Source organism: Fistularia commersonii, chromosome 25 (genome assembly GCF_037954325.1).
Source record: "Fistularia commersonii isolate RoL2024-O1a breed Wild chromosome 25, RoL_Fcom_v1.0, whole genome shotgun sequence".
NCBI lineage: Eukaryota > Metazoa > Chordata > Actinopteri > Syngnathiformes > Fistulariidae > Fistularia > Fistularia commersonii.
This window is the reverse complement of record NC_141308.1, coordinates 5,791,982-6,348,985: the sequence shown is the minus strand read 5'-3', so window position 1 is coordinate 6,348,985 and position 557,004 is coordinate 5,791,982. Positions and strand designations below refer to the sequence as shown.

At 40.2% G+C, this 557,004-nt stretch overlaps 32 protein-coding genes and 1 long non-coding RNA gene across 70 annotated transcripts; 16 read left to right on the top strand and 17 right to left on the bottom strand.

Annotated features, from left to right (window-relative positions):
- Window positions 1-6,052: 6,052 nt before the first annotated feature.
- On the bottom strand, window positions 6,053-13,550 carry LOC147218984 (solute carrier family 22 member 4-like). The gene is made up of 10 exons (XM_086172975.1): window positions 12,948-13,550; window positions 12,434-12,537; window positions 10,233-10,387; window positions 9,794-9,965; window positions 8,593-8,734; window positions 8,379-8,473; window positions 7,975-8,189; window positions 7,716-7,898; window positions 7,086-7,227; window positions 6,053-6,574 (listed from the first exon to the last, which is right to left on the bottom strand). Exons 1-10 carry the CDS (start codon window positions 13,311-13,313, stop codon window positions 6,493-6,495), a joined length of 1,656 nt encoding a protein of 551 aa, XP_086029101.1. The 5' UTR covers window positions 13,314-13,550; the 3' UTR covers window positions 6,053-6,492.
- Window positions 13,551-22,908: 9,358 nt separating this feature from the next.
- onecut3b (one cut homeobox 3b) lies at window positions 22,909-32,241 on the top strand. Its single transcript, XM_086172062.1, has 2 exons — window positions 22,909-23,998; window positions 31,877-32,241. Exons 1-2 carry the CDS (start codon window positions 22,909-22,911, stop codon window positions 32,239-32,241), a joined length of 1,455 nt encoding a protein of 484 aa, XP_086028188.1.
- A 6,855-nt stretch (window positions 32,242-39,096) lies between these two features.
- lingo3b (leucine rich repeat and Ig domain containing 3b) lies at window positions 39,097-83,319 on the bottom strand. Its single transcript, XM_086172060.1, has 4 exons — window positions 82,907-83,319; window positions 52,320-52,923; window positions 47,441-48,184; window positions 39,097-47,316 (listed from the first exon to the last, which is right to left on the bottom strand). The coding sequence occupies exons 2-4, from the start codon at window positions 52,872-52,874 to the stop codon at window positions 46,747-46,749; spliced, it is 1,869 nt and encodes a 622-aa protein (XP_086028186.1). The 5' UTR covers window positions 52,875-52,923; window positions 82,907-83,319; the 3' UTR covers window positions 39,097-46,746.
- Window positions 83,320-117,233: 33,914 nt separating this feature from the next.
- On the top strand, window positions 117,234-120,671 carry LOC147218981 (uncharacterized). 2 transcript variants are annotated; one of them, XM_086172838.1, is made up of 7 exons: window positions 117,234-117,424; window positions 117,888-117,988; window positions 118,953-118,981; window positions 119,077-119,143; window positions 119,235-119,373; window positions 119,974-120,068; window positions 120,154-120,300. In XM_086172838.1, the coding sequence occupies exons 2-7, from the start codon at window positions 117,895-117,897 to the stop codon at window positions 120,156-120,158; spliced, it is 429 nt and encodes a 142-aa protein (XP_086028964.1). In that variant the 5' UTR covers window positions 117,234-117,424; window positions 117,888-117,894; the 3' UTR covers window positions 120,159-120,300. The 2 variants fall into 2 exon arrangements, with proteins under 2 accessions (XP_086028964.1, XP_086028963.1); XM_086172837.1 differs by having other exon boundaries at window positions 117,238-117,424; window positions 119,235-119,369; window positions 120,154-120,671.
- Window positions 120,672-121,293: 622 nt separating this feature from the next.
- sf3a2 (splicing factor 3a, subunit 2) lies at window positions 121,294-124,624 on the bottom strand. Its single transcript, XM_086172333.1, has 8 exons — window positions 124,531-124,624; window positions 123,751-124,034; window positions 123,588-123,634; window positions 123,122-123,231; window positions 122,972-123,021; window positions 122,660-122,800; window positions 121,921-121,989; window positions 121,294-121,822 (listed from the first exon to the last, which is right to left on the bottom strand). The coding sequence occupies exons 2-8, from the start codon at window positions 123,946-123,948 to the stop codon at window positions 121,556-121,558; spliced, it is 882 nt and encodes a 293-aa protein (XP_086028459.1). The 5' UTR covers window positions 123,949-124,034; window positions 124,531-124,624; the 3' UTR covers window positions 121,294-121,555.
- Window positions 124,625-124,742: 118 nt separating this feature from the next.
- On the top strand, window positions 124,743-129,305 carry plekhj1 (pleckstrin homology domain containing J1). Of its 2 annotated transcripts, XM_086172745.1 has the most exons (6): window positions 125,147-125,258; window positions 125,412-125,479; window positions 125,925-125,991; window positions 126,278-126,368; window positions 127,073-127,136; window positions 127,848-129,302. In XM_086172745.1, the coding sequence occupies exons 1-6, from the start codon at window positions 125,165-125,167 to the stop codon at window positions 127,938-127,940; spliced, it is 477 nt and encodes a 158-aa protein (XP_086028871.1). In that variant the 5' UTR covers window positions 125,147-125,164; the 3' UTR covers window positions 127,941-129,302. The 2 variants fall into 2 exon arrangements, with proteins under 2 accessions (XP_086028869.1, XP_086028871.1); XM_086172743.1 differs by lacking the exon at window positions 127,073-127,136 and having other exon boundaries at window positions 124,743-125,258; window positions 127,848-129,305.
- A 197-nt stretch (window positions 129,306-129,502) lies between these two features.
- Window positions 129,503-137,651, top strand: LOC147218978 (fizzy-related protein homolog). 3 transcript variants are annotated; one of them, XM_086172839.1, is made up of 14 exons: window positions 129,503-129,646; window positions 130,636-130,709; window positions 131,465-131,593; window positions 131,774-131,837; window positions 132,715-132,845; window positions 132,942-133,027; window positions 133,112-133,295; window positions 133,677-133,742; window positions 134,633-134,735; window positions 134,830-135,014; window positions 135,130-135,363; window positions 135,769-135,873; window positions 136,070-136,162; window positions 136,242-137,651. In XM_086172839.1, the coding sequence occupies exons 2-14, from the start codon at window positions 130,641-130,643 to the stop codon at window positions 136,281-136,283; spliced, it is 1,491 nt and encodes a 496-aa protein (XP_086028965.1). In that variant the 5' UTR covers window positions 129,503-129,646; window positions 130,636-130,640; the 3' UTR covers window positions 136,284-137,651. The 3 variants fall into 3 exon arrangements, with proteins under 3 accessions (XP_086028965.1, XP_086028967.1, XP_086028966.1); XM_086172841.1 differs by having other exon boundaries at window positions 129,508-129,646; window positions 132,718-132,845; XM_086172840.1 differs by having other exon boundaries at window positions 129,529-129,656.
- Window positions 137,652-150,524: 12,873 nt separating this feature from the next.
- Window positions 150,525-157,753, bottom strand: LOC147218977 (spindlin-Z-like). The gene is made up of 5 exons (XM_086173000.1): window positions 157,661-157,753; window positions 156,988-157,029; window positions 154,549-154,808; window positions 153,912-154,145; window positions 150,525-152,455 (listed from the first exon to the last, which is right to left on the bottom strand). The coding sequence occupies exons 2-5, from the start codon at window positions 157,005-157,007 to the stop codon at window positions 152,250-152,252; spliced, it is 720 nt and encodes a 239-aa protein (XP_086029126.1). The 5' UTR covers window positions 157,008-157,029; window positions 157,661-157,753; the 3' UTR covers window positions 150,525-152,249.
- Window positions 157,754-178,293: 20,540 nt separating this feature from the next.
- LOC147218976 (potassium/sodium hyperpolarization-activated cyclic nucleotide-gated channel 2) lies at window positions 178,294-207,539 on the bottom strand. Its single transcript, XM_086172539.1, has 8 exons — window positions 206,368-207,539; window positions 203,932-204,355; window positions 201,940-202,101; window positions 193,494-193,712; window positions 180,575-180,721; window positions 180,037-180,277; window positions 179,784-179,948; window positions 178,294-179,329 (listed from the first exon to the last, which is right to left on the bottom strand). Exons 1-8 carry the CDS (start codon window positions 207,537-207,539, stop codon window positions 178,380-178,382), a joined length of 3,480 nt encoding a protein of 1,159 aa, XP_086028665.1. The 3' UTR covers window positions 178,294-178,379.
- A 2,749-nt stretch (window positions 207,540-210,288) lies between these two features.
- On the bottom strand, window positions 210,289-216,397 carry rnf126 (ring finger protein 126). Its single transcript, XM_086172540.1, has 9 exons — window positions 216,282-216,397; window positions 215,160-215,218; window positions 215,012-215,069; window positions 214,693-214,931; window positions 213,683-213,751; window positions 213,526-213,595; window positions 212,896-212,989; window positions 212,414-212,529; window positions 210,289-211,340 (listed from the first exon to the last, which is right to left on the bottom strand). The coding sequence occupies exons 1-9, from the start codon at window positions 216,354-216,356 to the stop codon at window positions 211,188-211,190; spliced, it is 933 nt and encodes a 310-aa protein (XP_086028666.1). The 5' UTR covers window positions 216,357-216,397; the 3' UTR covers window positions 210,289-211,187.
- Window positions 216,398-219,233: 2,836 nt separating this feature from the next.
- sugp1 (SURP and G patch domain containing 1) lies at window positions 219,234-230,485 on the top strand. The gene is made up of 14 exons (XM_086171928.1): window positions 219,234-219,363; window positions 219,951-220,083; window positions 220,312-220,415; window positions 221,730-221,969; window positions 222,116-222,239; window positions 222,323-222,423; window positions 223,353-223,476; window positions 224,348-224,637; window positions 224,782-224,888; window positions 225,546-225,723; window positions 225,831-225,937; window positions 229,052-229,197; window positions 229,684-229,813; window positions 229,941-230,485. Exons 1-14 carry the CDS (start codon window positions 219,345-219,347, stop codon window positions 229,965-229,967), a joined length of 1,830 nt encoding a protein of 609 aa, XP_086028054.1. The 5' UTR covers window positions 219,234-219,344; the 3' UTR covers window positions 229,968-230,485.
- Window positions 230,486-231,332: 847 nt separating this feature from the next.
- stk11 (serine/threonine kinase 11) lies at window positions 231,333-249,548 on the top strand. Its single transcript, XM_086171929.1, has 11 exons — window positions 231,333-231,514; window positions 232,314-233,271; window positions 237,782-237,865; window positions 238,096-238,185; window positions 238,430-238,562; window positions 238,950-239,086; window positions 239,382-239,509; window positions 240,971-241,028; window positions 241,124-241,317; window positions 245,446-245,683; window positions 246,393-249,548. The coding sequence occupies exons 2-10, from the start codon at window positions 232,988-232,990 to the stop codon at window positions 245,646-245,648; spliced, it is 1,311 nt and encodes a 436-aa protein (XP_086028055.1). The 5' UTR covers window positions 231,333-231,514; window positions 232,314-232,987; the 3' UTR covers window positions 245,649-245,683; window positions 246,393-249,548.
- On the bottom strand, window positions 247,026-260,021 carry cbarpa (CACN subunit beta associated regulatory protein a). The gene is made up of 11 exons (XM_086171926.1): window positions 259,907-260,021; window positions 259,533-259,739; window positions 256,437-256,508; window positions 254,261-254,406; window positions 254,061-254,122; window positions 253,504-253,666; window positions 253,243-253,423; window positions 253,027-253,164; window positions 252,121-252,301; window positions 251,812-252,013; window positions 247,026-251,731 (listed from the first exon to the last, which is right to left on the bottom strand). Exons 3-11 carry the CDS (start codon window positions 256,482-256,484, stop codon window positions 249,862-249,864), a joined length of 2,991 nt encoding a protein of 996 aa, XP_086028052.1. The 5' UTR covers window positions 256,485-256,508; window positions 259,533-259,739; window positions 259,907-260,021; the 3' UTR covers window positions 247,026-249,861.
- A 5,133-nt stretch (window positions 260,022-265,154) lies between these two features.
- Window positions 265,155-269,861, top strand: LOC147218971 (midnolin). The gene is made up of 7 exons (XM_086171958.1): window positions 265,155-265,552; window positions 265,633-265,720; window positions 265,798-265,860; window positions 266,505-267,008; window positions 267,133-267,235; window positions 268,146-268,355; window positions 269,276-269,861. The coding sequence occupies exons 1-7, from the start codon at window positions 265,410-265,412 to the stop codon at window positions 269,446-269,448; spliced, it is 1,284 nt and encodes a 427-aa protein (XP_086028084.1). The 5' UTR covers window positions 265,155-265,409; the 3' UTR covers window positions 269,449-269,861.
- A 793-nt stretch (window positions 269,862-270,654) lies between these two features.
- Window positions 270,655-275,318, top strand: cirbpa (cold inducible RNA binding protein a). Of its 5 annotated transcripts, XR_015108671.1 has the most exons (8): window positions 270,656-270,816; window positions 271,465-271,564; window positions 271,682-271,788; window positions 271,921-272,044; window positions 272,134-272,269; window positions 272,361-272,419; window positions 274,829-274,917; window positions 274,993-275,318. XR_015108671.1 is itself a non-coding variant. In XM_086171961.1 (7 exons), the coding sequence occupies exons 2-7, from the start codon at window positions 271,465-271,467 to the stop codon at window positions 273,543-273,545; spliced, it is 534 nt and encodes a 177-aa protein (XP_086028087.1). In that variant the 5' UTR covers window positions 270,656-270,816; the 3' UTR covers window positions 273,546-273,826. The 5 variants fall into 5 exon arrangements, 4 of the variants coding, with proteins under 4 accessions (XP_086028086.1, XP_086028087.1, XP_086028085.1 ...); XM_086171961.1 differs by lacking the exons at window positions 274,829-274,917; window positions 274,993-275,318 and adding an exon at window positions 273,538-273,826; XM_086171959.1 differs by lacking the exons at window positions 274,829-274,917; window positions 274,993-275,318 and adding an exon at window positions 272,902-273,826 and having other exon boundaries at window positions 270,658-270,816.
- A 1,712-nt stretch (window positions 275,319-277,030) lies between these two features.
- Window positions 277,031-281,150, bottom strand: ndufa13 (NADH:ubiquinone oxidoreductase subunit A13). The gene is made up of 5 exons (XM_086172541.1): window positions 281,000-281,150; window positions 280,018-280,096; window positions 279,766-279,837; window positions 279,612-279,681; window positions 277,031-277,263 (listed from the first exon to the last, which is right to left on the bottom strand). Exons 1-5 carry the CDS (start codon window positions 281,091-281,093, stop codon window positions 277,144-277,146), a joined length of 435 nt encoding a protein of 144 aa, XP_086028667.1. The 5' UTR covers window positions 281,094-281,150; the 3' UTR covers window positions 277,031-277,143.
- A 925-nt stretch (window positions 281,151-282,075) lies between these two features.
- LOC147218968 (transcriptional repressor p66-alpha) lies at window positions 282,076-302,815 on the bottom strand. Of its 8 annotated transcripts, none has more exons than XM_086171939.1 (11): window positions 302,655-302,815; window positions 294,642-295,162; window positions 291,412-291,541; window positions 289,067-289,195; window positions 288,878-288,955; window positions 288,620-288,739; window positions 288,121-288,294; window positions 286,222-286,483; window positions 285,584-286,005; window positions 285,233-285,494; window positions 282,076-284,480 (listed from the first exon to the last, which is right to left on the bottom strand). In XM_086171939.1, exons 2-11 carry the CDS (start codon window positions 295,157-295,159, stop codon window positions 284,341-284,343), a joined length of 2,235 nt encoding a protein of 744 aa, XP_086028065.1. In that variant the 5' UTR covers window positions 295,160-295,162; window positions 302,655-302,815; the 3' UTR covers window positions 282,076-284,340. The 8 variants fall into 8 exon arrangements, with proteins under 8 accessions (XP_086028065.1, XP_086028064.1, XP_086028068.1 ...); XM_086171938.1 differs by having other exon boundaries at window positions 288,121-288,315; window positions 302,655-302,798; XM_086171942.1 differs by lacking the exon at window positions 302,655-302,815 and adding an exon at window positions 302,277-302,595 and having other exon boundaries at window positions 285,368-285,494; window positions 288,121-288,315.
- Window positions 302,816-308,575: 5,760 nt separating this feature from the next.
- On the bottom strand, window positions 308,576-317,442 carry mau2 (MAU2 sister chromatid cohesion factor). Its single transcript, XM_086172984.1, has 19 exons — window positions 316,826-317,442; window positions 316,705-316,722; window positions 316,530-316,595; window positions 316,243-316,338; window positions 316,056-316,150; window positions 315,926-315,953; window positions 315,681-315,836; window positions 314,821-314,967; window positions 314,616-314,706; window positions 314,423-314,526; window positions 314,223-314,300; window positions 313,683-313,748; window positions 313,441-313,524; window positions 313,292-313,341; window positions 313,129-313,206; window positions 312,490-312,601; window positions 312,302-312,392; window positions 310,585-310,712; window positions 308,576-310,499 (listed from the first exon to the last, which is right to left on the bottom strand). The coding sequence occupies exons 1-19, from the start codon at window positions 317,057-317,059 to the stop codon at window positions 310,425-310,427; spliced, it is 1,797 nt and encodes a 598-aa protein (XP_086029110.1). The 5' UTR covers window positions 317,060-317,442; the 3' UTR covers window positions 308,576-310,424.
- On the top strand, window positions 316,882-322,146 carry armc6 (armadillo repeat containing 6). Of its 2 annotated transcripts, XM_086172986.1 has the most exons (8): window positions 316,882-316,897; window positions 318,499-318,634; window positions 319,166-319,248; window positions 319,321-319,891; window positions 319,973-320,118; window positions 320,206-320,337; window positions 320,459-320,596; window positions 320,684-322,146. In XM_086172986.1, the coding sequence occupies exons 2-8, from the start codon at window positions 318,514-318,516 to the stop codon at window positions 320,894-320,896; spliced, it is 1,404 nt and encodes a 467-aa protein (XP_086029112.1). In that variant the 5' UTR covers window positions 316,882-316,897; window positions 318,499-318,513; the 3' UTR covers window positions 320,897-322,146. The 2 variants fall into 2 exon arrangements, with proteins under 2 accessions (XP_086029112.1, XP_086029111.1); XM_086172985.1 differs by lacking the exon at window positions 316,882-316,897 and having other exon boundaries at window positions 318,251-318,634.
- Window positions 322,147-322,592: 446 nt separating this feature from the next.
- Window positions 322,593-335,234, top strand: LOC147218965 (mitochondrial coenzyme A transporter SLC25A42). The gene is made up of 8 exons (XM_086171930.1): window positions 322,593-322,958; window positions 325,211-325,380; window positions 327,039-327,150; window positions 327,274-327,299; window positions 327,520-327,686; window positions 327,779-327,895; window positions 328,069-328,220; window positions 328,852-335,234. The coding sequence occupies exons 2-8, from the start codon at window positions 325,303-325,305 to the stop codon at window positions 329,175-329,177; spliced, it is 978 nt and encodes a 325-aa protein (XP_086028056.1). The 5' UTR covers window positions 322,593-322,958; window positions 325,211-325,302; the 3' UTR covers window positions 329,178-335,234.
- Window positions 335,235-337,115: 1,881 nt separating this feature from the next.
- On the bottom strand, window positions 337,116-366,588 carry LOC147218964 (uncharacterized). 5 transcript variants are annotated; one of them, XR_015108668.1, is made up of 4 exons: window positions 366,442-366,588; window positions 357,058-357,143; window positions 347,508-348,365; window positions 337,116-337,992 (listed from the first exon to the last, which is right to left on the bottom strand). XR_015108668.1 is itself a non-coding variant. In XM_086171933.1 (3 exons), exons 1-3 carry the CDS (start codon window positions 359,410-359,412, stop codon window positions 348,155-348,157), a joined length of 339 nt encoding a protein of 112 aa, XP_086028059.1. In that variant the 5' UTR covers window positions 359,413-359,613; the 3' UTR covers window positions 346,539-348,154. The 5 variants fall into 5 exon arrangements, 2 of the variants coding, with proteins under 2 accessions (XP_086028059.1, XP_086028058.1); XR_015108669.1 differs by lacking the exons at window positions 337,116-337,992; window positions 366,442-366,588 and adding an exon at window positions 358,110-358,295 and having other exon boundaries at window positions 346,539-348,365; window positions 357,054-357,143; XM_086171933.1 differs by lacking the exons at window positions 337,116-337,992; window positions 366,442-366,588 and adding an exon at window positions 359,375-359,613 and having other exon boundaries at window positions 346,539-348,365; window positions 357,054-357,143.
- A 19,062-nt stretch (window positions 366,589-385,650) lies between these two features.
- LOC147218963 (neurocan core protein-like) lies at window positions 385,651-428,561 on the top strand. 3 transcript variants are annotated; one of them, XM_086172698.1, is made up of 21 exons: window positions 385,651-385,819; window positions 385,997-386,079; window positions 398,886-398,965; window positions 402,888-403,088; window positions 403,434-403,616; window positions 404,205-404,379; window positions 405,534-405,661; window positions 406,057-406,341; window positions 406,912-407,055; window positions 407,169-407,255; window positions 407,327-407,484; window positions 407,579-407,738; window positions 410,145-411,140; window positions 415,436-415,552; window positions 421,356-421,469; window positions 423,257-423,308; window positions 423,510-423,616; window positions 424,160-424,242; window positions 424,442-424,586; window positions 426,074-426,256; window positions 427,291-428,561. In XM_086172698.1, exons 3-21 carry the CDS (start codon window positions 398,893-398,895, stop codon window positions 427,407-427,409), a joined length of 3,510 nt encoding a protein of 1,169 aa, XP_086028824.1. In that variant the 5' UTR covers window positions 385,651-385,819; window positions 385,997-386,079; window positions 398,886-398,892; the 3' UTR covers window positions 427,410-428,561. The 3 variants fall into 3 exon arrangements, with proteins under 3 accessions (XP_086028824.1, XP_086028823.1, XP_086028822.1); XM_086172697.1 differs by having other exon boundaries at window positions 410,145-411,149; XM_086172696.1 differs by lacking the exon at window positions 385,651-385,819 and having other exon boundaries at window positions 385,937-386,079; window positions 410,145-411,149.
- A 1,956-nt stretch (window positions 428,562-430,517) lies between these two features.
- Window positions 430,518-434,286, bottom strand: tm6sf2a (transmembrane 6 superfamily member 2a). The gene is made up of 10 exons (XM_086172610.1): window positions 434,023-434,286; window positions 433,499-433,602; window positions 433,322-433,419; window positions 433,072-433,175; window positions 432,894-432,976; window positions 432,686-432,810; window positions 432,175-432,276; window positions 431,996-432,088; window positions 431,635-431,754; window positions 430,518-431,502 (listed from the first exon to the last, which is right to left on the bottom strand). Exons 1-10 carry the CDS (start codon window positions 434,112-434,114, stop codon window positions 431,293-431,295), a joined length of 1,131 nt encoding a protein of 376 aa, XP_086028736.1. The 5' UTR covers window positions 434,115-434,286; the 3' UTR covers window positions 430,518-431,292.
- Window positions 434,287-435,247: 961 nt separating this feature from the next.
- On the top strand, window positions 435,248-438,920 carry LOC147218961 (uncharacterized). Of its 4 annotated transcripts, XR_015108750.1 has the most exons (5): window positions 435,248-435,761; window positions 435,843-435,894; window positions 436,332-436,464; window positions 436,578-436,661; window positions 438,479-438,554. XR_015108750.1 is itself a non-coding variant. In XM_086173191.1 (2 exons), the coding sequence occupies exons 1-2, from the start codon at window positions 437,478-437,480 to the stop codon at window positions 438,766-438,768; spliced, it is 555 nt and encodes a 184-aa protein (XP_086029317.1). In that variant the 5' UTR covers window positions 436,673-437,477; the 3' UTR covers window positions 438,769-438,920. The 4 variants fall into 4 exon arrangements, 1 of the variants encoding a protein (XP_086029317.1); XR_015108751.1 differs by lacking the exon at window positions 436,332-436,464 and having other exon boundaries at window positions 435,251-435,761; XR_015108752.1 differs by lacking the exon at window positions 435,248-435,761 and having other exon boundaries at window positions 435,883-436,022.
- A 544-nt stretch (window positions 438,921-439,464) lies between these two features.
- LOC147218960 (uncharacterized) lies at window positions 439,465-443,120 on the top strand. Of its 2 annotated transcripts, none has more exons than XM_086172763.1 (3): window positions 439,465-439,782; window positions 439,985-440,214; window positions 440,664-443,120. In XM_086172763.1, the coding sequence occupies exons 2-3, from the start codon at window positions 440,010-440,012 to the stop codon at window positions 440,894-440,896; spliced, it is 438 nt and encodes a 145-aa protein (XP_086028889.1). In that variant the 5' UTR covers window positions 439,465-439,782; window positions 439,985-440,009; the 3' UTR covers window positions 440,897-443,120. The 2 variants fall into 2 exon arrangements, with proteins under 2 accessions (XP_086028889.1, XP_086028890.1); XM_086172764.1 differs by having other exon boundaries at window positions 439,466-439,676.
- Window positions 443,121-443,739: 619 nt separating this feature from the next.
- Window positions 443,740-485,238, top strand: LOC147218958 (myomegalin). Of its 7 annotated transcripts, XM_086173296.1 has the most exons (49): window positions 443,740-443,903; window positions 444,916-444,962; window positions 445,056-445,123; window positions 449,213-449,323; window positions 454,338-454,414; window positions 456,361-456,484; window positions 456,579-456,736; window positions 456,846-457,002; window positions 457,718-457,771; window positions 464,636-464,773; window positions 464,863-464,982; window positions 465,079-465,171; window positions 465,259-465,483; window positions 465,583-465,741; window positions 465,821-465,922; window positions 466,511-466,648; window positions 466,815-466,994; window positions 467,222-467,416; window positions 467,562-467,744; window positions 467,831-467,947; window positions 468,040-468,120; window positions 468,221-468,327; window positions 468,417-468,559; window positions 471,106-471,236; window positions 471,335-471,498; window positions 471,603-471,873; window positions 472,305-472,509; window positions 472,644-472,760; window positions 472,858-473,120; window positions 473,198-473,412; window positions 473,804-473,921; window positions 474,055-474,172; window positions 474,268-474,322; window positions 475,575-475,822; window positions 475,911-476,012; window positions 476,106-476,267; window positions 476,410-476,655; window positions 476,827-476,958; window positions 477,039-477,155; window positions 477,239-477,428; window positions 477,522-477,637; window positions 478,237-478,473; window positions 478,589-478,690; window positions 478,859-479,070; window positions 479,708-479,851; window positions 479,939-480,077; window positions 480,732-480,778; window positions 481,020-481,068; window positions 482,273-485,238. In XM_086173296.1, exons 1-49 carry the CDS (start codon window positions 443,854-443,856, stop codon window positions 482,410-482,412), a joined length of 6,867 nt encoding a protein of 2,288 aa, XP_086029422.1. In that variant the 5' UTR covers window positions 443,740-443,853; the 3' UTR covers window positions 482,413-485,238. The 7 variants fall into 7 exon arrangements, with proteins under 7 accessions (XP_086029422.1, XP_086029421.1, XP_086029418.1 ...); XM_086173292.1 differs by lacking the exons at window positions 443,740-443,903; window positions 444,916-444,962; window positions 445,056-445,123; ... (4 more) ...; window positions 456,846-457,002; window positions 457,718-457,771 and adding an exon at window positions 461,896-463,301 and having other exon boundaries at window positions 476,106-476,252; XM_086173291.1 differs by lacking the exons at window positions 443,740-443,903; window positions 444,916-444,962; window positions 445,056-445,123; ... (4 more) ...; window positions 456,846-457,002; window positions 457,718-457,771 and adding an exon at window positions 461,897-463,301 and having other exon boundaries at window positions 468,420-468,559.
- On the bottom strand, window positions 458,701-459,096 carry LOC147218959 (uncharacterized). The gene is made up of 3 exons (XR_015108755.1): window positions 459,060-459,096; window positions 458,923-458,974; window positions 458,701-458,835 (listed from the first exon to the last, which is right to left on the bottom strand). It is a non-coding gene; the product is annotated as an uncharacterized LOC147218959 (long non-coding RNA).
- Window positions 485,239-486,434: 1,196 nt separating the features above from the next.
- On the bottom strand, window positions 486,435-491,329 carry prkab2 (protein kinase, AMP-activated, beta 2 non-catalytic subunit). Of its 3 annotated transcripts, none has more exons than XM_086173297.1 (8): window positions 491,228-491,329; window positions 490,027-490,203; window positions 489,774-489,931; window positions 489,573-489,666; window positions 488,816-488,930; window positions 488,032-488,165; window positions 487,835-487,903; window positions 486,435-487,310 (listed from the first exon to the last, which is right to left on the bottom strand). In XM_086173297.1, exons 2-8 carry the CDS (start codon window positions 490,183-490,185, stop codon window positions 487,233-487,235), a joined length of 807 nt encoding a protein of 268 aa, XP_086029423.1. In that variant the 5' UTR covers window positions 490,186-490,203; window positions 491,228-491,329; the 3' UTR covers window positions 486,435-487,232. The 3 variants fall into 3 exon arrangements, with proteins under 3 accessions (XP_086029423.1, XP_086029424.1, XP_086029425.1); XM_086173298.1 differs by having other exon boundaries at window positions 491,197-491,314; XM_086173299.1 differs by having other exon boundaries at window positions 490,027-490,194; window positions 491,228-491,303.
- Window positions 491,330-493,799: 2,470 nt separating this feature from the next.
- Window positions 493,800-499,556, bottom strand: LOC147218956 (mitochondrial adenyl nucleotide antiporter SLC25A24-like). The gene is made up of 10 exons (XM_086172998.1): window positions 499,010-499,556; window positions 498,750-498,876; window positions 498,520-498,607; window positions 498,311-498,422; window positions 496,680-496,838; window positions 496,443-496,595; window positions 496,246-496,350; window positions 495,528-495,695; window positions 495,213-495,363; window positions 493,800-494,806 (listed from the first exon to the last, which is right to left on the bottom strand). The coding sequence occupies exons 1-10, from the start codon at window positions 499,199-499,201 to the stop codon at window positions 494,625-494,627; spliced, it is 1,437 nt and encodes a 478-aa protein (XP_086029124.1). The 5' UTR covers window positions 499,202-499,556; the 3' UTR covers window positions 493,800-494,624.
- A 2,528-nt stretch (window positions 499,557-502,084) lies between these two features.
- On the top strand, window positions 502,085-510,135 carry eeig2a (EEIG family member 2a). The gene is made up of 11 exons (XM_086172607.1): window positions 502,085-502,302; window positions 504,142-504,262; window positions 504,497-504,526; window positions 504,997-505,113; window positions 505,468-505,514; window positions 506,893-506,999; window positions 507,785-507,880; window positions 507,989-508,196; window positions 508,459-508,595; window positions 509,213-509,276; window positions 509,491-510,135. Exons 1-11 carry the CDS (start codon window positions 502,088-502,090, stop codon window positions 509,531-509,533), a joined length of 1,185 nt encoding a protein of 394 aa, XP_086028733.1. The 5' UTR covers window positions 502,085-502,087; the 3' UTR covers window positions 509,534-510,135.
- A 1,352-nt stretch (window positions 510,136-511,487) lies between these two features.
- prpf38b (pre-mRNA processing factor 38B) lies at window positions 511,488-516,249 on the top strand. 2 transcript variants are annotated; one of them, XM_086173153.1, is made up of 8 exons: window positions 511,488-511,902; window positions 512,394-512,462; window positions 512,688-512,839; window positions 513,107-513,181; window positions 513,586-513,629; window positions 513,683-513,741; window positions 514,359-514,594; window positions 514,872-516,249. In XM_086173153.1, exons 1-8 carry the CDS (start codon window positions 511,693-511,695, stop codon window positions 515,545-515,547), a joined length of 1,521 nt encoding a protein of 506 aa, XP_086029279.1. In that variant the 5' UTR covers window positions 511,488-511,692; the 3' UTR covers window positions 515,548-516,249. The 2 variants fall into 2 exon arrangements, with proteins under 2 accessions (XP_086029279.1, XP_086029278.1); XM_086173152.1 differs by lacking the exons at window positions 513,586-513,629; window positions 513,683-513,741 and having other exon boundaries at window positions 511,489-511,902; window positions 513,107-513,167.
- A 241-nt stretch (window positions 516,250-516,490) lies between these two features.
- Window positions 516,491-539,992, bottom strand: LOC147218953 (uncharacterized). The gene is made up of 46 exons (XM_086173117.1): window positions 539,951-539,992; window positions 539,847-539,868; window positions 539,053-539,313; window positions 538,784-538,954; window positions 538,272-538,541; window positions 537,367-537,627; window positions 536,442-536,702; window positions 536,063-536,323; window positions 535,687-535,947; window positions 535,210-535,470; window positions 534,484-534,744; window positions 534,125-534,385; window positions 533,738-533,995; window positions 532,699-532,962; window positions 532,349-532,606; window positions 531,983-532,246; window positions 531,620-531,880; window positions 531,269-531,526; window positions 530,839-531,093; window positions 530,477-530,734; window positions 530,119-530,391; window positions 529,752-530,009; window positions 529,045-529,305; window positions 528,704-528,961; window positions 528,278-528,538; window positions 527,797-528,051; window positions 527,455-527,721; window positions 526,490-526,750; window positions 526,118-526,375; window positions 525,762-526,028; window positions 525,404-525,661; window positions 525,064-525,327; window positions 523,660-523,917; window positions 523,312-523,572; window positions 522,913-523,170; window positions 522,527-522,787; window positions 521,753-522,010; window positions 521,401-521,670; window positions 521,044-521,307; window positions 520,648-520,914; window positions 519,775-520,035; window positions 519,238-519,498; window positions 518,865-519,155; window positions 517,990-518,226; window positions 517,803-517,856; window positions 516,491-517,066 (listed from the first exon to the last, which is right to left on the bottom strand). Exons 1-46 carry the CDS (start codon window positions 539,990-539,992, stop codon window positions 516,786-516,788), a joined length of 11,292 nt encoding a protein of 3,763 aa, XP_086029243.1. The 3' UTR covers window positions 516,491-516,785.
- A 2,215-nt stretch (window positions 539,993-542,207) lies between these two features.
- Window positions 542,208-550,293, bottom strand: fndc7a (fibronectin type III domain containing 7a). Of its 3 annotated transcripts, none has more exons than XM_086172817.1 (14): window positions 550,199-550,293; window positions 549,718-549,736; window positions 549,325-549,582; window positions 548,926-549,186; window positions 548,125-548,382; window positions 547,778-548,032; window positions 546,562-546,816; window positions 545,614-545,871; window positions 545,267-545,524; window positions 544,547-544,801; window positions 543,700-543,963; window positions 543,582-543,611; window positions 543,440-543,476; window positions 542,208-542,813 (listed from the first exon to the last, which is right to left on the bottom strand). In XM_086172817.1, exons 1-13 carry the CDS (start codon window positions 550,253-550,255, stop codon window positions 543,445-543,447), a joined length of 2,460 nt encoding a protein of 819 aa, XP_086028943.1. In that variant the 5' UTR covers window positions 550,256-550,293; the 3' UTR covers window positions 542,208-542,813; window positions 543,440-543,444. The 3 variants fall into 3 exon arrangements, with proteins under 3 accessions (XP_086028943.1, XP_086028941.1, XP_086028942.1); XM_086172815.1 differs by having other exon boundaries at window positions 542,208-542,789; XM_086172816.1 differs by having other exon boundaries at window positions 542,208-542,418.
- Between the last annotated feature and the right edge of the window lie 6,711 nt (window positions 550,294-557,004).

Below are 557,004 nucleotides of genomic sequence, written 5' to 3'. Positions count from 1 at the left end.
GGGTTGTAGACGTGTCCACTGTGACGCAGCGAGGATTTAGAATAACGCAAATATATCAGCGGTTCGAGTCTGCACGCCAAAGCAAATTGTTGAGAGCGCTAAATAGCAGGGATCTATGTCGAGGGGCGGAGGAGGAAAAGCGTCGAGCCTAACAGACTGGACCAAAAGAAGATGGAATGATAATATCTCAGCGCGGACCAATTGAATTGGATGAATATTTGATTGACAAGTGTTCTATCCAAATATCTTTCGAGATTAGCTTTTAGGGGCGGACCCCGTTCCGCCCCCGGCTTGCCTCGCGCTGTAACTCGGCTCCCCGCCGGTGCCAGGACCACGGGGCCGTGCGCGCGCGTGCACGCGTCCACATGCAAAGCGCGGATGAGAAGTTTTTTTTGTTGTTTTTCTCTCAACAACTTCGAAATGAAAATACCATCGCGATTTTCGCATTTTCACAACGTTAGGACAGGGAGGTTGAAAATATTTTAACGTTTAGCCCAATTTCATAGAGAACTAATAAACTAATATTTGTGGTTAAACGTTCATCTGTTGTGCCCCCCCTCGACACACACACATATCATCACAGTGGCTAACATTCTGATTCCTCTTTGCATAAACATAATCAATAATATAAATTCGAAGGGCTTTCATTTACTAATGTCACCAAGGTTTTTTTTATTGTGCATGCAGAGAATAGCATAAATTCATATTTTGTTGAGATAGATAGATAGAAATGTGTAAAAAAATAAATATATAAACGTGTGTGTGTGTGTGGTGTGTGTGTGTGTGTGGTGTGTGTGTGTGTGTGTGTGTGTGTGTGTGTGTGTGTGTGTGTGTGTGTGTGTGTGTGTGTGTGTGTGTGTTTTATAAATGGTACGTACCCTTGTTTTAAAATTCCCCTGTGGCTTACTTTCATTTCAGCAAACAAAAGATGCAAATCACCCCCCCTCACCATAAAACACATGTCAAACAGTTATAGACTGCATGTCTTCCATGACCTCATGACATTGTAGTTTGGAAAGGCAAAATAATTACTTATCCTATAGTTTAATGTTTACTGTTTAATGTTTATTGTGCACTTTACTGTTAATGTGCACTTCTTTATTATTGTCATTATATTGTTAATTTCATGTCACCATGGGAAAGCGAAAAATGTATTCTCATTTCCTCTGTATGTCTTGTGCATTTGGAGACATTTACAGTGAAGCTGACTTTGACTTTTGCCTTTTATTTGAAACATCAAAAATCTTTTTTCTAAAGTGATTTAGCAGACCTGTAGTCTAATTTCCGGCCAACTGGACACAGAAAAACAACATCTTTTGATGAATCAAAATCTGTGCTCTCGAAAGGGCCAATAATCGTAAAGTCTTTCACAAAAGGGGAGGAGGGTGGGTCCGTAACAACAATAATTTATGCGGCATTCGGCACAACAAATTTGGTGTTTTTTTAAGCACATCAGTAATGCATTTACTTATTTTAACATTTCTCTAATCCTATGATATAAATCAGCCTGAGTCTTGCCTGTATTTCATGAGGTCAAGTAAACCAGACTGCTGTTATCATTGCTGTCTGACTTTCTAGAGAGAACATTAACGGGTTTTGAGGGGAAATAACCCATCTAACATCTGTGCTGGCCTTTACGAGAAAACCCAGTCATCCACATTGTGGTTAAAAGATGCATGCACGCACACATACTAACATAACACAGACATGGACAGACACACAGACATATACACACACATGCGCACACGGACACACAGACACACAGACAGACACAAACACACATTCTCTCTCATACACACACACACACACACACACACACACACACACACACACACACACACACACACACATTCTTTGCACCTGTATGTCATTACCAGTTGGAACAGTTATCTTGTTATCCCTAGTTATAGCTTGTATGACTAAGGATATCTTAGTTATAACTGAATAAATGTAAAATGGTTGGATTATACTTTACCACATGCTCAGAATTGCATTATTCAATCGGGTAAATGAGTAAAAGCTGTAAGAGAACATAGTTCAGCGATGTTTTCATTTGGGAATGTTAATTTAGTTTGCAATCAACTGCATTATGACAAAATTTACTTTATTTCACAAGGTCACTGTGAAGCTCCTGCAGTGCACCTGGGGAAAGATGGCACATTCGTCATGGAGATGATCATGTCACTGCTTTGCATGCAACACCGAACTGTTTGTTTTGCCCCTTTTTCAAAACTAGGACAAGTGGCATGGAGGTACCGACATCAAGGCTGTATAATGTTTGAAGTACTTGAAATGCAAGGCAAGGCAAGATGCATAAAAAGCTATATTTAGAATGGAACTACACTTTCCTAAACCCACACTCCACCCACACATGCAGTATATCTCTTTTTCATACTCTAGACAAGAGCTATAACTTTGTAAATGGGTTACCCCAAGCAGCCACCCATGCATCAGGTACAGTATGAAAACCTGGGGCATCCTGTTATGACTTCTGGTTTCCTGCTTCCTGTGAAAAACACAGCCCCTCTCTTACAGTCGTCATACACAAAACAGAACAAGGCTGTGATCAGCTGATAATACACCAAAATCACATACATGTTTGAGTGTTTGTCCTCGCAGTTCTTGCCTCAGTGTTTCAGCATGACATCAGTATCAATACCATGATGACAAATTAGCTATTTTGGTCTTTTCAACTTGTTTGTCAGTGAACTCACACTATATTCTATAGGGGTCCATAGTTGAAAAGATGAAAAAGATAATCATCTATCAGTCCAGTGATTTGGGAGTGCACAGAATCTATTATTCTGTTGTTACAGCCCTCACGGTTGTTGTGTTTCAGGATATCTGCTAAGTCACGGAAAATCATAAATGCATTAATGTGAATCTAGCATAATGAACTGTAGGCACTGTCGTTTTTAGAAATGCTCATGATGGGCTGAAATCAGAAGCCTTTCGCAAGCATGTAAATAAGAATAATCTGCAATAGCATTGCTGATTTTAACTTCAAAAATGTGTGGTTTTAGTCGCTTCTAGCAGCTAATTGATAAAGGATGTTTCTGTCCTATCTTTAAATTATTATAACAGTTTTTTTTGTGATGCTTCATGATGTGAAAGCTGTAGTCAAGGGTACCACAAAGCTGCTCCAAGCAGCAGCCCCTCCCCTCTCTGTTCTTCATGTTTAATTTGTTTTTATTTCATGAATACACCCTCACACTTCACATGCCAGGTCAGAAAACATAGCTGTCAAGACACCAGTATACCTGTAATAACAGCAGGACGGACTAATGTGAAAACTATGGGCTGCCTTTTACCAAAATAAGATAATAATACTGCTTGAGATAAACAACATGGTGTTTTGGCCAAGATACCTGAGCATCCGTCACCTCAAGGGCCAGCAGCTTCAGATCTACTTTCCAATGGTGATGGTAGACGTTTCTGTGCTCAGAAGTGTGTGCATACTTAATTGTTTTGGCACTCACTCAAAGCCTTGTTTTCTTCATAGTTGATGTAGGAACATCATTTCACATTTCTTTTTCAACATATCCAAATCTATACCACGCATCCCCCTATACCTCCCTCAACCTTTTCTTATTTTTGGAGAGAAAATTAACAATATCGTCTTCTTGTTTTAGGTAATTTTTTTTAAGCAAATCATCCCCTCCCCCTTTCTCTCAGTTTTGAATTAATTAGCAATCAGAAAGAGCCACTGACAAACACCCAATCTTAATTACCCTCTCATTTGCATATTTGCATATTAATGACTGCAGACTTTGCTGTTTTTCTGCTGCAGTAGTCCCCCTCCCATCAACATTGCTCAGACGTAGCCACATCGTTTACTGCAACACTATGTCTTTGTTGCAGCTCAAGGCCTTTTACGTTCAGCCTGGAGTTAAGACATTCAAAAGAGGGGCATTTTCGTCCTACTAAACCGCATTCTCTTTAACAGATACATTTTTGCATTTGAGAAATGATGTTGTTTTCCATCTGTATTATGTTGTACTATTTATTTTTGGGGGGACACGTGAGTTATTGTCTCCGGTGTTGGGATCTGCACTTCCCCTTTCTGGTGAAACCACCATGAAAGAAGATGTCACATACAGGCAATGAAAAGAATTTTGCAACAATCAAAGCTTAAAAAATGAAAAGTTTACAGTATTGTATTGTGAACAAAATAAATCTTGCCTACAAACATACACACTCTGAACAGAAACCAAGAACAACTGTCTTGATTGCACCATGAAACAGGATGCACCTCCATTGAAAATTCATGTCCTGTTGTTTTTCAGTGTAGAGGCCACAAAAACAGTGTTGTATGTAGTAATTTTTCAAATACAGGTCCTGTGTCAGGGCAGGAGTAGCAGTAAAAAACACTTAGAAAATCCCAAGAATACATATACATCGTGCTTCACCTCTGGTCACAAAACTCCTGATATTTTACATATACATACATTGCCAATTTGTTTATCAAATAAACATCATCCGTCACAAAAACAGCCCAAGTCTTAGACAATGACAATAATGAATTAATAATAAAACGTATTGCTCAAGAACCAATTACCAGTAAAAAGCTTACAGTAAAAAGCTTTTGACCAAACTATGATCAGAACTTTAACCTCCAAAGGATGGATGAGATGTTTTTTTTCTCCTAATTTCCTGATGTTGTAAAAACTAAATAATCAATTAGTAAAACTGCCATACATCTTGAGCAATTAATAGTGGATAGCCACATAAAGTCTGTCAATGGAGGATTTAGGAACAAAGAGTGGGCTTTTGTCTGTGTGAATATGAGCCTCTCCATGTGTTTGTACATATTTTTGTGTATGCTGTTCATTTGAACTACTAAATAATGGTGGGGTTCTACAACTTGTAAAAACAAATACAACACATTTTCGGAGACTGATAAATTGATTTTTTATGTCTAAAAAATTGACCAAATGTTCATAATGTCCTATTAATTGCAGTCCAGTTTGAGAACAAGTTTAATATTTTCTTACACAATTTATGCTACATAAGTTTGGGTATAACATCCCTAACCTCAAAATGTGTCTGAGGTGCACCGTAACGCTGTGATTTTGTCTGAAAACCAAATTTACAGTGCTGTATTTTGAGGCTTTAAGATCATGTAGGAATGAAGACAACAAATCTTTTTCTTTCAGCTGTACCTGTGACTATTCATCCCTTTATTTGAGGACGAAAGAAGCACCAGCAATGAAGAAAGTAATGAGTAGATATTCATACATTTACAGATGCATATTAATATTGTCCTAAAGTAAATGCATTTTGGACCAAATTCAGGTCATGTATTGTACCTGTAATGTGTGACAGTACTTAAAATAAATATTACTCTGTAACTGCTTATACTTAAAGGACTCTCTTGATGACGGAGGTCTCGGTCCAAGTGACAGAAATATTACAGCAATGATTTGTTTTTTGATGGATTTGATAATTTCACTGTGCTGCCCTCCAAAGGCTACCTGCTGTCACTACATGTCTGGGGAGAAACTGTAGGGAAAATTAATGTTTTGATGTTAATCCTTAATTTACTTTTTTTGGTGTGATATCAGTTTTCCACCTCATGCACATTTAGCTCATGAAATAAATGTTGAAAACCAAGTTTGAAAAACATTGGGTGTGGGGGGTTTGGCGGTGAGTTATACAAAAGATTATCTACAGGAATTAATAATAGGATTACAAAACTGCCTAATGATAACAAGAGGGTAAGATCACCAGTGCTCTCTGATATTGCTGCTGAATAGCTTTTAACTGTCATTATGTGGTTGATTCTCCAACAGGAAGTCATTCTGAAGGATGTGTGGGAAAAATATTGCTGTACATCATGGCACAGGACCTGAACTCCAATAAATAGAAAAGACGAATTCTCCAAAATTGATAAAAAAGATGTGATGATATGAACAAGAGAAAAGAAACTCCCACTTCCCGTGATGAGATGCCCTAACATGCTTCCTTTTTAAAATTTTCCCATTAATGCTCACTGTAGTTTACATTCAGATTTTGAAAAATGTATCATGATCAATATTGGGCACCCAGAAGTCCAGTTACTCTCCATGTTGACAGAAGCAGAGGGGATTAGAATTTGATAGATCTATTAAACATATTTTAGCATTTATGTGAATAATGTTTCAGTTGACATTGTGGCCACTTTCATCTCATTGTTCTCAAATGTGCAGAATAATTGGTATTAAGAATAAGTGGATTCATGAATGAATGACAACATACATTCAACAAGCACAATAACAACAGAACTGAACAGGTGAGTGATCACTGCGCTTCCAGGCCAGATGCTATGACCAGATTTTACAAAAAAGACACACGTCTGAATTTTCTGTTTACAGACAGGATGGATAAATCTAGCTCAGCCACATTATTGTGGACATAACATTGTTGGTACAAGTCTTATCATGATTAACATGATTTATTTAAAAACAGAAATCCCCCTCTTCTGTCAGTCACTGCATGCACTGCGACCTCTCATCAGCAGATGACGCTCTTGCTATTTCCTTCACATCCTCCAGTTGTCTGTTGGGACTCAAGGTTCTCCCTTTGAGAGCGGCATCTATAAAGGAAATGAATAACAAATTAAATGAAACAGTAATAATAGGTTACAGTACATGCATGTGTATTTATATACATACATACATATATACACAAAAAAAAATGTGTGATTATAAAATCATAAATATAATCATGAATAACAAAATGAATAAAGTTAAAATTGAACAATTGTTTGAAAACATTAAGATATTTTGAGTTAAAAAATTATCATTTACCTTTTTAAAAAATATTTTTGATTATCATTAACACTAAAACTGTCAGACTGTTTTACGTAGAGTACAGCAATTGCAGGAGATATAGAGTATCAACTAAAGGAACAGCAATATGCAACATCTACTTTGTTAAGTTTGTGTGCACGCGCACTGTTTGACATGTGTTTTATGGTGGTTTGGGGGGGGGGGGTGATTTGTATCTTGTGTTTGCTGAAATGAAAATAAGCCACAGGGGAATTTTAAAACAAGGGTACAAACCACTTATAATAAACACACACACACACACACACACATATGCACCTCCAAATGCGAATGGGCTTGGCTTGGCTGATAAGATCGGGGAGTTTACAATCTCTGGTGTCTGGAAGCAGCAAGCTCCAAATGGAAGCCATGATGCTGAATACACCAAAAATAATGTAGGGGAGAATCTTGCTGTAAATTCCTGCAAGAATGAATATATGATTAATATTAATAAAGACACATTGCCAGCACTTAAACAAATGTATTTTTACTATAATCAACCCAATGATGAATAGAGCAAGTTTATCATAAGAACTAAGAGCCAAATTAACAAAATAACAGAAGAACTAGTAGAATGATTGTTATCTTAATAAAAGACAAATTTTGGTGTACCTTTTTCAAGCATAAATTTTGACAGTTCAAGCAAACATGAAACTGGCAGCATCGGTAATTGTACAGTCACAGTCACAGTCACTGCCACTGCTACAGGCACAAAGTGTTGACTATAAAAACAAAAAAGTCTTTTCATTGGTGTGCTGGCTGGCTTTTTTTTCTGCTTAACATGCTGTCCAGATCCTCTTGGAAAAAAAGCCCTTATTTAAATGTCCTTTAGATTTGTTTTGTATATATTTCATCAGTATGCATTTTACATGTTTCCCGATGTAACCCAAGGACTAAAGAACATCTTACCTATGTGGATGATATAGGGACAAATAACGGTGCCAACGCGACCAGCTGTTGAGAAAACTCCCAGGCCCATGGTCCTGACCACAGTAGGGACAAGCTCAGCGAAAAATACAAAAATGAATGAGTAGGAAACAGACACCCCAATTTTTCCAATTAAGGCAAACACTTGGAACATAACTGGCATGTCTGGAAAAAAAAAGAGAAAAGAGACAGTGATGATGCTTATTGATTCACAGCTACAAACGTAGCGTATCATACAGACCTTCAGGAACCAGTTTTATGATAAGAAGCATGATGCCCGAGAATGTCAGTGAAGAGAAGAGGAGAATGGGTCGCGGCATGCTCCCAGCCATGAACCAAGTTGCTGCAAATGCCAAGATATCAATAGCGGCTGAAATGAAGCAGTTGAGGTAAATGTCTCCTTTCAGGTTGCTGATACTAAGAGAGAGACCGTAGTACACCATGGTGTTGACCATCCTGCAAAATCATAAATTCTAGAATGAATGAAAATGAAAGAGAGAGCAAATGAATGATTTTATGATAAAAGGTACCATATTCTATAATTAGTTTTCCTTAAAAATGTAATTCACCCAACATATACGTGGGAATTGCCTTTGTCTATTAAATCCATACAAAAGATGAACATTGAGAAAAACCGCACATAACCATATGAGAAGTCCCAGGAGTGTAATGTTCCTCATGTTAGGTGTTCGTATCAGGTCCATTAGAGAATATGTCTGCCCAGCTTCATCTTTATTTGGCTGAAATAGACGTATGTGAAAAGACAGACCAGCCACTTTACAGTGTACCTTTTTGGTACTCAGAATTATTTAGAAGCCAATAACTTTCACAGTATTAAGAATGAAAATACAATAACTACCATGAGTTCAGAGCAGGCACCATCCATAAATATGACTTCAGGGGCAGGGACTCTGTTCTTTTTGGCAACAAGGCGAATGATATGCTCAGCCTCCTCAACTCGACCTTTCTGAATGAGCCAGCGTGGGGATTCAGGAATCACCCTGGACAGCAAGAGGATGACTGAGGATATGAAAGATATACTTTTACATGATGAGAACTCTATTGCATCAAACTGTCCAGATTTCAGACACATCATTGGTATGGCTTGTTTGAACAATAAGCGCACGTTCGATGCAGTGGTTTAATGTCTGTTTACCGATGAAACCTCAACAAGGGGAGAAGTTACATTAGTGGTGACTACTAAACAATGTTTAAATATCTACCTTTAATTACATGAATAGGGAATGAAAGGTTGCATGTCTCAACATGTGGTCCTGTGATCGGCTTGCAACCGGTGCAGAATGTAATCCGACTCTCTGCTATAGACAACTAGGATTGGCTCAGGCTCCACCACAGCTCTGAGTGCGGTAAAAGCATATTAGAGATTGACCAAATGAATGTTCATGTTGAATAGTATTAAATAATTCATAGCATATATATAGTAACATTGTAATTTGAATTCTTATGTAAAGCTTGCGGAAAAAAACAAATCATGCAAGCAACAATCTCCACTGGAATCTGCAGTGGTTTAGTTCCTTTGTTTTATTATGAATTAGATTATTTTTGTTTACCTTAATATGCTTTTTCTATTGTACCACAAGGTTATTCCAAGATTAAAATGTAAATTTGGAAAAGTTCTTGTCATTACACATGAAGTGATATGAAAATTAAACATACAATTAGCATGCTAAATGTTTACATGTGAATTAAATGTTCGATATGTGCTCCCATTAAGCATCTGTGAAAAGTAAGGAAAAAAAGGTCATCGTGATTTTCACCCGAAAGAGAGGATTGATGAGCAAATGTAAGTGCAATGCCAAACCCTTTTTACAATTAAACATCACCTTTGAAAAATCACTTTTTAATAGAACAATGAATTGATAATGATGAACATTATGACTAAAAACAATGAAATGATCATTAGAGAAATTAAAAAGAAGAAAAAAACATTATATTGATTATTTTTCATTGGAACTTTAATAGATGAAACACACACACACACACACACACACACACACACACACACACACACACACACACACACTCCTCTCAACACTTACCACCAAGTCGGAATAAGCAAGAAGGCAGGGATCGCCGTAGCAACCAGCAGCATCCTCCAGCCACGTATGACATAGGCAAAGGCAGGTAGCAATGCACAACCAATGCCAAAGCCCATGCTGTTGCCAAGTAAAGTGAAGGTCACTCTGCTGGAGGGGCTCAGAATCTCAGACCCTGAATGACAGGGTGATCACATTTCGGTGAAACACCTAATAATAATCCTGAATAAACCACGTATCTACTATGTGGCTAAGCAGCCCAAATCAAGTGGGGAATTAAGATTTTGTTGCCTCTTACATCAGCGTAACCTTGAATTAAGATGAAGGCAAAAATTCAGTAGTATAGTGGAACATATTTGAAGTATATTGCTATGCTCAAGATGGTCACATGCACAGTTCTGTGAAGGGATAGAGGCCAGGACGCATTGCAGTTATAGCTCACCCAGTACCAGTCCTACAATGTAACTGGAAACTTGGCCCAGTCCTCTCAAACAGTTGAGGACACAGAATATAATCCAGTTGTTGGAGGTGGCTTGGATCAAGGCGGTGGCTGATAACAGGGCCATTGTGAAAAACAACACTGGCTTTCTTCCAAACCTAGACAGTATACAGAAATATAAAGAGTCGAGTGTCACTCCGGGAATGATTTAAAGCCAAATTTTAATTTCCTCTTTATTTTTTGTTTAAAAAGAATAAAATAACATTTCAATTTTTTGTTAATTAAATTGTGAATTGTATTATTCTGAAATTGTTATAGTAAATCAATTATAATGGCACTTTGAAGGTTTAGGAATCGTTTCCAGGTTTTTGTTGTCAAGTGATGATATCTTATAGTCAATATTCAATTTTGTATCTCATGAAGCACATGGTAATATTTCATAATTATTAGTTTTAGTTTAGAGAATAGTTTCAATTATTTATTCTGTGATATGTGTGGACACATGGTGTTTCGTTGCTCCTTCTGCACAGTCACAAAAGCAAATTCAAATTCCTGTATGAAATACTACCCAGTAGCACTACCAAGTAGCACCTCCTGCACGCTGTGCAGCCGTGTAAGTGAGCACACTATAGCCTCCAGCATGCTATTCGACTGTGGATCAAATGATTAATTATATCTACGGTATTGATGATATATGTTGTTATGCTGCCACTTTTTAAAATGTTATTCTCAATTTGAATTTAAAGCCTGGCCCTTTCAGTGCAAAGCTTGTTCACACCGCCTTGATGTGTAGTTGCACATTTCTCTTATAGATTTCTGCAGATCCTTTTCTGACTTGCAGTACTTGTCTCTGATCAGCTGTCAGTCTCATCCAACCTCCTTACCAACATCATTACAGAACCAGTTCAAATGATTTTTATCAGAAAAAATAAATTCCCTGGCATGGGAGGGATTAATGACTTCAATTCTCAGCAGCCACTGAGGTTGGGGATTGGTTATTTCTCTTTCCCCATTATTTTAGATCAAATTTAGACTTAAGAAGATTATGTATTTTATTATTAATTACATTAGAGAATGAATTCCCTATCTCTGACAGGCTATCCTAGTCCAGGAGAGCTTTAATTTCTCTGTGTAAACAAAGGTAACCAGCTACCAGGGAACAGACTATTTACAGTTTTTGAGGTGCTGGTAATTTATTGTTTTGCACTGCAAGATTAAATGGTCAAATATGGATTTTCTACTGAAACTCATTTGACAGCTGTGAGATCTTTATCTCTATTTCAACTTAACACTTTTGCATTTGAAACTTTACATTTTGATGATGATAAAACTGTATTTATAATTAAGTCTAATTTTCTAATAATGAAAAATATGTTAAAATGATCGGTATGCTATGGCTAGAATATGAATACAATGAGACTAAAGTGGTTTTATTTTAAAACTTATAATCACATGATAATAGTACTGATAATAATAATCATCTCAAAAAATATTTTGAATTTTCAGACTTGCTAATATTCATGGACGGCTTATTCACAATCTTAGATAACCAAATTAATTTGGCTATCTAAAAGAACCAAATTGATTTGGTTATCTAAAATTGCTAAATTTAGTTAAATGTTGTCAAATAATAAAATAAAGTCGCCTGCGTAAAATATATAGTACATGTCTATACATGTGATATACAATCTAACAGCGAAACGGTAAGTAAACTGCTGCTATAAAGAAGTATCTATGACGAAATAAACAAGAAATGAAAAAATAAAACTTCATTAAAGTACCTCGGAATTGTTCCTGTACACAACGTAAGTACATGTACTTTCCATGATGGTGTATGAAATAATTAAAACTGGCCTTGAGTAATGATATTTCAATAAAAGAATAAATACATTTTTTCCTGAGAAAAAGTATAACAGTGACAAAACATTGTTATTAAAAGTAACAAAAAGATATGATTTCAAATCCTGTTTGCCTCTCATGATCTGTGATATGCCAACAAAGAACATTTCATTACCAGCAAATCCAGTCAGTCCTCTGTTTTAACTTGCAAACTTAAATGATTAAGCAGCTGTAACTGAGCTCATTTTTTTTTGGTTGGATTTTTTAATTTTCTTGAAATGAAAACATAACTTTGATAAAAGTCTAACTTCTTTGTCACTTAAAGATAACACAATTATTAACCAAACAACAACAGCTTAATTTACCGGTCTGAGAGATGACCACAGATGAATGATCCAAACAGAACGCCTACGAAGAACAGTGAGTTGGAAAAGGGGACTTTCCATGCATTGTCACACACCAGATCCCACTGCAATTAACATGCCAGACATTTGTTAATATGCTTATTAGTGCGACATCTGTATGACTACACACACATATACTTACACTCACTCAATGCAACTAGACATTCCAACACACACACCTGCATGCACACATGCACGCATGCATGCATGCACACACACACACACACACACTCACACTAATACAAACATGCAGTTAACTTAATGTAACCAAAATCAAAAAATTATAGTTGTTCTAATTTAACCAATTTATTAACAGTGGTACAGTCTGAGAAAGGATTTTGATACAAGATACATTCTACCTCAGATACAATGGTGTATCTTTCTGGACAATAGCTGTTCTGATTTAACCAATGAATTGACAGTGGCACACTCTGAGCAAGGATTTTGATAAAAAATGTGGATGGATATATTCTACCTCAGATACAATGGTGTATCTTTCTGGACTGAAGAACCATCCATCCAGGCATTGCTCTGTGTCATTGCTCAGTCTTATCCCTTCAGTCCAGTTGCCTTGCAGTTTGTAGCGAGAGCAGCTGTCGGGTCCAACCAAGCTGCTCCTTTCCCATAAGGGTCCCTCTGCATCACCACTGCTATTTGAGAACTTGATCCCCACTTTGCATTGGTGGCTGGGTGTATCCGATAGGAAAATCATGAGCACTGCCATGTATCCACTTGGAACTGCACATAAACTCAGTAAAACTATTAGTAGTATCTGAAAGCGTCCATAATTACCCAAAAAAGATATAATTTCGTCAAAATCTTTAATTTTTTCACTCTCCATGATCACTAACAGCAAACTCAAGGTGCGCTGAAAGCCATAAACAAGTGATAGTAGCTGACAAAAACAAGTTGCGACCCATCCCAGAAAGGAACATTTTCATACGCCATTAGACATTCAGACAACTCCTTCCAAGTCTATAAAACTGGTTTGTTTAGCGCTGCTTGTATGAATTTGCATGAAAAATAAAAGTGCTCTTTTATCACCAGCTTGTTGTAGTTCATAGTTGTCAGACATTGCCCTTCTGCTTTGCCCAGATAAGCTGTTGGACTTAGTACACAATAAACCAGATCTTACCTGAGTTCAACGTCAAGAGAGGGCTTTTAAGGAACAATACATGAATGAAGAACTCATAAATAAATGCAATCTTATTTTTTGACATAAAAAAAAAAAATGCTTCAGACAGAATTATTTCAAGCACTGTCTATTACTTACACATGTAGTGTATCCATCTCCTGCTATGTCATATCATTAGCACTCTGCTTTACATTGATAAATCAATGTATGTATGTATGTATGTATGTATGCATGTATGTATGTTTGGATGGATGGATATATGTATGTATTTGTGTACACACATATATACCTACCAACGTATCTACCTAAATACATGCATACATATATACAAACTCTGAACCATGAACAAAAACGCCATCAATCATGTTGGAGTTGCAGACAACTACCACTAGGTAGAGCACTTTCACAGAGAGTTGTTCCATTGTGTGTTTTATGCAGTGTACTGGTTACTTCTCTCTTCTTGCTGTCTCTGTTGCTCCTCACATCTCCTCTTCCAAAATAGTCAAAATAGAGGAGGACATGGATAAGCTGATGGATGGATGTGACCTGTTAAGTTTGCATAGGATCCATTGTGCTATCTTTGATATTTTGTTTGTTTTGCTTCCTGATCAAAAATAAAACCTATAGGCATCACCGCCAATAGCACAGCCATGCCTGGGATCAATTAAATGCTTATATAGAACATTATGACATTAGAACAAATGTGCATTGATGGAAACATTACAACAATGAGTCAGTGCAAGTTTTTCATGTGTGCATCCATCTATGCACTTTGCACAACACACTGTATCGTTTATGCTGTATAAGCATACATTCAGTGCATATTTCAATTCGAATTAATACATATGCAGTTAATATATATAGTTATACACATACACACATACGCATGCACATACACATACACATGCACATACACATTCACATACACATACACATACACATACACATACACATACACATACACATTCACATACACATTCACATACACATTCACATACACATACACATACACATACACATACACATACACATACACATACGCATACACATTCACATTCACATACACATACAATGGTGCATAAAGAGCTCTTAAATGCCTTGTAGGTGAAGTAAGTCCGCAACACCACATTACTGGTCAGTGCATCAGCACTGACCCCTCTCTCACTGATCACACACGTTACAATCCTTTCGTTGGAGTCGTAACCATGGCAACACCTCTCTGACCAATCCATGGCAATGCCCTCAGACCTCTGGTGAGGTGACCTTTGGCCCGAGGGTCATACAATGGGGTCAGGGGTCAACTCTTGCTAGAAGACAGTAAAAGCACTCCACTGATTGGCTATCATTTGCCCTTTCCATACCCTCATCTAGGTAATTGGCGTATTGACCAACTGGCCCTTTGCACATTGTTAGCAGCACCTTGTCCAGGTTATACCCGATGAGAAGTGATGTAAAGGCTGCTTAGTGTGATATTTATGTGCCTTTTAATTCATTCAAATGGTGTGGGTTTGTCTGTAAAGCAATGATTAATTTAATGATGAAGCCTCATCTCTGATCCTTTATAAATTACAGACGAGAAGCAAAATCAGCTGATAAAAGGCACAGGAGTTAATGTTCAAGATTTTTGCCATTTGAACCACAGGGTAAAGAAAGACCTCCATTCATGAAGTGTACTTTAGCCATCTCTACTCCCCTTTCTTTTCTCTCTCCAGATGATTTGAGCCTCCCAGGCCTATCACTTGTCAATATCTACATTAATTTGAGGGACTGCAAGGCTGTGGAGACAATGGGTGGGGGCAGGGATCTCCAAACAGAGCAGGTAGAGGGGGTTCTGTGACACATGAGAGAAAAGGACACCAGAAGGAGAAAGCCCAGAGAAGGAGAAATGAGTGGAAAATGGGGGAAATGGACACATGATGAAGAATGGTGGTGCCCGTCGTGAAGCAGAGGACCATTTCAGTCATTCACCATGTCATACATGGCTTCCCTCAATCATCAAACTATATTCAGAGAGCCCATCGGTTGTTCAAACAAGGCCTGTGGTCGGCAGCGTCCCTCGCAAAATAGCTGTTTAAGCACCAAATGGTAAGAAGAATCCATCATTTGCTGCCATCAGGCTTCTGCAAAGTGTAGTACAAGTACTATTAAATGACCGAAAAGTATTACGGTTGTCTTAATTCTGTCCCCATTTTGGATTCTTGAACCCTGGCCGTTCTATTAAAACACTTCCGACACAGAAGAGAACAATAAAAATGATGGGTTGTTCAATAACAATCCCCCTGTCAATTATCCTGACATCAATTCTTTGGGGTCCTGTGGTATTTTCAAGCATCGCATGACCCTTCAACTCTCGCCCCACCGCTCTGATCCTATCCGCCACTGTCCAGATTACACTTGGGAGCAACAAACCTTATAACATCTTGACCTTCTTACCAGTAGAAACACAGCAACACTATCAACTGCACATGGTGTCATCTTACATTGTCATCTTCAATTTGTTCAGCCCCGTTAGCCATTTTTATGGAAGAATTTTATGTCCGTATTAACTTCTCAGAATCCATCTTTTTATTGGCGGTGAGAATAAGATAAGACAATTCTTCCCAGTGCAATCAGCGAGGCGTCTGTCTCTTCTCTCTCAAACAAAATGTATATGTATTGTATTAAATAAAAGATGAAGCAGTAACACAGATTTGTTAATTTCGCATTAGTGAATGCATTCAGAATTTTCACTGCCCTCTGATGGACTTATTGCTGAACATTTCAAAAGGCTTCGGGGTGAGTATCGAGTGAGACTTGCCTCAGTGAATATTTCAGCCTACAGGAATTCTTTGAAGTAATGGTCTGCTAAGTAACTTCACTGCATTGAGCTCGATAGTTTCTCCCGACTACTTACAGAAATGATTTTTTTTGCAGCAATAAGTTGGAAAATGGTTTTCACAGTTCAATTCAAACAGAAATTCAAGTGTGTGTGTGTGTGTGTGTGTGTGTGTGTGTGTGTGTGTGTGTGTGTGTTCAAGTAGGATTTCCAGATTTTCCAGCTCTCCTGCAATCTAATGGGTTATTTGTCATCCGCAGAGTAAAGGATTTTTAAAAGTCAAGCCAGGACCGACTCCCTCCCTATCCTTTCTCTCACCCTCCCTCTCTTTCCCACTACCCCCCTGACACTCGCAATGGGAGATCGATAGGTTATTGATCAACTCTCTCTATCGCCAACCCACCAGACTAATCACCTTAACACCAGCCCAACTCTCTCTCTTCCCTCTTCTTCCCTGTTGCTCTCTGTTTCCATCTTTCGCTCTGCTGCCCTGTGTCTCATTCACGGAGCAAGCAGTGCTTTTTCCGAATTTGCCTGCTCGATATTGCTTGATGAATGTTTTCTCCTCTGCTGTTAACGCACAAACACAAAACTTTTAGAGCTATCCCAAAATAAAATGAACATTTTGGTGTGTGTCCCCCGTCAATAATTTCTCAGCTGCACCTATGTGTTTGGGCGTTGATAAAACAAGAAAGTGTTGGCAAGTGCTCTTTATCTATTTCTCATTTCTCTCACTCCTCCTCTTCCCGCTCCCTGCTTCCATCTCTCTCTGTCTGTCTTTGTTCAAGGGCAAAATCGATGGAGTGTATGAAACCTGCATATTTTTCTCCCTCCTGCTGTAAGAGACCTGGGGGAAACTGTAGTGAAAGGAGCAGATGTGTGGAACCCAGTTGACAGTATTTCCATGTCTCTCCTGGTAAATATGGTAAAGCATCTGCAAGCACAGTTGAAATGTGTTACATTTATAAATATGTGTTTTTCTTTTTAATTCCCTCTTCACCCTACAGTGTTGCTTCTTTCACCTTTATTTGTTATCGCACTCTCACTTTGACAGCAAAGAACACCATGGAGGGTGCCAACTTGTTCATCATGACCAATTAGGGAACGTGCATTTTGCTCAAGGACACTTTGACACACTCTGGAGGGATCAGAGGGATCAAATCAGTAACTTTCAAATTACTGGGAGCCCACTCCACCGCCTGAGCCGCTGCTTTTCATATTTATTTTACATCTAAGAAAGAAAAGGACAGGCGCAACTGTTTGGTGCAAAACAACACACTCCATGCACACACACACACACACACACACACACTCACACATGGAAGATTGCCCTCTAACAGTTGCAAAAAAAAAAGAAAAATTAATTCATTAAGGGAGAGATATTTGATAAAACAAGTCATTTGTAATTCAATTAGATCGTTTCATCCTTAATTATAACAGCGCAGTAGCTCATGCTCCTGCATTGACAATAAAATCGGACAAGGAAAAAATGAATACAAGAAAACAAAGAAGCAAACAAAAAGTTTTATATCTGGTTAGAATGTCTGAAGAGGTCAGGGGTTTATTTCCGAGCTTGTTTCGATCTGAGGAGGGCTAAGGATGTCCGATGCATCCCTTTTGGGTACAGCAGCAGGAGGTTTTCCAGGGGCCTTGCTGACGAATAATCTGTTGCCTTTCCTCTGCATTGTGAAGATAAGAGTTTCCCTTATAAGCTCTCTACCTGCCATAGATAAAAAAACAGATAATCCCTGGAGTAGAATTGGCCTGACCTGTGACCTCTCTATATGAAACGATTAATGGTTGTTTATGAGCGGTAACTTAAACACATACTTTTTCAACTCACCAGCAGAAACAATATGGCTGTGCGGCCGCGCAATACTTGAACAAAAAACCCCACCCACACACACACACACACACACACACACACACACACACACACACAGATGTACAAACACATGCACACGCATGTACCCACCTCATAGGAGAATTGATTGACTATTCTGTCTCAATGCATCTCTCCTTCTGTTACTTAGCAACCATGTTCAAGAGGATATGGATGCTGGAGAAGTTTTATTCCTGAGCACAGCCAGTTGATTAAAAGAGACGCAGTTAATGAAAATATCTACGTAACCAAATGATGAAAAAGACCCAGAAGTGCAGAAATAAAAAATTTTTTAGACCTTGTCCAGGGCACTCGGCCTGACTTAGAGGATTTAGAAGATTGTCAACTGTAGATTGTTGCTAATAAACCAGAATGTTTTATTTTCAAGTATGAGATGATTGTTTTTTTCTTCCATACAATCAGCTTGTCGTTTTTCTTTATCTGTTAAAAGTCAACAAATGTATCAGTATGAAATAAAGAAAACTTTCATATCTGTTTTTCAAGTTTGATAATTTCAGAATCACTCAAAAGAATCTAGAAAGTTTTATTTGAATTTCCCATCCATGTCATGTCAAATCAGATTCTGTGGGCTGATATGTTATTATCTTCACACTTAAAATAACTGTGACACACTGATTCTATTGTATATTCGAAAAATATCCTTGCTGCTTTTCTTTTAATTCGTTTTTTGCATTGTTCTGTTCCCTCCGTTGAAAAAGGTGCCGCGACATGAGAACCTATGCATCCTCCTCGCTGGCTCAATCTGAAATGGTGATACGGAATGCAAATGTTCCTAATAAATCCATAACAGCTCATCAATCAAATGTTACATGAAAGCCTGAAAATTTTAATTACCTAATAATGATTCGCCTCCCGCAGGAAAATGCTTCATGCAGGTTGATGGGTCTTAAGTGAAATATGACATGTACAGTGAAGAGTCAGTGCAGTAAATGTCAACTTTGTAATATTTCTCATATGCATGAAAATAATCTCATATTGATCTAAGATGCTTGTTAGTAGTAGTTTAAATTACACATAGACGCCAACGGGTGTGTGAGACTTTGCAGAAAAAAACAGCTCCCTTATGATTGATCCAGATACTTATATTGATCTGTGATATTTTTGACATCATACAAGATATTTCAATTTGAGTTTTGTCATTTTCCCTGAAAGGAAAAATATATTTGTATCATAAAGAAAATGCCGGGTTTATGATTTTCCACTTCGCAGATAATTCTATTCTTCTTTGAGAAGGAAAAAAGCAGAATTTCCACCATTTTCAACCAAGCAGCTGAAACTCCAGAGCTTTGAGAGAATTAATAAATATATAATTATCAATGAAAACTATAAATATATTTAACTTCCATATACATAAAATAACTCTTCCTTGTTGACAGATTTCTTTTTCAAAATTACATAACTGTCTCTGCTGTAAGACGAACCTTGTCTTTCAACAAATTACTGAGAATTGTGAGGGAAATTATTGACAAATTCATGATAATAATGAACGTTGCGCACGCATACGCACACGCACCCACGACACACACAACACACACACACACACACACACACACACACACACACACAGTAGAACCAGCAAAAAAGACACCAAAATACCAATTGTCCATTCTAGTTTCAATTGCTACTCCTAAAATGATCAGGGACCATTTTTTCTCTGGTTTTCTTCTAATCTGAAATAGGATTTTCTCCCCAGTTGATCCACAGACCAGAAACCACATAAATATATAAATATTTATATATGTTTAAATATGTGAAATTAAGTAAATGTTCCGTTTCAGTACACATTTACAAAACATCATTTCTCCCCCGTCTCGTCGATGCACTGAGTTAAATTAGAGGCCAAAGCGAGTATCAATATTAACTTTATTGAACAGGGGAAGATCCATTTTTCAACGAGGTTGCCATCCTGGCCTTCGCTCTCTCTCTCTCTCTCTCTCTCTCTCCATGGATAATAAAGCGATCTAAATGACATTTGTTTATTTTCTTATTTATTTTTTCATGAATAGCTTCCGGCGTCGCCAGCCCAGGTGCGACAGGTCAGAGACGCCTATGAAAAAGACCTCACACAAAAGCCGTTTCCACATTTAGGAGAAAACACAGCGAGGGGGACCGATGATCGATAGATCGAACCACGCGATCAATTTCGGACCAGAAGAGAGAGAGAAAAAAAAAATCATCTTCAGCTGGAAGGCTCATGATATCCAGAAATAACAGAGATCCTGCAGAGACTTATTCAACTTAAACCTAGGTTAGAAACAGTACTTTGAGAGATGAGAACTACAAAATTATTGATGATAATTATAATAATAGAATAAATCAGTGTCGTCCAATTAAACAACAAATTAGTATTATCTTGGTCTTGGATTTTCTCTTTGCTGTGATTTTTGGGACGATTTTAGGCCTGTAGAGAGGAGGAATAAGGGCGGCAAAAAGAGATGAAATTAGGTTATACGTCTCCTTCTCGTTCTCTATTTATTTATCAATATACCGGAAGTAACTGTTACTTTATGTTCATTCCGCTGAAGATTTAAATTCCAAAACGTTACTTTCAACCTCCACATCCAATTGCATACGATTGAGTTATTTCATTTATTTATCGAGCTTTATTTTTTCACTCCCTCAGCACGGCGATACACTATATTATTGAATGTGTTAATCTATTATTATTATTATTATTATCATTATTATTATTACTAAGCTGTTACCGTTTATTATACTGAAACATCAACGAAGTATTTTATCTCTTGAACTAAAATGCAGAATCCGATCGATTTGTTTGATATTGAATTATAAAAGTGCGCGAATAGGGATCGAAGTAACCACCATCTCACATTTTATCCGCTAACTAGAATTAATAAAACATAAAAGATTAAATAAATTACGCATCAGAAGGGGGTGGGGGTGTAAACGTGCAGAGACATAGACACACCCGCGTAGGCACTCGTGAACATTCACGCACACACACACACACACACACACACACACACACACACACACACACACACACACACACACACACACACACACGCCGTGCTTGTAAGAAAGTCGGACGGTACAGACGTCAGCCTCCGCACCCAAGGTTCTCCACTCGTTTCTTTTCGCTGCTTTACTTCCACCGAATGTCTCAATATATTTAAAATTAATCATAGATTAATATATAATTCATCACAAGGAAATATCCGTCATTATTGTCCGTATTCGTCACCGTGACCCCATTAAATTACAGATTTATTTACGTCCACTTTGGTCGCCATTTACGATTAAAACTATAATTCGGGTTATTCAGACAACTCAGAGGAATAAAACGTTTTACTAAATTGGTTTGATTTATTTTACTGATCATTTATAAGTGTTGTCGGCCATCCGAGGCCTGTGGGGAAGGGGTTCTCAGTATTTTGGTCACGCAGATTTAGGAGAAAAGTAGTAAAAAATGCAAAGAGGAGGAGGAAAAACTAATTTTCTTCCTCTCGTCGGTCACCAAATCTCCAAAATCAGAGACCCAAATACTGACAAAAGTAAATCAGGAATATAACTAAGGGTCTCAGGATGGGATAGAATTTAACACGGTGACGCCTTTATGACTTGAATATTAAATTGTATAAATTAAAACGTGTGTGTGTGTGTGTGTGTGTGTGTGTGTGTGTCACCGCATAGTATGAACCTCTGTATGAACATGGAACCAAACCTGCGGGGAATCTGTCATTTCTCTGCGGCGTCGCGACACTAACTTTGTGACCTCCTCTAACGACCCCCAGCCCAACCGACCCTCCACCCCCCCACTCCCACCCCCACCAGCGACCTGGGCCACGTCATTAATCTCTGTCAATCAATACTTCGATCGGGTTTATCACTAAGCGTATAAATGCAAAACCATACAGTCCGTGAGAAAACAAAGTTTCTCTGCAGGAACTCCTGCTTCTCGCCCGAAGTCTATATTTAATTATATTTTTTCCATTTTTTTTTTTTTTTTTACTCTCAACGCTTGATTGACAACAAACGCGCGCTTTTTACGCACGTCAAATGTGCTTTGCTTACATGTATCATTTATTGCAATGAAATACCTGTGTAATAACAATGTTAGACAGCCATTTCTATCCGGTTTGAAAAAAAACTGTGTGTGTTTTTTTTTCTCCTCTCACCAGACGGGAGGGAAGGAAGAGTAATAAGCAAACCCTGCTCGTACCCGCCCCACATTTTAAATACACAGAGGCGCGCTCCCATCTCTCTGACAAGCGGTTGCAGTCCCATCTCAGACCGGAGACGCTGTAGAGCCCCGGAGAGCGGCGAGACGCGCGGACGCTCGGAGCGGACGCGCACGATTTCCGGCCAGCCTGCACCGGTAACCGAGAACTTCTCCGTACCTCCCGGAATCGATCGGAGATTTTGAATCGATGGATCGGCGTTCGAATGGTTTTGTAATTTTATCGGGCTAGGGGAAGGGGGAGGAGGGAAGGGGGAAGCGGGGGGAGGGGGGGGAAGGAAGGGGGAGTGGGGGCGGCGAGTCCGTCGACGCGCGTCCCTGAGCGGGAGACAGGGGAGAGGGTGGGGAGGGCGGTGGGACAGGGGAACATATATCTTCAGATATGGAGCTCACCATGGAGAATCTACACAGCATCTCCTCACACTCCCAAGTGGGGGACCTGATGAGCTCCCCGCACGGGCGGCCGTCGCCCTCGCCCAGCTCCACCCCGCGGAATCTGGTCCCGCACGCTCCCGGTGCGCGATCGGCCATGGTCTCCGGCATGACCTCCATCCTGGAGGGCTCCGGCGGGGATTACCGGACCGACCCGTCCGCGCTGTCCGGACACCTCCATCCGTCCATCAGCATGTGCGACACCGGGATGAGCCTTAGCAGCAACTACACCACCCTCACCCCCTTGCAGCACCTACCTCCGATCTCCACCGTCTCGGACAAGTTCCACCACCCGCACTCGCACCACCACACCGCCGCACACCAGCGGCTCTCCGCCGGGAACGTCAGCGGCAGCTTCACGCTGATGCGGGACGACCACCGCGGGCTCGCCTCCATGGGCAACCTTTACAATCACTACCCCAAGGAGATGTCGGTGTCAGGCATGGGCCACGGATCCCTGTCCCCGCTCTCCAGCGGGCTGGGCTCTTTGCACAACCCGCAGCAGCCGCTGTCCGGCTACGGCCCCGGCGCACACCTGCCCGCCGACGCCAAGATGCTGTCCCCGGTGTCGGGGTTCGAATCCCACGCCTCCATGCTGTCCCGGAGTGACCAGGAGCACCTGGCGCGGAGTTTGGGAGGACACGGCCACGGTATGATCTCCAACCTGAGCAACAGCATGCACCACCCGCACCACCCGCACACTCACCTCCACTCCCAGCCGAGCGGCGCGGTGATGCTGGGGGACCGGGAGCGGCACGGCCACGGCGTCGGCCAGGGAGTAACCGGGTCGGGCATCCAGGCGGAGGAAATCAACACGAAGGAGGTGGCCCAGCGGATAACGGCCGAACTGAAGCGCTACTCCATCCCGCAGGCCATATTCGCCCAGAGGATCTTAAGCCGGTCACAGGGAACCCTCTCCGACCTTCTACGGAACCCCAAACCCTGGAGTAAGCTCAAGTCGGGCCGGGAGACTTTTAGAAGAATGTGGAAGTGGCTGCAGGAGCCGGAGTTTCAGCGGATGTCTGCACTAAGGCTGGCCGGTAAGATTCAGTCCTTACTGTATTGTTACTACATACTTAATAAGCATTTGAAAGCACCGACCGGCCACCTTTCTTTTTTTTTTTGCCGTGATCGAAGTTACACACACACACACACACACACACACACACACACACACACACACACACACACGGAGTGTAACACTTCAGCACCATGGATAGTTCATGTGTAGGTCAATGACCCTGACCATCTGTATTAATTGTGCTTGATTCTGAAGGTTATCATTACTTTTTTGGTAGGAAAAACGTACATTTACACCGGCTTTTCTAGAACACATCTGGACTTCTGTGTGTGTGTGCGTTTGTACTTTAAAAGGGGACTTGCCATTGATTCACAATAAACTTGGAAATAGTGGCCCTCCCCCAGACACTTGGCTTCCCCTCCCACTTCGCTGGACTCCAAACACGCCGTGGGGCTCCAGGGCCAACTAGTTGCGCGGCAGAAGCGGGGTGACCCCAGGCTGCCTGATCAATACACCAGTTCCCACTCTCCCTTTTAAATGTGGCACATGGATCAATACACGTATTGGAGCTGAAAGACGCAATAACCACACTCTCTCTCTGGCTTTTCATTAAGCAGACTGTAGTAAAAGCTCTAAATTTAGAACATATGACAGGTATGATGGTTCTGGCTCAGCTAAGGCTTTAGCTTTTCCTTCCCATGAAGTCACTCCCTGACTGTGCAATGGATTTCACTTGGTGTGAGAAAAATACTCCGATTCCTTTTAAAAACATTAGAAATGTGACAAAAAATGATTATGTTGCTCCGGATCCGAGCCTACATGTGATCCCTGGATCTATATCCCAGAAATTTTGATCCCCTGTGATGAAATATTGATTCTGGATGGGATTGGGGTAAAGGTATAGGGAACAATAAGCATTATACTTTGTCCATAAAGGTCCACAAAGGAAGTGGTGAATTAATTCAACCAGAACCAGCCGTCCCTGTTGTTTTCATTTTGGAGTTTTTAGAGGAAAAGAAATAAATATCGCACTCTCTGACTCTTTTCGGAACCAGAGGGTGGACGAGTCATTGGAAGACACTTTGAACATGACTAACGCCGATAGATTGATAGATAGATAGATAGATAGATAGATAGATAGATAGATAGATAGATAGATAGATAGATAGATAGATAGATAGATAGATAGATAGATAGATAGATAGATAGATAGATAGATAGATAGATAGATAGATAGATAGATAGGGATTAGTAGCTGAGGCTGTGAGTGTCATTAATAGTGTAGCTCTGTCCTTTCAGTGTTTGCCTGGCTTTGCACATACGAGATCAATAAGGCCGTTTCCCCTTCCCAACCCCCTTCCTTCTCTCCCACTCCCCGGTGCTCTTTCTTTCTTTTTCTCTCTCTATTTTTTTCTTTCTCTCTCTGCAGCACAACAGTAATATCACTTAACCTGACAACAGGCGGGCAGGGTGTTCGGAGACGAAAAAACAATCGTTGACTAGCCAATGGGTTGAATGAGAGCCAAAGGCAGTTTCATAAAGTCAAACAATACACGCGTCCATTTTCCACCCTTCCCACTTTCGGAGAGGAATCATCTTTTAATGCCCATCAAATTTACTTAACCCATTAAAGATTCATATCAACTCGCCGTCTCTTACATTCTCTGAACGAACCCAATTTGAGAAATTTGGGATGTACAAAACTTCGGTTGGCCGAGTTTAGGTGCAAGAGAGAAAAAAGCAAAACTGACATGGGGAATAAGAGCTGGGAGATGCCATTGATTGACTGAGGGCGGGCAGGTTTGGGCTTTGTGCGAACAACCAGATAGAGGCAGGGTAGTGAAAGGATCAATACCGACCTTAATAATTGATAAGTATAAGGGAGACAGAAGGGAAGGGAAGAAAGGGGGAGGCCGAGAGTGTCGGTGTAAGCGCTTGTAGCAGCATCTTCTAGGTAAGCAAAGTCAAATCTGTGGTTAACTGCCGAAGACCACACGCCAGCTCACCGGCTGAACACGAGAAAAGGGACATGCAAGCGGTTTTCCAGACGACTGTCGGTAATCAAAACACCAGCGTGAGATATCAAAAGCACAAATGGACACTGTCGAGCACCGTATCGAAATCACGAAGTCGGAACACCTTTATGACGCTCCCAAAGATGTGCAATCTGTGACAAAAGAGTTACTCCTTTTTCGCGTGAAATCAGAGGACGAGAGCTGATATTTGATTAAACAACATCAAAAGATCAGCGTTTACCAGCTTCCAAGAGTAGACAAAGAGCATCCGAGCGTACAGTTGTCTATTGAGTTGTTGTAATGAGTGGTTTCTGCTCATGTCAGCGATTCCTCAAACTAACCCAAGGTTGTGATGTCATTTGATTTTAAAGGTTGCAATGCTTTATGGGGTTTGTAATACATCTTTATGGAGGCATGCATGCACATTTCATTGTTTGTGTGTGCGTATTTCTGTCCGTGTGAGTGTGTGTGTGCGTGTCTGTGTGTGTGCGCGTCTCAACATGCACATGTGTGTGTGTGACTGGGTTATAGAGTGTGTCTGCACTATACATTGTTCAGGCTTATCTGACTTGCTCTGAATCGGTATTGATTTCCTCTCTTCTGCTCTCTTCGGCTCTCTCCCTCTCCTTCCCTCCATTCCTCCCCCTTCTTTTCCCTCCTGGCTCTGTACCAGCATCAGCAAAGCAGATCCTTTCTTTGCCTTCCACCCTTATTTCATCTCCCCGGTCATCTGTCTCTGCAACAGACAGAACTCATTTTGCATACTACACACCAGAATTGGAATATTTGTGTGAGAGCGTATGAGGCGAGGCTGATGCGGATGTCTGCGACAAGAACAGACGTTACTTCTCATACTTTAAATTTTAAACATATCATCAGGGCAGTGGCCCTTGGAGAAGAGGGTCCATTTTATAAGAGAACTGTGGAAAAAGTAGCTTTGCCCTCTTTTATATTTTAACTGTTTGGTTGATAGCGAACTGGCATAACAGGTCATATCCTGTGTGTACTGCCTCATCGACAACACCACCAGTTCCAATAGGCCTGTGTGGTAAAACAGTCCCTTAAATAATGTACAGTGTGTATCATTGTTAATTTTTTCTCTCTAATTATAAAACTAAAATCAGGTTGAATATGAATTTTCATTTTGTATATAGGATGCAGCCTGTGGTGGTCCTCAAAGAAAAACACCAGCCGGCCCCTTACATCGTTCCAGTCCGGATGTATTAACTGACACAAAAGTATGAAAGTTGTTGTTCCGGTGCATTTTTAAATCCACGATTTCCATAACTCTTCATGCGGAGCCATACTTTATGACAGATTAACAGCATGGCATGGATTAAGTCATATATTTCCTTTAAATGTTGAAAAAGTGAGCCTGGAAAACACCCAAAGGAAATGTTTTTGCAAAGTTTGCGTGTGTGATATTACCACTAGTGATATTCCTCACACCTTACTCTATAACAGCTAGTAGGAATATCCAAGCAGACTGCCTGTATTGTGATATTTATAGCTAGTTTATTTTTTTTTGGAGAAAAAAACAAAAAACGGCAGTGATAGTTGACATAGTTGGCAAGGTCTTTTTTTATTTTTATAGTTTGAGGTAAATCAAATAACTTTCCTGAGTTTGATAAAAAAGTAACAAAAATAAAGGAAAAAAACTCGAAATATTCACTTTTTGTCTTGCTTGTTTTAAAATGTCCGTTGAAAATGGCGAGGAGTAAATTGTACTGCATTTCGTTTTTCAATCGCAAGGCCTGTTCAAGCCCAAAATACACTTCTCTGAGCGTTTTAACGTGAATATGAAAAGATGTGTATATAAAAGGAAGACAAGGAGAGGAACGCAAAACAAAACAAAACAAAAACAAGAGGAAACGGTCAATAACAAGACTGTTGATAGACTGCGATCCGATTTCTGATAGGCTGACGGAGCTGCTCATCACGTGTCGGGGACAAGACAACACGGAAGTTCAATTGAAAAATCAACGAAAGCTTTCAAATAATCCGATGCGAATCACTGAGGTTGGGAAGGGTGGCGGGGCGCCGGGCTGGATTTAAACCCTTTGGGTTGATGATACGAGGGTCGGCCGTTTCACTTCCCGGCAATGAATAGGCCTATAATATGATCAATACAATCAATAACCGTACATCTGAGAGGTGTGACAGAGAGTGATTGACTGTTTCTCGCCTGCAGTCGTCCGTCCAGGACGGGAGAGGGCCCGTCTCACCGCACACAAAGCCCGATCTCATCCTTCCGTCCAGGCGTCGGCTAACAGCAGCACGGTGCGGTTAGTTCACCGTCTGCCCCCCCAACCCTACCCCTTATCTGCACGCACGCACGCACGCACACGCACACACACACATACACACACACATAAATTGACAAGGAGGCCTGCTTTTTGAGGCTCTTTCGTTCATATCATCACCACATATATGGATCATTTGTTTTTCAGATGTTCAGTCTCATGACATTTTATGGACATTCATCTCTGTTTTCTCTTTCCCTCTCAGTCAACAGCCGACTTAAATATTAATTTAGCCGTAGGGGGTGGGGGTCAGAGTAATTCAGTCGGTGAAACAGCAAAAAATATCAACTCTTTCGGTGAATTAAAAAAAAAAAAGAAAAAAGGAAAATGATTTTGTGTCCTCTTTTTTTTCCTCATTTCACTGATGATTGATGTTTTTGGTCTTTCATCCGACCGATGGAGGAGCAGACTCCCTCCCAGATTCTGCTCTAAATCCGAAAATGCGAGAGCTGACTTTTACTTTGTGTCGGAAAAAAAACATTGATATACCCATTTTTTGACAGACGTCATTAACGCATTTCCCATCGCTTGCTCTGGCCCGCACATTCTTATCACAGTGACGGACAGAAGTCCGCATCCTCGACGCTATGTGCACGAGAAGCAAACAGCAGCCACTTTAAAATAAAGAGCAGAAGCTGAGGAGATAATCTCAGAATCAGTCACGGTGGACTAAGTAGCCGTTGTCTAATACCTTCCAGTGCCATTGACACTGGGACATATGAATGAAACGACACGCAAGTGCCACTTGAGACCTCTGAGAGTCGTCGCCTGTCCGTTTAGAAAAACCCATTTGATAATGAGGCAACCAAGGAACAGCCTGCAACTGTTTCTTGTCTCAAGAGAGGGCGGTTAAATGAGCAGCTCCCTGGTTTACTTCCCCGTGCATCACTATGGAGGGAAATCAGATGGACCAATTGATTATCTGAAATATGTATCGACCGAGAGCGGGCCTCAGCTGAAAACCCGTGGTCTCTTTTGGTTAGGGTGGTGGTTTCGCTCTTCCCACTCCAGGCCTCTGAGTGCCAAGTTGGAGCGCATGGAAGAGAACCGGAGTGGTGTTGGCATTGTAAAATGGCTGGTAGCACAAGTTGTTCGAAAACAGGCATTACATATTAAATTATCACTATATTAGCACTAGCATTCAGTCATTACATTAGGGAGTATTGAGTTGAGTTTGAGACAGCATGCACTTAAAGCGCCGCAAGGAGATTCTGGCATGGCTGGGCCTGAACCAATTGAATAAACGTTCCATGAAATGGTTCTGAAGTGCAGATCAATCAATATGGGGGCAATCAATCTGAGGGCAAATTAAAACAATTGAGAAAAACAGCAAGAGGAAAACAGTTGAAGAAGTATTGGAGGGATGGAGTGATGTATCTGTGGAGATGTGTATGGACCAAAGTGAGCGGCACAGTAACAACATGTAATTTGCGGCGGCGGCGGTGGTGGGGTATCTCGTAATTATGCTGCGCTTGCAGTAAGAAAACATGAACAATGGGCACACACACGCATGCACGCTCACACACAGGCATGCATACACATGTGCACGTTCATATTGATCCCTCCTCACAGTCAAATCTGTTTACTGCTGTTGTCTAAACCTGCTGTAAAGTCATCAATCATTTGCATACACCACCTCCACACTGCAGTCAGCCTTTTCCCCTCTCCCCCTCTGCTCCTCTTGGACTCCCTCCCTGCATGAGCACCAACACAGAGGATGAATATGACTTTGTTGCTTTTTTTTCTCCACATTAAGCTTTTAAAATACATTCGGAGGTTTATAATGGGTGATATTTGCGTGGTGGACCTCCGTTTGCTTCCAGACGGTCTTTCCTGACACATCTCCTTTGTTCTTCCACTGATAAACAATTTCTTCTCCATTTGTCGGTCACAAAGCGCGCTCCCGAGTAACCCCCCCCCCAGCCCTTTGCGCGCACACACACACACACACACACACACACACACACACACACACACACACACACACACACACACACACACACACACACACACACACACACCTCGGTCTCGGGGATCGATGCCGATCGATCGGGTGGGGAAGGGAGCCCTGATTACTGGACCACGTGTTCGGGAGAAAACCGCGGAAAATCGATCATTGCAGCTTTTTAGGGCAGCAGAACAGAACAGACTCCCTCCAGTCTCCACAGTCGGAGCCCAGCCTGCACTGACGGTGCATCCAGGCACGGCACACCGCTGCTTGTCAGCATTTCAAATCACGCTTCTCCTGTTTCAACAAATAGACCCACAATTCGAGACCTTGTGTGCCACAAGTCCGCTTTTGATAAGGATAATTTCAACAACAGGCATCTAGTGGGGGCCCCAACCCCCCACCTTCCCATACACATCGCACATATCTAAAATAATCCCTATTTGCCTTAAAAACAAACACACAACAAATACATTAATTTTTTTTTTTATTAATTAATCGATTATTTTATTTTATTTCATTTTATTTTATTTCATTTTATTTTATTTAGTTAGTTAATTTTAAAATGAACAAGGGCAAGTACATTCTGGATATTTTTCTTTCTTTCTTTTTTTTTTTTTATACTTTACATCATGGTTTGAATGTGAGACCTGAAACCGGTTTTAGCTATAATTAGTCTGGTGGTATTGACAATAGGAGTTTGTTAAAATTATTATTTGTGAAGTGTTAAGTTGCTCCTCAAAATCAAAAACACTGATAGAAGTGTGGTGAAAATTCAGATTCTCGAATATCATTTTCACAAACAATCCAAATAACTGAACATACGGAAATGGGTTACTGTATGTTAGCAGATGAGGGCTGACTCTGGGTTTTCTAGGTCACACCAACAGAAAGAGCTCTTGTCCTCAAAACAGCTCTCTCAACTTTGACCAGAAAGTAAAGGTAAAGGATAATGGAGTGGAAAACATACAGCAGATGTGTGACATTTCAGAAAATTGTCAAGTGTAATTTAAAATCTGATTGTGAATGGCTGTCTTTTAAATTCATTTATTCATTAATTTATGTACATCGTTGCATCTAAGTATACAGAAAGTATAGCAGTCTGACTACCAGCTTTAGAATAGTATCATAAAGGGACATCTCAGCTTTAACTGTAATTTGATCATGAACAACAAGGTTCATTTAAGCCTTTTTCATGAGCCGTCATGAGCCTTCGTGAGCCTTTTTCACTATCCATTCCTGGTTTTCCTAGATCCCTGTTGTAACCCGCATTTCCATGTAAAGCATGCTATGCGCACGTTACTGTCTTTTGGGTTTTAAATCGCTAAATGTGTGACCTTTTCTGTAAAACATTCCTGATGCATATTCATGGGAGCACATTCAACCAAGATGTTAACAGTGTCATAAACAAAAATGCATGTATTGCAGTCTTTATCTTTGGCATGTCCCTTTAAGGAATTCCATCTTGACAATATTGTTGTCAATGTTACGTTCTTTGTTTCCTCCCACTTAATCCACTGGTTCGTAAATATTCGAATACTAATCATTTGAATGGCTCTAGAATTAATCTTGTGATTTGTTTTTTTCTGCCTCTCCACATGATTCATGTCCCTACACCCTCCTCTCTTCAGCATGCAAACGTAAGGAGGAGGACCGAGGGCGAGAGCGCAACCAGGTGCCAAAGAAGCAGCGATTGGTCTTCACAGACCTGCAGCGTCGTACCTTGGTAGCCATCTTCAGAGAGAACCGCCGGCCCTCCAAGGAGATGCAGCTGACCATCTCCCAGCAGCTTGGATTGGAGCTCTCCACCGTCTCCAACTTCTTTATGAACTCACGTCGCCGATGTCCTGACCGCTGGGACACGGAGGAGCACAGTCATGGGGTGCATGGCCATGTACCGCCTCCTCACAGAAACAGCAACAACAACAACAACAACGCCAATGCCTCACCTATCCATCCCGGTACCTCTTCTGTCACCACATTCTCCAAGGCCTGACGGTGGCAGGATGGATGGTTGAACAGATGCATGAAAGGTGGAGAGAGGAGGGTGGGCGAAGGGGGATTTTCAACCAGAGCACTGAGCTCAAACTCCAGTTCTGCAGCTACAGGGTGTGTAGCTTCAGAACATCTTTTTCATCTGCCCAAAAATTTTGTGCAGATGAATTGGATCTTTTCAATGCTTTCTTTGAATCTGAATGTTGCTGTCGGCAGCCAGCTTTAAAACTGTGGCTCTTCAAACCAAAGATCTGGTATCTTTAAGAAAATTGTTTCACTGAAAAAAAAAACAAAAAAAAAAACAACCCACAAAAGTTACTTAGCAAAACCGTGTGTCCTTGTGTAATAGAAAAGAATGATCAGACCGAGACAGGAAGTTTTTTTTTTTTTTTATTTTTTATTTTTTAAAGAAACAAAGCCTGTTTGCTTGTTTTCAGGGTGTAAAAAAATGGCAAAACAAGACAAAACCTGCCACAAGTTGTAATTCACAATCAGAGAGCAGATGTGCCTGCTGGATCTACGCAGCTCCTCCACCTCATTTCACCAACAAGCAAAAGTGATAGGCAGCACTTGCATAAGTTTGTATGGTGTCTGTGAAATGTTTGAGGCAGGAGCTTTGAACCGCTTACCACATTCCGCCTCACAGCTCTGCAGGTGTGAATCTGTGTGTGCGTGCGTGTGTGTCTGTATGATTGTGTGCAATGGCCACATGCTGTGTGATGTCAAGGAGTGATTCCTCTGCAGTGAAGCGGTTGATCCATGTCTGAGTACCAGTGCCACCTGCTGTCCATCCCAACTATCAGCACATGTTCTGAGCATGTTGGTGTCCCATGTAGTTATAGCTCATATCTTCCACAGGCTACACTTAAACTGTAGATTTCCGTTAGGATACCGATACCAATAATCGATATTAGCATAAGCATGAGTGTAGCTCTGCACCGACGAAACACGCCGAGACAAGACAATAAAACGTGATTATCACAGACCCTTTGATACGCATTTGAATGTTTGTCTCTTCAGCTTTGTTCTACGGCTCGGCATGGCCACGATTCCCGGAGCCCCTCGAGAGGTTATTTTCAGGTTACATAAGGAGAACAATCAGAAAGGGACGTTACACCCCATGTTTTAAAGTGTAGTTTTTGGCGTCGGGCCCGAGTGAGGGAGGTCTGCTCTGTTCTTGTGGCCAAACACAGAGGTCAAATGTCACAATATAGGATCCTGAGTGCCAATGATGTTTGCCTCTTTATGATAATCAGTGAACAGGCGCAGCACGCTCCGTCACCGTTTGCCCTGCGTTGTCCGGCCCGTGTCCTATCAACCTTCACACTGCGAGCACCTCGGGGCGATGCCTCTTCCATACCTCAGAAGAAACATGACTTTATTGATGTGATCCACCTAAAACACTATAGAAATGACTGTAAATATTCTTTAATTTTCATCTCTTTTGTCCCTCCTCCTATCTAATCTCCATTTATCTATTTTATCTCTTGCTATTCCCCCTGTTTTGTCTTTCTTTCTCTTTCCCTCCTTAATATTGATGCGGGTAATAATAGTACCATAGACACATGGTTTCCTTTCTCATGACTATTGTGCTATGTTGTGCTGAAACTAAATGTAATGAAGCACCTTGTCAAAATGTAAATGTAAAAAAGAATCAAGACGTCATAGACTGACCCTATGCACAGACAAGGAAGGGATACCATAAGTGACTAACTGTGCATTTTTGTGAATAATGATGTGATGGAATTCTATGTGGACACAAAGGACCTCTTCCTTGATCTCTGGATTTTGACCTCTTTGAACCTGGACTGTCGCTGCATTCCTCCACTGATGACGTTTTTTTTTTTGTTTCTTTTTTTGTGTGTGTTACCACTTCATTTGATTGTGTGTTTCTTATTTCTGATTTCTTATTTATTTGTTTGTGGGCAAAGCCACTTGTGTAGCATCTTCTAGCGGGAGATAATCATACTAGAGACGAGACGCAGGCAGGCGGATGAAGAATGCAGTGGGGAAGGAAGGAACACTGGCGGCCCATCATCAGAGAGGAAGGATAAAAAAAGTGAACTTCTTCCATTTACCGAGTTCTGGTTGCTATGTAGTGCACTATGACATGCTCCCTGTTGGAGGTGCTGAATGAGACTTCGTCAAAAGTCCAGAGGGGAAACAATTTGTAGGTTTTTGGTGCAGATAGTTGAAAATATCCTTAAACACAAAGCTGAGAGTCAGTGGGAACAGTTGTGCATGTGGCTACCTCACAGAATAGAGTGGACTGTGACACAGCCATCAATACCAAAGATACTTCAAGCCTGCCGTGTTCACACTGGACCAGGGACGTACACATGCGCACCCTCTCTCTCTCACACACACACACACACACACACACACACACACACACACAGTATTGCATGCATGCATACAAAAATACCGTGAGCAGTTGTGCTGCATGGCAAACACAGAGGTGTTGTTGTCATGTGGGAAGTGTTAGGTGCCTTTTCCTTCAACCAGGGGTTGAACTGCTCTGAAAACACACTCACACACACACACACACACACACATACACACACACACGCACAAACACGCACACACACACACGCACACACACGCACACACTCACAGTGTTGAACGCGAAGGGGGGCACACTCTGGGTGAAAGCGGAGCAAAAATAACCTTTTTGTTAAAAATCAGAGAGCACTTTTCAATCAAATGGGAGAAAAAAAATCTACCAAACATTTTGAGTATATTTTCCACATTATTTGACATTGCATAATTGCATAATTTCACTCTAGATACAAACATGCACAGACACTCCTGTCAGAGATATTTTTGTGTAATTTGTAATCTGAGTGTAGGTGTTTGTATGTATCTGACTGTTTACAACATCCCATTCCAAACCCTTACATGGATTAAAAAAAAACAACCACCAATTAAAACATAAATGATAAAGTTTTCCTTTCCTAAAGATAAAATGCCCATCGGTGACCCCGCCCATCCAAACCCTCTTCGCTGGTCCCTGTGTCCATGGCAACATCACACCAACGCAGGCTTGTGTAGACAATTCATCTTGATATACCTCAAATCTTTATTGTAAAGGTTATGTAGTGAAACAATAATGACAATGTTTAGCAATGAGAGTGACAACAGTCACGTCAAGCAGATTCTGTTTTTTTATTTCTGACAAAGCGTGTGAAGTGAAAGCAGTTTTGATGGTTTGACATTTTTGAGTTGTCTTAACTTTTTTTTTATTTATTGGTTTGCTTATTGTACCTGGAAAATGAGCAGAACTTAAGAGAAGAGAGAACAGATTTGCCAGAAAAGAATGTAATATGTGACACGAAAGACAAGCGAAAAGACGTTACTGACAAAGGACTTAAAAAAAAAGAACACGACGGGGAAATTGTTGAAAAAAAGACACATCAAGGACACTACTTTCTCTTTTGCATTTCTTTTTGTTAAATTTGTGTTTGAAAATGGTCTCCGATGTGTGTTAAAATGATTCCCATATTAAAACAACAGAGAACCAAACAAAACACCTCTATCATTAGGTGTTGGATGAGCAATTATTTTATGCATGGATACAATATATGTGTATGTATCAACCGCAGGATTAACTGTACCTCTATAGGTGGAGGAGAGGGGGAGAGACTGAAAAACAACTGGGCTTGGTTTCCAGGTAATCTATACATTCCTTTTTGCGTCTTTCATGTGACGTTTATGAATTTGTATAAAATATGTGTATTTTCATCTGCATCAGCTTCATTTCTGTGTCCTTTCCTGATGTTTGCCTCATCGCGACCACTACCTTTGTTTGTGAATGATGTTTCATCGCATGGCTGTGAGTGTGACTTGGTGTTGTGTGCCGGTATGCGTGTGTGTTTGTGTGTGTGTGTATGCGTGTGTGTGTGTGTGTGTGTGTGTGTGTGTGTGTGTGTGTTCCCTTGTTTTATTCCTGTATTTCACCTCATCTGTATTTAATCTCTTGCTAAATTCGATTGGCCAGGGTGTTTGTCTATTTGAGGAGCTCGCTGGAGCCTAAACAAACAGCGAGGCCGGGCTGCTGAAATACGGAAATCTTCCAGTGCATCAAAATGGCGTCGTTTGTTTTCCGTTCAGACAGACCTCAGAGCTCTGGAAGCCCCAGTGTCGATGTTCTCTCCCTCTTCCCTTACCGATCAATCAATCAGAACCAAGTGTCTTTGTGATGTTAGAAGACAATCAATTTCAAATAGAGGCAGAGACAAAAAAAAAAAAAAAAAGAAGGAGGGTTGGAGACAGAGTGATGGAGTAGGGCAGTGACAATGACTGGACTGACGAGATCTAAGGGAAAGAGGAAGGGTGGCTCTTTGAGGTGTGTATATATATGTTTGTGTATGTGTGTGTGTGAGAGTGTGTGTTGTCAACTTTGACCCTTGAGAGTGACCTTTAACTGGGGAACCAACCAGGACCCTTTCTGATTACTTGCTGGTGGGGGTGTGGGTGTTGCTAACTGGACATCTAATCGAAGGAGTTGATCAAATGCCCGTGCACACATGCACACAGACACACAAGGTCGTCATCCAGAGAGCCATTCTTCCGACGTCGATCTCCCAGTAATTCAGCATGTCTGTAAGTCATCTTTGTCAGCCTTCATAGCGTTGAAAGGGAATCAAGTAATAACTGCAACAAATATACACCAGTGAAAAACCGACAAGGGTGAAGTGTGTGTTTAGACAAAAAAAAAAAAATAAAGAAACCTAGATGACTGATGTTTCATTATCTGTGTGATGGTGTCTTACTGTGGTGCTCTATTGCCATCTGGTGGTACAGAAAAATACATTATCAGGAAGCCAGAAGGACGTGTGGATCATAAAGCCCTCGTGTTTGTGCTCACTTGTTAATAAAAAAGTAAATGACCCTACTTGTTTGGTATCCTAGTATTACTGATTTTGGTGAAAACAAGACCCACATTATCCATCTAGATCAAAACAGATAGTCCTGAAGGATTTTACGGTAAGGCATGAAGCGTCAAGTGGACAGACATATTCCAAATAAAATTTTGGTAGTTATTGTCTGTCTGTTTGGAGTTATTTGCATGAGGTGAAGAGGAGGGGGGCATCTGATGAAGAGTGTATCAAGATTGGCTGCAATATCTCACATAGGTGGCAAAGAGGAAGCTTTTTTTTTTTTAACCTTCCATCTTTAGTTTGTGCCAGGATATGATCCCTGTGTGTGTGTGTGTGTGTGTGTGTGTGTCCTCATGCTTGCCCCGACTTTACATTAGTAGTAATTATTGAATATCACATTTGAGTTCTTTCTTGAGTTTTGGTTCTTTCTTTTTTTTAGTATCATTTTGTACAAATAGTTGCACATAAAATTAAATCACAACCACAGGTAATGTAGGTTTGGTATTTAAGTTCCTTTTCGCTGTTAACATGTTAACATTGGATTCAACAGCTGACGTCTCAGATGTAAAAGTGGTCATTTAAATTCTGATGGATTCATTAGCTGTATCGCGCAGCCAAAGATTAAGAGAAGAAGATGCAGTGAATAGGTTTTGACGGAGAAGGATGATTCACTGCGGAATCCCCTGAAGGGAACAGTTTAAAAGGATAAAAATAAGAAGACTATGTGGCCATAAATTGAAGGACATCTTGTTGGCAAAAAAAGTCAAGACTAAACATTATAAAAAGAAAGACTGGTTGGGCGTCCTGGCTAAATCCCAGGTATTTGTCGTCCATTATTTGGCCTCCACCTAGATACCCTATCCTGTGCAGGGTAAATACAATTGGAGGAGACCAGCTTTCCGTGAGCTGTTGGCAAAGTCTCAACTTCAAGCTGCTCTTCTTTGGAGCTGTTGTACAAGTCTGGGTCTTGGAAGCCTTCAGGCCCGAGTCTTTGCAGTTACCCCGGGTGAACCAGAGGGTTTAGTGCTCTCTCTTAGTCAGGTTGTCTCTTGGACTGTTATGCCTGGTCACATCACCGACCTGAGGTCTTCACTCCTGCTGATCCCAAATATAAAACTTTTGGAGTCATAATATCATTGAGAGGAAATAACATTGATGAATGATAAGCATAATGATGACCTGAGTTACACATTATTTTTCATAATTCTATCTAATCTTTGTCTATGTAATCTTTAATCTTTATTAAATCTTTGTACTTTTTAAGACCTTAAAACACTTTAAAGCCTTGACTTTGACACTTAATAGTTTTTTTGTATTTCTTATTCTCCCTTGGTTTGTTTTACCCTCCGCTTTAACCGGTTGGACACTATTCTTGGGGGAATTTTGTTGTTATTTCTCAGGTTACTTAGAATTTTGTTTGATATTCCAGACTGTGTAATTGACCTGCTATAATTTATGTATTCTTCCTTTTCCATGTACACCTTTTCCTTTCTGGTTGTTCAGACAAATTTAGCTCTTGCATATTATGATATTTGTTACTTTAGCCACAAATTGGTCATTTTTTTTAAATACCATTCAGGTTTTGTTTTCTTTGTTCTGTAGCTCTTGGTGCCTCCAGAATCCTTGTCGTATTTATTGGTTATCTGTTTGCTATTTCAATTACAGCCCGAGTCCATCTTCTTCTTTTTACTTTGCCTTCCACATACATCATCAAAATGTGGTGATACATTAAAAATGTCTTCATATATTACGCATTTCAGAATCCATTCCATTAAGTTTGCAACTTCTGTGATTGTATGCAAATGCCAACTGAAAGATCACAAAATCTTTTAGAAAGACTTTCAGAAAATACGGGAACAGAGCAAATGTGATATATTCACATACTGTACTGTATATGCTGTGTGTTAGTGCTTTGTGTAACTTTTGCACATCATGTGACAAATACAGGTAACAAGGAGAGACGCAGCACACACTTCTGACAGAATCACGACATGCTTTTATGACGAAAATGACATATTTTTACAAGACAGACGGTATATAAAACATATATTCAAATAAAAAAGGTAACACATGTGTTTGTATAGACAAATACATTATCTTTTCCTTATTTTTGAGACCAAGCAGCCATGGGACTGAGCAAAACATGGATGATCTTGGAGAAAAGGAGCAGCATTTAAATCCTATATTACTATACCTACAATATTTACAATTCAACAGTCATTTTCCTCTGTCAGACATGGCAACAAGGTCTACAGATATGATGAAATGATATGGCTAATAAATCTAATATGTACAAAGTCTGCTCTTCTCATCCGAGGATCCATGAATTGCATCATATATATCAGGCAAATGCTGTTGCAGCCAAAGGAAGAAAAGCTAAATTTGGCGATCTCTGTATAACAGTCTCTGCTATGAGCTATTAATATGCTGTTATGATCGATCATTTCCCATAGTTCAATTCGATAAGCTCAACTATTTGTCTTTATTGGCTCTGCATTTAGTTGGAGTCCTCAGCACCCATTCCTAGGTTTCAGAAGTCAGTAATGACAACGGCAGAGATTAGTAAATATGCATTAGTGCAAAAATTAAGACGGATCAATGAAAAATGTTCCCAACTGTTTAACGAGGTTGGTGCCATGCAGGAAGACAGAGCGAGAGAAAGATGAGAAAGAAAGAGGATGAAGGGAAGAGAGAGAAAGAAACAAAACTGAAAATATTCAGTGTTGTGTATTCGAGGCCTTCAACTAATACAGACCTATGTCAAAAACTGGTTCCTCTAAAGAGAGGAAGAGGCAAGATATTGTTACATCGCCTTTGACCTGGACAAAAATTAAAGTCTGGCACCGTCTCGTTCTCAAACAGTAAAAGTTAATTATTGTAAAAGGAAACCTAGGAATGAGTGCCAACCAGGTCTAAGAGCTCTGCATGCCTCCTCCTACTCCAGAGGAATTCTGCGAGTGACAAGGTTCAAGAGAGATCAATGAAAATATGCCATTAATAATCCCATCCCCATACAGCATTGATCAGTCCCAACATCCTGCTTGGAATATCAATCATTTTATCTACAGCTTATACATCAGATTCTCTGTGCACATAGATATGTGTGGAAATACAATCATCCCGAGTAAACAACTGGTTCTTTGTCAGATATTTGTGGACAGAGGTGCAGGCGAATATTTGCTCCTGGCTTTTCTCGGTGCCTAATCAATTTTCATGGTCTAACTTCCTTACGAGTTGGATCGACTGGTTCGTTTCAGCCAGTCCCATGGCCAGCAACATTAGCGCGGAAAGCTCTCCTCACAAATGAATGTGAGGGGTTTTGCGAGACCAATCACTTTGTACAAAAAGCATGCATAGATTAAACCTGTTCGGACCAAGAGAAAAAAAATCTTTTTCCTTGGAAACGGAAGTGACCGCTTATGGATCGGCTCTCTGTCACAGAAGATGGTGTGAGATATTATCGTTTCTTACTTGCAATTTTGGTAGTGAGACTGGTGAGGCATCACGCAGTGTGAATAAGTGTGTTATCAAGCGGCAGTCCCTGCAAACCAGGTCAAAGCTGAGGCCTTTGAACAAATGCAGGCCTCTCCTGCTTATGTTTCCCAAAGGTGAAAGCAAATGACATTCCAGACACCCAGAGTGAAGAGGTCACACTATGGCTGTAGGAAAATTGGCAGATCACTGAATTAGTAATTGCTAACAGTCAATACTTTCTCTAAATCGTTTTATTATCATAACAACTAATATAATAATATAACCAGTGCTCTTTAAAAATCATCTGTTGACTGTTGTTGTTATTTCTCACAATGACCACAAGGGGTCACTATTGCATTTGAAAGGGGGAATGTGAGGTCATGTGATCAAGGTTAAGAAAAATCTTTTCTATTTTCAACGTCCCCGGTCCATCAGCATTGCTCCATTAAACGTCGAATCACATTTTCATATCCATCAGCATTACTTTGTGTATCAGCGTCTCTCGTTCAGTTGGAATCAACATTGATTAGGTTTTTTATCTGGAGCATTTGTAAAAAATCTGAACTGATGAGAAAAAAAACAACCCGGTCAGTATATTTACATGACACTGTGTTCTTCGAGTTCTGTTTCGTTAATGTGACTAATATGCCAAGTAATCACTGAGCAAGCTGCTCCATCATCCTATTACTGCTCCTCTCGGCTCTGGTAATTCAACTCAAGTCTAATCCAATCAAAATAGCAGCTGGGGGATCTGAAGTAGGAGATGGATTCATTAAAAAGCAATATGGAGTCGGCATGACAGAAGAGCAAGGACACATTATAGCTCACTTTTAAACATGATTGTTGAAATCTTGCTTTCTCAGCCATAATAGTGAAAGAGGCACAGAGCTAATCTAAATGACAAATTGAAATAGAATGACATCATTCAGGTTGAACTACGAGTGACTCCATAATATTTAGTTTGCGTGGATTACTTTGGTCTGCGTCTTTGAAGAGTTCCCCCACGGAAGATATCCTTAAAGTGACGCTGGTGCCACAGCAAATGGAGCGCAACCCGAGGCAAGGATGAACCAGAGGACGGCGTTGGGGGGTGAGAGGGGCCGGGGGGGTCGAAGCCTACTTTCTCAGGAATCACGGAAGGAATGGTACAAGCTCAGCTCTACTGGTGCGAACACTGAATACCTGGTAGCCAGACCAAGGCAATAGCTTGTTGCTAAATGTTTGTCTATTTACTGATATTGTGAGGCATTGTAGAAAACTCATTTTGCGAAATTGCATATTCAAATGTTTATAAAGCACCTTAACCCTCGTAAAATTGACGCGTGGCAGGAGCTATATGTTGGGAGGGACGCAGAATTTTTAAGAGCATTTCCTTGGGAGTCAAAAATGAGTTTCTCCAGCCTCTTAGGACTCATGAAACTGCGTAGACAGAAGTGCTTATCAACCATGACCAACACGAAAATGTCCGATGGATGAGTGGCTTCCTCCCTCGACAAAAATGACTCAGTGCGCAGCAGCAGGCGAACTGAGTGTAGGCTCATATTCATGGCATCACGACAACCCAACTGCTTTGTACATCAGTGTAAATTAGCGTGACAAGATATGTGTAGAGAAAATACATACAGTCTTTGTGGTCTGATATCCAGAGAAATATCCCAGAGCGACTCTGTGCAGAGCAGGACAGTTTCAGGGGAGTTTTTTTTTTTTTTGTTTCCTCAGGAATGGGCAGGGAATGAGAGGGCAAATAATGTTTCTAGGGAACCTGGGTCACCCCTTTCAACTTTTATCTTCAAATCTTCAACATTCCAATCACTGCTCCATTTCCGATGGCATCATGAGGAGCAACAAATCATTACACAATGACACTGATTCAACAACCACACAGAACACGTGTCTACTACCACACAACCATATTCCAGCCTACTACTGTGAATAGGTACAATGGGGGTTGTAAATGTTACAAGGACATGGGAGGAAAAGGGAAGGGAATTGGTAAGACTGGGGGAAAGGAGAAGAGGATAATGAAATTAACACATCCTCATCTATGCTTACGTTGTGATTGATGTTTACACTATAACACCATCAACAATCACTACAGACATTCTCACTGTCTTCTAAAACTAGTTTCCATTGAGAAATACCAGGGAATGAAAATACAAAAGGGTTGGCCGAGGGAGAGGAAACATCCATGAAGGCAAAGTTCTGTTCTCAATGGTTTGAAAGGCAAAATAGGTTTTGAAAGTTTTAATAGCTGTGTTAAAAAAAACAGACCAATTGTTCACTCTTCTCATTTGGCAACATGAATATTTAAGAAACACTCAAGTATTCACTCTCATACAGAAGCTGTGGTTTCATCATTTCTCACGGGATGAAAACGGAATTTTTGAAATATGGTCTATCCAAATAGCTAAGCCTAGTTATCTCTGTTGACGTTTTGTACGGAGCTGAGTTTTTAACAAAGATGCCCGATATTAGATATTTCTAATATCTGTTTTTACATTTGTATGATTAAAAAAATGACCTATTCCCCAGTCTTTTATATAGGTCCAGGTGACTGTAGCAAACAACTTGACATAACACAGACCACCTCCTGAGGGACCCAAAGTGCTTCCAGGCCAAATGAGTGATATCGTCCCTCCAGTGTGTTCTTGTTCTGCCATAGGGATTTCTGGTGTAATATTTATAGATGTACATTTGCTCAGTGTATTCACAATCTGTTTGGAAAATGTTGTGCTAAGACTGCTTGTTCATTCCCCCAGTGGAAAACAGCTCTCTGGATGGTGTGTGGCATTACATAGCAGTCTTCCCATTCATTTTGATTACTCCACCGCGTATTTACTCACAGAGAGCGGGTGGAACAATATCAGAACCCCTCACAAAGCTCTGGAGTTCATCTATATCACTGGGTCACCTTTGATATTTTCTTGCTAAGAAGCAACCCATAGCTTTAAGATTAATATTGACATTCACCTTCTTCTTTTTTCAGTCACTGCTTAAAGCTTGATACCAAAGATGAGGTATGGAATGAGTAGTAATTGCTGAACTTGCCCTTCTGGCTCAGCAAATTCTCCAGTACAATACCTCAGCACAGCATGCACATTATGTCTAAGATGAAAGATAAGACGATTCCTCCTACTTATCTCCACTTGGGAACAAGCTATGAATGCATTTGAAATCCTTTTATTTGGGGAATCATGGTGGGAAGCACCAAGAGCCTTTGAATGATGGATCAAATGAGGGCAACAACATTTCATCACATGTTTAAACATTGAAATGATCATCCCCAAAAAAAGACACTATCTCTCCTTCCTGTTTGAATCCTGCTTATGACTATGACAAGCAGAGCTAGTGACAGAGGACAGCCTTGATAGACCCCAAAAACCATTGGAAATGTGCTTAGCTTTCTGCCAAGTAATAGGAAAGTCAGCACTATTATTGTGATTATATAAATAAGACTTTAACACTTTGAGGGACATCATTAACAAGTACCTTCTCAAAGTCCACCAAACATACTGTTTAGATGTGTTGTGAGATTCAGGGCTTGTCACAGCGCCACAGCTAGGCTTAACACTTCCCGATAAATCTAAAATGGTAAAATAGTAAATTGTGTCCCCCCCCTTTCTGAATGAAGAGTGGTTAGTGTTATACGTTTCCCTCAGCTCGTACAAAATATCACCAGAGTTATGACAGCCATTCACAGGTAAGAAAAGCAATTTTTTTTAACTCGACTGACATCACCATTAGTCTGGATAAAAAGATCGAATAATAATGGAATACTTTTAGCTTAAACAGAATTGTGTAATATTTTCTCAAAAGTTTATTTGAAGATGTTTCCTTTAATGTTACTGTTAAATTGTATTTAAAACACAAAGTAAATACACTGCCCTTATTGCTTGAAATATAAATATCTAAACGTCATATATTCGCAAACTGATATTAAGTATTTCACTTATTGGCCATTTGCTAGTTTGTTTACCATCACAAGTGGGTTTATTTTGCAAACTTGAGAGGGAACCACTCAAACCCTGGTAAAAAATCTACTGAAGAGATTGGTTATAACTACACATTATCTGAAAATGTTTTTGCGGCATCTCCAATCTACCTTATATCGTATCACCGATGACGCTTTGCAATTTGGGTCATTATTCAGAGTTATTGCTCCAGTTTATTTTACTTCTCGTGCACACTCAGACGTGCACACACCTCCAGCGATCGGACCTTTATTGCATGTTGAGAACAGAACAGTCCCACATGGAGCACAAGAAGCATTAAAAGGGTAAACAGCCAGAATGTCACAGAGATTAACAACCGAGGAAATCAAAAAAGGAGGACAAATAAGAAGCAAACAAATGCTTGAAATAATCTTTTTTGTTTTTTTGTTTTGATGTTTTTAAACCACAGTAACTCTCCACTGTACGATGCAGATGGTGTGGGTAGGGTTAACACGACTTCATTTACATTTTAATCCGCGGTCTCCAGCCAGGGACCCCTCCCAAAGGAGGACCCAGTGAGGGTGTGATGGAGGGGTTGGGGTAAGGGGGGGGGAGCACTGGGCTAGGGGGGCATAGCATTTGCACACTGGCCATCTCAGAGACAGAGAAAGAACAGTTGGTGTCACACATCTTAATCGCTGTTACTTTGGGTTATACACATCAATCCAAATAACTCCGATGTGTTTTCATTTGTGTGTGTGTGTGTGTTGTGTGATGTGTAAGTGCTATGATGTGCAAATATATGCATGCCAGGTTATGGCAGATGGTGTTATGATCATCATGACAGCTTGTAAGATGGCAGTGACAATAATTCTTATATAGCTGAATCATGCATACACTACAATATAAAAACAAATAATTTCACTATGGCTTTGTTTCTTCTCACTAATTTTGGCTACATGGCTCTACACGTTATTGCTGGAATGTCATAGTTTGTATATGTAGTCATACTCACACGATGGGCTAGTTACTTAACGTTTCCTGAGACAATGTGTTTATGAGTTTATGTGTGTTTCACAAATACTCATAGCCTGTGCAAGGATGAGTGTGTGTTTATGTTTATGTGAAAACCTCTGTGTGTCCTCTGTCTGCCTCCGAGTTTATGCCAACCATCCAGGCTGCTCCCCCCCGGGCAACACTGGGAAGGTCAGACGTTCACTGACACAGCAGAGGGCAGGGAGACAGTCCGAAGGCCAGAGGGCTGTCCCATTCTTATTAATGAATGGCCATCGAAGTGGCGATCGATGAGAAATAGAAGAGGATTTGTTTCTCTATCTCCCTTCAGTTTCACCAAGAAAACCTCCTTGTGGCCAACAGCCATCTCACCCACTCTCTCTTGTGTCACTGTCTATGGTTACCGTAACACCCCGTGTCGAGTGGACTTGACTTCCTAACCAAACCCACAAGGCCACGGGCAGCCACAGCAACGGATGGCCAGTGTGCTCGTCCCAAACACACACAGCTCACGTTGTCGCAAAATGTCAATAAGGCTGAATCTTTGTGCTCCTCTCTGATCTTTTTTAAATAATCATAATTTTTTGCTTCTTATTAGAAAACACTATAAAAGTATATTCATGAAGCTTTATTTATCGAATAAATGACATATGGACATATAAATGACGGCACTCTCTAGACTACTTGACCATGAATAAGTCTTCAGATTTAAAAAAAAAAAAAAAATTTAAACTGTCTTTCTTCGATGAACTTATAATTTGTCTCCATTCATAATTATAAACAAGAATTTTTTTAGATAAGCATCAAAAATGGAATAGAGCCAGTTCCCTTGGCATTTCATTTCATAAAAATTCATAACTGCTTGGAAACGTTAATTAGAAATTTTGATCGAAATCTTTCTAAAATTCTTATTCATGCAACCAAGGGACGGGACATATTATTTTTGAACAATATCAACAATATCATCCAAATTTTGGTTGTGGATTTATCCACAAACTGATTTTAACCACCAAATGTCTGAGTGATCAGGGTCACTCTCTTTTCTAATATTGATCCAATTTAGCCATTAGCCCAGTTTACATTGGTCACTCTGGAGCTACACAAGTCTTTGCGAGTCAGTGGCTGTGTGTGTTTGTGTGTGTGTGTGTCACACACATTTTTGGGACGTGCTCATGCCTCCCCCGAAGGACCCCTGGCTGCGTTGTTTCATATCATTTTCATATTAAATTTCCTGGTCCCTCCTGAAGAGCTTCCAGTAGCGGGTTCAGATTTCCGGAAAGAGTACTCCACTGTGAAGTTGTTCTTGCGTTGGCCTCGTCCCCGGCTCCACACGAACAACAGCAGGAAACAGAAGAGAACAACCCCCAGGAAGGTGATGCAACCCATTGCCGTGGAGACCAAGATGGTTGTCAGGTCTAAGGTGAACTTCAGGAAAACACGTGTGCTGTTTAGATTTGTGTCGTTGAAAAACTCACCACTGTACAGTGAGCGGTTGAGAAAGAAGGCAGAAGCAGCATCTAATGGCTGACCACGGACCGTGAGTGTGGCAAAGTAGGTGTCATTGCCTCCAGCATTACTGGCAATGCAGATGTATGTTCCGCTATCTGTAAGCTGGGCATAGCGGATCTCCAGGGTGCCACTTGGGAGAACAGTGATACGGCCTGAAGTCTTTGCTGTGATCCGTCTGCGCTGTGGGGAAATCCAGACAATTGCAGGTGTGGGCTCTCCTTCAGCTCGACAAAGGAAATTGACCGGCTGGCCCTCACGAGCAATCACCTGTGATATGGTGGATAAAGGAGGGCATTGACTAATAAATGAAGGAGAAAGCAAAAGATACACACACAAAATCTACCAATGGAAAAAAAAACAATTGGAAAAAATGTTTATTCATTTTCATTACCTGCTGTAGCTTACGGTTTCGTATTTTAGGTTTCTGGCATGTAAAGTGATCGAAGAGTGCAGAATCTGTGAAGGTACTCAGGCTGACCCCTTGCACCTCCACCGGCCCGGCACAGACTGGCACTCTGCCGTCAAAGTTGAGGGTCTTGCGTCTTTGCAGGATCCACAACAGACGGCAGTCACACATTAGGGGGTTCCCATCCACTCTGAGTGTCTCCAGACTGTTGACAGAGTGGAAGGAGCCCTCTTCCAAAGTCTGAAGGTCATTGGAGGAGAAGTTGAGGACCCGTATCTGTCGTAGGCCTCCGAGTGCATGGGGTTCCACTGTCATCAAACCTGTGCTTACCATGATGAGCTCCTTCAGCCTCAGCAGGTCTTTAAACGCCCACGGCTCGAGTGTTGTGATGGGATTGTATGAGAGATTGAGATGGGTCAGATGCACCATGTTTTTGAAGGAAGCGGAGGGGACAGATGTGATGTTGGTGTTGGTGATGGAGAGCCAATGGAGATCCAGACCATGGAAACAAAGAGGGGAGATGTACTCAAGGTATGGCCAGTGATCAATATCCAGACCTCGCAAGTTGGACAGCTTGCGGAAATTCTGGTCCTCCAGGGCGGTAATGCTGAGGTGATGGAGGCGAAGGGTGACCAGCCTGCGGAGGTAGGACAGCGTCTGGCCTGAGATGGATGTCAGGTTGCAACGCGCTATTGTGAGATCTTCTAGTCCCAAAAGCCCTGAGAATGCCTGAGAATCAGAGGACAAACATAAAACAGGAATATATTCCTTCATTTCAAATAGTCAGCAATTAATGCCTGCCATTTGCAGTTTGATGCTTTGATACTTGTATAAAGCTATGGGGAAACAACAAGTTAATTAAATTAAAAAAACAAAACAATCAAAAGGATCATTATAAGAGATAATAATTAAAGGATTTATGCTCATTAGGAAACATGTTGAACATAAGTTTTATATTCAAGGATAATTCTGGTGTCAAAACAGACGCTGTTGTCCTGATTTTATAGTTGGTACATGTACCTTTTGTACAGATTGTACATCATGGCTCACATCCTAGTTTATTGAGGGTTTTTTCCCTTATCTCTTGTTTTGCTGCAGACTGATGAAGAGTCAAAACAACATTCACCTGATAACCATGTCTTATAACATCCATTTGTTCATGTAATCAAAATGTGAAATACGATGTGTTAAAATGTCACATTTATAGTCGCTTTTATAGTCGCTTTGGATAAAAGTGTCTGCCAAATGCAATGTAATGTAATGTAATGTGTAAATTCAATAAGATAGGGCATTCTGTAATGCTCTGTGGCTAAAAGACAACTTTCAACAATATTTAAAAAAGACTATCTCTGGATATTAATCTCTGAGGGAGATATAGGACGGACAAATTAGGGTTGAAGCCTTATGAGCTCAGTGAACAACTGACAAATTATCATTAACTCTTTTGATTACCTGTGTGGGACCACTATCAGGTGTCACTATTATCAAATGTTAGTTGTCTACTTGTTACATGTCCTTAGACCATTTCTAAATTATCTCCCAAATAACCATGTACAGACCTATATATACTGTAGGTATACCAGTTATTTGAATTACTAATGATATATACATAAATAAAAAATGGTCTTGAAGCATTTGTGACTGAGCTATAACAATGGTAGAGAAGCAAAAAATAAAAACTAGTTTCAGATCTGCTTAACATTTCTGAACCACTCATAAGCAAGCGAGCACCCAGGATCTGTTTGGTGACATCTGCACTACACTGTGTGTTTTCAGAGACATTATATTGAGTTTTAGAACATTTTCAAAGACGGTTTGATGGAAATTATCTAAAAATATAGCTTCATGACATGAGAGGAGATGCCCGGTGAATGGGAAACTGACAGTCAGCAATTTGCACATGAATCCTGAAAAAACGTTCATGAACAAGTGCGTGTAGATGTCAGTGTCACAAAGAAAATCATCACCTGGGCCATAAAAACCTTTGATGACTGATGAAGAATGCAAAAGCTATAGGCGGTACTCAGCCACAAAGTCTGGTGATGAGAAGCCTCTGAGAAATGCCATGAGAATAGCAACGAGTGCTCACAGTTAAAACAAAAGCAAAAAAAATACAGGACTTTTCCCATTATGCCGCTAATACCAGAAATATGTGACAAGCCATCTGGGATATCACAGACCACAGGATGGCTGCCCCTGTTTGTGATGGAGACATGGACTTTGTCAATGAACTTTGGACTTTCCATTATGGGGATCTATAAATTATCATCTAATCTCATATCTTAACTTCTTTGGGAGGTTTGAGGCAGTAAATAGCACTCTTGCCGAGAAAGCTGATCCCTGTCCAGGTGGGAGGCATTCTGTCAGACACAGCTGATATGTGGAGGACTTTGAGGAGAGTCATCCTTGGAAGGTCCTAGGCCCCGATAACATACTAATGTGCTCAGGGACTGTACAAATCAACTAGATTTTGTTCTAATGGACATCTTTAACAATATTACTGGATCAAGTCCAAGTTGCATTGTGTTTCAGGGCTGCCACCATCATCCCAGTGTCAAGAAAAACTCAAATCGCATCAAACAATATCCTCCAGCCCATTGCACTCACTCGCATTATGATGAAGTGCTACGAGAGACTGGTAAAAGAGCACATAATCTCCCGAATCCCTCCCATGTTTGACCCCTTCCAGTTTGCCAAACTGCTCAACTAAGGAAACTATCTCATCCGCTCTTCATCTGAGCCTTTCACACTGAGATAGACCAAGTGCGGGATGGACACAGCAGCTCCAGTGACATCACCCTCAGCACAGGCTTGCCCTAGGGCTGTAGCCTGAGCCCTCTGCTGTTCACCATGATGACACATGACTGTGTCCACAGGGCTGTCACCAACCACACTGTGAAGTTTGCGAACCATACAACAGTGATGGGCATCATTAGGAATGACAACAACCTGGTCTACGTAGAGGAGATGGGCCAGTGCAAAGGCAACAACTTGATCCTGAATGTGAGGGGAAAAAAAACAAAGAGATCATTGTCGTCTTCAGGAAGAACCAGCTCAGCCATACTGCATTTCTCAGTGAATCACTGGTCATGAAGGCACAGGAGTGTATGCACTTCCTGCGCAAGAAGAGGCGATCCCACCTGAGCCCGTCTGTCCTCACTGTATTTTACAGTAGCACCATACAGACATTTTTGACCAGCTGCATCTCTATGTGGTATGGGGCATGGAGTTTGCAACATCATCAATGGGAACTCTACGCCTTCCATTCAGGACAGCAACTAAGCACTGTATGTCCCAAGACAGGAACATCATCAGTGACTCCCCAAATCCCACCACGGACCTTTCTACCTGCTGTACTCTGGTAAGAAGTTCTCCAGCATTTAAGAACCACCAGGATCTTAAATAGAATTTTTCTTACAGGACATTAGACTGCTGAACCCAAAATGAAATACACTGCCAATAGTGGATACCATGGTCTAGCATTGCAGATCATCTATCTTGTACTGAATATTGTGTGTCTGTGCGATTTAACATACCTTTTCAATTACATTCCTTTCTGCCCTTTTTAACTTCAGACGTCACTTTTTTCTATTGTACTTAAAAACCTTTGCTGGCATATATTTTGATATCTTCTTCTTTTCCTTTTAATATTGCCTTCAAAGGTTGCCACAGCAAATCATCTGCTTCCACCTAACCCTACCCTATGGATCCTCTACTATCATACCATTTAACTTAATCTCTTCATCTTCTTTCACTCTATCCATAAATCTTCTCTGTGGTCTTTATTGTAGTCTCCTGCCTTGCAGTTCCAATCTCAGGCTACTGAAGTTGGAACCCCAGCCGGGTGGTGACACAAGTGGAGCACCTTGATGGTCCGATCCGCAGCCGCAGAAGCTGGCTCTAGGAACATGGAATGTTACCACTCTGATGTGGAAGGAACCTGAGCTGGTGTGTGAGGCTGAGAGGTTCCAGCAAGATATGGTCGGACCCACCTTGATGCACGGCTCAGGCTCTGGAACCAGGTCTCTTGATAGGGGTTTGACTCGTTTTCTACTCTGGAGTTGCTCCCATTGAGAGGTGCTGGGCAGGTTTGGGCATACTGATTGCCCAAACTAGAGAGAAATCCTGGCCGGGACTCCCTCGTCCAACTGGGGGGACTTCAATGCTTCAACCTGGAAAGGCGAGGAACGCCCCCCTGATCTGAACCGAGCAATGTTTTGTTATTGGATTTCTGTGCTTGTCATGGATTGTCTATAACAAACACCATGTTCAGGCCTAAAGGTGTCCATATGTGCACCTGGCACCCATACTCCTTAGGCTGAAGTTCAAGTTCAATGATCGACTTTGTGGTTGTGTCATCTTACTCACTCCATGTTTTGGACACTCGTGAAGAGAGGGGCGGAATTGTCAACTGAATACCAACTGGTGGTGAGCTTGCTCTGGTGGTGGGAGGAGGATGCCAGTCAGACCTAGAAGACCCAAATATATTGTGAGGGTCTGTTGGGCATGTCTGGCAGAGTTTGGGGTGGACTCTCTTATTTCTGGGACTGAAGTTGCCGAGGTAGTCAAAAAGCTCCTCTGTGGCAGGTGGGTGGGTGGATAAGATCCGAATGGATGAGGATGGAAGAGACCCAATAACAACATATCCTGTGAAAGTCATTGTTGGCTAAGCATGGTTTGTTTTCGGATTTGGATTCATTCATTCGTTTTATTAAAGCATAAACAGCTATTTTTCCTAATATTTTGGAACTAGATAAATAAGAACATTAAATCTAGAGTTAGATTTGAACATAAAATTGATTTAAAATAAAGAAAATGATTCTTGACCCAAACTATTGCACCAGTAAAATGCAGGAATGTATACCTTGTGGGAAATATAAACCAGGTCATTGTCTCCAACTTCCAGATGTTTCAGACTCTTCAGATCTTGGAAGGTGTAGTCCAATAATATTACTATCTTGTTCTCACTCAAGTCCAAGCTGGTCAGATTGCCCAGCTTGGCAAAGGCCCCCATGGGTACCAACTTCAGCTGGTTTCCCCTTAACTTCAGCACTTTAAGACTCTGGAGGCTGGCAAAGGCATTAGCCTCTAATGTGGCAATGAGGTTTTCGCTAAGGTCCACTTCCTCCAGCCGGGGATACGGAGACAGATCACCTGCTTGCACCCAGCGAAGTCTGTTTCTACTGAGGTCAAGGAGCTGCGTCTCTGTAGGAATGCCCTCTGGGATGTTGGTAAGCCGCCGCCGCTGGCACGACACCGACCTCAGCTGTGCCGAGCACTCGCAGCGTGGTGGACAGGCCTGGCTACTACCTGGCAGTGTCAAAGTCAGAACAGCAACCAGAGAAGCAGCCAGGACCCATCGCCACATCTTAGTCCATGGCACTAAGGCACGCCCACCAGGGCCAGGCGAGCCAATCATGGCCCTGGTTTTTTGACCCCTGGCCTGTCACAGGCAGGGTCACTTGCACCTGCATGAGGAAGTACAGGGAAGTCGACAGAAGAGGAGGGGGAAAAAAAGAAGAAAAAAAAAAGGTTTAGACAGTTAATAAATATACTCTCGAAGGAAAGTGGCTGTAAAAAAAGAAAGATGGAGCCTATCACCAGTTATCTAGCAGGCTCATAAAATTTACATTCAAGCCGGTGTAAATTATCCATGCTTCCTCATGTTTAAGCCATATTATACTATAACCCCAGAAGATTGGAGACATATCATGATGAAGCTTTAAAATATAACTAACAAGATCCCACCAGTAGCATGGATCACTTTTGAGATATTTTGGATAATTTGTCTTTTCATTAATTTATCTATGATTTTAGTTAGAACTGGGACAGTGGGAGCCATGTGATCGAGCTTCTTGCTTCAGCTGAATTTATGCATGTTGCATCTCCTCTGCTTTCCTTGCAGCACCGAGACCGTCTGCTCCATTTTGACAAACACAATGAATTTCTCATCACCATGCATAAACACAGACTGAGCTCCTCAGCAATCACTTTCTGCCTGGAAGCCAAGCACTCTGTGCCTGTGAAATGAGAGAAGAAATTGTTTGAACCAGTGACTCAAGTTATGTTATGCTTTTGATCAGGTATGTGTTGAGCCATCTGTGTGTAGGATGTGGCATTTTTCCTGGTATGAAATACAAAATCATTCTAGTCCTCTTTGCATGGAGATGGCATGAATCACTTGTGCTTTAGCATTCCTTCAGGCAACCAGTCCTCTCTCCCACTCACTGATTCCCACTGGGGGACAATTAAAGGGCACCTGGCATTAGAAGTCAAATGTCCATCCAGTAAGAAGGAAGTGGTTGTGAGAAAAAAAGAAAAAAAAAACCTCTTTAAACTCAGTGGTGTAGGATTTTCTCTCAGGTGAAGAGAAAATGGGAAATATATTCTGTACATTGGGGTGGATCATGGTAAAATGCACTCTGATGCTGGCAGCGGAGGGAGGCAGAACCAAACGGATTAATAATATATAAGCTGGCTCCTGCTTGGTGGGCAGTGTTCACAAACGTGTCACTTAGTATAAGAGACAAAAGTCACTGCAGGCTTCACCTCTCACTTTTGTGCATTTAGAATTTTCGGATTTAGAAACAGCCTCTTGGCTGTTTAGCTAATCACATCCAACTGTTTCAATACAATTTGGCATCCACCAGGATAAGGGAGGATTTAAGCTAAATTTAAATGATCAGAAGTATAAATCTTTAGCAAACATGTATAGCTCTGGCATGTTCTCACACATACACAAATTGCAGTGGAACAGCTCGAGATTGTGCCATCCTTTTAGCTTGAGGGTGGATAAGTTCCATTTTTAGGAGTGCCTGGAAAACACAATATACAGTATCTGAGGGATCTGATTGATATCTGGCATAATTTTATCTTTTTCGCTGGGAGACAAAATGCGAGGCAGCTCTGCCGACTGCCGCACAAACTGACCCAGTTCTCAGCAACGACTCAGCCTTGCTCTGTCAACCAGCAACAGCTCACCATGACCACAACAATGGAGCAGCAAACCTCTGCTTCTCTGTGGAACGGAACCCAGGAGAGGAACAGAGAGCTGAAAAACAAACACGCGTATACAGATGATCTGAAATAACAAGATATTTATAAGGCAGATTCCAACACAATTAGCGTCAGTCTGCATCCGCCACCTGGACACGTTATGGGGCAGTAACATGAGAATATTTCTTATCTTCAAGTTTGACTCACTAAATCTATTTCGGATTTTAGTGTACGATAATACGCTGTGTGTCTTTGAACATCATCCTGGCTGTTAGGCTGTGTGATGGATGCAACCTGTCTTCAAACCTCCTCGGAGAATCATCCCATGGGTCAGCGGCGTGCTCATATCATGAATCAGTGAGCTGACATTGTTGAGGCCGACAAGGTCCTCACTGCTAGAGTCAAGGACAAGTAGGGATTTTTCAGGCACACACACTTCATCAGGCACATGAGCTGGAGTACAAAGATCCCCTACTGATAAAAATACAGGTTTTCTTTCAACGCCTTGACAAACACTGAGTTTAACTTGCTGGATATTATTGCAGTAGCTGGTTGTATTCACACTATCCCGTGTTCCTGTACTGTCCAGTATTTACAACTGCTCTTTTTTTCTTCTTCAATATTAAAAACACAGGGTGATCCTTACAGCTTTCCTCGCATTTATACAACCAACACTCGTAAAACCTCACCAGGAGCTCTCAGCTTCACAAAACAAACTGTGAGTTAACAGCCAGATGTTGATGCCATAGAGGTGGTAAATCCCACAGACAGTGAAGAAAGCAGGTTCTGCTGCAAGCCAGCTGTTCAGGAAGGGGAGATAATGGAATAATGGATGTATAATAAGGCCAGAGGCTGGACATTACCAATTTTCAGACAACTGACCTAATGAGCAGATGTTTAGAAATAACATCTTTGCCCAGTCACACATAAATCATTGGCCTCTAGGGTTTAAATACTGATGATCAGAGCCAGTGCACAGGTCATCAACCCCATGATGTCAGATTAGTCAAGCCAAGACGAAATCCTGTCCTTACACTAAGAGAGAGAAAACAGTCAACAGCATTGAGTATATTTGTGTCTTACACCATAAATAGGTCATCCACATTTTGCATTAGGTGTTACAGACATTTGCAGTACATTTGGTCAGCGGAGCATGGAAAGCTGGACGTTTGTACTTTTCATTGCTGAGTTCCTGTAAGTCCAGAGAGTTGGGGTTGAAAAGGAACATGTGTATAGAATTGTTCAGTTGTTGCAGAAAAAAAACTCTTTGTCTAAATTACAATGGAAGTTAAATCTTGTTTGAAAAAGTGAATCTAGCTCACTTGTTTGGCTCTTCATCAAAGATAATGTCTCATAACGATGCATAAAGTATAATGCCTAAATTTAAACCCTTTGTGATAACACAGCAAAACAACATTGCAAGATCATTAAGAGAGAAAAATAAAGGGGGCTCTGGGTGGATGCTCACAGTTGAGGATCAAAAAATGAAACAGAAGAATGAAAATATAAATTGTAAATATGAACTGAAACAAAAAATAGATAACGAAGAATTGCATGACAGTCATGGGACTTCTCACTATGACCACAAAAGCAATACCCTTTAATGACCATGGTCCTCGCTTCCCTGAGCACAAAGTGAAGGAAACCCTTGCTTATTTTCACATTGAGGAAATGTTTAAGGTTTATCACTGTAAGTGCTTTTTCAAAGTGATCATGATTTCCTGCTTTTGAGTTTATTATCATATTCACAGCAAGGTTTATGAAAATCGTACTTGCTTCGAAGAAATGGCTAAAGCCAAAACACTACGACTAAATGTTGCACATTACCCGTACTTGAAATTGCTGGAATATATCAATTTGAAGAAACACCAGAAATATGCTGAACATTTTTAATGCAAGATGAACTAAAAATCTCGAAAGCCTCAGACATTGCATGCATGATGAGGGCCAATGTTTCCAACTAAACAAATGCAAATGCTATTATGCAGACTTCCTGAGTAAAATCATTTAGTGCAGCCTGCTAACTGCAGTAAGTGCACTTCCTTTCCATATTATTTCAGACACACCATTGTTATAATGAAAGTGTAACAAAGAAACCCTGTCAAGACAATTCCCTGGAAGATTTTATTATAGAGCAATTAGTTCACTAATTGTCAGAATAAATAACAGGATAGATAATAATTAAGGCACATTATTTCTTATCACATATTGTTTCCTATGGCTTATCATGACAGGGCCATGTAGCAATTACAATGTCTTCTTTTAGAAACTCTGCATCATGAAAGCAGGGAGTGTGAGCTGATGGAGACTGACATGCTGGTGTGACCTTTAGCTGATTGGAGCCAAAAATACCAACCTTTGACTTGACTGACACGGATGCGTTCACTCCACAGCATATTGTAATGTGTTGATCATATCATTATTTAAAAAAATACTCTTGCTATTTTGACACATATCAAAGATACATTCTGAGAGTAATTCTGCATTTAGTTGAATCAGTTTTAGTGATTTTCTGGGTCCAATTTAACACACCATGTCCACTATGTAGCCCAAGGTACTTCATTCCATTCTCTTAGTTGCTCACTTTTGTTAAGATAGAAATATCTCATTGACTGTCGAATGGATTGACATGTAATCTTTAACAAACATTCCTATTTGGAGAGATGGTATTGTTTGATTTTTCCTTTTTTTCGATTAAATCCAGTCCTATTTCCTGATGTCTTTGTGTGGAAATGATTGACGGGGACCAAATGGCCACAGTGGAATAGTGTTGACATTTTTACACTCAAAGACTGTCTGAAGAGCTAGGTTTTTCTGCTGACAGGCTTCATCATCAGAGTCTGACAAGAGCATGTGAGCTCTTTGATTGCTGGGCTCTTCTGTGAAATTTACAATTTATACTCTACAGTAAATCATCATGGAGAACATCATGGAGAAGCTTTGTGTTTGCATATTTTCAAATTGTGTTTACATTTGTGACCAAAGAATGACGGGATACAAATATCTTCACATCTCCGTAATAAGAGACACACGATAAAGATCTAGCAGACAGACTAATCGGATAAAAATACTGTTCAGATGCTTTTTTGCGCAGGACCAGTGCATATTTTACAGATTTTTTTGAGCATACAAGGAAGAGAGACTGCTGCAGGTGGCTAACATAGTTAGCCAAAGGCAATTTTGCTGAGTCTTTACATTTTCAGACACAGCCAAAGAATGATCAATGTGAGAGAGGAGTTTAGCGAGATACTTGCTAACAAAGAATTATCCCAGTTGTACATTTAGCTTTAAAACAAATGTGTGTGCCAGAATATCCTCATTTATCGACAAAACTGCGGATTTGTGATACGGGACTTTGGAAAAAGCTAATTTTCTATAAGATCAATCAGGCTTTGTTGGCAGTAGTTTACGGAAAAGATTGCTCGTCTATTATGTTACCAGGTTTGTGACATAAAAACTCATAAAAAAAACTCTAGTTTGCATTATGGCTGATCAAATCCAGATTCCAGACACACAGATAATAATATCCATTGCTTGTCAGAGACAACCTAATAGTTTTCATGGATAACCTTTGCTGTGTATGAATGCCCCCTGGTAATTACCTCCACTTCATGTTTCATGTAGCCAACAAATAGTTCTGACGCAGTATTGACTGCAATGTTTTAGTCCCTATCAATCACTACCATGTCCATATATGGGGCAAATGACAGCGGGTTGTAAGGTACCAGGAGGAAAAGTGGTTTTGAGAGGAAACTCTCACATGCTATGGAATGGTTTTTCATGAAACATATAAAACAAAATGTGTCAGTTGTGTAATATGGAGCAGGTATAAGTGCTATCATTACTTCACAATGTTTAATACATTCATTATTTGCTTGCAAAGCCAAAAAGAGAGATTGCTTTGAGATGAGATGTATTTTATTGATCCCAGGATTGGGAAGTGACATAAAGTCAACTCCAATTGTCCTCTTCTCTATCAATTGAGATGTCAAAGGTGTATTAAGTGCATGTTTGAGTTTCCTACAACAACTGTGCCGTGGCTCACCCAATTGGACATCATGCATGTAGTGCATCACATAAGTTCAAATACAGTTGACATAGCTGCCATCTGACACCCCATATCACCTCAGGGATTTTTCAGTCATCATCACAAGTTATTGTGCAGCCCTACAAAATAACCAACCAGCCAGCCAGCCAAACGGACAACCAAAAAATATCAAACAAAAAAGCAGCTGTACACTATCATTTCATCCCTAACATTATCGTTAAATAAAACTGGTCAGATTTTATACATTTAGGTTTTTAACAGTTCAATTTCAATAGTATCAGATTTACGATGCTGAATTGCAATTAGCTGCTGGCAGACCAAAAAGTAATGTGAGGGTCTGCTGGGGACATCTGGCAGAGTCCCCTGTCAGAGGGAGTTTCAACTCCCACCTCCGGCAGAGCTACAACCCAACTCGAGGGAGGCAGGGGACATGAGTCCGAATGGGCCATGTTCCTTGCTTCCATTGTCCAGGTGGCAGAATGGAGCTGTGGCCGTGAGGCGGTCGGCGCCTGTCGGGGCGGCAACCCTGGAATCCGCTGGTGGACCCCAGCGGTGAGGGATGGGGTCAAACTGAAGAAGGAGTCCTATTAGACCTTTCTGGCCTGTGGGGCTCCGGAGACAGCTGATAGGTACCGGCAGGCCAAGTGGCATGCGACTTTGGTGGTTGCCGAGGCAAAAACTCAGGCGTGGGTGGAGTTTGGGGAGACTATGGGAAATGGCTTCCGGTGGGCGCCGAGGAGATTCTGGTCCACCATCAAGCTGCTCAGGCAATGCTCCGTCTGTGTACAGTGCGAGTGGGGGCACTGCTGATCTCAACTCAAGACATTGTTGATCAGTGGCAGGAATACACCTGAGACCTCCTCAATCCTGTTGAAACGCCTTCCAATGAGGAAGCAGAGCTGGAGGACTCTGGAGCAGACACACCTACTTCCACAGCAAGGAACATTTAAACAACAAGGATAACTCATTTACTTTAAAAGACTCCACCAAAACACAATTAGAAGTGTCGCTGTGGAAAATTGTTTGCTCAACTTTCAACTGTATTTGGTAAACAGCATGTGGTTCATTAAGATGTGTCTTGTCACACAAGATGGTTGTTTGGTCACATGTTCCATCATTGTGATTGTTTGTTGCCACCTACAGTTATCATCTTTGAGAGGAATGTGTCATCCCTTGCCATTTTTTATTCCTCCAGGAAATTTGAAATGAGCTGAGGTAGATCAGAAAAAACTGCTTTGCAGATTCAGTCTGCTGATGCCAGGCTGCTGGCAACAATTCTGCTTGGTGCATCATGTGGCCTGGGTGCAGACTGGGGCTTATATTTCTGCTTCTGCAGCCTCTTTGCACATGTGTGGCATTCAGGCATTCACGCAGTGAACCAATTTAGGAAAAGATATACCCACTCATTGCTTCTCAGTATGCAGCTCATATCAAGTACATACATGGCTACATGTACACCCCGTAGATTGTTGGAGATTCATCACGACAGATCCATAATCCAAAATGTCAATTTCCCTCCATTTCTGGTTTGTTGTGACATGAAGAGCAGTACAGCAAAAGGTTTACACTCCACTTCATCATCCTCTCGGAAAGCATCTCCCCTCTCCTGACGACCGTCCTCTCATGCAGGCAGATGCTTCATGAAAAAAGATTTCACTTTCTGACTCATGCAGTATCTTGCTGTACTGCTTCCCCTGTAACCTGGTGATCCCCCAGATACTTCACTGAGTGCTTTAATTTCTCCTCACATGTTTTTGCATTTTTTGGCAAAGTAAGACATAATCAATGCACATAGTTAGTTAGCAAAACAAGAGAAAAGCTGAGAAAGACAATCACACGCCCCAATCCTCCAAACTGCATCAAAGTCTGCCATGATTGCATCAAGCTGAACGTCAGCGGAGGACGCGGAATGCATCAATAACAATGTTTGACAGTCACAGAGGAACAACAGCAAAATAAACAAAGCTAAATCAACCTAAGATATAAGTTCACTGGAAACACACCACAAAAATGCAAAAATTCACCCAAACATGCGCACGCACACACACACACACACACACACACACACACACACACACACACACACACACACACACACACAATGTACTGTTTGTTCATTAAGACAGTCCTCAGGTGTATCTAAATATATATATATATATATATATATATACACACCAAAGAAAAAAGAAAACAATTTATTTCCAACAAACAGCAGCAGTAAGCTTCAAACTTTTGAACCATATCCTTTCCCTCTGTGTAGGTATTCAGATGGCAGCTGTCTGCATTGATGTGGGGGCTGAAGTTAGACAGCACAGGGTGGATTTGAACGCGGATGAGCCAAAAAAGGTCATTTTATCCCAGAGTGTTTGTCTGCCATCTTTTCACTTTGAACTTTGCCAGCTACCAATACCTCAGTGAGGGCATCAGCAAGTCTGATGCAAAAATCTCATTGAGGGGCGCTGAAAGTACATTACAGTGAAAAATGTGTATTTCTATTTATTGCAGTACGCAGAGTTTTGTCAATATATGATTCAAATAATTACTTACCCTTTAAGTGCTCAGTGAAAATCAATCTGTCTGTGTACATACATTCATACCATTTTCTTCAGAGGGGTTGACATAAAAACTTGAAGTCTTATGAATTTGTAATGTGTTGATATTTCTAACCTAATTAGTACATTGCATATTTATCATCAATTATCTATCACAATTAATCCCCCTAGGGAGACCGGATAATTTGGTATTAATTCTATAGCACATCGCTATGTGATGTCTTTTTGGGAAAATGACATGTCACATTTTAAGGAAAAATTTGGTATTTTAAAGTAGCTGGCAACGGTTTAGATTCTAACCTTTAAACCAGGACATACTAACTACTGTTAATGTACCTAATGTTTAATTCAACTCTTAAAACCTGGTATCTTTTAGCTTTGGGAGACAGATTAAACCTGCTCATGGGCCTGATCTGGCCTGTGGGCTTTGAGTTTGACACCCCTGCTTTACACCATCAATAAAGGAGAATCCAAAATTACCTGATTAAATCTGAACCAAGTTGACTCTCATGAGTTTGAATTATTTATTTGCTATTTATTGCTGCATTTGTGTTTTCCAGACTGTACCTAATTTCTAGGTGGATTATGAACTATTCCGGCTAAAAGAGATTCAAATGTGTCAGAGAGAGCATTCATATTCAGAAGAATATATTCCCCCCTATCTCTCCAGTGTCTCCTGCTTGTTTGAGTCTACCTTTGTATTTCTTCATTTTTGTGAAGAGTGACAGTGTTGAGCAGTATGCAACACCTTGACAAACACTGATGAAAGTGTGTGTGTGTATATTCATGTGTGTGAGTGACAGAGATAGATTATGTGGTCATTTTTCAGACCTATGGAGTGATTGTATCTATATGTCATCATTCTGCTCAGCTGCATCAATTCAATATTCTGAAGTCCCGTTCCTTCGTCCTCACTTGTATTTTAATGGTAAATAACGATGTGAAAACAGCCAAAAGGTATTTCGTTGATTTGTTTTCATACTCGATAGTTAATTTGCTCACGTTGCATTGACTTGGTGAGTTTGCTTTCACACTGGTTTTGGTTTGACATAAATAAAAATTAGACCGCACCAAAATAAAAGTCATGTTGGCCTATTTTTATTCTGCTCATTGCCACATCTGCTGGATGAGAAGGAGACGGTAAAAACAGAGGAGGGCCCCGTCATGTAAAATAGTTCATCCTTATATTTTTTTGCACTTTCTATTCTGCGATGATGTCTATTACGTATGCTGCCACAGTTGCTCTGCCTCTGAGAGGAGAAGCAAAGCTGGATCAATCACAGGAGCTGTTTAGCTCAAATTTCCTGAGTTCATACGGTTGTTAGGTCAAGTTGGGGTTGGCTCATGTTCATACCACAAATGAACTGTACTGGACTGCATTTGTAAACAGACTTAAACCATCTTTACAACAATAGCTTGATCAAGTTTGTTTGGTTCACACTGTGTGACGGATGGAAAAAGTATGGGATTAAAATCAATGACGTGTTATACAGAATTATTACATTACCAGAAATAAGATAAATCGCAACCCTCCATATATTAGTTCCATACACATTCCCTGTACAAAAAAGCCATCTTCTTTTGTGTTTTTGTTTTCTGTTTTTTTTTTTTTCGAGGATGGGGATCTAATCTGACACATGACGAGAGACTCTGCGTTTGACAAGCCTGAAAAATATACGGTGGGGAAATAGTAGGATGAAAGGATAATACAGAAAGCCAGGACTAAAACACTACAAAATCATATAAATATATAATTTTTTTTTTTTTTTTTTTCAAAAACAGAACACAGGCTTTGATATAATATGTGACTTTGCTTTGTCTGTTGCCAGACAAAGAACAAAATCAAGCCTGATAAACATTTCATACCTCAACATATAGCAGTGCTTTGGTAAGACCTTTGGGCCCTCAGGCTACGGGGTGGTTCAGTGCTCTCCTTTCGCTTAGCAAAGGCATGACTTTAGAACAGGAGGAGGTGCTTTCTCTACAACTTGCTTTACTTAGCTAAGACTGAATATGACTGGCTCTCTGCTTGCATTGGTGATGGAATGTATGGCAAAGGTCTGCAGCTACAGGGATTTTTGACAGCTCTGTCCTCTGTATTTGAGCTCATGTGATACATGAGTATGTCAGTGCGGTGTCCTTAAGTGTTGAGTAAGGCACCTTTAGTAAAATATATTATTATCAGCTCTGAGGACACTTGTTAGGTCTTGGATCTTAGACAACTGAAAACCTAGTTTTACTTTGGAGTGGTACTTTCTAAACCTACATGTGGCTGGTGACAACCAATTTCCTTTTTGGATTCTAAAGATAATAGGAGAAGAGAGACACTCTGATGCTTTTTCCCATAATCCGCTCTCCCCATCTTCTCTATTTTTTTTAAAGAATCAAAAGTGGTGTTTGGTTACCAAAACTGGTCCCCCCAGCTAATTGATCAGGAATGAATGGTTAAAAATTTCTAGTAAGAGTCAATCCCTAAATGCATTTATTTTGTGTAAAACCAAATATTAAATACATCCAGAAACTTTTCTAACCAAGTAATACATACCAGAGAAATTTCTTATTTTAAACCAAAGGTTTGCAAAAAATATCCCAGTCTCTCCCTCTTGGTAATACGCAAAAAACACAGGACTTAATCCAAAATGTAGAATGATTCAAATCAATGTCTCTATGGACAGTTAAAATAACTAAAATTGTATTATAATCAGCCTTTTGTTATTTCAACTTGATCAAATAACTTCAAATTAGGGACGATATAATTCATTTTTTGTGTCAAAGGACATGTTTAGTGATACTCCACATTAAAATGTTATGATGTTGATATTCTGGTGATGGCATATATTCTTTTTACTTGTTTGCAACTACACATTAATAATGCAAGACGCATACGAGGCTCAACAGACTGCTCTCCCCAAAGGGACCAACAGAACGGCTGCTGGTCTCATTCACTGACTGCTCTATTATTTCTATGCTGATATTGGGTCTGTCTTTTGGATGCTAAAGTGATTTTGTTTAATAATGAAGGGGGAAAAAATAATCAAATTAGCGAGATGTCTTCAATGGCTGTAGCCCCCTTCAGCCAAAACACAGAGACAAATGAAAATTAGGAATTGTGCTTTCTTTTAAATGACTTATGTCAGAAGTCACTCCACTCTTTTCCATAGTATATTTTCAGAGTTGTGTGAAACAATTGAATAGCCAAGTAAAAGTAATTTAGAGGTCCAGACGAGTTATCCCAGACAACAGGATCCCAGGAAAACATGTTCATTTCAAATGTTAAAAAAGGGTCCCTGATTCTATTCTCTGACAATGAATAAATAAGAAACACAACGAACTCTAGGAATTGCTGAATAAACAGTTTGGTACACTTTTTGAAAAAGGAAGAAGAGGAACGCACCAGCCACAGAAGACGGCAGAATTTGACAACTGAAGGATTATTTTGGTGACTGAGAGAAACCCTTTACAACATGCAGCCAAATCCATTTTGGGAAAACATTTTGGGAAAGGACGAGGTATCGTTGTGAATACCCAAGATTCAGAGAAACCTCTAACCCTAACCCAATTAAAAAGATTTACTGGGGAGTGCAAACAACTGAGAAAACCCAGAAATCCAGATTAGACTTAGAAGGAAAAAAAAGACTCCAATACTAGAATAAACTGTTTTGCTAAAGTCAAAAAAACAATCTGCCTCAGGGAAGATTCAAGTAAGGAGCAACTCATGACCCAAAGCATTAGATGTCACTTGTTAAATAGGATGAAAAGGAGTAATACGCGGACATTAACAACGATTTTGCTATTCTTTTAATTAATAAGAAGACTCGAGTCTTCCTGTTACTCATATTTAACACATTTTTTGAAAAGCTGGGGATTGAGCTTCATAGTAAGAATGAATAATGCCGTTAAAATATATCACAAATGTAACTAAAAGATCTTCAGAGGCCAAACACCGGACACGTTTCAGAGGTAGGATTCTACACCTGATCTCCAGCCAATAAATGAAGCTAAAGGCATAAAAATCAAAAACAAGCAGTTACTTAAGCTGTCTGCATTAAAGGCTTTACAAAGTATCTCGAGTTGCAGGAGAATCCAAGACATGATGAGGTTGGGTTCCAGATTGCAGGCATTTTCTCCTGAATTACTTCAAAGTAAATAAACTGATATACAATCACGTTATTTTATTTTTTCCAATTACTTTTGCAAGACATTGACATTTTTCAGATAACAAGACAGTTTTCACTTTGTTGTCATCACAATTAATGAACGGGGATCCTACATTTTACTAGAAGGCCTGGCTTATTTAATTATCCAGAGCTATTTTGATGATACTCGCACCTTGTGGTGTTCTGACCTGTTTTCTTCTGGCATAAACCTGAGCACATGTCTGCACATACTGAGAGCGTGCACACACTTACTCTCTCTCTGTCTGTCTCTCTCTCGCACACACACACACGCAGTGCTGCAGACAAACAACAGAGGGCTGCCCGGGAATCTAGCTTACTAGATAGATAACCGTGCCCGACACTATGTGAACCATATGGTCTCTGCTCAGGTGTTCTTCAAATTTTGAGTTGATCTTGTTTGACAATACATCTCCCACTTGTATGTAAATCCATATACACTATTTTTACCATCTGACATCCCTTTTTCCCATCCTTGCTCTGATGAAGTCATGTGATCTGAAGGTTCATGGGTCACGGAGTTATGATAAATCTCCTGCACTGCGGTCGTTCGTTGGCAGACATTAGTGAGATGCCATGGCTAAAAGAGGAACAGATTGGTTTACATCCCCTTCCCATTGCATTTGAACCAAGGGCTGTTTCAACCTTACACAAGCTGTCGTGATGGCCAGCCAAATCTTATGGAGTAAAAATTACAATCTCAGAAACATCCTTGATGATGACAATTATGAGAAACGGGTCTAACCAAGGAGGTTGATGGGAAAGAACATTCCCAGAACAGACAAATTTCATATGCCGGAAGGAGTGGTTGAAGTGAGATGTGAGGTTCTGTTATACAGAATTTGCCTCATTACCAAGCAGAATGAAGCCCAAGTCCTCATAATGGAACTCGTACAGAATCACACTTCTATATTCAGTTCAGCTTAGTGCAGAGTTTCTGTGATGTGATGAGGTGCCGTGTGTGGTGGTCTGGCTTATGAGGTGCATATGCATATTTGCTAGAGAATATATGCAGAAATGATAAAGAAGTCATTCTGTAGATCTAACATTTGGCTTCATGCCAGCTGGTAGGCAGATAGAGGGCTTAGAAGTCATTAAGTCTGGTACGTGCACTTGAAGCCACACAAAGCTGTGCAAACGGTGCCCGAGCAAGCACATGCATAAGCCTGTGTTTACATGGCTTTTTATAAGTGTATTGTCGCGAGGCATTCAGCATAGCAACTGTTTATCTTGGGCTGTAATTAACCAGCAAGTAGAGAGATTATAACACTATTAGCGAGAGTTGAAGCTAAAGAGAAAGAGTTTATAATAGCACAGAGATACAATCAAATTATTTTATTCATAAATTACCTTTATCTTTTGCTAAATCAAACTTAACCTGTTTCAGAGAGAGTGAGGAAAAAAAAAAGAAACACACACCAATCATTTTAACTGACATCCACTACATCATGTGACTCAAAGCCTTGAATTAGTCTTACCCTTTGGGGAGCCATGGCCACATGACCATGTGGATTGAAATGACTCTAAAAAAATTGGTCAGTACTATTAACTGAATTCAATGGTATTGTCTCATAGACGCAGCTCACAAAATGTCTCGTCCCTTTTGACAGGCAAAAGCGTTTGCAAACCATTCTGACCACAGAGGTTTCAAATGGTTGCAAAGACCTCCTGGGGCAAACAGGTGACTCTGTCATCACAGTTGCGATTACAGAGCTCAAGACAGGATGCAAAGGGACTTCATTTCTGGTGTTGTTTCCTTTCTTGGGGCTAGTGACTTTCTAGATTAAAAAATGGTGGGGCTATCCCAGCATTTCATCAGTTAGAAGTTAAATCATGTTCTCTTCTCAGGGCAGACACAGATTGTGATGATAAGCAAACACTATCTGCTTCCCCTGGAGACGTCACACCTGAGAGTCAATGGGTGGGTTGACATCCCTGCATGAAAGTGTTTCTGCATGCTTGCACATGTGTATATAATGTGGGATTTGATTTTCATATCATTTAAATAACACAGGAAAATATTTTTCCTAGCCCCTAGCTTTAAAGAAGAGTATAAACCAAACATCAGTACATTAACATAAATAAGATGGGGAGTAAGAAGAAACGTGATGGTATGAAATGAAATGGGGGAATACAGAAAAGACATGAGCAGAGCTGCATAATATGACCACAATCTTGGTAATGGATAGAATTTGTACCAGGGGAGAGATGATGGACAGGAAGGACAGCGGAGTAGAGAGTGTGATGGATGACAACAAGAGGAAAAGAGCAAGTGTGGGGGACACTCTGTCTCACTCTGTCACTAATGATGGAGGAAGGTCAAAGCTATTCCACAGTTGAGAGAATTTAATGATGCAAATTAGGCGGGATGCTCAGCCAGATGCCACAGGAGAGGTCCAAGAATCCTTATGGTGCTCGATAAACATCGGACCTTACAATGGCAATTCCAATTAATCGGAAATCTGATTTCCTTTAATGAGGAGTTTGTTACACAAAATGTAAGACAGAGAGAAAAGGCTGAGAGAAAAGGCTGCATTTGTCATCAGAAGAAAGGAGAAAAACTTTGCACAGCTGCATTATGTCTTTGACTGGTACATGGCATGAATACATCACTGGTTGTGTTGTCAACAAAAAGATAAAAAATGAGTTGGAGGGAAAACAAAGGGGGAGGGGAAGTATGACAGCTTTCCATCCCGAGTCTTTGATGAGCAGGATAATTCCAGATTCACATGGCAAGAATTTATGTACATAGCTTTGACCTGAATACATAAAAGAATTTCACTCAGTCAGTCTCTATTAAAAAAATTTGCAACTTCCTAAGAATGAATAACAGTAAAGAAAACAACAAACAAAAAAGGAGCAAGTATTTGACATACAGATAGTCAAGCTCCTGTAAATGCAATGTATATCCAAAGACATGATTAGTGTACAGTGGAAAATGTGTGGTAGAGGTGCACAGCACAGATGCATACATGGCAGGGAGGCAGAATAATTGCAATGGCTTCATGGATGACAGTGACCCTGTTAGCCCGAAAGCTTATTGGCTGCTTGCTTCACAGATTCTGCCTGAGGAACCAATAGGAGCTTTAGCTACCATTTCAGACGCGGGGATGAAGGGGCAGACGGAGGAGAATTTCAGCAAAATAGAGGTATTTGGAAAAAAAAATGGAGAGTGACAAGGATGGAGATGTGGAGTGAAAGAAAGCAAGGGATAGAGGAGGAAGAGAGATGCATCATTTGTATTGAGAAAACAAAAGTGTCGGTCCCTGAAGAGTGATACAATGTTCTACACACTGTGTGTGTGTGTGTGTGTGTGTGTGTGTGTGTGTGCTCTGCAGCTTTGTGTGCATCAGAATCTTCTCCTTCACTGGGCACAAGGTGAGGATCATCCTTCTGGGAGCCCTTTCTCACCAGAGATCCCAGAGGAGGATATCTAACTGTCTTCACTGATGCACACACGTACACACACGACATACAAGTGCAACATACATTCAGGCCTGTGAAGGCTTGTAAACACAGCCAGATGCTTTAAATAAACAGATCATAAAGAGAATGAGAAGGGGGAATAAGGCAGTCACAATGTAGGGAGTTCTTGGAAAGGTCAGAAAATCTGTTGAAAAAAGTAAAGGATGCTGCAGGGAATGTTAGAAGGGTAAAATAAATGAAACATGAGGAGCTGATTAAAGAGGGCGCGGAAACAGCCTCAGACCAAAAAAAAGATCAACAATGGTAAATTCTGTGTTTTCGATTGACAGCTGACTGACATGGTCAGGAACCATAGTTAGATTACTCCTGACAACTCACTGATGTTTTCATCTCCTTGGAAGGTAATCTGCCCTGAGATTTCTGAACAATTAATTTTTGCGGACATCTCATTGGTTTCAACATAATTTCACAGTGCTACCCACAAATGGTATCAACTTGTTTGTTTACTTGTCATTTTTATTCCCTCCCATTTGGTTGTTCTCTTTGTAATTTTTTTGCAAGAGGTTTTATGAGGGGAGGTGATTTCCGAGAACAAAGCTTGATTAGCTTTTTCAAGTTTGCTTCATGACAAATGGCAACAGCAATTTCTGACAAAATAGTTTTATCACCTTCTAGTTCATTTGTACTGATTACATAGCCATTGGGAAAATGCTGGCTCTGCTGTTTGAAGACCACAAGCCAAGGAGACAAACTGCAGGCAACAGGGCCAATCTTGTCTACAGGACGGGGAAAGGGAGCTCATGGCTCACTTTTTAGAACAGACAAAAGCACTTTGCTGCTGGAGACACCAGCTGTAAGCACTGCTAGGTCTGCAGCGACTCCCGGCCTGAGCTGTGCAGCCGTCTCACTCCTTCTGCTAGGACATTATGGCACTATTAATTGCTGAAACATCGATCAAAACAGAAAATCCCTAGAATGGTGACATTTTATCAGACTCTGGACATCAGATTTGAGATGATGCAATAAATGAAAAGATGTTGACGTAATAATCAAAGAAGTAATCACCTTCAACTAATATTAAGATTTTACTACCTAACCATGCCCAAGATTTGGTACATTTCAGTGGAAGGAGTGCTGATAAACATACTGTAGCGTTTTAGTCAGAGAAAACACACAGTTGACGGTAAAATGTCAGTTTAATAAGCAATAGCTTTTGTTGGCCATGCCATGCCACACAAGCCTGTCATACAACTCTGTTCCCGCTCAATTCCAGGTGAAAAAAAACAACTAAATTCCTTGCACCCCAAACCACACCCACAAAATTCCCAGCAACCCCAAAATCACACAGAAAAAAAACATGAACATAAACCCCAACATTCGTGACTCGCTACAATACTAAGGCAAGCCAAGTGGTTGATCAGCTATCATGTATGTAAATATGCTTATTCTTGAGACATTATAATAATGGCTAGCCACATATTTTAGAGGAGAAAGCTATCATGACATGTGTATTTATTTAACCACAGGTAATAATGTCCTCATTCATTACAGTTAAAAGACCTGTGCCATCTGACAGCCTTTTAAACATCAAGGAGCTTTTTTTCCAACATACTTGCAGATGCAGACATCAAGGAAGAAACAAAATGTGTCAATTTGACGAGGGAAGCAAGGGTAAATGTCTTATGCTATATTAAACAGATGATCACATTGAATAAATTTTTCCTTACTCACATCCATATTGCGGATAAAACAATTATTTATCAGAACAAGAACAACAGCAAACATGACTAATGAACTGAACCCTGACTGCGTGGGGATTCTCTGTTCGATAGTCTATGTAATTCATCATCTGTGGATGTAGCTGTTCATCAATGGTCAAGCAGATGCAGCAGAAAAAAAAAGGATTGAATTTTTGTTGCAAGAGATCATCTGCACTATACACTTTCTGTATTTAGTACCCAACTGTTGTAACTGAGGTTTTAAGTTAGATTTTAAATGGCAATTGATATTTGCAGCTGCAGTAATTTGCCCATATTGACAAACCAGCATGTAACATGCCCTTTCCCTGTTGACAAGTAACAAATTGGGTCCTTTTTTCAACCTTTTCAAACGCAACTGTGCAGCGATTGTGGCTTTTAATCAGCAATACCACTGTTTGAAACAGCTGGAGGTCCTGAAATGTTGATGAGGAGAGACCTGGCATAGAAGACCCTAAACTCCATCTCTATTATCTGTCTGTAAATCTGCTTCACTTGTGCTCCAAAAATGATATCGAACAGTGTCTTGAATAAATAAGACATTTTGCACGTTGCATCACATTATGAAATGTTTTGTTTTGGAAGCCTGAGCCAATGCCTGACAGAGCCATATCCTGCATGTGACATATCCTGCAATTGACAAAGTACTTGGCAGAAAACAAGTGATAATATCCTCTTTCACACTACAAGTAGATACATTCACTCATTCATACGCTGTGCCTACATAATTGTTAAATTGGGTAGAAGTCCTATTATATATGTCAATACGGTAGATAGATATGGTGGCAAGGGAAGTGGTGCTGCAGAACTGCAGCTAAACTCACAAGGGCTCAGGTAGGATCTGCATTCCACTGAGGGTACTTTTCATGTAGCTGCGAGGCTTCATCAATGTCCCTTTATGCTGCTACAAACAATACAACTGCTTTCCAAAACAAAGCAGCAAAAAAAAAAAAAAAAAAAAAGCAAGAAAAAAAGCTGCAATAGGAGTTTTCTTTTCACGCTATCAAAGGAGGTAATGTGACAGCATCTCCGATCACATTACTGATAAGTGATTATGACATTTATCCTCTGGTACGTCCACTGATCTGAAAGAATCTGAGATATCTTCCAGAATGTCATTATCCAGCCGTAAAACCAGATACTGATTTCTCAAATGATATTCTCCTCAAAAGTTGTGCAGAGGTGATTGATGGCATGCTTCCCTTAGAGAATATTGGAGAAGCAAGGGTTTCTTGAGCTCCTAAAGGCACTGAAGGCGCACAGAGATGATGGGAGCTCTCCCTGGGGAACATCCGGTTAAAATTCAAGGACTCTCTCAGTTTCTTATTTTCGTTCCAGCTAATGCTCCTCTCGCACACTCTCTCCCTCTTAGCGAGGTCACTGCTTAAAAGTTTCAATGATGCCCCAGGAGGCCTGAGAATAATCACTCAAGTGTGCATCTTCATCTATGTGTGTGTGTATCCGAGCAGATGATTGACCTCATGTGCAGATGGCTCCTGTATGTCTATTTGTCTGCATGGATCACACAAGTATTTGGCCACTCAGTAATGCTCCCTTGCGTTATCAGATTAATTTCCAGATTCCCTGCCAGTTGTTTGCTACAACGTTTACACCTCAATAGGTTTTCTGATGTGAAGCTAAAACCACTTTAGCCTCTTCTCTCTGGTTTCCTTTTTCTTTAAGTAGCATAAAAACACTGACTGAGAGCCCGAGGAACTCATCTCAGGGCATTCAATAACTGTCACTTCATGTTGAAAATAACAAACAACCAAAGCAAGTGAGGCAGATTGAGACGAGATCTGCAAAGATCAATGCTTGCCTCTCAGAAAGAAAGCGGTGAAATAAGCGGTCTGTTGCATGTTATGCCATCAAAACCGTTCAGCAGAAATCGGCAAAACAGCAATCATAATCACCATGACAACCTTGGGGACTGGTACTGGTAAAAATATATAATATATATAGGGAGAAGACAGCAGATGTTTGTGTGTACACACAAACGAACAAACCTCAAATGTATAGATGACAAAAAAAAAAAAAAGAATGGGGGCGATTTTATTTGACATTGCTTCTGTCCTTTCAGCTTACTACGCAATCCTTCTCAAGGACAGAGAAGCGAGAGAAACAGTTCTGTATTGTGAGTGAACTGTTTGGATGAATGTAAGGGAATGCAAGAAGAGATGGAAAAGAAAGAGCAAGTGCTTACAGTTCTGTTTGAAAATAGCCTGAATAGTGTAACTCATAATTTTTTTTTCCCCCCATGAACCTAATTTCAACCACGGCGATTGAATTATTCATTCAACACCGATGACATGCAGGGAAGGAGACAAAGAGTCATTGCTCTATTTTGATTCACATAATAAATTCATGATTCAATGTTTCAAAGGAACAAGAAATGTGGAGAGGAAGAGGGATGGGGCCAAGGAATAGTTCAGCTGAGTTTGTTAAGGCTAGAATGTGTTAAACAAATTGAAAAATGCAGACAATCAAGCTAGGAATAAAGAGTGTTTGGGAAAAAAGGGAGGGGTAAGAGCCGTATCCACAACAACAAAAATACACTGAGTGTAAGCCACAGCTGACACAGCAGGATAATTTTGTCATTTGGAAACCAGGGGTCTCTTTTCCTGTCTATATAGATCATAGTGATTGATAGAGGGCAAATATGACAGTCCAGAATTGAGGAAGAGAGTGTTTTAAAATAAATTTTGAATGGAAAAAAGAGAATATGAAATGGACATTAGACTATCTGGAATGGCACAATGAGCTGGTAACTTTTTTGGATGGTTCTGGAGAAGATCCCCATTTCAAACAAAATAGCCTTTAGCACTTTGCTCAACACCAGGCATTGGCAAACTGTGGCCCGTGGGCCATATGCGGCCCGCCGGGCTTTTTAATCCGGCCCGCCGAACTTAAAATTTTAAGTTAAATCTCATTTATTTTCTCTGAAATTCCCGCGTTCCTCATACACATTGACATTTGGCGGTGTGTTACTCTTTATGACACTTTTTGCTTCTCCCTCTGAGTCCTCCTGTAAAAATGTGCGGACCAAAGAAGCGGAAAGCTGACAGCGGGTGCTGCGGCTGTCAAAGAGTACAATATCAGCCGACACGTTGCCACGAAGCAAGCTAACTATGCTAGAATGGGCGGCCACAGCTCAGAAATTAACGGTTAATTCACAAACTTAATGTTATCACAGACAGACAGCGAGTTAAAGAGTTGAATGCCGAAGCAAATTTTCCGCTGGCCTTCAAATTAGCGATTAGCCATGTTTGTACATCTCAGGAGAACAGCACACGTGTTTGGTTCGATATACAAACACCACAACAAAGCTAACTCCAGACCAATGTTCCCTCTAATTTTTCATGTCTGGGCATACGGACATCATCCCTGAGCACACTGAGAACCACTGTGAGCAACATTAGATGTGCACGCTGTGGCCACACACCAGTAACACACTTCATCATCGCTTCCATTTAGTCCATGTTTAGTCCATATTGTTCCATCAGAAAACTCGCTTACTGTTTTGCAGAGCAGACCTTTCTCACTCGAAAAAGAAAAAAAATCTCACCCATTTTCCCCGCTTGTTCTTCTATTTGCACAAACTCCGACAGCCGTTCCAACTTAGAAGAGTCACATTTCTTTTTTTCCATAGGTTTGGTGAGTTGGCGTATCACATCCAGTACCCGCTCGTTTCGCCATAAAAATGGGTTAACATGTTAGCATTAGCGCCACTTAACTCCGCCACACTGTTATTATTGTTGTATAGCGTGTATGGGCAAAGCACGTGCGCAAGTACTGTCAATGCCGTGATTGGCTATGTAGCGTAATTGCATCGTGTCGTATGATTGGCTTGACACCTGTCAATCACAGAGTTACACAGCATAACGATACAGAAAAATGTTACATATCGTCACCCACCCTCTTAAAATTATCGCCCAAGTTATTTTTTAAGATTTTTCAGGAAATACAAAAAACTGAACCATTAGACACAGTCTTGACATATGCAATTTCTATCAAAGGGGTATAATGGCACAATCCGTTTAATGGAGGATGTAGGCAATTTTGCCAGAGGTGGTCAGCATCATGAGGAGATGATTTAGGCAAAAAAAACATTTTTGTAAAAAAAAAAAGACGATTATTTGAAGAGGGTGACTATATCCAATTTATTTGCAGTGTGCTCAGTGCGCTGGATCGGTTTTCTTGTGCGCTGAGTGTGCAAGCAATGCACAGTTTCGCAGTTTAGAGGGAACATTACCCCTGACACTGACGCACTGGAAAAAATGTCCAAATCCTTTAACTCATTGGATTTTACATATTCTTCTATTCTATTTTATCCATGTCATTCATATATATTAGTTATATATTAGTCCACATAAATCCTCCTTTCATCTGTTCCCTGAACCCATTTTGGCCTGCGAGTCTAAAAGTTTGCCCGCCCCTGCTCTACATGGACAATGAAAGTTCTTGGTATTCTCTGTCAAAAATGTATCCACAAAAGAACTCATTTCATGCCATAGACAGACGAAGGGGTTCTACATTTGCATGTTCCCTCACTGAAATACAAAATTGTTGTCCAAAGACTGAACATTTTTGCTCATGGTTTTCAAATTGTAGCAAGAAAATTATATTTCATACATCTTTCACAGACTACATTTCAGAAACACTGTTCATCCCCACACACAAAACTGGGGCAGAATGATAATTTAGGAAACTTCCTCTATAAATCATTGAGCTACTTGTACTTGCTGGCTATTAATTATGACGTTCATTCTGCTTCTAGGCACCAGTACAAGTTCATTTGTCAAATTATTCACATGACAGATATTAATACCTACATATATACATATACAAGAACTAAAATCGACATGGAAATGTAGAAGCAAATGGGTGTCTGTTTGCCCTTCCTCATTTTTTTTTAAAAAAAAAAAGAAAGTTATCTGTGACCGCAACAATTCTGTTCTGGAGCCCCCTTGCTAAAGGGCAACAAGTCTCTGACCAATTTAAAATAGAGGTCAACACGAAATGGAGCACATCATTCATGCCCCTTTTGTTGTGTAAATGAGGAGAGAAGCCAAGCTAAGAATGAATTCATTTTTCGAAGCGGCTAACCTTTAGCTAGATGGGAACTTGAACAGGTACTGTACGCATTCACCCGGTGACTCAGCTATCGGCCCATGGATTATGTGACACATATAAAGGACAGAATGACATATACGTGCTGGCCTCCCCCAGCGACTTCCACATGGCTCGAGTCCTGCCGGGAGAGTAACACATGTGTGCTTGTGTGTGTGTGTGTGTGTGTGTGTGTGTGTATACAATTCATGCTTAACAGTCCCCAGGCCTTTGCTAGCCTGTTTGTGTAGCAGCGAGGCAGAAATAATATCTGAATCTGTGCTCCCTAAGAGAAAAATATGTGTGTGTGTGTGTGTGTGTGTGTGTGTGTGTGTGTGTGTGTGTGTGTGTGTGTGTGTGTGTGTGTGTGTGTGTTTACAGAATAGGGGGTCAGTGCTGAAGGACATCAGAAAAAAAATCTGTCCATCTACATTCACCCAAACATAATACTCTCACAACAGTGTGGAGAATTTTTAATGTAAAAAAAACATTGCCAGACACAAATTATACACACCACTTGCACTGAAAATCTTTGCATTTTAACTACTGTCAGCACAAAATAAACAGTTTTCCCCCGCAATAATATTCCCTGACCCCATTTTCTCCTGTCATGTATGGCAACATTTTTTTTTCATTTCAGAGAGCAGTGAGCGGTGTTGAAGAAATCTTATCTGAATCATTAAAAATCCAATTTGCAAGAAAAGGGCTCAACACACGCTTTCATCTGAGCCATTCTGTGCTGTGGTTTGTATTGGGCCTGAGATCAGAGAGAGAAATCAATAGCAAAATAGCATTCATTAACACAGTCCTTATGGATCAGAACTCTGTCCATCCACTGAGTCGCACATGAAACTGGCGGAAAGAGACAGACAAACAGTGAGGCGTACAAGTGAAAATGATTGAACTTATAGGTAAAAGGATCATGCACTGCATATACAATTACACACACACACGCATACATACACACACGTCAATAGCCCTTATTCCTCGGAGTCGTGTGGCTAGAATTAATGAATAATATCACCACCTGCCCCAAGGATCTGTTCTTCAGATGGCATTATAATGTAACACACACAGGGTTGCACGCAAATTAAGTGACTGAAGGCGACCCCATATTGACATCCATTTACATACATTAGCCCCAATCCATAACATTATAAATTCACAAATTGGTTTCAAACTACCCAAACCCCAATTGCAACCCCCGATAGCCATTTGAAAATTTCCGGAATTCAGCCCCAAGCATGACAGATCATAACAGCATATCCAGATTGCATTTTTTGATCCCAGCATTTTATTAAATGGGCACATCAGAATTCGACCTGTAGAACGTGACTAATCAAACTCGGCAATTTGTGTCAAACGTGATGATCAATAAAGTATATTCATTAAAAATAAGCTACATGGCAATATAAGATATGTGGGAGGGTGAAGTTTTCTCTCACCAGCACACAAGCATACACACATACACCCACACACCTACCGGATAATCTCTTTGACCTGCATTAACATTGTAGGGATGGGAAGCAAGAGTGAGCATGACCACAAATGACCCATATAAACATTTAATGAAGTCTGGGAAACACATGATCCTAATTCAAGCACAGCAGGTAATGAGAAGTCTGCCTTGCACGCGCACACCCACTCAAACATACACAAACATCACATGTTAAAACAGGAAAAGATCATTAACAGACAACTTTTCAATCAATTCAAACACAACTTTTCGGTTGATTCAAACTGAGGCGTATTGGCAGAAAGAACTCTGCCGAAGACAATACATTAATTTCAGAGATAGATGCTGAAAGAAAGTGTTTGAAAAATAATGAGTTCAATTAAAACTGCAACATACAGAACATAATGAATAGACCTTCTTCTATGTTTGATATAATAATCATTATTATTATAATAATGGGGGCAGTGTGGTGCAGGAGGCACTGCAATCGTCTTTGGAACCAAATTTTTTTTTTTTTGCTGAATAAAGTCCATGCGCCCCTTAAATCTAGTGAGCTGATGAGTTTGGCTGAATTGTTGAAACAGTCATCAAAACATGAGACAGACACAGGAAGAAAAGTTGCCATTATAGTTTTCATATTGAAAGAACAATTGTGCAAAGCCTGAGTGCGTGGTGTTGATTTTAAGGTTAATTACCACTTGGGATAACAGTGGGAGCTGTCAGTTCAATACCAAAAAAAGAAAAGAAAATGTATAAAGCTATGTAAGGTGGCATTGTACTGATCTGATCTAAATAATTAAATGTCATAGTCACCCATGGTACCATAATGTATCTGTTCTCTGTTCTAGAGACCTGAGTTTATGATATAATGGTAAAATCAAAGCATGATGGCATACGGACTGAATACATAACAGGATCTTTGTGGAACAGAAGCAGCATTTTTCACCACTAATTTACTTTTTCCTGTGATTTCTGCACTGAACATGCACTGTCTACCTCTTCCTACCTACACAGAGGGCAATGTGTAAGTGTTATAATCCAACCCTCACCTTGAAAGTGGTGCACTGAGGGGGTCTATGACAATGTTAATGGGCCAGACCATCATAATATCAAGGCTTGAACTGAAGGACTACGAACTATCGTAACTACTTGAAACAGTGGATGAGGTGGTTTTTCACAACTTGTTTAAGATTCTATACCTGCGGGGGAAAATGTGAAATTCGAAATTACATTTGATACATTACATTAAACATCTCTGCAAAAACATGCCACATGTGTTATGACATTGGCTGTTGCTTCACTAGAAAGAAACATTGTAACCTTCATCAATACTGGAAACTTTAAACAAATACACCTTGGAGGGTTGCATCTATCTGCAGGTATATTTTTTGTTATTCTGAGAGGGAGATCAAATCATTGCCAAATTTAATATGAGCATTTAGAGGTTGAGAATGACTCAAGGGACGGTCATGTCAAACTGGATAATGAAGCAAAGCTAAATGTTAATTCATTATGAGTGTTAGGCATGAGATATCAGGTGACCTTAAAACTTTCCTATCAGGCCTGAGCAGCCTGAGAGGGAGTGACAGAGAGGAAAACTGAAGCAGACAGACAGAAACAAATCATGAGCGAAGAAATGAACAACAGAAGATGAAGGCCCGAGGTCATGTTCGAAAAAAAAAAAATGCTGACAGGAAAGTAAATTAAAGAAAGCAAAATTGAAAGTTAAAGGTCATCGAGATGAAAATGGGGAGGTGCAACAGACAATAAACTATTATGAGGAAGTAAAAGAAATGAAAACCAGATAAACAGAAGGTTGGGAAGGGGTTTCAGAAGTGCATAGAAAAGGAAGATGAGACAGCAGCAGAATTGTAGTCTTCACCTGACTGTGATGCAGCGCTCACATTAACAATGTACATGCATGACAATAACTGCAGCACAAAAGCGTAATAGCCTTACACGAAGAATGCATATGCTCAGCAGGAATGAAACACATTCACAATTGTCTGTTATTGAACTGAGAGAGGGGTAATTACATTCATTTTTGTGAGCAACCGCTGTGGTAACCACAAAATTATGGAGTGTAATTTGGTTGTATTTTATTGTGTGTTGCACCCCCCATCATCATGCCACGATGTAACAGCAGCAATCTTACAATGCAGGGCATTCACGAGCTCCTTGGTGCACCTCTCAAGGTCACGCACACGTGCACGCTCACACACGCAGATCAAAGGCTCCTTGGACACGCCTACAACGCAGTCACCTTCCTATTCAAATCCTCTGGTTTGCACAGCCCATCATCCCGCTCAAGTATAAGCACGACTCTCACATTTCTGTTTCCCAGGAACTCCCAGGTTTCATGAAATCACTGCGTTGCTGAAAGCCTCTTAGGGAATCCATAACACACACACACCCACATATATGCATAGAGAAGTGTTGCTTCTAAGCGAGGGCCAATAAATACAGGCTTACATAACACATACTTTGATTCAGAGGTCACACAAAATATTTTTAGAAAAATGGCAAATGACAACTATGACTGGAAATATTTTATGGATGTCTCCAAGCTGTAAAAATCAGAGTTTACTCAAATTTGAGGAGTTAAAAATGTACCTATAATGTTTTTTTGGGGTAACCATTTTCACTAAATCTTAAATTTTTTTCCCCATAAACACACTATGAAATGATGTATTAATGATATTTTTTACAAGAAATGCCCCAGTTTGTGTGTATGTGTGTATCTCACAATATTTGTATGGGTCAAGTTTTAACAATCTAAAACATTCTCTCAAAATTTGCGAACAGGAGAAGATGTAGAAAAAAAAATTCTCAGCTGCAAAACCTGATGTTTTTGTCTTAAGAGCCAATGACAATATGATAATAGCAATGTGGAGTCTGGAAAACTGATTTTTTAATTTATTTCATTTTTATTTTTTACCAGTGGACAGATATCTCCGGACATGTGGAGAAGTATTGTGATCAGGCTCGAGGTGCCTTTGTCATCCGATGACACTCAGTGCAACAGATGAACAAATGAAGTCTGTTACCCTCATGTATAAGTATATATTTGGCACTAAACTCAGCTCAAAATAAGCACAAAGCAAGAGAAGCCTGATCTGCAGTCTGAAGTTGAAGAAAATATTTATGAGGGACTTGGCAAAGTTTTGAAATATTAAGCTCTTAGAGAAGGCTAATTGTTTGCTGGAGGTCGTCAGATCTGCGAGGATGGATACATGTGGACATGGTGGGGGTCGCTTAAAAGACAGAATTAATTCCTATAAATGTTCATTACTCAATGAATTGTCTGCTGATTGCAAATAATGGCACACAAAAGATAATGATGCCTCTATAGATGATAATGATTCATATCTAACACTTCTGCCAAATACCCCCATTGGCATTCAAACATTCAATTTTTACTTTTACCAAATGCTATGTACAGTAAATGTCTAGGGGATGGTGAGAGTGGACAGTAGGTGTACAGTATATGTTTCCATATTGTTAATAGCAAGGTTTGTCTTCTGAACAATTACGAAGCTTAATTTAGGGTACTGAAAAACTTTGTGGATTTCATCACATTTTGATATTTCAATTAGAAGCAGGAAACTGTGTGTCAAAGTGTTCTTGAGCAAGACACTGAACCCCTAATGGCTCTGCTGGCGCTGGACCTATGCTGCCTTCTGCTCATGGTTCATCCATGATGGGTTAGATGCAGTTGTCAAATTTTACTGATGTGCTCTATGTGTAATTGTATGTGACATTTCTTCTTCTAGATCTAAACACAGTTTTACACTGTGTCGTTTTACACATTGTATCGAAGCCCGCATTTGGGCTGGATGCATGAACAATTCATTCACGCGTCATCGTCAATTCTTTACTTCATCAGTTGCGGTACTTTCAACGCTGGAGTTAGTCATAAACAAAAAATGATCAAATTAAAATATAAATAGAGCGGCCTAAAACAAGAATTGTATCCTGAGTGTCCAATTTTCCCAGAGCTGTCACATGAACATGTGTTATTAAGGACATTGCAATAAATCTTGAAATAAACCAGATTAGTCCCTTACAGGGATGCTACTGGGGCTTTCATAAATAAATCAAGCATCCCGTCTTCACAGCGACTTGTGATTCTTCTACTGGCTGGTCTCTTTCTCTCGCTCTCGCTTTTCCCTTACTTTCCCTGGGGTGCCTTAAAACAATCACTCTGCTGCTACTGTATTATCAGTCACTGGAAAAAAGACATCAGCAATCAGCACCTGTAAACACTGAGCCCCTGTACTACACTCTCTCCTTTTTCCTCCTGTGTCTGAACTTTGTCCTTTTCACTGCGTCCTTTCACCTTCTTCCACAACCTTTTTCTTTATGATTCATTGTAATTATCACTCTCTTTTTGTTCATCTGGTCCCGTTTCAACAGTGGATCCCCCAAGCTTTGTCCCTGGTATTTTAAAGGGAGCAGAAAGGACAACGCTTTACATGTCACTCATGCAGCTGACTGCTAAATAGGTTATGCGGGTGATGGGAGTATGGGCACGTATTTTTGTAAGTGTTGTGTTTCAGAGTCAAACAGTTGCATTAAAGATGATACAGCAGGATCAATTAACTGCCGAAGGTAAGAGCATGGGGGGGGGGGGTATTATGATTGAGGGCGGCATATTTTTAGCCTGGTCACTCCCCTTCCAGGCGCCGATGGCGAGTGTGTTCCCATGCCGGGAGTGATGTGCCTACCAGCTTTGTCTATGTGCGGGTCTTTTTCTTTTCTGTTGTTTTGTCCTCCCTGAGAAAAGACTGCGAGCAAAGATAAAGTTAAAACACCAAACAAGTTAATGAGGAACAGGAAATAATGAGCTGATTGCATGATTACACTCACAATCCTTTTGTACTCTGTAAAGGCTCACAGCTATTTCTTATTTCCATATCTATTTTGGATCTACACAGCAGCAAAATATGAAGTGCCCCTGGAATGTTAACGTGTCAGTGAAATCACGTTTTTGCTCAGATTCTGGCGCCCTTTCAAAAATGGTCGTGAAATCACGGCCCCTTCTTCACTTTGAAGAAAGGGGACTGGAAACTGGCCGGTGATGTTGTCCCGAGAGACAGAGCCAGGTAAAGGTAATTGCTTAGCAAGAGAATGAATCAGAAGAGCAGATAGGGGGAAGAGGGAGAAAGGTGACAGCCTATAATTGGGCAGAGGGAACAGAGTGGAAAGCGAGGGTGCAAGGAGATTTGATGGGAAATAAGAAGCGCTTCCCCTCATGCAAACCTGCTGTCTGGAGCCATATGCACCCCGCCACAACGTGACACAACACATGGCCTCACATGTCATGTTACCACACATGGCATCCTGCAGTGTATCATTGCTGAGCAGAGCTGAACAAATATCTTAAACCGGAGTACGTAAACAAGTCCTGGCCGTGTGTCTTCTGCTTTTCCCAGCAGCCAAGTTGTCCCCTCAGATGATTTTTTTTTATTGAGCGTGATTTACGACGCCGTGCTCCTGGGCAGGACACATAACTCATGTAAAACTTAATGTCATTTGCAATTTGATATCCACATAACAAGTGTTGAGAAGAGAGTGATTTCTTAATTTGTCAAACAACATTCCATCAAGAAAGATTTATTTACATGCACCGATCTGGCAGCCGAGGAAAGCCATTATGAAATGCCTGCAGTGGTTTGCGATAATGTTGTAACAATATGTAGATGGCAAAACTGGGTAGACCCATGCACTTTCTCTCTCCTCCTCACCCTCATTCCTTTCCTACAAGTATTTGAGAGCAAGTAGGGAGACTTGTCAGGGTGAGTAGTCGTCAACCCAGAAGATCTGCAAAGACGCACAATTGCGTTTCTAGTGCTCTTGCGCTCTGCTGGCAAAAAAATTTACAAAGGTCAACTGTGCTGCGCTATGTGTGTCAGTGTGTAAGCATGCATACCCCGGATTGAGTTGTGGTCCCTGGTGCCTCCTCATCTGTCCAGCTGTGTGTGACCGTATTTTTCCTTCCTCCCGGATCTCTTGGCCCGCAGGTTGCGGAAAGTGCTCCACACGTGTTTACTCCCGACTCCAGCTCCCCTGGTCGCTCTCAGTCTCTGTCCGTCTCACTTTCAGAGGCTGGCATCAGCAGCTGTAAGGAACCTGCCTCTTACAACCTCCCCCTCTCTTTCTTCCTTCTCATTCACCCGATGTCTTCCTCCCTCCCCCTCCTCCCTCCCTCCAGCAGGCTTGTGTGTACACACCTCCTCTTACTCTTGGTTGGTTATTGTACCAAAAAATCCAGGACAAAAAATCCAGGTATGCACAAGAGGGGGTCTCATATGAGATTGCTCCTCAGCCAAGGTGCCCTCCAACTCCCCTAGCGTGGACGTGGGAGTGTTGGAGAGGAGGAGGAGGTCAGAACAGAGCCTGCTGTTGCTGTAGATGTTGCCTCTGCCTCCTTCAGAGTGAGCGCCCCTCTCTTTTTAAGCGTGCTTTTCATCGTTCTCTCTCTCTCTCTCGCTCTGTGCTGTCTCACTCTTAATCTCACCACCCACCCTCCCTCCCTCTCCCCTCTCAGTCGCTGCCTATCTGCTGCTGCTGCTCCGGCTGTTTGGATTCACCATTCACTGAGCTGCCGGGTTTGGGGTTTAGGGAGTCTCTCCAAACACGCTGCCAGGAAATAAAATGAAGACTGACAACGGGGACTGGGGCAAAGTAAGTGGGAGGGGTATAACTTTCTTTTTTTCCCAAGCAGAGTAACAAAGCAGAATATAGCTGCGGATGAAAAATGTGCATAGAAATATAAAATCCAGATTGGAAAGCAGATTAATACAAAACTGTAATAAATAAAAACATGCATTGCAAATGACACAAGAAGATGACATGTGATTCAAATGCTGAATATTCATGATTTGCTCTTCTCATATTAGGTCTGTCAGGTTTTTCAAAAAACTCGTTTCAATAGCATCCACCCATTATCTACTGCTTTTCCTGCACTTTGGGTTGCAGGATGCGGGAGCCTATCCCAGTTGTCATTGGATGAGAGGTGGGGTATGATTCTGAAAATTCAGAATTAACGCTAAAGATTCTTCTTATGAAACCCTGCCAGGTATTTATCTTTCACAAAACAGATGTTTACGCTCCAGTGCAACAATAACAGACGAGAGGCACTAATGGGGGCAAAATAAAAACAATGTCTGACTATTAAATTCAACATAACAAGCTTTTGCCTGATCTCCTCTAGGCATCCCAGACCAATGGGGTCATGACGGCAAAGGATGGCTCGCATGTAATTTTCCATCTTGACCAGTAGAGCACAATGTTAAATCTCTTGTATTCTGAAGACCTTAATCTGACATCTTCAGATGCATAATTTGAGTAAAAAGATTTTAACTGAGTGGTTAACTATACATGGTTGTCATCATGTCGTTGTGACTATAAAATAAAAAGGGGAATGTAAATTTTCCGGTGGGATTGTTATGATTAATCCCCTCCCCCGTTTGCTTGCGGCATTCAGAGAGAGGGAATGAATTAGAGAGGGGGAGAGAGAGAGCGAGATAGAGAGCAAGAGCGAAAGAGAGAGAGAGAGATTGAGAAAATAGACATTTTTATTGTTTGGTGCTGTTGCCTTGTCAGGGGAAATCAGATCAACGTGTACTGAGATTTAAACCCACTCACACATACACACAGACACCCATGGAGACACACTCTTGTAGCTCAACCAACTCCCTGAGGTCAGTTAACAGCTCATCGCAGGAAAGGAGAAGTCTGGCCTGTAACCCTGAGGCCAGAGGTTACGCATGTGATGAGACTTGGCGGAGGCAGAGTACAGCAAACACCTAACACTCAGCCCTCTGAGTTCAACCAACCAACCAACCAACCACCCTCCCACCCAAACACACACAGAGACTAGGTGTGCGACATTTACCCCTTCAGCTTGTGTCAAACAGAAAGACAGTGGTTTCATGGTTTTTCCACAATTTCTGTAGTTGACAGGGTGTTATTTTGCTGAATGCACCAAGTTTGTGAAACAGTTACAACAATCAAATGAACCCTCATGGGTTCTCATGCGTGTTGGATTTCAGATTAAAATCTGCATTTTGCTGTATTTGAGCCTGTTCGGAAAACTGCACTTGAACGGTATCAATATCCGCAGCCCTTCCATGGAATTAATGACCTGGAATGTCAATGGGCACTACAAGGCTTTAGCTCTTTTAATCATACACAAAGAATAATTATTCATTATCTATTTATATCCATTTATTAGGAGAGTAGAAAGGAATAAAGAAAGCATGATAATGAAGAGACAGTACCTTTTGAATGTACCAAAGTCATTTCTGGACTCCCATAAGTTTATGAAAATGTGAAACTAGAGTGATTATATGAATTGGTAGATATGTATAGAGGTTAATTTACAAACATGGGGCTGAACTAGAAAACATGAAGGTGTGAGACTGTCTCACTTTAAGTATGAGGAAAATGTCATGTGAACGACATTCATTTTTACACAACACATTGAAGTTAATTTGGAAAAGAACTGCTTTATAGCTGAGGACACCCGAATGTAGAAACCGCTGGCAAAAATAGTTGCAGAAGGAATAAACACGTTCTAAGAGGGTTGGATTTAAGGTCATCAACCATTAAGACTTCAAAATTCTACACTGGGACCCAATGGACAAGTAATAAGTATATAAAAATTCTGGCATGTTGTGCAATGAATTATGACATATGGTCCCATCTAAAAAGAATACTTATTAATAACCACTTACCATTAAAAGAAGTTTACATAAACCTTTTGAATTACTCAAAAGGGCAGTGGAATCCAGAACTGAGAGGCCGTACAAGTGAAAAGATGGGCTAAGGACTGAGAGGTATCCCATAGATTTACCCCAAGCCACTTGTGTGCACGCATTCGTGAGTCAAACCAGGGGTGCACAGAGGACAGCAATTAGGATGGACCAGTACCCACGGCACTTGCAGGCTCTGAAAGTGACACTGAGGGAAAATTAGCTGGATTACAGTCAAACAAAATAAGGTTGTGTTAAAATGTTGCACAGCTACCAATGTTTGCCCAGGCCTCTTAACATTAATATTATAAAAGTAAAAAAGGGGAAAAAAAAAAGTCTTACATCATACTTATTTTTATCCAAACTTATATTAGATCACTTTTCCCTTCTCCTGACCACAGCGAACGATCTGCCTTCATCTAACCTTAATCTGTACATCCTCTTCTCTCACACCAACTATCTTCATTTACTCTTTAACTGCATCCATCAATCTCATCTCAGGTTTTCCTCTTATATTATATCACGAAAAAATTTAACTTTACAGCCGCTAACGCATTACAGGGACTGAATAATGCAAAGCACTGAGGAATGCAGACAAAAGAGGAGCTCCTTATGTATTTAGGTAGGGTGCTGAAACAGCATCACCTTTAAACCTGTATATGGAATGACCTGGCCCAAACAACACATGTGTCCTTGCTTAAATTACTGAAGAGAGAATGTGTTACCATCCGCCTGCCATTTCTGCAAGAGCATCGGTTGTGAAAGGAGCATGGCCACAACATAAAATTTGCACCAGTTTGCACCAGGGCGGGCCTGAAATCGCAAAAGGATGGTCCTCAGGGAAGAGCGTGTTTGAGAACTTCCTACCTTTATATTCATAAAGTGATGTGCAAGGGAATGCTGACAAATCAAAGTATAAAAACACCTACACCTGCCAAGACCGGACTCGACTTTATGTAAATTCTACGGTGCATTACTTTGAACGATATTAAAAAGGTACGTGTGAAATATCATATCTTATTTCAGCAAAATAAAAACTGCAGGACACCAGGACGTGAAATAATTTTGAAAAGACAGAGTGATTCAGACAGGCTACAGACAAACAACTGAACATCTAATCTAACATTAAACCAGCACTGCAAAAAAGTGAAAAATAAATCAAAACCAACAGGTAACCAATTCCAAAATGGAAAGAGTAATATTCAAAATCTGTCCAGGGTCAGATGTACAAGAAGGCACACTTGAAGGAAAAAAATACAAAAAAAAAAACCAAACACACACATGGAAATGGCCAGATAGATGTAAAGCTGTTTTGAAAGCTGAGGGAAAGAATTTAGGACTATATTTACACAGACAAACAGCACACAACAGAGACACATAAGGACAGGGGCAGCCAACCATAAAGAGCATGAAACAAACAGGAATTAAAAGCATCAACTTGGGACTGAATGGCAAAATAAAAGAGGAAAGAGAGAAAAGTGAGTCCAACAAAGCCTCCAACCTACTAAATGTCAGTGTAGCACATCAGAAAACAGACATTCTATGTTTTATATATAGAGTACAAAAGATTGTAGAGCCATTTTACAGCAACTTTAATATGTGGTACATCCTATGCAATTTTAAAGGCATAAAAAGAGCCAGGTCTGAACAGCCACAAAACTTAGTGTAGATTTTCTTGTGAAAAAAGAGTTAGCTGCTTGCCTCAACAGTCATCTGAGCACTTGGTTAGTTTTAACATCACTGATAACATGTCACTCAACTGTAATATAGAAAAATCAAGAGCAGGTAACTTTTTTTTTAACCAATATAACCAAACATTTAATAGACTAACAGAAAACAAAACACTCTAAAAACAAATTCATTTATATGTATAGACACAACGTCCAGCATGACTGTTTGATGAATGTATGAATTTCCCAACTGCAGGACTAATAAAGGACAATTTTAAAACTTGATGTGAAGCAGGCAGGCAGTGGACTGCATTAAGTACCTCCCTGTGTTATTTTTCATTCCTCTCTAAATTTACAAAGACGCTTCAACTGTTTTAAGATTTCCCCTAAAAAAGGCGGCAGAGATACAATATGTCTGTGTGTGTCCACTTATATATTAAATCTGTTCATATGATGGAGACACTTTTTCAATGGTCCATTTTGGAAGTAGGATGACATTTAGGACAGAATAGGATGACATTTGAGTTGCCATGGATGTGGTCCGTAGGTCACAGATAAATGCATTAAATCAATGGACGTGACCCAACACAAACTAACTGTTGCAAATAGTAGATTTTCAAGAGGACGTACGGTGTGGAACTGCTCTGTCAATGTGAAGAATACTTTACGGAAATGAATGTATTAATCACTGACTCAAATACACAACATTACAAATGATGAATGGCTAGACTTTCATTATCTCTAAACTGCTCCAATACCATGCTGATTTATTCTCACGCTTATCTTTTCTTATCACCCTATGTTTAAGTACCTTGATATATGCAAATAGTTCCTGAATGCAAGCAAATGTCGCAGATGAAACAGGAAATTTGATTTCATTATTCAACATTTTTTTTCGGTCTGGGTGCATGCGTGCTATCAGCAGCAGTTTCATGACACTAATCGCAGCTTCGTTCATTTCTGTTGTGGTTGGCAACTTCACCGCATTTCAGCGTATTGAAACGGCAGACAGTTAAGAGCCAAGTGGAATTACATCAACTGCAGTCACACACACAAAAATACCACACACTGCTCATATGACCTCAGCTATGTCACACAAGTAACTCTACACTAACGATGTCACGGTCCGAAACCCAAGTATACCAGCACATAAGATCTACCTAATCTCTACATAGTTTTGTTAGACGAGAGCACGTAATTTTATCTTTATTTTAGATTTTTCCAGAACTCAATTCTACGTTGATGACCACAGAGGAAATTAGTAAATAATTCCCAAACTTCTCTGTGACATGGTTATTAAACACTTCTCATTAGTGTCCCAGACTATATTGGAATTTCAATTTTGAAGTCAGTAAAGGTGATTAGTTTTTTATGAATTAACCTGTTCCTTCAAGAAATGATAAATGGTAAACATCACCTTTCTGAGCTTTAACAACACCATCATTACGTAGCTGACTAACCCTAATAATATGTTAATGACACAGTTCAGGTGCTCTGTGAAGATTAAATTCAAATCTGAGCAACACACAGATGCACTATCATGCACTATTCATGAACATTAATTTCAAAGGCGAAAGGCAATGAAAGCAAAACAGAATCAGTTAATATACATGAAATCATAGATCCTGGATGTCGTGTTGGTCTCCCATCATGCTATTTGTGTGTGGACACAGAAACCAAACAGATGAAGGTGTTCATTCTCTGTGACTATGTTTAGGTCTGAGTGTTAACAGTCTCGGTTTTAGGATAGGATAGCACCGAGCTCATTAAATGAGGCAAATAATTGCAGTGATTCATTGAGTTCCCCACACAGTTCAACATAGTTACAAGTTCACCATAAAGAGTGAAGACTGAGGAGCATGTTTGTGTTTGCAGTTGACCAGCAAAGAATGACTGCATAAGTGACAGTAGGTGCAAACACAGAGTAGGTAGTAACATCTGAATTCAATTGTGCATGAGTTAATGATTGTACCGTGAAGATGAAAAGCAGGATGTCTAAAGTTGCTTTGTGAATTGTATGGTACTGTAGTAGAGGGATCTGTGGAAGAAGCAAGTTGAGAAATTTCAGTGCTTTAGCAAAGGCTTCTGAAAAGGGTGGTGGTGTGGCGTGGCGCGGCACAGGGGGTAGAGCAATCATCTTTGGAATATTCCTGGTTTCTCCTAGTGTGTCAAAGTGTTGTTGAGCAAGACAGTGAACCCGTAACTGCTTCCCTGGTGTTGATGGATGGCAGCCTACTGCTCATGGTTCATCCATGATGGGTTAATTGCAGAGGAAGAATTTCCCCATGAGGGATTAATGAGTTATAATTATTAAATTAGAAGAAAAAGCACCTGAGGGGTTTTTTAGAAGTACATTTTGCCAATGGTGACATAAACAGTCAATGGTTAAAACAGACAGGAAGATAAACAGCACCAAAAGTAGTAATTGTCAAAAAAAAGGGGGGGGGGGGGTGACATCTTTCAGTTTGCTTATGTCACCTCCTCACAACAGCAGAAATTTGTGCATAATTTATGTAGATTAGCACCTCCCTTATAAAAATTTGAACTGGGCGTTTACATTTACAGTAACTGCATAAGGCTTATGTGTAACGCTTTTCGTCAATGTATTCCGCAAACTAAGGTTAAACTAAGGCAAACCGAAAGGGCAAGGTACTCTATGTTATTTTTGACCTCATTCCATTATGTGGATTTTTTGTTTTTTTGTTTTAACCCACTGACATACTAACACTCTGCTTTTATGACAAACTTGTGAAAAAAGTTAAATGGGGATAGGATGTCATTGTTTACCCTGTTGTTGTACCCTTGGATTCACGGGAACACAAACTAAATTCCGTTGTAATAAAAGACACTTGCTAAAAACCAAAGCCGGATAAATAATTTCTCAAGACTTTGTATATCGTGAGATTTTGTTTCATATAGAGAAAATCACCATCTGTTTGTCATAATAAAAACTGATGGCTCACTGGCTCTGGCAGTGGCCTCAGATAGCGTATCAGGCTCAGCATTCTCTACCTGCACAGTTTTCTGAGCATCTCCCACACCAATCTGACAAATAAATACCTTCTGCCCATCTCTTTTCATCAGCTCTCCTTGTCTCCATGGTTCCCCCGCTTTTATTTCTTAAAGTGCCTGAGAAGAAAGATTAGTGAGGACATATTCCTTAACAACAATATTAGGAGAAGAGTGGAACTGCAGCTGGTTGTGATGCTATGCATAGAAGCATTGTGATTTTTTTTTTTTGTTGTTGTTGTTTTGTACCTGCATGTGTGTCTGAAGTGAGGGTCTTATCAGTGAAAACAGACCTGGACGTGAGCAGGATGGTGAGCAGGAGGATGAGATGTGGCTGGAAGGGTAGGATAGGAAAGCAAGAGTGAAATAGAAGGATAAGAGAAGAAATAGGAGACTGGAAGGGGAGATGGATGATAGACACATGGAGGATATCAAAAAGGGATAATGGGTTGTGAACGAGCAGCGCACAAGATAAAAGACAAAAAGGGGAAGAGTGGGAGGGAAATGGGGAGCAAATGGGACGTGATCTGAGTGGAAAGTGAGACAAGAGGGAGGGACTGTGGAAAAAGAGAACAGCTTGAGGGTGAAAATTATTACAAGGTGATAAAGAGGAGCAGACAGGTGAGCCAGAGATATCAGGAATTTGTTTTTTTTTTCTTTTATGGACTCGTCTCTATCGACAGGTGTCTGGAGGATGGACAGTGTATGGAAAACAATCAAAACAGACGGGGGATTTGGAATTACACTTCATCTATACTACAGGGAGGAGGACTAGCTTAGTCATTTAAAGTGATATTATGTTGACAGACACATCGCACAGCAACAGAAGGCAGAAATTGATACTGCCGTTGCTTTTGACTCACATAACAAGTGTTGAGAATGAACACATCAAATATATTGCATTGTGGGGCATGGCATGATAGCCTAATGCTCACCAAGGGGGCCAAACTCATAAAAGCAGATTCAATGTAAAGGGTCAAGCACCAATGCTAAGTTTATTTTTCACATACATTCACAACGAAAAGAAAGTGCCAATTTTCTTGTTAATGTAAGAGGGAATTAGTAGTCTGCTCCAGTATACATTTTTGTAACCGACCGTACCGTTAACTGCACTTGCAGGTGATTCTCCTGTAATTTGGATATTAACATTCATTCCTTCATTCAATATCTATATTCCTTATCCTGCACTCAGATTGCGGTGGGGGGGGGGCTGGAGCCTATCTCAGCTGTCTCTGGGCAAGAGACTGGGTGCACATCCCATGTCCACATATAGAGCTGTCCAACCATTCACTCACTTCAGTCACACACCCATGCAATTTAGGCTCTCCAATGAACATATGGCATGTTATTGGGCAGTGGAAGGAAGCCAGAGAACACGGACGAAACCCGCACAGACCCGGAGAGAACATGAAAACTTTACACAGAAGGACCCCTGATGGAATAGAACTGGGGATCTTCTTCCTGTGAGGCGGACGCACTAAGCATTACATCACCGTTCGGTCCAATTTTGTAACATGTACGCGTTTAGACGCGCGGTGACAAATCAGATTTGGCAGGAAAACATTGCCGAACATTCACAAAAGAACTACACATCTGTGAGGAAAACATGATTTTTGAGCATCGACCATATATCTTGGATTAGTGTTGACCAACTTGGAAATCCTTACACAGAATTTGGTTCATATTTGAATTAAATGTACACACTAGGTCACACGTAGCAGGCTTAGGGAGTAGTGTCAAATGTATTTTGGTGTAACTGACTGGTCTTCTATGTTTCATCTTTGTTTACTGATTCCAGTTGCTCAGAAGGCTGTCGCACACTTTTATGGGCCAGAGAATATATTGAGAATACTTTGATGCTGCCTTCAAAGCTGACCATTCTGCAGGCAGTTTGAAGGTCTCAGCTGACAGGAAGGTCTCAGATTTTATGTAAAGAACATAAGCACGTGTTATCTTTTATCTAGTCTAGGTGCCAAATGAATAAAGTTTGAGGTTTACTGCAGGATGCTGTCATCGCTTTGTTTTGTAAGATGCATATCAACATCTGCAGTCTGCTTCTGCCACAAGCCCCCTACCCCTCTATTTCCATAGTTTAAGCTCTTAATAGTTAATGAAAAGATTAAGATCCCCTCCTTACGTTTGGCAGGGCATAAAAAAATGCATATTACATTTTGAAAATGCCACCTGCTTTTGCTTCTTCCTTACAAATTTCACAACAAAGGAACATTTTATGACAGATCTTTGAATGCTTGAGACGACTTCACAATGAAGTTCCTACTCCGTCTTTTTTAAGGTTACACGCTTATGTTGGCTGAATAATGCACAAGGGAAGACACAAAAAGAAACATTTTTGTCCTTGTCTACAGTTTTTTTTTTGCTTAATTATGTGCCTTATATGTCTTAAATATAGTCAATAATTGATGTTTCTGCTTAAGGTGTTTCTTTCCTGGGGGGCAGCTTTACATCCATAGTAACACCATCCCTGCCACATCAACCCACAGCCATTAGCAATAAAAACTCACTTAACAGGATTCAAATCTTTACAATAGTGCTGACACAGGATATATATTTCTGAGCAAAACTACTCAAGAGAAGGAAGTCATCGGTGTGTTGCCGTACAAAACACTCTGTAGCGATGCAGTGCCCTTAAGGCTCTAAAAACACGAATTGCCTCGCTCCGAAGCCAGCAGCCAGCCAGACTGTCCAGCAGTAAATCACATCAAAAGTTAGGATTTAAGAGAAAGCCAAGGAGTGCAGAGATGAAAAGGATAGCCTAAAATGCCTTTAAAAAGTAAGTGAGACAGGAAAAAGGGGATCTGGATAGAGTGCACGAGGAGATTGATATAAATATAGAAAAAAAGATTAGTAATAATCATATCCAGAGGGGAAAGATAGATACAATGTGTGCCCCCCTACAGGGATAGCTTGAAATAGAAAAATGCTCACGATAATGGAGTGTCTGGATGTGACTGAGTGTCTACACGTGTGCACACACACGCACCCGCGCCCGCATTTGAAAATGAAAATAACACTGCAAGGTGGAGAGAGATAGAGTGAGTGTGAATTAAGAGATATGGAGATATGACAGCAGAGGTCCACAAAAATCAATACCGCTATGACTGGAGTGAGATAAAGTGGAATGAGGGGGAACTGGGGCAGCAGTGGGGGAGTGACTGGTGACAATAGAGCTGAAAGAAAGGCAAAGCAGGGAGAGGGAATGAGAGAGTGATGAGAGAGATGTTGTGACGAATATAAGAGAGAGCAAGTTGATATGAGAGGAGCTGTTGTTTGTCCTCAGGCTGCTCTCTTCGACGAAGGACAAGGATGTGGGGGTGGTAAGCAACATTTACCGACACAAACTGTGAGCTTGTGTGTGTGTGTGTATGTGTGTGTGTGTGTGTGAGAGAGAGAGTGTGTGTTCTTTTTTCATAGCAACCAGCCACCAATAACATTATATAAGAATGATCAAACCAGAAGAAACCATAGCAACTGTAATTCAACGTCCACTAGCTTCAGTTTGTCCAAACACACAAATCAGGTGTGACAATGCAATTACAGTTGCTAAATAGCGTTGCCGACCTTACGAAAAAAAAATCAATTTTTAATAATCCCTGCCTGATGCTATTTCTTAAGATGAGGAGCGAATAACTCACAACCTAACGGGGATGAGATGTTATGATGCCGCTGCAGGCTAGAGGGCTGTTAGTCAGAAAATTCCTGAGGGGAATCCAGACAGTGATGGGTACAGTCTCTGGGATATGAGCATATTTCAGGCCAAGAACAGAAGCATGACAGGCAGAAGATCTGGGGCATTTGGGTCACAGTCCCGAATGCCGCCTCCAAAACCTCTCTCGCCTCCAAAACCTAAGGCACATGCCTCAAGGTCTGTCTGGTATCCAGCTTAGGAGAGGATGAGGGGATAAATGAGGTAGCTCAAGAGAATGTCGCCTCACTAGCTACAGCTTAAAAGCTCATTTACATCTGTTTCACAATTGCGCCAAGCTAAACTGGACCTTGAATGGCCTGAATACCAGTAAGCCATCTGTCTTTATTCTACAACCCACAGACCAGCAGGCTCCTTGACCATCATGTCTGATAACTGTCTGAAGCTTGCCTTGCCAAAACATCGACATACATAAACATCCCTGTGATATGATATGAAGAGCGATGCATCCCCTTTAATGCTAAATCTACAATTTTACTGAGTATCTAATACACTAGCTATGTCTTATCTAACTGTGGTATTATAATGTCAAAATATTGTCCTTTTAATGTTTAAGCCTTACCTGTCCATTTAGTGATTTGTGCAAAACAACATTTCTCCTGTGTCTGATGGATGGGGATATAAACTTTAAAATTTAACAATTCTTGAGATCCAGCTAGAAGTCTCATTAGTTTAGGAGTAAATGAATCCAGTTATCCAGTGAAATTTATAGTTGGTTTCATCAAAAAAAAGTCACTCTTCATCATCACAGGAGTTTAATCTCTGATTTTGGACTCGACTGCTTCCACAATCTTTATACCCCTAAATTATACCTTTACAAGTTGCCGTGAGTAAGCAGTGGTCAAGTCGGTAAGTCCCTTACCGTATATTACCTAATCTGATAATTTAGTTGGGCTGCCCACGACTTTTACATGAATCAGTGTCTAAAATTTTGGAAATGCTTTGAATTTGCATAATTTATACCAATTTTATACAGTGTAGACTGGGATGATACCAGAAGTGAACAATAGTGTCCATTAATTCAATCCTTTACAAAGACTCAGCAAACAGTTGAACAGTAAGGAGTCACTGCGTGCACTAGCTCATCAGGGCTCTGGGTATTCACATAAAAGAAAAAATCTAAAATGGTAAAAAACCTTTTTTATCTTGCAGCAATTCAGAATAGTATAATACTATAATAGTCAATTATCTGAAACAAAAATGATTGGATGATTTTAATACTTCTTCTGCAGACTTCTGATTCTTTAAAACATAGCATTCACACTGCTTCAGAACATTGGCTCATTTATCATGATTACAACTCAACTTCAGGTACAGAAATAACCCTCCTTGTAAATCATATCACCGGTCAGATTTGACAATTAACTCAAATATATGTTTTCTCACACTTGCTCGGTTATTGTTGTCCCACAACTCAAGTAACCGCATGATGTAGTTTACCGACAATCTACTTGATTGTATACATATATCAGGCTGTCTGTGTGTGTGTGTGTGTGTGTGTGTGTGTGTGTCACACACCTATTGATAGAGCACCACTTGGTTGTATCCCCCAGAGCTTTAGGAGGATATACCAGTTGAGCTCCCCATTTCTGTGAAGATGGCTGAGGCAAAATAATGTCAACACGCCGTTTGCCTTCTTATTCACACACAGTGGTGTGAAGCCCCAGTGGGTCAACCAACGGATAGGTTGACCTTATCAGTCAAACGCCATTGTCTCTCTGGCCCATTGTTCTCTTCGTAACCTGTGTTATGTTTCAAACTGTTCTGACCCCTGACTTAAAGGCACGTCTGTTAACAGTTTGTCACAACTTCTTCTGGGTGATGTATCCAGTACTATTGCCACCTACAGTGGTTGTTGCCATGCAGTCTCCACATTGAACTGTTCTGCTTTGGAATTGGGTTCTAGCTGATTCAGTATTTCCAAGAAGGTGGGGAGGTGCAATACTCTGTGCTTGATGTTGTTGTTCCTGTCTTTGCATAAGAGACCAATACTGTTCTCCTCCTCTGAAATCTCAGAATACACTCAATTAATCTCAGTTTCTCAATGTTCATGTCAAAAACAAGTTTTTTTTTGTGCTGCCACAATGTTTGGAATCATTTTCTCCATTGGTAAAACATTGACTGACAAGAGCATATGTCTTTATCTCAAAAAAGCTATGTGTATCTAAATTAATTGACCCAGAACCAGGTATCTTTGGCTTACCAAAGAGGCTGTCATATGCAGGAATCACTTGGCGCTCAAGAGTTCCTCCACTTGTTTTGTTGATTGTTGGATAGAATTTTGAATTCTTCTTTTATTTGCTTTTGCCATTTCTGTTTTTTAATGTAACCTTTCACTATTCAATTTCAATTCCATCTTCTTCTTCTTTTCCTTTTGGCTTTTTCCTTCAGGGGTCCCCACAGCTAATCAACCTTCTCCATCTAACCCTGCTCTCTCTATCCTCCTCGCTCACACCAACTGAGTTCATATCCTCTCTCACTATATCCATAAATCTTCTCTTTGGTCTTCCTCGAGACCTCCTGCCTGGCAGCTCCAATTCCAGCATCTGTCTACTAATATATTCACTATCCCTCCTCTGCACATGACCGAACCATCTCAGTCTGGTTTCTCTGACCTTCTCTCTAAAACATCTAACATGTGCCATCCCTCTGATGGACTCATCCCTGATCCTATCCATCCTTGTCACTCCCAGAGAGAACCTCAACATCTTCATCTCTGTGACCTCCAGCTCTGTCTTTTCGTCATTGTCATTGTTTCTGGACCATACAGCATCACTGGTCTCACCACTGTCTTGTGCACCTTTCCTTTCATTCTGGCTAATAGTCTTCTATCACATAGTACCCCTGACACTTTTCTCCACCGTTTCCAACCTAACTCAACCCGTCTCTTTACCTCACCTCCACACTCTCCGTTGCTCTAAACTGTTGACCCTTCGTACTTGAAATTCTCAAACTTCTCGATCTCCCTCCCTGTAGCCTCACTGCTCCACCCGGGTTCCTCTCATTCACACAAATATATTCTGTTTTCCTGCAACTAACCGTCATTCCTCTCCTTTCCCTGGCATACCTCCACCGCTCAAGATTTTCTTCAACCTGTTCCCTGCTCTCACTACAGATCACAATGTCATCTGCAAACATCACAGACCATGGAGATTCCTGTCTAACCTCATCTGTCAGCCTGTCCATCACCACTGCAAACAAGAAGGGGCTCAGTGCTGATCCCTCCAACTTGAACTTCTCTGTTACACCTACAGCACACCTCACTACTGTCTCACAGCTAACATACATGTCCTGCACCAGTTTAACACACTTCTTTGCCACTCGAAACTCCCTCATACAATACCGGAGGTTCTCTCTCTGCACCCTGTCATATGCTTTTTTCTAGGTCTACAAAAGCGCAATGCGGCTCCCTCTGACCTTCTCTGAACTTCTTTATTAGCATTCTCAAAGCAAATATAGCACCTGTAGTACCCTTTCTAGGCATGATCACCGGTAGCATAACCACGTTGAGCATCACACCTTCAATATCCAATTTCAGACTCATAAGTCTATCTGACATTCTTTTCACCTCCAGAGCAGTCCTCACAAACTCATCCTTCAAGATAACTCGTACTCCATTTCTCTTCTTGTCAGTCCCATGATAGTGCAACTTGAAACCTGGTCCTGGACACACAGTATATTACCGTCCTTTCTCTGTATCATGTCAACCAGGTCTCTACCTTGTCCTGTCATCATCCCAATATTTAAAGTCCCTACTTTCAATCCCAGACTCTTTCCTTTCCTCTTCTCTCTCTGCTTCCAAACATGCCTTCCTCTTCTCCTTCTTCGACCCACAGTAGCCCAATTTCCACTGTATGACACTGGCCCGTGCCCCCCTGAGGCTAGCTCAGGGGCAGACTGGCCTGTGCCCTCCTGAGGCTGCATTGTCAATTCTGTACTATCAAAAAACACTGACACAATGATAAAAAGATAAGCAATCTGTTTTTAAACTAAAGGATAAACTCTTGAAAATGTCATTGATGAATTCATAGCTGATCTGGAGTCATTTGGAGACTTGGTATTCAAGGTCTTGGTGCAGTCCTAACGTCTGTCCATTTCCCCACAGTTTGTGTTTTACCCCGTACCATCTGCTCAATGTGTCTCACATCCTTGCTTAACAAGAGTAGTTACAATCAATCATGTACTGCTGACATGCTTCACAATATCTCTGATATGCCTTAAAAGACAGAGAGGCTTGTTTTGTTTGCCATCAATGGTCTTTCTCTTGTGCCGGATGTTTTTCCAGCAATTATACTTGGCCAGTGAGCTCTCTGATCATTGTGTTGCTGTGCTCCATTAGCGAGGTTTTTAGGTTGGTCTGCTCAGTGGAGCTGAGACTGGGGTTGAAGGAGAGTTATTTTCATCCTCATTTGCCTCCAGTAGCTCCAGAATGACTGTGTGTGACCTTAGTCCTTTGAGCTTTCCCTTTGTCATCATATTGAGTAATTTACAAGGGTTTGCAGGAGCAGATGAACAAGAATGGTCTCATTCTGCAGATATTGCCTCATCGCTGCTCTATCGTTTATAAAGGTAGTTGTGATCAACAAGAAATAATTAATCTGATCTAACCCATTGTCAGGTTTCTGGCCTGGTCATACTCAGGTGCACAAAAAGATCTTTTGGTTATTATTAAGTACAGGGGCAATGCTATGAGACATTTCAAGTCCCTGTGCAGCTTTTGTCAGTCATAGGTGCAATGCAGTTGCATAATTTTTGCATCATGATTTGTCTGATAGAGGTGATTTCCTGTCTAAATGGCACTTTAATTTTAATCCCAGCATCAGAGCCTCTATCAATTACTCATATCTTTGGTTTCAGGGCAGCCCTTTCTTAAACCACTTTCAATCTGGGGTTGAAAGCTGCTAAAGCTCAGAGTATCTCTGGAGTTCCACTTGATAGTGTGCCCCTTAATCCTGCACTATTTTCTTAAGCCACTGTAGGTAGAAGAACAGTGGCTGCCTGTGGAATCTCTGCACCTGTGTGAGGTCCCGCTGTCCAGCGCTGTCTCCCTTGCTGCATGAGATGATGGGAAAGGTGTACTGTCTCCATGTTAACTTTATGACTGTGGGTGCCAAAAGTGTTTTTGATCCTGTTTAGCTTGCCTCTAGCCAATGATTGTAAATGCTATATGTCTTCATCTCCGTGCTCCAGACCTCCTGGCACACTTGGAGCAGTACATTTCAGGGTAAAGCTCTATACAGGCAGGGGAACTGAAAGCACATATAATGTTGAGGAATTTTATGCCTCCAATATGATAGTAAAATTTAACTTTGCATTTGTTGTGTTTTAATGATTTTCCTCCAGATGTTCAACTGTACATATTTTCAGATATTACTACTTACTGACTATATGTGATTATACAGAATACCTGAGTTTTCCTAATGTCAGTGAGGGTGTTCTCTGGGTCCACAGGTTTTCTCCCATGATCAAATAACATGCAGGAGTTTAAAGGATTCTGAATTTGCATGGAGGTGTGAATGAGAGAGTTAATGTTTATATGTCTCTGCATGTTGCACTGTGATTGACATGTGTCAGGTCCAGGATGTACCGTGCCTTTCGCCCAATGACAGGCGGGATTGGCTTCAGCCCTACTGTGACCCAAAATACAGGATAAACTGTATAGACATCATCCCATCCTTGTCTTCCTTGCAGAAATATTTAAGCAACAAAAGTAAAGACATGAATTAATAAAAAAATAAGTGCTTCTCTGCTTCTTTAATCGCACCTGTAACTGTTGGAGCTGCAACGACTGGGGGGTCTTTACAGTAGGTAAAGATGATGGAAAGATTAAAATGGAGTAACCTGGCAATGAAGACTTTATATTGTCAATTAAACTTTACTATCAAAAGTATCTTGAGGCTCCCCCACAGGTGAATACAAAGGCGGGCCACCTCATTCATGTCATCAGCAAGACACATGGAGCAAAAGGAAAAGTAATCTGGGACAAACTTCTCGTTTTGGCTCTTTGTATTGCAAAGATGAAAGATACTGATGTGTTGGAATTTTGCAGTAAAATTGATTTATATGGTGCTCTGTCAAAGCATCTCACCTGCATGTATATACTTTGCCTGCAATGCCCTTGTCAGTTGATACATCTGCTTATATACATGCTGTTGTTACTCTAACAGCAATCTGCAATCGGATTTTTAAGGATACACTGTAAACAAACATAACTTACTAACTTACAAATTCACTGGCCTTGCAATAGAAATGCATTAGACTTTGCAGGGTTTTGGCCTGAAATTCCCTTTTTCAAAGTAACTGTTTTGATTTTGATTAAATTTTTTTGGTTCAGACCAAGGAAGGTTCTGCTAAAACCTCATGCCTGGGTGTTCATGCAGGGATTTGACCTATCTTTTGCTGCTGAATCTTTGATGATTTCTTGGTTTGGTTTTGTGCTTCAGAAACTTTTTCTTTTTTTTTTAAAGAACGTAGTATATATATATATACATATATATAGATATATGTATATATCTATATATTGGTAGTTTTCTGCCTTTGCACAGTAGTAAGTTAACGTACAATGTGGACTGGACAATTCCACTGTGACAGTTGTTAGTATAAAAAAAACAATGGCGGGAATAAATACAATGCACAATGTGTCATGTCAGTGATGCAACAGTTTCCATTTAGATTCAGCACAAAGGCATTTGTCTTGTCCTTTGCAAAATATTTGAGCATGAAAACAATATGGGCTACTGCAAGTTCTGGTTCTCTAGTCAGGTTTTTTATTACAATTTAACTTTTTTTTCTGTAACTGGACTAATCTTGCAGATTAGCTAATTGTACAGAGAAAATATCATCAGGATTTTTAAGCTTCTCAACATTTGCATGGGCGTATTTCCATTTATCAATTGCAGGATCACAGGTCAAGAGGTACACTACACAAGTAACATGTAGTTTTCAAAAAAGAGGCCGAGGTTCAAATATACACATTACACTTACCGGTACATCTCTATTAGAGCAGCTGGCTTTGAAAGGTATATTTAACAGTCTAAGCTCAAACAGGTGGGATATTAAAAACAAAGGAAAAAAAATCCTGCTGGAAAGGATAAAATAATAACCCCAAAAAGATGTCCAAGAATGTCATGAAAAAATAACTAAAAAACTTGACAGTGACGTCAATTAAAGAAGGGAAAAAGTGCAGGATATGAACAAAACAAAAAAATCCAATAACAATCCACACATACCTGCAGCAAGACAGAGTGGAGCAACACCTGCAAACAACTCGAACACAAGCTGAAACTCTTAAGACCTGATGGGATGAAAAGACAACAGACTTGACTGAAACATCAAACAAGATGGCTCAAGGAAAGAGTGAAGACCAAAAACTAAAAGTAAATGCAAACTAAAGATTGAGGTGAATTCAGATTTCTTAAAAAAGAATATATGTGTGTTACACTACAGTCTAGGCAAAATGAGATTAATGATGAATGAGTGTACTTCTCAAAGTTTACAAAAGGGGAGAAAACCATCACTGTTTTAAGCAGTTTTACTTTTATTTATTTTCCCTTTTTTCAATTTGCTTTTATTACTTTGGCAATATTACACTCCATTATCATCAATTATTTGCATTCATTTCGTTTCATGTTTGATTGTGCTATGTGATATTCTGTGGAAATCTCGATTTGTCGCCCATATTTTGTGTCTGGTCTTAAAGTGCTTTTTAAATATCACTATGCTGTGCAGCTAATTCTGATATTTAATGAAATCAATTGCACCGGAGGAAAAGACCCTGCCCTAAACACTTTGAGCTTCTCCCTATTCATAAAAGGGACAAATACAGCATCAAAATGTTCCAAGTAGATGGGGGCTGAGCCAATAGATGATTCACTGTACAGACTGGCATGCGATGAAATGAAAGAAAGATGAGTCAATTAAGGGAGAACCAACAGGAGCTGTGTTTTTTGAGAGGTTGAATCAAGTGAAAACCTGACATAGTCACCGCAGAAACAGGAACATAATGTTTCTACAGCGCATCCTACATCCAAAGGATGAAGTGCTGTATCATATGCCTAGCTCCACATTTAAGATTCTATTTTTTTTGTTTTGTTTTGTTTTCACTTGAAAAGTCAAATCTAAAAGTCTACCTGAGGCTGCATTCACTTGCTGATGTTGTAGAGTTTCATTTTATCACAGCAGTGAGTCGATTTGGACCAAAAACGTTTGATGAGGGAGTGAGAGCAAGCAAGAAGGAGACAACGTTGATTTTCTTTGAGTCTGAGCGCACAGAGGCATCATCTGCTTTTCAGAGGGTGTTGTTCAGATGCAATCAACTGGAACCTTGCCTGCTGCAGCCAATAAGAGTTGGGAGCTTGAGATCCCTGATTAAAAACCCAATGAAATCACACAAACACACACACAATTTGTGTCAGCTGTGAAAACACCAACTCTCTCTGAAATCTCTTAAAGGTTTATTTAGCCCCTTATTATGATTTGCTATGATAATATCAAAGTGATTTTTCATTTGTCCCTCCCTGCGATGACAAAGCTGGACAATGTGGAATATCTTCTGAAACATTCCCGGATTGTAAGTTTACAGAAACTTACACGATGTTATTGTCATCAACCAGACAAATTACCAAACCTGCAAGAGACAATGAGTGTCAGCTGAAGCCTCTGTGTTGGGAAGATTTAATTATCCAAATTCAGTTAGTCTGTCTTAATTATTTAGATTTTTCTACATTCACAAAATTGGTTTTGAAAATCATGTTGTATGGACCAGTCATTCTTTCAGAACACAAGGAAAATTGCAGAAATGATAAACATATTCCCCGACAAAGCTGAATGTTAAACCATTTTTTCAGGACAGTGTGTCAAATATATAGTAGTAAAGAAAGAATTCCCTTTCTACTCTGTTAAGGAACATCCACTGGATGAAACCCCCAGTTCCAATCCTCTGCTGCTGCTGTTGTGCATATGTTGATAGCCGTGGATATGACTCCATCCAGAAACCTGCTAGCAGAGAGGAAGTTATTAATCTTTAACCTTCATCAACCGACTACCTCCCTCTCTGTGCCTTTTTTTATCCCTTCTTTGCCTCTTTAACTTTTCATTGTTGGCCCACCTCCCTGTTTTGCAGCTCTCAACCCTGTAGTCATGAGGACCCAGTGGTTATGTGTGCATAAAATTGGGGAAGTAGAGGAAAGATTGAAATTAATTTTCTTCTCCGTATCACCATCCATCCACCTGCTCTATGGTCCTAAGTCAGTAGGGAGAGAGTTGGAGTTAGCCAATTATGTATTTAAATCCTTTGTCAGACTTCATTATACATTCAGTGGTATTTTGTTAATTTTTCCTCCCAATTCTCTTTTGTGTCAGTCTTGACCTGCTGTTTTCTGGACAGCTTGGGAAAACTTTACCTGGTTTATATTATGATCACCTCCTGTTTAATATCAGGTATTTGTTCATATCTGAATGCATAAAAAGCAACGTCCTATTTTGAAGTCCCTTGTGGAAACAGAATTATCTTTTATCTAATGCAAACTGAAAAGGAAGCCGGAAGCTGGTTTATGTTATGAAGAGTCGAGTCTACGGTGCATATGACCATCTTTGCTCCATGTCTCTATAATGTATAATTTTGTGAATTTTACAAGATTTAATAACAAATTATGAAAGCAATATTAAAAAATGCAAATGTTGACAACATTTTCATGAAATTCGGATTTTTGACTAAATCTAAAAGGAACACACATTCAGTAGTTTCCATTCCATTTTCTTCTAAGACTTGTAAAGAGTTATCTCTAGATTGTAGACATAGAAAGATAGATATTTTTTGACAGATCTTTTTATTTTCTCATCATGTTTCTTAATTGTTTAAACACTTTTTAACACTTATCCTTTTTCTGTTTTTCTAAAGTAACAATAGTAATAATGAAGTATCATGAACATCACAATGTCCTTCGTTATTCAGTTTGATTAGATGAACTGTTTTTGCCACCTCATAATAGCATCATCGGAAATAAGATAAATAAAATTTTGTTTTTGTCTGTCAACACTAATAACATAATGCTGTGAAGGTAGTGATATGTTGCTAAAACATGCAAAAATACGCCACACGCTGAAAAACCTTGTTCAAAGGTGCTGCAGTGGGGTATGTTTTCTTAATGTAGCACTTCCAACCACAATATCCAAACAATTCAAGGACTCTCGCCTTCCCGCCTGTGCTGATACACCATATGAAAATTAGTTGTTTGTGACAATCCGAATGGTGCACTATCCAGCAGTCGTGTTAAAAAAAATCTAAATTGAGGTCTTTCACTATGTGACTTCCTTTCTGCTGCTTCTCACCTTCCTGTCCTCATAGGTTACTGCTTTTTTTCCGTCACAGGCCGGATCTTCTTGAAGGGGGAAAAGCGTGCATGTTAATCAGCATTGGTATCTCTCCATTCCCCTGACAGACTTTGAAACGTGTGCATCCCACCCATCCATCTCCATACAAAAACACACCCACATGAATTAAAACACACACGCTTTCTCATCAGTCACAAAAGCATCAGTTCCATGCTGTTTCTGTTCTAAGAGCATTTCACACGGTTTTAAGAAGGAAGACTGTGCCCACTTTGGAAAAGGTCAAGTAGGTACCGGGTACTGAGGGAAATGAGCAGAGACAGGAAGATGCTGGAAAAGGAGAAATGTGAAAGGTGGGGATTGGGGAAGCAGAGGGAGAGATTAACAGGCCTGAAAGAGGGAGGTCTAAATGGGAATATAAAAAGCATGAAGTAGAGAAGGATTGACAAGTGAGTGGGTGATAGTGAAGGGAAAATGGAGGCTTTGGCAGAAATACAGTATGAAATTGTTGTATTTGGAGACATGCTAGCAGAGAGGCTGGAAATTAAAGGATTGTGCAAAGAGGATAAAGGGGAAGGAAGGTGGGAGACTGTCAAGGCTTTTGGTTGTTACCTCTCTTCACCCCAGTCTGAAAAATACATTTTCTGCTAAAGGCAAAACAACACACCCACGTGCGTGCTCTGGTTCCCACAGTACGATGCCAAGACCTGGACCCCTTGAATTCAGCATGAAGTCAAAAGAAAAAGTCATCATTTTTCTTTCACTTTTCTATCTCTGTCCTTCTACTGTGCAAGTGAAATCAGGCCTGAAACACACAGATTATTCCAGTACACTGAAGTTCATTATGGTGGAGCCACACTCTGATGCAGATGCAGTCATTGAAGAGCATGGGTGACACACTGCAAAGGAGCTTGTCCCCTGAACCACTGTTGTTTCCAATTTGGAAATTATTTTATACAGGGGTTTTAGAGTGAAGGTCAAATCATGGGAAGCAGTTGCCCTTAGCCGAGACCAAGTAAGCCCTTGGCCAGCATACCTTTCTATATCCAGGTAGTAACAGCTGACACAATGGGGATCTGACCACGCCGTGTAGTCAGACGCCATAATGTGATGTAATGCACATTATTGCATCTATGTATTTTAAATAGTTGCCTAGCTATGAAATACCAAAGCACCTGCATTAGCCCCCATGCCTATCCATAGTTATCCCATCATTGCATTTCAGATCTGGTATAGACAAATAAATCAGATATTTTTCCACACTGACAAACTAATTCTGAATTTAAAGCTTAATAAAGTTGACAGTCTTAAATCACTGGGGCCCACACTGGGAAAGATTAATGACATATGGCTCTAGTGGTGTAATCATGGCCACTGACTACTCGGGGGGCACAAGCTATTAAGACATTGCTTAAAACCTTGAAAATATAAATAATATTTTCAATGAGGAAAATTGCTTGAAGTGATGCAAACAAGTATTAATTAACAGTTGATCAGGCAGGGATTAGAAACATATTAAGCACCTGGGCACAAAATTGCAGAAATAAAAATGTTCATAGGAAAGCCGTGCAACTGCTTTATAAAAATAAAATACAATCACCATCAAATGGGGATAACAACAACAACAACAACAACAGCAATACTAATAATAATGATATCAATGTGCTATAGAAAAAGCAATATTAAAAGTAATCACCAATAAGAACAAATAAGAACCACGATCAGCAAAAATATATGTCAGACCCACCACATATATAATAAAATAGCTGAAAATTCCATCGGGGATACATTGAACTACTATAAATCAAAAAACCTTTCATCCGTCCCATTGCTTTGTTCTGATGTGTGTTCTCTTCTTCTGTTTTGTGTGTTGGAGGCTCATAAGCATTTGGATTTGGAAACAGTGATGTGTGTAGTGATGTGCTCAGTGATGCACAGCCGATTCTTCGTCTGTTCAGGACATCTGATAATAAGCCAATCACGGGTGCTGATGGAGGTGGAGAGTGATGAGTGCAATCTCCCTTTGGTGAAAGTGACTGAAAGGGATGGATGATGTATGCTGATGCAGCCTGAGCTGCTCTGCCTGGCATGATCACTGAACACCTGAGACCAGGAATGCACAGCAGGCAACAGCTGATGCATCATTGTTAAAAAGAGCACATACTTGGTGAATGAATTACTCAGTGTTTGTCCATTGCTGTTCCAGTTTTTCTTACGTTAAATTTGCAGGGGGGTTGATCTGTTTACATCCATTTGTGGTGTGCTACACTGTGATAAAAAGGTGCACAAAGGAAAAATTGATGCCTCCTTTGTCAATTATTGTATTTCTAGCATACAGAAGAGGAAGAACTGTTTGCATTAATTACTGGACCCCTAGCAGCAAGAGAATAGATTTCATTTTTTACCACTTCAGTTCCTGGGATGGGACCCAGCCTTGCTCAAACAAAAAACACTGCAGGACTATTACTGAAGCACATACATTGATCACCCCATTATCACTAGCTGCAGGTCCTCATAAAGAGAAAAATGTGAAAAGATATACTGTCAAGCAGGCATCACACCATAGGTAAACCTCTCATGCATCAGTGTTGTGAGGATTGCTCATATTATTGAATGCTAATGTTGATGTTGATACTTAGCTTTACCTCTGCTTTTCTTCTTTTTCTTGTTTGTGTGTATGTACACAGTGCATAGCCGGCTCTCTGGATTACTGTTAATGATAGATCCATGTATATTAATGTTCAATTCAATGCACTACAGAGGCAGAAACATATAATTGCTAACATTTCCAGCCGCTCTGCAAAGGCATTGTAGCGTTACAATCATGCAAATAGCCCCGGGGGATGAATCAAAGGAGCCCACAGAGAATTCCTCTCATTTCTGCAACCATTCATACATGCAAAAATATACTCAACAGGGGAATTATAATTTGTCTGAAAACATCCGCTCCCTGTTTTGTTAAAAAAAAAAAAAACAACCTCTGCTGTGACCAGTGTATTACAGGCAACTGATTATTAAATTCATATACTTATCCACATTCTGCCTATACTGTCAACAAGCAGCCTATAAGAAACCATTTTCAAGAGCCAGATAACCCAGAGTGAGCAGAACAATCATATATGTGAAACCGCATGTGGAATCGGAGTGCCTGCAGTAGTGAGATAAACAAACAACTAGGCATCCTATTTTACGGTGTGTGTACTTGTGTGTGTGTGTGTGTGTGTGTGTGTGTGTGTGTGTGTGTGTGTGTGTGTGTGTGTGTGTATGTGTGTGTGTGTGTGTGCGCGCACGCGAGCACCTGCACTTGCACATGAAACTCCATGTTACCTTGCAGGACAATGCAAGCTTGAAGGAGATCATCGGCAGTGCTCAGTTCAATTTTCTTATGCTTACTGCAATTTTCTCTCCTCCAGTTCCTCTATCAGCAGTTCTTTCTTTCCCCACCTCATTTCACAGCCCATTAATACATACTGAGAAGAAAGATAAAACAGCAAGATGGAAAAAGTGGGGTAATTGCCCATCATAAAAATTGTACCTGTTAGAGTCTTGTTTGCTTTCACAGAAGGTTTTCGGCACAAGGTAGGTGAAAGAAATCGGACAAGATCGATGTACATCTTCTCAGTGGGAGTCCAGGGTCTACCTATGCACACTGAAACTGTGTACTTGAGTCACTACAAAGGTGAAGAGAAAATGTTGAAGCTGGCTCTTGTCCTTATTCAGCAAAGCAGCTATATGTGGCCGTAATACACCAGTGCATCACTCAGTTTAACACAATATTGTAAAACATGCCCAAGCCTTAGCAGTTGCTGCTCTACAACTGTGAAACCATTTAATGACTGACCATCTATTTAATAATTTCAGGATAAAGTTTGAATATAATCTTGTTCTTTTTCTTGTGCAGTTGGTATTGCTTTTGAGTTATTTAGTGTTATTTAGTTCTCATTCTTGTACCTTTAGACTATATTACTCTTTATTGGTGGAGCAGAGAATGCTAGAATAGAGCTTTGATACCCCTAAGCATTAATTTGGTTCACAAATAAAAAACAGAATAATAATAATAATAAATAAATAAAAACAGAATAAAAACAGAATTCATCACAAGATATACATTCATAAAGTTGAAGTACTCTCCAGAGCCAACATTGTTCAGCAACTAAAACTGTCAATGCAAATACAGCAGCAGACGATAAAAGGGAATACATACGGGTATTTTAAGCCCAAAGTTAGCCCTTTTGATAAATATGGTCTTTTTTGTTATTTCTAAAGATGGGATGTAATCACACCTAACATAATGACATAATTTTTACTTTTGAGTACACCCTGAAGTCAGGTTTCAGTTTTATATGTGACAACTGAACAATCTCTTCTGTTGAATGTGCCCAATTTATGTATTGTAAAGCATGTTGGTCACAATTTTGATCCAAGAATACATTTCACTTGAGAGTTTGCGTAACATGTGCCAACATCCTGGTACATTGTTGATTATAACGTGCAGTTTAGCTGAATTAAAAGTAACACAATATTGTACCTTTTACCATCGACTTGTCACAATCCAAATTGCTATTTCTTTTAATCGAGTTTCATGCACTCCATGTTTCACATCTCCCCAAATTTAAAGATTGCAGACTTTCAGAACATTTTGGGTATTGTAATGCATAAAAAATCTTTTTACAATGTTCAGGCACTGTTCTTGTTTTCACCATGGTCTAACCCTGCTTCTCCACCTTCCAGCCCTGCCAGCCCTGCAACATCGGGTGGGCCAAATGTAACATAAGCAAAAAAAATCATTCTACAAATATACTTTACACATGCATAAACAAGATACTGCTTTGAACTTTTGGGCCCATTTGGAAAGAAACGTATCTCCTGTGTGGCAAGTCTGATTCAATACCCTAGTGTGTACACAGGAGCAAGCATGAGAAAAAACATTAATAATGTGTGTGTGTATGTGTGTGTGTGTGTGTGTGTGTGTGTGTGTGTGTGTGCGTGTACTATCCTTCTTTGCTTTGATCTGTCTTGTTACTACCCACTTGCCTGCGGTCAAGTGTGCATCTGTCATGGCTCCCAGTGAAACAAGTAGACAGACAGAAGGGGGTTCCTGTTGAGTGAAGGCCGTGATGCGTCCTCAAGCCTGCACTGTCGCTGCACACAATGCAGCTTACATAAGCAAGAAGGGGGGGGGGGCAAAGACTACAAGCAAAGGAGTAAAAGAAAGGGAAGGGGGAGACGTGTCAGACTGGTGGTGAAAGAAAAGACATGAGAGAAAGATGGGCAGAGCTACCATCAAAATGAGACTGACTCATTCCTACTGTTCTGGATATAGCACTGAGCTGAGCGACACGTGGCTAATGTACGCATCTCGAGCACATTCTTTCAAAGCAGGATTAGGCTCACGATTCGTGATGAAATGGGCTGGTCTCTTAAAACACAGAATGAAAGTGCACACAAAGGGTGCACACAAACTGTATCCGCTGGGACCTGTTTTGATGCTCATGATACATTTCTAAATATTCAAAATATTTTTGTTTATATGGAATTTATATGGTTAGCACTTCCGCCTCACAGCAAGAAGGTCTTTGGTTCAATCGGGGGGGCTTTCTGTGTCAATTTTTCATGTTCTCTGAAAGTCTGCATCGGTTTCCACCGGGTGCTCTGCTTTCTTCTACAGTCCAAAAACATGCAGTAAGTTCAGGCAGACACCCTAAATTGCCCAGATGTGAACCCCACCTCTTTCCCAATGGCAGCTGGGATGGGTTCCAAACCCCCATCTGTAAACCAGAGTGCAGGATAAACCATATAATTAATGAATGAATGAAACACGACATTTTGTTCTGATGTAGAATTTTTGCAGTCGATGTTAATATCCCCAAATAAAAAAAATACAATACTTATAAGATAAGTATTATTCAACTGGTGAAAAAGTAAATGATATAAACCGTAAAGCAAGGATTTTTTTTTCCAAAATGCCCTTATTCATGATTTACGAGGATGATATATTCTGACTTAATTGCCTCTCAAGATTATTTGAATGTCAAAGTTCATCACATGACCATAGACAGCCTATCACAACCACCTGCTCCCTTGCCATGGAAATCAATGTCAGAAAGGTGTCAGTTGTGCTTCGGAGCTTGGACAGTGGTATAACATATGATACATTCAATAAATGCATAAAATAATTAGAAATTTAAATCAAACTAACAATAAACTAAACGTGAAACTTTGAAGCCACAAAATAAAATATCACATTGTGTGAAAAACACGAGTTAAAAGCAGCACGGTATCTCTGTCAGCTGTCGTGGATATTTTGAATAAAATACTTGGTACATTATGTTCTGACATTGCTGTCTGAGAGCGCTTAAAAAAAAAAAAAAACAACGCCCACATATTGCTTATGTCCAGCTGGCTGCAAGGCATGTAGATAAAGTAAACCAAGAATGTATTTCAAAAGTAAAAATACTTATTCGTGAAGTTTCCATATAACAACAGAACATATTGTGCAGTTACCGATATTTGTGAAAGGCTTTCATTGGTTGAGCTTAAAGGTATGTTCTTTCTGCCTGAAAATGTATTGGATCCAAACAAATCGACTGCAACTGTGTGATCGAAATACTTGCTCCAAGACTTGAGGGTAACATTGAGCAGCAATATGCCTCCATCTGTATGAGTTCTTTACAAGCACTGACTTCTATACAAAAGAATCTGATAACAGTTGGATGGAAACATAGAATGTTAAGTTACAGAGCTTTTCTGTGGGCCTTGGATACTGTTTATTTGTAAGTACACTGTGGCAAATGCATTGGTCAGATATATGATTTATATTCACCCTCCCATTGTGTTTGTAACTGCAGAGGCAGCTAAGCACCTCTGCTTGTCGTGTTCTCCCTCTCTAAGTGCCTCCAGAAAGGACTGGCTGTGAAAGCTGCAGTCAAATAGCTGTAATTATCTTCAATCAGTTGACAACCAGAAGCTGGCTGAAAGGCTGCATACAAACACGGGTGAGCAATGCAAGCAGTTTGAGTGAAATATCTGTGGAGGAAAAATATTTTTTGTTACTTCGTTGCAAAAGGGGCCAGCCACTTTGTTTAAGACACTTCCTACTAATAATATCAAAAGGAGCTATAGCACATGTGACAATTGATCAGACCGGAAAATGATCCCCTTCACTGAAGGCCATTGCCAGATTTGCTAGAAGGAACGACATTGGTTTCACTTCTGTTTCTTCAATGACTTCATTTGGACTTCTGTTTCATTTGTTATCTTTGTATCTTATTTGTAATTTACATTTATGATATGTAAAGCAGGGGGGTTTATACATTGATAAAGCTCGATTTATGAAAGAGAACTGAAGAAGCCGAAAGATGATAGTCTTCAAAAAATTGAAAGAGTCTGGTCGTTACAACAAGATGACAATATGAGCCGACCTGGATGACTGAGAACTCTCACAGATACCTCAATATAAAGAATAAATAGGATGAGGCTGTTGATAAGAAGCAATAACTAATCCATATTTTTTCATAAAACATGCTTCATTTTGAGCCATATGTATGATAATATTATGAAATACTCAATGTTCACTATTGATTACTGCTGTTGCAACTTTGTGACTATAGGGATGCACCCTTTTTTGCTTTCAGTACCTTGTATAAAAAGTGGCCGAATATAAAAAACTTTGCATTGTACCATCAGTTACACATAAAGTGTAAAGGCTGCTATATTATATCTGAATATGAGTTGACTGACTGTCTTTCAGCCCTGTAATTGTCTGGCAACCTGTCCAGGGCAAATTCCAGCTGAGTGGTGCAATAGATAATGCATGGTTGAATTTCCCATCATTTATTATAGAAAATCTGTGGATGATATCTTCAAAAAAATTGCCTCACACCAAAATAACATAAAACATAAAATGTATGTCATGAAAAATTGAACGCCTTGAGTAAGGATAAAGTCAATAACTACTTGTGCACAATCCCCAAACATGCTTAGCAATTAGCAATTATGTGGCGAAATAATGAACAAAATGGCTCTTAAAACCAGTTGATGAAGTGGACTGAAGCACGGCATCTCAAGGATGCTAATATACATTTCAAAAAATACATAATCTGTGAAAGGAAAAGTTTGATCCCAAAACAAATCCGAGACACAATCTCGAGAAATTAGGATCATAAATTCAAGTGAGATATCTGAAACATGTGAAACAAATCTTTGGCTCAGCAATGTTTTTCAATAAATCATTTAACAAGAATACTACATGAATGGTGTTCTGTTTTTGTGAGGCAAAATATTTCCTGCAAAGCCATGTAAGGTTTAAATCTTTAAAGTCCAGCTGTGAGAACAGTCACAAATGGGGGTGACAGACGAGGAGAACTCTGGAGTGCATGTGCTTGGTGTCTTGATGAAGCTGAGGAGAAGATGCTGGATGAGTAATGGGGTTTAGGTTGTCATGCAGCACCCGGGCCTCTCAACAGGAATCACTTTAGAGCTTATTGAAAATTAAGGCGCGATGAAAATCAGAGCAGTTGCTGTAAAACTAAAGTCCGTCAGAGAGGATAAAGAAGAACCTGAGAAATTGATGGCTCGCACACAATTTCTGTTGCACAAGACCTTTTGTGTAGACAGGAGGGTGAGGCTGAGGGAGTCAGATTCCAAATTGCTTCTATCAGGGCTAAAATCAATTCACCAACTGAAAACGGAATCAAAGTTAACCAGTTACCGATGCTAAAATACTGCACTTGGTCTTCCTCATGAATTTCTGTAATTGTTTTATCAGCCCTCTCATCAAGAGCACCCCTTTTCATTTTCTCTCCTCCATCTCTCCCCTGACACTGTGTACAAATTAAAGCTTTATCTGAAATTGATTAGCAGTTTCGTTAATTCATAATGAGTTTAGGACACAGAATACGTTATTGATGAAATGCCAGAATGCACAAGGCCAAAATGCATCAAAGTACGGGGCGGTGTTGGAGACTCTTAAAGAAAAGAAGCATTTAAAATACACTCAACACATGGTCACACCTCAGTTTGGTGTGTGCAAGCTTATCCTATCTCATGCGTCATCCAGATGTCAACAGCATGGTCATTACTGATCAAGCGTTATAAATCAGATGCGCCCTCTGTGCATGAAGCTTCACATTTTTCATCACCCACGGGCACATGAGCCTCTGTCAGGGCATTAGGGCTGTGACAGAAGCTGTGAAGCATTGGCCTGGAACTGCGGCTCTGGAGCACATTGAAACGCTGGACAGCCTCAGATGAATAGATGGTAATTAATACACATAGCGCCCAGAGGACTGCAGCACAATCTCAGGGCAAATTACTGCATCAATAAAACGGCCTGGACACTATGAGAGCAGGAAGGAGGGAGTGGAAGAAGACTGTACATATTCACGACACGCAGCTCGCAGGTGTTAGCTTGGAACAGTGAAGTGATTCATTTCACGGAGAGAAACAAGACCTTCACTGAGACAAGCCTCCCAGGAGAAAATGATAAAGGAATAAAGGCTAAACTGGCCTTTAATTTGAAATATAGGAGGGGAGGAATTCAAATCAACAAGTGACAGAAAAGGCATGACTCCAGATCGAGCCAAAACATATATTATTGCCGTGATTATGTATGTGTACACGTAAAGATATCATACCTGCGTTATAGCATGGAATGTACAACACTACAGTAGCGCAATACTTTTGAGGCAACATCGAATATAAATTGCGTTTTCATTTACGAAATCCAATCTCTGAGCCCCTTGTCTTCATGTCGCCTCCTCCCGGGATGTTTCAGACTGTCGACCCATGATGATGAAATGCTTCAAGATATTGGGTTAAAAGATTAATGGGAGGAAATAAAAAGAGCCTGCCTATGATGAAAATCTTTCTCCAAATCTTTAACTCAAATCAGTCTACCCCCTGCACCCGAGTCACTTTCATCCGCCCGCGTGTTCCAGCATTCCTATGGGCCACGTCTCCAGCCGAGAGCCAAGATCTGCCCCGTCTCCTTCTTAAGATGTTACACCTCTGTTCTTCTCTTTGCGACTAGAAATTGAGAGACAGTTTATCACATTGTTTGGACATTTTAACATTTATCTGCCTTGGGGCACAGTCCGGATTACAACAGAGTTCTCGCTCATGAACCCAGCAGAATTCACACTCGTGCTCCGGTCAGTTACATGTCTTGGTTTTGCAAAGATCAAAAGCTCAGCAAGCTGCCTGAAGAGATCCAGCGTGGCAGAAAAACACAGGAGCCTCTGTGATTCCAAGAGAACATGAGGGCTTTGGTTTGAGATTCAAAGTGAAAGGCGAGCAGCACTGAGACATATGACTGAAACCTTGCGAATCCACCATCATTCCTTCTCAGCTGTAGGTTTAATGCTGTCAGAGTGTCCAAGAGGGACGATGTTTAACACACAGGCAGATATCAATGTCGGGAAACAGACAGGTCATCCCGTGTTGAAGTCGGGTATTTTCAAGTTCAATCAAGTTTACCTGAAAATATATCTGCTTATGTGTGTGCACTGATGATATCTTTTTACATAGTAATAAGGATCGGGAATGAGTTCACCAGAGGGAGAGCACATGTTAGATGTTTTGGAGATGAGGTCAGAGAGGCCAGACTGAGTTAGTTTGGTCATGTACAGCGGAGGGATGGTGAATACTGAACATATCGGTAGAAGGATGCTGAGGTTGTAACTATCAGGCAGGAGGACTAGAGGACGACCGCAGAGGGGATTTGTGGATGTAGTGAAAGAGGACATAAAGTTAGCTGATGTGAGAGAAGAGGATGAAGAGGAGAGGGTGAGATAGAGGAAGATGATTCACAGTGGCGACTGAAGGGAGCAGCCAAAAGGAAAAGAGCAAGAAGAAGAAGAAGAAGAAGAAGAAGAAGTCCAAGGATTAAATGATCCAGTAAAGATATCAGATATCAGACCACTGTAGACTAAAACAACTAGTATCACCAACAACAGAGGTAACATGAGGAAATCTGTAAAGTTTCCAAATAAGTTTTTTCAGACATCATCAGTGAACTATTTGTTACTTTTATTTTGAAGTACAAATTCCAATTCAGAATTTAAATGGGAAAAGTAAAGGGAGCAGCTCTCAGGGTGCTAGACACTTAGTCTGTCCTCTGAGCAAAGTCCCCATTATGTAAGGACAAAAGGAGGCAAGCTTCTCCTTACCCTCATCTCTCTGGAGCTGCAGATGTCCGCAAGAAATGTTTGCTCACTTTATTGGGCACGGTGTGTCCACAGGGGGTGTATGTACCGTCCTTGAAACATTCTTCAAGAAATGGACCCAAACCTAGCAATATCATGCTTATTTCACCCAGATAAATGCTGAGAAGACAGAGGCGGCATAGAGTATCTATCCAGTCAACCTTCAATTTCAGCTTTTGGTTTTGAAAGAATTTATTCCAATATATTTATTGGTGTGTGTTTTAATCAGGAGACATTAAAAGAGTTGATCAGACGGATGATGCACTCCAGCTGTGATACACAACTGTTTTTCAGTTTGTCTTTAAATAGCCCTATCATTGCTGCAAAATGCAATTTTGAACCAAACTGACTGATATACTGTCATGAAAATCTGTCAGAGATGTTACTTTCCAAGAGGGTTGATAAGTTGTTGATTTGGACTGTATAGGCTGTACTTATCTTGACATCCACCTATCTATAAAATACTGCCAATGCAGTATTCCTTTTTTTTTTCCTTGGTGTCTGTGAACATATGATCATGTATTTTGAAAGTTTGCAAGTTAGTTTGCTCTTTTTGGTGCTAATGGCCATAATATGAATACATCAGTTTTCATTTCAATCAGTTTATCGGGTTTTGCTTTGTACTTCCAGCCAATAACTCTAGTGAAGCTACACCACAGGGTGTTAAGTCACTCTTTCTAAGATATTCTCTCTTCCCCTTATTTTTTCTGCAGTTGTGTCATTTAAATAGCTCGTGTTATTTGAGGCTTTTCCGGGAAACATTCGAGATGACTTCCTGCGGCAAAGGTTCCAGAGCTTATGTCCAATCCAAAGTGATTACTGATGGGTACAGCTTGGTGTGTGATTCAGCTGGAGTCCCAGCAAAGTTATGACTCATCATCGCCACAAGTCTGTTTACAAACACTTCATCTTCTCCCCCCACATAAATGTGGCCTGCAACCACCTCACCCTAATGGAACCCAATCATCTTTACATGTGTTTACACAGATTCCTTTTAGCGTGTGCCGTATCTTGCAAATAAGAAAGACAAAGTCTGAAACGGAAGTCGAAACGTAAAGTCATCCTTCGTTTAAAAAATAAAGTATGATTATACATGCTTTGCACACATCGGTGAAAGAACGGACGCGGGATGATGTACAAAAGACTGCATCACGATTTGACACAAATGACAGACATTGTCTGATTGCTTGGTAGTTAGAGTTGGGCTTTTTGAAACGTGCCCTCATGGTTTTATGCAACATGTTGGTGTGTGTGAGACAGACCAGAGTGTTTTGATCTGTCAAGCACGACAATCCGCCTCATAAATACAGTGGCGCCCTCAAGTGGAAAACTGGTGGAAGACGACTACTTCAAGAGTTCCAGAGCATCAAACGTGTCATCAAGAATTCTGTTTATTTTCTCAATCAAACTTAAACACTGAAATGATACATTTTCTTATTAAATGTCTGAACTTGTACATTTTCAAACTGTGTTATAATCAAATGATAAATCAGTGGAGCCAGTGAACTATTACTCTGTGGCCTTGTCTCACCCCCTCCAGTCCTGTCTTTGGATTTGACAGCTGTGTGGCACTCGGTAATGTCAACCCTGCCACAGTGTGACACTTAGTTCTTTTTGTTTTTTTCATTCTCCAGCACCTGTGCTCTGCTGTCAGACAGTTCAGAGCCCGACTCTGCCGCTGTCTTTGCAGAGGAACAAGGGCTCCGTGACAAAGGCCCCCCTGACGCAGCGCAGGCACCCCAAATGCAAAAGGAGGTAGGTCTTTGTTTCACTCAGTGTTAGAGTTAAAGCTCCATTTTCAAAAAGTTCAGCTAGAGGTATAATGTAAAGATATTTTTTCAAAAATGTATATTTAAGTGTCTGTCTGGGGGATTTCTTAATGTACTTGTTGTAGTGCCAGGGCATTATCAGCTATTTCCATTTAGAAATGTCATGTAAGATATGAGACACTAGCGGCATTCATCTGTAAATTTGAAGGTCGTAAAACCACTTGGAATGCATCCCTAAAGGGAAGACGTTGACCTTCTTTTGACAATTTGGACAATATCAAACGAGACAGGAAAACATTTTTTCCAAGGCTAAAAATAGTAGAGCATGTAAATAGTTTAGCTGTTTTCTACAGACATTGTTTTGGGAGATAACTACTGTCAAAAAAAAAAAAGCCTTTCTGTCAATATAAACTTTCTCTTTCTCCATCCCGTACTTTGGCTGCCCTCAGGGAAGGGATGGAGGAAAGTTACGAAACATTTGAGGAGGAGTTAGGGCCCGCAAGAGCAGATCCTCCTCCGCAGAGGCCAGTTCGACAGATCCGCAGACCAGGTGGCGACATAAACACACACACGCATACAGAATCTGTAATGCTTTGTTTGGTCCATTGTACACAGTCGGTGCAGAGATATAAATACTTGGAGGACCAGCTGAAATATGATCCCTGGTCAACCACAGTGATAATGCACCTAGGGCTTGCAGCACAGACAGATGGCTGACATATGACTTCACTAGTCAGTGGGGTTTTGGAATAATATTTATTGATCAATTGATAAAGCCTGAATTCTTCCAAACAGACACGATGCTTGCCTGACAAACCCTGAAATGATTTACTGCGTGCATAACAAGCAGCCTGGCAACACTGGTCTGTTAGTTATTCTGGCACATGAAATACTTCAGCTAATACTCGATAGAATATTCATAGGCCTGATCCAAGGAAACTCAAGGACTCCCAAGATTTCCCAGTTGACAGTAGGTGACAAATTTCACATTCTATCCTGTGAACAAGGTGCCTGATATACTGACCCTTATGCGGGTATTTGCTGATATTCATGGCTCCTAAATCGTATACATCACTTGACTTTGTAAGCATCAGCTTACTAGTGCAGTCGCTTGACATTTTTCCCTTTTCAGCAAAATAAATCACTGCATATGAAAATAATGCAAAATATCAGTAACCCTATAACATTTCATCCCCAACATGTGATCATGATTGCCATCCATTCACTTGCGTGCTTTTCTCTATTCACATGTTTTATACAAGATTCTGAGTTTGTACTTTGTGTGCAAAAAGCTATGATAGGTAGATGAATCTGTTGAAGTGTATTGTAATGGATAGGGTTCAGAGTATTGCATTTTATCAAGTTTTACGTCAGATCAAAAAACAAGTGTAAGACAATACATTTCTACAAATGTTTCATTGAATTTATTTTATATATCAGGGATTTGTTGTTGTTGGCAAAGAATGTTGTGATTTCATTTAGTTTTGCATTTTATTATTTTTTTTCCATTACAGAGATTTACCCCTCCAGGAAAATCAAAGAGGTCAGTTGGAAAAGAACCGAGATGCAACACCATTAATTCAGTTGCAATACTTTTTTTTTCCATTATTTGAAACCCAAATCTCTAATTTGCTGTAGGACATGTCTGCAATTCCGCAGCTTTCAAAAGCAGAAGCTGAGACTTTGCCCCGCACCCCAACAATAAGTGAGTCTCTGTTTTTTTCTGTTTCCGGTCTTGTCCGCTTCACTCCTATTTGATTACAAGTAACCCCAATTGCGCTCTCCTCACCCCTCAGCAACCTTGACTAAAACCACATCCATCCAGAGTCCGACTCAGACAGAAACGCCTTGGGAGAGCGTCACTCTCAACCGTTGCTTGTTTGTTGCCATCACCATCCTGGTGCTCACCTCTGGCTTTCATAGGTTTCACGGCAAGTAAATGAACAATCACAACTGAAACATGACTTTAACAGGGCACATATGGGACTGAAACATTGATATGCTGAGAAAAAGCATTACATTCAGATGCTATTTTTAATATTGATCCAGTATGTTATCTTATCAACCTACAACATGTCATGTCAAACAGTGTACTAAGTTAAATTGAGGGTAGCTTAATTAGTTTTATTTGAAATGTTTCCTCATTAAAACATGTACCACCACACCAACTTTTTCTTCACATTTTATACTTTAATTTTTCATTATTATGGATTGAAATCACAATATCACTGTACTTATTCCTTTTTTCTACCTTTTAGACCATTGCTTTCAGCATTTCATGTGATGTGTTGATAGATGTTTTCTTGTTTATTTGAGGTGATTCATTTTCAGTTAACTTTTGACTTTTTCCTGTGACCTTGAAATCGATAAAACTAATTTACTGGGCAAAATAGAAGCTCTCAGTGTCAATGTTAAACTATGGACTGAGACTTTCTAATCAAGACAAAGAAGAGAAAATTTAGGGGTTTTTTTGGATATACTGCATTCCCGTAACTGAACATCAACTGAGATTGGATTGTATTTTTAAAACAACAGTAATGTTACGAGGTCAGGGGATTTCGGAAGAAGAAGAAATTGGGCTTACAGTGAAACGCTCAGGGATATTACGACACAGAGGACAAACTTCAGAGGTAAAAAACAAACTGTAGATTTGTTTACTTCTTGTTGATTTAATCCTGTAGCAACACTTTTGATATTATGTCTTATTTTGTGTAGCCTGAGACAAACCTGTGGGAAGTAATGTTTTGGTGGCTGCCAGATCTTGATGATGAAGATGATGAAGACGACGATGATGATGATGATGAACAATTCAAACAGCGGAAGATGCGGAGAGGAGATAAGGCAAAAGTCTCGAGGAGTCTCAGAAACAAACCACTGCCAGACAAAAAGCTCATGAAGCAGAGAGTTGGGAAATTACAGAGCAAAGCCAAGAAAATCCAGGGTAAAGAAACAAAAACGTGGAAGGAGAGAGAGATAGTGGTCAAAAATGAAGAAGAAACTCATGAGACAGATGAGCAAAATGAAGAACCAGAGCAAAAAGTGGATAGATTGGAAGACAACAAGAAAAAGACCACAAAAGGTTGACTTTTTCCTCTTTAGAAATTACATTTATTTTCTGGCTATTTTACTAATTGAATATTAAATGTCTTTGTGCCTCATCTGTTTAACTTGAACCCTGTCCAGAAAATTGTGGAAATCTAATAAATGTTTTTGGTGTATTACTTCTGTATATTTGTGGTGCTGAATTTGAACATAGATTATTACTCAGTGAAACCTACCACTGACCTAGTCATTTCTGCACCGTCACCATATTCTCCACTTTCTCCCAAGAGTGCTATCTGATATAAGTGTGATGAACTGTTAAGCTGTTCACAGGGATAACAGGAACCACCTGAAAATAGTTCAGTAGCGAATGCTCTTAAATAGCCAAATACTGTGTCCTGCTTATCTACAGTTGATTTTTTATTCTACAACAGAACTTCAAGTTACTTGTGAACTCATTTGCATTTTTATGAAATTTGAAAACACTGCTTTATTTGATCTTTCTATAGATGTAAGATTCATTTGAACAGTCATCAATGACACCATCTGACTTATCCAAGTTAACATCTTTAAACAAAGTGATTAAAGATCAAGCCCAAATTAAAACTGAACAAAAAATGATATATTACTGCTGACAGCTCCTTTCAACATAATTTAGGCTACTTTTGGACAAACGGCTTTGAAGGAAAATTAAGCTGCAGTGACAAATATATTAAAATCCTTTCCTTTCTGTATACCATTAACATCAGTGTTGATGGATGGATAATTATCATGTGACCATGTCTTCGCTTGAAAATTTACAGAGTCAATGCGTTTATTTTCAAAGAGCATTTAATCACAAAACCAGAAGATGACCTCTTGTCACAGAAAACCTTCTTATATGGAAACAAGAGGGTGGATACAAAAGAATGTGATCATGTTTATCCAGAGAAAACAGGCTGCCCTGCACATTTACAAAAAACATAAAAGGTGAAAGTCAACATAATTTTGACCTTGAACACCTATTTAAAAATACAAAAAGAAACTGACTTTTCGACATCATGTAGGAAAGTATTCATGATCTACTGTTCTGGGATCAGTTGGCCATTGCAAGCCCATCTGGAGGTGGTGGCCTCATTGGCATTGGTGGCATGGGCATTTGAGGGGGCATCTGAGGGGTGCCAGGAGCAGCAGGGGGGAGAGGTGGGACGGGCATTCCTCCCGGTGGGGGAGGGGGCATTGATTCATTTGGTGGACGAGGTGCACTCATGAGAGGAGGGGGTCGCTTCACACCTGCAGGAGGTGGTGGTCCGCTTGACTGTAGAACAGTTTTTTCCATTTTGAAGTGGAACTGAAGGAAGAACTGCAGGCAGAAATAACATATTAGAGGAGAGATCTCAACTTTTGACACTTATTTATCTGCATTCAAGTGAAAAAAAATACCCAATGGCTTATTAGTACCTGTTTTGTTTCTCTATTCCAGTGGGTCCAGAAGCGGTTTTCTGCTTTATCAATTTCTCTGCTGGGGACCTGAAAAATTTTCAGTTTACAATGCAGCAGAACTGTAAGATTATCATTATTTCCAGACTATTGAGTGTACCTGAATATAAGCCGCACTGGCTAAAAATAAAGAAATAAATATATGCGTACATATGTAGGCTGCACTTGTCTATAAGCCGCAAGTGTCCACGTTGTAACACAAGATATTTACACAGAAATGTTACTCAGAAATATACATTTTTTTATCTTTTAATTAAATATGTACCACTACCATCCCCAAATGCATATTGGAAGTGTTTTTTTATGAACAGTGCCCGTAACACAGCTGATGAAAAAGATTAATAATAAATAACACAAGAAAAAGTCCATCCATTCATCCATTTTCTCTCCCTCCTTTGTCCTACTCCAGCTAAGCGCTATCTTTGTCTTACTCCTGTGCACTAAAATCATTAGTCGTCTTCTTCAGTGTCAGAATTGAACAGCCTCAGAATTTCACTGTAATTTAATTGGTCCGATGTGTCTAGAGGCTAGATGTTTTGGTGGCATGAAGCTTGTTAGCCCCCCCCCAAAAAAAAAACATAAATTAGCCATGTTATTGTTTAAGCCACAGTGTTCAAAATGTGTGAAAAAAGTAGCAGCTTGTTGTTCTGAAATTACGGTATTTACAAAGGATCACAAGTTACATGCAACTCTCAATTACCTTGAAAGCAATAGTCTCATATGGTTCTGCAGCCAAAAGCAGGTACTGCCAACGACGATCTGGGGGCTCTATGCGCTGTTCATATGCAGACATAAAGCGGTGCCTGGGTCCAATACCTTCAGCAATTTCTGGGTAGTCGATCTGTCAATTGGAGAAAATAAAAAGGGGTCTTTACATTTTCCCTCTGTTATATTCCAATGACATTAACACTTTTAAACAGACTACAAATTGTTTTTTGTTGAAATATATATGGTGAAGCAAAAATTAAAAACATTTAAGTCAAAAGAATTTCATAATGATGTTTTCACCAACCTGGAAGAGTAAAGACTGCTGACCAGACTCTGGGTCCCTCTGTTTGGTAACTAGGAATTAATGGAAGAGGATAATGACCAAAATACTACACTAGGCCAATGACAAACTAAAAAAGATGAAGGTAATAAAAAAGCTATGGAGCTTATCTACCTTTGTATCCTGGCCGTCCAATTTTGACAAACTTCTTGACTTCAACCTTCACTTTTGCTGGTGCTGGCTGAGCAGGAGCCTCCTTTGCCTCTTTCGCTGCTCTCCTCGCTCTGAAGGAGACAGAATACATAGTTTGCAACGAGCTGCTCACATTGGCCTTTTGCTTAAAAAAATATATTCATTGTAAGAAAAACGATTCCCCTTGATGACTTTTTTGTCAGATTTCTGTATAATGTACAAATGTGTTTTGATAAGTTTGGCTATTATTGGCATATAAGGTCATCAACCAGTCACAGATGGTATATATGCAGATTGTAACACCATATCATAAAACATTAGAGTAAGCTTATCTTTGACAGAACCACTATTTGTTATATAATTAAAAGTACATACTCTGAAAACCATTTTCAGAATCAAAGCCTACCAGTTACCATAGCAATGTTATAGAGATAAGAAAGGGACTTACAAATTCGTCTGATGTTTCTTTCCTTGTGTGTGTGCTAAGTAGCTTCCCTGAAACAAAAGGAAGAGTAGTTGAAAAAAAAACATTTTTTAAAATATTGACACACTATATAGTCAAATCATGCACAAAGAAGCTAAGCTTTGTAAATCTCAGCGTAACTCCTCACCTCATTATTATGAAGAGTGAGGCAAAGTTTACACTCATATGATCCTAAATGATTCTTCATAAAATAGGGATCTTTGTTGATGTCAATGGTCTCCAAGGCCAGCTGCCGTAATCGCTCTCGCCTGTCACGATTACTCTCAGAGGCAGAGGCAACTCCTCCACTCCCTGTCTTTCCTCCAGCTCGGTGTTGGAAATCCATCTTTGCAAGGTGAGAAGTTCTAAACAACCGAGGAAACTCTCAGCGAAGAGCCCAGTCTACACTGGACAGTTACTCCACGTCACTATCTGAAATATTAAGAAGCAAAACAAACATGGTTAATCATTACTTGTTACTTTGTCGAGTATTTATTATGATCCAACACAGGTTTTGGGCGGATCAATTGATATCAGTACTGACTTGACTCCACATTTCCATATCCATCCTAAAACATAGGAGGCAAAAGCGGTAACAGTTTGCAAGGTAAATCCCCATTATCTTGATCTGAGACTGTTTCAAATAGTTCTCCCGTGCTATGCTACGGCAAAAATGCACACTACATATTAGTTGTAATGCGAATTTGTTACTTTAATTATCTCAATGACGTTTGGATCATATAATATTATCGGGGGCTAAGTTAATTCAGAGTATGCTAAGCTAACGTCGATAAATGAATGGCTTCCGACCAATACTAAATAAATATAACTAAAGGAGAATGTAAATAGTTGTACACGTATTTGATATTGTATATAGTTGTAGATAAACAGTTATAGATTTTAAAAAAGATAGTGTGAAATAATGTACCGTTTTGTTCTTTCAGCAGTTTCGCCGACACCACAACGTTAGGTTCACACGAGCCTAGCTTCGTGCAGGTCACTGCGCATGTCCATTTTCTTCTTCATTGCGAAACCAAAATATTTGAAAAGTCTTATACTGCCACCTTCTGGACCGTTGCATTTTTCTCCACTTCCGTGATAGGTCATTGATTATTATCGTAGATTGTGTGGCCGGGGGGGTTCTCGTTCGCAATTGTCATATAAACACTTGAATATTCGATGACTGGAAAAGTCAAATGCTTACCTTGAGTACGGCGGACCGTCGCTACACAAAGGCAAAGTTCGCCTCATTTGACCCTCACTGCCCACCGTACTTTAACCTACGGGTTGTCGGTGCTGGCAGTAGGTGTGTTTTATGTTCGCCCGGTGTGTAGCTCGTAAGATGTCCAGACTACGTCTTTCTTCGATTGCAGGAATGATCGAAAGTTCCTCTTAACGTCAGAATAAAATATTTGTATCGCGCGGTTGAAGCTCTTGGTAAAACTACAGCCACCAATTATTGCCAAGTTGTGGAGACGCCATCGTCATGGTTTCGGGAAGGGAATTCGCTTCGCGGTAGCCCAAGTCCGTGACGGTCGTCCTCTCGTCTTGCTCCTTCAGTGATGCGTTTCAACGAGAAGGAGATGATCTCTTTGAGCCGGCAGCCGTCAGATATGGCAGCCGAGCTGGGGATGCGAGGCCCCAAGAAAGGAGACGGTAATGGATCAGATGCTTTATTACTTTCGTTTGATATAACTCATCGCTGGCCTTTCCCGGCGGTGCATGTTGTTTCCGCTCATCGGGCTGCAGCTTCGTGTTAACGTGAATTAAACACGTGTAATGCAAGTTCCCTTTTTTGCTGTCAAACAGGAGTAAAGAGGAGACTGGTGAAGCTCGTAGTCAACTTCCTTTTCTACTTCCGGACCGATGAGGAAGAGGTTAGTTGGGACTGATGACCTCAGTAGTATTTATCAAAGAGATTATTGTCTTATGCACGGGAAGGAAATGTGTTTCCATTTCAGTACAAGGAAATTCTTAAATTGCTGTCAGCATTGACTGCCAGATACTATGAAGGTAAAAGGTGTTAGTAACACAGTAGAGGCATACTTAGCTCAATAGGACATAAATATGTAAAAGCACAATAAAGGGTGGTGACTGATAAAAGCATTGGAAATGCAAACTTTGCTATTAAGCATGTGCAAGTTAGAAGTACAAATACAGTGTGAGGTGACGAGCGAACAGTTATGCAGGAAAACCACGAATATTCAGAGGTTGTTCATGGCTGCTTGATAAATTTGACCACTGTTGTGCAATACTACAATATGACACATATGAAATCCTGATAATGGTACTCTATGGTCTGTCAAATAATGTATTTTGCAGCCAATTGGAGCTTTGCTGTTGGAGCAGTGTCGGGTGGAAAGAGAGGCAAGCCAGGCATTCTCTATTGGTGAGCTGCAGTTCTTGCTGGCTTTACTGGTTTGCACAGCCACAAAAGTGGCTCACATACTTTCTCCTCCACTAGCTGGCTTCAAATCTCGTAACTTAGTTGAAATCTTAAATGTTTGTGCTGATGGCAGACAATGAGAAATATAAAAGCACGTCCACAGATGTTATCTCTCTCTCTCTCTCTCTCTCTCTCTCTCTAAATATGTAATATTCGTGTGTGTGTGTGTGTGTGTGTGTGTGTGTGTGTGTGTGTGTGTGTGTGTGTGTGTGTGTGTTCATTCCTGTAGCTTTTCTGGATGAAGCTGAGAGGAAATATCATTTTGAGTGTGACTCAGAGGAGCAGTGTTTGAGGTGGATAGACTGTGTCACCAAGGCCAGGTAAGACTGCTTCTTCAGACCAAATGAAAATTGGTCATTAGCTACATCTTTTAATAGCAAACAATGTGGTGTCAGCTTCATCGTGATGTGATGTGTAATTTCTCAAAGACTTGAATGCAGACAAGGCAGCAAAGCTGCAGTGGTAAATGGAGGCATAATTGCTTAACTGTCTTGGCTGCATGGGTCTTATGACAGGCCATTCTGAAAAGCCCTTTTTGTAACTTGTGATATAAGTTTAGATTTGTCTGTCACAACAGCCAATGAACAATTTCTTAAAAAATGCAGAAAATTCAATTGGAATTTAGTTAAGATTATCAAGATATGTCTTTATTCAAAAATGAATTATCTAAAATGTAAAAAAGAAGTGACAAAATAGGCGGGAAAAATTAATAGGCGTGAACAACAAAGATACAATATGAAAACAAATAGAAAATCTTGAAACAGCTTTAAATATTCAGGGGCCAGGGGCCTTTTGCAAAATGTATGACAATCCTTGATATTTGAAAGAAAATTTTAGATAAAATATCGCGTTGTGAAAAAAATTTGAAGTACTGTCTAGTACTTTGTGTATTTATACTAAAATGATGCAAGAGCTTATGCCAACAGGTTTGTCTTATGATTTTTGTCATGCACTCAGTTTTATTAAAGAATATAAAAGCACATACCTGAGCTGTCTGATCTATATTTCATCTCATCCATCGCAGTTATGAGTTCATGAGGAGCAACCTGATATTCTACAGAACTGAAATCCACAGGCTAACTGGCAAGGTGAGACCAAAAAGCTCCGCATTGCCAGCATTTCTCATTCTCAGTAGTAGAATACTTGGCAGAGTCTGCTCTACTTGACCCAGTGAAGTGTTCACTGCACAATAAAGCGCATAAGCCTCCAAAAGAATCAGTCACAACATAACTGCCGGTTGTGGACTCGGCTGGTTGCTGATAGCCAATATACTCCTATTGCCTAGATGATAAGAACATTCTCCTCAGTCCACTGCTTGTAAAGCCATTTGAAGCTTTTTCTCAGCAGATAAGAAGCGCATCATTAACTCAATTCATTATTATTGTTTTCTGTGGAGTCCTGAAGTAGAGAAATCAAATAGTCACCCCAAAGGCAAGTTATCAATTTGAAGCAGTTGCAAGCATGGTAGGCCGTTGGAACTTTTATATGTCAATATTGTCCCTGTGAAGGTCATTAGTCATCCAGATCATGGTCTATCACAGTCAAATCTTATCGTGGCAACTGGACTTTGCTCAGTTTTGTGAAGTCATTTCTCCTCTCATTCAAGAGGCCTTTTCAGCTCTAACAGATTTTCATCTATAACTGTGTATATACAGTTGTATACAGTCACATCTTAGATGTAATACATAGTTATTGACCACAACTGGAGAAGATGATGGGATGAGGAGTAAGAGGAGTCTCCAGACATGAAGTTGATGCCTGCTCCAATAACCCCCTGAGCTTTTTGCTTTTCTCCACAGGACCCATTGGAGCAGTACGGTATATCAGATGAAACTCGCTTCCAAGTCAGCAGTGGCCTTCACTTGACACAGAGGGATGTCTCCTCCCTGTAGAAGTTATTTTCCTGTCTAGTTCATCCAGCCCCTTCAACACTGGCTTATCACTGGTTTTAGCACATTTTCCTGCATGTGAGGGTTAGATAAATAATTTCTGTTTTTAGCCACTTAAACCAAACAGGTCTTGTTTGTGTTCTATTGAAATGTAAAAGCCCACACAGTGTATGTTTTGTTTTAGTTTGTTTTTTTTTAACAGTGATGTGTTCCTTTATGTACATGGGATACTTCTATGAGAAATGGGTCGGGCTGGCAGTGAAGTTTCAGGGAAGCTGAAATCGAAACTTAAATGCGTTCAGGGCAGGGAAAAGCGGAGTTAATCACTTGAGATCACAGGCTGTGAAATGTCCTTAAATTGGTTATATCCACTATGTTTCTTCTATGCGGGACTTCCCGCTTTTTAATTACGGGATATTTACACTGCCAGTTGGCTGCCTTTTATGTTTATATTGTTTTTTTTTACTTGATATGCCACACTTGCTGACCATGGGATTTTTTCCTTGTTCTGGATCCACCAGAAGATTCTGTTTAGCTGAATAAAAACCAGTCCAGAATGTATTAACATCTAATGAAAACCATGCTCCAACAGTAAACGCACACTGTGCAGATGTTCACTATAGCTGATTATTTTTTGGCAGTACTTGTCTGAATTTCAACACCCTTTGATCTGCAGTGTTGAGCCACTTGTTGCTTTTAGTTGACCCAGTATGTATTTATTGTAGTCCTTTTTAGACTGCTTTGTTTTAGAATTAGCACTTTTGCACTTAGTACTTCACTGGGAGTTAAGCAATTGTCAAAATGGGATTTCAATAATTTACTTGAATGGAATTGCCTTTTCTGTGGCATTTTCAATCAGTTTCTCAGTCAAAACATTGGACCATACGGGATACCAGACTCTTCTTTTTATAATGTCATATTAGCTTTGTAAATATGGCTGAAGAGGTTTTTCACAAAATCCTCTGATAATATTTTGCTCCCCACCACATTTTACTGCAAGGCATCACTTTGTCTTGATTTGTGATAAAGTATCACGAGTCAACCCACAAACTGCAGAGGTCAATGAATGTTTATTTTGTTTTCTTGATTTCATCTCCATATGGAATGTTTTAGTTCTGGTTTCATTTCACAGTAGATTGTATTTGTTGTAGTATTTTTAAAAATCTTTTGTAGATCTTTTTTATTGTTGATGATAAAGACATTTGAAAGTTGAAAGTCCATAAAAATGTATAAATATGTGAATTAAATCATGGTCAGACATTAGAAATATGATGTAAAATATTTTCTCTTCAATTTCATGTAACCTGGAGAATAAAATCATTGAGTTATCAAGCTCCACTAAACTGCAATGCTTCATCTTGGAACTATTGGGACAATTAAGTTATTGACAGCTGTATAAGAGTCAGAAATAAAATTACTGATTTATGAATATGAAATAGTATCGTTTTAAACAAATGAGTGATGTAAAATGTGCGATAAACAAGGCGCTGATACGTTTCCCTAGCAACGGACAGCAATTGCGATTCAAAAGTCATGATGTCACATCCTTCCCGTGGTGCTTAGCGAAACCAAATTGAACGCTCGGCGAAAGAAAACATTATTTTGTAAACCCTATGTGTCAGATTTGGACGCCCCATAAACACATTTTGCAAGGAAGCTGAAGTCAACGAGGGAAACGAATCATCAGTGGGAAAAGTTTACCGGGTGCAGTAAGTTAAAGTAAAAGAACAGGTCGTGAACAAACAAGCAACCGGACAGCTATCGCTTCTTCGCCAGCTAGCAGGCTAGCAATAGCATTAGCATACCTCTAACAGATTATCATATTCGATTTTATCTATCAGTTTTGGTGATTGCGGTTTTAAATTATTGGTAATCATACCCGAATTCTATAAAACTCTTGATAAAAGTTAATGTGGATGGTAGTTAATTGAGTCGGCCGTATTAGTTGCTAATTATACGGGTTTCGACTAAAGGCGATAGCAGTTGACTGAGCCCACCCGCAACAGATCATTATCAGTATTCCACTAAGCTACTTTAATACCCACCTCGTTGTTACTGTCACTGATTTGTGTATGGGCATAGTCGCTCTCAAAAATGTTTAGTTGTGGAGTTTATCATTCGGTAATTCCAATTTGCATTGTCCTTCCTGATTATTCCCCATATTTATTGCTTAGAAATTACTGTTTAACGTTCGTCGTGTGTAGGGCATCTATACCATCTTTTTCCTCGTGATTTATGACTGCGTTATGTGTCGCTTTTTTCTTTTATTCAGTTATATCGTGGCAGTTGTCGAAAATGTCTAGCTGTCATAATAGGTTTCTGATAATAAACGGAGGACTGTCTGATCGTCTCCACTTCATTGTGGACACTGTTTTCAATCAATGATTAGTAAAAGACTTACTCGTTCATGTTTTGTATTCATTATTTTAGGTGACTCTTAATTTTTTTTTTACTTTAGTCCTGTTGGCTGAAATACAACATCTTTTAAATAACTGTCAGTAGACATCTGTTTTCTTCAGACGCACTTAAACAAGTGGTTAGTCAGTCAGTCAGTCAGTCAGTCAGAGTTACTTTTCCGGTTCTGCTCTAGACTTGAGAGTAAGAGCACAACACAAGTATTTTATTGACGTATCTGAGTTGAGATGTGCTGTCAAAAAACAAAACATTGATATGTTGATCAGTACAAACCTCTTTTCAGGCATCATGGATCAGGACTATGAGTGCAGGCTGCTGAGGCAAATCAACATCCAAAATGAAAATGCAAGTCCGATAGTAAGTAAAAAACAAAAATCCAGTATGTTTGTTGTCTGTTACAAATGGTTTAACGAAGATATTTCTGAATTAGGCCGGACATTCAAATACTTAATCACTCAGTTAAGAATATCACTTTACTGATATTTTGGTATCTTATGATATTCACAGTTGTTTATCTTTCACCATCTGCCAAAATTCCCTGAATCAAAATAATTAAAAATGTATCCAGGCGTATGATGAAGAAGTAAGTAGTTTCTAAACAATGACTCGGAAATTGTCAAAGAATTAAAAAATAAAATCTTGTGCTGTAAAAATTCTATTTGTGAATGCCCGGGAAAGGCTTCTGAAGCTGTTCATAAACATAAGACAGATTTGTGTCCTGCTCTGAATACTTCTCATTTGTACAGCACCTTGATGAATAGCTCAGTATATTCAAACTTATTTTTATCATTATTGGATATAGAATGAAACTATCAACCTGCACCAGTTTTCAAGTGGCACTTGTGTAACAAAGTGATAGTCTGAAATGAGCAGAAATTATGTGTTACTCACCATGTGTCCAAAGATTAAACACAGTTTCTTTCATTTGACTGTGTCACTCATGTTGAGTGAAAACACGTGACTTTTTTGGTGATTGTCGCCTCCTGTTGTTAACACCTCAAACAAAATCACCATCTGCCACTTGGCTCTCTTCTAAATTCAAGTAACTGTCTTCTAGCTTTTTTCTGTTGCTCCCTGTCAGGATGACTTCCCTCCTCTTCTGTCTCATGTAGAAAGCTTCAGGAGCTGTGCGAGCTCTGACACCAACCAGCTCCCCCCTATCCTCCCCTAGCAAGCATGGCGATCGCTTCATTCCCTCCCGGGCAGGAGCCAACTGGAGTGTCAACTTCCACCGTATCAATGTGAGTCTGCTACAGAAAAGTTCCAAATAATTGTCATACTTTTCTAAATGGCAATGTAATTTTTAAGGTTCATAGAGAATCTCAAGGTCATGTGTTCTTTTATTCAGTGATTGCTGCTGTAAAATTTGTTTCAAAGAGTTTGTTGAGATAATCATTTGTTCATGGTAATTTCTGATCCAGGAAATTGAAAAGTCCCACAATCAAAACAGGAAAACTAAAGACGGCACAACAGACAGCAACAAAGGTAATCACCTCAAAAATTCATTTTATGCTTTTGAGAGAGAACAAAAATACAAGTTGTATCCTGTTGGAAATGACACAAATTGAAAGGTCAGATTACGGTCATTGCTTTTTATATATCATTGATTTCTGTTATCAAATTCATTTCCCCATTTCAGTTTTTTTTTTTACATCCATAGCCTCTGTCCTACTGAACAGGGTGGCCCCACATTATATTTGTGTTTAGCCTTCAATATATTTTCCTTTTTATCAGTTCGATTCATACATTTACTCCGATTAGGTTCAAAGAAAGGTTCTATTGTTGTTTGTTTGCCTTCTCTTTTAAATTAATCTGTTGGATTTCATCCTCAGTGAAGCCATGATATTATGGTATTATCGTGTATATTTATGTTGTAAATTGTAAAGAAAAAATGGACTGTTTTAATTACATTCCTTCTAAAAACAATTGGAAGGCATTAGTGAGCTTTTAGAAGAAAATGACACAGAAAGTATTTGAAGGTTAGAAGCAAATTAACAATGTATCAAAATTGTTTTTCAAGTAAGAGATTGGTTCTGAGTTTTGTTATTTTGCTACCTGTGAGAAACAGGGTTTAAAGTGCTCTTAAATGTCCAAGGGTCACGCTGTGATTTATTCGTTCAAAATGTCTTAACAGGTTTTTTTTGAACTCAAGCAGGTATTTTGGAATACCGTTATGTCAAAAAACAGTCTTCTGATTTTTGCCAAGTCTTCACAGTCTCATAGAAACTGGTGGGAAGCCCAGTGAGAGCTTCACCCTGATCTTTTGAGATGTGGGAGAACAGAGCATTCTTAGTGAGAGAAAGGCCTTTTAACTTTGACGGCCCGGTTTTCTTTCTCATCTGTCTCTTCCTCTGCCCCTCAGCAGATGGTCTGGCTTATTCTGCGCTTCTGAAGAACGAGCTGCTTGGAGCTGGCATCGAAAAAGTTCAGGACCCTCAGTCGGAGGACCGCCGCTTGCAACCATCTACTCCAGCCAAGAGGAGCCTTTTTAATGTAAAAGAAAATAATTAACATTTTGAGATGTGTTAATGGATTAGTTCGTCGTTGGATTTTCATATGTTTACGTAATTATTTCCTTTGTTTTTGTAGTATTCTGTCAGCACGAAGAGAGCTTTGCCAGAAGAGGATGGGAACACTGTCTCTCCATACTCTCTATCACCCGTCAGTAGCAACAGGTAATAATTTCTTTCAGAGAGTTAGCTTTTTAACAGAAGAGACTTTGTACTAGTTTCCTCACTGTATGTCGTTGCACATTGCAGCCAGAAACTGCTTCGGTCGCCTCGGAAACCTACTCGCAAAATTTCCAAAATTCCATTCAAAGTTCTGGACGCTCCAGAGCTTCAGGACGACTTCTACCTCAACCTGGTGGACTGGTCCTCTCTGAATGTGCTCAGTGTGGGACTTGGCACCTGTGTGTACCTGTGGAGTGCCTGCACCAGCCAGGTGGGTGTAAAAGTAGTGTAGAGAACAAAGATGTCTAAAAAGTTAATTTTTTTTTAAAGAGATTAATTTTTAATACACATTCATGCAGGCATTAGAGTGCTTCAGAGTACTTTTCTTTGTCTATTCAATAATAACAAAATATCCTTGATTTGATGAGAAAATAATTTTTCCATTTAAATGTGGCAGTTCTCCAAAAATGTAAAAGATTGCCAAAATTGGAAATTGCCAAATAATCTGCAAGAATTCAAAAGTAGTTAAATGGTTATTTGTCATGCTGAAAGAGACTCATAAAATTTTATACCTGGTTTGAGGTTTTGCAGGAATTAATTGGCCTGCCAGTAAAAATGTGTTTTGTTTTATTTCCCTCTTGTCTGATTTTAGGTGACTCGTTTGTGTGACCTTTCTGTCGAAGGGGACTCTGTAACATCAGTGGGGTGGTCGGAAAGGGTGAGTTTTTCAGCTTAAAAATTCACATTAAAAATGCCATCTGTTGATTGCCATATGTGCAGTCTGGAAACATGTATCTCTGTACCATGAAATTTTCATTTTGCTGTCCACAGAGAAGCCAGATAGTAAGCAAAAAAAAAGCAAACAAACATAAATAATAAGCAATTTATTGACAGTATTCACTGTCATGTTTATCTCGAGCACAACTGATTGATCTTCAGCTTTGCCACTTCCCGTTGACCTCTGAAATAGACTCTGATCCTTGTATTGGCTCAACAATTTGCTGTTATTTCATGTTTTATATGTAAAATATCTGATTGAAACATATACGTCTAAAATAAACATTATTGTCCAAATATTGATATTTGGTAAAATCTAAGTTGCGTTGCTAGTGTCGGTATTTTATGTTTCGACTTAAAAACCAGCTGAGGTTGTTAAGTTCCTACATCATTTGACATTTATATATCATTTGATGTTGATACTTTAACATAACACAGTTTCATATCCAACTAAAATGTGATGAATGTCATACATCATGTAGATTGAATTGCTATCTTTCTGATTGAAAATATATTATTCTTCTGATTGTGAATTGAATTTTTTTGCACCTGGTTACACACTATTCAACAGAATCATTCGTAAAGCAGTTCAAGTATGTGCCTATTAAAATGTAATGGATAGCAAAAAATATTCGTATCAAAATATAAATAACATCTCAAAAGAAGTGAAGCCACCTGTGTCCATCTTTAAAACAGCCGCTCCTCTTTTCTTTGTTGAGTCCACCTGAAAATTCCAGGCATGATTTTATTTGTTTCTGTGGAGCATGTTGCACTTTGAGGGCATGTCTATTCCATAAATGCTCAGTTTTTGCTGTTGTGTTCCTATTTTAGGGTAACCTGGTAGCTGTGGGAACTCATAAAGGATATGTGCAGATCTGGGATGCAGCAGCAGGAAAGAAGCTCTCTGTTCTAGAAGGACATACAGCTCGAGTTGGTGAGTTGAGAGACTGAAGAACTGAAGTGGTTGCTATGGTTCATTCATGGTCAGTGCATCATCTTTCAACAATCCGCCTCTCCTGCCCTGCCAGGTGCGTTGGCTTGGAATGCTGACCAGCTCTCGTCTGGTAGTCGTGATAGAGTGATCCTGCAGCGGGACATAAGGGCCCCTCCTCTCCAGTCTGAGCGCCGTCTCCAAGGACACAGACAGGAAGTCTGTGGTCTTAAGTGGAGCACAGACCACCAGCTGTTAGCATCAGGTGGAAATGATAACAAGGTATAAAGACTTTCATCAGCCTATTCTTGTAGGAACTCTTTATTTTCATGCACGCAAGGAAAAAATAGCTCAAAACCCTTTTTCATTTTATGCTTTCCCCACATTCTGTCTGTAGTTGCTTGTGTGGAATCACTCAAGCGTGCTGCCAGTGCAGCAGTACACTGAGCACTTGGCTGCAGTAAAGGCCATCGCCTGGTCTCCCCACCAGCATGGCCTGCTGGCCTCAGGCGGCGGCACAGCTGACCGCTGTATCCGCTTCTGGAACACCCTGACAGGGCAGCCGCTGCAATGCACTGACACCGGCTCTCAGGTCTGCAACCTGGCCTGGTCCAAGCACACCAATGAACTGGTGAGTCACCTTGGACTATTTATTTTGACTGCGTAGTTTATAGTATAAGGAAATATACGTGTAGGGCATGTAACCATTGGAAAAAAAATCCACTGTTCCCTCTTTCAATATTTTCATACATCCTGATGTTTTCTTCTCAAATTATGCCAGATAACTGATTTCTTTTCTGCATTGTGAGAATGAATTAAGTAAAGCTGTCACTTTTACCAGATTATTATTTAGTGTGATTTTAAACTGCTTCCCACGTCAACTATGGCTTTTCCTGCCTCCAATCTTTCAGATTGTGCCGGCTAATCATCTTTCTGTTTTGTGAATACTGATCTTGTTCAACAAAAATAAAAGCAACATCAACCATGTTCCTCATATGTTAAACGTGTTGACAACACTGTGGGTTTTTTTCCGCAGGTCAGCACACATGGTTATTCCCAGAACCAGATTCTGGTGTGGAAGTATCCATCCCTCACTCAAGTGGCCAAACTTACTGGACATTCCTACAGGGTTCTCTATCTGGTCAGTGTGAACACAGTTTGTAACAACAGTGTATTTTCCTTGTAGTCCTCTAGATCATTTTTAGGTCACCTCAACTCGTAAAAGGGGCAAACTATTTTAACATGGCATCTGAGCATAGAGATCCTGAGAATCAAGTCCTTCAAGGGATGAAACTGTATTAGAATGTTTTCAGTGTGTAATCATGAGTTGTGTGCAGGCCATGTCCCCTGATGGAGAGGCCATTGTCACAGGGGCAGGAGATGAAACACTGCGCTTCTGGAATGTGTTTAGCAAAATGAGATCCACTAAGGTATGTGGTTAACTCAGAAGTTCTTGTTTATTGAAGTCCCTAGTGGTTTCTGTTTCACATCCCTGTCCTTCTTTCACAGGAGTCGGTGTCAGTGTTAAATCTCTTCACCAGGATTCGGTAGTGAGCATACCTCTGTGTTACTACACAATAAAGACTATAAGGAAGTCATCGTTGCATGCATAAGGTTTAAGCTGTAATGGGCCCGCTCTTTGATTAATAACTTCACTCGTCTACAAGGGGCCCCCTCCTCTGCCCTTAGTTGACTAGCCGAATTGTAGCAGGAAATGGATGGAACTAGAGGAAGTGTAAAAGGGTGGAGGGAAAACGGATGGAGGGAAAATGTTCATCCAGTATCCACTTTCCCATGAGTTGCAGAGCCACTGCAGTGATCTCTGAGGACAAGGAGAATTCTGGGACGATTTGTCCCACCCCATGTGATCGTTTTGTTTACAGACTGACCGACAAGTGTGCATACCTGCCAAATCTTGAGTTTGTCCATTTTAATTGTCTATTTATTTTAGTTTTTTTGTTTTAATCATGTCTTGTTTTTTTTAAATACATGTTTTAAAATGGTCTAATTTTGAGTGTTATGTTTATAAGCCTGAAGAATTGCTTGTGTAAGCGCAGGTCTTGGTATAATCTGTGGTATGACTTTGGCACTGCCTTTGGGTGTTTAGCATTTGCAAAAAAAAAAACAAATTGAAGTATCACAGAGGCAATAATGACAGATGGAGACAAAAAACAATCTTAGGCCAATATTCAATCATTAGTGGTTAATGTAGACTGGGTAATATGGCTTCATTGTGTAAAATCTTACATTAAGTACATGTTTGCATCAATAAGCAACATTACTCGGTATTTCCACGATTCTGAAATACAAGTCCAACAACCCAGCACATTTTAAGAAGGAAGACAATTTAAAGCTGTAAAACCGTAAGTGTTACAGCCAACAATGTGGTTGAATAATCCCCCCCAAATTATCAGGTATCCTCTCTGAAATGGCAAAGATCAGGCAAGATGTTAACACTTGCCACACGATGCAGTTTGTAACCTCAAATAAAGCACACAATCAAAACATCTTTGGTTCAGTCAATGGAATGTTGCTCCTGCTATTAGCGAAGATACTCAATGCCCATACACTTCAGCTTCATCGTAGGGTGATGTTTGTGTTGACTAGTTATGCCTTTTTTTTCAGTTTTGCTAAGAAAAAAAAAACAACTTCCATATCACCTGCAACATCATTTCTGTTTTATTTCCCTGTTTGAGCAAGTCAGTTAGTATGCCACATTTACTCTTATTTATTTGTGATGTATTGAAAGGTCTTGTGCAGTCATGGCATGTATGTTTACAAACTTAATTTGAGGGATTCCGATGAGCAGTTTGACACCACTTGGAAAAATCAAGACTTGCCAACTTGAATTACATAAAGAATGTTAAAAAGATTAATATTTCTGTACTAAGATTATCAATAATTAAAATGTCATATCTTGTATACTGTGTTAGTTCTCACGTTTTTTCTGTTGTGGGGGTGGGGGGGCGTCATATCTGGATTACTACTCATTAGAGCTCAGACATTCAGAATTCATCCCTGACAGAATAATTGAAATGGCACTCGATTAAAAATCAATTTGAAAACTAGCCTGAATTCAGACTGACCTTGTAGGATTTGGGGTCGTGCCTTCTACACAGTCTCTTGGAAAACTGGAAATTTATCGCTGGCAGAATCCTATTCTTAATATGAAGCTCTTGTCTTTTAAGAAACCATCTCAAATCCTGCACCTTCAGTCACTTTATAAAAATATTCCACTCATGTTTGATTTCCCCGAACCTCTCCCAACAGCCGTGAGTCACTGCATTGTCCCAATTCTAAGTGTACACCAGAGGGAGCCATCCCATGATCATCACTGATTCACTGCTGCTGCCACACCCATACAATCAACCATAACCAGGTTACCTTAAAGGTGAAAACCCGGTTAAACACTAACAAGACAATATCCTGCCAATAACGCTGGTTATCTTTATCGCAGGCTTGCCGGTTAAACATCCCATCAAAGAGCTGCGCACCAGTCTCACCGCATCTGCAACAGGGCAAGAAACTACAAAACATCCCGAGGCCTCAATTATTGTGAAATTACCAATCCATTGCAAACATATGACACAGAAACAGGACGTCAATATAATGGATATGCAATGCCTCGTAATTTCACACTCACTTTGTTAAAATGCAGTTAACTGATTTTTATCACTAAACAACTAAGGGGTACAATACACAGGATTTGGCCACCTATGTCTTTTTGTTTGTTTCTTTCTTTTTCTTTTTCTTTTTCCAGGGATGTGACAACAAACAAAAGCAAAATAACAGATACTTTCATTTTTGTTTTATTAGGATGATATATGCTGTCACATATGTTACATGAGTCCCATGTGACTCCCACCTCTATTAACAGCAGAGAGCCTGAGCCTTTTTTCTCCTGCAGGCTCTGTTATAATGTCATCTAAATAACATACATGGTCCATTATAGTGATCGGACAAATAATTTGAATGAAAGGCATTCAGATTGATCTTCCAGCTCATCTGTGGATCTTGGTGGGCAGATGTTAGAGAACAGAGAGAGATCACTAATATGCATAATCCTACCTCCTGATGTTTCTATCAAGAGGCACAGAGTGGGATGTTCGTTATACAACTAAAGCCTCACAACACAGTGTGCGGGCTCTTCCCCCAGGTTCCCTCCTAAGCCCAAAGCTTGAGGTGCATTGTTAACTAGCCTTCGGGGATATATCAAAAGGACAAGGGTTTTGTGATTTCTAATAGCCGCATCTACCTCGGCTTCTTTTTGGTCATTTTGTCGGAGGGAACAGAGCACACAGAGGGTCACTTGTGTGTCTTATTTACAAGTACTCAGATAAAAAAAAAAAAAAAAAAAACAGCAGCACTTTACATTCATAAAGAGGGGGATGGGAAGGATGTTTTCCCCACAGCCTGTAAACTGTGATGAGGTGACAAGTAACAGATGTCAAATAAGATACAACAGAACAAGAAGATCGCAGAAAAACAGGGAGTCGGCGGATGGTTATTCTGATTATTTTTTAATAAGTTGAAGATTTTAATACAATGTCACCCAGGGCCCTGAAAATAACAGACACCCTTTTTGTCTCAACAACCTGAATGCAACCTGTCCGATGCTCGGTTGCTCACGGCTCTCTCAGATGTCATGAAATGAGGAAAAAACTTGAAGTCACCTCAGTTAATTCAACAGGGACATATCTAATTAATTATGTATATTACCACATCTTCATTTCTGCAGATCCATGAAAGTTCTACAAGACAATGACATTTAATGGCAGTTCAAAAGTCTTAACAATGCAAAAAGAGTTTCTTTCTTTTTCTTTTACTTGAATTGCAAACAGTTGGATGTCCAAAACATCCCATTTTGGGTATCAATCTTTTCATAGAGTTTTGTCAGTTTTGCCCTTCGCTTTCCAAATATAGCTGGAACTTCCGTCAAAAACGCTGCTGAACACACTTCGGGCTTTTCAATGGCTTTTGCATAATAGCTCATTTCGCGTAGCATTAAAAAGCCTTAAAAGGACTTTAACACGCATCAAGTTGTCTGAACCATGTCTACATGAAAGACATGACTCTGGTTCATTTCTGGATACCAAAGCAATGATTTTAACGGACAAATAATTAAAATAAAAATCTAATTGATAGTCAGATGCCTAGTAAACCACGCAAACATTACAGACACAATCTAATCAACTTATCTGAGCAGCTGGGAGGCTTCATTTAGAGGTTACCATGGTGATACTCACAGCTTAAGGTCTGTGCAGTGAGACAGCGACTCAGCTGAGGGACCTTTGGAGAGACCTTACTACTTAAAAACCATTATTATAAAAAACTGCTATCATCTGAATTTTTCTTTAAACCAGGCACAATCAGACAGTGAAACTGAACACAGTGGTATGTTTTTATGCTTGCGCCATAAATGTAGGTTGAGTTTATATAGTCACATTTTTTTGTTCAAGCTGCATTTTAGTTCCCAAACTACAGTATGTCCTTTGCACTCAATGTATTCAGTGGTAAACATGAACAGCAGTACACAAGCATGTACTCCAGAAGAACTTAACACTGCAAACACAACAATGTGTCCATGTAAAATAAACTCGTGAGGAGTTAATTCAGGTGAGTGGAAAGCAAGATCTGCGATTGCCGTCCATCATTAGTAGAAGATCGATGCAGGAGGCAGTGCCTTGCTGCTGTATTGATCCCCCTTTAAATTCTATGTACATTGCATATGATGTTGCATATGATTGGTTTCATACGAAAAGTTTGGATTTCAGTTGTTTCATATACTATTCAGAAATTACTATCGATTAGCATGGGATTTTTGCCAAGTCATATATATATATAGCTAATTGAAACATCTTGGTTGGCATTGGGGTAAATAACCCCTGTCTTTGAACACATGATTTAAATGAGGGAGAAGTATTCCAATGAATCATTCTCACAAGAAAAATGGATGAATCTGCAGGAAGGGCCAAATGGAAGGGACCCCATTCCAAGAACGGACAGACACACGTTAGTAAACAATATATATTTTATTTCCAACAGCTTTTGCAGCAGCAGGAGGGTCCGAAGCAACAAGAATTTCAATCCGCGAGAGAGAAACAGCTTGGATATAAGAGGGGAAGGAAACCAAACAGAAAGTTAAAAGATGTCGTGCTCCTTGAAGAGATACACATGTAAACTGGACAAAACTCAGAGATACGTGCAGGGCAGGAAAGCACGATCCTGATCTGGACAGACAGTGAGCAGCTTCAGGTGCTGCTGGAGCAACGCAACCTCTCTTCGGCCACAGAGACGGACCGCACAAAGAAAAGAGGGCAAAGAAAGAGGGAGTTTGAAAAGAGGGGAATGAAAAACATAAAAAGTAGAAATGTGGGCACACAAACAGAACCAAGGGCGACAGAATTGTGGTGGTTAGTGAGAATTTCGTGTTATTCTCAACAGCAGAGAAAGAATTCACAGGGTTTTCAAAATACATAGAGACTGAAACTACACTTGGACTTAAATGAGGCCATGTATGATGTGATGATTTATGTGCACCTGCCACAGGTATGTGAGTTTAAACATGAATTATTCATTTCACTGTGAGGCAGGGCATTGTGTTACCGCAATATTCAGTGGCAAAAGGAAGAGACTTTGCACAGGAGCGCAGCAGGTGTTTGTTTGGGGGTCCGACCGAGCGCCAGAGATGCATGGGACAAATAATTTGAGATAAAATTGTAGAACTGCATTGAAAAAAAAAGCACGAACAGATTGAAGTTTTCTGCAAAACTAATTCATTCATTCACTTCCACCAGGACACACAAAAGCACACGCACACAAACACACATACCTCAAAGTTCATGCAGTGCCAGGCAGTGTCCAAATCAACGTTCTTCACAAATTGAGTTGTCCTTCCCTCTATGCAATCAAGTAGAAGCTATTTCTGGTCCAAGACACCCCAAAAGGACAACGTGGACCATGATTCCTCCATGAGGAGGAAACCAAAAACTCTCCAGGCCACTGGAAACGGATAACTGATGTGACTCGAGTTTACTAGGAATGCAACAACTATACGAATATTTAGCTATACCTGTGTAAATAATCATGAATTTGAAGTATTAATAATGATCATGGTCAAATGAGACATATTTTATTCAAGAGTTTAGTACTTGATTTTCTGAACATTTCTGCTCAACTGATAACTCATTTTTCCATGTTGTTGTTTTTTTCTTTTCTGGGAATTTGTGGTCAATTTTGAGCTTCTTTCTGAGGTGTGTGGGTGGAAGCAGCGCTGATTTTATTTACATCCTCAGGAGACCCCCCGGTGTTTTTTGAGAACAGAATTTTGGTTTATATGTTGGCGAATTTAGATCAGTGTCAGGGAGAACATTTTCTTTGATTTTTTTTTTTTGGCCATTTAGGTAGCGTGTTATGATTAGAAGGAACATGCTGGATCTTTTGGATATAAAGTCAGACTGCGATGGTTTGAATGTGTACAGAGGAGCCATGACGGATTATCGGGGTAGAAGGATGCTGAGGTTGAAACTACTAGGGCAGGAGGACCAGCGGAGGAGATTGATGGATGGAGTTAAAGAGGACATGAAATGCAGCCTCAGGGCGTCACAGGCCGGTGTCTCCCCGAGCCGGTCCCAAGCCCGGATAAATGCAGAGGGTCGTGTCAGGAAGGGCATCCGGCGTAAAACTTTTGCCAAAACCAAACATGCGAATCAATTATAATAACCAGAAGAAGATTTATGGACATCGTGATGAAGATTTATGGACATAGTGAGAAGATTTATGGGCGTAGTGAGAGAGGATATGAAGTTAGTTGGAGTGAGAGAGGAGGATACAGAGAACAGGGTTAGATGGAGAAGGTCGATTCGCCGTGACGACCCCTGAAGGAAAAAGCTGAAAGACAAAGAAGGAGAAGAAGAAGTGAAAGAGGACATGAAGTTAGTTGGTGTGAGAGAGGAGGATGCAGAGGATAGGATTAGATGGAAGCAGATGATTTGCTGTGGCGACTCCTGAGGGGGGAAAAAGAATAAGTTTGATTTTTGATTAGAATATGAGCTTTTTGCGCTGAGGTGGAAGGGCTAACCACTGCGCCACCATGCTGCCACCCGAGCTAAAATACATATCTTAATTTATTTATTTCTTAATAAATAAAAAAATAAAATAAAAAAGAAGAAGAAATGAATATCACGTGACTTGATCTTCCATGTGTCATTGACGTGGTCCGGCCTGAGTGACACTTCCTGCTCCATCTGGCTTCACGTCTCCAGCTTCCGTCAGTTTTATCCACAGCAACCCTTAACCTTCACACAACGTAATTTGACTGCCGCTTTTGGCCGCACCCTTAACGCTTCCAGAGAGGAAAAAAATAAATAAATAAATAAAATAGAAATAAATAAAAAAGGAATACACTTCAATTGGCCCCCTCTCGCAGTCGTCACCTCGGTAAACCCCGCCCACCCCTCGTCCTCCGGGGGCAGCGGGTGTATATAAACAAGCCGATCCATCTTCCCGCAGCCTTTACCCGGTAACATCACGACCGTCGCCACATCATGTCACCATCGATGAACGGCAAGTCCAATCTCGCTTTTCTGTATTATTATTATTATTCAAAAAAAATACACATTTGGCTCTTGATCTGCAGGTGATGAATGTGGTTGCTTTTGTTTGTTTGTTTGTTTGTTTTTCAAACAAACGATAACTGATAGCGATTAACCTTATCCGTGATCGAACCCGCTGGGGAAAGGGGAGCGGAAGCGAACCCCGGCCGCGTCCATGTGAGGCGGAGGAGCGCGACCCGGTCCTGCCTCGTCTGGAGGAAATGTTTATCGTGTCGTCACGATGCCGCTATTCGAGAAAAGAAAAAAAAAAAAAAAAAGAAAAACCTCCGTGATCAGACGGGCGTTGAAAAATCGGACGGGTTTCTTCGTTCCGTCGGACCGACCGCGGCTCCATCAGCCTCCGGAGAGAAAACTTCGGCGCAGCAACAGGTGGCGTCCCCCCCCCCTCCTCTCCCCTCCCCTCCTACGGGCCGACATCCGGGCGAGATGCCGAGGAGACGGACGTGGAGCCGAAGCAGGGCGTCATTCAGCACCGAGACGGTGGTCAGCTCCCACCCCGGAGCTCCCGCTCTCCTTTACCCGCGTAAAGCAGGGGGGGTTACGGCGCATCTATTACCCTGTAACACATCCTCAGGATAAATCCCCACCACGCCAGGGGCTCTGCTGCTGTTTGGAAAGTAAATAGTCGATATTTCGGTGTCTTTTAAAAAAAAAAAAAAAAAAAATCACAATTCTTTAATGCCTGGCTCTTGCAGCCATTTGGATTTTAGTAAGGGGGATATTTCCAACCCAAATCCCCACCACCACCCCCATCCCCTGCATTCGGCATTCCTCCTTTTCTGTCGTTTCCACTCATCTTCTCCCTTGTTTCCTTCCACCCTTCCTTCCTCTCAGTGAACTGTCCCCGTATTCCCATCCCCCTCTTCCACCGACTCCCAGTCTTGTTGCATAGCTACCAGCTCAGAAACATACTGGAGATGCAGGACAGTCTGTCTCTTTCGCTCTCCTTCTTCCTCCCCTTCTCTCCCTCTCTCCCAGTCCAAATGTAACTGGAAAAGGAAAGAGAAATCACCTAGTTGATGGTCTGTGATCAGATCACCATTTCCCACGTCGAACTGCAAAATGTGTACGTCCGACTGCATATTGTGCAAACCTTACAGTTCCCTCTGGCTGCATATGTTTAAGGGGGTTTATTGTAAGTGCCTTGATCCTGTCTCACCCTCCCCTCTCTCTCCATCTCTCCTTCTGTCTGTCTCTTCTCCTCCCCTCCTCCTCCTGTCTCCCTCTTTTGAGGGGAGCTGAAAGGTTGGCATTACAACAACAAAGGAAGGATGGAATGTCAACAGGCTTCAGAGAGAAATGAGTTGGGGGGGCACAGAGAAGAGGATTACATGTAGTGTTTCCGTCTCCAGCATCCAAAGTTCATAACCCCGAACCAGCGGTCAGACGCTCTGAGGTCTACATGTGTGATTCTTTAAATGAACATGGGGTATTTAACACCATTGCAACAAAGGGAACGTTCAAATGTGGGTCTGGTGATGTTACAAGGTTGTTTCCTTCTCTCTCTCTCTCTCTCTCTCTCTCTCTCTCTCCATCTCTTTTCCGCTTCTCCAGATGCTAGAAGTGGATGTGGATCTCCCATCAGGCCGGAGGGGAAGTGTTGGTAGTGCTGAGTGGAAGACTAGTGATTTTGTTGTGAAGCTGATCAAAGAACAACAAGTCCCAGTCTGCCTCTCAGCACAAGCAACGCTCTTCAGTCCACGTCAGCTTTGACCTGCAATGCTCTTAACTTCTGAGGCTGCTGGCTCAATTCATTCAGTAAATTCCAAACACTGAAATATATTTGAAAAAAAAAAAAATGCAAAAAAAACCAACAATTTAACTTACGGTTTATAACGGGCATAGTTGTAATACTCGATAGAGTTAATCGCTAGAAATCAAGTCATCAGAGACGTTCCTGAGAAAGAAACATCGCCATTTCATTTTATTATATTTCAATACACAGAAATGTACTGTAATGCTCATTTTGCACAAACAGACCATAATAACTAGTGTCACTTACTGATTTCAAATGATAATTGGTGCTATTATTTTCCACACTTTCCAATGATGCCACATATAGTGTTCAGGCATTTCAAAGCAATAAATTGCCCATGAATAAATGTGCACTTGAGCATATTTTTTGTTCTTAATTAAAAAAAAAAACAATTCTAAATTATGGAAGAATACTCCTGTGTTTCTCACACCAGCATCAATATGCATGTGTTGAGTTTAAACACAGTTACACTGCATCTATTGCTGATAATGAGACCCAAGGGAGATGATAAATACAATCTATTATGTTCTGTCCTGAATTCTTTAACTATGCTACATTTTCATATGATCTGAGGAGAGGAGGGTCGCTGCCCATAAGCCTTGTCCTTTTACACGGCAACACGGATTTTTAGGAGAATAAATACAAGTCATCCATCAGTTACAAAGATCCAAATCTCTTAATCTTGTGTTTTTAATGGCTCCCCAAGTCACTGTAATTGTCATTTTCTTGTAGTTTTGTTGTAGTGCATTGTCTTGTAGTCTCTCTGCCGTTGAATAGGGGTGTATATGTGTGTGTGTCTGTGTGTGTGTGTGTAAAGAAGGGAGGGGGTGCTGGGGGGGTCAGGGTTTTCATTATGATACCAGTTTTGGTGCTCCAGGAGGGGTCACTGTGTTAAAGATATATTTGACCTTAGTCTCAATGGATTGATTCTGTGACAGGTGTGAATTAAGAATGGAAAAAAATAAGTCAAAAACACACCGGATCCCTTCCTCTATGTACGGGGGCTGTCTTGTTTTTGCTGATGTTGTCTTTGTTGCATTTGAGTTCCAGTATTCGGTCTCCGCATGCGTTGGGTTCGTCCCGGCTCCTTTAGTTTTGACTGATATTAGCAAACAAACCTGAGTAAATATATGAAATCTAGAGTCCGTGATGAAAAATTATCTGTGGCAGATCTTTCTCCGCCACCCATGTAGAAGCTGATGCTGTATTCAGACAGATAAGGTAGTTTAAGAAAAAACATTAGAGGAGACGCACAAAAAAACACAACAATCTATCAACAATCTATTTTACATTATGTCGCTCTCAGGTTGTGTATTAATGAGGTAGACTTACTAAAATATAAAACAAAGGGATCAAAGACGATGTATACCCAGGATAAATGTTAAATATTTAAAAAGGCTGAGGCTTTAGAAATTAAAAACCAGGAATAAAACCCACCTCTTTTCTGTTGTTACCAGGATACCTGCATGAGTGAGCTGACAGGATCTTCTTTTTTTCTGCATGGCAAACAAGAAGCTGAGGACAAAAGTCAAGCCCACCTGATTAGAAATATAATGTACCTTTGCTTGATACAAAATACTACCAGGTCGACAAAAAGTGTGGCTATTTCAAATCGAACATTTGGAATTTGCAATCAAGGATGTCACCATTTTAGAGGGAGCAGCAACATGTCAGTTACATTTGAAAGACAAATCATCCGAGGGAAACCCATGGAGCATGAACGCGAAGCAAAAATCAATCACGTCGCCATCTTCTATTAATCCCGATGACAGCATTTCTCTCAGAAAGGCTCATAATGCTTTTAATTAAAATGCATCACTGCTGGTCTTATTCGCTCTCCAACCTGTAAGTTTCCAGATTGGCAGCATGCTGTTTTTTCATATATAAAACCAGGAATTGACTTGTGTTGCTAAGCAACACAAAAGAGTCAAGTGGATTTGTTCACTGGCCAATAGAAATAATGACAAACTTTCAAGGTTTTTGTAGAAGGTCCTGAAATAATGTCACTCGGAGGAGAAAATGAGGAATTTCTGATTTATCCTTTATATACACTCATGCACTCACATGCCTTTTCTAGATGAAAGTGAGCTGTCTAACAACACTGTCCTGCAACGAAAGCTCTCCGAATAAAGACAGTAATGTTCGGTTTTCAACGATTCCAATGGTGACAGAAAGCTGTAATTGCTCGTGTCATCATCTGCGCCGGATTACATCGAGGTGTTCTTGGTATTCAAAACATCCCATTTGTGTCAGTGAGGCTGGCCAAAATACTGTGAATATTTCTCATGCAAGAAAAAACTACAATCTCAAGGCAGGTGAAGTATATCATTGCCACTCTTAGTCTGGCATTGCCCTTAAACTGATTCAAGAAAGATTTAATTTAAGAGAATGCGGAATAGGTAGATGCCTTCAAATGTGGGGATCTGGTTATAGACGTTTGGACACCGGAGCGGAAAACGACTTGAATAAAAAATGTATACAATGTCTGCTCCTGTATACATTATCTCCAGGATACTCTGGAGTAAGTCAGTGACTACTGTAGTGTATTGTTTTTCACTCCTAACCTTTCCAGCTGTTTCAATAAAATAAAGTAAAAACTGCCATTTTGGGTGTCAGGGTGGCTGCTTTCACCAGAGCATCCCTCTTTTATTCCCGTCTTCTTTTTTGACAACTCTAAAGTCAATCATCAGGTGGTTGTCATGGGGCAAAAACTCATAAAATGAAATGTGTTTACTTGTCATGAGTCAAACCCCCTAAAACACAGAGTGCCTTCCGTAAAGTTTATAGGAATAGCTCACTATAAAGTAAAAGGTCAGTCATTGGGACTTTACTTCACAAAACACTCCTGGATTTTAAGCGGAAACCAGTTTACAGTCAAAAATGTGGAAAAAATAGAAAAAGAAAAACAGAATAAATGCATCTATTCTGCTTGTTCGACATTATCTCTTACCCCCAAAGTCCAGACGTGTGCAGTCAATGGGAAAGGAATGACAACATCATTTTTTACTGTAGTGTAGCCAGAGCTGTGAGCACGCGTGCAGATCTCCTTAGATCTCTTTGAGCGCCTCTGGCAATTGTTTCATTACTTTATTACTATTCATAGAATACCATTCTTCCCATTTTATAGGAATATGCTGCAGATTTCAATGAAATTCCAGGAGTGTTTTGAAAAACAAAAAAAAAAAATCCTCAGCATAGGGGTAAGTAGGTAATGACTGGTTTATTGTAATCCAGGGAACAAAATCAGGTATTCATTTCAGCAGAAATATTTGGATTTCGTCAGACAACCCCGGCTGCCGGTTTGAAATGTTGGATTTTTTGCGATTGTAAAGATTATCTTTTTAAATTAGAGTCAAGATTCATGTCAGATGCACAATGTCACATTGGTACTTACTTTTAACTTTGAAGAGTTTTAACATTCCAGATGACTGGATCTTTTTTTCACATGACGGTACAGTATAGCTATTAGATTTGAGATTTTGACTAATATTAAAAAAAAAGTCCTGAAACGTCACGTTGCATTTTAGTCCTCAATTAACAATCTCTATATGTCACTGTTGAGGTACAGGGAGTAAACTATGTATGCAAAACATAATCTGATTAAATACATTTCACACTGGACTGTCTACACGATATTAACACAGAGCATCATTCCAATGAGGGAAATGGTATTAACTGAATAATTTGTCAGTCAACCTTAAAGCTCATTTTGTCCCAGCAGCATTCATGACCTACCTGAGTATCCACCCACATATAATCAGCAAATGTGCCTTTTTTAGTATTTGATTATTCAAATCACATAAAATGCGTCGTCCACATTTTGAAGGGAATGGCTCCAAATGAATCACATAAGTATATTTGATGTGTCAAACAGGAAGGGAGAATTCCCTCGATGATCAGTTTTATACTTAATGTGTTTTCGATCACACCCTCAAACTGACCCCTTTGTTAAATTTCACCGCTGTTTTTTGGACTTTTGTTTGTTCCTCAAACTCAGCGGTCTTTGCCTCAATGCGGAAATTCGAAATTTAATTTAAGAAAAGATTTGCCCTTTGGTAGAAGCCACAGCTGCTACACACCACGATGTGCACGAAGGTGTTGGTTGTGTGGCTCGCGGGTTTGATTTACTGTCAGTCTACACACTCCCACACGAATCACAAACAGAACACCACAACTAAATGGTTTCTGCACTATTCGGATGGAGAGGAACAAAGCGTGGCCTTTTCCGAAGCCCAATAGAAGTTAACAGGTCTGCCGAACACTTCGACCGGCCGATGGACCCCTACACACCTTTGCACGCACCATGGCCGGGACTGCAGGGTCCTTATTTGACTGGTCCTGACTGATCTGAAAAGAGCCAAGCAGATGGTTTAATGAGGAAAATAAAACGGCAGAGCTCAGCGTCGGATGTGTAAAAGGAAATGCACAACAAGCGACAAAATAAATCAAACACATTCTCAAGGGCACAGGCCATGTGCAACACGTGTACTCCATTGTTAGTATCTGGGCACGCAGCCTGGTGTGAGGGTATGCCAACTGTTCAACTGTGCTTGTAATGGCACCTCGGAGTGACTCTGCAGGAGGGACGGGCAGTCAGCGCAGGTCCGCATGTGTGGTCAGGAAAAGGGGATCAGAGGAAGACATGTCGGCTCATCAAAGCTGCAGCTGACATTTGATGGCTTGCGGCCTTGTTAAGGATTTAAGGCAGAGCCTGCAACATGTGGCAGATTGTGCTTTTTGAAGAAATAATCACAAATATCATTGCAGGCTCGCCCCTGATGTTTAATGACATTGACCGAAAAAATAAAGTAGCAGTACAATTTAAAATCAAATCGGACTAATTAGTGAATCTCCGGTCCTTGATTGCTTCTCTCAAATTTACAAAAAAAAGCAAACCACTCTTTGCGTAAAAAGTAAGGATATATTCTTTTCACCTTTTGGTGCGCAAACACGAATATGTTAACATTATGCCTGCAAGAAGTTTGTTTTTCTGTGAAATGAAACCGATGTTCAGATCCTGAGCAGCCAATGCGTTAATAAACAGCTTATGTTCCTCTGATTTACTTGGCCTTTAAATACAGATGCTAATCAGGAGCCTGATTTAAATGGGTTTCAAGGAAAGGAAAGCGGACCAAGAGGGAAATGTTAAGTTACATTTTATGCTGGAAGTCACTTTCTTTTTGACCATGCCAGCCACTGACATGGCCCTGAGCATTGCTGTGATTTTGCTAGTCAGAACGGTTATGTAATTGTGTATGCCGGAGTTTTTCCTTAAGGGGCAAATACTTTGACCTGGTCTGACATGAAATTCGGCTTGAAGATCCACGAATCCCTGGGAAGAATTCCAATGACTTTGGTCATTCTGGCCTTATTAATAAGCTCCATTAGGCGGTTAAATGTTTGTGCTTTTTGAGTGAGATGTCTCAACAATGAATGACCTTTATTACATTCCTCACACACCATTAGTGGATAATATACACCATTAGTGGATAATATACATTTAACCTCATGCTTTGTTGTAGCGTTGGGGGAGGGGGGAGTAATTGCAATTGTTTGTATGCTATCATCAAAAGTTAACATGGTAAGCATGTTAACATTTTGGACATTATATACTCACATCAGTATTTAGCCGCAGGCACACACAAGGGTATATTTTTTGCTTTTGGTGAATTTGTTTTAAATGGATATTAGCATAAATATCTGAAATTGTAATTTCACAGCATAATTTAAAATATACTTCTTTTAAACGCTTACTCTTTGGAAAAGAAAATTGTACTGCATTGGAGAAATATTTGTCAACAAAACAACAAATGTTTCCAGTGGATCAGGAACCACAGTCCATTCTGAAAGCCAAAGGCTAAATAAATATTTATGATTTTAGCATTTAATATTCTGGGGCCTTCATAAAATTGTTCATGTTATGTCATTACTCAACTGCAAAAATCGTCATAATGCTACTATAATTAATATGTTTTTAGCCCATTTTGTTAAAATTTGTTTAACTAAACAGCAGGACCCAACTCCCCAAACTGCTTTAATATGAGTGCTCCAGTAGGCCGCTGTCATACCTCTTTGCTTAATTGTGCTTTATATTACCTGAAAATCCAATATATGTGCTGTACTTTTTGTACCAAATACAACCATAGCAAAGACAGTAAAAAAAAAAAAAGTGGAAATGAAAATAATGTTCAAACGTCTTTTGAGTTCTTAAAAATGATTTCAGATTATATTTACAGGAAAAAAAAACATTTAGGGTCACGATTAACAATATACTGAGGCCTGAATATATCATGTCACATCATTCAGTTTTGGCAAATGAGAAAGTCTTCGGTTTAAAGTACTAAACAAAGTTGGCCAATTTTAACGACATAAATAGTAAGTAGCACAAACATAGTTGAAACAACTTGACAAACATCATTATTGATATATTATAGAGTAGAAAACTTGCAGTTTACATAATGAAACAGAAATATGATACAATACTTTTTCATGTTCTATGGATGCAGTGAGACTCAAGTTAGGTCCCATCAACGCCTATTCACTTCGGCTGAAATCTAAGATTACCGTGATTGTAAAAATCAGCACATTGGTCAAATGAATATTACCTTTATATTCAACAAACTGAGGCCTACCCAGTGACACACATAAAGCACAAGAGACAAGTCTTTGCCAAAATGTTACCAGCAGCACAGCCAGATAATCCAGATGAAATAAATAGCACAGGCTTATAAAAGTGAAATGGCATAAAACACAGAGGTATCCATAAGAAACCTGATTCACCTACTTGTGTGTTGCTTACAAAAAGTATGAATTTGGAGTTGAAAGTTGGACTATACAAGTATCATTTAACATCTCGCTCTGTTTCATCTGGGCTATACAACTGGTCTCAGACCATCTTTTTTATTTACATTTGGAGAGGATCTTTTAGTCAAACACCAAGGTTAACTTACAGAAAAATCAAAAGCTTTGAGGTTTCATAACATGAGTGACAATAAAGCTCCTGAGGCCAGGAAAATAAAAAACGTAATGAGACAAGGCTCTTGGTCTCATTGAAGAACAAACAAAAAATTCTGTAACACTATGACGGGTAAAGACAGCTCGGACAAAGGCGAGCCATCAGCTGTGGACGAGGGCGGACAGTCAGTACTAGGTGGTCTTCACCAGGTCGTAGACGTGAATGTGGACATCATCGTCATATTTGATGTAGTACACCGTGGGCTTGGCCGGAACCTGGTAGATGACCAAGCCAGTCCTCTTCAGACCGTTGTCCGTGACATACTCCACCTGTTTACCCACAAGGCTCTCTGGCTCTTCTCCTGGCTTCCTGTCAGCTGGAAGCAGGTGTTTGTTCTCTGAATCAGATACAGACAGAAGGTAAGCAGAGACACATTTGTACAATAGTGGGTTAATTTTTAATCCAAACTTTAAAGAGCCACAAAAAACACTGAGCCTAAATATCGTCTACAACACTGTGAACTGTCTGCTTCATAAAGTAACACAAAGCAAATCAGAAATGCAAAAAAATAAGAATGGTAACTGATTTATCTTTCTTCACCTGTGCAGCGGATAAACAATAACAACCTATGGGGTCAAATCTCAGACTCTCTGCCGATCACTGGCAAGCTTTTTTTTTTCAGGGTTGTACAAATGGGGTTGTACAGCTTGGGCAACACATGAAGTTTAAACCTGGGAAGCCACCCGGTACTATTAATAATGTACATTTATCAGACAAATTCCATTCACCTTAAGTATATTGTCATTTTGTTGATTTGCTTTATATGTGGTATCTGTTGAGTCTGTCCATCCTGGGAGAGGTACCGCTCCTCTGACAGTCTTCACAAGTTATCTTCCTATTTTTTTTATCCATGTTGAAATGTTCTTAGGAGATTTTCCGCAATCAAATCATAGGTCTGGCAATAGGAGACTGCAAATGGCCTTTGAAGGAAACTGTGATTTTCAGCTATATAAATAAAAACTGACTTGACCAAGCAAGCTTGTGATCTGTGACACTGACCTCAGCCAAATAGTTTCCTTGTGATTTTCCTTAACAATCAGAAATGTCTGGAAGCTCATTTCCGTTATTGCAATTAACATTTACATTCATTTCCACTGTGTTCAGTCTCTCTTCGGGTTTATATGACCAACATGCTACTTTCAACAGTTCAGTGTTATAGTAAGCTGGTAAATTATGTGGCGAGAGAGCTGTGGGCTAAAACGCCAACACCACATTGACCGCACTTCCTACTTCGGAAGAGGAAACCCACTCTCACATATGAATACGTTTGATCAACCCTGCATGCATTTTGGGAAAGACTTGAGGGCATAAACACAGAACAGTTTGCCATCTGTTTCCCTATTTTATACAAATGCCAGTCATCATAAAATCAGTAAATCATTGAGCAGCAAGGTAATGAATGACAAGTCCTATCACTCTTCTTTCCACAGTGAAATTTTCATTCTTTTCTCTTTCTCCGTATTTAATTATAAAGTGCCTTATTTGCATACTTGTACATATAATTTGATAAAGCCTGTGATATGAACACTATCTTCAATATTAACACAAAGTTTCATAGATATGTTAATTTTTACCAGAGTCATTCGGAGACTCCTAGTGTTATTCTAGTCGAATCAAAATATAAAAAAATAAAAAAAACATTAAAAAAAAAAAAAAAAAAGAGGGTGAGGATAGACATTAGGGGCTTAAATGTTGAATATGTCTACTTATGTGGATTATTTCTTTCTTGCAGCATGATGTAGGAAGCAGTAGGGGTTTTACTGCAAAGGAACAATTAGCTTTGCAATCCCTACCTGACTCAGGCAGAACACGAAGATCTCCATCCTTATAATCATCCCACAGCTGGTACATGTATAGCACTGGGTCCTTCTCGTAGGTGATGTAATACCAATGGGTCATGATGGGGGCTCGGGACAGTACCATGCCTCGCCACTCATTTTTTTCACCATCCTCCTTCTCAAACAGATGCTCCACCGCCCGGCCTACTAGCTCCTCTGCCCCAGGAGGCACCTTGATCTTATTATTCACTGCATGAAGGACAAGACACTTTGATGGGCCTGTTAACCTGAATATTTTATAGATCCCAAGTGACGTAGTACATAAAGACATTAGCATATGATCTAAATATGCAAACAAAGCACCATGAGCTGGTATTTTATGCAGTGACCCTGGACATTTTGAGTTTCAGCCTAGTTCACATTAGCCTGAAAAATAACATGGGTTGAAAAATATAAAATGGAAAGACTAATTTCAGCTGCAAGTGATTTCTTTGACAACAATTACAACAAAGTTGCATGTAATGTTGCCCACACTGCACAAAGTGTTACTGGCAACAAGACAACAGTAAATCAACAAAGTTATCTGGCATCTGGCGAGTATTGTCATTTAACAATTGATGTAAAAATGTGACATGGATTTAATGACACTCACCAACTTTCTCCGCTAACACTTGGAGGTTGGATACACGGTTGTCTTTGAACAGCTCAATACCATAAACGCAGTCAAAGCCATCATATTTGACCATGTAGAGGGAGGTGTTGACAGTGAGTCGCTCCAAAACTGTGCCTTTCCACTTAGTCACATTACCCTTCTCCCTCCAGGTGTGCTGGATTCTGCGGCCCAGAAGGTTATCAGGGTCTGGGCTGAGGGTCGATGCTGAGCTTTCACTCAACTCTTCGCTGCTACGCTTCCTGTGAGGAAAATGTTGGGAGCACATGTTGGATACAGTTGGATAACACTTTTTGACATAATAAGCTTTTCAATCAATATTAGCTCTGGAAGGATCCTACAGCTCTCTGAACAGACTGGGTCAAATATCTTGATTACTCCTGAAGAGCTGATCAGCACCAAACATGCTGCCTTTTTGTGTTAATTCTACTCTACTATGGATAAAAGGATGTTATACATCTCATTTACAATTTTTTACCCTATGATATGGAAAAAAAAACGTGTAGCACTCTTTGCAAATATTTCTGATATCAAATTGTTTCTTTCCTTCTTGCAAATGAAAGCTTTCTCCTCCAGAAATGTCTCCTGTGCACCCAATGGTGTGAGCATGTGACACACATTAATATTCTCAACTGTCATGCTATCAGGAAATGAGTGTCTAAACTTGAAAGTGCTGCAGTTAATCTCCGACTTGTGTCATATCTTTTTATGAATGAATTGTTAGGGACTCCTAACACATTATCATAATTAACACAGAATAGATCATTCATAAATTCAGTCTAATTACATGTTGTAAAAAGGCAAACTAAAACCTGAGTGTGTCATTTATTCAGCCACGCCTGTTTGAAGCCTTCAATGTCAGTAGCATCAGGGAGGAGCCTCACTATATCATAAATCAATCACTGAAATTAAGACTGTCTGGAGATAGTGCTGGCTGAGGCAAAAAGGAAGGGGGTTGGTTCAATTGTTATCTTTAATTCCAATACAGCTGCACATTTTGTCTTATTCAAGGCACTATTTCCTTGTAACATTTGCCTCTGATGGAAAACCAGGGTGGTGGGATGAAGTGCTTCATGGTGGGAAAGTAAAACTGCATTTTTTTTTTGTATCCATGGAAACAACATCTTGACAGGGACTACATTTTGATTATCTTTGCTTTTCATTAAGTGTTTGTTACTGTTCTTGGTTCTTTTACCTTACTTGATTACCACTAACATCACTGAGCGCTTAAACTATGACTGTTTAGAGTTAATAAGTGCATCGCTAGCAAGTCTGACATTTGTAAGACCAGGATGACAGTGGTGTATAAAACTTAATGTAAACATAAATATAAACGAAATATAAAAATGAGAAGATACGCAACACATGCACACATGCATTACGCTGTTTGGCCATAAATAGGTTTTGGGTCGCACATCTCGTGACTTTTCTTTTTTTTTTTCTTTTTAATTCTTCAGTGTGACATATATTAATCTAAAGGGTTTTGTTCATCCCAGTAATGTGGCTTTGTACAATTTCATGGAAATACTATGAATACAAACAGCTTTTTATGGGGACATTGGAGACCATTCAACAATAAATCTGCCACTCTCTCAAAAGTGAGAATCAACAGAGGATACTAAGGTGAAACAGTGATTTTCAAACGACTGTCTTGTATGTTATTTATTCCCCCACAGCTGCAAAGTATGTCAAGGAAAAATATCAATTTCTACTTATGAAATTAAATAAAGTTGTGGGTTTGGAATTCCCGGTCTCTTTATTGCTGCAAAAAATGCAATTGTGAAGCAGACAGACTGACAAACCTAATAAAAGTGACGTTATAAATACTTCATCCAACTAGTGCCTGAAAGCTCAACTGGTATTTGCAACACACACACACACACACACACACACACACACACACATACACATACACACACGCACACACACACACACACAGATTTCAACGAACTGGCAAAATACTAAACAGCATTGAAGATGCAATTGATATTAAAATGCGTAGCCTTTAGCTATGGTATGGTAACACAATGTGATAATATCAAACAACAATGCAGTTTTATCTAATTCAGAATGATTAAAAAAACGTTACATTGAATTTGAGAAATTAACATTTACATGTTCTTTTCCTATATCAAAAATGCTTGCGTACACAAGACATAAAATATATACGTACAGCGATTCTGAACATTGTTAGCAACTCTTCAAACTTTAAACAGGAGAAGTTACTTTTTATTTCTCTTTAAAAAAAATTTTGAGAAACCTAACCCTTACTGAAAGGATGTACAATTGTTTGTTTTCCTGATTCTGGTCTGCAACAATTTGTTAACACAGCACAATACTGCTGTGCTGTGCTGTGCAGCTGGACCACACATGAAATCTTCTTAAGTGGGTTTCATCATAACATTTACTTGGATTTCTTACCTGCCCCGTTTCTTTGACATGTTTCCATAAATTCACACAGTCCTGCGTGACACATAGAAAATTCAAGTTAGTGATTATAACAAAACGATCTGACACATCACGCAATATTTCCATGACTTTTTCTGTTGAAACTCCAATTAATCTGCTGCCTTGAGCTCAATCAACCACTCATGCAAATTAGCCAACAGACCCCAAGTGCCGGATGTAAACATAACCCACACAAGCCAAATGCTAAAGCTAACCGTAATAGCTTAATGCTAAAGAGACTACACGTTTGATACATAAACATCTTTATAAATAGCTAACGCCGTGTGGCTAATAAATGTTAAACTTCAAAAAGCCTAGTGTTAGCTGAATAAATGTGAATGCTTTGTCTGAAATATATCACAAGAATATGTCTACAACTGGAACCAGTCAGCGTCAGTAGATTCCCCCACTCACTGTTTATGTGAAGTGACTAACAATTCGAAGAACCTGGCTGCTGCATTTCTACACATAAGCTAACTGAACAAAAGGAAATGCATCGCCATGTAAGCGCTGATTTTGCACCCGGGCTGTAGCTTTAATGTTTCCCAGTAAAATATAAAACTGACCCTTAGAAATCCATAGACTGTTTTAATGTTCACATCGAACTCTATAGGAAGGACCCGGGAGAATACGCTGTTTGCCCTACCTGATCAATAATTTCACATGCGTTTGTCTTTGCAAAGCAGATTCCACCACCTAACGTAGGCTAGATACACGGAAATGATCCCTATGTGCGGACTACAACTACCAGGAAGCGCGAAAAAGTATCAGTGCATTATGGGGCTTGTAGTCCGCATTTTAATGCACCTAAACATGATTTTACCACTCTAATACCACAGCACCCGAACAACTTAAGCATTATATATATGTATGTATTTACAAATATGAAAAATTATGATTATGTAACTCTTCTACGCATATATGCGTATACATTTACGTTGCAGTGATATGCACAGGAACATAAAAAATAGAATTGTGATAATAATTTTGGAAAATAATTAGTTTTAAATTTTTTTTTTTTCTTTAAATATGCATTTAATAAGGGGTTACTGTTACCAATAAATGTGGTATGAAATTTGAGGGGAAAAGTTTAAAGGTTAGGACAAGCCTCTGACGGTGGTTCCTGTGAATTTACCTGCGTCACAATTATACACGATTTTATTTGTTTGCAGTTCTGTGGCTCGGATTTCAAATCTGATCAACAAATTATATATTTTTGATAATCATCAAAACGTTAATGGACAGAAAACTGATATTCATGGAAGACACAGTGAAGCATACGTCTTTACGTATACATTCATGTCATATTGTGTGTGTGTGTGTGTGTGTGTGTGTGTGTGTGTGTGTGTGTGTGTGTGTGTGTGTGTGTGTGTGTGTGTGTGTGTGTGTGTGTGTGTCACCGAGGACACTGGGTGAACGTAGGAAGGTGGGCGATTCAAATTTCACATTTCACTTTTTCACCACAAGATGTCACACTACACACAAATTCACTGCCATTGACGTTGTGCGATTACAACTGACTGGCTGACACTGGGAGAGTAAAAGATGCAGTAACAAAAAGCATCTTTTTGGAAGACAAAGTGTTACTTTATTAATTACGGTTGTATGATTCACGAGTGTCATCGATTTAACTAATTTGGTTTGGAAATAGTCACCTGCTGTCAGTGGCTACAGAAAAAAAACGACTAAAATAATGTACAAATACTTTCTTCATCAACCCAGACATTCATATTAAGCTCAAATTTTAGCATGTGAAATTAATGAAACTTGTTATTTCACTGATACAACAGAGCAGGTGTATTCAACAGTTCCTGAACGACTGCTTGTCTTTTATCGTATGTATGTATGGTGATACACACACACACACACACACACACACACACACACACACAAACACACACACACACACACACATAGGGCAATAATGCTGATTGTAGCTGAATAAAAGTGTTACAATTCATTCATTCATTCATCCCCTTGCCCATACACTTACCTTGCTCTCAGGGGTTGTTGTGGGGCCGGAACCTACCCTATATGTCATTGGCCTGGTTGCCAGTCGATCACAGAATCACATATAGAGAAATGAAACCATCCATTCTTTCATTCAAACTTATGGACAACTTGGCATCCTGAAGTTACCTACCGCATGTTTTTGAATTGCGTGAAGTAAATGGAGAAACTGGAGAACTCAGGACTTCTAACCACTGCACCACCATGCAAGCCCCAATATTTATCATACATACAATATATTTATTTTTTATTTAGTTTGCAATATATTTCAATATGTTTAAATGCACATACATGGTCATACATTTGTAATGAATAAAGGGAGGTTTTTATATTCTGCATAATAATGTAAGAGTTGTTTGACAAATATTCTTGATCTTGATACCAAAGCCAGCACTGAGATCGTTGCTCGGTAACAACAAAATAAATATATTTGAGTTTGGTTAACCCCACTTCACTGTTTTCAGTCCATTACGGTTCAAGCAATATTTGAACTGTTTTCAGTTGACTCATATAATGAATAGACATGCATTTCAATAGCCGCTATAACTTATGATGGTCTGAATGGACACAGCTTAGGACGTTCCTTTCCAAAGATTAAATTGTAATTCTGGATTGCAACAGTTTGACCACAGATATTTCAGATTTGCTCTCGACAGAATTGCTGTAAGGTGTGAGTCATTCTTGAAGCACTGTAATGCTGTCATCTTTTGTTAGAATGCCAGTGTTCTATCGACACAAAGCTGTCCAGCATCCAAGGTTGCCTCCGCTTGTCCTTGTTGTCACAGCAACAGAAAAGGCCTGGATGTTCAAGAAACACTTGCATTTGAACCTTCAACTCAGCACACCACAAACCAACAGCTGTATCTCTACCAATCATGAATGTATTTTTCTTTTCTTTTGAGAAGGTGAAAAAGTAATCGCCAATCCCTGGGACTCCATGACCTCTTATCTCCAGAATTAGAGCTCTAAGCCTCTTCTTCCACAAACCTCTCTCAGATGTCTGTCTCCTCTATTTGCATCCTTGGATGAAGAAGACAGTAATAGATTTGCAACAATGAGGCAAATTCATAAATAATTTTGATAGATTACACACACAAACACAAACACAAACACAAACACAAACACAAACACACAAGACTTGTCATCGATTCACGATACATCGCTTTATAATACGAAGAAAGAATAGAAAAAAAACAGCATTTTGACTCATTCTGTCCAACATGTGGTCTCTATAGATGCATAGATAGATCAGTAATTTATTGATACAGGAGTTTCATTAGACACAATGAAGAATTATAATATGAAAGTAACCTGTAGTTAAGTAGAATGTACAATGTCTCCTGATTGGGAGTTGGTATATAGTAGTATTCATTTAACATTATTTATCAAAGTAAAGCTATCTCAAATTTGTGCATAACAACTAGTTTTAATAAGATATTCCTAGTTTCAGTCCACCACATTTTGTAATACATTTTCATCTTAATATTGTATTCTTTCATTCTTTTCAAAACGCAGTCATGGTGCACCATTACACCCTAAGTCAACACCATCCACATGCGAATACACATAAACTGTATACTCCCACTGTAGGATTTTCTCAAGTATTGCAGGGAGATTGCACAGCAGACTAAAAGTCAATCCAAGGTTAGTGTACAATGTGTGTACAATGTGTATGTGTGTGTGCGTGTGTGTGCATGTGTGTGTGTGTGTGTGTGTGTGTGTGTGTGTGTGTGTGTGTGTGTGTGTGTGTGTGTGTGTGTGTGTGTTTGTGTGTCCATTGATTCATTGTCTCTATTATTAGTAACATCCCTATGCAAACTGAACTATGATTGCTTTACGGGGATGGCGTGTAAGGACTTTATCATTGGATGTCTGGAGCTGAATCAAATGTGACTTTGTGAATTCACAAGAGAGCATAAAAAAAAAATGTATGTGGGTGGGTCTGTGTATGTGTGTATGTGAAAAACATATAGGCGAAAGAATATGTGCCCAAACACGGTTGCCTTCCTCAAATACGCTGACTCTTATTACTTGCTTAGTGAAGTTACTAGAACTGACTACTTGTATTAGGTACTACAAGCTGTTTAAGATAACTCACGCTATTTAATGCACATAGTATTGTAATAACTGTATGCATCATATAATGTGAAATTACATTATAATAAAATGCTATAATTGCAGACAATTCAGTAAACAGCATAAGTGAAACAATATCAAATATGACATCCCTTTACATTAGTTTATTTATTATAGTCTTAAGATGGAAATAATGTTTGTATTGTTGTCGGATAATTCATTATTAATAGTCGTCATATAATCATCAAGATGATCTGGTTTCCCAAGTGCTTAAAATGATCACAGATTACCAGATCAAAAAGAAAAATGATCAACGGTGTGTTTATTCACTTCGACCCATTCCAGATGGTCCGTGTTCAACATTGTCACAACATAAGATCCATGTGTTTGCATTATCATATTTTGAGATGAAGCGGGGTCAGGCTCTCATGAGGCCTTCTACTGCTCTATTCTGCAGCCGACAAGTGAGATAATGTTCAATAGATCTTTGCACTTGTAAAGATTTATTGGGCCATGTACTTCATGTACCTGGGAATTGGTTGCGTTTTTATACTTGACATCAATGATTCATGCATGTAAGTATAAATAAAGTGCCACAGAACTAGGACCAACTACACAATTAACAGCCCCAGCATTTGCCATGAGCCACTTAACCATAACACTAAATGTTTCTGTGTAATTATATCCTGTCAGTGCGATAATAAGCAAATCATCTCATTAATTGGGTTTTAGGATTGTGTAGCCCTTGCTGTCACACCTAATTGACCCCAAGAATTAGGTGGAGTACATCTGCCTTCAGTTAAGCACAACTCTAATTAACTCTTCCACTGAAATAAGAAAGGAATGCACGACAGTGTGTCGACATACGTTTGTGTGTGTTCTTTTGTTCCTGGGTGTGACATGGCATTGTTTGACCCCAATTTAACCAGCCAGAGTATATCATAAAACAAAGTGAAGCATATGTGAAATATAGCGACATGGGAGAGAAATACATTATTTTCATGGGCATATACAGTATATACTGTATGTATTTAAATAAACACATACATACATACATATAAAGACTCATATACATATATACAGATATATACACAGGATGTTGAACAAAAGTAATTGTCGTTTGAAAATGCAGAACTTAAATATGTTCTACCATTCACCTTACACTTTGTAAGTGGATCAGCTCAGGTACTGCACAAAGAAAAGAAATTATATTATTACTTTACAGTAGATTCCTTACACAATATGATTTCAACCTCAAAGCAGTTATTGGAATTTCTATTAATATTTTTAGTCACATGGTGACCTTGGTCAGACTCCAGTCAAAAATGTGGGGACTTTAGATTTAACTTGACACACCTGAGTTGCCTGTCACTTGCCTTTAAATCCAGTAAAGTGAATACAATTTGGTCTTGTTATTTTTGGAGACTTTTTGGATATATATACATATATATATATGATATATACCTTTATATATATATTTGAATCTATTTATTTATAAAACTCTTCAATCAAACCAATGACAGTATGAGACTTGATTCCTGCTTCCTCATGGCAAATTTATGACAAATAAAAAATCTGAAGATTGTCAAGGGATGTGAGTCTTAGAAAAACCTAGTTGGATTTATTCACTTCACAAATTTTTCAACCTGCTCGAGACTTTTCTTTAAATGATGTTTAAGTGTCGAGAGTTGAGATTTACCGAAGGAAATTCAGAACAATGACCTGCTTGCAGTATCTACAATATGAATCAACTGCTCCCCCTTATATGTTTATTCACATCTAAGTACTAGTATTTAAATGCTAACAAAGGTCTTATGCAGAGATCCCACGATCAATACAAAATCAATGTGATTGCAGCTAGAGATTCTAAAACTGTTTCCTGAAAAGATTTCAGGTGCCACACAAACACACACATGCAACCTACACCACTTTTCCAAACCAGATGGGCTTTGTGAGATTGTGAGGGGGCGCTAAGATTATTCAATAAAAGATTTTCCTCAGTGAACCTCTACTTGTTAGATGTACTGCCTGGAGGCCCAAAGCCTAATCCGAGTATTTGTAACTTATTCATACCAATGTCACAACGTTTAATTGACGTGAACTTAATATAACTCTGTTATGAACTGGCATGGAAACACCACAGAGCACCAGACTTGATGGCAATTGGCAGTTGCAATTTGACTGCCCGGATCATTAAAGTAGATGTTGACGAATTGCAAGAGACAGGGAGTCTCACTCATCTGTCAGTCGATTGAACATTTCCACATAGGTTCAGAACAAACCACTCAAGAGATCAGTCTTCAAGTTCTAACGCAGTTTCATGGGTGAAGCGTTAAAGCACTGGCAGCTTTACCACCTGCATTAACATGCAACTTTGTGCAAAGGAAAGAAGAGAGGTGAGAAGTTGAAGATGCAACCCTAGATGGAAATAACCCTATTTTGGTGGAGAAAGGAGACTGGAACAAAGACTCGAAAGATGGTAAAAAGCCTTAAACAGAGTGGCTTCTTTAGATAATATATTTCCAGGGGGTTGACACTGAGAGCTTCCCACACCTGTAAAAAGACTCCCAGAATATGAACTCAAATGAATGTATCATTCTCACCAGTAATGAAGATATTTCTTATTTCCAATGCATTATATGTGTCACATACTTTTCTTTATAGAATACATTTGGCATTGTTTTTGATGGATTTTGTTTGTGTGTGTGTACATTTCCAGCAACTTTAGTGCATTCTCAGTTAATTTGCCCTCTGAACCAATTACCTTTTGCTGTCATCCCAAGAGATTGGAGTGAATGGGAGACGTGCCGCTTCTTGCTCAAGGACACTTCAACAGGACTCTGCGTTATTGATGAGCAGATAGCTGTGGTGGAGATGCAATCTGACACCGTCTGCTTACGGGAGTTGCTGGCTGTGTGCCATCCACCTCAGAGGACACAGACATTTCTCTTTTTAATCCACATAAAACAACAATTTGAGATATTCAGCTGAGATAGTAACAGTGCTAAAAACAAATGGATCTTGGCGCCCTCGAGATACATAACGGCATCAAAAGTTGATTATGGTTTGTTTCCACAGGTAACAGCGCCGTGCCTGTAGTTTCCCCAGCAGGTTTCTAGCCTTTTAGTGGACTCTGTCTGTCTGCTTTTCTCTTCCTTGTTTCTCAATCCTTTAATCCCTACATAAACCAACTCAGACTTCATAGCACTGAGTCATACTGTATCACATCAGATTCTTCTCCTCTCCTCTCTCTTTTTTCTGTGTGGGTTCTTCTTGTCACTGCTGCACTGACAGCAGGAGGTGCTGCTCTCCCAATCGATTATTGATTGTGTTTGCTGATAGCATTGTTAGCCTATGGCTCCTGTGTGTATTAAGGCTACGTAATAGCTTCATGTGTGTGTTATTTTACCACAGCTATAAAAATGTGTTGGTAATGCTCAAAACCATATAAACATAGCACAGTACAAACTAGTGTGCTACTATCAATTTAGTTCTCCAATCAAATAAATGCTTTCTGCTCACTGAGCAGTGTAATAGATAGGATTATCAAGCTTTCTAATCACTGATTTGCAGACACTAATTTCTGCTCCGGAGGACTGTGGATTTCCAGTAAGTGGAGCATGTGAACTGGAATTTCAAACTAAGTCGTAGGTTTTTAGTAGTAGCACAACATATGGCTAGCTATATCCAGCAGGGCAATTTTCATAGCACGCCATCGCACATAGTGGAAGTAAAATGCAGATATGCACTGCTCAGAGCTACAAAATGCCATCTGTGTCAAGTGTCTAAACCTTCAACCTGTTTCATCTGAATTGATGCCTTCTATAGCAAGGGGTCTATTTGTGATGATGCTGTTCAGCAAAACAGGAACTGATGTCAAACACGTATGCAGATGTACGTCATTTGACTGCAAGGCTTACAATCTGTTACTTGAGATTTAAGGATATTGATTTTGTTACTGGTTCCTGCAATGTTTGTCATTTGTTGGTTTTAATGAGTCTACATGACAAAAACACGGCTGCAATAATAAGATAGGGTAGCTGTGGGGTCACAAAATGCTTCATCTTCTCTGCACTCATCTGTTTCATTTGTTTGTGTGTGTGTGTGTGTGTGTGTGTGTGTGTGTGTGTGTGTGTGTGTGTGTGTGTGTGTGTGTGTGTGTGTGTGTGTGCCCAGAGTGTGTGTGTGACAGTGGCAGTAGGGACAAGCTGTGAGGCTTGTGGTTGAGGAAGTGACTGGACAGAGAAAGAGAGCTGGCCTGCAGCTTTTCTCTTCCAGTGACTCAGCAATTTCAGAGATGAATTTCGTAAATAATCCCCTTTTCCCAGTGCTGCTCCCATCATTCCTTATCCACTTTGCCCTTTTCACACTCTGTCTCCACCTCTTCCTCTCTCTCCCAATCATCATTTATGTCTCATTACTTAATTGCTTTTGCACACATAAATAACATCTCATCATAATAATGACTCTCAATTAGCAAAAAGGGGACAGAAATGTGAAAACTCATCACACAAACGATTGTCTTGTTTTTGCTTTCTTTAAGTGATTGAGGCGAGAGGAGGCATTATTTAAATTCTGTTGGTTCGTGGTTGTATCTTCGGCTGAATAACCATCTCTGACAGCCGTCATCTGTTTAGTGCATAGAGAGAGACGTCAGAGGCACTTTGCTGAAAGCAGAGAGACACAGGGATAGAAATAGACTATATTGGGATATCTGAGGAGAGGAGGAGAAGGAGAGGCCCAGAGTATTCTTCCATCTAAGATAACACCAACTCTACCTTGGTGGAGAATTAACAGCAAAAGAGACAATGGGGAGCATGAGTGTGCATGGGGTCATGCACTTATGTTTGTGTCTGCTTGAGTCAGTAAGACCTATAGGGACAATAAAAGACATTTGAATCACAAGAGCAAATGTATGTGATATGATAAATGAATTTCTTTCTGTATTTCTCTGTGCTATGTACAAATGAGTCCCACATATTTTCTTTTTTCAAAAGATGAGTCAGAAACTCAGTCCATGTCACAGTACTTTTTATCTCATTATATAGTATATGAACATGTTTCCATCTGTGACAGGAGTGACAGACAACTGTCAGCTAGATGTTGTTTTCAGTTGACACAGTTATGGTAACAGTCTGGCTGTTGTGATGATTTTTAAAAACACCAAGAAAAAACTATCTGCAAGCAAGTTCCTAACAAATATTAAATATAAATTTCACATTGTATACAAATACTTTTCATCAGGTCGGCACAGGTGGCCGAGAGGAGAAATTCATTCATTTGTATCAGTTGGCACGGAAATGGTCACACATAGTAAAGTGGAATACAAAATCCAAATGAAGCCCCAAGTGGTTGTGGAGATTCATTTTCTGAAGTGTTGGTATGAGCCATTCATTCCCATAATTTCAAAGCCAACTAGCATTTCCATTCATTTTTTCAATATTGGAGCCATCTGGCACAAGGATTCCTTTGGGATTCATAAAGTTTTAATTCAACTTAAAGTTCTGGGCTTATAGTGGTATCTCACACAAAAAATAAATAGACATATCATTGGTCTGTTCTAGACCTGCTTTACATGTAACGTTTCATGAGATAACTGTTGTGATCCAGGGCTACATAAATAAAATCTGACAATCTGACAATTTCTGCTGGGCTACAAGCTATTTTATGGCAAAAATAAATCAGTATCCTATGGGGTAGCTTCTTATGCTTACTGGTGGTCAAAAACTCGGAGGATTCCGCCAGTTAACAAAAAAAACATTGTCCAAGTGGTTTATAAGAACTTTTAAGAATTCCCTTGAAAAATCTGGAATTGGACCCTCACCAACTATTTAACAACATTTGGCAGCGGCATCATGTGGTGGGCAGAGACACATTCCAGTTGTAATGGCTATACCTTGGTCAAGGGCACTGGCAGAATATATGTGCAACATATGATTTATCCCGTGCATATGATGTCTTTGTTGATTTTCAGTCTGCCTCAGGAGGACAGGCATGTAGTAGTATTAGCTGCTCAAGAAAGTAGATCGAAGTATAGTAGTACAACTTCTTTCTTAAACCTTCTAATAGCACCAATTTTCCCACAAACTACAGAGAAACACTGGAGACATTTTCAAGTCACTCATTAGACTACAGCATGACCATCAGATATAGATAAGGTTTATGAACCTGAGGGAACCTTCAGACAATCTTCAGAAAACTTGTTTTTTCTTGTTGGTGGAGAATCTTAAAAATGGTCAAAAGGTAAAAAAGGGAAAAAAAAATCAACAATTTATGATATTTTTCAGTTTTATACTCTGGGAGTTTAATATATTTCCATTTATACCTGTATTCTTCTACAGGGGAGTTTTACAATGGCTGTGGGCTGAGCACATCACGGTTACCTACAACCAATCAGACTAATGGAACAGAGAATGTGAAGGGAAGGTTGTGTCACAGTGTCACAGACTAGGTGCTGCTGACCATATCCCTAGAAGTATGGAACATGACCTTATTTTCCGAGAGAATATTAACTACTTTGGGATCCTCTCTAACAATGACACAACTATCCGAGTCCATTTCGCCGGTCGACGCAATCTCGGGTTTACAAAAAGTACCACAGTGCCGTTGAGCAGTTCTGTTCCTCAAAACTTACTAACAAGCTGTTGTATCCAGCCTCTCCCACCCAAGATAACCAGTTGTAATTTGTAATTTGCTCAGTATTGAAAACCTCGTTGGAAACTGAAATGAAGCCAAAGGGGTAAAGGCAGATCTGAGGAGTTGAATGAAACTTCATAGATTTTTATAGATTTATGTACATCATTCCCAATGGAAAGATAATTCCAATTTAGTCTAATGTGGATAAGAATAATAATGTAAACCAGTAAATTTAGCCAAAAAGAATTATTTATTGTGATATGTTATACCATCCCCATTCCCCTGTTTTTCACAAATCCAATTAAACTTGTAGGCAGGTGAGGTTAGTCGGGGTTTCCAGATGTAAAGTGCTTTGGATAAAAAGAAGATATATATCATAAAGAAATAAGGAATAATTACGGAGGGCACAGAGAGATAAATGTGTCTGAGCATAATGAGTAATAGACACTTTGCTCAGGACATTTTTTTTTTTTTACTGCATTTGCACTGCTATTCCCCGGTGAGCAAGAAAAATACTGGGTGCCACTTGGACCCAAGAGACCTCTGTGTAAAAGTGATGGATGCTTTGGGGTTTCTCTATCCTCCTGACAATTAGACCATCACTGCTGGTCTCCCTTCAGCCAGAGACAATGGCCTGTTTCAAACACCTCAGCACACAGTCATCAATCTTTTCTAAGGCCACTTTAAAGCACACACTGAGCAGTTTATGGATTCCACAAGAAAATGCAAGATCCTCCTGCAGGATGTGAGCTCTTGTGTTGATATACAAACTAAAAATGGAGCAGTTTACCCCAAGGCTAATGTTCCATAGAGCTTGAAGTTACGACAATAGCTCTATTTAGAGTGACATTGTTGGTCTTGTCCATCTCTTGTTTGTAGTTTTTTTTTTTTCTCATTTAAATCACTTTCTCGCAGCCTTTACTCATCATCCGGGTTGTTATCGGTAGCAGGTGATGCAATTGTAAGGACCAATTTACAGATCAATTTTGTTGTTTTATGCTGTGTACTTGGGAGTAAAGAAGATTGACAGGTCAATCTAAAGGTTTCACTCAGCTAAAGACTGATGAAAAAAATTTGGGTCAAAAATTTTGACCCCCTTCGGTGGACAGCATTCAACAGTTATTTTTTAAGGAAAATGATCCTTAAAACTTTAATTAATGCACGTCTTGCTAAAAGTCAGGGAACTGTGACAGTAAGACAGTGTGGATGTGGAGAAGTGTAACAACTACCCCTCTTCAAATGGCTCCTTGAGGAATCTTAAAATAAAAACATTTCAAGTCCTTCTTCTGCTCTGCTGGCATTCTCCAGGAACAGAAACAGAGTGAAGCAGCTGCAGAATTGCCCGAAGGTGCATGGTTGTCTTTTGTTAAAAAAGACAAACGAAAAAAAAAAGGTCACACATTTAAACATCCCTTATTCCAAAAATGTCCTGCAGTCTATGGGGATGAATGTAGCAACCAAATGTGAAAATGAGAAGCCACACCCAAGGATCTCACCAGGTGTGGCATGCAAGTGTCAGCCATGGATAAATCCACGAAACATGCTGATTTTTCCTCCACACAAAAGACACGGAAATCACTTATGTTTAGAAAAATAACATTAAGCGACAGACAAATACTCATGTAAGGATCAAACTCATGCTCATCAGCTATGGAATGATCAATGGATATGCATTGTGTGTCTGCATTGAGCTGTCAGTCAAAAGCTATACCTCACTCAGTTTTAGTTGGTATACAGTCAAAGAACCAGCAGCTGAAACTTCCCTTGTTGAGGGTCCAGAAACATGCTGCTTGTAATAACTCACTGTTTCATTGGCAAACTGAAAGTCCACAGGCAAAAAAAACAAACAAAAAAAATTAACCTTTTCTTCTGAGTCCAGAGATATGAGGCTCAACCTGTAAGCGCTTAGCAGAGCAAGAACACGGCCCACTGCAAAATTCAAGAATTGACTCTAGCACATCTGTAGACTTTCTTCTAGTATGATCACTAAAACTGTTAAGGTAATAGTAAACAGAAATGTACAAAAATCAATAATCAGAATGCCTAACGACAAATTTATCACGTTCACTCTGTAGCTTGTAAACCCTCTGATGACAGGACGCTGTGATATAAATTACAGATTGACACTGTTTTTTGAGAAAAATATAGGTTTTTACTTAATTATCCTCCTGAAAATGTAAGGTTTTGGCAACATATAATCTGTTTGTTCTGGCAGCCAGACAGCAGGAATTCCAGCCTGCCTTGCCTCTGAACAACACCTCTGCAGGTATCTGCCACTGCACCGCCAGGGAGGATACAGACAAGCGTAACAGGGCGTAGGAGTAAAGATGACAGAAAATAGATGTTCATGTTGTTGATCTTGCACTTTCACCTCACATTAACACACCACAGCATAAAGAAAAATCCTTATCTTTAAATTTCCAAACAGGACGAGTCGAAGGAAAAGCTTCAGGGAGAACTTGCTTCTCTCAAGAAGCAGAAGCTTTCTCCTTTTGTTTAGAAGAACAAGCATGAAGCTCCCAGGTCATCTATGGCAATCAAAAGTACAGACACTTTGTTTTATTGGTGACATTTATAACATTTTGCAACTGACAGTGAGAAAAATATGTATACACTTTGATTCAAGTGAAAATTCAAATACATTACGGACGAACAAAATCTGTCTCCGTGCTTAAATTTGCCCCAGTAATTATGTAATTATGGAAGTATAAACCAGTATTTCAGTGAAGCAAGTCGCTTTGCTGTACGTGTGTGAGGCCTGTGTGTGTGTATGTGTTTATGTATTTATGTATTTATGTGGGGACTGAAAACATGAAGTCAAACTGTTTAAATTAAATGGTTGCTTGATTGTAAGATCTTGGGGACATTGTAAGGTCATGGTAACACAACCAGCTATGATTATTAAGGTTTGGCAGGGGGGCTGGGGGATGCATATGAATGACAAGGACGGGTCCCCACAGAGATACCAATGTTTAATCTTCGTTTATGCCTGTGAGACTGTGTGTTTGAATGTTTAGGGACGTTTGCTCTAATGAATAGCCACAATGTCATAGCATACAGACCTTGACAGAGCAGAACAGATGAGATGATTCAGACTCTAAAGCTTTGTCTCGGCTCTTGTCACTTCAGTAAATATTATCTGGGGAAGCGGCTGATGGGGTGGGGGGGATTATTGAGTGGGGACCTTTGTTTCCTGTTGACTAAAAACCAAAGAACCAACTTTCCAAAGATCCCAACTGACAAAATGTTCTGCTAATGAAAAAAATGAAATGCTTGGAAGAAAATATTACCAATGACTGTCTGGCTGAATATTTTCATTTTTTGCTTATGCAGACTCCTCAGAGAAAGGCCTGAAATTGAACCGTCTTGCTGCAGAAGTGCTTACCACTAAATGACCGTGCCAGAACCAGCTCTGTGAAAGTGTGTGTGTGTGTGTGTGTGTGTTTTTATGTAAGTATGTACGTATGATTTCACGACCGAGTTCCTTACATTTTGGTCTGAGTCACATAATCCAGTGTGCTTATATAAAGACAGCATTAATCATTTACAAGAGAATGTCTCTTTTTGTTAAAACAAAAAAAAAGAGAATTACGGAAAAAAACAACCAAGGCACCCATTAGAAGAAGAGTAACAAATCATGTCATTAACCAGATTAAATTGTGAAAAGTGTGCATTTCTTTCAGCATCATTGCATTTTCCTTTCATGATTTCAGCTTAATGCTTTTCTCACTTCCTCTCTAGCTTACTGTCCAGCAACTGTGATATTACTGAAGCTGCATGATTTACTGCCCCTAAGCTTACTTTTACTCTCTCTCTCTCTCTCTATTTCTCTCATACACACACACACACACACACACACACACAGACAAACACACACTCTCTCTCTGTCTCTGGCTGACTGACTCATTCATAGACTCAGATCTTGGACCAAATGCAAAATCTGGTGTTTAGATTTTCACTGTTTTCTCAATGCCTCCCATCTCCAGACACTTGACTAGGGGAACCTCAGTAGAACAGAGCAATAGGACAGGAGGGTGAGCCCTTGCCTCAGTGTGTGTGTCCACTTTTCATAAAAAAGACAATTTCCAGGGGACATTCACATGGACAGGTTAAAGAAATTTACAAACAAAACCAATGCTCAGCTTTCTAGGAAAAAAAATCGGTGATAACCCACAAGGGTTAAGGCCATGAAATAAACTGTTCATTGTAACAACAACAAAAAGAGCTGTAAGGAGATTGATGAGCGGACAAGGATACCGGTGACCAACTAAATAAGCAAATTGTTCTCTGGAGGTAAGCGGCTGTGAGGGCAGTGCATGAGATGAAGATATGATTAATTGAAGTAGGACAGCCAGGGACGCAGCAGAGGACCAGCACTGCAGAGCAAACGAGGTAGAGGACAATCCTTGGCCATATGGAAGATGAAACTATATACCCAGACTACATATAGTGTTGCAACTTTGTGTAGGATCTGCCTGCCTGCATTGCTTCCTCATTGAATTACAATGAAATGGATAGAGAGGGAGAGTTTTTGTCAACAGTGCAGGAGACAGGAGAGAGCGAGGACATTATGTCATGTCAAGGTAGAACTATGTAAACGCACTGCGGATGGCCTCACCCACATTTTCACAGGCCACGTGTGGAATCTTAGAATGACAGGATGTAGCTTGAATGGTTTTAAAGGTCTGTTCAGACACATCACCTTACATGTAATTTTAATGACTGTCTCGTTCGCCATGCATAATCAGCGAGGATCCAGACAGACAGCTGTGTGTGCATGTGTGTAGCCATGCCTGTTTATAGGTGTGTGTGTGTGTGTATGTGTGTAAGAAAGGAAATAGACTTATAAAGAAAGGGTGGGTGCTGCTCCCAGGCTGCCAGGAGTGTGTCCTTGGACTGCCCTCATCTCTGACGCACACACCCATCCACCCTTTAATACACTCATATACACACACTCCTGCTGCTGGTTCATGTACTCTCTCTCCGTATTTGACAAATACAAAACTAATATTTGCCTGAACATAACACACAAGCTTTGGGACAGGAATAAATACTGCTATAGTTTACATGTACACATGCACACACACATGCACAAACAAACACACACACAAACACAAGTGGGGTGCTCTTAGACTGAGCTCAGACATATAATTGAGGATGCAGCAGAGCCCCTGTCTGCAGAGAGATCTCATCTGTTGTCAGGTAAATGAGGGTGGAGGGGTTTGCTAGCTTATTCACAAGGTTGAAAGGTGTATGTGTGAGTATGTATTTGTGCATGTTTACATGACTTTTCAGCAACTCCCAGACGTTCACTCAATGCTCACATACATATTCACAAAAATACTGCGCCCAACACTGCATACTGACCGTAAAATACACAAATGAATGAATGTCCACACACGGGTTAGTATGCCAATGCGCTCATCTTTTTATTGCACAACAATGTATCGTCTTTTTACGAACGCTTAAACAACATTGCCACTGACTGACAGACCAGCTTATTGAGAGAGACCAGGGTGTGGCTCTGTGTTCTCGGCCAGCAGAGGTGGTGGGCTAGACAGCCTTTTGGATGCAAGTTCAAATCAGCCCCTTGCCATCACCACCAGTTGTGAGCATCTCAATCTGAATGGACTGGACGCAGGAAAAATATCCCCAGCATCCCAACTATCACCCTGATCTTTTGAGTTGTATTTGGAGGTACTGCGGCCCAGGCTGGGAGCTGATTTGTCCCTGGATTGTAGACATCAACTTAGAGCTGGAGTTCTGAAATACTTGAGCCTTTTCATTAAAAGCAGAAGCTGAGCACAGCCTGAAATGGTTGCAGATTGGCCTCCAGAGAGAGAAAATGCATGCTGTGTCACATATCTGTGCTGTTGTCTACATGGTGCTGGTAAAGTGTGTCTGGATGCCCACACCGAGCTGCTCATGCAGGCTGTGGAATGCTACTAAGTCTACAGATGTGCTAGAGTCATTTCCAGGAGCGTTACAGTGTTTTGTTCTTTGTTGTTATGAACAAATTGAGTCATGACCGCATAACACTTTCAAGCTTGTGCTGGCATCTCTCTTTGATCATGTAGGTTTCAAACTCCTAAATGTCACCATATTCTCAAGTGGGACCAACATTATAGAAGGAAAGGCACAGGAACACACACACGCACACACAAACTCAAGCACACGATACACAGAGTCCTGAAGCAGAGAGAAGGCTTAGGTAAGCTAAGCGGGCTACAGTAGCTACGACACAAACTAACTAAATAAAATCATTGTACAGTATTTGTTACGCGACAAGGTCTAGATTTGAAGGTCCCATTAAGAATCATACACAGAACTCTGCTTAGATATGAAAAAATACAAGCATGCATTCTGCTAATGTCCATCAAGGTAACTCAAACAGGAGTTGAGCTTACAACTGTTGTGGCTTGTGAACCAAATTCATCTTCGGAAATATCTTTTTTTTTTTTTTTATTATTTTTATTTTCTTAATAATCAATGTGCAACCAGCATCAGAGTTTAAACAACTGTGCAACATATGGTTTGAGAAAGATTTTCCAGCATGTGCACAGTATTGTGCAGGCATTTCCACAGTTTTTTGTTGTTGTTTTTTTAAGATTATTTTCATTGTCCTTTTTGGCTCTGTGCAGCAAGCAGGTCATCTAAGCTAACGTCTAGACTGCTGATATCCACCAGAAGCCTGTCAGAGCTCAGCCTTTCAATGTAGAAAATATTTCTTGTACAGCAGGTTGTGGTAAAAACACAACAATGTGCCCCACATCTCTGTTTATACCATATGTACAGAACATGAAAATACAGAGTACAGCGCGCATGGTGTTGGAAGGCTCAAACCAACGAAAAATGTGCAATTTTGTGATTTCCCAAATCAGGGAAAATTAGAAATACTGACATTGTCATTTTAATTCAGCAATACTAGTTTTTCAGCTATTGTTTTTACATATATTGCAAGTCGAAATAAAAACACATATTTGCATATTTACAGGCACGTACATACACAAAAATAGACTATGTGGAACTAGATATACTAGGCACAAGGTATATACACTCTGTGTGCATGGGGCACATTGTAAAAACAATAACCAAACAAGACAGAATGATAAATTAAAGACACTTTTATAAACAAAAATAATACCCTGATTTGCTAACAATTCAACACCAAGGCATTCAGTACCTTAAATATCTGGTACAGCGAGAATGAGAGGTTTGAAAATTAGATTCTCTCAATAATTGTCAGTCAGTGTCAAACATGTATGAGGGATTCCAATCACACTTCACAGAACAGACCAGAAGAGGAGCCACCGATCAATCACACTCCTGAACCCCCAGCAAAGAGGAAAACGCAGCAATTTAACAGAAACTCAACTGGTTTGCGCCGAGCCGACCGACTGAACGCAGTTGTGACACAAACACAACACGGGTAACTGATAGAAGTATGTGCTTGGCTGCTGCCGCTGCTGCACCTGCCTTAAAGCCAAGGGTTCAAACCGAGTGGTGCTGATCAAAGTGTCCGGCGGTGCCATTCTTTGAGTGGAAGTGAATTACCCACTACAGTATCTTACTGGATGGATGCAATGAAACAAAGACAGTGCCTGATATTGCCTGAAACATTAGCTCTTTAACTCTCCCTCCATCTTGCTTCTTGCTCTCACTGACTGTGGATTCATTCATATAATATCAGCACAGTCCTGATAGCAGCTTAATAGGGCAAACTCTGGTATTAGCACAAAGGAATAGGAAAGCGGACCAATTGATTGCACTGAAACAGTATTGAAGCGCACAACAGCTACTGACTCAAACGGACACGGTTCATTCACAATCATAGTGGCCTTTTGGCAGATACCTTTCCCATAGGAAAAAAGCAATAGAAATATCCTGTGTTGCTGATGAATAAGGTCATAGCAATGTGACCCCAGGTATGACAAAGAAAAAAAAAAGTTTAGTGCACGTTAATAAAGATAGAACAAAATTTGGCAGTTAGCCACAGATTACAAGCCATGTGATGGAGCCCTTGGATAAAAACAATCACCTACACCTTGTTTCAAGATTTGAACAGTGCACAGGATCAACAAAACAAGGGAAAAGAAAAACGGCAGTGTCAATTGAGATATGTTATTAACAATCAATGGGTTGTAAATGTTAGATCTTCCTCGTTACTGAAAGCCAATCAAAATTCAAGGAGACTCTTCTGCATGGTAAATCAACAAGTTGAGTATGGGCGGTTGGACATTTACATAAATCGATGGAAAGCCTTGCTGCATCAATCAATGCACCTCTCTGGAAAGGTAGCAAACCTGAGTGAAATGTCCATCACATCAATTTTCAATTTTGCTCTGGGTCGATACTTAGAGCCGAAAAGTTTGAGGCGTCATTGGTTTAACAAACTGAATCAGCTGCCTGCTTTTCTATCCCGGTTAGATTCACTTTTACCCTCCACAGTTGAAGCTGAGAATGAGTCAAAGGGAGGGGGAGATGACCTGTTAAAGTGGGTCCTGCTTCCAGTTGAAGAGAAAAGAGCATTGATTTTCATTTTAATGACAAGGCTATAGTGCAACACAAGGTGGTTAGATTGAGATCCTTTGTATGGGCGTTTGGATGACAGATTTGAAATAGTTTCTACTCTTGCTTGCTCGTGTCAATTTTTAAAAAATTGCATCATCTTATGTCAAATCTAATGATGGGATGCAGGAGGGTAGGGTACAGGACAAGTACAGCAATCTTCAACCCAGAGAAGCATCATCAAACCTAGAAATATTGCACAGTCAGCAACACACACATCAATGCCCAAACCCCTTTGCAACATAAAAGCCTTTTAAACATTTCCGCCCCTTTATTTACATGGCAGTTTATAAATGATTTGCTGTCTTCCCTCTCGTATGGTATACATTCAGCAAGAGAAGGCTTTTAGGTTCATCGGGATAAGAATAATTAGAATAAGTACAACTGAAGCCTGAACTAAACTCTTGAATTTGGATGTGAGGACAGTTGTGGATCTAAATGTTGAGACATTCATTGTAGTTCATTGTAGTTTTGGGCAACACTGAGACTATAAACTTCCATTTGGAGCAATGTCATTCAACAAATAAAATATTCCTGTTTCCAAATCCCACTCTGACCTTTCAATTTTACTTCTAACCAACGGGCCTTAAAGTTACTTCTTTGTCTGAACTCAAAAAATGGATACATCCTGTGATTCTAAACTGGTTCCCTCCATCTGTTGTTTATAAAAATGACACTGCGCATCTCTCATTCCCTCAAACTTTTTTGGTTAAGGTAACAACATGGTCACTGGATTACAATACCTCAAGTGAAGCCACCATAGCTGCTGGATTCTGCAAATTTTCACATTAAAAAAGAAAAGAAAAGAAAAGAAAAGAAAAGAAAAGAAAAGAAAAGAAAAGAAAAGAAAAGAAAAGAAAAGAAAAGAAAAGAAAAGAAAAGAAAAGAAAAGAAAAGAAAAGAAAAGAAAAGAAATCCACTTTCCTGTACAGCATATGTATAGATATTTATATTTATATATAGTTATATATAGGCGGGGTAGAGTATTGCAGAATTATATTGCATGTGTTAATTAACAAACCTAGACAAAAACAAGCAAGTATACAGTATGAGTTGTTCACAAATGTCTCCTCTCAATAAAGCTCAGATTATTTAACCGCCTTTACTCCAGGGTTACAATCAGTAGGCTGACTAACCAGCTGACCATGTCCAAGGTGTTTCACAAAAGCAGGTCAGTGCAGATGTCACCATGTCAAACAAACTGCGCTTGACAAAGCCAAGTGAGCATGTGTGTGAGTCCATTCTCTAAAACATAAACAAAACATACCAACAAACCCACGCACACAAACTTACAACCACATATAAATACATACGAACCAAATATATGGCTTCTAACGTTGAATCAAGGCAGTTAAATAAATGGCATTTTCTTCTATGTTTCTTTTTTAGTTGATACAGACACAACCAGACTTTGTGTTCAAGCTCAACTTTGGTTTGGGTAGATACAATGAATATAATAACCTTCTGTTCTTTTTTCATCAAATATTTACATATCGATGTAAGATCGACCAGCGGTCTACAACACTATTTTCACTACTGTTTTAAACAATATGAAGAGCAATGTGTTATTTTGCTACGACAGCTTATACAGAAAAATTACACTCAAAACACTTCATGAACGCTTAAAATGTCATTGTCAATTGACCTCAAGTCCCTGATTTTTCATTTTTAAGTCCAGCTCCTGCTAGATTGCATTGCATGGATTCTACACAGTATGCAAATGTTACATTAATCATACTTTTCTTAATATCTTTACAGTAAAGACAGCAATATACAGTAGGTGTTTGGAAGCAGAGTGAAAGGGGTGATACTAAGAATAAAGGTGCTGGCAGTAGACACGACCAGTTCAACCTTAAGTTATACTAGTTTAATTGAATAGACTCCTCCTACACAAAGTCTCAAGACTTTGAGGTGCTCTTCTCCTCAGTTGACGGCAGCTCACACTGCGTCCGGGTCGTAAGACTGGTCGCGCAGGCAGCAGCCAATTGGTCATTTAGCAGGCTGAGAGATCAGCTGGACTGACCTAAAACAAGATTCTCCTACAAAAAAGGCCTCTTTCCTGAACTCGACCAGGGTCACAAGTTGGAAGACAGCCGGGATCTGGCAGAGTCTAGCTCTGGAAGGCTGACAATTGAATCTTTCTTCGGAACTCCAGAGTCTGGAGGCCCCGATCCAGCAGCTGATGCTACTGCCCCCATTCCAGTAGGTCCACTGGGTGGAGGGGTAGAGGCAAAGGCCACCCTTTGTTGAGCTCCTGCTGATCTCCCAACCCCTGAAGGCCCAGGCAGGGTAGTGTGAGGGGCCTGAGGGGGGCCGATGGAGGTGTTGGAATTACGGGTAGAGGGCGGAGGGCTTGGGGCTGCAGAGGCAGCTTGATGTGTTCCCTCCTGGGGGAGTGAAGGCTGGGAGGCAGACAGTGCACGGGTATCCTGGCTCAGGCTGCCTGTATGGAGGGAGTGGGTGCTCTTGTGTGAGGCAGGCCTCTGCTGGGTCTGTGTGGGGCTGGGTGCATGGTGCTGTACTAGAGACAACTGTGACCCGGAGGGTCCTGCGCTAGCCATGTATTGGAAGGTCCGTCCCGAAGCTGCAAGGGGGCTTTGAACTGGAGGACTAGAGATGGCCGATCCAAATGCCCCTCCAAGCGTCTGAGGGGGTTGGGACTGGAGAGGCGACATGGAGACAGGGCTGGACAGGTTCTGCATTACCTGGAACCTTCTTACCATACGAGGAGACTGCAGAGTCCCCGGGCCGACCAGAGGGCTGGCCATCTGTGGGCAGAAGCTCATGGCCACAGCCTGCTGTAAGGTGGCAATTGCAGATCCTGTCTGCGACTGTCCAGGAGGAGCGAAGATACTGCCAATGGAAGGGGTCATAGACATGGCCCGCGGTCGCTGCAGGTCCACAAGCTTAACCATTTCACGGTCATACTTGACAATTTCTTGGATCATCTCGTTTTCACGGTTGTTGAAGACCCCAGAGTTGAGATCATGCTGAACTTTGTGCATCAGGATGGAATTCTTTTTACCTGAAAAATGAAAAGGAACATGGGCTGATTATTCGAGGGTAGGGCACGTGCAGAAAAAGAAAGGACGGAGAGAGGACAAATTGAAGGATTAAATATAAAAATGTGGAAATGGGATGATTTGGAAAGGGGCAGAATAAAATGATAAAAGATGGAACATGTGATGTCCTTCCTGGAGCAACAAACCCTGAGTAAATTGATGCGTCATCTTGTGCTTGTTTCTACTGTTAAAGCTCCTGTGTTGATTTATGCTTGTTTTGCTTCCTTTTCAACAAAAACATTGTGAATCATCACTGGGCACAATTAATTTTTTTCTGTAATTTATGACTGCATTTTAATTTCTATTGCTCTATCTATACAGGAACATCATGATGATCCAAAATGTGTTTCAATGGATTAAGATCAGTGCTTGAGTGATCTTTCCATGCAGATTATTGTTGGTAGTGTCTTTTTTTACCAATGCGATCTAAACGATCTATGGCCACCGTCTCGAAGGCTCGTCTCATCATGGGATATTCTTCCAACACCTCATTGAAGTGGTCAACAGACAGGGAGTACAGTCGACAATACGTCTCTGCTCGGACGCTGGCGGTTCGCCGACCCCTTGTCAATAAGCAAATCTCTGAGACAAGGGAAGAGACAACACAGCTTAAAGTGGGTTACAATTAGTATTGCACGAGATCAAAACAAAGACAAAAACTTGAAATTACCTCCAAAATATGAGCCATCAGACAGTTTCATAGCGAGGGTGCCCTTAGTGATGACACTGCAGACTCCATGCTGTATGAAGTACATTTTCTTTCCGATGGTGCCCTCCCTTATAATGTAATCATGTGGCTGGAATACCTCAAAGCGTAGTTTGGTTAACATAGCAGTCACGAAGTTTGGCTCTGCGTTGGCAAAAAGGGGCATGGAAGCCACCAGCTTGCGACAGTTGAAGTTGACAATTTCCTAAAAAAGAAAAAACAATGCTTTTTGGAAAGACATGCAGAAAATTTCATGTGAAATACACGACTGATAATGCTAATTCGACAATTTCTGATAATGATAATTACTTTATATAATAACATTATAACATTTAGTGTTGTTTATAGTTATTTGTATATCATTGGGAAGATAAAAGTAACAAGTCAAATGCTAACATATTACTAAAGAACACAAATATACAGAAACGGTACAACATCACAAAAAAATTTATCAGATAATTTACAGAAATGTGAAACGTGAGTGTGTGATTATACTTCTCACCTCTCGAAGAGGTTCGCTGAGTTCTCCCAGAATGCTCTCCTCGTCAAACATCTTACCCTGGTATCTATGCTCATAATAGTCATGGATTTTCTGACGGAAGTCGGCAGGCAGTTTATGGAAGGACATGTACTGCTCCACTTGTTTATACTATGAGGGATCAAATCAGAGAGACAGTCTTCTTTTAATATAGTCCATGATTTCTTCTTCTATACAATCCCACACATGTATATATATATATATATATATGTATATAATAGTATACGTAATAGTTTAGTCTGCCATTATCCTAATGATAAAAGGCCAAATAATTAGCTGATCTAAAGCCTTGGACTTTAGTTTCATCACACTAATGATAGTCCACCATTTAATCAAAATAATTACCATGTTAAAATGACACTTTTTAGTTGTTTTTTTTTATTTTGATGTTTTAATTGTTCTGTTTTTTTGTTTGACTAGTTTTGGAAATTGAACTGTATTCTTGCAGCTTGTAGAAGTAAATGACGAAATTAGGTCACATTTTTTTGTCATGGTACTTAACTGATTTCAAAAGTTTCATCAGATTTGTATTGTGACAAAACCCAAGAACTAATCAAATATGCTTGTAGATTCTTTAATCTCCCTGCCTGCACACTATTTTTTGTTGACTATTAAATATATACCAATAACTTGGGCACTTACACACTGAATTGTGTTACTTCATTGTGATAAACAGATTTGTTCCATTTTTTTATTCCACTCAAAGTGCAAAGTGAGTAATGTAAATAAACAGTACATTCAAGAAGTCACCAGCAAAAAGATACATTGAATGACTGACATTTTAAGCTCTATGTACCCCAGAATGTAAACAAAACAACAGTGTGTCCACACACACTTGAGCTGTCAACCGAAATGATCACAGTCCCTCTTGGATCAATGCTTCTGGGAAGTTAATCAATGCCAAATCAATGTTATGCAAAGCCACAACATGTAAACAACCCTTACAATCAGCCTTTTTTTTTTGAGATATGCTAATCACAATCCATCCAAAGATTCCAGAGTTGGAAAAAAATTACAAAAAATAATCAAAAAATTGTTCATACCAGGCAGTGTTAAAAATGTTCTGAGTACTTTTCCTTCCTTGTGTAATTCTGTTGCACTCACACACATAGCCCAATAAGCATGATGCTCAGCCCTGCTGCCTTAAAGCTGTCCAAAGCCTAATTTTTGAAAGGACTGTGTGACAGCGGGCTGTGTACTCAAAGCTTTCAGGGACTGAGAAAGTAATCTTCCATACTTTCCTTATCCCATTGCTCTTACTTTTCTTGTGTCCGGTGGAACACACCACAATATCTATATGATGGCATCAAGTTTCATCTCCAGAGAGTAGTCACAGTATCTTCAGCTCATTTGATTCAGAATTGTGAGAATCCGCTCCTGGAGGTTCTGAGGTTCAACTCCTCTACGGAAAATTATTGCCTCCTGTCAGAGGAGTTGCGCAAACAGTGAGGTCAACCTGCTCAAACACTGCATCCTTAAGACCGAGGCAAGGGAGAACTGTTTGCGAAGCGCATTTCATGCCAACACAAATTGTTTTTCATTGTACACAGGAAAAAAAGAGTAAAAAAAACAAAGACCAGACAATATTGCAAGCAGAATAAAGCCCACATAGGCAAACAGTAAAATGATAAAAGAACAAAATCCGTGGAAAATGATAGTCAATACATTAATGATTGTGTGAATGAACAGCTACATTTACAAAAATCATTAAGCTTCTGTAACAGGCTGACTGGTTATTTGTGCTGAAGATTTGAGTGCAGGCTGTAATAAGATATATAAATATATAGAACATAATATATATAAATAGATTTACAGACAGATGAGCACAGATGCATTCACACATACACACATATTCAAATTAATTTCACTTTTACGTATTTCCTGTTAACTTTAATCTGTGACTGTTTTTCTTGTCAAGCATTTAATTTGAGTATCATTTATTAATTTAGGCATTTTAAGATTACTAAGTATTCATGTATTCACTGACAGCTCTTAAATATGTCCAGAGCAGACATCACTGTTAGAATCATTGAAGAAAAATCCCATAGACAGTGTTTTTGTGCTTGAAAGCATTTTAGTCTTGGTTGAAGGGACGGTGCATCTCAATTTGATGAACCACTTAGAAACAGTTTTCTTTTTGGTTTTCATTATATGCCACAACAACTTAACACTTAAGACTTTAAATAAAAACACTGACACAGTCATATTTAGCTGCACGGTGTGACTCCATGACTCACAGACACCAGCAGACACTTGGCACCATCCATGATAATGATCTAACAGGTTTATTCCATTTTTTTTAGCTCTTGCTTATTTCAGACAAGTCTCTGCTTCAGCACTGAGCTGGGATTATTTTTACAACTGGATGCTATTTTTGATCATGGCCACACTGTCTGAGTATAGCCCAATAAGAAATAATCACTTTGTAATGGTTAGGATTTCAAACGGAAAGGTATAACACATTTTCTGTTCTTTTTTAAGTGTAATCTCTATGCACCATGTGTGACATTAAACATCCTATCTCCCCATGACTTTGGCCGCAAAGCCGATGATAAACAGTTTGGCAAAAGGTATTTTCATCTTCTATTAGAGATGCAGCCTTAGCGTGTACTTTCAAGTTACCATGCACGTGAAAATCAGCAACTGGACTATCACACTGTTAATGTTAGGCTTTCATTCTACAAAACAGGTTTTATTTTTATTTTTATTGTGTCAGATGGAGACAGTTTACTGTTTTTGAACAATGAAAAAAATACAAGCAATTTCTCTAAATCTGATTTGATCACATCAGAATTTGCTTTATTATAGAGCACTGGAGTTATTGACTTATTTTATGTTCAAATATTTTATGTGAATTGGCCTCAAAAAGGACAAAAAAGTACCAAATTGGAAACCACTTGTTTTATCGGATTGCTGTTCCTTCAGAAATATTGCATCCAAAATAATCAATATATAGAATTAATCATCATGACTTAAGTTGTTTAAATATTTATCATAACAACTGTATGTATATATCATGAACTCACAATAAAATGATGCTATCATCCACGTTGCTCCCTCTGCTATACGTAAACATAAATAATCCAAACCTTTTTGAATTATTTAATATCTACACACCCCTCTGATGGTGTTATGCAACACATGGTCTTACCTGCATGAGTGACTCTGCCTCCTGACATCTACAAATACAACGTGGCCTGAAGAACTGACCCTGTGTAACAAGTTCTTTCCTGACGCCTCAATGCAAAGACAGCAGTTGGTGTGTCTTTCATGAAATAGGCCAAAAGTGCTGATTGTAGACCTCGTACCCCCTTCACTAAGAAGCAGCGACAGAGAAACTCATTTCAGTGAACTATGAGTATGAGAGAATTATACGTATGAGTCGCTGTATGTATTCATGTCTCTAACTTTTATGATCATTCCACCTGCTTAAATAAAAATACTTAGCGTAGTTTTGAAAATGGTGTAAAGATATATAAAGGCAGGTACAAACAAAACCCGTACTGCTCTGTAAAAGACACAAGTGAAACAGGCAAACGTCAAATCATTTTTGATATATTTGTATGTATATGTTGACAAACAGAAACAGAAACAGCAATGTAAGTAATAGTTACTGTACATGTGTGAGCAATAATAAGGGGGTTAACTGAAAAAAATCAATATAATGTATGAAAAATATTGTGCTCCCGTTATTGGTAAATAGAAACAAATTTTGCAATATGAGATAATTTGGAACTAGTGGGCAACAAAGTCTCAGTTGTGCTCCTTTTAATTCACATTAGGGATTTCATATATCACTCATTCAAAAATCAATAACTAATTAGGTTTTCATTACTCAATAACTCAATAAGTTGTTTACAAGCTAATATGGCCTTATCACACTTGGCATTTTAGAGAGGGGAAATTGTGTCTCAGCACATTACAATCTAGGAATGGTGATCAGACATTCAGACATCTACATTAATACACAAATTGGTTTGCTTTGTTTGGTTATTTTAACGGAGGTCCTCCAGCAGCAAAACATTATGAAAATCTGCAGATAGAGTTAAGGACTTAATATAGTCACAGCTTACCTTAGAAGGATTTGTAGCCACCCATTGAAATAACACAAGATATCTTGGCTCAGAAATAGTGGGTTTGTACTATGATTGATATATATATCAAGTCAAGTTTTCAGTGTCTGTGCATATAAGATATGTATTAGACTGAAATTACTGTTTCTGACTGCAAAATAGCAGCAAATGAAATACAGTCTGACCAAAATGAACAATTGCAACGAATAATAATGAAATAAGAGTTCCAAAAGGGTAATTTCTCCTTCTTTGAGATAAATTAAGGCAAGTGTCTGTATCCTTCTCTCTCACACCAACTACCTTTATATCCTCTCTCACTATGTCCATAAATTTTCTCTTGGTCTTCCTCAAGACCTCCTGCCTGGCAGCTCCAATTCCAGCATCCATCTACCACTATATTCACTTTCCCTCCTCTGTACATGACCGAACCATCTCAGTCTGGCTTCTCTGACCTTCTCTCCAAAATGTCTAACATGTGTTGTTCCTCTTATAGATTCATTCATGATCTTATCCATCCTGGTCACTCCCAAAGAGAACCTTACTATCTTCATCTCAGCTCTGTCTTTTCGTCATTGTCATTGTTTCTAGACCAAATAGTTTCACTGGTCTCACCACTGTCTTGTACACATTTCTTTTCTGGCGGATAGTCTTCTATCACATTGTACCCTGACACTTTTTCCACCCATTCCAATGTGCTTGAACCCATCTCTTCACCTCTTTTCCACACTCTCTGTTGTTCTGGACTGTTGACCCGAAGTAGTTGAAATCCTCCAACTTCTTGATCTCCATTCCCTGTTGCCTCACCGTTCCCCCCGAGTTCCTCTCATTCACACACATATACTGTCTTGCTGCGACTAACCTTCGTTCTGCTCCTTTCCAGAGCATACCTCCACCTCTCTAGATTTCCTCAACCTGTTCTCTGCTCTCATTACAGATCACAATGTCATCTGCAAATAGCATGGTCCATGGAGAGTCCATCACTGCTGCAAACAAGAAGGGGTTCAGAGCTGATCCCGATTAAGTCCCAACTCCACCTTGAACTTCTCTGTTACACCTCCAGTACACCTCACCACTGTCTCACAGCTAGCATACATGTCCTGCACCAGTCTAACATGCTTTTTTTTGTCACGCCAGACTTCCTCATACAATACCAGAGTTCCTCCTTGGCACCCTGTCATGTGCTTTTTCTAGGTCTACCAAAAGCACAATGCAGCTCCCTCCATCCTTCTCTGTAGCATTCTCAAAGCAAATACTGTAACTGCTCTATCTAGGCATGAAGCCATACTGCAGCTCACAAATGCTCCAGTATGGCTGTTCTCAGTCTAGTTTCCAGTACTCTTTCCCATAACTTCATTTATGGCTCATCGACTTTATCCGCTATTCTTAAAAATGGGCCGCATCACACTTCTCCACCATTCCTAAGGCATCTTCTCACTCTCTGAGATCCTGTTGAATAATCTAACCAGACACTCTACCACTGCCTCTCCTAGACACTTCCATACCTCCACAGGTATATCATCAGGACAAACTGCCTTTACACTCTTCATCCTCTTCAATACCTTCCTCACTTCACTTTTACCAATCTCTGCTACTTTGTGGTCCACAATGGTCACTTTTTCTACCCTTCCATCTCATTCATTTTTCTCATTCATCAGCTCTTCAAAGTACTCTTTCAATCTTCCCATCTCTCATCTAGCATCTGTCAATACATTTCCCTCTATCCTTAATCACCCGGACCTGGTGTGCATCCTTTCCATCTCTATATCTCTGTTTTGCCAACCTGTATAAATAATTCTCTCCCTCCTTACTGTCCAATAGAGCATACAACTCATCGTACGCCGTTTGTTTTGCCTTTGCTACCTCTAGCTTTACCTTACATTGTATCTCCCTGTACTCCTGTCTGTTCTCTGTCCTCTCAGTGCCCCACTTCTTCATTGCCAATCCCTTTCTCTGTATACTGTACACTCCTGCACTTCCTCATTCCACCACCAAGTCTCCTTAACTACTTTCCTTCCAGAGGATACACAGAGTACTCTCTTTCCTGTCTCCCTGATAACATTATCCAGTCATCTGGAAGCTCTTCCTGACCACCAAGAGCCTTTCTCAGCTTCTCCCTGAAAACCATACATCACTCCTCCCTTGTCAGCTTGCCTTTGTCCTCTTGAGCTTCCTTGTCATCAGAGTTATCCTACAAACCACCATCCTATGCTGTCTGGCTACACTCTTTCAGGTTACCTTGTCCATACAAGATGTAGTCTACCGGCATGCTCCTACCTCTGCTCTTAGAAGTTACCCTATGTTCCTGTCTTTTCTAGAAAAACGTGCTCACTACAGCCATTTCCATCCTTTTTGCAAAATCAACCACCTATCCTGGACACCAAATCTGCCCATTACTTCTTCATCACCTATATTGCCTGCACCATGTCTATTGAGGTCAGCACCAATTACCACTCTCTCATCTCTGGGTATATTCTGCATCACTTCATCCAGCTCATTCCAGAACTTCTCTTACTCACATACCACCTGTGGGGCATAGCCAATAACAACATTGAGCATCACACTTTCAATTTCAAGTTTCAGATAAGTCTATCTGACATTCTTTTCACCTCCAGAAAATTCCTAACAAGCTAAGCTGTCAAAGCTGCTGCTACTAATGACCTTTGAAAACTGATGCATTTTCATATTTTTCTTTGTTTTGTTTTGGTTTGGTTTTTGCTGTTTTCATTTTTTACTGAGTCAAATTTAATGACTTGGCTCTAAGAGCCATGTCATTATATGGATAATCGATCATCATAATGGACAGGGACCAAGCATTTGACTGCGGTGACATAGCACCAAGAGGCAACTGGAGAAAACCAAAGCAAGAGAGGGATTGACATCTGATTTATATGTCAGTGTCATCATTGCCATCAATTTTTCTATATTGAAGTTGATAGTATTGTAGTTGGTAACCAAAAGTAGCTTTTTTATTTTCATGTCTGTTCCTTTCCTTTATTCATATTCCAGTCTTTCTCCACTGGAGATTTTAATTGTGGGTCATTCCATACACCCATATGGATATACAATTTATTCACTTCAGTCCCCACTAAATCACCTCATTATATTATGGAGCACATTCGGCAAAGAGAAATAACTCAGATAGTGGTAAGTCAGAGCTTGTCGCATCTGCCTTCTATTCATAGATGTGTACAGAAGGAGGAAAAACATACTGTGGGGTCTTACACAGAATAAAGTCTTATTAAATGGAATAGGGCTTCTAAGGAAGCACAAGAAATCCTATAATTCAGTTAAAAAGAAGTAGACCTGCAGATAAGGTTTTTTTTTTTTTACCTCAGATCAGACACACTCTCCAATGAATATGGCATTGTACGAGAATATAGACTGTTTTTTTTGGCAGCACTGGTTCAGTAGTCCTCTGACCACTATCTCTGCAAAGTCAGCCCAGTTGTTGATAAGTAGGACCATCGGTGACAGGCTGTCTGGCAAAGAGAGGACCGATCACTGTTGCTGATGGTGTCAGTGGCATGCAGACAGAGGAAGAAACCAAGGGAAGCTAAAAAAAAACAACTTTGTATCCTGTCCAATTCCACATCATGCCAAAGAGCTTACACTGCTGTCTGCCCTCTCTCTCACTGATGGCAATCCTTCCCTCTCTCCAAGAAGAGCGCTGATTCATTGCAAGACTCCCTGTGAGGCCTAGCAGAGCTGATTATCAATGCAAGGGGAGTGTCTGTGGCTATGAGTCTGAATCTGTTACTGTTGAAAACAAAGATTCTTTATCAGACAATGTTCTCTGTTTGAATGTAATGAAATATATTGTGGAAATATATTTTTATGCAAGATTTTTTTTCTATATAATATTTATAAATAATCATTTAAAACAGTCTTTTATATTAAATTATGTCACTCATAATTGTAAATCTACTTCTGCGACTAATCCCTTCCAATTATGTTATCCGGATTCTTCTTTGTCAAACAGCATTTCATTAACATTTTTGATATGCTAGAGCAGGAGAAGAGCACAATAAGATTCAGAATAGCTTTATACGATTTGTTGACCTAATAAATCGTGACTGAGCATTCACAATGTCAAAGCCCTTGAACTGGCTCACCTTAATTCAATGCAGCCATCACTGGAGTCATTAGCTGCATTTGTGCTTTTCTTGTGTTGACAAGTCACAGCAGGAAAAACAGCTGTAAATAATTAAAAAAAGGGTGACTGAATTCTGTCTCGCGGCTATGGTGTCAGAGACTTGATTTTGAATGTGCCGTTTTCTAAGGATGTAATGTATGAAACTGGAAATCTTCCAAAGAGGTCAGGAGGGTAATAACAGCATTTCAGAGTGCCCAAGACAGTAATAAATAAAATGATGTGTATAAATTGTACAATTCTTTTGCTTTGTGAGCTTTGTCTGTCCAAAAAAGGGCATCTGAGCAATCAAGGTTGAGGAAAAGTTCTGATGTTAAAGATTTAATTTGAAGAAATCATGTTGTAGAAATGTTGATGACCTAGTTGGCTTTTGGTTCTTCTTCTTTGTTGCAAGAATCACATTGTGTGTTGTTGAATTTCCTCTCTTTCTTCTCTTCTTCTTTGTGTTGTTGAATTATTTCTGTTCTGTTTGCCTTCTTCTCAGGAATTTTCACTGATTATTGGTGTTTTCCGAATTAGCATCATTTAGATGCTAAAGAAGTCTCATTTTACACATTTGGAGAGAAAACCCGATATTACCCCCATTAAATCTATTTTAAGGTGGTCATTGTCACTTAACTTTGTGCTCCCCAATGGCTGATGCCTCTGGGCGCTCAACAAAAAGACATACCGATAATTGGGACCAGACCAAAATTGTCCCGCAAATAGTCATGGTTAATATCCCTCCATGGTGCATTCAAGGTAAAACTGCATACGTTGAAGCAAGACTGCTGCTGCCTATACAGGTCTGATGCCACTCTGGCTGTGTGTTGGTGGGGACTGTTACTAAATGTCTCACAGTTCTCTGCACTAATGCAGCCAAACAAAATTTCCCTAAATTGAACCTGCATTGGTTTTCATCCTGAAATGGAAACCTCCACACAGTGATCAACCCACAGTGGAACTGTAACAGACTGCCAGCAGATGTGTTTTGCAAACACTCCACATCATAAAAAATGTGTTTCACAGTCTTATTTCACAGCATGGCAAATTCACTCAGCAACACCAGCATCACTCTGACTTGCATGGCACTTTCTGCTCTGTGTGTTTCTTAATAAGTACATCTTTGGCTAAAAATACTAATCCTCACAAAAAAGCCCAAAGAAAACTTTTTGCAACTGAGAGAAAAAAAACAGAAATCTAGTCAGAATAAGTGGTTCTCGGGAAAATTATATTTTTCTCCCCTCAGCAAAAATATGTATTTGGGGATAAAGTGTGGACTTATTAGACAAGGGCTTAACAAGAGTGGATGAACACAGAACAGCCGATGTTATTAATACACTCTGGATGTGAAAGCAAACGTACATATGAGTGCATTTACATCTCATTTACATCATTTATTACACTGAACACAACAAGCTCATTCCTCGTTAACCTGAAACCAGCCCGTAAAATCTTAAAATAAAATAGATTTGCATATTCAGAGATTCTCTATGAATAAAATGCTACATGGAGCGTGGCACCAGCAGTATTCAACTTTTGTCATTTGTAGTCTCCACGAAGAGCTATGGAATATAATATAAAAATTAGGATTTAATGGGATTTTCTTACATCTGATCAAAACGAAACTGATGAAAATAAAGTCAACAAGAAACAAGATATTGTTTAGATATCTTGCAGTGCACAAGGCCTTTCCCTCTCACAGGTTTACCCTCCCCCTCACTTTGCTCTCTGTAGCAGCCAGTTAGCAGTAGCACTGCATCTCTCAAGGACACCACCACCAGAGGAGAGAGTGAGGGGTAGAGAGAGAGCCTTAGTTCAGGAGGGAACGAGGAGATAAAGGGAATATTTGAGAGATGGTGCCGAGATGAAAAAGAGTGGAAGCTCTAATGCAAAGAGAGGGAGTTAAAGGTGAACAAGAGATGATGCAGCGTGCGGGCAGGTGGAGTTGAAATCAGTGAGTGAGTGATCAGGGTAGGACAGCGAGAGAGTGAGGAAGGGGTGGAGGGCAGCCATGGTTGCTTACGTCACCTTCAGGATGACATTGGCAGGACACACGGGTCTGCTGCCTCATCAATTCTACTTGCTGCCCAAGGGGACATCATATCACACACACACGGCCTCTCTCTCTCCTTCCCTCTCTGTCTCTCTCTCTCTCACTCTTAGAGAGCCAGGTTCGCTTTCTCTAATGCTCCCCCTCCCACATACGCACTGCCCCAGCAATGTGGCCCTACCTGGCCGAACACACCCGTAGCCTCTGATTGGCTGCTGAAAGCCAGCAACACCCCCCCTGCTGCCCATCCAGCCAGACTCTGCTTGGAAACAGGGAGGCTGTACTGATACAACCACAGGCCACTGCTGCAGCAATTTCCAGTACAACCTCTATTGCATCCTTTCTAAAGAATGTAAATATATATATATATATATATATATATATATATATATATATATACACACACACACACAAACACACACACCATCATCATCCTCATCATCATCAAAAGTTTCAAAAGCATGGCAATTCTTAATTTCGTCCGGTGAAGGCTAGAGTTGTCATCATCACCTGATATAGGTGATGATGACATGGGGGATCTGTATAGGCAGATTCATATTCCATGCATTAATATCTTCCAATATATTTCCAATTATTAAATCAATATACATCGAAATTAAAGTAATGTTATGTGAGTAATTAAAATAGAATACCAGCTTCAAAAGCCATTTGGTGGTACTCAGATTCATACAAGGATAGAATAGACACTTATGTTTCCTGTCTGACGGCAACTGTTGATGACATGTAACTCAGACGAATAAGGTTCAGTATCTGGTACTGTACAAACTACAGAGATAGTTAAACACACTCTGATTTATCTAACAAAACACATTTTTAAACTAAATCAAGTTCAATTCTTGAATACTATTTCTTTGGGAGAAGTGGAATTTGCAACATACAACATAAGACAACATGGAATATCAATCACAATTACAAATACCAATAACAATAATAAGTTTTAATTTGTTGCATTTGTTTTAGGACCTCCTTAATCTAAAGATATGAAATGAACAATTACATTCAGAAAGATAATAAATTAAATGAAAATTATAAAAAATTATATAAAATTCAAGGCTGGTCAAGTAGTTGAATGGCTGTGAGGCTAGTCACATCAAGCTAACAACGACACTTGCTATTAAAATGATGACATCTGGGATATACTTGCCCCCTGACATGTTATCATTGTAAGAAATTCAAATGGGAGTCAAGAACTGATTCATTTTCAGCTACAAAACTGCCAATCTAGCAGGCCAGTGTGGCTCACTATGCTAACCACACTAATGGTTCCGATAGCACTCCACTCCATTACAACATTTGTTTGGACAGATATGCTTTCATCGGTGACCATGACGTAAATTGTTTGGTTCACTACACCTGAGGAACGTTGCTTGAGCCCAGGATCTGCTTACCTGGGATGGAAGAAGATTTTATACAAGTGTTTGCTTTTTCAGTAACACAATGTCCCATCATTGCCCCATGTCATACTTTCACATGATACTAAATGTTACTGCTAAGCTTCTCACTCAGTCATCTAGAGCTGCCTGTATTATTATCATTATTATCATTATCATTATTATTATTAGGTCTGATATCTAGACACCAACCAAAAAAAAAAAAAAAATCTAACCCCAGCTTACTGTTCTGTATATTTCCTGTGCATCTTGTATTTGCAAGTGTTATTTGCAGTGCTTATGTCCTCTATTTTAAGTCGCTTTGGATAAAAGCGTCTGCCAAATGTAATGTAATGTAATATAATATATTAATCATTAAAAAGATCCTCATCTTGTTTATCAGAGCCATGCAAAGAAAGTCAAGCAGATGAGGCTATTGTAGGAAAATACCTGTAGGAACCTGAGAAACTCTCACTCGAGTTTGTTAATGGTGTGTTGCTTTTTGTCGTGTATTTAGTTATTTGATGCTCTTAAAAAACACTATAAACTTGTATCAATAAAAGGATGACTGTGTTTTGCAAGATAAGAGACTGACAATAAAATTTACTACCACGCAACAGAAGAGGTGAAGAGAATCACAATAGAAATGCCATATTCTATCTTATCTTCAAAATATCCTTTCACCCATCATTAGTCCACATCATGTAATAAAACCGTCCCCCCTTAAAATAGGATTGCTCTGCCGTAAGAGTACTTTGCTACCTCATCAATTTCAACAAAACAGTATGCACCAGCGTCCTGTAATCGCCTTTTGTGGCAGCAGAGGCCACCCTTGCCGCGACAAAAGCATCAGTTACATTTCACTGCTTGACTCAACAATGAATAAACAAGCTGCTGCCAGTAAGTGACAACCAGAATGCAACTGTGAAAAGGGTGTTTAACTGTGCCACCCACTGGTGTGTCAGTCAGTGACACACCCGTGGGTCAGTGAATAAGAACTCCTGCTGTCACTGTTCAAATACACAGAATACCCCAAAATCTTTCGACGATACCAAATATGTGACTGAACATGAGGGAATTGTGTCCAGAGAGAAGAATGCACAGCCAAAACAGAGTATTGCACAGAACATAAATAATATCATCAGATACAGAGGTATTGGACTATTTTGATAACCATGCAATTGAAAACATAAGTGAAAAGTGGAAACAAGGAAGCCCTTTTAATTAACTCACTCACCTTTTCCTGATACTGCCGCCTGGAGGAGTCCAGGGATTGGATGAGAGCTGTTGCGTGGCCGATAAACACAGCATAGCAAGTAGCTCCTACAATCATACTCAGCATTGTGAGCCAGATATCTGACAAACTCTCCGGGGCCTGCCGGCCATAACCAATGCACAGCATGTGGCTCATTGCCTTGAATACAGCAAAGGAATACAGCTCTGACCAGGTATCATTCTGTGGAGAGAGTAGACGAGATAAACAAATAAGTTAAACAACAAGCCATGTATGAACTGGTGTGTTTTTGCAGGCAAGCATTGGGGACAGTGGGGTCATGGAATATCACAATACAAATGGGAACCCATGGGACAGGATTGGGTTGCAGAGGAAGAGGGGGAAAATTGGAAATCACATCCGGGTAATCCTTTGAGGCCTAATCAGAAGAATAAAGATGGTGCGGAAATTATTTCCTCAGAGGAAACTGATAATGAGGGGTTCTTAAAAATGCCCTCTCTGAGCCTTATTAGCTTATTCGAAAGCTATGTCAACTACGCATCACCGGTTACCTAAGTTAAGATCCGTGATGTTAAAACCTCTGGCTGTAACTGAGAGAAACATCAGTGGGCGTCACTGACACTCCTCCAAACCAGCTGACTCCCAAAAAAATCAATCAGTACATCCTAAATGTAAATCCAGCCACTTTATTATTCACTGTGGCTTTGTGCCAAAACTCCATTCCTCATAAAGGAAGAGGATGACTGAGCAATCAGAGAGAGCTCAATAGATCTGATACTTTTGTCTGGCAGGCCTCCTTTGTTTCCCCCTTTTCTTTCATTGGCACAGACTGAGGAGTCCTCGGTCCCAATACACTGATTCGATTAATTCCAGACAAGCCAGAGAGTAGGGACTGAAGTCTAGTTTTTCGGTGGTATTCTTTGTATTCCAGATCAAATAAAATTGCGTACCATGATTAAACCATTGATGCATGCACGCTCATACTACAGAACATAATAACATAATTGTAGATACTGTTATGATTTATAAACGTCAAACTCTTTTAAAATGACAAAATGTTTAGAGCGAGACTTAATCAGGTAATAATAGTTACCTGTCTCATTAATTTCTTGATTGAAACAGGTATTCCAGCTTCAGAAAGTTGATGGTTTCCTTTTTTTTTCTCTTTACTTTTATTTATGTCATTTTAAATTAGTTTTTGTGGATGCAAAGGTACTTGGAATCAATTTTAGGGTGCCATATTAGAAAAGGGATAGAAAAAATTAATTGGTGATGAAAAAAATAACAACCATTGGCTGCACTCCCAATTGCTTCAAGAACTCACCTGTAAAGCAAATGTAAAGCAAATCTAAAGGATTACAATCAAAACAGATGTTTTTTTTTTCATTCAAGAGGCAGACGGTCTTCTCTCTCGTGAGCTAAATTACTTGAAGATTTCAAAAAATATATATAGCTCCACCAAGTGGGCTGAGGCTAAATAGTGTACATGGAAACACAAAGAGAAACAGTGGAGTGCAACAGATTGAATAATAGATGAACGATGAGCACTTTGATTCTGAAATAGCACAGGCAAGAGTGGGAGGAAGCAACTCTGTATCCTCGTACGTCTCAACTGTGCTCCCCAGAGATTTCAGTTTGGGAACTATCCATTGCTTTGTTGGTTATAACCAACTCCATTAGCCGAAGACAGTCTGCTTGAAGTTGGCTAATCATGCGGAGCTTTTAAATTAATCCGTCACTATCCTAAAATGCCTCTTTGCATATGCTGACGCTGCTGCTGTGACCCTGCTGTGTAGAGGGTCACACATAAACATGAATACCACCGTCAACACAGGGAGGTCAGTTCGATGCCTCACAGAAGTGGCACATTTACTTACAGTAGCCAGTAAGTACATTTTGTTTGTTCACATTTTATTCTGGAGGGATTTTTTGTTGGGAACTTTTGAGATGAGCAAAAGATTTAGTTTTCCTAATAATTGCTTTGTTGTGGTCTAATAATATAGATATTTACACTCAATTATCTTTCAAACTCTATAATCAAATAATTTAGAAAAATAGAGGGTAGGGCTGGGAAATGTTAAATATGTATGAATTATTTTGATCTAATACTATTTTTTTGCATAGTGAAGAATATTAAATTACTGGGTGAGAACATACTTCCTATTGAATCCATTGTAAATCAACCTTAAGCCAAAATATTCACTGATGAAAACCAGCAAGACATTGCCTAAAAATCAAAAATGATGCAAAAGGTGGCTTCAAGTCATTTTGATCTGTCCTGCCCAACCATTGAATTTCCAATTTAAAAGGTGGTGTGTCAATTTGTCAATTTTTTGTGCTGTTTTCTTCAGTTTAAACTCATGTCTGTATTCATAAAAGATCAGGCCTGAATAATAAAGAAAAATATGCAAATGTAATCACGACTAAAGAAAATATCTTCTGCAGAATCGTGGTAATATTCAAATTGATTGAAATTAAACTGCGACAAAAGTACAAACTCAGTGGATGTATAAGCCAAACCCAGAGTGAGCTCCTACACTGGCTTTAAAAAGGTCAATGATATTCCTTGCTGAAGGAGCTATACATTTTGTTGCATGCTATTTGACGTTTGACACAGTATATGGGGAAAAAATACTTCAAACAGTCCATCAATTTTATCTTGACAATAGAAGAAGTGTTGCACTTAAAGTGGTTAAATAGCCAGAGCAGAATGAAACATGTTACCTTGCAACAATCATCCAGTGTGTCTCCTAACCCTCACACTGCCAGAAAATGTATGTTCCAAAAACATTTGAAGGGCACACACTTTAAAGAAAATAACCTTTTAATGTTCCTGTAATGTGGAGCTCTTTACACCGTGTAGGGTTCAGGGAACATTCAGGACATTCAGAATGTTATTGCCATTAGAGTAGAACATTATCTTTGAGCCTCCACAATGCTGTCTTCAATACCACACATGGTGAATTTCCCCGAGACTTCTCCAAATAATGTTATCCGGTTTTATAAACAATTCCAAGATTTTCAAGACACATCGAGCCCAAATGTAGTGCTGTTACTGTTCTGCAGAATTGCTGGAAGTAGCTGAGTCTTAATCAGGCTGCAGCTTTACCAATTGTTCAGTTAATCAGTGGAATAATTGGATTAAGAAATACAACTTTTAAAGGGGCAGTAAACATATGAAAGGGAAAAATCTCTCAAAAATGAGTTACTAGCCTGATACATTTTTAGAAAAAAATCCATATATAATGTAAATGTACAGATTATTCAGACAAGTCCATATCACCACCGGAAATACGTTCAACAGCATGATTGAAGACGGTGTGAAAGGAGAATAGTGGGATCTGTTAAGTCATTATCCAGGACATCATCATTTAATCCAGATTTTTCCAGATTTTACAGGATGCCCAAAAATACTCAAGTCAAAATTGTGAACATCAGGTTGCTTCCTTTAGGTCTCACCACTGCACTCACCAAATTCTGACCAAGTCTTTGGTGATATTAGTCCTAACGTTATCAGTATTTGATAGAAATAATACTCTTGGTTCTCACACCAATATTGTGATGTGCCACTAAAATGACCCTGTGATGGAATGATGGAATATTTTGTTTTCTCACAAAATTCTGACCATTTGGATTTGATTTTAAAGAGCACTGTACATGAGTTTACTGGTCTTCTAAAGTGCTTCCTTTAACATCTCTCCCGACATGGGCATGGAAAGCTGACTTGCCTGTTTAGTGGCAAATTAAAACAATTAGAATTAGCAATATTGGGATGAAAACCAAGTGTCATCATTATATACCACTTGGCTCACGTAGTAGTTGTTGAGATATTTCAGTCTAAGCCACGGAGTTGAACCATAAGGTCAATTCAACTACAAAATGGTCAACATCCCTGAGGAAAAAAAAAACAGTAAAATGACACCAAAAGACCCTAATAAAGATTTAACTGCTGCCCCTACACCTACCTCCTCCTTTCACACCTGCCCTGCAGCAGGTAGCAAAGGACACAGACTTTGAGAGAGAGATTGGGTGATATCACACAAAATGACCAAGCACTATGTGCATCCTGATAAGCTGAACAAGTATCAAAAGATAATTGACACACATGTGATAAACCCCACAGCCAGATCCAGTCGTGCACTCACTAGCTTAATTTACAAAAGCTTATCTGAGTTTATTGTACAGTCGGCTATGTCTCTCATTTCCTCCCCTTCTTTTTATTTCTATTGCTTTTCTCTCCTTTTCCGTGTCTGTGAGTGAGATCTATATTCTGCAGCATGGACTGTGCAATCTGTTTGTTGATAAAGTCTGAAGATGGCAATGATCATGAGACACTTTAAGGCAAAAACCTAAACATGTATTTTACTCTCTAATATGATGGCTGACTGGACTGTGTGCCTAATTCATCTAAATGGGGCTATTATCTATAATGGAGCCGGGGATCAAGGAGAAAATAACTGACCTGGCAGATTCAATCTAATGTCCGAATCAATGTTGAATTTCCAAATTTGTATTTGGGAATGTTTAAGACATTAAAATGCATTTATTATTTATTTATTTTGTAGTTTTTCCATGGTAAAGGAAGAGCTTTTGTAAGGTAGTAATACTTTAACAGAGGAAATTTTTTCTGAGTATTTTGTTGTTTGCTCAGCCAGAGTCCTGAGGAGTCAATGTTACAACAATAAAGTAACAAGTGTCGGATAATGATTCCAGAAAAAAAATCAGAGCACTGTGAACTAGACTCATTTCTCTGAATTTACTCTTACCATGTCAAAATCGTACTTTTCTGCAATTTGATATATCTGTGCCATACTTTGGATGTGCTGTTGGAACATGTAACTTTTAAGAGGGCCAGACACAAGCTGTTTACAGTCTCTATGCTAAGCTATGCTGATAACGCAGGTTTCCAACTTCTTACATGATCTCTAGACACGAGAGTGCTATTGATCTTATTTTCTACCAATCAGCAAAAAATACAGTCATCCCCCGATACATTTTCAAAGTACAGTATGCATGTTTTAGAATATCCTTTCATGCTAAATGTCCACTCTTCCAATCTTTCCAAACTTTAACTTAGCTTTATTGGTAAAATCCCTTTAAAACGTGCACTACAGATTTCGTCTTTCCTTCGAGACATGAGACTGTCATATTCAGCTTTACCGAATATGAAAGGAATGTACTTAGTGTTCAAAAAAACAACCAACCATTTGCACTTATGTTTTCAATAAGAGTAATCTTACTGCTGCCTGAGCAATATATACAGAAGTGCAACATAAGACTTTATTTGAGTGTGTTTGAGTGCACATCACCAAACTAGCTTCAACTCAATACCGAGGGACCTACCAGAACAAGTCGTGCGGCCCTGCTAATATTCTTCTCCCCTTGGCTTAGAAATCATAATAAGATTATTATTTTTGTTTTTGTTTTGTTTTTGTTACTGTCATCATTATTGTTGTTGCTGTTGATGTTGTTAGGCTGGTATGGTGGCACTGTGGTTCCCCGGTTTCCTCCCATGGTCCAAAAACACACAGGAGGATAATTGGAATAAGTTGTAAAAATTCCCCAGATGTGTGAATGAGCAAGTGAATGTTTGTTTGTTTGTCTCTATATGTGGCCCTGTAATTGACTGGTGACCAGTCAGCAGACCAGAACAGCTGAAATAGTCTCCAGCTTCCTCGTGACCTTAAGTGCAGGAAAAGCTGTAGATAATGGATGGATTATTATTATTAAAATTACTATTGAAAAATTGATCATTAAAATCATTAAAATAAATGTAATGTTAATTCCCGTACAATATCTTAAGACACTGAGTATTGAAATTCTCTATTGAATGATGTAGTGATTATTCACAAGCTCTTTCATTCTCTTTTATATAGGAGTATTACAGATATCTGTATGATGTGCTATACAGTAGGTGAGGCATGTTGTAAAAGCTGCTGTCATCATCAGTCACCTCCATGCTCTATTCATAAGTCAAGTCTATGACACCAAACTGCACTCTACCATGGACAATAAGTTTGAACTGACAAGGCTGAATTAAGCTAATGCTAAATATAAGCCAAGTAGCATTAACAGATGGAAGTTGTGGTGTGCTGTGAAAACAAACTATGTTCCCTGCGGTATAACAAGTTCTAGCAAATCCAATTACTGGCCGGCGGATGTCATTCAGAGCTACAATGTGTTTTCAACGCCCTCCATGGGTCCTGCCTGTGGGGCCCAAAACCAGCGAAGCCACTGTAGGGTGCAAGGTTTGATGGATGGCCTGGCTGCAACACAATGGCTAATGTTACAAGTTGTCAGCCACTCAATAGGGGGGCAGTCTCAGGTGGCTTCAGACAGCCTGTACCATGCCAAGGCAGCCCTCAACTTTGAGAGTGACGGCTCTCTGGGGACTGACTGTCTTTGGTTATAAAGAGAGAGAGAGAGAGAGAGAGAGAGAGAGAGAGAGAGAGAGAGAGAGAGAGAGAGAGAGAGAGAGAGAGAGAGAGAAAAAAAAATGGAGGAGACAGTAATCTGTCAGCCTTAAACTTCATCATCTTGGAAATCAAACTGCACAGAAGACAACACAACATTGTTCTCCACTGTGTCATGTAAGTTTATAAAAACTGAGCTTATTCAAGTTTAACAAAAACTTGACATGTTTGCACGTGTTTCATCCTTTTTTTGGCGAATGCTTGTAAATTTTGACATTTGTTTCAGTGAAAGGCTATGCAGTGCAAACTTATATGACACTTTCTTATTGACACTAGTCCATTCCTTTTAATCTTTGTAAGTGATCAGTTGGAATGTATTTCTGTCATTCCAGATTTACTGAAGTGAAATTTCAACTCAAGCTGAAAACAAGATCCTAAACTATTATAAAATTCAAACATATGGAGGTTTTTTGAGCATTGGGCTTCAGTATATTCCTTTTTTAGCTAAAAAAATATCTGTATTTACTATCCAAAACAAAATTGTCATTCATATTCAGAATTCATGTTCAGAATACGATTGTTTGTTTGATGGACTCGCAGTATTTGTTCAGGTTTGTTTATCACCATATGGGTCAACTTTGTAAATTATTATCATTTTATCATTTTTTCAGAACCCTGCTTTACAAAAGAGCATACACAATGAAATAATGCTGCAAACGCTCTGAAATATACTTGCAAATTGAAGCACACCCCTACAATGTCTAGGAGATGGACATAGTTTGTTTAATACCCCTTTTGGATTTGTGCCTCATGACCAGGTTAGTGTTGTCCTCCCCTCACTCAGTGAAACACAAGGCTGACAGACAGACCTATAAACAACCAGCTTTTATCTCTCCGCGAGCGACAGGGCAACAAAGAGCCCAGCTGTCCGGCCACATTCACCCTGTCCCTCTGTCTTACCCCTTTTATCTTCCCTGTCATCATACCACCATGCTGAGGAGAGGTAACAAGGGATAGAGAGATGCGCTTAGATCACTCTGCTTTCCTTGTTACTACTTCTTCATTGGCACCATATGGTTGGTTTCTGTGTTTGGCACTCTGGTTGAATGGTACGGCAGAAGACAAGTCATTTTCTCTATCTGTTTTAAACAAACTCTAATTTAAATTTTATAATTATATTTCATATTATAATTATATAATAATAATTAATTATGGATTCATTTTAGGCACATATAACAAAAAATAACTTGTTACCATTTTTGGGGGGTCACACGGTGCTTTTGTTTTAACCATGCCGATAAAATTCAGTTCAAACTTGACTGCCTTTGTGAACTATCACGCTTGTTTTACATTTACCTGTATGTCCTCTGAGGAAAGTTGATGTTAAGCATTTGCTCTGTATTGTCCAATGTGACAAAAAGGACCAAAGGATTGGCCTGCTGTCTCCTCACACACACTTATGCAAAAGTGTCTCTAAGTAAATCAGCCATTTTTAACTGACTGGATACAACTTCAGAATTGAGACAGATCTTTTTTTTAGTATTAGGTGACACATGTACCATAATCACAGGACTCTTTTTGGCAGGACGCTTTACCTGGGGATTGCATAGTGGACTACAGCCTCATTTACTTGAATATTTTTGTTGAAAATAAGTGCATATATTTCAAAGAATACATAAATAACACTATACCAGTTTGAATTCTGTTCAAAGACCTGTACAAATACTTTATGTTGTTTATTTTTTAATCAAATTAAATTCAACAAAAACATTGGTGCATTGACGCTATACACTTGTTTTTGTTAATGGTTGGCATAAGATTAGGACTTGGACTCAAGCTGATACTTTGAATGGGGTGCTAATAAACCTAAATATGGGGACTCCTTACTGTCAGAGGAGACCATATTTATAATAATTGTATACTCTGTATGTAGAGTAGTGCACAAAGACAAGCTTCTTAGAAGCTAAAAGAGAGGAGAGAAAAAGATACCAAGGTGGTCAGTGTGTGCACGCGTTATGTTTAAACATGATACATACCTCCATTTTGTTAAGGGAGACCCAGCAGTCTGAGGGAAAGTCTTGCAGCATGGGGACAAGGAATTGTAGGCAGCCATCCCAGTGACACAGCAGCAGCATCATTCCAATCAGGTTAAAGATCCGCATCACCGCACTGGCCAAGTCATAGGTCATATGGAAGATCTAGAGTAAGAAAAATGAACAACCAGGAGAGTGTTAATATTATGTAGGGATCTATTATAATACTGTAGCATATCAGATTAAAACAAAGCTAATTTTCTATGGTTTTGATGAATATAAGGGTGAAATATTTTATTTTAATTCATACACCAGACAGTGTTGGCATTGCACATATAACATTTTCCTTGGGACAACTGACTTTGGACTGTACCATGTTTGAAAAATGAACAGGGAAGGCATGTTCACATCAGCCTCACATCACACACAGCAGGAACAGGCAATTTTTACTCATAGCTACCTATCATCAATAATAGCTCTGTCACGCACACAAACAGCCCACTCGTACACGAAACACTCACGCAAGCCTGCGGGCAGTAAGACATGTTAACAACACAGACAGACATGCCAACACATCCGTACACATACACACAATGAAACAGTGATGGACAGGGACCATCATGATCCTTAACAACCGATGTCTATGTCATCTCACACATTAATCATTCTCAGTCACTGAATGGACACTTCAGCCAATCATCTATCACCTTACTGACTTCAACAAACCACTGTTCACAACTTTTCTTCCTGCTGAAGTTCAGCAAAGATTCTTGAATGAATAGAAGTTGCATTACTGTTCATAGTAAGACCAATTTTATACAGTCGACAGTGACGGCAGAAGAAATAGGTCACTCCGGCTGTGGGAAAAATTACATTTTCTGATGAGGAATGGGACTGGATATGAGGCACACACAGGTGGTGATCTCTCTTAATGTCACTCCAATCTTTACCTTCTCTTTTTTTTATCAGTAAGAAATTTGTCTTTACTTGTTTTCAGGGGATAGATGGGAGAAATCCCTGTATAGAATGCTATGTGAGTGTCAGGGGTTCAGCACCATGGACAAATGGAAGAACAGTTTGGGGTCTTGATGTCTGATCTCTGTGATTTAGCCAGGAGCAGATGTGTTTGTGATGCTGCGTCAGTGTCGCACTCAACACATCTCTGCTCTCATTCTCCATGCATGGCAAGTATCGCTTCCCATCATGCATCACTTTGTGTGCGTATCACATTATATCTTCAGAAATCCAATTATCAAAAGGTCAAGTGAGCAGTCGAGCCCCACTGCACTGCTCACCATTGCAAAATGCCAACACTATACTGCCATTACTGGCATAAACACAAAGTTGAATGATCTTATGACATCACCGGACCCACTGACTCCAAGGCTGCTGTGCTTAGTCGACCAAAGGCGGACACACGGTCCTGATAAAATGAATCCTTCACAGAATAAATAAAGCCGAGCGGTCAGGGTCCTGGAGTTCAGTCTTCAAGAAGTGCGAGAGTTTTCCCAGTAACAGCGTCCATTTCGCCTTTTAAAGTTGGCAGTCTCACAATTGAGGTAATGGACGGTTTGATAACCTCTCCCATTCTCTGAAAGGGACAATTAATGACATATATAGTTGTAGTCAACAGCCCTTGTGCTTTATTGTCAGTATCTATCCCACCTGCTCTTCTTCTGGTGCCCTAATTGATTAACTTTGTTTGCCCTGGTAATAGGCCACTTATTAGACCGCCTGATGCTGCCTGTGGGACTACCAGGTCAGGGGGAGTAGAGTTTGCTGCAGGCAGAACTGCACACAGACAGAGAAGAAGATTTCAAGTTTTACCACAGGCCGAAATAAGTATATTAGAGGCCAAACAGTGAACTTTTGTCACCAACGAGGTTGGGCGATTTTTTTTTTTTTGCGTTTATCCCCTGTGGTAAAGAGTCATTTGAAGAGTGAAGAAAACAATTACTCATGGACAATAATGTGTCATGAAACGCATGATCTCACCTCTTCCCACTGGTGAATGTAACGTATCAATCTGGAGAGCCTCAGTAGCCTCAGAAGACTTAGGATCTTGGTAAAGCGGACAATCCTCAGGGCTCTAGCCGTCTTATACACCTCCGAGTCGATGCCTTTCTCCACTATGAGGAATATATAATCCACTGGGATGGAGGAGATGAAGTCCACAATGAACCATGTCTTCAGATATTTCTTCTTAATGGTTTTAGGGTCCAAAATGATGTCTGAGTTGTCCTCAATGATGATTCCTGTGCGGAAGTTGAGCACCAGGTCCATGAGGAAGAAAGTGTCAGAGACCACATTGAAGATGATCCAGGGTGTGGTGGTCTCATCCTTGAAGAAGGTGATGCCCACGGGGATGATTATCAGGTTGCCAACCATAAACAGCAGCATTGTGAAATCCCAGTAGAACCTAACATGAGCGTGTGGAGGGAGGGTGGGACGTGACGGAAAAAGAGGAGAGGAGGAAAAACACAAACAGAGTTAGATTAGGAAATGTGACCTGTGGGAAGTAAAGTGACATAGGAGATGCAAGGACTCCAGGCAAATGAGTGTAAATCAAAAGTCTACAGGTGTATACAGAGTACACACCATTTATACAGCAAGGAATTCTGCAAAATAGATCATGTAATTACTAAACCTTATGTGTGAATGTGTCTGTGACCATTTAAAAGAACTTCAAAAGTTCAAAGAGCATACGTCAAGGTTGGCCAAAAAGTCATTCACAAAGAAAAGCCAGCAGTAATAAGTGGTTTACTTGTGTTTCGGATAAATTATACACAAGCGCTAAAAATTCATCCTCAGAAGGAGGAAAAAAAAAAAAAACTGAAGCAGTGTTTTATGGATTTGGGGGGATTTTGGTGCATTTGAAATATTTCATAAGAACAACTTTAAACATTTTATTGAGTCTTGAGGTTAAAATAGAACACTGTCATTCATGTGCATGGGGAAATATTGGGATCTTTCGACAGCAGTGATGTGACAGGTCAGTAGATGGAAGATGGGAGTCCAAGTAGCGAGTACAGACGAACCTCTGCAGGACAGGTGCAGCGCTGAGTCATTACACTGCGACTTATGCAACAAGCTCTGAATGTGGCACTTCACGGCAACAGTAACACCCGCCCAGATCCGAATGTTTACAGCAACTTTCCTGCTTTAACTATGCATGCATTTGCATGAGAATCAGACTGGAGCGGCTTTGGCCTTTTTTTTTATTCCCAGCCCACCAATCTGTGTGGGAGTTTGCGTGGTTAAAGGACGGTCTCCGCCGCGGCCTGTAGACAAAACTGAATCTTTGCCAAGTGAATGCACTGGCCAAGTTTGGCGTTTCGACCCGGCGCCGTGTGACGGACCCAGACGGGAATGGCGCTGAGGCGCCTCATGTGAATGAAGGAGAAGGGGGGAGATGGAGGGGGGGTGGAGGGGAGATGGAGGGGAGAAGGAGGGGAGAAGGAGGGGATGGCGGGGAGGAGAGGTTGGATGGGATGGAGGGCGCTCGAACGCGCGACTCGATTCCAAATGAGACCGGAGCTGTCCACTCTCGTGGTGCTGAAATGCAAACGCCCGGCCGGCGGGTGGACAAAAACAAAAACCTGCACATTTTCAGACCCCAATAGCGATTCAGCGAGTGATACGAATCAAATAGAAAGGTTAATCGGCCAAGCCCGGCTCTGACGGAACCACGTCGGCTTGCAGAAACCTCCTCGTTATGGGTTTGGCCAAATAGATCCCTTTAGGTTCATGGTGTTTAAGCCGCAATAAACAAGAGAGCGTCCGTCATTCCAATGCAGGATCCGTGGAGTCGAACGAGCGGATGTGTCTCCAGTGAGGATGCTTGGGGTTTTTCGCACACTTGGCTCAAGGTGACATTCCATTACTGAGTGCAGCGGGCGTGTGTGTGTGTGTGTGTGTGCGCACACACACACACACACACACACACACACACACACACAAAGCCTACATCCTGTTAGAACAGATTTTTCTTTGTCGCAGGACGTAACAAATACGAATGAATAGTGATACGATCATATCAGATGGATATAATTTATTCTGTGAGGCCAATCGTCCCCAATCTCCGTAAGAAGGCTGTTCTCTGAACGCGATGAAAAGTAGGGAAGTCGCAGGCCGGGATTCGGGAGAGCTTGCCGGACACGCCACTGGAGAACAAGGTGGTTTGTTTACAACGTGCCCATGCTTAAGTCATGAAGCACGACAACAGGTTGTTTGAGAATTACGCATCGAGTCAAATCTCCACGCAGTGAACGATAAGTGATGACATCAGAAGCCGGTAGCCCTGAGCCTGCATGTGCTCCCACGTAGCCCCACCGGTTACTCACTAAGTAGCCTAAGTTGTAGATGACAATGGGGACCCTTAGGGGCCCCTCACGCCTCTCAGTGCGGTAGCACTTGCAGCCCTGTGCTTACCTGAAATCGCTGTAAGGGTGAATAATCCAATTTCCAGCTGACTTTACCCTCTCCTGCTCTCTCTCCACAGCCTTTTGACTGCCGTACATGCGTAAGGAGAATTTGTTAACTCCGGGCTGCAGCATGCTGCTGAACTGCCGCTGCATGAAGCTGGCTTGGCTGCCCCGAGGCTCCGCGTCCTCGGCGGGCACGATCGGCGGTCCATCCTCGGGCTTCTGGAAAGTGACAGAGTTCCTCGGCTGCGGGGTTTGGATCGGGCCGTGAAGGGAGGACGAGGCTTTCCGGCTCGGTGCGTTGGAGAAGGACACCTTGGAGTCCTTTTTCTCGGGGACAACGCTGGACACCGGGGTGGCGCCGGGATTGGCGCTCTCTCCGCCGTGGCCCCCGGTCAGCGAACCGCCTGGGGTGATCGAGCCGTCCATGCTGGCGGTGGTCGAGTTACAAGCTCCCCGCTTGACGCTCCCGCCGTCCTCGGCCCTCCCCGACCCTCCCGTCTGCTTCTCCTGCTTGGAGATGATCGAGCGCAGGCTCCCGGTACCCGAGTCCCTCCTGCATTCTCCGTTTTTGTTGCATTTCATGCTGGAATTTGGAGCAGCGCCGTCGCAACCATCACCCGCCGTCGCGCTCAAAATGTCTATCGCGACAGCCGACTCTGACGCTTCCGCCTCAGATGTTCTGCAGGTTTCGCCGCGCCGGGCAGCATCGCCCGGACAAGGATGGTGGATCTCGGTGGCTCCGGAGGCAGCAGTGGGCCGCGGGGCGGCTGAAGCGTCCTCTGTGTGCGTGAGGCAGGGCTCCTTGCTGGAATGTCTCCTGGAAGCTGAGGACGCGGCTCCCCCTCCTGGCGTAAAGTTTTTCATCCTGATACTTCCTCCTCCTCTTCCTCCTCCACCTCCGCCGCCGCTGCTGCTGCTCCCCCCGGCTCGGCGCAACCGCGGATGCTGGAACTTGGACTCCTCTTCTCCATCCTCCGTCTCGTCCATCGCGGCGGTCTGCCCAGCGGTCGGAGCGGCGGAAGAGTCCGGACAAATCTGGCTTTTGCTTCTTGAGCGTTTGGAAGCGGCGGCTTTGGATGCGGTGATGACGCTGCATCCATCGCCGCCCGCCGCCTTCTTGTCCATGGTGGCAGCAGACGCCGGCGAAACCTCCCTCCTGTCCATGACATTGAGCATATCAATTTTTCATTTATTTATTTTTTTCAACCTCCAATTATCTTTGGAGAAAACCAAATAGAGACACGGGGGCCGGGGTGGGGGGGGTGAGAGGAAAGAGGGGGGGGGTGTTGGGGGGTGCAGAGCGGAGGGGTGGACGTGACTTCTTTGCAAAGTACTGCGCTATTCTTTCACCAGTCATTGTGATAGAGACGCTTCGAGCATCGAACTAATTGAGCGCTTTAACCACATCAAATATCATGAATTGAATTAGCCGCTGGATCCTCTAATTCGGTTAAGTGAATCTCATGCTGAGGCCTCCCAGTCGTGACCCAGTGTTTTGAATGACTCGCCGGATCCAAATAATGACACCTAAGTAAATGTCAATATCGGCTTTTCGATTACGCACACTCCATTTGCGACATAAATGTATTGCATTTAGGTGAAACCCGATACTCTGCAGAATGTGTTTTCAATGACAACCTCTCTGAATGAATGATACACGTTATTGATGCTTAGCGCCCTCTAGCGGCCGCGTTTCTAAACGCACGATCATTGTAAGGAATGTGCAGCGTTTGTTGACTTTCTCGTCATCTGTGGATTATTTTCTCAACACAAGTAAATTCACGTTTAAGCACAAATGGTTTCAAAATTGCAAGTCACCTTGAAGGTGCCTTAACATTCTTTGGATAAACACACACCCTTTCTTCCACTGTGTACACTTCTACTGCACTTCTGCCACGTTTTGGGTCATCACCATTCCTGACCCTTTCAAGAGGTCATTGACTTTAAAAGGTGTCAAACCAAATTGTTTAAAAATGCAGGCCAAGAGGTCACTGCTACATTATTGAACATTCATGGGTCCTGCGTCGCCCGGGATCGGAAACTGAAAACCACAAGTAACAATGGCAATTAAAAATCTTCAATATTGAATAACCTTTGTGCATTGAAATATACACATTTGTCCACATTATGCATTGAAATTCTTTAAACAGCTATTTCAACTTACACCAGCTGAATTTTGCAATTTTTTTGTGACCTTAAAGGTGACTAAAGGTCAGATGTGTTTTCTTGAAAGATTTATATCACCTTTACATCTGGTAAATACTGAATACAAAATTCCACTTGAAGGCCACAAGATATATTACAGAAATGATACACACACATACACACGGACATGTTTGTGTCTGTGTGTGTGAGTGTATGTATGAATACAAACATATACTCTGAAATCATATACATGTAAATAAATAAAGAATAAACTATTAACACACCTAAACAATAATGACATGTTTTGAAGTGTCTTCTCCTTTTGGCTTTTCCCTCCAGGGCTTTCCACAGCAAATCAACCCTCTCCATCTAACCCTATTCTCTGTATCCTCCTGTCTCACACCAACCACATTCATAACATGTTCTGAAATGTAATGATCGTATATGTTCTAAAAAAAACACTGCTGCTGTAGAGGTCATTTAGTCACTCGGGAAATGTTTTTCACCGAAGTATTAAATGCCTTCTATTTCCATTGGACAGGTATAATAATATGAAAAAATTGTAGGAATGTTATTTTGCTTCCCATTAAACTGTTGTGACACCATTTTATACACTATTGTGTATGAGTCAGTATTATTTTCAGTTTTATGTCTCGAGGGTAGATTAAATTTATGCTTTGGCAAAAAGCATTTCACTTCTGCCTGGCTGAAATAGGATGTTCAGAGCTGAGCAGTGTTTTCCCATTAGCGTCTCATTTGAAAGGTAGTACAGAACAGTGCAACTCCATGTGTGTTCCGTCACCCTGGGCTAAAGAGAACTATCCCTACACATTTAGCATATGGGCCATGGTGACAGAGTGCTCTGTCACTTACAAATGATAAAGCAGTCAGCCTATTTATTTGATCTAGGTCTAGTTGAGTCTAATTTTGGTCTCCTGTACAAATAATAGCTTGTATTGGAAGAAACATCCTTTGCAACAAGCTATCTTATTATCTAACGTGCCTCCCACGGAATGTGGTTGTAAGGTCGAACCATCATAGCTTTGTCTGTCTAGTAAGAAAAAAGACATTGAGAAAAAACATGCACAATAACCCCCAAGTGAATGTTCGAAGTTTTACCTTTAGATTCCACTGTCATGCAATCATGTCACCCACGTCCGATCCTTCTGCTGCCTTGTCAGGCTAAACTACGCAGATGCAGGGTCCTTTTAATTTCCAGGCCGTGGGATGGAATGGTGTGACACTCAAATTATTCTCAGCAAATGACCAAAATACTAAAAGACACAGTGACACATCAAAATTAGTGGCAAATAATAGCTTGAGCTCAAGGTGTATAGATCAGTGTCATAAAATGGCCAAAAGTTTTAAGCATTACTCGATGATTTACACAGCACTGAGTGACGCAAATGAAATGAACATGTCAAAATAAATAGGGGCAAAATAATCACTACTGATACAATTTCCTTATCTTGTTAAAAACATATCTCATTTAGAGTGCAGTCAGTCAGGGTCATGTGAAACCAACATGAGAATTTCCACCTACCTTGGGTGCCCACATTTCATATGATCCTCACTGAAATGCATCAATAGTGAGCAAAAAAAATTAAGATACGGCACATTTGTGTAGTTCAGTCTTACCTCATGCTGCAACTTTAATACTCATCAAATATTAACCACAAAGCTATATATATATATATATATATATATATATATATGTGTGTGTGTGTGTATAAAACCACAGTATATAGAAAAACAGTGGATATTATCATCAGAAACCATGTTTTCTTTACCACTTTATTGTGATTGTACAAAAAAATATAATAAAATCAGTAAATAAATTAATAAACACTAACTTTGTGAAACACTGTTGGCAAGTTTCAGAGGTCAGATGATTTCATGCCTTTTTTTTAATTATAAACATCTCTTATGTCTTATGCAAGGGGGCAATAAACAAATCTAATTGTGAAATGTTTCTACTTGAGGATATCCAGTGAAATTGTATTCACTTTTGAGCTAGGATGACCGTTACCTTGTAAGGACACACCACATACACTGATTCTCACTCTAATAAAAGTACCAAAAAAAAAAACCTCACTCGATGCAAAAATAAGATTTTTTTTCCTCAGTAGTTAACCTAAATTCACATTCTTAAGATCAGACAAAATCATGTGCAAAATTAAAGAAATGTGCAAATAAAAAGTTTCTGTTCCACAGACTTAGTTTGACTCATTAGCTGTACAGTTGGCTGACAAGTGACTATCTGAGAAAAAAAAAATATCTATCTACATATCTATAGACTCAGCTTGAAGTCAGCACCACCACAGGCAATGGTTAAAAAGAGCATTTTGTCTTTTAAATATAAAATGTGTCCCAGAGACATGTCACTCTCAAACTCTGATCCAGTTCTGCTCAAGATCCCATTTTTATTAGTTTCTGTTCGCAGCCATTCTGGATCCTTTTTCAACACCACCAGGAGCAGCAGGAGTTGGACCCAGCGTCCATTCAGCGCATGGGGAGGGACGATGACTAAAAGTCCGTAATAAATGAGTTACCCTCAACTCATATCGTCCCCTGGAGCTGAGAAAAGCAGCTGTCTTCATCTCTGATGAACAGAAGAGAAGTTGGGTCTCAGGTGAGCATGAGCTTTTCCCAGATATGAGGTGGTGACGGCCCGGAGATCTATGAGTTGCTGGCAGCATTCTCGTTGCTAGGTGAATTGGAAGAGGAAGATGACGACGAGGAGGGAGAGAAGTTCATTCCAGATAAACCCGGAGGGTCTGTGGCTGTGTTCTGTCCACTAAGACTCTTCCTGCATACAGGACATGTGTCATGCTGCCGGAAGGAAGAAGCAAACGATGAATGAGTGAGCACTGATGACAAATTAATTTCTTTCTTACACACGACCTCCGTTCTCCTATATGCCCTTTCTTTAAGTCTTGCTATGGCTTTAGTATTGATTTTAATGGAACACCCGGTGACTTGCCTTCTTCTGATTGGTACCCTTTCCATAGTAAATACCAAATATCTAAATTAACGCTTCTGAATAGTGAACATTCACTAAAAACAAGCGGACATGTACAAGTAATTGTTTGTTGACAATGTGATATACACTTTTTTTAAATGGCAATCCCTTTTTGATCAAAGTAAAACAGCCTCTATGTGCTGGACAAAGGGTGTTGAAATACCAAAGAACAAGTGATCTCACTTTGCATTGATGATATGAGGACTTTTGAATCCAGTAATGCTGAAGAGCCAGCACTACCAAGTTTGCTGGTAGTGAAAATATTTTTTTTTCTGAAAAGAAGAGTGACGTACTCATTCACAAGTTCATAAAGTAAAATAAACCTCACACTTTTGGTTTGGAAAGTTTCTTTGAAACCATACATGTTTCAATAGTTTGAAATTACTTACTAAAATCTGATTAACCAAAAAACAGCACTTATCATATCAGAGGCCTGAGTGACAAAGCAAGGCTTGTTACTCAAAGAGGTAACTGAGTTTTCAGTGTAAACAGTGGTTTCTTCTTCAGTGGGGACATCACCATGGTAACTTCGTGCACATCAAACCAACTTTGGGGCAGGTTATGTTTGAGATAAAAGATTTAAGCATTTAGAGGTACTTAATGAGCTTAATAATTTTTCTTTCATCACTGCGGGAAGAACTGGTTGTTCTACTAGATGCAAAAAGCCATTTAATTGTTCTATGAGCTTTTTTTTTATCTCTAAGTGCTACAGATATGCAATGTACTCACAGCATGCTGTATTGGAAAAGGGTTGTGGTGGTGTTAAAAAAAAACAAAATATCAAAAGAAATTATCAGAAACTATTCCAGTTAGACATACACACTGAGCCATTCAGAGATGCTCTGAACAGAATAACTAGGGCATCCATGAGAAGTAAACATACCTGCTCCAGCCATGGGACTATACAATCATTATGAAACAAATGATTGCATGGCAGCTGTCTAACATTCTCCTCAACATTGTAGTCTTCTTTGCACACAGGACATTCTAAACCGGCACCTGCAAAAAAAAAAACAAAGAAATACTTACTATTTCCCTACTGAAGGGCTCAGTTGAGCATGTTAAAGGAGTGAAGACATCAGGCTGTCATCCAGCTGATTCTTTTTAGTGTAAAGACTAATTTCAAGTGTTGTGTTTGATAACCACTTGCAACAATACTAGATGATAAAATAAGATTGACAAGTCTTTTTGTCATAATGACATAAAGAGGTCTATTCTGAACTTTGACACCGTTTGGATGAGTCAGCTGCAATGGAATGTGCGTAGTGAAGCTAGCTCAAAATCCTGAAGTGATTATAATAAACATGACAGAACATGAAGACATGTACAGAACTCAGTCTACGGGTTTTTGTGCCTGGAACGTACCCACATGCTCTTCTGTGATGCAGATGGTTGGTAAGCTTTTTATCCTCTCTCTGTCTGCAGGAGGAGGACCCGTGTTTTCAAACTGGTTCAATAACTACAGGTACAAAGGGGAAGATGACAATGAAATAACCAGCATTCTCAAATTACATCGATCAGACAATCCTTTCATTCTGTGTATTCTTCTCTTTAAGACTTAAAGAGAAAATAGTTTAGCTGTACTTAGCTGTGCAGCACTTTTCCTGGGTAAATAAGGTGAAGGACTTAAAGTCCACCCTATTCACCCAGGGAACGTGCTGTCATGTAGTACAACTTCTGTTTGGTATGTCATTTCCAGTAGAATTTTTACTTTACAAGTGATGCTCATAACAGATTAACACAGGAATAAGATCATAACAGGTTCCCAGGAAATACCAGTGCTGTGCCAAGAGGGCAGAAATGTTTAACTTGCCATAACCTCAAGTAGCTTTAGTTGTAGTTACTCCCACGTAGAAATACCATTTGTTTTCAATGCTAGATTGACTTGAAATAAATTTAATCTAATAAAAAATGATTATTTGTAATGTCTAAGACTAAGCTGCCTAACACAAATCATTCACAACGTAGCATTCATTACAAGTTATCTTTTTATACCTGTGTTATAATAGCATCCAGTCCATTTGCTCCCCAAGCATAGTCCATTGGATTAGAATGTAGCATACCCCTGTGTGAAGTGTTAACAATTGACTCAAGGATTCAAAAAAGACACATGACATACAAAAGCCGATGTATCACTGTTATTTATACTCACCATGGTCCCATTCCAATATTTGGCATGGCTGTAGGTGCTATGATTCCATTGACTAACTGCTGGATAATTCTGAATTGGATAAGGTTGAAAAGGTTACTGAAATAATAGTAATAATGGTGATATTTGCACTGAAAAAAAATCTGATTGATTGTTGTCATATATTGAAAGTGCTGGTTACAGAGATAGCCCTGAGTAGTTAACGTTTGGCAACTCAATTATTCTGAGGACTAACAACGTTTTTTCATGCAGCTGAGTTACATTTACCTCCATAAGCTGCTTTAACAGGTTTGACTGGTAGCTGAAGATATGTGCAGCAAAGACTGGACATTAGGTAAATCAAGTTAATGTTGGTGTATCATGTTATCTAAGCACTAAAAAAAGACAGCGTGGAAAACAGATTCATAGTGGCAACACCTCAGTGCAGCAGTTTTCAGTACGAGACTCCACCGTAATACAGGCAGTGAGGGATTGATTACTCGAGATTTGCTGCCTCTGACTTTTATGGTGGAAAAAAATCTTTCTGCAATCTTGTGCCCTGCAGAGTAAGAGATTTAATGGGGCATTGCAAAGAAAAACAGCCTTGATTGAAAAAAAAACATGAATATAAAGGGTAAGCTTTAGTTGATTTGTTTGAGCCTATTTCTCCTATTTTGGTGACTTGATTCAACTTTTAGAATTGTATTGTTTATTTTGCTGCTGCTTTTGAAGTGTAATTTATACTGTATACTTTTACATGGTTCCCCGATACTGCAATGCTCTTTTAAAATGACATCAATAGCACTGTTTACAATCATCTGTGAAAAGAGTAGCAACACACAGCTTGCTATGTAATTACTATTTTGATGCAACTAAGTGTTGCATAATACATGTTCATTATTCTAGACAGGTGATTAAAAACTAGATTTTGCACAAACTAGAAGTGACCCAACCTGGAGTGGTTCGAACACTCCCTCAATCTGGGAACACGCGAGTGCTCCATCACACACATTCTGCTGCTGTGAATGTCTCACCCCTCTAATGTGGGCACTCCTTCATGGCGCGTACCCTGTCGTCGTGGAATATGTCGACCCCGTGGTTGCCGAGCACTGTATCGCTGCCGTGATGCCATTTCCCGTTCTCTTCGATTTTCTGTCTCTCTGTTGTCTTCTGAGGGTAGTCGCATCCGCAGGTCAAAGTTCTCGTCAAAAATCCCAAGGGTGAATGGGCCGTACCCAGAGGGAAATGTGAATAAGTGTTGCTGATCCATATTCTACAATGAAAGACAAAGTAAAGACCAAATTACAATACATTGTGCAAAGCTGTTTATGGACCTGCTGACTTCACACTGACCTCAAAGGGGCGGTTCGGTTCATTGGTAGAAGATGTAGACGCGGACCCATTTTCAGAGCTGTATGACAACAGTTGTAAGAATGTGAAAATCTCCACAGAGCATCCATTTAAACATAAATGTTACTATATGCAAATTATGTACTTGTACCTAATTTCATCTGGCAATTCCTCTATAAATCCTGATTCACAGCGAGGACAGGTGTAATCCTAGAATTCAGATATAAATATGAATGAAAGGACGCAAATAGAAGTACTGTGACATAGTAACACCAAACAATAGTTTAAAAGAGAAGCTATCATATTACAGGGTTAGGCAGTATAACCATGTTACATACGAGGAGAGGAACAAATAAAGCACAAATACATGAATATGTGAATGCTCACCAAGGCAAACTATCACAGAACATGAGTGTAAAGCTTTATACAATAGCAGAACTGAAAACCACAATACAATTGTCAGCTATAACAAATTGGAAAGTGGAACTTGGGGTCAAAACCTACAACCTTTTGAAGTTGAGCTCTTAGAAAATGCATCATTTTGCCAGATGTGATGATAAGAATTGTAGAAGAGAAATTATTAGTGCTGGATGAATCATTTAAAAGAGGAATTTTGGCCTTTACGTTGAGGGCAAGAAATTCGTGGTATAATCACTATTTGTCCTTTTTATACAATACATAATTCAAATTGAAACTTGTGTTTTGTTGCCGCACAAGTGCAACTTAAAAGTTCAAGAACATTCCTGTGAATGTCATAAATACACAATGCTCTGGCAGGGTGCTGTGACAACAAATGAATGACACCAATACATCCCTATGTGGTCCCTCCATGGTAAGCAAAAGTAAGGTTCATGTGAGATTAAGACCATTCAGTACCTAGTTCACTAATCTAATATTAGCAAACAAAAACATTCTAGACAATGTTAATCAAGAATTGACAGCGTTCGCGGACTGCTTACATCAAAAGACAACACTGACAGTGACACTAGTTTGAGACCAAACTACAGAATCGAATAAACCCGAAGCAATTAATTCTATATGATCCAAGACATATGATCGAAATAGGAAAGTACCAGCTAACTTGGTACCAGCTACTTCTTGTGTCACCCATCAGCCTTGGTGCCTATGGGCCTAGCTAACGAGAGTAGCTTAACAGCAAATAGCCGACGTGACGGCCAGTGCGCCACATAACCACAAATAATCCCCAATGAAACAGCACAAATCTTAAAATGGTCACTCGCAAATCCGGCGATATAATTTCGTTAGCCCATACCGGTAAACGAGGAAAAATCTCTGCCGAGCACCGGTGACAAAAAAACCGGCAGGGCCGTGTAGGAGCTTCAGCCATTTCCGAGCTGTATAGCGGTTAGATCGGTGCGGACGGATAGCAACAAGGGACAACAAAACCTGCTTCTTCTTCTTCTTCGGCTTGATTTTTTTTGATGGTGGGCAAACAACGTATTGCTGCATTACCGCCACCAACTGGTATGGAGTTGGAATAGCTTGCTGTAGTCTGAATGTTCTTACAATGTTTTTTTTGGAAATCGAAATAGACCTTTTTATAGTCTTATTATTGGAGGGAAAGGGAAGCTGTGATCCACACTGTGATAGGGAAATCTGTGATATCACAGTGTGCATCTGAGACTGAAGGGTTAACAGGAAACTGAGATACCTCTGTGTGAAAGTGAAGCTGTGATGTGGGGGAGGGAGGGCGCATAGGAGAACGGAGGTCGTGTGTAACCAGGGTAGATGAATGGGAGGAGGGGCCATCATCTGCACCGAGAAAGGGGAAGCTATGATCATGTCACACAAGGGAGGCTGTGAGGGGAAGCAAGTGATGTCACAAGATCAGGTTCAAAAAGAGTAGCTGCAATCCATGAGTTTACCCTCACCTAAGGGATTGCTGCTCTATGCACACAAAATTAGTGTCACTCAGTCTGGTGGTAGTGTTAATATATATGGTATAAGTATGTAAACTCATTGCTTTAAAAAAAAGCATCAAATAGACTAAATTCCATCAACCAAATTTTGTGCTGGAACTTCCCTGGGAGGTAAGAATCACGATTCTTGATTATTATGTAATGTTTTTTGTTACACAGATGTCATCAGCAGTGACTTTATATCCAAACCAACAAGCGTCAACACATTTTTGTCTTGTTTTTGTCTTGACAAATTACCAAAATTCTTGCTTCCTGTGAATTTTACTTTTTCCAGCCGAGTGGGATTTTCTTTCAAATGTCTTCCTGATCATAACACACAATTCGGCACTTGTTTTTTCCTCCTTTATTTCATCCCGTTGCTCCAACTAGCAATCCACTTCCAGTTGCTTGAGATCAAGAATAACTAAATCATTCTTTTGAATCATAATTATCTGGGGGGGAGAGTATTGAGAACATTGGCAGCAAACATAGGTTTTCCTATATCATATCTTTACAGATAATACATGGTTACAAAGAGTATCTGCTCTGCACTGGATGGCGTTTTGATTTTTTGTCTTAAGTATAATGTGTCCATGGCTATGCTACTGTAGACATCCTTTAAATAAACTAATAAATAAAGTAACTGGAAGGTAAAGGAAAAGTAAGAGACACTCATTCTCCTCTTCCCTCTAGCCAGGTTCAGTGAAGCCTTAGTGGATATCGAAATTTTATTCTGAGACAAGGAACAGGTGATATTGAAACATATGAGTGTCCAAGTAACATCATTAATATGTTTGCGTATGAGTTGCCATAACTCACTTGTTCTCTTCAAATGGTTTGCTATATCTTTAATGTGGAATGTAGTGTGTTCTTTCTTTTTGAAGAAGTTTCATAGTTGGTGAATTGCAACTGTGTACTGACATATTCTGCCCTGCATCTTTGAAGTATTCATGAATACAAATAGTTGAGGTTTAATGGTAAAAATGTCATGATGAAATTAGATTTGGATGTCCACAATACGTTTTGGTAATTGTGCATGTCCTTCATTTTTGAAGGCATTGGTACTATTGGGACAGCTAAATATGTAGTTTATGTACCCATTGCTGTGGAATTGCCTTTTTATACCATATCACTATATGATAGCACCCCAGGCAGCCTCCGAAATGTGATTAGCTTAGGAGGTGTGTTAAGGTGGCAGGGACAATATGGGATGTACTCAAGGGACTGTTATAACAATTTGCTAAGTGTTAGGAGTAGTTTATTTGTGTCTGTGTTGTGCTGTAACATGTTAAATGTTAGTGTCAAAGCCACGAGTGAAGTAGACCAGTTTTATGGGATTCAGATTATCCAATGATGGATGTGCTACAGCAAAGGCTGACTAAGTACACATTACGCAACCAAGGTATTTCTATACAGCGAGGCCACACCTCGCTGGAACAATATATGAATGCAGCCTGATCACAGATTTTTTTTCTTAACACTCCAGCTTCATATGAACCATGCACCTTGTATAATACCACCAGTGATCAGCAGTAATGTCAAGGCTATTTCACCTAATATTTAAGACATAACATTCATCACAGTGCTGAATGGTTTTTATCTTTCAGTGCAATATTCTCCAGAATCGTTTCCATACATCTTTCAAGTCAGTTTGGATGTTCTCGGATGAAAAGGTTGTGATGTGTTTGGAATGTCATTTGCACAAGTAAACCCGAAACATCATCCAAAAGAACACAAAGAATCGTCTTCTTAGTTGCCATAACTGCAACGATAGAATACAAACGACCAGAAATATTGCAACTGTCTGCTTAAAGCACCACTGCATCCTTCCAAATACATGCGTCGCTGCGATCTGAAAGAGTCTAACCATGGACAAAAATAGCATTCTGTTATTCCAACGCCTAATCGCAATGTATATATCGCGCAAAAGAAGCATTCCGCTTTAAAACTTCAAAATAAAAGCGCGAAGGAGACCGGACGCAGAATATGTGATAGCTCAGAACATGTCCATGGGTACAACACGTATTAGTAGGAAAAGGATTGTTTGTTTGTTTTTTTCTTATAATCGCTAATGATTCAATCTGAAAACTGAATCTGGCCAAGGTACACGTTATATACAAAAACACAGCGAGTCCTTTGGTCAGAATGTTTTTGAACATTAGATACTCAAGAATTTGGAGCAAGTACTATCGTTCCTATCATTCATTGTATTGAATGAGTTTTTATCCATCTCTTAGGTGTGGTAAATAGGTGGAGACAGAACGATGATGCTTTTATTTTGTTTAAAGGTTGGCCGGAAGTTTGATCCATTATTTTTCCGTAAACTCAACCTTCAAGTCAGAAAACAGAAAGTATTCGATCACAATCACACACCGTGGGCTTCATTTTTTTAGTATTTCTCTCCTCCTGCTAAGGCAATGGAGTCGAGCGATGCAGGTTACTATAATGTAGATTTTGAATTCAATGGAAATGCCTTTTCTCGTTGGTCTCTAAGCTTCAGTAAATACTTACCATTAGTCATGTTAGCATTTCAGCGTAAGCTAGCTAATGCAGCCTGAGATAGCTTGTTTGCTAACGTAGCCAGTGTACAAACGAATAGAGCGTTAGCTGTCTGGTTAGCTTGCTCTGATGTTAGTTATAGCCACTTGCGCATATCGTTTAGCTTGCTTTAAAACATTTAAAATGCATATCGCTTTTTTCAATGCAGCGTATGTGTATATATATCCTTTTCAACTTTAACATACTTTGAACATGAAAGTTGGTTATTGTGTTGTCAGAATGGTCATGTACATGCAGGTTTAAGGTTTATTGACAGTTAATGTAGCTCTACAGACAGTAAATTTAATGTCATTCATCTTTTAAGATTAGACGTCCCTGATTAATAGGGGCAGGTCATTTTTTTCCTTTAGACTCTTTCACTAAAATCATTACTGCTTGAATAGCATGCTTTACAACTGTTCAGACAACTGCATAGTTTATTTTTGTCCTTCCCTGCCCCCCCCCCTTTCTCACACCCTTTTTAGGGCGAGGTGGATGGAAATCCAAAAATGTCCAGCCTCAAAAAAATAAGATGAACATGAATATTCTCCGCCAAGAGAAACTGATCGCTCAGAAAAAGAAGGAAATTGAGGCCAAAATGGCAGAGCAAGCAAAAAGGTAGCTGTGAACCCCAAATGAATCAGCCATTGTGGCAAATTTATTGATGTAACAGGAAATATTACTGAGCCCTTAATATCAAACAAACACAGATCTTCATATTTCTCTTGACAATAATTTTTGTAGAGTTGAAAGATATGTTTTGACTTGGATGCTGGATAATGCTTGCACAGAAATTAGCAGAAAATAATCCCAACAATTAGCTTCATCCCATTCTTATTCCGCCAGCTCTCCCACACCTCAAGGACTCTCTTCAAATAAGTTTGCTAATGATGGGAGCTTCTTACAGCAGTTTATGAAGATGCAGAAAGAGAAATCAAGCAGTGTGCCTGGTAAGCATTCACAGGTTATTAAGTTACTTGTGTCAGTATTGTGTTACTTTTGTGTCAGTATGATGTGGTAGATGTTACCATTGTAGTTCACTGAATAATGAATCATCAAAGTTGTCCACATCTATTTCATTTGAAAAGGTGGTCTCTTAGATATGATAATATTAAGTATCTTGCACTGGCAATTAATGCTGTTTTATCACAAAATGCTCCTGTATCACGCTTTGATAGCAACGTTTGTCAAGTTATACTCCTATATTGAAAAATGCTGCATTAAGTTTTAATTTCAGGTTTGGTCTAAACGACTCATGTGACATCCACGTATAATGTTTTTGGGTTAAAATCTGGCTAAATTGTGCAATAAGAATATGGTTAGCAGATTTTGAACTGTATTATAATCTGTGTGAAGGATTTCAGAGGTTGCATATATTAAGTCACGCATATCCTCAAACAAAATAATTCCACTATTAGGATAAGTTAAGATGACACCAATGCTTTCACTTTGTACATGTATATAGGAAGCATATTTCACTACTCAATTCATTATTGAGATCGCCCAATTCAGATGTAATCCAAACAAGATTCCAGATTATAGTATTTTTGCAAAAAACAAAGTGAAATATCTGGTTTTGTAAATGTGTAACACAGGAAAATGTAACTATTAAAACATGTGAAAGATCTCTTCCACATGTGTAACTCACTGAAAAGGAAATTCTTATTGAGGTATTGCTAGTGCAGTTGCGAGAAATAAAGTACCTTACTTTATCTTAAAAACATGGCATGTTTTCAAGGGAAAAATGACAGGGCCAGGGTAGAAGATGGCCAAGATGGTTAAATTTAGATTTTAAGGAGTGAATATCGCCTGAAAAACAAGTGGGGAAGTCTGTGGAAAAATACCAACACTTGAATACTTGATCTCGTAACAAATTCTGGATTTTATTGGGATTCACTGTATTATATAGAATACAGGGAGCTGTCAGATTGTACCCACCTCTAAGAGTGTTCATTTTAATTTTCTTATTTTTGTGGGTTTGAGAAAACCTGCTGATGTGTAACAAGATTTTTCAACAACATTGTCTTTTGCAAACGCCTTCAAGGGGCTCCAGGTTATATTTTGTTGTTCACAGTTATGCATGATTCTGTCGATTATCGTCGCTTGATAAATGAAAGGATTGTTACATGTCCATGAAATACATATTACTTTAATTAACACAGAGCCCCTGTATTAAATAGTAATTTTTATTTTTCAGACCCTTAAACTTTAATAGTTGTTGTTTTTGTTTTATACTTTGTTTTTCCAATATCCATTCTCTGTAGATTCCTCCAGTGACCCCCCAAGTTCATCAACATCATCACCAGGAGGAAATGCATTGCAAAAGAAGAATTTTCCTTTCAGCAAGCGACCAGGAGTCAGCAGCATGCTTAGTCAGTTTAGGAACTACACTCAATCAAAGAAGAGTCCAGTTCTTTCAAAGCGGCCAAGCGTGTTTTGTTCCCCAGATGATGATGAAGATGAGGAAGAAGAGAATGAGTTCTCCCGTTTCTTAGAAATGAAAGGTAAATCAAGACCAGTATTTTTCAGTGTATCTCTGGACACCAAGATGACTCGGACAGTTCAGTGAAGGGCCAATGGTATAGCTGGCTTGTGACAGAGGTTTGACATTGATGTCCTCGGGGTAAATTTACTTATAGCCTGCTTAAAGTCTCTCCCCCAGAGGATTCAGACACCAGACTCATTATCGACAAGATGGCTTCTTTTGTGGCAGAAGGGGGAGCTGAGCTGGAGAGAAAGGCCAAAGAGGACTACAAGGACAACCCTGTTTTCTCGTAAGAGCGATGGACATTTTTGTCCCTTCTGCTTTATTTAATGTATAAAACATAGGACCCATTTGTTCTCCATTGCCTTTCAGCTTTTTATATGATAAGAGCAGTTTGGAGTATCTCTACTACAAAAGGAGAGTTGCAGAATTCCGAAAGGATATTCTAAAACCTGACAACTCTTCAAATAATGGTAAGATTGCCTCTTTTGGTAATCATATGACTCTTCAATTACATTGAGCTGTTTTTTTTTTCACAACCATATAAGCTCAGATAGACAATCATAAAGATGATGAGAAATTGATGTGGAGATTATCAACCTTAATTTGAAGTTTAACTGAAATACGGTATTATTCCTCTTGGAGTTAGAAGCATGTTTATATATTCTAATGTTCCGAGGCTCCAAAGTAATCATAGTTTCATGGCCACTTGTGGCCAGCTCTCTAGATATTTCATGACAATAAAGCAGATTCCGGTTTTCCAGTATTTATGAAGACATACTCAGGCTTACAGAGTCTACAAACAATCATCTTCAAAAAAAAAAATTAAATTAAAACTTCTACCATAGAATATACACAAAGGCCTGGGAACTACCGCAAAAAAGACTTTCATAAACAGGGATACAGTCAGATAAACTGTATGGAAACGTTGAGGTTTTGTTTTGTTTATCATTTGATTTGTTGGTTTATTAAGTTTGGATCTATAACACCATTAAATACAATCGTTGCTATGGTTGCTAAACTTTTTCCCTGTGAAATACTGTAAGTACTATGGACTGCTCAATTATACTGTACCTAATTTAGCTTACAGCATTTCCTGCTGAACTGACATTTCATGTTTTGCCATATGACTATGAAAATAAGATGCGCACCTCAACAGCTTATTAGAAATTGTTTGTACAATTAACTAACTACTTACTGCTCATTATTTGCTCATTGTTGCAGTAGAAGTGTTCAATCCATTCAGTTTTCCATTCACCACCATTGCTCCCCTTGTTCCTCCTCCCTCCCTCCTCCTCTTCTTATCCCCTATTAGCCCGAGACTGGTGATGTATGAAGCCAGTTGAGAATGGTACAGTTGTAGAGTGTGCATTGAGCCCCAGTACTGATAGTCTGCTTAAAGTCTCCCCCCCAGTGGACGAGGAAACACAGCAGGTGGCTGAGAAGCTGGCCAGATTTGTGGCTGAAGGTGGCCCTGAAGTTGAAGCAATTGCTGCAGAGCGAAATCGGAACAACCCCGCCTGCAGGTGAGTTTGTTTTTCCTTTTATGGCTGTCCTTAACTTTGGTTTGTTGCCAAACAACTTAGGAACTCGGCTTTGGGTCCGAATTTTACCATTTTTCGACAGTGATGGACAACACACAAGTATCAGCAAGTATCTGATTGTTATAGTGGCTTCTATTTTCATAAGTTTTGTTTTATTTAGGTGCTCATGGCACACTGATCCACTCAATTGGACCACTTAAACTGTAGCACTTAGTTTTTGCATCCCTATCACAGAAACGCTAGTATAACACATTAGAATTAACCAGAAACAGGAATCGATAAAACTAAGCATGAAGAACTTACCATTTAAAATGAGCAACTGATATTGATTTACATACATGAAACAATATTGTGAATTTCAAGAATCAGTATTCAAAGTGTTTGTCATGTGTACAGTATGGAAATGGCTTCTCCTGTACAATGAAATTCTTACTTTGCTGTCCACAGTGGAGCCAGATAATTTTATAGACACAAACAAGAAATAATAAGCATAATATGACAATATTGGTGTGCAAATCGGGAAACAGTGCTCACATAAATGACTTTCAATCGCAGATAATAGAAATGTAAAAATTCAAATTCCAATCCTTACACATCCTTCCTTCCAAACATTTTTGCAAAGTGAGTTGCGAAAATACACTTGAGTGTGAGCATTACAGATTACTGTATACCACTGCTGCAAATGCATTAGACATCCTCAAGTATTTTTTTAATGTAACTTTCACAATAGTTAACAACCTATATTATGAATAAATAATTCTAAAATCTCATCCAGATCTTGTATGCTTGTTTATTGTAGAAAAACACTCTTTGTCTTTTGTTTCTCACAAAATATCTCCCGTTCTTCCATTAGTTTTTTATATGATCACCAAAGTCCAGCCTACCACTTCTACCAAGAGAGATTACGCGAGTATCGTGCTGCAGCCTCCAAGACATCTTCGTCTCCAATAGCAGAATCTGGGTCAGAGCTTCAGCGAATCCCCCCACAACTGAATCGTACTTGTGAAAAAGACACACCCCCTCTCAAACGGAAGAGAAAGAGCAGATGGGGTGCTGAGGATGACAAAGTCGAGTTGCCCATTCCACCCATTGTTGTTCCACAAGAGGTCAATGTTGCAGACCCAGATGCACAGTCCCTCTCAGGTACAGGCTGTTAATTTCTGGGCACATAAACATTACCCTTTAGGGTACCATACCGGCACCAATTGTTCCTTAAGTAACATTTGTCACAATATTACCTTATTCAGAAAGACATCTATAAAACAAAGATGTAATGTGTGCTTTTAGCTCAAGAGTTGCAAGGTCTTGGTTATAAGAAAGGGAAGCCCTTGGGTCTTGTTGGGGTGACAGAGCTCTCAGAGGACCAGAAGAGACAGCTAAAAGAACAACAGGAGGTATGGCACTCACACGACTAGTGAAAAATGCTATGAAGTCTTCATGAGTATCAATAATTTGAAGTTTTTGCTCTGGAAAAAAGTCATTGGCAGCTGGATCCTACATTGAGCCTTGGAATGCTGGTCAGTTTTAGGCAAGAAATAATTTAAAGGTGCAATTTTGGACTACAATATGATATGATACAATACGAAGACATAGTGAATTGGCTTATATTGACATGTAAAGTACTTCATTTGCAACTTTTCATGATTAGTGCATCATTTTTGTGTTATGGAGAGGGAATATTATAAAAAAAGTGTACACTGCCAAAATACCCAATTTTATATGAAATACAAATAGATGATTTGCTATTTTTACTACAACTTTTATTTGTGAATTTGTAATAAGAAATACACACACACACACACACACACACACACACACACACACACACACACAAAGTAACCCCCAAGCTGGGAGAACATCTGAACATCCAGAATCCAATCCTAAGAACAGTTAGGACCTTTCTCTGAACCCTCAAGCTTCCAGTCCCAGTGGAGGACCTAAGCTTGAAGGACACACAATATTACCAGATAGAGCGATCATTTTTTTTCTCCACATACTCATTCATATATATTTTGTCACTTTGTGCTTTGTTTTTTTCACACACTTTGCAGATGCAAGAGATGTATGAATTGATCATGAAGCATAAGCGGATAATGGCCGATATTCAAATGATGTGGGATAAAGCCATAAGAGAGCACCAACATGAATACGACAGCGATGAAGAAGTGGACCAGCAGACAGGCACATGGGAACATCGTCTAAGAAAAATGGAAATGGAAAAGACACGAGGTAAGGCTTGCCGCCCTCCAGTTGTTCCTGTGGATCTTTAATTCAGTTACGTGAATGTTATTTGTGAAAGCTTTGTCATAAAAAGATGTTTTTTGTCTCAAATTCAGATTGGGCAGAATCTTTAACAGAAATGGGTAAAGGAAAACACTTTATTGGAGACTTCCTTCCTCCTGAGGAACTGGAGAAGTTTATGGAGACTTTCAAAGCATTAAAGGTCAGCTTTTCCCAGAATAGACCTGTTCCCTATATAAGCAAGAACTACCATGCTGTTTTTCAACAATTTCACCCTGTACACAAATTTAACAAGGCAATATTGGCAAAGGCTAATAAGGGTCACTTCTTACAAGACATAAAAACAAAGTTGATCTTGTTCAGACGGTTTACACATGGATATTGTAAAAGATACTGGTATCCATTTTGGTGATAGGGTTGGTTTTATCCCTTAATAGATTACTGTATGAAGGATGAGGGTTTTATGCATCCCAGTGATCCGAGGAGCTATGTTGTTTGGGGGCTGTATGCCTCTGGAAGGGTAACATAAGGCAAACAGGTCCCAGGTCAAGGACAAGACAAAGCGTGGCTCAGAAGACCGCCCATGATGACTAAAGAACTTGGACCCAGTTTTCCCCTGCCTGGACATGGGTCACCAGGCCCAGGGGCAAGCACCTGGTGGCTGGCCTGCACCCATGGCGCCTGAAGGAATGACATGGGACTCTCTTCCCCTGGGCTCACCAAGGATGGGAGGTGCCATGAGATGAAGGTGCAGTGTGAGCAGGGTGGTGGGCGAAATAGGGTACCATGGCAGTCTGACCCTCTGCTACAGGCGCTGGCCCTAGGGACATGGAATATCACTTCTCTGGCGGAGAAGGAGCCCGAGCTGGTGAGAGATTCCGACTAGATATAATCGGACTCAGCTCGACACACAGCATGGGGTCTGGTCAAAGGCCTCTTGGGAGGGGCTGGACTCTTTTTTTTTTTTTTTTTTTTTTTAACTCTGGAGTTGCCCCCGGTGAGAGGCGCAGAGCAGGTGTGGGCATATTGATTGCCCCCCGACTCAGTGCCTGCACGTTGGGGTTCAATCCCATGGATGAGAGGGTAGCCTCCCTCAGCATTCATGTGTGGGGATGGGGTCTGACTGTTGTTTGTGTCTATTTACCCAGCAGCAGATCAGTTTACCCACTTGCTTGGGGTCCCTAGAGGGCTGCTAGAGAGCGCTTCTACCAGGGATTCCCTCGTCCTACTGGGAGGCTTCAATGCTCACATTGGCAACAGCAATGCGACTTGGAAGGGTGTGATTCGGAGGAATGGCCCCCAGATCAGAACCCGAGAGGTGTTTTGTCATTTAACTTCTGTGCTCATTATGGATTGCCCATAACAAACACCATGTTCAGGCACAAATGTGTCCGTATGTGCACTTGGCACCAATGCACCTTACTTCGCAGTTCTTTGATTGACCTTGTGGTCATTGGCAATCCTGTCGGGGGTATGGGGTACCAAAACACGTTATACAGGGCTGTTCAGTCCCTGTATGACCGGTATTGGAGCTTTGTCTGTGTTGCCAGTTGTAAGTCGGACTTGTTTCCAGTGAGAGATGGACTCCACCAGGGCTGCACTTTTTTACCGATCTGTTCATAACATTTATGGACAGAATTTCTAGGCGCAGTCGGCGTGTTGAGGAGATCTGGTTTGGCGGCCACAGGATCAAGTTTCTGCTTTTTGCAGATGATGTGGTTCTATTGGCTTCATCAGTCCATGATCCCCAGCTCTCACTGGAGTGGTTCGCAGCCGTATGTGAAGCGGCTGGGATGAGGATCAGCACCAAGACCATGGTGCTCAACTGGAAACAGGTGTAGTGTCCACTTCAGGTTGGGAAGAGGTCCTGCCCCAAGTGGAGAAGTTCAAGTATCTCGGGGTCTTGTTCACGAGTGAAGGAAGGATGGAGCAGGCGATCAACAGGCGGATCGGTTCAGCGTCTGCATTGATGCAAATACTGTACTCGTCTTTCATGGTGAAGAAGGAGCTGAGCCAGAAGGCAATTTACCGGTCGATCTATATTCCTTCTCTCTCCTACGGTCATGTGCTGTGGGAAGCACCAAAAGAACAAGATTGCGATAACAAGTGGTTGACATTAGCTTTCTGCACGGCCGGACTTTCCCTGAGAGATAGGGTGAGAAGTTCGGCCATCTGGGGGGAGCTCAGAGTAGAGACGCTGCTCCTCCGCATAGAGGAGCCTGGTAAGGTGGCTTGGGCATCAGGTCAGCATGCCTTCTGGACATCTCCCAGGGGAGGTATTCCAGGTATGTCCATCTGGGAGGAGGCCACGGGAAGACCCAGGACACGATGGAGAGACTATGTCTCCAGTTTGGCCTGGGAGCACCTTGGGATCCCCCTTGAAGAGCTGGACCATGTGGCTTGGGGAGAGGGAACTCTGGGCCTTCCTGCTCTGGCTGCTGCCCCCGCAACCTGCCTTCGGATAAGTGGCAGAAGCTGGATGGATAGATGGATGGATGGATGGATGGATGGACGGACAGATGGATGGATGAAGGATGGATGGATGAAGGATGGAGGGTACAAGTCCCTTTTCTTTTGACATATTGCCCTTTTCCCTTTGTGTTAGTTTTAAGCCATTGAATACCTGATTTTCTGCAGAAAGCATTTCTGCATGTAGTAGAAGTCTCAGCTGTCTGCTCAAAAAAATTGCACCTGATCAGTGATTTCTATGTCAAAGGTCGCATCAGCCTTTATCCTTTATCTGCAATTGCCTGACCAGACTCTAGAGGCTGAATGCTGCACAGCAAAAAAGATTCAGCAATGAAGAGCTTTTACTTGAATGCAAGACTCCAATAATACATTTAAAAAAAAAGTTTTCTATTCACATAATTAAATATTACAAGAAATGACAAACCATCCCTGCTAAGTAGACAACCACTTACCAACTGGGCAATGCTGCGACCCACTGTTTCTGGACATCCGGTTGTTGTTCGTGTGATGTCGGGGAAGATAGCATAACAGACTTGTGCTGGTTCCCTGGCACCACTGTCATTGTTTGACAGACAAAGGGCTTGGACAGCAAAGCAGGTATATTGTTACTGAGCTTTTTTTTAATGATTCAAACTTTTCTGGGGGGACGTTGGATGACATGTAGATAACTTGTCATTAAAAAAAAAAAAACAGCTGCATTGAATTGATGACTAGAGGCTTTGCAGTTTAGAACATGACACAAGTGAACTTACGTCATCACTGCGACTGACTATGTTTTACAAGTCAAATATGTGTTACACAATTGTCAGTGGCATTAATATGCATCTTCTGTCATCTCAAATTACAGGAGGGCCGTGACCCAGATTATTCAGAGTACAAGGAGTTTAAATTGACTGTGGAGAATCTAGGTTTCCGAATGCTCATGAAGATGGGTTGGAAAGAAGGTGAAGGACTTGGTAGTGATGGACAGGGTATCAAGGCTCCTGTTAACAAGTGAGCATTCATCTTTACTTAGCACTCTTTTCATAGAGGTTACAGTGCAAATCAAAGTCACATAGCATTTCCTGTAATTTGTACCACTATTAACACTGCGTATTAAGTGAGATTTAAATTTAGATCAGACACTTCTACAGACAGAATTTTCAATTGATTTCATTATTATCAATTCAATAGAGCTGTATGACTGAAATACACTATTTGTTTGCCCAGAACACTTGGGACAAATAAGAAAAGCATCAACTGAAGCCAAACTGGCAGATCTCCTCAATGTTCACAATTAGCTTGGTTAAAATATGATTAACATACAACAATGTATGCCATTTAACCAAAAAAATATCAAAGATGTTTTACCTCTTCCAGGTATTATCAATAATCAAGATATTTGTTTGTAGAGGTTCATTTTGTCTACATAGTATGTCAAAAAGTATGGTATCACAAAATTTGCCATTGATTTTGAATTTTCTCCGTGACCCTTCCTAGGGGAACTCTAGCTGTGAACGGAGCAGGACTCGGAGTTGAGCGACCAGCTGAGCTCGCAAAAGGCGATGATGAATATGATGCTTTCAGGAAGAGGATGATGCTTGCTTATCGGTTCAGGCCCAACCCACTGGTAACCACGTATTACACTTTGTTGGATTGTTCAAAAAATTGATATGTAAAGATAACGCCACATGATCACCTACTGTTCACATTTGCATTGATAATTGAATTACATGATGTTTCTCTTTTCTCCACAGAATAATCCACGGAGGCCATATTACTGATGTAGAAGACTGTTGTTGTTAATTATGATTTTAAAACTGTCTGTTGCAGCTGACCTGAGTTGTGAAATTTGATAATGTTGCACGGTAAATATGTGCACAGGATAATAAGGTCTTGAGAACAGTAGAGAAAAATAAACCGATTTCCCTTTTATATTGGAGGTTTAATTCAAGCATAAACATCCATTTGATTTTTAATTGATCAACTGAGTATGTTTTTGTTCAGAGTCAAATCAGTACCACCACAACCTGTCATAACGAAAGCTCTAAATAACACACATGTCAGTGACCCTGGTCTTCAATGCCAATGCCTTTAATGAAGTTTTCAGTGTTTCACAAAATTCAACACCTGTTCTTTTCATGCATAGCTATGAAACAGTTTTATATAGTGCATAATTCTCTATGATTTTACATCCCTACATTTTCTCTACTGTTTTCTATAACGAATTACCAATTTTTGCTTTCTTTCATTTTTTTGTTTCACTGTTCACAATAAAAAAAGACCCTTTCCTGGTATCTATTCATGCCTCGACTCATGCGGCTAACTATAACATTACTGTCAAACCATTTCCTCAGAAACAAGTGTTAAAACAAGATCACTTAGTTAATGACAAGTGTGCAATCTTCAGGCATTTGTCTCTTAATGCTGATAATTATCGTCGGTATTCATTTATGTGTGTGTGACTGGATACTGATAGTTGAGTTAGCCAGTTTTATACAGCCAGTGGCGTGGAGGATGACAGATCAGTGAAATTGGACCTTCCCTTTGCCATTCCCCAGGGGGCTTACACAGGATAATTATAACTCTGAAATCCCAGCTAAGCAAGTCACTGGTATTGGCCACAGCATCAAGAAGAAGCAGCAAGTCCTATTACAAGGTCAAGGAAAGCATTGATGTGGCATGATTATGGTTCGGAGCACAAGTCCAACACGTATTTGATCTTTTGAATTTAAAGCGGCCCGTTGCATTTTAAACAGTTGGATGATGTCGACCATTGTTTTGTCTGACCTAAATCTTTAGCGTTAACAGAACAAAAGCCGCAAATCCTCACTCGTGAAAAGATAAACTCGGGGAATGATCGGCATTTTGTGCAGACATGCTGAAAAGTATTTCACGTAGATTAAAATAAGGAAGTACTGTCAGGTTGTTTTTTTTTATCTCCACGCATACGAAAGTTCAGGGACTGTTCAGAATGAGTGTGAGAGGGTAAAGGTAAAGAGGTAAAATTAAAAAAAAAAAAACAAACGTTCATTTCAACTTTTTTTTTTCTATTTTATGAAAGTAGTTTTAAATAACTGACTAGTTAATTATGGCTTCTTGGTCTTGCCTTAAGTGGAGGAAACTTTGATTTGACGCATTAACGTAAGGGCTGTCAGTGCGAGCAAGGGGAGGTAAACAAGATGGCGACAACCTGAGTGGCCAGAGTAGCGTGAAGAGTCCGAAGGTTTAATTGCTATTCATATTGAACCAACTAACACGTTTCCTGCACAGAGGACGGACCTTGTGATTAAATAAACCTACGACGGGCATCAAATTGACGTGGATCAAGGTGAGATTCGAATTAGGTAGCTCATTGACAAGCAAGCTTCCAATTTACATTGGAATCTCAGCGGCTTGCTAGCCAACGCAACCCCGGTTAGCTTGCCTTAGCTGTATGTACATGAATGGTTTGTTTGGTGCCGGGTAGACGCTCCAGATATCGGAGCCGACGTGGGGTCTGCTAATGTTATTTTCACTGCCCATACATTTTTACATTGCACAAATTGACAATGCTCTCATCAATATTTCACACGCATCAGTTTTGAAATGAGTTAGAAAGTTGGCTGACGCCAGCCAGAGTTGGCTAACAGGAGCTGCATGTCACCGTTAGCTGTAGTTGTGTGACGACGTTTCACTTATTCGGCACTGTTGTGCGGTTTCCGTATTACAACATTAAATTGGGGATTGCATTTTTCTGAGCAATCGTAGAGCTGAATTGCACTGTTTATCAAATCTGGTAAAACAAAGTAACATTTAAGGAAAAGTTAGTGTTGTAAACTATTCATAGCAAGCTAGTTCATTCAACCAGGCATGCTATGTGCGCGATTGAGCTAGCCAACACTTTGCACCGGGGCAAATTCATTGTCAACAGTACCCCACGACTCCTTGTATAATGCTACACGAGCACTAAAATATACCATATCCCTTTCTTAGCTAATGCAACGCTAGCGGGAGATCCAATCGGGTTAAGCGGTCGTCCGTTGATGCCATGATGAGATTGTTTACCAAAGACGGTCAACTTGGTTTAGCTGCGAGCGAAAGGCATGTGTGTATTTTTTTATTAATGTTCCAATGGCCCTTGTTTCCAGGCACCAGGCATTGAGAATTTCGGTGGCATGGAGGACACTTGAGGACGGGTGGACACATTGGATGGCTCAGTTGACCTCCAGAAGCCGGGCTGATACTGCTGCATGCATTGGCTGTAGATATATGCTTGGAACCAATCCAGCTGTACAAACTTATGTTTCAAGGCAGACTGTGCCATGCAGCATGGATCTTTGACAGAAATGCTGTGCTGCATGGCCCTGTACCAGGACTGTTTTCCCCTACCTTTGGCTGAATGGTATTGAATTCACATTGAGGTGACCTCCACTTAAAGAAAGAAGAGCAAGACACATGTTTTTTGTTGTCCCCCCTACCCCCTTTTTTCCCCAAAAAGAACTGTTACAAACACAGTACAACATGTACATTGTAAAACACTAACCCAGCACTGGACCCAACATGTTTCTCACCTCTGCAGCTCTAGGTGCCCTAATGTTTACGAATTGGGTTTGATCCCCACCTCCTCATTCAAGTCTCAGGCCTGATTATTCCCTTTCCCATGTTCAGTATTTTGTATTTTATTAGCATTACATCTTGTAGAAAAAAAACCTATAAAAGGGCCAAGAGGTTGCCAGTGGATTACTCGCCAGCTGCAGTTGAAGTAGTTTGCAGGTATTTTTTCGCACAGGAGGCTTAAACTGTGGGTGCTGAGCGATCAGCCATGAGCACTGGGGAGATGCATCATCTGGACTATTTGAATGAAAATGAACTGATGGAGATGGATACATTCATTCACCGCATTGACTCTACAGAGGTGATATACCAGCCACGGAGGAAGAGGGCAAAATTGATAGGAAAGTACTTGATGGGCGATCTGCTAGGGGAGGGATCTTATGGCAAAGTCAAAGAGATGCTGGACTCAGAAACCCTTTGTCGCAGGGCTGTCAAGATACTAAAGAAGAAGAAGCTGAGGAGGATTCCAAATGGAGAAGCCAATGTGAAAAAGTGAGTGCATTTCTTTGACCTGTTTTTTTTTTTTTTTTGGCTTTTTCGCCATCTAGCTGAAAAGTTTGTATTATTGCAGTTTATGGTACAGTAACTAGCTTAATCAGTGGTCTGCGTTATTACTAGTTGTCATGGCGGTGATCCCAGCAATCTGTTAATATTAATGTTTGTCAAAAATCTAGTCCTTCTATAGTCATAATTATAGTTCCCCTACAGAAATGCACAGCAATTATTGAGACCACTGTAAATATACTGCTGGATCTCAGCCTCTGTACTAAATGGGTAACAAGAACTGTATTGTCATTTAGTGTGTTACAAGTCTTTCAAGGATATGTAAAACATAAACCTTTCTTGATTAAAAGGGATGTTGATACAGCACACAGGTAACTCTAGAAGGTAATGGGGTTGATAGCAGCTCCAAAAAAGTTAATAACTTAATGGGTTCTGCATTTTATAACTTTAAGTTTCAATTATACCACCTTGGTGCGCACTATTCTAACCTGCTGTACTATTCATGTGGAGATGCAGTTCTTGCAGTCACTGAGTTATATTCACTCACCAAAATATTTAATTATCAAAGAAGGTAATTAATTTTCTGCACAAAAAATCATGTTTACAATGTAACAAATTTTGTCTTACCTGAGCATTCAAAATTTCTTTAAGTTAAGTTATGGTATTGTTCTTTTTTGCTTGCTCCACTTATTACCACAGTTGATTGTCCACTAAATCAGAACAATGCAAATGGTTAAATCTTAATAGTTGGGTTACCAAAGTGATAGTTTAGAGTTGTTTAAAGTTTGTAGGCCTTTTTCTAGTTTCTTCACCAGCTCTTCTTTCACTTTCTAAAGCAAATTCCACCCCTAAAAGTAATTCATTTGAGGATTTTTTTAATGGAAAAAAAATACGATAAGTAGTAGATAAATAATAATTCATTCACCTTGAATAGACCCAAATGTGATGTGACAGTATGTGGGCTGCACAAAGTAAAGATCATCATGCACCACTGGATTATTGTGAGTTTTATCATTTGATAACCACGTTTTCAGCCAGGTATCTATACAACAGAAATGTGTATAAAGTAAATAAGGGTATGTGAATTAGCATCATCTTATTGCAGTAGGACTACCATGTATTTCAAGCTTGGGCTACTTTAAAATAGATCTATTTTTTTAACCTGTAGCACTTAAGAAAACTAGTTGAAATTAGGAAATTAAAGGAACTTGTAAAATGGATATCAAAGAAAAGGTTCAATTTCTCTACCACATTTCTTCATAACATGGTTTATTGTTTGTACAAAAATTCAATTATTGTAACACAAATATTACTATCTTTGCAAAAGCAACTTGTTAAATGGATAATGTATTTACTATGCACTGTTAGAGTGGCACATGTACTGTATATACCTCATCATTCCGCTAAATGTATGGGTTGTCCTATTGTACCTTCCTGAAAATTTTCATACAAAAAAGCAGACAAACAGTTTTTTAGTAGCATCCCTCAGGACATATCAAGATGCCATAATATAGTTATACTTTTGGAATCATTTCTAAAGCTGTCAGAACCACCTTATACCATTTAAGTTCTTGTCATCTTTATCTCCTCCTCTTCTGTTGTATTGCACAGTGGTTCAGCTGTCATGTCTGTGTATTCAAAGATTCTTGCTCCAATTCCTAAAGCGCATCAGAGGTATTTAATCACTGCCGTTCATTAAATATTACTGCAGCCTTTCTTTGTGGCTTGTGCTAATAAAAGAAGCACTAAAGAGCTGTCAGTTCACACAGTAAGAAAGGCAGTCTTCAACATGGTTTGTTCTTAGGTGGCACTAGAAGAACAATCAAAAGCCTATGTTGACAGCTTAGTAAATTTAATTTTGTTTGTGTTCTAATGGCTAATTGTTTTGAGTAATCATATCATACTGACAAATGTAAACATTTATAATGCAGTTTTGCATGTTAAATTCCTTATGTCCCTCAGGAATTGTCATCCCCATATGTTCACACATATATGTACTTTGACTTGTAAATATTCTCCATAATGCACACCCTGTAGTACAATTAATACATGTTTGTGACATGTAACGAGTGTTGATTGGTGCCAAAAGAAAGAGGCACAGAAACCACTAGTACTGTTTCATCCAATGTGTTGTTTTGTAATCGCTCACAGTGTCAACAAAAACACTCATGAACTTATCTGTGTGACATTACCAGGGCAGGAAAGATAAGCCAGCTCTTGAGGCTCCCTTGGAACAGGTTTGAGCCTTGAGCAGTTGTCATTTGTCATGCCGGAGGCCTTATGTTTCCTAGCCTGTGGAACCTAGCCCCTTGAGCCTGTCAAGACCTGTGCGTGTGGATGCCATAGTAGCCCCCGGTGTCCCCATTCAGCTGCTATTTAGACTTCCTGTCTGCCAAACACTTCCTGCTTGCACAGGGTTGCCATAGGGATGGGCTTGGTCATACTGGTATTGAGCTAGCGATTCCACTTTGGTTTCTATGACAACGCCACAGGCCCACCATGCCCTTGCTTGGACAGATAGCATACATGGTACATGGTCATACATACATAGGGTAAACAAGGTACAGCTGTTGATGTTACTGTTAAAGTATGTTAAGTAAAGTAGTTTCTAGATCACAGATGAATTAGTTAATTTATTTATCTTTTTTTATACCATTGGGGTTCTGCAGCCTAGGGGCCTTGAGCACAAGGTCCATCAGTACATATTTTAGCTCAGACTGCAGATGAACTGCAGCAGTTACTTTGCCTGAGGTGGAGGCTTTGACTCTGTCTTGTGATGTTTTATGGGAACAGACAGTGATACAAATCCAGTTAGGTTTATTTCATTTATAACATTCGTATTGCACTTGCTTCTTAGCAGTTTGGTAGGGATCATGCCCATGTGCCTTACCCTACTTTAATTCTAGCTCTTTATTTTAGGACTGCATGACAAAATGTTGCATTTGTACTCAATGACACAGCAATATACCGTATTTCTGTGTGCATTCCTGTGAGAGGCTAAGTGGCCGTACATTCACAGCAAAGAACAAGTGAATCTTGAGATAATGCAGGACAGACTTGATATTTTTGATATGGCAGGAGAGCAGAAGATTCATGAGTACTGTAACCCATGAGAAGCTCCCCAAGGCACAGACACTGTCCATGCAGTTACTTTTGACTTATTGTTGTATATACATACATCTTAGCAAAATATATCATTTGTAGCTTAGCTGTTATTTTGCACAAATATTATTGATACAATGATACAGGAAAAGCACTTATGTCGCTCTGCTAATTTGTACCTTTAAACCCCATACTGGCAGCTTAGTGGCAAGGCGGTTAGCGGTTCTGCCTCAAGGCGAGAAGGTACCTGGTTGGATTCTGACATGAGGCCTTTCTATGTAGAGTTTGCATGTGCTACCTGTGTCTTTGTGGGTTTGCTCTTGGTTCTCTTGTTTCCCCCCCACAGTCCAAAAACATTTAGTAGGTTAACTGGAGATCCTGCCTTTTGAATGAGGGAGTGAGTGGTTGTGTCTACATGTTGCCCTGTGGTCACCTGGTGGCCTCCTCTAGGCCCACTATGACCCTTACTGCAAGATAAGCAGTATATATGATCAATGAATTATAACCCCCCCACCCCCCCCCCCACCCCATATTTGGACCAGCAATTGTTTCAGATAATGTCTAGAAATGTTTCCATGTCGTTTTGTACTTTTAAGTTTCTTTTTAACTTGATCAAAATGAGAGTTTTCACTGCTTTCAGAGCTACCACAGAAAGGTTACTCTTCAGTTTTTACTGATGGTGATTATTCCAAACTGTTCTCTTCTCGGCATGAAAAGAATTGTCACTATCTATCCTCATAATTTAACTGGTCCAAATGATTACAGCCACAAGTTTACTCTTATTCCTTTTTTTCCTATTTTTTTTTAAAGAAGCCCTCTCACATGTATCCATTGTCTTTAGTTTGTACATCAATTAAGATATTTCCCTTTTCCAAAGATCAAATCAAAATATGGTTAATAGATCTGATCTGTATCTCCACACAGGTTAAAATTCTTCATTTGCCTGGAGGGGGACTGATTAGGTTGGGGTTGCATCAAGATATGTTCCACCTGTTCAGTTATGGCAGTATTACTTTGCAATGTAGTGATTTTTTTTATTGTATTTGGGCCCTGTTTTATCTCTCTTGTTTGATAATTTTCAGGTTATACTTTTATGTAAATGAATATTTCTTGACTTGTAAAAAGATTTGGAAAATTGAATGGCACCAAATAGTTGAGAAGACATTTCATAGAGTATATGAACATTTAATCATTAACAACATGAACACTTTCTTCAAGGTGTTTGTAGAAGTTATGGAGATGTTGGTAAGATGTGAATTGACCCAGAATCTGGTAGTGAATGTCAATGCTATTACAAGCTTGTGGGTACTTCAACCAGTTAAATTAAAATTCAACATAAAAGTATGTATACAGTCTTAAATTCATAGGTTCATTTTGTCTTTGTCTGACTTTATAGGGAGATTCAGCTGCTAAGAAGACTCCAACACAAGAATGTGATTCAGTTGGTGGATGTTCTCTATAATGAAGAGAAGCAAAAAATATATCCTTTTGCCTCTCTAGTGTACGGTAAATAAATTCTACAAGCTTTACTTTTAAAGGTTTTTTCACCCTCTCCATGGTTCTGTGTTGTTTGTATGCATGCTATAATGTATGGAAAAAAAATTGAAATTATAGCATATGATTTTTTCTTTTCATGTCAGTATGTTCAGTTATTGTTAGCTTGAAAATGCTCTTGATTGAAATTGCAAGTTGCCTTAACAACTCATCTACGTATATGGTGATGGAATATTGTGTTTGTGGGATGCAAGAAATGCTGGATAGTGTTCCTGAGAAACGGTTTCCAGTATTTCAAGCTCACGGGTAAGTCTCACTCCTCCTTTTCCCTTGTTGACTGTCTTGCTGCTATATTTAGTAAGATCCTTTCTGCAGCTATAGCTCCTGTCGGACTGTTTCACTGGCCATAGATTGTGCAAATGTCTAATCATTGTAGCAGCTAAATTGCAGTCATTCAGTTGTAATCTGAAAAGAGTGATTGTTTGATGTTGTTGTGCACTTTTGCTTGTTAACATATAGAGTAATTTAGTTTTCATTTGATCAAATCCAGGTACTTTTGCCAACTCTTAGATGGCCTTGAATATTTGCACAGCCAGGGAATAGTTCACAAAGATATTAAACCAGGGAATCTGCTGCTGACCACAGATGGAGCACTTAAAATCTCTGACCTGGGAGTAGCAGAGGTGAGCAAAAAAGATGATGTTCTATATCAATGTTTTTGAATACCACCCACTATAAAACCGATAAATCAAACGCATCTGTTTTTACTCACACAGTCATACCATAAAGAAGATAATCTTGAATTATAGTAGAAGCGCTCATATTAACTCCTACATTGTGGCATTCAATAATGCAACCCTTAATTTGATATAGACGCCTGCAACCTTTTTTTTTTTTTTTTTTCAAATTTACAACAAATTTTTAAAAAATGATTTATATTTTGATCACAGTAACCTTAAAGCGTGCGTGCGTGCGTGCGTGCGTGCGTGCGTGTGTATGTGTGCGTCAATTTTGGGGGTATTTATATGTAGCGTATACATTTTGAGCCTTCTTTAATCATTGTTCTTCAGGCCCTGCACCCGTTTGCAGAGGATGACACATGTCGCACCAGTCAAGGCTCTCCAGCGTTTCAGCCCCCAGAGATTGCCAATGGACTGGACACGTTTTCAGGGTTTAAAGTGGATATTTGGTCCGCTGGAGTAACACTGTGAGTTGTCAAATGATCAATTTAAATCTCATCCAAAATGAACTTTGAGTAATACCCTAAGTTCCTGAAATATTTCCTTTCCTTTCCAATTGCTAGTAAAAATAGGACATGGTCATTATTTCCTTCCTTCCCAAATAGGATATGAGCAGAGCAGCAGCATGAAAAGAATTAGACAGTTGTTGATGAAAATGCACAGCAATTATTTCACAAACAAACATAATGATCACAGGCTGTAAGAAAATTTCCAAATAAGACACCCATGATATATTTTTGGCTTATGTTTCATTCCAATCAGATACAACATTACAACAAGTCTTTATCCGTTTGAGGGGGACAACATCTATAAGCTATTTGAGAACATTGGGAAAGGAGACTACACTATTCCCGAGGAGTGTGGACCCCTCCTTTCGGACTTGCTACGAGGTTAGTGTTTATTGCACAATGATACTGCGTCATCACTCTGTTTGCGTCACAGAGGTTCATTAAACTGGTAAATCCAAAGTTTATTGTCATGCATTTGGTTGATGTATCTCTGCCACAATTCAAAATGACCACATTGAGCCATTATGCTTGGTCATAAAATTATTATAGATAGATAAAATTATGAAAACCTAATTTCTCTTTAATTTTGTGCATGCCCAGTAGATGGAGCCATGATATCTAAAGTCTCTATGGCCCCTGAGCATTGGAAACAACCTCCTAACAGTAGAAATCCCTTCAGCTGTTGACGTAGCTCTGTGATCTGGAGCCAACTGCAGAATATTAAGTACTTTATAGTGAGACATCACTTTTCTGTAGCATAGTACTGCAGTGTTTCTCTCCCTTGTTACATAAAGAATGAAAAGTTTAATCAGCTCTACTGCAACGGGAAACAAACTGCCCCTACAGTGCCAAAATAATGTTGCCAGTATTCTGTATGTATATATATGAATAATATTTTTGAGAGATGTAATGTTTAAATAGGATAGTGGCCCTTTCTCCACCTGTGTCCTTTCTCTTTTTATGGAAACTTCCAATCATGATTACTTTAAATTGGGAGAAATCACATTCAACATTTGAAATAACCTGAGGTGGTCTCTAAATATGTTCTGAATTGGTGGTGTTGTTTCAGTTGAATTGAATGTCTAAGCCCGAACAGGGAACAAAAAAATGGTATATTCTGAAGCAGTTAGAGCTCATCAGGCTTCCATCCCCCATTTTGTATGAGTGTGTGACGTCTGTGTGTGATGACGCAGCACCTGAGAGATAGTCCATAATTACATGGTCTAAAATAAGCCGAGCAGCCCCAGCACTACTATCAGCACTATGCATGCTTCCTTTCTCTGCCGACTCGGAAACAATTACATTATTAGGTCCGGATCAGCACTACATCCCTGCTGCTTTATCATGCTGACATTCTGCTTTTCCCATAGGCTCTGTCCACATTTTGATAATTAAGGGGCAAAATCTTCAGTTCTTGCGCTTCCTTCTTGACAGCCCTTAAACCCTTAAAAGTCCAACCCTTCTCTATTGCTCATTTGGCTGATTGTAACTGTTTGAATATTTGCCCTTCGTTGTTCAAAATGACATGCAGAATTGATGCATCAGTGACATTCAGGGGAAAATGATTCCATTTTAAAGTAGGTAATTTGATCATTTGTCTGAGTAAAATAAGAAATAGACTGTTCAATGCATAGTGTTTTTTTTTGTATGTATTTTGGCAAATTTTGTGTTTTTTTTTTTTTTTTTTTTAAATTTATTAATTTTATTATTTATTTTTTTTTGGTGTTAGGTGAAATATATGCACTGCAGGGGATCTGAAAGAGTTGCGATGAAATGAGACATAAGTGTAGAACATTTTCAAACTAACAATGACAACAATTGAAACTAACAATGTTTTCCCAGGAATGCTTGAGTACGATCCTGCGAAACGATTTTCTATACAAAACATAAGACAACACAAGTAAGTGATGACTGTTGTGTTTTTTATTGGTTTTCTCAAAGGTACACAATACCATAAATCCAAGGTACTTAATACCCATTTTCTACCCTACCCAGCTGGGTGCGGAAGAAACACCCTCCATCTGAGCTCCCTGTACCCATCCCTGCTAGCGCAGAGAGCAGGGACCCTTGGCGGAGTATGACAGTAGTCCCCTACTTGGAGGATCTCCACGGCTACACTGAGGAGGATGATGACGAACTCTATGACGGAGAGGATGAGATTATATACACTCAGGACTTCACAGTGCCAGGTTGGTTTGAGTGCAGAAAATCCTTTCTTTGTGCTCCATTATCAGTTATCAATGCAAGAGGACCAATATATGAATCCTACACAACTCAAATTTTCACATCTGATAAAATCCTGGAAAAGAAAGACATATTTTTAACATTAAATTGTTGCCTGAATTGTCAGTATTCTTATGTGTCTATAATATTTTACTATTGTCAATATTTAAGTAAACAACATTTCAACATATCACATCCCCTGATACTGAGCATTTATGAACTTTTTCTTAACTCAGGTGTTTGGGGACATGTTTTTTTGATTGTTCCTCTACTTGAATGGAAAAAGAAGGTTCTCTTTATTACATGTCATGGTTTCCTGGTGAACATGGTCATGTAAATGGCAACTTCTAGGCATGCAGAAATAATGGAGAAGGTCATGGGAAGTTTCTTTCAAAATAATTGTATTTGAAAATGATTTACGCTTTGTTACAATGGACTTCAACATGAAAGAGTACAGAAAAGCAGAGAGAAGGCACTGCTCACGGAGAGGGATCTCATTCCTTGATGTGGAAGTGTAAGAAAATGTCTTTATCTCACTGCAATTTGGAGAAAATAAAATGAATGTGAGCCTAAATCTAAACAGCTCAAACATTCAATGCAGGTGTAAGATGGATCGTGTGTATCACCTGTTACTTTTTGAAACAGATCAGTGACATTGCAGTTATATTTGACCAAAACTAGGGCTTAGTTTAAAATTAATACTTTACCCTTGAAATGGAAATTTAAGTCATTATGTACTCACCGCAAAGCTGACTCCCAAACAACCAAAGTGAATGATGACCAATTTTCCAACTCAATAAGAAATATAATTCCTTCATATTGATCATCTGCCTTGATCCGAGTCTCTTGAAGCCCAATATGTGAACTGGTGTAAAAAATCAGCAATTTAACCACATTTTTTGAAATGCTCTGTGTATTTTCCCATGCTAACCAACTTTTAACTGCTTCAACTTCTGCATGCTGATCATGTGTCAACCTCAATGCCCGGGGGCCAAATCCAACCCAGCACCTTATTTCCTGTTTCCCACAGGAGCAATCAAAGAAATGGTTTGCAGCAAATATGTTCATGAAAGTTTTTAACATTTATAAATTAATGGTTTTAGATTTGAGCATGTCTCCTTGCCATTCTGCTGCTTGATTAAATCATGCTTTCAAAACCTGCTAAATTAAGCCATTATTAAAACAACTGCAGGGGCAATAATGTAATGTAATAGCAAGTGTGTGCGTGTGTGCGCGTGCGCGCGCACGCACGCACACACGGAGACTTAGTTTTACGTAAAACTGAAGTTGTTTGTACTATAAACTCAATTAAAACTTCCATTGTAAGGAGTTGAGGAGGTAGTGACTCTGTTACTTTTTGAGGTATAATTTGTTATTACAACACAAGATTGAATACCACTAACTTGTTTTCAGTGCAGTATTTATTGTGTTTTCAACAATGTGATGAATGAGCTAACAGTGCTAAAGGTAATGTTACCGCAATGTGATTTGATCCTTGATTCTTCTTTTCTCATTCTTTTCCCCAAGAATTCAAAGACCTTTTGTTGCTAGGCAACAGCTGGCAATGATAAATGCAGTTCTCCGTTCAGTATCTAGAAGTGGTGCCCCACATACAACCGAAGAGAGCTGCTGAATGTGAATGAAGTGATCTAAAAATAGTCCATTTGAAATGTTTCTGGTGTGGGCTTATGAATGGTTTTCCAAGGTTCACGCCCACACATGTTGAGCTCATGGATTTACACAGTTAAGGCCTAACATCCCCACCACTGACAGTTGAAATGAATAATGCAGATTAGCTCTTCATCATGGCACCTGTTTGTGGGTGGGTTATATTTGGCATGTGAGCATGTTCTTCTCACAGTTGTGTTTGAAGCACGAGAGCTGGCCAAACGTAAGGATTTAACCGAGTTCGATTTGGGGGCGGCGTGGCACAGGAGGTAGAGCAATGGTTTTTGGAACCGAACATTCCTGGTTTGAGTCCCGGCTCTTCCTTGTGTATCGAAGTGTTGTTGAGCAAGACATTGAACCCCTAATTGCTCCCCCGGCACTGGTGGATGGCATGCCAACTGCTCATGGTTCATCCAGAGAAGGAATTATCCCACGGGGATCAATAAAGGATAAATGTATTATTAAAGGCTGAATTGTGATTGCTAGATAACAGGGTAAGAGCATGTAGGAAACTGCTACTCTTGTATGGCGTCCCAGTGGTCAGTTTCCATCACAAGTGGTCCAAGCAAGGAACAGTGGTGAACCAGCTACAGCATGGGTGTCAAACTTGTTTTCGCAGAGGGCCACATCAGCATAACAGTTGCCCTCAAAGGGCCACATGTAATGGTAATAGTATAAATGTAACTAAATGTAACCTAATGTGAAATAAATGTAACTACTCCTTAATCTTAAATAACTCTGAATTTATTACTAATTCAAATCCAAAATGTTACATATGCATTCCCATCTTTCTTGAAACAGCCTTCCATCTACATCAACTTTTCTCTTTCTGGACATGTAGGGATCATTTGTATTTCTCAATTCCACTTGTTGAAAATCGCCTTCCATCTACATCAACTTTTCTCTTTCTGGACATTTAGGGATCATTTGTATTTCTCAATTCCACTTGTTGAAAATCACATTGATGTATACACACTCCAATCTAATGGTGGGATGCCGTCACTTCACGGGTAACATGATTGGCATGAATTGTAGGAAATGAAGTTTATGGTCAATTATTATGTTTGACTTGTTTATTTCAAGACAATCTGACCTTTTTAGATGTTCTTGCGGGCCAAATAATTTGACGTTGCGGGCATCATTTGGCCCGCGGGCAAAACTCGATGCATGTGGGGAGCAAAGGCTGACAGATAAGCTGCTACTGCTCAAATTGCTTCTTCTCCTTTCGGCTTTTCCCTTCAGGGGCCGCCACAGTGAATCAACCTTCTCCATCTAACCCTAAACTTGCTCAAGAAGTTAATACTGGTTCTTAAAGTAAATTGTCAGAATTCCCAATGCATAGCAGTATCTTGCATATGGGGCTGTATAGTTGCAGACCTGGCCCAGTGTTCACCAACTAAAGCAGCAACAAAGGGCCTGTGAGCAGCAGAACTGAAACACAGAGCAGTGTGAAAGGTGGTGGCCTGGTGATGAATTACATTTACTTTATATCATATAGATGTCTGTATGTGTGTGTTGCACATAACTGGGGCACCAAGACCCACTATGGGTAGACAGCAAGTTGGCTGAGCAAGTGTGACACTGGGGAGTGGTCTACTGGGAAACCCTGGGTCCTGCCATCCATGCTGGTGTTACTATGACATTTCACCTACCTAAGAATTGTTGAAGACCATGTAAACTCTCACATGGAATTGGTATTCCCTGACGGTTGTGGCCTCCTCTCATAGGATAATGCCCAGTGCCACAAACCAAGGATGTTTTAAGGAACAGAACAAGTTTTAGCTGTGACTCGGCTTCCAAATTCCCCAAACCTCCATCCAATCAAGCATCTGTGGGATGTGCTGGGCGAACAAGTCCAATCCATGAGCTCCCCACCTCGCAACTTACAGGACTTAAAAGATCCACTATGAACTTCTTTCTCCCAGATACCACCTTAAGACGTCTAGTGTGGAATCCATGCTTCAGCCGGTCAAGACCGTTTTGGGAGCAAAAGGGGGACCAACACAATATTTGGTGTATATTGAAATTTTATGTATGGTAAATTGATTCAGATTTTGAGCAGGAAATACATCGTTTAATCATACTTTTCACTATCACGGTTTCACCATGTAGAAATGGTTTTAGTTCCACACAGACCTAGATGCACGCATTCATGCACCTCTGTTTTTGCACATGAATATCCACCATTTGGGTTATACTCTGATGTTTCACCCTGAGGGCTTTGCAGTTCTTGTCAACTGATATTTCTTTTTTCTCTCATCATATATTCCAGGGCTAAAGACAAAAAGTTAACCATTTGTGCATCAGCGAGTCTGGTTATTTCTCCCAGAGCTGTCACACTGATGCAATGGCCCACTTTACACTTGAATGGAGATGTGGTAGATATTTTTGTTTCTCTCGGGCCTGATGTTTGTGTTTATCCGTAGGACAAGTGACTGATGATGATCAGGGGAATACAGACCACAGTCCAGCGGTTGCCAAGCCGGTTTGTGTCAATGGGACAGAGGGAGGTTCTCTGAACAGCAAGACCAAAGCTGAACGCCGCTCCTCCTCTTCATCCAACCCCTCACGAAAAGGAGTCTCCACAGCCAGCAAGATCCGAAAGCTTTCCACTTGCAAACAGCAATGATCTCACTCGATCCTCCTCGGACAACAACCCATCTGGTTAGTGTGTAGTTGGCCAACAACTATTTCTGTTGTCCCTGAGGAACTTTCCCTTTCAAAGGACTCAATGATTTGCTTCAGGTTCAGTTAGTGACAGGAAGGATTAAGAATTGAATATTACAGACACGTATGGAGATATGCAAATCTGGTTTTTAGAAAGGGAGGATGAATCTGTTGCCATTCAGTGAACAGGGCTTTGAAACGCCACTCCTCCCCGACTTAATTCATTGGCAGTTTCTGACTCCCTTGCCAAACCTAGATCAGGACTCGTCCGGACTTGCTGTTCTTAATATTAGATAATATTCCCCCGGGGCCTCGACAATGACCCTCATTGAGATGAAGAAGCAGCGCATGTTTCTGCTGCAGGCATACTTGCCAATTTAACAGGTTGTCATCATTCCAGTGGCCACCCACTGTTTGCTCTTTCAGTCATTCGCACATATAAACCTCTCGCCACGGGGCTGTTTGTTATGGGTGAAGTGCAGAGAAGATGCAGTGTACTCATTTGTTCAGGCGATGACTCATCATGGATTAGATAAAATAGTGTGGGATGTTAGTCTCTTGTCACCACTCGGATGAGTCTTCCCATGATACAGGCATGTGTTCGGATCTCATTTATTGCCACGCTTCAGAAACTTTGGGTTTTACCCTGTTTCTGAAATCCACCAATCTCCTGTCTCACTCCGTCTTCCGACTGTGTCCCTGGCAGGTTGATGTGTTCCTGTCCTTCTGTGTCTGGACTCCTCATGGTTGAGACAAAACTGCTGAAGTTGATCTCCCCATTCGTCCTCGGACCACTGGCCTGCAGACTTGTAAAGACGTGGTATTAGCGAAAGGGAGGAGGACAGCATGAAATGTTCTGCCCTGAGACTGAGGCACTGGATATGGAGATGGTGTTCCCTTCCTGCCTCCCCCCTACCAAATTTTGGCTTCATCCGTTCCTGTTGTCAACCAGTCATATCATCCAGACCCTGCTCCATGTTGTCATCCTCTTAGAGGGGCCAAGTGTTGCACCAGACATTTCAATCTCCCATCACTCTGTTTCTCCCACATCCCCGTTGTTTCTTTGACTACCTTTGTTTTTACAGAACCCTGATGGCAATTTTTAAGGCACATTGTGACATGGAAGAAATTAAAGAGTAAAAAGATAACAAGTTATGAATAATTCTATATTTAAATCTGTGGTGAGAATAAATACGCTAGCTCTCCTACCATGAACGTGAAACCTGCATGCTGTATAGAGGTGGAAGAGAGGAAATGTGCTTGGTTTGTGGACAGACTTACAGACTGAAGTCTTTAGGTCCACTGCCAACCTTGTGGGGATATTTGATTTCCATTTAGGTTTCTTTTTCCTTTTTTTTTTTTTTCTCTTTTTTTTTTTTCAATAAATATTTTTTAATTATTATTTATATAAAATATGTCCCAAACACACTGTTTTATTGGATGATTTTTTTTCTGTTTACTTTTGAGTTGAGCATATTTTTATGATGCAATACAGCTCTATAGTTTATTAACCTGCTTTTTTGTTAGTTGTTATTGGTGCTACATGTACACTGCTCTGCATCACAACCGTGCTAGTTCTTCCCTGAGGTGGATCAGTATGTAGTCAGACTGTAGGATATCAAAAAGCAATGCTGCTCAGCTGCAGGGGATGTGCTGTCACTATCATCCAGTCGCCTGTTTTCCAGCAATGCTCTTTGTTGTGCTGATCACATCAGTGGGAGCCCTGCCCCTCTCTTACACAGCCATACCCATCATCAGCCCCACGCTGGGAATAGATCAGAGAGCAGGTGAGTCACAGCTCTGAGGGAGGGAGAGAGCGGGAGCTACCTACGTCAACAAGGTCAACAGAGAGAGGTTCTGTGTTCACCATATGAGGGGAAATGCAACAATGACATTCCTTCTGTTAACAAATCGGTAATATTCAGCCTTGTGATCAGTATGCGCAAGGTGATGCTTAAATCGCAACACTTTACATACATGGGCTTAAATGAAACACACTACAGAAGTATCAATCTTGAGTCAGGATTTTTTTTTTCATCTCATTTTTATTACAAAATCGTTCAGTCCAAAATGAATGTTTATATTTTAGTTGGTCCCACAGAGTCTAGTCTTTGTCAAAGATGAATTTTCTGCATGAGTCATCTCCCTATAAAGCAGCTGGTTCACAGAGGATGCAGACAAAGACGGGGGTTGTATAAGATATGCTCTTAACAACTCAAAACCTGTGCAAAGGAAAAAGAAAACCTGGGCCCAACATCCCAGAATAACCATTTAGATGCCTAATTAAACAACATACTGTGATGCTATTATTTTAAAGAGATACCATGTAAAATGAATGATTTCACTTCACAGTGGCAGGTGTAACATTCAAACAAATATGTGGCATTTGCAGTTCATGACAGGTAAAATAGCAAAATGAGGGAGCAGCAACAGTCAAGCAACCTATTTAAAATGGGTTGCTTCAAAACACCCTTAATTGTCTATTTGCAGCTTGTCCTTTCTAAGCTTTATTTTCTTGACGTTTGGAAAAGTTCAAGTTACTATTAACCACTTGAGAAACTCAGCAAATTCAAGTCTCCTAGATGGTCTTTCAAGTCCTGAAGCTGCTTGTTCTTCCTCAATGGATGGTTTGAGAAGTCAATTACGGGAATCTGAATTAAGTCTTTGTCAGTTCTTTGAAGTAACCCTTTTTCTCAGGGTAATTCCAAGGACAGCTTTGACGAAATATTGTAATTTTAAAGACAATCATTAATGACAGTGGAAAAATTGCAAGCTGCTGCATTACCCTATGGCCCTGACAGGCGGACCTATTTTTAGTTATTCAGCAAAGAATTTAGGAACAGACCAAAACAAAGTTTTTGTTCAAAGTACATTAGCATGTCCTGAATCCAAATATGTGATAATATTTAAAGCTCTCAACAATTTTCACCAAATATTCACTGGTATATTTTGATATAGTCATTGGTTGATTTATTTTTAGGCAAATGGTACATTTTGACATATCCCCCTGGGGAACTCAAACACTTAGCCACCAAGAAAGACATTTTAAAATCAAGTTTAAAAGTTCCTGTTGTGATAGTTTTACGCTGTTTATGGTTTTGGCTTTGTTTTTGTTTTTGTTTGTTTTTTTAATCAGGTTAAACCAGATATTCAGATGATTTTGGTCTGCCCATGGTATTTATTGACAATATAACACACCAGCTGTGGGGAAGACAATTCCAGTGGTATTTACTGTCACAGTCTCTCTTCTTACTCCTGAAAAGCTGTCAAATAGCTCGAGAAGCTCCTGTCATTCACTTTGATGACATCTGTCAGCATCTCCCTCAACAATTCACCTATGTCAACCAAGGCCCACTAATTCCTCCTCCACAATTATGAGGCACAACACAGACAAGAACGGACAGCGTACAAAAATGGATGAAACACATGGAGATGAGACATATAAAAAGGCTTGATTCTTGTATTTTCAGTAGTTCTGTTGATCAGCCTGTAGGATATTCATGTTTATGTTAAGCTGGAGTCTGCCTTTCCCCTGGCTCCCTATTCTCCTGATTTTTTTGATCAAAATGCTAAAGCGAGCATTGATTTTGATGTGTTTACATTGCAATCATTATTTCCTGTTGGATCGAGACAGAAATGACGCTTGAAGAAAACATGAAAAGGTTTGAAGTAAAAAGAACGTTTGACAGGAAAACCATCAACTCTTCCTTCCATCAAAGTGCTTTTTGTTTTTAAGTTCAAACTGTACAGTTGTCACGTACACATTGTTTGACATACAGTAGCATGCTAAAAATTTACAATCATGGTATGTCTGAAAATACTGATTTTTTTCTAAAGATGGAGTAAAAGTGAATCTATATCTTCAGATTTATGCAGTGAATGCATATGAATTTTTTTTTTCTCACTATGTTTACCAGATAAAAAGGGGCATCACATGTCACAGTACATGGCATCACAGTGGAAATTAAGATTTGAATGGAGATGCAGGAAGAAACTGGCCATTAATGAAGTTATAATGAAGTCCATTATAAATATCTTATTCACCAGGCATCAGACTAGTTTATACTATGATTTCTCCAAGCGCCTGTAACATGATGATGTTTAAAGAGCAGTTCATATTCGGTCTGGAGTAGACCTGGTATAAAGTCAGTGCGGGGAGTGTCATCTCTGATGCGTTATATGGGACTGTAACCGGGCGAGGCTGTGCGCGTCCCAGTGAGCACCGGTTCCGTTCCCTCTTGGCTGAGCTTCTCTGCACTCCGCAGGCCACTGTAGAGCCTCTCCTCCACTGAAACAACCAGCTTGTCTGTGAGGCTGCTCTGAGCTCGCAGGGAAATGTCCAACAGGGAGGACTGACTGCTGTTGTTGTTTCTGTTGTCAACTCTGGGATCCATGCGGCTCATCTGGCCGGTCACACCAAATGATGATGGACTGCTTGTGCTTTTTGCATCCCTATTTGTCAGGACTCTGTAACCATCACTCTCACCAGTTGTCGCACTAGTTTGGTCCGTGCCTTCAGAGGTTGTGCCTGCTGTGTCTTCTTGGCCGCCCCCAGCAGCTCCTTCAGCTGACGGATCCTTGTTCTCCATGGCCTCCTTGGAAGTTTCCTCAGATGCCGCAACTTCGCTGGCTTCTTCATCCGCTGCACTCGCTATTCGGGATAGTGTACTGTGATATCTGGTGTCCAGGGGGTAACTGGCGCTGTCACCTCGACGCAGGGGCGTAAACCTCTGCCTCTCCAAAGATGGCGAGTACCTTCCGCCCGCACTTGATCCCGGGTCACTGTATTGCTTGTGTCTCTGCCACTGTTTCCGGAGGTGAACTCGGGATCGATGCCTAGAGCGAAGCGGAGAGTCCTGCTGGTCGAATCTTGGATCGTGACGGAGGAACTCGTTAAAAAGAGCGTCCGTCTTCTCGTCGATGCTGTAGTCGCGACGGCGGAGTCGAGGTCTATGGGGACTAGGGGTCGTGGAGATCGGCTTCTTCAGGGGAGACATGAGCTGGCATTGAGATTCTGGAGGTTTCTGAGGATGAAGGGATTTAATGAGCTGATATGGTTCTTGGAGGCTGAGAGATTGGCTGCCCGTCTGAGACTTTCTCAGTTTCTCCTCTGGCTCTGTGTAGTCTGTGTCATCCTCTTGCTCCTCCTGAAATAACCTTGCCTCGATGCTCTCACACACCGAACCTTTTTTCCCTGAGCTGGTGAAAAACAACCTCCTTTCAGATGCCGTCTTGCCTCGAGTCGCCCCGGGAGTCCCAAAAAGACGCATGTCCTCCGGTGCCCTGGATGGTGCTTCAATAGAGGCGTAGCCACTGTCCATCTGAAGAAGTTTACGGTTGCTAGCCTCACCCTCTCCACCCGTCCCACTTCCAATCTCATTGTCCCCACCCGATGCTCCTCTGAGGCCTCCCTCCATCGCTTCTCCTTCTCCCTCTCCTTCAGCTTCATCATCGAGGTCTTGGGACAAGCAGCTGTCCAGCCCGGAGCGGGCTCCTGTACACCCTAATGACGAGACACTGTCAGCGTCGCTGCGGATTGACTCGCGGTCTGTACTGCTCTGGTCTGAGGAGGCATATTGCTCCAGAGAGGCGCGCAAGGTCCAAATATCTCTATACAGAGATGGAGGCGCCTCCAAGCTTTCTTGGCGAGTCATAAACAAAAGCGACGAGCCAGAATCGGCCCTTCGTCTGGTTTCAACTCCCAACAGCTCATCTCCTTCATCTACTTCCACCTCGCACTTCTTTCTTGCGTCTGAGGTCATGTCATATGCGTTTGTTTTCTTTAGCGTGCCGTCAAAAGTTTCCTGAATGTCAGCATCTTGTTGAGACTCTGACAAGTTATTTTCTTCCAGGAGTTTGGCCCCGCCCGCTTCCGTTTCTGTCCTTGTGACTATGCCTGACTTTGTCTCTTCCTCTGCTGCAGATCCATTACCTGAGATATCCTCTTGTCTTTGGGTATGACAGTCACTCCTTTGCAAACAGGGTTCATCTGTTCCAGGGCTGCTGCTGACACCACCCGCCTCCGACATGGACTCCAACTTCACTCTAAACAGAGGGGCAATCATTTTTTTAGTCAATTTTACAGAATACTTGGGTGTATTACGAGGATACTGGAAAGACTGTACCTGCTGAGGAAGACCGTGGACATTGGAGCGGTGGAGGTGCTAGACAGAGACTCTGCAGACAGAGACTGGAGGCCACTGGGTTCAGCGGGGGTTTGTGGGAAAGAGTCCATCACATCATCTCGAAGAGGGGAGTCATCGTCGGTGCGATCAGTGGTCTCACTTGCTGCTCTCTGTCTCTGGAAGGGCCTTCTCTTAGGTGAGCCTTTTAAAAGATAACATAAAATCCCACATAAAAAAAACAGTGATCTAATGCCTTTTCCAGTGAATTTTCTCAAAATCTAATGTTAATACGAATATGGATGCACGTACCCTTGGCATCCAGACTAGAAGCTCGGTGGCTGCTGTCAAACTTCCACTTCTTGAAGTAAGGCCCGGCTCCCTCCAGGCTGGCATGGCGCCGCAGTTTGGAGAAGAACTGCAGAACCGACGTTGACTCTCCCCTTACCCCTTGTTCCCCCTCGATCTCTCCCCCATCCCTGAAAGGCTCCATCTGACAGGATAGTTTGACAAAAGGCACAGGTTAAACAGTACGAGGGAGATGAGGCAGCCATGGGTTCGGCATATTGCCATATTATCACTCATTTGCAGCAATGACTGGTGTCAATGTGCATAAATAGGGTGTTACTAGGCTCTCGCTGACACCATCAGATCTAGTAAATTCTCTTTTGATCAAAGTTTGTCGCGATGTCAGTCCAAATACCTCAAAAATGTGAGTGAACATTTTGCCAAATGTGCTATTGACATTTATACATTTGGCATTTCTAAGAATTTAAAACTCAAAAGCTGGATAATCCTTGTCGAAATCGTCTCATGGCAACTGGACTTCAATTTCTTCTGTTGCCACGAAAAGATTTTGACGAGGATTAACCATGACCTGGATGACTGAGAGCCTCCATAGACACGAAACACTGGAGTTTTATAACGGGCAAGAGAAATAAAGGATGACTAAACTAAGAGCTTACAATCATTATGGCAGCTCTATAAAGTTTCATTGAAATCATTACACCGTCGATGAGCAGATGCTATGGCTATTCTCTTTATCTAAGCTTAGCATATTAGCCTGCAAAGATTTGTCAATTAGTAGTGAGCACAATGTACAGATTATTCTAATGGGTCACTACATTTCTTTAGCCCTTGACAACTCAAAGAATGCTTTTTTTTTTTTTTTTTAAATAGACCGTATCGTATGAAATGGAAAAAAGTGGGGGAACTTACAGTCTGGGAACGTTTGCTTTTCAAAGCTAATGAGCCTTGTCTGGGGCTCTGGTCCAAGATGATAGAGTGATGCGGATCTCCTGGCAGACCTCCACTGAGACTCTGTCCAATCCAGTCTGGGACTCTTCTCTCAGTCGGCTGAAGAGGGAATGAGGGGGGCAAGACTTTTAATTGAGTGAAACAAATTGATTTGTGACTGATCTGCAGTTCAATTACCTGGTAGATGGTGAGGGGCAGTTTGGGAACTGGAGTCTCGCTGATGTTGACGATGCTGCTTTCTGTTGAGTCGCACTCCATGATGGTGAGGATTTTCAGGTCGCACGGAGCCGGAGGCAGGTGCAGGTGGGTCAGCCTCGCCTTTTTCAGGTGGTGGAAGTCTCCCTCCGTCAGGGTGTACCTGGAGAAGACGGCGCATGAGCCAACGTATGCAAATTCCATTCTCGGCCTTGAATAATGGCATAAACATTTTAGCTGTACCTTCGCACTTTGTCCTGCGTCATCTTCTCCTGTTCATAAAGAGCAGACTCATTGAATGAGACTCTGCGGCCAGTAGACCCGGTGGAGACGAAACGCTCGGACTCGCCATCGTGACAACTTGACGATGACAGTGCGTCTGTTTCATCCAGACGAATTGTAATCTCTGGAAAGTAAAAAGAAGGGACACTTAGGTCTGTTGGGATGCCACAGCAGCACTCACACACACACACACACACACATAGTCCTTGAGTTTAATAAGCTGTCAATATGTGCCAGACGGGTCCACGCTTAGATATTGTCAATCATCTATTTGTTTCAGAGTGACTTTACATGATGCAGCAGTGACAATTTTGAAAAAAAAAAAAAAAAAAGTCACATCTCAATCTTGCATTTCATATCCTGTTCTTTTTTTTTTTTTTTTTTACAAATTTGATGACAAAAAGCCCTGAATTTCATTTGAAAAAAGAATCAGGGCTCTAAAAATCTCTTTACAGCATTGGAGGCTATTGCTTTGGAGGGAGTCTAAGACCGAACAGAAAGAGCCATGTTGTTCTGACCTTGGGTAGGCTGCGAGTCTTCCACGTAGGTTGTGTTTGTTTTTTCAGGGTCATCGCTGGCTCTGGATCAGAGGAGAGAGTTTTACTCTGCGCTCTTTCAGAGAAATCAAACTGCTAAGTGAACAAATTTGCATCTTTAAGCCTCTGGTGTCACGGTCACACTGTTTTTAACACGACCCCTCTGTGCACGTTGGACCCACCTGGAGTACCGTCGCCCGCCCATGCAGCAACGGTGACAGAAGAGCAGCAGCAGGGAGAGCAGGACCAGCGTCCCCCCGGCAAAAACGCTCAGCAGCACCAGCAGCAGAACATAGTTCTCCACCTGGCCCGCCGACACAGGCACATCCTGAGAAAAAAGCAAACCACCAGGAAGTTACGATCCCCGGACATATAAATAAAATTTACAATAATTTGATCGCCGATCGGAAAGAATAAGATAATACAACATAAAGTCCCCAAACTGTTTTCTGTCTCTGCCCTGGTGTGGATTTGAACCCCCTTGAATAAAATGATTTGTATATATATAAATCCAGTGATGAAACTGTACATTTCACTGAAAGGCTCTATATCTTAAAGGCAGGTCTACAAGACTGATTTGTGTGAAAAACATGTTCAAAGCTTTGAATCCTTTCATCCCGGCACACTTCCCCACTGACGGAGCATTAAGAAGTATAAGAAATACAAGTCTAAAAATGAAACCCGACTGATAAAAATAGATCCAACTCAGACAAAAATGTTTTCCAGGTCATTTTCCTTTACTGTTATTCTGAATTACCCTGTAAAAGCTCATAATTCCTGCTTTTATCAGCACAATAGGACAGAGCATACATAGTTCTGTAGACATGTTGCATCGGTCCATCGACATCAATTCTTCTGCCTTGGAGCTTTGACACAATGAGGGATCTCTTTGTCGCATTACGATGTCAGTTGTGCGCTGTAATATTTAATGAGCGGAATTAACACCCAAAGACTCTTAAGTCCCCGCATCCTCGCTATACACACACACACACACACACACAAGAGACAAAACAACTGCTCCACTCTTTCTGATTAATACTCTCAGTCGTGGCTGAGTGAGTCTTGGGATGCTAATCGAAACGTCAGCGAGACCCTTAATTCAATTTCCCAGCTCTTCTCAATAAGAGGGAAAAGAGGCCTCTGCAGGCTAAAAAAGGAAATGAGAGGAGAGGAGGCTACAAACGCACATGAGCAATTTCAGCGCCTCGCTTCATTGTCATTTTTCAGATAATGTGTTTTTTTTTGTTGTTTTTTTTTTTTAAATTGGCTTCTTCTCAACAACGCGGGAATCTAATATTTATTATCGCAGCATTAATCATTGTGCGATGTTTGCGAGAGGTCAGGGATTGACGAGTGGGAAGCTCCTCACAGAGCAAAAAGCCTTATGATAATGTGACTTTTAGAGAGGCGGCACCAAGGTCATCGTGACAAGCAGCCAAGAGGTTGCTGCACACCTTGGTGTGTTCTAACACAGGGGGAAACTGCATTTCCTTCCCAAGTCAGTCGGTTCCTTGGTCAGCGACAGCTCAGAAGGAGCGATGTTCTCTGCTGCTCGTACCAGACAGGGATGACCATTGTGTTTGCTGGAGTCAATCCAAACATCCCTGTTTTATTTTTCTTCTATCCAAATTAAATCTCGCTTTGGGATACAAGAAGCTAAAATGAGAACTCTGCCTGGTTCTAACGATATATTTTTATATTCACTGGATGCGGCTGCAGCCTACATCCAGCTGAAGCGTTTGGGGAGCTGGCTCGTGACGTCTGAAGTGTGCGAGTTGTGCAATTCAGATTAACAGCTCAATCACGGCGGTAGCAACACCTTGATACACCTACAGTTGTATATCTGTGTAACACACAAACACGCAGACAAACACAGTTTGTCAGTGTCTGTAGCTTAATGAAATCTGCTGTTTTTACAAGCTCAGCCAAAACAGGTGAAACAACATAATCAATCAGCTGCAGCAGCAAAGCTCCCTGTTAGTCTTTAGGCCATGTTTTCCAACACACACACACAAACACACACAAACACACACGCACACAGGCAAGCAGCAGTCAATCCTCCCCGCATACAGACGGCTTTAACCGTCCGATAGTCACAGCCGCCAGCTCAGATATTCCCCCATCCTCCAGGGACAACATGGCACACAAAGCCGGCAGCACACGGAGTCCTGCTTTTGATTCAAATCCACCCGTTGGTGCTCCACCCCTGATATTTCACCCAGACGCTGTAACACTTTCTTTCTTTTCTTCCGCTAAGCAGTCGCAGCTTCAGCTGAGTTCCAGTTTAATTAAGAAAGCGTCAAGAGTTGTTTTTTTTTTTCAAGTGAGGTGAGGTGGCGTTACATGGAGGGTACTCACAGTGGAGTTGTCAGTCAGACTTGTCAGAACAGGCGAATCATCGCTCATGGTCTAGGTCAGCGTGGGTGAATCCTGCAGAGCACAAAGAAAATTAGACTGATCAGACCTTTTTTTCAGACACTAGCACTGCTTCTTCTTTTTAATTATTATTTTAATTGAAGGGCAGATTTATGTGAGGAATCTATAATTAAAGCTGCAAGTGAATTTTTCTTTGAAAAAAAAAATCCAACAATGAACATCCCAAATCATTCCCCTCCAGAAGACTCCAAAGGCTTAATCAGCATCTGAAGGAATTTAAAACAGTTGGGAACAGGAAACATCTTGAAAAATATGCTTGTCTTTTCTGTCCATTGTAAGATGGAAAATAATGATGATATTTATAATCATCATCACCATCACTCATTCATTCAAAAATTCATCCTGCTTATCCTGCACTTTAAAATAACAGTAATAATAATAATAATAATAATAATAATGTGGTAATACATTTGAAAGTGATGGACGATAATGAAAAAAAGAATAATGAAAAAAACTACAATGGAGATGACAGAGGAGCATACAGGGGGAAAAATGGAATGTGATTAAGGTTGAAGATATTTGAAAAGTTCAGTTTTAACCTGTATGGTATTCACTGTATGCCTTTATCTGTTTATATCAATATGATACCGTTTATAGATTTAATATTCAGTGAGGTGATTCATAATGAACATACACAATAATATTTTTGAAAAAGTCAAAGTCCAAAGGTACGGCATCCCTCTCATTCTCGGGCCTTTGTAAAAAATGAGACACTTGAACATTTTCCTTGTTTAATTGTTGTCATGCATATTCATGTATTTAGTTTTGAAATTGATGGAAATGGGTGATGTTAGACTGACCTTCGTTATGTAATCATGTCAAGGCTCGTCAGATGGGAAACTACTGGAAAGTTAACCGTGGGTGTACATCTCATGTTTGCATTACATTATTGCAAGAAACTTACAGTGTGGACAAATGAATGCGTTTTATAAAAATGGATCGTGAAGGTCCTTGAAGCTGCTTTCTATAAATGCGACATGAAGCAAATAATATTAAATATCAAAGTGATTAAGACATGAGTACATCAAAAAGTCTGTCATTACAGATCGGACTGGGACTTTTTTTTAACCATCCTTTACCATTAGCCCCTCCCTGGTCAGACAATCATTTGAAGCACTTGATGATTTGAAAGGTTTTTCTAGGAGACAGAGACATAATCCTGAGCAGAGCAAACCTTGATAATATTGTTTGAGTTATTTTCCCAATGGAGCACTGCGGGAATACGGGTGACGTTACACAACCTCATCGAAGGGCTGAGGCTCCTTGCACAATGAGGGCTGACATGCATGAAGAAAAAAAATGAATGTTTCTATAAATTGACCTTCTCTCTGCACTATGTTGTATGTGATGTGTGTGTGTGTGCGTGTGTGCATTTGACAATACAATAAAAGACAGAAGGAGATGACAGCAAGTAATTATTTACAAAGAGCGCCGTCAGTCTCTGGCCATCAGGCTGGTGATGCTGCTGCACATTCTCACGCCATGTGAGACAGTGAGTACTTTATGTAATATCTCATTCACACCAGCAGTTCAAGGTAACTATGATCCGAATTTTCTGAATAGCGAAACAGACACAAAGAGTTAAGGCCCGAAAACACACGCAAAACTTTACAAAATCGTCTCATTAAATATCACATTTCAAGTGTGGTGGGTCTTTAAGGTCACCATTAGTGGATAATATCATCTTTTTCTTTTTTGTTTACTGGAGAGGAATGTGTGGGAGACTCTGGATAGAAAGATAGTATTCAACACCATTCCACTTTGTGAAAAAAAAAGAAAAATATTAATTTCAGAGGCGATGGCCAACCTGTTCTTTTTGTCTATTTAAAAAGCCGTTGCCATTAATAACAGTTATTATCATTATAACAATTATTATTGTTATTATCGTGGTCAAAAGTCTGTGTTTTTCTAAAAAATAAAAAAAATCCAAAAATTTGGGGAAAACTTGACGAAGTCAAAATTTTGTGTGTTGTGTTGGTAATGTCCTCAAAAATATAATTTTTCATGTTATCCTCATTGCAGACAGGACCAAGTCCAAACATCTTGATTTTTTCGACACTCATTTCACAAGGATGTTGCCTGCAACATTCTCATTTATAAATGGTCTGTTATGAAACAACCTTTTTCATCATTTGTTCATCCCCTTGGTCATCGCTACAGAGCACCAATTATGAGATAGATTTTTTGTACGGATCCACCCAAACACGATGGAACTAATCTACCTATCACTAACAGTGAGCAGTGTGCACCAAACAAACCAAGCCACACCGGCATCCTCGCTGTCACACTTTGGAAAATCACCAAATCAAAAAACCTCCATTCTGACCAAGATACAGTTTTTGTTAGACGCAACAGGATGACGCGTAAATGTTCATCAGCCTGAGTGATTATCTATCTTTCATTAGGGAAAATGGCAGGCTACTGGTTTTGTTGTAAAAAGTATTCAGTCATATAAGCTGTTGGATATATGTGTATATATGTGTGTGTGTGTGTGTACCCCATGACCCTAAGTGTAGGATAAGCGGTAGATAATGGATGGAAGGACGGATATATGCGTGTATATGCATATACACATACATATGTAACTACAGAACGAATACATTTTCCATCCACTGCACATCTGTATCCTAACAGCTGGTCATAACGGAAAGCAGTAAGTTCTCGGTCTCGCCATTATTTGATTTACCAGTAAGCACTTGACTGTAAGTTACCAGAGGAAAGCTTCAGCTCCACTGGCGTGGCGGACGAAATAATCCTCTATCTATCTATCTATCTATCTATCTATCTATCTATCTATCTATCTATCTATCTATCTATCTATCTATCTATCTATCTATCTATCCATCTATCCATCTATCCATCTACCTGTGTTTGTGCGTGTGCGTGAGTCAGACAGACAGATGCAAGAGGTCGCAGCGACAGACTTTCTCATTGACTGTAATGGTGGTTATATGATGTATGTAACACACACACACACACACACACACACACACTCAGAGAATAGGGACACTCGCCTACCCTCCTGACATGTGACTGAATACTTCCGTGTCTCACGGTCTTGGAGTGGCGTCCCTTCCGCGGCTCGGCTCCGGGCGGTCGGGCTACAGCGAGCCGCAGCCGGGGGCGCTCGGCAGCATCAGCATCAGCCTCAGCAGCATCTTCCTCTCTCCTCCGAAAAGCCGGCGGTCAGGCCTGTCCCACATTCCCGCGTTGACTGTTCTCAGCCTGCGGAGACGGAGGAGGGGGGGGGGGGGGATCACGACCGGTGGACGCACCGGTGATCATCTGGATCGGAGTATTTGTGCATCTGTGTGTGTGTGTGTTACAGACATCAAACCTCTTACATAATGAGGAAAGAGGGAAAAAGTGAGGAGGCGTCGGCGGGGACTCACCCGGCCGGCAGGAGCTCCGCGCAGGCAGCCGGCTCCGTCTGCATCCTTTAGTCCGGCCAGCAAATAAAGACTGTAGTTATGAATGAAACCACACTCGCTTAGACACACCCACAGCCCGCTGCCGACGCACCATGTGACCAGGAGTGATGATGATGGTGGTGATGATGATGGTGATGGAGGCGGCGGTGATGATGCGGGATGCTGCTAGAAAATCCCCCCCCCCTCCTACCTCGCCCACCCCCGCACCCCCCTCCCTCCCCGCCGTCCTCATTCATGCAGCCGCCATTCATCAGTCAACGTGCTGGATGATGGAGAGACCACTGAAATGCGGAATGAGCGAATGTGTCCGATTTTATTTATCTCCATTTTTATCTGCATCCTCTTCCTCCTTTTTTTTGCGTGTTTTGAGTGTCCAGATCAGTGGAAATGACTGCGTGCAGTACCATATTGCACCACACGAGGGCACCAGAGAGTCGATATTTCCAGTGAAGACCCTTTTTTTTTTCCTGCAGAGTTCTGTTTCTGTGATTTATTCCAGACCCTCAGGGTTTCTCCTCGAGGATCAGAAAAGGCTAAATGAGCCTTTGTGCCGGGTCCGGCAAGGTCGATACAGATAATTAAAGTATAGTTAAATTAGAAAAAATAAAATAGGCTCCGAAATAGAAAGTGACCTCATCATCAAAACAGGTGTAAAACTTACAGCAGCATGTCTTGTGAAGATACAAAATTCAAAGTTTTATATATGCATTTCCCCTTTACACTTTGTTCACCACAAAAAGAAACAGTTGCACGAAACGAGTTAACCTGAATTATAAATTTGCTCACTGTATTTTTTACTTTGTGTCATAAAGAAATAAAATGTGCGTAGATGGACATTAATTACAAATATGTAAAAACACATTTTTATACTGCATCTGTGTCATGAGCAATTCATTTAAAGGCTGCCCATGCAAGTGGTGTTTCTGTCTGTGTTGGATTGAATGTAACGTATTTATATATGTCTGGGTTGGTTTTTTTTTGTTTTTTTTTTGCTTTTAACATTCCATTAACAATGCTTCACATGGAAAAGAAAAAAAAAACAAAGTGATTAATGAAAAGAAGAAACATTATACAGAAACATTATAAGTCTATGACTCGGAACTGCAAAGATGGCCCCTAATTGTTTGGATCCCTGTCAGGTAGCACTTAACGTGTCTAGCCAGATAATTAAGTTTCAACTCAGAAACTATTCTAATTGTCTTCTATGCCTTCTGTCTGGCTGGACTTTTCGGAGCTTTAATACTCACTGCACCCTGTTGGGAAAATTTTTAAAAATTCAAATTTAGCCTATCAATAGAAGTCAAGGAATGTCATTGTGTCATTTAATTCTGTCCACAGTATAAATTCTAGTATTTGCTTTTTTTGAGCCCAAGGTGAATTGTGTCCTTTATACGGTTATTTTGCTGTCAAGGAAAGTCTATTTGCTCACCATTTTTAGAACTAATGAAAAACAACGAGAACTTCTAAGTGTGAGACCAAGGGGAACAACAAGATTAAATTAGATACAGTTTAAAAGAAAATCGTCTACGACTTTGTCAAACTGTCTAAAATCTAGAACCGAAAAACAAAATACATCCTTGCTTTTTGGGAGACGTCAGCTCCACCGAAAAAGAGCTATATTTGCAAAAAGATCAAATCTGGTGGACAGCCAGAAGCAGTATTTTTAGGAATGACTTAGGAATGTGACCTTGTGTAACTCCTCTTACATTCCAGTACATTTTTGGACATTTTAGGTGGTCCTTTCTTCCCTCTCTTATGTCCGTAAAATGTTGATGGAAAGGTCCATGGAGGCCTTTTTAAACATCTGAGACAGGATGAATTTCCCATCCACACCTCTTATTTTCAATGTTTCTCACACTGTGTGCCTGTACAGCTTGTTTCAATGCACAAATCTATAGACATTTGTTTAATTACTTATCAAATTTGCTTCCACACAAATCTCTACAACATGAATATAAAATAATGACTGAACCAGTATTTTAGGCTCCTAAACTGTACATTCTGTGACAGAGTTTGACTATTATTTTACTAAAAGAGCACAACTGGTTTGAGTCTCAACATATCTGTGTATGGTGAGGGAAGAAGCCTTTTGTCAACCCTGGGAGACCATTTCTGTTATAAATAAACACAGTCCCAGTAGAGGCTTGTTGACCTCTTATACAGGTCTTAATGAATCAAATAAAAATGTGCATACAATGATCTCAAGTGTACCATATGAAGTTGTTGTAATGTTCAGAGTGGAGCAGGAAATGTTTTTTGAGTTCAACTGTCCATCGTGGAAAGAAGTCAGCGCAAGGAGAGCAATGCAAATGCATCTTAGTTAATTACAATGTAGTATTTGCTTCACTGCCACGTAAAGAACAAGGTTTCCAATTGCTTTTCCTTAAAAATCAACAAGTTAAATGCAAACGCGCGACACCGTATTGTATTTGTATATTTACAAGTTTAAGTCATTAGGTAACTCCAGTTTATTTAATGGCAGCTACCAAAATATTTAAAACAATATTTCTAATGATTATCACATTGTACCATCAGCATTCTCTTACAAAACAAAAGTATCAATTCTGAAATCCAACAGCATCTAACTATTAGAGCACCATTTATTGTAATTTTGCATATTAGCTGCTTAAGACTGTGCTTCAGTCCCAAATGAATAGCATTGATTGTTGTTTTTTCTTCATCTACCACCATTACCTAATCTAGTTCCATGTTGGTCTCTCAGAATAAGATCTAAATCAGTTTGCACTTTAAGCTCACTCATTCCCTCACTACTCCAGTAACAGTGATCTCCCTTCTTCTCTCAGCAATTTGATTCTGGCTCCAAACGTTATCTTATGCAGGATGTTTTTCGGTGGTTAGCTGAACAATTATGGATGCATTTCAGTTTTCACAGATCTGTTTTCCTCAGGTATTGGCTAGAACCCCCCTTTGTTTGGACACAATTCCACAATTCTCAATACAATGCACAATAATGAGGCGATGAAAGGTGGAGCTAGACGTAGAGGTATGAGACTGCGGTTGAAAAAGAGAGGCAGGACTGATGCATTCCTCATTTTAAAGCAGTTGCGATAAATTTGCCTAGGGATTATTTGGCTCAATACCCTCCACTAACAGTCCAGATCCAATCCAGAACCTGCCAGCCATTTCTTTTGGTCACTAAACTCAGTTAATTCTGGACCAATCCACCTTAAACAATGTCACATATTTTTAGAAAAGACAGATCCTTGCTTGTTGGAATATGTAGGCGGCGTTTCTCATGTACAACATTTTTACTGGCAGGTACTGAGGTGTAACATACCAGACAACTGAACAAATCTGGGAAATGATGCCAGGAGAGGCCGCTCAGGGGGTGGGAGGAATGCGGAGGAGAGGAGGAACAGTGTCTCTGCCTTAGTCTGTATTTGTGTGTGTGTTTGTGCATGCGTGCATGTGTATGTGTATGTGTGTGCTGCCGCTGCTGCTGACGTCAGAGCTACGTCAGTGCTTGCGCTGGAGAGCAGGACATCCTGTGGAATTCTTCTTGGCGAGGCCCTGAGAATGTAAAGCAGCTAGCTCTCCTTTCTCACTTATCTTGGTGAAGCGCTGTGTGATGCGTTGCTGCAGAGGGCGGGGATCTCCGATTTGGCGGGGGCATTATGTCTGCTCAAGCAAAGTTTCTATGTGGGAATCCTTTGAAAACCCAGCAAAGGTGTAGCAAAGAATTAGCTGATGATGGGTATGTTGGGTGATATGTCATGTGAATTCATACTGAGATTGCAGAATGAGGAGAAGGAAAAGAGGACTGCTCACCACGCACACTGCACAGGTTGGGTGTTTTAGTAAAGGTAAGAGAAAATGGTGGATGGGAGCTCAGTGATATTGGGGGTCAGTGACGCACACCAGCAATGGCAAGGGGGTGGGGGCTATTTTTAGCTGTAGCAAGGACACACATAAACTGCATCACTGTTCCCTCCTTGGCTTTATGTCACTTTACTCCCTGCTGTCCTCCCCTTTGGAGCATCATGTGGTCATGTGACAGGTGCGGCTCAAAACACTGCTGCGCAACAGAGCCAGGACAGGAATACTAAACAGGCTGCAAGACTCAAAGAGGAGACAATATCCTGCTGCCTACACAGTGACATTGTGAACAGCATACATGGATGTATCCACCCACTGCATGGTGAGAGAGCAATATAAGACACATGCGACCTTGAAATGTCAAGAAAGGACACAATAAGAACTGAATGTCAATATTTCTTTATGCACATATGTGATATTTTGACTATGTTGTGATTTTTGTATGTCTAATGCATCATATGACATACATTCATGAAATCTACCAAATGAAAAAATAGCAACAGAACAACACAGCAGCAGCCACAAAGATAAATAGATTACAAATAGTTTCTTGTGAGTCATCTGGATGAGGGCCCTCTGGGTCTGTGGAGTAAAAGGGAATTCCAATCTCATCTAGACCAGAAACCCCTTCCAAGGCCTTTCAAATTTCTTGGTTGACTAAATGTCAGTCACTCACCCTTAGATGATTTTTCTTTGCACATTAAAAGTCTGACATTAAGAGAAACCGTGGAGGGAAGGAGCCGTGATCTGAATAAAGTAGAGTAAATTCCCTTGCACCTTCGGCTCAAATTTGCATGTCTCTCCTTGTTCTTTGGCTGGACATTTGAGCTTCACTGCAACCCGCAGAATGATGTATGTGTAAAATTTGACACTGGGCGGTTACCTTTACGCGCATGTGCTGAAAGTTTCCTGCAGTTCACCTCCCTATTTCAAAGAACCGCAGCTATGCTGCAGCTATCACTTTCGGGATTTCAAAGTTGATATGTTTCTTTATCTTTTTAAGACAATTTACCAACCTGTATGCAGACCTTCTTCTCGACACACATCAGAGGGGGGGTAGTTAAACTTTATGTCTCTAACTACAAATACGAACCATTCTATTGCTTAAAAACTATCAAGACAGTCTTATTAGATTTTCTTATTAGATTTCGACTCGACAAAATCCTCTGTTTGTGCAGGGAAGATTGCATCATTTATTTTATGAATGGTGTGTAAGGTACAAAGCGGGCAACACATTAAAGAAACTGGCGTTTTGATTGGACGATGTGGGATGACGAGCCTAACGGGCCTCGTTGATTGGCGGCAGTTGCTGATGGGCGGGGCTTACGCTGACATGGTTGCGGGGTTGTAGGGTAGTAGGAGTAGAGTGAACCTGAGTGTCGCAGCCAGGGAGAAATAGATCCCCGGAACAGCTGCAGTCTGCTAAAAAACGTCATTATAAACGTGTCCTGGTGTTTTTTTTTCACCGTTTTGACAAAAGGAACAACCAACAGAGAGGGAATACCGTGGAATTCAGTCGTCTTATTTTAAACCTGACTGTTCTTCCACCACCGGCGTCGCGGTTGAATATAGCAGCAACAACAGCAGCAGCAACCGGGTCTCCGCAGCTCGACGCCGGGCTTCCACCATGCGCCTCTCCGTCACGTCCACCACCGGCATCCCCGTGGAGCTCACTGTTCCCCGAGGGGAGACAGTGGAGGGACTGCGGTCGCGAATCTCAGAAAAACTCCAAGTGCAAACTGATAAAATCGTACTCCTGCATAAGAACAGGTGAGTGGACAGTTACACCCTTTTCCCATCTCACCCCTCTGTACTGATCCGTGTGTCCCCCTTCCCTTTTCCCCCATCAGGCCGCTCACTGCAGGAAGACTGCTGGACCAGGATGTAGCAGATGGGAGCAAACTCACCCTGGTCCCTGTTATTGAAGCCGGTCTAGTAGTAAGTAAAACCCATGCACATTCTCCACCAGTGGAAAGACGGATCCGCAGGCTTTTAATTATCCTTTGCTTCCACAGTGTTCCACCAGCAGAGCTGAGAGGACAGTGATGGACATGTTGGAAAGTCTAACAGAAGTTCAGGTAAGAGCTTAGTATTTTACCCACTTCATGCAGCCACTAAAAAAGGTGAATATACACTGGTTACTGTCGTTGCTCGCTGTAACACCATCTGCTGGTGACGGTGTAAGAGTTACAGGCCACATGCTCAGACTGTTCTCCAGGCAACCCGCTGCACCATAGAAGAAAAATCTACTCATAAGGTTGCATGAGTGAAAAATAACAGTGACCTTTGACCTCAATGGGTTTCCAAAAGTACTCCCATCTGTGACCAAATACCATGCCTGTTAGATCAGCAAATTAAACCTGTGACCTCAGCATAACGAAGAGTGGTTTGTTTTTTTCTCTAGCATTTCTGAAAGATTTTTGTCATTAGGCATATTTCTGTCCAAGAGACACCTGGCTCCATCTCAAGACTTAGGCACAAACAAAAGTTAGTCATTTTTAAATTAACATGATAAGATGCAATTTTAATAAATCTTTACATTTTTAAAAGAAATTTTAATTTAATGCAAATTAAAACTAAAACAAAGCTATACAGATTTGTTTTGGCTATTTGCTGGGGGTGGGGGGGTCTTGTGCACTTGTGCATTCTTAATGTGAGGAGTGAATCAAACTGATGACATTTATTCAATTCTAATAAATCATTTTCTATGACTGCCCTGCAGATCAGTGACTTCTTGTCCGGATGTGCACCCTTGACCATTAAACTGCGAGTTGGGTCACACACGATGTACGTTCAGCTTCAGCTGTCTGCTCAGGACGTGGAGCTGCAGACAGACCCCGACTCAAAAGACCAGAGAGATAGCAACAAACGCCAAAGTGGCCTTCCCAATGTGAGCTCCACTGCTCCCCCCCTCCTCAACAAAACAGACTCTCACTCATCACCTACTGCACCAACCTCTTCACGGGTCCCACACTCTTCTCTCTGCACACCCCCAATGCAATCTAAGAGCCAAAGACCCCTCAAGACTGCCACCAACAGCAATTATCTCCCCTCATCTTCACACCACTCTGCACACACACCCTCCCACATTCCTTCCAGCCATTCACCCTTTGGTTGTCCGTATCCCAGTTGTCCACGAAAGGGTTCCACACCAGTTAGTACACCAGACCCCACAGGCCCCTGTACTGGACCCCCGAGCCCAGTGCCTGCATCCACCTTCAAAGAAGTAAGTCATATTTTTATTGATATACACTTATCTCATCCTGATAAACAGAAAAAAGGAGTACATCTGAGTTCTTCAATCATCTTTCTTTTTCAAGTTTAATACTCATTTCAAACTCTTCATGCAGAGTGGCGTTCATCCATCCCCTCCTGGTACATGCAAGAAACCAGGAGCAGTCATAGAAAGCTTTGTGAGCCACTCCCCAGGCGTCTTCTCTGGAACTTTCTCCGGTAAGCCAGGTGTCACAATGCTGTGGAAGTATGGTGATTTTGGTTAGGTTCTAGCACAATGTATTGACAACTATACTGATAAGTCACACAAATCCAAAAATTAAAAATCACAGAAGAAACATAATTGGATCAAAACATCAGAACAATTGATCAATTTAATCCCATCATTATTATTCAAAAAGGAAATAACAAAATAGATCATGATGATGTGTTGTTATATTTCATTTAGAACAAGTCCTGAGTTGTTGTTTTTTTTTAATAGAATCAAAAAATCAGTTTTTTTTTTTTTTCTGTCCACTGAGCGGTGCTGTGATACAAAAGTATGATGATAACTTTCCCTTCATGGTAATATTTTTCACCAGGAAAAGGCAATGGACTTAATCCATGATATTCAATACATGATATCACAAATGAAGGTTTGGTGTAATAATGTAACATTGGGCTGCTGGTTGTTCTACTAATGCACTAGTGCTTTGAATTAATGTATTAACATTAACATTCAATATAAACACAGATGCTCAGATGCTGAGATGCAGATTTTTAAGAGCTAGGTTACATTGAAAGTTTAAGGATGATTTCAAAAGTATCAGCAACTGACCAAGGTAATACATGAGAACATGAAGTATTACAAGGATTATGGATCTGAAGAGAATCACGCTATTACCATATAGATAAATCTTAATTTTTGAAAGATCCTTAATTGTTAAATTTGAATCTCTGTGTTAATATGAACATCGGATGAGAACTCAAAGATCATTTGTTGATAATCAATCAAAAATTCACCCGATCCTTAAATTTGCAACATTGAAAGTTTATGATCTTTGCTTGAAAATGACTGACTGGATAACTGATTAGTTTTTAAGTTATTATCTGTTAATGGTATTTTGTCATATCTCTCACATCCCATCAGGCACACTGGCCCCTTGCATTCAAAGCAGCCATCCTCGCAACGGCGTCGCCATTATTCTCCAGATTCTCAACGACCTCCTTAGAGCGGCCTCCTTCCAGCAGGGAGCTTCTTCAGCCCTGCTCCACTGGCCTGCGTCAAACTCCCCAGTCCCCAAAGAAGAGCCCTGCAGAACAGCAACCCAGGGCACACAGCAGCTGGAGGACACTTCAGGTCAGTTTGACATAAAAATCATTAACAGGGCTATTTGTGCGCAAAGAAGTTGTGTACTCTTGTGAGTGAACGTCCATAGTACTTATTCATACAATTTTCAATTTTAACCACAAGAAAGTAAATCTATATGAAAACTGTGTCTCTCACTGGGTCACATTAAAGCAGATACTAACATTTTTGATTAGCTTGAACTCTAGTGTGTGTGTGTGTGTGTGTGTGTGTGTGTGTGTGTGTGTGTGTGTGTGTGTATATATATATATATATGTGTGTGTGTATGTGCGCGTGTGTGTGTGTGTGTGTGTGTAAAGTTATATGCAGTTTAGATTGACATAAAATCTCCAATTCTTTTCTAGTGTGTTGTATTTGCGCCAGTCTAAAGTAAGCTGCTTCGTACAGTTTGGTAAACTTGGTGGGGGTTTAGAGTGTCAGCTGGATAAAGTGAGACTTTAAAGGACTTCAGCCAGGGAACTGTTTCAAATCTGTAATTAAAGGAAACACACTTAGAGTTGGGTGGTGTAATGGATTATACCCTCAATGTGATCATATTCTGTTTTTTTTCTTTTGAAAATGTTGATGTGTATACATTTTGTAGTTCTTTTCTAATTTGGTAAAGTTGTGTCAACCATTTTTTTATGTGACTGTCATTCAATTAATGATTTTTCCATACCAGATTTCTGGATATAGAGTATATCATCATCAGAATAAGGCTGTCTGAATATTGTGAGAGTAATTTCGTCCATATTGCTCATTCCAACGATTCATTCTTTTTTTGTCCTGTTCTTTTTACTATATTGTAAGTATGAATTATTGAGCAAAAGGATTCTCAGAAAACCAGCTGTCGGTCAAATATTTGAGATTTTGATGCTGTTTTATTTTTCTAGAAGTTTCTGCCTGATCACATTATTTCTGTCTCCTTTCAGACAAGGAAGGTCATCACATCCCCTCGTCCACAGAGGAGAATCAGACATTGCATTGTAAGTTAGAGCATCTGCAGTTTTTGATGGATCAAAGGCGCCTTCGCCGGCAGACACGCCGGAGTTCACATCCCTCAAAAACTTCTCACCCGTACCAACGCTGTCATAATTGTCCCTAGGCGGCCACAGCTGCCACCTAGGGGGTGGAATCAAGTCGGCCTCTTGAGACCTCTTTGCAAGTGAGAAATAATCTTTGACTGGAGAGTCCGGTTCCTCCGGTTATCACTGTGCCAAGCATGTACTTTCACCTCACATTTACTGGCTCTTAATGTTGCAAGGTATGTCCTATATGACTTAATAGGTTTTGACATTATACATCTTGGTGTTTTGTACAAAGACCTCCTCCCTGTTTATTTGTTTTGTGTGTGTGTTTTAAATGGCCTTAACAGTCATAAATGTAATCAAAGCTATTTTATTACATGAATAGGACATTTTTCTGAAATGTTTCATTTATGCAATATGCATTGAAGTGCAGGAGAACACAAAAATAACAGTGAATAAAGGAAAAACACGCATATCTGTTTCAGTCTATTACAGAAATATATCTAATTTATATGCAGATTTCCGTTGCGTGCATAAATGTAGTTTTCCCTCGTGTCAGATGTCTTGAATATGTTACAATTTACAGAGATAAGGGGATTTCAGTTGAAACAGTAAGGTCATAGGTCATCTTGACTAATAACATTTATTCACGACACATCACATTGCAGTTACTTTACTAAAAACAAACACACGAAAAATATAAATATTACAACTACAAGATGCCACCAAACAAGAACTGCACGAAACTCATTATATATAAATGTGTGTTTGTGTGTCTGTATATATATATATATATATATATATACACATATATGTATATATATATCTACGTATATACACACACACTTTATCTTACACTAAACAAAAAAGAAAGTAATTTATTCATTCACTGTGTTCTGGTGAGATGCTTGGTTCCTAAGTCAGGTATAGATATTTCCTGTTACTTCGGTGGAGACTCAGGTTACTGATGCAACGAAACACGTTTCAGTTGGGCTGAAATTCGGCCATTACTAAAGGAAATGTTGACGTCACCGTGGAGCGGCAAACGTACAACGGACCGCCAAGACCTCCAGCTAATGTCACGTGACAGAAGATCTGCTAGCTAACTGGTTGGAAGATCAATGACGTCAACAATTGAAGCATGGCGAGTGCCCGCTCATCGTTTTATAAATGAACAAAATCCAAAACATTTTAAATCCGCCCGAAAAATAAACGTTTCCAGAATATCAGTGAAACTTGCAGATACGTGCGTATGGTCATCTCGAGCGGAGATTGCAGTATTTCCGCTAGCTTCTCGCCCTCCCCCCGCGTGGTCATGTGACCTCCCCCTTGCAGGTCGTAGCGGTCCAATGAGACTTCACCGTAAAAGGCGAGTGCCAAATCTCGCATTTCGCATTCGCTCCGTATCTCCGCTCGTCGTCAGCTAAGTCAAAATCAACGAAAAGGTATTGTCTGCTTTCTTTCTTACTCGACCGTTAAATCAACTGCATACAGACATTTGCTATCAAAGGTAATTAATATGAAATGTTAAATAGTTTAGCCGTTTAATTTGTTATTCTCATTTTAAACAAAATGACCACTGGTAATTATCATGTTGCATGGCGTTTCTTTAAGCTTGCATCGAAACCCGTTAGAAAGTAATGACTGTTGTTTCGAAGTGACCGAAAAATTATTGCTCATATTAATGTTCGACTGTTTTTACTAGAGCATGAAATTTGATACGGCATATTAAGAGAATTCCTTACTCGAACGTAACAAAGCACGATGTCGACGACCGGTCACAAAATGGCGCTGGAAGGGTTGATGCTAACATAACGGGACCACGTTGAGTGGTCTGAGGCCTAGTTCAGTTGGTCACAGAAAAAGCTAAACAATAACCCATCTTATTCCGCAATGGAAAATACATCAAATGAAAACGAAATATGACACAGTATATTATTGTAGATTTGTGCCTCTTTATTGCCGGTCCCGAACCACCATTGACCTACTTTACTGCTTTCGCGGGTTGTGGCGTCGTTTGCAACAGAGAGATTTACAAGGTCGGTGGGTGTGTGGGCGCTAATATGTGTTTTTTGTTCTTTAATTTGCACAAGATGTCGGACGAGGGAAAGTTATTCATCGGAGGCCTGAGCTTCGAAACCAACGAGGACTCTCTGGCAGCGGCCTTCGGCAAATATGGAACTATCGAGAAGGGTGAGTTGCCAAATGGTCGTCTGCTTTCATTGTGTCGTCGTCGTAGTTTAATGCAACATTACCCTCCTAACCCCCCCGCCCCACATTTTAACGGTTTCCCCTGTTTTGCCTGTGTAGTGGACGTGATCAGAGACAAAGAGACCGGAAGGTCCCGCGGCTTTGGCTTCGTGAAATACGACAATGCGGAAGATGCAAAGGACGCTTTGGATGCAATGAACGGCAAGGTGAATTGACCGTTTTCTCTCTCCCCCCCCCGTTTTGGAAATAATTTTGGCGCATGCAATTTCCCGCTCAAAATCGGTATTTTATATAGCCACCTTGTTTTCTTACGCTCGATTGTCCGCCATATCCTTCAGACTCTGGACGGGCGGGCCATTCGCGTGGATGAAGCAGGAAAGGGCGGACGGTCCAGAGGAGGATTCAGCTCGGCCCCACGTGGCGGCAGATTCAGGGGGAGAGGTGGGCGAGGTTACTCCAGAGGTGATCATGGGTGATCTCTGACTGGCACAATTGATCTTCTGACATCAATTCAACGTCGTTTATCCTGGTACCTGTGTTGTCTTCTGGAGGTGGAGATTACAACGGCGACCGGGGCTACAGCGACAGAAGCTACAGTGACAGAAGTTTCGGAGGTGGGGACAGGAGCTTTGGCAGCAGCTACAGGAGCGGCGGGTACTCAGGTGGTGGCGGATACCGGGACAATAGGTAAGAGAACTAAGCAATCTATGATGCTAGTGTATTGAGAGTAATGTTTATCCATCCCTAATCTCTTAATTAATGCTTTCCTCGCTTGCAGGGGGCAGGGCGGATATGGCGACCGCTCTGGGTCCTACCGTGATGGATACGACAGCTATGGTAGGCATGAGTAGTTTGCATTTACACTTTGTAAACACATGTTGGGGCTGTTTTCAAAATTTCATTCTTGTCTTAGAACAACTAACCTTTTAGTCAGTCAAATGATCAACTTCAAATTTAATTCACATGTGTGAATTATTTCCACTTGTTTTAGAAAATAAAAACTCAGATTAATAGGACAATCTTACAGCCCCAACATGCCAAACATTTTCATATACCCCTCAATTTTACACTTCCAACTGACTCTATAGGGTAACCCTATTTCTCTAGCCCGACTGCTTTGGTAGCAAGTGGCAAAACATAGACTTTTCCTGAGTTGCTCATACAAGTGAATTGCTAATTGCTCGTACCTCGACGGACGGACCCCCTTATTCGCAAACTGAGGGAGGGATTTTGGACTGTGTTGGGTTGAATGGGATGTTATGAAATCCAGTGTTGGAACTTTCAGTGTCTTTACCTGTGTGCCCACTTCTTATCCTCAGCTACACACGAGTAAACATCTCCCTGATTCAAGATCATCACTTGGCTGGCTGTATTTCAAAGATGCGCTCCTCAAGAAAAAAAAATGTCCATGTGTTCTTGCTGACCTTTAGTTTTGTAGTTCTGTTGTAGTAGCTGAAGCATCTTAAAATAATGTAGCCCTGAGTTTTGGTCATTCCTTCAAAAAAAGAACATGTTAAAATTCTCTTACCTTGCCTGATCGGGCCTCTTTACAACACCGAAGTTTGTTCACTGAAAGGCATCTGTTGAATCTGGTCAATGCTGTGAAGCCGCAATTTGGGGGATCAAACTACGAATCTCTGCGTGGCTTTTCGTTGATCAGCCACAAACATCGTTACAGACTTTTCCAACACGTTAAAGTGTTCTCTGATTTAATTTCTTAGTTATGGTTTTTGTAATATATTGATGTCTGATATGACTTTCTATTCTTTACGTCCCCCCACCCCCGGTCATGTTCGCCGACCTGCCTCCTGCCAAATCCATAAATGGAGTGGAACAAAATACAAAAAATTAACTCACTTTTTGGGGGATTTTATGCTAAATTCCTTTACTATAAAAAATAGTTTAGCTGGGAGCTCCTGTGTGTTCAATTTCCCAAAAGAGTGAATTCCTTTCAGACTGGTGAACTACACATCCGAAGTGGCCGGCTGTTCATGAAGTTGCAAATTGCAGCATGCTACAGTCCGTCCAAGGTATCTTTTGTGCTCTGCTCAACACCTGCATTTTAAATGTGCTGTAAAATGGACTAATCTTGTTTAAGTGATCGAAAAATGTAACTTCGTTTCCCCAAGTAATATCTCAGCCGGGAACAGTTTTGTACTTTATGTTCTTTGTATGATCAACAACTTTTTTTTTTCTTTGTCAGTTTGGCTTCATGGAGCCTATTAAACAGACTGTGGAAAATAATCTGGATTCTTTTGCCTTTTAAAACAATCGCATGGGGGAGTTAAGCTAATGGCTATAATGCTGCGTCTAAGCGGTAAATTCCTAATTTCAGCATTGATTTCTTTGTAAGTTTATCAAATTGGCAGTGAAAACTTAAGCCATACATGCTCCTAAGTGATATCTGAGGGAAATTTATTTGGTTCCATTTAAAAGTTTGTCAAGCTGCTCAAGTGTTCTCCTGAATCTTAAACTCAAGGTTCAATTCCGTACAAATTTATCCAAGCATGGCGGAAAATGTGATTTTTACAGGCAATTTTGTTTTGGTCTCAAACTTCTAATGAGGTTTGACTTGCGTCCCAAAAATGGTACATGGAAATACTGGGAAAACAGCTGGTGTCTGGTCATGTTAATGCTTCATTACGTTCAAGAGGTCAGCTACTTCAAAAACCTACAAGTCCTTGGAGAATGAAGTGTTGCGCCTACCTACAAGTGCTCATCAGAGATGAAAGCTGCTCTCTTGCCTAGGTCATTTGTGGAGAAAGTAGGCCATTGCACGTGAGGTAAAAATCTCCTTTTGCTTTGCTCACATCCTTCAAACTCAGTTGTCATTGTTTCCATAAATTCCTTCAAGTTAGTCGCTGTTTATAAGCCTGTGCTTCAGAAGTTGCCTCCAGAAAAAAAACCATGGCCTTGTTCCCCCTGACACTTGATTCTTAAGAGAAAAGATCACTGAGGAAAGTTTCTGAAGTTCCTGGATGTAAAGTGCTCCACCTTCAAACCAAAAAGCATTGGCCTCGGAGTCATGGGTAGAACCTGTCCACTGCATTAGTTCAACAATTTGCTCCAGTAATGTCTCAGCTCACAGTTGAGGTGTCTAACCTGAACTCAGTTTTTCTGTATATTCACATTTGAATAAGTGGTGAGTTTCAGAACCATGAATAGTGTTGCATGCAATTCGTGTCGTTTTGTGAAGCTAATGATAACTGGCCAGACTGAAACCAACTCTTTACTGTTTTTCTTTAGGCTGAACTGATGGATGAGGACTAGGCTGGCTCTACTTAACTGCTGACGTGTGGCTGAGGACGAAAGTCATTCAGATGCAGCATTATCGGGTAAGCCCTTCAAACGCAGGTTTAACTTGTGGTTAGAAGAGAATAACTTAAGTCTTGAATCTATATATGCTCCAGGTGCATTGTTGGGCGGCTGCAGGCGACATGCGACCCGGAGGAAGCCTGAACTTCAGTGCTGGTTTGCTGTTGATAAAGTCTACTTGAGCAGGAAAGCTAATTGCTGTGGTAGAAGGTAATAGTCAAAAAATGTGGACTGCCTTTATAACCATTATCCTCTCATTCAAGATACTTGTTGCTGTCTTGATTGTCGGTGCGGTTATATTACATCCATGAGCAAGATAACAAGTGTATTGCATTTTAAAAATGAATGTTAGATGCATTTAACATTAATCAATGTATTGGGTGTTGTATGCTGAAACCTAAATAAAATTAAATACAGGATAGTGACTGTCTACTTATATTTCACATGAATTAATATGGGCAATTTTGGGACAAGCGGGTTCTTGTACGGAATTGCTGACCTTTTTTAGCTTGAAGTTTGAGTCTTTGATCAGCAATCAACTGCAACTGCATAACAGGGTGTTGGTTTATCGAGCTAACACTTCTCTTTATAGCGGGGAGGAAAGAGATAAACAATAGATTCAGCAACTTCTATGTTAAAAAGATCATTTAACAATTCCCATTTAACCCTTTTCTCTATTGTCCGTTCATACCAACTAATTTCATATCCTCTCACTGCATCCATCAGTCTTTCGTCTTTACCTCCTGCCTGGCAGCTCCAATTCCAGCATCTGTCTACCACTGTTCACCCTCCCTCTCTACATGACTGAACATCTCTCTCTGGCTTCTCTGACCTTCTCTCCAAAACATCTAACATGTGCTGTCTCTCTGGACTAATTTACAAATCCTATCCATCTTTGTCACTCCCAAAGAGAACCTCAACATCATCTTGTAATCAATGATTAATTATAATCAGCAATTGATAATCAGGGATCAGTTTTATGCATGAAAAATTTATCCGTGGATATATTAGAAGCACGGGGCATCAAATAAAAACTCTTGTCAGTTCACAGTACTTAATCTGAATAAAATTATTACACTTTCAATATAGATGGTCTATGAAAAAAAACTCATATGTACCAAGAAAGGTTTTCTTTGTGACTGATACTACTGGTCTATATGTCAATTGTGAGACCTGTGATGCTGTATGGTTTGGAGACGGTGGTATTGAAGAGGGAATGGGAGGCACGGCTGGAGGTAGCCGAGAGGAAAATATTAAGGTTCACTGGGAATGGCTAGGAATGACTCCATCAGCGGAGGGATATTTAGTATGTTGTCAGGATACTTGTGTTGAAGCTGCCAGGCAGAGGTCTGGAGGAAGGCTAAAGATTTATTGCCGTAGTAATGAAAGAGGACATGAAGTTAGTGGATTTGTGAAGTCCATACAATGATAGGCTAGATGGTGGAGGTTGATTTTCTGAGGTGGTCCCTGAAGGGCTGAGCTGATAGTAATAGCATTGATAAACTAACTGTATATGCTGAGTAGCTTCCTGTGTATCACTAGAAAGTTTGTTGCTAAAATGTAACTCTTTACTTTTGTATTGTAAGGTCTGTTGAGGCGCAAGGCACCTATTTGGTAACAGATCTATATGCATTTGGCAACTGATTAAAACAATTCTAATCTCAATGATTTAGCTTTTTTTACACCGTTAAAATTAATTTCTAAATAAGTTCATATATAAATCCATTTTTCTTGTATAATTCTGTAAGAGGGAACATTTGGGAATTCTATTGGACTATTGGAAATGAGTTAAGAGTAATAACTAGAATGATACTCAACAATCCCCTGTAAAAATGTAGGCAGTTGTCTCAACTGATGAGTTTTTCCAGTCCGCTCAAATTAAGTATGAAATCTTTATGATCAAAAATATCAATCGCAGTTGTATGAATTAAAAAATAAAAGTTCTAGAATACCCAGCCAAAAGCTGTAAGTAGTTTAATTAGTTGATGTTGCACGTTAATGGAAAGTTCCTTTGATATGTAATTGAAATTCAAGATATCATTATACATTTCATGCTTATAGGTACTGGAATCAAAAATGATGACACTTACAGCACTTAAGTCAATACTGGAATAAAAACAAGGTAAAACAGAATAGGGTATGGAAAAGAACTTTAATCAAATTTACAGGCTGAATTTTATAGGGGTTCGGTTCCACATAGCAATGGTGAAGTTCTGTGTGGCTCCACCTTCAGACAGTCTCTGGCTCTACACGTACCATAGAAAGCCAAAGCGCTTGTGCAAAAGCTCCTCTCGTGGCCGCAGGTTGAACAGCTCCTCTGAGAGAGGAGGGACCCAGCGGTCAGTGTGGAAGGCAGTCTCACCAACCTGAGTGAAACAGGAGAGTTTGAATCCATGTAGGGGTATTAAGGTTTTTTTTATCACCACAAATGGATCATTATATATATGAAATATTCTACTGATATCGGAAACCAGGCTCCACTCATCCATTCTCGAAACAGTGATCAAGCTGGCTGGCTGCACAGCGCACCACCACGACAGACAGTATCTCGAGTAAGCAAGGGAAGCGGACTATGCATTTATGTGAATAACAACTGGTTCATCAATGCAAAAATCATTGATGGTGCAAGAGGTCTTGAAGAAGACCAAAGAGAAGATTAATGGACGTAGTGAGAGAGGATATGAAGGTAGCTGGTGTGAGAGAGGAAGATACAGAGAATAGGGTTAGATGGAGAAAGTTGACTCGCTGTGGTGACCCCTAACGGGAAAAGCTGAAAGAAGAAGAAGATTGATGGTGACTGCGCCCCAGACTTGGAGCACATGACCGTTAAGGGTAAACCCATGTAACTACCACAAGCTTTTATTGTCATAGTGACTGCTATGTACAAACAAAAAAAGTAATGTCAGCAGTTCAAGTGACTACAGGCCAGTGACTCTTACACCCACTATTTCAGAAATTGACCAGGAGTCGCACCCACATTTGACCCCCACCAGTTCACATACAGAAAAAACTGATCCACTGAAGACGCTTTAGCCCTACATTCCACACACACCCACCTGGGAATATCAAGGGAGCTAAACCAGGATACTATTCTTTGATTTCAGTTGCACTTTTAATACCCTCATAACTAGCAAACTGACCACCAAACTGCTCAATCAAGAGTTTTTCCACAATCCATCTGCACCTGGATCTACAACTACCTAACAGAGCGCTCCCAGAGGGTGAGAGTAGGACCCTCATCCCTCCTCTGCTCTCAGCACAGGCTCCTGCCAGCCTCCTTTCCACTCACTCTAAACCCATGACTGCATGCTACGTCACTCGAACAATGTAATCATCAAATTTGCGGACGACACCATCACGACAGGACTTATCTCAGGAGGGGATAAGACAGCTTACAGGGATGAGGTGTTAAAAACTGTCAGCATAGTGCTTCAGCAATAACCTCATCCTCAATATCTCCAAGACAAGGGAGCTGATAGACATTCAGCCTATCCTCATCAATGGGGACATAGAGGAGGGGTCCACGACTTCAGGTACCTGGACACTTATATTAAGGAGAACCTGACCTGAACAACTAACACCATGGCACTGCTGAAAAAGGCACACCAGAGGCTGCATTTCCTAAGGATACTAAGGAGGAACAACCTTACAAATAAGTTGTCAATGACCTTTTATTACTACACTGTGGAGTCTTTCCTGAGCCATGGAATCTCACTGTGGTTTGCCAGCTGCACAGCAGCAGAAAGGAAGGCATTGCAGAGGACCATAAACACCAGCCAAAAAATTATTAGTCATCCTGTCCCATCACTTGAAGGTGTCTATAACACACCTTGCCTCGGGAGAGTCTATGGTATACTGAAGAAATCAAGCCTAGCCACCACCTACCCTAATTGATGCCATCAAGTAGGTGGTTTGGGACAATTAATGCAAAAACAAACAGACTAAAAAACAGTTTTCTACCCCAGAGCGGTCATCGCAAAAAAATCAGCACAACCCTGAACACTTGAACCCTACATATAGTACAGTGCAATAAACCTTTTTTTTTTTTCCACTGTTCACTTTTTTACTTTTTCTTTCTAAATAGTTATAGATTTATACTTTTTGTCTTGTATTTTTTTACATCTTATATCATGAACCCAGAGATGTTCCTATTGTATTGTTATGTTATGTCCTGCCTTTTAAGGATTGGTTTGTGTCTGTTTTTGATTCCCCTGAACCTGAGAGCTGCTATCTTTAAATTTCATTGTACTTTCTGTAACAACAGAAAAAGTCTTAAATCCTTGAATATACTTGGGTGGGGGGTGTGTGAAGTGGTATTATTGTAGTTTCTGGCTTTCCAAAGCTAGTGTGAATAATACAATTTGAGGATAATCAACAGACTACTACTTATTGAAAATACTTGGATTCAGCATTGTCATTTTAAAGAGGAACTAGACAATAACATTTGTTGAAAGTCGAAATCAAATTAGGATATTTTCATTAAAAATCTAAATAAAAAAAAGTGTATTTAATTCACAAATATTAAATACAATACCTTGAACCATTCTGAAAACTGAAAAATGTCTAATAAGACTAAATGTGGACAAAGTAAACCTGAGCTCATAATAGTTGGTTGACGTCAGCTTTGGACCTATCCTCTTCTGCATTCAGTGGAACTCCCTTATTACTTATGAACCTCAAAACTCAGTCTGAGAAAACCTAACATTTCTTTTACCTTCCATCCAGGGACATCCTTCATGAGAATAGCCTCTTCTTCTAAATTTTCCCTCAGCATCCGTAAAGTCCTGCACAGGGGAAATTTCACAAAATCCTTGACAACAACTCACTGGTCAGTAGGTGTAACTGCTAGATTTAGAAATAATTGTTACCTGCGATCTTGTTCAGCCTGCAGGAGTGGCATCAATGCTATCCTGGCTTCCATTTCCTCGATTTGCAAGCGCCTGAATTACAAAGAAATATGGTGTCACTATAACCTGTGACATTTAACCCTCCTGTTATCCTCGGATCAAAATGACCCGCCACTGTCATTGACACAGGGTGTATGCAGAAAATGAGGACAACAGGAGGGTTAAATTAAACTGTCACATTTAAATGTGAATTCCAAAATAATAGATGCTTACTTCCTCTCTCTGTTCCACCTGAAAAGCCTCCAATAACCAAACGCCATTATTCCGATGCCAATGGCAAACATGCTATAACCTGTTGAGCAAGGTCAGATTTTAAAAGCAGCTGTAAAATCAAATGACACTAAAGCTGCATTTAGGTATTTATATGGTTGATAAAATCAGTGTATTACTGAAAGTAACAAGTGACCAGTGAGTACTCTAATCTTCCCAATTTACCCATCAATGAAATAAAGTCATGCCTGCACTTTCAAGGCAAGCTACTTAATTATTGTAATATCTACTTTGACAATATCAGGACACATTATTGACACTGCTGTAGTTGTCTAAAGAAAAAGAACAGACACTATAGATGTATGCAAATTTAAATTATTCCCAATCTCATTTCTCATTTGGGAGCATCAGTACTGTGGGAATAAAGCTTTAAAACACTATTCTTAAATTTCAAGTGACTGCGTATTAGCATTGATTGAAAGGTACAGTTGATATCTAATGATGCAAAAAATGTTATCTGCCATTAAGCTACAGTCAAAACCAGATTTCTTTCATGATCATGAACTGTTCAAAACAATAAACCCTTCCATAACTTATCTTAAAAGGCAGAAAGTATTTAGGAAAATGAATACATTTCTCTTGCGAGCATTCTGACGTCGATACGTATGGAAGGAATAGTTAGACGTCTGCTATTACCAATAACATAATGAGCTATCAGAGTAATACAAAAAGAAAAATACAACAAAATTAAACATATATTCTAAGCATTGCTACCAGAAGACAATGATCACATTTTCGAGCTACTCAATGGTCAGTTCAAGAGGTACTTTTATCTTTATCTCAGACATTGCAGCTGGTTAGCATCACAGTTTCACCCCCAGTGGCTTATCCGTTAGCATTAGCTTTTGTTGGATAAATAAAGGTCGAATCTGTATTTAGCCATTTTCTCTGCAGAGATAACTAGCCGAGGTTGTGTTGTATATACCGGAAAGTCCTCGTTTCGGAAGATTTCTCTTATAATCAAACGCAGCATAGCCTCCCGGAGGAGGCATGTCCTGCTTCACCTTGGACCCCGCCATCTTCCTCCCCCAGCCTTCCTCACAGTCCCTTGATGACGTCACCGTAGAGCTTCTTGTTCTATCATGCGGCAAAGACTCAGCGGCTCACCGACGCTCTCTTCTGGAAGCTCTTTGTGAGCGCGTACATTTTACCAAGCGACGGTCTGTGATGATATACATAATTCTAGATATTGCCTTTTTCATTCAAAAATTTTGTGCACATCAATTAAAAGTTTTAATAGATGATTAGCGGTATCAGTGCTTTAGAATATGGGATTTTCTTTTTTCTTCTTGACATTTTTGATGTTTGCCCATTTAATTTTGGATCAACCGCGCAGGTATATCATACTGTGTATTTCATACCACCAAACTATTTTCTTTGAAAATTTTCCATCAACATCGAATTTAAAAACTCCTTATTTTTCCCTTTTGTTTAGTTTCGTGTGGACGATTACATACAAAATAATGTTGGTACATTTATAAGATCATCAATGATTTTAAAGTTGAAATTAAAGGCCAAAAAATATAAAAATTTAAATTGCAATGTTCATTTGGTTCAATTTACATGACATCTGGTTGGCACGCGCATGAAAATTAAATAAGAAATGTAGCCCACCGGCCAAAATAATTGCCCACCCTGGTCTTTAACATAGAGTTATTCTATACCACTCTGTTATCTCTATGGCATAGAGCGCTTGAAAAAAGTAATCTGGGAATTAGTTTCTGAACCTGACCAGTAGATGACAGTGTTGCCTAAACAACATATACAGGAGCACTAGGGTAGGGATGGCCAGGGTCGAAGCCAGGGATGTCCAACACCACTCTCTTCTGGTGGCCCTGCAGACCTTACCTCTCCTCAGAAACCTCTGCCAGAGGAAAATTGTGGTACGTAAGAGTTAAAAAGTTTTTCCATGACTTCACCTCTGTGTCATTGCCTTCGTGGTCATGGTAAAAAAACAAACAATTTGTCTTTATGGAACACCAATGCACGTTTGATCAGTATCAACAGTAAAAGTTTTATTCTTATTTAAGTTTAACATTCACATGTTTACAATAAAGAGTCACATGAACTGGTATTATTCTTGTTGTAGGTGTTAAAATGCATTTAGTTGAAAGTGATGTAAATGAATTTCTATTTTCTGGCTGATTTATTGTGGTAGAAGGGTTGATGTATAAGGCCACAATAAGAGCAGCTTACAGGGCAGCTGTCATTGGATTTCTTATGATAGGAGATTCAATGTGATACCAGTGAGTAATAATGTAATTTTGTAAGATTCAAATGAATAATCATAAAGTGCTTTTGACCCAAAAAACCTAAAACCCAAAACATTCCATGAACATGACTGAGGAAATTTCCTTTTTCTACTTTGTTTATGTTGCTCAACAGCTGCAACTATCTGTGGTGTCACACTTGGGATGAGTGCAGGGTTCAATTTTCATCCATCTTCTTCTGCTTATCCTGCACTCAGGGTCGCGGGAGATGCTGGAACCTATCCCAGATGTCATCGGGCGAGAGGCAAGGTACACCCTGGACTGATCGCCAGTCAATCACATATATAGACTAACACTCAATCATTCAGTGCAACTTTCCCAATTTTTTCCAGTTATCCTGCATAGTTTTGGACTGTGGGAGGAGACCCACGGAGACACGGGGAGAACATGCAAACTCCACACAGAAAGGGCCCCCTGGTCAGAAATCGATCCCGGGTCCTAATGTGAGGCCACCACCATACCGACCAACTTCACCTGATCTCTGTGAAGGAATTTCATTGGGACTGGCCTGGTTTAAGTTAAAAGGAGTAAGCATATGTTCATTGGAAAATAGCTGGGTGAAATATAAAAAGTCCAACAAGTAGGACCAAACACCTGTTCTTCTTGAGGTGAGTGAACTTTTAACACAAGACATGTACGATATTTGTCAACTTCCTTCACCACTTTGCCCATCTTTTGCCTATTGGGACAATCACATTGTGATGACGCTCAGATTGCAGAGGCCATCCCTCTGACACACCAGTCAAGGCGGAACTCATAGAATTCTTCCTGTCTTAATAGACTAATTAGACAGTTCCTTCTAGGGAGTGTCACGTCACTGTCATGAAAAATACAAAAAAACAAGAGATTAAATTTATATTTTTTATTATTTCTTTAGGAGCTAGGAAAAAAGTAAACCAAATAAATTTTAACATAAGTTTATACAATGCAGTTAAGATTGGGTAGCAGAGTAATTATGCAATATGGTGAGGGGATACAAGATAAAAGACTGTCTTGTGCTTTCCAGGGTCTTGGTAGCTGAAGGATGTTCCCTTAGAGAACTGATTCAAGGATCCATATTTGTTGCATGTCGCATGGATTATAGTTGGATAGCTCAGAGGCAAGATCTCTGGTTCCAGTGTGGAAAATTCAGCTCCTTCGGGGGTTTTCAAATGACAAAATTTAAAATAATCTTACAATTATGACATTAATATAAAATAAGCAAATTACAGATGGTAATTACAGATGAATTAAGAAACTACACCATGCTTCTTTAGCCAAGGTGCAAAACGAACAGAGGGGTTAAGGGTAAGCATGCTGTTAAACTCGAGAAAACAAAGCTAGAATAAACTCTTCATTTGTGGGGAAACCACAATATATTGAGTGATTTTGAACAGACGGAAAAGGGAGGAAAAAAAGAAAACCAACAAAATAACTTACTGTAAATACAAAATAAATTCAAACCTTCAACTACTGGGGTGAAGTACTGAAAAATTTACAACTCACTTATCTGGTTTGTTTTTGCTTGAAACAAATGTGTTGTGTTGAATCAGACATCTTGGGTTTATATGACTAGAACCATTCAAGTGTTAAAATGTTGGGTCATTCTGACCCAAATCATGGCAAAAAAGGGCTTACAAGCCCAGAACACACTTGTTCTTATCAAGGTACTCAATGCAGACAGAAACTCCGGTCACATCATCATTTAACTACCCAGTCTGAAGGACAGAAGTACCAGGGGGGAAAGCCCTTCAAGTATTTGTTGTTTTTCTCAGCCCCAGTCAATTCAAAGTGGTCTGCATGATTACCCAAGAACAGCAATCCTTAAAACAACGACAGAAAATGAATAAACTAAAAACAATGTTCAAACAAAAAGGTACAGAAGGAACATTTCTTTACTTTTAGAGATTGTATTTGCTTAACAGTCCTCCGGGGAGTGCTGTTGATGACATATTTGGAGCTCTGGAACTTTGACAGAAAAAAAAACCTAATAATATATAGTTTAGTATTGTTTCGATTATTTCCATGTGTTTGCAGTCTGCGAGATTGACGAGCGAGAGGGGATCATGTCCAGCAGGTACTCCCTATGGCGAGCGTCGACGCTAGCTGATGGCTTGTGACCCGTTAGGCTGGGGTTCACGTAGGCCATGGTCACCCCTGTGAACATGCAGCAGAGTCAAGCTGCAAGTGGGTCAGCGTGAGACACGAGGGATGCAATGAGTTTTTATTGCGTTAAGAATATAAAAGGGCCAAAGCTGTAGAAATATATAACCTGTGCCCAAAATACACAGACAAACAATGGGAGAAATGCAAGAATCTCTACTCTAATGTATGGAGAGGCACATCCAGTGGAAAATATTGGACCATCAAGCTGAGGGACAACAGGAGATCACTGGCAGGGGGATTGGAGGGTGGGTTCGCCTTGTCCAAAAACACTTCTCACCAGCAAGTCTGAATCGTGTGTTAATATACCGTAATTTACGGACTAATGAGCGCACCTCAATATAAGCTGCACCGGTTAGTTGATCCCTATCTTGGCCTTCCTCCTGCGCACTAAAACCGTCAGTCGCCTACTTCGGTGTCAGAGTTGAGCGGCCTCAGAAGTCATTTCATCGGTTCAATGTGACGAGGATAAATTTTTTAGCGGCGTGAAGCTCGTTAGCGCCCCCCACCCCCACCCCCCCAAATCCATAAATTAGCCGCATCGCTTTTTACGCCGTAGTGTTCAAAAGCGTGTTAAAAAAGTCACGGCTTAGCGTCCGGAATTTACGGTACATGTTTTTTTTGCGGTTATACTGAATAAATCATAGGATTTGGATGGATGGATCAAGGATTGCTTTTGGACCAGACAGGAATTGGAAAGAGAGCAGATGTCAGGCGCCAGAGTTGGGCTGCTAAGGTGAGTCTACCTGTGTTGCTGTTGCTTTGCTTCTTCCATGCAGTGGATGAGGCACTACCTCCGCTGACAATCCTGCCGCCGCCGAGTCCACTGCTGCTCACCTTTGAACTCTGGACAGAGCGGTGGGAAACATGGTCGTGCTTACCTGGCCGGCTGACCAAAGCCGCGGCCGCCACTGCACTCTGCAGCTGGGGGGAGGTAGAGAAGGAGTGGGGGACACCCCTCACCCCCACTGATGAGACACTACCATGGGACAGCTGGCCTTGGGAGCTCTGAGGGGAAGGAGCAGAAAAAGAGGGTATCCAAGTCATGGGAGCAACAGCTACGTTTGTTCCACTGAAAGAGAAGATGTAAAACCAACCTTGATGGAGTGATGGCGAATGATGCTGGCTCCTCGGTTGACCTGCTGGTGGTGCTGCAGAGATGACGCTCTGGCCTGAGCCTGTTTCAGCTGCTGAGACACCAGCTGCTCTGCCTTTATAGACGAAGAGGCAGATGAAGAGGATGAGGAGCTACTGTGAGAGATGGATGAGGATGTTTGCTGAATGATCCGCTGATCGATTTCCTGCTCCTGCTGCAGTGCTTTGACAAATGCAGCTTTCAGGCGATTGGTGTGCTCGGCTTTCAAAGCCTTTTTCTGATTGGATGACATGCAGTCTTCACAGAGGACCATGCCGCCTTTAGCCTTGTCCAGCCTCCACCGGCAGGTGAAGTCAGTGTTGCACTGGGTGCAGATAAAGGGCTCTCGAACACTGTGCTTGGACAGAGCTACACCTGTCTTTCCTGGATGGAGAAATGGTAAAAATAGTCATGACTGTCAATATCTAAGTATTAATTAACATCTACTAGTGTAGTTTTCAAATATACTGCTTGTGGACAAATACCAGAAGAAAAAAAAAAAGACCTGAACAACAAAGTAATACAAATGTGTATTTCACTCTACGCTTGTCATCAATAGTGACTGGTGACAAGAAACACAGACAAAAAAAAACAGCAAACCTCTGTGAATTGTGTCCAACAGATTCTGGACCACTTCTTCCAGTCCCACCAGGTAAATGAATTCATTATTGGCTGCTGAGGGCAAGAAGTTGAACTCTGGGGCAGGGGGCTTCGGTGGAGGAATCTCCAGCAGGGTCTTCTCCAGTTGTTTCCGCAGAGCAAGTTTAGCGGCGGCTTGGCGGCTAGCAGGAGAATCGTTGGCATTGACCAAAGACACGCCACTGCTTCCTGAGGAGGAGCCCTTCAAACTGGATGGCGAGGTCTTTGATAAAGAACAGTGTGCAAAGGGCATTGTACAATCAGATGACCCATATAGAAAGATCAGTTATATATCAGTGGGCATAAGTCTGGACAAGATTTGTCTTGAACCCCAAATCTACCAAATAAAAAAGATATTGAGGAAAACTGAATAAGCTGCAAAAAGAGTAAATCAACCCATATGTCACTGAATTGACCACATATCAAAAATGGAATTAGGTATTCTTTATAAATATAAGAACGATACTGACGTTATATCTCCTGTCTGTGGACTGTAGGCTATGTAGGTTGAAGTCAACTGGTGTTTAATTTAACATGAACTGAGGTTCAAGTTAAATAAGGTCAATGTCAGCTACATGACAGAATTTCCTGACTTTCCGTTGACTGAATGCAACAAGTCAACCAACTTTCTTGGGGTGAAGTAGATGCAATTAATTTTAATTTACACGGAATATAGGTTTTGTGTTTCTGACCATAATGACGGTAAAATGTTTTCACAGATATTCATAGTTCCAAGAGATTGATACCTACTAGGCCATCACTATTTTTACTGGGGCAACATCTTCAAAATAGCCCACACTGTCAAAGTTGACTATTTTTACCTCATGTGATCTAATGATGCATAAAAATATATGGCCTCCCATGATGTCTCCAATGATCACTAAAATACAGTGTCAAAAACTTTAAAATACATTAATAAAATAAAATTCCTACTGTTTTAAACTGTAAAATTTTCAGGGGGGTTGCGAACGCATGTTATTTAACCTGAAACATTTTTCTGATCACGTTAAATATAATCCAACCCAGTATGATAAACTGACCGTGGAATTATGATTCCTCTTAGAAGAATCGCCTTTCCAGTCAACAAAATTGAAAACCTCTCCATTAATGCTATGATTTCAACATTTTAATGTTATCGCCTCTTTTAGCTCTGGACCAACCAACCACACTATGTATATATTTGAACAAGTATGTTTTTGTACCCACTGTTGCCTAATTTAATTTATCACGCCGTTATGTCACTTAATTTCCGTTTGAGATCAAGAGTAATTCTTCCTCGCAGCCTCCAACATTTCCCAGATGCATCCAAACTTTCATTGTTTTGTGGCTCAGTAAACAGTGAATGATTCCTGCATGAGAAACTGTAAACAGCACAGCTTATTTGAACTCAAACATTGAGCTTCTGCCTATTTGGATCCAAATGCTTTGTGCCTAAATGAGCCCCTCCTTGACAAATAATAATAAAGGTTATTCTTTTAGAAGTCAAGCCCATACAGCATCTATTCTGCTGTCACTAGTGTCACATGACAAGTATCGCTTGTATTTTTATTGCAATGCAAGAGGATTACGATGTTCACATTTGTCATTCAGAGGAATAGGTTGATTTCTCAAATTAAGAAGGTTTTAGAAAAAATTCTTGTTGTGAACGATTTTCTTATTGCTAATGATAAAATGGTTAACGATAACACATAACACATGGGTAATAAAACAGTAGTGTTATGCAGTTCATGATCAAACAGTGGTCCAGGAAATCTATTTTCAAAATGTCATCAGGCTAAAAAACAGAGGGTCTGAAAAAATATCACCAATAGCATGGCAGCATATTTGTGTAAATTCTATTAACACATTTGACATACTAACCAGTGTGCTAGCACTAGTGCCTATCCTTATGAGGCCTGGCTGCACCATGCCTCTTTGGCCCTGGCCTGCAGGGGCTGAGGTCCTGGGGGCCAACAGCAGAGGGGGGGGTCCTGAGCCTCCGCTTCCGGAGGTAGCTAGCTGCTGCTGCTGCTGCTGGCGGAGAGCCTGGATCTGCTGTGGAGATACAGAGATGGGCTAACCGAGACAATGAGAGGGACCACACGGAGGGAAAGTCGTGGAGGGACCAGGGAGGGACATCAAAAGCACCAAAGCAAAGGGCACAAACAAAGAGAGAGAGATGCAAAAAGAAATAATAAGTCCTAAGTTTAAATTTAATTGCATCACTGCAATTTGTCTATAAAAAGTCAAAGACAGCAGTGAGACATTGGTTCCTATCTTGGGCTATTATCACCGGGTTGAGAAGATTTGATATATAAAAGCGTCGCCAAAGTCATTTCTCAGCACATTATTAATACTCAAAGCGTTTCTCATGACTCACCTGTGCCCCTCTGACCAGAGGCGGCATGATGATCTGAGACCCATGTTTAGACGACACCTGCTGTCCTCCTCGCACCAGTGGTGGAGGGATAACTGTGCCCGAGCTTCTTCCTGTCAAAATCTGAACAGAGGAAAAGGGAACAGCCTAAATACAAGGATGATACCACACTGATTGTGTGTGTGTGTGTGTGTGTGCGTGCGTGTGTGTGTGAGAGAGAATGTCAGTGTGTGTGCACATATGCCACACTAGATTGTTAACCTGCTGTGAGCCTTTACTGCCTGCAATTGCCCCCCGGATGAGAGGTGGGGGGGCAGAGGAGCCAGAGACAGTGGAGGGCTGGCAAGAGAGAATTGGAGAAAGATATTAAAGAGGAAAATATTTAAAAGTAGTAGCCGTGTATCTCAGAGTTGGGATACAGGACTCCACACGCGACTCTGCAGTGTTTACCTTTTGAAGAGTGTCCCTCTGTATCTGGCTTTGCCGGAGTTTCTTTAGCAGCACCAGCTTGGCCTCCTCCAGCCTGAGCTCCTCTTTCAGCTGCTTTATAATGCGCTCCCTTTCAGCAGGGCTACTCTTCTGTACTCGACATGCCAAGACAATAGAAACATTTCCACTTAGAACTGCAATGATAGAAGGCTTTTTAAGATCCTAATTGTTAACTTTTAGACCTCAAAAACTGTTTTGAGAAGATGACTTTGATATGGCTCTCTGGTTAACTGACTTGATATTTGGGAGGCTTAAATACTTAAATAATGGAAAAGATGTCTTCAAAATGTTTTTCAGCTTAACAGCAATGAGAAATGATCGCACAACAAAGAAAGTTCAAGTTTTTCATTTAAAAAGGATTCTATCCATATATCACATTTGAACGCAGTGCAGAGGTAATTATGTTGCGATTGTGTATGCTAAATAAAAGCAAGGCTACTAATTTATGTTTCACAGCAAACTACATCTTTAAGACAACTATCATCACATTAACTTAAATTTTCAGCTTTTACGCCTTCTGGCTTCTACAACAGCAGAACTGGTTTGCTTTCAACCCTGAAACCTACTGATTTTTACAGCAACAAAAGTTAGCGAAAGTGCTATATGTTTGGCACAGACAGTATGTCTGTGTCATAAATAAATATGACAAACCGCCGATGCAGTATTTGTGAGCTTATTATATAGTGTCCAGTGTTGACCATCTCCTTGATCTTACTTCAACCCGATGAGCCCTGCTAGCGCTGACTGGTCTGTCACAGGCTGATGTTCCCCTGATAGTGGTTTCATCTAGCACATGTGAACATTTTCTATCAGGTTTGATAGAAAATGTTCCTTATACTTAAAAGTCATTGCTCATATTACAGGCCAATTTCCCAACAAGAAAACAAACTACTTTCAGTATCCAGTTGGCTTCACAATTAGACTCTTCACCAAAATCCAATTCACTTCAGAAGGCCAGAAAAACTCTGGAGGACTCCCACTATTGGAGGAAACGAGGAATATCAACAATCCAATGACTCAATTACTTCTAATGACATTAATATTTCGTATGAGAGAAAACATAGTCTGATGCAGAACATTACAGCACCCTGTAATCCCCACTATCTGGCAGTAGCAGGGTATTGCTGTCATTTTCAAAACATTTTAAAAACAATTTCTCCTATAAGCCTGTTTCCTGCTGGGAATTCTCCCCTTTTGGAAGCTAAATATTCACCATTAATAACCATAAGCTTATTTTATCCCTCATAGTTTACCCAGCTCACAACCCCAATGACCTTTGTCTCTGAATTTTCTGAGTTGCCCTCTTAGCTTTTACCTTATAACTACCAGGTCCATTTGGACTGCATTTTTTTAAATATTCATTCTTGCAGTGATGGTTATGCACTTGCCTTTGGAGTCTATTTTTTTTTTCTTGATTCTTAAGACAAACAATATTTTAGACCCTCTTATGTCATTTGAAGGAGAAACTGTTATGTCCTCCCTTTTAACACTGATATGTCAGATCTTTTTACCATTGTGCTGAACTAGTAGTCTTCTCTGCCCTACACTCCCCCTACCCACTCCCACATTTTTACCTCAATACCAGCATTTTTGGGTTTCTTTTCAAAGCCACCTCTCTGCAAATATCCTGGTGAATTATTTTGATAACCTCTGCTGGACTGTAATGGTGTTAGTGGTCGCAGTCCATACCTAAACAAATCAACTTTTACTGTCCCTCACCAGCTTAATGACTGCACTTGTGCCCTGAAGGAGGAGTTATGCAAGGTAGAGCATAAATGGAAGAACACTAATCTGCAAGTTCAATAAGAGTATCAAAAAGACAAAGGGATGTAACCCTTTAAATTAAAGATCCTAAAAAACTAAACATCTAGCAAACAATACACTTATGAGAAAAATACTAGTCAGACTTTTGTTCCCTTTAGGCACAGTTTTTTAATTTGGACATAAAGATTACTATTTGAATAAAAATGCAAAGACATTTTCTGAGCACCTAACCAGCCGAGTCACTGAAAACAGTCCATGCGTGTCTATGGTCATGGATCTGGTCAAAAGTGAAAATCTGACCCTTGAATCTCTTTTCAGCAGCCACGTAAAGGGAGTGAGATTTGAAAAGAAAAGCACTGCTAAAGCAGTCCCACCTGATTCACCATCATGTGTCCACATTTAAAAATTGAAATGAGTTCATTATAAAGACCCAAGCAATAATAATGATTTGACCTACATGATAAACCATTAGTTTCAAGATTCCTGTCTCTGAGGGACAGGAACATAAAGGCATGATGTCTCCCTTTAAGTCCGAGTCTCACCATGAGCAGGTCTGTGTCCAGCTCCTTAAAATGACTTAGACCGTTCATCGGTGGACTAGGGGAGTCGTTATCTGACAGGATGATGACATCATCGTCTTCAGGGGACGGAGGCCGTTTCTCCCGTTTTATGCTGCAGAGCAAAAAGATGAAAGATGGTTGGATTAGTATATTTGAAACGGAACACAGCTACGTGCTGTTTATTGTAATCACTACTACACAATTACATCATGTCAAATATTTTCATCAAAAATGTATCATTGTTCCCCAAAAGAGTAAAATAGAGTTGATCTTGAAACAACTGTAAGGACTCCATTTAACAGAGAATCTAGCAATCCTGTGGGTCATAACATTCTTATGGGATTCCTGTCTTCTATTCATCACTTCACTGACAAAGATTAGGTAAAAACAGGGGGAAAAGATGGAGCAGATGTAACAGGAACATAATACCAGTAAGTCTATTCTTAGATCTTTAAATAGGCAGTTCTACAATGAACAAAGTAATCACCCTCCACTGGCAAAATGTAGGTGATTTTGTATAGTAAAGAGAAAGGCCACTCAAAACATGAGCCATAGCAATATGTGGACAAAACAGTTCTTTTCTAGTCAGCAGTTCAATAAAAGAACTCTATGTACCTTATCTTCAGCATAATGCTGGTTGTTCTATTGACTTATTCTCTGCCTGCTGCTGAGGTGACTGGCTGGTTGCAGGTAGCCTCCTGCGAAAGGCATAGTGTGTGGATTTTTGACCCATGGTGCCTAGCCAATTTATTGACACAATGGATTTTGCAGAACACATAATATGTGAAGAGAACAGTTCATATCAGCCAGTGAAAAATACCTTAGCAATGCTAATGCAAGAGATGTGATCAGAACCATGTGAAAAATCATATATATATATATATATATATATATATATATATATATGTATTCATTTTTTTCTAGATTTTCTGCAGTTAAGTGCGTCTCAGAGTTTTACTGGCATGTGGTAAATGTATGATGCTGAGAACTGATTTAGTAGTCAGTCACAAGGGGATCACTAACAAACAAAATTACAAGTGATGGAAATGCACTATAAAATAATACATGCAATGGTTTTAGTAAATTAACAATTAAAAGTTCAAGTTCAATAATTTGCATAAATAAACAGTAAGAACAACCCCCAAAATGATAATACCACATATATTTCCTCAACTGAATATATTGTTAAAGCATTATAATTGTAGACACTTCTGCAAAACTCATCAATTAACCAACTTAAGTTGAATTAAGTCCTCAAAATGAGTAAAATCAAGTTTGTATAAACTAGATAATGGCCTCCTAAGGAAATGCTCTCGTTGATTTATTGTGAATAGACAAGAAGCACCAGAAATATCTCTTTGTTTTAATGGCTCCATTACAATAATTTGTAAATGCTTTTAAATTTCATTTTGACACTAAAATTCATCTGACAGCCTCTGTATTTATGCTAGTCTCTTGTTCTTCCAAGAGAATGATTTCCAAAAAAGACCTATCCTCCTGCAAACATGCAAGTTAAGAGATCTCTGCACACAACTGCACTTCATGCAGATGCTATTTCAGTGCAGTGCTATATGCAAGGTGGGACATTAAACTCCTTGATGGAGCCATAAGTCAAAATTAACAGCTGTTTGAGACCACACATTTCCTGTTGAAGCAGAATTTAGTAGCAGAGCATAAGCAGCATTTAAGCTATCTGGGTGACCTGTATCGAACCGAAAAACATTCCAAAAACACAGTCTTTTCGGGAAAGTAACATCAGTCAGACATGTTGGATCAACCTATAGTTATATCTTTAAAATGTGTTTGTGTAGATTTGAACACACACACACACACACACACACACACACACACACACACACACACTGGTTTGTTTATTAATCTACTTCAAAGTGCTATCTCAACTGTATGCCATGTGTGAACTGCAAGCCATCTTCCAAACAAATGGCACGAAAACAAAACAAAAAAACGTACACAAAACAACTGAATATTCCTTTTACCTTCTAAAAGAAAGATGGGCTTGTGATTACACAGAAAATTATTCTATAAAGCATAAGAAGTCCTTGCTGTCAACGAAAGGCAACTTGAGTCTTGTGTTTCTGAGACGCCCTTGTGTGTGTGTGTGTGTGTGTGTGTGTGTGTGTGTGTGTGTATGTGTGCGCGCGCACCCCCCCACAGGGCTTAGCGGCCATCATCACTTCCTGTGGATTAATCACTACTTCCAAAGAAGTCACATGACCTCAAAGTCATCATCACGTGACACACTCACTTTTACTCCCACCCTCCCCCTACCCTCACGGCTCCTTCCACAGTGGAAACCATGGCAACAACCGGCTGGAACCAGTTTGTGACACAGCTTCATTTTGTGTGAGGGAGTTTTTAGGGTTCAGGTGGCGAGTCGGGGGAAAATGGAGGTAGACTAGGGCTAAAGTTAGACGTCATCGATGAAGATAGCCAACGCCCCCCATCCCTTAGTAGCCGCGGCCATGTTCAAAAAAAGTAACTCGGAACATTGATAAATGTGCTTATTACTATCAAGATTTCAATTAAGTGCAGTTTTATCCTTTTCATCTAATTCCTGTAATCATACAATCTTAATATAAAAACAATGTTCTTTTGGAGAAGAACTACACAACTTCAGTAGAGATAACCTTTCCTACACTCTATTACTCAGAGACATTTTAGATCTTTTTGGGTCCCAAAAAACAGTAAGAGGTCCCTGACACTGGGACACAATTATTGTTAATGGTGAGCACTACACAGGTCCTGAATATGTTTGCACAGAAAAGAACTAACTTTAATTTAACACAAGAAACAGTCTCGAAAAACTGTTTAATGCTTTCTTGCTGATTCTAAGATTCAAAATTTTTTGACATGCGCACTGTAAGAATATGATGATTCAGGTAAGGCAATGAAATTCTTACTTTGCTCATAATTTCATTAAGGTAGTTTTTTGTATTTGATAAGATTTTAAATGATTTTTGGTGATCTTTGTTTAGTTTTGATTATTTCTTGCTTTTTTGGCAATATGATTTCATGCTGATTTTAGGGCAGGTCTTTCCTATTTCCAATTTACATTTTTCATGTTTTTAAGACAACCCCCTCCATCAGCATCTTTTTGACTGCCCCCAGGGGGAACTTCGAATGATCTGACAGTTGCAGGTATACCGTGTTTGTCTAGCAGAAGAGAGATGACTAACAAAACAATTTCTTACCCTTTGGAGGTGCTCATGTCTACAGGCTGCTCTCCAGTCTGCACCTCAACTTTAATGGTGGCCTTCACCTCGCCTGCTGCAAGCATTCCACTGGAAGTCTTTGGCTCTGTCGATCGGACGCGGCTCTTTGTATCTATGGACTGCTCCGTCTTCAACCCTTTACTTGCGCTGTCATTACATCCTGTCCGATTGTCTGAGCTTGGTTCAACCTGCGGTTTGGGGGCCAGTTCTCCTTCATCTTTTACTGGCTCAGGTGCCGAAGGTAATACTAAAGGTAATGGCAACCGGCTCTGCACTTTTTCCGGCTTTGGTCCAGTCCCGGTTGGACTCTGACCATCCTGTCCCACTACAGGGTCAGGTTTAGGGTTACTTTGAGCCTCTTCTGTGGGTTCAGAGGAGTCCATTTTCGGCTTTTTGCTTTCATTGTCAGAATTTGGGGGTTCTATAGACTGGGGAGTAGTATCCCTCTCCAGCGCCCTCTTTTGGCTGCGTGTCTGGCGGACAGCCTCCTCAGACATCCCCTGTAAAATAGACAGTAAACATTTTATTAACCATTCTATCATACTGTCAACAGAGTCAAATAACTATTAAAAATATTACTTACCTATCTATCTATCTATCTATCTATCTATATATATATATATATATATCCTTGCAAATACCAGCAAAAGGGATTGTAACAAACATGCAGCAAATGCAAACTACATCTTGTCAACAGTAGCTAACTCAATGTTGGAGCCTGTTTCAAGCAGCCCCAGGTTTAGGGGATGAAATCTCTTAATAGACACCCCCAAAGTCCTCTGCAAGCAGAGAATTAGGGATACAATCATGTTGTATGAAGTCTGCATTACATGTGCTAAAGTAGCAGTGTTTACAATGGAGGAATCTTTATTTCATTAAAAGTTCTGAGTATAATCTCAGTGTGCCAAATGCTGGCAGTGATAAAAGCTGACATGCTTGAAAAAAAAAGGTTGAAAGTGTTTCATTGCAACTGGTACTTCAGATTAGATAAGACCGCCATTGGAAAAAACTAACAAGAAAAGCTCAAAATGGATATCACATTTTACTCATGTTGCCATCATGGGACAAACATATATCACAGAACTATTCCCAGTAATACATGATTTCTTCAGTGTAAAAGATGTGATTATGCACTAATTCCTTAGAATGTTAGTAGACAAAACTGACCTTGAGTCATCTGCACTCGAGTGGACAGATTGTTGCTACATAGGCATGCAGACAAAACATGTTGGATAAGTATCACATCACCAATATATTGCATTTTTTCATTTGGATTAAAAAAACCCTCAGTCTAAACATAAAAACTTTAGTTGGACATAAAATTTCCTCTTGGTAAAGGAGCATCAGATCCAATGCCCTCTCATATGAATATGTACAACATATCCAACAGATGTCCCAAAGGACAAAATCTACTTGTGCTGTCAGACAGATCAGAGTTTAAAGTGTGGCGTTGTACAGTAATATGTAACATACACATGTGCAGTTGCACGTGCACACACACACACACACACACACAGCATCCCCAGTAAAGCTTTTGCAAAGCTTAGTGGATGTCAGAAAGCAAAGGGGACTCAAGGAGATAGTAGATCACATGGGTCAATGAGTGCTTTAGCTATGGCTGAATAATGACCGGTCACAGCCATTCTAAACTCACATTGGCCAATTAGTTCGCGAACGTTTTTTTTGGAGTGAGAATGCAATCAGTTTTGTACACTGCAGACTCATAGACTTAGACTTTGTCATTCAGTATACAGCAAGTGTACACTTAACAAAATTTCGTAGCATTTACATAAAGTAAATCCATATGCTGAGTTGAAATTGGAGACAGTTTAATCTAAATGTTGTTTACTAAATGTCTCATTTTACCTCAACTTAGTAATGATTGAGCCTAGTTGAACAACTACTTTTTAACCAATTAATCAAACAATCAAATTTTAAAGTTTACATACATTTATTGGGGGCTCAATAAATGTGGGCTGAATAAAAGCGTTACAAATTACAGCGTACTGAAAAACACACAAAAAATAGGACAATGCCACCAACAGGTTGCTTCTTAACACAGGCCAAGTTGTGACTCATTGTTGCTGCTTAATTTTCTGTCAATCGACTAATTATTGAATTTCAAACTAGGTTCAGCATGTGCACCATACAAGCAACCAAGTTGTCACAATTGTGAAGCAAGAGGACAGAATGCTTGGCATTGTAAAAATTACCAAAGTGATCAATTAATTACCTAAACAGTTGCTGCTTCACCTTTTTTGGTGACTGACAGGCTAATCTTTTACGACAGCCTGTTGACAAGCAAGAGGACTTTTGTTGATAAGACATAGCAGCTAATTAACTTAAGATTACCATCTCTTATACAGTCCCACAATTCACAATTGTTTCTTCTCTACCTGTATGCTTCTTGTAACAAATGTATGACAATTTTTTGCAAAGGATAAGGCTTTAGTCATTTTAGACCAAGGATTAATGTCAAGACAAAACAGTGGCGGATTTAAATGGGCCATCTCAGCCCTTCTTCAGCAAGCTCGGAGAGGGGGGGTGTCACATGTGACTTGTTGTGAACCGATAGTCTGAATCTTGCAGTTGCTTGCAAGGTTAAGCCTGTGTCATTGCGAATCTTTGGTCTAAAAGGGCCTTTAAACCTGTATTACATCAAGCATTAAGAGGCAATCTAAAAATTCCATTCAAGTAGTGTCCAGCAACTGCAGACACGACACATGCAGTTTTGACTAGCCTAACCTATCTTGTGCACGTGAGTATCTTGAAATCATGTCACTGATCCCATTATGTCTAACAATATCAGTTAATCTTACTTATTCTGATTTTAATACTATGTGTATTAATTTTTATAAATGTAGGAAAATATGACATTGGAGACACATGAATCAATCTTTGTTCACTCCCACCTCACAATGTAACGATGTCAGATAAAATAAATTTGAAACGTGTGATGCTACCTTTTCAGGCTTTATAAATAAGGAAAACTCACAAGGTAGTCATTTTACATGATAAGTATATGAGAAAAATATGACTGATATTAAATACTTGAATCTGATTTGAGGATTCCTGACTAAATAGAGTCTCCAATATGCTTTAATAAGTGGGTGACTCTCATCAATTTATATAATAACAAAAGCAGGCCCCCGCTGGTAGCAAACCACGACCTGAAAATGAGCGCTCCCTGTAAGTTTGTTTGTTTGTTTAAATCAGAATCTAAAAATGAAGCCAAAAATGAAGTAGTCTGAGATGACTTTTGGGGGTGGACAATTGGTTGAACCCCACAGAGATTGTTGTGTAAGAGGAGGGTAGACCCCGATGATGAAAATGATGACCTATCTGTGAGCTGCATGAATCTAGGGAAATACCATGAACTTTTTTTCATACTGCAGAGAAAAAGATATTGCAACGTCAGTTTAATTCAATATCGTGCAGCCTTAATGTTAACATATCTCTCCGTCTAAATATGATAACCAGGATACTGAGACTTAGACACGCACTTGCTGATAACGAAAAAAAAAACTTGATAACAAATTCTGACATGCAGCAGATGACCTTCGGTCAAAGTTCAGATTGTCAAACAGAAAGCACAAGTGACAGTAACAGATGTATACCTGAATTTGTTACTGCCTACTGGATGAAACACAGGAGTTTACCCTCCATCATATTTGCACACTGTGGGACAGACAGACAAACATGCGACCCTTTTGAATGTGCTGAAGTCTTAGTCTGCCCTGTGACTATAGCACAACACCAAGTTATGTTTTGTTTCGTTTTTTGGGGGGGATGAGGAGCCCAGGGGTTGCTAAATTTAACCTTTACGACCTAGGCTACTACTTAGTGACAAGCCATACACACCCGTACCTCTTCCCCATCTTGCTGTCAGAAATACAGTATTGGACATAAAGCACACAGAGTGTACCCATGATGTGTCCGTACAGTATACATACAGTCACAATATAGCACACACACCAATCATCTGATAACGGAGAGCTGACTAAGTTTTTTTTATATACTCTTACATCACTGAGACACACATGACATGACCCTTCCCAGGATTCAGTGGGACACACAAAGCACTTTTCCTGAGAACCGGTTTAAACCGGTTGGTTAGTGTGTGTGTGTGTGTGTGTGTGTGTGTGTGTGTGTGTGTGTGTGTGTGTGTGTGTGTGTGTGTGTGTGTGTGACTGAGAGAGAAGCCGAAGCTAGTTTTAACCCTCCAGGCGCTGGAGCAGACGAAGGGCTTCCACAGCAGCGGCCATTACACAATGTGTGTGTGAGTGTGTCTCTATTCATGTGTGTAGTGATGACATTATCAATTCCAATGTGTGTAGCTGTGAGCTGATGCTGGTGGCAGACATTACACACCCGGCGACCTTACACAGACACTGACCCAATCTTTCTAGCAGGGGATCTGAATGGCTGACAAGTTTCACATTTCATCTTCGTGGCAGTTTACACACATTTCCTTTAAGCCCACACACATACACACACACGCAAACATGGCGGATCAAACGCCCCCCTTGCCCAAGAACTTCACGTCATACCAATGCAAAGCCTCTGAAGTCGAATAAAAGACAACTATTTCAGAATTAGACGTTTTAAATCTTGGATGAAAAGCAAACTTTTATATATTGGTGATTATAAAAAAAATATTTAAAAAAATTATTAAAGCAATAATTTTGACAATCAAGCACAGGTGACAACTAAAACACATGCACGCACATTGTTATGCCTCATGTCCATTTGTTTAGTTGACTTCATACCTTCTCATCAATAAATACTTGTTTTCTAATATACTTTAGATTTTTCTGAATCTATGTTTGAAGACTTGTTTGGGTTAAATGAAAACAACCAAATTAAGAAGCAGGCAGTTTAAAATCGGAAAGAAAACACATCTCGCATACAAACCCTTCTTCTACTTCTGCGTCTGGAAGTTTCTGTCTCTTCTTCACAAGATAATTGTCAAACAGTAGTGGTTCCAGTTGCCAGTGTACTGTCATTCTCACTGGAGAGTCAATACAGCACAGTCCTTTTCTAAAGGTTTTTGCAAGTCTCTCTCAACTCGGTAATTTAATCTGGTATCAGGTTGCTACCACGATCAGGGCAGTGCTTGTCAAAATTCACAGTTTATCTACACCTGTCTTGTTCCCAGCTGAATGTCTTTTTCTCCTGCCCTGAGGTGTATCTTTTAGTCTGTCATGGAACACAACAACTGCTTGGCATTCAATCACTCGTCATTCAGCATGGCAGACTCACTACGGCATCACTGATATCTGGCTGCACATGTGGCATGCATTCATCATGCTATTTACACAGACAGACATCTACCCTTTACAAACATTTCTACGTCGTACATGATTTTCAGTTGCACCCTTTGAATCTGTTGCATCGCTAAAAATTCTTACTAATACTCCCATCTAGCAAAATTATGAACAACAGTGCAGACAGGATTACCCAATACCAGGAAACAAAACCTCTGTACTTGATACAAACACTGCCATATAAAAAGTAATCAATTTTGCTCAGCATCTGGTTCCATCCAAGGACAGGAAGTGATACCACGGGCTACACAAGGCAGGCAGACAAAGACGAGAGCCAATTGTTGCCTATATATTTGATCAAGTCATAGAAGCTTGACCAAACAGTTGCCATGTGACCCCTGTGGTCATGTGCACCAGCTTAAAATGTTGCCAGCACACGACCATTTCCAGAACAGTGGCTGATTAAACAACTCTCCGTCAGTCTTCTGTTATCAGTGGATCTGAGTTTTCTAGAAAGTGGAGAACAACAATGCTGAAACTTCTGAGCAGTTTCTGACTCAGTCCAGTAGCTCAAACAATCTGAATATTGTTCGTCTGGTGGGACAGGACATCAAGCATGATGCTGTAACTGCACAATTTCAGCAGTGTCCTGTCATGGCAAGTAGTCCAGCGATCCTGGCGACAAAGCAAAGCATTCTCTGCCCTTCTTTATTTCCATGGACAACTCCATTCAGTAAGGATGACCTGCATTTGTTTGCAGAGAATGCAACCATGCAACAGATTGTTAACATGCAAATAACACTTTACCGTTCCTTTGTTCACATGAACTACAGCATGCTCATTCCAGATCTCTTACAAAGAAGCAGTAACATCTCCTAGAATCAGGTCACTTTACCAATCTCCAGTCTACATGGCAAGCAGGGGTCTGCTACTAAGCAATTAGCCTATTATTACTGGTAGAAATCCTGTATGTTTGTCTGACCAAAGTAAAGCAGCATTGATACATAAGCTCAAAAAATAAACATCAGTGAATGCAGACGACATATTAAATGGATTTCCTTAGGAAAGATAAAAAAAATAATCTTTGTCCTTCAATGATAAACATAAACTTACTCCAACTGCCATGCCGTTGATCGTATGGTAATGCTGAGAGTTTATGGCTATGAGGAGTCAAAAACGAAGCTTTAAAGTACTGCAGACCATTGATGATACCATAATCATTTTCGAAAGTAAATCATATGCCAAATTTCAAGTACAGTAAGTACAAGTTTGTCAACAGCCATCATTTTGAAGTCCGAATTTGAGCAAACTTCATCGTGTGTAGACATTAACCTGTTCTTAGGAAAGCATCCACGGCACAAGACATGTTGTGTAATAAGACGGTAGTATTTCGTTAAGTAACCCAAGATCTCGATTATTTGAGGTAAATACGAAGTATACCCTGTCTCAGCATGCAAACCCCCGTGAGATTGTGTTCACGTACCATGAGCAAACACCGGCTGCGGTCATACTTAACCATCCAATTCTTAAAAGAATTTAATCCATCCGAGTGCTTCCAGAAAACCAGACAATGGAAACATTTGTCGTCGTCGTCGTCCCCCCTCCCCCCCACCCCCCAAAAAGAAAGGAAGAAATCGGTTCGGTATCGGAGATCCTGAGCCGGAGCTTTGTCTCGAAGCGCTGCAAACTCGTCTGACTGTGCATGGGGCGTGCGCGTGTGCGTGCGTGTGTCTGGGTGAGAGGAAGAGCCGGGGAGGGAGTGTGTGCGGTGTGTGTCAATGTGTGTGTGTGTTCAGCTTTAAGAGGAGGAAGACTACGGTTGTCACAGAGCGAAGTAGGAAGATTAGCTACCAGATAGCAGAACCAACACTAGTGCCACGGGGCTTAAAAACGGACAGGAGCCTCCAACGTTAACGTTACACCACCCAGTACACCATCCAAAGCAAACTCGGCCCTTTAAAAGCTAAACCCAGCCCACACTACATGTGCAACTAGCCGGCTTTTTTATTATTGACACCGCCTCAGCGGAGGTGAGCGTGTTATTAGTTAGCGAGCTAACATTAGCTCCATCGCACAAACAAAAACACGCAGCCGGTTAATCTTAGACATAAGAAGCTGATATCAATCCGCCAACGGACACCTCACTGCCCCGGTCCTAACTGATAAAAGTCTTCCTGGCCGGCGGCGGCTCCTCAACATGACCCAGACGACCAGAACCGAGCCCGGATCGTTGACCTGGCGGCACCTCCGGTGCGGGACAACCTTCGGCTCGGAAAAACGGGACCGAAACTTTTCATCCCACAACCTTTTAAAGTGAGGTGGCGTGTCGCAAACTGGAACAGTTTACCTTGGTGCCCGAGGAAAAAAGCTTCGAGTCGGAACTCATACATTTCATCGGCCGGCCCACGGTCGGAGGTTGCCGCCGACGAGCCGCTGGCGATGATACGTTCTAATCCTTGGCTCATTTAACGACTTCTGCCGCACAGAAGCTGGTCTAGTGAGCCGGATACGCTTCGGAAAACGTAAAAGAGAATAAATTTAAGCAGAGAGAGCCCCCCTCCCCTTCCCCGGCGCTCAACCTTTGGCTCTGCGGAGAAGTGTTACTTTTCAACAGCCCATCAGCTTCTTTATCGTCACAGATAGGTGGAGGAAAACCTGGCTCCTCTCGACGAGTCCGAATAAAAGGCTCCCCTCGATCCACTTACTAAAAAAACTTCGTCCTCACCTCTGTCAACTTATTCGGTCACTTTGTCGCCTGTTCTTCGCCGATGGTCGACTAAGGAATGTTTAATCTGCAGTTAACCTCGATAAATCGTTGCTTTTTTGAAATCCAAGGGATATCCTCTTTTTTCGGCCCTCCCCGCTGCCGCGTCTGTTGCCAAATAATGCGCCTCAACACACATGGAGCCGCTGCGTCCTCTTAGTGGGCATGCGCACCTCTGCATACCAGGGCGACCGGATCACATCATGTAGCCACTGACCACCAAGACCCAAGGCAGGACGAGCACGTCGGGGGCCCCGGGCTCCACGGGTTGACCCATGACTGAGATCCCCCCAACACACACCTACATGTTTGCACGTACACGCATGCACACACACACACACAAACACACGCACACACTAAACGCTTCACTTACTCAAAGCATCTCATTTATCACTCAAAATAATTGACAGCCAACGGTGTCTTGAGGAACACCATACCACTGTGACAATCAGGAGAATTTCAAGACCATCAGTTCAGAACACAAAGCCCTATATCAATGTACAGAAGTAAATATAGTCCAAACGCAAGCAGGAATTGCCGTGCGGCTATACTTGGCAAAGGAGCCGGGAAGTAAGGCTCGATTGCCAACCTGCAAAAGTTGGAAATACAGTTAGTTAATCCAAGGCCCCCGTCTGCATGAAAGGGCCCCCTGAAAGGTTCACTGCAAGATCTTGGATAATCTGATTCATTGCATTAAGTTACTTGCACATTTTTATTTGAGTCCCTTTTACCTCCACCATGGAGGTTCAGCTTCGTTGTTGTTTGTATGTCATTATCCGACTTAAAGCAGACTGGGTGGTGCGGAGTAGCACGGGTTGATGAAAAAGGATGAATTGAGAGGGGATTGGGCGATAAACTACAATTCTTTAAAGTAGTCAGGACACAGGTATGTTGAAGCTGTCCAGTGGGATGGCCTTGTGTTTATAAAACGTGCTCATATGCACAGGCGCACTAAATCAACCAATCAGCAAAATGTAATGCAACAAACATGTGGTTACATTGGCTTGTGGCAACACAGTTGGGAGATGAGGGGTTAATAGTGTCCCAAAATGAAATTTTTGCCCAGGGAGGCATTATGTTACTCTCACTGCCAAGAAAACCAGCAACTCCATATGACTCATTTAAACAGCAATAAAGTTTCTTTCTTTCAGTATCATGTTATTTCCTAAACTGACTTCTTTGTCTTACCTTTTTGTAGTCTTTTCCTCCAGACTCCCTAAGGACCAGCATCAAACTCACCAGTCTATCCAAATATACACCTCTAACCTCACAGCAGTATTACAGTTCCTGTTCAACTTGACGTTTGTTACATACAAGACCCCGTGGGTAATACCGAATACAAAACTTAAAAGATTAATAATGGCTATATAGTTAAGTTATTGAAATTGTGGATATACCGATGTCTCTACAAAGTACTTTATGGGGAGAACAACAAAGCATCACTCAATAAGATTGTTGCTTTGGGATAATATTAAATATTGCATTATTTTAGTTTTACTTTGGTTTGGAGGACTGAAATCACCTTGGGAGTCACCAGAAAAAGATAAAAACGACGGTTGTTGAAAATAGAGCAATGGTTGAGTAACTTAGTAAAACATCATTAAGACACTAAGCAATTAACTGCCTTAGAGTCAGCATGAAATGACTTAAAAATCTGGAAGGGATTATCTTAAAAAAATGAGTAATGATCCCACAGTCCCTGGAGCCATACTTTTGTGGGGTTAGTCTGGTATCCCCCGTTCTGAAAGAAGTCATTTTCAAACCATAGCAGATAGTGTACCTAGAGGATCCTATCAGTAAAGCCAGATAGCTGCCTCTCATCCTCTCATTTACAGGAAGGTGCCATTATTCAGTGACAGTTGCATGTCCACTTACACGTATTTTTAATACACAGCATGCACAGCATGCACAGCGTGGACTTACTCGTTGCATAATCGCTTTCATAAAGGCTCCAACACACCATACCTGTCAGGAAGTGACTTGCATCCCTTAAAAGACTCACTGTGAACTGCACTAATCCTCTATCATCCACAAACACACAGAAACATGCATGTCTGTACCATGGTGATCCAAGTAAGAGAAGTCCATAAAGACAGAAGCGGGAAGGGGCTAACAGGTGGGGGTTGGGGTGTCGGTGTGCTTTGTCAGCCCCATTCTGCCGTTCTAAGCTCTCTTTAGATGATGCTGTGTCATCAGGTCTGATTGTTTCCATCCTCTCATCCAGCCACTCCATCTCCTGAGGCTAGAGATTGTGTCATATAAACGCAATCAAATCTGCACCGAGAGGCATCCTCTCATAATCACCCTGTCCAAAACAGGGATCAGATGAAGATAAAAAAAAAAAAGGCAGCAACTTGAGTTTACAATGGTAATGATGAATTGTTCTATCAATATTGGCAACATTCCATTGTGTGAGAAAGGGGCGCTCACATCAGTAATGACAAAAATCATCAGCAATATTCAGTTTTACATCAATAAGAGTCAAGCTCTCTTTCAGAAAGTTAAACTGAAACTTACTGGTGTATGAAACACCTCAGGAGCTGCATTTGAAAGCACGATTGGTGAGAAGACATATTCCTCTCTTGGAATCCTGTTGACACTGTAATGTCTGAACTTTCTAGCCTTCAGGTCCCTTAAAAGCTTAACCACGAACAAGGTAGCCTTCTTTGTTTAATCTGTCCAAAATGGCAAGTACAAAGATGGCATGTTGTAGTTTAAAGGGGGATATGTGATGGACTATTTCTTGGCCTGAAGCAATAGGCTAACTCCCTGGATTCTCCACTAGTTGCCAGGCAACTGCTCACAGATAAGAAATAGTCCAACAACTATCCCTTCAGATAACTAAAGTGATAATAAAGCAACGTATGAGAATAATGAGAATGACTGAATGAAATATAGATGAAGCTTAAATAATGATGCTGGTATCTTGAAAATACCGGCCTCACCCCTGCAAGCAATATACTATTTACAATCACACTGAAATAGGAAAATCCAAGAGAAAACGCAGACACAATTAGACACATTACATAATCAAGCATCAATTTTAGCAAACCAGGCCTGTTTGAAGAGACCAATTTTCTCCAATCTGATTATTAGTAATTGGTAGGTTGTGCTGTTTGTGCATCCCCTCACAAACCATTCTCTTAGGAAGAGACTGAAATTGTATGAGTTGTCTTTTTTTTTCAAATGTCACTTTGATAGGTAGGTTTTAGAAACAAACTAATATCTTGGTGTAAATAGAAAGTAAGTATGATTTGAAAAAAACATCTTGATACAAAAAAGAGCTCTTAGTTATCTGACCCAGAGCCAAGGCACCGGGCTGACAGTAAAAGTGAGGTTGAGCCAGGCTCCAGGCTCCAGCCTCCCTCCTTCTCTGAGCCGAGGCCTAATGGCCGCCAGTTACAACATGACAGCGTCAACTTAATCCTCATTAAGTACTGTAACAATGCAGGAAGTAGTTGCTGCAGTCACGATTAGACGGGCTCACTATTTGGCAGGAAATAGCTTCTCTCAGCTGCGTCCAAGACACCTAAACGTTCCAAAAGTTTCAACATATCCTCACCCCTTCTGTGCTAGGGATGGTGTTCCGACGTGGTTGAACGTGACGAAACAACAGAGCGAAGCAAATTTAACGTAATGGTGAAAGAAAAAAAATATTTTTATGATGATTCACACCGTCTCACACCGGTGTCCGGTGTGAATGTCGAACACTGGCTGCGTGAGACGTTTGATGTCCACCCCTGTAAACAAGCGATCGCAGTGTGAAAACGTTCATATCGATTTGTTTTTGTTATCGATCTGAGCGTACCATTCATTCGTGTGTTTACTTTCATATCGTAATTACTTTGGGGGGGAAATAAATAACTACTTTCTGATCGTGTTCTCACTGTTGAAAGTGAGCACTTTTTTAAAGTTTCATGTTGAATTCTTGACAATCAGTAACTCAACAAAGTGGATCTGCACCAGCGCATTCCCTTTGGCTATTGATAAACCCCTGTACCTATCTGGGGGACTGGGGTTTATTAATTAAACACGGTGCATTTCAAAGTACCAACAATCAGTTGCAAATTCATCCAATAATCATATTTCTCATTTCTCATGTATCGTACTCTTCGCATGATGCGTAACATTCACATACTGTTGGTTACACCCTGGGCTCCTACAGTGAATGCAGTGTCGCATCTATGAGCAAGTAATGAACCCCTATTGCTAAAGACGAGCATCAAAATGTACATCTACAAGTAAAAGACTTCAAATCATATGAAGGTGGAAAAAAACACATCAAGTCTTTGGTTGAGCCCAAAATGAAAGTGAAATCTGTTGACTTCAGTGATCAGGACTGGTATCTAAACAGTATAAAGGATAAGGCTTCCCATATGGTGCTGATATCAAAGGTAAGCTGCTGAGTATATTCTTAATATTCTTCCAGTGCATCTTTTAAATCCTTGAATCCACCTCCAAACTCAAAGCTTGGATTTATCAGCCCAACTGTGTTTTTTATTTAAACCTTTATAAGGAAAATATATATTTACTACAGTTTGAAACAATGTAATGACAAAGCTAAAATGTAAAGCAACTTAAGGACTACACCAACATTCATATTACCCACCCAACAAACTCAAGGAAGACAATTATCATATGTGGGCAATTTTTTGTGCTATGTATGTTTTCATGAGTCTTACATTAACCTTTGGCCTCTAAATACTCAAAAACACCTCACATTATTTACGCCAAAAAGATGCATGCATGATATCAAAACAAGAATTGTATATTAAATTGCGATTTTATAATCAGATGAACCTGAATCATACATGCCGTTCATGCAGTCACCACTTTTGGGTTTCATTTGTGCTCTTGTCTCTGGGTTGAACGCTGCAGGCAAGCTGCTGACAGAGGAATAAAAACCCCAGTCATCTCAGCAGGTTCATCATAGGTTATTTCGCAAATAAAACTAGAACATTTGAAAAAAAGTGCTGTAATATATTGTGTTGTGGTGTGTTCAGTAAATACGTCAGTCTCAAGGCTCTGTAACATCTGACTTTCATTGGCAGACATGGCCAACAAGATCTGTTCATCTCCAAAAACCAGCGGCAATCCTTTATATAGTCTCTGCAATTTTCTGTTTAAGAATAAGAAAAATTCACAGTAACTTTCCTCTATGTATCATGAATAAGGAGTGTTATTGAAGCAAACCTCAAGTTCTCAAATGTGTCTCCCCTGGTATTCAATATTTCCTGAAAAAATGCTGCCAATACACAGTCCTTGAACAAACCTTTAGTCAAGTATTAACACTACAGCACATTCACATTTGCAAAATGCATTAAGCCAACCATATCAAATAGCTTGTTGTTAGTATTTAATCCATTCCTAATCAAGAAAGGCTAAAAGTGTTACCTAGAAACCACAAGAGTAAATCTTAGCTTAAATGATTTAGAAATTCAGGTTGTTTTGAAATACACTGAGGCCTTTTATATCAACGATATACCTTTGGCAAATGTTATCATGTACTGCACACTCCTGCACAACTTGGAAGTAATTTTTATACTGTAATCAATGGACAAGAGTTGTTGGCAACATGTAACTGATCTGTTATTAAGCCGTTACTGCTGTTCAGCAACTAATGTTTGGGGATTGTGTCCCACATAAAGTTGTGGTTCAGGTCACCATACAACCAATGGTGAATCAAAGTCAGGTTTAATATTTTCCATTTTCCTAATGACTTGAACATTTGTGTAAGAAACTAGTTTTTCAAGTGACCATGCAGTTACATTAATGTTACAGTGCTTTTCAGTTGACATCTGCACGTCTTAATGCTTAAGTCCATTAATTCTTATTGAACAGTTTTTTTTCCTCTGAAAAACAAACACACAAACAAATAAATAAATGTGTCCGTCAACTTTTATTTTTATTTGTAGAAACATATATTGATGTTAGTCGCATTTAAATAGACAATGACAAAAACAAACAAGACAGATAATTCTACATTTTGCGGCTTCTCTTTGTAAAGTATCTGTAGGGAATATCGTACAAACTGTTAGTTAATGTTCCTTTAACTAAATTCCCAGCCCACTCATTTTTTAGAAATAAACAACAATCTAAGCACAAAAATTTTATCGTGAATGTATTTGCTGGGAAAACAATACAAATGCACCGTTCCTACTTTGGTATAAACTCAACCGGGATCCAGGGATGCATATGGTATTAAGACGAGGAACATTAAAATGCAATATAAATATATCTATACTACTGTCTTTTGTAATAATGGGTAAAACAGGGGTGATATAAGAAAAAAGCAACATACGAAAACATATAACAGTCGGTCTCCTGTGGAAGAAATATAACTACTATTACATGTACCTTCCACTGGTTCGAGGCAAAATGTGCTTACACAAACATCATCGTGAGAGAGAAATAGTAAACAGAGGAATAGGAGGTAAAGTCAAGTATTGGCATGTAAACTGAATTGCAGTGTCAGAAACGTTCAAAATACTTGGTGCAGCACAGTCTCAATACATGTGAAAAGTGTCATTTTATAGGTTAAAACAATAAATATAACTAAACAAGAAATTGTTGCTTTGACAGTATATAAATCATGGTCATAAACTCCTACTTGTTCCTCAAGAGTAAATAATGTGCAGCTCTCCACAGAGAACAAATCCAACATAACATCCCACTACAATAACAGAGTAACGGACATCTACTATTATCTAAACGTAGCCCTAGAAATACTATGCATCAAAACTATGCACCTGGTGTTTTGAAAAAGCAATCAATATTGGACACTGACGGATAAATTTGTCAGCTGATTTTATTGTGCAATTGCCTTTTACTAATATAATGTATTATTGTAAGTGTGGCTGATATAAAAACTTTACAGATGAATACAGTGATTTTATATTTAAATGCTCTAAATCACTTCAGTAACCCTAGCAGGGAGCCAGTTTCACACCATGGTTGCTTGGTTTGTTGGATTCAAGTTGTGATGCTAAATTCAAATTTTTTCAATTATTCAATTTAGAATACTGACCTAACACAAAACTGATTTTTAGATTGACCTAAAATCGAATGCCGGACTGAAATGTTTTCTGGCATCATATTGATAACGCAATGATAATTTAACATTGGTCAATTATAGCATTCAAATACAACGCAAATGGCAAAGAAGCCAGAACTAAACATAGTCAATAAAAGAATAAATGGAAAAGTCTGGGCTGAGAAAAAAATGGTTTTTAAAATTTTCAGTATAGTTTGCTGAGACTTCTTACATAGTTATTGCTTAAAGAGTATCAGCTAATTCAGTTGTATCTGAATATTTTTACACCTGGTTTCTGGAATCGGCTTCGAAAATCAGTACTGGTTAGACGTCATACAAATATCGTTTGACTGATCCCATTGGAGGGTTTAAAGGTACGTTTTGCTTGAAGGCTAATGAGATTCTCAAAAACTCCTATTATACTTGAGCCAAAATCATGGATTGATGACGAGGACAAGAATAACTCGGAATATTTGACACGATGCTAAAGAAGCTTCCTGTGTTTTCTTAGAACTCGGTCAATATGCACCATTTTACATACAGTGATCAGATGCAATAAATACTATTTCCAAAAACACGTCTGCCTCTTCTTCCTCTTACCCCTCTCTTGGCTGTTGTTTTTTTGAAATACATTCTCAAAATGTCTCTCAAGCATACGGTTCTCAACTACGTTTCTCCTGACAGAATTGGACCTGCTGTCACAGCAGACCGGCCAGGCTTGTTGTAGGTCCATTCTGAGGCTGAAACTGCACGGGTGGGAGACCGTCTGTCCACTGAAACACAGCACATCACATGAGACTTTCTTTCACAACCTGAGCGGAATGAACTAATGGTCAATTTCTGTGCTGCCGTGCTTACACTGATGAGATTGTGTTCGGGGAGGCTGCACGCTGCAATGTGGTCCTGCAAGAGCTGCTGTGAAAAGTTCTGGTGCATCTGGGCAGCCTCGTGAGCATCCATGGTGTTTCCACAAGCCTTGTTCAGGTCTGCTGAGGACAGATGTTTGTGAGCGCGGGGGACCACAGGTGCAGTTGTGTGTTTTTAATGAGCAGCGCTACGTAGTTTTTTTTTCCAAGCAGCAGTTGGCTCAACAGTTACCAAGTGATTAAATGCACACGCATAAGTCACAGCTCGGCACTGAAGCAATGAAGATTGTTTTCTCAATATGACTGCCGTAGGAGCACATATTTTATTTTCGTAACGCTATAACACGAAGACCCTGATGTTGTAGAATAATTGATTAAAATAAGTTAAATCCGTCACAGTACTCAAGGTTAATATTACAGGGAGTGGATGGCAGAAAGGGCTTGCAACACTGATCGCAAACAACCAGATTTGGAATCTGGGCATTTTTAAAAGCCTTACCTTTACAGGGTCCTCTACATCAGAACATGAATTACAACATAGACTTAATCGAGAATTAGCAAAGTACTTAACTATTGTCATATGATCTGATATAACACGAAGAGAGTCAAAGCTAAAACCAAAAACATCTTTCATGAAATGTGACAGTCAACCCAGAGCCATATCAGCTGTGTCAGAGTTATCAAGCAGTTTGTAATGGCTGCCACACTGACCAAGAGATACACGAAAGGTAAGGCTGCTTGCTTTGGTCTTCCTTTATTAATATCATGTAGATTTATACATATTTCAATGTGCATTCTACCATCAAAAAAATGTTATATAGTTTCAGTTGAAAAATACATCAGATATATTCCATGTGATGAAGCAGTTCTGCTTCCACCTTACAGCATCCTTTTTCTTTGCAATGTCATTCACTTCTAATCTGGTTATAGCGTTATGACATTGAGCTGCAAGTGGTCGAGAAATTGCTCCATCATCAGACACAAAATCTCTTTGTATGACTTTTGAACACTGGAACAAAATAGTCAAAAAAAATGAATCCTTCGTTTTTATTTTAGAATTTTATTTCAATTTGGCGTATATATGACTATTTTTTGCCATAAAAAAGGCAACATTTGGATTGTAAACCATATTAATTTTAGACTGGGGGCACAGCCACCTCATGTCTCTTTGTTGCCATGGTCTCTGGAAGTTGTTTCATTACATTATTAGACTTGGTTACACTTGCAGCTACCATGCAGCTACCACTTTTGGGCCATCATTGGATCAAATTCTCATTTGCTTTGGATAATACAAGCCCATCTTATCTTTTCCATCTGCATCAGAAGATACACGGCCATGACTTTGCTTGTGATCCCTTCCACTGCTACTGAAGTTTTTCAGAAATTACACAACAACAAAACTAAAATGCCAGGGAACAATGCCTTTCCACTATAACACGTCATGAGCCTCTTGCACCCCCATGTGGCCCAAATTTCAACTTACGTTCCAAGCATGGTGGGCACTTAATCACTGAACGTATTCAGACAGTGGGCTCGGGTAGATTCATGCTCCTTGCCATTACAAAACATTTTTTTCTGTCACATTAACTATTCCGTAAGCTATTCTGTTTGCAGATGATCACCAATATCACACTGACATTTCATTTCTAGGGATTAGGTAAAGCCTTAAACTGAGGGCACTGTGAGGTTAGATTAAGTGAAAGTTATACCTTTAAGAAGTGCGGAAGACCAGAGCTGCACTGACATGTCTGGTATCTTGCTGGCCAGCTGCATGGCGGGAACAACCATATTGTTGCTTTCCTGGGGAAAAGACAGAAACAGACAGGTAGTCAGGGTCAGCCTTTAGATAACTGTAGGGTTTTGACTGAAAAAGATGGTACAAGATATGCCGGCTCACCCTGTGATTTCCCAGAACAAAGAATATGTGGCCAAGTAGAACTAATGAGCAGGCTGTCAGCCTGTTTAGATCTTCAGCATTCGACATCTTCAGAGTCTCCCTTAGGAATCTCCTATTTAATGTAAATATACACGCTAAGTGTACTTCAAAAACACAAAGCAAAGCACAAATGGGTTCATCTTAGGTCATCTCACTGTAAGTACACTGTAATGTCAGGGCCATGCCACAGAGATTAACCATCTCTTACAGAGAAACATCTGACACTGCAGCTCTGACATCGTTCCGGAGGTTTATAGTAAAATACACTGACATTGCATTTGCTATGTGCTTCATTACTCTCTGCTTTCATCATTTTTTTTTCAACTGCAGCGGTCAGATAAAGAGTCAGACGGTCTCACAGTGGAACAGAAATCACAAGGAAAGAAAATACCGAATGGATTTGTATATTCTGACTCTGTAAGAGTTTGTTTTCCAACAGGTTAATTTAGTGAAAACTTGATACAAATTAAAATTCGATAGGTCTTTAGATCTTATTTACAGAAAGACAGACTACACGCTAAGTTTAAGAGCCGAGAGTCAAAAGGTTGCCTATAGAAAACATTTACTCTGAACCGTTTACAATTACGATTAAACTCTTACTTGGCCTCGTTGTAACGTCCTTGGAAAAACGACAGAAGCCCTCTGATGTAAAAAGCTGCAGCTCGAAGACAGTGAGAGCTGAAGAGTCCAAAATCACATAGAATTTTAGAAATTACGTGAGACATAAAGCAAAAACAATGTAGAAAGATAGTTCCGTTTTTACCTTACAGGAAAGTTGTGATCAGGGTTGATCCTTTCTAAAAGGCTGTATAGCTGTTGATTTAAGCAATTTAAAAAAACGAAAGAACATTAAATACCTTTTGACCTATGTGTGAATATACATTTTTTTGGAGGATAGAGCTGTTCTCTTGCCTCTTGATGTCTGTTGCCTTCCCGGATGTAGACACTAGCCAGGTTAGTCACTATGAAGGTCCACAGCTCCTGGTGTGTTGTCATCTAGTGGCAAAATTCAGCAGAAATCTCTATGATTATTTCTGTAACTTATGCTGCCTTTTCAGGAGCAACGATGATTTTGGCTTAAAAGAGCTGGAAAAAAAAAAACTATACAAAATTTCATACAAACCAAAATAAAACAAGCGGTGTAGATTATTCACCTGTAGCGCAGCGGTGAATTGAGCCTCAGCATTATCCATGCAGTTCACAGAGATACAGTAGAGGCCCTGATGCAGAGAGAAGGAAACAATCATGCTTTTTTGGGAAGATGCACCAGGTCAACATTAGCAATGCACATTTATGTAACAGCCAAGGAAACTGAGGGAGACATAGGGGAGTTATTAAAAAACAAGGATGTTAATATGTCCTGTTGGGTATCGGGGGTGTATTTTAATGTCATGCAAGTCAGAGATCATTTCTTTTGCAGGCAAAAAGCACACAATAACGGATTTCTATTCGGTTTTGATCTCTTTGTGGACTGTGGAGAATTTTATAACACCAATTTCATTGGGACACCAATCAAAAGCAAATGAATAATTCTGCTTTGAAAAAGGCTGACATCGCGAAAAAAAATTATGATTTCAGCAAAAAGAACCCAATTACCAAACTCAGACATTCTTAAGGTCTGTCATGTATTATTTTCATGGACAGGACTCTATTTTCTGTTGTCCAACAGTGGGTTGGTTCCCCGGTAAACTTACCAGAAGTGTGTGAAGCTGAGCGGCATGATTCGTAAACAACCTGGGAGACTGCTGGCAAAGCTGACAAACCTGAGAAATCTATATGCAGAGAGGTATTTTCGACCAAAGCTCTCAGGCGCTTATTTCAGAATATCCATCTAAATTATGAAGGACAACTGACTTCTGACATATGAAAGGATCATCTGGAGCTAGTGATTTACCTCTTGTAAGGCGGTGGCCTTGTGTCCAGTGACCAGCCGACACATGATGATATGCTCCAGCAGGATGACTTGGAATGTTGACAAGATGGGACTATTGTCTAGCACTGGTTGTACATACAGACGGGGCAGAATCAGTTCGATGTAATTGTCATTTTGCTGCAAATAAGCAGTTGCATGACTTCAGTAAACATACTCTTCAGCTTCTCGAGCTGCATGAGCGCTTTGTCTGTATACTTTTGGGCCTTTTCCAAGTAGCCTGCTTGCATAGAGTGCATCACGGTAACCTTTTCAAAGACAAAACACACATTAAGATGCAGATGCTTTGTGGAGGAGTACACAGATATGAACGCAGGATAGAAAAAAAGAAAAAAAAACGAATGTGGGAGGCAGAATCTCACCAGGTACACAAGCACACACATGTGCTCCTTGGGCAGCCAATGGAAGAGTGCTGCTGGATTTGTGGGTAATATTTCATCATCGTGGAGAGTTGAGATGGTTTGGATACACTGCTGGAGCTGTTTCAGACATGGCTTGACACTCTTTACCTAAATGCAATAGGTCAGACTGACTGAGCCCTGCTTTTACAGTGAGCGATACCTTCAATTTCAAACAATAAACACAAACCCTTTTAGGTAATTAACTGTTAAGTAAATGTGTACAATAGAAGCTGGAATGCAGAGATTGTGTATTTTTCTCTAATAAGTTACTACAGACTCCATATTTAAGGCCACTGATATTAAACTTAAAACTAGAAATTCTCGAAGAAATAGACCAAAAATCTGGAAGAAATTAACAAAGAAAAAGATAAACTACCCAAAAGTCTCAATGAAATCAACTGCAGTTCAAGACAATTCACAATAAGTTGGTAAACAGTTAAGGGAAAATGAAAAAGGAAGATTTAAAAACATCAATTTGGAGACATTAAATATACTAGTGTATCATATGCTGTGATTGATTTTTTTCTAATCTTGCCTTTGACAAGCATTTAGACAAAAGAGCTTTTAAAGTTATATTGTTGGGCAGGCACAATAAGATTATTCACATTGTGTATGAGATGTGGAAATAAAGTGAAATACTTGAATAACCGGCTTCTGAATTGCACACCTCTACTTCTATCCTACACCAGGGATTTGGAGAACATTTTCCTATAACCAAATAATTGATATTATATTGGTTTAGTACAAGATGATGATTTCATTTGCTTACACTCATTCATTTTGAAAGCTATAAAGAATTATAATTTCAAAAATAATTGTACCTGCCCGGCATCCAGGTAATGAGTAACCTGTAGGACCAGGAAAAAAACTCTAAGAGACTCCTTCTGAATGGGATTTCCTTGCCAGTTTTCCACAATGGTCCCGCACAACGTCAACAGAGGGTGCACTTCACTTAGCTTCCTCTCCATCAGCAGCAACTGCAGGGCAACACAAGCACACACATTTTACCACACTGCATCATAACACTGACAGTATTAAATCTACTTTGAGGACGGTTTTAACCCACCATTCCTTTACTTAGTAAGAACAGGGCTCTGCAGTAAAAAAAAGAAAAAACATGTATATCACGATTACTGATGAGAATTAAAAGACACATCAGCGACTCAGATTTTTCCAAATGTAATGGTTCCTCTGACCTGGTGTACTCTGAGCCCATGACTCTTGCATACTCTGCTCCCACTCCAAGTAAGTCACAGGCAGATACCAAATCCTTTTCTAGTGCGTGTAGTTGCTGTGTGAAAAAGCATCCTACACATGTAAAAAGACTATTTCAAATAGACAGTCTCGTGATGAAAAAGGTTGAAATAACTACTATCTTCTTACAGCCAGTTGAAAAAGCAGTCTGCAGTGCCAGTAGGGAGTTTGCTGGGAGATCTGGATAGCCTTCCGCAGCACTGGCTTTGCAGAGTCCACCAAGTTCTTAGAATTTTTTCAAACAGTTGATGGTGGATTAGAAAATAGCAACCTAATACTTAAGGAAAGTGCAGGAATGATGACCAAAGTAGGATCCCAACAGACGACTTAAGAATGACTGGATAGAATTAGGGCCATACGTCATGTTTAGTTAGTTAGAATCAATTCACCATATATTTAGGGATGAATACACCAACCTGTTGACAGTAGAACTCCGATAGGATACTTGCTGCTTCAAACTTGACATCTTCAAATTGAGAGATCTGATTGAAAACATGAAGGACTGTAACTTGTGATGCTGGGAAATTTCCCTCATGCTGAGGACATGCACATTATGAATTGAACAATAGCATTTTATCACAAAAAGGATACTTGCTGTGATATGAACCACTGTGTAAAAGAAAGAGAAAAAAAAACAAGTTTACAAAAAGAATAAAATCAGCATCACATACAATAATTCTATGACAGAGTCAGGAGTGCAGCTGCTGCTCACCGCCTTCTCCAGGTGGCTCTGGGCCAGCTCGCTATTCTTGGTGTGGCGATACAGAACCGAGCCCAGCTGTAGGTGAGTCCGGGCCTCGATCCTCGGAGGCGGCTTGAATTGAAACACTGCCTGCAAACAGTGGGCGCACAGACGGATCTTCGGCGGGCTCGACGTGCGAAAATGTTCTGCAAAGCCCAGCAGGGCCAGGTACCAGCGCTCCGGGGCGTCTGTGCTCGCTGCCATTGGAGGCGCTCAGATACACGAAACACACCGAAATGATGCCAGTTTAGCATTGCATCGCCTTCAAGTGAATTTACACGTAGCTACATCTAGCTTGTTTTGTTATGATTTCGATCAGTCCTTGCATGAATCTAAGAACTAGCGCCAAGCTAGCCAGGAGAGTGACTTTTTTTCCGGTTGATTTCAAAATAAGACTACACGAATGAGCGACTGGATGGATGGAAGGCAAGGTAACCTTGTGCGTCGAGTAGTGAGACACTAGCTGAGCGAAATCCCAGAGAGTGCACCTTTATCAAGCTTACACCGCACAAAAACAAATAATATATCAATAAACTACATATATATTGTACCGCTCCGTAAGCAAACGAGTGGAACCTGACTGAACCCTGTACGAGTCTCGATAGCAGTCATCGCTTTTCCTGCTTAAACTAAAAGATGATTTTGAGACTTGAAATTATTATTATTATTGTCACCATCAATGATAATAATAATAATAATAATAATAAGAAGAAGAATTCTTTCGGCTTTTCCCTTCAGGGGTCGCCACAGCGAATCAACTTTCTCCATCTAACCCTTTTAACTTTGTCCATCTAACCCTATAATAATAATAATAATAATAATAATAATAATAATAATAATAATAAAAATAAAAACGGTCCAATGAGCGTTTGAGAAAGTGTCACCAATCAGGGCGACTATACCATTGCGGGTTGTTCCAATCGTTTACAGCGTAAAATATTTATTGGACGTGATATAATGTAAAACATCACAGCATATACATAAACTTTGAACAACAATGTTGTCATTTTATGACAATAATTAATTTAGCATTGGATTTTCCATGGGAGGATTATCAAAATTCTTAGTTACTATATTGAGCCCTTTGTTTTAAAGGACACGTGGACACATACACCCCAAGAAAATCGCATTCATTCAATTAAATACTCAATCACAAAAACTGTCCACTAATACTGGGCCATCTGATTTGCAAAAAAGAAGTGTCGAAAAGAAATACAAGGAACTAAATCTGAGACTCACTGTATCACATTATACAGCAGAACCGTACCATTCTATGTTTCAACCGGACATATATATGAAAGGGACCGGTTTACGGACTTTGCTATTCACTTCGACTGTTACGCACAATTCAGATACGGTGTTATCCAGAACTGACTACGACATGTGCGTAAATGGACAGTGGTAGTCGGTTCATTGATTGCTACAAGGAAACATAGGGCGGTGGTAGGCAATTTAGCTTATGACATTTATTATGGCGTTATAAAAAACCAACACTACGTTAAATTTAAGCTATAGAAGATTAACCGATAATAACACATATCAGTAACAACGCTTTGAAAAACAACGAATGCCTTTGACTGGATAATTTGACGTACTATTGATCTTCGCCACTGACTTGAATCCTCTGTTATTGTTTTCTTAAGCGTTAACTCGTTAAAATGGCTAAACGGAGGATCACACAGGAAACGTTTGACGCTGCGGTTAGAGAGAACATCGAGGAGTTCGAGATGGATCCTGACGAGGCTCTGCGAGAAGCTGTGGAGCAGTTTGAGTCTCAAGGTGATGAAGGCCTGTTTGGTGCCAGAATACCCCAGATGCACTTAGATACACCATTTTGATCCTAAACTGGGGTCCTTAATGAGAATTAGCTCTTGTGTCTACCATCAGATATGTACAAAATGGGACAGAAATGAAATGGATAATTTGTTTGAGAAATAATAGAATGTCCACCAAATTCAAATACTCAGTGAGCAAATTCAAATGCTTCAAATTTGCTTACATACTGTACTGATTTTTATTAGTAGTTCATTCTTGAAAAATAAACCATCAGTGCACCAATTATGTGGAATAATAACCGATACCTTATAAAATAGGCCTCTGAGTATAACTTTGTATCTGTATAAATGAATATTTGAACATTATTATTGTTGTTTGAGGGTGCAAAGTTAGACAATATATTTTGCTTTTCATTGTAATGCTGAAATGTATTTATTAATTGAAGTTCAACTATTGGAACGTCCCTCAGACAAAGGGCCAGTAATCTGGTATATGTGACAAAACCAAACTCCTTTATCCCGTATGTGGTTGCAGGTGTGAACCTCAGTTGGATAGTGAAGGCTGTACCAGCTATGCCATCTGATGACAAGCAAGAGCCAACACATGAGGTCTTACAGGTGTGTCTTTCGCTCTTTTTCTGATTACATGTCTTTTCTCACTTGGCGTTCACCAAATCTTTCGTCATGCAGGCCTTGGATGCCCTCCGTATTGGGAAGGACTCAGCTGGAGTCACAGAAATTAAAGCTGAAATAAAATGTTTCACTGAACAATGTCTAATTGGATTTGCTCAAAGGTACCTCGCTGCACAGAAAGATGCCTACCCAACTATCCTCTCCTATTGCAAAAAGAGTATCGAGGACCAGGAAGCTCTGTTATCTGCCCTGTCTGCACTGGCTGCACTGATAGATGGACAGCCAGACTTGTTAGATGCAGAAGGCCAGCAGTTCCTTTTGGATGTTCTGAAGAAATACCAGAAAGATTCTGCAGTGACTTGTGTGGCCATTTGTGCAGTGCGTCGCTGCTGTTTGAAACATGAGCAAAACAGGCAGAATTTGGTGAAAGCCGGGATCCTACCTCTGCTGACAAATGCCATTACGCAGCACAGTGGATGTGCTGAAGTTGTCAAAGAGGCATCTGCAGCTCTCAGAGTCATGACCTTTGATGATGATGTCCGAGTTACATTTGGGCAAGCTCACGAACACGCCAAGCTTATTGTTCTCGAGCACAGTGGACTGAAAGTCCTAATTGAGGCTGCAAAAGGTAAGACCTAATCAATTCTCTGCTTGCCATGACTTTAAAAGATACTCCTTCTACTTCATCAGTGAGATTTCTATCCTGCAGCTCACATGGATAATATCTCTGTTCTGAGTGAACTATGTGCAACATTGTCCCGCCTGGCTGTAAGGAATGAGTTTTGTCAAGACATCTGTGATCTGGGAGGACTGAAACTCATGATGACACTGCTTGTAGAAAGCTACGAGTCACCGGTACTTAAACAACCACATTGACATGTAACATTTTTTCTAGCTTTGAACCTTACATATTTTCATATACAAATGATTTCCCCATTGCAGGAGCTAATGCGGCAAGTTCTAAGTGCAATACGAGCTGTTGCAGGGAATGATGACGTGAAAGATGCTGTTGTGAATGCTGGAGGAGTCCAGCTCATTGTCATTGCCATGAACAGACACATGAGCAACTCTGCTGTATGTTAAAAATTACCAATATAAGCTTTGTGATTGAAAGCAGAATTAAGAAAGTATTAAATTATGTCTCTATTGATTCAGTTGAGAAATGAAACTTGCAAATGTTCACGTTATATTGTAGGTTTGTGAGCAGGCCTGTGCGTGCCTCTCTGTTCTTGCTTTGCGCAAACCCAACAACTGCAAAGTCATAATGGAGGAAGGAGCTGTACTGGCTACTCTGCAGGCTATGAAGGCCCATAGTGATGTGGCTAATGTGCAGGTAATAACATTTTTAAATTTGCCATAAACTGCTCATAAGTGCTGATCTGTTTGCGTCAACATGCTGCATCTGTTTACTTACACACAGAAACAGGCATGTATGCTGCTGAGAAACCTGGTTTCACGTACGCGCCACTACAGCCAACCCATTCTGGAGATGGGAGCAGAAGCCCTGATATCGCAGGCCCTACAAACACATCAGGACTGTGGGGATGCAGGTAAAGCAGCCCTCAAAGATCTAGGATGTCAAGTGGAGCTAAAAGAACTGTGGACTGGCAAACATGGCAGCCTTGCCAACTGATGAATACTTAATAACATTCTGCAACAAATGGGTTGGACTCACCAACATGAAAAATGACAGTTTCACCTTTTTATTTCAGCCATTAAATGACAGATGCCAATAAAATGTCTGTATATTTCTCAAACTGATAAAGAGCAACCAAGTTGAGATATTTGCATGATTTTAAATGATGAAACTGAACCCCTGACACTGTCATTTTAAGATAGAGACTGCTATACACATTTCCTTGTATATATTATTTTTTTCATTTAAAAATGTTTCAAATCCAAATTGTTTTTTTTCTGGGAAGGCGTGTCCAGTATGTTTACTGTGAGGTAACTTGATATGCGGTTTTCTTTGGCGATGTGATGATTAAGGATGTTAAAGTTACTGGGCTTAAGCAGGTGCCTTTGTGTAAAGGTAGATACTACCGAGGGACATACATATGTGTAGTACTCTTAAATAGCACTAAATAATTGCTGCCAACGTTTATGTGCTGATTTTGTTTTGTAAACGATCAATAGTCCACATAATAAATGTATTGGAGCTCTTATTTTGCCACCCAAAAGGACAAGTTCACATTGTTTGCTTTGCCTGAGGATATTTCCAGAACCAGTTGATCCATAAATCCTGGGTAAGCTGTGTGCCTTCGTTGTGTTAAAGGAAACCTGCAGCATTCAGGTGTCCTTTAACAAAATGTACTCTATTTCTATAGAGACTATACCTTGTCAAATGGTCCAAATCACTTGGTCATATTTCCTAAACTGTATTTCTTCACATGATCCTTAAGTCTATTGGGATCCTCAATTTTTTGACAATTTGACCTTACAAATCCCTTGAAGGGATTCTTTGCAAAGAAAGAGCAACAGATTTTACAGTTTAAAAAAAATACTGGAATCATTGATGTTATTTTGTATCACCAAGGTTTCATTTATCATGATAACTATGAATAAATGGTGCTTTGACAATTTGTTATTTTAAAAACCCTACAAACCAAACTGACGCAATACATGGATCCAGTGTTAAATGCCAACGCTTATTTGCTCAAATAAATAATCATCATGGCCTGAAAAGGCACTGTCTATCTTGTCATATTGTTCTGAAGAACATTTCCTGTCATCTGGGTCAATCAGTATTTGATTCAATTCACTCAACCATTAAAGAGTTCTCACTTAGATTGTTGTTTGATAAGATATACCAACATGCTCAATCAATCATGTCTGGCACTTTTAGTGGGGCTGAATAAACTCCATTTGCATTTGTGGGAGACCTTTATATCTAGTGTGATATATTCAAAAAACGGTATTTGTCCCTTGGGAGCAATTATGCATGTGAACTTTGCTGTCGAGTGATTTAGTCATACGTGCTAGTCATTTTTTTTTTTTATTTGCAGTTTAATATGTTACAGTGGAAAAAGTTTAACCACTGAAATTAAGACTTGATAAACTGCACTATTACAATCACTAGTGCTTTACCTTTATGTTAAAGTGCCGATGTGTTAATGAAGTATTGTAATGTATCGCTAAGACTGTACGAAAGATAACGTGGGAATCGGTTGTCTGTGTATTTGACGCGAAAATCCTCAAGTTAGGGTGAAGTCGTCTAACTTCACTGCGTTTACGCCCCTACAACTGACCTATCCAAGCGTGCCCCTGCCTATTCAAACTTCATTTCCCATAATTCCACTGCAACTCGTCCTTGTCAAACCTCGCTGTGGCTGGGGCTATCTGTGTTGAACGTTGACAGGAAGACAAACACATCAGTATGGTCGATGCCAGTCATTCAAAGTCACTGCAGTGTTAATGAATTTCGAAATGCTTGCAAGACAGCACCCAATGCTGTACCGAAGGCTCAGTTTTGACTTAAATACTTTCGCAGCGTTGCGAACATAAATGATATTACCATTGGAGTAAGCGGTAATATAGCATGAAGCTAACGGCTAGCCAGTGTTATCTAACCTCCTGTTAGGGTAACTTTTATTTTTCTAAAGAGCTCTGTAGGAAACCACCTTGGAATCGGGAAATATGATTATTGTAGTCTACTGAAGCAACAGAAGTCTTCTTGCGGCTGTCAAGTCAGTCAGGTAAGTTGCGATCTAAAAATGCATGGCCGCATTGTGTTATTAGACAAGTTGAGACAGGTTGGGAGGTGCTGTGACGCGGGCAGCAGGACAGGAGAAGAACTCGTTCTTTTATTGATGTTATAAAGCGGCACTAGTGCAGCTTTGCGATATCAGCAGCTAAAGTAATTACAATAACAATAACATCTTAAATTAAAATGTTTGAATGCAGTGTTAATTCTAAAACTAATGTGACTATACTTTCAGTCTATTTGATCCGAGGTTTTCATTCTTTCTGTCGACAAAAGGTCAGATAATCTTTTAAGTAATTTCACGTTCATCAAAGTTATTTTCCTTTAAGTAACATTAAAAGTTAAAGATTCTGATTTGGAGTTTTGACCTTTTACAACTAGCATTTTGAGGATACCTCAAATCAGAGAAGAAAACTGATTCTTACTTCCAATGATTTTTCTCTAAAATGACATTATTATCATGTTAGCTAGTCTTTAAAGTAAAACATTTATGAAATGTCACTTTCAGATGCTAACGCTCAAGCATATGTACATACACACGTAAATCATATATTTGCACAGTGACAACATTTTTCACCATGACCGTATTTGTCTTTGCAAATTCCAAATTCAGACGAACTTGTATGTCCAAAGGCCATATTTCTCACTCTGCTAAAAGGAGATGACCACAAGCAAATAAACAGTGTATAAAAAAATGACATCGTTATGTATTAATAGCTGCATCCTTTCACTTTCTGTGAGAGCAGCTTAAATCACAAATGGTCAGACAAAGTCACTTGCTCTGTGTCCCTGTTTTGGGCAAATACCCTGCAGAAGGGCACTGGCGTATGAATGGATAATGGGTTGTAGGTATTAAGTAGAGAAACTCTTGCAGCTGCATCGAAGACAAAGGGATATCAAACATATACACAGTACCTAATGGTCAGTTTAAGGGAATCGTAAAGTGTAAAGTGATATGGATGGGGAGGAGCTAGGGAAGGTTGTGGGACTAATGTGAGAGGACAAGCCTTGCTGCACTGATGCCAATATTAGCCTTCTACAAAGACCATGCTCTTCTGTACCGTCTTTCTTTCTGTCTTGTCTCCTGGCTGTATTTGTCATCTTGAATTTCAAGATTCTCCTCACTGCAGTAAAGTATATCGCTTTGATATTTTTGAAATGCAATCTAAACATGATCTTTTGACTGTTGTGCAACTCCAAGGGAAACATTATACTGATGAAAACACATTCAAATATCTGAGAAGGTGTGCAACACAAATTTTGCCAAAATTATAAAATGGTGTCACTGATATGTTTGTAATATCATACTGTGGACATCATTTTCTTCAAGTTAAAAACAGTTAATTAGTCACTTCAAGCTTACAAAAGCATGAAAACACAACACACATGCAAAATAGATGATTATGCATTAAACAACTTTAGAATTATCTCTGAAAGATGATTAAGTTGATTCAGTCAATAATTAACTTTGAAAGTGGTGTTCTGTCTAGACTAGTCACTAGTTGTCCTGGACCTGGTGTGGTTGAAGATTGCCTTAGTATGTGATAGTCAAGTAAAATAGTATTTAACTGCAAAACATACAAATGTATTTTGGTCACAATATTTAGATGGTAGAAAATGGCTTCTCTTATGTTTATGTTCAAAGTTTACCTCTCATCTGTCTCCCATGATTTCTTGAAGATAACCCTTTGCTCTGTGCACTTTTGTATCCTTAAAAAGTTGTGGCAGCAAGTCAAAGGGTGCTCTGTGAATCCCCTGGTATTCACACCATGTAATACTTTAAAGTTAGGACAAGACTGTTTCCAGATATATATTTGTTTTTTAAATCCTTATAATTCTCACCTGGGAATGTTGTGTAGCTGTAGATATTTGCTCGCTGGGACCCCCTTTTAATAGTTTCTGTTAAAAAGCTTTTGAAATTGTAAATTGACCTCAAGGAAATGGCGGTGCACATAAATTTCACAGGATCTGAGACAAATGAAATCAAAATAGACCAAAAAGTAAACAAAAAAGCTCTATAGTGCTTACTGGAGTCTCTAGCTTTTCATGTTGATACATTATTTCAATTATGCTGAGTTGGTGATCCTATTAAGACACCACTGCATAAAAACTAAATAATCTGCAACTGCAGATTTAAAAAAAATCAAGCGTGTGTCTAAATACAATGGTATTAGAGGTTGTAATCATTTAAATGACCGTTATCAAACAGAGTTTTCCTTTCATGAACACCCTTTTTTTCTGTAGCTCCCAAGAGCCTGTTGCTGCTGCCCCCCCTGGTGGCTGAATTCATGTAGTCTGAGAGTGAAGTCTACTACTGCCTTGTTTAGTCCTCTGGGATGGGGAGTGGAGTCCAGGAACAACAGGCATCACTCACACAGGGAGAAGTGCTGCCCCTGGCCTCCGGTCAGTCACAGGTAAGCCATGAGGAGGAATCTTCTGAACAAAAAAAAGGATAGGTCATTTGATCCCAAATAAGGGAACATACTTTTTACAGATTCCATGTTAGTTTTGATGACTAATGTCTAAATCTGAAAGCATCTCTGGGCCTTGTAGAACTCAGAAATGTACTTTGCACAGAGCACAAGGATTTTCCCATTTATTGTCTAATATTTGTTTTTATTGTACTAACTGCCAATGACAGATTTACATTCCTGAACATTAATGATACAACTTTTCACATAATTTATTAAGCTAGTATATTCATTTGCGGTTATTACATTATAAAAAGACAAACACACAAAATTTTATAGCGTGGTTTTAACACTTGGGACAACCACTTATTTCCATGAAAAGATAAACTTACACTTATTTTCAACACTGCTCCAGAAGCTAAACATTTACAAATGAAAATAAAATATATCCACAAACTGTTAAAGATTGTAGGGTATATTACATTATCTCCAAATTTACATTAATCAAAAAACATTAAAATAAACTCGAACCACATTGAAAGAATATCATCATCAACATCATCACAGCTATCATGTGGTCTGGTTTCGGACACTTTGTTTATCTCCTCGTGACTATATCAAAATAACAAGTGTAATCTTATTGGGGAAATTGCATGTGAATGATGATAACAGGGATTTACTAGGTTGGATCATTATATTTTAATGTAACATTTAAGGCCTCAGGTTTGGGATATAGATATTGACCAGGAGCCAGTGCTGAATGGATGTAGTTATGCGGTTCAACCTGTTTGTATAAATCAGTGATTTAAATCATTTAAGCTGGCAGTTTTAATTTAGTGCCACAATTCAATCATACCTTGAAAGAAGCGCTGCTTCCATGATGTGCCATACAGGAGTAACTCGTGACTTTTTCATTTTTTTCATTTGGTACTGTAACTGAGAAAGGCCAATGGGCTCTAGCAAACACACAACCACCTTCTCTTTTCATGTGCGTGCATGCGTGTGCGCGTGTGCATGTGTGTGTTTTAAGCTGCTATTTGAAAGAGGCAACACTAATGGTAAAAGAAAGGTAGAAATGTAACCCTGTATAGCCTTGAACTCAAATTCCATTTTGGGCTTGAGTTTATTTTTTTAATCTTCTTTCTGTTACCAAAGTAACCAAACAAAAATTCAGCATATTTTTTTAAGTAACTTTATACTAGTAAGAAATACTAAATACTCAGCAGTAACAGTTAATTTAACCATTATTTATTCCACAGAAATGTATTTTATTTGCATTATGTTCACAATTTGGGAAAAAATGCAAATTTTAGGGAGAACTGTATTAATGCAATTGCTGTTGCTATTACAATATTTATGGTGCTCCATACATTATTAAAGCTAACATCAACAATGTTGTGGCTAAAATGACTTGACTATCATCTCTTTTAATCTTCACTATCGGACTGATCAGTGTGAGCTTAGGTCCATTTAAGGGCATCTGTTCATATCAGTTAGGTTTTGTCAAATGATTCATAGGATGTGAACTAGCTGTCTCTTGCAAATGTGGTTCAATGATCTAAGCAGATTCTGCTGGTTCAGTTGACATGTGGACCCTGGTAGATATTTACAGATCTCTGCTGGTTGACAAAGCTAAATATGTTTCCCCCATCGCTGTGCAGGGCCTGAAACAGACGCGGTCTGTTATCAACTCACTCTTCTCAGGGGCCTTAGCAGGAGCTGTGGCCAAGACTGCCGTCGCCCCATTGGACAGGACTAAAATTATCTTTCAAGGCAAGTTTGGTGCTTTATTTACCTTGTTTTCTGACTGTTTTTCACTGCATTTTAAACCACATTAGTGTTGTTCCACAGTTGTAATTTGGGAAACTAAATTCACTGTTTTTTTTGGCATTTCAGTGTCTTCAGCAAGATTCTCTGCTAAGGTAGGTTTGGTCTGATGACCATAGTGACTTTATCGTACTGCGCTGCCTGATTTTAAAAAAATTGATTGGATTAATTCAAGGAGCTAATTCACACCGATTGATTTTAGATTATATACCCTGACGTTCAAAACACAGAACATGGCAAAAATAAGCAAAACAGAAGAGACTGCACATCAATGTATCTGAATATTTGTATTAGTAAGAGTATGTTGTATTATAGGAGGCCTACAGGTTAATCTACCGTACCTACCTGAAAGATGGCTTCTTTAGTCTGTGGAGGGGGAATTCTGCCACCATGGTACGGGTCATCCCATATGCTGCCATCCAGTTCTGTGCACATGAACAGTACAAACAGCTGCTTGGAGGTTACTATGGCTTTCAGGGGAAGTAAGTTTCAAGGATGATTCAATGCCCCTGTGCAATTTCCTTTATGTTTATGGTAAAGTGTGAAAAATGGCAAATTATCCAATTTTTTTCAGGGCTCTGCCTCCATTTCCAAGGTTACTGGCTGGGTCCATGGCTGGCACGACAGCAGCCATGCTGACCTATCCTCTGGACATGGTGCGAGCCAGGATGGCTGTCACGCCGAAAGAAATGTAAGGCTGTTTTGAGTTTTCTGTACACAAGTCATTTGTGGCGATAAGGTCACTTTGATTAAGAAAATAACAGGTTTATCATTTACTGTGAGTTTGTAGCAATTGAGTTTAGGGAATAAAAACTATTTCTTAGGTATCTTAGGATCACTTTATTTGATTCCACTTGTGTTTAGGTACAGTAACATCCTCCATGTGTTCGTGCGGATCTCTCGTGAAGAGGGACTGAAGACTCTGTATCGAGGTTTCACTCCCACCATACTGGGTGTTGTCCCATATGCTGGTCTCAGCTTCTTTACCTACGAGACACTAAAGAATGTGCATGCAGGTAATGTTTGAGTGTGTATCCATTGCTGTTTTTTTCTCTGCAGGAGTTTATTGAGTTCTTTTAAGTAGTCCACACTTTTTGAAGTTTTCACCTGCAGATTTTCTTGCAAATGCTTTGAATTCCTGCAGTGGAAAGCCATATCATATGTGCTGCACAGCTTTTCTCAGTGTATACTTGCACAGTGTATTCACACCAATCCACTTATTCAAATTCTTTAATTGCTTCCTCAAATTTCACAAGTACCATTAGTATGATTCAGCACAATAACTTCTTTCTTTACCAAGCTATGAATAGACAGGAATTATAAATATTGAATTACATGGTGATACGTGGCACTGAACAGAGAAATTGTAGTGATTGCACTATAATATAGTGACTATATTATATAAACAAGAGCTAAAAAGGAGAAGGAGAAGCATGATCAAGTATAATGGTTTCCATTGCAACACTACCACCTACTATGAACTTAATTATGAACATGAAATAGAATTATTGATATCTCACTAAAATCTAAATGTGTTCAATAAAATCAGAAAAAAAAACCCTTTTGTTCCAGATTACATTACACTGAATGGGAGCGTGTAAATACTTGTTTTTGTCTGCTCATACTTTTAATCCTCTCCCCATGTAGAGAGAAGTGGGCGCCAACAGCCCTACTCATATGAGCGTCTGGCCTTCGGAGCCTGTGCAGGCCTCATTGGTCAGTCAGCTTCTTACCCTTTGGATGTGGTAAGGCGTCGAATGCAGACAGCTGGAGTCACAGGTCACACGTATGGCACTATACTTGGCACCATGAAGGAGATTGTGTCTGAGGAGGGCGTCATCCGGGGACTTTACAAGGGTCTCAGTATGAACTGGGTCAAAGGGCCGATTGCAGTAGGGATCAGCTTTACTACTTTTGATCTAACTCAAATTCTCTTGAGAAAACTGCATTCAATGGGGTATAGCGCCCGATAATGGTGAAAAAGAGGGCAAGAGGAATCCCACAGGCCTTTTGAGGAGACAGAGGAGGGGGAGTATGTACCGTATTTCTCGCACTATAAGGCACACTTAAAATCCTGAAACGTTCTCAAAAATTGGCTGCTCGCCTCATGTATGAATTCTCGTGCATACTGACGTAAAACCAATTTTATGTGCTACACTGCGCTCAAAAATCCATCAAAATGTTTAGTGTGAGTTCGGTAAGCTACGAAGCCGCTCTGCTTGGTTGACTGTCGGCCCATTCCCACTGGACACAGAGACGTTGTATTAACGTCGGCCTTTGGTTGAATATGGGTTGCAACGTCAGTCAACTTTAGATAACTGATTTTGTAGTTCTGGAATACAATATTGTTCCAACCTCACACTAACATCAGGTGTCCGCTATCGCTGGCAATGATAAACCAATAAGAGAACGTACGTAGTACACTTCCCTCCACCACTTTTTGTAATACCAGTACGTACTGCCCTTCAATATAATCTTACTGTTCATTTGTGTGTATGAGTACTCCCAAAAATGGCACCTGTTTGGAAACTTGCTCACAAAGCAGAATTCAAACTCAAGGCTAGATCAGCTGCTAAAGAATTCAACATTAATGAATCAATGTTACGGAAGTGGAGGAAGCTAGCAGATGAACTGCGCTGAGTAAAGAAGACCAAGCAGAGTTTTCGAGGGAACAAAGCAAGATGAATGAGATGAATAAAGTGCGACTAAACTGACTGTTTTGTTTCGCTTTATATACCATATCTTTTATCTTGCGCTTTATAACGCAGTGCGCCTTATGTATGAAAATAGACCCGTTCATTGATATTTGCGCCTTTTAATGGGGTGCGCCTTATGGTTCGCAAAATACGGTATACGAGATTGAAGCAAGCAAAAACTCAGGATGTGCAGATACTGAACCTCGCTATCTGCGCAGCAGAGGATGCACAGCCCCATTGTGCCACCCATACATCTGAAGAAAAAAAGATTTGGAAAAGACTTGTGGAAACTACAACTAGATTCCTTCAGCAATCATTTCCTATCAGACAATTGTTTTCACCATCACAATTGTTTTATTTGTAGAGGCTCTGCTATTTCAGTCCATTATTTTCCTTCTCCACTTGGTTGCAGAGTTGATGTCATACATGCTGGGCAGTTCTGCCCACAGGTTCACCATCTGCTCTTCTTTCTTGACAGTCCATACTGATCAGGACATCCTTTACCGTACCACAAAAAGTACTGTCTCTGCTGCCAATACAACTCTGGCAATTGTTTGTCTTACAGGTTTCCTTTTCCCGGATTTGTCCGAGCTCATCTGTTGGTTATTGATTGTGTTACGTCACCATAAAGACTGAAAGACTTGAGATAGTATCAAATATGTTTGATAATGTGATAAGATCAAGACTAGGAATAGACTGAGCTACGACTCCTCTAAGACTGTATGACTGCCACCTTACACTTAACAACCGAGATGACAGGAGCACACTGCTTCTCCAGTAAGACTAAAGATTTCCTGCCAACTTTCAGTTTTAAGTCTTGCGACTGTGATAATCGTAAGGTGTAAGCCCAGCACAAGGCGTGAGGTATGTGGAACGGTAGCTACCGTTGTTGTCCTGTTGTTTTGTGCATCCAAAGTGCAATATGTGGTGTCATTTTTGTGTGTGTAAAAGAATTGTTGTAGTGCTCCTGCCTTTGAGGACCAGGCATGAGTGTATTTATTAGGAAAACCAACTGAATGGTCTTTCGCTCTCTCTCACACACAATAAAAAAAATCACACACACACACACACACACACACACACACACACTTCAAACTGCCTTGTGTGTCCATTAAGAACTGACAATTCAGTGCAGACTGCCACTCATTTCTAATTACTCTTAAAACACTCTGGTTTGGTGAGATGTTTCCGTTGCAGATTTATTTGTGATATATAAGGAATTATACCAAAGGGTAGATTATGAGCTAGTCACAGATTATATATTGTTATGTTATAATATATTATATTTTATAATATAGTATTTATGATATATATATATATATATACACACACACACACACACACTATGAAGGTGCAAACATTGTTTAGAAACAGCTTTAGTGCCCAGAAAACAGCACGGTAACTGCCACCATATATTCTGCATGAACTTTATGTATCCAGTGTTAATTGAGTTCATAACCTTCCGATTGTCTTAGCCAAGATTTAATACAATTTAGTTTTGGCAGTGACATAACTCAGATGATCTCTCTTTATAAGGAAGTGCCAACAGGTATGGACTATAGCGTGCTCAAGTTATTTCATCTCCCTTTTTACATTTTTGCCTGTCTTGCCAGCAAACTTGGAAAAAAATCAAAGAGGAATTTTGCTGAGGTTTTGACCACTGAAAAAAACATTACATTTTGGGGCAGAGCCAATACATGCATGAAAACCTACTTTTTCTAACACTGGAGGATTGTGCTTTCAGGGTGTCCTCCAATGCACACATCCTGCCAGCATCCACAAAGATCATACCAGGTATGAAATTAGAATAATTTATTAGTCATTACATTAATTTATCAGTACAAAGTAAGAATAATGTGAATGATACCAACTCCTGTGTTTACATTGGATGTTGCACAGTGGACACTGTGAGAGCTGCTGATTTTTGCGTGTCATTGTTTTAGGCTGTAGAATATTCTACAGTCTTTATATGTTGCATTCGGTCCCCTTATGTAAGTAAGCGGTGGTTATCCTACTGCCTTTTGCTTGTTATCATTAAGGCAGATGCAAGATGCAGTTTATCTGTCATTTAAGCTTTGTGTAGAGAAAGATTACATTTGTACAGATTACTGAAGTAGCATATTAACTTTGGTTTTATGGGATTTTCCCTTTACCTCATTGACTGATAGCAGTTTTTGTCAGAGCCTGACCGATATATCACTTGGCCTTTCATCTAGATATTACATTGGTATAATTAATGATAAATATTGGCCCATATGAAACCTTGTTCAGTTTTATGTTTATGATTTGTTATATATAGTTAGTTTTAAAATTACAATGGGGAAACGAAACTAGTTCACATAACGAAGGGCTAATACAAAACTAAAATTAAATATTGACCAAACAGGCACATTGTCATCAGAGGGATTTAACCATCTACTAATGCCAGCAGACAGCCACTGTGGTTGTAGATGAAAACCTCAATAATCCAGTATCGGTCAGGCTCCAGTTTGTTTCTGGACTAACTTGACTTGAAATATGCACATCCCTTGTGAACAGATCATTTGAGTTTTTGTTTCAGGCATTTGGTAGTTCAGCCGTTTTGTGTTCTTTTCAGCATTGTTATTTACCTTGTCCAATGTTTCAGATTTTATAGCATGAAAAAAATCCCTGATCTCAAAATGAATTATATTATCTAAGAGTAACTTACAAAATTTAATTGAAAAAAATAACCCACATTGAATCGCTGGGATTACAGTTTCATTTGTAATTTAATTGGTTTATTGGTTTGAGTATTTCTTCTTGATGCCTTTGTATTTTTTGCCAACATTTTCTACATATCGCTTCATATGGAGTGAAGTAAACAACAGGGGGTTATTCATTAGTGTTTCACAAGTTAAACGGTACAATTTAATTAGGAAATATTCCGATCAAATAATGTTAGCATGTTTAATTAAACACATTTTTGTTTTGAGTTACTCGACCTCCAGTAACCTCCCCATACCCGTTCCACCAAGCCCATCTTTCATCTCTTGTCATGGATGCCTTGATTGTCTTAATTCCCTGTCAGCCCGTACAGGGTGAATGTGGCGGACACGCCTAAACCAGTCACACCATATCCAACTGATTTACAGACAACCGAGGAGGCAAACTACATTGTACTGCATAGCGTAATTTCCTGTCAGTTTAGGCTTCTTTCGTCTTGCAGCTGTAGGTTGACCCCTCCTGGTTTCTCAATGTCAGCAAACTGTCAGCCAGCCATCACGACACTTTTGTGTGTAACTGGGTTTAGCTTGAAACACATGGTGTGAGTTGGGGCTTGCCAGAGCTCTACTTGACTGAAAGTTGAGGGAAATTGTCTCGTAACAGATAAATAAGTGCCTAACAAAGAGTGGTAAATGTATATTATTTTGACTGTGTTAATTATACTAACTGTTTCGGAGGTCGCTTTCACTTTTGGCCTTGCCTCTGTGTTGAAGCTACAAATTTTTGAAGTGGCGGCAGTGTTTGAAATGTATTTTGAAGTTTGAGGTTTGGTAGAATTCTGTGACTGAATGTATCACTTCAGGTCTGGTTTTTGTATGACTTTTGTAACCTAAAATGCCTTGTATGGTATTGCATGTGTGGAGTAGGAAACCTGATGTTTTGCTCCCTAGACTCTTAACCAACCAGCTATTTGGACAATTTATGAATAATACACTTATGTTTGATAGGCATTTTCTGGCATTAAATATGTGTCTTGGGCTGGGCAATAAGGGTAAAAATAAATTTCATAACACTCATGGGTGTTGCTTCTGGTTGCTTTTGGACTTTCATCATGGGACAACTCGGATTGCTTCTAACACCCTGTAATCCTGTGCACGACTGTAAGTGATATTGATGTTGACAATTGATGAACAATTACATATTCATAGATCATTTTTTTCTGTAACAATATATTCATAAAATCTCCTTTAGGACATTTTTTTTTTTCTGCAAATCTGGAGCTGATTGAATTACTTTGATTGCCCAGGCTTGGACATAGCTGAACTACAACTGAAACAACATAAAGAAAGAAAGAAAAGTGTACCATCTGTTATTGACTGTTATATTAAAAAAGACTGATTAGGAAGTCTATGTAACTACACTGCGTGCACAATTAGTACGTATGTTGTATTTTTGAGGATTCATTTTGTTATTGTACAACTACAGTGCTCTAGGTCAAAATGTTAACAAACCCACAAACCTGAACATTTAAGTAGTAAAAGTAAAGTTTTGGCTTTCTTAAGAGAATATCTATATGTACACCATTATTAGACAACTATTAGTGTGCAGAATTATTATGTAATTAAATGAAAAACAAAGATTTTCCCTCCCATCTCATTTGTTTATTTTCACCTGTGAGAATAATTAACAAACTCAAAATTGACAATTAAACATTGCTGACGCCCCCACCCCCACCCCCCAGTTGTGGAATATGGTAGCACTGGAGGATAATGGGTTCCTGGAAGCTCGATGTTTGATTCCTCTCAAATCTTTGGTGGTTAATTGCCTCTTTTCTTCTTGACACGTTTCTTTCAATCCTGTTGACTATTTTCAACAAAACATTTGATGGTTCTGTGATCACACCCTAATATTTTAGATATTTCAAGAATGCTTCATCCCTCTGAAAGATGTTTAACAATTTTTGACCTTTCAGTCAGTTAAATCTCTTTCGGCCCATTTTTCCTGAGGAGAAGAATCCGCCCAATAATTATGCAACCCTTGATACAGGGTGTTGATCTCCTTAGGCCTCACCCTCCCTCATTACACAAATATACATGACCTGATATGCATTAAATCCAATAAGCATTCAAGTGTATACAGCTTGGAGTTGGAAATTAGGAATAAAATGATGATATGGTCAAAATAATTACTTGCCAAATAATTGTGCATACGGTGTAGCATTTACAAAACTCTTGACAATCTTAAAATGCCAAAAAAAGCAGTCATGTTTGTTTACTAGAACTGATAGGTGTTGAAATCTCCTGCCAATAGCTTGTTTAAAGAATACTGACTGAGACATAACAAATTTTTGATTTTGTGGTTTTGATTTCACTTTGAAAGCGCATTTAATTTTCGACACCTTATTTTTGAGCCCTTCCATGTAGACGTGCAGATAAACAACGCATGTGTATTTGCATGTTGCAACAAGTTTTATGATATTGTTTTAGTGCATTTGATCTATGATTGCTGGTTTTCAAATCCATCGTGAATTGTGCCAATTGAATGTACAACACCAACTAACACTACACCCTGTGTCCATGTCCAGTGTCTAGTGATGGTGGTCTAATTATGAAAGTTTTTAAATATCAAATAAAACTGGATGCTAACTCATGAACATGTCTTTGGTTACTCGCGTGTTTAGTAAACCCCCAACAGAGCACCCTTACTTTACTTAACTGCTTTTTTTTTTTTTTAATTAAAATTTTTCACATAAAAATGTTGGCACCGAATATTCATAGCAATTTACTTCCAAAATTCACAGTTCGGTGAAAATTTTGGCCAGCAATTAAATTAACATTTTTTTATATATTGAAATATATTGTATTCATGTATATATTCATTTTTTATACTGTTTTTTATATATATATTTATCTTAAATATGATTTTTTTTAATATTATGTTACATTGCTCGAAACAGGCGTAGGATGTAAAATATTTTACATTCACTTTGGAAGATGCCCGTGTGAAACGCTCATCTTCTTGTAATGGCAACATCATGCCGCTAGGGGGAGCCACAATCACTAAAACTGTTCAACCGCCGCCTTCGGTGTACTTCCCGCTCCGGCCGGTAGATGGCGCTGCAGACCGTCGCTCGGATCTAACAGAGCGTGAGGCGGGTCAGATGGCGCAGCTTCCCCCGCCTGAGGCCGTGAACACGCAATGAACTTGACCGTTAAACAATACAGCAACCCCCACAGAGACACCCAACACCCCTCGCATCAGGAATAAGATCAAGGTGAATTATAAAATTTAATGCAGAGGGTGGATTATGTCAAAATGGAACGTTTCAAATTTTGCGATAAAAAGAAAAAAAAAATTATGCTATGTTTTTATGTATTTTTCCGAATTCTGATGGGCTTGTTAAGAAGGTGAAATCGGTTTAATCCGTTTTTTTTTCGTTTGAATTGGACATGGAGCTTTAACTACTGCCAGGATTTCTGAGAATGTGTGAGAGAAAACAGAAAATGGCATTAGGGAGGGAGCTGTAGTGAAAATAGAGGACTAATTAGTGGGTAAAGGAGTGAAAGATGGAGAGAAAGAGCCAGAAGATGTGGTTGCTATAGATACTTGGCAAAATGCCAGGTGGAGGCAGAACCAATTTGCATTTATTCAGATGGGGGCTGCTCTCTCTTTTGCGCCATCTTTCTGTTTATCCATCTATATCCTGAGGCCTGTATGCATATGATGCAAACAATGCTATCGTATTTGAAATATTTTGATAATTTCATTATTGTTATTCTCAAAACTCAGTAAGCACTAATTAGGGGAATCACATCAATTTCTTGTAATTTTTTTAAACAGTCATCAGCAATAACCCAGTTAATCTGAAGAATTGTATATGTCCTAAAATCAGTAATATTTCTATAGTTTAAAACCTAAATTGCTGTTTAACAATATAATGAAAACCATTATTTAAAAAACAACATGAAGCAGTTGAGGTCTCATCATAATTACGTCTTGAAGGCTGCTCTGCTTTAGGCCTTGCTACTGCATCACTGCAGGCCTGCTTGTGATCCCTTAACAGAACACAAAGGACTTGAAAAAGGGTTAATGTTTAGCCACACAACAAGTTTGTGTAATTAAAAGGCATTGGCTATAATAATATATGTATCTCATAAACTGATTGGTTTCCTATTCATTTTATTTTTGTTTAGTGAACATTACCTAAAAACAATTTTTAAATACTTTATGCCCCCCAAAATGTAAATGAATCAGTAACAACCAAAAGAATTGTACAGCCGGATGACAATATTTTTAACCCTAACAAAATATGCAAATGTGCTAATTTCTTTAACGAGAAGAAGTTGAATATGTTAAAAATTATTTCATCTAACAAGCTTCACTTTGATGAATTGCTAAACTGCCATCTTTAATACATATTCTTCAACAGGACTTTGACTGATGCGAGAAAATCGAGACATGTTTCAGCCCTTCTCTGATATTTAAGTCGGAATTTTTATGACATAAAAAGTAAATAAATTCATGACAAAGTGAAAGACAACGGTTTATTTTTATTGCCCTCTTGCATTCATATAGGATCAATAATCTCAGCCAAGCCATAATACAACGAACATGACAATTAAATCACAGTAACAAAACACTATACACTAATCTTGAAAAGACAATGGGATTAAATGGGACAGCAGTGAATTTCTCTTATTTGTATAAAACGCTCATACGCTTAACATCCATTAACAATTTCACTTTTGAAATCACACATGTATCCATAAATCATTGTAACAGTCATGTAAAATTGCGAAATACACATTCATTGAGCCCACAAACCAAACAATGATGAGATGATATAAAGATTGATGTTCATAGGAAATCTAATATTTTATTACAATGAAATTCTGAAAATGCCATATTCATCTGATCAGCCACAAATGTAATATGTATATGTGTGATAGTGATTTTTTTTCTTGCTTGACACACTAACTCTCAAGACATTCTCAAATATTTGGCTCAAAGCTTCACATTTCCATATCAGGAGCTCGGCCAAGAAACTTTTAAATATCACAAATCAATGTCAAAACATTATTATCAGATATTTTTTGAGCTCTCACACATTATGAAGTTTGATTAATGAATTAGAAAAAACAGACTACCAGCACAAAACTACACAAACATCATTCGACACAGTGGAGTTGATACATCCAAAAAAAAAAACGCCCTTATACTGGAGGGGGATCTCGAGCATGAAACCTTACTAGGCCCAGTAGATGGAAACAAAAATCTTTTACGTTTTCATGTTGTGAGTTCAAGCGCACAAAATTAATAACAAAGATAAAACCAAGCGGACTGAGCATTCCCTGTGCTTGAATCCAACATTGTCCGTCAATCGTTGATTTCTCAGAATATTGTCAACCTGCAACAAGAGGAGACGGAGAAAGGAAATAAATGACCAGTAAGACATTTGTCACATTCATTATAGCTGAGAAAGACAAATCAAAGCAGTGAATTCCCATTGTAAAAATCATATCCTCAGTTCTACTACCTCAGTGGTGGAACAAACTTCCAGAAGCAACAAGACTAGCATCATCTATCTCAACCTTCTAGAAACAGGTAAAAACTGTTCTCTTTCAGGACTTTTTACTGCGCTGATGCCCCAGATCAGGTTAGGCAGCAAGTTAGGCTATGCAGTGTGTGTGTGTGTGTGTGTGTGTGTGTGTGTGTGTACGTTTGTGTATGTCTTGCCAAAAAAACAAAACAAACAAAAAAAAAAACTCACTAACCCAAGCTTACTGTTCTGTATATTTCCTGTGCATCGTGTATTTGCAAGTGTATTTGCAGTCTCTATGTCCTCTATTGTAAGTCGCTTTGGATAAAAGCGTCTGCCAAATGTAATGTAATGTAATGTAATGTAATGTAATGTAATATTTGTGTGTCACATCAGACGACTGACACAGCAGTTTTGGTTAGAATCAGAAAAAGGGGGGTGCGGTGGGGAGTTCTAGAACAGAGGGGACTCCCGCTTCATGACTACCATATCTGTCTGTGTTTGCGTCTACACTCCTCAACCTCTGACACCCCCAAGTCTAGAGCACTGTGAGGAACCCCCTAAATTACGCCCAAGGGAAATGGCACACACACACACACGCGTTTTTGTACAATCATGACTGAAGATAAGGAACCAAACTGCTGAGATAAAAATCACAATTTAACCAGATTTAAATTAATCCAGATTCGGAACCAAATGAGCGTGACTGACAGACCATTTCCATCAACTTTTCCTTTTTTACGTTATGTATAGACAATATGTTTATGACGATTTCCAGTTCACATTTGTGTTTTATGTGACGTGGGTGGAGACAGCTGAATTGTTCGGAAAGAAGGGAGTGTGTCTATGATTGATTGCAGTCTCTGGATACATGTAGAGTTACAGACTTCGGGCAATTATAAAGGACTTTCCCAGGCTCAAAGGGTTCTCCAGGGCTCTTCTCCTGCCCACACTGTCCCGATGAGTGGCTAATGTATTCTGCATCTGAGCACCACACACCGCACTGGCAATGTTAGCAACTTTCAAAGAGTGTAAAATTATTAAATATATATGCTTGGCTCGCTGCAATGACAAGCAAGCGGGCACTGAAAGGTCAAAGAACTGATAAGATTATGTGACCCTTGAATGATGTAACAGTGTTACGCTCAGAGACAATGAGAATAAAAACAGCACAGACACAGTCACGCTCACACACACGCAGGAGGTCAGTGGCAGGTGGAGGGACTATTTGCAAGCATCACTAACCGTAGCACCTCTGTCTTGCTGCTTTTCTGCTGTGTACACGCCCATCAAATCTTTAAATAACTACAGACATTTTGGTATCTTTGTGAGAAGCTCAGATGTTATCTTTGTCTGCTCCACACACACGGACACACACACACACACACACACAAAATCTATTTCATCCTTGTTTCATCAGTGTTTAATGCTGAGAAATAGCAAGGTGCGCACCGGTCCAAGCTTCAAAGTCCTTTAAGATTCATGCTGCACGTTGCCTTTGTGTAGTGTGCTTTTTTCACCAACATTTTCACATTTTTTTGGTTTAATCAAAAACAGCCACATAAATCGAAGAACTGTATGTAAGGAAGCCAGAAAGAAGCTCAGTCACCATCTAGATTAAAGCAAGACGGATGAATAAACCATGGTGTGCAGACAAGTGTGCTTAAAGGATTTAGGTGACAAAAATAGAAACATTTTACTATTGAGCTGTACAATTAAAAGCGAGAAGTCTCCGACAGAACACTTACATATTTAAATGGGGTTATGACCTGACTTGGTGGCAGAGTTCACTATTTGGCAGTGAAACACAAACACCCGAGTATTATAATGGGTAGCTTTCAAATCCTTTTTCCTGTGAAGACTGGACTGGGATTCTAGGACTGGGAAATATATTAATACATATGTAATATCATCTCACTATGTCTCCCTAATATGGATATTTATTTATATTTATAATCTACATCCAGTCTTATGTCATCGTCTGACAGAAATTTTTAAAACCCTTTTAATACAATTTTTCTGAGCAATTCATCTGATATAGATTTTTCAAAACATTCAAAAATTGACAGGGATCTTAAGAGATCACCAAAAATGACAACAAATATGTAAGATGTCAAATTATTGGGAATCTAAAACAAGTGTAAAAATGAGGGAAAAATACATTTACAAATGACCATTAAAATGACCTAAACAGTAGAATTAAACCTAAAAGTGTAGTCTCTTAATTTATCTGTGTATCGTATGCAATGTGATTTTCCAAAAACAACAGAATTTGTGATATATATTGAATTCGATAAAAGTTCTAATTTTTAACATACTGTATTGCCTGGCCATATTTACATTTCAAAACGGATTTGACAGAACATCACTGACCTCAAACTGCCCAGCACAGACAACAAACGGTACAATTAATCCTCCATTTTGACATTGATATAGACAATATTTGAGGTTTGAGAAATCAGAAATACTTTGTGAGAGAGAACAATGAAAAGTGCAGGAAGTTTAAGCAGATACAGAAAGGTCTGAATTCATGAGTTGGGTGCATGAGGGTCTGCCTGATTCTCTTCCTCTCTTTCTGTATTTAACCCCCCTTTCCCCGATGCACATACACACACCCTTATGCTGACATTGTGTCCATCCAACAAAGACGTCCCCGCAGCCCCCTCATTATAAATACATGTCATTGGATCACAGCTAGTCTGAATCCCTGAGTCTGCTGCGCTCTAAGTGGCCGTGACTGAGCCCTGAATGGGTGGCCAAGTGACAGCTACACCAATAGAGCCAGCAGCATTTGCGTGCGTATGTGTGTGTGTGTGTGTGTGTGTGTGTGTGTGTGTGTGTGTGTGTGTGTATGTGTGTGTGTGTGTGAGAGAGAGAGAGAGAGAGAGAGAGAGAGAGAAAGAGAGAGAGAGAGAGAGACATGGCCGTGAATCCCCCAGCCTATGGGAATGAAAGCCTCACAGCAGGACAATGTCAAAGGTCAGGTCGTCTGTTACACACACATGTATAAACACACACGCACACATTTTGATGAATGGGTACAATATGGATTACATATAAAATCAAATTAAAATGCAAATACTTTGGAAATGACTTTAGTGGAAGAGTTTCCAGGTAACTACTGCTGCCTGTGTTAAGGAGGGCTGGTTTGAATCTGGGGCAAGAAGTTTCTTGCTGCCTCAACAACAAAGCGGCACAAATCTAGAGCTGGCTCACTTAGATGGAGGGAACAAGGTGTGTGTGTGTGTGTGTGTGTGTGTGTGTGTGTGTGTGTGTGTGTGTGTGTGTGTGTGTGTGTTAAAAGAGCTCATTTTGCAGGGGAAATGCGAAAGTGGCTGTATCCCTCTGGAACCACAAACCAGGCCACAGTATTGTACTTCCATTCCTCCTTCTCTGTCAGCCTCCCTCTCTATTTCTGAGTCAAAGCTTTCAGCTTTTTGCGGGTACACCAAAGTTTCTCTCACTATTTTTTCTTGAATCTTGAACTGACTCAGATAAGACCTGGACTTAGCTTGAAATCAATAATTAATGAAGAATCAATTCCCAACTTAATGCCGCCAAATTAATTGAATGAAAAATGTGTCAAAATCACTGTTCTGTGTTTTGCATGATCAGATCGAATGCCTGTGTGTGTGCGTGCGTGTGTGTAGTTGTGTGTAGACAGATTCTCCAATGTACACTGGGCTCATTAATGCAGCGCTGCAACAATGAACAGGGAAAGCGGTGGCGGTTGCCCATGCTAATCATTTCTGCTAGCCCGCCACCTTCCTTCACCTTTGCCTGCATACGTGTCTCCTCCCCCTCACTAGATGAGGACCCCAAATGGAAATAGCTGCCCTTGCATGCTGCCTGATGGGAAACTGACATGGCACTTATTTTGAAGGATAGGATCCTTCCATCCTTTCAAGGGGATCCCTGTTTCCCTGTCTCGTCTCAGACCAGGTCATATTTCTCGTCTCTTCGGACAGCTTTTTATTATCGCGCGATTATATCATATGTAATCATATCAAAACATTCAGAATGTCCTTCGCTCTGAGATTACATTAAGTGGGAAGGACAATTGTCATTCACTCCAAACCACAGATGATCAGCAAGCACATTTCTTTAAAGAGCTATGACTATTCTGTCTGTGTACTGCTGTTTCAAGGGAATGAAGTAATGTGATTGCTAAGGTTGATGTGGACCACAATCATATTCAACTAATTTTAATTTTAATATGTAATGTCTCCTTGACTGTTTTAAGCTCCAAATTTGCTGAGTCATCACATTAAATGCAGGTAGTTTGCTGTTGATCGTGGACTAACTAAAATTGTGACTCTGAGGGAATTTGAGTTGCGAGAAGAGATGTACTAAATATTAATCCAGAAAGTACAAAACTTTACAAATTCCGAAACACAGAGAAATGAAATAACAGTATCAGTTTAATTTTAAAACAAGGCTGTGTTCAGCAAAGATTGAGTCCAGTTTTGTAAAAGATCTGAGACAGTGAGAAATAAAGGCTCTGAGAGAGCACACACAATGAGGAAAAAATTCTGAAATGGACAATAATGGAAAGCATGAGAGGGAAAATAAGAGAATGAGGGACAAAGCCCGTGTGACAGAGATGTGAGTCTCAAAAAAGTGTCGATGCCAAGCCTCCTTTCGGCATGAGTGAGAAACAATGAGGCCTGGTGGTGTGTGAATGGCTGGGGAACTCACATACAAACACACACTGGTACCACAGACGCGCGTTCGCACACACACACACACACACACACACACACACACACACACACACACACACACACACGCACACACACACACACACACACACACACACACGCACACGCACACACACACACACACACACACTCCCCACCGGGCTAGAGCCTGTGCCAGTGAGACAGGTCTATGGGTCTATTGAGGCGACTGGGAGGAGGCTGTCCTTTTCTGTAGAGCTAATGAAGCCTGCACCCACAAGCATAAAGGAGTGGAGAGAGTTAGCACTGCGCTTCTTCACCCATTCACTCACTTCCTTCCTTTACACTGCTCGTGATGAGGTAATGCTTTCTTGCTTAAAGGGATACCATGGCTATACACCTTTACGTGTGCAGCTCTTTGAAGGCATTGCATCAACAGTAAACGCTTCACACACCTGTCTCTGACTTGGTAAAAATCCCATTTAAATGTGCTTTAGATGAAAGTACAGGGACGGCTTTCAATATTGTTATTACCTGGGTAACCTGGGGCCAAGCACTGTCATATATATCAATATATCAAATATATATATCATATTATTGAATTTTTCCCATTAACAATACATTACCTAACTGGCCTATATCAGGACACGGTTTAATGTTGAGAAAGAAAAATAACCATCAAAAATAAGCAGGAAAGAAAATAAAAAATGGTATGATATAAATGACCAATTGCAGGGAACACACCACATGCTAAATTTCATGTTTGAGGGTCCGGTCATTGATGCTGTTTCAAATTTCCTTTATGTAAATAGTTATGAAATATTTTTGAGCTGTTTAGTTCTTTGGCCATAGGCAGATGTATATTCATAAAAATTGATCTCAGAAAAGGAGCACAAGACATTAGCACAATTTTCCTTATCCCCATCTCAACAACTTCCCCATGCTGTCTGGTCACACTGAACAAAATGAAACATTAATATCCATGAAAGTAATTTCATTCCATTGATTCATTTATTTATTTCAACTCAACTAGGACATGTGTAAAGTGGACAATAAACACCTCACACAAACACAGTCCTGATAGCAGCATTACAAGAAATGGTTCAGAAACCTATATTTTCATTGTCAAAAGTGTGCACATGGTAAAAATGTTGGATGTACACACATAGGTGAATGTTGGTATTGACTCTGGATCATGTCCATTTTCAGCACAAGGACGGAAATTTTTACACAGAAAAACAGTTATGTGATTTGAATTGTTTCTGGTAAGTTTAATTCATGTTGTTCACAAAATCGTTCACCATGACTTGTAGCATTTTTCACTTTACAGTAAAGTGTCATTCAAGGTTGCTTTTTTGGAATGGCTACGATACAGTAAAGTTTCAAACTACCATAGAACGTGTAGTATGAGATGATTGTACCTTTGATATTGTAAAAATTCAGGCATTTAAAGTTTATAATCTGGCGTCTGTCAGCAAAGGAGGTAATTCCATTTATTTTCTCATGTGGTGTAGTTTAACAAAGTTTCAAGGTACTTGTTCACTACTTAACTAGTTCCACTTAATATTACTTTATACGTACACCTTCCAATGCATCAGGGGAAAATGCTTGTTTAAATTGATGCCCTTTTAAATAAACTTAACATGACAGATGATAATTGTGTGAAAGATGGACTCCAAATTTCATAACAAATACATGATACATGTATGTAATACATTCAATACAATGCAGTATTACTGTTCCTAGCATTTCAAAGTTTTTTGCTGTTCATGACATAGATTAAAATAATCTCTTAACATCAGATGTCTGGAGTTGTATTTGAGTAGAGATTATCTGACCATGACTGCATAATATGTGTGTATAGGACATATAGATATAGATATAGATTAGTCTGTTGTTGATCGCATTTGGAAATGGCTGCTTCAATGCACAGTGCAGACTTGATTTCATAATTTTGATCGAGACATAATGACATGTTAAAGACTGATTTCACAGAGGGAAACAGCAACAGCGAACAAAAAATTGAGCTTCTGAGTAATTACTTTCTTTCGTTATGAAATAGCGAATGAAATCCTGGCACAAAGCTGCCGTCATTCTGGAAGAAAAGCAAGACGGAGAGCCGACGTGCTGCTCAGAGGAGAGATGTCACAGAGAAAAGACTTTGTAGCGACACAATCAAACTTTCAGCGGGGGGGAGGTCTGACTGTCAAATACTTTGACTCCAATTGATGAAGGAGCTCTTGTCCATGTCTGGTCTAGTCCTGGTTGACCAGACTGAACAAACAATAGATAGCACCGCTTATCAAGCAGCCTGGCAACGTCATTTGCATCCACCAAGACCCAGACGACAACCAGAGTGGCCTTTGCACATATGAACCAGACAACCTCTTGACTAGCCGTGACCCATGAACTCTAGGGTCCTCTTTCACCTGCTACATCAGCATTCATGCTAGCGAGGCTGTCTCGCCTGCCCCAGACTGTTCTGCATATATTCTCCTCACATTCTCACGCTCCGAGTTCAGACCTCTAGACTATCACACTTTCCACTTAGCATTGTGACGGTGTCTGGCTGTCTGACTTTTTGTTTTCTAGGGCCGAACACGACGTTCACCCCGCCCTCCTGTATTTTTTCTTTTAACGATGGGAAGGATTTTTCTTGGGCTCCCTCATTTTCTAATATTCTGCAGACGTATATGCAAAAACGCCAAAAAAATGACAGATTTTCTGATCGCTTATAATGGTCTGGACTCTCCTTTACACTGAATTCTGTTTGTCAAGACTGTTTTCTGGCACATTAAGGGTAAACATTTGACTCCATTTGCCTCTCCTTCCTCTTCCTGTTTTTTTTCTCATTGGCTGAAAGCCACTCGAGGTCTCCTTATTGGATGGTGTAACAAACAGAGACAGTGATGCAGCTAACATGAGGCTTCAGTACTGTGTTTAAGTGTTATTGTGAGGAACGGGGCAGAGGATGTTTCAGGTCTCCGACAGATGAAGTGATTGTCGGATATGAAACATTCTGCCTTTTTTTCCAGACTTTGAGATGCATATAAACGACTGTGACTGAATTGGGCTAGCCATGCAGCATATGGACGACCTCATCGCTTTATGCAAATGAGCGAGATGCAGACACATGTTCTCAAACGCAGACAAAGTGCCCCCTCCTCTCCTCCAATCCCTCATTAATGGTCCTAAAACCAGACGCCCCCTCTTCTCAAATAATAACCTCTCCACCAACAGCCCCCCCACCCCACAGTCTAGACCCCGCAACCCTCTTTTTCGAACCAGACACCCCCCCACCCCCCTCAAGCTCCTCTCTCTCCTCTCCAGCTCCCACGACCAGCAGACAGAACCTTGTGATTCGCGTGACCGCCATTTTGCTGCCCACAGTAGACCAAACTGTACTGCATAGCAGCTGCCTTGATGGGCGAATGCAAATGCGGCGCTGCATTGTTACTCAGCTGCTCGGGCGACTTTGATCGCATGAATTGGCGCCCCCAAAAATACGACTCACCCAATCAAATGAGACCAAAACAAGTCTGTGCCCAAACATAAAAAAAGAGGGCTGCACATTTATTTTATACGAGATGTCATTTTATCAGGTCAGTTTGATTATTAAACAGCTCTTGACCTTGTGAGATCAAAACCGTTGAATTTCCTTTTGTCGTTTTACTTCAGACGAGACGAAGCCCACTTCTCTATTATTTCAATTATCAGTGAGTATATTTGTGGGCATTTTTGTTTTCCTGTGTTTCATTTTTCCATCAAAATCAATTTCCCCCACGATTGTTCAGTGTCATGGTAACCAGACACCCATGTGCATGTAAATAAGACTATTATGGTCTGCGTGTCTGGAGTATGTTGGGCCTATGGACCCTTTCTTAATTAGAATCTGTATGCTAGTCTGAGCTTCTGTGTTTGCTTAATGCTTTCATTGAGGCATTATGTATGTCAGCATGTAAAAAAGGGAGCGTGAGTGTGCACACGTGACTGAGCTCTTGCTGATTAAAAAGAAAAAAAATCAGCTTAATCTTTTATACAGTGTCAGAGTGCATGCGAGGGAATCATGTAAACATGCACGCCATATGGCACAGTAAGACCACCATACTCTTGATCTTGAATTTATGTAGAAAAAAAAAAAAAAACAACATTTCAGGGCACAAATACCCGCTCCGTAAAAGACAAACAAACAGCATTGATTGCACTTTAAAACGTGACTCTTGCCGCTCCGCTGCCCAGCACATTCATAGAAGCAATTATCAGCAAATGCCAACAACATGATGGTTGGGAGTTATGCAAATGCAATTAGCCTTGATTTGCATTCGATGAAAGCTAACGGATGCACAGATGGCAGACAACAGAGATGCGCCCGCCATCTTTGGCAGGGGGGAAAGACTGGCGGCCATTTTGTCTGAAGCTGTGCCCATCTGGATGGAAACAACCGCACTGCATTACTGTGATGACACACCATTTACAGTTCATTCACACTAACACCCTGGCAAGGCAGAGCTGGAGCTCTGAGAGTATAAAAATCAAAGGGACATGTCGTGATACAATACGCTTTATCACGACACGTGAGACAGAGAACTTTTCTCAGGTCAAACACACACATACGTGCGTGTGCACACACACACACACACACACACACACATAACCAGTGTCACACATTGTGCGAGTGGAAACAGCACTAAAAGAGATACTTGCCATCTTATAGTGTTTCTGCTCTTTGATCCTCTCCCCTCTGCGCCTTAGTCGTTTTTTTTTAAATTTTTAACATTCTGGTATTAAACTTTAGACATCACGAAGGAAAAAAGAAAACGTTCATTGTGAGGTTTCGAGTTTGAAATGACACCTCTCTCTGTTTCTCACCGTAGCGACAGTAGACCAAGATTAGAAGGGAGAGTAAAGGTCGTAGTCTCTCAAACGCAAGAACTGGTCAGGGACTAAAGAACTAGCGAGATGAGGGTGAAGACTGAATCAAAAGTAGAACTCCCAAACTGGTTTTTGAACTGCCAAAGGCAGAAGATGGGGATTATGTCAATCTTTTGAAGGAAAAAAATCAAGAGAAAGGAATATCCCTCTTGGCTGTGTTTCAACATTCAGGGTATTGGGTATTATGTGGGGAGAGATTCCCTTCAGCAAAACCACACACAGCCAGTGAAGACGGGGACTGAGGTCCAGTCTGAGGAGCCGGGGCTGCAGCTGAGGGGGCCACACAGGGCCTGTCCTTTGGACATCTGCGGGGCCTTAGGCCACAGACTAAACAGGAAACCCCACTCAAAGCTGTGCAGGCTCTGTGCTTCATATTGATTTCTCTTGCATGCTAGTAGCTTCAGAGGTGCGTTTAGCCTTCAGGGACCTTCTCCATCCTTCCCGGCCCACTCAATTGTTCGCCGTTTGGGCTTCGCTGGCTGCGCTGGACCCCTGGATGGAGGTATGGGCCACAGGAGGCGAGGAGGGAGACGAGAGCCCATGGCAATGATGATGAGCTGCACCGGGTCTCCGAGTTCAGTCATCCACCAGCCTTCATCCAGCCTTCCAAACACCCACCCATGTTTCCATCTGAAAAAGGGAAAATAGAGTGTTTTACAAAATCTCACCTTTGGCATTCAGCATCCCTTCGCTCAATGCAAATGCAAATGTAAACAGTAACACTTTGATTAAAAATATGTGGGAAGAAAACACCAACTTGCTCTTTTGTAACCTGCCTCAAGGCACACAATGCTGTACTGAAACAAATAAAAATGCTCTGCACGCTGTATGAACACCGACAAATCCATTTCTGTTCATATTTGAATCATTTAACCAGAAATATAAACCATGCAGGTTAAATAACTACATATAACCTATATTATAAAGACATTTTTTTGAAATGAATTATGTTTTGTAGGTTTTTGCCCATGTCGTATGATTAATGAAGCAATATCTGCTTTCCAACGTAACCGAATTATGACATTATATCTTTTTTGATATTTATTAATATGTGTGCATATATTTCTTCACTGAACTGCCTTTTGAAATATTGCGAAATGTATTGTGAATGATGTTATCATGCTAATATATCGTCTGTTATACGTCGCTCTGTTCTTCTTCATAGGAACAGCCGTTTGCAGGGCCCTTCTTCAAAAACCAAGTGGCCCTGTCAAAACCAGGGGCAAAGACATTTTTAGCTCGGTTCGCTTTTGTGGAGAATTAATAAGACGCAGAAAGCAGCGGGATAAAAGAGTGCAAAGGCATTTTTGTGCAAGCATTTTTGTGAATCTGTTACATGAGTGTTTTTAACATATAATTTGGGGAAGGGGCTGGGGGGGGGGGAGCTGGAGTAACCCTGAGCTTGGCCTGGGCTGGGGACTGACGTGGGGTGAGATTGGGTGAGCTGGAGGAAGATTCAGACACAATGACACCATTGAGGGGGTTCAGACATGGGTGTTAACTCCCCATTCCTTTACACACAATAGGGCCCCCCACAAGAGCCGGTGTAGGGGACAATGTTGGTTCAGGACAGCCCTCCATCCAGCAAGAAAGAATAGAGCTGCATTATCAAGACAAGGGGGGCGGGGGGGGTGTCGGGCTAGAAGAGGGAAAGGCAGGAGGTGAAAGATGAACGGGGGAAGAAGAATTTGCTTGCATGGGGAGGGAGAGGAGCTGAGCAGCTCCATGACCCATGGCTTTGGACTTGAGACTGAATACTGAAAGATGTTGGCAAATGTTCCGAAGAAATCAAGCGGCATCAAATAATTACAAAGCAGAAAGAATGCTTGGTAGAGATATGTCTGCTTCAAGTAATTATTGAATTAGACATTTATCGGCATAAAGTCATATTGGGTGTTTAAAACAAGAGAGTGAAAAAACAAACTTATCCAAGAGACACAAAATCAAATGGCAATGACACAAACGGCAACTGTCCAAAATTATGAAAAAGGGTGTTTTTTTTAAGCATGGTTAATAACACTAGCTCTTCCTATCAGGCACTGCCGTGGTTATTAGTGAAGACAGAGCAAATAATGACAGTAAACCAACCAAGATGTATAATACGTAAAAAGGCAGTAGTTTGTTTTGTGTCCCTTGTTTCACAGACTTGAATGCTTTTTTGAATATTTACCGATGAGGGCATTGTAAAATTTCTAATAAACCCAATGCCTTCTCCCAAAAAAATCCACAGATGGACAAAGAACATATTGAATATGAATGGAGTCAATGGCAAAAATGTAACTCTTTGAATTGTAGATGAATTAAGATGAAGCAAAGTACTTGCTTTGCTAAACAACACGTTATTTTTTTTACTAAATAATCTTGACTAATAGTATTCTCTATCATCATAACACAGAGCCAATTCCTGCAGAAACCGCATGTACAGAACATCTATTTTTCTTCACGTTACAGTTCAATTTCATCGTTTTTTCAGAACGACATACGTGTAAAGTTTGACGCTGAGCGGCTGCTCTCACACTGAGTGCTAAATGTGTTTTCTCTGAGCCCAATGACATGCTGATTGCGAGGGGAGGGTTCTTTGAGAATGATTTCTGATATCACAAACATTGCGAAAGCAAACGCTTGTAAGATGAGGAAACTGTCGGCAGTTTCATGCAGTAACTGTTTGAGAGAAACTAGTTCCTTGTAAAAATTTCTTTCAGCAAAGTTTGTGTATTCTTCTTCTAAGCCTTGATCTCCAGAGAGAAACATTGCTGTTGCATTACTTTGATTTAGTATTTTGGCACTTGGGGCACCACGCATTAACTCCATGTTGTCCAATTGCATCCTCCAGAAAGGAGGAATGCATGCGTCTGATATCACATGATCTAAATGGATAAATATTAACAGAGGCGCGCAGAAACGGTTTCTACTGGTTATAATAACTTATTCTAGAAAGACCGGAAAACACCCTCTATGCTGGACAGGGACAAAACAGTAAGGGGAAACAAGGAGGAAAAATTTCCAACACCTAACAAAAAGCTGTTTTCCAGACTTCCCTGCTGAAGAGAAGCTACCATTCCACTGAAATACCGCAACGAATTTTCGTCTTTATTCCTCTGATGCAAATTATCTTTGGCAATGCAGAAGCAGCCCAATCATTTATATGTACAGGGGGTGCGTGAAATGACAGAGGAAGGGGTGGGGAGGGGTTTTTATGTGAAGACTTGAATGGCATCCCGTTTTGTAGCAGAGAGAGGGAATCACATCCTCCAATGACTTCAGCATTTTTAAAACATCTTTAGCATTCCTCCAAAGACATATAACAAGCATTTGCTTGTTCACGGTTGCTTGTTATATGCACTCTGCGGTTGAAAAGGTACTGTTTGTGAGCGGCTTTCGGAAGTGAGGCTGACAGCGTTAACAAGCCATTGGTAATGTAAGCGTGTACGCTTTTATTCCACTTTCCTCTCCCAGACAGGTAAAATCTTCTATGGCAAAACAAAAGCTGGATCTGCTGGAACTGTGTACGGGAGGCGATCAGTGCTCGAGGTCTGACTACAAGACAGTGTAGGTGGTGGTGAAAAATATTTATGGAGATCCCGTGTCTCTCAAGGAGCCTAATAGAATCCCGTGGCTTGAGTGAGAGCTCATTGTACTGGTGTAACGGATTACACTGGTAAACTGGTAAAACAGGAGAAAGCCCAAGCGCTGGCTACCTCCTACGGAGAGGCAATGAACCACTGCTCAATGAGAGGCGAGAGTTTGCCGCAAGCTGACTCATTTAATCAACAGAAAAAGAGACGTGGAGAGACAGAGTGATAATAGCGGAGAAGATGCATGAGGAGAAAGACAGGGAAAATAGATTAATGAGTTCATAAACATGGATGTGCATGGACAAGGAGAGAATCTCCAGGAAATGGAGTGAAAGATAGAAGAAGAAGATGCAATGAGAGGAGGCTGGTGTGCCCGCCAGTTTCAGCAGTAGAGGTTAATGTGGGCAAATGATGTCTGTCCTGCTTGTCTGTCTGCATCCTGAGTGACAGTTTACAATCTCTGAGGCAGCAGGCAGCCCCAGCAGGATGCCTCCGTACAATCCCTCATTTCCTAACTGATTTTTTTCCTCTCCCCAAAAACACTCCATCTCCAGCTCTCATCTGGTTCCAGTCATCTCAAATCACCCCAAATCTCCTCCACCTCCATCAAGACCTCACCTGTGCATTTCATCAACTCTTTAAATCTTTTTTTTTCCTCTAACGCTGTCTATACATGATTTCCAGTTTTTCGAAATATCACTTTAACCGTCAAACGGATATATAGATGGTGTAAATCACCTCGTTCTGTGGATTTTAATGGAAGAATAAACTGCATAGTAACAATTTCCGACAGGCCTCTCGATTTGTAATTCAGCATGTTGTCATGCCTTTTATTTTGCCTCGAAGTGTAATATCACTAGGGGTAGGCAGTTTACGTGATGCATAATATAGCTTCTTTAATCCCTCTCGCTTTCAGATTTAATCAATTAATTTCATTGATTTCAAAATCATAGGAGAATTCTATGGGTGAAATGGCACATAGCCATACTTTGAACACCTTATTCAACATCAACAGGAAAGGGGGCAAGAAATTTCGCAAAGAGAAAAGACTGAAATGAACTGAAAATGGGACAGAAATTATCTAAGAATTAAAATAGCAAGAAGTCATTTGAAAAACCAATAGGTTACTTGATAATAAGCGATATAATAACCAAATTTATGCAAGAAATTACCTTGCGGTAGGACAAATAATAGAATACATAGATACTTAAAACATGAAAAAACAATACATTGTGTAAATATTAGCAAAAGTGCAGTTAACTGAAAGTTAACTTTCAAATAACCGTGATCGTACATTGGAAAAGGTACTGTCAGTGAGGCTGTGACAGATTTTAAGCAATTGAATAAACCTGGCCTCCAAATATTGCAATCTTTTTATTGTCTCTCTACAGCTCACCGAGTCCAACATCCTACCACAAATGCTGAAGCGAATCAGTCTCCCACTCATCAAGAAACTGTTTGCCAAGTCTCGGAGCTATGATCACCTATTTTCAACCTGAACTAATATTCGCATGAAAAACCTTATTTTCCTCCCTTTGCTCGACTGCCTGCTCTTGATGTTTAGAATAAAACCACAGAGTTTATCAGTCTGTACAAATTCCCGAGGCGAAGCAAATCCACCCTGTATCTGAGGAGCGCGATGACCCCTGTGCATTTCCCATAGTGTTCGCAAACAAAACCCCAAGTAAAGCACGATGCTCCTCTCATGCGCTGTACAAATGTAAGCCACACTGAGCGCGATGCATAATCTGCATTCTGCAACCTACCACGCTGAAAGACTCCTGTCTCATCCACACTCTCTTCATCTCCGCTCCTTCAAAGGCTGCTGAGGGTGTATTCAAACAGCAGGATACACACTCAGCTAACAAACCTCATTAAGAGCCCATACACACTTTCTCAATGCTAACACTAGCTGTCACACAACCCCTCTCAATGCATACACTGGTGGCCGCACTGACACGACAAAGCATCTTTACAGAGCTAATTAGAAGGGTCCCCCTCTCTATTTGAAACTCATCTGAATGGGAGGGAAGATGATAACGAGGAGGGGAGATAGACAGAGAGAAGGAGGAACAGGCAGGAGAAAGGAGAGATACTGAAGCGGAGAAAGCGAAGACACGATGCCTGCTAATATGCACAATGAGATAGTAGTCGTTCGTAGTGTGGAATTAAAACAGGGAGCTTAAGTAGGCAGGGGGAACTAAATTACTGTGACTCCGCTCGGTGTAGCTCTGGTGCAGCTCTGATGGCGGAAAGCGGGGAGGGAACTGAGTGCTGCACCATTTTGATTGGTTTGCGAGTATCTGGAGAGAGATAGAGGGAAGGCTTGGGTGTGACACCAGCTTCACGGAGAAGGCGGTAAAAGAGCAGCAGCTGACATGGACGACATCTCTAAAAGCCTTCTCGAGAAGCCTGGCGCGCTCTTAAACACAAGTGAGAGAGTAAATAAACAAGAAGAGAGCAAATCCGCCGAAAAATATGAAATGCTGAAATCCGGTTGAACACCTGGCTCGCAGATAAGACACTTAACAACTGTGTGATGTTTTGGCCTACTGTGTTTTTCTGCAAGCTAATTATTTGTGTGGAGTGACTGAAGGAAATGAGTACAAGTATTCTCCCTCTAAAATGTATTTCAACTTCTCAAACTATACACTTAGAGAAAGACAGAAAGTCACATTGTACTTGCAAGATTTCCCTCCAACGTTCCCCCATTTTAATTTAATTTTTTTTTCTTATCCTTGTATCTGAAGCGCTATTTGAGTATTTGTGTGTGTGTGTGTGTGTGTGTGTGTGTATGTGCGTGTGTATGTGTGTGTATGTGTGTGTCAGTCTCCATGTTTGAGCATGTGCATACAGACAATGCCAAATTGGCACTTGGGTCTCGGAGAAGGAAACAAGGCCAAGTTGAACTTCAGAGACCGAGTGAGGGAACTGATTGGGAATCACAAAAAAATGACTAGATACCAATAGAACAATAAATAATATGATTGCAAATGTGAGTATAACAGACCACAACAGAGGTCTATTTAAAAGTAAAAGAAATAAATACAATGTATCTCTGATTAGTCCATTGAAGAATTTAAGTTCAAGTTGAAGTTATGACCTAATTGTTTTCCTATCAAGCCCAGTGGCCCCTGATGCGAGTGCAAGGGATTCTGGGAGAATAGCAGGTGTCCCCATGTCACAGAGCTTCCCAGACAGCTTGTTAATTTGCACAACTTTTACACACACATTTCTCCCCCATGCGTGTGTGAGTGCATTAGTGTGTATGTATGTGTGTATATATTAGTGATGGGACTTGACCCTGGCGAGTTGCGGCAGTGTTTCGCGTCTTGCTGGGCGTGGGAAAAAGACGGAACCCCTTTTCACAGCTGCCTCAGCCAAGGCCTGGGCTGCTGGGGGCCCCTGTATCCCCCTCGCACCCCTGTACCCTTGTCTGACTGACTCCCCCCTCCCCGTCCCATTCAATCTCCGGCCTACTGGCTTTCAAAAGCAGGACCCCCTTCCCAGCCCTTCATAAATACATCTCATTATTCAATCCCTCGTTTGCATAAAGATTCCAAAGAGATCTCCACTCGGCTCGCAAGGCCTGAAGCCCCTCAGCCTTTTGGACCGCACAAGTGCAAATTTCGACTTAGTAATCTCTCTGTGTTAATATTAGTTTTAAAACGCTGTGTGCACACTTGCTAAACCATCTCAGAAACTGGGTCTGAAATTTTCTATTTTGATGCGTTTGCTGCTCGGAGGTTTTAAAGGAGCCCTTTTTCAAAAAATGAGGAACAAAAAAAGGCGAGTGAAAAGAGAGTTTAGCATGACCATTAGCAAGTGCTTTGCTAGTCTGTATTCCATCTGCCACTGGCTATTGTACAGTACTTCTCACACACTCACACACACACACACACACACACACACACACACACACATGCGCGCACATACAACCCCCCGCCCCCCCTCATTTGCTGCAATGCATTACTGCAGAGATTTATCTCCTATCAGCCTGTATAATACTGTGGTTATAATTTACATCCACTTTAGAAAACAGCAGCTCAGTCCGGTCCTTGCATATGCTAATATGAAGCTTGGGAAAATCGGCCCAAACTCAAAGAACTCTATACTAAATTTGAATAACTGAGCTTTCTATTGAGCCTCAAGGTTGTGGAACCATGAAGATTTGACCTTGCTAACAATATGTACTTAGTCTTCAATTCCTAATGCTGAAATATTTAAGGGGAAATTGAGGAGAATCCACTTAAAGCTGAAAATGTTTTTGTGTCTATCTTATCTTGAAATAGCATCACGTTTTTTTAGTCCCCTATAAGCATAGGAAGCGAGAATTTAAAATTCATTGTTAAGGAGAAACCCAAAACAAATGTTTGTGCACATCTTACGTCGGAGCTTCCCTTGAGATTTGAGGCACATTGAAGTGTTTTGACTGAAAGCTGAATTATGCATGTGCTATACCTTTATGTAAATCAACACACCGCTTAATAATCAGGAGACTTTGGACAAGGGGAGGTTGGCATGTCAAAGCATTAGGGCCGAGAAGGACAGAGCCACCCAAACACTCTTTCCACATGAGCAGGTCCAAACCTTGGGTGAGTCCGACGCCTGCGCTCTGCTAACGGGATAAAGAACCGCAGCAAAGATTACACGGCCACCTCCCCTGCACCTACCACACACTCTACCTGACAAATAGGATCATAGTGTTTGAAGGGATAAAACGCTGACTGCATGAGAATGAAAGAGGTGTGTGTGTGTGTGTGTGCATACGTGCATGTGTGTGTGTGCACGTGTGCATGCATTTGCCTGCGTGTTATGTGTGTGTGTGTGTGTGTTTGTGTGTGTGGGGAGAACGGTGGATGATGTACACTGTAAAAAACATTAATACTTCAAAGGAGAAACAAATGATGGAATTCAGCACAGAGGTCCTCACTGTTTACTATGTGTTGCCGTTGGATACAGCCTATTGATGATAAACTATTTTTATGGGATGCTGGGGTTGCAAATCCGTTTTGGTCATGATATAGAATTGTATTGTTCATGTGAATAATGATACAGAAGACACACATATCTAAATGAGTGCCATAAAACAATTTCAGTTTGATTGAACTCAGGTGCCTGCCGTTGATACGGGATTAAAAAATAAAATACAATTAAACTCCATCATATGCATTCGTATCTACAAATAAAAAATGTATTTCATCAGTTTGTTACTCAAAATGGAAGTGAAAAAATATGTTCCATTTCCTTTTTTTTCTCATTCAAAAAAGTGACAGATATTACAATCTGGATTTCAAAATAAAACCAGTCATAGCATTATACATCAGTTTTATAATCAATTAATTATTGATCATGCAATGTATCTTTCAATTATGACTGATATATTACTACACCCCAAGACGCGTCCACAATTATTTAGAAATTATTGCAAAAAAAAAAACAAAAAAAACGGCAGCACATACTCTTTTCATACACACACAGCTGCAATCCTCAGTGCTCCAAATATTTGGGATTCATCCTTCTCTACACATCTAGACTTACTTAGTAAACTCTAAGCAAAAACTATCAGGAATATTTGAAAGATCTATCATTTTGAAGGATAAATTATTGCTGCATTGAAAAATATCAGATGTACACCGAGCAAATCGCTGGTGTGTGCACTTGGGAGCATCGCGGGGGCTGCTAAGTCCCAATGACAGGCAAATCATGTCTGTGCACATGTGTGATTATTTTACATAGTTACCTACGGGGTATGTAGAGCTGCTCATCCTCTCCGGTGGCTGTTTGGCTTTGTGCTGATGCACACATCGGCAGTGATGTCGCTGGCATTCCCCTTTTAAGAAAAAAAAGGAAAGAAATCATTTATGTGAATTCAAACTCTAATTTCTAATTAGGGATAAATAAATAATGAACACGTAGAGGGGTGGGGGAATATGTTTCATGCTTTTACCGGTCCCGTTTATTTTCTCTGCAAGGCCTGCTGCACATAATATGCTTGATAAATGTATTTGAGAAAACAAAAAAATAGTATCATCATGAAAAAGTGGTGTTATTTAGGAACTATTTCACGGTAAGCACGCTTCACCTGGGGCGCATTCCAGTTGCTAAGATACTTAAGTGCAAGATAGCTCGAGAGATATGCTATGTACGAAACAAACAGAATGTATAAATTCTTCACAAATACCAAGAGATCCACGGCACTGAACAGAAAGATCGAGGTTACATAATAACCTCGCATTGTTAATCTAATTTTCATTGCGTCAATCCGAGACACGCAAGTCTGATCATACTGACTCACACTGTTCATATGCAGATGTCAACACACAACGCACGCACAAGTACACACCATCCGAGGCCCTTGTTTAACAGCGCACATCAAATATTGTCAGTCATGGTCTAAATAGAGCATGCTGGGACTTCAGGGATATTCAGTCATCTCTCAGGCTTGCTGATTCCGCTCTAATAATAGATCAAACTCGGCGCCGTTGTCCTATTTTGTTCTTATCTCGCAGGCAAACGTGAATATAATCCACCCAGCCGAATACGAATTTCAACATATCTGCCACGTCTAACAGGATTCAGTTTGGGCGACGAGAGCGTGTTGGGAAACGGGCTGGAGATGGGCTGCGTTTAAATCATCCAATATGTCACATGTATGGGATGCATCGTGCCCCGCCGGTGGTGGCGAAGGCAATCTGAGCATCCTACGTGAACCTTGCACCGGGGGATCGCCTCCTGGCCGCTCGGGGCCCGGGTTGTGCCCGCGGGCTCGCATTCTCTGACCTCACTGAGACATTACCTTGCACCAAGTCCTGCCCATGTCCGTCCAATTATACATCATACCGCTTATGTCGAGTTAATTACAGCCAGGGGACATCACTAAGCCTGCACACCTATAAAGGAAATATACTCGGAGCATCAGTAGGAGTCAGGGAGTCTGCTCTCCCACTGCAGCTCTGCAGGCTGTAATGACCACCCTTAGAATTAAGAATTGACCAACTTGGAGGCCTGCAAACATGGCCATCGCCAACATGTGAGATATTGGAAAGATGCTGCTGCTGCTGCTGCTGCTGCCAACAACATCACGTGAGTCGCGGATGGACCAATCACATGGATCCTTTAACTATTTCTGTCTCTCCCTCCCAAGATAGCTACTGTTTTAACACCCACACACAAATAAGCTGCAAGCCAGATTTTTTTTTTCTTTCTGTCTTTTCCTTTCCCGCACACGCGTGTTTCTTTTGTGTGTTAAAGAGCAGCGGGTGGTTTGATCTCCCCCTTCCCTCCATTCCCCCCCAAGCGGCCCGTACGGCATCACCGTGATGCCAAATTCACGCCCTCGGTGGCGCGCAGGTGGCTCCACGGATCGTGCCAAACGTGGATCCGACGTGAAACCGCGCCGCGTCCAGATGTTCTGGATCCGACGCTCCTCATCGGATCCCGGGCTTCTCCCGCCTGTTTCCCCTCAGCATCCTCTGCCCGCTCCACTCCCGACATCATCAAGCATCCACATCCACGCCGGCGATCCGCGCCACGCTGAGAGAGGAGCCCCCTCCCAACCGCGGGTTTCGAAGTGCTCGGCGTCAGTTCGTACTTTCGGTTCTCTAGCTTTATGAAATTAAAACTCATACAGCTAGATAACCAAAGACACAAACTAACCCATCATCTCTTAAAGGGGCCGCCTCTCCTCCTCCGCCTCCTCCTCCGATAGAGAGGACACACACACACACACACACACACTTGATTGGCACCAAAATGCAAAAAAAAAAAAAAAAAAAAAGAGTGAGCGATGAGCATCACATGAACACGGGGGCGTGGACGCGCAGTGTTCGTCCACTGACCACATTAAGGAAAAACAAAAAACAAAAAAACAAGTAAATGTGGATTTATCGTGGAGGGCCACAGTAGACAATTGCCAACACTGAACATTGTTAAAAAAAAAAAGTTGCGTTAGGAATAATTAGCAGCATGAGAACGTTTTCGGCAATATAAACCTGTAATAACACATGAAATACACAACAATCCTTAATTGACAGAAAGCAGGGGGTATCTCACTTTACTTACACATCAGGCTCACACCTCCACTCATTTCCTCCACGCATCCCAGTCCCACTTTAAATCTGTTCGGATTTAGTCTGATCGTCTCCCGTGCACAGTAACGGCACGTTGGTTTCCTTTCTCTACCTCTCTATCTTTTCTATTTTTTTTTTCAACCCCCACTATCTTTTAGCGACGAAGATGTCCTGTCGCCTGCAAGAGGACCATCCCTGTGTCCTCTCCCTCTCCCGGGCGAGCTGCGACTGAGTGCACATGGTGAGCGGATGCACAAACTCCGCCTCGGCGGTGGAGAGAGAGAGAGAAAGAAAGGGAGAGAGAGAGAGAGAGAGAGAGGCGGGAATCTGCTGAAGCCATAAACCTGATTATATGAATCAAGATGAACATTAGGGTGTGATGTGTCAATTTCTCTTGCAGTTCCAGATGTTTTGTTCCCTCCAGTCTATTTGGATCGTCCTCATCTGTCGACTTGTTTGTTGTTTTTTTTTTTTTTTGCATTTTTTTACTAAAAATGCAACTCTGCAACTGAAGTGGTTTGGTGATCCAAATGTAGTACACTAGCGGTAAACTTGGTGCGGCTTCTTCTCGAACTTAAGTGTATGACTAATGTCGGTAGGGCTCTGGCGAATCCCTGAAATTCCAATTAAAGCTTGTAATTAAAGCGTGGGTTCGCGTGCGACTCGCTCGTGCTCTTTCCCCATTTCAGTCCTTTGCGTGTAACTTTCTCCGCGCCGTTTCAAAATACGGAGCGACAAAGTAGTCCAAGTACAGCGCTCTGTGAAAAACAAGGCCAAAGAGCCAGTGTTGGTTGAAGAGAACATGCACCATGACGCGCTCTCCGGCCTGTCAGGAGCCAGAGATGATCAATAAGCTTAATTCCTCCACAAATTAAATACATCGAATTTAGCAAACGATGTGAACTTTTGAACTTTGTTTTAATTCCAAACGGGGATCCCAAGGTTTAATTGGAGGCAGAAACTATTAATACAATATTCAGAGTTGGAGATGTCCGAGTCTGGTGGCGGGAGAAATGATTTCATATAGTAATAATGAATTTTCTAAGATCATGGATGTATTTAGAAGTATCCTGTTGTGTTTTCAGGTTCTTCTTGCTGTGAGGATCCACAGAATGAGTTGACCTACATTCACCATCATGGTCGCTGCAGTCGCGATGAGGCGTTACACTAAAAATGTTACTTGTGCCTCCTGCAGTGACCTTGCAAGAAGATCCGGTCCGATCGTGGCTCTTTCTTATCGATGTAAAGACCCCAACACCTCACACTCACTCGGGTTGCAGACCGAGACAAATCTTCCACCCCTTGTTTTTGCATAATCATAAGAAAAAAATTGAATCTCTCCTTCTGCGTCGAGCAACGGTACGTTCTTGTCCTTGGGTTGGAAGGGGGTCGGGGGGGGGGGGGGGGGGGGGTGGCCTGACACCACGCCTCATCCCAAAACCCGGATAGCATATTGAAGCTATGCGCTGCCTTATCGCGTGCGATATTATTATGATATGACTGCTATCTGGGCTGTGGCGATGAGATGGTGAGTGAGATACTCATCACATCCATGTTGATAATAACAACAATAATAATAATGAAAAAGAAGTGCACCCCAAACAGCTTGCATTATCACCTCAACTTTGAATTAAGAAATGTGTGTGTGTATCAGTATCTGCGTGCGTGTGTGTGTGTGTGTGTGTGTGATAAACAAATAAAAAGAAGAAGAGGCGGCCTATATTGTGATGCTCCAAACGAAGCCTGCATCAGATAGCAGTTACATATCTGATTATTGCGCATGGGCAATCTGTCATCAGCATCGTGGAGGGTGCATCTCTCCCACCGACCAGTGCTGCGGCCTAGGGTCCGGCTCCTACGCGAGGGTCCGCCGCCTCTGCTCTTAATCATCCGCCGGTAGATCCGATCAACGGCGGCCCCTCCGTCCTGTAATTGAACCGTATGCGCGTGCCGGTTCGAGGAGGAAGGGGCACCGGAGGCCCGTGCGCCCGTTCGCCACGCGCTACATTAGCATGCATTTGCACAATCCGCGGCGCCGGCGAGCATGCGCCGAAGCGCGTGTTACACGCGTCCATCAACGTGCTTGATAACAAAACTGCAGCCCCGGCGTGTAATAACTGTATCATTGTATCATGCGATGATTATTCCACTCGTCTCACGTGGATGAAGTCAACGTGAGAATATATTTATCAGGTCATTTATTTAGCTAGGAAACTGGATGCGCTGTAAACAAAACTCAAGAGGAATAGTTGTTGCTTTTACTTCCGTGTTTACAATAGGTAGGATGCATGCGTCACGTGACCAGAGTTACGCCAGGAACCCTATAGAACCAAACACATACACACATGTATGTTCATACTGAGAAGGTAAATATACATAAAAAATAATTCAAAACTTAATTTAATGAACATTATTTTAAAACAATCGATTTTTATATTTTTTGTTTCAAATTGAATGTTATTCATTTACTTTTTTTTTTCTTTAACAAGAAATAGTACTATTGTTACTTAAGATACAAGCAGTGAAATTTTGCACCGTCTCCTTTTGTCCGAGAGCCCAAGAGATGCGCGCATGGAAAATGTGCGTGTGTGCGTGTGCGTGTCCTCAGATGGATTTTCCCACAAACAAGTGACAAGGAAAATATACCCCCCCCCCCCTTAAAAAAGAAGAGAGAGGGAGAGAAAAAGAAGAAGAAGTCAACATCAAGTTCAACAACGTGCCAGAGAGGGATTTACATGACAATCGGGTCTGGGGTCCCCTTCCTCCCCCCACAGACCCCAGACCCCCGCCCCCCCCTTGCACCGCAGAGTCTGGCGTCAGCCCCGCTACACTTTCCCAGGCTCACAACAATATCTCTCCGCTGAACTCTGCACTGCAGCGCTGCCTGGGGCCTCCTCCTCCCCATCTTCCCCCTCCTCCCCTCCTTCTCTTCTCCTCCATGAATACTTCGTCCACGAGCACATGGTAGCGAAACCCTCATTAATTATTCCGGAGTTTTGCGTGAAACCAAATTAACATTTGCATGATGGGAATCTGGGCCAAATTTACACCGACCTGGTGCACTAGATAGAAAAAAGATTCAAAGTAGGCTGTGTATGTGGGGCACCAAAAAAAGCCATGATGCACTTCATGTGTTTTAATCCCCTTTGTGTTCAGTTCAGATCGCTGGGTATTTGTCTCTCCTGTAATGCAGACAGTACTACAGGAGAAACAGTAATCAGCAAATCAGCAAAATATGATTTTTTTCCTTGTTTAAAAAGATAATTACACCTTTTTTATGATTGCACATTTTTTCTCGTATCATCAGTGCGTGCGTATTTTCAGCTCTCCCGCACACACACACGCACACACGCACACACGCACACACACACACACTCTCTCTCTCTCTCTCTCTCTCGCTCTTTCTCTCTCTCTCTCTCTCTCTCTCTCTCTCTCTCTCTCTCTCTCTCTCTCAAACACACACACACACACACACACACACACACACACACACACACACGCCCCCCCCACACAGACATACACATATCTATCTATCATTCAAATCAGATCATTTTATCAGACGTGGAAACACTGATAGCATACAATAAAAGCCCGAATTTACGTGCAGGATGTTTCACGGTTTCACATCAAGCGATGCTGATAAATAACCCAGAAAGCAACGCAGAAATAGCCCCACGCGTGTCTTTTGTTATATATGTATTATATCATATTAAATATATATATATATATGTGTGTGTTAAATATATATATATTTAATTATAATAATAATCATATTTGTTTTTAGTGTCTGACAATATGTCCCTTCTTCATCCTTTTTTCAGACAGTAGTCTCCCTCCTCCACATCCTGCCGGCAGCAATTCTTTCAAATGTCGCATTTCTTTTTTCTAGTATCTTATTAATACACTCCGGTAAATATAATACATCTAAAATAATCATCCTCGGAAAGTGTGTGTGTGTGTGTGTGTGTGTGTGTGTGTGTGTGTGTGTGTGTGTGTGTGTGTGTATGGGGGGGGGTGTTGCGGCTGCTCGCAGGACGAGAGGCGCAAAGAGGGAGGGCGATGAGGGTGATAATGATGACGAAGATGATGATGAGGACAGGTATGGGGAGTAGCTGGGACCGATCAAATTAGTTTAACACTCGTGTAAGATCAAATAAAAGGAGGAAAGCTGGGAGTTACAATTGGTACAACAATAGTTCTGCTAAAGAAACAACAACATCAATAGTAATAATAGTAATAATAAATAATATATAATAATAATAATTAAACATCCTCCAGGGCTTTATTTGATTTATTTTGAAATCCACATCCCTGTGAGGTCAACATAATACACAGAAATAAATCAAACAATATTTATGTATGTATAGATATACATATATGTATATATATATATACACATATATACTGTTGTCTGCAAATTTGGCGGTAAACAGAGATTCCTTACTTAATATAATGTGAAACCAATATTCTACATCACCTAAAGGGATATTGTTTTTTAAAAGCGATGTTTAATTTCATCCAGGTCGCAATTTCCGACAATGTAAAAAAACATTATGTGAATAAAATCCTCCATTATGTTTTCATTCTAGGGCGAGAAACAGGCTCTGTCTTTAAAAATGCAAAGGGTATAAATCAACATATGAATTTACCATTTCTACTAATGTGTGAAACAAATGGCTTTTTTCCCTTTCGTATTAAATTGAATAAAATCGTTTAATTCTGACCAAAGCTGAGAGAAACACTTATATAGGTTCGAGAGAAAGAGGAGGGACAAATCCCGATTCTAAGCATGAGTCTTTGGGATGAAACATCCAGAAGATTAACCACAGTAAATACCGCTCGAACAACAGGCGAAACAGCGACATCCTTCGGTGAGAGCTGAAACAACACCCTCGCCAAAGCCGTGCGATGCAACGTGGAGTTGTTGCAAACATTTTGAGCAAAAAGACCATCGACAAAGCGAGCAAAACTCCTCATGGACCAAAATTTAGACCCTGTACTTAAAATCCAAAGGCCTTTCAAACGAATAACTGCAATAAAGTAGAAAGAGGCTCTTTCAAATGTTAGAAAAGCTCATATAAAATCATACAAAGGAGGAGACACAGGGATCAGGCATTAATTAAAAAAGGTGGGGAGGGGATTTACATGAAATATATAATTAGAAGTACGAGTTTATTGCGCAGGCAGGATAGTGTAGGAGAAGATCTTTTGTCTCCTCAGACGGAGAATGAAAGAAAATGCTAAGGGACTTTTTTCCAGGACTATTTCCTATTTCTCATTAATTAAGTTACAGGACAAGAAAGAAAAGAGATGCTCTTACTAAGAGAATTTTAATATATTGATGATTATCAATTTATTATCTACATAATTTCCCATGTTATTCTTCAGATTATTGTTATTGTTGTTGTAATTATTAGATTATTGTCATTATTATGTCAATATTCTTATCAATACCATTATCATTACTACAAGTGAAAGGGTGGTTACCGTACATTTATCCTAAACACATCCCCATTTCTACATGTATCCGTCGTGACTGTTTCATCATATCTAGTGGTAAGACTGTTTTAGATCTTTGTGAAACACATTGCACTCACCACGTTACTTTCCACAGTCTTCAATGCTAAAGCTGTGAATGTTTTTAATGGCAACAGTTTGAAACATAAAGTGTTTCACAATGAAATTACTCTTTGAAAGCTCTTTTCATAGGTCAATACACCTTTAACAGGAGAATATGTTATTCAGTTAGTCAGCATTTGAAATGAAATTGCTGCATATGTAATGCAATTAATTTAAGGGTTAATTCATTTCTTCATTGATATATGATTTGTACTTAAATGTCTGGAAATAACTAAGAAGTTAGCTGTGCAAAGTCATGGTGCTCGAGTTTTCTCTTTAACTCTAGGTTTTTATTCCTCACAGGTACTTTGTCCCTAAATCTGGTCAACACTGTATTTAACTGCACTTTGTGGACATCACTGAGAGCCAGATGGAATTCAGAAATCCTTTTTGGTAGGTTTGAAACTTGACAAAAAAATCCCAACGCTTCACACAGGTTACCTTTCAACTTGTAACTTTGACATTTTGGAAAATGAAACCCATGCAAGTATGTTCTTCAAACAGAAATTAGATCATTAATTTAAAATACAAATAACCTTTAATTGGATATTTTAATGAATATGGCCTTTCAGCCTCTCTGTGTTTTTGAATATTATTATTTGAGCATCTTCAAGAGGAAAATGATAATATTTGAAGAATCGAATACTTCCTCATGTCTTCCATTAAATATATGTTAGAATTGATAGGAACATTTTAAGAGGAGCCAAACAGCCCCTCAAGGATTTCAGTTAAAACCAAGCCAAAGTACCAAGACCGTCAGTCAGGCTGAGGTTTGGCCTTCAGCTTTCAGATCATTTTACATGGGCTGTAACTAAGCTCTATGTATTTCATAGATTTCTTAATGATAAAAAAAAACGTATTTTCAACGTTTTAAAGTGTCAGGGACGTTGAACAGATTTACTTTGAGGTGACCGCATGAGGGGCTGGGCACTTAGAAGTGGGACGCTGAGAATTAAACACATGATGAAAAATGAGCCAATCAGCGAAGCCCTGGCATACGGTTATAAAATCATTATATTTTAAAACTACTTAGCATGCTCTTAATGCGGAAGTAGTTTAACATTTTTATGCAAAAAAAAAAAAAAGACAAAAAAGAAAAAAGAAAAATCAAAGCTTCACAATTGTTCCACTGTTGTTACATCACACCAATTCTTTTTCGATGAAACAAAGATAATTAAAGTAAAGAGTTTTTTTTTTTTTTCTCAGGATGCCAGTGACACATAGTTGAAAAATAAACTAGCAATTTTAACCAAACAATCGGATTCTTGGAAAATGACGAACTCCTTGAAATTCTACTGAATTTTTCTGTTCTTTGATATAAAAAGGCGGACATCCTACAAAATACTACGAGAGCCAAGCGCAAAAGTATATAAAATACAACTACGATAATAAAGTCCGCAGCTGTTCAGACAGACGCAGAACAGACGCACAAGTTCCTACCTCCCCTGTGGCTCCTGCGCGGAGAAGCAGTCCGTTCCTCCTCTCGCAACGATCACGGCGGACCTGCGTGTCCGTCAGAAGAGACGCTCCCACGCAAGTCGAGCCCGCGCGATTCTACGCCCACCACATCCACCGGACGCATTCCTGTGCACGAGTTCGGGCGCAAAAAAAGGAAGGAAAGGAGGCGTGGTGCGTGGATGAACCCTGGGAGGCGTGCGCCCTGCGCCGTGGGAGAGACACGTAAACTTGGATACATGACTTGTGGAGATAGATAGATAGATAGATAGATAGATAGATAGATAGATAGATAGATAGATAGATAGATAGATAGATAGATAGATAGATAGATTTGAACGCAAAACTGTCACGCAACATGCAGTTATAATGTGGAAAAACTGCGTTTTTTCCATGCAGATAGTTAAAAAAAACATTTTTTTTACTCCTTAAATCACTTCAGTGCGATTTTATAAGTTAAACCTTGTGTTTTTTTTAATTTTCTATTGTTGGGGAGCTTTGAGGGCAGTTGCCTGTTTGAGACTAAGGGCAGCCGTCAATTAGCCCTATTTTTCATGATTAAATAAAAAAAACAGGGCAGTTAAACTCTTAGAAATACTTCTAGAAAGAGACAAATAATATCTCTGCTTGTTTGACCTCTAAAAGAGAAAAAAAGTTTCAGAAATGAATTAATGAAATTATTGCAGCACTTATTGCTTAAGAATTCTATTAAAATCACAAGAGGTTGTTCATCCATATGTTTCTACATGTAGATTATATGTATATGAACAATTAATTTCAAATGAATTATCATCTTCTTTGAAACAGTCTCTCTTGTCAAACTGGCTTTGGTTTAATTTTAAGAAATAAGCGAAAAACATTTCACTTTGTTTTGTATTTACCTCCCAAACACACACACATTTGTCAAACCTTCCTGTTTTAATAATCCAAATTGCATCTGGACACTATAATTTTAAACAAACAAAATGTTGCTCATAAAGCTTTGTGTACATGTATATACTGTGCTACTAAAATATAATGTTCTCGTCTTATTCATCACCCTGTAATATTTCCAACCCCCTACACACACACACACACACACACACACACACACACACACACACACACACACACACACACACTTGGGGTTCAGGTTCTCTGTTCAGCGTTGCAGCAGACGATTCCCACACATGTGACATGAAAGTGTGATATGTCTCGCCGGAGTATAATTGGCTGGCTCCCTCCCAGACAGACCCGTCGCACCACCCCATGTTCTTGCATTTTAGGTCCTATAAAACGGTGTCTGGCTTGCTGATCCCACAAGCCCTCAGGGAATAGACCCCCTCATTCATGATTTGGATGGTTTGGTTCTGTCCATGATCCCTTAGCAAAGAGTTTAAGGCACTTATACCACCGTGAACCTTTTTTTTTTTACCTCATTCACAGTTAATTACTTTTTTCTGTCACTATAACAAAATATTGGATTTATCATTACTGCAAAGAGTCCCATCCATTACCTATTTCCTTACTTCTATTCATCACAATCTTAAAGCTTGTGGCAAAAATTGGAAAAAAGGGATATGCTTTCAATCCTTTCATATTTACAAGCCCTTTTTATGGGGCCTTTTACAGACCTCTAAGTTGTTCCTACAAATCTGAACAACCCCGTAAAATCTTCTCCCCTGCGGCCAGATTCATCAGGGTGGAGGGAAACATCCCATTATGTAATGATGACAAAGAGGGCCGGCCAGGCCAGAGGTGAGATGACCCTGTGGACCCCTCTGGGCTGCTGGAGTGTGCCGGTGACCGCAGGGGTGTTGATGGACTTACGAACTTGTGGACAGTGCATTTGTTGACCTTTGGTGTCTCTCGCCGGACAGCGGGCGGATGTGTCTTTAACCCAATCAGCAGTGATCAATTGACCCGAAACATCGTAACTGACTCGTGAATCTCGGCCGATCAGCTGTCTGTTTGAAGTGCAAATAAGTCAGTAGCAATGAATCTCTCCACAAATCACAGCCAAAGTACAATTTGAACTTGAAACCTCTCAAAAGCAAATTAATGGATTTACTTGAGTAACATAGCATTGATTTTTTTTTGCATTATGGAAAATCCATTCAGTGTCATCTTCTTTGCACTCTGAAGGCCCAGACAACCGCAGATCTAAAACAGGAATACATGACAATGCAATGAAATACTACAGGTTTCTCTTTTAATGAAAACTATATTTCAACAAAACAAACACTTGTTCTACTTATTCAAGGTGGTCAGAACTCATTTGGATACTTGAATAAATATATTTATTCATTTTACTCTCTTCCTTTTTTCTAGAATGTACATATTATAAGATATGAAATTATATAGGTGTGATCAAAAGATCAAAATAATGTGTCATATAAGCAGTGAACTGTTTCATATTTCACCTTGTCCCCCCCCCCCAAATATATCCACCTTTTTGTGGTGCAACGGGTCCCTTCTATCCATCTGTGATTACACCCAAGAACCCAGTCTAAAGAGTATTATTCATTTTACGGCTGTGTGTTCTAAGCCCGTAATGATAAAATGAACCTGAAGGTTAATTATTAGGCTCTTAGGTTCACTTAAAGGCCAATTATTACATTTTCTGAATCTTAAGTTTCTACCCATAGCGTTCATAAAAATGAATTTTAATCTGTATTAGTTAGAGGCTTTTAGAGGCCTGTTTCTGTCAGAAACATAATTTGCTGAGGTGAACAAAGACGTGAATTATGGCGTATGTATAATTAGTGTGCTATAAACAAATGATAACAAATCAGCCTCTGTGTATTTCCTAAATAACAACATTCGGAATTGGTATGTTACATATAACAATCCGATGCTTTTTTTTGTTATGCATTAATTTTGAAATTATTGGCGATGCATGTGCAGTTGTATGGAACTTACGGCCGAGACGCCTTTTCTGTTAGATAAATGTGACGATGAGAAATAATCTCACCCTCAGTCAACCGTGAAAGCCAGACAACCAGTCAGTGTCCCAGCTTCTCACCGCCTGGTTAACAGTCACACCTGACATGTGTTGTGCGCGGTGTGATTCAGTTAGGTTGTGTGTTTAAATAGAACCAAAAAAAAAAAACCAAACAAACCAAAAAAAAAAAAAAAATCTCATGATTTGGTCTTAATGGATAAGACTAACACACTTAATTGAGCTCCCTATTAAATCCGCATGATTGTAAGTTGTAGCTAGATATCGGCCGCTCCCCACTCGCACGCACACACACACGCACGCAAACACATGTACCGAGGGGTAGTCATTTTTCACCCTTCCTGACAACTCTGGGAGAGGGTCTGCTTCCGTGTAAGGCAGACTGGCAGGACTGACACTTCCATATAGCCACGTTAATTATGGGCATCTGCTTGGATGTCGCAGTCTGGGGGCCTTCCAAGGTCCTTGGCTGTTGTCATAGGGACGGTGGAGAACCGTTGGTGGTTTGGGGGGCAGACAGAGACCCTGTTATTCTCTTGAGGGGTGGCCAGACATGACCCCCCACGACTCGCCTCTTTTGATTTGGGTGGGAAACAGCGAGGGACCAGCTAGGGGAGAGAGAGAGATCATCTTGGAGAGAGAGAGAGTGTGTGTGAGAGAGTGAGAGAGAGAGAGAGAGTTTGCTGGGATATACTGTATCATTTCACAAGTATTCATTCACAATGTGTATTAAATATCTATGTCAGATTACATTCAGGCTACAACAGGAATTTTTGTTGTTTTACGTTTTAGTTGAATATATTTGGACAAGTGCATGGGTCAACACACTACTTTTACTCTCAGTGTTCCCCCATGCATATATTAGCTTCAGTCTGTGCTCTGGAGTGTATTGTTGTGTTTTCCCAGACTTCCCTATTTGATGTCTCTTTTGTCCCTTTGAATAAAAAAAGATTGATGAATGGGAGGAGGGTGGCAGCCCCCCCCTCCCGTCTGAGGGGGAAGACAGGCGTAGGCAGGCTGTGAGCGATCCCTGCTGGACAGCATGGGGACGGGCAAAGAGACATCCATGAAAAGGGCAGGAAACATATTTAGATGAAGTCATTACAGAAATATTGGCTGAAGACAGTCACGCATTCACAATGGTTCGGGATTTAAAACGTTCTTGAGTAAAGGTAAAAGATTATAATCAAATTATTTCTTATGCAGACTATTTTTTATGGTCCTATAATATCTTGTGTATTTTTATCGTTAACAAATACGAGTGTGAGCTTTTCATGTTGCCTTTCACTTGACTGACTATCTTTTGGCTGATAATAATTAATGATTCAACATCATATAACATTATATAAACACCTTTATATACTTTTTATATACTAATGACATACTTTTATAAACATTTTTATAAAGTGCCTTTCACAAAATGTTGAACACGTTTGATCAAGAACATTAAACAGCCATAACTGCATATATACATATATGTTGAATACAGACACATACACCTATATAGACATACTGTATTTGTATATAGATGAATGTATGTGTGTATGCATACACACATACACATGCACACATGCAAATACATTTAGTTATCTTCTTAAAATAATTGCTTAAGCCATTTTTTGTTAATTTTTTTCTAAAATCAACTCTGTCAAGATATGGCCCAGTGTCTTGTTTTCTGAAAAACTTGAAGAAATGAGTGCCGATTATTTAAAGAAGGTGACAATATATCCACATATAGATAATAATAATAACATTAATGATAATAATAATAATAACTAAGATAATAATTAGAATGATGATAATAATAACTTTATCATTTTTTCCATATAAACATATATCCATAAAGATAAACACACAAATATGTTCAAATAGATGTTTACCTATATATCTATATACACATTTGATATGCAAATGCGTACGCACTTGAGGATTGTATTCAGTTACTTATTAGTTCCTATAAAAACTTGTTACTGACATTCATAGGTCTGTTGAAATAGAAACATGTAATATACAAAAAGAGGTTGGAGAGCAACTGTAAACCAAACTTCCAAAATGACATGCAAATAATACTTATATTTGTGTTGAGTTTGATCAGTTAATGTTGTATAATACACTTTTAATTACTTCCAGTGCGATACAGTGTTTATTAACTGATATGATTAGTGTGAAGCAACAAGAGCGTTATTAGATATCAAAATGCAATAAATGTGAGATAGAGAGAAAGATGGAAATTATTCAAATTTAACAAATTTGTTCTCCCTTCTTCAGGGAGAGTCCTTTGTTATTCTCCACAACTTGCTAACATTTTATGAGTGGAATATGATCCACGAATATTTGTTAAAAAACAATTCAATTTAACATTTCTAATTTGTCGCAAGAGAAATTGGTGTAATTTTTATTTTCTTTATGGAAAACATGATTAGAGCACCATATCTAGCAATCAATAGTTTCCTACTGTAACTTTACTAAAAATTTTTAGCACATTTGAGTATTTTTGCGGGCCAAAAAATTATTGAACAAAAGAAACAAAGGAAATCAAGAACAAAAACACTGAGAGACCAAAATCACTGCTGGGCTCCTTATTCTTTGGAAAACGTGACGCCACTTTATTCCACTAGATGGCGCAAAAATACAAATTTCAAAGATAATTTCTGATCTGTGAATTTCCTCTCCACGTATACAAATGTAATTGTTTCGTTCAAATAAAAGAAAACAGCCGTTCTTTGTCAGGCTGTAAAGGACAAATATGAAAATGTTGGGGAGGTGGGCAGGAAACATTTCAAAGAATAATTTGTCAGCAAGGATATTAAGCAAAACCATCATCCTTGAGCGCGGCTGAAGAGCTCATTAACTTCTATTAGCCGGAAAGTCGGTCTTTGCAGGAAAATCACTGGATTACCAAAGGGATGAGAGGAATCAACTCTGTGTCCTTAAAAAAAAAAAGTCTTGCAAACATCTATTAGCGGAGAGGTGACAGCACGGGCCAAGAAGAGGAGCTATCGATGTGAGAGGGAGCGGTTGCCGTACAGCGAGGAGACCATTAGTGGCATCCAAGGCTGCAGAGGGAGAACCCAGGGGACAAAGGAAGGAGACCTGAAATCGGGACTCACTGAATGTCGCAGTTCAGCACAGTTTAGGTCTCGCAAGGCTGCTGAAGTTTCAATTAGACTGACCTTTTTAACCAGGAGGTTAAAGATCAGGCCTGCATAATGAGAATGGGTTTGTTAGCAGGTCAGCCAGTCAGCTGAGTGTGCGTGTGTGTGCACGCATGCGCAAGTGTGTGTGCATTTGTGTGCGTGCGTGTGCATGTGTGTCTAGATATATTGGCCTTAAGCCCTAAAAATCAATAGCATACAGGAAACAGGGATACTGTTTCTCTGCTTTCAGGTACCATTTCATCAGGGGTGAAATGATGGCAGTGTGATTTGTGAGACATTTTCCAGCTGCTGAAGGATTTATGCGCCGGTCTGCATTTTCTTCATTCAACGTGTACCTGTCACCAAGCTGGGTAGAAAAAAAAACTATAGAAGGATGTGACTGAAGGACAGGCTTGTCGCTCTGAGTGACTCCAAGGAGACACGACTTCTAGATTTTAGAATTCAGGTTTGGTTTGCACTCATAGATATTTGAAAATTGGACACTTTCCATCATCCTTATCATGTGGAGGCGGTTTGTACGCAGCAGATTTGATAATATTCTAACACACTGCGCAACATGTCAGGAAGAGTTATAGACTTTTCAGATCTGTTGGATTTATGATTTTCTAATGTTTCGATGTGTTATTGTGTGGAAAAACAAAACTGATGGGCAATTCCATCAGAGGTGTGAAATTTGTGCGTGTGTGTGTGTGTGCATCCTTGCAAAAAAGGCAGAGGTAATTGCAATTTTCACATTTGATTTTAAAGATTTATGAAAAAAAGACTGGTGCAACAGCACGGTTTTAGAGAAAGGCTGTTATGCCTCCCCTCCGCCTGTTGTGCATTGTGTCCATTTCTCTGCTAAATACTGTGAAATCATTCTTTGCATCCAATTTATTTCTGCAATATTCTCAGTTATTGACAGGTCTGCTCTGCTAGGCATTCTGGTCTCTTAGCAATCTGTTATGGCTTCTATCATAATTCCCTCCTTCAGTTCTGGGGTAAAGATAGGAATCCCTTCCTGAAACAGTGTATAACATACATTTCTGTAAGGTTCTGTAACATTCATTTGCAGTGATTGGAAAATAACAATTTTACATTTCTGTAGCAGTGAAGCGCGGGTTGATCAGAGAGAAGGTGTTACAGGAAGAGTCATGAGAATGTTTACACTATTATGAAATATTGTCCTTGAACACACTGAGGCATCAGTTGTGAAAGAAGTTGTTTTTCAGCGGCTCGCTTTCATAAAAAACGAGGCCTAGGAACAAAACCCAGACTGAAGACCTTGATGATGAAACACTGTTCAAACCAGAGTAAAGTAGGTTACTGAGAGTCTACAAATCCATCCATCATTTAACCGTATCACAATTATTGCTAAAGAGGGAATGAAGAAATACAGTGAAAATATCTTGAGCAAATAAATTAAAAGGTCTCTCGTTTGTTTTTTTTTAAATGATTTCATTGTTCCAATATTGAACAGATAACTTGGAGGAGTGACAGGAGGCAGGATGGAAACAAATGAAAGGAATTACAGCAGAGAGAGGGAAGAGTCTGAAGCAGTGTAGCCTTAAATTTGCTGCTATTATTCATGAAGTTCACTTGAAAGTGTAATTCCTTCATTATTACGCTGAAAAATATCACCCTGATGATGTCATTTGGGAGACAGCGCTGCTATCGAGTTTTAACAGAAACCTGGAGGCAGAGGGAAATCTCAAAATTCAAGGTAAGCTGTGGGCTGAAAACTTTATTTTTCTGAAGTTAAAAGTCACAGTCTGTACGTCTTGGCCAGTGCTGGTGCGGAACAATGACAGATGAATGGGCTACAACTTTAAAGTGCAGATAAGGAGAATTTTTAAATGGTCTTACAACAAGGGATTTAAACTCATTTCAACTTAAATTTTCAGATCATTAGCCCTTTAAATGACTGTTATAAGTCATGATATTGAAATCTGGGTGGGATTTTTTTGGCTTGTCCTGCAAGTCTTATAGAGCTCGACAGATGCTGTATGATGGCTGTATGCATTATGACCTGGAAAACTAATACACACGATAGATTACTGCACAGGAGGAGATAAACCAAACACAAGTCTTTCCAATAAGGGACTACAAATCCCAAATGCGTTCAACAGCAAGTTATTGTATCCATGACTATCAACCTGAATGAAGGTGTTATTAAAGTGTTAATAACAACAACAAGCAACAAGCTTCAGTGACTGGTGAATTAAAAAGAATTCCAAGACAGAGATTTTTATTCACACCTAGTTTGGTCATCATGTAGCTGCGGCAACATTTAACATTCTTTATTTTTTAATTTATGGTACAGCTTTCACACCCTACGGCTGATATAAATACATCACATATAAAAGGAAAAATAGTGCTTGGGAGCTGAAACAACAGAGTGAATAAGATTGGAGCATGACTAAGTCATTAATAGTTCAAGAAATGAAAGATTTATTTATGTGATTATTTTTGTTTGGTTTATTTCTCCCAAGTTGTACATTGACTTTTCTAGCTATGGAAACTGCAAAGAAAGACACTAACATCTTTCTGAACAAGGATAATTCTACACGGATCATTGCAAATGATTGTTTTCTGTAGCAGCTGCCTGGAATGTGATAATGTGGCTGTTTGGAGTAAAAAAGCAGCCCCAGTAAGGCCATAGCACCGAGTATAGGATGGATTTATAAGGTTTGTTTCTTGGATTATGTGGAAATTTAATGATAACAATAAATCTCTGACACTGCTTCCTTTCTTTCTAAGTGTGTCTGTAAAGGGGTGTAATAAAAGAAGACGTTGACAGCAGCGCTTCCTGCTTCCGAAGCTTTTTAGTTCTTCTTTTAGAGATCCCGACAAATACTAGATGAAAACAAGAGAAGAGGGACAGGGGCTGATTGGGACACCACAGACCACAGATGCTGCACAGGAGCTCATTAGACACACACACACACACACACACACACACACACACACACACACGCACACACGCAAATGCTCGCACACACAAATGCAGGAGCACACGTGCACACACACAAAGAGCTGCTCCACCACAAATGACCTGAATTTTAATTGCCAAGGTAAATCAACACTTAATTGAGCATGTAAAAGGTTTTTATTTATTGTGTGTGTGTACGTGCTCCTGTGCGTGTATGTCAGTGGGGGGTTGTGAGCGTGCAGTGTAAAAGCACTCATCCTGACTGTGAAAGCTTCCATGGAGCCGCTGAACTGTATACACACACACACGCATGCTTACACACTTCAAAAGGACAAAACAATTCAAAGATGAGGATTTCGAAAGGTGAATAAAAAACTTAAAAGCCTCCGCCTGCCTCAGCAACCTGAGATTCATTAAATAGGAAAATAAATTAAATAAATTCTAGAATTTGTTTCCTTATAGATGTGTTTGTTCTCCCCTCTCTCAAAAATCTATCCTTTTTTTTTTTAATCCTCCTCTGATTTTCTCATCCTTGTTTTTGGCTGCCAAGGCCTCATTTCTCTTTGCTTTCAGAATAAAGCATCTATTTTCTAATACACTACTGAGCTAAATTTAGTCATGTATCCCAGTTTAGGATCCAGCAGTCTTGAACATTGACATTTGGCAAAAACAAATCAGGCTTGAGGTCACCTTGTAAGCTGGATAAAATCTGCATAGACATTGATTCAGAAAGATTGTTTGGTGTAGATCGGTCACATTGCAGCCAACATTGAACGGAGGTCAATATCAATTAGGCATATATGATTAATAATTCCCAACCTGGAGCATTTGCTAACTCAAAAACATTTAGTGTTTGATTTGAACGGCCCCCTTCATAATTCTGCAGTTATTCACTGGCTGAGAGCTGAGAGACTGATTCAATGAAACATACTGAAAAATTAGCTTGGTTTCGACAGAGAAACCTCCAACCTCTGATGACACTGTGACAACTGAAAGCTCAGAAAATGCACTTCTATTTCAAGGGGGGGAACGAGACTCTCAAAGAGTCATTATAAAAGCATTACGGGGTAATTTTGATGTCCTTTTTATACATCTGCTCATTTTTTGTTTGTGGTGACCCCACATTGTTTGGTTACAAATCAATTTGCTCTGTTTCAACTCACTGCTGCTGATGTTGCATGATAGTCATTAAGCTTGTCAAACAGACATGAACCACCTCAGAATATTCATGGATTGCCTGAGTTTGACTGTATACCTTTTCAATTTGCACAAATTCTCTCCATTTGCACTTTTCAATTAACCCTGTTGATTTGCACAACCGTTCCTGACTTTGACACAACAGTAGAGAAACTGGTGTATACTCCTATATATATTGTTCAGATATCTGCAAACAACATTTCAGCAGTATCTTTCATACGCTGTCTTTCATTGTACTATTATAGATTCATTGTGCGTTGTGCTTGCATGTTCTCCCTGGGTCTGTGTGGGTTTCCTCTGGGTTCGCTGGTTTCCTCCCACAGTCCAAAAATATAGGCAGCGGGCATCCCCGCGACCCAAAGTGCAGGATAACTGGTATAGAAAATAAATGAATGAACGAATATGTATTCATTTTCTACTTAGTCAACTGTAGGCAGCATAGAAAGAATTTCATTATACAGGGAAACGCCATATGACAATAACCACAGAGGGGTGTGGTTTCTCTTAAAGATAATGCAGCGGAATATGACATTTTCCTTGTAGTGCTCAAAGCACTTAAACTATAATTCAAGGGGACAGGATGTTCGTTGGATATTAAAATGGTATTGCAGTATTAGTACTTTTTTTTCATCAGGAACTGCTGTTACGTTATTCCACATTTAGTTTTTGGTGCATTGGACACCACAAGGTCAAATTCCATAGTGTCATTGTTGTTATAGCAAACATTGTTGTTACAAACATTACAGTCAGTTTTATCTAAAAATCAGAGACTCTCCTCAACTGATCTACATTCTACTCATCTACATCTTGATAAAATATCACAAGTTATTTACATTAAATATTACAAGTTCCTTGAGTAGTCAATGGACTCGACAAAATCAACAGGAAACAAATGAAAAATCTTTCTTTAGCAGGCTTATTGATTTCTGACCCATCTCTCTTCTTGGCTGTGAGACCCAATAGTGGCGGGTAAAGGGCTGGTCATGGTCTTCTATATGAAGATATCAGTCGGTCCAGAGAGATGAACAGCTTGTGAGATGAACAGACGGATGCAAGATGGAGCGACATTCCCTTGTGTTTACCAGACAGTTGGTTCTGATAGAAGCAGTGGTGATTGCAGGTGGGCTGCAGGTGGGCCACATCGATCATAAACATGAAATTAGGCACTGACACTGTGTGAGAACAGACCGTGTTATTGTTACCAACAAGATGACTGGGTCTCAACATGTCTCACTGAGTGAGGAGTAAAATGGGAATTTCATTAAATAGATTGCTGGAAAAATCCAAGACGTCCTAACCACATCAATCCAGATAATAAAGTACAAAAGGGAAGTTCATTGATGTCAACAAGCTGATGCCTCGGTGGTCCATTGAAATAAAAGATCTCAAAAAATCTATTTGTCCCATATACTATACTACTTAATTCTAAACTATTGATTTAAAACAGCTTTTTAGTTTTGCATTTATGGTGCAATCTGAAATCTACACATTTAAGAATATTCCATTCTTCTTAGAATGTCAGCTAGCCAGCTGGAAAGTTTTTCACCTCAGGGGTCGCCACAGTGAATCACCCATCTCCATCTTACCCTGTTCTCTGTATCCTTCCCTCTCACACCAACTACCTTCATATCCTCTCTTACGACATCCATAAATCTTCTTGTTGGTCTTCCTCATGTCCTGTCTGCCAGCTCCAATTCCAGCATCCGTCTACTAATAAATTCACTATCCCTCCTCTGTACATGACCGAATCATCTTAGTCTGGCTTCTCTGACCTTCTCTCCAAAACATCTAACGTGTGCTGTTCCTCTGATAGACTCATTCCTGATCCTATCCATCCTAGTCACTCCCAAAGAGAACCTCAACATCTTCATCTCTGTGACTTCTAGCTTTGCCTCCAGTCTTTTCATCATTGTAACTGTCTCCAGGCCTTACAACTGGTCTCACCACTGTCTTATACACCTTTCCTTTCATTATGGCTGATAGTCTTCTATCGCATAGTACCCCTGACACTTTTCTCCACCCATTCTAACCTGCTTAAACCCATCTCTTTACCTCTTTTCCACACTCTACGCTACTCTGGACTGTTGACCCCAAGTACCTGAAATCGTCCAACTTCTTGATCTTCACTCCCTGTAGCCTCACTGTTCCTCTTATTTGCACACATATACTCTGTCTCGCTGTGACTAACCTTCATTCCTCTCCTTTACAGCACATACCTCTACCTCTTTAAAATTTCCTCAATTTGTTCTTCGCTCTCACTACAGATTACAATACCATCTGCAAACATCATGGCCCATGGGAATTCCTGTCTAACCTCATCTGTCAGCCTGTCCATCACCACTGCAAACAAAAAGGGTCATTGAGCTGACCCTTGATGGCGTCCCACCTCCACCTCAAACTTCTCTGTAACCCCTACAGTACACCACACCACTGTGTCGCAGCCAGAACACCAGTCCTGCACCAGTCTAACATACTTCTCTGCCACTCCAGACTCCTCTCACAATACCAGAGTTTATCTCTTGGCACCCTGTCATATGCTTTTTCTAGGTTTCCAAAAACACAATGCAGCTCCTTCTGGCCTTCTCTGTGCAACTCTATTAGCATTATTGAAGCAAATACTACATATGTAGTACTGTTTCTAGGCATGAAGCCTCCCTCCTCACTGTCCAATCGAGCATACAAGTCATTGCACGCCCTTTGTTTTGCCTTTGCTACCTCTACCTTTACCTCACACTGTTTCTCTCTGTACTCCTGTCTGTTCTGTTCAGCCCCCTATGTTCCCGTCTTTTCTGGAAAAAAAGTGTTCACTACAGCCGTTTCCATCCTTTTTGCAAAGTCTAGCACCATCTGTACCTCTGTGTTCCTATCCAGTATAGCAAATCTGCTCATCACTGCTTCATCCCCTCTATTGCCTGCACCAATATGCCAATTGAAGTCTGCACCGATTACCACTCTCTCATTTCTGGGGATATTCTGCATCACTTCATCAACTCATTCCAGAACTTCTCCTTCTCCTCAAACTCACATCCCACCTGCGGGACATAGCCACGAACAACATTGAGCATCACACCTTCGATTTCCAGTTTCAGACTCTTAAGTCTATCTGACATTCTTTTCACCTCCAGAACATTCCTAACAAACTCCTCGTTCAAGATAGCTCCTACTCCATTTCTCTTCCCGTCAGTACCATGATAGTACAACTTAAAGCCTGCTCCTAAGCTTCTAGCCTTACTACCTTTCCACCTGGTGTCCCGGAGACACAGTATATCCAACTTCCTCCTCTGCATTATGTGGACCAACTCTCTACCTTTTTCTGTCATAGTCCCGATATTCAAAGTCCCCACTCTCAGTCCCAGACCCTTGCCTTTCCTCTTCTCTCTCTGCTTCTGAACATGCCTTCCTCTGTGCTTTCTTTTACCTGCAATAGCTGTGTTTCCATTGGTACCCTGTAGGTCATCGGTACCAATGGCGGTTGTTGTTAACCCAGGCCTCGACCGATCCAGTATGAGGTTATTAGGTTTGATTTGCATGTTTGCTTTTGACAAAAGTTTTACGCCGGATACCCTTGCTGATGCAACACTCTGCATTTATCCAGGCTTTGGACCGGCTCAAGGAGACCCTGGCCCGTGCCGCCCTGAGGCTGCATTATCCCATCCTATATATGTATGTATGTATGTATGTATGTATGTGTGTGTGTGTGTGTGTGTATGTATGTATGTATGTATGTATGTATGTATCTATCTATCTATCTATCTATCTATCTATCTATCTATCTATCTATCTATCTATCTATCTATCTATCTATCTATCTATCTATCTATCTATCTATCTATCTATCTATCTATCTATCTATCTATCTTCTAATTTTTTAATGGATCTGAAGACGGAGAACACATGTAATTATAAGTACAAATTCAGTGTGAAAGATATATAATCACACACCATCAGCTTCGGTGTCAGTTTGATGGTATTGCAGTAGATGTGGAATTAGGGAAACCCCCTCTCCCCCTGCCCTCCCAAGACAGTATTTTACCATTTTTTCTGCATAGGCTATTATATTCTCCAATCTACATGATTTCATTTGCAGGTTTGGGCTAATTGGCCTATTTATAATTAATTATTCATTCATTATCCCACACACTGGGTCGCCGGGGGGCTGGATCCGGTTTGAGCTGTGCACCCCAGACTGGTCGCCAGTCGATTAATGGGCCACGCAGAGAGACACCGCTAATTAACACCTACTGACAAATCAGAGTCCTCAGCTCAACCCGGTGTATGGTTTTTGAACTGTTGGAGGAAGAAGTAAGATAAGTCACCCAGGCACAGGGAGATTACGTAAATGCCACACAGGAAGGCAATGATCGGAATCAAACCCTCTTGTAGCCTGGTGGGACGCCCACTACTGCAGTAACGCGCTACCCTGTTTGTAATTCATATTTTGGACAATGAACTGACATTCATATGAAAACATGTGAAGAAAAAGCACACTTGCACAATGAAATCACATATTGTTTTGCAAATATATACAGTATACATATTCAGCATGATCATCTTGGTGTATATTCAGGACTATATACATCAACAGGCATAGTGAGCGCTTAATCGTTCTCAAACATTGAATGTATGCCCCTAGATGAAATATGGTGTGAATGATTTCCTGCTGCTCCTGTGTGTTTTGAGATGGGTTTGTTCTAAAGTAATTTATCCTGAATATTGTACAACAAAGGAGACAACCGTGCTTATATTGAAACAACATGCTGCTCAAATGGCTGCTTACCTTCAACAAGCGGCTCCGTGTGCAAGTCAGTTTATTTGTTGCCTCAACGCGTCGTATCTGCCCTCTGCCTGTTGTGAGAATATATTGGTCTTTTATCCCTGCTTGTTTTGCAACTACACTATAAACATTTATTGTGTGGTTGTATTCTCAGTTAAACATTTCCCCTCATGTATTTTTGTGTTTGGTTGTGAGACGACATGGTGATTGGGATTTGCTTGGAACGCAGACCGTAAACGTGCCCCTGCAAACAAGAGTTACTTCAAAGTTATTTTCATCCTGCACAACTAAGTCTAATTTTGTGACCATTTGTCAAAAATGACATCTCAATATGCAAGAAAACAACTGGATTATGATCTTTGCAATATTTACATGTAAGAAATGAGAAGAAACTCAATGCCTTATTTAATGTGCTTTTTCTTGCTCATGCACGGAGATTTTAGTTGGTATAACATGACATTTATTCAGTCATTATCCATACCCCTTATCCTGCACTCAGGGTTGCGGGAGAGCTGGTTACCATCCCACTTGTCATTGGGTGAGAGGCGGGGTTCTCTCTGGACCGGGTTGCCAGTCAATTGCCGGGATAAACAACCATTCATCCTGTCATTCACACATCTGGGCAATTCAGGGTCTCTAAAGAATCTTCTGCATGTTTTTCTTTACCAAGTGAACTCAATGGCATAATCTAATTTCTATCAGAGATCTCTCTCAAACCTGGAATTAGAGAATATAACAATGTGTCTTTGGAACTTTTCCTATATGAAGAGGAACAAACACAAGTCTTTTTAACTGAAGAACTGAGGAGGCCTCTCAGGTGAGAGGTAAAATGTCTTCAAGGGACGATAACCAAGTCCAGTTTCTACGAGAGGATTTTAACGAGGATATGTACATATATCTATTTTTTCACAGTTTGATTGCATGTTTACATGGGATGTGATCCAACACAACCGTGTGTCTACATAAGCTGGCACATTTCATATGAATTTCTGTTTGAGATTATTTTTCAGAAGCCATTTTTGGTGGACTTATTTAACAAATTACTGCCAAGTTCAATTACTATCCACTTAAAGGGAACATCCTGTTGTAAGTCCATCCGTGTTTGAATTTAGAGAACTGGATCAGCTTGAACTTCTTTTTAATAACATGAGAGGACTGAAAGGTTTTTAATATGTTGCATTTTTAATTTTTTTTTCCAACATTTTTCTTTCATTTCTTCCTGGACTTGACATATAATGAGCTTGAATGAGCTTTTCTTGTTCACACAGGAAATAGAATTAACCACAATTTCAACTTAGATAATTAATCAACTTACGTCTCTGTGAGTGCACATTTCAGACAGTAGAAGAATAACTGGGCTAATTCAAACCTGTACAACAACTGTTGTGGTTAGACAGTTTGGTTATTCCATGTGGAGAGCATCAGATTCCACCACGTCTCCACAACTTCCTCCATTAGCGCCCCGCTGCCACCCAGATGGGGCCTCTTGGCTGGAAAGCTCTTTTTATGTGGTTTGCTTACTGCCTTGTTTGATCTCTTCACATCGACAGCATGACCGTAAAAAAACAAACCCGCGAAGAATGAGCCTTCACAGCAAATAGTAGGCAACACACAAGCTGAAAACACCGCAAGCCAACATACAGACATCATTATGCCGCTCAGAACCTCATTATGTCCACTGTTTCCTACTGAGGGCAGTGTGCCTAACCATGCAGTGGGTTAGTTTGCTTCTATTAAGAGAATATAACAGTTTTTTTTGTGTGAGCATCCTCAGCCACTCTCCCGTAAAGGTTCTCCACTGAATGGTTGCTCTTTTACTAGAGAATGATTGACATTTCAAAAAGTCACAGTGTAAAAAAGACAGAGCTAAATCTCCTCACTCGGCTGCGTGCGGCTGTTGGTGCGCGTGCTATTTAAATCAAATATGCTGCAAAATACTCTGATCCCATATTTAATCTCATTAACAGGCTCAGCTATGCGGTTTGATTCATAAAAGTGGAAATATATGTGCAAGTTTCATAGTTTATCATGCTTTTTTTTTTCCAGTATATCCTCCCCTCTTTCCCAACTGTGGATTTAGAAAAAACACAAAATACAAACAATTTTTTTTGACCCGAAATGTCAGTTTTAGTTTGTTGATGAGCTCTGCGGGTTTACTGATTCAGCTGAGCACCCTGGAACTTCTCACAGTGGCCTGCGCAGAAAAACTCAGAGACTTGTATTTAGTGCTTCTGCGTCTCTTTCCGCTCCTCCTCCCGTCGTGTTCACAGGGAATCAGAGATGCAATAAGAGCCGGATGATCCCCCACTGCTCTGTTGGTTTCTGTTTTTTCAATCCCTCTCACAGCGCCGAAGAGGTTCCCCGTCACCAAACTTTCCTCCAAATGCCTCTGCTTGTGAATTCGGATCACGGATCTGAATGTCACAGGTTTTAACCGATGCAAGTGTTTCAGTTTTGCATATATTTTGCATGTATTTTCATCTTTTGTTTCAAAAAGGTATTGCTATGATTTGTTTGAATTGAAAACCAAAAACCTTTGGTGTGGCACTATGTCTACACCAAATGATGATGAAAGTTGAATCAAACAGTGCCTCTGAGAGAAAGAGAGAGAATGAGAGAAAGCATCCGAACGCTGAGACATTGATTGGAAACAGATCACTGGATCCATGGACAAAAAAAAACAAAACAACAACATTACAATTCAATCAATTCCAAGTAATCAATCTCCAGTTTCATTTCAACGGCTGTTTCCACAGCCTGGCATCCTTGAACATATAAATACAGCCTATGGTGAGATATCTACAAGGCTGGTTTTAAATATCTCACAAAACTGTTGGCTTAAGGAAAGAGCAAAGTCCACACATTTTTATTGATAGGGAATTAATTGGATATTTAGAAAGGAAGATCAGTAAGCCAAGGGGCAATGAACAGTTTATGAGCCTTATTTCTCATATCACAGAGGTGTCAGTGGTCACAGTTTGCGAGGCCACAAAAATGGAAGCTAAAAATATATCTCATATCAATTTGACCTTGGGCGAAGTATTCAAATCATATTTTTACAGGGGAAGCATGATATGGACTTGAAACATTCCTCGCTTTTCAAATATACCGTATTTAATACAGGTACTCAAAAGCCAGGCTGGTGACTCTTGGACTGGGATTGCAATTTCCAAAACTTCTTGTGGGTGGCAGAGAGACTTGGTGCTGATACGATACACTTTTGACATTTTTGGTTCAATCACAGCCCACACAAATGCTGTTTGGGGTCAGACGTTGCCCAAGTTTAATAAGCTGGTCCTGACTCGGGTCAGATACGGGCCCTATAAAGTGAGCTGCCGGGTGAGCTGTGGACGCCACATTCACTGTGAGTGCACGCCACTATTCCAGCCAATAAATGGGCCACAGAAATGTGGATGACATTTACTTGTAGACGTTCATTGCAATAGGGAGTTTTTTTTTTTCATCGTAATCCCGTAGGAGGTGGTTTTAATTCGGCAGACAGAAGTTTTGGGAAACACCTGCTCTCCCAAGAGTGTCTAGTTGTCCAAATTAATTTTAATTAGTGAAATTAACATAGAGACATTTTGCTTGACTAAAGCTTTTAGTCCGGAGTTGACATGATTACCATGATTAGTGGCTCTTTTATGATTCTAAAGCCAACTTCTGTCTCCTAACACATGGGAGGTTTGCATTATTCAGAACCATCTTGGGCATGGAGTAACAGACCGCAGACATGAGGAATAACAAAGAATCTGCTGCTCTTCCTCACACTTCATCATCAGTGGGTTCCAGTGGAGGAGCTGGGTGTAAGGCACAAATCTTCTTTTTCAATATCTCCACAATGCACCAATGAAGATTGTACCATTTGATTTATACTCGCCCCTTCGAGAGTGATGCTGCACCCTTTTTCTTCGATATCGCCAATTGACTCATAGTGATCATTATTTTTCCTCCAAATTATGATCATCATTAGGTGTTCTCAGACTTGCAATTAAACCCTTAAGGTCAAGTGACCTGATGGGGTTAAGCCAGTGGCCAGACTGTTATTGTTATTTGATTCACAGACACTGGATCAACCTTTGAAGGGGTTTGTATGAATCGGATTATGGTCACATAAAGTAACCCCCCCCACACCCTCAGCCCCTTTCCTCCTTCTTCCTCTGTTAAACCCTCCCCCTCCCATCCACACCACCCCTCCGGTATCCCCCTCTTTGAATGGGGGCGCTGCATGGAACCGTCTGCCCGTCACCGCTCGCCTCTTTGTTCAAACTGATTTTGCCCCTCTCTCTCTCTCTCTCTCTCTCTCTCTCGCTCCCCGTGCGCCGCTGCCAGCGAGGAGCAGCTCGCCACGCGTGGATCCACGGCCGTCGACATAGTCATCGGTGAGAGGATGAAGGGCACATCGGGAGCTCAGTGACAGGCGGGATTACGCTGTGAGGAGTCCCGAGACGAGGCGGACTTGTGCACCCCGCTTGTCTCCTGCTCCCGCAAAGTGCTGTTTCACCCTTTGCTGCACCCCGCGGAAACCTTTTTTTTTTAATTTTTTTCCAATTTTGTAGGGGCGCAGAGATCACCGGCACTCTGGCGCAAAGCTTAGGCGCACATTCCGTAGGATTGCACGTCTGTTGTTTCGCCAGATAAGGTAAGACGTTCGCTTCTCATGCGCGTGCACGTGAAATCAATCAAATTGGCATCTCATCGCGTCCAGTCACCGGTTCGGCAGGAGGTGCTTGGTCTAAAAAAAACCAATTCGGCGGCTCGAAAACGAATTCAAATCACCCAGTTTCTCGTTTCTTGTATATACATATATATAGATACGAATACATACATATCTATCTCTCTCTCTCTTTATATATATATATATATATGTATATATATAAAAAAAAACAAAACAACAACCAAAATAGATAACATACTTTGGGTTTTAACTGGAGCGGAATAGCAGGTTGATTTACGGGAATGTACTGGTTTTTTTTTCCCCACACACAGACCATGAATGCAACACTTAATTATTGCACATGATTAAGAAGAAGTGGTAAGGTTTTTCTTTGGACCAATTAATGCGCCTCATCCGCGGTGCACCGCAAGCCGTATCTTCCGAGACGCACAAAAATCCCGTCCGTATGGGATATCTTTAATTATTCACAGGTCATGGCTTTTAATATAGGACTATATTTACAATCCGTGTGGGCGCATACATAAATCATCAGGTCACCCAAGTAACCTTGTTAGTTGGAACGTCCTTTACACGGACACACTAACATGAGACCTCGTCTTATTTCTGAAGAAGTTAAACGTGTTCAAAACCGCAGCCCTAAAGGGTGGCAAAATAAAAATCAATCACAAGGTTTGTTTACGCAACCGGGGGACGCTGATCTGACTTGAGATGTTTGTAAAACCTCTTTTTAAAATCTGTTATTTGGGGAGCAAACATCACAACCCGTATCACTGCCTGTCTTATATCGGTCCACCTCCAGAGCCGTCACCTGGGCATGACATCTAAGATACCCAGCTGATTTATCCTCATCTGATACAGCTGCAACTTACTTTACTCCACAAATTATGGAAAAAGTTACATCGTTTTGGTTAAATGAGCAAGTGCCTTTCACCAATTAAGAGAGTAGGTTATTCAAAGTCCAACATTTTTGCCTGCCAGCTCTGTAGAACAAAACCCTCCCAAAATGCCAGTAAGATAAGTGTTTGGGTCACCTTGACAAATGAGCTGTATTGTTTGAGGATATGAGAGCCATCTCAGCCCGATAAAGTCGATTCTGCCTCTATTCATCTCCATACTGTGCAGGAGTCAAAGTCCATTTTTCTTGGGTCTTGTTAGTGCACCCACCACCAGTGGGGTGCCATAAAGTAGGACAAGGTTAACTAGGCATCAACCCCGCTACGTGGGCACTGAGGTTTGGGAAATGTCGTTGTATGAGGGATAACAGCTATGGGGAGAAGCGGGCGGGGATGACGGGAGAAAAGTGAGGAGAAAGGCTAACCGAGCCCGCTGAAAGTTTACAGCATGCATTTTTCATCCTGTCTCCGTGTGTTTGAAAGGGGGTGCTGGCATCCGTGAGACAAGGCACACGTGCACTCTGTATGTATGTGTGTTCATCTGTGTGTCAATGAGTGCACTCATACGAGCAGGGGGATCAGAGAAATGTTGTTGTGGGGAAGAAAAGTGGTCTGATTCTAAAATAGAGTGCCAGTACAGTACAGCTGCCTCCCTGTCTGCTATGCACACAAAGACCTCCATCAGCCCTGATATTGTTTATCAGATCTTCTGCAATCTTAGAAGTTATTTTACACATCAAAACTAGATGGATTAACGACGATATTAGATGTTTAGAGAATGGTGAAATGTAGCTCACATGACTAATGATTTATCAGCTCGTTGATCCACAGAAAAGTGATTAATTTTGAGTTATTTCTCTGCACACATTTGCCAAATATATGCTGTTGACAGGGATTTGCTCACTGGCTTTGTGTTATTTGACGGTAAATGTAACATTTGCGTGTAAATTTAAAAAAAAGCAAGTAAAATGTTCCTGTCACAAGGATTTAACACCCAATTCCAGACTGTAAAATTATTAATTAGGGATATATTCACATCATTAACTGATAATGACAATTTTAATTGAAACTATTCATTGCTTAACTGAACACATTTAAAAAAAAAAAAATCAGTGTCCGATGATTTTGATGATCGTAAAACCAGTCAAAGGGAGGATTTGAGAAAAAAAAAAATCCACACCAAATGTGTTAAGACAGCGTTTCACATGTGAAGATTTCCATTTTTCCCTCAGATTGTCAAAAGTATTTTCATTTCCATTTGGATCCCCCAGTTGAAAACAACAAAACAGCTTCATGTTTTGATTTATGATAATGTTGGCAGCAGTTTTAATCTTCATCAAATGATTTTCTCCTTAAAATAATAAAATTTATTTTGAAAATGTTCTTTACTTGAAGCACTATGTAAATTGAAACCCGGATTAGCAACCTGGTCTAGGTTTTTTTTTCCCCTCAGCTTTCTGCTATTAATGCATCTTCGTCTGTGTTTCATGGTGTGTATCATTGCCACTTGGAGCCAAAGTCTATTCTCAGTCAAGGTTTTAATGTTATGTTCATTGGAATGAAAATGCCCTCTGTGCATGGTGGGAAATGTTTGAGGTAGGTTAGTGGCTCATCCAATCACATTCAGCAAACATCCCGGTATGATTTAATGCAGAATGCAGTACAATTCATTGAGGAAAAATGATGTCAGGTCTCTGCTATTCAGACACATTAGCAGATAAAGGCAAGGAAATTAAGTGGTCTGAGGTGAAGCGGCAATAAAATTAAGTAAAAATGAGGTGGTCATGGGTAATGAAATGAACAAAAAAACTAGACTATCTTTATATATAGTGTCATATGGAGAGGAGTTTAAAAGCCGTGCAATTCATTTTTATGTAAATCCCACTGTTATTTACAGAAAGTGAATGCCCATGAAAAAGCACTCTGAGCAAATTCCCAGCTCCGCACGAGTGTGTCTTACGAGTGTTTTGTTGTCCAATGTGGGGCCGTTTCTTTATTTACTCACTTTAAAACCTCAGCGAAGCGGCATATGCTGTTTAGCAACTGCCAGCATATTTTCTCTGCTGCTAAAACCCACTGTGATAGCTACTGTGATATATAACAACATTTGAGGGAGAATATTCTCTATAAATTTGCCCTAAAAACTGTCATCTGGTTCTCCTTTGTGCTCAGCTGAAAGAAAGAATCACTATTTTTTGATTGGATTTCATGATTTGTCAACTTAATTTTACCCTGCCATATTTTGATCCAGCAATTGGCTTACCAGTGGGTTTGGTGGCTGCTTTCTTAGTTCTAACCCAGATGTTGATACATGCAGAAAAGTATTGATTTGCATGCATAAATTATTTGTAATTAAAATATACTTTGAATTAAAAAAGCCGCCTCAAATTGCATGTCACTACTGGTACTGCGGTGTCTATCCCTGTGTTAACAGGAAACTGAATGGTGCTACAAAATGCAAATCGCAATCGCAGTGCTTATAGGAGCTGGAGAACTGTCAACGTGCTTAACCTTTAAGTCAGCTCAGGCTTAGTTATGCTGCACTGAGAATGTGTGGATTTTGTTTGGATTAGAACACAATGCCAAGTGATGGGTGCCTTCTAGGTTTAAACAGTAATTCATAAACTGTGGATGAAACTCGTGCACCGTGAACTAAAACTTAATGATCTCTTTGAATTTTGGTGTGTTTTTACAACCCCAGGGGGCTTTGTTTTAAATGTGCAACGAATTTGCTGAGTGGTGTAAAAAAAACTTCATGCATTCAGCACTGGACAGCTCCCAAATCTGCCAGCCCAATTTGTCACATGGCAAAAAGGCAACGAGCAGTTTAGCCACCGGATAAAACATCATAATGAAACATTTGTCCCTCGAATATTGAAACCCTATCACCAGGGGAGACACCAGCCGCCAAAACAGGATTGGACAAGCCACTCCATCAATCAGCTTCACTCTTTACCCTGGGAGGGACCAATGCGGCCCCCCAGGCCAATCGTCATGAGCGTAGATGAGACCACATCTCAACAGCTCAGCCACACAAAGAGAAAGGTCCCTCTCTTTGTCTTGGGCCAGGGGCTCTTCTCTAAGGTATTGACTGGTAGAAGACAAATATTTGGCCTCACACATGGCTAAAAAGAAGTTTTGGAAGTAGTTGTTTTTAAAGAGAAAGTTATTGATTTTTTTTGTAGTTGTGCCGCTTTTTGATTTCCCCCCTAAAGTCACATTGCTGAAATACCTCCTCTCAGCACATCTTTACTTGTCATGGTTAACTGCTGACGTGAAAAGGTGGATATACCGTTGGTTCTGCCAAGGTTCTTGGGGTCTTTATTTTCTTTACTTTTTAATTTTTTATTGCATAATCACACATCATTAAAATACCAGACAACGTCCTGCCAGCGTGTTATAATTGTTCCTGTTAACCCAGTGTATGGAAATGTAGTCATGCAGCCTATTTACGATTTTTTTTTCCGCCATTCCCCGAGATTTTTTTCATGTTTTCAGCCATCAACTTCATTTATTTGAGATGATCACAGGGGCTAAAACACCTGATCCTCTACTGGCCTTGTTTCCAACCGCTAACCTACAATGTTGACCCTTGACCTTTGTTATTTTTGCACAGCTGGTGTAGTGACCACTTAGACCTCAGCCTGACCACAAATAATGACTGTTTGATGTGCCTTCTTTTAAATTACTGTTTATTGAAATATGCATATGTACAACAAAAGAATTGGACCTCATAGCTTTAGTGGAGCTGTGTTTTACTTTCAAATTGTCAATAAATGACTTTGGGTCTGTGGCACTCTCATCTTTCTGTTTGTTTTATACTCAAGCCTCATATTTTGACATGCTATTACAATAATGACATGAAAAAATGTACAAGGTTTTTATTTAGTATGTTTTAATACATTTTAAAATGCATTTAACTGCTGTGGAGCTGCTGTGCTGGAAAGCTCAGTTGCAGAGTTGATTTTTCAACTTGAGACCTCAGGATTTGGTCACAGTTGGTGTCACAGATAATTTCTGGTCAGTACAAACAAATTTGCCCCGTCTAGAAGAGAAAAAAAAAACGGCTGCAAAATCCTCGCATACATCATTGCACACAGTGGAGAAACAATAAGCAGTTGCTGAGCACAGTGTGACTTTGTGCCCAACACCTGGTGTGCTGGCTGTGGAAAATATGGATAATTTACCAGATATTTCCATTGGAAATGTGTGAAGGAAAACGAGTGACCAATTATTTGGAGGAAATAGCTAAAAAACCAACATGATAGTCTACAATTTAAAAAAAAAAAGGTATTAACATTTTGGTCACACAGTGTACGCTAACCAAATTAGTATATTAGTGAGCTTCTTTAATTGTATGTACAACAAACAGTAATGATCCATATATGATATATTAGACAAAGGCAAGAGGAAGGAGTTTGCCGTCCCGTTTTCTAAAGGAATAAATAGCTTGAAAATCATTTGGTCCAAGTGAAAAGCGATCTATTGCACCTCCCCTAGGAAAAGAGCTGAAAAAGATAATGAGCGGATGTGAGGGTCAGAGATTTTTTTCTTTGCTCATTTTACAGTTCTGGGGGCAGAAATTTGACTGATGAGATAGTTTGCTGATCATTTGGGCTTTTTCTTTTAAATTTTCCACTTTTTTTTCTGTGTTTGACTATCAGTACTGCAGTGCCCTCTGGTAATAGATTAAGTTAATGGACTAAATGATAACAGAGTAGAAAATAATGAGAATTTGTTGCTCGATCTGGTACTTCTTAAGCAGGTTGACAAAGCACACTTATTCTGCTTTTGCAATGAAATGATCTGGAGTTGTATAACTTATAATGTGTACCAACCTAAATTAGTCAAAGTCAGTGATGGTGTGTCTATTTGTGTATTTTAGGATTTGGCAGGCAATGGAAGTGAGCTCATGGAAGTGAAGTCATTGTTTGCAAGGCTTGGCCCACTTAATATGGGATTGGGTTTCATCAGCATTAGTGATGAAACCCAAAGTAGTTGTACCATCTGCATATTTATTGATTTTCTATTTGGGTAGGAAGTTGAGTGAAAAGAACCAGGAGCTGAAAACATAGCCTTGAGTAGCTCCGGTAAGGAGTACAGGCAAAAAGGCAAGGTTAGAAAATCGACCTTCATCCACTGAGGTCTGCTCCATACAGAGTCCACAATCGAGTAGCATATGTTATTGACACAAAAAAATGCCTGAAGAAAAAAAAGATTACTTTGCTAGATCCAATGACTGGTGCAGATTTTTAGGTAGAATAAGTGCAAAACTTTCATACCCACGGATTTTAGGCAAACAGTTTCTGAAAGCATTGTCACTGATGGTCTTTATAGAGAGGAAATGGTGATTTCAAAAACAGAGGGACAACGCCTTGGCTTAGAGACGTGTGTAATATGTATCATATACTCAGGCCACTTTGGTTGCAGTGGTGAGAGTGAGAGTCCAGTGAGACTGATGCCTTTTGACTATAAGCCTCTGAATTGTATCTCGCACCTTGTCCTCCTCAGTGCAAACTGGGGTTTTAGATGAAACTTAATTTATCAAGAACACCGGGATCTGGTCATAGAAAATGAAAATAACGGCACTTAAATAGCAGTCAGAAGTGTTTGTTTCTTAACTTTTTATGCCACATTTCACTGTTCAATTATTTTACTCAGAATCAAATGATCTTTACCATTTTTTTTTGAAAATGGGAAGGCTTTCTGTTCATTCTTCTGAGTTCCAAAATGGCTTACCTTCAGATTATTTCATTTTTAGCCATTTTTAGGACATTTATGCGGCATGCTAAGTTTCTTCCACCTTTAGAACGAAAATAAATAATCCACATCTCCAAAGAGTATCAGAGGCATGAAAGCAGTTCTTTGATGTAAAACCATTTTCCTCCCGTTCAGTAAATGGTTTCGGGTAACAAATCAAATAATGTTGACGTGATTTGATCCCGCGTAATGTGTCTCCGAGAGGAGCAAGGATCAACACTCAGGTTTCAGCGTAGAGTTGCTTGATCTGTTACCAAGCTTTTTTACACACCTTTATGTGCACTGATAAGCAGAGCTGCTCATCATATAGAAACCAGATTAATTTACATAGACTTTTTTGTGTCCAGATCATTGTTTGTTAATATTCAAGTACACTGACTCACATCATACCAACACCCTCTGAACACGCGCTCAAAGGGAAAGACACTCTGAATGCCAGAATGAGGAGGAGGACAGGAAGAGAAAATGAACATATCAGAGCTCATCTGCTGCAGGTCAAGCAAGTGGAGCTCCACAGCATTTTCACGGCGAGGTGAGAAACAGATGGGTGTTAAAAGGGCTGTCAATCTCTCAAGTATAGACAAATTATTTGATATGCGTTATTTGATATGGGGATGAATAAAAAAAAAAAAAAAAACTTTACTTGTCTTGCAGGATCTAAATTGTCCACTCCCCACGTCTTAATACCCGCATATAGCCGAACCATAGTTTGGTTACTCCCGAGAGTGTTATCGAGTTGGTTTAAATAACCCTTTTCCCTGTGTCAGTGTGATCAATGGTATCAGTGTGTAAGCTTGAATTAGAGGGACCAACAGCTTTCCAGAATCTTTTTTTCTGGCTCAGGCCTGAGCCAGAACTGCATGAGTCATTAGTTGCTTTGAGTGTGATTACTCACCACACAGACACACCGAACATATAGTATCCCTTGTGTGTGTGTGTGTGTCTATGTGTGAGTCTATGTGTGTAAGAGAGTACATGTGCACAACGGTGAAAGGGAATAGGTATTGAACCCTTGACTGAATTCAACAAACTTTTGTAAATCTATCCTATCTATCTATCTATCCTTTTTTCTTTGTTTAATTTCTCAAGGCATTAACAATACCTTAATGTCATTTTTATTACATCAGATCACCCTGCAGCATAAAGCTCTTTTTTTTTCACTTTTTACAATTTATTTATGAAAATTTTCTCCCCATACACATGGAAATTTAAATTGTGGACTTATATTTATTCAGAATGCACCGTCTGCACTCATCCACACTTCTAATGTAGGTGTATTATAAATATTCCAAGCCATCTTTCATTGTGGCAGTGTATTATTGTCACAACTGTGATAAAATGACCTTACTTTCATTGCTTCCAGTTCATCCTCTTCTGCTCTCTGCTCACTACTTTGTCTGTCACTCATTCGGCACTGTTATTCTCCTATTCAATACACCACTCTCTGGAGGTAATAGTTTTGTGTCACATGATTAAAGAAAAGGGAAAGTTGAGGACTCACATTCGGCAGTCAAGTGTGAAGGAACATGACAAGTTCGAGTTCCTCCAATAAACTGTCTCTGCTCCAGACGTGAAGTGATAGAACGGGTTTACCCAAAGCTTTCAGCTGCTCTTTTGATGCGACACTATGCATTGTAAGACACAAAATCTACTTTTCCCTCTGTCATCATGCTGTTGTGCGAGTAAGTTTTAGACAGAACCTAAATCAACTGCAATACCTGTTCCAAAAAAGTTTCATTTAGGACATCCGCATGCTGTGAAGTTTATCACTTTTCTTCAGTTGTCAGCAGGAAAGTTCTTCCTCAGTAAACTCTGCTCAGTGTCCCCTATCAAATCCCGATTAGTTCTGTTAATGGAACAAAATACATGAATAATTATGATGACAAACATAACTTAAGTTTGCGAATGCTATTTATCAAAATCAGTATTATTCAGATTTAAATGCAGGTATTTTTTAACAAGCTACGCGCTTTTGTGGTCAGATAAAGACGACACACGTATCTTATAGTGATTGTCAAGTGATCAAAATATCTACAATTAGTAAATAAACAGTAAAATGTAACAGCAAATAGTAACAGTCACTGTCATACCTGAAGCATTCAGGTATTTTTCCAGGGATGGTTAGCAGTTTCATGTGTCCATGTGCACATTTTAACACATGAGCACATACTTCGTGGCCTCCCTCCGAAATCCCACAATTACTTGGTGCGTTGTGGTTGAAAGTAGCTGCAGAATCACATGACAATGAATATTTTTGAGTGAACATATTTTTGGTCGCTGTGACCTTGTAGAAACACCAATCTTGTGGTGACTGAGAATTTTCATGGAGACATTTTGCTGGATTTTGTGCAGTCCTTGTTAGAGTGAGGATTTGACATTGTTTAAGGGCAAGTTAAGGTTAAGGTGAAGTAATACCTGATTTGTGGGGTTTGAAAAGTACGTTTCTCACTCGATTTAAATTATTTCAATTGTCGTGTGCATTTTGTGTTTTGAGCAAAAGCATATTCTTAAGGCTTCTTGTGATACATCGGGAATATTGATTTAAAGACAAAGACATGTGATGTCTGGAATGAGTATCAATATAGACACTCCGAATTTTTTTTTTCCAAATATACATGGTCTATAGAAAATCACATTTCATTGAATCCCTGTGGGTCCCTTTATGTTGGCCTGCATTACTGCAAGATGTGCTCTTTACATTTAAAGTAAATCATTGAAAGGGAAATAAGGAAATGGGGAATTACATCACCATCATCCCAGTAAATTTAATTTGTTTTGGTTGATTTCCCCACAAGATGGGGGATACTTTCATCGCAGTGTCCTTATGTTAGTCAGTGGTTCTCTAATAGCTAGGTTTGTGGCACGACATACCGTAATTCTATTTCTCTTGTAAGGTTATTAAACAATCCATCATTTCTCAAAGTACCTTCCAACCTGTTGAGTGGTTCTGGTTACCGACGAGGTTCCAACGTGTAACAAATGTGTTCTGACATTCAGATTTATATGTATGCTTATGACATTTTGAGCATGAAGCCATTATTATAGGATTATTTGCATAATTTGTCTAAAGATGACGTAACGTGTCACACTCTCATCATACATCTCTTGTTTACATCCCTTTCAAATATGTTTCCCACTCATTTTAAAATCTAGAGGAGATTTTGGAATTATTTCCTGTGTCATCACAATCATAAGGCCTGTTGGTCTCCCTCAGCAGACTGACAGTTTAGTGCTGAGCCATAATGTGGGCCTGCCAGCCTCGTCTGTGTGCTCTGCAGAGCTCTGTCACTCCTCTATCCGGCATTAACGATGAGTGTAGAATGCAACCTATTCAGGAGACGTCGTGAAAATGTGTCAGATGGACATCCTCATTGAAGTCCGCTGAAGCATTTTAGAGACTTTTGGCTGTTTTTCTGCTCAAACACAACTGTGTCTGTGAAAGTGAAGAGGGCCGATTTAGCGGGAGGTGTTCATGACATCTGATGTCTCGTCCTTAACAAAAGGTTGTACTGGTTAGTATTCAGCGAGTGTTGTTGCATGGTCACTGCACTGTATGTTGTAAATCCCCTCTGGTAAACCTTTGAATGGCTTCTCTCTATAGGCACATAGTGTTATATATTGTGTAGCACCCATTGAGATGTCCACGGGCTGAACTCTGTATTCTGTCGGTGTGGATAGTGGTTGCTGGGCTCCTGCCAGCCCCAGAATGGTCTCTATGCTTACAGGACTGGGCAAACCTCTCTGTGTCGTGACCCTCTCCAAGCCTTTAGAAATCACCCACCCAGCTAGTTCAACCAATGCTTTAGGTCTCCTACATGCGAAGCATCCAGCAGCTCGACCCCAATCTGTCGCAGCCCATCACAAGGTCCTAACCCACTATCAGGGACAGGGTGCTTAAAAATGTGTGGCACAGTAGGGTCTCACCCCCACAGAAATCCTTTTTTTTAATAGTCCTGGGGCCAACTTAGTTGCCATTGAAGAACGCTTGAGCAACTGTCGTTTAATGACAGCATGGTTTTTTCAGGTGTCACGGAGTGATGTATAATCAATGAAGAATATTTTCTCTTTTACTCCAGTTTTGTATGCTTAAAAGTTTTAATGAGACTTCCTATGGTCATAGAGAGTGACTATTATGGCTTTCATTTAGAACTGGTTCAACTAGTATTGCATAATCTTCTTTCAGAGTGTCAGAGATGCTGTTGGCATGAGCTGCTGTTACCTTGGTGAATGTGAAGAGGCCGCTTGCCTCGCTGGATTGATTTAATCAAGCCAATAATCATGTCGAACTAATTTTTGTTTTAACTATTTTGAGTCTTTGAAATTATGGTCCTTACAGTTTTTTTGGGTGAAAAAACCTCGTCTGGCAAACGTGTGGAGGAGGAAGCCGCACAAGCCTCGGAGTGAACGAGTAAAAGATATTTGTTTTTTCGGCTCTGTAATTTATGCGTTTAAAAACAAAAGCCGAGTTTCCCCTGAAACAAACTCCTCTTCATCTCCGTTTCATACCAGGACAAGACAATCTGCCTCCCCATTGAGCTGAGAAGTTTCAGGCACAAAGCCAAATCCTCTGGCAGTGTCAGCAGCTCAGTTTTGGAGTGTGGTAGGATTTCCTCTGTATTGTGCAGAAGGAATGCACCAGTATCATGTTTTCACTGCAGTGCACTCAAAATTAATAGCATGCTTAATGTGTAAGAACGTCTGTTTGTGGGCTTTAAAGATTCTATCTCTTCTGTTTTGTCTGGATTTTGGGCCTTGCCTGGTAGCAAAGAACCGGATATCATTATCAACAGTCATGATTCATTCAGTTTGTTGCCCCGGAAATCAGTGGTTTGTCAGATAATCCCTCTGTAGTTTTTTGGATCAAGGTGCCTTTTCTCACATATTTTATCGCATCTCACAGTAGGAGAATGTGAGTCACTGTGGACGAAAAAACATGCCCCATATGTATTCAATACATACTGTAGTGCATCCTCCAATCTCAACATTTGAAGGTCACCTGTCCTCATTACGGTGCCAATAGATTAATAGATTACACATTCTCACTTGCTCACTGAAGGTCTGTCAAAGCTCATTGGAAAGCAATAGATACGAGCGTCAGTGAACTGTGTCTGAGTCCTTAAAGAGGGAGCACTGCAGTATTCATTATTGTATTATCTCATGTATTTTGTAAAATGGTTACAAATAAATCACCCCATTTGACTTAATTTCACTTTTTAATGATCTTGTTCAAGGTCATTACTCTGTTATCTAAGGCAGCTGCAGAACACGGAGCAATGTTAGTCACCCACCTTTGAATGGACCTTTGGTAGGAAGCACTATCAGAAGGTTCAACTGCTTTTTCAATAATGCAGTCGTAGCCCATAAAAAGAGTGGTGAAATCTTGTAATTGTGTACAGCGGTGGGGTCTTAATGCTCGGAAATTGTTCTGTTTGATTTTTCTTGGGCCCCCAGATTGTTGAAAAAAAGTTAGCTCATGGCTAGTATGAGTATAGCTAAGAATGCATTCTTACTAATTAATACATAAATCTCCGGTTGTGATCAATGGATTTACCCCTCACACCTCTGTCATTTTTTTATTGGCAAAAAACCCCTAGATTGCTGACTGATAAATAATAATGAATGAAAGTGTCATAAAGGAAGCGAATGTGAAAATACCTTCAGCCTTCAGAACAAAAATGACAGCCCAACAAATGATGATTCTCTCTTGACACCGTTATTACGTTCTGTTTCATGTTTTTCCCTTTTTATCATCCATTTTGTCAAAGCAGAAGCAGAGAACCTTTTAAAAATGACAGTGTCATGTACTCTTCATTTACATTAATAATGCTGTATGATGATACGTACTTTGCGTTTGAGAGTACTGGGATTGCTGAAGGCAAGGCAGAGGCATGTTTGTAGTTTAATCACAAAGATGAGTCATAAAATAACGATATAGATTAGATTAGATTACAAGAGGATGGAGAAATGAATAAAATCATCAGTAAGCTGCAAGTTACATACGTACACATTGTAATGGGAGTAAACAATTTAATTTGATCTTTCAAATAGATAAATGGAAGGTGGTAATTGCATTTTTTTTCAGCCCTTTCTTCCTGTCCATTTTGTTTCTCCCTCCAGCATCAGGATGGAGCACCCTGTATATGCAGCCAGGCGACAGACTCTTCTGGCCCTCTTGTCACTCCTCTGTTTCAGCTTGGGTGAGTTGTCTCTTATTTTTCTTTCGTCTAGATATTTGAGAGGACCGAGTGTTATTTCGCTGGATGACCTATTCCAATAAGTATCATCACTCCTCCGTGAGCCGTAAAAAAGACGGCGGAAGCCACTGTGTGACCCAGTGTTTGCAATAAATAAAGAATTATTGATTAAATCCTACGTAATAGAAAGGGATGTATTGATTTATGCATTCAAATCAGAGCTGGAGATCCAGATCCAGGCAGATGCCACCCAGTCTTTTTAATTTGGGACTGATCCTGCCCAACTAGTTCCCTCATCCAAGGGCGAAAGCCTTTGTACCAGGAATTTTCATGATATTATTTTTCTAGTGCAACTCTTCAACAAGAATCAAATTAAAAAAAGGAAAAAAATGTATTCTTGCACCATTGTCTGACAGTGCCCCTTGCTGAAGGATGGAAAAAAGTCAAGGAGTTATGAAATTTAAAACTAAAAAAAATAAAAAAAATATATAGAGCAACCAAGTATATATCATGCCAGACTCAAATGTGTGATCTTATTTATAAATTAATGTCAGAGCGGCCTCAGTTGTGTAATTGTTTAGTTCTCGGTCCCAGAACAGCCTGGCCTACTTTACTGCATTAAAATAAAAGGGCTCATACTACAATATATCCTACCATCAAATGCAATATGTAGTGTGTTTATTTTAGTACCAAAAATAGCTGCTGTCATTAGACAGTTTTGCTGTGGCAGGTAACGTGACGAAAACTGCTGCCTGACTGCTGCTGATAAAGAAAGAAAGAGAGGGAAGGAAGGATAGAGTTCAAGATGATGGGAGAGAGGACGGACGCAGGAAGGGAGAGGAATGAAGTGAAGGTTCAGAACCAGGAGACACACAGTTACAATAGACTGACAGGTGTGCACTAATTTGAGTGTTGTAAGTGAGAGCTGGCATGCAGAGGATGTTTGCAGACATGCTCAGTGGGACTGAACTGGATCACCTCCAGACCCATGTACGCAAGTTTAGCCCACCATCTGTTCAATTACCGGAACGCATCAAAAGACAAAACATCTTGAAGCTGTAGGTCTCTGGTGGATAGTATCACGGGTCTGAGGTCTCACATGCAGCTTGCTCACTGCCTACAGTGAAGATAAATTCCTTTCTTTAATTACTTTCCTGTAATTGGTATGCACGGTGACCACTGGTCAGCCTAGAGTAAGCAAATGCATCTCTCAGCGAGAGAAAATGAAGACATTACTCCACCACAAGGTTTTTTCAGCATCTAAATTTGGACAAAATATTTTCCCTTGTGCTTATATCGCCAAAGTTCACATATATTATAGTGGTATAAGACGTGAATTGCTGTATCTGTCAGGTTAGTTCAAGCTGTGACAGCTAGCAGCTGACAAATGTCTAAATGACATTGAGGTAAATCTTGCACTTTATATGAGAATTTGTTTTATTAGTTCATGACTTGAATGAGATTCAAACAAACACAATATTCTCTCTCTCTCTTTCTGTGTGTGTATTTTTTGCATGAATTTCTTGAAGTAATGGCTGTGATAACAATCATTGCCAGATGTGTAATGTTTAGTATAAGGGGATTATTTTAATTTTGCGAGCTGTTGATGATTATCATCCTATTCACTCCATGAAACCAGTAAGAGCTGCAAGAACATGCTGTTACTAGAGAATTACTGTTATTGTTAGTTTTTCTTTTGGCAGCTTTTGGTGTTTACTATTTTTTCCAATGCACTGTAATATAGCATGTGGCATTACATATAGTGTCCCTTGAGTGTGTGTCTGTGTGTGTGTGTGTGTTTGTGTGTATGTGTTTGTGTGCGTGTGTGTGCTTTAACAACGGAAAATAACCGTAAGAGTTGAACTCCAGTATTCTACTGTGTATGTTGAGTTAGATGCGAGGGTAAACAGCTTGTTTGATAAATGCACTCTCTTCTTGTAGCTGGGAAAACGTCTCTCCGTCTACATAGTGCAGCTGTGTAGTGCTGATCAAGGCTCTTTTTCCTCACAGACTTTACCCGAAGAAAGCACAAAATTCAAGGAGAAATTATCATAAAAATAGTACAGAGGGATCGGATTAAGTTTTGGTTGATTCAACAAATTATATATGTACATAAGATGTCTATTCAGGTGGCTTCAGAGCAAACTATTAATTGCTTTGCCAGATGCAAGATGTTGGAGATGCAGAGTGTTTTCACACAATGGGACAAAAAGGTCTGATAATTGTGCCACAGCTGACCGTCAAATGTATTATATTACTATCATAATTTAATTTCAGTGTGAAGATTTCCTTGAGTTATCCTTCAAGTAGCTGTTGATCATAATTAAATGCGATCGTATAAACATTGGGAATTGACAGAGAACCAGGTGCTAATAAAGATTGGTCTTGAGATACATTTTGCTGTTGAACTGCAGACCAATTGTCTCAGGGGCTGAGAAGAAAAGGAGGCTGTAGCTGTTAATGACAGTGAGAGCCCTTTCAAGTCAATTCCAGCTCTCTGTTTGTGTTTTCTGACTGTCTCGTTTTTTTTTTATCCCATCTGTCACTGCCATGCCTCTGGACGCAGTCGTCAGTCCAAGTTCCACTATTTCCTCCGCTCAGTCTCTAAGACCCGCTCCTTTTTTCTGCCTCTCTTTGTCTGTCCAACCAGCGGTCTCGTTTTTGCCCAAGGTCTTGTTCGGGCTCATACATTCTCTCCGGTATTTGCGATTGTGTGTGATTACATCTGATTTTAGGGGCGGCAGCGAGAACGGCTTTAAGCACAGAGAGGTGATCTCTCGGGGTAAAGCTTGTAAAAAGCTGTCCAATCTAAATGCAGATGAAAATATCCTCTGGGGATTCAATTCCACTATTTGTATTAATCCAAATAGGCTGATTTATTTTTTCCTCCCCATCGGTTTTCTGATTTGTTCATGTTTTTCTACAATTTGATGTATTTGATTAAGGAGTAAAAACCTGAATGAGGCAAACATGGAGCAGAAGTCTCTGACCATATTTAAGTTAATTTTTTTCAGGTTTCCAACCGAGTCTTTGTTCATGTATTGTCAGAAAAACAGCCCATTTTCAGTAGTTTCAGCAAAAAAAAAAAGCATTTTCAATCTTCATTATCTGACAGGATTACTTCAGTTGTCATTGTACCGTAAGTTTTTTCTCCATATTAAGGATATTTACTTCAATTTTAAAGAGAATGTTGTGAAAAAAAAAAAAACCTTTAGGTTCCAGCATGGTGGATGCATGAAAGAAGAACACGGCAAGGTGATCCTGTTGTCATGGCGACTTCACACCTGTATTTGTGGAGCATAGAAAGCTGAAGCCAATGAACATGGCTAATTTGTGAAGTGGCATTACCTTTACAATGACAGCTCTTGCATGAAAATAGACTATTAATTAATTGTTTGATGGATAGTCTTAGTCAATTATGGCAAGAGATGAGGAAAATAGAAAGGGGGATATATGATATTAGAAATATTTACAATATGTTAATCTGAAGAGCTCAATGGTGTGTTAATTCTCTCTCTCTCTTTTGCTCCCTAGCTCTCTCATTCTATGTGTGTTTGTTTCTCCAACAATTTCTAATATAGATGGACATAATGTTAATTTTGCTGGAGTGATAAACTAAGTTCATGTGAGGAAATGTGAAGTTGCCAATGTATCCCTTAGGTCACTTTCTTTACATTTCCTGTAATTCTGTATATGTTTACTGCTCACTGCAAAATACAGCTTTTGGCCAAGTCACTGTGTTGATTCATTTATCTATCAAATGCTACTGATCAGCTGAAACCGTTCTGTTTGCTGAATCCATTAGATGACTCTTTATTACAGTAGTATTTTCACCCCTGTTGTTTGACCCCTTTGTCAGCACAGTTTAACCCAACATATCAACGTGAATAACCTGCTTCTGTTTTGTCCTTTGGTGACTCTACAGGTGCAACCTCCACTATAGTCAGTATGCGTAGGATCACTCATCAGACAGTACGCGAAGCCCTGGCAGGTGAAGCTACCCTCCCCTGCATCTTCACCCTTCAGACCAATTCGCGGCAGCCTCCTCACCTCCTGTGGACCCGCAGCAGGATGCCAGCAGGCGGCCAGGATACCACTCAGGAGCAGGTTTTGCTTTCCGCTAAAGGTAAAACAAAGAAGCATCAAGCTGGTTTGTTATCATCGGTCAAAACAAAATCGTCCGAATGGTGATTAATTTTGCCGTCCTCCTTCTTGGTACCATGTTCACCGACACTTTTTTGAAAGCGAACAGTTACTGAGAATTGCCACTTTGAACTTCTCCTCAGCTCTATGGAAGCTTTTCAGCCATTGTCTTTATTTCGCATTTTACAAGAAGATCATGGAGGGAATCAGCTTTCTCAATCCTCCTGTCTGTCTGTCCAAAGACCCCTTCAAGTTTATTGTCTTTTCCCAAAAATCTACAGGATGTCAGTAGATGTTTGTCATGAAAAACTTCCTCTTTTTGCCAAAGGTGATGTAATCAAGGTGAATAAGGCTTTCAGCGGACGCATCAGTCTGCCAGGATACACTGCCAATTCCCTGAACGCTACCATGGTGATCTCCAGTCTCCGTACCGACGACTCAGGCACTTACCACTGTCAGGTTGTCATGGGTAACAACTATGAGAGAGACACTGTGCCCCTGGTGGTCTATGGTGAGTGCCGCAGCAACCAGTGGAAATTGTCATTGTGAAGAAAGTTTATTGCCGCAACTTCCTTGGGGAAACATTTGAACGCCTGCAGAATGGTGCTTAGAAGCAGAATTGCATCACTCGTGCTAAAAATTCTCCTCTTGATGAAATCAATATTTATTTGATCGAATCCTGGGCTTGTTGCACTAGTGTCTGATAGATAACGGAGGTTTTAAACAGGAGCACTACCAAGTTCTTTATCCTTCTTTAAAATGTAATTATTTAAGTCATGAATATGCAGTATCAATGATCCAATGACTTATTTAATGTACTTTAATGCTTACCACGTTGTTTTTGTCATCAAGTTTTTAACTTGATTGATTTTTTTATTCATTTTTAGATTAATTTTTCATTAATTTGCATGAACTGAAAACCATTGATATTGACTTGTGTGTTCATCCAGGAGGTTTGCTCTGAATCACTAGAGGTAGATTGGTTGGAATACTATACCATCCTGGATCACATCTTGCTGATTCATTTATATGTACTTGATGGGTCTGGTCTTTGTCTCAAATGAATAAAGCGTAATGACACATTTCTATTCCTCTCTAGGTGTTGTGTTTCATTACCAAGCTCCCAGCACCCGTTACGCCCTATCATTTGCAGACGCTCGACGGGCCTGCCAGGAAAACTCGGCTCAGATTGCCACTCCGGCCCAGCTGTGGGCGGCATACTATGATGGCTTTGCCAGCTGTGCGGCCGGATGGTTAGAGGATCAGACTGTCCGGTGAGAGGATGCACAATGACTGCCTTCTGTTTGTCATGCCCTGGTAGTTTTGGTAGTTTTGGTAGTTTTACAGGGAGCCACTGAAATGTTTGCATCAATTGCTTCACTGTGCAGATTATTTGCCTAATCGTTTTGTTTGGGGAAAATAAAATGAAAGGCTAACACAATTATTCTGATATTTCTGTGAGGTAGTACATTTGCTACATTTGGGCATTTGAAGGCAAAAACAGATAGTCTCATCCTTCTTTTTACATGAATGCAATCTAAAATGTGGACATTGATTCTAATATAGTTACAACCGTCTGTAACACCCTGTAATCTTTATCTATAATTGCATGGCATTCTATTCAAGTCTTTGGTTCTTTAAAGAATGAAAAACAACGTTCCTGTAAGCTGACATTTAGCCTCTAAATTCTGCAGCTCTAAAAATTCCACTTTAAATCAACATTATGCAACTATTTCTCCCAGGCCCTGCCAGTCGTGAATGTTTTTTTTTTTCTTATCCCACAGCTGAATGTTTAGCTTCCCTGTGAAGAAAAATGGCATTACTTGAGCTTTAACTTTTGCAGACTGATACGATCAAGTCAAGTCAGTGGCAATCACCCACCCAGGAGGAATCGAAACCAATTTTTCTGTTTTTGCATCTCAATCAGATTTTCAATTGTAATTGACTCATTTAAAAACGGTATTTTACAGCATATATTTTCTTATTTGTGATGGCAACAGAGGGGGGGGGGTCGTACTTTTGCAAGAAAAATGGTAGCTTGTGTTGTCTAACGCAGCAAACCTGTCTCTTTGCCAAGCCAAGAGAATGTGGTGAACTCAGCAGTATTTGCCTGTAGTGATTGTTGTTCTAATGATGCAAAGCAGTCGTATAGCTGAGATAAATCACTCTGACAGTCTAAATCAAGCCATTGCAGAAATAAATTCTCTTTGCAAATTTTTTTCGGGGCCAGTGTGCTGCCTCACCTCTGAGATGCATCTAAACGCACAATGAGCATTTAATTTATTGAAAACATTTTTTGTTTTTCTTGTTGTTAGTATGGTTGATATATAAGTATCCCTACACAATTCCAATTGATTTTGAGAATCCATACAACTTGTTTGCAATAATGAGGAGGTAAAAAGGTTTATTATGATTTATTTCACCACAGCTACTCTGTTCAGCTGCCAGAACTCAGCTGCTATGGACACAAGGAGTACTCTGATGGAGTAACAAATTATGGAAAGAGGGACCCCAAAGAGCTGTTTGATGTGTATTGTTTTGCAAAAGAACTGGAAGGTATGCACACATATTCACACAAACAAGATTGTGTCATATGTACAATTTAAACGTTTTGATTATTTTTCAGCTGGTTCATGAAAATAAATTCAATGCCTTTACTGCGACTAAAAAAATAATTGATGAACCAAAGTTCTATGCAGATGACATAGCTTTATAAGCAGGTTGGAATATTTTTAGTTGAAAACAAAGACCTTTTTTATTGCTTTAAATACTCGATAGTTCACTGAACTTGAAACTAAAAATATACAACAATAAATGCACTTTTTTATTCTCTTTTACGTTTAACGAAGGTGCAAGTTTTTTTGAACACAATTTCAAAGCTTGATTTTCCAGAAAAGGATATTTGACAAGCTTAATCACTCCCTTGTTTGTTTCATGTCTACCTCCACCAGGTGAGGTGTTTCACTCCTCAGTTCCTGGCAGGTTGTCGCTGTCGTCAGCTTCAGACCGCTGTGTGTCTCTGGGGGGTCAGCTGGCCACCGTAGGTCAGCTGTATCTGGCCTGGAAGGCCGGGCTGGACAGCTGCGCCCCGGGATGGCTTTCCGACGGCAGCATCCGCTACCCGGTCCGCCTGCCTCGTCAGGACTGCGGTGGGAGCCACGCAGGAGTCCGCACCGTGGCACCTAACAACACGGCTGACAACAGCACAACACTCTATGATGCATACTGCTTCAGAGGTATTGTGAAAAATATTGTATCTTTTCAAAATGCAACACAGTGAGCAAACAGCCAGAGGTTACGTGAAGATCAGCTGAGTCAAAGGATTGGTGAAATCGGATATTTGTCACAATGATGGTGATCACTTACAAAATTCCTTTTTATTTTTGCCTGAATTCAGTGGGGGCACATACTTGTGCAGTTATTTCAGTATGTAATAGACAAGAAAAAATAACTTAGAATAAAGTTAATCAGTATAAAAGTATTGTTTTATGATATGGATCAATACATTAATTTGAAGCTCCCTCTTGCTCTCAGCTATAGTGCTGCTGCTGCTGCTGTGCAAACCCCGAATTCTATTAGTGGAGTAACAGTGATAGTACATGCCACTACCACTGTTGTATCTATGGCAACACTGATTTCAGATCCATGTTATCTATTCTGCCGTCACGTATCTGTGAGCCAGCTGGATTGACAGAGGCAGTAGCGGAGACGTGGAAGAGAGAGCATTCAGGACAGAATGTGGATCCTCAGCCCAGTTACTGTAAGATTCAAATGCAGTTAATCTTTATCTGCTTTTCTTTTTTAAGGTAAAGTTAAGAATACAGGCTCCATCTCACAGATCTACTCTTCCCTGTGGAAGCCCTGGAGCTACCTCACGGGCTCGAGCGATGCAGACTCCACCGGGACAGGCAGTACCCATCAGAATACACAACAAACTACCACAACCAGAGGTTTTACATTTGTTTCACCAGATCTCTGGCAGCATTGACCAATACACTGAATAATCTGTCCTGCTGAAATTACATGTAATTTACATTTATTTGGCATATATACATCCACGCAGCATCTTCAGGTAGCAGCCCTGCACCTTCTAACTGGACCGGACTGGTTGACCTTGAGGAGGAGCCCTCTGTTTTTGATAATAATACATGTAAGGCTAATGCATGTAATGAATAACTGATGTCCAAAAAAATGAGTACTAACTCTAGACTGTGCTTTTAGCCTCAGACCCCTGGTCTTCGGAGTCCTCGGGGTTATATGTGACCCTACAAATAATCCCAGGACAAAGTTCCTTGGACTGGGGAGAACCGTTAGAGCCTGGCCCTGACTCAGAGGAGTTTCTCCGACCTCCAGTCACCCCAACTCCCGCTGACAAGAAGGTTAATCTATTTCTTAAGATTTGTAAATGAGGATGTTGGCTAACATTGCAAGAGCGTTTAGCAAAGACCTGAACCAAATTACTTTTCATTTCAGGTCATCTCAAAAATTGTCAACTCCATTTGGAAACCCTGGAACTACTTGGTGGGGACTGGAGAGGCAGAGGAGACTACAGTACCAGACAGGAAGAATGGGGAGGAGGTAACCACAAAAAGGAAAAAAGAAGAGTCAAATACACCAAGTACAGCATCACCAGGTGGGTGGTTAGACACAGGTTCTAATTTGTAAGCTCATCAGGAGCAACCCCTGAATTATGAATTCCGGTTACCATCCAGTAATGCCTTTTGAAATATTTATATTTAAAAAAAGATCTAATACAGACTGGAGAGAGAGCTGGGGTGAACTTAAAGGCAAAGTGAAGGGGTTGAAAAGGGCAGCAGGGGGTTTGAGAAGTAGCTGCTTGAGACCAACAGTTGGGAAACAAATCGTTAAATCTGTCTTTAAACATCTGCACATTCCTTGAGAAGCTATTACCACCTCAAGTTTAAATGGTGATAACGATGACTCCTGGGTATATGTTTTTTTAACATAACATGCACTTATATCACTACTGAGCAATGGACGGTCACTTACACTTTAAGTAATCCTTCCAATAGCCTTGGTTGATTTTGGTTGGATTTTGCCTTTAGGCACCAGAGAAAGGCACCAAAGAATCCAATTTAGGCAAGGCAGGAATCTTGGGAAATTAATGATTTATTCAGCAAACTGAAATTAAAAGGAAAAAGCAAACAAATACCAAACATTGTAATTAAAAAATAGACTTGCAGTAACATGCAGCTAAACAGGATGCCAAATATATAACCTGAAAACAATAGAGACTAGTGACTAATTTAACAGAAACTTGACTATTTACACAAATACAAGGCAAAGACTACACGGCAAACTGATTGTTTCATAAGGAAACTTGTGACAGACAAAGAAACAGGACGCTACAATATAATGTATACATTAAAGTGCAGATGAACACCAAAAATAGGGGAAAAACAAAACTAAACAACACAGAGATAAGAAAATAAACATCAAAATGTGCAAAACTCCATGAGTCCAGTCCAAGCAGGATCATGACATCTGCCTCCTGAGCCACTAAATGAATGGTGGAACACTGTCATCCATGCAGAGCAATCATGTCTCCAAATGACCCTCTTGAGCTGGCTATTAGCTATGGCTATTAGCCTCTATTTTTAACATCAAGCACAGCTATTGTGGGTGGAGAACATTGAGTTTCCTCTGAACGAGAACGCAGGCTGATGATAGGAAAAAAAAAAGAACAAAATCCGACACATCAAAATCTATTCCTCTTAGCCATGTCTCAGGAGACCAGGAGATTTATACAGATTTACTTGTCTTTATGTCTTGGCCTTGGCTGAAAGTGGTTTCCAGAATGACATGCACCTCTGTTTACTCTTTGTTGTAACTATGTTACAGAGTTGTTTTAATTTGGAAGCAATCTGGGAAGCTTTAGTTTTGTTTTTCCTTCATCTTTCTCTTTATGTCCACATGCTAGACTCGATTGCAGCCTAAGATTTCCACAAAATGCATTTGTCCTCTATAACAGTTTAATTATTGTCCTCAATGTTATTTTATTTTCTCAATTTTAAATGATAATCAATTTCCCATTCCCATTTCCCATTTTATTGCCATATTTTGGTAAAATGCTTTATATTGTTTGACATTGAAACAATACAATATGTGATAAACGCAATATATTTTTTTGTCACGAATGGCAAAGTAAGATTTTTATAATCAATAATTTGTGCAACAAAATTTTTAGGTTGTTTGTCACAGATGAAAATTCTGACTGTTTGGGGTATCTTAGTACTTGTTGTGGTTATTAGTGATATATGGATGCATTTTTCCATGAAGTTTCAAGAAAATGGGCAAATTTGCTGGGGAAAAAAAACAAACAAAAAAATACTATTAATTAATTAAGGATTATAAAAAAATTAAGAAAACAATTATTTCTTAATAATGATATCATCTCTTTTTTTTTTCTATTGTATCCTTCATAGTGTAAGTTGCTCATGTAATCATTTTCATATTTTGTGTTCATCTGTATCCCACTGTCCCTTGTGGTATACCGGTCCCCTTGGACAAAACCCCATGGCTTCTATTCAAACATATTTCTGCCATTTCAGAAAACGTTATCATTCGGCTGCAGTTACGAGCTTGAAATTAATGTGAATGCTACTTATAGGTGAGAAGAATAATCAGAATATTTCATGGATGTACTGAATACAAAACAGCCTCGGTCCATCCTGTTCCTAATGTTAATATCATTTTTCATAGCATGGAGCTTTTTTTTTTGGCTCTCAAAAAAAATACCCTTGGGTTGCCCAGACGAGATATATTTATTTCATCTCTCTTGGCACGGTAAAGAGAGAACGTGTGATACAAGGCAAGACAAATGTATTAATGTAGCACCTTTTCCTACACAGGTCAACCTGGCGTACTTCACATGAATACCATTAAGCATTACAGGTCATTTTGTTAGTCAGTCCTGGCCATATTTTTGTACTCTTCTCCATGTCTGTGATAATTGGACTCCTGACCTTCCCCATTGCCTAGTTCTTTTTTGGTTTGTTTCCTGCCCTGTTTCCTGTAGGCTTCATTCCTTGGGGAGTTTCCTTGTTCAGTGTTCCATTGTGGGAGAAAGTAAAACCGGCTGGTGAAGAAACGCCCACTGGTTTGGCATCTGCCTCTGCTGCTGTCAATAATTCTGCAGCCACAGAAAGAGCCAAGGAGAGGGAGATAACAGGGGCACGCATCTCAGACACCTCCAACACCCCTAACACCTCCAACCCTGCCATAGGAGTCACCTCATCCAGCCAGGACACCTGGGTCAGTGTTGTGGCGGAGACCACCGCCCAGCCGGGTAACAAGAGGGCGGAGACGGTCACCTCTAGAGTCAGTTCTAGAGGAGGACGAGGAAGGGGGAAGAAGAACAGAGGGGAGGAGAAGGGCCGAGTAGATGACAGGGGCAGAGGCGAGGACAAGGGGAAAGGAGATGAGGACGGAAGCGGAGAAATGACCGGTGCGGAAGCGAAAGGGGAGATACAAGTCTCACGGCGGCCTGTCGGAACCAGTAAACCCCGGGAAAGGTCCAGGGAAAGGTCAAGAGAGAGGGGTCACAGAAGAGGACAGTCCACCACCACGGCTACAACTGCCAGTTCTCACGAGCCAACGGCAACGTTCGCAAGTAGCGGTGAATACCAGTCGACTTCACCGGCTGACGCCCGATACCTCTCTACTCCACCATCGACAACCTCTGCGTCACTTCCCATTACAGCCTCTGTGAGCTCCACCTTTTCACCATCATCTCCAAATAAATCCCAGTCTGCCTCGTCCTCCGCCGCCACACCTTCACCAGTATCTCCTCTCTCAGACAACCAGGATGGCTCCACTGACCCCCAAACATCGCTTCACTGGGTTCCAGTTGTCCTTAACAGCTCTTTGGATTTTCCTCCATTACTGCTTAGACCCCCAGAAGAGGAAGAGCCTGCTTGGTCTCACACTGTTGGCTCAGGGTCCCTGTTACCTGGCAACATGGAGGATGAGAGCAGCAGGGGAGCATCCAATGTCAGCACTCTGGTCCCAGCAGGTGAGCACGGTGCGTTGTAATAAGTTCTTTTGTTATTGTGTTCTTATTCTGTGTTGTATGGGCTACATCCGGAATTTTTAAGCAGCCTTTTTTGTTGTTTACTGTGACTGTAGGCATATTTTTCTAAATCTTCTTTTTCTGTTTTACAATGACAATGATTATTGTCACGGATGTTCTTCGAGAACAGCTGGATTTTTTTGACCCAATTCTATCATTTACTTTTTAAAAAGATGTTAAAATCCAAAGAAGGTGAGCAGGATTTATTCATTACTCCATTCGGAAAAGAAATGACAGGATGTTGCAGACATTTTATGAGTTATTGTACAACTACTAGTGCACTTTTACAGTAAGGACTTTTCATTATAAGCTGTCAGCAATAGAAACCCATTAATACCTGAAAATATCTCTAAAAGTACCAGAATATTCTGGAAGTTTTTTTTTTTTTTCAAAGGTCAGCCTACTGCAAGTAAAATGATGAAGATTATGAAAAAAAAAAAATTTTTTTGCACCCTGTTATTGAGATCTGCACCACATTGGATAGGTTCGTTTTATCCCAGATGACAGGTCTAAAATAAATCTGAGATGCAATTACCTTTTCAAATTATTCATTTTAGATTTTCATGCCGGTTTTTGTGAGTGTCCGACTTGTGACAAAAAGAAAAAAAAGTGATTTGTTTTTTAAATGTTTACCGGTCAGGCAACTGACAAACTACTTTGAAAAGTAGGCCGTTACCACAAGCAACAGAGATTATTTCTATTACTACAGATATGAGACTTGGGTTATAGAAAAATGAATCATGCTTCAGGATTACCTTTTAATTACTTTTTTATTTCCTACCCTCCCATTGCCTGTGGCTTATTAATGCAAAAACAAACAAACAAAAAAAACCTCCCAACTACATTCCCATCTCAAGCAGAGACCACATCCCTGTCACTGTATACAATCCATTGATTAAGTCAGCAATACGCTATATCTCAGCGCAGCTCCCGGCTGGCCACCTGGTTTACTGCTTATTTTTCGCTTGATAATGAGAGTGCATACAAGAAATATTCTATCACCCTCCCCCACCTCCTCCACCCAGTTGAAAGCTCCTCAGGCAATGTGCTATCACACATTTCTATGGTGATTTACTTAGTTCCATTTGAAAGCAGGCATGTCAGAGCTGCCTGCTAGGGGTGAGAGGAGTCTTTGGATGGAAAACAGCTGTATGCTGTATTGGTGAAAATGCTAGGGGCAAACTACTGAGCTAGTGGTGTAGGGTATGAGGGTTGATTGATTGACTGAGAGACTCTGGAGTCATGGAAGCCATAAACACACAAACACACTCTGATATCTTTGCTGCACAAACAGAAGAAGTGGATGGATGAGCTTGTAGGACAGCGGATCAGAATAATGGCTTTCCACCCTTATATACACACACTCGCAGGTTCAGTGCCGTCCCCCGTGGCATGGCTTCATGGTGGTCAGTATTTGCACTCCTGACTGGATCTTGGACTGGTTCATCAGTCATTTCAATCAATGAGAGAAGAATGTAAAAAAGAATCTCAGGTGGGATTAAAAGGTCTTGTGCTGCAAATGAAACAAAAAACTCAATTTAGAACAGAAACACAGTCAGAGACAGAGAGATTTTGTTTCAACGGAACAACAGAATACAGTACAGTTTAGATTTCCAAATCCACTGGCAGCACAATTCAAGAGGGTCACTAAGGCATGAACAATAACACACTCTACTGTATCAGTAGAAAACACAGCAGTCATTTTTATTTTATACTCAACACATATTAATGTGTCATTTAATTGAGTCTAGCACAAGGACGGACTGATCCCTAAAGTATTTCTTTGGCCAGTTTTGGTTCAAGTGACAAACTCCATGTTCGTTTAGAAATGATTTACTTTTTGCAAAAAAATTTAATCCATTATCTTTCACAGTTTGATTAACTGTATCATCCTTGTAAAATTTCACCTCCTCTCAATTTGCACCTTTCTTCAGCTCTAGCTCTAGAACAAAGTTATCATTGGCTTGTGAGGTTGGAATGAACACAATCATATTTCCAGAGTATATTGTTTCCACTGTTGCCTCTGGTTATGATTTATTCAATGCAAAGGCAGTGCGTGATATGTGGATTAGTACTTTAGTTATCACTGAAAAGTATTTTGTTTCCAAACTGTCACGTCTTTGTAACTTATTAGCCGTATACCGCTGTTGTCGGTGCCGGTGTTGTCAGATTCTGTGTAGAACAGGGACAGACCTCTCTGTCAGCTCCTTCCACAGGCTATTGATTTTTCTGCACGACTCGCTTTATTGAGCAGCCAGTCGCATAAGGTTTATCTTCAACACTGGCTCTGCTCGCCATAGCGGTTGATATTTGTCAAGGCATTCCACGACCTTGCCTGATGCAAAGGTCAGAAGTACACCCCGGTCCAAATTGACATGTGTTAAAGAAGACGCATGACTGTGTTTCGTTTTCCACCTGAATTTGGCAGATTTCACACTACTACACAGGTGTTCTTGTCACTTGCTACCCATTTTAAACCTATAGAAATGAAGGCATTGAAAAATACAGCTTTGTGCTGGTTAACAAAAACAGCATCTCTCATCAAGAGAGCTTGAGATGTCTCCTTCAGGTGATTGGATGAGATTGGCCTCAAAGCTAATCATCAGCAAGGTATTGATTCTCACTCATTGTACCGTGTAAACACAAACACAAACCTACGCGTGCATACACACTCGCTCGCTGTCAGACACACACAGCAGCCCCCCCACCTCCAAGTGGTCCTCAGTGTCAGAGAGAGCTGGCAGAACAAAGACTCCCACAGGCAGGCTTTGCGACCAGAATGAACGAGTGGTGGTTTAAAAAGACCTTATGATGCTATAATGAGTGGCTCAGGGGAGAAACACGTGGTAGTGTGTCAATTGATATGGAAATTTGTAATTGTGGGAGAAGACCACACACACGCACGCATTTAGGGGTGAATAGGGGGACCGAGGCACTCAGCAGGAGGTCCGCTAAATTCTGTTGAGGTTTGCTAATGTCTGAAGTTCTCACGCTGCCCACTACGCTCAGCGGAGCTAGACGAGAGCTTGCTTTCCATATCGTAACCATGACAACTGTGGCTGTGAGTGGATGGCCAGGTTGAGGCTCTCTGGCTTCTGATCCTTTGAAAAGAGGCAGAGCGTGAAATAGATATATGGCATTGTTACTGGAAACCGGTTAGAATAAAAATTAGCAATCTTGTAAAGAAGCAAAATTGATAAATGTATATACATACATTTACAATGAAGTTAATGAGTAAAATTTTCAAATGAAATGATGCAAAATAGTACCCTGATAACTGATAAGTCTCTACAGAAATATTTGTTTTCATTTAGTTTGTTTAGAATGATTCATTTACTCAATTGCCTTGGGCAGTTATGTAAATATATACTTCACATTAATTAAAACTGTCTGTTTGTTTGAGCTATTTGTACATTATTTACCCACATGGAGTCGTTATGAGGGGTTATGTTTCTCTTCATCCACTAAAATGTTTACTTTTTATTTTTCTAATTGTTCAAACTTGTAAATATATTTCAATTTCTCAAGCTTAATTATTGAAACTAATCAAATGAAACCACAATCTTACATCCACCCGAACCGTTTGGAGGCAAGCAGTCAAGATGTACATTTGCACATTTCAGAAATGTTTTTCATCTGCGTCACGAAGGTTGCAAATTTTTTACATTAAAAAAAAAAGGGACATAGAGATTAAAAGTGGACAACAAATGTGACTTCCCACAATGAGCACACAGAGGGATCTGATGGGGGACCAGCGGAGAAAGGCAAGACTGACAGAATTGACAAAACACGAGTGATCACATGCAAATAGGGGGAAAAACACACAGTAGGAATTCCTACTGAGCGCTTAGTAGTGCTCAGTAGGAAGGAGCTCTTGAGAAACTCTGGCGGTCAAGTTGACATATATTAATTGCTGTTTCAGGCAAATTCTGATGGATGAGTTAAAACAAAGTTTCAATCAATATACTTGAGTTGTTGCAGTATCTCCAGAATCCCTTTGTCAAGTTGAATATCTTCAAAAAACAAACAGTGGGATATTTTTCAAGATACTATTATTGTGTTGGGTTTGTTTTATCCATTCACCAGTGTTTTCAAGAAATGCACTTTTATTATCTGTGCCATTTACAGACATTAACATTTGCATGATCAACTCCCCTACATAAGGTTTGTTTTAAAAAAAACTCACTGTTCATTTTATTTCCTAACAATCCCTCCTCTGGTTGATCTATCTCCCACAGTGGAAGTGGAACCCTGCGTGACAAACCCGTGTCTGCATGGGGGAAAGTGCCTTCCTCAGGGAACAGGCTACAGCTGCTACTGCCCACAAGGATACACTGGGGAGAACTGTGAGATTGGTGAGTGATGCGCACATATAAGCACATACGTGCACATACTGGCATAACAACGTCTCCCCTCCTTCAGTCTGTACACATTGACAACTTTGACACAAGACCCTCCAATGGCTTATCGGAAGGTCAAAGGTCAGAGTGTCCGTGACAGTAAGAGAAGAAGCTGAGGAGACACAGAGGTCAGAGGTTAGGCTCAGAATGTCAAAGCAGGATGATGGTTATGGTTCCTCAAGGTCAAAATAGTAGAGGGTTGCACCGCAGAGAATTCTGTGAAACTACAGGAAAGTAAAGAAAAGTAAATGGAAGAAAAGTTGCAATTGAAAAGGAAGGAAAATAAAAGTTTGAAGTGGCTGGAAAATTATGTAATGAGCTCAACTCTCAGATGATTAGATCATAGTTTTCTGTAGGTCCATCAAAACCTGTGAAGGCTCCAATAACAAATTTGTAGATAATAGGTATTATAAAATAAAATCCAAAAGTCCGGACAAGGACACGATGGCTTCTGTCGACCCCCTTGATGGACACAGGAAATACAATATTAATAATTATTACAAAGTTAAAGACCAAAGTTGGATAAGAAATTATTTTACATTGTACTTAACTGCACTTAGAAAAACCTAATCCCTGAAGCAACCACCTTGCTGTTATGTTGTAACAGCAGAATTACAATGCAAGACAAACAAGATGTAGGCTTGAAATAAACTCTTTATGAAGTGCGGAGGGACCAAGAGAGTGTTTGTGGCAGTTAGAGACTCAAAGCATGTGAAAATGCATCGGCCATAAAGAGGGGAGAGATGTGATAATTGCTGGAATGGAACTAACAAGCTCATTGAGACAGTCTCTCCTTAAACACATAGGACATACGGGAGCAGATGGAAGCAGTTTTATAAGTGAAAGAGTAGAAACCTGCCCTACTTTGACACGCCAAAAGGCATATTCTCTGGTTAAATCACTAGCCCTGATTTAAAGGCAGCCAGTTTCATAGTCTCCTCACCCCACAGTTTCTCCCCCTCTTTGCCTGCTCCGGACTTTCCGAGCCACAACACACTGCAGCTGACTTATTGCCAATTTCATTTTCATGCATATGTATTAGGTCCTCCTGTAAACGATGATGCAATTTTTTTCATTCAAATTTAATGATAAAAAACTCCAACAGGAGTTTTTTTTCAAACATTATACAGTTAAGTTTGCAGCTCTCCCCATATTCTAAGCCACAGCTTATTAATGTGCCCATCAATAGTTTGTGGAACGATGTGTGCACCGTCTGACAGAAGACTGTTATCACAGTCACTGATTAACACAGAAATATTCCTTCTTTAATCATATTTGATGTTTTGGCTCGAACCGACAGCCACCATTTTATAACATCATAAATATTTTGAAGGCAAATAAATTCTAACCCAATTCTCAGCTGACAGAAATGGAAAGACTCCACACCACGGATGAACTCGTAGCCGGAGACATCCTGGGCGCGGCAGCTATATTTTGACAAGAAAAACATTAAGACAATTTTTTTTCAGTGTTCTAATTTATATAAAACTCAGCGTGGTTATTGTATGTTTTTACAACATCCAAACCACAGTGAGCTTTTTCAGTTTTCTCAATATGTGTGTAGAGAAAATGAAAATAAATACAAAAACAAAGTAACCTTTTTGCATACATTCATAAGTTTACTAGGCATGTTTTGTTGTTAATAAATATTTGTCTTCGTTTGATATGTAGCGTTTTTGGTCGCTCCGTATCGTCCGTATCGTAACTTTAAACCCAACTTGTAACATCTGTAGGTTCAAATAAAGATACATAAGTTTACACAAGTTTAGCAAACTTAGTTTTCAGACTCGCAATCGTGTTGCAGCAATCACCACACCGAGCAAACACCTGCACGTAGGTAATGTCCCACTCAGACACATCAACCATGAATCTGCCTTAAGGGTCCTTCTTTTTTTCCTTCATACACACTCAACTCATTAAGCAGGAGCAGACTCCTTAAGGAAGGCAACACTATGAATAAATGAACCACATACAGTGACATACTTATCTGTAGTCACAGTCCCATGCAGCTTTGAACACCTTAATGCTCACTGAATGTTAGGGTTTTACTGTGTCACTCAAAGATGGACAGCGGGACCATCAGGCAGTCAAGCTGACAGCCAGCAGCTGATGCCTGGGTGAGCTCGAAGGCGCTGTATGGATTCGCAGAATTTGCAGCATTGTCTCTTGGCGGAGCAGCCTCCCCTCTGCATAATGGATGAGACAGAAAGTCATTTTATATGAGACAACAAAGAGCCGCACTGATTTTAATGGGGAGAGAGAAGCAGTAGTGTATGCTTAACTGTGAACTCACGGATCTTAAGCCTGGCAGTGAAGGGTCATTCAAGGACATGGCGAGAATTCTGATCCCTCTGTCAGATCTTTTTTAATCACATGATCATGCAATATTTCCACTCTGGACTGGGATTTTGACATTACTTCTGCTTGATATATTCGAAAGGCATTTCTGACCCTAGAAACTTTACATCCACGTTTCCCGTCTCAATCGTAGACGAAACAATTGATAAGAGAAAATCTTTCAATCTACAGATTGTTCTCTTCTGCAGTGCTGGGCTAATAACACCACTCGGATTTTCCTTTGAACTCTGTCTGACTTCAATTTGGAGATCCTGTCCTCGACTGGCATTCTAGAAGCATCAGGTGTCGTCTCACCCAAAAAGCTGGAAAAGCACTCATCTGAGTGTCTGACCTGAGTGCGCCGACGCTTGTCAGACAGATTCACATACAGAAATATGATACCGTGCTATCGATTACATTTGTTTTCCTTATATTTCACTTAGTTCGGCATCATACCTGTTCATACTACGCCCGATTTTACAGAAATTAATTTTGGTACCAAAAAACCAAAACAAGAAAACATTATTTATAGTCGCTCTGCAGAAAGTGTCCAACTGACATGTTTTTCAGAAAACTGTTGACATTTTGAGTTTGGTGTATTGAAATTCAAACAGCAAGTGAACAATAGTATATTCGGTTAAAGTACAGATGATTACAAAGAAAACTGCTCCTTAACTGCACTTGCTGCTTTTTTTTATATCTTGTTTTTCATATTTCATAAACTGTACCTTTTAAGAGTTTTTCTAGCCACTGAACACCAGATCCAAGATAAAGTTTTTATTATTTCATCTTTTGGCAAAACATGAGCTCAACTGGTGAGACAAGAAGTCTCAAAACTTCAAGAAATAGCCGCTGTTTTTGAATCATCGTCTTTACGCTGTGAAGACAAGGTCAAAACAAAGTTCGAATTTTACAGATTTCATAAGCTTACTGAAATCCAGATGTCAGGGAATACTCCAAAACAATCCTTCCTCTCACAGCAAACTGTTCAGTGACAGAAGCTAAATATATGAATGGATAACGCAACAGTCTTCACACTGACTGTCCATTGCCACTGCTTTGGAACCAGAAACCATATAGACATGAAGAAATGATGTGAAAAGGTGAACTTGGTAATAAGCTCTCTTCTGAACTCTGTATAGATTTCTTTTTTTTTCAGTCCCAGGATAAATCTGTTATTCAGGCCTTAAAGAACCCGCAGTGAAAAAAGATTTCATGCATTCCTTTTATGGTCAAAAGGGCATACTATATTGATCCTGTAGCGAAACCCTCTCTTTGCCAGTATCATATCCACAGTGAGGTCAGGGAGCTCAGGTTGATGTGCTGATCACCCTCCATAGCTCAACTACTTTGTGTTCTTGGCAAAGACTGCTAGAATATACATTTATACCTGAACCGGTTGCTCAGGGTTACAGTGTAATATTTCTCGTTTGAAAGGAGGATGAAAAATATCAGCAATTAGTTTTGTGACTTATTTTAAATTGTTTTTCAAATGCACCCAAATAAACCAGTACAATAAATAGTACATCAGGGGGTAATATAACATATAACATAATATAACAACCCTGTCCCATATCTATCTATCTATCTATCTATCTATCTATCTATCTATCTATCTATCTATCTATCTATCTATCTATCTATCTATCTATCTATCTATCTATCTATCTATCTATCTATCTATCTATCTATCTATCTATCTATCTATCTATCTATCTATCTATCTATCTATCTATCTATCTATATGTGTAGACTTTGTTACCAGCATATAGCGCAGTAAAACATGTGGAATCCCCAGAGCACAAGTCTCCTTCTTACGCATTAGTTTCAAATTTAACATTTTTTTTATGTTTGCAGCAATGCATTCCTTTTCCAAATAATCACATTATATTTTACTTTTTGGTTTTTAATGTGGTAACTAGCTATATTATATGTATATTAACCATACATTTTATTCATATGTGTTTGAAGCATTTTTTTAAGAAAAGGTTTTTCCCATTTAAATGAGACCAAAAAAAGTTTTTAAGAGGATATATTATCGCCTCTCATCAGTAAAGCCATAGACACTTTTTAAATACTTAATAAAAAACGTCGTTGGCTGCAGTCTGATATGCTGAGTCTTTCCTCTTAATGAGCCGCGCGTCCATTCACTGTGATTGGATGCAGAGTTTCTCAAGGTCCGGGGAGAGTCTGCAAATACTGCAGAAACTGAAAGTGGTCGAAATCCAACAACCACTCTCCTGGGAAATATGGAAGATATTCTTCAATGTTTTTTTTTCCAAACTGTCTTTATTTGAAAACATTCATAAGATCCCTTGCATTCTGAATGCGGGTCGCAACAGTGTTTTTTTAAGCCAATAAAATGCTGAAATATTCTACAAGAGCGAAAATACAGACGCAATAGAAAAACAAACAACTATCTTAAAGGCAGTTATGCTTGGATGAGATACTTAAAGAACCAGCAACCAAGCTTATAAAAGCAACCAAAGAACCGGCGGCCCTTTAGTGATGACATTTGCCCACAGTTGGGATTCCTGACACTGATGCAGCTTGTAATTGCTAAATATGTGCTGCTGGATTACATGAAAAGCATGTTAGCTTCCATCTTTTACAATTTCTTAACTATTTCCACTTCCTCCTTTTTTCTGAATGTCAAATCACATAATTCTCCTTTTCCAAAATCTATTCATACTTGTGCCTCAAATCAACCCTTCAGGTTAAAGCATCAGTATAAATAGCCACATATCCTGCATCTTATTCTAAGCTGAACATCTTGTTTGCACATAGTTGTGCCTAACATTCTTATTTCCATAGGAACACTCTCTGTCTTCATCACAGGGGAAATGCAGTTCTTTATAAATAGATCCAAATACCAGCTAAAGCCATGAGTCAGAGGCTAATTTGGGCATTTTTTTTACATTTTTCATCATCTATTCTATACAACATGACTGTACAAATAGGTGCCTAATTTGGCTGAAAGTGCTTACTTTGTTTCCTGTTACCTTGTTTGTTTCTGTTAGTGCATTCTGTTGTTCGTTGCAAAATCAGTCACAAAATTATGATTGCTTTCCATTCATTTGAGACAAACAATGGAAAAGAAAGAGAGAAAAAAAAAGGAAGAAATGAATGGACGCCTCTTTGTCTTCTGGTCACTCAGAGGGGGTGATCACAGCGACTTCTCGCCTCTTCAGTGTCATAGCTCCCTCCATTATAGCGGTGACAACTTAAGTATTAATACCCCCACACATTCCCTCTTTTTAAGGCCAAATAAATGATAGGCTCAATTTTCTATTATTGTCTGAATGGCAGCAAATGCCCACCCGTCTTTTTTCTCTCTGTTTCTACGAACAAGATCTTACCAGCAGAAAACATCCTCTTGATTTGAACTCTAATGAGATCCTGTCTCCTTCTCTCCTCGCAGACGTTGATGACTGCCAGTCTGAGCCATGCGAAAATGGAGGCACTTGCATTGACAAGATTGATTCATTCCTCTGCCTCTGTTTACCAAGCTACGGGGGAGACACGTGTGAGAGAGGTGAGGAGAAGACAAAAGAATCCCTGCATCTACTAATGGATAAAGATTCAGTCTCCCCAAATGGGGATTTATATTGCAATCTACTTAGAAAATGGAGTTGAACATTGCAGTACCAGCAAATGAAGAACAATGTCGCATCTGTAGCTGAAGTGGCGGAAGCTTTCTAGTAATCCAAATGCACTCTGACTGAGCTGCATTTTGAAAATATATTCATATTAGTGTTTAAGGTCTGCTTGACTCCATGTCTGAGCCTGATATTACATGGCTACATCTCTGCGCTGTTATCAAGCACTATATCTGTGTGTGTCACTGTGCTGCAGGGTGACAGGCACTGACTGCGTGTACTAATAAAATCACAAGGTGATCCATTATTGTAAGTGCACAGTTCACTGAGAGCCATCAAAGTAAACCGTCATTTATAGTACGGGAAGTGTTTGTATTTTCCCAAGAAGCACTAATTTGTAGGTCACTAAGGTGCAACCAATTTGGAGTCTAAAAGAGAAAAAATGGTTTATGCAACACTTTTCACAACACGAGAAAGCTAAAATGAAAAAAAGTCTGAAGCCCCTCTAAGATATCAGGCTTTTATAAAACATTTAAGAAATTCCCCAGATGTCATAATAATGGGGCAGGGCAGTTGTTTTGGATATTGGAGGAGCCAATTACTGCGATCGATCACGTCTTCATCAACAACAACAACAACTCAACTGTCAAACAACAGAATGTCACACAAAGTTTGCAAGAAAGAAAGCTGTCACTGCTTCACCTTGATGATATGCAACAAGGGCGAAGTGAGTAGCAGGCTTGCCTGATGTGAATAAATTTAATGTTGCCACTTACAGAAATCTGCCTCACTGGTTTGTAATAACCAAACCATGCTTCATCAATCTGTAGGGTCACAAAACCGATTATGTACGAATGCAGCAAACAGTCTAAGTCCCTTGTCAGCATGTGCTGTGTGAGCAATAAATGAATAAATGAATCGATACAGACATGATTCTAAAATAGGAACAGAGACTTGGAAAGCAAGCCAAGCTTTGTCACTACAAGTGTGGCATTTACCATGTAATGCAGACAGCCCCTCTGCTTATTTAGCAAAATAAGCTATTAGAAAACATTGCCTGTTGACTAAAAATGGATAATTGCTTATATGTGTGAATGATTGTATGAATGAATTGTATCAATAAAAAAAAAAACAATTCAGCCATAGTTCATGTTTCTCTTTGGTCTGATGTCAGAAATCAGACTTTCATGGCCTTAGGTGTCCCTCAAAGGCTTTCCTCACCAAATCCATTGTTGGCAGGGACACTGCTGTTTGTTTAGAGGCACAAATAATCCCTTGTTTTGCAGATGGAGATATGCAATTTTATTGATGCCTCCCCAGGATCTGTCCTCCTTCCAACTGTGTGTGTACATATGCCTGTGTGATTTGGGTAATGAGGATCAATGTATAGCTAACCCTGGAGTTATAAATGATTCCAGGTGTCTCAGTCTTATTAATGAATACTAATGTGGAGTGGTGAGAAAGGTCTGCTGTGAATGGAAAACAAGCCTGTAGTTTCCATTAAGTTCCTCAAGATGCCAGAAGCCATGTGTTTTGTCTTTATTTGCCAAATTTGATCAGCTGTGAAAAGACTATGGATCTTATGCCTCTTATCACTTTTCATATTATACTAACTCTTCTGTCTATATTTGTGCATGGCTGCGCTTTCACACAACATTCAAGGGAAAAGAGGGCCTCACTAACTACTCAACCCACACATCCCCTTTTTTCTTCATCTTTACAGATGTTGAAGGGTGCGAGCATGGATGGAGAAAGTTCCATGGCCATTGTTACAGGTGGGAGAATTAAAAGAAAAAAAAAAAACGGCTGCACTGTGGTAATAAATCTTACATTAAACTTACCTGCAGCCACATTAATCCACATTACTAAACCAGTGACATTCTCACCGTGGGACTTTTTTTTTTATCATTTAGCTGTGTCTGTGTAATATATGATTTATGTATTTACCCGTCCACTCCGGCTATGCATGCCCACAGGTACTTCACCCACAGACACACCTGGGAGGATGCAGAGAAAGACTGCCGAGAGCACAGCGCCCACCTCACTAGCATCATCTCTGTCAACGAGCAGGAGTTTATCAACGGTGAGTTGGTTGGTTATTTTTCTATCGGTTACTGTCTATCAGTTGTTTTTTTTAAATACTGTTTTTTTTTCCACATTTGATGCAATAAGCTGAAAAACTTTCATGTTTAAGAGGAATGTTCAAATGCCTCTCCTGTTGTCAACTGACTCAGTTGAAAATGAGAAAACAGCAGTAATTTTTGAAAAAAGGAACAAAGTTCAAATGAGAATATCTTAAATATCAAATAAACGGGACAAGTAGCTAAATGTAGCGTAAGAAGAGATTCAGAAAAGGCTAAAACCATGGTGCTTTATCTATTTTTTGCATATAGGTTTTTTTTGTTTGTTTTTATTTGTTTACTTTTGCCAGTTATAGTCTTTTAGTGGATATGAAAAAAATATGGAGGGAAAACAAAAACAAATAATAAATATCAGATAAAATGCAAAAATGCTTGATATACAGAAATAGCAATAGTCACAAATTAGATAAGAAAAAATACAATACACAATGGAAAAATGACTAGTGTAATGTGTGTATGTGTGTGTGTGTGATGTGTGCTTTTAGGGCTGGGCCATGACAACGCGTGGATCGGTCTGAATGATCGTACCGTGGAGGAGGACTTTCAGTGGACTGACAGCAACGATCTGGTTTGTCATAACTTTTGAATAGAGCAGCCGTGACATTTCAAAGGAAATTACATCTCGTTTGTGCGCACCTTCACACGTAATCATACGAGCAGCAGCCAATAATTTTACTGCTACTGTGTCAATCTCCTGAAATGTTTGAGGTTATTGCGGCAATGGTTCCCTGGATGATAAAAGTACGTTTATTCTGTCGGCTGTTCAGGTATATGAAAACTGGAGGGAGAGCCAGCCAGACAACTTCTTTGCAGGCGGTGAAGACTGTGTGGTGACCATTGCCCACGAGGATGGCAAGTGGAACGACGTACCCTGTAACTACAACCTGCCCTACATCTGCAAGAAAGGCACAGGTAGTTTAAAAAAATCCCTGAAGGAATATAAATTTGTGATCAGGAAGTGTGACTGGAAAATACTTTGCTGCTGACAGGTTGTCCTGACACATCCAACTCTTTCACTGCATATCACTGCTCTTTCACTACAGATCACACAATCACTTTTTAGTTGTAATACATTTTTCATTCATTCATTCATTCATTCATTCATTCATTCATTCATTCATTCATTCATATCACTTATCCTGTACATAGTTTCGCAGGGGTGGGGGTCGGAGCCTATCCCAGCTGTCAAAGGCCAACAGACAAGGTTCAACCTGTACCGGTTGCCAGTCGATCACACAGTGCCACGTATAGACAGATAAAGCATTCACAGGTCATATAGAGACAAATAATCATTTACTCTACCATTCATAAGTCATATAGAGACATGAAACCATTCATTCTCTGGTTCACTTGTTCGGGCAATTTTAGTTATTCTAGTGTGGGAGAACACATACAAGGAGAACATGCATATTTCACACAAAAAAGGTGCTCTGTCAGAACGGAACAAGGAGCTTTTTTGATTTCTTCAAAGAATTCAGTTGTTCATGTTTTACGGCCTATCAGCTGGCTAGATGTGTATCACAAGTGATCCTTATTGTCATGATATGTCCTCCTGAAGATTCTACTACAGTGGTTGGTCACCATCACAGTTGCTGTTACGCCTCTGCACCGAGGAGCTGGTTGGTTAACAACCATTTAATATCAGTTCTAGCTCGATCTCACATAATCTGTCTGGGTAAACACCATATAATTTAAAGTTTCACAGAAAAATAAATTTGCGATTCTGTGGAAATTTGCTGCATGTAACCAATGAATCTCTTGTTGAATTGGAATTGAAAAGGGCAATTTCTGGTCCTTCGACACATTTAGGTGAACTAAATAAAGTTATATGGCCTCACAAAAAAATATGTACAATTAATTACAATGTATTTGTATGAAGAGTCACTTTGAGCATGTATAAATGAAAACCTTTACAAGTTAAGTGACACGTCTCCTATGTTTATCCACAAACACTGCAGTTCAAATTCATTATTTCTACAAAGCACCTGAAAAATCATGGATTTCCTTTGCTAAAAAAATGTGTCTTATTAATCGTGACGATCATTCATGATAGTCTGAACTTCTATGAGTGACCCTCCTTGACCTGTCTCACATGAATGACATTCGAATGCAAAAAGAAACAAAGCAGCAGGCGTAGAAATTCTGAAGGAACTGTAGAAAGCAGGAGAGGAGTGAGAAGGACGGAGATGCTGGCGGAGCAAGGGAGTGAGAACTCCGAGTGCCTTTGTCTGCCTTAATCCTCCATCTGCCGCAGACCCTCGCCGTCACTTTGGCTCATTAGAAACAGCAGCGACACTGCCACCTACAGGAAGCACATACACAGACGAGTCAACGTATCCGCTGGCTTATGTTAAGTAAATCTAGAATTTAGAGTGTAACTGTCATGCCTGTGTCAACAGTGCTGTGTGGAACGCCGCCTGCTGTGGAAAACGCCCATTTGATAGGTCGACGGAGGTCACACTATGACATTCACGCAGTGGTGCGCTACCAGTGCGCTGATGGCTTCTACCAGCGCCACATCCCCACGGCCCGCTGCAGGGCTGACGGGAGCTGGGAACGGCCTAAGATCATCTGCACGAAGTGTGAGTGTACGCCACCCGTCATTTATTCATCACATTCTCTATTCTAAGTTGTCTCTATTACAGTATAAGTTTCAAGTGCAATGGACTGACTCAATTATTATACTTATATATTCATATCCATTATATTGTCGATCGACTTCTGTATATTAGATTTTTTTTTTTATGATAGAAAACCTAGCAATCCACATTCTGACTTCTGCCATTTAGGTTTGTCATCCTTTTTTGGATTTAAACCTTGGTTTTTCCAGCAAGTTTACTCACTCTGTTCTAAATCTTGAGACACTGGCACAGTTGCGTGTATGACCAAAAATATCATTTACAATTAAGTCCTTCTCAGTGCTGGATGGACAAAGCAAATATTGTGATATCATAAGACTTAGAATATTGTGATTTTATTTATAATATCATCTTTTATCACCTGTCCCTACTCAATAACACATTAAACATTGTGGTCCATTGCCGTTTCTCTTTGGACTATTTAAATCAGTCCATCAGGATTCGTGTATTTTCATTTCTGCAACAAAGGGATTTCATCACCATCACTGAAAAGCAAGCAAAACAAATAAAATAGGAGACAAAAGAGGGAAAGAGAAAGCAGAGAAGCAAAGGAATAAAAATAGGTTGAAAAGATCTATTTTCTGATTATAATAATGATTAGTTTATGTCACCGACGACACAAAGCTGGAGCCTGGCAGGACATCACCTCATCTCCAAACAGTAAAGTGCCGGACAAAGTGTGATAAAAATATCAAAACAGGAAAGATTCTTCTTGCGGTTTGAAACGTCTGAAAACGCTGGTCACTTTTCATGTTGAAAAGTTTTTTTATTTGTCAGTCATCATTTCGATCTCTCCCTGTGGTTATGTCATGTCTTGGGGGTTTAGTGTCTGTTTTCCGGATGTGACCTCACCAAAGCAACTTCTTATCAAATATTTAAGACTGGACAAGTGCATGTCAGAGAGGATAATTATTTAAATATTGAATTAAGTGAACCAAAGCATCAAATAAATGCATTTGTTTCCCTTTGACATTTAGCCCGGCGATCACACCGGTACCGTCGCCATCATCACAATCAGCACCGTGAGCGTCGCAGCCACAGGCGGCATGGGGGAGATGGACACAAGGCAAGAGAGGACACACACAGCTACTACTGAACCAAATAATAATAATAATAATAACAACAACAACAACAATGCCTAGAGGCTCGCCACGTCCGGGAAAAAAAGACAGCAGTCCAACATGGGAAACACTCCAGTTTTTGTTTTCTGCTTCTAACCGTGTCTATTTAGCTTTACTCCTCTCGATGAATACTGTTTTCCCCCTCTAACATAGGCTTTATCCCCATAACATAAGGATTTCCCGTACTTCGATGCTTATGTTTTGTTTCTTTGTTTGTTTTTCGACCGTTTCCCTTTAAACAAGGTCCGTGCGAACACTTAACTGCAACACTAACCCCATCAATGTGTCCTTACGGTGACCCTCCCTGTCCTGTGACCTCTAACCCCACCCCAGTGTGTCAGACCCACAGCAGTGCGTGAGCGTGTGCATGTAAGAGAGAATCTTGTGCTGAGTCACTTTTCCGTAAAGGTTTGCTCGTCTAACATGGAGTTTCATCTAGTAATCTGTTTTGAAAAGCACAGATGTATTTGATGCAAAGCTAGCGTTCAGTCCCAGCAACCCTTGGCTTTTTGTAAATGTACCGTAGCTGTTACTTTTCCGTAGAGCATCCGTATAGCTGGTCTGTTTTATTCTACTGACATGCTTTTTCTAATATTTGCAAGTTTTTGTGTAGTGTTACTATTTATTATCATCCCATCATTTAATAGTGAATATGCTTTTTTAATTTTTTTTTTACTTCAAAGAGCCGATGGAACATAATTTTTTTTATATAAGTCTAGGAGTCCAGTCAGGCGGTAACTAAAATAATCATTTAATTGCCTCTAATCTCTGTATTGTAAATATTGTGGTGTTTGTTATTGGCAGATTCTTCATCAATAGAGGGACTTGATCCGTCAAAAAGTTTCCGTCGCCACTCGGCCGATGAAAAATTCCATTGACGATTGATTGATTCATTATGTGGATTGAATTATTTGATTCTTTCTCGAGATAACTTTTTTGATTGTAACTTAATTGCTAAATACTCTACTTTGCACGGCTATATTTACATGATGGGTAGAATGTTACAATTTAGTTTTTTTTTTATGATTAGTCCCTTTGATATTTGATTGATCATCCACTTTTTTGATGTTCTTCTGAATTTTTGTCCTGCTGTTGTGCTCCATTCTTAATAAAGAGTAAAAATGTATGGTACTTTTGATCGGTTCTTGTCTATCAATCCACCCGTCATCGTGTTTTATACCCGCAGATTTTGTTGTGTATTTTTAATCACAGGAATATGCACGATAGGTCAATAAAAGGAATAGAAGTGAAAGCGCAGCATTACTTTTAAGGCAAAAGAAACTCCCCTCCATTACTCGGCTCCCTTCATTTCCCAGTTTTTTGTGCTTCCCTTCTCCTGCTGACAGAATAAGCAACACTTTCATGCTGTTTTGATCATTTCCACCCCTCAGTTGTTACAGTGTGTGATAGATAATGAAAAAAGGAGTATGTTTAGCACAATACCTAACAAACCAAAAAAGAACACTCAGATATAAAACACTTGTTTATTTTATTCTATCTGAGTTTAAATTACTGAAACGTTTCTGCCGTTATGCTTCCTGAAACTCCAAGTAAATGAACACTGTGTGCATTCCTTAGGCACAGCTAGACCCTTAAGTCTGGAGGTGGACTAAAATAATACCTGGATGAGATAAATGAGGTTATTAAGAAGTGCACAAAAGGCTTCGTTTGCATTGAGGGCAGCGTTTGCATTGATTAAAATAAAAACATCTTCCATTTAAATATTCAAAATTTAGTACAAAAGTCATAAATATTTCATCTTGTCATTTGTGTTCTTTTTTTCCTGACTTGAATTTCTGGTAGTTGTTTTCAGTAATTTACGTCCTTCTTTGTCCTTTTGTTTTCTTCAAGTAATATCTTTGCTTTTATCCAGCACCATTTTCACATTGATGATTCATTCTTTATTCAGAAAACCATTCACTGAAAAGATTCCATTCAAACATAAAATAGTATGTTGGTTAGTATTGATTCTGGGCTACTTTGTTCTATTATTTTTCCTTAAGTTAAAGTACTTTTCCTGCATTTTGATCATTTTTAAGATTGATTCAGTGGTTGTGATTCAGTAGTTATGGCAATGCTGTTTTCTGCTTCAAAATTTGAATGCTGTGCCAAAAAATCATTTGTTCCACACAAGCCTGAACTCCATTCTAAGTGCTGTCACTTCTCAAAACTCCACATCGACTTTTCTAAACAGCCACTCTTAACTCAGTGGGCCTAAATTCAAAATCTTCAAATTCAAACTCTGACTGTGTCCTTGAATTCTGAGAGCGTGGGAACCAAAAGTTCCTCAAAACTAAATACTTACTCTATCAAAAAAGGAAAGAACCACACACAGAATATCAGAGGTTGATGTTGCTTGGGAAGGTGGCAGGAATTAATTTATTGCCACAAACTTTCAGAAGTTTTAATGTCGAGCGGACACTTTTTTTTTTATCCATTCATCTGTCAAATCATATAATTTTATCAGCAGTGACCCTCCTGATATAACTTGCACCTGGATTAAAATATTAAACTACGATAGCGTTTGGTAACAGATGGGGCTTTTGTAATTCAGTTCTAGCCATACCTTCATTGCTGTGCGGATTTCAAGGGAAAGTTAATCAAAAGTTGCAGTTTTTTTATGTTACATCTGTTCTGCTGGGGGGGGGGGGTCCTCACAATGACATTTAGGTAGGATTTTCAGGTGAGCTGCTTATGGATTGCTGCACCCATGATAAAATGTTTAAAACTGCTATACAGGTCAAGTCTGCTCAAAGAAGATAATTAGTTCTGTGAAGGAAAAGAAAAAAAAAAAACTTACTGGTTGAATTTCTTATGTCTGTATCAAAAACCTCACTGACTGCTGCAGTCCCTCATTCACTGCAGTGCGGACCAGCACGACATTGCTGATGTTTTCTGTTCAGTGACAAACTCACCTAAATCCAGAGTTCACCTCTTATCAGTTCCAAGGCAGCGGCAGAGGTAACAGGGCCGGTCATGTGCTTTGTGTCTGGTGTAGTGACATCAGCCATGGTTAATAAAAGTTTCCAAGAAAAAAAACAAGCTGAATTGTAATTGAAAATAGAAACACGAAAGGAACTGATGTTCAATTCTTTATTATTCAAAATAAGTTGCAAACACACAAAAGTTAAAGTTCACCTCTACTCAAAAGTATCTAAATTGGAATTTTTAAGAGTCTTACAAGGCTGTGTGAGGCTTTGCAGGGGTGTGACAGCCTCTAAGATTGCCATTTTATCAAACAGAAGCTCTGTTGTTGACCACGGGTGATTATTACAGACATTACAAAAGATGATTTCGGTTGCCGAGGGAACTTCACAGCGAGTAACATTTCTAACATTACACAAAAACTCTCCAGGTATTTTGAAATTTCAAGCACAGTGTCAATCTTGTAAACACTTCTAATCAGTTTTTCTTACTTTCCACTGACCAGTCTAAAACCAGAGGAGGTAGTTGTGATCTTTTTTTTATTTTTCCTCTTCTGTATTTCTGCTTCACTCTGAGGAAATCTATGTCTTATAATAATGTCTCTCTCTCTCTCCCATGTGGAGAATTGCTGGTTTGTCTCCAAGATTACAGTCTTACACTGGAAAAATGTCAAGTTTGAATGAGTCACCTGAAGGCTGCGCCAGCTGATTGCAGTCCTCATCCCCACCAACAACCTTCTTATCATGGTCCAATAGTCCATCCAGGGAGAGACAATCCCCCCAGCTGACACTGAGAGCAACATTTTCAAATATCCACTGAGTTTGGGCTTGAAGATTGTCTATGTAATGCAGTTTGTGCACTGAGGAGAGTTCCTTGAACACATTAGCTTTGCCACAGCTTGAGGTGTACCTCGACAGTCCAGGGCCACGTGGTCTAGTTTTTCTTTTTCTGGTTGTTGGTCTGTCCCTTTGGTACAGATTTCATGAAATAAGCAGGGTTGGTGTGGCAACGCAGGGCTAGCAGAGCCGGCACAGCAGCCAGCAGCACATTGAGGCTGATAAACGGTAAGCGCTTGTCTGCTGGGACTCTGTATGTGAAAGGAGTGCGGGAGTGCAGAGATGCTCCGATATGACACCACTGGGTCTGGTGAGAATAGCAGTTGGGTTGGGGAGAAGTAAACGCAGGGCTGCGTTTTGCTCATGATACAAATGAAAAATATAGGAAGAGGGGGGAAAAAAAAAAAACACAAACAAAATAATGTGTCACTCAGGTTACCTGGGCCATGGCTCCAGCAGCGAAGAGAGTCCAGTCCAGCATCCAGCTGCTACCAGGTGTGTTCAGACCCATGATGAAAACAGCCAGGAGAGGAAGAGCGTAGAAAAGATAGACCAGCATCTGCAAGAATTGCATATAAATAAATGATTATTTAAAAAAATAAATAAAAAAATGCAACCTATAAACCAGATTTACATTACAAAAGGCGATGACCAGCACAAATATATATTTAAAAAAAAAAAAAAAACAGGGGGGAAAAAAAGAAAACTAAAATCCCAGGAAATAAAGGACCTATGTACAAACATCAGATGTCATTTACAAACTACAAACTTTGTACATATCCATTCTTGCGCAAGCTCACCATGACTCTGGGAAAGCCGACGGGATCTTTGAGGTAGGGTTCCCACTGGTAGATGTAGGTGAAACAAGCATCCAGAGGACAGTCCAGCACCACCTAAAGCAGAGCGTTAGGGTGTTGAATTCTTCAATTGTGACGTTCGGTTAAGAACCAAGGCACGGTCCCCATTCGATTCTACTCACAAAACCTCTGAAGACACAAAAGGCCATTGTTCCCAGCAGCAAGAGTGTCAGGAGGAGGTCAAGAGGCCGAAGCAGCAGTCCTTTTTTCTGCTCAGCAGCAATCTAAACATAGAAACATTGTTAAATTAAACTCAGCTCTTATGTGAAGAGTATTGATCATTATTTTGACTTTAAAAATCAAAAACATGTCTTGATTAGCTCTTAGAAAAAAGAAAAGTGGTCAAGATGTCAGTGAAACGGGTGCATCTTGCATATCAGACACATGAATTACTCATTGTAAACATAAGTCAGCACATATTGACTGATTTTACAAGTGTCTCCTAACTTATGGTAAACAATTCCATTATTTTTTTGCTAGACATGGAAAAATAATTTAGGATTCTTATATTTGTGAAAAACTGCTCTGAAACTGTATCAATGGCAATTTATTGGACCCTTGAGTAGAGCGCATTTATATTGTAGTAGCAAGTGAAATACAGAACAATTTGGATCGTTGACCGCTGGGATTAACCTTGTCAGCAGTGATGACGGGCATCGCCCTGGGTCTGCTTAACAAGAGGGATGCAGCCCAAAAAGGCACCAAAAAGAAAGGCGTGTTCCTCCAAAATGCTGGTTTAATGTTAGCGCCATATTTACCTGGAAAAAAAAAAGAATGCGCGGTAAGTATTAAAATAAGCCTTTCGCCACAGTAATTAATTGAAAAACTTGACTGTTCTGACCAATGATCACTCCTGGGATGAGAACAATCTGATGGGCGATTGAGGATCCGGTCCATAGCAGCCCCAGGCTGCGATAACACTTCCTGCGTGGAGAAAAGAAAAAGTGTTTTTACTTTAATTGATGCGACTGAACAAACACAAGATTGTCTATGAGGGCGATGCTGATGCTGCCACTCACCCTCTAAACATCCGGTGGATGATGGTGAGGAAGAGGACATAGTGTACCACACCTTCCCAGTAACACATCATCACGGAATAAGCAGTGCTCAGATGGGGTTCCCCCTGGACACAGAGTGGAATAAATTTCAAATATTCTCAGGGTGGATGCCTGAGAATAATGACAGATACAGATGACTATTTAAATTCTTATGAAACTCTGAAGACTCTTAAACCCATTAGTTCACAAGGATAGCTGCTTTTCATCTTACCATCTTCAGGTAGAACCCCATGAAGCCAGAGACAAGGCCATCCTGTTCTAAGGCGTTGGTGAGGCCCACCAGGCAGGTGAAAGAAAACTCTGTAAAGACTGGATGAAAAAAAACAGACACAGTGGGGAAAAAAAATCCTCACCAGTGATGGATGTTAAAATGCATATTTGTCCCTACCATAGAATAAGGGGTCTACTTTGGTTAGAGTTTTTCCAATCAGGAGGGTCAAGAAGAGAACCGTTCCCAGAACAACCATTCCCACTCCCAGGATGGACAGAGGTCTGAGGAAAACCATGTGTTTTAATGAACATCCATAGGCAGGGCTGGGTTTCCCAACACATACTGTGCTGTACAACACATCATCCATGGAAACACTCGAGATGATTCACTGTAGACTACAATAAGACTCCTTTATCATTATCAGAATATGTAACTGCAAGTCTGATTGGTTGATCCAAAAAAATGACAATGATCAATAGGACACCAAAATACATAAAAGGTCACGTTTGAAGGTTTCGATCAGTCAAACTGAGAGGTTTTGATAAGTTTTGCAAACTGAGGCACAAATAATCCACCTGACAAGATAAAGTGGATTATGAACACTCTGTATCTCAGTGGAACGTTTGAAAAGTTTTCCTCCAAAATCCACTACTAGTATTTAATCTGAAAAGAAAGTAAGTGCCTGTGTGCGTGTTACTTACTCCTGAAGCGCAGTGAGATTGTTCAAAGTGTATAAAACCACTGGCGCCAGAAGGGACAGGAGGAAGACACTGATTTCCACCGGCACCTTCATTCTTCACAGCTGATTTCTCCTGTTTCTTCTGTTTTTAAAGTACACGGATTTACTTATTTCCAGCGTGCTGACGACTCATGCTCGTATCCGCTCCTCTGCTGCTAACCGGAAGTAGTAGAAAGGAGCGTCCCGCCGCCTTTTAATCCCCGGTGAAACGTCTTTACCGCCCCGCGCCCGGCGGGGTCAAAGTTCAACTTCACGGCCACGTCTGATAGGATGGGTCAAAACCCGGAGGGGTGGACGCGTAAATTATGTGCGTGAAAATGAAAATTTTGTTTGTTTAAAAACGTTCATTAACGGGTATTCCCCCCAACCCACCTGTTCTAACGGGACATAAGCGTAAAATTTAAAAAGTAACATGTGGCGACTCAGCTATGTGTGCACGCGCCTGCCGCGCAGCGCCCCCTAGTGGAGAATACTATATAGCACAAGTGCGTTTGTATGTAAAAAGTGCACATGTGCTATATATATATATATATATATATATATATATATATCAATAAAATACATGTATGTTCATCTCTACCTTGAGGGAACGTGGATGAGACGAGGTATAAAGAAAAGAAAAAAACTAAGAGGCATGAGGAATGCAGTGAAAAATATGTTATGTATGCATGTGTTTGTTGAGGTGTGCTGAAAATATACTTTTGACTCAGAGTGGACTTGCTTCTTTCTAATGTCTTGCACTTGAGGGATTTGGCACACATGAGATGGGTTGGTCAAAAAAGCAACCAAAAAGAAAAAAAACCAAACTCAGCCCTATTGTGCATGTTGATGTGTTGTCTTAGCTCCACTCCTCCATCTGTCCTGTGTGGGGCAAGATTAAGAATTTGCCTGTCTGATATCTCTAGTCTCGATTAGATTCGGGATTACCTCTGAGGGAGGACACAAAGTTCAGAACAAAGATTATGTTTTTGATTTTAAACCTTGTCTGCGGGTGGGGCTCCAAAATAAACCACAAATTTCCTTACATTCTTGTTGCTATAGTTTTCTCTGATATCCCTGTATTTCCCATCATGACAAGAACAGACATGTGCATTATGCAAGATCTTATGGATGAACATTAGTAAAGCAGGCTGAAATCTAATGCAACTTTATCTTCTGTAACAAAGCGGCTGAAGGGGATTATTCTGTTGTTGTCACAGTAACTTAGTGACCAGTGGAAAGAGAGAGTGGTGACGGGCAGTGAGTCTAAGAAGAGGGTAGAAAGAGAGAGACAGATAGCACTTCTCCTGCACTGCAGACTTTACATTTTGGGGAGGAACAGAATCCATCTAGTGAGCCACCATGCTGCACCCACTGATTATTGGCATTGTAACTGTAAACACATCTCTCACCGTCATCTATTGGTCCTTCATCCTTGGCGATGCTTACTTCAAGTGGCTGCTGGAGCCAGAAGACAAACCCAAGAAAATAGTTACCCCAGCCTGAAGGAATCAGAATCACTATGGACCTATCAGAGTGAATGAATGGGTACTTTTAATTTTTTTTTTTTTTCCGCTTAGGAAGTAGATGCTTAGAGCAGTTCAACGTGGTAGAGCTTCACTTTGGAATTCACAAAGGAGTTTACCATCTGGAGAAACCCCACAGAAATGTCATTTTTGAACTGAGTTGATCCCCTTAGTCAGGGGGAAATTGTTGCAGCAGGTAAGGTATCCATTTGGTCACCTCTGGAATTCAATTTTTGATATCATTGTCATAATCTGTTGCCGTTCATACTGTTCACAGCGTGACCAGCTACTCAGATCTTGCAGCGCTCGGGAAGAAACAAGTACTTCAGGTGATTCTAAGTGCACTCTTTTATTGCTGTTTGCTGACTCAGTTGAATGGTGGTGTTGTGACGATGCCATGTGTCAAGAAAATCCTGTCAAGGATTACCGGAGAACACCTTGATACTGACACAGACAGGTGAACTTCCCTGACAGCCTCCTCCTGAGACACATTTAGACACTGCAGGCTGCCTGTTCATTCTATTTTTTATCTCTTATATCCTATTTCACCACTTTCCAGTTCGTCCCAAGACCCTATTTTACCTTTTTTTTTTTTACTCCCTCTTAATCTATTTGCTTGATTTATTTATTGGATTATTTTTCACTTCCGCATAATATGGCTCATGTATTCTACTGTGGCCTGCACCCCGTCTCTTGGTTCATTCTCTTTGCAAATATTGCTATCACCCTAATGGAGTGGCGGTTTCTCATTAACCGATATTTTCAGCTTAAGCAGTCAGTGAAGGAAAATGAGTCTGAGCCCTAGAGGAAGAGACCGGAGTTCTGAAACTTCATTGAGGAGATGGGATCAGTTCATCCTATCTTTTTTTAACTACCCACTTGTAAAGAAATCGAGAATGGTGGGTCTTTTTTTTTTTTCTCTTACCGAAGCAGCCGCTGCGGTAAAAAATTTAGCTTCCATGGTTTAATGTGTGCTGTTTTTTTTTCTAATGTGTGCTGTTTTTTTTTCCAGGTTGGTCTAGGTCACACGCATTTGGAAGATCATTCATTCACATGTAAAAGTTATTAACAAAGAGGGCTGATTCTTGATTAAAAGGTAAGGATTTATAAATTTTGTCTGAAGACTTCAATCCTTGTTTTTTGCATTTCTTCATTATCTTTGTTCTCAACAAGTGTATGGGTTTCTTAATTGTTATGTTTTCAGAAGTAACACTAAAATTTTGGTTTAATATATACAGTATTTATATGTGTATATGTGTGTGTTCCCCACACTGTTTTCCCAGATATTTCTAGAATAACAGGAATATATAATGACTCTTAAGAGCAGGGTATCCATTCAGTGATCTCAGTTTGCTAAGAACAACTTGGTATACTTTAATTCATGTATCATATGCAATGTGGTTCCAAAGGACCCTAAGCCTCTTTGTATTACTGGCCACCTCTCTTCGCTCATATCTCTAAGCCGTACAGATGGAAAGCTGATATTGCTCTGTGAGAGACTCAATCCTATTAACTCTGTCTGTCCTATATTCACCTCTCCTCTGTATCGCACTCCTCGATCCCTGGCAAATTCGGCCAAGGAGGACTAGAAGGAGGAATGCCGGGATTTAGGTCTAGACAAAAGATTAAGGGTATTGGCTCACTTCTTGTGGACTACAATTTGATTTTTCGTTCGTGAGAGATCCGGCACTCCTAGAATGCCATGTTCTCGTCCTTAAGCACATTCCATCCATCATTCATAGATATAGATGAAAAAAATACTATCCATAAATCATGCTCTTCCTTCTTCTCCATGATTCATCACATGTTGTGTTCGGAATCATGAGGAAAACTGAATCTACCAAAGACTGTAAATCTTCTATGAAACTATCCTATGTAGAGTATCCAGCAACTCTGCCTACACTGCTCCACCATGACCCAAGATGTGTCCCTAAACACATCAGGAGGAACTTTGCTCTGGAATTTCACCCACCTGTCGCACGAACACCGAAAACTTCTCCAGCTGCAGAGGAGGAAAGACGAGGAGGCCTATTTTTTAGACTACATCCCCCCAGCCAGAGATGCTATTACTCTGCCAAGAAATGTAGTCTATATCCTAGTGGGAGTGGTTTTGGTTGTAGTGGCCACGTACGCCATAGTGGGACACCTGATTAAAGATCTGATGCATGACCTCGCAGGTAACCTCTTGAAGAAACACCTGTTCTCCTGGATGCCCTCTCCTCTTGTAATTTATTCCACTCTGATGTGTCGCTTGTCTGTTGTCCTTTTTTCCGCTGCAAACTGCCCCCAGTATCGTGTCTTTGTCTCCTCTGTCGGGTTAATTTTGTTTCAAGTCGCCTTCAGTTTACCATGTAGTTCTGTCATGCAGAGCTCGGCACTCCCAACAATTTCCTTGTTTTAATGTGAATGTGATTATGAATGTTATTGGTAATTTTAAGCGAGGAAATTCTTAATTAATGTGGGAATTCAATACTGCAAAAAAATTGACAGAGTATGTTGATACCATAATGATTTAATGCAGCTGTTTGTTCCGACCTTTCGGTTCCACTATTCTCACCTTTTAATAATTACATGATCCACAGTGAATGTCAATGACTTTATACGGTTCACATAAGGACCTCAGCAAGACTAATTACATGTTGGTCTCATTGACCCAGATAGCTATTTTACATCATTGTTCCATTTGTGTCAAGAGTCCCAGATCAGGCTGCTATCTTTATATGATATGACCCACTACCCACTTTTATTTGATGTTCACTTTCTCTTATTGATGGTAAAGTGAGATCATCTAGACCAAACAATACAAAAGTACTTTTTCACAGCTTGGGGGCTTCCAACATTTGGAAACATTAAAAAAAAAAAGATTTTATTGAATTTCCATGTCAACTTCTGTTTTATTTCTACTCGATGCAGATTGGGTTCTTGGCCCCAAACCAGTAGAGGATCCTTCTGTGGAAGGGGCAGCGGAGACAGAGGAAGAGTGTCGATTGAGCGTTTCCAGCAGGCTTATCGAGAGAGACGAGTTGAAGATGGAGAAGGACGGGTTCTTGCCTGGGCTTCATCAAGGAGACATCGGCCACAGCATTCCACGCCTCCCTCCTCCGCTGAGAAGTGCCCTCGCAGTTTACCCGGGAGATAAAAGAATATCTGCTCATAGTGTGACCTTCGCTTGCCCTGTGACACCTTATGTCACTTCCCTTTGAGCTGATGCAGCGGCTCAAGGATTCCCGTTTCCTCTTTGCTGTAGTGATGCTTAAAGGGAATGTATTTTTCTTTTAATTCACATTCTTACCAGTACCTAACTGAAATAGATGCTTTCTTATGCTTGTCTATTAAACCTTAAATACAAACATGGTTCATAGTGTGAATCTGTCTGGTGGTATCTGACTTCCAAGATGTCATCCTGTCCATAAACATCATCATGTATGTTATATCATGATGCAATTTTTGTCACATTGTTTCAAAAAATTCTAAAACCTGGGGGCGCAATTGTTTGCACTATCTAATATCTAAATTCAATTCAGAGAATCTAAAACACCAAGGTAAAAGTTAAGTACTCCCTGGGAGATATCAAGATCTATGATCTATAATGATCAGCAATATTTCACAGCTTTTAAGTCACGATCAAGTGACTTGTTGTCGACATTGTTATGTGTCCACGCACAAGTTGCAGAATAGTTGAGATGAAAATCCACTGATGTTGAACCAAGCCTCTCTCCAGTAAACATCTGAATAATACATCTTGTCAGCTTTCATTAATCCATCTTACCTTTCTCTAATACCTGGCTGTGCCCAGGGAACTGACCTTAATCATAAATACCAAGGATTACTGAGCATCATGTCAGACACATAGATAGATAGATAGATAGATAGATAGATAGATAGATAGATAGATAGATAGATAGATAGATAGATAGATAGATAGATAGATAGATAGATAGATAGATAGATAGATAGATAGATAGATAGATAGATAGATAGATAGATAGATAGATAGGCCCTAAGACATAGAAGTAAATGCTCTCGATCTCATGAACAACGTGTCTCCGCAGCATCATTCCTCTGACCTTGAGCGCCTTGATCACCTGCAGCTAATCTAACTTCCATCTCTGTAGGTAAACAGGTAGATTGCTAGCGTTGTGCGGGGAGGTGGCATGGAAAGGCTACAGGGTTACGGTGCTGCATCAGTAGTGTTAAGTTGTACGTGGGCTGTAAAGGTAGGTTAAGACAACTGGTACGGCAGAGGCTTTGACATCTACTTTTTATTATGTTATTTAACTCATCAAGTACCTGGCAGACATGAAAGAGCTTTGCTGACAGTGTTGTCAATCGTAGAACATTTTTCCATGTCGGGCTTAAGACCAGTTGAGTTTGAGGTGATGTTATGAGAAGTTAAGTGGATTTCCTCGTTGACGACAGAGTTTTTTAAGACTCCACGACAGAAATGGACACGCCGGTGGAAAGGTTAACCCTTCGTTTCAAGGAGGAGGATGGCAAGGTTTTGTTTGAGAGCTACGTGCCTCCCTCCAGGGATGCGATCCACCTGCCTACCTATGTGCTCTACCTGCTCATTGCCATCTTCATTGTGCTGGGTGTTCTCTACGCCATCATCGGCCACCTCATCATCGACCTCATTCATGACTGTGCAGGTTTGTTACTCCGCATCAGGCATCCAGTTTCTACACCATGAAATTACACATAATTCCCCAAAGCATTTAGTAATAATGTGGTATTTACAGGAAATCAAGGGATGTACCTGAGAGCTATTAACTGTTTTAGTGATGTATTGTTAGGAGACATAAACCGATACCATGTAAATGGAACACATATGTTATGTTTCATTAGTTTTTACTATAAATTTGGGATTTATAAATTCTATGTCTCACATCATAAAAGGCTTATATTTTCACAGATCGACATGAACCACCACAAAGTAGTTGGCAGGTCCGAAATGAGAAAGTGCTATTTTAATCATCTTTCCCTTCCAAAGTAATGGAGACCATAGATGCTTTTCCAAGCTGATGCAAGTCACTTACAATATTGAAGTTGACTTACATTTAGTTAGTTTGCATTTCCTCCATTCTGTGTTGTTTCTCAGACTGGCTCTTTGGGGAGCAGCCCGAAGAAGTGGTGGTGAACTATTGCGAAGCCAAGGATAAGTTCATGGCAGACTGGTGCCCAGAAACCTCTCCAGAACTGGAGGAGATGGCCCGAGCCGAGGAGAACAAGATGAGAGATAATGACATTGCGAAAATCCCTATATGGATCATTTCTACGGAGCCTCAAGTACCGAGGACAGGACCCCGCGTGGTCTTTGGGCGCAGGGCATAAAAATGTAGGTGCCGGGAGAGGGTGGAGAGTCGATGAAAACAAATAAAATATCTGTCGACCCTCTCTGTGCGGTTGCGACAGCATTCACTGTGATGATTGGAAGCTGGAGACAAAGACCAGGGTAAAAACATGGAGCCTTCAAATGTAACACAATGAGCCACTGCTGTCAAGGAGTTATGCAGCTGCTTGTATTATGAGGACATCTAGTGTCTATTTAGGTTAATACAGCGAGAAATATGAAGAAACAGGGTTCACAAAAGTGTCAGCAGGAGCATCTTGCCAAGACGTCATCGGTTTCAATAAGGAAATATTATAATAAAGGTTTATTTGTGGTTCATTACTATAAGGTCATCAGAAAGAGATGTGGATCCACTCACTTAATTCATATGAATGCTTGGTGCAGATTTAGTACTTACTTTTCCTACACTGATAAAAAGTAAATTATATTTTAAATTTCAAAACATAGAATATAGGTCCATTAGAGGATGGATCATTTGATGGAACCATTTTCTTTCAGAGGCATCTTGGTATATTCTTATTGAATTTATAAAAGGAATGGAGTAAATTATACATTTACAAAAGATTTTGTATGATTGAAAAAAGAATGACAAAAAACATTATTCGTCCTGATAACAATTCTGCTGCTAATGTCAACTACAGGATTAAAAAAATAAAACTGAGAGAAGAAGAAGAACTAAAGCCTGTAACAATGTGACATAAAAGTGTCATAATTGTGTGTTTTAACTCAGTTTATTAAAAAAAATGAATCCATCATTCAGAGTCCTCTGGGATATGTCATTCAGGAATGGCAGCACTTCCTGGGAATAAGTAATGCCCTCATTCAAGATGATTAAATTATTAATTATTGGATGAAGCATGAAACTGCATGATCACAGATATCAATACAATATTTTAAGCCAGTATTACAGGCAATTCTGAAATTGGTATCAGAATCTCAACTATTTGTATGCGACGATCTACCGGTGCATTCCTTCAGTTTCTCGCTAGAAGCCTCAAAGAATGCATGACTGCTCTGAATGAGACACATGTGCTTAAACGGCATTGTTTATTCATGGCAGGAATGCGGTGGTAAATGTGAGCACGCTGCAGCTATCCACTGCACACCTCCCTGGTTTGCAGACACACACGTACCTCCAAGAAGGTTTTAAATGAGGCATAGCAACAATAAATAACACAGATATATTTAGAAATTCAAACATGCATTATTCAGTGAGGACAAATACAGAAATACAAAATGTCTGTACTTTCAACAGTATCACGGTAAATATGTCCCATCATCCTAATGCTGATCGTGTTCCCATATGTTACTGTATCCCATCTGAGATTAAATTCTGGGTTTACAGGATGTCACTGAGTGACTGTGGTGGTTTATAACAAGATTACCACATCCCTCATATTGCATCCTCTTTTTGTTACTGACGGCCAAAGCAAACAGTGACATAATCTCATTAACTTTGTCCCATTTATCCCCCTTACTCTTTCAGAGTGGGGCCCAGGGGTCTGCGTCACTATCTGTAAAAAAGATTAAGTTATCAGCAGCCTGGGCAACTGACACCAACTGAGAAGAAAATGGCAGGACTTTGCTATTTTTCCCTAAAATTCTTCCCAGGAGAAACAATACAGGAGTAATCCAGATGAAATATCGCCATATAATAAGGATACAGGATGATGTCAGTTATGTGCTCAATAAAGGTCATATTGTGTCTGATATTATATATTAGATGAAATATCTCTGTTTTGTTTCATATTTGGTTTAAATTGGAAGGCACATCTAACAGAGATTGTTTTGATTGTGTCACAATTAGAAAAATGTCTAACCAGTCTGGTTAACTAACTGTTGGATCTTGTGAAGCAAAGTAAATCACAAAATAGATCTGGGTATTTGGAAATCTTATGAAGTAGTTTGGCCTTATCTTGTTGTTTACAATGCATTAGTAAAGGTGAAGCAAAGGTGGGGCAGAGGTCGCCCTGCATCATTGGGCAATAAGTGAAAATAAAGTAAAAGGTTTAGTATCCAAACAAACTGCAATGTGACAAGGGATCTTTGTTTGTAGTTTCATTGTTTATATTAATACTCATAGCTCAGTGTCGTCTGCATTATATTCAGATATGCACAAATGTACTTACCCGAAACACAGATATCTGGTAGTTTATATGACCATACTTTGTACAATCTTGTCTAAATTAAATCACAGACATGTTCTAAGAGATACTGCAGTGTGTGTCTAGCATGATTTGGCGGATTTGTACTTATCTAAATGTTTAAAACGATCCCAAGTGTTTTTCCGCAGTTGAAAATGCAAAAAAAAATCATGTATAGCATTTTATTTATTTATATCCCTGAGTCATGAGGCTGGATTCGAAACCCTCCTATATACTTATAAAAAAAGCCCGTCTCTGTATCTGTGGCTTAAAAGTTGGACGTTTTCACACGGTTTTTAGATGTGTTAAATAAAGAATTTAGAGTCCCGTCTAAATATTTGCACTTAAGTGCAGAGAAAGCGAGTATTAAGGTGCTTATACGCGTCGTACTGCCCATATTGACCACCACATCATCCAGCGTTCAGCTTTTTTTTTCCGAGCGCAGAGTTAAAGGCCCGAATTTCAGTCCGATCATGTGATATAACCGGATTTCTATCAAATGAACACATTTTGCGTGAAAGCATCGTTCGGTTCTTTCCTCTTTTCGAGTCATCTGGCGGTGGGCCGGTGGAACAGCAGGCTGTGTGGGCTGGGATGTGATGGAAAAGGGAGGGAGGGGGTTTCACATCCCCGCTCTGCTCTCCACGTTGCGCGCATCCTCTCACACCTTCCGAGCTGCGCGCGTCGCCTTCCACCGTTCCGCCGTACTTCCGTCCGGTTCCCGTGCGCGGAAATAATGGCGTGGGGCTTTGGTTTACCGGCGTGGACGCGCTTTGACTGACGGAGAAGCCTCCATGGATTGGAGCTCGCCGTCGCCAGAGCAGATCTGGGGAGAGCCTGCGAGGTGAGGCGGCGTTTAGCTGATCGTGCATGAAAAGGGACAAGGGGGTGTGCGGGTGTGCGGGTGGGGGGGCACTGCAGGTCTAACAGAGCTTTAGGTTCGAACACACCGAACCCGATCCGTGCATGTCATCACGGGTTCTGCGCTTTATTTCAACGCCATACGGAATATTATTTTCCCCTGCTCCAGTTTTGGTGCTAAAAGGCGACCAACCAGCACAAAGGCCCGCATGTTTGATGCCCGGATCTCAAACCGTCGGCGCCTGACTGACACGGATCTGGATTTTTTTTTCTAGTTGAGGCACATTGCACATCAGTGACCACCCTTTTATAGCACAATGCATCAAAATTCCTTCAAAACCTTGTGTCGGGAGAACCTCCCCGAGCAGCCCACTCCACGCAGTGTGTCATGTTCCCCTCCACCGATGTTACACACACAGTTGCGCATTTAATCGATAGCCATGTGATTCTGGTCCTTCCACAGCCTCCGAAGCAAGAAGTCAGCATATCAACTATTTACCCACCTGGTGGACTTTTAAACCTTTCGGCATGTAAAGCAACTGTCTCTACATTTTCAGCTGTCTGAGGAATTTACAATGCAGGGTCAGGGAATGAGGAGCATGTGGCCGGAATGTGGGCCTGGGGTCATTGTGGGCTTGTGCAAAAGTGGAGAAGAGTTGTTGGTTTTTTTCCTTTCTTTAGTTGTTTTGTTGTGCAGCCTGGCCCTCGGAGGTTGCAAGGGGCCGATTGGCTCCCACTGTTCCTCCAAATGTCCCCTGCTGGGACTCCCGCCACCCTGATGATCCCCACAGAGGTGCAAATGAGGTCCTTCTGGGGTGATACAGCAACTCTAAATTCCCAGGAGTCGTATTTTTGAAAAAGAATTAAAGAGATCCAACGCTCCGAACATCATTATTTGCGTCAGAAAAGGGTTTGCTGTTGTAAAATCTGTTCAGTCTTGTGTGTGTGTGTGTGTGTGTGTGTGTGAAAGTCTGATTTTCCATTTCTCTCCACAGCACTGTAGAAGAGGAAACTTCATCCAAAACCGCAGATCACATGACAGGTATGTCCGTAAACATCAGGAACGTGTTTATATGAAACAGAAGCGAACAGTTTGATTTTTTTTATTTTATTTAATGTTCTCTCTCTGTTTTAGATTTGTGCGGCGATGAAACGGACAACTCTCCCCCTCTCCAGCTCCACACGCTGAAGCAGTTTGAACAGGTGAGGGTGTTTTGGGTCAATTATCTCTAAGCTCAACGACCCTCCAATGTAATGGCAAACACTTGACTGGAACTGTCACGTTGAATCACCCGGTGCTGCCCTCTAGTGCTCATCCAGCCTCACTCCAAGATGAAGTAGCTGGTATATTTTTACTTTTGACGCAGTTTGCCCTTGTCTCAGACAGAGAAAGCTGGTCAAGTCTAATTTTGAAAATTAACCGTCATAAGCTAAATGGAATACAAGGAAATAAAAGGAATCACCTCTGGCTAGGGATATTAGATGAAAAACATCCCAAAATCGTTTGGATTTAAAAGTCTACCCCGAGCCAAAGCGCGGCCTACTTTGCACACAGAGCTTCAGGACACTAAATAATGCTTTTTGAATATTCCTTTTATTACTTTGTAACTGAATGTTATATTGAGCGACACGGAAATCATAGGGCAAAAATCATGTAATGAGAAATGTTTCTCCAAATATCAAAGGGTCTTCGTCCCCATTGATATTTCCGTTAAATCTGCATCAGGGATTTGGACAAAAGGTCAGTGCGTGAAACTGACGTTTTTCTATGATCTATTGTCAAATGTATAACCTTTCATTACTTAGAAATAAATAGATAAAATTATAAGAACAATTCTAATACTCACAATTATTATCATACTTAATTAATCCGTTGCAGGAAATTTCTCTATACATTAAATCCATCATGGATGAACCATGAGCAGCTGGGAGTCACTTAGTGGCACCAGGGAGAAGTTAGGGGTTCAGCGTTTTGCTCAACAACACTTCGACAGGCGAGGAAGAGGTCGGGAATCCAACCAGGAATGTTTGGTTCCAAGTACGACCGCTCTTATTGTTGTTATTGTTATTGGTATTTGTTGCTTGTTTTTCTTCAGATTTTTAATTATAGTAAAAGAATTAGTATTTAAAGTAATGCTATATACTATTTTAAAGCAAGGTCTGACTATTTTTTAAATATATTTGTTGTTTCTTTATTGACACCTCTGTGTTCTTCTGCAAAACAACTGAATTTCAGGCAGTTTTATAATAAAACAGTCAAACTGTCAATGACATTCAGGCATCCGAGCATCCTTGTTCCAACCTGAGGGTGTGGTCGGTCAGTCAGGGAGGCTGATGTGACTCAATGAACAACAGCAGTGAGTTTAAACACGGCGTCCCTTTCACAAATGAGTCACTTGAACTCCTGACGTGAACACATTCCTGCATGCACAGTCTTTCTCCTGTTTATTTCTCTCAGACTGAGCAGGAGTGTGAGCACGTGAGGACACGAACCTGTCATTTGTTATAAAAGAACACTGTGTGTATATGATGTCATCCTCAATATTATGGGGAGACTGCTGTTGGCGCCTTGCCTATCTTTACTCTGAATTATTTAGAAACAGCCTGTAATATGATGCTTTAATGGGCACACTCAGTGAACGCATCCTTAGGAGGGACTACTGACGCAACTGCACCTGTCAGTCACTTATTTAACTGGAGGTCTTTGCACTCAGTTTTAATCAGGAATGTTATTTAACATGATACCAAAGAGACAAAACAAACATAGAGTAGCCTTTGTCATACTTGTTTTTATTCTCATCCACTCATCTCTCAGAGGGACGGGTTCAGAGACATTCACAGCGGTGTGAGATTCAGAACACCATCCTATTAATAGAACCCAGGGCTCCGACCTCCCTGGTCTCCTATTTCATCCAACATCTCTCTGCTTACCAGTCTTTGCTGTTCTCATCAGCAGCAGTAACCAGATTTACCATCATTGGTTAAATCAGTAAGACACTAACTAATGGTCTTTGAATGCTTTGAATACTGGATGAGTTTGTGAAGAAAAAAACACATTATCAGTCTTAATTGCTCCGTTAGAAGTGTTGTCAACATGACCACATGGGGGCAAAAGAACTCAGTGATTGGCTATTATTGGTATGTTCAGAATTAGCTGAATATTGTTCATATACTTTATTGGTTACAGCAACATTTGATGGTATAATATTTTTGCTCATCAAAAACATACAAACAATATGCTTCTGGGTAAGCATTATCTATTTATATTGTGAAGGTCTTTTTTCTCATTTGCTGTATTTCTATGAATTTTCTCCACCAAAGTTTAAAAAGATATCCAAAAACTTACAAATTTGAAATCAGCACAGTGGTGTAGCAATCCCGACAGTGTCTCGATCCTGACAGCAGGCTTTTCTCTGTAGAGTTTGCATGTTCTCCTCGTGTCTGCATGGAGGGGTTTCAGTTTCCTACCACAGCCTAAAAACATGCAGTAGGTTTGTTGGAGATCCTAAATTGCCCAGACAAGTAAATGAGACAGTGAATGATTTTTTTGAATGCTCACCTGAAATTATAATTGCAATATCTCTGGAACACAGTTATTTCCTAATGTATTGACAAAGGGATATTGAGCTTGAGGTAGTTGCTCAGATTTTGTTATTGCCTCACCTCATCCATGTTTTGCAACAGTACACGTGCCAAATACAACATTGGCATGTTGTTACCTCATTTTAATGAATGGTAATTGATAAAACATATATTTATTTTATATTAGGTTCTAGCTATACGTTTCCATGTTAATCCATTAAAGAGACAAATAGCGAGCACTAAAAGAATTTTCTCTCTACTGCCTCTGAAAAAAGCATGCGGTTTTATAACAAATATTGGTTGAGATATTCAAATTAATATGAAACTGCTTTGACACAAGATATAGGTAGATGTAAGTCTTGTCTTTCACTAAGGATTTTGATAATGTTTAAACAAAGGTAATACAGTTGAAGTTATTTTTCTAAAACTACGATCAAGTCGTTGCTACAAACAAGGCTCTGTGAGACAGAATATTTTCTAAAACGAAAGAAAGAAAATTTACATGTTTTGATATTAAACATAGATAAAATTTCTGTGGAATCAACTGAATGATTCTGCTGCTTAATGTAATTCCGACCATGGTCCTTTATCTTCAGACTATTACACAAGCCATATCATTATATATTTCAGTTGCAGCGAAACGTTGCGTCTCTTAAATATTATTTGACATTAAAGAGAGGCTCCTCTTCGTGTCGCTGGTGTGGGTCCAGATGGATGTTCGTTTCCAACAAATAAGAGAAGCATTGGAACAGATTCTGAAACATTTGGTTAGGATTTAACCGTCAGTAAAATCTGCAATGATAGTATACATCTTTATCTTCTCTTAAGTGTTACGTTACTCGCTAATCCTGTTAAAATTACCATCTAAAGTGAGTTAAAGCGATCAAATTAATTTGTTTGACCATTTGAGATTTTCAAGCCACAGTTTCCTCTAATCTGTCAAAGAGGATCACACTGCACTCACAGTATATTAAAAAGGGGATGGGGATAGTCATAGAATTTAATTAAAAAAATGGAAAAACTTAATTCAAGATTTGCTAAATACAAAAAGAAGAAGACAATATGGACATCAAAGTCCACACATTTGCCCTCCTTCGCTCTTTTCAAGCCCCTGTTTGTTCTTTTTGTTGCTCCAGTTTTGCACGAGAGTGAGATTTCCGTCCATATCACAAGTGTCTGTGAGCCGAAAGCCTCTGACCCCCCCCCCCCCCCACACACACACACACACCACACACACCTCCCCCCACCCATTTCCCCTGACAGTCTGGGATTCCAGGGATGTCTCTCCTCCAGTAAATTAAGCTCCTGTCCCGTCCCCCTTGCAGTTCAGAACACACCATGGAGCTGATATGGCTGCATCTGTGACCACACAGGCTGCAGAGATGCCCTCTGCACCGCAAGCGTCCCTATAGACTGTGTGTGTGTGTGTGTGTGTGTGTGTGTGTGTGTGTGTGTGTGTGGGTGTGTTACTTTTTAGTGTGTAGAATGTAAGATGCCCCTTTGTAAATAACTGGGCTGCATCATGCCTTTTTGGAGAAGGAGGTAGCATGTGTGACGGTTACCTGTCTTTCGGAGAAGGACCAGCTTTGATGGTTACTTCCCCCATGATACGGACAAGTCGAAGACTTATTTCTCACCTATAACGGACATGTCGAGCGGTATCCGTGCTGTGTGACGGTCATGTCTAACGGTTACCGTACTTTATCACAGCACCTGAATGACCTCAAGAAGGAGAACTTCAGCCTCAAGCTCCGCATCTACTTCCTGGAGGAGAGAATACAGCAGAAGTACGAGGAGAGCAGCGAAAATGTGTATCGAGCGGTGAGTGGGAATTATTGGACCTGTTTTACTCGTGGATGATTGTGTGGATAATGTGTGGAGTTCTGCTATGTCCACAAAAAATCCCCCCCCCCCAAAAAAAACCCCATCAAAACTTGTTTGTTTTCCTTGAGTTGAGAAAGTAATCAAAAGGGTATCTGAGTATTTGTATCTCAGCTGATGCTTCAGAGCTGCTTTCCTGAGCTGCCGCAATATTTGTTGACTCAGCTGTCACGCTGATCACTGTACCGTGATGTGACCTGTTGTGTTTGTGTAACAAAGTGCTTACCGCTTACCTTAAGATATGGCTGCAGTGTGACCGTGAAAGAGTACACATTAACATATCTTTGCTCTGGAACTTGGTGCAGTTTCTGCATGCTGTCACTCCATACCTAATCTGGTCTCTGTCCTGTTGTTCACTGTTGTTGGACGTACATGAAGAATTTCAGCCCTTAGGTTAAATAGATAGTGCCCCCCCCCCACTGTCCTGGAGAAAAATATCAAAGTTATAAGACTTTTGAGACAGATAAAAAAAAAAAATAGCAAGGGTGGCATTTTGGTGCTTCTGGCTCAACAAGAAGGTTCCCGGTTTGATTAATTGGAGTCTTTAAATTGCCCAGATGTTTGGAGGAGAGGTTGAATGGTTTGTTTTTTCTGGATGTGGCCCCGTGATTGACCGGTGACTGATCCAGGGTGAACCCCGCCTTTGGCACAATGACAGCACCCCAACAACCCTGACTGCAGGATAAGTGATACAGATAATAAATAAATTAATTAGAAAAGCTGGTACTGAACTGCAACATTCCTGGTTAACCAAAATGAGTGTCTATCAGCAAGAATTTGTTTTTCAAAAAGTAAATACGAGTCATGTTTACACAAATGAGATCTGGGAACATTTTGAAAATTCTAAATAACAATCTCATATCTACATCTTTGATTAGTTTAACAACAATAAATAGATACAATGGCTGTTATGGCTTGTTTGGTAAAAAATAACAAAACAAAACCAAAATTCATTTTCAACATTCGTTTTTTTTCCCAATATGAATCTTAATTAAATACATGTGTTGTGGATTTTAAGCTTCAAACAAAGCCAATCATCAAGCAGATAAATCCTGATCATATAGAAATTGATTCTCAAAAATTAGAAGCTGGTCATGACATCCAGATGAATGTAACACAATGATCATAAAACTGATACATTGGTTTACATTTTGAAAAAGTTACTATTGCTCTTTAGAATAGCGGGTAATGTCATATTCGTACATGACATCACAGATTGAGTGTTTTTCTTCAACCAAGGATGATACCACTGAGAATCTACAGGAGTCTGCTGGAGATTTCAGCAGTGAGAAATCTCTAAAAACTCCCTTGAATGGTCATTATTTGGTCCAAGATCAATATCCTTTTGAGAAAACGAATGGAATTTTCACCTCTTGTGTTGAACTTTGTTCCTGGTGTGAAGGCATGTGATTCGAGCAAGCAGATGCATTGGAATGATAGTCCTTGTACTTCAGTATTTTTGATCCAAATGAGACAAGTTGTGAATTCTAAATTGCTACTTAAACTGCTGTAAATTTCAAATGCAACAGTAGAAATTTAAACATTTTTTTCAGACTGTTACCCAGAAAATACATCAGATTTTCAGTTTTTCTGGGATTTTTTAGGAAACCGCTTGTATTGGCTTTTTTCAGAAAACATGAAAAAAAATGACAGTTTATTTATGATATTTCTTTTAACATATCATTAATCGTCTCTGTCCGGAGCTGAGATTTAGTTTTTTTCTGAACATTCTAAATAATGACTTTTGATCATCCAGAACAAAAGCTTAAGGGGGTCTGGGAGCTTGTTCTGGGAGTTCTGTATGATTAATCATCTCCATTTGCGTCCCTTTGCGTGTGTGTGAATCTGTGTGTGCATGCCAGCCTGCAATAAGGTGACCCGCTGCAGTTGTTGCCTGTCTGGACGAGCCATCTAGAGTTCAGAACATATCTCCTCATTCCCACCTCCGTGACAAATCTCTGCTGATTATCAGTATCTCTTTGATATTTTAGAGTTGACAATTACTGCATACCGGCGGTGATAGAGTAAAGTGATCCAAGACTGAATTGACATTTGGCCGGATTCTAATCTTGATGTTTCACAATCTTTAACCGCACATAGCGAAAGGTTAATCGCCGTAATAGTGTCCTGATTAGCCATTAAATCTTTGTTCTGTCCATGTTAGCTGCTGCAAGTTGTTCCTTTTGGCCGGGGTTTCGTGATGGAGTGGCATCTCGCTCTCTAAACATCTGATTGAAACGTAGAGCCAGATAGGTGCAATGGGCACATTGTGATCTCTCTGTGTGAGTGTACGACTATTTATAGAGCCGGCTTCGGCATGTTGATTTATTTATCACATGTATTTGAATGAGAGTCCACATGAGTTGTGATGCACTCCTGGGCACATGCGTGCTTGTGTTTCTCTTCACCATGCAACTTGTAATACCACTCTCTATTTTTAACTATTTTCATTTATATTTTTCAGTTTAAGCCCTGTCTGTCCAATGCTACATAGATTATGTAGAGCCATAGTATTAACTATAAGCAAGCACAAATGCTGTTCATCACTTTGAATGTAAAACAGACATTTTCTCACATGTGTGTATATGAAATGACGCACATAGCTCGGAGAAGTGATAATGGCTGTCAGTAATCGTTCAGAGCTGGTTGTGTGTGCTTAAGCGTGACAGTCCCATCAGGGTTTAAGCGCTGCCATCTCCTGCACTGACTAGTTATTAGGGGGTTTGTTGCTGAGGCCAATGTGCAAGCATAGGCCAAAATAACAGGTGCACTGCGATGGGCATCTAAATATAGAGGTGTTTTCAAGATGGGTAAACATCTAGCTTACTGTAAATGATGTTGACACACACAGGGACTCAGACACTACTCTTCCTCTGAATATTACATGGTTCAACTTCTGAAAGAATATTTTGTAGACCTTTCCATTGCTGGTATGACACTGCAAAGCGGAGTTATTTGAAGGAAATTATTATGTATACGAGTATTAAATAATCCAAATGAAAACAGTATATACTCTCAAAATTGAAATTCGAAATTAATTGACACGTATAGGCCTTTTTCCTGTCTTCTATTATTTGATGTGACAGTAGTTATCCTGTAAAACGAAGTGAAATAAATTAAATACATAACTCCAAAGTCCAACTTAAGTAAAACCTTCAAAACTTGTGAACCCAACTACAATTTTGACACTTTAACTTTATCTCAAGACTGATAGGACACAATGTTTGAAGCATTTCTCAGCTTCACTCAACACAAACTGTCTTTGCTTGTCAATAGTGAAATATCACCTTTGTCCTTTTTCAGTTTGGTATCCTCTTCTTCCAAAACAGCTACCTTTGTAAAGTGTGCAATATAGAATTTTGCATTATCTTGTTTTAAAAACTGTATATCAGTAGAAAATGCACCCTCTTACATGAACGCATATGTGTGTCTAATGTTATGTAATCGTATTCTGTCAGACTTGTCTGTCAGATCTGTTACAGGCAAATTGTTATGGTTGACAGTGTTTCAGTAATATAGCTGTTAGCCATGCAGTTCTGTATTATAGAGAATAACAGATTTTGAAGGACAATGTTGTGCACTTGCCCTTTAGGCAATGACACTGAGGAAAATAGCCATTCACTTTAAGTGCAAATATTCCTTCAATTTTTGGATAGCCGGTGATTTCATGTTAATCTGTCATGAAAGAACGAAGTCTTTTGAGGATCCCACTTTTCCTCCAAGTTAATAATACATCCACCTTTTAACATCCCATTTTAAAATTCATATAATAAATTACCAATTTATTATTAATATTCATTCTTTGTACTGCCACAACTTTTTCTGGGCTGGAATTGTGCTATATACTACAAAAGACTATATATAGTCTGTTGTTCCCAGATGCTCATGTGTGCTTGTTTAGACTAGAAATATAGGCGACAGGAAAATGTTAGGTGCATTCATGGAATATGTTTACTATGATGGTATTGGGGTCAGGCTGGAGGTGTAACTTTCTTACATGTAGATTGGATGTGCAAGGTGGACTCATATCTTCAAGGCTACACTGCCGAGAAATTTAACGTATTTTTCGCAGTCAAGAAGAGATATAAAGGCAATGGAATAATGGAGACAAGGAGGTAAAAAAAAGGAGTGTCTGGGTTTGAACGTGGATGATATATCATAGACAAGTGGTGATGGTCAATCATCACAGATGGTTCTGATCTAAGCAGCAGAGTCAGGAGGATAAAGTGTCCCCTCTCTCTGGTCTGAGGTCAGAATGGAAAGAATGAGCCTCATCTTTGCCGCAGTTAAATCCTCTGTCCCTTAGTACAGTGTTACATCTCTGATTGGCTCCTAAGTGTCCCCCGTGGCCCAAAGCAGGTACTTAAACTTTGGAGTCGAGCCTTTGGCCCCAGGGTAAGTATCTGGGCTGCCACAAATTCTCCTGCTTTAAATATACCAGCCTTGCCGCCACAGACCACTATCCTCTCCTTATGACACAAAATGTTAATCCAAAAATTGACAGCGATCAAGTAAATTCTTGAGAGAAGATGGCAGATATTTGTGTAAAAGATCTGACTTGTATTGCTTTTATCGGAATGCAAGCAAAGCCCGATCCTGAAAGCATTTTTCAACCTGTATTTCTTATGGATCTAGATGTTTTATTATAATGCAGTGATTTGTCAAATGATCAGTTGTCATACAATTCAGCTATCCACAAGGGCGCTGAACTAACTGCTTTTTGTTTTCTATTATCTTTTGACCTTTTTGCTGTTGTATATCTGTTACATTTGAAGACAAAAACAAATTTATGAAGCGAACAGGACTCTTACACAAATATTAAACCACCAAATAGTCAGGTATTGTTATTCATGATGTGCCAATAAACTCTGAATCCAAAGCATAAACTGCCAACTCTTTCCTTTAATACCTGATGAAGTTTTAATGCAAAGTCCAATGCTTGTATTTGTTGTAGAACATCGAGCTGAAGGTGGAAGTTGAGAGCTTGAAGCAGGAGCTCCAAGAGAAACAGCAGCTTTTGGACAAAGCCTTGTAAGTACATAAAGAATAATCTGATACCCCAGCTCTTAACTACATATGAAAGATATTTAAGTTGTTTTTATGGGGACATTCACGTATACTGATTATTTGGATGTGTCGGTATTTTGTGTTGATTTTATTTACAATGAAATGGGAGTGGGGTGATTCATTGCATATATTGGCAATCATTTGAGGTTTTAGTAATTATGGTAGCATATGAGTGCTGTCATCCTCCTGGGATCCCCCTTGAAACTGCTTTAGAGGTATGTCATTGTATAATTTTAACACGTTCATCTTTGTTTGTTCTCAATATGGCGTCTTTCAGAGGCTCCATTACAGCTTTTGTTGCTTCAGCAATATGTGTCAATGCGTAATGTGTAAAACTTTGTTGGATAATATCAAAAAGGAATTTGTTGTTAAAAACAAAGTGTTGCACGACTTTAATTCAAGTAGTTCAACAACTTTTTAAGTAATTACCAAACATTATGGATTCAGGTTTTTGTGTACATATTCTTGGAAATTTATCACAGTTTGTGGCCCAAATCTCATACAGCATCTTGCAAAAACATTTGGTTTATTGTTTTTTATAGTTTTAACCGTAATAACTATTTGCTCCGTCTTATGTCCTCCCCACCTTTAAAATATGTCACAGAGTCACCCGTCTAACCTTTTGGAGAAAAGGTGATACTTGTGTTCTCTTCAGATTCTTGAGGTCTACGTCCAGTCCACCAGGGAAATACACTCCAAGATATTTGCATTACTCAGACTGGTTCTAAATATCCAAGCTATTTGAGCAGATGCATGTGGGGCAGTGAGTTAAAAACAAATGTAGAGAAGGTCCAGAACAGAACTCAGGGCGACAGAGTGGCGTGTGCCATTCTGGGAGCAGGAATTTTGGGATTCTATTGCTGACTAACTGAAGTGATGTAGACAGATGCTCGCACAGTTGGAGTCCATCCCCCACATCTCCCCAAAAAATATGAGAAAAATGTTGCATTGTGAGCAGCATAGCGTGATTGAATAATACAAGGATTAGAAAGGTAACTGAGAGAAATAATATTTCATAAATGAATGAGTATCAAGTTTTTCATCCCTTTCAGATGTTGTCAGTAGAACATCTTGGCATAAATCTTGGCTCTTACCAGTACAATAAAAGCACACAGCCCATCCAGGGTGGGGCTACTTACTTAATCTCAGCTATAAGTGGCAGGGTGTTGGATATCTCATAAGCACTACAGCGGGCGAGATAAAGATGACATCATTAGTCATTTTTTTAGACTAGCATGTTCAGTCACCGGCTTCATATTGGTCAATGTGCACCAAGATGAAAAATGTTTTCATTCCTTTTTTATACATACTATTTGTGATCTGTTATATCTTTTTTATGATCCTTGCATTTTACTACTTCATCAGTGCACCACAGATGAATTATAAATATAACGAGTGATATAATATTATAAATGTGCGTGAAGTCTTGAAACAGGATTGTCTCCAAAATTAACTAGTTCCAATACATCGTATTAATTACTAGAACGCAGCTGAAAAAATCTGAGAGCCCTAGAGAGGATGTTTGAAATATATTTAATGACTAGTCACCTTGAAAAAATGTTGTTTTGTTTTGTATTTGAAATATTTTACAGTTTCCATTCATAGTTTCCAAAATATACTATAAATCCATCTGAAAGTTCCAAGTTTTGTCATTGAGTATTAACCCATTTAGATGGCTTGAATCATATGGTAAACTAATAGGTGGTCATTGAAAGAGATATCTTCTTTCAATTTTACTTAAGTGGCTTATTAATTAATCAATAGGCTTAATTTTAACATTCTAAGATATGTCACTCTAACACAGCAAGAATGAAAGATTGGAAATGTCTGGGAATGTCATAAACATGTAATGCCTATTCATTTTGATCTGGTGATGGACCACATTTCATTTCTTGTTTATTTCTTAACAGAACAACAGCTGAGAGCTTGACGAATCACAATGAGGCAGAGCTGCAGAGACGTTGTCATGAGCGACAGCAGGAAATCGACCAAATGCAGCAAGTGCTTGAGACTAAGATCCAGCTCCTGCAGGAGGTTAGGTTGCTCTCTTCCTCTGTGTTTTTTTGCGCATCCCCACAGCCGCCGCAGACTACAATCACACTAATTTCCGGGGGGGGTGTGTTTTCAGGAGGCCCAGCTAGCCCGCAGTGAGGCGGAGCGTATGGCTTCCCTGGTGGGATCACACTCCCAGGCTTCTCTCCTCTCACTGGATACCCCCATGGAGGAATCCCCTGAAGATGAGGGACCTCCGAGATTCCTTTCCCCTTCCAACTCCAATAAAGACAGGTGAGAATCAATTCGATCAAACCACATTAACTATTATTGATTGTTTGTGAAGAAGTGATCTCCAATACCCATCTTCCTCGCCGCTGACAGTTTTCCTGCCTTTGTTTAGACTTATAGAGGAGCTGACAAAAGAGCTGTGCTCCAAAGAGAACCTCATCACTACACTGGGTGAAGAGAAGACGACACTGGAAAAGAGGGTGGGAGAGCTAGAAGGCCAGGTCCAGGAGCTGTCTTCTTCCCTGCTGCAGAAGGACAAAGATGTGGAGGTAAAACAGGCGTCATGTCACCAATCTTTGCCAAAGCAATTTGAATAAAATGCAGTTTAAATACTTAAAATCGCAAACTCCTTCACCCCAAGTGTGTGAAAGAGAGGTATCGCAGGTCCTTCTTTCTAGCAACTGTTTGACTGCTGAATACCTAGCATTGCTCCCAATACATTTCATTCATTCATTCATTCATTCATTCATTCATTCATTCATTCAGTCAGTCAGTCAGTCAGTCAGTCAGTCAGTCAGTCAGTCAGTCAGTCAGTCATTCATTCATTCATACATCCATACATCCATACACTCATAGGTGTTGCTGCTATAAGCAGTTGTTGTCTACTGCTACTTTCCATTTTTGCACAACCATGCTTATATCTTTTATATTTCAATATTTTTTTTCTGTTGATCAAATTAATATTTATCTATAACTACCTCTATTGAATTGGCCACTTTCCGCTGTGTAAATTGACATTTCCCCACAGTGGGACGAATAAAGGCATATTCTATTCTATTCGATTCGATTCGATTCTATTAGCTTGGAGGCATATATTATATATATATATTTAGGTTAACCTGTGACCATTAAAACCATTAAAACTGTAACACACCCCCTATTATTGACAGTTTTTGGCCAATGTTCATCATTCCTCCAAATTGAGCATTTAATTATTGATGCTTGTGCAAAAATATGTTTTAATCTGGGTTCTCTTTCATGCAGTTTTATCAGGAAGAGCTCAGTCAAGAAAGGCTGCGAATTGAACAGGAAATGCAGGTTTGTGGATTTTTTTTCGTCCTTCCTCTTTTTGAGTTGATGTAATCAAAATTTAGACATGTACATGTTGAAATGTAGGGAGGTCCATTAGCTTGACCATGTTGTTACTTAGTTCTCCACTGAGTGTCACAACAGCATCACATTCTTGAAGTTCACATAATCATAGAGACAGCCATTCAATATAATGATACAAATAGAAAAAAATAAAAAAAATAAAGATTTGATGAGGAGACAAGTTGCAAGAAAAGAAGTACTACAGTCATATTCACATGAAAATACTTGCTGAGGCATATTATATTATTATTATTCAAATCTAACCTATTTTAGCGTTCTTATAAGTCTTGATTTACACATCAAGAAATTAGAACACACTGTCTCAATAGGGAATTATTGTGCTTTATTTTTCTTTTCGACATCGATTAAAATTTTGGGGATGGCAGCTCATGGTTCATCCATGATAGGTTAAATGCAGAACGAATCTCCCCACAAGGGATACTTTGATAAAGTATAAATTATTATTAAACTGATATGGCAAGAGCTCTAGTGGGTTGTGAACTGAAATAAACATAGAAAGGATAAACAAATTAGAAGACTAGAAACATGTGGTAAAACAATGAAAAATTCTATGGTGAACAGAAATATATATATTTTATGCAAATAAAACACATTTTGCATAATATTTGCTTTAACCTTACACTTGGAAGTGCATTTTGCTGAAAGAACCTCTTTTATTCATGTTTTCAGTTGTCAAACCTACAATATTTCAAAATTGTTGCACCTTATTGTAACTTACTTGCAGCCTGTATTCATATTTTTTATCGAGATATACATTGTTGGTAGGTTAGTTTGTCACATGCAAAATGTGTCTTAGGTGCCTCTGCAGTTAGTTTAACTTTTAAATCAGTTTGGGATTGGGGATACAAACGCAGGTGCCAGGGCTGGTCTCCTCTCCAATTTCACTCTGGATGCACGTTTGCCCACTGGTAAACGAAGACGGCTAAATGTCATGTTCGGTCCACATGGTGACATTTGACCATGTCCAGCACATGGAACCATGGTTTCCGCTGTGAAAACAAATAGAATTTAAATACAATTTGCAGCATTTTCTACACGTGTAATGTAAGTGAAACAAGCACAATCAAGATACTCACAGCACAGAAACGTGTTTGTCTTGAGTGTGTGGCTTTAGAGCACATGCTGTATCTAAGAAAAAGATAAAGAGAGAGGTAAAGGAGGGAGGGAGAGGGAGACAGAAAGACAGAAAGAGGGAGACAGTTAAGTCCAATACCAGAGGGAGAATGTTTAGTTCTGCGCCCAGATGCATTAGTGTCTACCCACAGGGCTAAAGAGGTCCTATCAATATCAGTGAAAGTTTGTGTGTGTGTGTGTGTGTGTGTGTGTGTGTGTGTGTGTGTGTGTTGTTGGGGTAACACGCACGTGTGTGTGTGTGTGTGTGTGTGTGTGTGTGTGTGTGTGTGTCCATGGATACGTGCAAGCATTCCCCAGAGGTGCCTCACTTCATATGAGTATATGTGCACGTAGGCTGGTTAGCAGTTCGGGTGTCTGGTTTCAGCCGGGCTGTCGATATCTCAGGCCAGCTTTTTAGGGCTCAGTGACTCGGACACCGATACCATGTTGCATTTTTTTTTTTTTTTGTCAAACACAAGGGTTCCCATTAGTTTGCCATCATGATCAAATCTATAAGTCTGGAGAAAGCTGAGATGGGTATAGACACAGACACTTCTCACCACAACTGCTTTCAAGCAGTTCAGTATAAACAGTGAATAAAACAATCGAGATTTGTTGAAAGCATCACAGTATTTATATTTTATATGTCTACGTTTTTTCTATCAACAGTACATTACATCCAAAAATAAAAACGCATATCAGAGAGGTAAATGCAAAGTTTTTCATCTGCGTCCTTTACACTTGGCTTTAAGAAAAGTTTTGTGTTTTTGAAAAACAATTCTTCAAAGTGGGTTTGACTGTTGTATTTTTCTGACCAATCTTTCAAAGAAACTGTCACCCAAAGAATAAATCATATTCCACTGAATTATTTCTTCCCAATGAGGCAGTGAAGCAGAAGAAATACAAGAAAAAGACTTGTGTGTTAGACTGCTCACAGACTTCTGATTAGTACAGTCTAGAAATGAATTTTGAATTTTCATTACGTGCCAATTTTTGCCACAACCTTATTAGATCTCGTCCTGGGATGATAATCAGTTCAGACAAAACAAAGCCAACTTTTCCCAGGTTTAACTCTTTGCAAATGTACGAGATATTTGATTGAAAGGAGAAACAACAGCTGAATTGCTATAAACCAACTCTCAAAGACGAAGGTTTTTTTATAAGCTTGAATTATTAATATGTTAAAATACTGGATTATAGTCTGTCCGAAAGCAGCACAGTTTATGATTTTTACTGAGAGTTTTCTAGAATCATGCGTATCTGCATGACAGTCAGTACATGATAACGTGATCATCTCTTTGCAGGCCCTCAGGAGAGCCTTTTTCAAAAGGCTACAGAAATGATCAGAGCAGATAATCAGTCAGATAGAATGGGTTGTTTGTCACTTACAGTCAAATCATTGTTGGAACACTACGAGTAGGACATTTTTAGTCAAAATTATATAATTGATTTTCATTGAAAACAAATGCAAGGAGGCAGTTGTTACTGTGGGAATGTTGGCTTTAGCAATGATTGTACTCAGTCCATGCAATATATCTAAACTACTCACTAAAGTCTGTAATATTGGTAAAATAAATTATCATTATGATTCTTGACGTTTGTCAGCTACCATAATATATTATTATGTTTCACTCAGGTGGAAGAGCAGTCGTCTTGAAACTGTAATGCCCCTGGTTTGATTCCCGAGCTCCCTCTAGTCTGTCTAAGTGCTTTTGAGTAAGAAATCAAACTCCTAACTGATCCCTGGTGCTGTTCAGTGGCAGCCCATTGTAACGCATGATGGTTTAAATGCAGAGGATTTTAAAATATCTTGTACGGGATTAAAAGATTGCTGATTTAGTCATGTAAAACATGAAGCATAAAACATAGATAGATAGATAGATAGATAGATAGATAGATAGATAGATAGATAGATAGATAGATAGATAGATAGATAGATAGATAGATAGATAGATAGATAGATAGATGTGCTGCATGCAAGTGTTAAATTCTATGGGCTTCACAATAGAGTAGTGTCCTTAATGGAAAAAATTGATAAATAGAGTGGAAGTCTGTAGGCACATCTAATTTTACAAAGATATACTAATGTCACTGAGCATTTCACTTGTTCAGTCAGGCGGACAGAACTCAGTAAAGCGGGCAAGGGAAAGCAGTGGACATCAAGGGAAATACGACTCGATTTTACGTGCACAAACAAAACTGAAGCTGATTTCCGTCAAGGTTGCAATTATGTCTTGGCTTGAAAAGGTGAGATTATCCACGGAAAGTAGTCACGGTAGAGGAAAAAAAAGAATAATAGGCCCTGCCTTCCCACGCCGGACTCCTCGCCCCCCCCTATATTCCCCACGAATGGTTCGCTCCACCGCTGCAGGTCTGGTTCACGCCGCCACATCATTATCTGCCCGGAAGATCTTGGACCGCGCGGAGCACCGATTCGGTCCCTCCATGGAGCTCTTCGACACGGCCGTGAAATGAATGAACCGCCGCCTACTCCTCCTCCTCGTCCAGGGAAACATACGAAAAAACCTTACCTTCGTCCCGGGACGCCTGATACCGCCGTGTGTCCGGTTGAAGGGCAGAAAAACCTCCCGGGCATGATGTACCTGTCGGCGGCGCGGCTCCTGCGTCCGTGACTGGCCGGTGATGGTGCAGAGGCGCGTGAGATGCGGCGGGGAAACGAGCAGCAGCGAGGAGCGTAAAGCAAACACGCACTGATCGGACCTCAGTGCGTCCTTTGGGAGGTTGCGCCATATTCCCCAAATTCACCTGCGTGGCCCGATCCACCTGTCTCGGCTGTTCAGTCTGGCGTCGGAATTGTTTTCAGGCATTTCCAGTGCCTCATACGAAACTCATTTTCTGCAAGCTGCTTCTTCAGATCTACCTCATCACCTCATTTTGTGGCCATTTAATTATATCGCTTTCAACTGGATTTAATGCTCTTTCACACATATGTTTGTCAATTGTAGCTCCTTTGTGCTAAAAGACATAAACCTAAAAAGGCATCTTCATTGTGGGAGTAAACAAGTGTGGAATGCTTGATATAAAGATGAGAGAGACGTGTCGCATCTGTGGAAGGGACCTCTGTGGTAACCAGCGGCGATGGATCTTCCACCCAACCGCCAAGCTCAACCTGCAGGTGCTCTTGTCCCATGCTTTGGGACAAGATCTGACTCGAGATGGCAAAGGAGAGTTTGCCTGTTCCAAGTGCACCTTCATGCTGGACCGCATGTACCGCTTCGACACGGTGATTGCCCGGGTGGAGGCGTTGTCCATAGAAAGGCTCCAGCGGCTCCTCCAAGAGAAGCACAGGCTAAGACAGTGCATATCAGGCCTGTACAGGAAAACCAACTCTGAGGGCTGTGGTTCAGCTCCACTAGACAATGAGGAACTGGGGGATGTGATTGTGGACATTTCAACTCTCACCCATGCTAAGTATTGTGCCCTGCTTCAAGAGGACCTAGTCTACTCTTTGTATGAGTCTTGGGCAGACAATGGCTTGGATTGTCACCATCACCACCACCCTCAGTGTTACGCTGGCCACGGATCAGAGGTCACGGTGTCAGGGTCACACCGTTGTGCACCCAGCACTCCCAGGAAGTGCCGGGGATGCTCTCACTGGCGGGTCGCCGACTCCGACTATGAGGCCGTTTGCAAGGTGCCCAGGAAGCTTGCACGGAGTATTTCCTGTGGACCATCAACCAGATATTCAGCCAGTGTAATTGGTGTCGGTGAAGAATTGGCTGAAAAAAGCAAAGAAGGGTCAGATGAACCCCCCTCCTCTCTTACTTTAGTCCCTGGTTCTCAGAACCCCTCGAGGATATCAGATAGTGATCGTACTCTAGCTGGACGGGCCAGCTCCAGCCCCTCCATAGCGTCCCTTGAGATCACTGAGGAATATACTCAGCCTGGAGTCATAACAGATGGGCTGCTGAGCTCTCCAAAGGAACCAGTAAACGACCGGATATTTGACTCTCTCACTGAGGAGCACATGGTAGCTCCACACGGCCAGTCCTTCTCGAGTCCCAGCCTCTCACTGGCCCTTTGTTTGGTACAAAGTTATGCTGTCCACCGCCCGGTCCGGAGTACAAAGGGGAGTAAAATCCCAGTGTTGCTCAGACAGATATCCAGAAATGGAGGCACAAAGCTGAGCTTCCCTGATCCATTACTGGGCATGGCTTACGGATTTCCAAGTGGGGAAAGGGAGAACCACATTCCGACCCCTGAGCTGGATGCCCCTCTGGTCAGGCTGAATGTTGGGATAGATCAGGGTCTAAACACAGCAGACATGGAGGACTTCTTTTATGACGTGTACAAGGAGTATCCTCCCCCAGCCCCTCACCAGGTATACTACCTCATCAAGACTGGTGCTGAATAGAAATATTTTACCACCGCAGAATGAGTTGCGAGATTTTCACTCGATGAAATGCTAATTAGCAGTTTCTGCGGTACCTTGAATGAACTGATTTAAAAGGCTCGTACGTTTGAAGTACGGCCCTCTCTGGCTTTCCCACAAAACTGGAACTGTCACAATTTTTAGTCTAATTAGTCACATAACCATGCTGTTAGTCAGTGAAAGCTGGCTTCTACAGCAAACTTTACACCCGTAGTGTGATGTGTTTAGCCTCGCTGTCGTAACTGAAATTGTGGAGGTTAGATGTGTGCCAAGACATATGGCTCAATTACCTAATGACTAAATGAAGGTGCACTCACAAAAGGTTATTTGTCACATCAACAGAGCAAACTGATGGTGCAGGGGTTTTCATCTTGAAAATAAGCAGAAAATACCAAATATGTTAAAACTGCAACTCCTAATTCACCAACCAAAAATATATTCACCTACATATGCAACACACATCCAAGTGCTGTCCTACCGGTCAAATAAAAGTCATTCAGTGAATTGGTAAAAGGGCTGTCGTATGGCAGGATTTTTGAACAAAGACCCCATATGAGCATGTTCGAGCGTCCAGATTTTCATGTGTGCAGGCTTAATATTGCATGCATTTTAATTTCAGTAATGCTTAGTGATAGTTTTGGGGTGTGTAGTCACTCAGAATTTAGTGTTTTTTATTAGATGTTTTTTTTTCTCTGAGCCGGAGCTGCTGACTTAAGTGGGTTATGTGGGGGAGACATTAAAACAGGGACTCTACTATTGGCCTATTTTTGCTCCTAGCCCTTGAGGCAAAATAGTCCACACAATGTCAGATCACCCGTTTGCTTTCCACTGATTGGTGCTGAGAATCATGCAGTTAAATAACTAAACAAATACCGCCAATAACAGATAAAAATGGTTCTTAACTAGATTGTTAATTTGAGATTAATTTTATAAGGTACTGTATCATAATAGCAACCATCTTTAGTTTGTGAATTTCAGTGCAGGTTATGTAAGGACCAAAGTGGAACGCACTATTGCTAACTCACGCATGCAAATGCACACACAGTTCTCCAAATAGTGACTCCTCTGGATTTTCACCATTTGCTCACATGAATAGGAGTTTTTAAAAGCTAAAACACACATGACGTAACCCATGAGTTCTTTGCCCAGTTGGCTTTTCTATGATTCAGAATCAAACATATAGACTGATTTTTCAGTCTACATGTTTTCATAAACAAATTCAGAAGCTGGCTTTGGTTAGAGGAGTTGGTTGTATAATTGTTTTTTGCTCTCCTGTCTTACAGAATCTCGTTGAGGAGCAGCAGAGTCAACTGAACCAGTATGAGTGTGCAGCCGGTCAGTGTGTTAGCGAGCTACAGAAAGCCCAGCTCCAGGTCCAATCCCTGCAGGCGAAAATCCATGAAAGCGAAGCCAACAATATGGTATGGCACATAACAAAAACCTAATTTTCTTATTTTTGTCTAACACACATCTGATGCTGTACGATAGTGATCCTTGTGTCTGTCCGTAGAAGTTGCAGGAGAAGCTGAATGAGATGGAGTGTGAGCTGCGTTCACTTCGCCAGGCAAGTCAAAGTAAGGAAAGAACCATCCAGGGCCTCACAGAGTCCATCAGCACCAAAGACAGTGAGGTGAGGTTTTGTTTTTTTTTACATGAAACATATTAGGATAATCTATTCTGTGCCATAAATGTATTTGTGTGTGCCAATGATGGTTTCATCTCCAAGGCTCAGGAGCTGTATCAATTGATTGAAGGCCAGAACACCACATTATGTAAGCTGCGAGAAATGGCACATCGGAAGCAACTTGCACAAACCATGGTAAGAACTTCTTAATGTGTGCTAACAAGAGTTCACATCCAATATCATCTCCTCCCTTCCGACTGGTACCATGCTGTGTTTCTCCAGGCTCCAGAGGGTGGCAGTGGATCATTGACCCTTGCCCAGCTGCAGGGTGAGCTGGTTGGAGTGCAGAGCTCCCTTTTCTCCCTGGGGTTGGAGTTAGAGACCAGTCAGAGGAGTTTAAGACAAAGTCAGAGGCAGGGAGAGGATCTGGTTCGGTTCAAAGACAGGCTCACCTCTGATCTCCAGGATGCCCTGCAGCACAGGGAGGTGACCGAAAAACACAATCAGGTTAGTATTTGAGAGCTCTTTGTTTGTAAACCAGTCACTAAACAGCACATCTTTCGATGGATAAAGCAGCATGAGTGACCTCTTACCCTGTGGATGCAGGATCTGCGTTGCGCCCTTCAAAAAACTCGCTGCGAGCTTCAGGACAAGGAAGCAGCGCTGAAGGAGAGCGAGGCAGAGAGACTCACTTTGCTGCAGGGGAAAGACAGATGCATTGCCCAGCTCAAGCACTCTCTACAGGAGAAGGAGCTAATGTTACAGGTAACACTGAGGCCCAGGGTATACAGATATAAAGTCTTGCTCATTTACCTCAACCCATCTAAAACGTTTATTCCCGCAGGAGTACTCGGAGATGATGGAATCAACAGGAAGCTCCAAACCAAGAGATGCGCTGCTGGAGAAGCTAAGGGAGCGTATTAAGGATAGAGACAGAGCACTAGAGGTATATTGAAAACATGCATGCATTTAAAAAAAACAAACACATGATAAAATGTTATTTCTATGGCTAAAAAAAATGAAATGTTAGAGCTATGTATATGTAGAGGAAAGTCCTGATTTGACACTAAAATGAAAGTCATTGGAATTTGGTGGTTGAAAGCTAACCATCAGATTCACAGGGGCTTCACGGTATTCTTTTTTTTTAATTATAATTTAAGAAATCAAATGCTGATGATGACTAATGCCCCAGTCAGGGGAAATCTACACAATATAATGTTTTACAAAAAGACATTTCTGCACCTTTGTTGGTAGAGTTCTATACTCGAATCAGTCTGAGCACAGCAGCAGACCACCTGCTTACATTTGTCCACACTGAGGTACAAGGTGATATGGGAAAGACAGAGGATCCGATTTTAACTATTAGGTTGATTGAGGACACATTTTTCCCAGAAAATGTACCATCCTCTGAAAAAGAAAAATTGTTAGGAGGTTAATTTTTGCATTTGATCAGAAGACAGAACTCATTAAAGAAGATGGATCTCACAGATTTCCAGAATAGAACCAGTGTGATTTCCTTCTCTGCTGCCCGCAGCGATCCATCGATGAGAAGTTTCGCTGTCTGGATGAGCATGAGGGCCAAGTGAGGAGGCTGCAGCTTGCTCTGAGGGAGAAAGAACGGGATTTGGAAAGACTTCGCTGCATCTTGTCCAACAACGAGGAAACGATCACGGTATACAAATAGATAAACGACTGGGTCTATAATATGCATTTTGAAAAATCTTATTTCAGATCTGTGGCAATTCATCATTTTATATTTTCAGACAATACTCAGGATCAACCATAAGTTGTTGTTTTTTTTTAACATGTATATCTTCATACTTCTGATTGCATCTCAGGGCCTGGATACGCTGGCACGAGGCAAGGAGCTTGAGCTTGAGCAGGCGGCCGAGGCATACAGGAACCTCCACTGGCTGAAGCAGCAGAGCGAAGACAAGGAGAGAAACACCCTGAGAGAGAAAGATATCATCATTGGTCAACTACAGGCAGCTCTGCAGGCGCGCAGCAAGGAGACACAGGTAACACACGGACATGTATGCACACACATATGCCCACACACACACATATATGCCTTTATTGTGTTAGAATTGTTTGCTGATGTGCCATTTTCAAAGGTTAGGAAAACAGTCAAGGTAGACAAACCTGTAGAGCTTGTTTTGACTTTCAGTAGTACAACAGGTGTGCTAACTCAGTCTTTTTAATTGTGTATGTGTGTGTGTGTGTCCCTTTGTGTCTATGTGTGCAGGATCTGACAGCGGCTCTCATTGCCAGAGTCCAGGCTGGCCCCACCGAGGTTGTGGAGGAGCTGAAGGCTCGGCTGGAGCTGAAAGAGAAGCTCTTCCAGGAGCTGTTGGCAGATCGTGGTCGCCAGGCCAATGAACACCAAACACAGGTTCATGACCTGCTCAACACTCTCAGCTCCAAGGACCAGTACCTGCAGGTAGGCTGTGTTTTCTGGTCTGGGATCAGTGCTGATGTACAGTCGAAGTCACTGGATGGTATTGAAATACAGCAGCTACATTTGCTATGAGTGGTTAATCCTCCATGGGATTATTTGACATCATTTATACTTCATTGTGTCCCAGGACAACTCCTACAGGCTTTCTTTGGTGATCAGTGAACGGACAGGCCAGCTACAGGAGCTCCGCAGACAGCTGTCACTGAGAGAGCAGGAGCTCTGCGAGCTCAGGCGTGACAAGGAGAGAGAGATGGGAGGAGAGACGGAGCATCTGCAAAGTCTACTCAAAGAGAAGGAAGATTTTATCAAGGTTACCCGATCCCTACATTTACTGTTTTGTCAGATTTTGCCCTCTCTCTGGTGCACCTGAAATTCATAGCATACTTGACCCTCCAGGAGATTATGCAGGGCCAAGAGAGGACGATGCAGCCGCCCTCACAGGACAGCGAGGCAGAGATGAAGGCTCTCCAGGAGGAGCTGCAACTGATGCTGAAAAAGGAGAAGGAAGCTCAGGTCCACTTCCAGATCCTGTTTGTGCATTTTAATCTAGCGGGCCTCCCATCTTTCATTGTCTTATATCCTACGTTTCTCTTCCTTTTTTGCAGCAAGAGCTCTCCGCTCTGCGTTTATCTCTGGCTCACCAGCAGGCTAAGGGAGATGTCCCAAAAGACAGCTCAGATCACCAAGTAGGTTGTTTGCTTTCTAGCTCGGCTATAAGACAATATTCTTATTTTTAACTGTCTGACGAACTAGTTTTCCATAACCCCTCATACCTGTTCAAAATAGAATTTGTTGGAGCAGCTTATTTCAGAGTACTATAAGCTAAACGATGCCCTGAGGATGGAGAAGAGACTCTACCAGAGTCTCACCCACATTCAGGCAAAGAGTGAAAGGTAGGGAAAATTGGTTGTTCGGATACAGTTCTCAACATTTTTTTCCGATATTGTTTCTGCTTTTCTCACCTGCCCTTCTCATCTGGCAGCAGCTCAGAGAAAATTCAGGCCCTGCACACTGAGCTGGACTCAGTTCAGGCACTCCGTGGACAGCTGGAGGAGGTCCTGGCCAGGACCCGCAACATGATGCTAGTGCTGGAAAGAGCAGCTGAAAGGCAGCCTAACTATGGAGGTGGGGTTGGGCTTGGTTCAGCCTCCCGGGCTGCAGGGGGCGATGACACAAACGAGAGCGATTCTCTGTCAGACCACAGCACTGAGTGACTTATGTAAAATGGAGCTGTTTGTTGTACTGATGGTTATTTATCCTGAAACAGATGTGGACCTAAAATATAACTGAATACAAATATGACTGTTCAGCCTGCAAACAGCTCCAACTGAATAACAAAAGCACTATTCATAGTAGCAGAAGCCTGTTCAGATTAACCTCTGGTATGAAGTGGCAAAGTGAAACTCGAGTTTTTATTTATTAACATATTATGTCCGTGTTGTTTTAATATGCTTTTTGAAAACTGCCTGCGTATTGGTTTTCAGTGCTATTGCTCTGTATTGCCATTTTTCGTGTACTGTCTTTCACTCGTGTCTCTTCCAGCCTTAGTGTCACAGTGAAGTTGCGTCTCGTGGAGAAACCGGAGCTCATGCCTTTCTGTGAAATGTCTCGCCATTCATCATTTGTTTTGAACCATTTCTTTGTGTCAAGGCCCAAGATAAAATCCAAAAAAATAAAAGAAGGCCAAGTAGTTCACGTCAGTTCAACCTTAACCTCGGACTTTATGAGCGTTTCGTACGCAGTTTTATAAAGTATACCTGCTCTGCTCCAGTTATATTTTAGCCTGAGAGATATGCATGAGGTAAGCTCAGCCATATTGGATGTTTGATAGTGATTACTTTATTCCTTAAAGGTATGATATTTATTGTTTGTGGCTGAATCCCCTTGTTAAAGTGAAGTTCAGCAAGACAGTAGCACTTTATCATAGCTGGTAATTTTCTTGCCTCGGCCTTTCCTCGTCATCACAGGAAATGTAAACACCAGTAATAAAATCTCACATTTGTTATTTTATATTAGGCAGAGTACAGTTTCTTGGAATTTTGTGCCCTGATCTCTCATCTAGCCTCAAAGACGGAATCTTTGTCTATGCCTATTTTGTATTTTAAATGCAACAGAAATAAAAAATGTGCTGGCTTTTTGTTCAGAGCACGTCTGTTATGAATTTCTCTTTATTGTGTTTAAATGGGAATTTTCCTCAAGAATATCCCATCCCAGAAATCCCTCTTTTTGTCATTTAGGTACCTCTATCTCTCACCGTAACCAGCCTTGCTCCCTAAATCAGTAGAAAATATTTTTCTCTTCCCCCAAAATTTGTCTTGCAAGGATTATTAATATACCTTTTTTTATTACTTTTACATACAGACCTGTAATTGGTGTGTGTGTGTGAGTGGGGGGTAGCATTGTCATCAAAAGTACAAGAAGATTATAGAGACATTGTCAAGCCGAATCAATGTTTCCTCATATTTCTTCACCCTCATGCATGAAACTGGCATGGATCACGACGTTTGCATGGCAGTTCTGCTGTTATCCAACAACTAAAACTAACATGCACCAAAATACAGAAAGTCTCCTCAAACGCCCCGAATATTTCAAGTTTCGCCTTATTGGACAAACCAAATACACTGAACAACACACACAGTTTCAAGAAGTTCTCACTACAAATGTTCCCTTTGTGAGGGGTCACGTTATTGGTGCCACAGTGAACAAACAGGGCCCCACATTCACTCGGTTTAGCTTGCAGTGCACATTGTTCAATCAATAATAACCTAGCAGTTTCTCTCCATGAATTTCCTGCCCTACCTCTTGTGTTGCTAATAAGTATTGTATTACTATAAAGCAAATTATATATGTCCATATGGGGTAATCTCATATAGTAGTTTGCCATGATGCACTAAGCAACTACACACACAAACATCTGGCTCTAAGTTGTCTGCTCAATTTGTGTGTCTGAAGTTCTTCCTTTTTTTTTTTATACATAAACCATGTTTTTAACTCCTGCCACTCGCTTTCCACTGAGCCTCTGCTTCCTGACAGTGGAGCAACACCCATTTATATGTTCCTCTTGTTCATCTGTGTCAACACTCAGCTAACAGCATAACAATACTAGGTGTTGAAGTGTTGAGCATGTGCTGTGTATTTCTAGTTTTAACACATTTCCCAGCATCCTTCATGAGTTCATATGAAAAAATCCAATATCCATTATGTTTACTCATCTGAAAGTGTTTATAACCTAGCTGTCACACACTCAAAGTGGGCTGGGTTGCACTGCCTTAAGTGTGTTTTTGGCAGACTGGCACTGTGTGACATAACATTTACGTTTTATCCCATGACTTCCAGAGCATGGAAGTTATTGCCTGTTTATATATTGTATAGTTATTTTATTGCCGATCTGTATATTTTATATATATTATCTATTTTATACAGTTTTATATTTGGATTGTCCAGGAGTACAGATGGAAATTAGCTATAAGCTATAATCTGGTACAAACATCTTTGCCTCTGTGCTTAATGTATTTGTACACTGTCCTCATAAACTTCTAAACAAACAAACAAAGCAGGGATTCAGTGTACAGACAGGAAAGAATAGGATAGACAATAAAACAAGGTGTGGATTAAGAAATAAATGACAATTTTCACATGAAATGTATCCTTAAATGTTGTTGTGTCTCCAGATATCAGCACTGAGGAGGAGGAGGATGAGGAGGAGGAGGGAGATGGTGAAGATGGCACCAGTGATGAGTTCACAGACAGCATCGAGGAAGAGGAAGATAAAGTGACAGCAAAAAAACAGACGTCCATTCAGGTAAAAGAGTGTTTTACCAGTTAATACACTTTACACACCAGGATTTGAATCATAAACTCAGTATTTTGCACACTTTGATTAACTTTTGTTATATGTAGACATCTGAGAAGGTCTTTGGTGTGAGTGGAAGACTGGTGAGTGGGTCACCTCTCCAGCCAAACCATGAGGCGAGGGGCACAAAGCAACAACTCGCTGAAGTCGAACTCGAGGAAATGAACTCCCGGCTTGGGAGTGAGGGACACACCTCTCTGACTCAGATGAGGTATATTTCTGTCACCAGGAAACATATCTGAAACGATAATGCTGATTGTGGTGCGGCTGATAACTCTTTTCCCTGTGTCCTGCTCTACCCTTTTATCTCCCAAGGACTGCACTGCAGATGCTACAGAAGGAGAACCAGATCCTGAAAAACAGCCAAGGGTTGATGACAAACCAAGTAGAGAATTATAGCAGTTTTAACCAAGAAGGAGAGGAAGATGAAGATGTGGACACTGAATACGAGGAAGATGAAGAGGAGGAACCAGCCGCTGTGCCAGTGGGAAAGCGTGGCCCTTCATGTTTGAGTCTGAATGAGGTGCAAGGGAAAAGACACTGCACATGGCCTCAGTCAGATCTTTACATTCAGCAGCCTGCGAGGGTAACTGTCTATACATGTCAATGTAGATGTTCAACTTAGCATGTTATTTATGCCGTTATTCTTTTGGTAATTAGTTTTGCTGAATACACAGGGAAAGATTACAATGCAGCAAACATTTCATTTAACACCTGCATTGTTATTTTAAATAGACATTGAAAGCCTCTGTTTTCCAGATGCAGGACAGTTGAGCCTCGGAGCTCTTTTCTCTTCTCGGTACTGAGGTTTCTTTTTACTGTCTGTGCAGGAGGTTTTTGTTCTTTCAGTCCCGTGGTTTGGCACTATGTCGAAAAATTTAATAAATAACGGCGTTCTGCCTGCCTGTTGACTAGTTTCAAATTGGATACTAACTAATGTCAGTGTAAAGTGTGCATCGCAGTGAAACAATTCAAGCACTAAACGAACTCTGATTTTAAGCACTTTTTATTTTGCAGGACGAAGTAGCCGCTGTTAAAAACAGCGATGTGGGAGCACTCTGGCAGGACGAAGAGGAGGGTCTTAGTGAAGAGGCTGCCCGCCTGCGCTCAGATCTGGCTCTGAGCCGCCAGGAGAACAGAGAGCTGCAGGAGAGACTGATGGTGTCTGAGGCTACGGTCCAGGCTCAGGCTGAACAACTGAAAGACTACAGGGACCTACTCAGTGAGTCGCTCTCAGGAGCTAGAATGAAGTCAGTCACACTGGCGTGAAAGTGATCAACATTTCAAGTCAGGTCAAGTTCAGTGTAAAGATGTAAAGTTCAATGTAAAGAAATTGAATTCTTTTCAATTTCACAGCAGAGACGTCTGTCCAGCAGGCCAGTAAGCAGGTGCAGGTGGATCTTCAGGACCTGGGTTATGAGACTTGTGGCCGCAGTGAAAACGAAGCTGAGAGAGAAGACACCAGCAGCCCAGGTGACAAAGTTAAAACTTTTTAACTGATGTATTTTTTTCTCCTTTGATAAAACTACCATTATTAACAAGGTATCTGTATCTCCTCTCATCTCCCCAGAGTTTGATGACCTGGAGATGTGCACTTCACTCTCCCATCAGGATTACGAAGGTGTTGGTGGCAGCTGGTACTCAAACAATTGCAGAATTAGCAAAGGTGGTTATGAAATGGAAGACGAGTCTTCGTCACTCCAGCATCTGGTCGAGGATCTCCGCTCACAGCTGACACGCTGCCACAAAGTGATCCGCGGGCTTCAGCTTCGTGTCCGCTCCTTATCCACAACAAGCGACTATGCATCCAGCCTGGAGCGCACCCCACGCAAGGTAACACAGAGCTGCTGTTCTGCATTTCTGACACCTTGACTTTACTTTAAAACACTCCATAACAACTCGTCCTTTAGGTAAACTGGGCATTTGAGACATCACCGGCCCCGAGCGGCATGGAAGAGGATGAAGGCTGGATGTCGGACACCCAAGGGATTCGATCGGGACCCAAGCCCGGCAGGGAGCTGCAAGAACTGATGGAACGTGTCGCATCACTGGAAGCCCAACTGAAGAGCTCCAAGATCGAGGGGGATGGCCAACTTAAAGAGGGGAAATGTGGTGCCTGGCCAGGGTAAGTGTAAAGAACAGGGCTGTAATTCTGTGTATGTGTGTCTGTGTGTTTGCATGTGTTTGTTGTCTTATATTCCACTTATATTCCACATGCTGCATATAAGACCTTTTAGATCATGCATGTCTGTTCAGTCAAGTTTGTCTGCTTGCTAATTGTTTCCAGTATTTCGGCAGAATTTCTGAATTTTGTGAAATTTCTGCAAGTCGAAGGGGGTCATTCAGATGTTACTTGATTGCACAAATTCTTTGGTTCCAACAGAGAGGTCTAACAAACCTGTGCTTACAGTATAATTAGTTTAGCTTGTGATCAGTTTGTGCTTCGCTGTGAAAACCACAGCGATCAAGGCTGGCTGCCAGCAAAAACACATATCTTCTTCTTCTTCTCACTACAGCAAGTACAACTCTCTGATCCAGGCTCAAGCTCGTGAGCTGTCCCACCTCAGGCAGAGAATGAGAGAGGGTCAAGGAATCTCCCATATCCTCACCCAACACCTGGGTGATACCACCAAGGTATGGTAAATTCCCTCATTCAATTTACTCTCAATTCAGTTGTTTTATATTGTGTCACAATAAAGTCCAACAATCGATTTGACTTTATTCCTCATATATTTCGGCATCTGCTGAAATCTTCAATGATATTCAGGCGTTTGAGGAACTGCTGCGTGCCAATGATATCGACTACTACATGGGGCAGAGTTTTAGAGAACAGCTGGCACAAAGCTCGGCTCTGGCACAGAGAGTGGCTGCCAAGATCAGTGGACGTAAGAACCCTCATCCATCTCTTCCAGCAGTTACCATTTCACATTCTTAGATAATCTGTGCCCTCACACGTGCTAATTTTGTTTAACATCTACAGGAGACCACATGGAGAACCATAATGACAAGACAGGCCATGAGTTGCTTGCCTTACAGTGAGTCAGCTTAATTTTAATGGTATTTGTGTATGAATACATAAATTACATTTCTGGTAGTTGCCTGAAGGATATTAGAAATGGACATGTTTCATTGTTTAAAAGATTTGAAACAGACGCATACACGTACACTGTGGTTGAAGATCATATGCTACCCTCTGCTGAGTCATCCTACATTGAGTGTTTTAACTAGAAAGCAACTGCCTATCATATCCCCTGTGGCTTTGTGATCTGCGGGATTCCCTTTAAGTTATTAACTCTCTAACCCGGTCTTGGTTATTGGTTTACATTGTCATGTGGCACAGTACAGCATGTGAGCTGCTGACCACATGCCCGCCTATGGTTAAGAGGAGACAGAAGGTTGCTGTTAATCCACACACACACACACACACACACACACACACACACACACAGACAAGCAACAGCGTGCCTTCTTTATTGTTAAGTTGCTTTATCTGGATAGACCACTTGAAGGTGTCCCACCAGATGGGATTAAGAGGCTCAGCGTGTCGGTCCGTCCCCGCAGAAGGAGGAATGCACCACTTGGCTCCTTTTTGAATTCCGTTGACATGCGCTAGATCAAGTTTTGATAATCGCCGGCACTACAGCCTGTGTCAGAATACGATAAAGAGGGATAGTAGCTATCAACAAATCCAGCCACTATCATCAATAATCACTACTTTGAACCTAATTTTTTAGTGTAAGAAGGATTTCTTTTCTTTGAATTACTAATTCTTAAGTGGCTTATCGGTAGAACTGTATATTTTTGCTGTGGAAAATGTGCAGCTCAATAGACCAGATAATAATAATCATAAGATAGAAAGACTTACCTAATTAAAAATCGATTGCAAGATGTTAAAATGCAAAAAAAAAAAAAAAAAAAAAATCACATGTAATAAATGAATAAACAAATACACAAATCATTATGCTTATTTATTTATTGTTTCATGTCCTGTTTTGTGTCCCTTCTATGTTTCTAATACCTTGCCATACTATCTGGCACTTACCTGCAGACAACACATTTCCTTTGAGCCTATATGACAATAAAAACCTTCAATCCTTGAAATAAATTAATATGCTCATAGGCCTACTGTGTGAAATCACATTTCAAGCACAGAGACATTTTTCATCCGGTTAGACTTTCCATACATCGTTTTCATCATCATCATCAGTTGTTCATGTTACACCTTTATCATTACCCTTATTGTGTGTATTTGTAATCTCCAGTCACCTCTTGTGTGTCTCTGTGTAGGTTGAGTAAGGAGCTTCAACAGAAAGATAAAATCATTGAGTCTCTCCACACCAAGTTGCAACACCGTTCAGAAACTCCATCCAGTTGCCAAGCCCTCTCTGAGACCACTGACCACTCGGACAGGACCTCTTTGGTTTCTGATGAGTATCGGATCAATGAAGACTTGGAGCTCTGCTCTGATTTAGATGCCAGAGACTATCAGCGCGAGCACCACCTGCCACAGCCGGGACATGGCTCTGAACAGAACAGTGAGGATTCTTTACTTGTCTGTTGCGTTTTTGTCTTCATCTTGAATATCTCTCTTCAATCATTTCGCCCTCCAACCCCTTCTTGTAGTCCCTCCTATCCCTTGTCTCCGTGGCACCCTCAAGTCCTCCAGCAGCTGTCCAAGCATGCTTTGCTCTGCCTCTGTCGGTTTGAGCAGCCAGCCCTTCAGAGGTAGGGCACTTAAAGGGCTATGACTTGTAAAGTACCCAAAGAGTTTGTTTTCTTGTTTTGTTTTGTATGACACTACCTATCACTTTCCTCCAGCCCTTTTCAGTGAGCCTGTTCCTTCCTCCCTCTCTGCCCCCTGTGGCCCTGACGTCTGGGGTGGGGAAGTCTCTCCTGACCCCCAGCCCAGGGCCTTGTCTGTGATCGCTGTTCGCCCAGAGTTGGATACACTGTGCAAACAGATGAGTGAGCAGAACAGGGGTGAGGGGCCAGGGAGTGTGTGAAGTTTATTTCGAAACAAATACCATGAGACTCTCTTCCCTATGCTGTCCGTCATCCTAGACAGCAATTTAAAGTGACAGTCCTCTTGGATTAACACATCTTTTTCCCTTGTGTGTTACAGGCTTCAACATCCCCCATGGAAAGCCGCTGTTCACTCTCTCACCTGGCGCACAAAACCAGCACGAACGTACCAACTACAGCCACCTATCCCATCGCGCCTTTCAGCAGTATCATCTGGATGGCGTTCCTGAAGCGCACCCGTTGAAGTCCGACTCGGGTCTGGTGACAGGAGGAGCGCCATGGGACACAGACACCGCAGCTCATCCGGTGGGATCACCTGGGCATCAATTAGGAAACAGCCACACGGGTAAGCTGATGTCAGTCAAGGCAAGTCAATAGAACTAATTGGATGTAATTGTAAGAAGGCTATCTACAAAAGTAGATTGACTCAACTGAAACTGAAAACCATATTGACAAGTAAGTGCTTGACATATACTCAAGCTAGATGATGACTGCATTGTCATCGTTCTGTCCGCAGGGGTGAATTTGATAGAGGAGCACCTGCAGGAAGTGAGGTGTCTCCGTCAGCGTCTCGAGGAATCCATCAGGACAAACGAGAGGCTCCGTCAGCAGTTGGAAGAGAGACTGGCCAGCGCTGGTCGAGATGGAGGTACCGCAGCGCTAAGGCACATCAGCGTTGCAGTGATGACTTCATTGCAACTCAAACGAAATATCTCCTTCTTTTTCAAGGAGCGCCCACAAACATCTATATTCAGGGACTGGACACGGTCACCCAGCTGTCAAATGAAATCAGAGGCTTAAAGGAAGAAAACTTGGGTCTCCAGTCTCGTCTGCAGGCCAGCACGGGTACGTCACCGAGAAGCTTGATTGAGTAGCTTTGATTTGTGTTATTTTTACCAAAATCTATTCGAATAATGTTCCTCCCTCAGACACATGTGAGGAGGTGGTACAGCTGCGGGAGTCAGTAATCACAGTGCACGCCCGCCTGAAGCAGGCAGAGCTGGAAGCCGAGCAGTGGAAGGAGGAATTGAGACGTCTCCAGGCCCACAGCCAGGAGCAGGGACAGCAGATACACACATTGAGGCAGGAACGACAGGCCAGTCAGGAAAAAATCAACAGGTGTGTACGCTGGAGGAATGCACATTTTCATAATCCGTCTTTTTATATATTTAGTTGACCCCATGTATTACTCCTGTATCTGTGCATCGACAGGCTCCAGCATGAGGTGTCTCTTCTTCAGCAGCAGCTGTGTGAGAGCAGGGAGCTCATCCACTCCCTGCAGAGTGAACTCCACGTATATGATCGCGTATGCTCAAAGTCTAGCAAAGGTCTGTCTCTTTCTCTTTCAAGCTAAATGAAAGAACTGTGTTGTTTGTAGGATATTTTAACTGCACTCGGTCATCAAGTGTTAATATTAAAAAATAATTAAAAATACATTATATCCATGCCAAAAATATGTTAAAAGATGGCACCGTTTCAAATAAATATATATTTATTCTGCATCTAAAGATACTAAAGTTGTACAAATGTATAACAGAATTTTTTTTATTACAGTAAAGAAATAGATATTACTGTAAAGAAAACAAAAATATAGTAAGGTAGTTATGCAAAATGTTCTTATTTGCATCCTCTGTTATGCTATTCCATGACATTAAGTTACTGTAGTGGAGATCTATTTGTGGAGCAGAAAGTGCAATCTGTTTAATATTTGGTATGATTAAACTTGTTTTTACCATATGAAACTAAAATCTGTTATTTTTTCTCTTCTTTTATAATAAATATTTATCCTCTCAAATGAAGTGTAATTAAAAACTGATAAGATATGGCAGTCTTTTATCATACGGTATATTCTTGGTTTTATGATTGCTAACTATTGTCTGTTAAGGGTCTGAAATAATCTGCCTGACTTTTTATATATTGCCCTCAGGCTACTTGTGCGAGGTCCCGGGTCTACCAATAGAATTTGGGGAGCTATTGGGCGAGGTGAGGAGCCTGCGAGCCCAGTTGCAGAACAGTGTCCAGGAGAATAGCGCTCTCAAGCAGCTGGAGCTCCACAAACAGCTGGAGCAGAAGTTGGGCGTCGTCTCTCCTCGCACTCCGTCTCTTTCTGCCCTCACTGCCAGTCCTCAGAGAGAAAACTTCTACAGACGACAACTGCTGCACGGTGAGAGACACCGTTCTCCGTATACGGATCGGCATGCCATTTCTTACACTTTAAATAGTTTGTTAGGCTCAGCACTGTCTGTCCAAAGCCCGATTGCTGCATTTGTGTTCCTCAGACCCTGCTCCATCTCCACCGGTCAGGGACATTGGTCTGTTTAACTGTGGGTCTCCTGGTCCTCCCTATTCAGACCTGGATGACAGCCATAGCACTGCTAACGGTGTGTATTTAACTCCAGTGCATGGCTGCAGCCTATTATACCTTTTATTTATTGATGATTGATTGATTGATCACTTCTAAATTTAAATTCCCTTTTGCAGTATATAAACATTCAGTAATATACATAAAGCACCTCCCTAGATTTTTATCGCTCTTTTGTCTCCGGCAGATCCTCTTGACCCTCATGCTGAACTGGAAGGAGATGCACCAGATGGATCCTTTTCCAACCGTAATGGCCGCCATGCGATTGGTCATGTAGATGACTTCAATGCCCTGCAGCAACAGGTCTTTGAGGGCCGGAGCCTGGTAAACCACATGGAGACAGCGCTACAGGCGTGTCAAACCCCAGCACTGGCAGAGGGCAGCCAGAACAGTGAGCTGGTGAGAATTAAAAAGGCCTTCAAGAATCTTTCAAAACACTTAGAATTAGCAAAAATTAAGATGCATTGGTCTGCATGATTTGTCAGCATTTCGAAGCTGTGTGCTTGTTTTAGAAGTCATAACTTTAAAAAAAGTATATTAAATGTTCAATTTCACTTAGAAAAAAAGCTTAGTTTGTTTTTAAAGAACTGTTTACATTTTACACATGGTAACTGTAGAAAAGCATTTTTCATTCTTTTCAAGTGTGTAGTTGCCAGACAGTTGGTGAGAATTGATTAATCTTATGCAAGAATCACGGCATCTGAAAGTCCAAAAAATGTCACGCAAAGTTAATTGATTCAATAAACAATATTTAATTTGTTATCCTAAATGATCACATTTATTTTGTATTTGATATTAATCTTATATTAGTACTAGACTGCAATGCGTCACCACTTTCTTACAAAAGCCTAGTTAGAGTCCTAAAATTGCCATCTTTAATACAAATTTAACAATGCATATTAGCGTACAAAGATCTTTAAAAGCATTTTCAAACCACTATTACAATCCTATTAATTATCATTTTATCATCATCAAAAAAAATTGTTATAAAAATATTTTAAGAAAGAGGTTTTTGACTGATTTTTTTTCCTTGAAGTTTGTGGATTATAGATGCGCTAAGACTCTCCTGTGCAACACTAAGACTCTGAGACAGATTCTAGAGGAGGCGATGTCTCTGTTGAAGATGTTCTGGAGGGCAGCTCTGCCCAGCACTGACCCTTCCGTCCAAAGCATTAAGAAGGTATGGGAATAAAAGTGATTATACATTTCCTGATCTTGAAAAAGCACATTTGGTAGTAACGTCAAATCCGCTGTGTGTTGGATAAAGGAACAGTGTATGCAGGAGGAGATTTTGTCCTTAAAGCTCCGCATATCGGAGCAGGAAGAGGTTCTCAAAGGGACAATCCAAAGACTGAGGAGCACCAGCCGCACCAAGGAGAACATGGAGCATTTCATAGTCAACCAGTGTAGGTGTTCATGCACATGGATACGTGCACGTGAGCGTGTGAGGGGAGACAGGTTTGAATAAAATGAGAGACGATCTGGTCCTTTTAGGTGGCCTTCAGATGACAAGCAGGTAAAAAAAAAAATTAAAAATCCAACAGCCTGACAGGAGTTCACTGTGTTTATAAGTGAGTAGGATCATGGTTGTCATTCAGGCTGTGAGGGATCAATTACCACCTTAGGCTTCTAGCAATAAGTGAGTGATAAATGAGTGAGTGAGTGAATGTGTCTTGTCTCTGCGATTGACTGCCAACCAGTCCAGGGTGTACCCTGTCTCTTGCCTGATGACAGCTGGGTTAGGCTTCAGCATCCCCTGCGACCCTGAGTGCAGGATAAGTGGCAGAAGACGGGTGGATGGATAGTAACTCCTTGGTTAGGCTTGCATGGAGGTCAGGTCACTGGTCCATTGGTGTGTTTGAGAGAAAAATATTAGGATTCATACCAGGAATAGTGAATAGGAAAGGTTGCAAAAATAGAAAGTTTTACTTATGAAATTTAATACATTTACTTGTTTCAATTTCTTGAAAGTTATATGTAGTTAATTTGCTAATTGCAATGTTTCATCACTGTAATTTTATAGTCATGCATAAAAGTGCTTTTTTTTCTATTCTTTTTAGTGTCAAGGACCCGCGATGTGCTGAAAAAAGCCAGGACAAATTTAGAGGTGGGAAAAACTCATTACAAAAAAATAAGTGCAGCCTTTAGTAGGTGACCTATGAACATAATGTACCTTCTCCATATGTCACAGTACTACGTGTGTCAATACTGTCACATCAGCTGTGTCCTGATCTGAGTCTATTGTTTTGATTATACCTGTCAATCTATCACTGTTTTGCTTTTTCTCTTTCACTTGTTCCTTCATCCTACATTCGTCTCTCCTTTCCTACCCCTTTGAACACCTCCAGAAGAATGAGCTGAGACTTTCCTCTCTAAGCTCCTCCTCTCCTTATGCTGGTAACTGTCTGCCATCTTGTGGTCTTGAAAATAGGTATACTGTATGTTGTCTCAGAGGCTTTTAAATGTCGGCCTATCTGGATTATCCCTTCCTGTTAAATTGGAGGTGTAAAAAATGAAATATGACAATGGCTTGCCAGTTTGGGGTCGCTTTAACCTCTGCATGAATTTGTTGTTTTAATCACGCTGACATCTTTGCTCGCGGGCATACTAGAATTAAATGGTGAGCGGGCTGAAATTACAGCGATCAGATGCTTAAAATGCTTGTCCTTTATTAAAACAATACGAGCAAATACACATAAAAACCTTTTTAATGACCTAATGTTACTGCACTGACCGATATGGCTCGTTTCCTCTTTGGGAAAATCAGAATTGACAATGTGAATTTTGTGTGCCTTTATTTTGATGTCCTGGTGTAAAGATCTGAAATGAGTTACTCGAACAAAAGGCCACACGTTGAATTATAGCCCACAGCTCTGACACTGAAACATAAACAGACCTGAGTGGAGAGCTGTCAAGACAGCCATATCGTTTTTGTATGTGAATCTATTTGGAGCTTCGGCCTTCCGCTGTGTGTCAAAATAACTGCACACCCCATAGTTTGCGTTTCTGAGTTTGTCCGGTCCTAGTATAATGCAAATATGTGAACAGTTATTTGACAGCCCCAAAAAAAGAATAAAAGATTTGCCCTTCGGATTCTGGTTTGACACATGTTCATTCACACCAGCACACACAGCACAATGGCAAAATGTGCAGGTGTGTGTGTGTGTGTGTGTGTGTGTGCCTCCAATATTATGGTATGACCCAGTGACTGAAGTGCTAAATAAAGTATTTGTCATTGTCTATTTTACTATGGTAGCTTCTCACGCAGTATGTAATCGATAGTTTGGATTTGCTCAACCCTTTCTCAGAGAAAATTGGGGCTGATTTTTGTCAATTTCTTATCAAGCTATTTCAGTCATCTATAGGGAGAAGAATTTTGGTAAATTATAGCACTATTAGGCTAATCAACGAGGAAGAGTCTTTTGCAACTACCAATACAAATGTTTGGATATATAGCACTTAAACATCGCCCAACTTAATAGCCACTAACTGCACAGCAACCCATTTCCTGCTTTGTGTTTTTGGCATTTTATCAGTTAAATCAAACTGCCTGACACCCCTTAAATAGTCAATTCCCTCTTATTTTCACCTTAAAATCCAGCTGAGGACCCAGGAGGTGCTGCCGGAGAGCAGCCTGCTGATTGCAGTTTCCTGAAGACCAGCGGTGCCTCCAGAACCAGTGTCGCTGCATCAACTCAGCGCCCGGCAGCCAGGAAGCGCAGCAGTCAATGTCTGCTTTAGAAATTTAAAGAACCAGCCTCAACGCCACCACCTCTGACCTCTGACCTCCTCACTGGAACAGCCAAGACCCCCCCCCCCCCTCACGCCCTCCATCCCCTTCTCACCCACTCCAAACCAGCCTTCTGAAACTTCCCCTTTGTTTTGCCATGAGAGTGCTTCCATCCATTCTCCTTCCAGGCAACATGTGCACAGCATAATCTGCACCTTGAGCCTTAGTAAACATCCGCCGTACTATTTCAACGCTCTCCAGTAACATCACAAGTATTATTGTCTTTGAGTGACACAGTTAGCAGTCTGCCTTGCTGGGTATGCGACAGAAGGAAGTTAATGAAATGTATCTCTGGTGGTTTAAGTGGAAAGCGTCCTACTTATGGAGCAGGTTGAAGTTGTTCCTAGATACTGATCTCGAGGAACTTGAATGGTTGTGATTCGGTTTTACTTTGTTACCATTATGTAAAGTCATTGAGGCTCTGGCGTTTGCACTGGTAACTGGTATCACTTCCCATCTATTTGTAGAGGGGAAAATATGACTTGTAAGTTAAAAAAAAAAAAAGGTTCTTTCCAGCACATCCAGATCTGTGTCTAAGAATACCTTCTCCTGAGAGCCAGTGGACGAAATGAGTGTTCCCGCATGTTTAATCGTGGTTTGAGCGAGGAATTCTGCATACACAGCAACATTTACAGTATTGGTGATTGAGTACAGTTCACTGAAAGACAATTAATGCTCAGCTCCAACTGCCACAGAAATGCAGGTTTATGTCTTGTGGCACTTTTATTAGCAAAATTTTTATTTGATTTTTTTTTTTTTTTTGCAAATGCAATGCAAAGAACAATGACACCCACAATGTATGATTAGACACAGTTGAGGAATGTATATTGATCACTGCTAAATAGTTGTGTAGTAGTTTTTCTGTGTTTGTTAAGGAAGCTTTTGAATGGTGTGTCAGCCATTGGAGGCTACGGGAAGTAAATTTAGGTTCCCCGAGCCTCCTTGTCTCATTTCCAAAAATTCAATTTTTGGCCTCTGACCGCTGACTTTAAAGAAGAGACGGTTGGATTTAAATCAGTTATGTTTTCAAGCCCGCTTTGAGGTCAGGTGTGATTTCTAAACTAATGTTTGCTGTGGAAATTAAAGACAAAGAGGATAAAGAGCTATAATGGAACCAGGCTAAACACGCGTATTCAAGCTCCTCTATAGGAGTTCTCATATGAGCATGTGCAATAATCGTATTGTTTTTTTGGATTTATCATGCTGCATTAGACTGTCACCTTTGTTTGGCCGACACATGTCACATTCAAGATGTCATGCAGCCACAAGTTTTCTTTCACGGTGTTGCATGACAGTGATTGTTATATGCAAAGTTATAGAACAAGGAACTCGCCGATTCTTGCCAAAGTTTGAACTCTGACAATGTCACAACTGCTTGCCTTATCCATGTGTATGACAGAAGCCCGGCTTTGTACAGACAGAATATGAAACGTCTTTCTCCGATGGTCTTTCAGACCCAAAGAGACGGTAACCGTCAGACAAGTGTTTTGGTTTATTCCAAATTTTGAAATAGAAATGACCTCCTTTGTTGGACCAAATCTAAGTGGATTTCCTCCAAAAGGCCACATTCTCTAATGTATTTGTTAGTGCTCTTGTTCAGGCTGTGTTTGCATTCTCATGGAAAATGGCAATGTAGATTATAGATGATGCAAACTTTGGCAGACTGCTGGCAGAATTGTTCTTTTGTAAATATGCTAACATGTTTGGTTTGATTTGTTCATCGCAGTACAGCTCTCATTTCTGCTGTAAATAACCTGCTTTTACTGTATGAACTGCGTGTGTGTGTGTGTGTATGTATGTTTGTGTGTGTGTGTGTGTGTGTGTGTGTGTGTGTGTGTGTGTGTGTGTGTGTGTGTGTGTGTGTGTGTGTGTGTGAGAGAGAGAGAGAGAGAGAGAGAGAAAGAGAGAGAGCTAGAGAGAGATTTTGTTTGTAAATAAACATCCAACATTTGCTTTTGGCAAAGTTGAGCATCTGGGTAGCTGTGCAATAACATTACATGATTTAATTTGATGTTAAACATCATGGTAGTACAAGTGTGTTTGGTTGTTACACTTCCTGCTGTGGACAATTTATATGCAGTGGATTTTAGAGAATAACGCCATTTTGAAACAATTAGTCATATAGGCTGTCTGATTATTAATCACAAAATATGCCTTCAAGATGTTAAGTCACTGATCACTTATAATGCTCTGATCAATGTTGCTTTGCTTGCCTTTAAATCTAGCTTGAGTAAGTCTTCAGTCTGCTCTCAGGTGGCCTTGAACCAGCACTCGTCCACCGGGGATCTGCCAAATTAGGTTTTGTTTGCGCTCAAGTTGAGAAGACAATAGCTGCCAAGTATTTAAATGGGTTCAGAGCTGGCTATTTCCTTTTGAAATACCAGATGTGAAAGGGAATAACCCTGAAGAATTGCCTGAAGCAAAATGCCAATGAATGATCGTGAAATATTATAAGAACATTGGATTTACAGAGCACCTTGCTAAAGCGTAAACAATGCCTTACTGCTTTTTGTTATTAATAAGGGAATCAGATAGCAGTTTGAAAGAATGTATTGTTGGTTCTGAAGTTACGTATGTATATAGTGTTTTGTGATTGGTGCAGCTTTTATGTGACCGGGCAGCAGCTTTGTTTTGCATAATGAACTAGAAAGCCGAAGCAGGAGCCCCATGGATCCTGTCTCTGATGACAGTAAATGACGTGTTGTGTTGGCATAAGTATTAGTGATGAACGAGTTTTTTGGGGGAAAGAATGAATAAAAAAAAACATTTAAAACCCACCATGTGTAACTCTTTGTGGCAGGTTCAGTAAAAGAACTGCGTAGTAGATGTATAAACATTGACAGTGGTCTCGATGGCAAAACTCTTCATCTCACAGGCGAACTTTCCGTTTGGTTACAATGCTCAATGAACAAAAACACAAACCAAGGAAACTATACATTGGTTAAAAAAGTGACTTAAAATTCAGTTCCTAGAAATGTTAGGAAAACAGCAAGATCAGTCGCTGACCCTTCCAAAATGAAAAAAGAGCAAGGATTTACTCATGTATGACAATGGCAAGAAAACCTTTGTCATTAGGAATTAAAGATGATGATTTTTTTTTTCCAAATGAGTAATTTTAAAATAAAAAACAAACTGATTTTAGTTTAAATCCCTTTACAATTTACACGAGTACCAGAGAGATGAAATACAATGAAGACAGAGGTTAGGAACAACTTTTCCTCTTTATTTCAAACAAGTAAAACCTTGTACAGGGAATATTCACTTTTATTCTGCAGAGCATTTTTTTAAAACATTCCTGAAACAGCTGTGAAATTCAAGTTTTGGTTTTAGCTTCAAAACACCAACACCATGATGCCTGTCCATCATGGCTTGGTTGGACATTCACAAAATATTTTCAGAGCACTGAACACCATTCAGCTGTCAGGAATCACCGACCAGTACTATGGACAAGTCACAGCAGGGCTTCTACATGTCTCTAAGCCGCCGTACCTAAATACATAGTTAAGCTTAAAATTTCAATGAAACGCACACACACACGCTCCGCTTCAACTTGTGCAAAATTGTAAGTTGCACACATTGAGTTCATGCAAAGCAGCAAGTTGAAGCTGTTTATACGTCATGTTACCAGTGCATCCCAGCTTGCTATATATAAATTCCATAGGAAAGCCCACACACACATAGATACAAACATATACACACACATACACACACACAGATATATATATCTATATATAGATATTTATCTCTCTCTCCATTTATATATATATATATAGATATAGATATAGATAGATATATATGTATAAATAACACTGACTGAATATATACCAAGAAAAAAAAAATTATTCTAAGTCCAGAGAAGCTACAGTACAAGTTGTCAGGCTGCATAGTTAAACGCTTATCAACATTCCTGCTCATGAGATGGTAAAGTGCTTGCAAAATGACGTCAAGATAAAGGCAACCTCAGAAACAAGCCTTTTCAACACAATTCAAGACCTTCACATTTAATCGCACTGACCTGTCTGCAGGGGAAAACACTCTGCAGTGACCATGACCATTAAATTAAAGAGTCTCAAAACTAATAGTAAACAACACAGAGACCAACATCAGCGACAATGCAGTTCTTTTGTCAGCAGATTATTGCACTTCACTGTCAAACAAGTCTGCTGCTCTGCTCAGTACTTCGACCCAGGCTACAGGCCAGATTAATTCTTATCCTGCATGCTCTATAGTCCAAAATACCTCCAATTACTTTAAAAATCTAATTGTTTCTTGTAATGCACTCAAAACTTCCCCTCTTGAAAATGGGAGGTCTTTGCCTCCTCACTCTAAAATAATCAAATTGTTTCTTGTAATACACTCAAAACTCCCCTTCTTGAAAATGGGAGGTCTTTGCCTCCTGGCTGTGGCCTTCACGCTGGAAATATTTGAACACGCAGACATGCATGTGAACACAAAGTGCAAGAAACACTGAAATACACACAGTGATTTAGTCCTTTTCATATCAGCCTCTAAATGACACAGTGTCAAAGCCACAGCATGTTTTTTGTCTCTCCGACACTTGATGCTTTGCTACTTTTTTCATAGCCCTATGTAGACAGAGGTGCGACCTTAAAAAAATTAAAAAAGTTAAAAAAAAAAAAAAACAATGCCGTCACAGCCTCTGGTCTTGAACTTGCCTGTAAACTGGTTTCAGTGCAAGATTTGGCGAAATGTGATGATACAAAATAACAAGCTGCTCTCTAAAAGCACAGTGGCGCCTCGGACCCGAGGTTTAAATGGGCTTGTAGAGTAGAGACGTCACATATTTCTTCTTGTATCTGTGAGTTGCACTCAGGACCATGACTCCATCCTACAGAGGAAACATAGAAGCCAGGCCTATCAGTGGGATCCAGAGCCTTTTGCTTGTTCTATTAATTGAATTTGTGGCAATAAAGCACATTGTTGCCTCTACAAAAGCACTCATTACACTTTTTCTTTTGGCAATAAAAACATCAAACTCTGAGGTACAACAATAATTACCCATCACAGACATTTTGATGCATTTTCATTTTTCAAGATGATCTTTGAAAATTACATTTAACCCTGAGAGGACAAAACCCACCAGTTAATTGAACGACTGTTCAGTATTAATAGTATGCTCCACTTTCTACATTAGAGGTTGAAGGATATGCTGGCCCATTCTGCTTATTATACTTCGGGATAATTTCGGGATGGCATGTCAAAATGCGTTGATACCTTTATCTAATTTTAATAATTTTGTGCGTCAGGATACGCAAGTTCTACTTCCTTTTTTATAAAATGTTAATCAGAAACATTACCTGGACAAAAAAGCTATAGAAAACTGACATTTATTGCCTCAGAGTGGGAGCTCACCTTGATTGAGAGGGCGTAAAGGTGATTCAGCATAACATGGTTGGGCTCAGGCAGCAGGGCAGGGTCGCACTGCCAAAAAGGGAGGCAGAGGAAAACTCAGCATCAGAGCAAACACACATACACACACACTGAAAAGAAAAGTTAACAGGAAATATGTCACAATTGTAGATTGCTAGACATGGCAATGGAAGACTGACAGATATGTTGGTGTCCTTGTTGAGTATGACTTGAAGGAGATGAGGGGGGAGCATTGGGGGAGCCTTGAAATGCTCCTCAGGCCTGAAGACATACTGCTCCTGTCCATATGGGCCCGGAGGGGAGCTGGACAGATCTGTAAAGACAAAGTCACAGATACACAATTGATAATTTTCAACACTAAAACAAATATCAGACAAAAATATTTTCAATGTCTTTACTGGGTAGTTTATAATGAAATCAAGATGAAAAATAGCAAATCCATAATAATTTCCTCTGTCCATTTTTAAATCACTTTACCATCCATTTCACAAGCGCTACACTCTGTTTACCTTCTTCTTTCGGCTTTTTCCCTTCGGGGGTGGCCACACTAAATCAACTTTCTCCATCTAACCCTATTCTCTGTATCCTCCTCTCTCACACCAACTACCTTCACATCCTCTCTCACTTACGTCCATAAATCTTCTCTTTGGTCTTCCTCGAGACCTCCTGCCTGGCAGCTCTAGTTCCAGCATCCGTCTACCTATATATTCACTATCCCTCTTTCGTACATGACCCAACCATCTCAGTCAGGCTTCTGTGACCGTCTGTCCAAAATATCTAAAATGTGCTGTTCCTCTGATTCATTCATTCATTCTGACTCATTCCTGATCCTATCCATCCTGGTCACTCTCAAAACGAAAATTAGCACCTTCATATTTTCCAAAAACTGTTGATGTCAGCTTATATAGCCAGTAAATGTTAGACAAATGAAGAAAATTTTGATTTAAAAAGGATCATCCTGACCTGACGTGTCTGAGCACTCGAGGGAGTCGACCTGCAGGGCATCGAACACCTCAAAGTCAGATTTCTTCACCTGTATCAGGTTGTTGATGGTGCCGAGTTGACTCGTCACCACCGTCTGGAAGAGATATAGTCACAAAGAGATGATGAAGCCACAGCTCAGTGTTGTAGTTTGCAGTAACAATATTTAAGTACATTTACTCTTTTAAAAAGTGACCATGCTTATTATCCATTTTGAGATTTTTTTTGGATACATAGTAATTTCTCCCTCAGGTTAAATATGATGAATAAATGATAAATAATACCAGAAATGCTACAGCCATATTTCACTCACTATCCATGAATGAAGCCCCTGAAAGTCCAAAAAATGAACAGTAATGGGCACATCTAGTTTAAAGTTGCTTTTTAGGTATTTCTTGATGATTTTGGAGGCAATTCCTTTTTTAGACTGTTTTTTTTTTCCTCTAACCCTCACCTTCTTACAACTTCACAAATCATCATGTTTTTTGCTCATTTCTAAATGGCTTATTATATATATTGCCATTATTTGGAAAACATTTTGGCAATGCCATCAGGAAATAAACAAAATTGTCTGTTGAAAAAGGGCCTTTTTGACAAGAAGTCCACAGCCAAAAACCATTATCAATGGCAAAATTTAGAATCCCCTTCATAACCCACACTATATCTTAAGATGTGGGGAAATAATCCTCAATAGGTGTCTCATGAACATCGGCAACACAAAACACTGTAGTTGATATACCTCGGAGGGATCATGCATCCACTGTCCATCTACAAAGAATTTATACTGATGTTCTCCCTCTGGCAAGTCCAGGATTGCTACAAAGTCGTTATGGCTTTGAAAACAAAAACAACTTATATTAGAAGAATATTGGGAATATTGTAAACCACCAGTGGAGTAAACCATAGACAAAGAGCTGTTCTGATATAAGCTTGAAATTACCTTTTATTGAGTGGTATCTTGGTACCCCAATTATTGAAGGACCCAGATATGTAGACCTCCTTCCCCCCTCCAGCCCAACGAATGACAGTTGGTCGAGCCTGAGGACCAGTTTTCACCAAGTCGTCTAGATCCGGAGTGAATTCTTTCTCTTCCGATGTCTAAACGAATAAATACCGTAGCAGCAGAACATGAGCCCGCTACTTTAACACTAAAAATCAGAAAATGATTGAAGTGCATTCAAACAAATGTGTACTTTGGACTCTGGCCCATGTGTGTTGAAGATGTTGGGGTCATCTGTGCTGTCCACCATCTTGCTGCTGGGTTCTTGATCTTTATGAGAGCCACCCGCCTCTGAGCGATGAGCCTTGGCTCCATGGCGATCGCCAGACACCCTGTCACTTGTGTTGCCCATCGTGTCACCCTATATGCACTTGTGACAAAGTAGCACCAATTGGACATCAGCTTTCAGGTCGAGGCTAGTTATTTATAACAAAATAAAAATACACTGATATGGATTGAGAAATACATCACTATGTGGAACATCATCCAACTTCTCACTTTTATTTGACAATTTAAAAGACAAGAACCTGCCTACATCCAGAAAGGTATCATGGTATGGCAAGCATCTTGTTTTGTGATCTCAAAGGCTTTTTGTCCATTTAGCAATAGTAATAACAATGTAACCTAAAAATAACTAGCCTAAAAATGAACAAGTATTAATTATGATGACCCGGAAACTCATGTGTGTTTCTACTTAAAAAACAATCAAGATATTTTCTTTCAATCATCAATCCAACCCTAAACGGATGTGTGAGGAATGATTAAAACAGGTGGCCACATATTTTAAATGAACCACGTAGAGTGAGTCCTATGGCTAATTTACAATATTTCACAGAATAATAAGGAGCATTTCAATAGTAGCTTCATAATGCATCCAAAAATATTTCCCTTCCCCTTTTAACTGACACTCTTAGGGGTGATTTCTACATCAAATAATATGATTGGATTTAATTCTAAAAAATGAAGTCCTGACTTTTCAGTCAAAAGTTTGCGGGTGGCAGTCGGTGAACGCACCACCAAAAGCGGATAAGCGGCTTTCCCGGTCGTCTAGACGGTCTCAGTAACAACTTTCTAAGGGTGCCAGTCGGGACCGTACACCTGCTTAACGTTAATACTATTACTCAGTAAGACGCGTTGTGGTGTGCTCGGTAAAAGTTAAGAGAGTTCACAAATTAGAAAACGTTTATAACCCCTAGCTTCAACTGCCGGGGTGACAGTTCGACGGCGCCCGCCTCGGAGAACTTCACTGGAGAATATTTATAGCCGGTGCCTTCAGAGCTGTTAAGACTGCTTTCCAAAAAACAACAGGCGGTTTCTCTCTTGGTGGAATCTCAGGAAAGAAAGAAAATATAAAAACATTTACCTTGTATTGACGGTGAAACGAGAAAACTCACCGTTACCGGCGGACGTTTTTTATCATGTAGTCTGTTTTCGTTGTAGGAGAGGAGGACCCACCTCCCTCACAACAACTGCAAAGCGGCGGTGCCTAAACTACGGCAGGCGGGAAGGACAGAAGAGACGGGGGGGGAGGGGGGAGTGAAGGGCGGCGCGGAGTTTTTGCGTGGGCGAAACCTCCAGGGTGTCCGAAAAGGAAGAAAGATTCATCCCACGGACGTGGATCAGCATTGCAGTACTGTCCCCTCTTCTCTCTAAAAAAGTCAATTATGTAGTCTCCAACTGAGATTATGATGTTAATCTCCTTTTTTTTTTCTAGGCATTTTGCCCATTTAGTAAATTCATATAGGCACTTCTGCTGATGCATCATGAGGTTAATGAAAAACAAATAATTATACAAACACACAGAACGCTGTTGGCATCATCACAAGTTAACTAGTATATTCATATGCACTGGATAGGCACGGCCATCTGCCTTTTAGCAGGATTATTGTGCGTTTAATGATGCTTCTCGAACGCGCATGGGCTGAGTTGTAGTTCTGCTCCTGCTGGGTCCCCAGGTTGCCTACTGGGGGGGCATTAGATATTCCCAATCACTTATAGAGATGTTATAATAACCATACAAAGGCCATAAAATACATTTAAAGTGTTGTAAGACTCAACCAATTAGCCAGCCAGCCACAGCAGCTCGTGCTTGGAGACACACACACACCCAGAGCTGTTCTGCAGAATGAGTAGCATGTTCCTCTAGGCCACCAGGCAACAGTGTTTAACAGAGACATATGTGGATGGCAGATTATTTGTGCATTGACTGAAATAAATCGTTCCCTGTTCACATAGCTGATTTGATTCTGTGATGGTGCTTTTATTGCGAAGTAGGTGCAAGCTATAGTTCCAATTATGTTTGGGAATCCAACGATGGTGTGAAATCCTTGTTCAATATCGATTTTTTTATGATGGCTATATGGGAACTTGATGTAATTCTGGACCAGATAAATTATTGTGTCCGACACTGCCGGGAGAACTCAGCTTACTGTCAGGTGGGAAGTGCTGGATGTCTCTAATCTCCGGCTGAAACATTCTAGTTGTGCGTACATATACAAATGTTCCTACGCAAACAGTACAAGTTGATGAATCCTATACTTGGGTGAAAATGTTCGTAAGAACACTTAACACACATTTCTGTACGTATGCACAGTTGATAAATGATGCTCCTGGTGAGAGGCCAAGTTGAATGGTGGAATCAAGAAGAATCTTTCTAGTTTGTTTATTTTCTGTGAAAAACACATCTACCTCTACATATTTTCCCTAACCTGTATCTTGAGTGATCCAACTCAACTCCCCATATAAAGAAAAAACATGAATATAATGCACATAATATCTAGGCGTCTACTCTGAGATATGATAGGAGGCGTCTGTGTGTTTATCTGTTGACCGTCCTCAACTCTACCAGTATTAAAAGACCAGAGAAGTTTTCTCACACACACTTACACAAGATCCAAGGTCTTTACAACAATCGACTACTTACAGTACTCAATAAAGAGCTCCATTTCTGCTGGTATAATAGGCCTCTCTCTGACTGTCTGTGTTTGTTTTTTAATTAATTGTTACACCTAGTCAGTCACATGACCTGTGAAACTATGTCTCGGTTCTGTATTTGATTTTACAGATAAAAGGCTGCATCTCTGTATGTGGCCCTGTGAATGACTGGCAACCGGCCCAGTTTCCCGAATGGCAGCTAGAAATGGCTCAAGGACCACTTTAAGCCCTAGTGTAGCAAAAGCAGTGTAGAACATGAATGAGTAAATAATTGACTGATAAACTGTAATGGTGTCATCTGATACTGGTATAACAACTATGCAGTCAACATACTGAAGATAAATGATTACCTGGTTTCATCTGGATAATATGATTTTTTACTGCTTGTTCTTTTAATGCATCATTGTAATTTATCTGGATTTATCTAACAGTTTTGCAGTTTTGTTGACGTGTTTAGATATAATGACATTCTTACTACAGACTCCCCTCTTCGTCTCTTCTATAGGTTATATGTACTTACATTGAGGTTTAAATTGATTCTGATGTTGATAAGATAAGCAATTATACTTTCCGTTAAATGTTGAATCCTAAAACTATAGTAACAAGCCTGTTTTGAAACTGTATGAATTGATATTGAGATGTTTGCAATAAAATGTGGGTGGTAAAATCAATGTTTGAAAAAAAAAGGATACCTGAGAAAGTACAGATACTCACAAATTCTAAAAACAGCCCATGATATTTGTAACTTATCGCATCCTATCTCTGGTTAAAGGTGATGATAAAATTAGATCAGGCCTACGTTAGATTCAAGAGAAAACCAAATAATGCAGAATCAGGTTTCTCCGGCCTCCAATGAGAGACCTCGCAGACAGCAGACATCTTGACAGCTCTGAGGACAATAACTGGTACTGCAGTGACTCAGCAAACTCCCGCCATATTTTTGTCCCATACTCTGCAGGCCAGCGTTTACATCCGATAATCTCCACACCCTGATGTCATATTGGTCAAATTAATGTGCAAATTTTAATAATATGTAATATGTATTTCTTTATTTTGGCTGTTTTTTTGCAAACACTGAATGAACATTGCAGTTGAAAACAGAATTACTGTTTGTGGAGGAGTTGACCGTGGAAGAGTAAAACAGGATTCAGTATTTACTGAATCCTGTATTGTTACAGTACATAAAATATAACAAATGCCAGAGTCACATTAGGATCAGCTTGATATGCTGTAAGGCACATTTAAAGGATTAATGTAATAGAGTTTTTCACATTAAACAACACAAGTTAGTCTTCATGCAAACAATATTCCAGTGTACATATTTTTGTTTTTCAAGGACTGTTGTAACTATCAAACAAATGGTGTTATAACCATTTTGTCTTACTACAGTGCATGTATTTTTGTAACTGAGAGTTGTTAGAATACATCTGATGGCCATATCCTTCAGCCAATTTAGTGACAGTCACTGAGACCAAATCCTACTTCCACATAAGTAAGAATGAGGTCTACTGAATCAACTTGTTAGTGGTTATACATTTTTAAAAAATAACAGGATTTTTTTTTTTTTTTTACAATCAATTTGGTTTACATTTTCATTTTTAACATATGGTTCTTTCCTTATAAAAAGTATTGTTTTGGACAGTGTATGAAATTGGAGGGATGACCACTCATGCATGTGTGACATAAATCATTTATGTCAGACCAACCATTCATGCGCTACATATATGTTTCTATTCAATGAACTCCTCTGCCAGGTAGTGGAAGTCACACCCTCTGTGTCTGATGTGAGTTCTCTCGGGCAAAACATTGTAATTCCAGACACATGGAGTAAATGTCATTTCTTAGTCACTTGCAGCATCATTTGGAGATTCCCAAGCCAGTCTTCATGTACTCATAAACCACATAGCTAATGCTGACAGCAGGAATGACTTTCATAAAGTTTGGCAGAATGCCCCGATAGAGTCCAAAAAAGCCATCTTTGGCTAAAATATTCCTCAGTAAAAAACTCATTGACAGCTGGTTTGTTGCATCCAAGGACGCTGAGAAGAAAAAAGAAAGGTTATTTAGTCCCCTTATGAATGAACAAGAGCATGATCCTGTTGCTTAACCCCTTGCATGTACAGAATAACCCCTATACGTAAATAAATGTTTTTAACTGTTTCACTGTAAAAACTGCCTCCGTTGCTGCTATTTACACCTTCAACAGCCTTTGGTTGTTCATCTTTAACGGTACACTCCTTCAGCAATACTAAAGTCAGGAAGAAACTGGAAAATGCTTTGAGGTTGATTTTTAAGGTGGCTGCCTTCAGTTAAAAAAAAAAAAGAATTCAGTAGCCAGAGTTCTTGCATACTGAGATCCACAGTGTACAAAAAACATCAAATATTCTATTCTACCACACTATGGAATTGTGTGCAGTGTACATTCCATCAATAGCCGTGGTTTACCTTGTGCCTGCATCCGAGTGCGTACAAGTGCGAGTGGATAACTGGCCAGCTGTCCACAAGTACTAGAAATGGTCCCACAGCCCAGCAACACCAGAACTCCAGGGTTAGCAGAGTCTTTGGCATAGTGTAACAGCCAGGCATTCTTTAAACTCTGAACCAAAAGAAAAAGGTGATGGAAGAATGAAAAAACTTTGAATGACAAAGTGCAATTTACAATGACTTAGCTGACATACTTATAAATTACATAATCAAATAAAGTGCACTTCACTGTGAGACGCTACTGACAAGTCAGCATGCACTGTAAATCCTGCACACCTCATAAACAGCAAGGTCGATCCCAGCATACGGAATGATGCCCAGTAAGTTTGGAATGTAGCCCCTGTAGAAAACCTTGACTCCCTCTTTCTTCAAGATCTTCTTGGCACAATCAAACATTCCTGAATACTGGCCTGTTTTCCTCAAAGCCAATCTTGTCTTCAATACCTTCCATGATGACAAAGGCACCGTTAGCAGAAGACCATCTGGGGTGCTTGACAGGTTCTTATGAAAGGAATCTTATTAGAAAAATAAAACCAAAAACAGAATCTTTTCAAGTCAGCATATTCAGCAGACTGTTTGTCAATATGTATCAAAATATTGAATACCAACACCGATGTACAAAACAAAGAAATCATGCTTTTCTCAATAACTAAGAATATTATGAAACAACTCATATTCTTTTAGAATTTCACAATGTCTCCCATGTTTTCTGTTCATTTCTTGCAGATTTTCTTCATAACTTTGTGACTGTCTTTTTATGACTTATTAAAGGTAACCATTTGGTAACCAAAAGGTAACCAACTACTGATTGAGATGACTACATACTAGATCTGTAATTAGGGGACAATGATCTAAAACAAGACAAGACATGAAACAGGCTATGATCCATTTCTTGATGAAGACTATAAAACTGAGAGACAATACAACGCCAGTTGACTGTAAATATCCTGATGTGACCCCGCCATATAAAACTGTATAAATGACGGCACTGTACCTCCATGGGGTAGATAGCTGTCTGTGCAGTGGCCCCAGCTAGAGAACCAGCCATAAACCTCTTGTGTGTCTCAACCTTTTTACCATCAGATAACAGCTTTTTATACTGTAACAGAAATAATTTAAGTATTATCAGCTATCTCATTCAACCAGAAACACTGTTATATTCCTGTAATAAAAAGCTCTCCATTGGCCTACTTGTTCATATGCCATAAATTTGATAGCAGTCTCAGGGGCAATCTTTAACACATTGATTCCATTGCCCCTCCATAATGACATTAAACCTCCCTCTCGGATCATCTGTCTGAAGCCACCTCCCACACTGATTTTGTTGGACTTAGAGGAATGAACCTGTCAAAAAAAAACCCCACAATGATGAACATTCATAGAAACAAATAGCATACAGTGCATTTGATCAAAGGCTTTTGTATTTACCTGCATGAAGACTTTCACTCTGTCTAGGGGTGCAGTGCCAGTGCGAGAGACGGCCCCTGCCACCGCACCTGCAACAAGTTGCTTCCACCATCCGCCGGAGCTCTTTTCCTCCTCTGTGAATTCATCTGGAATGGCAATACTGTCACCAATATCCAGCACCTAATGAATTCATAAATCCATTTAAACACATTATCAAGATTGAGTAGCAAGAAATATTGCACTGTTGGAGCAATTCCCATCCTAAGAATATGCTGGAAAAATGGTCCATGTATCTCATTCAAGTGGATTAGGTTGGTTTAATGCAGGGGTGGGTGATTAATTTGGCTGGCGGGCCACATTTCTTATTTAATTTTTATGCGTGGGATAACTAGGTATCATGTAAAAAAAATTTAACACAATGAAAATTGCAATTTAAATATTTACATTTTTTGGCTTTTTATTTCAACTTTATAATCATGAATGATCATATAAATGTATTGACATTATTTTGTATATAATCATCCATTCAAATGTAAACAAAAGGGAAAAAATAAGGAGTTTCTAAATTAAAAATTGATTGAAAATACTTATCAAAATATTCAAAGAAAATAGTTTGACTAGCTGCAAAAAAAGCAAAACAAGCCGGATGAGGCCCGCAGGCTGTAAAATGCCCAGGTCTGGATTAATGCAATATTGCAGGTATTCCAAAGCAATCCTTTGCTGATAATGCAGAAGCTGCAGCAAGGCTTTAGTAACTAGAAAAACAGAACACATCAATTGAATTGCAAGCTTCATGATTGCTTTTAAACAAAAACAAAATCTTACAACCGAATCAGAACATCTTTTCAGGCTAAGTATTACTGTGGTGCACCAATTAGTTTTCAAACCTGCCATGTAACTAGTTGCATTTTACAAAAATTACAAAATATAAAATGCAACTAACTAGACAACTGATAAACAAATAGTTAAAATGTGCTTAGAGAAAAGAGAACGTAAAAGAGAAATTTTATTTTAGTTAAACAACCTGAGCCCTTAATCCTTGAGCCAGAACTGCTTGTGAAATCATAATTGTGGGACTGACTTAACCCTTGTCTTGCAAGCTTGAACTGTTTAAGATAAACACATCCAATGTTTTTGCAAAAGCACAAGATGATGTCAGCTGGAGAAAAACAAAGTGCAGGATTTTTAATGGATCTTTGCAAGAAAAAAACAGGGTCATGGGATTTACTTTTGTGTCAAGTAACCGCCAGTTTGCGTGACCGCTAGTTGTTGACACATGTTTTAAAATGCTATTCTGTTGGCTCTGTCACTGAGGACTCAACTCATGTTAGAAACATTCAGCTAAATTGTCCTTTGAAACTGGTAAGGTTTTGCTTTAAGTGCACCAAAGCTAGACCTTATGCAGGAGAAATACCACTCCAGCCACTGACATCTTCATTTGAACACAGAACAGAGAATATGGTTGCGGAAAACAGTGTCCCGATGTGACCTCATTATTTTAGACTGATTCATCGCAGCTGCCAACATGTGGACTGCAGAGCAAATCCATAACATCTAGTTGTGAACTACAAGAAGACACGTGATTAATTCCACTGCACTCCCCTTGATGTCTGTTAACAGAACATATTTGACAACATTACAACATCCTGTACCGAGGAGTGTTTCCAGTAGCGTATGATCTCCTGCAGGTTGTGAGCAGGATTAAACAGGAAATGTTCTCTCCACTCATTCCAGTCCACCATCATGGTTCCATCGATATCCATACTAGGAATACACAGAAACATATACATTTACAATTCTGCCTGCTTGCTACATGCATGCACACACGTGTGTGCGCGTGTGACAGAAGTGGAGCGCATACCTCTGCAAGATTTTCTGGGCATCCCCTCTGCTGATGTCCATGCCAAGCTCTGCAAGGGACTGCTGGATCTCTGAGGCATCAATCCGCCCTGATGCATTGGAGAGAGCTCTTAGACATATGCTGCAGTATGTAAACAGTCCATTGCTGGGTAAACTAGTTGAGGGCACAGATGGCTCAGTGGTGTTTCAATGAGGATCCTTACTCCTGAAACTGGACTCAATTTTTCCTACCGTCGTTGTTTCTGTCCAGGCTCTTGAATGTCAGCAACAGTTTCTTTTCGTGCTCCTTCAAGTATTTGGTGAACTCCTGAAAGTCAAGACTCCCATCTTTGTTTTGGTCACCAGTCGAGACAATTTTCTGTTGAGATGCAATAAAACCGATGTTTATCTGATTTGCATTTAAGGGAGGCGCAGGCAGCTGGACTGCAGAAGAGTTGCGTGCAAGCCATGCAGGCCAGAAGCAGAAACTCTATACGACCCCTGGGTTTTACCTGTGCAGCACCCTGTCGGAATATGCCCATTGCCTTGAGACCCGCACGTAATTCCGCGACATCCACCTTGCCATCTTTATTGGCATCGAGCCTCTGAAACAGGGCCTGGTATGACCTCTCACTGTCGGCATCCCAACATCGAGCATGTGATAGTAATAACGTCCTCGCCGCCTGGATCATCGTACAGATCATGTGAAAGCAGCGCCTTAACAAGTCGTCGTATTGTCACGATCCGCGGTGAAAATTAATCCATGTCTTTAAAAATGCACAAATCCCTCAATATGCCCTCTGGTTTTGCGATGAAAATCGCCGTATCCAGTTAGTTCGCCTGCCAGACTGTCCCGAGCAAAAGGGGCTTATCTGAGGAACTGCAGTGATCGAGGGCGGAGCTACAATACCGCGCGGCTATTCGTATCATTTTCTGCGGAAAAAGGCGAAGACGACACAAAAAAAAGGTTAAACATTCCCTTGAATTGCACCTTTTTCAGTGTTCGCTTAACACAGATACTCATGCAAGCACCCCTTTTCAGGCAGCACTTCCTGCGGCATGTGACGGAGCGTCACAGAGTCAATTTAATCTCTCTATTTACGCGGATGTGTTTTACTGCAAACACGTCGCATTTCCTGATAAGCGCGATACCAGTGGTCGTCGCTAGATGGCGCTGTTTCGTCGCAATGAAAGGGGAGCGCGCTCAGGAAAAACAACTGAATTCTTCATGTGAGTCTCCAAGTTTGATTCCCGGAGCCGTTATTACACACCCACGCCATCCACAAACACGCAAAACTCATTATCAATGAGTGTTAAAGTAATTAATACAGATTTTCTGACTATCGATGCCACTGACTGTCTTCACTGGTGATGTTCTTCCCTCCAAAACAGTCCTGACAGTTTACGTTTAAACAATCCAAAATTTCAGTATTTCAAACATTTTGAAATACTGAAATTTTAGATATTTGAAACAAAACCCGTAAACTGCTGCCAATAAAATGGCGAATAAGCTTCTCTGTAAGGTTCATTCTTCTTCTTCATCTTTTGGCTTTTCCCGTCAGGGGTCGCCACAGCGAGTCAACTTTCTCCATCTAACCCTATTCTCTTTATCTTCCTCTCTCACACCAACTACCTTCATATCCTCTCTCACTACATCCATAAATCTTCTCTTTGGTCTTCCTCGAGACCTCTTGCCTGGCAGCTCCAACTCCAGCATCCGTCTACCAATATATTCTCTATCCCTCCTCTGTACGTGACCGAACCATCTCAGTCTGGCTTCTCTGACCTTCTCTCCAAAACATCGAACATGTGCCGTCCCTCTGATAGACTCATTCCTGATCCTATCCATCCTGGTCACTCCCAAAGAGAACCTCAACATCTTCATCTCTGCAACTTCTAGTTCTGCCTGCTGTCTTTTGGTCATTGTAAGTTTCTAGTCCATACTCTGTAAGGTTCATAATGTTTGTAAATCTGACTGTGATGACGGCAGTGCCGCACCAGCCATGACCCTCACCGCACATCACTGTTATTTTGAATCAAAATGTAATTTACCCCCGAAATTAAGTCTTAAATGGAAGGATACACTGCCCATCTGGAGCTGAATGAGCATTTAATGATATTTAAACAGGTAGGATTGCCATCAGTCATGTGTGAATGAGGGGGACCCAAGTGGAACTGTGAGGCTACAAGGAGTGGAGAAAAAGAAGGATGTGGACTTGTAAGTACTTAGGGTCAACAGTCTGGAGCTATGGAGAATGCGAAAAGGAGGTGAAGGAAATTATTCAAGCAGGTTGGAACAGGTGGAGAAAAGTGTATCAGCCAGAATGAAAGGGAAAGTGTGCAAGACAATGATGAAACTGGCGATGCTGTATGGTTTACAAACAGAGGCATTGAGGAAATGACAGGGGGCAGAGCGGGAAACAGCAGAAATGAAGATGCTGAGGCTCTCTCTGGGAGTGACAAAGATGGATGGGATCAGGAATGAGTCCATCAGAGGGATGTTAGATGTTTGACGATAAGGTCAGAGAAACCAGACTGAGATGGTTTGTTCATGTACAGAGGAGGAAAAAGTGAATATACTGGTAGACGGATGCTGAGGATGGAATTGCCAGGCACGAGGCCTCGGGGAAGACAAAATAGAAGATTCATGGATGTAGTGAAAGAGGACATGAATTTAGCTGGTGTCAAAAAATAGGATACAGATCATAGGGTTACATGGAGATGGATTTATTTTGTTTATAGACTTGTTAATAATAATCTTCTTCTTCTTTCAGCTTTTCCCTTCAGTGGTCGCCACAGCAAATCAGCTTTCTCCATCTAACCCTATTCTCTGTATCCTCCTCTCTCACACCAACTACCTTCATATCCTCTCTCACTACGTCCATAAATCTTCTCTTTGGTCTTCCTCGAGACCTCTTGCCTGGCAGCTCCAATTCCAGCATCCGTCTACCAATATATTCTCTATCCCTCCTTTGTACATGACCGAACCATATCAGTCTGGCTTCTCTGACCTAGACTTGTAGATAATAATAATGTTTGATAATACCGTACATTGAACAGCCTCTCAGTATCAGTGTGACTGGTTATAAAGACACATTATAAGACCAATAAAGACACGTCACAAAGACCCTAGAACACCATCACTAACGTTGGGTATATTTTACCCAATACAATATCCTGGATAAAATACAGTTTCCATCAATTCATAGATGGGCCGATGGGAGGAGGGAAGCAAATATACAATTAATAACATCAGTGAGCAGCCTAAAGCTACCCAAGGACCCATAAAACACAATTGCAACACAATGAAAATCACATGAAAAGAATTGTATCGTTGGTGTTACACGTTTCTATCCACACAGAGGAGGCTTGGGTTAAATAAAGTAAAGTTATAAGGCGTCTCCAAGGAAACTTTGATTGTTGTTCCAAGTGTCTAGAGGCGGAGCCCAGCGTCCACTCTTTAGGAAATCAAAATATGGTCATAATGCCGTTGCAGCCCCTATTTTTCAAAGTGGCTCCAGCCAATGGAACAATGAAAAGTCCTCTGCGTCACGGCGCCGTTTTTCTATGGTTGGGAAGTGACAGATTTGATGTTTGGGATGGATCAGCGACAGCTGAACGAGCAGTCGTCCGAGCCGCCCGTCATCCCGTCTGCGTTCATGGCGTTCATTCTCATGAAGAAGAAGCGTTTTAAATTCAAAGTGGACTTTGACTTAGAGGACCTGTCGCTGGTTCCGTTCGTCAACGGGGTTTTATTCTGTAAAGTCAGGCTTGTAGACGGAGGCTTCACACGGGAGTCTTCTCGGTAAGTTATTTATATTTGGAGTTTACCAGTCGTGCAGCTGTTCTCTAAATACAGTGAAGAGGTCATAGTTAGCATAAGTTTACACCGGGGGTGCAATTAGCTAACCGGTGTTATGTAAGTTAATTCCCGTTGAACTAGCAAATATCCAAGTGTATTTTAAAGTTGTATCTACTCGACAGGCTGGGACTTGTTGCTGACGTGGAGACTCGAATATCAGTAGTTTCTTCAATAAAATTATTTTTTCCCCCTCTTTTATCATGTAAAATATGAAGTGGAGTAAAGTTTTGCTGCTCGGTTACTCTTTCCAGTTTTACGCTGTTGATCTACTCGGTTGCCAGGCAACGGCTGCGGCATGTTCAACGATGGCTAAAATGAAATAAAATGAGAATTCGGTTATTATAGTTGAATTAATTTACTAAATTTTAAAACCAACCACTTAAGCTCTTACCAACATTAGTAAGTGCTACGAAATAACTTTGAGTACCAGTACTTTCTCTCATTATGCCATATTCTACTTTCATACCTCATCTCAGAAACTAATACTGTAGGTTTTTAATGCACTATAATATGCAACATTTAGCCATTTTAGATGATCTGCAACTCAAAACAAAGGGGTTACATGATATGGTGTTCTATTAAGAATATAAGTGATCCAAGTACAACGCTCACATTTTGACTTGAAAAATGTTTCAAAAATGTCAGTCATGAAAAGTAATGTTGACATCTTTATTGGTGTGAGGGATGTGTATATGGTCTTCTGCCCTAAACATTTCTGATAAAAGCCCTATAGACACAAGTAGATCTTTATGGTTATTTACTTTTTTAATCTTGAAAAATATTTGAAGCCACAAAAAATGTTAAGATTTTTTTATCTTTTTTGACTACAAGTACTTTTCACATTCATTTTCAAAACATGGTAACACAAGGTCAATATTACAAGTTGCATCTGTTATCATAGCAGTAAATAATGGTTAACTCCTTCCATTATAATGGCGCATGTAAGTTCAGTGCCTTGCCTCACTTCTTATGAGTCACTCTGGAAAAAGGGCAGTTATTTAGCACGTGTCCTTCCCTCATGGCAAAGTCCGCATGACTTTGCCATGGTAACTGTCCAATCATACAAATTATAGCGTATAAACACAGTATTCTTAGATTAAGCCTGCTCCAACCACAAACTTTTTCTTTACTTCACATACAAGCAAAGCAGTCTTACTCACAATGTGATCTTGAGTTTGGTTGACCATTATGACGTAATGTATTGTTTTAAAAGTAATAACATCCATCCATCCATCCATCCATCCATCCATCCAACCAACCTATGTTTATCCTACTAAGGGTCACAGGGGATGCAGGGGCTTATCCCAGCTGCCATTGGGCAAGGGGCAGGGTACACCCTGGACTGGTCTCCAGTCAATCACAGGGCCATATAAACAGACAGACAACCATTCACTCTCTAATTTGCACATCTGGTAAATTTTCCCAATTTTAAAGTAGTAACAATATAATTGATTTGTAATTACAGATATAACAATTGTTTATAATAATTGTTATATCTGTATAATAATAAAAAGTATTTTATAATTTACAACAATTAGGAAGCTGTTTATGTTGGCAGCATAAGAACCTACGCTGAAACTGCAGACTGCATCATCTGTTATAATCCCTCTTTTTCTATTTTCTGCATACATTTCACAATTGCAGTGAACCCAAAGACTTGAATTGTCTATTGAACCAAGACAGCATTTGCCATGTTTGTGATGAATACAAAGTCTTCATTGTTCAGTGTCATAGAGGGTTTTATTTTTCGTATGGATTAATGAAAGTCTGCCCCTCTTGCAGGGAGCCGGTCCAAGCCAACTGTGTGCACTGGAAAAAGAGGTTCTCCTTCATTTGTAAGATGAGTGCCAGTGCTGGGACAGGTGTACTAGACCCTTGTGTATGCAGGGTTTCTGTGCGCAAGGTACACAGCAGGCTTTTTTTTCTTACCACAAAATGTGTTTAACTGACCCTTGTAAAAATAAGACTTCTTGTGTACACAAGATTAGAAGTATTTTTAATTTGTTAACACAGCACAGCGGTCAGATCACCTGTGCAGACAATCCCCACACTGCAATGAGTCAGTGCTGTATTAAAACATTTTCATTAGATACAATAGAGATACACAAACTCATGAATGTTGTCTTTGTCACTTTAGGAATTGAAAGGAGGAAAATCCTTTGCAAAGGTAATGCTTCACCTTCTTTGAAGTCTATGGCAAGGCAGATATTGTGAGAACAGCATTCTAGATAGAACAAGAACCATTATTTTATCCCTGCATTTATTAGATAACAAGAAACCTTTTTGTGTCCTCTGGCAACCCTCTGCATGTGGCCTCATTCTCCAAGAATGTTGTTTAGGTTTCGGCTTTTGTAACTGATTAAAAGAAGTTGTCAGTCAAAACGTTCACTTTGTTAACTAGTAACTATTCTCTGAAATTTTAAACTCAAATGACAACACATGGACATGTGCAGTTTCTTTCCTGCTACCTGAGTTGTGGTGGGCTATGTTACAACAGTACGGTATATATTATGTCAGTCTTTGGCAATTAATGGAAAATTGTTCTCTTATTATGCAATACAGTTTCTATTCTGTAGAATCCCATGTATATGAAATTCAGTTCAAACTTAAAGGTTGATCACATTCATTTCTGTACAGCTTGGCTTTGCTGACTTAAACCTTTCCGAGTTTGCTGGGTCCGGCAGCACTACAAGAAGGTGCCTCTTGGAGGGATACAACACCAAAAATACCAGACAAGACAACTCAATTCTCAAGGTATGGTTTAAAATGTAAGAGTGGTTCAGGTCAAACTTGTTTGTGAACAGTCTAGTAACAGGTACTCATTTTTACAAGCGAGCAACCAGTGCAGCTAGTCTCTGGAGTTGTTACCTTTTCGTAGCTGTAAATTCCAATGCTTTAGAGCTGCTCTGGCATTGCATGAAGTGATCTTTTCAATATTTTTATCGTTAGAAATATTTGTGAATGGGGCAGTCAGAGGATGGATTATAGCCCAAGACTTATTTTAAGATTAACTTGGTGAAAGAGATAGTGAATAATTGCAGAAAGTTTGTGCCTCAAATTAATCATTGCTCAACCACATTCATCTTACGTTCAACCCATCCCTTGCAGGTAGTCATCACCACACAACTAATGTCTGGTGACCCCTGTTTTAAAACGTAAGTGTTACTCTCATGCTCATCCATCTTTTAGTTTTCTTTCTCACTGTATTCAAATAATTACTTAAATTATAAGCTTTTAACTGCATCCTTTGTCTTTTTCTTTAAGTCTTTACACTCCATAAAAGTATCCCTCTTTTAAAGTAGTTTTTGTTGCTCAGATCTTATCACATTCTTATCTGAGGGCTACTAACACTTCACCTAGACATTGCAACAGTTGATTTGTGATTACATCTCCCAAGAGATTATTTTCTGAAAAATCAGAAGGACGTGATGTAACAGCACACCCGAGCAAAGACTGCACCATGTGCAAACATGTTAAGACAACTTTTCTCTGTGTTCTTTCATTTCCCAGCTGCGTAATAACGCATACAGTTGCCTAAGAGATATCTGAACTGTAAACTCAGGGACAACTTAGTCATTCCTTCCACAAAGCGTTACTCATCCAATAGTCTGAAAAAAAACAGCTTGTCAGCACTCATTACAGAGCTTTAATAAAGATGATGATGTACGTAAGCGGACAATAAGTGACGCATTTCGACAGAGATTTTCAAACATGCCGCTGTGTCCTGTCTACGCCAGAAGCCAGAAGTTGATGATTAAATAACTAATGTCTTCTTATCCATATCCTGTGTCTTAGTTTTTGTTAGGCACCCTGAACTGGTTGCTAGTCAATCACAGGGCCACATACATAGACAAACAGCCATTCACTCACTCATTCGGGCCAATATTTTCTCAATTAACCTGTTGCCTGTTTTTGAACTGTGAGGGAAACTGGAGAACCCGGAAGAAACCCAAGCAGACACAGGGAGACACATTGAAAACTCCGTACAGAAAGGTCCCCTTGTCAAAATCGAACCAGGGTCCTTCGTGCTGTGAGGCCGAAGCGCCAACTACTGCGCCACCGTACCACCCCCATTGTCATGCATCATATTTTTTAAAATGCCAGGGACTTTATTGTCAGATTTTTTTTAAAGAATTTTAATTGCAAACATGGGAAAGTCTAATTTCTTATTGTTTTTTATTACATTTGCCTATGTGTGTGCTGATAAGAGCTCCCAGTGATCACCATGCCATGTGCTTTCAACAGGACAACACAACACTTCCTCTTTAATAATTCTCAATGAAATCTTTTCGTTGCAACTGGACTTCCGTTTCTTCTCTTGAAGGCGTTTCACTTCTCATCCGAAAGGTTTTATCAGTTCGAATGGACTGTAGGGAGTTTTCTTTATATAATTATCGTCACGGAGGACAGGTGAAACATATTCAAGAGAAGAAACTCAAGTCCAGTTGCCATGAAAAGTTTTCAACCGGAATTTACCATGACTTTGACATTTCTGTTTTTTAAGTCACCTCATCCTTTCTGTGCTTCTTGCAGCCCCCCGTCAACAGCCATGACCGTGGGGACCCCACAGACAAAAGCAGAGTGTCTCCTTGAGGAGAGAAAAGGAGGTGACCTTGTCAAACCTCACTCATACGATACAAGTATGTATGAACTTGTTCTTTGGGTTCATGGCTTAAGGTTATTCTTTTTTTTTCTTTTTTCTTCTCTTGGCTAAAGCAGCATAGAAAATTTAGTAACAAAGTTTTATCTGAAGCAAATGATTTATAAAATCACCATCAAAACAACTTTCTGCAACTTCGGAATAATAAATATGACAGTACAACAACTTGCAATATTGAGACCCTCTCGTTCACTTCAAACATTGATGTTTTTACAAGAATGATTTGTTGTAGTGTTTAACCATCAAATAATGTTGGGACAAAATGTGGTGCTGTCTACACTGGAATATGTGATAATTCATGTCCCTGTCATTGTTTTTGCTCAACAGTAAAGCACTTTATTTTCTCATTTGGCAGTATTTAATTTTTATTTCTCCTCACTAATCACTTTCAGAAAATATGGGGGCATCTATGCTGTATCAGCTACATACAAAAGAATTGACATATTCTCTCCTGATGTTATCGATGCTATAGTGTCCATATGAATGAATACCAGATGGGTTTGTCTCATGTACATCATTCTTTGTGTTTTTACCGCACTGTGATAGAGTATCTCAGCATAAAAAGGTGGTTGTATTTTTGTTTTTTGTTACAGTTAAAATTTGAAGACTCACTGCTCCTCAACATATTTTCACGTCACTCCCCAAATACACACAGAATTCTATTGATATTTGATGATGTAATTCATTCTAGTTTATGAGTAACGGGACATTTAAGAAAAAGTTTTGTGATATCTTTGTGTGTATGTGGTCTTTTTTGTCATGTAGAACTCTTAGGTAAATCTGCATCCATCCCAGAGGAACTGATAGGTTGTGGTCACACCAGAAGTTCCAGCTATACAAGTCAGCAGTCAAAAATCTCAGGTGCCAAATACAGAAAATCATTTTCATTCCATTGTAATGAATGCAAAATTACTAACATGGTCGTTATAAGAATAAATAATAACCTTTAAATTCCCCCCTGTTCTGCAGGTTACAGCTCAAATCACTCCAGTTCAACCGATCTAAGCCACAGAAGGAGCACATCTGTAGATTCTACCTCCACAGGCAGTGGCAGCATTATGGAGCCCAATGAGCAGCAAGCAGAGAGAGGAGCTAAGGAGAGTAGGTATTCTCCTACAGTCCCTGCAACCTGCCAACGTGGCGATAAACACAACTGCACACCCACTAAGGCTTCCAGGTAACACACCTTGATAAATGTACACTTGCACTTTAAGGCTAGACTCTGTCCTCTGTCTGATACACATGCAATTCACAAGCTGTGAATATTACTGGTCAATGCTTTCCATGTAATTTAAGAGCTATATACTGACATTCACTGCCAGTACACTATGATTGAAATGTTTTCATTATTAACCAAACAATTAATATTTCTGACTCAAAGTGCTATCCCTCAAAGTGCATTTTCATTACAGCTCAACTTATTCTCTTGTTTTTTTTAGACACCCAGTCAAGCAGAGTTCAGTTGAGAATCAACTGAAGAGAGTGGATGCCACCAGGGTAGATGCTGATGACATAATAGAGAATATCCTGCAGAGCCAGGACTTCAGTCATAGCTTCTCAAGCTCTGGCGCTGAGGGTGTGTACAACTAATCCAGGATTTAGTGTTGACTTTGAAAGTAGCCCATTATTATGCGGATGGGATAATATTACATTGCAGTGCTGCAATACAAGTTTGTCTTAAAGTGATGAGAAACGAATGTTTTAGTTTTCCCTCGACCAAAGGATATAAAATCCAACAAAAAGAATGGGAAATTATAAATTGGATGTGTCTTATACAATGAAAATATACAATCTAACGGTATAAGTTTTTCCATATAATTTATCAAATATGTACAATATCTGTGGGTAACAGGTTAACGTATTTGTCAGTACTTTCACGCAGTACACTTTCACCGCATAACTCCTAGGCTCAATCATAAATGATCATCATTCAGTTCTTCTAAAATGGAAATGCACTGAAGCAGATACTTCACAGCATTTACTTTGATATTACACACCATATGTTGTTTTACAAAGGATCTTCCATTTACTATTGTGTTTCAGCTGCCCTAAAGCCAACCTGCAACCTCAATTCTTCATTTTTAAATTGCTCTAAAGAAATATAAGACATTTTCAAAGAATAGCAGAAAAAACTGGATGAGAGGTAGTTTACATATCTCTAACATGCATGCCGATACATGTTTTCATCTGCAGATGAGGGACTCAGCTTGTTTGTTGGTCCTGGTGGGAGTACAGCCTTGGGAAGCCAGCACATTCGGTGGGTTTGATTACGTAATTATGGAATGTGAGCTCTACACACCCTGCACAACAAAAATATGGCTGATAGAGATATGTTAACTGTTAGTTCTAATCCTGTAACACTCTGAAAAGATCCAGGTTGGTGTTTTTGTATATGAAAGTACAGAGCACAACCAGATCAGATAACTTGTCTCATTTCCTGTCATTTAAGACATTGTGGCATTCTCTTTCAGGGTTGCAGCTGGAGCCTTTGAGCAGGTGGTAATCAAGTACTAGGCTTCAAGGAGCATGTGACTGTCAGAAACGGTGTTGTATTTCACTGACGCGGGAGAGAGTGGTACCTGTAATTGGAAACTAAACGTAATTCCAATTGGAAATTTCATTTGTCCCATGGCCTCTTCCAAACACGGGCTTAGGGTGAGGTAGCCACCTGGTGTTCAAAAAGTGGTGATGAAGGCCACATTTTCTGCACATTTGAATAACTGACATTTCTATGTTGTCTTGTGCTTTTTTGAAAAACAAAACAAAAAAAAAAAAACCTGTTGTATGAGCAATTACTACTGTAAATGTACCTTATTTATTTGCTCTTTTTGTTATTTAAAACATTGTTTATATTGTTGTCTAAATTTTGTTTTTTCTGTAAAGTGAAAAGGGACGGATTTTTCCTTATTTGTATATTTTGTAACCTTTATAGCTTTCTCAAATGTACATTTGCTCATATAAGTTTGTTGTAAGGTTTATATATGAATGTGTAAACTATTAGTGCAACTTGACATTGAAATGTTTTTGAATTCAGGCTGTTTTTTTTTAGATTGTTTAAGCTGCTGTTTGCTCGGAAAACATGGCCACATTTTTAAATAAACAAAGTGCACTCTGAATGACTGTTTTTTTTCACAATTATTTATATAGTTTTTAATAATTTTTATAAAAATGATTGCAATTCAATTCAATATAGCAGGTAAGTGGAACCCAAGTGGAACTGTGAGGTTACAGTAAGCAGACTCTTTGTAACCTCACAGTTTCACTTGGGTCCCTCTCATTCACACGTATTTTATCTTTTTGAGGCTAGCCTTCATTCATTTCCTTTACAGGGCCTCCACTCCTCTCTTTCTCCACCTGCTCACATCACAGATTACCATCTGCAAAAATCACATGCAATTGAATACCCTCTGCAAACTTCATAGTCCAGATGCAACCAATACGCTTTTGCTTAATTTCACACAGGCCAAAATAGTGTACCGTGTATGAATATGAAATTGTCACGCATTATAAAAAGCAGGCAAAAGTGCAATTCTAGAGTTAAAGCTTTATTGTCAATATAAAGTGCGATACAGGGGAATGAATGTCTTCAATTCAGTAGAATTTGTCTTACAATGCAAAACACTGATTCCGATATTCATATCCAAAGACGTAGTATGACCATATTATTACCCGGACACTTAGAGCGCCAGAGATGAAGCCCCGCCTTCTCACTGCCCGCATCAGAGATGTTTTACGAAACGTGATTGTAGAATTACAGCGAAAAGCGTAACAAAGGCAAGTGGTTTGAAATAATCAAACCCCATCTCTGGACTGTTTTTTCTCAAGGATGAAAAACTTACAACTAATACCCAGGACGTTACGTGTACTGAGTTCTAACACAAGAAAAATTATTGAAAAGTTCAAACGCTTTAGTCATTGTGAATAATATATATATAGATATATATTATATACGGGACTTGACTTGCAGTAATATCTCTTGTTGTTGTTTTGTCTGCATCGTGTCTAAGAAATAAACAGTTTCGTGTATTGAGATTAAAATGAACAAAACAATTACATGCTCACATGATTTTCAATTTCGATATTTTTACGTATAATCTGCGTGAGGTAAAGTACCATTTGAAAGGCATTATACAAAACATCCAAGTGGAATTAATTTTCGAGGTATTAATATTTCCTTGATGCAAATTATTATTTAAATAAACTATTAAATAAATTAATGGAATACGTGAAAAACAAATCGTGAAGCGCGAAGAAAACTAGAGATTTTATATAATCTACATCAATGTAAGATGTTGAGATATCAGCAGTGTCGACGGAATTTGGTCTTTAGTGGAATCATATTTTTTCAAGTTAGTGTTAATATTTGATTTTAAGATGAATAATGTAATAATTTTAAAATAGAGACCCGGCAGTGTCTTCGTATGAACGTTTACAGCAGCAGCTGGTTCACACTGCACCAGCGCTTCCCATTAACGTTACAGTTCCGGTTCCACCTCGCCACGGCACTTTAGCAACAACGACGGCGGGAAGTTGTTAACGTCAAATTACCTCAAATCTGCGACATCTTTACAGGCGAACTCCTTCACGATTGGCATTTCACCCTCTTACACTGATGGGCGTATAATCGGAAAGAAGCTAACTATATTCTGCGCTCAGCGACGTGGGATTCAGCTATGGCTAATGTCGGAAACCAGCTACCAACACAGGCCGTTAGCAAGCCTGCTACAGGAAAACATGGAAATGTATTACCCCTGTGGGGTAACGAAAAGACAATGAATCTCAATCCAATGATTCTTACCAATGTTTTATCGTCGCCGTATTTCAAAGTTCAACTGTATGAACTCAAGACTTATCACGAAGTCGTGGACGAAATCTATTTGAAGGTAATCTTAGCCGAATGCTAATCCGCATGCTAGTTAGATAACCAGCTCTCAGCCATCCCTCAGCGACCGTCGAAACACCGAGACGAGTAAACGCGCGGCACAAGCTTAAAACTAACTTAGCATACGTTTAGGAGGAAATTCCGAACAATGTGTTACTTAGGTACTTACAATTCACATACTGTGTTGTTATTAGTATGTAACGCAAAATTCTTCGCGCGTTAAGACAAAGCTAAACCCAATCACGTATTGTAAAACATTTGGGTGTACTCAGAGTTGAAGTATTTGTGTACAGATATATGACTTCTTTAGCCAGCAGCTTCTAAGATTGATTTTCGATCAGCCAGATACATCACACTATATAGACTTCAGCTAAACTTGGACGGTGATTACCCTATCGTTTAACAGGGGCTGTATCTTCCTAATGAACTAGAATGATGCTTTGTGAGTGAATATTAATTGATTCAAAAACCTAACGTTCTCTCCCATTGCAGGTGACTCACGTTGAGCCCTGGGAGAAAGGAAGCAGAAAGACAGCCGGCCAGACTGGAATGTGCGGAGGGGTAAGTGAGAAGTACGTGCTTTTTCTATTCCCAATCTTTCCTTTTTCATCTTCCTGACCAGCCATGCTGATTTTAATACTAGAACAATCCCGAGAGACATGGATGAGAAGTGGATTGATTGTCATAGATTCACAGACTTGTACTACCAGGTCATACATTTCCAGTAGGTTTGTTGTGAAGTGTGTGCAAGTGCTCACTTTGTAAGAATGTCTTTGTCCTTGCCAGGTGCGTGGTGTCGGGACTGGTGGCATTGTGTCAACTGCTTTCTGTCTTCTATACAAATTGTTTACTCTGAAGCTCACTCGCAAACAGCTGATGGGTCTGGTCACTCATATTGACTCTCCCTACATCAGAGCACTTGGCTTTATGTACATACGGTAAGAATCTTTGCATAGATATTTTGTGATTTGAAACCTAGTTGTAGACTTTCTTAGAAGATTCAGATTCAGAATTGATTACTAGATTATTCTATTCATGCACTGTAATGTTTTTGTTTTTTTTAGATAGAGCTCTATGCCAAAAACTCAACTCCACTGTATTTGAATATATGTCCTGCCGGTGTCCACAGTTTTCATCTCTACTGCTCCTGACAAGCAAGATCATGATTTTGCTCATGTTGTACTCTTCGTATGCTTTATCCTCAGATATACTCAGCCCCCGACAGATTTAATAGAATGGTATGACGGCTTCCTGGATGATGAGGAGGTATGTCACACCTGGTAATACTTTTAAAGTTTTCTCTTTCCTTATTTAGGACTCAGCCTTATTGCACATGTTAAAAACAGACTGTCCCCATCCCTCCCCCTGTGATGCACATAGCTGATTTTTCACCTTTGCCTTCATTTGGCTTAATTGACCCCAGTTTTGTTTTCTAAACCTGAGTAGCTAGGTTACTTGCTCACTGCTGTGCTGCTGATTTTTATCAGGGTAAGTACCTAACATGACGCTGAGTAAATTTTAAAGTCTTATGTTTTATTAAGGCATGTCCTTTTGTTTTTGAAAAAGATTTTACCTGGACTTGTTGCACAAAGCTAAATTTGCCATGGATTAAAGAATCCAAATGGATATACACACCCACACAGACATGCACACACACTGCTATTCCAGTACTATTTGAGAATACGTGTGCAACCAGCCCTGCTATGATGTTCTGTTGCTATATGAATTGATCATTTATATAATCATACCCAACTGGTTAATTCCCCTGTTTTTTTCTTTAGATGCCCATTGTGCAGCAGTTGAATTGGATATTGTATCTCAGCACTGTTGGTTTGCGTGTGTGAGTGCAAAGCAGCTGTTCTCTACCATATAAAGTTTAACTATTCAGGTGGTGTGCACTTGCCTGTTCCACTCTGTACTTACACTGCGGGCAATGTATCAGTACTACTATGTGAAATTTTCATTGTGCTAAAGGTACTGTGGACAGAGAAGCCAATGCTTCTCTGCCCTGTCCCTTTGGCACAATGATGATGTTGCCAAGCATTCTCTGAAGGTCCTCCTGGGTTTCATTTTGTTTTTGTCATGATCACTTTTTTGAGCAAATGCTTAAACTGGGAGGACAAATGACTGTGGAGATGCATAAATGTGATAAACCCTTGTTTCATCATCAACGCTCACTTTGTAAGTACTGACATAAGGAACTGCTAGACAGCTTAGATCAGGGTCATATTTTGTGATGCATAAAGTTTGTTTCCTCTACATACAATTATTAAAAGTAAAGCCAGACACATTTGATGTAACAGATTAAGCTAGATGAACAGAGGTGAAGGTTCAGTACTGGTCATCACATGTTGCTTTCTGATTTGAGGCAAGATTTAAAAAGAAATCAGATTTAATTGTGGCTTCCCTGTTTGTGCTGATTGATTTATATCACTCCTTCCCACTGTCCGATGTTAGGAGCTGGACGTAAAGGCAGGCGGCGGTTGTGTGATGACCATCGGTGAGATGCTGCGCTCCTTCTTGACCAAACTGGAGTGGTTCTCCACTCTCTTCCCCCGTATCCCAGTGCCTGTGCAGAAGATTATTGACCAGCAGATGAAGGCCAGGCCTCGTAAGGTTGCTCAGAAGGAATTGCCAGAGGATGAGGCAGCTTTTGCAGAGTCGGGGAGACAGGGTGAACGGCGTCGTTCCAGGTAAGGTGAAATCATTTTAACTTTAGGTCAAAGACCATTCACGCAGTTGTAAACATATCTCAACATTTTCTTTTGTGTAATGTTTCTGGGTTTGTTAGAAAACACACTGTTTCAGAGGTGTGTGTTTTGAGAACAGGCCCATATATTGACCGTAATATTTGATTTAATTTAACTTCATCAGGATTTGATTTGCATGTTGAGATGCCTCTTTGTCGCCATTGCTAGTGTTACCTGTTTGGTTTTACTCTCATGTGTTTATTGCCCCTGTCGCTGCCAGGACCCCCAGACGAACACCAAGCCCCAGGCGTTCACCGAAGCGATCAAGAAGCAGAAGTCACCATCGTGACCGAAACCGCCATGGTCCGAGCTTTGATCGGGAGCTGGAAAGGGAGCGAGACCGGCAAAGGAAGGAGAGGGAGGGGAGAGACCGGGACAGGGAAAGAGGGGACAGGGGAGACAGGGAGAGGCGGCGTTCTCGTAGCACAGACAGGAACCAAGACAGACGGGAGCGTAGGAGAAGTCGCACCAACAGCCGGGACCGTAGAAGTGAACGTAGAGACAAAGACAGGGACGGAGGGGATGACAGGAGTAAGAGGAAGGACAGGGACCATCACAAAGACAAAGGCACTGAAAGAGAGAGGTCCAGGGATAAAAAGAGTCGGGCAGAAACTGATGACAGGAGGCATAAAGACGACAGGGAGAGGCACAGAGAAGAGAGGAAGGCAAAGAAGTCGAGCCGGAGCCGAAGCCGGGAGAGGAGGCACAAAACTGGAGGAGAGGAGAAGAGCAAGAAACGAGAGCGTAGCCACAGCAGAGAGAGGGAGCGGGACCGAGACGGAGAGCCGCGCTCGCACAAACGTAGTCGTAGCAAAGACAGGGGCCACCATCAGCGAGAGTCTAATAACGATCATAGTAAACATAGTGAACGCAGGAGGAGTCATAGCAATGAGTAAATGTCACCTCAGAGCAATATTCTATTCCTATTTTTCCTTCCTGTTTTCTATCCCGTTCTTGAGTCCTGTCCCTTGTGCTAGAAACAAATGTTGGCACATCAGACGTTTGGGATCATCCTTGGTCAATGTAATGTTGCTTTACTTTTATGTTTTTTCACTCCCCAGTAGACCATTGTTAGAACTCACTTCAAGTTTAAAAAAAGGAGGGGGCATTTTAATTTTCTACTGATTTTTCTGTTTTGTTTTTTTTCTTTCCTTTTTTTAATTTTTTTTTTCCTCCCCAGAAAGAAATGGGTTAAATGTACATAATAATTCAGGATGGGTGTCTACACTTGATAATTGGCCTGAATTGTATTTAAGTCTGGCTCCGTGACAGCAGAAACCTTATTTGTATGTGACATGTTTTTTAATGTATACTGTCAACTTCAAGATGTGGGTAAGCCAATTTAAACTTCTTTTTAATTTGGTTAAATTTATAGCACATCTGTCAGGAAATTTGAAAACCAAATGAAGAAGCTGCTGTTTGCACCACGCTGGCTAAAATCAATTCCGTCCATGGTCAGGTGTAGACAAACCACGAATGTTTTAATCCCCTGACTGCCTGCAAAGGGTAACTTTGGCCACACACTGAGCCCTGTTTGTGATTTGTTTGGGCTTGTTGCTCTGTTGCATTTTTTTCTAATAAAACACTTTTACAAACAATTTTTGTTCTGATACATTCATATGCACACCTGTAAATAAAATAAACTGCAGAAAAAGAATCACACAATAATATATATTTTTAAAAGTTTTATTGGAACATGGTTTGAAAAGACTTTCTATATTAAATATATAATTAATAGTAAAGTAAAAATGTTGGGCTTGTCACACTTTTCCTCATGTATCATCTTTCAAGATGACTAAAATATAATTTAACATAATGAATAAAGTATAAAAAGGAGGAACAAGGCCCAATATTTGAAATAAAAACCTGATTTGCACAAAACAGAACTGAAGAATCCTTTTTCAGGTCTTGAAATCACATTGGAATCGATTGCACTATAGTTTTGCTATTGTTGCTATAGAAACAAACAGCTTCACAGTTGCATTGCAGTGATAAATATTTCATATCTAAAGTTAACAATTTAGCCAGGAATGTGAGCAACTGCTAGAAGGGAGCTGTCTTAATAGTCCTTCACATTTTAACCGGGAGGGCTTTGTAGATGCTTTGTCTACAATTTTTTTTTTTTTTTATTTCGTTATTGGAGAGGCTCCTGTCCTGTTTGCACACACACAGGCTCTGACTCAGGTCCACTGCTGGTCTCATTTTTGGCCAACACAGCAAAGCAGTAAGTAGAGCTGGAGCTAAGATCTGTAAGGATGATGCTTTCTCCATACACTGTTAGTTCCTGAGGGGCGTCTGAGCTCCCCTGCTGCCTGATCAACAGGCTGTAATAAGAGGCTGTGTCTACTTCAGTCCACTCAACGAAAACAACTTTTGTCATTGCTGGTGTCACGTCCAGTATGGGAGCCTGAAGACCTGGAGAAAAGAAACAGATATCTGAAATAGATCTCTAATAAAGTGTGTTAATCATATAGAGAACTGATGCATGAAATCAGCAAATTTTTTTTTTTTTTCACTGTCACGGTGAAATTTAATGAGTAGTTGGCGAGTTGTTTTTAAAAAGACAACAATAATCTGAAAAGCAACAAGAAATTATGTAAAAAAAAAAACAATGTCAATATCTTTTGATTGACTTATCTCTAAAATTGATGATGCTTACGCTCCCCCCCAAAATAAATAAATAAATGAATGGAATAAAGGTAATGTTCTGTTCTGATGTTTAATATATGAATTTATAATTAATTCTAAAACTTGAAAATGAATGATAATAATAAAAAAAAAACTTTTAGTGCTTTTACCTCATCTAGATTGTTCTGTTTGTGATAGCGACATTTACAGTATATTGACTGACACTTGTCTATCTACCTAAAGTGGCAACTTCACCCCAAAAGTCTGCATGATATTTGCCTAAAAAAAGTGTGGGTCATTTGTCAGTTAGTTAGTGGGCCACAGAGAATCACCATACTCTATTTGAAAGAAGGTGAGCAAATCTACCTACTGGAACGTTCAATTTCCTCAGTTCACACCAAAGCAATCTAGATGGATTATTATCTCATCAAGAACGTAACCTTATTGGTCAGTTTCTTTTTTTGGTTGCACAGTCATTTTGAATTAGGTGCAGATAATTAAATCAATAAAGAAAGCATCTCACCGGTCTCTGGTATATGCTGGCTGAGATCTCTTCTTCTTCTGTCATTTGTCACAACTAAGGAGAAACATTTTCAGTCTTAGAACAATGAGGGATAATACAGATTAATGCTATTCATTTAAAAACTATGAATAAATGCACGTAAAAACTGTCCATACAGGCTCTTCTCTGTGCACACATCTGATCTTACCGATTGTAACGAGCGTTCCTTCACTCTCTCCAGCTGCATTGCTGGCTGTGATTGCCAAGGTTGTTGAGGCAATATTAGAAAAGGAGCAGGACAAGCCTTCTGTGCTGCACAACTGAGAACTCGGTGAAATATCACCATCGTACACTGTGTACGTGGTGGCAAACACTGACTCATTCCATGAAACTGTGGCGAAAGAGCTGTTTCCACTGTACACCACGCCTGATGGTGGACATGGAGCTGGGAGACAAAAATAAGATAAGTTCAAGTGTGAACATTTTGACTTAGTAACCCAACAAGTGATTATAAATCACTTCATTAACAGACTTCGAGTCAGACAGCAAATTAAAGCTCATGTCTTTCAAATGATTAGAATTGAACCAAATTCTGCACACCAGTGATTAGATCCTTGCAATTACCTTACGCTTGAGATTAGATTGGCTCTTGAATTAAACTGTCTCGCCAAATGTTGTTTGCTTAAGAGGATGTATGTAAGTATAACTGTACTCAAACAATGCTTACCTCATCTTATAGATAAACTAAGTATATACATCTCAAGGGAATGGCAGTTGAAATAACATTATGCTGTATACAGGTGTACAGTCAAATGACTATCAGTGCATGTCTCAACTACTTGAAAACAATTTCAATTTTCTTTTTTTGCAGTGTTATCTTTGAAAATGTAATTGATAGTTCCAGCTAATTAAACTGCACGTTTAACACACTTTACCGGTATTTATTTTACTTTGCTTTCTTGACACATGTGAATGGATGTGACATGTGAACACGTCGGGACATTTCAACAATCAGTTTTATTTATCCGTTGAAATGGTCAACCTTCAGCCATTGACAAAAGTCAAATGTGTCAAAAAGTTTACCTGTTGTTCCATTAAGAGGCTGCGATGGATCACTGGTACCAGCAGCATTTCTACTCTCCAATGTGGCAACATAGGAAGATCCGCAGGGCAGAGGAATCTCAAAAAATCTCATGTTTGTCCAATAAGATGAAACCTCAAACTGGGTCTGAGGGTTTCCCAGAAGGTTTCCTGTTAACTTCAGCAGATGCTCTGTGTCACTGCAGTTGATCTGTGTCCAGCTGAAATGCAAAATCTGGATTTCCATCTCCATTGGCATCAGCTGTACTTCAACAGCATCTGGAGGGCAGGGAGCTAAGAGAGGAGAAGCTGATACATTTTTTGAACTCTTATGAGGTGAGTTGTTCATTCAGTGCATATTAAAAAAAACAGATACCTGCTCCAACCTGCACTGCTCTGCTGAAGGAGCTGTTACATATCCCATCAGAGGCTTGGATAGAGAAATTATAAATGGTTCCACACTCAAGGCCCTCAATGGTACAGAAGGGATCTTCGCTGTGGCAATAAAGCATGTCTCCATTTGCAGCCTGAGCACAGCCATAGAATTCTACGGCATTGTCTTTGGATGTCCATGACAGCATTGCAGAATTAATGGTACAGTTATATGTGAATGAGAGACCATCTGGCGAGCAGGGACCTGGAGAGAGATGAAACATACAACATATTGTACATCCAGAAGAGGCGCTACCAATGCTTAATTGGCAATCCCAAATTTGCAACTAAAGATAAGGGTTAGGGGGGGATTTTCAGAAATCAATTAAAATAAATAAAAACAAAAAAACGTTAAACTTAACAAGGATTGTTTAAAATTATCAAAATTATGAACTAATCAAAAAATATCTAGGGGCAGCCACGAAAATTGTTTTCCCTTTTTGTATGTATGTATGTATGTATGATGCAAGGACTAAAATACCTGTATTAAAGGTTACATTTTGACCGGTCCTGCTGGAGCAGTTCTCATGGCTGGCAGTCACGGATACAGTATACTCTTGGTCACACTGTAGCTCAGACAAACTGCATGTATCAGAGGTGCTGTTGCACGTATGCACGTGTCCTTCGACAGAATTTGCGACAACGCTGTAAATTTCCGCAACTGGGGAGGCAGTCCAGGAAACCGAGGCACTGTAGTCTTCACAGGAGGGTGTTGCCATCACATTGCTAGGCGGACATGGTTCTATGAGGAGTAAGAAAGTCAGCTGTTGTGACACAGTTGCCTCCCAGGCGCTACTAATTGAAGACAAGTCATTATTGGGAAAATATGGCTGAAGCACACTAATACGCAAGATGACTGTGGAAAAGGAGCAGGACTTGGTCCCCTTTTTTAAAGCAGGGGTTGAGATTGGGATTGATCAGATATTTTGCCATGGCTGGGAAGGCTTTAGTGTGCCCAAAGATTTGTGGAGCTCAAGGAAAGCGTGGTCTGGGTCATCATAGCTTGTTTTTTAGTGACCCAGCCTTAGATACACAGAAGTAAATGGATGGATGGATAGTGCTTTTTGTCAATGAATACACCCAAATTGCATTACAGATCATTAAAAAAAAAGTTCTTTATTTCTAGTCTTTGGTCTTTACTCGTCCATTTGGCTTATCCAATTAAGGATCAATGAAGTATGTGTGTGTGTGGGTACAGTAAAAAAAAAAAAAGTTGCTGTTTGATGTCGTGACGTCACAAAACTGCCTCCAAAAACAGTGTATTAATGAGTGAGTGTGGCCATTGAGCTATTTTTAGCAACCATATTTTTCTTGTAAATACCAGGCAAAAGACAACCAACAGAAAGAATCATACCCATTGTTAGTCTGTAAGGTGGACTTCTCATATCGTTGCACTGATCAGATGATGCAGCAACAATAATTGTATAACGGAGGTCACAATGTGCTCCGTACAGAGTGCAGCTTGTGCCGGTGTCATTGCAGGACAGGAAGGTGCGGTCGCTGCCCTCAGCTGTAGCCGTGTACACATTTCCCTGGCTACCCTCCATGAGCTCCCAGACAACCAGGATGGAGGAGTTGTGGCACTGAGGGAAGGCCGTGATGCCAGCAAGGGTGCAGGGGGCTTGAGAGGAGACAGATGCCAGTAAACTACTGCATTAGGCATATTTTATTATATCTATGATGATATGAGTCTATTATCACACACATACTGGTAGAGATTACATCATGGCCTACAAAGACGAATCCTTACCTGTCTGTAAACTGATTATTGCACTGGGCTGACTGTTACAGTTGTTGCTCTTTGCAACAACACTGAAATTATATAGTACACCACATTCCAGGTCCTCCACCTCACAGGAAGTGTTGGTGGATGTGCTACAGTTGGCTATATGATCCTCTTCACCTACAGCTGACACTGTGTATCCGTCGGCTCCTCCGGCTGCATCCCAAAAGATCCAGGCAGAATTAGTCACACAGTCGATGTTGCCTCCAATGTTCTGTGGCTGGCAGGGTCCTGATGAAAAGACGAGAAATTGAGTACAAGTCCCCATGGGATGATTATTATGAAGTCAGGATCAGGGTTTGATTTTTTGGGGGATTTTCCCACCTGTTGAAATCTGATGGGTTTGACTGTGCTGGCTGTGGCACAACCCTCTAACTGAAGTGACTTGGACTATGAAAGTTTTTCCACAGGTCAGATCACTGATGGAAAATGTAGTGTGTGTGGTGTTATAGGACTCTTCAAGGATGCTTCCTCCACTGTCTGCAGAAACTGACACTAAAAAGTACTCGGCCTCTCTGATGGCATCCCACAGAACTTTGATGTCATTTGATAGACAGTCGATCTGGGAACTCACATTGTGAGGTGGACAGGGAGCTAGAAAGAAAGATTCAGATTACTGAACTTCACATTTGTACCTAAGGATATTCGGTGTGCAATGCATGGAGGCAAAACTTACCTGTGTGAAACATCAAACCCTGGCTAGGGACGCTTGAGCAGCTGTCATCCATAGCAATTACATGAATGGTGTAGTTGCTGCCACAGATGAGATTGTTGAGGTTACAGCTGAGTTCAGAGGTTTGGCAGCTGGCGTTGCCATGACTACTGTAGGCTGTCAGTGAATACTGTAAAGCACCTTGACTGGCAGACCAGGACACAACAGCGGTATTGTTGTCACAGTCCATCACCATGGAAACATCAGATGGGACGCAAGGCACTGCAGTAATACACAAGGGAAGGGTTAATCATCATCCATTAAGCCACAATGGGGAAACGTAATGAAGCTGATAAGTGCAATTTTTTCATTTAATTTCCAATATCTTTTGCAAATTGCGATTCAGGGCATATGCCAGGTTGCTAAAAGAAAAATATGACAATTCTGGTTTTCAGCAGACTTCAGTCTCAGTAATACTCCAAACCCCTCACTTTATCCTCACTGCTGTTGAAAAAATACCACATATAAAAAAGTAGTGTTGAAAGTCAGAGTAAAATATATGTGTTAAGTATATGTTTACACACACATACGCACACAATTATCGCTATATCATTGCTTAGAGAAATGTCCTAAAAAGATTTTGGTGCTCTTAAAAACATCTCTGCTTTAGTACTGTAAGTGTTCTGTCTATACAAAATGAAAATACAGCTCTTCTGGCTAATTTTGTTATATTTTTAAGTGTATTCTAACAATGACATGCTGCTTATCTTTGACTTTCATTACCCATTCAATCCGCACCTGATTCTAGGCTGGTGGCAGCACTGGAAGTGACGTTACACTGCTGGTTGGAAGCTGTGACAGACACGGAGAAGTTGTGTCCACACGAGAGGCCCGGAACACTGCATTCATTCGAGTCGGACATGCATATCTGTGAGACTCCATTGTCACTATTCATCGTGGCTGTGTAGAATTCTGTCCCGTTACTGGCCTTCCAGGTCACCAGCATAATGCCAGAGAGACAATCCTGTGTGGTAGAAATCTCTTCAGCTGGGCATGGCCCTGAAAAAAAAAAAAAAACGGTGGATTTTTAAAATTCATGATTTTTTTTTATTTTGTTCTTTTTGCATTTGCAGGTGAGCTCAACAAGAGATGAATATTTCACACGTCAGAGGTGTATAACCTACATGTTTGAACGTAAGATGGAGGTCCGTGGATGCTTGGGCACTGCTGGCTGTGAGCTGTGACTGTGAGGCTGTACATTTGTCCACACACAAACTCAGAGAAGTGGACTGTGGTGATATTAGTGGTGAGTTCGACTGCAGTGGTCCCTGACTCAGCTGTAACCTCGTACATCTCAGTCCCATTACTGGCATCCCAACTCAGGGAAACAAGTTTCGTGTCGCAATTCACAGAGCCAATCAAATTCTGGGGTAAACAAGGAGCTGGAAAAAAAAAAACAGAAAGTGACATATAAGACTAATTAGTTCAATGATTCCACAAGTGTTTAGAAGAAAGAAATAAAAAATGGTTTTACATTCTTTTCTATTCTATTGTTTTTAATACATATTTTATGACATAACTACCCGTGTGGATGATAGAGCTGTTGCTAGGAAGGCTGGTGCACTCCTCATCTTCCGCTCTGACCATAACCACATACTGTTCCCCGCAGTGCAGATCATCCCATGTGCAAGAGGTGGTGTTTGTGGCGCACTCGTGGATGTGTCCATCAAGCCCAATGGCTACAGCCACGTATTTCTCAGCCCCATCACTTGCTCCCCAGCTTATAGCTCCCACATTAAATTCACACTGTATGTAGGTCATCACATCCCAGGGTATACATGGAGCTGGAGACACAGAATCGAAGTGAGCATTGCATCATTCTTTGAAAACGTGACCGTGTGTGGATTTTGGCCCAAGGCGTAAGATCTTACTGGTTTTAAAGAAGGCAGGACTGCTTGGGATGCTGTCACAGTTGCTGCCTCGCCCTTGAACGGTGACGCTGTAGTTCTGGCCGCATGGTAGAACAGCCGACAGCAGAGTCTCGGTTGTGTTGAAAATCTCTACATACCCAAGGCCTCCTCTGGCTGTTATAAGGTAATTCTCCACTCCGTTTGTTTTGTTCCAGGAGACGTGAACCTCCTCATTTTGACAGAAGACTTCCGTATACACAACCACAGGCTGGCAGGGCTCTGAGACAAGTAAAAGATTCAAAAATGACAGGTAACTCAAGCTAAAAAAACTAAAAAAAACAAAAATGACTTTTTCATGATATTCTAACATTTTGAGATAGGATTTTTGAGTTTTCTTAAGATGTAAGCCATCATTAAATATTAAAAATGATAAAAGGCTTGCAATATTTCAGTTGATTTGTAATGAATCCAGAATGTATGACATTTTGGTTTTTGTAATGGCATTACAGAAGATAAATAACTTTATCACAATATTCTAATTTTCTGAGACAGTCCTGTATGTTCTGTTGAGGAATGGACTAGTGGAAATGCCGATGGAGCTACAAATTTTTTTTGCCAAAAGTTATTTTGAATGATCAACATTATGAAATTTTAAGTAACTTTATATGGGCAGAACATTCTGTAAAATGTTACTGCCGCTCGAAATACACCTGCCTGTCTTGGCCGATGGCTCAATTGTGAGTGATAGCTTCATGATAACCCCACTAGGCTGCTCTCCTTAAGTCAGGTGCCGTGCCTTGTTGGCCTCTGGGTTGAATTATCAGTCGCACCTCGGACCATCTATCTTTTCATCGGTATAAAGTATAATATGGATGACGTACCCGACAATATGGTGTATCCACTTGTTGCAATTTCAGTGACATCCACATATATCCCTGACGCCTACTGAATCCAGCTAACTGAAATCTTTGCATGACTTACATGATGATATATGAAGCTGCATGTCAGTAAATTACCTTCAGGGTCAGTGAAAAGCATAACAAATAGCAGTTGTTGAGTGTCTATATTACAAATACCACAATAAGATTTGACAAGGATTTACCATGACCTGGATGACTGAAAACTTGCAAGAATACTTTATAACATGCTAGAATCAATGTTTTGACAGCAATTATGTTGAGAGCAACATGCCACAAATAATATTCAACCTTTTTCTAAATGCCATAGTTCGGTAAAATGGGAGCCTTTAAAAAATAGACATCACTCGTTATAGTTTTTATATGTTTTAGAACTATAGTTTTATAGTTTTTATAACTCGTTTAAATGCAGTAAAATGGGTGTGTTTAGTGCAAAAACTAGTAATATGTTGTATCATGTTGTAGTGTTTAGACAACATTAAAACAAGTGTAAAAGCATTTATAGTACCTGTTTGAATGAACACAGTGTTGCTAGCCTGGCTACAGCAGCCATGACTCAATGCCGTGACAGTAAGATTGTAAGTCTCCCCACAGGCCAGACCAAAGAACTGACAGGAAGATCCTGTGGAGTTACACTTGTGCTGCTCCCCTCCTGATGCCGTGATAGCCTTTGCTTTGTAAAGTTCAACATCAGGGCTCTCCTCCCAGGACAGGACAGCAGTATGGGAGCCACACTGGAGGTCAACAGTCACACGCTGTGGCGGGCACGGGCCTGTAAGAACAGATGGAAGACGCCAGTCAACCCTAAATCGATGAAATCCAGACAACTGAGGATTTTGACAACTCACGTGTTGTAAGGTTAGCATGCATTCGTGCTGTGAGGCTGCACTGTGTATTACTGGCAATGAGGCTGAGGTTGTAGGTTTCCCCACAATTTAAACCCGTCACCTTGCAGCTGTTCTGTTGAGTTAAGCACAAGGTCTGAACATTTCCAATGGCTGTGAGGGAAAAGTTGGCAACGCCAAACGTTGAATTCCAAGACACTGTAGCGGCGCCGTCAGAGTTACAGTCCTGCTCCACCTCTATCTCTGAGGGTAGGCATGGAGCTGCAGAAATAAAATGGATATATTTATAAATGGGCTGAGGTAAGAGTGCAGTGCAATATAGAATATTTTATACGTGATTGTTCGTATCTTGAGTTTTTACCTGATGTGAGAGAGATCACTTCACTATTAGAGCTGTTGTATTGTTCCCCGAGAGCTTTGACCCAGACGTCATATTCTGTGCCGCACATCAATCCCGAGACGGCACAGCTGGTGTCTGGGTTGGTGACTGCACAGGAAGTATAATGACCGGCCTCGTTGCTAAAGTAGGCAACGTGCGCGATTGAAAAGTCACTCTGCTCCCAGGAAACTGCTGCCTCGAGGTTTTCACAAGACATACTGGTCTGAACATTTGCAGGGGGGCAGGGCTCTGAAAGACACACACAACATACATTTTTATGCAAAACTAACTACTGTTTTGTTTACATGAAGTTACGTTATTTCGATAGCATAACTTACCTGTCATGAGGTGGTAAGTTTCAGAGGTTGCAGTGTTCTTGCAGACCAGGTTGTGTGTAGTTACAGTGACATTATAGATCTGACTGCACTGCAAACCAGTCAGTTCGCACTGAGTACTGCTTGTATTACATGTGCCTGTTAAACCGTGGTCAGTCACAGCTTGAACAGAGTAAGATCTGGCACCTCTCGCTGCACTCCACTGCACCCTAGCAATGCTCATATTGTAGTCAACAGAGAGAATCACAGGAACACAGGGTTCTAGAGGAAGATGGAATAGTTCAATTCAGTCTAAAAGTAATTGTAGATTAGATTAAAAAGAGCACAGTGCTCTGCTAGATGTCAAATGATTTGAATTCTTCATTTATTTTATACCTGTGGTGAGGTATCCTGTCATTTGGGCAGTGCGGTTGCAGGTATTTCCAAGAGATAATACAGTGACGTTGTAATCTTCACCACACTGTAGGGAGCTCAAATAGCAGTTGGTGTGGTTCGTAACGCATACAGCAGTGTGGCCGGATGACGCTGTAATTTCAGTTATGTAAGATACAGCTTCAAGACCAGCCTGCCAGGATATTGAGGAAGACTGGGTCTCGCAGTCCATGATGGCTACGATGCCATCTGGCTGACAAGGTCCTATGAGATTAGGAAGAATATAAATGATATGTGGAGTTTTGCAGAGCCAGTGTCTCCTAATAATGATCCCATTTGACACACTTTTGGACTATTTTAAGTGAAAATCAATGGTGAAGAGAAATCCACTCGCCCATAACTCGGGCTATTGAATAAATTCATCACATAGTGACTTTAACCAACATCCTAACTAATGTTTATAGTTTCTTCATAGCAATTAGAAACCCATTTAGAGAGTGAATCTTGATAAATTGTTATTTCAAGGGCTGATAAATACGTTTTATGAACAATCCTTGAATCTGATTTCTTAAGAAGTGGTCAGCTCTGAATTTCATTTACCATAGTAAAAAATTCAGTATTGTCATTTAACAAAAGAGAACATGCCACTGGTAACCTTGGTTAGATCTTCATGAATGTTACACAATAAGTAGTGCTCATAAACTCAACTTTGTAATGAGTGAGACTGGATGATTTTTATGTTTTCAAGATTTTTTTGTTACATGTCATCATTAGCAGTATAATGCTTTTTTGTTGTGGTGTTAGAGAAAAAAGTTAAAAACTTTTGGTAACACAAACTCTGGACTAGTTCCTTGCACTGTATATGGCCCTACTAGAGAAACCCATCTGAAAAAATATTAAAGATGAAATATCATAAAATGCACACCGGGCATCTTATCTGATCACATAAATATTTACAGTGTCCTCACCTGGTATAAGAGAGATCACATTGCTATCAGAGCTGTTGAACTCAAAGCCCAGGGCTTTCACCCAGACGTTATACTCTGCACCACAGAGCAGTCCGGATACAACACAGTTTGTATCTGTCTCAGCGGCAACACAGGAATAATAGTTTCTGCTTCTGTCCTCGATGATGGCAACATATCCCACAGCAAGCTCACTGAGTTCCCAGGACACAGTGGCTGTAAGTTCTTCACATGCCATGTTGGCCTTCACATTGGTGGGGGGGCACGGCACTGAAATTAAGTGGAATCGCATGTGTCAACAAAAAAGATTGCATTTATCACATTAGACTCTTTCTTGCAACACACCTGTCCTTAAGTGGGTGATGTCAGAGATCGAACTGTCACAAGCCTGGTTGTGTGCAGTCACAGTGAGGTTGTAGATCTGACTACACTGCAGTCCAGTGAGGGAGCAGTTTGTGCTGTCGCTCCTGCACGATGCTGTCAAACCTTCATCAGTAGTTGCCTGGACAGAGTAGTAATTTGCACCGCTCGCTGCAGCCCAAAGCACCCGGGTATCTGTCAGATTGTACTGGACGAATACATTCAAGGGAATGCAGGGATCTGTATGGAGAAAAGGTTATTATAGTCGCTTAAGACCAATCATAATTAGTTCAAATTTCAATGAGAATGACAGAAAATGGGAAACAGATACAGTTATTACTGTTTTGACTGCAGTCAAATTCAAATGGGTATCACCACCATTTCCCTTATATTTAACATTATTTAGAATTTAAACAACACTGTTGAAACCGTTTGAAGACAACTAACATATGCAATATTTGAGCACCTGTAATGAGCATGATAGGGACACTGGCAGGACCAGGACACCCAGCGTGCATTGATTCCACTAAAACTTCATATTCCTGCCCACAGAACAAGTTGTTTAGGCGGCAGGATGTGCCCATCTCACTACAGGAGGAGCTGTATCCATCCAAAGACGTTGCCTGGACACTGTAGGCTGCGGCTGCAGCGGCACTACGCCAGCTGACTAGAGCTTCACGTGTGGTGCAGTTCATCACAGCAGACACATTGGTGGGTGGACACGGAGCTAAACAGCAAAAGAGGTAAAAACATTGAAATACTGAGATTCATCATGAGACAAAGGAATCTGATATAGTCCAAATTTACTGCATTTATTAAAAAGCTATGGTAAAAGCATAAAATATACAATTAATCATTTAAGAAATAATCACAGCAAATTCAAGGAATGTACCACTGAGCTTCTCTATGGGGGGACTTGTCTTGCTACTGCATGTAGTTTGCCCTGTCACAGTAAAAGTGTAAAGTTGACCACAACTCAGGTCCGAGAAGAAGCAGTCGCTCCCAGAGGAGACGCAGGTGGAGTTGAAACCCAAGGCCGAGGTGGCATTGACAACGTAGTCCTGAGTTGTGTTGATCTGGTCCCACATGACTGTCAAGATGTTGGAGCTGCAGTTCAGGTCAACAGTAGTGTTCTCCGGTTTGCAGGGAGCTGGAGTGGTTTAAATGTTTCTTTTAGAATCATTTTTGATCAATTATTTTAACATTACTGTGCGCTTAAATTCGGACACTCACCAGACTGAACTTTGTAGTCAGAGCCAGCTACGACGTCACAGTGAATGGAGGATGAGGTGACAACCACCTCATACATCTGACCACACTGCAGATCCAAGATGGAGCATGAGTTAGATGTTGAGTTACAGGACGTTCTGTGTTGGAAAGCGCTGATGGCCCAGGCGGTATATTCATCTGAGCCTGGAGTCTGTGTCCAAGTAACATTCATCTCATTAGTTTCACAGTCCACTGATGCAAAGACATCTTCAGGAAGACATGGAGCTGTGGGACAGAGTTGTGAGGCATTACATATGAGAACATTCAGTATATGCATGCAGGAAATCGAGAGAGAGCACGAAAGAGACAGATAAAGTACAGTTTATTATAATTTCAGTAGGTTCCAAATGGCTTTCAAACACTTTTCGCTCAAAAACTCAGAATAAAAATACATTTAAAGTATGAAGATTTACATGCAGTTATGGCATTGAAGAACAAAACAAAAATCTAGTACAATAGAAACAAAATAATAGATCAAGCTGTTTTTTTGCATGAGACTTTTTTACTTTTGCGACTTGCATAGCAGTCACATTCGGTGGAAGATTTTTTTTGCTGTTTGTTGTGTGAAAATTTGCATTAAGGGAAAAATTTTGGAACGATTTAAAAAAAAAAAAAAAAATTGCCCAGTTGTCTTCTTTCAGGGGCTGAGTAGAAAAGAAGAAATCTCTTACCAGAGTCAAAATGGATGTCAACATTTTTACTGCCATCGCAGCTCCCTGTGGAAGCCACCAATGCTGCAGAATACGAACGTCCGCAGTGAAGAACAATCGAGCATGAAGTTCCATTGGAGGAGCAGTGAGATACTTTGCCATGTTCTCCCGTAACTTCAACTGTGTAGAAATCTGCTCCGCTGTTCTCACCCCAGGTGAAATGGGCTTTATTTGTCCCACAGTCTACATGTGCGGAGAAGTTTGTGGGCTGGCAAGGAGCTGAACAAAGAAGAGAATGTCTGTTGAAAAAGTTCATTTCTGATGTTTTTTTCTACCTAAACAGCGAGGGTAAAAGCGTTGTAGCTGTTCCCTTAGAAGTACATCCTACCAGTGGTTATTTCAATGGGCGGACTGTAGCTACTATTGCAATCTCCATCGTGTTCTGCAATGCGAAAAGCATATTTGTGTCCACACAGCAGGTCAGTCAGTATGTGTGAGGTATTGGATGTTGTGATCTTTTCGGGAGGGAGAAAACTGCCAATTCTCTCAGCTTGTAAGATGTATGTTGCAGTGCCAGGTACTGCACTCTCATCCCAAGCGAGGGTCAGTGAACTGGTGTCACAGGAGACCCGGCCCGTCAGGTTTTTGGGTGGACACAGAGCTGGGATGAGACAGGGAAGTTGAAAGTACATGAGCATTTTCTTTGCAAGATAGAAAAACTTAAATCAAATAGTTTGTCTTCATACCTGTTTTCAGCTCCACAGCTGTGCTTGGTTCACTCCAGCAGTCTCCATCCACAGTCAAAACAGATACACTGTAGGATTCACCACAGCGGAGGTCACTGAACTGGCATGAGCTGGAAGAGTTTGAACTGCAAGTGTGATAATGTCCGTCGTTTGCAGTTGCTGTTGCAATGTACATCTCAGCCCCCGTCACGGTAGACCAAGACACTGAGTCGTCCTCACAAGACGAGGACACAGTGACATTACTGGGTGGACAAAGGCCTAGGGGGGAAAAATGAAAAACGAACAAACCAATCATAAATAGGTGTTGCGTTTTGTCTTAATTCAAGATAAAACAGAATGCAAATCTTGCTATTATTTTGCACCTGCTTTCAAGCTGTAGACTGTACTTGGGGGTCCAGTGCAAGAGTTTGAGTATGGTGTGACTATGACATCGTACGTTTCACCACAATGGATGTCCGATAGTTGACAGCTGGTATTGTTGGAGCTGCATTGGTGTTTATGGCCATCTTGGCCGGTGGTTGTCACCGTAAATCCCACCGCACTTCCAACCCAGGTCACCAGGGCTGAATGATTTGAGCACACCAGCGTGGCACTGATGTTCTCGGGGGCACATGGAACTGGAGAGTGAACAAGAAGTTGAATCTGGACAGAAAACCATCACCTAAACGGATTATACATATTTGCTGGACTTAATCAAACACCCTTACTACACCTTCCTTTTATTTTAGTGAGTCTAACAGATGCTTATAAGCAGACTTTTAAAAATGTTTTTCTTTTATTTTCTTAAATTACCTGTTTTAATGATTTCACTGTCACTCAAGGTGCTGTTGCACTCTGCTCCCTCAGCCTTGACTGTAACATTGAGATCCAGTCCACAAGGTAGATTATGGACAGCACAGCTGGTATCTGCAGTCCTGCAGCTTTCCTCATAACCTCCCCCAAATATCTGACCCACGTATCCAAGACTACCGAAACTGTCTGCCCAGTTAAATTCAACTGTACTGGTTTCACAGGTGTAATGTGTAGATATGTTGGCTGGTGAGCAAGGAGCTGAAATGAACATATAAAGACAGAAATTACTCTTCTATTAGATACATACAACGTATGTTTATTGTTTACCCACAGAACCTGGAAAAACCTAACCTGTGGTAAATGAAGAGCTGGGTCCAGGTGCACTATCACACTGATTACCCTGAGCAGTTACTGTGGCTGTGTAGGTTTCGCCGCACAGAAGATCTGTCAGGATACATGTTGGAGAAACTGAGCTGCATGAGACTTTATGTCCACTTATGGCGGTCGCATTTACTACGTAGCCTATTGAGTCAGCCATGGGCAGCCATGACAGTGAAGACGATCTGATGTCACAGATCAAGGAAGTTGTCTGGATGGTAGGTGCGCATGGAGCTGAGGGGGAGGAAGCCGAATAGGATTAATGGCAGCTTATCCAAACGAGTGAGTTATTTACATATTCTGTTTGTAGTTTTAGGTCTTTCCAACCCGCCCTACCAGTCATCAGGATTGTCCTGATGTCTCCAGTGCTGTTACAGGTGACATCCTCTGCCAGCACAGTCAGGTTGTAAGATTTTCCGCAATGAAGGTTGTTTAGCTGACAGGAAGTTGTGTTGCTTCTGCAGAACATAGACTGAGGTGAGTCATTATGTTGCGCAAGAACCGTGTACGCCACCGCCCCGGCAGCAGCATCCCAGGACACTGTGGCCATGTCTGAGCCACACTGGAGAACAGCGGTCACATTGGTAGGGTCACATGGACCTGAACGAAGAGACAGATTAAGTATTACGTTTCACAAGTAGTTACAGTAATACTTGTGAGTTTAAATTTAAGATTGAATCTTAAAAACTGTGTAGAAAATACCTGTCATCACAGCAATTTCACTGGCAGAGCTGATGCACTGACTATTCTGAGACGTCACTGTGACATTATACTGAGAGGCACACTGTAGATCACTAAAAAAACATGTGAGATTTGCTGAAGAGTGGCTTTGTGAGAAGCCATGGGGCCCCGTTATTGTCGCCACATATGAGGTGGCTCCATTAGAGGCATTCCAAGAGGCTTGAACAGATTTAGTGCTGCAGTCCAAAACTGCTATCAAACCTTGTGGAGGGCAGGGGGCTGAGGAGAAATTGTATTTTTTCCAAGTGTCAATACACAAAATATCCTTATATTATTATCATAATAATTAGTTAATGACCAGCATGTATTACCTGCTTGCACAATCTGCAGGGTGCTTGACGGCCCACTGCAGCTGCCAGAGGAAGCTTGTGCCGTGATGTTATAACTCTGTCCACACTGGAGTCCACTCAGATTACAGCTATTGGTATCTGTGTTGCAGGCGACTGAAGTTCCTCCTTCCACAGGAACAGCAGTCACCCTGTAGTCCAGGGCTACAGAAGTGCTGCTCCATGTGACCATCATATTATTGGTGCCACAATCCAAGGTTGTGTTCACGGTCACTGGAGCACATGGTACTAGTGGGCACAAGAACAACAGAGTGAGTAAACCACTTACACAACAACATGCCCCATTGTGTATGTGAAATGTATATAAGCATGCTAATTAAAATCAAACATTTCATATAGCCGGTAATTCAGATTAGATGTGAAGCAGGCACTACTGAGCTTATAAAAGTTACAAAGTGTGCTTCACCTAGGCTTTTCCATCCTTTGTTATTCTGAGTTGATTGCATTCTGTTTCCCTTAAAAAGGCGGACCTTGTCATTCAAAGCCATATTTAAGAAATGAGTGTATGTCACAAAATGTCAAATGCGTGTGCTGTTGTTATCAGAGACAAGACGTCAACTGATTATTGTAATTTGATTTTACATTTTCACTTTTTCTTATGTAACTTGTATCCGATTTTATTCCATCACTCAGCAATTCTGTAATTTTAAAGGAATGAGCCATAAAACCCAATGAGTAATTTGACATCATTTTGAATATATATATATATATATATATATATATATATGTATGTATATATATATATATACACACGTTCATTTGGAATCTATCTGCAGAGCCTTAAACTTTGAGGAGTTTGAGTTTAGAAAGTTAGACATGATTTGAAAGCAGTTTGTTACTTTTCTCAAAATCCGAACACATCTACCAATCCCATTGATTCAAACATAAATTGCAATGAGATAAACAGAATACAATGTGATACGCTGTGTTCACATTGAGGAATTGCTGCTAAAATTAAAAAGATCTTCATCATTCATCTTCGGGTGGACTTCTCTTACAATACCTGGTTCTTGCCTGAAGGGGGCGCTATAGTTGCTGCTGCATGTGTCATCAGTTGCCATCACAGCAATGTCGTACGAATGCCCGCAGACCAAATCCATGAGCGTGCAGTTCTGACTTGAGCTTTGACAAGTGAGAGTCTGATTGGAACTTGTAGCTTTCACTGCATAACTGACAGCATTCACGCTTGGGGTCCAAGACACCTGAGCAGTTTTAGCATCACAGTCCAGAAGACTAGACACATTTGAGGGAACGCATGGCTCTGGAATGGCAAACAAATCAGTCACGGTGAATAATATCTATAGAGACTGTTTTAAAAATTCGACAGACACAAAAACACTCCATGTGAGTAGAGTAGCTGCTGCCTAAAATGAAGTCAGTATTATGTTACCTGTGAACAGCCAGTAAGATTGACTTTGTTGACCTTTGCAATTTTCACTGACTCCTGCAACACCAATGGTATAAACCTGCCCACACTGGAGGTCAGAGAAGCTGCAGGATGTTGAATTGGTGGAGCACTCTGACATGTGACCTTTGCTGCTCTCAGCCACTGCTGTGTAGAATTCAGCACTTTGACTGGCAATCCATGACACAGGAACTGGATTTGGGGCACACGTGCGAATCACTGAGATATTGGTGGGAGGGCACGGCACTGGGGGGGGGAAGCAAAGGAAAAGGAAAAGCTTGAGACCACATTTAAGAAATTTCTCTGCACGGAATCCTGATAATATTCAAACTGCGTCATCTCACATGTTTGTACAGTAATGTTTGTGCTCGGCAGACTGATGCACGTCCCAGTAACAGAAGAAACTGTCACCACGTATGAGCTTCCGCAAGCCAACCCTCCGACAACGCACTCCATCTGCGAAGAGTTACACCGGATGGGCGGGCCCATTCCTTTGGAAACAGCAGTGGTGTAGTTTTCCGCAGGCGCAGACATATTCCATGTGACTGTCAGCTCACCAGTGATACAGGCCACACTGGCCTGAACATCCTGTGGACCACATGGCACTAAAAGAAAAGGGCACAAAACATGTCAGATCCATCCATCCATCATCTGCTTCTTGTCCTGTACTCAGGGTTTCGGGGGATGCAAGAGCCTATCCCAACTGTCATTGGGCAAAGGCGGGGTACACCCTGGACTGGTCGCCAGTCAATCACAGGACCACATATAAACACAGACAACCATTCACTTGTTCATTTGGGGCAATTTTTCCCAATTTTTTTTTTCAATTAACCTGCCGCATGTATGGAGAACCTGGGAAACCCATGCAGAAAAGCCCCCTTGTCGGGATCGAACCAGGGTCCTTTGTGCCGTGAGGCCGAAGCGCTAAACATCAATGTGCCACTCATGTCAGATCCAGTGACATTTAAACATTTTCTTGATTCAGGAAGTTTCAATTAAGTAGCTTTCTGTCTTTTCTCTTTGTTCAAGTTTCAGACCAGATTTCAGGCATCTAATCACACACTCATTACCTGAATCCATGGAGATTGCCTCTGACATGGATGGGCAGTTTCCATCCTGATAGGTGACAGTAACACTGTATCTCACTCCACAGGGGAGTGAAGTGATTTTGCAGCTGTTGACGGTGTTGCTGCTGCAGGTGAGCTGAGCTCCACTCTGATCCTCAATAATCGCTGTATAGAGACCTGTCGGCTGGTGGTTCTCCCAGGTTATCAGAGCATGGTTGGTATCACAATTTCTGGATGCCTCAACATTGGTTGGAGGACAAGGTGCTGCACAAAAAAAGGTATGGAACTTTATTTGAAACTGTTGTCTAGTGAATCTGAATTTTGCCCAAATATGTTTTTTCATAGTCTGTACCAATATGGCATTGAGAAAATCTATAAAAGTTTGAATATCAGACCAGAGAGAAAAAAAACACAAAGTAAGGCAGTTTTTTCTTATTGATGACACATCCAAGTGTGATGGAATCAAACACTCTGACCTACCTGTCATGAAAGGGGCCGCCTCGCTTGTCGTACTGTTACATTCAAAATTAGTGCCAATGACACTAGCAGTATAATTCTGTCCACATCTCAGGCCTTCAATCATGCAGGTGGTGCCCATTGAATAGCAGCCATATGAATTTCCATCTGAGTCTTGAGCAACTGCGATGTAAAGTATAACACCAATGCTTGTCGTCCAGTTAACTCTTGCAGAATCTTGACTGCAGCCAACTGATGCTGACACATTGGTAGGAGTGCAGGGAACTGGAAAGAGGAAAATCGTTCAGTTCCTCCGCAAAAGATTTGGGTCACAGACACCATCTTGCTTTTCCCAGCAGCTCCATCATGCTGTCATTTTTATGTCTGAACCAGCTCTCACCTGTCTGAGCTACTTCCCCAAGAACCTTATTTGTGGAGCAGTTGTCATTAGATGCAAAAATCCACACACTTAGTTGTTCTCCACAAGGCACACCAGTCACTGTACAGTTGGTGGAGGAGGTGGTGCAGTTGTGTGATTCTCCATAGTTCCCCAGTATGTTGACAGTGTAGGATAGCGCTCCAGCAGCCGAGTCCCAGGTTATGAACAGCGAGTCAGAGTGGCACCCTGCTGCTGTCTTAATGTTTGTAGGAAGACAAGGAGCTAATGAAGAAAAGGTACAGAAAACACGAAAAAGGGTCCATTTAGAAGGGGATGGTCAGATAAATGCACAAATAAAGATTGTTCTGCATGTTAATAAACCCAAATCAATTCTACTTACCAGTCTGGACAAATTCAGGACGGCTGACTTCACTGTTACACCCGGAGCTGACGGAATACACGGTGTACCTGTATGACTGACCACAACTTGTACTGGTGAAGTAACACATGGTCTCTGTTGTCCTGCACTCTATCTCTTTGCCGTCGTCGTCCACGGCTGTGGCCACATAGTACAGGGTGTTGTTGGTAGGCTGCCAGCTAAACACTATCCCATTGCGAGAGCAATCTTGGGTAGTCTGAGGGACGGCAGGAGCGCAAGGCACTGGGCACATGAAAAAGGAATCAGTCAAAGAAGTAACATGGGTGATGACAAGGGGATGAATATAACACTTCTACAATTTAATACAGTGAATAGGAGGAGTATTTACCAAGAAAGTTATGATATACACTATTATAATTTCATGTATTACTGGATAACTTAAGTCACTGTTTTATTCTTACTTTTATCATTTTAAAGTAAACATGTTTGTGTTTTGGCTTGACAATAGATCTTTGACTATGAGGGTTCTCAGTCACCATGCTAAACAATAGATCATTTCTCTGTCCCTGTCTCCTCTCTCTTTTCACTTTTCAGACAGGTACTATAGGTGACCTTTGCAGTAACTCCCTCAGTTCAATAGACTGTAAAGAACATTAAACTGGATGGTGTTGAATGGCTGCTCTTGGCAGCGAATGAGAAGGTGTGTTTCATGATGAGCATGACAAGAGTGCAAATGATACAATGGGGGGGAAGCAAGACCGTAATGACAGTGTTAGTGAAGGTTTGTCATATAGAAGTGACAGAATGTCCAGGGGTCAGTGTGTGTGTGACAGCATGAGACACCTGAGGGAAAATGGGATGTGCATGCATGTGGGACACGGGTGCGCAGTGAGATTGTAAAACATTAAAAAGGACAATGACAGACATTAGCGGCCCCTCCCCTCACCTGTTTCGAACACAGCGCTGCTGTTGGAGGTGCTTTCGCAGTCATCGGAGATGGCTGTGACATACACATTGTACTTCTCTCCACACTTCAGCATGGCGATCTGACAGCTGGTGGAGGCCGAGGTACAGTTAAGCACCTCACCGGTATCATCGATTGCTGACGCCCTGTATAAATTGGCCCCGGTCACCAAATCCCAGGTTACAGTGACCATGCTGCCGGTGCAGCTGTAGTCCGCAGAAACGGAGGTCACACGCTTTATGGCTGATGAAGAACAGTTGGAAAGATTATGAGCAAAATGATGTAATTGTTAAGTTAAATGTTCTGTTTGGATTTTCTTCAGCCCCTGGCCTTCAGTAACTGATTTTTAGTTTAAATAGCATATCTGTTTGAACTGATGATAATTGTTCATGTGCAAAAATGCTTCTCTAAATGACACATCTTTAGATACCATGTTTTTTTGGTGTTCTTTATTTTGTATCTATTTCATCATCTTGTTTTTAATGCATTGTTCTTCCTTCGTTCGTAGATGTTCTTATTACTATTACAGCTTTTCTTAATAGTTTCTTTTTAAAAGGTCGTTTCGAGGATTCACGTCTCTGGCATGTAATTGACTCTGATACTTAGCATGTCAGTGCAGTTTTGGAGAACATATGTCTATGTGTCTGAGATTTGACGAACCAAAGTAAAAAAAAAAAAATTCTCCTGCAGGGTAAAGCTAAAGAGGTTGCAAAGAGTCTGATCGGGGGCCGACGTGAGTATCAGGATTGCCCGAATAGCCATCAGCCTCAATGGTCATTTTAAATTTTTGAAAAAATCTTGATTTTTAAGGATTATTTTCACGTTCATAATCAGAAAGCATATAACTGAAAAATAACGGGGAAACCAATTGTTGTTTATATACTCACTGGCGGTACTGTGAGAGACACTGAAGGGCTCTCCAGGTAATAAGAAGGGGTTGAGTGACGATACTCCAACTGTGTAGTTGGAGCAGGGCTCCAAACCAGCGATATCCATGGATGTGGCAGGGGTGTTTGTAATAATTGAGCCATTGCTTGGACTGTCGTCATCTGTCACGTTCACTTGATAAAGCAGTACCTTATCCACTTCATCCCATGTCACTCGGATTGAATTCTTTCCCGTTGATACAAGCGTCACACCGGTTGGAGGCTGCACCACTTTGAGGACATAGTGAAATATTAATCGATTCAGTATTCATAAATGTACAAATCACTTTGTCAAATTGGATGGCCAATATATAGCATGCAGTTAAACAGTTTGCCCAGCCGATAATTCCGTTTCCACGTTAAAATAGATGTTAACTCACATGTTGTTATTGTCCTGATATTACTTCTTGCACTCAACCCAGCAATGTTTGAGGATTGAACATAACATTTGTATGTTGTAGAGGGAGTCAGACCATCCATTTGTCCACTTTGAGTTGTCAAGTTCTGGTTGTATTTTTTTGTTGGATCAATGAACTCCTCCACATATAAGATGTAGTTTTCTGCTCCGGTCACTTCAGACCACTCAAAAATGATAGACGTACTCGAAATAGCTTTGGCCAAAGTTATTTGTGATGTGGCGGGCACTGTGGGTTTGGAGCACAATATAATCAATGTCAATGAAATTAACCAGAGGGTGGTTTTGATAATGTTTTAACTGGTGTGTTTAGTTAAAAATCTTTACCTGTCATGGCCGTTTCACTGGCTGTGCAGACCTTGGTGTAAAACTCAAAGACCTTCAGTTTGACCAGATACACATGTCCTGGTCTTAATCCCTGGATCAGCCTCTCTGTGGTGGGTGCTGACTGCATCACCACCACAGGTGCAACACTGGTGGAGTTTTCAACTCTTAAGTCCAGTAAATAATACGAAGCGTCTTCGTAGGCGCTCCATACAACTTTTAGTGACGATGCTGACGGAGAAGTGACTGAGACAATATTGCAACCTGAAAAAACAATGAGATGCTGAACATGATTTATTTCTTTACAGTTTTCAAAATACAAATGGATCAGCGTATTTAAAATACCTCATCACGCAATACTCGTATTTTGTGAAAGAGGAAATCGATTGAACTCTTTTTGACTGAAATGCTTGTTTTTTTAAATTACATAATTTAAGTAATATTATCAATAAAATATTGGAATGCTCAAATGTTGAATTGTAGAATGGAAATATAGATAAACAATAGACAAAAATAATCTAAGATAAGATAGAATATAATTCCTTCATGGGATGCTTAATATGCCACACCTATGACTATATTGTGATGGTTTAATTTACTATTGTTGCAAGGTGAAGTATATCATTGGATATGGAAATATTTGCTGAGCTAGGATTTAGACCTTTTCAATCTTGAGTCCATCAGTAATTATATAAAAGCCGGGCTTTTCAAAAGGATACAGGTACAACACAGAAATCTTGTCTTGCTCATGACATAAAGTCACCACAGTGCTCCTCCTCAAAATGAAATACACATACCTGTTGCCACAATTCTTTGTATCTAAAACCCAGAAGAGAAAAATTAATTACCAGGACAACTCAAGAGAACTAAATTGGAAGTTACAGGAAGGAATAGAAATTACCTGTACGACAGATAGAAGGATGATCGAATAAAACATCCACATCTTATTTCAGTTTAAAATGAGAATATTTGTCAAGGATTCAGTATAGTACATCCAGGTAATCTCAATGTCGGGATGCAGTAGCTCTGGGATCTTCACGGGCTGAGGTTGCTAGATCAACTTCATGAGAACCAATCAGGTCATTCTAAAGGAGGACAGGTACATGCCTGTGGGCTCCCTGTCATCATGAGAAGGAAACAAAGTATATGGCTGTGAGGTAGAGGTGGGGTAGTTTCATGTCTCCATCCGTACCTTTTTCTTAATGTTTATGGAGGATTTCAGGCATATTTTACTTCATCAGTCTAACCCATCAAGATAATAGTCATGGAAATGTCTTTTATCTGAATTACATGAATGGAGCATTAGTTTTAATATCTATTTTTCTTTGCGAAAGCAAACTTGTCCGGTATGGAAACATGATTTTTTTTCTTCTGTTGTAACATAATATGATCTCTTTTGTATGACGCACTGTAACAGGAAGGTGTATTAGCCCAGCTCTCCATCAATTTTGGGTTGAAATATTTTTTCTTGCTACTTACAGCTGGTATTATATAAAGACCACCATTTCACAACCCATGTTAAATAACAAAAATCAGCAGAGTTGTGCATCACATCACAAGACGATAATATTTTTCCTCTATTACTTTGATAATTATATCAATCATATCATAATTAAACCAAAACCCCTATTTCTTTTCATTTAACTTCTACTTAACCTAAAGTCCATCACTTTGGATCTGTAAGCAGCTGCATGGTTTTTCTTAGATACTTAAAATGAGAGTAAAAATTATTTTATGGCATATGAAGGAATGAATCAATGTTTATTTCACATTATGAATAATAATGTAAAACTTGTTACTTTGGCAGTTAAACAGATTCAATGTGTCGTGACATTCCCCATGTACTTCTTTTATCTGGCTTATGAACAGCTGTCCCATAAAATCCCTGGCTGAGATTTCAACCGAGCAGATGTGCCAGACAAACTCATCCTTGCTTCACATAATGATAACAAGTGTAGCTCCGGTAAATCCATGTTAAACTAATAGCATTAGTGTGTACAATTGTCATGATACTTAAATGGATTTTTTTACTGGAAGTCTGAAACACTATCTCAAAGATTTCATGCTGAACCTCCCCATAAGGACAAGAGATAATGGGAATGATTCACCATCATTACCAGCTGAAATATCGTACTACAGGGATTTCTAGGAGCACCTCCACTCTTTGTGTTGTGCTCAGGGTGTTGCATAAATGAACGTGATAGCGTGTTGTTTGCATGAATGTATAAACGCTGCAACAAAGAGCTGTTGAATCAAGGTCCACACCTCTGCCCCCCGTTCAACTACTTGCGTTTGTCTTTGCAGCATTTCATTGTGCGGTACCTGGCTTTCAGCACGCAGATCACGATGGTTGAAAGCATCCGCCCGAGTGTCAAATGGCTTGTGTCAGCCACATGTGACAGTCAAGTGTTCTGGATTAATATACACTGTGAATTCAGTCTGCTAATTGTTTCTGATGGTGCATCCCTGGGACTGATCTGACCATGATGCTATCAAGTGGTGCTGAACATTTTGCTTTGGAATTAGCTTCACTTTGCAGATTTGACATTAGCCCTTAGATCGCAGATGTGTTTGCCTCACTCCCCAAGATCTGAGTCGAATACAATCTGATGCAATATTTATCCATACAACATTTTCGACTATTTCCTAGCATATTTAAAAAAAATCTATCGATTCTTAATATTATATTTTGGTTAGTTATTTATTTGGTTACCTATCTATTTATACATTTGAGAACCAGTTTTTTTATATGTTGCATATTGTAATGTGTTGCATACTTTTAAGTGTTTTACTTAATTTCTTTGTTGTATATGGATCTTTATGCGATCACAAGCTCTTCGTGGATGTTGTATGTATAAATAATTCTAATTAAGACTGACAGTATTCATATTGTACATGAATCCGTGAGTAGCTCATTCAGCCCTCATGCTTCACATTAATACTCTCATGAAATATATAATTCATGTGCAGCGGATCTCAGCAGAGACTGATGGGTCAAACAAACTTTCATTTCTGTGTCGCTGAGTTCAGAAGTGTTTTATAACACCCCTCTGAATAGACGAGACCTTTTTCAGACCTTGGACCTCATTTTGAATTATAAGGACCCATGATGATTAACAGAAACACAATGTTGTTGTGCGAAAACAAGTATCTTTATTGACATATGTCAGCTGGGCGTGAACAAAGCCAGTGAAAGCAGGGTAAACATCAAATCTTCTCGGGCATTCTGAGAAATCATATCATCCACAGGACTTGCCACTCATGACTCCAGGCCAACCTGGAATACTTTTCTGGGTCATAAAATTGTTTCACTCCCTGGAGGCATCAGTTTGGCATCAGTCATATGGAGGTCCTCTACTTGGCCATGTCCTAAAACAAAATGTGTCTTGATTTTACATGAAGTCTTAAGCCTAATTAAATTATAACATCTGTTAGTAAAATAAAAAAAAGGAAAGTGAGATGGAGCCTAAAAATGAGAATTATTCATTAACATATCATTTAATGTTATATAACATTATATAACGTTATATAACATTTTCATTCATCATATTTCTTAAGGAGAAATATCTACAAATTTTCATGCAAAAAGAAGTAGAAACACACAGAAACTTTCCAAAAAAAAACAAAACTGATAGACTGATATCTCATCCTTTCAAATTGGATCTCCACTGTTGTCAATGGGGTAAATACAGTCCCTTGTCCGTGCTGGCGTTTGGTCGGGTGGCATAGGGGATCAGCCACTGTAGTTTAAGAAAGATGACAGACTAATCATAAGTAAGAACCAGGACTAGATGTGTGAATCGCTACCACTTTAGAATTCATCACCATCATTTTCAATAACCACCAGTTTCTGTGCAAAGCTCAAGGAGAGCTTTCATAAAGCTGCAAACAGCTTAATTATAGTATTGAATTTCAACCTCAGTCACATTTGTTACCTGTCCTCTGCCCTGTGCTGCTGTGACACATGACTTTCCCCTAATGGGATCAATGAAGTATTTTCTTGTCTTATCTCATGTTTGCATCACGTTCCTGCAGCAGCTCTCGATCTTCTTTCACCTAAATCACGTTTTGCTCATTCTCTCTGGACAGTCCTGTGTATAAGATACCTTTTGTTCCATGCGTATAACGTTCTCTCCTACTATACTGCGGCGGCATTTAATTCAGGCACACTTGTGATGTTGTCACAAGATACCCCTCAGACTGTGAAGAAGCACAATGAACTTATCCTACGAAAGCTTCTCTTATCGGGTTCTTTTCACATCTGTTGCACCGATTCATATTCTGCACCATAATGCAAAGGAGAGCACGTTGCCTGTCTCATGTTGTTGCATAACACCATTAGCGCGTAGACCAGTTGACCCCACCAACAGTTAAATCATGAAAAACTTACCACATTTAATTCACGCTTCGTCTTCCACGAGAAATCACTGTAGATGGAAAAGCCATTTAAGTAACACAGTTTGACAAATATTCTGTTTACTGCTAACTGCTTTGCTACTAATCGTGCAATTTACCGCTCCAGGAGGACTTACCCATGCCGGCATTACTTCCTGGGCATGGAACTGAGGATAATGCAATTATAAATACACTCAGTAAAATATTGAGAAATAATCTTCACTCTATACACAGCTCATCTGCCTGATGACTTACCTGAGTAAGTCCTCAGTTGACAGAAAGTGACTTTGACACCATCCCTTCCCACTGGTGCTGCCACCACTGTATAAACATCTCCACAGGTTTCCTCTTGGATATCACAGTATTTACTGTTGGCAGCTGCAATGCAGGTGTAATTTGCCCCTGTCCCATATAATTCCACGGTGTGGTTTTGAATTTGGGGGCCCAAAGACCGCCAGTACACCCTTAAAGAGTTGTTAGCCCTGCGATAGAGTTTGACATTGGTTGGACAGCAGGCACCTAGGAAACAATAACAATATTAATGAGAGACCAAGAATTGGCCAACCTTCGTGTTCTTTTTTCAACATACATTGAATGGTATTACGCAACAATTATATATGTATACAATTTGAAGCTGAGGGTAGTATCTTTTATGAGAATTTGTTTGATTTTCAGCTTTGAAAAGTCCCTACAATATGAATTCTAAGGATGCAAATGACCCTTTTCATCAGTATTTTGCAAATGACAAATTAATTTTAATGAAATAAGTCTGGCGGTAAAGTTACTCACGGTTCTTTTGCTGCTTTGTTATGTATAACTTAGTCCGTAGGGGTTTGAAAACATAATTCATTATTAATTTCTGCTGAGACATTTTCCTGTCTACAACATATTTTCTGACATCTTTTTTACACGTAGATGTTCATTCTCTCTAATTCTAATGTAAACGAGTACTAATTGTTCACAAGATTGTTATCAACCTCATTGCAAACTTTGAGCAATTCCCTCAAATGACATTGTGAATTTTCTACATTGATTCAATGACATTGTCCTCTTTATGACGATTCATGGCAGTAATCATAGACTTGTATGTATTTTTCCTCACTTGATGAGAATCCCCGGTATCTGCACTCTGACTTATGTCCTGTGCTACTGATGGCCTCCAGATTGACACTGTAGTTTGTACCACAGGTGATGCATCCCATCAGACACTGGGTGTCCAGAGTATGGCACTTGGCATGTCCGCGAGACGACATTAGGGTGGTGATGTAAGAGCGAGCCCCGTGGGCAGCTGACCAGGTCACATTGGTCATTGCTTGGGTGACCTGAGTCACATTCACAGATGTCGGACAGCAGGGACCTTGAGGAGAGGAAGGAATACTGAAATGTATGTATGACAAAATTTTTTCATATTGTTTGTTATGGTAGTAATACTTCTTGTTTGATTTGTTTGGAAAAAAAAAATTTACATTCAAATAATATAGATTTGTTTCTTTCATATTGAAATGTCTTTAACTCACAAAGCTAAACTGTTCTTTTTATTTTATTTGTCTATAGTTATCTATTGGATACATTATTTGAATGCCCAATAGATAATGTGCGCAGTGATATTATTTATAGGATGTAGTGAGAGAGGATATGACGGTAGTTGGTGTGAGAGAGGAAGATACAGATGATAGGGTTAGATGGAGAAGGTTGATTCCCCATGGCGACCCCTGAAGGCAAAAGCCGAAAGAAGAAGAAAAAGAAGATCTAAAAGCCCTTACACATAAACCCAAAATCCCAAACTGCCATGGCTCTTTTAAACTAAGTCACAGTGTCAAACCTGTTTCCAGATGTTTACTGTATCCAGGAAGACTCTGTCCAACAGTTGTTATGGCCACTGCCATGACCTCATAGGTTGTACCACAGGGCAGCTGCATGAGCTCGCAGGATGCTTCTCTTGCGTGACACTTGTGCATGTCATAGTGTCCTGTGGCAGTGATGGTATAATTTGTATTGTTGGAGTTGGGAGTCGTGTAGAAGACTCTGTATGTGGAGTTGCTTGATTGTGTCATATTCAGGATCTCTGGAGCGCATGGAGCTGTGACAGGTAAGAGATGAGAGGAGGGCAATTATAAATGTTTTCAAAGAAATAGACTGGTTTTGCATTTGGTAGCTGCTGATCAATACCTGTTTTGTGAGTGTGTGGTCTGCAGGTATGGTTACACCCTCGTAACTCACTGCAAGGGGTTACCACCACCGAATAAGCTGTGTCACACACCAAATCTGAAAGTGCACAAACTGGTGCAGTGTCATTACAGTGGATGATGTCATTAGGTTGTGCCGCTGTTGTCTCGTACAGCTCTGCCCCTTTCACGGGTGACCAAATGACCTCCAGGGTCTCAGTAGCAACCAGCTTCAGAATGACGTCATCTGGGCAACATGGAACTGGCAGACAGAATGAAAAAAAAACAATTAATCCTCGCAGAAACAGCAGTCCAAACAACAGTTTGACGTTATTGTTATTTTATCACTTGGCAGGTATTATTATTATTATTTTATTACTTGAGAGTTGGCAAACTAAATTAGACAATATCTATTTTAAAGCTGTAGCTAAAACCATATGGAATCAAGCTATTTTCACCATGTTTATATGCAATTTTCATTAGTAATAATAAAGAAATGATAAACAAATTATTGAAGGGGTTATCTGAAAATCAACAAGAACTATGTAATATTTAGGTAGAAAAAAATACTAAAATATGATATTATTGAGTTTTAAGATTGATCTGACAAGATACCTGTTAGGACATTGCAAAGCCTTAATTGCACCTTTCATATCGAAGGACCAGAATAAGATAGCAAAAAAATCTTTAGTGTGCACAAATATTAATATTGATAACAATATAATTTCCTGTTTTGATATTAATAGATTAATTAAGCAAAATTAAGCAAATTAATTAAGCAAATTAAGCAAAAGCAAATATATTGATCTACTTTTGATTTGCTAGTGGTTTTATTGTAGTGTGTGTTACATATGGCTAGAAGTAGAGTTCCATCTTAAAACCCCAACATATATCTAATAAGGCATGTTTCAGCCACTGATGTCATGTTGATGTTTTTGCACGATTGTCCTACTTGTGGTGTAGTTGCGAACATGTGTGTAAGGACTGGAGCCCGCCTGGTTGTAGGGGAAGACAGTGGTGAGATAGGTGTAGCCACACATGCAGAAGAATGGGCAGGTGGTCCCGGTGGTGTTGCACGACTTCTCGGTTCCATCATCCCTTTTGATAAAAGTTATGTAGTAGTCCACCAGCGGCACCTCATCCCACACCACTGAGCAGTTCCCCGCCTCATGCTCCTCCACCCAGATATTCTCTGGGGGACAAGGATCTGTCAAAAAGAAAACACTTCATATGGAGTAGGTTCACATATTTTTTAAAAGTCCCAGTATTTTTGGAAATACATAGGCTTAATGCTCTCTCTGAGACACAGCAAAGAATTTCGATACGACTTTCTCTGGAATACATAAGTTCAGGTTTGCCAAGAGCAAATTAACATTGTGTAGTACAATGACAGTACAGTATCTCCGTCACTACAGAAAAAAAAACATTTTGTTCATGTTCCTTATTAGAATATCAAACCCTCGAGACAGTAAGCTAATAATCAAATTTCATCAATAATGTATTCTAACCCATGTGGAAAGTCAATTATTGATAATGTCAGTGCTGGAATTTTAGAGTTAAATAGCCTCGCAGCTTCTTGCCAAACAACGCAAATGAAAAATGCCCTTTCGTTTGAAATACATGTAAACCAAAGCATGTGAGGTTAACTTGAATGGACATCGATTATACTGCTTTCAGCAGAAACATTTACTAAACCTATTAGACCTGAACCATGTGCAAGCCAACAGATTTTTTTCTGCTTTTGTTTATCTTGTCTCACGATGCTTTTGTTCAAGGAGAAACCTATAGATGTGCACGTGACTCGAACAAGGCACCCATCGGCACCAAAGCTACGGTTCATAATGTGGTTTAAGTTACATCTTTTTACGTCAACGCCATGCCAGCATTTTAAACGGATTTGATCTTGTTTGCATTATTATATTTGAATGGGAAGTAACCATTCATTTAATTTGTCTTGAAGCAATGGGAAAGTCAATTTTTTTTGTGAAACTTAATGAGCATTTTGGTCAAGAAATGTCAGCTGACCATCTTACAGGGTGAGTGCTCCGAATTATACTGAATTTCTAGTTTATAGTAAACTTTTCCTTTGAATATGAAGGTAAGATGTATTCATATATACGTATATGTGTGTGTGTGTGTGTGTATGTGTGTGATAAGTGATTACCCACATGTTATGTAGTCTGCTGGTTGAGATGGGCTGCTGGGCCCAGCTGAGTTATAGGCTGTGACTGAGACTGAGTGATTCTGGCCACAATCCACAGTATTGATGTAACAATAGTTGTTATCTGTCGCCGTGCAGTTTTGGCTATTAGTGGTCCAGGCAACATAAGTCTCAGCTCCTTGCACTGACACCCAGTACACAGCAAGGCCAAGAGACCGACCCTGAGTCACCTGAACATGGATCACATCTGGGCTCAGTGGACCTGATGACGCCAGCCAAAGAAAAACAAGTCACCAGGCTTGCTTACATTTTCCACCAAACATCATCAGAAGCTGATCGTGTTGTCATGCTTACGCGTGATCTGGCAAACAGTGAGGTCATCCCCAGCATGTCCTTCGGAGTCCCAGGCTGTGCCTTTGATACAGTAGGTGGTCCCTGCCTCAAGGTCATCAAATATCACTGTTGTGTCAGTGGTGTTCAGTTTTAAGCGGGAACTAGAGCCCTCTTGGATGATGCAAAGTGTGTAGAGGACAGCATTCTCAACAGGGGGCCAAGAAACCAGGATGGTATCATTGTTCGGGGAGGTAGTGTTCAGTTCAGGCGCCATCACCACTGAAGACAGGAATACAATTAGACAAGTGTAGTAAAGAGGTTTCTTGACTTTACTATTTTACTGATATATTTGCTTTGCAGGGGGTAAAAAAAACTGAAACAGTTCTGCGTGATTACATTTCACATAGTACTCCTTTGGGATTGGAAACAACCTAGTTCTCATGGTTTCTCTTTTCGTATTATGAAACCAGATTGTCGTAGAGACTGGATACAGTTTCGACAACCTTGCTTTGGCTGCAAAGAGTAGAGACCCTGACAATGGGCAGGGAAATGGCATGCGCCTATGGCGGAGTGAGATAGTAAGCTATTGTCCTTTGGTAACAACAGTGAGGCCGCGTTTCAAGCTTCGGAGACTGATTACTATCTTAACTAAACTACTTCCATCTGTCACGTCTGGACAAGTGAAAGTGAGTGAAAATAATTGGTGGTTCTCAGCGGAAAGAATTATAAATGGACTGTTGCTACACTGGGGTTTTTCGTTTTTGTCCCATTTTCTGGCCACTGCGTGACATACATCGAGGACTCGAGAAAGACTCCCTTTACCTGTCCTGGTCTTTATGGGTTGCGAAGGCTGACTCCGCCCCCCTGAGTTGACAGACATGACACTCAGCATGTAGTCTGTATATGGTTGGAGCTCCACAATGGTGCCCGGGGAGCCGCTAACCACAGTCTCAGAGAAGAAACTACTGGTCTGAGACTCTGCTCTCAGGATGTAGCTGGTTGCCCCGGAAACCTCTGTGAACTCCACAGTGATGCTGTCACTGTGCTTTGAGTAAGCCTGCTCAATAACTGGAACCTCAGGAGCTGCAGAGGAAGATAGATGAACAATCACTTAAAACTGGCATCAAATACTTGCCGATAATGGCAAGAAAACATACCATCCCTGTTTCTCATCACCAGTGGGAGGGTGTTTTTATTATTGCCATTTGTGTCGTTACTTACCTGTTGTCTCTTCAGTCTCTGCACTGCTTAGGACATTGTAAGCATTGTCCATGGCTTCCAGTTGCATGGTATAGACTGTGTTCGGTGAGAGGGAGTTTATGGAGCCCATCACAGAGTTGCCACTGAACTGAGCAAAGACCGAGCGCTCTGGTGAGTTTTTGGGTGTTGCGATGACCTTGTAGGAGCTTGCACCAGTGTGTCCACTCCACTGCACTGTCATACTTTTTGAAGTGACCGTAAACACTGACAATGTGATGTCTGGTTGAAGTAAAAAACATTATTATTTGAGCGTATTCATAAAAGTTCAAAAGGTCACAGATTGCATACATTTAAAAAAAACAAGATATCATTAAGATATTTTCAGGTATGGGTCGGTGTATTAAAGATAATTACCGTTTTCAGCAAAGCATATCTGAAATAGACAAAAATTTGTGGTTTATGATGAGAAAAATGACAATACATCGTGACAGAGTATAGTTGATACAAAATAATAATTCCAAAAGAAAAAAAACATCAAAACAATTTATATTAAACATAGTACCCTTAGGCCAATCACACCCTCATATTTTCAGGGCATGAGAGGCAGCAGGCTGCACATTACCTTCACTCAACACAGATTTCAGGAGTGATCAGTGCAGGTATTTCTTTCAGGTTGGAATGAATTTGTCTATTGAGCTAAGGTTGGCCTCTCTTACACATTCATTGAAAACAATCACTCTGAAAAGACCCTGTGTTTCAAAAGTATTCACCAATACTCATGTTACTAATACAAAGATTACTCATATAAAAGTTGAAAGTAACTATCATAAATACACTATTACATATTATAATTAAAGAAGATCAATGCAAAATTGCGGTCATAAATATTTCTTACCTTTGTTAAGATCAATAAATGTAAAAGTTTGAGCATCTTTAGTTGTGTTGAACCCATGTCTGTGTTGCGAAGGTAAAGCCTGGAGGCAAGATGTGTGTTGCCCTTTCTCAAAAATGACTTCAGGGAAGCAGCTCAAGCTTAAATTTGACCGTTCTTTCTCTCCCTCTGCACCCCCCTGACCCCCCACCCCCCACCCCCACCCGATGAACCGACAGGTCCTTTATTGTTTCAGCAAATACCAAAGAACCCAAAGTCTGTAACTCCTCCCAACAGCGATGTCTGATCGGCCAATCAGAGAGCACGAGTGAGCTGGAAGGTCACTTTTGTGAAATGAGTATGGAGATGAAACCATGGAGTAGGATTTTTTTTTTCACAGTTTATCTCAATAAAATATTCAACTTAATTGCTATTTTTGAAACTGAGGACCAGGATGCCCTCCCCATAATTTCTTGCTTATTTTCAGAGAGATACTTTATTATACTTTTTATTATTATTTTGATAATCTTATTTGATCTCAAAGACAATCAGTTGTCAATCCGGGAGAAATAAAACAAATCCAGATGTGAGAAAAAGCATAGATGACAAATACCCTGACCTGGTTAATAGAATCAGACAGACATGAGTTGTTACACAATTTTAAATAAAATCCAACAACCAACCAAAAAAATACTTATCTAGCAATGTGCAAAAAAAAGTTGCATTCAAAATAGCTAATGTTATCAAAAGACAAAAACAAATATAAGATTCGGAAAAATATTCACGTTAAAAAAAATACAATAAGCCAAAAGTCTATCATATTTTATTCTATTAATTTATCATTATTTTATTTTATTTTGTTTTATTTTTATAAAACTGCCGATGATCTTCTTTGGCTGTCTGACATTTTGTAATGGCTGAAAGTTGTTTTTGTGCAACCCTATCCCTGATAAGTCGATATATCAATTGTTTCTATCAACGCACAACAGTATGATGTGAGTGATATGAATATATTTAGCACTGATATACAATTGGCTACAACTAAAGACGCTGCTCTTTCAACACACCCTAGCATGTAAACAGTAAACTGCTTTATTTTCTTTGACATACAGCATTGTTAAACATGTTAAAAAGTCACAGTAAAATTTAAAAAACAGTAAAAGTAAAATTTACACAACTAGGTAAAAATATTCCAAGTTTGCAGTTTGCAACAAACTGAAGCATCTTTTCAAAAGTCTAAGTAATATTCATAGTGCATGCAAGTGGTACGAGGCTAAATTGAAGAAAAATATTTTGAATCCCTCCGATGTTAGAACAGGAGCTCTGAATTTTCCTGTAGCTGATTACATCACACCTGCATTGTGAGCATGGACAAAGAGAAAAATTTCAAAGGATCATTTAGGAACAAATGTCTTTTGTGTTTAAAGGCCAAAAGAAGAAACCTGATCAAATGTGTCTTTGAACAACAAAGACAATCTTTGTCAGTTTAAAGGCTTTTAACAACAAAAACAAATCGTGTCAACTTTCAAATTTTTCATCAAATCTTTCATGTGCAAATTATATCTCTTGACATCATTATGCCTCTATTAAAGCATTTTACTTTGTGAAAAATGATATAAACAACACAGTGTTCATTTATAGATAGCAAAAATCGAATACTGGATACTTCAAATGTCTTCATATTTGTGGAGAACATTTTGGATGCCTGAAGTGTTGAGCTTTATAACTGATTTCACTCAAAATATTTTTGGGGAAATTCCTCTTTTCCTCTCTGTCACCTCAAATAACTAATTATCCCAGTGTGTTAATTTATGGATGCATAGATAAAGGAATCACATTTGAAATTCATTCAAATCAAATGCTAAAAAAAGGAAACCCATCTTTTAATTCCTGTATTTGTTTCAATTTGTTGCTCCGAATTAATTTATTTACGGCGCGTTAAGAAAGAAAAGATGAACGAAGGTTGAGGGTCTTTTTACCCTTCTGAGATTTCTTTAACCCCCAAAGGATGCGGCAACGTTTCCACAATGACTCTTTGTGGCGCTTCTTCTGAGGCTCTGCTGGCTCCTCCAGGAGGTCAAGGGACTCCTTGCGCACTTCAGATGCATCATGCTCCTCTGGAAGAGGAGACCCCTTGCTGATGAAGACCTCCCTCTGCAGGACTGCCACCTGTTGACAGAGAACTTCCTGTTCGGCCCTCAACTTCATCAGGTGTCTGAGTTCCATGATCAAGAGAGCTTTTTCCTCCCTCTCTATCTTGAGCTCTGCTGCAAACTGTTCTTGGATGTTTATCATCGCCTCCTTTAGCTCTTTCAGCTCCTTCGTTGGAGACTCCTCCTTCATGTTGGTCTCATTCTGAAGTTCTTCCAACTTCTTAACAAGCCCTGCCGCCTTGAGATCTATCTCGAGCACCTGTTTAGGGGGGTTCAGCTGCAGGGTTGCAGGTTCGCACCTTTCGGTTATTTCCTGGTGTACTGCATCTACATTGTCCAACTTTCGTTTGAGAAGAGACGCTTTCTCCCCTTCTGCCAGGAAGTCAGCCCTACATTTCTCCTGGCTGATCATTTGCAGCTCTGGCTCTTCCATCTCTTTCTGTAGAGAGAGGTTTGCTTCCACCTCAAGTTCTTTTTCAAAAACATCATTGTAGTCCCTCTGAGAAATTTCCAGAAGCCTTTGGGTCAACATACGCTTCAGCTGGCCGACCTCCTCCTGAAGTGCATCACATTCCCACAAAGCCTTCTGAGTTGCATCCTTATCCATGGTATCCATCCTGAGGCCCACAGGTTGTATTTCTCAGTCCGCTGCAGTTGCTACGTCTATCTTTGTCTTCTTCTTCTTCAACTGTGGTGGTTATCCAAGAATGTTACCACCATTCACGAGTTTTGTTTTTCTTCTGGGCTCTTTGCTTTCCAATGGGCAGTTCTCGTAACACTAAATTTACTTTGAATCCCAAGACCAAACTGGACAAAGATCTTTTTCGAATTATCCCCCCTGTTTTACAGGCTTCTATTATTCTTCTTTAAGAATATATGATGAAAGAAAGAAAGACTTGACACGCAACCTCCTTCACGTCTTTTCGGTGAGTGTTTTTTCGGCGGTTGGAATTTTAATGGGAGGAGCTGATCCTTTGGTCATCTTTAATGATGTCATCAAACCTTTGTGATGTCAGTATTCTCATCCCTAAGTGACATCATATGGCAGTTAGGTGATGTAATCAGAGGTGAAATTTAATGAATTATTTTCCCACTGCTAAGTTACATATCATAACTGAGTTAAACCACATGAATTGCAGTAGCGTTTGCAATTTCTACTTCAGGAGGTACATGGGAGTGAGATGAGATCAGATGAGATGAGAACAACTTTATTAATCCCGAAGGAAATTGTTGTGCCAGAGTTTCAAGTAAAGAAAACAGAGAAGACGACAATGTGGCGTGGTTGAAATCCCCAGAGATGGCAATGAAGGCACTGGGGTGCTGAGTCTGGAGTCTTGCGACCGTTGAGCTGATGACGTCATTAGCCCGCGGTGCAACGGCAGACGGTAGCATCATCTTAACGGTTTACATCAACCGTTAAGATGATGGCGAGGGAAATCTCTCTGGGCAGATAGTATGGCCGGAGACTCACAGCCAACAGTTCGATGTCCGGGCTGCACACACGCTCCTTCACCGTGATGTGTCCGGGGTTGCACCACTTGTTGTTTACAAACACAGCGACACCTCCTCCTTTCTTCTTGCCGGGTAAACTCACCTCAGAGTCCGGTATGTTGCTGTTTAGCTAAGTCTCTATGAAGCACAACACCGAGGCCTCATGAAACGCACCGTCGCTCCGTGTGAGTGCTGTTAACTCCTCCAACTTGTTTCCCATCACAATGGAGGGGAGATACGGTCTGTATCTCCTCTTCCTCAGCTCCCGTCTCCTCCCCGCTCGGCAGCCCCGGTATTTCCTCCGTAGCTCCGTAGGGATTTCGTGTCTTTCCTCCATCCCGCCGCTGCATCTCAGCTCCATCAGCTGGTCCCAGGTGTAAACAATGGAGCCGTTGCGCTGCTCCGCCAGGACCGGGATGTGGCTCGAAAAAAGTGCTTCAAGCACCGCGAAAACAAGAAATAGCGAAAGGAGCAACATCTCTTGTTTTGGTAAATTCAATTAACTTAATAGTTACTAAAGCCAGAAGAAGTAATAGAAAAATAAATGTTGAGAATTTAGGGAAAAAGAGACACTAAGGTGAAGAGAAACTCTTGGCAGGCAGCCGCCCGAGACAGCGCCGAGTGTACATAAGGGCGTTTGGTCCAGCAGTCTATTTTTCTTTTTTAATAATTTTATATTAATCCCTTGTGAGAAAATTAAGAAAATTATTTCTCTGCATTTAACCCATCACGGATGAACCATCAACAGTTGGCAGCCACTAAGTGACACCAAGGGTAGCGGTCAGGGGTTCACTGTCTTGTTCAACAACACTGACAGGCTTTGAGAAGAGCAGGAATCCAACCAGGAATGTTTGATTCTGAGAACGACGACTCAAACCTCTCCTGCCATTTAATATATTGGTGAAATTAAATTGCGATATGAGGCAACTCCTAAATGCATAATATTCAGTTCTATTTGTGGGTCAGCAATTGTGTAGACATTGCACATGTAAGATAATAATAACAATAATAGTAATATATAATAATTATTTGTCCTTTATTAATCCCTGTGGGAAAATTCGTTCTCTGGAATTAACCCATCACAGATGAACCATGAGCAGTAGGAATGCTGTCGATCAGCGCCAAGGGAGCAGTTACAACACTTTGACACTCTAGGAGGACCCGGGAATCGAACCAGGAATAAAACATTGGTGTCAGAAGAGGGAAGTTTGGGAATAATGGCAGGGTGTGTAGAACTAGTCTGTACATGATGCCACACAGTTCTTCCAGTGGTGGGACTAAATCTTCCTTGAATTGGTCATTTATATCCTTCCACCCCTGCATACATTATTTATGAATAACAAAACAATTTCAAGGGTAGTTTCAAATATCCTGAACTGAAAAATTTACTCATTTTAGACCACATTGGGGCATTCAAAAAGGGTCAGTCTGGGACTATCAGTGGTCTCTAAACTACCATATATCCTCCTGCTGCTAGAAGGGAGAATTGTCCGGTCATCCTCCCTTCTGCTCCACCCACTATTTGAACATGCACATTGACACAAACTGGGTCAAACTAACACATGACAAACTAACACCAATGCAGATGCTCAGATAACAGGTCTCTGCACTCCCTACCTTGGAGAGAAAAGCAAATCTCTCTCTATCTCTCTCTTACACATACATACACACACACACACACAGGTGAGTGCCAATTCAATGCCCTCTGGGCACTGGTACAGGATCCTGTGGTCCAGAAGGGCGTGCCCCAATTGCAGTAACCTGCAGAGAATAACTCTAATTACACTTTCTTCTATTGTTGTGTATCATGTGTTGTATATACCAGTTTGTATAATGAATTATAAAAGAGTAGTCTTTGTTTGAGCAGTGGTTAGCAGTGACACGTCACAGCAAGAAGGTTCCTGGTTTCGATTGTGGAGTTTGCACTTTTCCCACGTCTGCGTGCGTTTCATCCGGATACTCTGGTTTCCTCCCCCAGTCCAAAAACATGCAGTAGGTCAACTGGAGTGTGAATGAGAGAGGGAATAATGGAGACCGGTCCAGGTGTATCCCACCCCTCGCCCATTAACTGCGGAGATAGCCTCCCCCCAACCCTGAGTGCAGGATGATTTGGTTTCAGCATTTGATTTGAAGGTATTTTGTGATCTCTGATTTTTTTTTTGGTGAGTGTGTAAATTGAATGTTTAATCTGATTATTTTTTTCCAATTTTCATTTGACAAGGGTTATGAACACTATTTCTACATGTGCACATACATTTGCTTTTTTATGTCAGAAACCATTGAGCTTCCAAAGGATCTCCTGAGTCCCTCTGCTGCACATGAAACCTACAAAATAACCACACACCCTCGAAAACAGCAGTTTCTATGTATACGCAAATGCATTACATTCATATCAACACAAACACACATTTTCAGATCAACAATATGTGACTCTAATCTGAAAAACAAAGATGTGACCTAAACAAATAACATGTATTTGTTCCTCAGGTTGGGGAAAAAGAAAAAAAAATCCTATGAGTATAATACCAAAAATACTGTTTCCAGGCTTGGAGTTCAGTTTAAATTGGCATAAAAGTGAATAATAATTTATCAATCCCTGTGGGGAAATTCATTTTCTGCAATTAACCCATCATGGATGATTCATCAGCACGAGGCATGCTGTCCAACGGCGCCAGGGTAACAGTGTCTTGCTCAACAAGAGTTCGACACACTAGGAGGAGACAGTAATTGATCAAGGAAATTTTGGTTCCAAAGGCAATTGCACTAGCTCCTGCACCACAGTCCCCATTGTTTTTCTTTGTACTTCAAAGCCCACAGGTTAAAAAAAAGTCCCTTTGAAGTATAGAACTAAAGTCTCGTATTCTACAAATGTTCATAAAAGTTTTAATATGATAATTATATATAATATAATATATGAGTATGATACATGAACAACAAAATCTTTTCATTGTCAAAGAGTCAACAGTGTACAACAACCATAAACAAACCTATCTGCAGGATAGGTTCAGCAATTTCAGTAGATTTTTCAGTTCAGCATTCAAAATCATAATCCCTAAAAAACAAAATGCTCTTGATGGTGCTCAGGTACACCATCAAGAGCATCCTGACCAGCTGTATCACTGTGTAGGGCAGAAGTTGCAGGGACTACAACAGAAAAGCTCTGCAGTGCATCGTGAACACAGCTGG

Excerpts from the sequence above, each read along its gene's own strand:
- stk11 (XM_086171929.1), top strand. The coding sequence starts at position 232,988 with ATGAGCACTGGGGAGATGCATCATCTGGACTATTTGAATGAAAATGAA. Across the intron at positions 238,563-238,949 it reads CTGACCTGGGAGTAGCAGAG|GCCCTGCACCCGTTTGCAGA; the intron begins GTGAGCAAAAAA and ends ATTGTTCTTCAG. Across the intron at positions 239,510-240,970 it reads CCTTTCGGACTTGCTACGAG|GAATGCTTGAGTACGATCCT; the intron begins GTTAGTGTTTAT and ends ATGTTTTCCCAG.
- LOC147218956 (XM_086172998.1), bottom strand. The coding sequence starts at position 499,201 with ATGATCTGTACGATGATCCAGGCGGCGAGGACGTTATTACTATCACAT. Across the intron at positions 498,608-498,749 it reads CCTGGACAGAAACAACGACG|GGCGGATTGATGCCTCAGAG; the intron begins GTAGGAAAAATT and ends CCAATGCATCAG. Across the intron at positions 496,351-496,442 it reads AATTTATGGCATATGAACAA|TATAAAAAGCTGTTATCTGA; the intron begins GTAGGCCAATGG and ends TTTCTGTTACAG.
- LOC147218984 (XM_086172975.1), bottom strand. The coding sequence starts at position 13,313 with ATGGAGAGTGAAAAAATTAAAGATTTTGACGAAATTATATCTTTTTTG. Across the intron at positions 10,388-12,433 it reads TGTGGTCATCTCTCAGACCG|GTTTGGAAGAAAGCCAGTGT; the intron begins GTAAATTAAGCT and ends TATACTGTCTAG. Across the intron at positions 7,899-7,974 it reads CATAAAACTGGTTCCTGAAG|ACATGCCAGTTATGTTCCAA; the intron begins GTCTGTATGATA and ends TTTTTTTTCCAG.
- LOC147218981 (XM_086172837.1), top strand. The coding sequence starts at position 117,895 with ATGGAGGAAAGTTACGAAACATTTGAGGAGGAGTTAGGGCCCGCAAGA. Across the intron at positions 117,989-118,952 it reads TCGACAGATCCGCAGACCAG|AGATTTACCCCTCCAGGAAA; the intron begins GTGGCGACATAA and ends TTTCCATTACAG. Across the intron at positions 119,144-119,234 it reads GCCCCGCACCCCAACAATAA|CAACCTTGACTAAAACCACA; the intron begins GTGAGTCTCTGT and ends CTCACCCCTCAG.
- LOC147218953 (XM_086173117.1), bottom strand. The coding sequence starts at position 539,992 with ATGTGGATGTTTTATTCGATCATCCTTCTATCTGTCGTACAG. Across the intron at positions 537,628-538,271 it reads TGTCTCTCACAGTACCGCCA|CCATAAAGCGTGTGACCTCC; the intron begins GTGAGTATATAA and ends GTTCTTCATCAG. Across the intron at positions 529,306-529,751 it reads TGACATCCATTTTGACTCTG|CTCCATGTCTTCCTGAAGAT; the intron begins GTAAGAGATTTC and ends TCTGTCCCACAG.
- onecut3b (XM_086172062.1), top strand. The coding sequence starts at position 22,909 with ATGGAGCTCACCATGGAGAATCTACACAGCATCTCCTCACACTCCCAA. Across the intron at positions 23,999-31,876 it reads GTCTGCACTAAGGCTGGCCG|CATGCAAACGTAAGGAGGAG; the intron begins GTAAGATTCAGT and ends TCCTCTCTTCAG.
- LOC147218963 (XM_086172697.1), top strand. The coding sequence starts at position 398,893 with ATGGAGCACCCTGTATATGCAGCCAGGCGACAGACTCTTCTGGCCCTC. Across the intron at positions 424,243-424,441 it reads GGACTGACAGCAACGATCTG|GTATATGAAAACTGGAGGGA; the intron begins GTTTGTCATAAC and ends TCGGCTGTTCAG. Across the intron at positions 426,257-427,290 it reads TAAGATCATCTGCACGAAGT|CCCGGCGATCACACCGGTAC; the intron begins GTGAGTGTACGC and ends TTTGACATTTAG.
- LOC147218978 (XM_086172839.1), top strand. The coding sequence starts at position 130,641 with ATGGATCAGGACTATGAGTGCAGGCTGCTGAGGCAAATCAACATCCAA. Across the intron at positions 131,838-132,714 it reads CACAACAGACAGCAACAAAG|CAGATGGTCTGGCTTATTCT; the intron begins GTAATCACCTCA and ends TCTGCCCCTCAG. Across the intron at positions 133,743-134,632 it reads CAGTGGGGTGGTCGGAAAGG|GGTAACCTGGTAGCTGTGGG; the intron begins GTGAGTTTTTCA and ends TTCCTATTTTAG.
- LOC147218964 (XM_086171932.1), bottom strand. The coding sequence starts at position 358,744 with ATGAGGAGCGTCGGATCCAGAACATCTGGACGCGGCGCGGTTTCACGT. Across the intron at positions 357,144-358,628 it reads GGCGTGAATTTGGCATCACG|GGGAATGCCAGCGACATCAC; the intron begins GTGATGCCGTAC and ends TTTTCTTAAAAG. Across the intron at positions 348,366-357,053 it reads CAGCTCTACATACCCCGTAG|ATGGAAACATGGGTGGGTGT; the intron begins GTAACTATGTAA and ends TCCCTTTTTCAG.
- plekhj1 (XM_086172745.1), top strand. The coding sequence starts at position 125,165 with ATGCGTTTCAACGAGAAGGAGATGATCTCTTTGAGCCGGCAGCCGTCA. Across the intron at positions 125,480-125,924 it reads TCCGGACCGATGAGGAAGAG|CCAATTGGAGCTTTGCTGTT; the intron begins GTTAGTTGGGAC and ends TGTATTTTGCAG. Across the intron at positions 126,369-127,072 it reads GACTGTGTCACCAAGGCCAG|TTATGAGTTCATGAGGAGCA; the intron begins GTAAGACTGCTT and ends CATCCATCGCAG.
- LOC147218961 (XM_086173191.1), top strand. The coding sequence starts at position 437,478 with ATGACCCAAGATGTGTCCCTAAACACATCAGGAGGAACTTTGCTCTGG. Across the intron at positions 437,743-438,478 it reads TCTGATGCATGACCTCGCAG|ATTGGGTTCTTGGCCCCAAA; the intron begins GTAACCTCTTGA and ends TACTCGATGCAG.
- sf3a2 (XM_086172333.1), bottom strand. The coding sequence starts at position 123,948 with ATGGATTTCCAACACCGAGCTGGAGGAAAGACAGGGAGTGGAGGAGTT. Across the intron at positions 123,635-123,750 it reads TCACTCTTCATAATAATGAG|GGAAGCTACTTAGCACACAC; the intron begins GTGAGGAGTTAC and ends CTTTTGTTTCAG. Across the intron at positions 123,022-123,121 it reads TGGACGGCCAGGATACAAAG|TTACCAAACAGAGGGACCCA; the intron begins GTAGATAAGCTC and ends ATTAATTCCTAG.
- LOC147218958 (XM_086173290.1), top strand. The coding sequence starts at position 461,991 with ATGCTTGATATAAAGATGAGAGAGACGTGTCGCATCTGTGGAAGGGAC. Across the intron at positions 464,983-465,078 it reads TCAGCACCAAAGACAGTGAG|GCTCAGGAGCTGTATCAATT; the intron begins GTGAGGTTTTGT and ends TTCATCTCCAAG. Across the intron at positions 472,761-472,857 it reads AGAAGACACCAGCAGCCCAG|AGTTTGATGACCTGGAGATG; the intron begins GTGACAAAGTTA and ends TCATCTCCCCAG.
- LOC147218968 (XM_086171934.1), bottom strand. The coding sequence starts at position 302,324 with ATGAAATGTATGAGTTCCGACTCGAAGCTTTTTTCCTCGGGCACCAAG. Across the intron at positions 288,740-288,877 it reads GCAGTAAAGGCTCACAGCAG|ATTTTGACAGGAAGAAGCTC; the intron begins GTTAACAATCTA and ends TCCTCTGTTCAG. Across the intron at positions 288,316-288,619 it reads CTCTGGTCAGAGGGGCACAG|CCCATCTCTGTATCTCCACA; the intron begins GTGAGTCATGAG and ends TGTCTCGGTTAG.
- LOC147218960 (XM_086172763.1), top strand. The coding sequence starts at position 440,010 with ATGGACACGCCGGTGGAAAGGTTAACCCTTCGTTTCAAGGAGGAGGAT. Across the intron at positions 440,215-440,663 it reads CCTCATTCATGACTGTGCAG|ACTGGCTCTTTGGGGAGCAG; the intron begins GTTTGTTACTCC and ends GTTGTTTCTCAG.
- LOC147218977 (XM_086173000.1), bottom strand. The coding sequence starts at position 157,007 with ATGTCAAAGAAACGGGGCAG. Across the intron at positions 154,809-156,987 it reads ATGTCAAAGAAACGGGGCAG|GAAGCGTAGCAGCGAAGAGT; the intron begins GTAAGAAATCCA and ends TTTTCCTCACAG. Across the intron at positions 154,146-154,548 it reads AGTGTTAGCGGAGAAAGTTG|TGAATAATAAGATCAAGGTG; the intron begins GTGAGTGTCATT and ends TCCTTCATGCAG.
- lingo3b (XM_086172060.1), bottom strand. The coding sequence starts at position 52,874 with ATGATTGGCTCGCCTGGCCCTGGTGGGCGTGCCTTAGTGCCATGGACT. Across the intron at positions 48,185-52,319 it reads TGGTTTATATTTCCCACAAG|GCATTCTCAGGGCTTTTGGG; the intron begins GTATACATTCCT and ends TCTGATTCTCAG. Across the intron at positions 47,317-47,440 it reads GAAACCGTAAGCTACAGCAG|GTGATTGCTCGTGAGGGCCA; the intron begins GTAATGAAAATG and ends ACCATATCACAG.
- prkab2 (XM_086173297.1), bottom strand. The coding sequence starts at position 490,185 with ATGGGCAACACAAGTGACAGGGTGTCTGGCGATCGCCATGGAGCCAAG. Across the intron at positions 489,932-490,026 it reads CACATGGGCCAGAGTCCAAA|ACATCGGAAGAGAAAGAATT; the intron begins GTACACATTTGT and ends TTATTCGTTTAG. Across the intron at positions 487,904-488,031 it reads ACAAGGACACCAACATATCT|TGCGACCCTGCCCTGCTGCC; the intron begins GTCAGTCTTCCA and ends CCTTTTTGGCAG.
- LOC147218976 (XM_086172539.1), bottom strand. The coding sequence starts at position 207,539 with ATGCTCAATGTCATGGACAGGAGGGAGGTTTCGCCGGCGTCTGCTGCC. Across the intron at positions 179,949-180,036 it reads TGATGGCTCATATTTTGGAG|AGATTTGCTTATTGACAAGG; the intron begins GTAATTTCAAGT and ends CCCTTGTCTCAG. Across the intron at positions 179,330-179,783 it reads AGATCGTTTAGATCGCATTG|GTAAAAAGAATTCCATCCTG; the intron begins GTAAAAAAAGAC and ends TTCATTTTTCAG.
- tm6sf2a (XM_086172610.1), bottom strand. The coding sequence starts at position 434,114 with ATGAAGGTGCCGGTGGAAATCAGTGTCTTCCTCCTGTCCCTTCTGGCG. Across the intron at positions 432,811-432,893 it reads CATCCCAGGAGTGATCATTG|GTAAATATGGCGCTAACATT; the intron begins GTCAGAACAGTC and ends TTTTTTTTCCAG. Across the intron at positions 432,277-432,685 it reads CCGTCATCACTGCTGACAAG|ATTGCTGCTGAGCAGAAAAA; the intron begins GTTAATCCCAGC and ends TTCTATGTTTAG.
- armc6 (XM_086172986.1), top strand. The coding sequence starts at position 318,514 with ATGGCTAAACGGAGGATCACACAGGAAACGTTTGACGCTGCGGTTAGA. Across the intron at positions 318,635-319,165 it reads GGAGCAGTTTGAGTCTCAAG|GTGTGAACCTCAGTTGGATA; the intron begins GTGATGAAGGCC and ends ATGTGGTTGCAG. Across the intron at positions 320,119-320,205 it reads TAGAAAGCTACGAGTCACCG|GAGCTAATGCGGCAAGTTCT; the intron begins GTACTTAAACAA and ends TCCCCATTGCAG.
- sugp1 (XM_086171928.1), top strand. Across the intron at positions 220,416-221,729 it reads GAAATCAAGCAGTGTGCCTG|ATTCCTCCAGTGACCCCCCA; the intron begins GTAAGCATTCAC and ends CATTCTCTGTAG. Across the intron at positions 229,198-229,683 it reads ATCAAGGCTCCTGTTAACAA|GGGAACTCTAGCTGTGAACG; the intron begins GTGAGCATTCAT and ends GACCCTTCCTAG.
- cbarpa (XM_086171926.1), bottom strand. The coding sequence starts at position 256,484 with ATGAGCGATGATTCGCCTGTTCTGACAAGTCTGACTGACAACTCCACT. Across the intron at positions 253,424-253,503 it reads ACGCAGGACAAAGTGCGAAG|GTACACCCTGACGGAGGGAG; the intron begins GTACAGCTAAAA and ends CGTCTTCTCCAG. Across the intron at positions 252,014-252,120 it reads TTCTAGTCTGGATGCCAAGG|GCTCACCTAAGAGAAGGCCC; the intron begins GTACGTGCATCC and ends ATCTTTTAAAAG.
- fndc7a (XM_086172817.1), bottom strand. The coding sequence starts at position 550,255 with ATGGGTTCAACACAACTAAAGATGCTCAAACTTTTACATTTATTGATC. Across the intron at positions 546,817-547,777 it reads ACCAGCAGACTACATAACAT|ATCCTTGTCCCCCAGAGAAT; the intron begins GTGGGTAATCAC and ends TCTTTTTGACAG. Across the intron at positions 545,525-545,613 it reads ACCACACACTCACAAAACAG|CTCCATGCGCTCCAGAGATC; the intron begins GTATTGATCAGC and ends TACCTGTCACAG.
- LOC147218971 (XM_086171958.1), top strand. The coding sequence starts at position 265,410 with ATGCGCCTCTCCGTCACGTCCACCACCGGCATCCCCGTGGAGCTCACT. Across the intron at positions 265,861-266,504 it reads AAAGTCTAACAGAAGTTCAG|ATCAGTGACTTCTTGTCCGG; the intron begins GTAAGAGCTTAG and ends ACTGCCCTGCAG. Across the intron at positions 267,236-268,145 it reads CTTCTCTGGAACTTTCTCCG|GCACACTGGCCCCTTGCATT; the intron begins GTAAGCCAGGTG and ends ACATCCCATCAG.
- mau2 (XM_086172984.1), bottom strand. The coding sequence starts at position 317,059 with ATGGCAGCGAGCACAGACGCCCCGGAGCGCTGGTACCTGGCCCTGCTG. Across the intron at positions 315,954-316,055 it reads ATGGGCTCAGAGTACACCAG|AGCCCTGTTCTTACTAAGTA; the intron begins GTCAGAGGAACC and ends TTTTTACTGCAG. Across the intron at positions 314,968-315,680 it reads ATTACCTGGATGCCGGGCAG|GTAAAGAGTGTCAAGCCATG; the intron begins GTACAATTATTT and ends TATTGCATTTAG.
- ndufa13 (XM_086172541.1), bottom strand. The coding sequence starts at position 281,093 with ATGGCGGGGTCCAAGGTGAAGCAGGACATGCCTCCTCCGGGAGGCTAT. Across the intron at positions 279,682-279,765 it reads CAGGCTGAACAAGATCGCAG|GACTTTACGGATGCTGAGGG; the intron begins GTAACAATTATT and ends TCCCCTGTGCAG. Across the intron at positions 277,264-279,611 it reads AGGATGTCCCTGGATGGAAG|GTTGGTGAGACTGCCTTCCA; the intron begins GTAAAAGAAATG and ends TGTTTCACTCAG.
- eeig2a (XM_086172607.1), top strand. The coding sequence starts at position 502,088 with ATGTTTGGGATGGATCAGCGACAGCTGAACGAGCAGTCGTCCGAGCCG. Across the intron at positions 502,303-504,141 it reads TTCACACGGGAGTCTTCTCG|GGAGCCGGTCCAAGCCAACT; the intron begins GTAAGTTATTTA and ends CCCCTCTTGCAG. Across the intron at positions 505,114-505,467 it reads AAGACAACTCAATTCTCAAG|GTAGTCATCACCACACAACT; the intron begins GTATGGTTTAAA and ends CATCCCTTGCAG.
- prpf38b (XM_086173153.1), top strand. The coding sequence starts at position 511,693 with ATGGCTAATGTCGGAAACCAGCTACCAACACAGGCCGTTAGCAAGCCT. Across the intron at positions 512,840-513,106 it reads CTTGGCTTTATGTACATACG|ATATACTCAGCCCCCGACAG; the intron begins GTAAGAATCTTT and ends CTTTATCCTCAG. Across the intron at positions 513,182-513,585 it reads GAGGAGGTATGTCACACCTG|GTGTGCAACCAGCCCTGCTA; the intron begins GTAATACTTTTA and ends ATTTGAGAATAC.
- LOC147218965 (XM_086171930.1), top strand. The coding sequence starts at position 325,303 with ATGGGGAGTGGAGTCCAGGAACAACAGGCATCACTCACACAGGGAGAA. Across the intron at positions 325,381-327,038 it reads TGGCCTCCGGTCAGTCACAG|GGCCTGAAACAGACGCGGTC; the intron begins GTAAGCCATGAG and ends ATCGCTGTGCAG. Across the intron at positions 327,300-327,519 it reads CAGCAAGATTCTCTGCTAAG|GAGGCCTACAGGTTAATCTA; the intron begins GTAGGTTTGGTC and ends GTTGTATTATAG.
- cirbpa (XM_086171959.1), top strand. The coding sequence starts at position 271,465 with ATGTCGGACGAGGGAAAGTTATTCATCGGAGGCCTGAGCTTCGAAACC. Across the intron at positions 271,565-271,681 it reads ATATGGAACTATCGAGAAGG|TGGACGTGATCAGAGACAAA; the intron begins GTGAGTTGCCAA and ends TTGCCTGTGTAG. Across the intron at positions 272,270-272,360 it reads GGCGGATACCGGGACAATAG|GGGGCAGGGCGGATATGGCG; the intron begins GTAAGAGAACTA and ends CCTCGCTTGCAG.
- rnf126 (XM_086172540.1), bottom strand. The coding sequence starts at position 216,356 with ATGGCTGAAGCTCCTACACGGCCCTGCCGGTTTTTTTGTCACCGGTGC. Across the intron at positions 214,932-215,011 it reads AACCGAACCGCCCCTTTGAG|AATATGGATCAGCAACACTT; the intron begins GTCAGTGTGAAG and ends CTTTCATTGTAG. Across the intron at positions 213,596-213,682 it reads AATATTGGAATGGGACCATG|GGGTATGCTACATTCTAATC; the intron begins GTGAGTATAAAT and ends CACTTCACACAG.